General features: G+C 42.6%; 3 protein-coding genes and 2 non-coding genes across 7 annotated transcripts; 4 read left to right on the top strand and 1 right to left on the bottom strand.

The window, feature by feature from the left end:
- Positions 1-22,816: 22,816 nt before the first annotated feature.
- Positions 22,817-161,923, top strand: LOC122551458 (islet cell autoantigen 1-like protein). Its single transcript, XM_043693391.2, has 14 exons — positions 22,817-22,911; positions 67,888-67,930; positions 69,947-70,115; positions 88,771-88,843; positions 94,034-94,157; positions 94,908-95,106; positions 123,230-123,355; positions 126,073-126,171; positions 132,851-132,942; positions 137,304-137,347; positions 139,149-139,247; positions 156,515-156,775; positions 157,478-157,588; positions 158,700-161,923. The coding sequence occupies exons 2-14, from the start codon at positions 67,914-67,916 to the stop codon at positions 158,813-158,815; spliced, it is 1,530 nt and encodes a 509-aa protein (XP_043549326.1). The 5' UTR covers positions 22,817-22,911; positions 67,888-67,913; the 3' UTR covers positions 158,816-161,923.
- Positions 161,924-167,395: 5,472 nt separating this feature from the next.
- Positions 167,396-404,329, bottom strand: LOC122551455 (protein FAM117B). Of its 3 annotated transcripts, XM_043693380.2 has the most exons (8): positions 403,538-404,328; positions 350,442-350,593; positions 300,932-301,024; positions 296,048-296,161; positions 238,248-238,400; positions 199,769-199,991; positions 183,164-183,284; positions 167,396-174,881 (listed from the first exon to the last, which is right to left on the bottom strand). In XM_043693380.2, exons 1-8 carry the CDS (start codon positions 404,124-404,126, stop codon positions 174,566-174,568), a joined length of 1,761 nt encoding a protein of 586 aa, XP_043549315.1. In that variant the 5' UTR covers positions 404,127-404,328; the 3' UTR covers positions 167,396-174,565. The 3 variants fall into 3 exon arrangements, with proteins under 3 accessions (XP_043549315.1, XP_087845060.1, XP_043549317.1); XM_087988934.1 differs by lacking the exon at positions 300,932-301,024 and having other exon boundaries at positions 403,538-404,329; XM_043693382.2 differs by lacking the exons at positions 296,048-296,161; positions 300,932-301,024 and having other exon boundaries at positions 403,538-404,329.
- Positions 404,330-419,083: 14,754 nt separating this feature from the next.
- Positions 419,084-453,724, top strand: nop58 (NOP58 ribonucleoprotein homolog (yeast)). Its single transcript, XM_043693379.2, has 15 exons — positions 419,084-419,195; positions 420,682-420,758; positions 421,706-421,758; positions 425,232-425,356; positions 427,371-427,507; positions 429,007-429,071; positions 429,959-430,093; positions 438,354-438,499; positions 441,036-441,162; positions 443,272-443,435; positions 444,801-444,935; positions 445,106-445,167; positions 447,069-447,214; positions 449,393-449,508; positions 452,531-453,724. The coding sequence occupies exons 1-15, from the start codon at positions 419,151-419,153 to the stop codon at positions 452,576-452,578; spliced, it is 1,581 nt and encodes a 526-aa protein (XP_043549314.1). The 5' UTR covers positions 419,084-419,150; the 3' UTR covers positions 452,579-453,724.
- On the top strand, positions 420,841-420,926 carry LOC122552080 (small nucleolar RNA SNORD11B). The gene has a single exon (XR_006312296.1). It is a non-coding gene; the product is annotated as a small nucleolar RNA SNORD11B (small nucleolar RNA).
- LOC122552079 (small nucleolar RNA SNORD11B) lies at positions 438,803-438,886 on the top strand. Its single transcript, XR_006312295.1, has one exon. It is a non-coding gene; the product is annotated as a small nucleolar RNA SNORD11B (small nucleolar RNA).
- Positions 453,725-454,921: the final 1,197 nt, after the last annotated feature.

Raw genomic sequence — 454,921 nt, 5'->3', positions numbered from 1 at the left:
CCCAGCTTAGTATCATCAGCAAATTTGCTAATGTTATTACTAATACCATCTTCTATATCATTAATATATATTGTAAAAAGCTGCGATCCCATCACTGGTTCCTGCGAAATGGAGCCGTTTATCACTACTCTTTGTTTCCTATCAGCCAACCAACTTTCAATCCAAGTTAGTACTTTGCCCCCAATACCATGCGCCCTAATTTTGCTCTCTAACCTCCTATGTGGGACTTTATCAAAAGCTTTCTGAAAGTCCAGGTACACTACATCTACTGGATCTCCCTCCTCCATCTTCAGAGTTACATCCTCAAAAAATTCCAGAAGATTAGTCAGCATGATTTCCCCTTCATAAATCCATGCTGACTCTGACCTATCCTGTTACTACTATCCAGATGTGTTGTAATTTCATCCTTTATAATAGACTCCAGCATCTTTCCCACCACTGAGGTCAGACTAACTGGTCTATAATTTCCTGCTTTCTCTCTCCCACCTTTCTTAAAAAGTGGTACAACATTAGCCAGCCTCCAATCCGCAGGAACTGATCCCGAATCTATCGAACTCTGGAAATTAATCACCAATGCATCCATGATTTCTCGAGCCACCTCCTTCAGTACCCTGGAGTGTAGACCATCAGGCCTGGGGACTTATCAACCTTTAGACCTAACAGTCTCTCCAACACCAATTCCTGGCAAATATAAATTCCCTTAAGTTCAGGTCCTTCAGCCACTGTTACCTCAGGGAGATTGCTTGTGTCTTCCCCAGTGAACACAGATCTGAAGTACCAATTCAATTCTTCTGCCATTTCTTTGTTCCCCGTAATATATTCCCCTGTTTCTGTCTTCAAGGGCCCAATTTTAGTCTTAACCATTTTTTTGCCTTTCACATACCTAAAAAAGCTTTTACTATCCTCCTTTATATTTTTGGCCAGTTTACCTTTGTACCTCATTTTTTCAATACGTATTTCCTTCTTAGTAATCCTATTTTTGTTCTTTAAAAGCTTCCCAGTCCTCCGTTTTCCCACTTATCTTTGCTATGTTATACTTTTTATTTTTTAACTTTATATGTTTTTTAACTTCCCTCATGAGCCACGGCCACCCATGCCTCCTCCTAGGATCTTTCGTCCTTTTTGGAATGAACTGATCCTGCATCTTCTGCATTATACACAGAAATATCTGTCATTGTTCCTCCACTGTCATCCCTGCTAAGGTATTGCACCATTGAACTTTGGCCAGCTCCTCCCTCATAGCTCCATAGTTCCCCTTATTCAACAGAAATATTGTCACTTCCGATTGTACCCTCTCCCTCTCAAATTGCAGATTGAAGCTTGTTGTATTATGGTCACTACTTCCCAACGGCTCCTTCACTTCGAGGTCCTTGATCAATTCTATTATTTGAAATCAGAAGCTTTCAAAAGCCTGTGATTTCAAATAAACCTGTTGCGATTATAACTTGATGTCGTGTGACTTCTGACTTTGTCCATTCCAGTCCAAAACCACATCACCACATCATGATATGAATTAGCTTTGTTGTCACATGTCCTCACTGCACAATCATCATGCTGTACTTGCTGCTTTAGAATGACCAGACTGAATTTCTGCTCCAGGCAAATGTCGTTGAGTAATACTGAAATAATTTGTGGAATTCCAACAGTAGAAGCATTGGCATGGAAACGGCATCGACAGGAACCCAAGGGATCTGTGTAAGAAGAGCCTGCTGACTAATATAGATAGATGGTGCTGAGGGATGAGTTATCTCTTCACAACATGTTAAGAATTACATGCTGACAAGAAATTTTGCAACACTGTCAAGCCTGCTGTCACTAGAAAATGCGTAAGTCTGACGCACATTGAGGAAACTATAATAACGAGAAGGAAAAAGAATGTGGAAAATGCTCAGCAGGTTATGCAGGTTGGAGAGAGAAATCGATTTAACACTTCAGGTTGATGGCCTTTCATTCAAACTGCGACATGAACAGCTTTACAAATGCAAAGCCAGGGAATAGGTGAGGATGAGGGCAATGTGAGAAAGGGAGATGCAGAGAATGGAAAGAAATTGATTAAATGATATGTTTGATTGAAAGATGAAAATGGAGTAAGATAAAGGGATCAGCATAATGGGATCAGCAATGAAACAGAAGATGTGATAAGCAGAGTTCTGAATGATTATAATGGACTATTACAAAATATTCCCATGTCAAGGAGAAGGTTCACAAGGCCAAAGGAGGTGATGGAGAACAGAGTGCAGCTCACCCTGCTGCCTGCATAACAAAAGAAAAGCCACCCACCCATCACCATGAGCATCAGCCATTCCCACATTACTTGTTCTCCAAGAGTAAACTTTGTTATAAAGTCATAGAGATCCACAGCACAGAAAAAAGGTCCTTGGGCCCATTACGTCCATGCCAGTCAAAAACCAAGCACTTAACTATTCCAATTCCATGCTCCAGCTCTTGCCCCATAGCCTTGTACATCTTAAATACTTCTTAAATGTTTTGAGGGTTTCTGCCTCTACCATCCTTACAGGCAGTGAGTTCCAGGTTCCGAGATTCAAAAGGAATTTTTCCTCACAGCTCCTTTAAACCTTCTGCCCCTCACCTTAAATCTATGTGCCTCCAGTCATTGATCCTTCCAACAAAGGGAAAAGTTTCTTCCTGTCTACCCTATCTATGCCCTTCATAACTTTATACATCTCATTCGTGTATCCTCTCAATCTTCACTGCACTAAGGAAAACAACTCCAGTCTGGTCGGTCTCCTGCAGAAGATGGGTGAGACACTAAATGAGTATTTTGCATCAGTGTTTACTGTGGAGAAGAATATGGAAGATATAGAACATCTTGAAAAATGCCCATTTTCAGAGGAGGGGATGCTGGATGTCTTAAAATGACTAATGGCGGATACATCCTGGGGACCTGGTCAGGTATATCCTAGAATACTGCGGGAAGCAAGGAAAGTGATTTCTGGGCCCCTTGCTGAGATATTTGTATCATTGATAGCCACAGGTGAGATGCCGGAAGACTGGAGTTTGGCTACCATTTAGGAAATCAAAGTTTGGGAGAAGATTTGTAGCTCAGGTGCTCGTTGTTGTGGTTCTGTTCGCCAGCCCTTGATGGAGATGGTCATTGTCTGGTGGTGGTGTTGCATGGATGTTATTTGCCATTTATTAGCCCACCTTTGGATATTGCCTACTTGCGGAACGTTTCAGAGAACACCTCTGGGACACCCGGACCAACCAACCCAACCACCCCGTGGCTCAACACTTCAACTCCCTCTCTCACTCCACCAAGAACATGCAGGTCCTTGGACTCCTCCATCGCCAGACCATAGCAACACGACGGCTGCACCTCATCTTCTGCCTAGGAACCCTCCGACCACAAGGGATGAACTCAGATTTCTCCAGTTTCCTCATTTCCCCTCCCCCCACCTTGACTCAGTCCCAACCCTCGAACTCAGCACCACCTCCCTAACCTGCAATCTTCTTCCTGACCTCTCCGCCCCCACCCCCACTCCGGCCTATCACCCTCACCTTAACCTCCTTCCACCTATCGCATTTCCACGCCCCTCCCCCAGTCCCTCCTCCCTATCTTTTATCTTAGCCTGCTGGACACACTTTCCTCATTCCTGAAGAAGGGCTTATGCCCGAAACGTCGATTCTCCTGCTCCTTGGATGCTGCCTGACCTGTTGCGCTTTTCCAGCAACACATTTTCACCTTTGGATATTGTCCAGGTCTTGCTGTGTTTGGACCCAGTCTGCTTCAGTATCTCAGACGGTGCAAATGGGGCTGAAAATTGTGCAGTCATCTGAGCACATTTCATTTCTGACCTGAAGGTCATTGATGAAGCAGCTGAAGATTAGTCGACCTAGGACAACGCCCAAAGGAACACCTGCAGTGATGTCTTGGAGTTGAGATTACTGACTTCCAACAACCACAACCTTTGTGTCAGGTATGACTCCAACCAGAGGCAAGTTTTCTACCAATCCCCATTGAGTCCAGTTTTGATGCCACACTTGGTCAAATATTAGCTTGATGTCAAGGGCAGTAGCTTTCACCTCACCGCTGGAATTCAGCTCTTTCGATAATACTTGACCCAAGGCTGTGATCAGATCTTGTCAGGTTTTAGTGCCATTAATTTGTCCATTACATTTTCTTTACTAATATTATCCATTTTACATTTACCTCCTCAATTTAATTTCACCTTGGTTTCTCACTATTTTTGACTAATTTTTGTCTGCTACTATAAAAACGAATAAAATTTGTTTAGTGCTCTGCCATTTCCTTATTCCCGTGATACTAGATTAGATTAGATTCCCTACAGTGTGGAAACAGGCCCTTTGGCCCAACAAGTCCACACCGACCCTCTGAAGAGTAACCCACCCAGACCCATTTCCCTCTGACTAATTCACCTAATACTATGGGCAATTTAGCATGGCCAATTCACCTGATCTGCACATCCTTGTGACTCACTGAGATATCTCCTGTGTCAGCCTCTAAGGGATCTATATTTACATTAGCTACATCCATCCTTTTACCATCTGTTTTAATATGTCTTGATCTATGAAGTTTGTATTCCAATTTCTCTCCATACAGTATTTTGGTCATTCCCAGAATTATATAATCTCTACAGTGTGGAAACAGGCCATTAGACCCATTTGTTGCTGGTTTCTCAGACTTTCCCAATTCGAAAGCTTATAACTTATTTACAGTAGTATAAATCTCTGCTTTATATCCTACACTATTTTAACCCCCTTAGTTAGCTACTGATCACTTTTCCCTTATAGTTTTAAATTTCTTCATAGAATATGGATTCATGGAGCATTATTTCTTTAAATATTTCTTCAAACGTTTGCCTTATTTCTCCATTCTTACTGCATTTGATCCAATTTGCCAGTATCCCTTAGCCAACCTCACCTCTCATATCTATATATACATAAAACAAAGAACTGTGTATGCTGGAAATCTGAAACAAAAACAGAAATTGCTGGAGAAATTTAGCAAGAAATTTAGCAGGATTCCTGATGAAGGGCTTTTGTCCAAAACGTCGATTTTGCTGCTCCTCGGATGCTGCCTGACCTGCTGTGCTTTTCCAGCACCACTCTAATCTCCAGCATCTGCCTCAGAGGAATTCAGTAGATCTGGCAACATCAATGGACAGAAAGCAGAGTTAATATTCGAGTCCAGTGACCCTTCTTCAGAATGAGGATCCTTGATGCCACACTAGTTTTGAAGAAGGGTCACTGGACCTTAACTCTGCTTTCTCTCCAAAACTGCTGCCAGACCTGCTGAGTTTCTCCAGCAATTTATGTTTTTCTCTCATGTCTACGTTATTGACTTTTGTTATTTATGTCATTTATTTATAGTTGTTAAACGCAATGTAAAACACAGGTAGCTGAAACACGCATGTATGGAGACGGGTGAGGATTATTTTCGGAGTCATTGCTTTTAATCAACATTAAAGTGAAAGACTATTTTAATTATGCCTGTTATAGTTAAGTACTTCTCTCCTTGTCAACACATTTTTTGTCCCTAGAAAGATCCATCTCACTGAGATATTATCCTATTCAACAGATGGCAACATCAGAGGAAGCCCAGGTGATGAGGGTCATTTAACCAGACGTACCTCTCCCAGTGATGGTCATCATACAGGGACTTAGAGTAAGATAGTGGATCCAATTGAGGAAAACAGACATCTTATACCCTCCCTACCCAGGGGCACCAAGATCAATCACAGTGTCTATGTTAATGCTTGGGTCAAACGGCCAGTTAACCACACTGATTTCAGATTAAACTTGACACACATCCTGATCTGTATGACTCAACTCCTCATTACTTTAAACAGCTGACTGAGGTTATTACATTTCGGTTCATAATGAAATTAGAAACTGATTCTAAGGTGTTAAATTTTTCTGCGTCAACCCTCTCGGAACCAAATGTCACTGGCCGTTTACTAATTAACGTTGTATTCTTTTTCTTTAAAAACTCGCAGATCGTGAATGATTTTCTTACCTTATCCTGTTTTTGTCACCTTCCCCTCTTTTCACCTCCTCAGGTCAGTCACAACATATTTTTATTTCTTGTTTAGCATGAAGCGATCACGTCATCTAAAACATAGTTGGCTAAATCAGAATGGAGCAGCCACTTACAAGGCTTTCTTGAAAGAAAGAAACACTGAACACCATTACCAAATAACCTTGACAAAAAAAAGTAATGGGACATAACATCAATCACACACATAGCCACAGATAATAAGTTTAAAAAACAGAGAGAGAGAGAATAGCTAGTGGAAATCAGGCTATGCCGTTTAAAAATCTTTAGAGCTTTTGAGGTGTGAGAACTTAAATCTGCAGCCACATTTATTTACTTGATGACTCATATCTCCAGCAACAGCAGAATCCTTGGATATATTTGAGCTTTTGGTGAACAGTTGTTTTCCCAAGTCAGTTCTTCACCAGGTGCTGTTTTCCAAGATGGGGGGGAACAGAGAGAGAGCGAGAGAGAGAACCCTTTCAAGTTCCGATGTTATGAATCCAAGTGCTTCACTTTGCCTTTCTGTTATGCTTTCCTTGCGCCCCCCTCCCCCCATCTCAACAGCATACAACACATCATATTTCTACCTCCCTTCAGTTCCAAAACAGGCTCATATTGCACTCAAAGCATTAACTCTATTTTACCTCTCTCCCCACATGCTGCCAGACTGGCTGAGTTTCTCTAGCACTTTGTGTTTTTTTTTAGAAAAAACTTCAGATCTCTAGCATCCCTGGTATTCAGTGATAATTAAAGAAAAATCAGATTGATATCTATTCAGAGATCTCATGGCTTCCTGTTATGTGCTCTTCATTCTTTCCTCCCAACAGCCCGGTCTCAAGGAGCATTGGAGATGAGCAGTTCCAGATGGATGCTGCATATCAATAATCTGCCATAAATACTGTTGGATGCAAATCTTATTAGATCATGTGGATTGGTTGGAGAGACAGATAGAAGCGATGAGGAATTTGCAACAGCAACAGTATGTGATGGATGGCAGTTATAGGAAGGGGGGAATGTCTCAGATACAGTCTCATAGATGGGTTAACTCCAGGAAGGGTGAGAGAGGTCGGCATCTAGGGCAGGAGTCTTTTGTGGATATACCCATTTCAAACAGGTATGCTGTTTTGGAAAATGTAGGGGGTGATGGATTCTCAGTGGAACGTAGCATGAACAGCTAAGTTTCTGATATTGAGACTGGCTCTAATGCAACGAGGGGTATGTCGGCTTCCAAGAGATCAGTTGTGTTAGGGGATTCTGTAGTCAGAGGTACAGACAGACGTTTCTGTGGCCAGCAGAGGAAAAGCAGAATGGTGTATTGTTTCCCTGGGTGCCAGGATCAAGGATGTCTCAGAGAGGGTGCAGAATGTTCTCACGGGGGAGAGGGACCAGCAAGAGGTCATTGTCCACATTGGAACCAACGGCATTGGAAGGGAAAAGGTTGAGATTCTGAGGGGAGATTACAGAGAGTTAGGTAGAAATTTAAAAAGGAGATCCTCAAGGGTAGTAATATCTGGATTACTCCCAGTGCTACGAGCTAGTGAGGGCAGGAATAGGAGGATAGAGCAGATGAATGCATGGCTGACGAGCTGGTGTATGGGAGAAGGATTCACATTTTTGGATCATTGGAATCTCTTTTGGGGTAGAAGTGACCTGTACAAGAAGGACGGATTGCACCTAAATTGGAAGGGGACTAATATACTGGCAGGGAGATTTGCTAGAACTGCTTGGGAGGATTTAAACTAGTAAGGTGGGAGATGGGACCCAGGGAGATAGTGAGGAAAGAGATCGATCTGAGACAGGTACAGCTGAGAACACAAGTGAGTCCAACAGTCAAGGCAGGCAGGGACAAGGTAGAACTAATAAATTAAACTGCATTTATTTCAATGCAAGGGGCCTAACAGGGAAGGCAGATGAACTCAGGGCATGGTTAGGAACATGGGACTGGGATATCATAGCAATTACGGAAACATGGCTCAGAGATGGGCAGGATTGGCAGCTTAATGTTCCAGGATACAAATGCTACAGGAAGGATAGAAAGGTAGGCAAGAGAGGAGGGGGAGTGGCGTTTTTGATAAGTGATAGCATTACAGCTGTGCTGAGGGAAGATATTCCCGGAAATACATCCAGGGAAGTTATTTGGGTGGAACTGAGAAATAAGAAAGGGATGATCACATTATTGGGATTGTATTATAGACCCCCAACAGTCAGAGGGAAATTGAGAAACAAACTTGTAAGGAGATCTCAGCTATCCGTAAGAATAATAGGTTAGTTATGGTAGGGGATTTTAACTTTCCAAACATCGACTGGGACTGCCACAGTGTTAAAGGTTTAGATGGAGAGGAATTTCTTGAGTGTGTACAAGACAATTTTCTGATTCAGTATGTGGATGTACCTACTAGAGAAGGTGCAAAACTGGACTTACTCTTGGGAAATAAGGCAGGGCAGGTGACTGAGGTGTCAGTAGGGGAGCACTTTGGGGCTAGCGACCATAATTCTATTTATTTTAAAATAGTGATGGAAAAGGATAGACCAGATCTAAAAATTGAAGTTCTAAATTGGAGAAAGGCCAATTTTGACGGTATTAGGCAAGAACTTTCGAAAGCTGATTGGAGGCAGATGTTCGCAGGTAAAGGGACGGCTGGAAAATGAGAAGCCTTCAGAAATGAGATAACAAGAATCCAGAGAAAGTATATTCCTGTTAGGGTGAAAGGGAAGGCTGGTAGGTATAGGGAATGCTGGATGACTAAAGAAATTGAGGGTTTGGTTAAGAAAAAGAAGGAAGCATATGTCAGGTATAGACAGGATAGATCGAGTGAATCCTTAGAAGAGTATAAAGAAAGTAGGAGTATACTTAAGAGGGAAATCAGGAGGGCAAAACGGGGACATGAGATAGCTTTGGCAAATAGAATTAAGGAGAATCCAAAGGGTTTTTACAAATATGTTAAGGACAAAAGGTTAACTAGGGAGAGAATAGGGCCCCTCAAAGATCAGCAAGGCAGCCTTTGTGTGGAGCCACAGAAAATGGGGGAGATACTAAATGAATATTTTGCATTAGTATTTACTGTGGAAAAGGATATGGAAGATATAGACTGTTGAGAAATAGGTGGTGACATCTTGCAAAATGTCCAGATTACAGAGGAGGTAGTGATGGATGTCTTGAAATGGTTAAAAGTGGATAACTCCCCAGGATCTGATCAGGTGTACCCGGGAACTCTGTGGGAAGCTAGAAAGATGATTGCTGGGCCTCTTGCTGAGATATTTGTCTCATCAATAGTCACAGGTGAGGTGCCGGAAGACTGGAGGTTGGCAAACGTGGTGCCACTGTTTAAGAAGGGTGGTAAAGACAAGCCAGGGAACTATAGACCGGTGAGCCTGACCTCGGTGGTGGGCAAGTTGTTGGAGGGAATCCTGAGGGACAGGGTGTACGTGTATTTGGAAAGGCAAGGACTGATTCGGGATAGTCAACATGGCTTTGTGCGTGGGAAACCATGTCTCACAAACTTGACTGAGTTTTTTGAAGAAGTAACAAAGAGGATTGATGAGGGCAGAGCAGTAGATGTGATCTATATGGACTTCAGTAAGGCGTTCTACAAGGTTCCCCATGGGAGACTGATTAGCAAGGTTAGATCTCATGGAATACAGGGAGAACTAGCCATTTGGATACAGAACTGGCTCAAAGGTAGAAGACAGAGGGTGGTAGTGGAGGGTTGTTTTTCAGACTGGAGGCCTGTGACCAGTAGAGTGCCACAAAGATCGGTGCTTGGCCCTCTATTTGTCATTTACATACATGATTTGGATGCAAGCATAAGAGGTACAGTTAGTAAGTTTGCAGATGACTCCAAAATTGGAGGTGTAGTGGACAGCGAAGAGGGTTACCTCAGATTACAACATGATCTGGACCAGATGGGCCAGTGGGCTGAGAAGTGGGAGATGGAGTTTAATTCAGATAAATGTGAGGTGCTGCATTTTGGGAAAGCAAATCTTAGCAGGACTTATACACTTAATGGTAAGGTCCTAGGGAGTGTTGCTGAACAAAGAGACCTTGGAGTGCAGGTTCATAGCTCCTTGAAAGTGCAGTTGCAGGTAGATGGGAAAGTGAAGAAGGCATTTGGTATGCTTTCCTTTATTGGTCAGAGTATTGAGTACAGGAGTTGGGAGGTCATGTTGCAGTTGTACAGGACATTGGTTAGGCCACTGTTGGAATATTGCGTGCAATTCTGGTCTCCTTTCTATCGGAAAGGTGTTGTGAAACTTGAAAGGGTTCAGAAAAGATTTAAAAGGATGTTGCCAGGGTTGGAGGATCTGAGCTACAGGGTGAGGCTGAACAGGCTGGGGCTGTTTTCCCTGGAGCGTCAGAGGCTGAGGGATGACCTTATAGAGGTTTACAAAATCATGAGGGGCATGGATAGAATAAATAGACAAAGTCTTTTCCCTGGGGTGGGGGTGTCCAGAACTAGAGGGCATAGGTTTAGGGTGAGAGGGGAAAGATATAAAAGAGACCTAAGGGGCAACTTTTTCACACAGAGGGTTAGTACGGGTATGGAATGAGCTGCCAGAGGAAGTGGTGGAGGCTGGTACAATTACAACATTTAAGAGGCATTTTGATGTGTATATGAATAGGAAGGGTTTGGAGGGATATGGGCTGGGTGCTGGCAGGTGGGACTAGATTGGGTTGGGATACCTGGTCGGCATTGATGGGTTGGACCGAAGGGTCTGTTTCCATGCTGTACATCTCTATGACTCTATGACCTGATTATGAACAAACCTAACTGCCATGAAACAGAATGAATATGTTTCTGCATATTTACTTTAAATGGAAGATGTTTGAAGTTCATTTAAACTAAAGTCCTATTCAGCACACATTCTATTGCTGAGGGTGTATATAATTCAAGAGCTAGCCAGTAAGCCACCAATAGCAGTATGAAGGAAACTGGAATCACACAAGATCTTAGGATTGGAGGTTGCAGAGACCTTGAGAATTTTAGGTGCTGAAGGGGATTACAGAGATGGAGAGGGGTTGAGGCATATAAAAACGAGGTGAGAATTTGAAAATTGAGAAGATACCAGATTGGGAGCTATCATAGGCCAGCAAGTATAGAGGTGATGAGGAAATGAAACTAGCAAATTTGGGAGTGCTCAAGTTTAAAATGAAAGGATGGTGAGAACTGCTTTAGAATACATAGCTCACAGCAACTTAATCTATACTTTAAGGATCCAACATCTGGCTTGTTAACCACCATTGAATACAACCTGTCTAAAATATTACCTCTTATCCTGTCCTGTAGTCGGTCCCAATCACCCAACCCAACCTTCACTGATCGAGGATGGGTCATATTTAAGATCCTGCCTCCATCTTTAAATTTCCCCACAGCCGTGGCCCACTCTAACCCTTCTATGTTCTCTAGCCTTACAACTCCATCATTCACCATACTCTTTGATTCCTCTATTTGGATCTTCTTGGCTGCCTTTTGGAGCACCAGCCCCCATCCCTATGCTGACAACATCACTTTCAGCAATTTCAGCTTCATTTTCCACTCCGGCCCTTATTTTTCACAAAAGAGAGCTCCAAAATCTGGCTCAAGTTGGCAGAGTTCAGGTAGGGGGCCCAGTGTGGGAAGATAGTCAGGTCACGGAAAATGGGGTAGCAGCTCAAATTGGATTGAGTTCAGAAGTGAAGTTTGGTCCCGCTGAGTCTGACAGGGCTACCTGGTGGGTGTAGGTGGGGAGGTAGGGGAGACGCCAGGAAAAAGGGTTGGGGTGGAGTAGGTGAAGCAGCTCAAGTTCTGGGTGTTAAGAACATAGAACAGTAGAGCACAGTACAGGCCCTTTGGCGCTCAATGTTGTGCCAACCTTTTATCCTACTCTAAAATCAAACTAACTGACATACTTTATCATCATACATGGCCTATCCAAGAGTCCCTTAAATGTCCCTAATATATCTGACTCTACTACCACTGCTGGCAGTGCATTCCACACACCCACCACTCTCTTTATAAAGCACCTACCTCTGACATCTCTGCCAAACCTTCCCCGATCACCTTAAAATTATGCCCCATCGGGAAAGCCATTTTTGCCCTGGGACAAAGTCCCTGGCTATCTACTCTATCTATGCCTCTCATCATCTTGCACACCTCTACAAAGTCACCTCTCATTCTTCTTCGCTCCAATATGAGAAAAGCCCGAGCTCCCTCAACTTTTCTTCATGCCCTCCAGTCCAGGCAGCATCCTGGTAAATCTCCTCTGTACCCTCTCTACACCTTCTACAACTGAACACAATATTCCAAGTGTGATCTAATCAGGGCTGTAGAGAACTGCAGCAAAATCTGGTGGCTCTTAAACTCAATCCTCCTACTAATGAAAGCCAACACACCATACGCCTTCTTAACAACCCTGTCAACTTGGGTGGCAACTTTGAGGGATATATGGATGTGCACCCCAAGACGTTCCTTTACACTGCCAAGAATTCTGTCTTTATTCCTTTAATCTGCATTCAAATTCGACCTTCCAAAGTGAATCACTTCACACTTTTCCAGGTTGAACTCCATCTGCCATTTCCCAGCCTAGCTCTGTATCCTGTCAATGTCTCGTTGCAACCTACAACAGCCCTCCACACTATCCACAACTCCACCAACCTTCATGTCATTGGAAAACTTACTAACCCATCCTTCCACTTCCTCATCCAAGCCATGAATAAAAATCACAAAGAGCAGAGATCCCAGAACCAATCCCTATGGAACACCACTGGTGACCAAGCTCCAGGCTGAGTACTTTCCATCTACTACCACCCTCTGTCTACTATGGGCCTGCCAATTCAGTATCCAAACGGCCGAATTTCCTTGCATCCCATGCCTCCTTATTTTCTGAATGAGACTACCATTGAAGATCTGGAACCGGGGTGGGGGGAGGGGATCTCTGTTCTGTGATTGGTCAATAAACACTCACAATAAGTCTGGTTCTTTAAGACTTCATTCTTTATTTCTTCATATGGCCAGGTACAGAGCATCCAGAAACACAGAGGTTAAACACTTCCATGTTCCTCAGAGGAGCTGCGCACATGCCTTAAAACAAAGACATTTTTATACTTAAAGAAAGGCACAGGCTGTGATCGCATAGTACATTCAGACAATTACCAATCAACACACGATATTGTTTAATTTGACAGTTACTCGGTTCAATGATATTTCCTGGGAACCAACTTTGTTTTCCAACACTCAGGCCACCCTTATCTCACTAACTGAGCCTTTGCACCTGCATCTGAAGGTCAGTTAGGATGGCCACTAATGTCTTACCTAGTCTAGTTATTTCCATGCTGTAAAGGGAGCATTCTTTGCTAATCTCTGTTAAAGCAGACTGTGGTTAGTCAATTATGCAACTATAGCAGAACCGTCAATTTGCAGCCTAGCAGCCATTTTGTCATGTTATTTGCATCGAGAAGCCATTTTATTGCCACTTTAGTTATTAAGAACATCTGTTAAGTGGTTGTTCCTGACAACTAGTTACCTCAGCTTGTATTCCGGTTTCAGATCCTCACCATGGGGAACTTCATCAAATGTCTTCCTAAAGTCCATGTACCCTACATTCACTGCTCTACCTTCAATGTGTTTTGTCACATCCTCAAAGAAACCAGTAAGGCTTCTGGACCATGATCTGCTCCTCATAACACCATGCTGACTATCTCTCATCAACCTATGATTTTCCAAATAATAAAACCTGTCACTCAGAATCCTCTCCAACAATTTGCCCACCACTGATGTAAGATTGACTGGTCTGTAATTCCCAGAGTTAGCCCTATTCCCTTTCTTGAACAATGGAATAACATTTGCCACCCACCAATCATTTGGTACTATTCCAGTGGACAGTGAGGATGCAGAGATTATCACCAAACAAGTACAAAGAAAATTACAGAACAGAAACAGGCCCTTCAGCCCTCCAAGCCTGCACCAATCCAGATCCTCTGTCTAAATCTGTCGCCTATTTTCTAAGGATCTGTATTCCTCTGCTCCCTGCCCATTTGTGTATTTGTCTCGATACATCTTAAATGACACTATTGTGTCTGCCTCTACCACCTCCGCTGACAATGCATTCCAGGCACCCGCCACCCTCTGCATAAAGAACTTTCCATGTATATCTCCCTTAAACTTTTCCCCTGTCACTTTGAACTTGTGACCTCTAGTAATTGAGTCTGGGTTGAAACTTTATTGCTGGAACAGCACAGCAGGTCAGGCAGCATCCAGGGAACAGGAGATTCGACGTTTCGGGCACAGGCCCTTCTTCCTGAAGAAGGGCCTGTGCCCGAAACGTCGAATCTCCTGTTCCCTGGATGCTGCCTGACCTGCTGTGCTGTTCCAGCAATAAAGTTTCAACTTTGATCTCCAGCATCTGCAGACCTCACTTTCTCCTAGTAATTGAGTCCCCCACTCTGGGAAAAAGCTTTTTGCTATCCACCCTGTCCATACTTCTCATGAGTTTGTAGACCTCAATCAGGTCCTCCCTCAACCTCTGTCTTTCTAATGAAAATGATCCTAACCTACTCAACCTCACTTCATAGCTAGTGCACTCCATACCAGGCAACATCCTGATGAACCTCCTCTGCACCCTCTCCAAAGCATCCACATCCTTTCGGTAATGTGATCAGAACAGCACGCAATATTCCAAATGTGGCCGAACCAAAGTCCTATATAACTGTAACATGATCTGCCAACTCTTGTACTTGATACCCCACCTGATGAAGGAAAGCATGCTGTATGCCTTCTTGACCACTCTAATGACCTGCGTTGCCACCTTCAGGGTGCAATGGACCTGACCACCCAGATCTCTCTGTATATCAATTCTCCCCAGGGCTCTTCCATTTACGTGTAGATTACTCTTGAATTGGCTCTTCCAAAATGCCTCACTTTGCATTTGCCTGGATTGAACAAAGGCACAGCAATCTCTTGCCTTGCTTCCCGTAGCAACCGTGGGTATATTCTGTCTGGCCCAGGGGACTTATCTATCCTCATGTTTTTCAAAATTTCCAGCACATCCTCCTTCTTAACATCAACCTATTTGAGCGTATCAGCCTGTTTCACACTGTCCTCACAAATGACAAGTCCCGCTCACTCGCAAAAACTAAAGCAAAGTATTCATTGAGGACTCCTCTACCTCCTCCTACTCCAAGCACTAGTTCCCTGCACTATCACTGATCGGCCCTAGCCTTTTCTTCTTCCTCACCTAAGTGTACAATGCCTTGGGGTTTTCCTTAATCCTACCTATCAAGGCTTTTTCATGCCCCTTTTCAGCTCTCCTAAGTCCATTCTTCAGCTCCTTCTTGGGTACCTTGTAAACCTCTAGATTCCTGTCTGATTCTTGCCTCCTCAGTCTTAATTAAGCTTCCTTCTTCCTCTTGACTAGATGTTCCACATCTTTTGTCACCCAAGGTTCCTTCACCCAATCATTCCTTCCTTGCCTCAGTGGGATAAACCTGTCCAGCATTCACAAGTGCTTCCTAAACAATCTCCACATTTCTGTCATGCATTTCCCTAACGTCTGTTCCCAATTTATGCTCCACAGTTCCTGTAATAGCATTATAATTCCTCCTCCCCCAAGTAAATACTTTCCTATTACTATCCCTCTCCATGACTATAGTAAAGGTCAGGGAGTTGTGATCACTATCACTGAAATGCTCTTCCACTGAGAGATCTGACACCTGACCTGGTTCATTGCCAAGCACCAAATCCAATATGGCCTCCCCTCTAGTTGGCCCATCTAAATATTGAGTCAGGAATCCTTCCTGGACACACCTGATAAAATCTGCTCCATCCAGACTATTTGAACTAAGGAGGTTCCAATCAATATTAGGGAAATTGAAGTCATCCTTGAAAACAAGCTGAAACTTTATTGCTGGAACAGCACAGCAGGTCAGGCAGCATCCAGGGAACAGGAGATTCGACGTTTCGGGCACATGCCCTTCTTCAGGAATGAGCAGAGAGTGTTCAGCAGGAGAAGATAAAAGGTAGGGAGGAGGGACTTGGAGGAGGGACGTTGGAAATGTGATAGGTGGAAAGAGGTCAAGGTGAGGGTGATAGGTCGGAGTAGGGTGGAGGCGGAGAGGTCAAGAAGAAGACTGCAGGTCAGGAAGGCGGTGCCGGGCTGGAGGGATTCGGCTGAGACAAGGTGGGGGGAGGGGGGATGAAGAAACTGGTGAAGTCCAAGTTCATCCCCTGTGGTTGGAGGGTTCCCAGTCGGAAGATAAGACGCTCCTCCTCCGACCGTCGCGTTGTTGTGGTTTGGCGGTGGATGAGTCCAATGACCTGCATATCCTCGGTGGAGTGGGAGGGGGAGTTGAAATGCTGTGCTACAGGGTGATTGGGTTAGTTCGTCCGGGTGGCCCAGAGGTGCTCTCTGAATCGCTCCGCAAGTAGGCGGCCTGTCTCCCCAATATAGAGGAGGCCACACCGGCTGCAGCGGATGCAGTAGATAATGTGGGTGGAGGTGCAGGTGAATCTGTGGCGGATATGGAAGTTTCCTTTGGGGCCTTGGAGAGAAGTGAGGGGGGAGGTGTGGGCGCAAGTGTTGCACCTCCTGCGGTTGCAAGGGAAGGTGCCGGGAGTGGAGGTTGGGTTGGTGGGGGGTATGGATCTAACAAGGGAGTCGCGGAGGGAGTGGTCTCTACGGAAAGCTGATAGAGGAGGGGAGGGAAATATATCCTTGGTGGTGGGGTCCGTTTGGAGGTGGCGGAAGTGACGGCGGATGATGCGCTGTACATGGAGATTGGTGGGGTGGTAGGTGAGGACCAGTGGGGTTCTGTCCTGGTTGGAGGGGCGGGGCTCAAGGGCAGAGGAGCGGGAAGTGGAGGAGATGCGGTGGAGGGCATCGTCGATCACGTCGGGGGGGAAATTGCGGTCCTTGAAGAAGGAGGCCGTCTGTGTTGTGCGTATTTTGAACTGGTCCTCCTGGGAGCAGATGCGGCGGAGACGAAGGAATTGGGAGAATGGGATGGCGTTTTTACAGGGGGCGGGGTGGGAGGAGGTGTAGTCCAGGTAGCTGTGGGAGTCGGTCGGTTTGTAGTAGATGTCCGTGTTGATTCGGTCGTCTGAGATAGAAACAGAAAGGTCTAGGAAGGGGAGGGAGGAGTCCGAGACTGTCCAGGTGAATTTGAGGTCGGGGTGGAAGGTGTTAGTGTAGTGGATGAACTGTTCAACCTCCTCGTGGGAGCACGAGGTAGCGCCGATACAGTCATCAATGTAGCGGAGGAAAAGATGGGGGGTGGGGCCAGTGTAGTTGCGGAAGATGGATTGTTCCACATACCCTACGAAGAGGCAGGCATAGCTGGGGCCCATGCGGGTGCCCATGGCTACTCCTTTTGTTTGGAGAAAGTGGGAGGATTGGAAAGAAAAGTTGTTCAGGGTGAGGACCAGTTCAGTCAGTCGAAGGAGGGTGTCGGTGGAAGGGTACTGGGTGGTACGGCGGGAAAGGAAGAAGCGGAGTGCTTTGAGTCCTTCGTGATGGGGGATGGAGGTGTACAGGGACTGGATGTCCATGGTAAAGATGAGTCGTTGAGGACCGGGGAAGCGGAAATCCTGGAGGAGGTGGAGGGCGTGGGTGGTGTCACGGACGTAGGTGGGGAGTTCTTGGACTAATGGGGACAGGACCGTGTCGAGGTAGGAGGAGATGAGTTCGGTGGGGCAGGAGCAGGCTGAGACGATGGGTCGTCCGGGGCAGTCAGGTTTGTGGATTTTGGGCAGGAGGTAGAAACGGGCGGTTCGGGGTTGTGGTACTATGAGGTTGGAGGCGGTGGATGGGAGGTCCCCTGAGGTGATGAGGTTATGGATGGTCTGGGAGGTTGAACAGTTCATCCACTACACTAACACCTTCCACCCCGACCTCAAATTCACCTGGACAGTCTCGGACTCCTCCCTCCCCTTCCTAGACCTTTCTGTTTCTATCTCAGACGACCGAATCAACACGGACATCTACTACAAACCGACCGACTCCCACAGCTACCTGGACTACACCTCCTCCCACCCCGCCCCCTGTAAAAACGCCATCCCATTCTCCCAATTCCTTCGTCTCCGCCGCATCTGCTCCCAGGAGGACCAGTTCAAAATACGCACAACACAGACGGCCTCCTTCTTCAAGGACCGCAATTTCCCCCCCGACGTGATCGACGATGCCCTCCACCGCATCTCCTCCACTTCCCGCTCCTCTGCCCTTGAGCCCCGCTCCTCCAACCAGGACAGAACCCCACTGGTCCTCACCTACCACCCCACCAATCTCCATGTACAGCGCATCATCCGCCGTCACTTCCGCCACCTCCAAACGGACCCCACCACCAAGGATATATTTCCCTCCCCTCCTCTATCAGCTTTCCGTAGAGACCACTCCCTCCGCGACTCCCTTGTTAGATCCATACCCCCCACCAACCCAACCTCCACTCCCGGCACCTTCCCTTGCAACCGCAGGAGGTGCAACACTTGCGCCCACACCTCCCCCCTCACTTCTCTCCAAGGCCCCAAAGGAAACTTCCATATCCGCCACAGATTCACCTGCACCTCCACCCACATTATCTACTGCATCCGCTGCAGCCGGTGTGGCCTCCTCTATATTGGGGAGACAGGCCGCCTACTTGCGGAGCGATTCAGAGAGCACCTCTGGGCCACCCGGACGAACCAACCCAATCACCCTGTAGCACAGCATTTCAACTCCCCCTCCCACTCCACCGAGGATATGCAGGTCATTGGACTCATCCACCGCCAAACCACAACAACGCGACGGTCGGAGGAGGAGCGTCTTATCTTCCGACTGGGAACCCTCCAACCACAGGGGATGAACTTGGACTTCACCAGTTTCTTCATCCCCCCTCCCCCCACCTTGTCTCAGCCGAATCCCTCCAGCCCGGCACCGCCTTCCTGACCTGCAGTCTTCTTCTTGACCTCTCCGCCTCCACCCTACTCCGACCTATCACCCTCACCTTGACCTCTTTCCACCTATCACATTTCCAACGTCCCTCCTCCAAGTCCCTCCTCCCTACCTTTTATCTTCTCCTGCTGAACACTCTCTGCTCATTCCTGAAGAAGGGCATGTGCCCGAAACGTCGAATCTCCTGTTCCCTGGATGCTGCCTGACCTGCTGTGCTGTTCCAGCAATAAAGTTTCAGCTTTGATCTCCAGCGTCTGCAGACCTCACTTTCTCCTTGAAAACAACCCTGTTACTTCCAAAGACATTTCCAAAATGTCTCCCAATCTGTACTACTATGTCTATGTTGTTAGGTAAGGGTCTGGGGTAGTTGTAGTTGGCTGTGTGTGAGCAAATATAGGGTAATTTAAGAGTTTCTCAGAAGGTAGGCTTTGGGTTTAATCTTCTCCACATTGGAGTCCTGACTGTCTTGCAAATGGAAAATCCAGGGCGTAGTTTCTTCTCACCTTAATCTGCACCTTTCACGATATCCGAACAGTCCCCTTCAAGAGAAGCTACAACAAGAGTCTATGAAGTAGCCAAACCTTAAACATCTCTGACTGAGGGAAATGAAGCAGTGGGGTGACAGGATAAAGGAGAATATTATGATATTGGTGGTGTCAACTTGGATCCAAGACCGTCAGTGCAAATGAAACCAAGACTCGTTCTTTTGTGGCTAAGATTTATTAACTCCTCAGTCTTGCAGCTCCTTCTACACACACAACCCCAATCCCACCTGTTCCCTCTTGACAACTACCTGGTCAATTAATGCATTATCCTCAATCACTTAATGACTTGCTATATCAACATGTCGAGAGGAAGCGTGAGAGAGGGGAATGTCCTGGTGGAGCCAAGGTTGGAATCTATTTGGTAGAATTCAGAAACAATAGTGGTCACAGTTTACTCATTGATATATTTTTGGAGTACCAAATAGTGGGAAAAATAGACAACACATTTTTAAAGCAAATTATAGAAAGGTGTATTATATATTGAGCAGTTAAACTCTGGAGCTTCAATTATGCTAATAAAAATTGGGATAGTAACAGTTTAAAAAAAGAATACTTGGAAAGATTTTATGAACTTTTCAGGAGACCTTACTTAATCACGATGTGATGGGTCAGGTGTCAGTTGGGGCAAGATTTAGGGGATAGTGATCATAGTGTTGTTAATAGTGTATGTTATCTGTGGGGAAAAAAAGGGAGCAATTACAGTAAAAATACTTCATTGGAGACTGACCAGATTCAGGGGATGAAAATGCATCTAGCCCAGGTAAATTGCAATCAACTAATATAAAACAAAGAACTGCAGATGCTGGAAATCTGAAACAAAATCAGAAAGTGCTGGAAAAACCCACTGGATCTTACTTTCTCTGTACAGGAAGAACAGGGTTAACATTTTCAGGTATGTAGTCCTTTACTGATCCTCAGTTTTCAGTGGGTTAGGATGTCTGGAAATTTTACTTAGTTGCATTTGAACAAGGTTTGTAAAATCCCTGAAGAAAATAATTCCATGCCTTAGAAACATAAGTTGGAAAAATGTTTTTTTTAAAAATCAGGCTGTGATGTAGCAATAAGGTGTTCTGTACACCAGGAGGCAGAGACTGAGACCAGTTCTTGTAGAAAGAGAGAATCGTTCAGAAGGGGTGTGTGTGCAGATTTATTTCAGAGTGAGGCAGATCACTGAGATGAAGGGTCTGTAAAATGTAGTTTAGCAGTCTCCAAAATGGGCCAGAAAGAAGAAAAGAAATCATTAGTGGCTTCATGTCAGCTCAGAAGCAGAAGGCTATGAAAGACCAGTTTAAGGAACCATGTTGAGAAATAAATGAGCTGTTACTACCATAATCTATCAAGCCAGGCCTCACTTTGATATCTGACTTGTCCAGTGTTACCATCAGCTGGGATCATAACAACAATTGCCAACTCTCTAGATCATCCTGGAGCCTTCACAAAAGAAAGATTAATTTTTTTGCTCATTGAGCTGTTCAATTCAGGAGAAAAATCACAATGATATTAAAAACATGTTTAATATTTAATATTAAATATTTAATATTTAATAATTTGCCCATAGTGTTCAGGGATGCATAGGATAGCTGTATTAGTCAGGAGAAATGTCGAGAAGGAGTAGGGGAAAGGATCTGGATGGGTTACTCTTCAGAGGGTCGGCATGAACTTGTTGGGCCAAATGGCCTGTTTCCACCTTGTAGGGATTCTATGATTCTACCAGATTATAGTCCAGCAGGTTTATTTGGAAGTACTAGCTTTTGGAGTGGGCTATTGGTATTGTAGCAATGTCCATAATAACTTATTACAACAAACAGCTTAAGGCTAACTTCAAAATAATAAATAGCCTGGCCTCAGGGTGCAATACTAAAGCAGACTCTCACAGTTATCTATAAACAAACTTGGCTTCCAACAATATGACCCAAACGCATCATTAACTGGAGGAAATATAACTGTGCAGCAAAAATAGAACATTTCATATTCCACAACATTAAATCAGCAAATTCACTCTTTCCCAAGTATCAATCTTGAAAATTGCTGAAATTGTTCGACTTTTATACAACAGCGACGCCCCGCGGTCTGGAAGACACACTCCACGTACAGCAGGGCTCCCAAGGGATATTGAAGGCAATGATGGGGGTAGAGGGCAATCTTTGCATAGAGGCGCCCTCCCGTGGTCTGGAGGGTTACCCCTATATTCCAGCAGAGCTGCCACGCCATCTGAAGGACTCGTTGGTCCTCCCTACAGCGCCACCGCGCGGTCTGGAGGACTGGCTCCACACAGCAGCGCTGCCCCGCGCTCTGGAAGACCCACTCCGAGCAAAGCAGGGCCTCCCAGCGATCTAGGGGACAGTGAGGCCTGCAGATGGTGGAGATCAGGGTTGAGAGTGTGCTGTCAGAACACGATCGCAGCGATCTGGCCGACTCCCCCTTCCATGAGATATCCTCCACTTTATCATGTGGTGGACCTCACCACACACACAGCCCCGCTTTCCCACTGTCGAGAGGACATAGTTCACACAGCAGCGCCCACACGCGGTCTTGGAGGACTTACTCCTCCAACCTCAGCGCCGCTCCATGGTGTGGAGGCCTCATTCAACGCACAGACACGCGTTCACGTGGTCTGCAGGATGCACCCCTGCTCCTGACGGCGTCACCGCGCGAGTTGGAAGACTCGTTCTAACCACGGCAGCCCCTTGACCGGGAGGAGGACTCGCTCAGCCACGGCTGCGCCTCCGCACGGTCTGGAGGTCTCGCTACACCCACGGCAGAGTCTCCCCCCGGAAAGGAGGACTCAGTTCAGCCACGGCAGCGCCTCCGCACGATCTGGAGGACTAAGTTCCGACAGGCAGCGCCTCGCCGCGGTCTGGAGGTCTCAGTTCACCCACGTCAGCGCCTCCCCGCGGTCTGGAGGACTCAGTTCAGAGACGGCAGCGCCTCGCCGCGGTCTGGAGGTCTCAGTTCAGCCAGGGCAGCGCCTCCCTGCGGTCTGGAGGACTCAGTTCAGCCACGGCAGCGCCTCGCCGCGGTCTGGAGGACTCAGTTCAACCACGGCAGCGCCTCCCCGCGGTCTGGAGGACTCAGTTCAGACACGGCAGCGCCTCGCCGCGGTCTGGAGGTCTCAGTTCAGCCAGGGCAGCGCCTCCCTGCGGTCTGGAGGACTCAGTTCAGCCACGGCAGCGCCTCGCCGCGGTCTGGAGGACTCAGTTCAACCACGGCAGCGCCTCCCCGCGGTCTGGAGGACTCAGTTCAGACACGGCAGCGCCTCGCCGCGGTCTGGAGGACTCAGTTCAGCCACGTCAGCGCCTCCCCGCGGTCTGGAGGACTCAGTTCAGCCATGTCAGCGCCTCCCCGCGGTCTGGAGGACTCAGTTCTAGCCATTCCCCAGCGCTCGGGAGGGAATGTCCGCCAGTCCAGATCCGGCCTGTCCCGAGGCGGATCTCACCGGAATGAGCTGAGGTGAGAGACCGAGGGCGACATCGGTCAGTCCGGGCCTGGACCCTCCATCCCCTTCCTCCCAGGGTCACCCAGAGCCGGTAAAGGATCACGGTCTGGGCGGCTGCAGGAGGAGGGCAGCCTGGGCCAGGGATATGTTCACCCAGAGAAGGAGGGGGATGGTCTGTGACTGTATAATCCCGGGTACTGAATTGATGGGGTATGTCTGTGACTGTATATCCCGGTACTGAATTGGTTGGGTAGGTCTGTGACTGTATAATCCAGTACTGAATTGGTGGGGCAGGTCTGTGACTGTATAATCCAGTACTGAATTGGTGGGGCAGGTCTGTGACTGTATAATCCCGGTACTGAATTGGTTGGGTAGGTCTGTGACTGTATAATCCAGTACTGAATTGGTGGGGCAGGTCTGTGACTGTATAATCCCGGTACTGAATTGGTGGGGCAGGTCTGTGACTGTATAATCCCGGTACTGAGTTGGTGGGGTAGGTCTGTGACTGTATAACCTGGTACTGAATTGGTGGGGCAGGTCCTGACTGTATAATCCCGGTACTGAATTGGTGGGGCAGGTCTGTGACTGTATAACCCGGGTACTGAATTGGTGGGGCAGGTCCTGACTGTATAATCCCGGTACTGAATTGGTGGGGCAGGTCTGTGACTGTATATCCCCGGTGCTGAATTGGTGGGGCAGGTCTGTGACTGAATAATCCCGGTACTGAATTGGTGTGGTAGGTCTGTGACTGTATAACCCGGGTACTGAATTGGTGGGGTAGGTCTGTGACTGTATAATCCCGGTACTGAATTGGTGGGGCAGGTCTGTGACTGTATAATCCCTGTACTGAATTGGTGGCGTAGGTCTGTGACTGTATATCCCCGGTACTGAATTGGTGGTGTAGGTCTGTGACTGTATAATCTGGTACTGAATTGGTGGGGCAGGTCTGTGACTGTATAATCCCGGTACTGAATTGGTGGGGTAGGTCTGTGACTGTATAATCCGTTACTGAATTGGTGGGGTAGGTGTATGACAGTTTACTCCCGGTGCTGAATTGGTGGGGCAGGTCTGTGACTGAATAATCCCGGTACTGAATTGGTGGGGTAGGTCTGTGACTGTATAATCCCGGTACTGATTTGGTGTGGTAGGTTTGTGACTGTATATTCCCCGTAGTGAAGTGTTGGGGCAGGTCTGTGACTGTAAAATCCCGGTATTGAATTGGTGGGGTAGGTCTGTGACTGTATAAGTCCGGTACTGAATTGGTGGGTAGGTCTGTGACTGTATAATCCCTGTACTGAATTGGTGTGGCAGGTTTGTGACTGTATAATCCCGGTACTGAATTGGTGGGAAAGGTCTGTGACTGTATAACCCGGGTACGTAATTGGAGGGGTAGGTCTGTGACTGTATATCCCCGGTACTAATTGGTGGTGTAGGTCTGTGACTGTATAATCCCGGTACTGAATTGGTGGGGTAGGTCTGTGACTGTATAATCCCGGTACTGAATTAGTGGGGTAAGTCCGTGACTGTATAAACCCGGTACTGAATTGGTGGGGCAGGTCTGTGACTGTATAATCCCGGTACTGAATTGGTGGGGCAGGTCTGTGACTGTATAATCCCGGTACTGAATTGGTGTGGTTGGTCTGTGACTGTATACTCCCGGTACTGCATTGGTGGGGTAGGTCTGTGACTGTATGTTCCCGGACTGAATTGGTGTGGTAGGTCTGTGACTGTATAACCCGGTACTGAATTTGGGGGGTAGGTCTGTGACTGTGTAATCCCGGTACTGAAATGGTGGGGCAGGTCTGTGACTGTATAACCCGGTACTGAATTTGGGGGGTAGGTCTGTGACTGTGTAATCCCGGTACTGAATTGGTGGGACAGGTCTGTGATTGTATAATCCCGGTACTGAATTGGTGGGGCAGGTCTGTGACTGTATAACCCGGGTACTGAATTGGTGTGGTAGGTCTGTGACTGTATAATCCCAGTACTGAATTGGTGGGGTAAGTCTGTGACTGTATAACGTGGGTACTGCATTGGCGGGGTAGGTCTGTGACTGTATAACGAGGGTATTGAATTGGTGGGGTAGGTCTGTGACTGTATATTCCCGGTACTGAATTGGTGAGGTAGGTCTGTGACTGTATATCCCGGGTACTGAATTGGTGTGGTAGGTCTGTGACTGTATTACCCGGGTACTGAATTGGTGTGGTAGGTCTGTGACTATATAACCCTGGTACTGAATTGGTGGGGTATGTCTGTGACTGCATAACCAGTGTACTGAAATGGTGTGGTAGGTCTGTGACTGTATAACCCGGGTACTGAATTGGTGTGGTAGGTCTGTGACTGCATAACCCGGTACTGAATTGGTGGGGTAGGTCTGTGACTGTGTAACGCGGGTCCTGCATTGGTTGGGTAGGTCTGTGACTGTATAATCCTGGTACTGAATTGGTGGGGTAGGTCTATGACTGTTTAATCCCAAACTGAATTGGTGTGGTAGGTCTGTGACTGCATAACCCGGTACTGAATTAGTGGGTAGGTCTGTGACTGTATAATCCAGTACTGAATTGGTGGGGCAGGTCTGTGACTGTATAATCCCGGTACTGAATTGGTGGGGCAGGTCCTGACTGTATAATCCCGGTACTGAATTGGTGGGGCAGGTCTGTGACTGTATAATCCCGGTACTGAATTGGTGGGGAATGTCTGTGACTGTATAATCCCGTACTGAATTGGTGGGGCAGGTCTGTGACTGTATAATCCCGGTACTGAATTGGTGGGGAATGTCTGTGACTGTATAATCCCGTACTGAATTGGTGGGGTAGGTGTATGACAGTTTACTCCCGGTACTGAATTGGTGTGGTAGGTCTGTGACTGTATAACCCGGGTACTGAATTGGTGGGGTAGGTCTGTGACTGTATAATCCCGGTACTGAATTGGTGGGGCAGGTCTGTGACTGTATAATCCCTGTACTGAATTGGTGGCGTAGGTCTGTGACTGTATATCCCCGGTACTGAATTGGTGGTGTAGGTCTGTGACTGTATAATCTGGTACTGAATTGGTGGGGCAGGTCTGTGACTGTATAATCCCGGTACTGAATTGGTGGGGTAGGTGTATGACTGTTTACTCCCGGTACTGAATTGTTGGGGTTTGTCTGTGATTGTATAATCCCGGTACTGAATTGGTGGTGTAGGTCTGTGACTGTATAATCCGTTACTGAATTGGTGGGGAATGTCTGTGACTGTATAATCCCGTACTGAATTGGTGGGGTAGGTGTATGACAGTTTACTCCCGGTGCTGAATTGGTGGGGCAGGTCTGTGACTGAATAATCCCGGTACTGAATTGGTGGGGTAGGTCTGTGACTGTATAATCCCGGTACTGATTTGGTGTGGTAGGTTTGTGACTGTATATTCCCCGTACTGAAGTGTTGGGGCAGGTCTGTGACTGTAAAATCCCGGTATTGAATTGGTGGGGTAGGTCTGTGACTGTATAATTCCGGTACTGAATTGGTGGGTAGGTCTGTGACTGTATAATCCCGGTACTGAATTGGTGTGGCAGGTTTGTGACTGTATAATCCCGGTACTGAATTGGTGTGGCAGGTTTGTGACTGTATAATCCCGGTACTGAATTGGTGGGAAAGGTCTGTGACTGTATAACCCGGGTACGTAATTGGTGGTGTAGGTCTGTGACTGTATATCCCCGGTACTAATTGGTGGTGTAGGTCTGTGACTGTATAATCCCGGTACTGAATTGGTGGGGTAGGTCTGTGACTGTATAATCCCGGTACTGAATTAGTGGGGTAAGTCCGTGACTGTATAAACCCGGTACTGAATTGGTGGGGTTGGTCTATGACTGTATATCCCCGGTACTGAATTGGTGGGGTAGGTCTGTGACTGTATAACCTGGCTACTGAATTGGTAGGTAGGTCTGTGACTGTATAACCTGGCTACTGAATTGGTAGGTAGGTCTGTGACTGTATAACCTGGGTACTGAATTGGTGTGGTAGGTCTGTGACTGTATAATCCCAGTACTGAATTGGTGGGGTAGGTCTGTGACTGTATAACCCGGGTACTGAATTGGTGGGGTATGTCTGTGACTGTATAATCCCGCTACTGAATTGGTGGGGTAGGTCTGTGACTGTATCTTCCCGGTACTGAATTGGTGGGTAGGTCTGTGACTGTATATCCCGGGTACTGAATTGGTGTGGTAGGTCTGTGACTGTATTACCCGGGTACTGAATTGGTGTGGTAGGTCTGTGACTATATAACCCTGGTACTGAATTGGTGGGGTATGTCTGTGACTGCATAACCAGTGTACTGAAATGGTGTGGTAGGTCTGTGACTGTATAACCCGGGTACTGAATTGGTGTGATAGGTCTGTGACTGTATATCCCGGGTACTGAATTGGTGTGGTAGGTCTGTGACTGCATAACCCGGTACTGAATTGGTGGGGTAGGTCTGTGACTGTGTAACGCGGGTCCTGCATTGGTTGGGTAGGTCTGTGACTGTATAATCCTGGTACTGAATTGGTGGGGTAGGTCTATGACTGTTTAATCCCAAACTGAATTGGTGTGGTAGGTCTGTGACTGCATAACCCGGTACTGAATTAGTGGGTAGGTCTGTGACTGTATAATCCAGTACTGAATTGGTGGGGCAGGTCTGTGACTGTATAATCCCGGTACTGAATTGGTGGGGCAGGTCCTGACTGTATAATCCCGGTACTGAATTGGTGGGGCAGGTCTGTGACTGTATAATCCCGGTACTGAATTGGTGGGGCAGGTCCTGACTGTATAATCCCGGTACTGAATTGGTGGGGCAGGTCTGTGACTGTATAATCCCTGTACTGAATTGGTGGCGTAGGTCTGTGACTGTATATCCCCGGTACTGAATTGGTGGGGAAGGTTTGTGACTGTATAATCACGGTGCTGAATTGGTGGTGTAGGTCTGTGACTGTATAATCCCGGTACTGAATTGGTGGGGTAGGTGTATGACTGTTTACTCCCGGTACTGAATTGGTGGGGTTTGTCTGTGACTGTATAACCCGGTACTGAATTGGTGGTGTAGGTCTGTGACTGTATAATCCCGGTACTGAATTGGTGGGGCAGGTCTGTGACTGTATAATCCCAGTCCTGAATTGATGGGGCAGGTCTGTGACTGTATAATCCCGGTACTGAATTGGTGGGGTAGGTGTATGAATGTTTACTCCCGGTACTGAATTGGTGCGATTTGTCTGTGACTGTATAATCCCGGTACTGAATTGGTGGGGTAGCTGTATGACTGTTTACTCCCGGTACTGAATTGGTGGGGTTTGTCTGTGATTGTATAATCCCGGTACTGAATTGGTGGTGTAGGTCTGTGACTGTATAATCCGTTACTGAATTTGTGGGGCAGGTCTGTGACTGTATAATCCCAGTCCTGAATTGATGGGGCAGGTCTGTGACTGTATAATCCCTGTACTGAATTGGTGGCGTAGGTCTGTGACTGTATATCCCCGGTACTGAATTGGTGGGGAATGTCTGTGACTGTATAATCCCGTACTGAATTGGTGGGGTAGGTGTATGACAGTTTACTCCCGGTGCTGAATTGGTGGGGCAGGTCTGTGACTGAATAATCCCGGTACTGAATTGGTGTGGTAGGTCTGTGACTGTATAACCCGGGTACTGAATTGGTGTGGTAGGTCTGTGACTGTATAACCCTGGTACTGAATTGGTGTGGTAGGTCTGTGACTGTATAACCCTGGTACTGAATTGGTGGGGTATGTCTGTGACTGCATAATCCGGGTACTGAATTGGTGGGGTAGGTCTGTGTTTGTATAATCCCGGTACTGATTTGGTGTGGTAGGTCTGTGACTGTATATTCCCCGTACTGGATTGGTGGGGCAGGTCTGTGATTGTATTCTTCTGGTACTGAATTGTTGGGACAGGTCTGTGACTGTATAACCCGGTACTGAATTGGTGGGGTAGGTCTGTGACTGTATGTCCAGGGTACTGAATTGGTGTGGTTGGTCTGTGACTGTATAACCCGGGTACTGAATTGGTGGGGTAGGTCTGTGACTGTATAATTCTGGTACTGAATTGGTGTGATAGTTCTGTGACTGTATGTTCCCGTACTGAATTGGTGGGTTAGATCTGTGACTGTATATTCCCGGTTCTGAATTGGTGGGGTAGGTTTGTGACTGTACATCTCGGGTACTGAATTGTTGGGACAGGTCTGTGACTGTATAGCCCGGGTACTCAATTGGTGGGGTAGGTCTGTGACTGTATACGCGGGTACTGAATTGTTGGGGTAGGTCTGTGACTGTATAATCCCGGTACTGAATTTGTGGGGCAGGTCTGTGACTGTATAATCCCGGTACTGAATTGGTGGGGCAGGTCTGTGACTGTATAATCTCGGTACTGAATTGGTGGGGTAGGTCTGTGACTGTATAATCCCGGTACTGAGTTGGTGGGGTAGGTCTGTAACTGTATAATCCGGCTACTGAATTGGTGGGGTAGATCTGTGACTGTATATTCCCGGTTCTGAATTGGTGGGGTAGGTCTGTGACTGTACATCTTGGGTACTGAATTGTTGGGACAGGTCTGTGACTGTATAACCCGGGTACTGAATTGGTGGGGCAGGTCTGTGACTATATAACACGGGTACTGAATTGGTGGGGTAGGTCTGTGACTGTATACGCGGGTACTGAATTGTTGGGGTAGGTCTGTGACTGTATAATCCCGGTACTGAATTGGTGGGGTAGGTCTGTGACTGTATAATCCGGGTACTGAATTGGTGGGGCAGGTCTGTGACTGTATAATCCCGGTACTGAATTGGTGTGGTAGGTCTGTGACTGTATAATCCCGACACTGAATTGTGTGGTAGGTCTGTGACTGTATAATCCCGGTACTGAATTGGTGTGGTAGGTCAGTGACTGTATATTCCCGGTACTGAAATGGTGGGGCAGGTCTGTGACTGTATAACCCGGTACTGAATTGATGGTACAGGTCTCTGACTGTATACTCCCGGTACTGAATTGGTAGGTCAGGTCTGAGATTGTATAATCCCGGTACTGAATTGGTGGGATAGGTCTGTGAGTGTATAATCCCGGTACTGAATTGGTAGGTCAGGTCTGTGATTGTATAATCCTGGTACTGAATTGGTGGGGTAGGTCTGTGACTGTATAACCCTGTACTGAATTGGTAGGGTAGGTCTGTAACTGTATAACCCGGGTACTGAATTGATGGTACAGGTCTGTGATTGTATAATCCCGGTACTGAATTCGTCGGGTCAGTCTGTGACTGTATAATCCCGGTACTGAATTGGTGGGTCAGGTCTGTGATTGTATAATCCCGGTACTGAATTCGTCGGGTCAGTCTGTGACTGTATAACCCAGTACTGAATTTGTGGGGCAGGTCTGTGACTGTATAATCCCGGTACTGAATTGGTGGGGTAGGTCTGTAACTGTATAATCCCGGTACTGAGTCGGTGGGGTAGGTCTGTAACTGTATAATCCGGGTACTGAATTTGTGGGGTAGGTCTGTGACTGTATAATCCCGGTACTGATTTGATGTGGTAGGTCTGTGACTGTATATTCCCCGTACTGAAATGGTGGGGCAGGTCTGTGATTGCATTCTTCCGGTACTGAATTGGTGGGGCAGGTCTGTGAATGTATAACCCGGTACTGAATTGGTGGGGTAGGTCTGTGACTGGATAATACCGGTACTGAATTGGTGGGTCAGGTCTGTGACTGTATAACCCGGTACTGAATTGGTGTGATTGGTCTGTGACTGTATAATCCCGGTACTGAATTGGTGGGTAGGTCTGTGACTGTATAATCCTGGTACTGAATTGGTGGGGTAGGTCTGTGACTGTATAATCCCGGTACTGAATTGGTGGGGTAGGTCTGTGACTGTATAACCCTGTACTGAATTGGTAGGGTAGGTCTGTAACTGTATAACCCGGGTACTGAATTGATGGTACAGGTCTGTGATTGTATAATCCCGGTACTGAATTCGTCGGGTCAGTCTGTGACTGTATAATCCCGGTACTGAATTGGTGGGTCAGGTCTGTGATTGTATAATCCCGGTACTGAATTCGTCGGGTCAGTCTGTGACTGTATAACCCAGTACTGAATTTGTGGGGCAGGTCTGTGACTGTATAATCCCGGTACTGAATTGGTGGGGTAGGTCTGTAACTGTATAATCCCGGTACTGAGTCGGTGGGGTAGGTCTGTAACTGTATAATCCGGGTACTGAATTTGTGGGGTAGGTCTGTGACTGTATAATCCCGGTACTGATTTGATGTGGTAGGTCTGTGACTGTATATTCCCCGTACTGAAATGGTGGGGCAGGTCTGTGATTGCATTCTTCCGGTACTGAATTGGTGGGGCAGGTCTGTGAATGTATAACCCGGTACTGAATTGGTGGGGTAGGTCTGTGACTGGATAATACCGGTACTGAATTGGTGGGTCAGGTCTGTGACTGTATAACCCGGTACTGAATTGGTGTGGTTGGTCTGTGACTGTATAATCCCGGTACTGAATTGGTGGGTAGGTCTGTGACTGTATAATCCTGGTACTGAATTGGTGGGGTAGGTCTGTGACTGTATAATCCCGGTACTGAATTGGTGAGGTTGGTCTGTGACTGTAAATCCCCGGTACTGAATTGGTGGGGTAGGTCTGTGACTGTATGTCCAGGGTACTGAATTGGTGGGGTAGGTCTGTGACTGTATAATCCCGGTACTGAATTGGTGGGGTTGGTCTGTGACTGTATAATTCTGGTACTGAATTGGTGTGGTAGTTCTGTGACTGTATAACCCGGGTACTGAATTAGTGGGGTAGGTCTGTGACTGTATAATTCCGGTACTGAATTGGTGTGGTAGGTCTGTGACTGTATAACCCGGGTACTGAATTGTGTGGTTGGTCTGTGACTGTATAACGCGGTTACTGAATTGTTGGGGTAGTTCTGTGTCTGTATAATCCCGGTATCGAATTGGTGGGGTAGGTCTGTGACTGTATAATCCCGGTTCTGAATTGGTGGGGTAGGTCTGTGACTGTATAATCCCGGTACTGAATTGGTGTGGTAGGTCTGTGACTGTATAATCCCGGTACTGAATTGGTGGGGTAGGTCTGTGACTGTATAACCCGGGTACTGAATTGGTGGGGTAGGTCTGTGACTGTATAATCCCGGTACTGAATTGGTGGGGCAGGTCTGTGACTGTATAACCCGGGTACTGAATTGCTGGGGTATGTCTGTGATTGTATAACCCGGGTACTGAATTTGTGGGGTAGGTCTGTGACTGTATAATCCCGGTACTGAAATGGTGGGGCAGGTCTGTGACTGTATAACCCGGGTACTGAATTGGTGGGACAGGTCTGTGATTGTATATTCCCCGTACTGAATTGGTGGGGCAGGTCTGTGATTGTATTCTTCCGGTTCTGAAATGGTGGGGCAGGTCTGTGACTGTATAACCCGGGTACTGAATTGGTGGGACAGGTCTGTGATTGTATAATCCCGGTACTGAATTGGTGGGTCAGGTCTGTGATTGTATAATCCCGGTACTGAATTGGTGGGGCATGTCTGTGACTGTATAACCCGGTACTGAATTGGTGAGGCAGGTCTCTGACTGTATAATCCCGGTACTGAATTGGTAGGTCAGGTCTGTGATTGTATAATCCCGGTACTGAATTGGTGGGATAGGTCTGTGAGTGTATACTCCCGGTACTGAATTGGTAGGTCAGGTCAGTGATTGTATAATCCCGGTACTGAATTGGTGGGGTAGGTCAGTGACGATATAACCCGGTACTGAATTGGTAGGGTAGGTCTGTAACTGTATAACCCGGGTACTGAATTGATGGTACAGGTCTGTGACTGTATAATCCCGGGTACTGAATTGGTGGGTCCGGTCTGTGACTGTATAATCCCGGTACTGAATTGGTGGGGTCGGTCTGTGACTGTATAATCCCGGTTCTGAATTGGTGGGGTCGGTCTGTGACTGTATAACCTGGTACTGAATTTGTGGGGCAGGTCTGTGACTGTATAATCCCGGTATCCAATTGGTGGGGTAGGTCTGTGACTGTATAATCCCGGTTCTGAATTGTTGGGGTACGTCTGTGACTGTATAATCCCGGTACTGAATTGCTGGGGTAGGTCTGTGACTGTATAATCCCGGTACTGAATTGGTGGGGTAGGTCTGTGACTGTATAATCTCGGTACTGAATTGGTGGGGTAGGTCTGTGACTGTATAATCCCCGTACTGCATTGGTTGGGTAGGTCTGTGACTGTATGTTCCCGGTACTGAGTCGGTGGGGTAGGTCTGTAACTGTATAATCCGGGTACTGAATTTGTGGGGTAGGTCTGTGACTGTATAATCCCGGTACTGATTTGATGTGGTAGGTCTGTGACTGTATATTCCCCGTACTGAAATGGTGGGGCAGGTCTGTGATTGCATTCTTCCGGTACTGAATTGGTGGGGCAGGTCTGTGAATGTATAATCACGGTGCTGAATTGGTGGTGTAGGTCTGTGACTGTATAATCTGGTACTGAATTGGTGGGGCAGGTCTGTGACTGTATAATCCCGGTACTGAATTGGTGGGGTAGGTGTATGACTGTTTACTCCCGGTACTGAATTGGTGGGGTTTGTCTGTGACTGTATAACCCGGTACTGATTTGGTGCGATTTGTCTGTGACTGTATAATCCCGGTACTGAATTGGTGGGGTAGGTGTATGACTGTTTACTCCCGGTACTGAATTGGTGGGGTTTGTCTGTGACTGTATAATCCCGGTACTGAATTTGTGGGGCAGGTCTGTGACTGTATAATCCGTTACTGAATTGGTGGGGCAGGTCTGTGACTGTATAATCCCAGTCCTGAATTGATGGGGCAGGTCTATGACTGTATAATCCCTGTACTGAATTGGTGGCGTAGGTCTGTGACTGTATATCCCCGGTACTGAATTGGTGGGGAATGTCTGTGACTGTATAATCCCGGTACTGAATTGGTGGGGTAGGTGTATGACTGTTTACTCCCGGTGCTGAATTGGTGGGGCAGGTCTGTGACTGAATAATCCCGGTACTGAATTGGTGTGGTAGGTCTGTGACTGTATAACCCGGGTACTGAATTGGTGTGGTAGGTCTGTGACTGTATAACCCTGGTACTGAATTGGTGGGGTATGTCTGTGACTGCATAATCCGGGTACTGAATTGGTGGGGTAGGTCTGTGATTGTATAATCCCGGTACTGATTTGGTGTGGTAGGTCTGTGACTGTATATTCCCCGTACTGAATTGGTGGGGCAGGTCTGTGATTGTATTCTTCCGGTACTGAATTGGTGGGGCAGGTCTGTGAATGTATAACCCGGTACTGAATTGGTGTGGTTGGTCTGTGACTGTATAACCCGGGTACTGAATTGGTGGGGTAGGTCTGTGACTGTATAATTCTGGTACTGAATTGGTGTGGTAGTTCTGTGACTGTATAACCCGGGTACTGAATTTGTGGGGTAGGTCTGTGACTGTATAATCCCGGTACTGCATTGGTGGGGTAGGTCTGTGACTGTATGTTCCCGTACTGAATTGGTGTGGTAGGTCTGTGACTGTACATCTCGGGTACTGAATTGTTGGGACAGGTCTGTGACTGTATAACCCGGGTACTGAATTGGTGGGGCAGTTCTGTGACTGTATAACCCGGGTACTCAATTGGTGGGGTAGGTCTGTGACTGTATACGCGGGTACTGAATTGTTGGGGTACGTCTGTGACTGTATAATCCCGGTATAGAATTGTTGGGGTAGGTCTGTGTCTGTATAATCCCGGTATAGAATTGTTGGGGTAGGTCTGTGACTGTATAATCCCGGTACTGAATTGGTGGGGTAGGTCTGTGACTGTATAATCCGGGTACTGAATTGGTGGGGTAGGTCTGTGACTGTATAATCCCCGTACTGCATTGGTAGGGTAGGTCTGTGACTGTATGTTCCCGTACTGAATTGGTGGGGTAGATCTGTGACTGTATATTCCCGGTTCTGAATTGGTGTGGTAGGTCTGTGACTGTATAACCCGGGTACTGAATTGTGTGGTATGTCTGTGACTGTATAATCCCGGTACTGAATTGGTGTGGTAGGTCAGTGACTGTATAATCCCGGTACTGAATTGGGGGGGCAGGTCTGTGACTGTATAACCCGGGTACTGAATTTGTGGGGTAGGTCTGTGATTGTATAACCCGGGTACTGAATTTGTGGGGTAGGTCTGTAACTGTATAATCCCGGTACTGAGTCGGTGGGTTAGGTCTGTAATTGTATAATCCGGGTACTGAATTTGTGGGGTAGGTCTGTGACTGTATAACCCAGGTACTGAATTGGTGGTCTGTGACTGTATAATCCGGGTATCGAATTGATGGGGTAGGTCTGTGACTGTATAATCCCGGTACTGATTTGGTGTGGTAGGTCTGTGACTGTATATTCCCCGTACTGAAATGGTGGGGCAGGTCTGTGATTGCATTCTTCCGGTACTGAATTGGTGGGGCAGGTCTGTGAATGTATAATCACGGTGCTGAATTGGTGGTGTAGGTCTGTGACTGTATAATCTGGTACTGAATTGGTGGGGCAGGTCTGTGACTGTATAATACCGGTACTGAATTGGTGGGGTAGGTGTATGACTGTTTACTCCCGGTACTGAATTGGTGGGGTTTGTCTGTGACTGTATAATCCCGGTACTGAATTTGTGGGGCAGGTCTGTGACTGTATAACCCGGTACTGAATTTGTGGGGCAGGTCTGTGACTGTATAATCCCGGTACTGAATTGGTAGGGTAGGTGTATGACTGTTTACTCCCGGTACTGAATTGGTGGGGTTTGTCTGTGACTGTATAATCCCGGGTACTGAATTGGTGGGGTAGGTGTATGACTGTTTACTCCCGGTACTGAATTGGTGGGATTTGTCTGTGACTGTATAATCCCGGTACTGAATTGGTGGTGTAGGTCTGTGACTGTATAATCCGGTACTGAATTGGTGGGGCAGGTCTGTGACTGTATAATCGCAGTCCTGAATTGGTGGGGCAGGTCTGTGACTGTATAATCCCAGTACTGAATTGGTGGGGTAGGTGTATGACTGGTATAATCCCGGTACTGAATTGGTGGGACAGGTCTGTGATTGTATAATCCCGGTACTGAATTGGTGGGGCAGGTCTGTGACTGTATATCCAGGGTACTGAATTGGTGTGGTTGGTCTGTGACTGTATAACCCGGGTACTGAATTGGTGGGGTAGGTCTGTGACTGTATAATTCTGGTACTGAATTGGTGGGGTAGGTCTGTGACTGTATAATTCTGGTACTGAATTGGTGTGGTAGGTCTGTGACTGTATAACCCGGGTACTGAATTGGTGTGGTAGGTCTGTGACTGTATAACCCTGGTACTGAATTGGTGGGGTATGTCTGTGACTGCATAACCAGGGTACTGAATTTGTGGGGTAGGTCTGTGACTGTATAATCCCGGTACTGAAATGGTGGGGCAGGTCTGTGACTGTATAATCCCGGTACTGAATTGGTGGGGCAGGTCTGTGACTGTATATCCAGGGTACTGAATTGGTGTGGTTGGTCTGTGACTGTATAACCCGGGTACTGAATTGGTGGGGTAGATCTGTGACTGTATAATTCTGGTACTGAATTGGTGTGGTAGGTCTGTGACTGTATAACCTGGGTACTGAATTGTGTGGTAGGTCTGTGACTGTATAATCCCGGTACTGAATTGGTGTGGTAGGTCAGTGACTGTATAATCCCGGTACTGAATTGGGGGGGCAGGTCCGTGACTGTATAACCCGGGTACTGAATTTGTGGGGTAGGTCTGTGACTGTATAACCCGGGTACTGAATTTGTGGGGTCGGTCTGTGACTTTGAAATCCCAGTACTGAAATGGTGGGGCAGGTCTGTGACTGTATAACCCGGTACTGAATTGGTGGGGTCGGTCTGTGACTGTATATTCCCCGTACTGAATTGTTGGGGCAGGTCTGTGACTGTAAAATCCCGGTATTGAATTGGTGGGGTAGGTCTGTGACTGTATAATTCCGGTACTGAATTGGTGGGGTAGGTCTGTGACTGTGTAACGCGGGTTCTGAATTGGTGTGGTAGGTCTGTGACTGTATAATCCCGGTACTGAATTGGTGGGGCAGGTTTGTGACTGTATAATCCCGGTACTGAATTGGTGGGGTAGGTCTGTGACTGTACAACCCGGGTATGGAATTGGTGGGGTAGGTCTGTGACTGAATATCCCCGGTACTAATTGGTGGGGTAGGTCTGTGACTGTATAAACCCGGTACTGAATTGGTGGGGTTGGTCTGTGACTGTATATCCCCGGTACTGAATTGGTGGGGTAGGTCTGTGCTGTATAACCTGGGTACTGAATTGGTAGGTAGGTCTGTGACTGTATAACCTGGGTACTGAATTGGTGGGGGTAGGTCTGTGACTGTATAACGTGGGTACTGCATTGGTGGGGGTAGGTCTGTGACTATATAACGAGGGTGCTGAATTGGTGGGGTATGTCTGTGACTGTATAATCCCGCTACTGAATTGGTGGGGTAGGTCTGTGACTGTATATTCCCGATACTGAATTGGTGAGGTAGGTCTGTGACTGTATATCCCCGGTACTGAATTGGTGTGGTAGGTCTGTGACTATATAACCCTGGTACTGAATTGGTGGGGTATGTCTGTGACTGCATAACCAGGGTACTGAAATGGTGTGGTAGGTTTGTGACTGTATAACCCGCGTACTGAATTGGTGTGATAGGTCTGTGACTGTATATCCCGGGTACTGAATTGGTGTGGTAGGTCTGTGACTACATAACCCGGTACTGAATTGGTGGGGTAGGTCTGTGACTGTGGAATGCGGGTCCTGAATTGGTTGGGTAGGTCTGTGACTGTATAATCCTGGTACTGAATTGGTGGGGTAGGTCTATGACTGTTTAAACCCGGTACTGAATTGGTGTGGTAGGTCTGTGACTGCATAACCCGGTACTGAATTAGTGGGGTAGGTCTGTGACTGTATAATCCAGTACTGAATTGGTGGGGCAGGTCTGTGACTGTATAATCCCTGTACTGAATTGGTGGCGTAGGTCTGTGACTGTATATCCCCGGTACTGAATTGGTGGGGAAGGTTTGTGACTGTATAATCTCGGTGCTGAATTGGTGGTGTAGGTCTGTGACTGTATAATCCGGTACTGAATTGGTGGGGCAGGTCTGTGACTGTATAATCCCGGTACTGAATTGGTGGGGTAGGTGTATGACTGTTTACTCCCGGTACTGAATTGGTGGGATTTGTCTGTGACTGTATAATCCCGGTACTGAATTGGTGTGGTAGGTGTATGACTGTTTACTCCCGGTACTGAATTGGTGGGGTATGTCTGTGACTGTATAATCCCGGTACTGAATTGGTGGTGTAGGTCTGTGACTGTATAATCCGGTACTGAATTGTTGGGGCAGGTCTGTGACTGTATAATCCCAGTCCTGAATTGGTGGGGCAGGTCTATGACTGTATAATCCCTGTACTGAATTGGTGGCGTAGGTCTGTGACTGTATATCCCCGGTACTGAATTGGTGGGGAATGTCTGTGACTGTATAATCCCGGTACTGAATTGGTGGGGTAGGTATATGAGTGTTTACTCCCGGTACTGAATTGATGGGGCAGGTCTGTGACTGTATAATCCCGGTACTGAATTGGTGGGGTAGGTCTGTGACTGTATAACCCGGGTACTGAATTGGTGTGGTAGGTCTGTGACTGTATAACCCTGGTACTGAATTGGTGGGGTATGTCTGTGACTGCATAACCTGGGTACTGAATTTGTGGGGTAGGTCTGTGACTGTATAATCCGGGTACTGAATTTGTGGGGTAGGTCTGTGACTGTATAATCCCGGTACTGCATTGGTGGGGTAGGTCTGTGACTGTATGTTCCCGTACTGAATTGGTGGGGTAGATATGTGAGTGTATATTCCCGGTTCTGAGTTGGTGGGGTAGGTCTGTGACTGTACATCTCGGGTACTGAATTGTTGGGGCAGGTCTGTGACTGTATAACCCGGGTACTCAATTGGTGGGGTAGGTCTGTGACTGTATACGCGGGTAATGAATTGTTGGGGTAGGTCTGTGACTGTATAATGCCGGTATAGAATTGGTGGGGTAGGTCTGTGACTGTATAATCCCGGTACTGAATTGGTGGGGTAGGTCTGTGACTGTATAATCCCGGTACTGAATTGGTGGGGTAGGTCTGTGACTGTATAATCCCGGTACTGCATTGGTGGGGTAGGTCTGTGACTGTATGTTCCCGTACTGAATTGGTGGGGTAGATCTGTGACTGTATATTCCCGGTTCTGAATTGGTGTGGTAGGTCTGTGACTGTATAACCCGGGTACTGAATTGTGTGGTATGTCAGTGACTGTATAATCCCGGTACTGAATTGGTGTGGTAGGTCAGTGACTGTAAAATCCCGGTACTGAATTGGGGGGGCAGGTCTGTGACTGTATAACCCGGGTACTGAATTTGGGGGGTAGGTCTGTGACTGTGTAATCCCGGTACTGAAATGGTGGGGCAGGTCTGTGACTGTATAACCCGGTACTGAATTGGTGGGACAGGTCTGTGATTGTATAATCCCAGTACTGAATTGGTGGGGCAGGTCTGTGACTGTATAACCCGGGTACTGAATTGGTGTGGTAGGTCTGTGACTGCATAATCCCAGTACTGAATTGGTGGGGTAAGTCTGTTACTGTATAACGTGGGTACTGCATTGGCGGGGTAGGTCTGTGACTGTATAACGAGGGTACTGAATTGGTGGGGTATGTCTGTGACTGTATAATCCCGCTACTGAATTGGTGGGGTAGGTCTGTGACTGTATATTCCCGGTACTGAATTGGTGAGGTAGGTCTGTGACTGTATATCCCGGGTACTGAATTGGTGTGGTAGGTCTGTGACTGTATTACCCGGGTACTGAATTGGTGTGGTAGGTCTGTGACTATATAACCCTGGTACTGAATTGGTGGGGTATGTCTGTGACTGCATAACCAGTGTACTGAAATGGTGTGGTAGGTCTGTGACTGTATAACCCGGGTACTGAATTGGTGTGATAGGTCTGTGACTGTATATCCCGGGTACTGAATTGGTGTGGTAGGTCTGTGACTGCATAACCCGGTACTGAATTGGTTGGGTAGGTCTGTGACTGTATAATCCTGGTACTGAATTGGTGGGGTAGGTCTATGACTGTTTAATCCCAAACTGAATTGGTGTGGTAGGTCTGTGACTGCATAACCCGGTACTGAATTAGTGGGTAGGTCTGTGACTGTATAATCCAGTACTGAATTGGTGGGGCAGGTCTGTGACTGTATAATCCCGGTACTGAATTGGTGGGGCAGGTCCTGACTGTATAATCCCGGTACTGAATTGGTGGGGCAGGTCTGTGACTGTATAATCCCGGTACTGAATTGGTGGGGCAGGTCCTGACTGTATAATCCCGGTACTGAATTGGTGGGGCAGGTCTGTGACTGTATAATCCCTGTACTGAATTGGTGGCGTAGGTCTGTGACTGTATATCCCCGGTACTGAATTGGTGGGGAAGGTTTGTGACTGTATAATCACGGTGCTGAATTGGTGGGGCAGGTCTGTGACTGTATAATCCCGGTACTGAATTGGTGGGGTAGGTGTGTGACTGTTTACTCCCGGTACTGAATTGGTGGGGTTTGTCTGTGACTGTATAATCCCGGTACTGAATTGGTGGGGTAGGTGTATGAATGTTTACTCCCGGTACTGAATTGGTGCGATTTGTCTGTGACTGTATAATCCCGGTACTGAATTGGTGGGGTAGGTGTATGACTGTTTACTCCCGGTACTGAATTGGTGGGGTTTGTCTGTGATTGTATAATCCCGGTACTGAATTGGTGGTGTAGGTCTGTGACTGTATAATCTGTTACAGAATTGGTGGGGCAGGTCTGTGACTGTATAATCCCAGTCCTGAATTGATGGGGCAGGTCTGTGACTGTATAATCCCTGGACTGAATTGGTGGCGTAGGTCTGTGACTGTATATCCCCGGTACTGAATTGGTGTGGTAGGTCTGTGACTGTATAACCCTGGTACTGAATTGGTGGGGTATGTCTGTGACTGCATAATCCGGGTACTGAATTGGTGGGGTAGGTCTGTGTTTGTATAATCCCGGTACTGATTTGGTGTGGTAGGTCTGTGACTGTATATTCCCCGTACTGGATTGGTGTGGCAGGTCTGTGATTGTATTCTTCTGGTACTGAATTGGTGGGCCAGGTCTGTGAAAGTATAACCCGGTACTGAATTGGTGTGGTTGGTCTGTGACTGTATAACCCGGGTACTGAATTGGTGGGGTAGGTCTGTGACTGTATGTCCAGGGTACTGAATTGGTGTGGTTGGTCTGTGACTGTATAACCCGGGTACTGAATTGGTGGGGTAGGTCTGTGACTGTATAATTCTGGTACTGAATTGGTGTGATAGTTCTGTGACTGTAATACCCGGGTACTGAATTTGTGGGGTAGGTCTGTGACTGTATAATCCCGGTACAGCATTGGTGGGGTAGGTCTGTGACTGTATGTTCCCGTACTGAATTGGTGGGGTAGATCTGTGATTGTATATTCCCGGTTCTGAATTGGTGGGGTAGGTTTGTGACTGTACATCTCGGGTACTGAATTGTTGGGACAGGTCTGTGACTGTATAGCCCGGGTACTCAATTGGTGGGGTAGGTCTGTGACTGTATACGCGGGTACTGAATTGTTGGGGTAGGTCTGTGACTGTATAATCCCGGTACTGAATTTGTGGGGCAGGTCTGTGACTGTATAATCCCGGTACTGAATTGGTGGGGCAGGTCTGTGACTGTATAATCTCGGTACTGAATTGGTGGGGTAGGTCTGTGACTGGATAATCCCGGTACTGAGTTGGTGGGGTAGGTCTGTAACTGTATAATCCGGCTACTGAATTTGTGGGGTAGGTCTGTGACTGTATAATCACGGTACTGCATTGGTGGGGTAGGTCTGTGACTGTATGTTCCGTACTGAATTGGTGGGGTAGATCTGTGACTGTATATTCCCGGTTCTGAATTGGTGGGGTAGGTCTGTGACTGTACATCTCGGGTACTGAATTGTTGGGACAGGTCTGTGACTGTATAACCCGGGTACTGAATTGGTGGGGCAGGTCTGTGACTGTATAACCCGGGTACTGAATTGGTGGGGTAGGTCTGTGACTGTATAATCCCGGTATAGAATTGGTGGGGTAGGTCTGTGACTGTATAATCCCGGTACTGAATTGGTGTGGTAGGTCTGTGACTGTATAATCCAGGTACTGAATTGGTGTGGTAGGTCTGTGACTGTATAACCCGGGTACTGAATTGGTGTGGTAGGTCTGTGACTGTATAACCCTGGTACTGAATTGGTGGGGTATGTCTGTGACTGCATAATCCGGGTACTGAATTGGTGGGGTAGGTCTGTGATTGTATAATCCCGGTACTGATTTGGTGTGGTAGGTCTGTGACTGTATATTCCCCGTACTGAATTGGTGGGGCAGGTCTGTGATTGTATTCTTCCGGTACTGAATTGGTGGGGTAGGTCTGTGAATGTATAACCCGGTACTGAATTGGTGTGGTTGGTCTGTGACTGTATAACCCGGGTACTGAATTGGTGGGGTAGGTCTGTGACTGTATGTCCAGGGTACTGAATTGGTGTGGTTGGTCTGTGACTGTATAACCCGGGTACTGAATTGGTGGGGTAGGTCTGTGACTGTATAATTCTGGTACTGAATTGGTGTGGTAGTTCTGTGACTGTATAACCCGCGTACTGAATTTGTGGGGTAGGTCTGTGACTGTATAATCCCGGTACTGCATTGGTGGGGTAGGTCTGTGACTGTATGTTCCCGTACTGAATTGGTGGGGTAGATCTGTGACTGTATATTCCCGGTTCTGAATTGGTGGGGTAGGTCTGTGACTGTACATCTCGGGTACTGAATTGTTGGGACAGGTCTGTGACTGTATAACCCGGGTACTGAATTGGTGGGGCAGTTCTGTGACTGTATAACCCGGGTACTCAATTGGTGGGGTAGGTCTGTGACTGTACATCTCGGGTACTGAATTGTTGGGACAGGTCTGTGACTGTATAACCCGGGTACTGAATTGGTGGGGCAGTTCTGTGACTGTATAACCCGGGTAATCAATTGGTGGGGTAGGTCTGTGACTGTATACGCGGGTACTGAATTGTTGGGGTACGTCTGTGACTGTATAATCCCGGTATAGAATTGTTGGGGTAGGTCTGTGACTGTATAATCCCGGTACTGAATTGGTGGGGTAGGTCTGTGACTGTATAATCCGGGTACTGAATTGGTGGTGTAGGTCTGTGACTGTATAATCCCCGTACTGCATTGGTAGGGTAGGTCTGTGACTGTATGTTCCCGTACTGAATTGGTGGGGTAGATCTGTGACTGTATATTCCCGGTTCTGAATTGGTGTGGTAGGTCTGTGACTGTATAACCCGGATACTGAATTGTGTGGTATGTCTGTGACTGTATAATCCCGGTACTGAATTGGTGTGGTAGGTCAGTGACTGTATAATCCCGGTACTGAATTGGGGGGGCAGGTCTGTGACTGTATAACCCGGGTACTGAATTTGGGGGGTAGGTCTGTGACTGTATAACCCGGGTACTGAATTTGTGGGGTAGGTCTGTAACTGTATAATCCAGGTACTGAGTCGGTGGGTTAGGTCTGTAACTGTATAATCCGGGTACTGAATTTGTGGGGTAGGTCTGTGACTGTATAACCCAGGTACTGAATTGGTGGTGCTGGTCTGTGACTGTATAATCCGGGTATCGAATTGATGGGGTAGGTCTGTGACTGTATAATCCCGGTACTGATTTGGTGTGGTAGGTCTGTGACTGTATATTCCCCGTACTGAAATGGTGGGGCAGGTCTGTGATTGCATTCTTCCGGTACTGAATTGGTGGGCCAGGTCTGTGAATGTATAATCACGGTGCTGAATTGGTGGTGTAGGTCTGTGACTGTATAATCTGGTACTGAATTGGTGGGGCAGGTCTGTGACTGTATAATCCCGGTACTGAATTGGTGGGGTAGGTGTATGACTGTTTACTCCCGGTACTGAATTGGTGGGGTTTGTCTGTGACTGTATAACCCGGTACTGAATTGGTGGTGTAGGTGTATGAATGTTTACTCCCGGTACTGAATTGGTGCGATTTGTCTGTGACTGTATAATCCCGATACTGAATTGGTGGGGTAGGTGTATGACTGTTTACTCCCGGTACTGAATTGGTGGGGTTTGTCTGTGACTGTATAATCCCGGTACTGAATTTGTGGGGCAGGTCTGTGACTGTATAATCCCGGTACTGAATTGGTGGGGTAGGTGTATGACTGTTTACTCCCGGTACTGAATTGGTGGGGTTTGTCTGTGACTGTATAATCCCGGTACTGAATTGGTGGGGTAGGTGTATGACTGTTTACTCCCGGTACTGAATTGGTGGGATTTGTCTGTGACTGTATAATCCCAGTACTGAATTGGTGGGGTAGGTGTATGACTGTTTACTCCTGGTACTGAATTGGTGGGATTTGTCTGTGACTGTATAATCCCGGTACTGAATTGGTGGGGCAGTTCTGTGACTGTATAACCCGGGTACTCAATTGGTGGGGTAGGTCTGTGACTGTACATCTCGGGTACTGAATTGTTGGGACAGGTCTGTGACTGTATAACCCGGGTACTGAATTGGTGGGGCAGTTCTGTGACTGTATAACCCGGGTAATCAATTGGTGGGGTAGGTCTGTGACTGTATACGCGGGTACTGAATTGTTGGGGTACGTCTGTGACTGTATAATCCCGGTATAGAATTGTTGGGGTAGGTCTGTGACTGTATAATCCCGGTACTGAATTGGTGGGGTAGGTCTGTGACTGTATAATCCGGGTAATGAATTGGTGGTGTAGGTCTGTGACTGTATAATCCCCGTACTGCATTGGTAGGGTAGGTCTGTGACTGTATGTTCCCGTACTGAATTGGTGGGGTAGATCTGTGACTGTATATTCCCGGTTCTGAATTGGTGTGGTAGGTCTGTGACTGTATAACCCGGATACTGAATTGTGTGGTATGTCTGTGACTGTATAATCCCGGTACTGAATTGGTGTGGTAGGTCAGTGACTGTATAATCCCGGTACTGAATTGGGGGGGCAGGTCTGTGACTGTATAACCCGGGTACTGAATTTGGGGGGTAGGTCTGTGACTGTATAACCCGGGTACTGAATTTGTGGGGTAGGTCTGTAACTGTATAATCCAGGTACTGAGTCGGTGGGTTAGGTCTGTAACTGTATAATCCGGGTACTGAATTTGTGGGGTAGGTCTGTGACTGTATAACCCAGGTACTGAATTGGTGGTGCTGGTCTGTGACTGTATAATCCGGGTATCGAATTGATGGGGTAGGTCTGTGACTGTATAATCCCGGTACTGATTTGGTGTGGTAGGTCTGTGACTGTATATTCCCCGTACTGAAATGGTGGGGCAGGTCTGTGATTGCATTCTTCCGGTACTGAATTGGTGGGCCAGGTCTGTGAATGTATAATCACGGTGCTGAATTGGTGGTGTAGGTCTGTGACTGTATAATCTGGTACTGAATTGGTGGGGCAGGTCTGTGACTGTATAATCCCGGTACTGAATTGGTGGGGTAGGTGTATGACTGTTTACTCCCGGTACTGAATTGGTGGGGTTTGTCTGTGACTGTATAACCCGGTACTGAATTGGTGGTGTAGGTGTATGAATGTTTACTCCCGGTACTGAATTGGTGCGATTTGTCTGTGACTGTATAATCCCGATACTGAATTGGTGGGGTAGGTGTATGACTGTTTACTCCCGGTACTGAATTGGTGGGGTTTGTCTGTGACTGTATAATCCCGGTACTGAATTTGTGGGGCAGGTCTGTGACTGTATAATCCCGGTACTGAATTGGTGGGGTAGGTGTATGACTGTTTACTCCCGGTACTGAATTGGTGGGGTTTGTCTGTGACTGTATAATCCCGGTACTGAATTGGTGGGGTAGGTGTATGACTGTTTACTCCCGGTACTGAATTGGTGGGATTTGTCTGTGACTGTATAATCCCAGTACTGAATTGGTGGGGTAGGTGTATGACTGTTTACTCCTGGTACTGAATTGGTGGGATTTGTCTGTGACTGTATAATCCCGGTACTGAATTGGTGGGGTAGGTGTATGACTGTTTACTCCCGGTACTGAATTGGTGCGATTTGTCTGTGACTGTATAATCCCGATACTGAATTGGTGGGGTAGGTGTATGACTGTTTACTCCCAGTACTGAATTGGTGGGGTATGTCTGTGACTGTATAATCCCGGTACTGAATTTGTGGGGCAGGTCTGTGACTGTATAATCCCGGTACTGAATTGGTGGGGTAGGTGTATGACTGTTTACTCCCGGTACTGAATTGGTGGGGTTTGTCTGTGACTGTATAATCCCGGTACTGAATTGGTGGGGTAGGTGTATGACTGTTTACTCCCGGTACTGAATTGGTGGGATTTGTCTGTGACTGTATAATCCCAGTACTGAATTGGTGGGGTAGGTGTATGACTGTTTACTCCTGGTACTGAATTGGTGGGATTTGTCTGTGACTGTATAATCCCGGTACTGAATTGGTGGGGTAGGTGTATGACTGTTTACTCCCGGTACTGAATTGGTGGGGTTTGTCTGTGACTGTATAATCCCGGTACTGAATTGGTGGTGTAGGTCTGTGACTGTATAATCCGGTACTGAATTGGTGGGGCAGGTCTGTGACTGTATAATCCCAGTCCTGAATTGGTGGGGCAGGTCTGTGACTGTATAATCCCAGTACTGAATTGGTGGGGTAGGTGTATGACTGTATAATCCCGGTACTGAATTGGTGGGACAGGTCTGTGATTGTATAATCCCGGTACTGAATTGGTGGGGCAGGTCTGTGACTGTATATCCAGGGTACTGAATTGGTGTGGTTGGTCTGTGACTGTATAACCCGGGTACTGAATTGGTGGGGTAGGTCTGTGACTGTATAATTCTGGTACTGAATTGGTGGGGTAGGTCTGTGACTGTATAATTCTGGTACTGAATTGGTGTGGTATGTCTGTGACTGTATAACCCGGGTACTGAATTGGTGGGGTATGTCTGTGACTGCATAACCAGGGTACTGAATTGGTGGGGCAGGTCTGTGAGTGTATAATCCCGGTCCTGAATTGGTAGGTCAGGTCAGTGATTGTATAATCCCGGTACTGAATTGGTGGGATAGGTCTGTGACGATATAACCCGGTACTGAATTTGTAGGGTAGGTCTGTAAATGTATAACCCGGGTACTGAATTGATGGTACAGGTCTGTGACTGTATAATCCCGGTACTGAATTGGTGGGTCAGGTCTGTGACTGTATAATCCCGGTACTGAATTGGTGGGGTCGGTCTGTGACTGTATAACCTGGTACTGAATTTGTGGGGTAGGTCTGTGACTGTAAAATCCCGGTATTGAATTGGTGGGGTAGGTCTGTGACTCTATAATCCGGGTACTGAATTGGTGGGGTAGGTCTGTGATTGTATAATCCCGGTACTGATTAAGTGTGGTAGGTCTGTGACTGTATATTCCCCGTACTGAATTGGTGGGGCAGGTCTGTGATTGTATTCTTCCGGTACTGAATTGGTGGGGCAGGTCTGTGAATGTATAACCCGGTACTGAATTGGTGGGGTAGGTCTGTGACTGGATAATACCGGTACTGAATTGGTGGGTCAGGTCTGTGACTGTATAACCCGGTACTGAATTGGTGTGGTTGGTCTGTGACTGTATAATCCCGGTACTGAATTGGTGGGTAGGTCTGTGACTGTATAATCCTGGTACTGAATTGGTGGGTTAGGTCTGTGACTGTATAATCCCGGTACTGAATTGGTGAGGTTGGTCTGTGACTGTAAATCCCCGGTACTGAATTGGTGGGGTAGGTCTGTGACTGTATGTCCAGGGTACTGAATTGGTGGGGTAGGTCTGTGACTGTATAATCCCGGTACTGAATTGGTGAGGTAGGTCTGTGACTGTAAATCCCCGGTACTGAATTGGTGGGGTTGGTCTGTGACTGTATGTCCAGGGTACTGAATTGGTGTGGTTGGTCTGTGACTGTATAATCCGAGTACTAAATTAGTGGGGTAGGTCTGTGACTGTATAATTCTGGTACTGAATTGGTGTGGTAGTTCTGTGACTGTATAACCCGGGTACTGAATTAGTGGGGTAGGTCTGTGACTGTATAATTCCGGTACTGAATTGGTGTGGTAGGTCTGTGACTGTATAACCCGGGTACTGAATTGTGTGGTAGGTCTGTGACTGTATAAACCCGGGACTGCATTGGTGTAGTAGGTCAGTGACTGTATAATCCCGGTACTGAATTGGTGGGGTAGATCTGTGACTGTATATTCCCGGTTCTGAATCGGTGGGGTAGGTCTGTGACTGTACATCTCGGGTACTGAATTGTTGGGACAGGTCTGTGACTGTATAACCCGGGTACTGAATTGGTGGGGCAGGTCTGTGACTGTATAACCCGGGTACAGAATTGGTGGGGTAGGTCTGTGACTGTATGTCCAGGGTACTGAATTGGTGTGGTTGGTCTGTGACTGTATAACGCGGGTACTGAATTGTTGGGGTAGTTCTGTGTCTGTATAATCCCGGTATCGAATTGGTGGGGTAGGTCTGTGACTGTATAATCCCGGTTCTGAATTGGTGGGGTAGGTCTGTGCCTGTATAATCCCGGTACTGAATTGGTGGGGCAGATCTGTGACTGTATAATCCCGGTACTGAATTGGTGTGGTAGGTCTGTGACTGTATAATCCCGGTACTGAATTGGTGGGGTAGGTCTGTGACTGTATAACCTGGGTACTGAATTGGTGGGGTAGGTCTGTGACTGTATAATCCCGGTACTGAATTGGTGGGGCAGGTCTGTGACTGTATAACCCGGGTACTGAATTGCTGGGGTATGTCTGTGATTGTATAACCCGGGTACTGAATTTGTGGGGTAGGTCTGTGACTGTATAATCCCGGTATTGAATTGGTGGGGTAGGTCTGTGACTCTATAATCCGGGTACTGAATTGGTGGGGTAGGTCTGTGACTGTATAATCCCGGTACTGATTAAGTGTGGTAGGTCTGTGACTGTATATTCCCCGTACTGAATTGGTGGGGCAGGTCTGTGATTGTATTCTTCCGGTACTGAATTGGTGGGGCAGGTCTGTGAATGTATAACCCGGTACTGAATTGGTGGGGTAGGTCTGTGACTGGATAATACCGGTACTGAATTGGTGGGTCAGGTCTGTGACTGTATAACCCGGTACTGAATTGGTGTGGTTGGTCTGTGACTGTATAACCCGGGTACTGAATTGGTGGGTAGGTCTGTGACTGTATAATCCTGGTACTGAATTGGTGGGGTAGGTCTGTGACTGTATAATCCCGGTACTGAATTGGTGAGGTTGGTCTGTGACTGTAAATCCCCGGTACTGAATTGGTGGGGTAGGTCTGTGACTGTATGTCCAGGGTACTGAATTGGTGGGGTAGGTCTGTGACTGTATAATCCCGGTACTGAATTGGTGAGGTAGGTCTGTGACTGTAAATCCCCGGTACTGAATTGGTGGGGTTGGTCTGTGACTGTATGTCCAGGGTACTGAATTGGTGTGGTTGGTCTGTGACTGTATAATCCGAGTACTAAATTAGTGGGGTAGGTCTGTGACTGTATAATTCTGGTACTGAATTGGTGTGGTAGTTCTGTGACTGTATAACCCGGGTACTGAATTAGTGGGGTAGGTCTGTGATTGTATATTCCCCGTACTGAATTGGTGGGGCAGGTCTGTGATTGTATTCTTCCGGTACTGAAATGGTGGGGCAGGTCTGTGACTGTATAACCCGGGTACTGAATTGGTGGGACAGGTCTGTGATTGTATAATCCCGGTACTGAATTGGTGGGTCAGGTCTGTGATTGTATAATCCCGGTACTGAATTGGTGGGGCATGTCTGTGACTGTATAACCCGGTACTGAATTGGTGAGGCAGGTCTCTGACTGTATAATCCCGGTACTGAATTGGTAGGTCAGGTCTGTGATTGTATAATCCCGGTACTGAATTGGTGGGATAGGTCTGTGAGTGTATACTCCCGGTACTGAATTGGTAGGTCAGGTCAGTGATTGTATAATCCCGGTACTGAATTGGTGGGGTAGGTCAGTGACGATATAACCCGGTACTGAATTGGTAGGGTAGGTCTGTAACTGTATAACCCGGGTACTGAATTGATGGTACAGGTCTGTGACTGTATAATCCCGGGTACTGAATTGGTGGGTCCGGTCTGTGACTGTATAATCCCGGTACTGAATTGGTGGGGTCGGTCTGTGACTGTATAATCCCGGTTCTGAATTGGTGGGGTCGGTCTGTGACTGTATAACCTGGTACTGAATTTGTGGGGCAGGTCTGTGACTGTATAATCCCGGTATCCAATTGGTGGGGTAGGTCTGTGACTGTATAATCCCGGTTCTGAATTGTTGGGGTACGTCTGTGACTGTATAATCCCGGTACTGAATTGCTGGGGTAGGTCTGTGACTGTATAATCCCGGTACTGAATTGGTGGGGTAGGTCTGTGACTGTATAATCTCGGTACTGAATTGGTGGGGTAGGTCTGTGACTGTATAATCCCCGTACTGCATTGGTTGGGTAGGTCTGTGACTGTATGTTCCCGTACTGAATTGGTGGGGTAGATCTGTGACTGTATATTCCCGGTTCTGAATTGGTGTGGTAGGTCTGTGACTGTATAACCCGGATACTGAATTGTGTGGTATGTCTGTGACTGTATAATCCCGGTACTGAATTGGTGTGGTAGGTCAGTGACTGTATAATCCCGGTACTGAATAGGGGGGGCAGGTCTGTGACTGTATAACCCGGGTACTGAATTTGTGGGGTAGGTCTGTGACTGTATAACCCGGGTACTGAATTTGTGGGGTAGGTCTGTAACTGTATAATCCCGGTACTGAGTCGGTGGGTTAGGTCTGTAACTGTATAATCCGGGTACTGAATTTGTGGGGTAGGTCTGTGACTGTATAACCCAGGTACTGAATTGGTGGGGCTGGTCTGTGACTGTATAATCCGGGTATCGAATTGATGGGGTAGGTCTGTGACTGTATAATCCCGGTACTGATTTGGTGTGGTAGGTCTGTGACTGTATATTCCCCGTACTGAAATGGTGGGGCAGGTCTGTGATTGCATTCTTCCGGTACTGAATTGGTGGGCCAGGTCTGTGAATGTATAATCACGGTGCTGAATTGGTGGTGTAGGTCTGTGACTGTATAATCTGGTACTGAATTGGTGGGGCAGGTCTGTGACTGTATAATCCCGGTACTGAATTGGTGGGGTAGGTGTATGACTGTTTACTCCCGGTACTGAATTGGTGGGGTTTGTCTGTGACTGTATAATCCCGGTACTGAATTGGTGGGGTAGGTGTATGACTGTTTACTCCCGGTACTGAATTGGTGGGGTTTGTCTGTGACTGTATAATCCCGGTACTGAATTTGTGGGGCAGGTCTGTGACTGTATAATCCCGGTACTGAATTGGTGGGGTAGGTGTATGACTGTTTACTCCCGGTACTGAATTGGTGGGGTTTGTCTGTGACTGTATAATCCCGGTACTGAATTGGTGGGGTAGGTGTATGACTGTTTACTCCCGGTACTGAATTGGTGGGATTTGTCTGTGACTGTATAATCCCAGTACTGAATTGGTGGGGTAGGTGTATGACTGTTTACTCCTGGTACTGAATTGGTGGGATTTGTCTGTGACTGTATAATCCCGGTACTGAATTGGTGGGGTAGGTGTATGACTGTTTACTCCCGGTACTGAATTGGTGGGGTTTGTCTGTGACTGTATAATCCCGGTACTGAATTGGTGGTGTAGGTCTGTGACTGTATAATCCGGTACTGAATTGGTGGGGCAGGTCTGTGACTGTATAATCCCAGTCCTGAATTGGTGGGGCAGGTCTGTGACTGTATAATCCCAGTACTGAATTGGTGGGGTAGGTGTATGACTGTATAATCCCGGTACTGAATTGGTGGGACAGGTCTGTGATTGTATAATCCCGGTACTGAATTGGTGGGGCAGGTCTGTGACTGTATATCCAGGGTACTGAATTGGTGTGGTTGGTCTGTGACTGTATAACCCGGGTACTGAATTGGTGGGGTAGGTCTGTGACTGTATAATTCTGGTACTGAATTGGTGTGGTAGGTCTGTGACTGTATAACCCGGGTACTGAATTGGTGTGGTAGGTCTGTGACTGTATAACCCTGGTACTGAATTGGTGGGGTATGTCTGTGACTGCATAACCAGGGTACTGAATTGGTGGGGCAGGTCTGTGAGTGTATAATCCCGGTCCTGAATTGGTAGGTCAGGTCAGTGATTGTATAATCCCGGTACTGAATTGGTGGGATAGGTCTGTGACGATATAACCCGGTACTGAATTTGTAGGGTAGGTCTGTAAATGTATAACCCGGGTACTGAATTGGTGGGTCAGGTCTGTGACTGTATAATGCCGGTACTGAATTGGTGGGTCAGGTCTGTGACTGTATAATCCCGGTACTGAATTGGTGGGGTCGGTCTGTGACTGTATAACCTGGTACTGAATTTGTGGGGTAGGTCTGTGACTGTATAATCCCGGTATTGAATTGGTGGGGTAGGTCTGTGACTCTATAATCCGGGTACTGAATTGGTGGGGTAGGTCTGTGATTGTATAATCCCGGTACTGATTAAGTGTGGTAGGTCTGTGACTGTATATTCCCCGTACTGAATTGGTGGGGCAGGTCTGTGATTGTATTCTTCCGGTACTGAATTGGTGGGGCAGGTCTGTGAATGTATAACCCGGTACTGAATTGGTGGGGTAGGTCTGTGACTGGATAATACCGGTACTGAATTGGTGGGTCAGGTCTGTGACTGTATAACCCGGTACTGAATTGGTGTGGTTGGTCTGTGACTGTATAATCCCGGTACTGAATTGGTGGGTAGGTCTGTGACTGTATAATCCTGGTACTGAATTGGTGGGGTAGGTCTGTGACTGTATAATCCCGGTACTGAATTGGTGAGGTTGGTCTGTGACTGTAAATCCCCGGTACTGAATTGGTGGGGTAGGTCTGTGACTGTATGTCCAGGGTACTGAATTGGTGGGGTAGGTCTGTGACTGTATAATCCCGGTACTGAATTGGTGAGGTAGGTCTGTGACTGTAAATCCCCGGTACTGAATTGGTGGGGTTGGTCTGTGACTGTATGTCCAGGGTACTGAATTGGTGTGGTTGGTCTGTGACTGTATAATCCGAGTACTAAATTAGTGGGGTAGGTCTGTGACTGTATAATTCTGGTACTGAATTGGTGTGGTAGTTCTGTGACTGTATAACCCGGGTACTGAATTAGTGGGGTAGGTCTGTGACTGTATAATTCCGGTACTGAATTGGTGTGGTAGGTCTGTGACTGTATAACCCGGGTACTGAATTGTGTGGTAGGTCTGTGACTGTATAAACCCGGGACTGCATTGGTGTAGTAGGTCAGTGACTGTATATTCCCGGTTCTGAATCGGTGGGGTAGGGCTGTGACTGTACATCTCGGGTACTGAATTGTTGGGACAGGTCTGTGACTGTATAACCCGGGTACTGAATTGGTGGGGCAGGTCTGTGACTGTATAACCCGGGTACAGAATTGGTGGGGTAGGTCTGTGACTGTATGTCCAGGGTACTGAATTGGTGTGGTTGGTCTGTGACTGTATAACGCGGGTACTGAATTGTTGGGGTAGTTCTGTGTCTGTATAATCCCGGTATCGAATTGGTGGGGTAGGTCTGTGACTGTATAATCCCGGTTCTGAATTGGTGGGGTAGGTCTGTGCCTGTATAATCCCGGTACTGAATTGGTGGGGCAGATCTGTGACTGTATAATCCCGGTACTGAATTGGTGTGGTAGGTCTGTGACTGTATAATCCCGGTACTGAATTGGTGGGGTAGGTCTGTGACTGTATAACCCGGGTACTGAATTGGTGGGGTAGGTCTGTGACTGTATAATCCCGGTACTGAATTGGTGGGGCAGGTCTGTGACTGTATAACCCGGGTACTGAATTGCTGGGGTATGTCTGTGATTGTATAACCCGGGTACTGAATTTGTGGGGTAGGTCTGTGACTGTATAATCCCGGTACTGAAATGGTGGGGCAGGTCTGTGACTGTATAACCCGGGTACTGAATTGGTGGGACAGGTCTGTGATTGTATATTCCCCGTACTGAATTGGTGGGGCAGGTCTGTGATTGTATTCTTCCGGTACTGATTTGGTGGGGCAGGTCTGTGACTGTATAACCCGGGTACTGAATTAGTGGGACAGGTCTGTGATTGTATAATCCCGGTACTGAATTGGTGTGGTAGGTCTGTGACTGTATAACCCGGGTACTGAATTGATGGGACAGGTCTGTGACTGTATAATCCCCGTACTGAATTGGTGTGGTAGGTCTGTGACTGTATAACCCGGGTACTGAATTGATGGGACAGGTCTGTGACTGTATAATCCCCGTGCTGAATTGGTAGGATAGGTCTGTGACTGTATAATCCGGGTACTGAACTGGTGGGTCAGGTCTGTGATTGTATAATCCCGGTACTGAATTGGTGGGGAAGGTCTGTGACTGTATAACCCGGTACTGAATTGGTAGGGTAGGTCTGTAACTGTATAACCCGGGTACTGAATTGATGGTACAGGTCTGTGACTGTATAATCCCGGTACTGAATTGGTGGGTCAGGTCTGTGACTGTATAATCCCGGTACTGAATTGGTGGGATAGGTCTGTGACTGTATAACCCAGGTACTGAATTGGTGGGGCTGGTCTGTGACTGTATAATCCGGGTACTGAATTGGTGGGGTAGGTCTGTGACTGTATAATCCCGGTACTGATTTGGTGTGGTAGGTCTGTGACTGTATATTCCCCGTACTGAATTGGTGGGGCAGGTCTGTGATTGTATTATCCCGGTACTGATTTGGTGTGGTAGGTCTGTGACTGTATATTCCCCGTACTGAATTGGTGGGGCAGGTCTGTGATTGTATTCTTCCGGTACTGAATTGGTGGGGCAGGTCTGTGACTGTATAACCCGGTACTAAATTGGTGGGGTAGGTCTGTGCCTGGATAATACCGGTACTGAATTGGTGGGTCAGGTCTGTGACTCTATAACCCGGTACTGAATTGGTGTGGCAGGTCTGTGACTGTATAATCCCGGTACTGAATTGGTGGGGCAGGTCTGTAACTGTATAATCCGGGTACTGAATTGGTGGGGTAGGTCTGTGACTGTATGTCCAGGGTACTGAATTGGTGTGGTTTGTCTGTGACTGCATAATCCCGGTACTGAATTGGTGGGTACGTCTGTGACTGTATAATCCCGGTAATGAATTGTTGGGTAGGTCTGTGACTGTATAATCCCGGTACTGAATTGGTGGGTAGGTCTGTGACTGTATAATCCTGGTACTGAATTGGTGTGGTAGGTCTGTGACTGTATAATTCTGGTACTGAATTGGTGTGGTAGGTCAGTGACTGTATAATCCCGGTACTGAATTGGTGGGACAGGTCTGTGACTGTGTAACCCGGGTACTGAATTTGTGGGGTAGGTCTGTGACTGTATAATTCCGGTACTGAAATGGTGGGGCAGGTCTGTGACTGTATAACCCGGGTACTGAATTGGTGGGACAGGTCTGTGATTGTATAATCCCGGTACTGAATTGGTGGGGTAGGTCTGTGTCTGTATAACCCGGGTACTGAATTGATGGGACAGGTCTGTGACTGTATAATCCCGGTACTGAATTGGTGGGGCAGGTCTGTGACTGTATAACCCGGTACTGAATTGGTGTGGTAGGTCTCTGACTGTATACTCCCGTTACTGAATTGGTAGGTCAGGTCTGTGATTGTATAATCCCGGTACTGAATTAGTGGGGTAGGTCTGTGAGTGTATAATCCCGGTACTGAATTGGTAGGTCAGGTCTGTGATTGTATAATCCCCGTACTGAATTGTTGGGATAGGTCTGTGACTGTATAACTCGGTACTGAATTGGTAGGGTAGGTCTGTAACTGTATAACACGGGTACTGAATTGATGGTACAGGTCTGTGACTGTATAATCCCGGTACTGAATTGGTGGGTCAGGTCTGTGATTGTATAATCCCGGTACTGAATTTGTGGGGCAGGTCTCTGACTCTATACTCCCGGTACTGAATTGGGGGGATAGGTCTGTGACTGTATAACCCAGGTACTGAATTGGTGGGGCTGGTCTGTGACTGTATAATCCGGGTACTGAATTGGTGGGGTAGGTCTGTGACTGTATAATCCCGGTACTGATTTGGTGTGGTAGGTCTGTGACTGTATGTTCCCCGTACTGAATTGGTGGGGCAGATCTGTGATTGTATAATCCCGGTACTGATTTGGTGTGGTAGGTCTGTGACTGTGTATTCCCCGTACTGAATTGGTGGGGCAGGTCTGTGATTGTATTCTTCCGCTACTGAATTGTTGGGGCAGGTCTGTGACTGTATAACCCGGTACTAAATTGGTGGGGTAGGTCTGTGACTGGATAATACCGGTACTGAATTGGTGGGTCAGGTCTGTGACTCTATAACCCGGTACTGAATTGGTGGGGCAGGTCTGTGACTGTGTAATCCCGGTACTGAATTGGTGGGGCAGGTCTGTAACTGTATAATCCCGGTACTGATTTGGTGTGGTAGGTCTGTGACTGTATATTCCCCGTACTGAATTGATGGGGCAGGTCTGTGATTGTATTCTTCCGGTACTGAATTGGTGGGGCAGGTCTTTGACTGTTTACTCCCGGTACTGAATTGGTGGGGTAGGTCTGTGACTGTATAATCCAGGTACTGAATTGGTGGGTCAGGTCTGTGACTGTATAACCCGGTACTGAATTGGTGGGGCTGGTCTGTGACTGTATAATCCCAGTACTGAATTGGTGGGGCAGGTCTGTAACTGTATAATCTCGGTACTGAATTGGTGGGGTAGGTCTGTGACTGTATAATCCCGGTACTGAGTTGGTGGGGTAGGTCTGTAACTGTATAATCCGGGTACTGTATTTGTGGTGTAGGTCTGTGACTGTATAATTCCGGTACTGAATTGGTGTGGTAGGTCTGTGACCGTATAACCCGGGTACTGAATTGTGTGGTAGGTCTGTGACTGTATAATCCCGGTACTGAATTGGTGTGGTAGGTCAGTGACTGTATAATCCCGGTACTGAATTGGTGTGGCAGGTCTGTGACTGTATAACCCGGGTACCGAATTTGTGGGGTAGGTCTGTGACTGTATAATCCCAGTACTGAAATGATGGGGCAGGTCTGTGACTGTATGACCCGGGTGCTGAATTGGTGGGACAGGTCTGTGATTGTATAATCCCGGTACTGAATTGGTGGGGTAGGTCTGTGACTGTATAACCCGGGTACTGAATTGATGGGACAGGTCTGTGACTGTATAATCCCGGTACTGAATTGGTGGGGCAGGTCTGTGACTGTATAACCCGGTACTGAATTGGTGTGGCAGGTCTCTGACTGTATACTCCCGGTACTGAATTGGTAGGTCAGGTCTGTGATTGTATAAACCCGGTACTGAATTGGTGGGGTAGGTCTGTGACTGTATAACCCGGGTACTGAATTGATGGGACAGGTCTGTGACTGTATGATCCCCGTACTGAATTGGTGGGATGGGTCTGTGACTGTATAATCCGGTACTGAATTGGTAGGGTAGGTTTGTAACTGTATAACCCGGGTACTGAATTGATGGTACAGATCTGTGACTGTATAATCCCGGTACTGAATTGGTGGGTCAGGTCTGTGTCTGTATAATCCGGGTACTGAATTGGTGAGGTAGGTCTGTGACTGTATATCCCCGGTACTGAATTGGTTGGTCAGGTCTGTGATTGTATAATCCCGGTTCTGAATTGGTGGGGTAGGTCTGTGACTGTATAACCCGGTACTGAATTGGTGTGGTAGGTCTGTGACTGTATAATCCCGGTTCTGAATTGGTGGGGCAGGTCTGTGATTGTATAATCCCGGTTCTGAATTGGTGTGGTAGGTCTGTGACTGTATAATCCCGGTACTGAATTGATGCTACAGATCTGTGACTGTATAATCCCGGAACTGAATTGGTGGGTCAGGTCTGTGTCTGTATAATCCGGGTACTGAATTGGTGAGGTAGGTCTGTGACTGTATATCCCCGGTACTGAATTGGTGGGGTAGGTCTGTGACTGTATAATCCCGGTACTGAATTGGTGGGGTAGGTCTGTGTCTGTATAATCCGAGTACTGAATTGGTGAGGTAGGTCTGTGACTGTATATCCCCGGTACTGAATTGGTGGGGTAGGTCTGTGACTGTATATCCAGGGTACTGAATTGGTGGGGTAGGTCTGTGACTGTATAATTCCGGTAGTGAATTGGTGGGGTAGGTCTGTGACTGTGTAATCCCGGTACTGAATTGGTGGGGTATGTCTGTGACTGTATAATCCCGGTACTGAATTGGTGTGGTAGGTCTGTGACTGTATAATCCTGGTACTGTATTGGTGGGGTGTGTGTGTGACTGTATAACCCGGGTACGGAATTGGTGGGGTAGGTTTGTGACTGTATATCCCCGGTACTAATTGGTGGGGTAGGTCTGTGACTGTATAATCCCGGTACTGAATTGCTGTGGTAGGTCTGTGACTGTATAATCCCGGTACTGAATTGGTGGGGCAAGTTTGTGACTGTATAATCCCGGTACTGAATTGGTGGGGTAGGTCTGTGTTTGTATAATCCCGGTACTGAATTGGTGCGGTAGGTCTGTGACTGTATAACGCGGGTACTGAATTGGTGAGGTAGGTCTGTGACTGTATAACCCGGGTACTGAATTGATGGGACAGGTCTGTGACTGTGTAATCCCAGTACTGAATTGGTGGGATAGGTCTGTGACTGTATAGTCCCGGTACTGAATTGGTGGGTCAGGTCTGTGATTGTATAATCCCAGTACTGAATTGGTGGGGTAGGTCTGTGACTGTATAACCCGGTACTGAATTAGTGGGGTAGGTCTTTGACTGTATACTCCCGGTACTGAATTGGTGGGGTAGGTCTGTGACTGTAAAATCCCGGTATTGAATTGGTGGTGTAGGTCTGTGACTGTATAATCCCGGTACTGAATTGGTGGGGTTGGTCTGTGACTGTATAAACCCGGTACTGAATTGGTGTGGTAGGTCTGTGATTGTATTCTTCCGGTACTGAATTGGTGGGGTAGGTCTGCGACTGTATAACCCGGTACTGAATTGGTGGGGCAGGTCTGTGATTGTATTCTTCCGGTACTGAATTGGTGGGGCAGGACTGCGACTGTATAACCCGGTACTGAATTGGCGGGGCATGTCTGTGACTGTATAACCCGGTACTGAATTGGTGGGTCAGGTCTGTGACTGTATAATTCCGGTACTGAATTGGTGGGGTAGGTCTGTGACTGTATAATCCCGGTATTGAATTGTTGGGGTTCGTCTGTGAATGTATTATCCCGGTACTGAATTGGTGGGGCAGGTCTGTGACTGTGTAATGCGGGTACTGAATTGGTGGGGCAGGTCTGTGACTGTGTAACGCGGGTACTGAATTGGTGGGGTAGGTCTGTGCTTGTATATCTCGGGTACTGAATTGGTGGGGTAGGTCTGTGACTGTATAATCCCGGTACTGAATTGTTGGGGTTCGTCTGTGACTGTATAATCCCGGTACTGAATTGGTGGGGCAGGTCTGTGACTGTGTAACGCGGGTACTGAATTGGTGGTGTAGGTCTGTGCTTGTATATCTCGGGTACTGAATTGGTGGGGCAGGTCTGTCACTGTATAACCCCGGTACTGAATTGGTGGGGCAGGTCTTTGACTGTATAATCCCGGTCCTGAATTGGTGGGGCAGGTCTGTGACTGGATAATACCGGTACTGAATTGGTGGGGTAGGTCTGTGACTGTATAATCCCAGTACTGAATTGTTGGGGTAGGTCTGTGACTGTATTATCCCAGTACTGAATTGGTGGGGCAGGTCTGTGAGTGTATACTCCCGGCACTGAATTGGTGGGACAGGTCTGTGATTGTATACTCCTGGTAGTGAATTGGTGGGGTAGGTCTCTGTCTGTCCAAGCCTGGTACTGAATTAGTGGGGCAGGTCTGTGACTGTATCAGCCTGGTACTGAATTGGTGGGGTTGGTCTGTGACTGTATAACCCCGGTACTGAAATGGTGTGATTGGTCTGTCAAGATATAATACTTGGATAGAGCACTGCTGAGGCGCATCTGTCAGTGTTTATCACCTGGTTGCAGCACTGGTGAGTGCACATCTGACACTATATTACACTGGTAGCGACAACACAGACTTATTATCACCGGAGTACCGTGGTGATGGGGATAGGTCTGTCCGTGGAAGCAATGGGGTGCAGTATTGGTGTGCACTGCGCTTGTCACTGTGTAATAGTTCGGTACAGTAATAATGGCGACTCGACTTTCACTGAATAACGCTGGGGTATACACCTGATGGGACATGTCTGTCAGTGTGTGACTCTGGACTACAGTGCTGTTGGTGAGACTTGTATCACTGTCTAGCAATGTAGTACATTGGGATGGGGTCAGGTCTGTTCCTGAGTAACGCTGGGATACAGTAATTGTGGGGACAGATATTTCCTTATATATCACTGGGGTACGGTTCTGTCACTACATAACGTGTACTGTATTCGTGAGACAAGTCTGTCAAGACACTAGCATTGGGATTGAGCACTACTGAGGCATGTAAGTCATGATATAACGCTGTATGTAGTACAGGTGGGGACAGGTTTGATACTGTATAATACAGGGATACAGTACTGTTGGGGTCAGGTTTGTCACTTTGGGACACTGGGGTATCGTACTGGTGTGGACAGGACTGTTGCAGTATAACACTGGGTACAGTACTGGTAGGAACAGGTCTGTCAGTGTATGACATAGAGATGCAGTACTAATGTGGACAAGTCTGTCACTGTATAGCACTGCGCTATCCAGGACCTTTGGTGACCGGTCTGTGACTGCATAACACTCGAGTACATTATTGTTGGGATGGATCTGTCACTCCATAACATTGGGGTATAATACTGATGGGGAATTGGATAACACTGCATAACACTTGGTTACAGTCCTAACGGGCTCATGTCTATCAGTGTATGACGCAGGAGTACAATACAGATGGAGACCGTTTTGATTGTGTCTTACACTGGGGCACACTGCTGGTGGAGACAGGTCTATCAGTGTATAACTCTGGGCTGCAGTACTAATGAGGACAGGTCTGACATTGTCTAACCGTGGAGTAAAGCATCTGTGAGGACAGGTCTGAGCTACAGTACTGATGGGGACAGGTCTGACACTCTACAGTACTGGGGGTACAGTACTCTTGGGGAAAGGTCTGTCATTGTATAACACTGGCATACAGTACTGGCATGGATTGGGCTGTCCCTGTATAATACTGGGCTACAGTACAGTACTGGGGCTGGTTTGTCACTTTGGAACATTGGGGTACAGTACTGGTGTGGATTGATTTGTCACTGTTTAACTCTTGGATATAGTTCTAATGGAGACAGGTCTGTCAGTGTTTGACATGGGTACACTACTGGTCGGGACAAGTCTGTCACTATAAAACTGGGGTACAGTACTGGTAGAAACGGATCTGTCTCGTAGGTGAAGACAGGTCTGTCACTGTATGATACTGGGCTGCAGTACTAATGGGGAAAGTTCTGTTACAGTATAAGAATGAATTAGAGTACCAGTGAGGACAGATCTGACACTGTCTGACCATGGCGATATAGCACTTGTGCGGACAGGTCTCTCACTGAAGCACTTGGCTCAAGTACTGGTGAGGACACTGTCGAACACCGGGTTAGAGTGGTGGGGACATCTCTGTCACTGTCCTCATCTGTGGGGACAGATCTCTCATCCAATAACATTGGAGTACAGTGCTGGTGGAGACGGCTCTATCAATGTATAACACTGGGGTACAGTCCTGGTGGAGACAGGTCTGTCACTGTCTAAAACTGAGATCCTGCTCTGGTGGAGACAGGTCTGTAACTATTACTGAAATACAGTAGATTTAGACATGACTGCCAGTGTATATCCATGGTTGCGCCATATTGATGGGTAATGATCTGTCACTAAAACCCTGGGTGCAGTGCTAGTTTGAACAAGCCTCTGACAATATTACACAGTGGTACAGTACTAGTGGGGACTGGTCAGTCTCTATAACACTCGGATACAGTTGTCTAACATTGGGTACAGTACTGGTGGGGACAGGTCTGTAAGTGCACAACACTGTAGTACAGTGCTGGTGAGAGATCTGTCACTGTCTAATACTGGTGCATTGTATTCATGGGATCGATCTGTCACTTTGTAATACTGGGGTACAGTATACTGTTGGGGACAGGTGTCTCCATAACACTGGGATACAGTACTAATGGTAACAGGTCTGTGACTGTACAATTTGTGTGTACAGTTCTGGTGGGGTCAGATCACTATATAACACTGGTATACAGTACTGGTGGGTATAGGTTTGTCACTGCACAACACTGCAGTACTGGTAGAGGCAGGTCTGTTTCTGTAACACTGAGGGGGACAGGTCTGTCAGTGTATAACATTGAGGTACAGTCTGTCTCTGGATCATGCTGGGGTGAAGTATTGGTGGATGTAGGCCTGTCAGTGTACAATCATGTATTTGGGAACTATCATAACCTATCCCTATCTCTAAGTAAGAGTATTGATATCCTGCTCCACACAGCTCAGTGATTAGCACTGTTGCCTCATAGCACCAGGGACCTGGGTTCAATTCCAGCCTCGGCTGTCAGTGTGGAGTTTGCACACACTCTCCATGTCTGCTTGTGTTTCTTACCAAAGTCAGAAAGATGTGCAGGTTAAGTGGATTGGCTGTGCTAAATTGTCCATAGTGTCCAGGGATGTGCAGGCTGGGTGGATTAGCTATGGGGAATGCAGGGAGGAAGGTGAGTCGGTGTGCACCCTATGGGCTGAATAGCTTGATTTCACTTGCTAGGGATTGTGTGATCCTAAATCCTGCTGACTTGTATTTTGAATCAATTCACTTGTTTTCAATATCCTTTCATCATGTTACCCAGCAGCATCTGTTTGGAGAGCCTGAATTGTTGCAGTAAGCACAGCTGTTTTTTGGGCAGTGACAGTTTAACATTTCCAAAACCTTTGGTGTGACATCGTGCTTTGGCTTTTGACTCTCCTGTCTCTAATTTTATGATCATGTTCCCTGATGCTTGATTTTCCACACGAAAGGAAATAATTTCTCTGTGTCCACCCTTTCAGTTCCTTTTAATATTCTGAGCATCTTAATTACTTTACTGTTTGAACTTTGACGTCAAAGGTGTCATTCCTGTAACCTGTCTGCATAATGTAACCATTCCAGTGTCAGTCTCGTGCTACTGGTTTAGTGACTGCACTAACTGGTGTATCCTTCCTGTGTCCGGAATTGTACACAATACTCCGGATGCGAACTGACCAAAAAAAACTATGTACAACTGAAACATTACCTCCCTTTTATATTCCAGCCTCCTTGTGACAACAGTCAACTTTCCATGAGAAAGCTGATTTGGTATTTTTTTTGGTCCTGTTGATTGGCTTAGAATGATTTGTTTTGTTGACCTCGTAGATCTCATTTTTCCTCCACAACCTCTAGCTTGGCTCTACTTAGGAAATACTCTGACATATTGGGGCGGCACGGTGGCTCAGTGGTTAGCACTGCTGCCTCACAACAACAGGGTCCCAGGTTTGATTCCAGCCTCGGTTGACTGTCTATGTGGAGTTTGCACATTCTCCCCATGTCTGCGTGGGTTTCCTCCGGGTGCTCCAGTTTCCTCCCACAGTCCAAAGATGTGCAGGTCAGGTGAATTAGCCATGCTAAATTACCCATAGTGTTAGGTACATTTGTCAGAGGGAAATGGGTCTGGGTGGGTTACTCTTTGGAGGGTTGATATGGACTGGTTGGGCTGAAGGGACTGATTCCACACTGTAGGGAATCTAATCTAATCTTTCCTCGATATAGAGTTACAGGTCTTTTTGCTAGGGTAGGGGAGTCTAAACTTAAAGGGCATAGATTAAAGGTTAGAGGGGAAAAAGGACCAATGGGGGCGGGGGGGGGTAATTTATTCATTGAGAGGGTGGTGCATGTATGGAATGAGCTGCCAGAGGAAGTGGTGGAAGCAGGCATATTTAAAAGGCATCTGGCTGTGTCTATGAATAGGAAGGGTTTAGAGGGATATGGGCCAAATGCAGGCAAATGGGACTAGGTCAGATTGGGAGACCTGGTCAGTGCAGATAAGTTGGACTGAAGGGTCTGTTTCCATACTGTATGACTCTATATCTGCACTGTTTACTGTCCCTCTGACTGAGATAACGGAACAGCGATGGCCCAGTGGTATTGTCGTAAGAACACTAATCCAGAGACTTGAGTTTTAATATGGGGGCCTGGGTTCGAATCTCACCAAATGGGATGAAAATCATTTCATTCTTTTAATTCCTGAATAAGATCTGGTCTTAAAAGATAAAAATAAAAACTAAAGAACTATAGATGCTGGAAATCTGAAACCAAAACAGAAATTGCTGGAAAATCTCAGCAGGTCTGGCAGCATCTGTGGAGAGAAATCAGTGTTAACATTTCTGGTCCAGTGATTACAGCCTCAGTTCAAATATGGACTAAAGAGCTGATTGCTGATGTGAGATGAGAGTGACAGTTCTTAACATCAGCACTGCATTTGACCAAATATGGCATCAAGGAATCCTAGCCAAACTTGAAGCAATTGGAATCAGAGGTAAACTCTCTCCTGTTTGTAGTCATGAGTGACCCAGAGAAAGATAGTTGTGCTTGCTGGAGCCCCCTCAGCTCTAGAACATCTCTGCAGGAGTTCCTTAAGGTAGTGTCCTAGGCCCAACCATTTTTGGCTCCTTCATCAGTGACCTTCCCTGCATCATAAGGTCAGAAGTGGAAATGTTCGCCAGTGATTGTGAAATGTTCAGCACTATTCGCAACTCCTCAGATATTGAAGCAGCCTCTGTTCAAATGCACCAAGATTTGGCTGAAGCTAAAAAGTGGAGATTAACATTCAGGCCTTGCAAATGCCAGGCAATGGTCATCTCCAAAAAGTAGAAATCTAGCCATTGTCCCTTGATGTTCAGTAGTATTATAATCGCTGATTTCCCTACCATCAACATCTTGGGGTTGAGACTCTGGCTCATGTCAAGCAGCGAGTGGAGGAGCAACGCAGGAGGAACAAGCAGAAGAGAGGAAGATTAGCTCTACTGCAGTAAAAACTTGCATTATGTTCAGTGATTCAAAATGGGGTTGGAGCGAGGTGATCCTTTGTGTATATTGTGCAAGAAAACTTCTCACTGTATTTTTATATATACAGATGACAATAAATCTATAACTAAAACTAGGATACTGTACTAGTGGAGACAGGTCTGTCATTGTATAACAATATTGTTATACAATGGACAGGTCTGTCAAATGCAATACTGCTAAGAACAGGTCTATGTATAACATGGGTATAATACTGATGGGGTTAGGTCTGTATCTGTATAATACTAGAGCGCAGTACTGGTAAGGTCTGTGTGTGTATAACACAGATATAGTACTGGTAAGGACAGGTCTGTGTCTGTATAACCGGGGTAAAGTAGTGTTGGGGACAGGTCTGTGTCTGTATAACGCTGGCATAGTACTGGTGGGGACAGGTCTGTCTCTGTATAATACTGGAATGTAGTACTGGTAAGGACAAGTCTGTGTGTATAACGCTGGGATAGTACTGGTGAGGACAGGTCTCTCTCTATAACACTGGGGACGGTCATGTCACTATGTAAGAGTGAGAGAAAATTGGATTAAGAATGATTTCTCATACCACTGTTAAATGTATTCCCCTTTGGGTCAAATCAGCCCATTCAGAGCCGGATATAGAACAGGACTAGTATGTGTGGCTGCATTTAAATAAGTTATTCAGTAACAACTTTGATTAATTCTATCAATAAATTTGCAATGATTGTGTCTTTTAGAAATTTAGAAATGTCTGATGCTGAGAAACAAAGTAATTTGTTAGCAGGTCTGTCAACTTGAATAAAAGAGAAGACAGGGTGTTTGGGTGGGGCTCAGATCTAAAAATATCTCCTTCAGTATGAGTACCCATTATGTTCTAAATAGCTGTAATCTGAATATACAATAGAGAGTAGTCAGCACAGACTGCTGTGTCATGGTTGTCCAACCTAACTGAATACTTTGAAGGAATGACAAAACACTAGATAGGGGCAATGGTGTTGACGTAATTCATTTACATTATTAAAGATCTATGATTAGATGTGGCATAGCAAATTTGAGATTGTGACGAGGAAAAAGCTGGCCGAGGCATGACAGGTGGGAAGTCATTTTGTGCTCCACGTTTCCAATGTTAGACAGTGCTTCTGGACTTCTCCTCAAAACTGGCAGCACGGTGGCTCAGTGTTAGCCTTGCTGCCTCACAGCGCCAGGGACCCAGGTTCGATTCCAGCCTTGAGCGAAAGTCTGTGGCGTTTGCACATTCTTCCTGTGTCTGCGTGGGTTTCCTCTGGGTGCTCCGGTTTCCTCCCGCAGTCCAAAGGTGTGCAGGCAAGATGAATGGGCTATGCTAAATTGTCCCGTAATGTCCAGGGTTGTGCAGGCTAGGTGGTATGTGGGGTTACAGAGAGAGGGTAAGGGCCTGGGTCTGGGTGGGATGCTCACAGGAGGGTCAGTGAAAACTTAATGAGCCGAATGGCCTCCTTCAGCACTGTCGGGATTCTATGATTCAGAAAGCAGGTTGCGTCTTCAGGAGAGGGTGGTGGTGTTGGCAAGGGTTGTGGGGGAGCTATCTTGATACTGAAACCTTACATGTTAGTGGAAAATGAATATGATCCAGATTGATTCTCCCAGTGAAGTGATAAGGGTTGTCTGAAGGTTTCATTCGGGTGAGCTATCAAACCAAGGCCGTACTTGCCCCCTCTGATAGAATTAATGTTTTAACTAGCTGAGTTGTTTGGAGACTATCCCAAAGTAAGGAGTTAGGGACTTCGGACTGGACTGTGAAGTCTGGAGGAGGTTGAAGAGACCTGGAATGGGAGGTCATGGAGAGATTAAATACAAGGATGAGAATTTGAAAGCTCCTGATGATGTGCACTGATATGCTAAAACTGTGCGACTGTAGTCAGGCTGATGTAAATGAGTCAGTGTGTGAACCAGTCTTGATCACATGAAGCCAGCTTAATGGAAGCCTTCTTTTCCCAATTTCTCTTTCCTCTGCCATGGAGTTGTACTTGGTAGATTTCCATCAGCGCTAGCAATTGTCTCATATCTCATCCACATGGGGAAGTGCAAAGAAGGAGCGTGAGTAGGTTGTTTTAAAGTGTGGGAGGGTTTCACATCTGAGCCCGATTTCAGCCATAGTGACAACCAGACTGATTGTCTTTCCTCTCTATGCTCTTCTACAGCTCATGAATGCTTAGATCCATTTAGCAACCTTGTGACTGATGTGACCAAGAACAGCTGATTCACTCTAGCTAAAGGGTCGAACTGGGATCTGCTTTGACTGCTTCAATACTGCAGGGCACTGAGTCATTTGAGGGAGCTCTTTTATAGAAGCTTGCCAATATTATTTACTTAATAAGCTGCCATATGCTGCAACCTAATATGATTTCATTCATATAATCATAACAATTCAGTGTAATGGTTCTTACAAATGGTGAAGTCCAACTGATTGTAATTTCCCAGGCCAGCTGTACTGAAGTCTTAGTGATAAGACAACTATATCCTGCATCAGTCAATGACTACACTTCAAAACAGTCCTTTATTGGCTGTGAAATGTCTTGGGATGTGAAAGATGCTCTGTAAAAGCAAGGCTTTCCTTTGGAATTGTCCTGTAAGTGAAAAATCTGTATCTAATTTCTTCTGTGTTTGTTTAGGTTCCTCACAACAGAAACAGTACACAATGGACCGTCATCAAGGGTAAGTATTTATTATGCAAGAGAAGTAATATTAGACAGTAGTCCAATACTGTACAAGGAGGGCCCTGGATAGTCAAATACATCTCAGTTCCTCTTCAAGTGATGTCATGGGTACAAAGCTCAGTTACCTTCACTGATCAGGTTTCTATGTTTTGTAGTGTTCTGCAAACCAGGCAGCTGGAGGTGTAAAATAGTGCTTAGACTGATCCCCAACCACAACCACCACCACAAGTGAACAAGAATGGAATCTGCACCTTGTCAATTTGCATTTATGAATAAAGGTGTTCCATAATCCATTGATCACAAGAATAAAACATTGCTGTAAACAACCAATTACAGGAGTGAAATGAGCTCTGTCATGTGTGGATTATTTCTAGAATTGTTTCTCCTCAATCTCAGCTGTCTTCCTTCTGGTTGTTCACTAACCTTGCTGCTCCTTTGTCCACCTCTTCTGTCAGCCTGGCCCTCTCTCGTTCCTACAGCTTTCTCATTTTGCACTGCTTTGCTTTCTATTCTTTTTAGAGCTCTTGCATTTCCAGGATGGGCTTACAATGATCCAGACCTCCAATTCATTGCATTGATTGTGAACAATTTACCAGCCATTTGACCTGCAGGCAATGAAGGATGCCAAAATAATCTTTAAACAGATGCCAAAAATACTATTTTTGTTCTCATATTCATGAACTGTCATCAGATCATAATTATGCCATAGATAGATATTTATGGATTGTAAAATGGCCTTAGAAGCTTAACCCAGCCCCAGCTAACTCCGATCATCCAGAGGGCAAGAACTGCCACAGTTCAGAACCTCTTTTCCATTAAATGAACAGGGTGGGGAGTGGCTAGATCCTCATCTTAACCAGAAGGGGATCCTGTACAATAAGAGAAATCTCCACCAATGGAAGCTACTGCCTCTCTGCTTTTCTCTTCCTACACCTAGTGGTGCATCAGGCAGACAAAGCATGTGTTTCAAAAGCACGTTTTTCTGGGACATGTTTCTCATCTTTCTGAAAGGTTATTGCTTTTGGGTTGCTGCTCTGTGTCAAGCCTAGCTGAGAAGGAGATTTTCCAACTCTTGTTACCTGCCACAAGTGGCTAGGAAGGATTTGCAGAGTGTTAATCAACCTGTTTGGCTGTTAAGAGCTGAAGCGGAGCTTGAACCCAGAGCTATTGGCTCAGAATTAGGGATTCTACTGACTCTGCCACAATGAAAGTAGTTTTGTTTGGTAGCTTCAACAGGTTGACTCCTCATTTTCTATATATACTTGGTACTGGACCTGGCATGTCCTCCTGCAATCTTCACTGACTCAAGTATGTATTCATTCAGTTGAGGCATTCAAGAGGACAGGGCTGGCACTAAGTAATGATGCTTGTTTGAAAAACTGGGTGAGGCACGATGGACCAAATGGCCTCCTTATTGAATGAGGCAAGGCTCAGATGCAGGCCACCACAAAATATAGCTCAATTTATCCAGAGATTGAAAAACATTTATTATATGGGCGGCACGGTGGCACAGTGGTTAGCACTGCTGCCTCACAGCGCCAGAGACCCGGGTTCAATTCCCGCCTCAGGCGACCGACTGTGTGGAGTTTGCACGTTCTCCCCGTGTCTGCGTGGGTTTCCTCCGGGTGCTCCGGTTTCCTCCCACAGTCCAAAGATGTGCAGGTCAGGTGAATTGGCCATGCTAAATTGCCCGTAGTGTTAGGTAAGGGGTACATGTAGGGGTATGGGTGGGTTGCGCTTCGGCGGGGCGGTGTGGACTTGTTGGGCCGAAGGGCCTGTTTACACACTGTAAGTAATCTAATCTAATAGTATTTATTTCTCATTATTGTTAGTTGGTTCAGCTGCCAAAATACGTGAATTGAAGATAGAATCGAGCATCCTGTTGGGATATTATGCTGCTAAGATTTAAAGCAAAGTTCACCAACGCGTCATAGTTTAGAAGCTGTAAGTTGGGGGGAGAGAATGTACTTTGGGGTTATTGAAACTGCAAGTAACTGGATGTTGTTGTCATTAGGTATTCTGGAGAGAGGTTTAACCGGCATGTCCTCAATGATGACAAATCTGTGGTGAGCCAGATGCAGAAAAAATACTGGAAGACAAAGCAGGTGCTTATTAAAGCAACAGGGAAGAAAGAAGATGAGCATGTGGTGGCATCTGACGCGGATTTGGATGCAAAATTGGAGGTAGGTGTGTAAATCTAACCAGCCTCCGCGAACTGTCAAAAACATCCAGAAGCACAGGCATAACTCCATGCCTCCAAATCTAGGAGCGTGTGCGGATACTTCACCTACATATCAGTAAAGTGAATTAATGGTGATTACAGATCTTACCACTGGTAGGAGATTTGAGGTGATGTGTTATCAGAGTATAACACAATAAAGAGCTGTTCCAATTTTCCAACATACCCTCATCGCTGACATTCCTCAAACACCGCACCACTCACGTCAACCTGTTCAACGCTATCTCCAATCATTTCACTTCCCTGCTTTCTGCCCCTTTCGTTCTACAGGGAGCCCAACCTCGTTTAACAAAGGTGCTTTTTGAGAAAATGAATCGGGCACTTTTGCACAAGTCATGATATGGGGGCTCATCCGGGATTTGAACCCGGGATTTCTCGCAAGTCTGCGTAGAAGAAGACCCAAAGCGAGAATCATACCCCCAGACCAACGAGCCACGCACGGTGGCACAGTGGTTAGCATTGCTGCCTCACAGCGCCAGAGACCTGGGTTCAATTCCTGCCTCAGGCAACTATCTGTGTGGAGTTTGCACATTCTCCCCGTGTCTGCGTGGGTTTCCTCCGGGTGCTCCGGTTTCCTCCCACAGTCCGAAAATGTGCAGGTCAGGTGAATTGGCCATGCTAAATTGCCCGTAGAGTTAGATGTAGGAGAGTGGGTCTGGTTGGGTTGTTCTTTGGAGGGTCGGTGTGGGCTTGTTGGGCCGAAGGGCCTGTTTCCACACTGTAAGTAATCTAATCTAAATATATCGGAATAATTTAGGTTTACTGGGAACCACTTCTTCTCTGAAGGTTTATTTGACCTGATATTATAAGTACATCAGGTGACAAGATTGATGTTCTCCTGCCAGAGCCTGAATTTTGAGTGGAACAATAGGAGCTGTCCCTTTACTGAATGCAAAGGAAATAACTTATCAGCATCTGGGAAGAAAAATAAATAGGTTGAGTTAAGGATGAAGAGACCCCAAACTGAAACATTCAGCCGACTATTCTCTCTTTAGATTCTGACAAACTCAAGCTGAGTGTTTTAATCGTTTCTGTTTTAGTTTTCCCACTTCGCCATTTATTTTCTCTCAAAGCGTGATTGAATATTCTTTATCCACTGAGGATTTTAGCAATACCATTACCGAAAATATAGTTTGAATGTGGAAATCTGGATTTAATCTTTTTCTGTTCAGTTTTGCCTTCAAAGGTGTTGTTTAAAATAAAAACACAACTAAAGGCTGTCTGGGTTATGTCTTGGTGGCTTTACAAGTGCACATCCATGTGACAGGGAATTATTTGCCTGCGCTGTATGTCTATCTAATAAATAAATAAAATATCATCACAAGGAGACAATTTGACCCTTGGGTAGACCTGTCAATCCCACTCCTATATTTGTTCCCATATCATGGAGCTGATTAACAATCGACATCCTCCTGGAGTGCACTATGGCTCATCTTCCTCCATGTGTCAGACTGCAACATTTCACCAGGCCATTTGCTGAAGCAAGGAAGCAGGAACTACCACCAAAGGGAGTCCCTGCCTCTCTGAAGGTATTGGAAAAGGTAGTGGGCATTCAGTTCTTGTCAGGCCCAAATGCCAAGTCTTGGATTCTATGAGAAGTTTGGCCATTTTCCTGTGGGTTCCAGGAGTCCAAGAGAGTCCTGAAGAAATTCGGGACCCTAAATGTCTTAACCCTAACTTACTACACTGTTTTTATATAGCAGTTATAGTCCGAAGCTGAAAGACCAGAAGTTTAATGATCCCATCCCACTATGTGTAGAAAAGCAACATTGTACAGAAGCTGCAATGAGTCATAGAATCATAGAGATGTACAGTATGGAAACAGACCCTTCAGTCCAACCTGTCCATGCCGACCAGATATCCCAACCCAATCTAGTCCCACCTGCCAGCACCTGGCCCTTCAAACCTTTCCTATTCATATACCCACCCAAATGACTCTTAAATGTTGCAATTGTACCAGCCTCCACCACTTCCTCTGGCAGCTCATTCCATATACGTACCACCCTCTGTGTGAAAAAGTTTTCCCTTAGGTCTCTTTTATACCTTTCCCCTCTCGCCCTAAACCTATGCCCTCTAGTTCTGGACTCCCGACCCCAGGGAAAAGACTTTGTCAATTTATCCTATCCATATCCTGTGTAAACCTCTATAAGGTCACCTCTCAGCCTCTGATGCTCCAGGGAAAACAGCCCCAGCCTATTCAGCCTCTCCCTATAGCTCAAATCCTCAAACCCTGGCAACATCCTTGTAAATCTTTTCTGAACCCTTTCAAGTTTCGCAACATCTTTCCGATAGGAAGGAGACCAGAATTGCAACAGTGGCCTAACCAATGTCCTGCACAGCCACAACATTACCTCCCAACTCCTGTACTCAATACTCTGGCCAATAAAAGAAAGCATACCAAATGCCTTGTTCACTATCCTATATACCTGCGACTCCACTATGTTGAAAAACTGAACATTAAAAATTGCTGGAAGTACTGGCAGAGACTGTGGAGAGAGAAATGGTTTTAATGTTTCAGGTCGTGGTGACCTGTCATCAGATTAAGTCAACAGAAAACTTCTGTTTCTCTCTACAGGTGGAAAGTGTGTAATTTGAACTCCATAAATCTGATAATTTGTCGTACAGTGCCATAAAAAGTATAAACGAAATGAAAGCTGTCAGATTACTGTAAAAACACCATGGTTTCATAACTGTTCCTGAGAGAAGTGAAATAGTCACTCTCATATGGTCAGGCCTATATGTGATCCTGTCCCATGTTATCTAGTTACCCTTTCTGTCTATTTGGCAACTAAGGATGGGCAATAAATACAGAATTGCCTTTTCCCAAATATGCATTTTCAGTTGTTAAATTTTAGAAGATCATTGTTTGTCCAATGTGTGCAGGAGGGTTTCCTGACACAATATGTAGATAGGCCAACAAGAGGTGAGGCCATACTGGATTTGGTTCTGGGTAATGAACCAGGCCAGGTGTTAGAATTAGAGGTAGGTGAGCACTTTGGGGACAGTGACCACAATTCGGTGACTTTTACTCTAGTGATGGAGAGGGATAAGTGTGCACTACAGGGCAAGAGTTATAGCTGGGGGCAGGGAAATTATGATGCGGTGAGGCATGACTTAGGATGTGTGGCTTGGAAAAGTAAGCTTCAAGGCAAGGGTGTAATTGATATGTGGAGCTTGTTCAAGGAGCAACTATTGAGTGTCCTTGATAAGTATGTACCCGTCAGGCAGGGAGGAAAGGGTCGTGTGAGGGAGCCGTGGTTTAGTAAGGAATTGGAATTCCTTGTTAAATGGAAGAGGGCGGCCTATGTAAAGATGAGGCGTGAAGGTTCAATTGGGGCGATTGAGAGTTATAAGGTAGCCAGGAAGGACCTGAAGAGAGAGCTAAGAGCAGCAAGGAGGGGACATGAAAGGTCCTTAGTTGGTAGGATTAGGGAAAACCCTAAGGCTTTCTATAGGTATGTCAGGAATAAAAGAATGACTAGGGTAGGAATAGGTCCAGTCAAGGATAGTAATGGGAAGTTGCGTGTGGAGGCTGAAGAGATTGGGGAGACACTGAATGAATACTTTTCGTCAGTATTCAATCAGGAACTTTGTTGTCAATATGAGTACTGAGTCACAATTAAGTAGAATGGATGGCTTTGAGGTATGTAGAGAAGAGGTGTTGGAAATTCTGGAAAGGGTGAAAATAGATAAGTCCCCTGGGCCTGATGGCATTTTTCCTAGGATTCTCTGGGAAGCAAGGGAGGAGATTGCAGAGCCATTGGCCTTGATTTTTATGTCCTCGTTGTCTACAGGAGTGGTGCCAGAAGATTGGAGGCTAGCAAATGTGGTTCCCTTGTTCAAGAAGGGGAGTAGGGATAACCCTAGTAACTATAGGCCAGTGAGTCTCACTTCTGTTGTGGGCAAAATCTTAGAGAGAATTGTAAGGGATAGGATTTATGAACATCTGGATAGGAATAATGTGATCAAGGATAGTCAGCATGGTTTTGTGAAGGGCAGGTCGTGCCTCACAAACCTTATTGAATTCTTTGAGAAGGTGACTAAGGAGGTGGACGAGGGGAAAGCGGTAGATGTGGTGTATATGGATTTTAGTAAGGCGTTTGATAAGGTTCCCCATGGTAGACTACTGCAAAAAATACGGAGATATGGCATTGAGGGTGAGTTGGAGGTTTGGATTAGGAGTTGGCTGGCTGGAAGAAGACAGAGGGTAGTAGTTGATGGCAAAGGTTCATCTTGGAGTGCCGTCACTAGCGGTGTTCCGCAAGGATCTGTTTTGGGACCATTGCTGTTTGTCATTTTTATAAATGACCTGGAGGAGGGGTTAGAAGGTTGGGTGAGCAAGTTTGCGGATGATACGAAAGTCGGAGGAGTTGTAGACAGTGAGGAAGGATGTGGCAGGTTACAGCGGGATATAGATAAGCTGCAGAACTGGGCAGAAAGGTGGCAAATGGAGTTCAATGTAGCTAAGTGTGAGGTGATTCACTTTGGTAAGAGTAATAAAAAGATGGGGTACTGGGCTAATGGTCGGATACTTGGTAGTGTGGATGAGCAGAGGGATCTTGGTGTCCATGTACACAGATCTTTGAAAGTTGCCACCCAGGTAAATAGTGCGGTGAAGAAGGCATATGGCGTACTGGCTTTTATTGGTAGAGGAATTGCGTTCCGGAGTACTGAGGTCATGTTGCAGTTGTGTAAGACTCTGGTGCGGCCGCATCTGGAGTATTGTGTGCAGTTTTGGTCGCCATACTATAGGAAGGATGTGGAGGCACTGGAACGGGTTCAGAGGAGGTTTACCAGGATGTTGCCTGGTATGGTAGAAAGATCGTATGAGGAAAGGCTGAGGCACTTGGGGTTGTTTTCATTGGAGAAAAGAAGGTTTAGGGGTGACTTGATAGAGGTGTACAAGATGATTAGGGGTTTAGATAGGGTCGACAGTGAGAATCTTTTTCCACGTATGGAGTCGGGTATTACAAGGGGGCATAGCTTTAAATTAAGGGGGTTAGGTATAGGACAGATGTTAGGGGTAGGTTCTTTACTCAGCGAGTCGTGAGTTCATGGAATGCCCTGCCAGTAGCAGTGGTGGACTCTCCCTCATTATGGGCATTTAAGCGGGCATTGGATAGGCATATGGAGGATAGTGGGCTAGTGTAGGTTAGGTGGGCTTGGATCGGCGCAACATCGAGGGCCGAAGGGCCTGTACTGCGCTGTATTCTTCTATGTTCTATTCCTTTCTGGTGTAGATTCCTCTGGTCAATGGGAGATGTATAAGACTAAAAGTAAAGACGTGTATGAAGGGAAAACTTAGTAGCGCTGACACAGACTGAGAGGGAAGTAAAGAACACCATAAGGATGTCATAAGATCTGTAAAAACACGGTACAAGAAAACAAGGACAGAACACCCCGTCCTCACCTTCCACTCCATCAACCTCCATTTACGTTGCATCATCCTCCACCACTAATGCAACCTTCAAATGGACCCTACCACCAAAGATGTATTTCCCTCCCCACCCCTATCAGCGTTCCAGAGAGACCATTCACTCCGCGGCTTCCTCATCAGGTCCACGCCCTCCACCAGCCCACACCCCACTCCGGGCACCTTTCCCTGCCACCACAGGAAGTGCAAAACTGGCGCCCGCACCACTCCCCGCATCTGGAAGGGATCCTTCCACATCCGTTAGAAATTTACCTGTACCTCTCCCAATGTCATCTACTGCACCCGATGTGGTCTCCTCTATGTCAGAGAGACCGGACGCCGCCTTGCGGATCATTTCAGAGAACATCTCTGGGACACCCGCACCCACCAACTCCACTAAATACTTCAACTCCCGTGGCTAAATACTTCAACTCCCTCTCCCACTCCGTCAAAGACATGCAGGACCTGAGCCTCTTCCACCGCCAAACCATTACCACCCGACACCTAGAGGAAGAAAGCCTTGTATTCTGCTTTGGGACCCCGCAACCACACAGGATCAATGTGGATTTCAAGAGCTTCCTCATTTCCCCTCCCCCCACATTATCCCAGTCCCAAGCCTCCAACTTGGCACCGCCCTCCTGACCTGTCCATCACTACTCCGTCTGACCGTCTCCCTCACCTTCATGCACCTATCGCTTTCTCAGCTACATCCCCCACCCCACCTCCCCTCCCATATATCTCTCATCCTCTCACCCACAAGCCTCATTCCTGATAATGGACTTATGCCTGAAGCATCGATTCTCCTTCTCAGATGCTGCCTGACCTACTGTGCTTTTCCAGCACCACGCTGTTGACTCTGATCTCCAGCATCTGCAGTCCTCACTTTCTCGACAAGAAAATGTTTGCAAGGGATGGGAAGCGCAACACTAAAGGTTATTAGAGGAAAAAAAACCTCAGACCAAGAAGGTAACTAAGAGTAATGTGGACCCCTTAAGAGAGAGATTAAATTTTAATTGAAAATCAGGAAATGTCAAGCTTGCTAAACATTTTATATTTCACAATAGAGGAAAAAGCTAGATGCCAGAGAGGCAAGGAAGTTTAAAAACAAATTAAGAACATGGAGGGAAACGTACTGGATTTAATATCAGAAAGAATAAAGTTACAATGGAGAAACCAGTGAGATTTGTGTGAAAGAAATCCAAAAAAACTTGCCGATCAGGAATTGCATTTGGATTGGAAAGTTACCAATATTTAAAATTTTAAAAAGCTCAAGGAATTAAACAAATAATAATAAGGTTTACAGCACAAAAAAGACTATTCCACCCATTGAAACTGCACTGTTCAAAATCAACCACCTAACTACAGTATTCTAAACTCATTTTCCAGCACTAGCCTCATAATCTTCCATGCTTTGGCATCACAAGTGTACATCTAAATACTACTTAAATATTATGAGAGTTCCTGCCTCTATCACCCTTATACAGACAGTAAGTTCCAGATTCCCACCACCCTCTGGGTGAAAATGTTTCTCTTCACATATCCTCTCAGCCTTCTTGCCCCTTACTGTAAGTCTGTGCCCCTGGTCATTGATCCCTTCACCAAGGGGAAAAGTTTCTTCCTATCTACCCAGTCCATTCCCGTCATAATTACATGCATCTCTATCATGCCCTCTTTTAATCTCCTCTTGAAGGAAAATATCTCCAACATGTTTATTCTCTCTTCGCAACTCAAACCCTCCAGGCCAGCCCATATCCTGGCAAATCTTTTCTGCTCCCTCTCCAGTGCTATTGCATTCCTCCTATAATTTGGATTCCAGAACTACACAAAATACTCTAGCTATGGCCCAACCAACATTTTATACCCTTCTTGCTCTTAAACCTTGCTTTGGCTAATGAAGGCAAGTGTCACCTATGCCTTCTTAACCAGTTTATCCACTTCTGCTACCTGAAGGGACCTGTGAGCATGCACACCATGGATCACAGCGCGGTTTAAGATATTTAGGATTTGATAGTGTAGATAGAAGGAAGCTGTTTCCTCTTGTCGAGAAAGTCCAGAACAATGAGTGTGGTCTTAAATTAGAGCCAGGGTTTTCAGGAATACTGTCAAAAATACTTTTTCACAGAAAAGGCAGTGGATACCTGGAATTCTTGCCTTCAAAAAGGTGATGGGGCTTTGGTTTAATTGAGCAATTTGTAAAAATTTAAGCAGATATTAGGAGATCCATAATCGAGCGAGGCAGATGGAATTAAGAAAAAGATCACAGCCATCGAATTGAATGGTGACCTGGGCTTGGTACTGAATGGTCAACTCCTGTTCATTGTAAGCAACTGCATGTCATCCGCCTACATGCAATAGGAATTGGGTTAAAAATTTCCCAGACTGACTTTTTTTCTCTCACAAGCAATGTACTGCCCAGTCAGTTTTAACTTTAGCGAGTTTGGAGAAGATTTGTAGCTCAGGTTGAGGTTCTGGATGTAAGTTTGCTCCCTGAGCTGGACTGTTTGTTTTCAGATGTTTCATCACCATACTTGGTAACATCAGCAAACCTCTGATGAAGCACTGGTGTTATGGCCCACTTTCTATTTGTGTTTAGATTACCTTGAGCTGGTGATATTATTTCCTGTGGTGGTGATGTCATTTCCTGTTCTTTTTCTCAGAGGGTGATAGACGAGATCCAAATTGTTGTGTTTATAGATAGAGTTCCTGTTGGAATGCCATGCTTCTAGGAATTCTTGTGCATGTCTCTGTTTGGCTTGTCCTTTGATGGATGTTTTGTCCCAGTCAAAGCGGTGACCTTCCTCATCTGTATGTAAGGATACTAGTGAGAGAAGGTCATGTCTTTTTGTGGCTAGTTGATGAACATGCAATGGCATCACTAGGCCATGGAAACCTAAACACGCAAATAGAATGTGGACTATCGTACCAGTGCTTCATCAGAGGCTCACTGATGATGTTACCTAGTATGGTGACAAAACGTCTGAAAATGAACCGTCCACCTCAACGAGCAAACTTACATCTAGTTTTAACTGTTTTGCTTGGTAATGCAGAACTTGAGGGTCTCAGTGTGGCTCACTTTGTGCTTATTGGAAGTTGCATATATTTATACCAAATTGTGGAGTAGTATTGCAGTGCAGTATTGTATTTATCCAACTATGTTCTGAACAGCCCCACCCATGTCTTAAAGGTTTCTGGATGAACAGGCTTAAAAATGTCACTTAGAAACTCCAAACGAGTGTAGTGCAACCTGAAGAGAGTCACAAACCTGCTTTGAGTGTTCCTCAGATTCCTAGCAGATTGCTTAATCTACAAAGCCTCTGTGCCTGGCCCCATGACAGCTCAAAATCCGCCAACTGTAAAAGAAAAGCTTGTGTTTATACTGTGCCTGCCAAAACCTGTGCTTTATAGCTGATGAAATCCGGGTACATTCTCTGAAACCTTGCAACCTTCAGATCATGGCCAGATTTCAGAACTTGCTGCTTATGTGTTCATGCAAAAATGCAACATCTTAATCCAGTGAAAAGGAGACTCCAGATTGCTACAAGATTGCAAAGCACTTCAGATTAATGGCCAGGTCAGTGTGATTTTAAAACCAAAGAACTGCGGATGCTAGAAATCAGAAACCAGATCAGAAATTGCTGGAAAATCTCAGCAGGTCTGGCAGCATCTATGGAGGGAAAGTGGAGTTAATGTTTCGGATCCAGCGTCCCTTCTCAGAACTGATTGTAGCTAGGGAATGGTTGTATATTTATGCCAGAGAACAAATGAGGGGAGTGGGAAGGAGTAAATAATAGGTGGAGATGGAGCTCAGAGAGAGAGAGAAGAACAACTTTACAGACGAAGGAACGGGTAAAGGTCAGTCTGGGAGAATGAATAGCTGTTAATGGGAATTGTTAGTGGCTGACAAAGGGTTGTTTGTGGTAGCAGCCCATGTGATAATCAGTGGGTGATGGGGTAGGGACATTAGAGAAGGTGCTCGGGCCCTAAAATTATCGAGCTCAGTATTGAGCCCACAAGGTTGCAGTGTTTCCAAGCAGAAAATGAAATGTTCTTTCACTGGAGCACTCTAGTAAATCCAAGACAGAACTATTAACAATGGAATATGATAGTGTGTTCAAATGGCAGGCAACCGAAGCTTGGTCATTTTTGTGGAAAGAACTTAGATGTTCTGCAAAGCAGTTATCCAGTCTGCGCTTTGTCTCCTCAATGTAGAGGAGTCCACATTGTGAGCCGTGAACCTGGTAAAGCTGTAGACCAAATCGAGGGAAGTGTACATGGTCGGAGGATTTGAGCTATAGGGAGAGGTTGAATTGGCTGGGGCTCTTTTCCCTGGAGCGTTGGAGGCTGAGGGATGACCTTATTGTAAAATCATGAGAGGCATGGATAGGATAAATAGACAAAGTCTTTACTCTGGGTTGGAGGAGTCCAGAACAAAAAGCATAGGGTTAGGGGAGAGGGGAAAGATTTAGAAGGACCTAAGGAGCAACTTTTTCACGCAGAGGGTGGTGTGTGTGTGGAATGAGCTGCCAGAGGAAATGGTGGAGGCTGGTACAATTGCAACATTTAAGAGGCATTTGGATGGGTATATGAGTAGGAAGGTTTTAGAGGGTTATGGGCCAGTTGCTGGCAGGTGGGACCAGATTGGGTTGGAATATCTGGTCGGCATGGACGGGTTGGACCGAAGGGTCTGTTTCCATGCTGTACATCTCTATGACTCTAAATTGACTTTTTACCTGAAAGATATATCTGGGGCATTGGATAGTGAGGAATAAGGAAGTAAACGGACAGATGTTACACTTTCTGCAATTGTGTAGAAAGATGCCATGGGGTGTAGGAAAATGTTGGCAGTGGAGGAGGAGTGGACCAGGGTGTCCTGGGGGAATGGTCCCTCTTGATATTAATCAATTTGTTGCGTATTGGATTCATTAACTTTCTTACGCATTCTCCATTCTCCTACATCAGCACAACTTGTTTAAACTGAAATATTGATTGGTCAAAAAATGTGGGGTTCTCAGATAACACCAGTTTTTAGGAAGAATTTGTAAGTGTATACTGTTGTTATTGCAGTGTGGTTATTAGTGTAATTTTGGATTCTTTCCCTCATTTTTTTTAACTGATCTCAGTCAATGCAGTTTCAGGGAAGCTGCTGTTGGTCTTAGTGCTGTGGAGAAGGTGAAGCAAAAAGATACCAGATTTCCCACCAGTTACTCTCCAACAGCGTATTTACCCTTCACACTCTAGATGTGATTAGATTAATGTGCATTGTCTTTCACATAGTAAAACATCCCAAAGTGTTCAACAGCATTATAAAACAAAGCAAATGGCACCAAGATGATAAAAAGAAATATTCGGCCAGAAGATCAAAGGTTGAAAAGATAGATTTTAAGAGTGTCTTGAAAGGGGATAGTGAGTTAGAGAGGTGGAGAAGACATTTCAGAACTTACGACATGGGCCCCTGAAGTCACAGCCATGTTGTGATGCTGTGGTGAGAATTAGCAATGCTGACAAGGCCAGAAAGAAGGAGAGCAGATATCTCAGAGGTTTGTGGGACTGGGGAGATTATGGAGATTGAAAGGTCGTGGTGGGGTAACAAAAACAGGGATAAAAATTTTAACATCAAGACATTCTATGAACTTTAATAAAGCTCTAGTTCGGCCTACAATATTGGGTCCAAGTCTGGTCATCAACGCCACACTAACAGGAATCCGATTCACGAGAGAAGAAGAAAAGGATAACCAACTCCCATTCCTAGACGTGATGGTACAGAGAACACCGAACGGAGAATTCACCAAAAGGAATACAGGAAAGCCACACACACAGACCAAGCCCTGAACTATGAAAGCAACCACCCCAACACATACAAACGAAGTTGCATCAAGACACTATTCAAAAGGGCCACAACACACTGCAGCACACCAGAACTGCAAAAAGAGGAAGCGGAACACCTATACAAAGTATTCGCCAAAAACGGATACCCGTGCAATTTCATCAACAGATGCCTAAGAGAAAGATAACGGAACGAGGACATGCCGCAACCCAAAGGACTAGCCACACTACCATACATCAGGAGCATTTCAGAACTGACAGCCAGACTACTGCGACCACTAGGACTTATAACAGCACACAAACCAACAGCCACCCTCGGACAACAACTCACCAGAACGAAGGACCCGATACCCAGCATGAGCAAAACTAATGTAGTGTACAAAATACCATGCAAGGACTGCACAAAACACTATATAGGACAAACAGGAAGACAGCTAACGATCCGCATCCATGAACATTAGCTAGCCACGAAACGACACGACCAGCTATCCTTAGTAGCCACACACGCAGACGACAAGCAACATGAATTCGACTGGGACAACACTACCATTATAGGGCAAGCCAAACAAAGAACAGCCCAGGGAATTCCTAGAAGCATGGCACTCATCCACAAACTCCATCAACAAACACATCGACCTGGACCCAATATACCGGCCACTACAGCGGACAGCTGAAACTGGCAACCGGAAGCGGCAGGGACAGGCCACTATAAATGCCGGAGGAAACACCACAGAAGCGCTTCACAGGAGGCTCCCAAGCACTGAGGATGTCACCTAGACAGGGGACGAAACGTTTGCAACAAACATTTCCAGCTCGGCGAACAGAACCACAACAACGAGCACCCGAGCTACAAATCTTCTCCCAAACTCTGCTCACTATATTTTAGGAAAGATGTGAAGAATGTTTCAGAGGATTCGGACATTTGCCAAAATGGTTCCACAGTTTGGGGTTTAAAGGAAAGGTTAGATTGGAAAGGTTGGGATCATCCTCTGAGCAAAGGAGATTTACAGAAGATTTGAGAGAGGTTAAAATAGCCTTTGATAACAGACAAGCAAATACTTCTCCCAGTAGCTGACAGGGCATGGATAATGGGTCATAGATTTAAGGTTTTGGGCAAGATATACCCAGGGGAGTTGGGGAAGGGTGGGGATTAATAATGTACAGAGGAACTTTCTTCCGCTGCATCTAATGTCTTGAAACTCTCTTCTCATGAAGATGGTGGAAGTGAAAACAGTCAGTGATTTCAAAAAGAATTTGGATGGGTATTTAAAAGAAGTAAACCTGTGTAGCTATGGGGATCGAATGGGACTGACTGAATTGCTCCACAGGGAGTAAATGGCCAAATGATCTTCGTCTGTTGTTTACAAACTCTGTTTACTGACCAGCTACAAGGGTGATGGATGGTACTCGGTAAAAGTCAAGGAAATTTGGATGACCAAGTGTACGGGGTTAGAATGTGGATGACAAGCCAGTAGAGCATTGGAATTGTGGGGCGTCGAGATAACAAAAGCGTGATTGAGGATTTCAGCAATGTGAGGTGGGCTGAAGTCTGGCGATATTACAAAATTGGAAATAGGTGGCTCTAGAGCTGGCACATACATGAGGAAGAAAGCTCATCTCTGGGTCAGATGTAGCAGTTAGATGCTGGCCAGTTTAGTCTCAGCTCTTTGTCAGAGAGAGGGATAGAGTTAGTAGCGGGTGGAGACAGTTTGGAGCGACAACTGAAAATAATGAGTATCGTGTTTGCAATACTGAATTGGAGGGAATTCCTGATTTTCCAGTATTGGGTATTAGATCAACAATCTGAAATCTTAGCAAAAGTGTGGGAGTCTAGAGCTTTGGTGATGAGATAGAGCAGGCTGTTGTAAGACTAACACTCTGCTTTGCATAAATATTGCTGAGAGGATTGCGTGTAGGTGAGAAATCGGTGGTGGTGGGGGCAAGAGCAGAGCTCTGGGATATATTAGGTATAACAATGCAGGAGCATGAAGAGAAGCTAAGGCAAGTAATACACTGGATATGAAAAGATAAATAAGAATGGAAATTGTGGACTGTATTTTAATGTGTCGAAGATGTGTCAAGGAGAGGGTCCAGCTTTACTTCAGTTCCCCATGTAGAGCTTCATTGTGTTGATAAACTGATCGTTCGCTGGAGAGCTCTTTGTGCCTGTAAGACTATATCCTGGGAAGATTCTGGACAGGTGAGCAGTAATAACTCAAGAAATAACTCAAGAAAAATTCTCTGGCATTGGTAGCATCACAAGTGAAATGTACTCTGAAGATTGTGGGTATGTGCATCCATGCGATGTAAGGTTACACTTTGAATGTTGGGTAGTGGGTTTTAAAGTTTATGTTTCAGTTTACTTCTAATTGTTGGACAACAGCATGCCATTCTGATAGCTGTCATTCACAACTTCCATAAAATAATTTAATTATTTCTCACCTATGTTAAACATTTTAGTTTTTCATTTAAAAAAAGGAGTACTTTTACATTGACCTGTTATGCCACACCTCTGGGATCAGAGGAACTTGAACCTGGGGTGCCCATTGTCATTTATGTATTAGTGGGTATTTTTAACAGGTGCCTATGTGTTTAACCCTCATTCATAGCGGGGCCTGGTATAATTAGCTGTGGTTACACAGTAGACAAAGGTGGTACAGGGTTTGTATCCTAAATCTTGGCAAATGGCCTCCAATTAGTGGTGAAAGGCTGGGAATTAGGAAAGAAATTCTGTGTTGTGTATTGACTGCCATTTCAGCTGTCCCATATAGCTCCTGGTGTACTGGTGTGGATTAAAGTCACCAAGGAAGCTTTAGGCGATGTTTACAGTAAGCCTGTAGACTTTGCATAACGTAGCTTTGCTTTGCATTTGTGGTGGGTTACTACGATATAATCAGGAGTCACAGCCTCCCACTTCCATCTGCTCAACCCATTACACAGCCAGTATGGTTATGACTTTAGATTGCCATCTTGTGTTTGATGAAAAATAGAACCAACACTTGCTTACACAAACAGTGACAATACTCAGTGCAGAGGGTGAGGAAGGGACTCCCATTCTCTCACTTGCTTCTACCAGTGTTACTCTTGGCCTGGTTATTCTCAGGTGCCTGTCCTGGTAAGGCTGCATTTCCCTTTCTAGTCATATACAAATAAAATCACGCAAAGCTCTGACAATTCTGTTGGGAGAAGTAAGATCAGTGGAGTTACGGGTATGATGAATTGTTTGGATGGCACTGTCGTTCCAAAGATTGGTTCTTCTAAATTGGTTCTGCTGAGAGCTGGCAATCTGTCTATATCCAAACAAATCGCCCTCTATTTAACTCGGTGTTAATCTCTTGGATTTGACAGGTTTTAGATGTGTTTGGAGCTCAAAGGTCAGAAGGACAGCATCATTTGGTACCATGTCGTTGGAATACATTTGATGTAGTTCACATCGACAATTAGTCAACCAAGGAATATCTAAGATCTCCACTGAAAACCAGTAGGTCCCAGTAATAGATTTCCTTTTTATGGTAGGACTCGGGAACAGTCTGTTCAACGTTACCTTAGAATCCTGATGCCCATTTTTGTGATTCACATCTGATTGACCTTCACATAACTGGTTGTTTTCCTCCATGGTTTTTCTTGCTTCCCATTCCTGTTCTGAAGTTCCCAAACTTTCTTATGCAGGAATATGGAAAAGGCTGAAGCAGTTTACATGCCAAGGTGTTAATTTCTATTTCTTAATTCTACCATGGGATTTGGATGTAGAATCATAGAATCACAGAATCCCTACAGTGTGGAAGCAGGCCTTTTGGCCCATTGAGTCAACACCAAGCCTTCGAAAAGCATCCCACCCAGACCCATTCCCCTTCCCCATCCCTGTAACCCTGCATTTCCTGTGGCTACTCCACCTAGCCTGCACATCCCTGGACAGTATGGGCAATTTAGCATGGCCAGTCGACCTAACCTACACATCCTTGGACTATGGGAGGAAACCGGAACACCCAGAAGAAACCCACGCAGACACAGGGAGAATGTGCAAACTTCATACAGGCAGGCGTCCGAGGTTGGAATTGAACCTGGATCCGTGGTGCTGTGAGTCAGCAGTGCTAACAACCTGGAAGCACAGGAAGTCCACTTGGACTGAGTGGCTTAATAGGACATTTCAGAGGGCAGTTAAAGTCAACCACATTGTGATGGATCAGGAGTCATATGGAGGAAAGCATTTACTTCCACATAATACATTAGTCAACCAAATGGATCAATATGGCTATTGATGATAGCTTCAATAATTTAAGGATTGAATTTAAATTCCACCAGCAGCCCATAGTGGGATTTGAACCCACGGCTCTCAAGCATTAGCGTAGTCCTGGATGCAGGTACAGTTACAATGTTAAAAAGACATTTGAATAAGCACATGTATAGGGAAGGTTTGGAGGGATATAGGCAAGTGGCACTAGTTTAGTTTGGGAACATGGTCGGTGTGGACTAGTTAGACCAACGAGTCTGCTTCCATGCTGTATAACTCTGACTCTGGGCCAGTGACATTACCACTGCCTCCCCGTTGCACTGAATTGGTGCAGCATTATTAGGGCTCAGTTAACTGTGATATTCAGAGGCTACAATTCGCATTGGATCATGTAAGGATACTAATGACTTTATTTGTGTGTGATGGACTCATTAGCATATTGGGGGCAAAGTTTGTGGATTGAAGGCCAAACACAATTAATGCTGTTAAACAGAGACTTGTCCTCACCTTGCTAATAAGCTACTCAATGGAGCTGAAGCGAGTTAGAGTGACATTTATAGCTATTCTGTTACTATTGTGAAAAAAAATCCTTCATTCTAACAAAGCAAATCTTATAAATACCAGCGAGTTTACAGATAGAAATTTTCAGCCATGAAGTAATCCTCTTAGGAATTGGAGCATGCTCACTCAGTGACATTTTGCTGGATCACAATTATGGTAGTCTTGAAAAAGATTGAATTTATAATCACTGCATTCTCAAATAATGGTCTGTAAATTGAATAGTACAGACTAAAAGCATAAGTTAACTTGCCTCTCCATTAAAACTGGTGACATTTTTGTGAAGCTGAGAGCTGACATGTACTGTTTAAGTGGCTTTGTTGTGTATGGAAAATAAACTTTCAAAGATTGAAGAAACTAATAGGCTGCATTAAATGTCAGAACATTTCCCACTCAAGCTGTCTTGATAACTTTTGAATGAGATTGACAACTTATGGTGACATGTGGGCTATTTACTGCCTCACGCTTGCTTGAAGCAGGATTCGAATTGGTATAATTTGTCCTCGGGCCCTCGTCATTGGGTAATGCAGAAGTCTTTAACTTGTAAGTCTGGGCTGGAATCATGAGGATTATCTGGACATCCCTGTAAAGAGTTGTAGAGATGTACAGCATGGAAACAACAGACCCTTTGCTCCAACTTGTCCATGCCAACCAGATATCCCAACACAATCTAGTCCCACCTGCCAGCACCCGGCCCATATCCCTCCAGACCCATCCAGTTGCCTTTTATATGTTGCAATTGTACCAGCCTCCACCACTTCCTCTGGCAGCCCATTCCACACATGCACCACCCTCTGCATCAAAATGTTGACTCTTCGGTCTCTTTTATATCTTTTCCCTCTCACCCTAAACCTAAGCCCTCTCGTTCTGGACTCCCCCACCCCAGGGAAATGATCTTGTCTATTTACCCTATCCATGCCCCTCATGATTTTATAAACCTCTATAAGGTCATCCCTCAGCCTCTGACACTCCAGGGAAAACAGTCCCAGCCTAATCAGCCTCTCCCTATAGACCAAATCCTCCAACCCTGGCAACATCCTTGTAAATCTTTTCTGAACCCTTTTAACTTTCACAACATCCCCTCTGTAGGTGGGAGACCAGAATTGCATGCAGCATTCCAAAAGCGGCCTAACCAATGCCCTGTACAGCCGCAACATGACCATCCAACTCCTGTACTCAATACTCTGACCAATAAAGGAAAGCATACCAAATGCCGCCTTCACTGTCCTATCTATCTGTGACTCCACTTTCAAGGAGCTAGAACCCTGCACTCCAAGGTGTCTGTATTCAGCAACACTCCCAGGACCTTACCATTAAGTGTACAAGCCCTGCTAAGATTTGCTTTCCCAAAATTTATCTAAATTAAACTCCATCTGCCACCATTCATCCCATTGGCCCATCTGATCAAGATCTCATTGTAATCCGAGGTAACCTCCTTCACTGTCCACTATACCTCCAATTTTGGTGTTATCTGCAAACTTACTAACTGTACCTCTTATTCTCACATCCAAATCATTTATATAAATGACGAAAAGTAGTGGACCCAGCACTGATCCTTGTGGCACTCCACTGGTCACAGGTCTCCAGTCTGAAAAACAACCCTCTACCACCACCCTTTGTCTTCTACCTTTGAGCTAGTTCTGTATCCAAATGGCTAGTTCTCCCTGTATTCCATGAGATCTACCTTGCTAACCAGTCTCCCTTGGGGAAACTTGCCAAACGCCTTACTGAAGTCCACATAGATCACATCTACCGCTCTGCCCTCATCAATCCTCTTTGTTATTTCTTCAAAAAACTCAATCAAGTTTGTGAGATGTGATTTCCCACGCACAAAGCCATGCTGACTATCCCTAACCAGTCCTTGCCTTTCCAAATACATGTACATCTGCCTGTCAAGATTCCCTCCAACAACTTGCCCACCACCAAGGTCAGGCTCACTGGGCTATAGTTCCCTGGCTTGTCCTTACCATCTTTCTTAAATAGTGGCACCACGTTAGCCAACCTCCAGTCTTTTAGGTGCCTTTTAAGTGTTGTAATTGTACGAGCCTCTAACACTTCCTTTGGCAGCTCATTCCTTACACGCACCACCCTCTGCGTGAAAAAGTTGTCCCTTAGTTCCCTTTTGAATCTTTTCCCTCTCATCCTAAACCTATGCCCTCTAGTTCTGGACTGCCCCCAACCCAGGGAAAAGACTTTGTCTATTTATCCTATCCATGCCCCTCATAATTTTATAAACTTCTGTAAGGTCACCCCTCAGCCTCCGATGCTCCAGGTAAAACAGCCCTAGCCTATTCAACCTCTCTCTCTAGCTCAAATCCTCCAACCCTTGTAAATCTTTTCTGAACCCTTTGAACTTTCATAATATCCCCTCTGTAGCAGGGAGACCAGAATTGCATGCAATATTCCAAAAGTAGCCTAACCAATGTCCTGTACAGCCACAACATGACCTTCCAACTCCTGTACTCAGTACTCTGACCAATAAAGGAAAGCATACTAAATACCTTGTTCACTCTGATATCTACCTGTGGGGGTTTGCATTGATGTCTTACAAAATTCTCATATCATCTCTTTCAGATTTTCCGAATAGTACAGACATCATGCATGGATCTTCTGAAGGTGATTGAAAAATATCAGCAAAGACTCAACAGTAAGTACTCAAATACGTCCTTCTGGTAGTGTTGACAAAACCTACTGCATGAACTGCTCGTCTGTGGAGTCATCAGGTAATTGGCTCCACTCAGTACAACTTTGGTTGAAAATAGGTGCATGAACATCGATGCAGGAATAGGCCATTCAGCCCATTGAACCTGCTGTGCCATTTTGAAACGTGACTGACCATCTACTTCAATGCCATAATCCCATGGTATCCTCAAAATTCTTGATTTCATTTGGAACTAGAAATGTATCAATCTGTTTTGAACTTGCTCAATGATTGAGCCTCTGGGACAGAGAATTTCAAAGATTCACTTAGAAGGCAGAAAGTCTTCCATTATTGGATACCATCAGAATTAGCAAATCCACGCACTCATCATCTGGCCTGATCACATTCAGAGAGATAGTTTGCAGGGCTTCTTCCAACTGGTCTAAGATCATTTTAAAATGAACAAGCTTTGAATACCTTTCTTTTCATCTGCACTTCACCTACTGAATTCATCTTCAGTCAGGAGGCAGTGAGGACTGCAGATCCTGGAGAAATCCGAGTTGATAAAGCGTGGTGCTGGAAAAGGCGCAGTAGGTCAGGCAGCATCTGAGGAGCAAGAGAGTTAGCATTTCGGGCAGGACCCTTCTACAGTCCTGAAATGTTGACTCTCATGCACCTTGGTTAACCCCTGACCTGCTGTGCCTTTTTCATTCATCTTCAGCTGCAAAGTGGGTTGATTAAATTTCAGACTTGCCCTAAGGAAGTGCACAGAGAAGGGTAGAAGGAAGGTAAGCATGTCTATCATAGACCAGGTAGATGCCAACGCCATCTTTCAAATAGAGTACATTTCTGTCCACTTAAGACTTTTCCACATGTGTCTGTTGATGTAAGCTGAAAGCCAAGAGCTCTACCCGATCGCTTACGTCATCGAGAAGCAACCTAGCCTGATGTGCCACTTTATACTCATACAGGATGCAGCTCAGAAAGAGCATTACGTGTGCAGCTTCTCCTCTCTTGGACTGGTATCGTAGCAGAGGAAGGCTTAATATTTTAAAGCACAGAATGCATAGTTTATCATTATGAGATTTAATTCATTTTTAATCAAAATTTTTGATCCCCTATCATCACAGCAGAAAAATTTACAATATTTTAAGAGATTTCAAATGCTATATTTGTTGATGCAGTGCCAGCAAGATGAAGTGTCTGAGTTCAATTGTCACTAGATATATCGACATTTCCAAATTAGTACACTCTTGGAAAAATCCCAGTTTAGTGGATCACCTCTACTCAAATTGTTGTCACCAGCACTTTACTCTTGTGTCATTCAGCACAAGTTGCTGAGTCTCCAGACAGCCCAAGCCTGAAAAGACAAATCTGCTTCAAGTGGACATTGTGTAAAAATGTGACATGTTAAGCAATAATGTTTTGCTAAACTCCCCATGGCCATACAGCGATGTCACGGAAATTAGAAACATTTCTCTTCTGGGGGCTGTGAGTCTTTGCATCTGTCTTCCCAGGAAAGCAGTAGAGGTGATGTCATTGAATATTTTTAAAGCAGAGGAGATGGATTCTTGACTAGCCGGGGGGGTCACAGGTCATTGGGAGAGGGTGGGTAGAGGGGAGGGTAGGAATGAAATGGGAACGTGGAGTTGAGACCATAGGCAGATAGCCATGATCATATTGAATGGTGGAGCAGGCTTGAGAGGCGGAGTGGCCTACTTCTGCTGCAAATTTGTATGTTTGTGACAGGAAGCAGAATACTGTGTTTGCTTCATATGCTGTAGCATATGCTACACCCTAACTAAAAGATGGATTAGCCATGCAAGGGCCCACAGAAACCATGACCAGTGACACACAATGTCCTATTCATTAGCCAGTGATTGCTGATGATAACAACCTGAACTCATTGATTCCAACTTTATTTTTGGTGCAAGCACATCTAATTATATCTAAAACCTAGGCTTCTGGGCCTGGTCCTGCTTTAGAAGTATCGAGACAATTTGTGTCTGTAGGTGGTGCTGTTTGTACATTTTCTACCAGGATATGATGAGCTATATGGAGAGACCGAAATTGTGGTGAATTTATATCTGTCAGCACCAATGACCAAATTCATAACACCATAATCACCATGTGCAAGACAAGTGCAGGGAAACAAATATTGCTTTCCTCTTCATAAAAGTTTCAGTGCAAGGTCAGAGGGCAAGGTGAAGAGATTGGGACTGTGAGAGTTGCTGTGACATGTGAACAGATGAACATGTGACAATTTGAAGGCTCCTCCTGTGCTGAAACCCTTCAGTGGATCTTATTTAAAAATCACACAGCACCAGGTTATAGTCCAACAAGTTTAATTGGAAGCACTAGCTTTTGAAGCACTGCTCCTTCATCGGGTGGTTGTGAAGGAGCAGCGCTCTGAAAGCTAGTGCTTCCAATAAACTTGTTGGACTATAACCTGGTGCTGTGTGATTTTTAACTTTGTACACCCCAGTCCAACACCGGCATCTTCAAATCGTGGATCTTATATTATTCTAAATTAGCTTGAGGGGATTTAAAACATCTGCTGTTGCTTTTTTTATACACTTATAGGATGTGGCCATTGATCTCTGGGCCAGCATTTATTGCCCATTCCTAGTGGCTCTTGATGAGGTAGATAAGTGGTGATGAACTGTGTTCTTGAATTATGCAGTCCGCTTGGTGTAGACGTGACTAGTCAAAGCGAGGTGATTATTCTGGTTTCAGTCGTTTCTTCCTTTTACATGATTAGTACAATCTGGTTCTCTGGACCATTTCAGAGGACAGTGAAGAGTCAGTCATATTGCTGTGGATCTGGAGTCACATGCAGCACAGACCAGGTATGGATGGGAATTTCCCTCCCTGAAGGGCATTAGTGAACTGGATGAGTTGGGTCTCTGAATTGGTAGTTATGCAATGACACCACTAAGTTGCCTAGAAGACATGAAATGGATTTCTGCAGTCTGAATCCTGGTACCAATTGAACAAAATTGCCTTTGATTTGGGAGTGGTCAGCATTGAATTAGCAGTCAGTCTGAGGAAGGCCATCGGGCCACTGCTGTAAGATGTGGAAATATGTCCACTTAGGCTAGAGCCATGGCGAATTTTAGTCTGTGTTGCTAACCATGCTGTACCTGATCTGGAAGTGGTTGTCACTGATCGAGCGTGAATGAAACCCAGTGTTCCAGTCTCTACTGCTAACATTCTCACTTTGAAGATTCGTTTTCAAATACAATTGAAAAATTAATTTTAATGGTTCTGAAACTATTGTCTCCAACTGGTAAGATTCACACTGGTAATAGCAAGAACTGAGTAGTTTCTATTTCAGGCACTCATCATTTGTGGCATACACTGTTGGGTCAGGAGCAGGTTGGTAAGCCAGAGAGTGAAAAGTTTCTCTCCTCTGCTACAACTGCGTAACTTACTCAAAAAGTAAGTTTCCGTGCCTTGTGTTTCTATCTCCCACACCAAGCTACCTGAGGAGGATTGACGCTATGTGCAAATTATATTTCCATCCATAGCCACAATAAATTGGGTTAAGCTTGTCCAAGCCTGATTCAGGAGGGGTTTTGTCAACTCTGGCTGGATCACATGTGAAGTGAACGCTCACCTCTCAAGAGCTTCAACATTTTACTCATTCACATTCAGTGTAGATGTTGTTGGCTAGGGTAACATTTATAGCCCAGAAGGCATTTAAGATATCCTACATTGAATGTAGGAGAATTGCAGGTGATACAAAAATTGGTGAGATGGTGAATAGTGTAGAGTATTTAGATGGGCTGATCAGATGAACCGATGTGTAGCAAAATGGAATTCAAGTTGGATAAATGTGAAGTGGTGTACTTGGTTAGGATAGTCAATGCAAGGGAATACATGATAGACCCTGGGAAGCGCTGAGGATCAGAGGGACCTTGGGGTGCATGTACTCTGATCCCTTAAGGTATCAGGACTGATGGGTAAATTGGCTAATACCGCACGTGGGATATTGTGTTTATTAACCGAGGCATAGAGTTTAAGAGCAGGAACTGTTAAACATTGGTGAGGCCACAGCTAAAGTATTGTGTGCAGTCCTGGAAGGACTTGTAGGAGGGATGTGATAGCATTGGAGGGGACGCAGAGGAGATTTTGTGGGATGTTAACAGAATAAAGCCAAGGAACTGCGGATGCTAGAGGTCAGGCATCATGGAGAGAAATCAATGTTAATGTTTAGAGCCCAGTGATGAAGAGTCAGTGGACTCAATACATTAACTCTGCTTTCACTCCACAGATGTTTCCTGACTTGCTGAGTTTTCCCAGCAATTTCTGTTTTTGTTTTCTTGGATGTTGTCTGGCTGGAGAGTTTCATTTACAAGGAGAGATTGAACAGACTGGGGCTATTAGAGGAGATTGAGAAGAGTCACAATTGAGATGTATAAAATTATGATAGCGTGGACAGGAGGAAGCTTTTCCCCTTGATGCAGGGATCAATGACCTCGTGCCTAGATTTAAGGCAAGGGGCGGAAGGTGAGGAAGATGTGAGGAAAAGCCTTTTCACTCAGAGGGTGGTGGGAACCTGGAACTCATTGCCTGTGAGAATGGTTGAAGCAGAATTATAGAGTCATAGAGATGTAATGCATGGAAACACACTCTTCGGTCCAACCTGTCCAGAGTTTGTTTCAGATTTCCAGCATCTGCAGTTTTTTTTAAATCAAATTAAATTGTCTTGTTGAATGCCCCCAAACCTAGCATAATGGTAATATGACTACAGTAGTCAACTATCTGAAATGGCAGAGTAAGCCACTTTGTTCAAGGGCAAATAGGGATAGGCATCAAATGCTGAGGGGAAAAAAACCCATCTCTTTTAAGATCCTCCTTAATACTCTGTTTAACTATGCTTTTGGTCATAAACCCAGTATTGTCATCTTTAGTGCCTTTTTTTTCTTAAAACCCTTTGAAACTCCTTTGCTGTGTTTAAGGAGCCTAAATTAGAATAAAAGTGAAATACTGCAGCTTCTGGATATCTGCAGTAAGATGTGACTGAACTTGAAATATTAACTCTGATTCTCAGCCCATAGTTGCTATTGAGCTTCTCCACCTCTTTCTGTCTAAGTTAGAATTTATTTTTTGTAAGGACAACTCTCTGACCATTTATCTCGACGATTCTTTTGTGTTTTTAATAGTAATGGCTGTTTAACTTATCCATTGCAGCTCTATCCCAGGAGGAGAATGAGCTGGGCATGTTTCTGAAGGCACAAAGTGAACAAGATAAAACCCCAGCTGGCAGGATGATGAATGCCACCAGTAAGGCCCTGTGTGGTTCTGCAAAGCAAAGGTACACTTACTCACTAGGCCTCAGGCTCACCCTTGTTGTCTCACCTGATTTCCATGTGTATGCTGTTGGTTGAGAAATAAAATAATTAGTGGATATATGTTCATTTTATTTAATTTTAGCTCTGATGATAATGGTGCATGCAATTTGTATTTGTGAACAAATTGAATATGCAATGTTTTTAAGTTGAAGACTTGAGCTTCAAGCTCCCCATTATGTTTTAGTGGGTAGGGGGTGACTATTTCTAGTGCAATTACAGTACGCGCAATGGAAAGATTCCCAGATGATACTGAATTAGAGGAATCCACAGTTGTGTAAACATTTCAGACCAAAATCATTTGAGAAACCTGTTTCTGCAGTGGGGTTCTGGGAGTCTTTCAGATGTGCTGATTTGCAGGGAAGATAAATTTAACCTGGTGCTGAAATTGGTTGCATGTTTGATAAAAAGGGATGTCAATGCAGAACAGCAAGGGTTGCATTGAGCATTGTTTCTTAAGAATTTAGTGAAATATATAATATTTTAAATGCCTATAGTATGCACCGAGGAGCAGCCAGACCCAGACACATGTAATGCCTGGAGCTAGACTGAAGTACTAGTGGTTGAAGATCTCACTGCTGGGTACTACGAATATCAGATAAAGCAACAGTATGTTGGTTTTTCCTATGATCCCCTCTGCCATTCCCTGAATACTGATATTCTAAATATGCCTGATGTTGTGCAATCTGTCCACTTTCTGCCTTTGCCCATTCCAGGTTAGCACTGCGCGCCCCTCTAGTACGACTGGAGCAGGAAGTGGAAACATTCCGGCAACGAGCAGTCACTGATACTCTCCTCACAGTGAACCGGATGGAACAGTCTCGAACAGAGTACAGGGGGGCACTACTCTGGATGAAGGATGTCTCTCAGGAATTGGATCCTGACACATACAAGCAGATGGAGAAGTTCAGGAAGGTACATGGGTTGTGCAGGAATATTGTATTCTATTCCATTAATTTGGGGATACCTTGAACTGGAATTTGTACAGATGTAGAGCAACAGGCAGTCTAACTTGGGAGACTCTTGAAATGAGAACATTTTGATTAGATGCAATTGGATTAGATTACTTACAGTGTGGAACCCATTTTGACCTGGGTTTTTGGTTTGCTCTTGCATTTTGTCAGATTTGCCATCTTGAGAGTGTTTTGTTTCAAGGGTTGTGTTGGTGGTAGTCAGATTGCACTACCAACTGGCTTTTGTCCAGCAGCAGCATCCACAATTTCCTGGCCTACAATGCTGAATCTGTATTTTTTTTAAAAGGCCATCACTACTTTGAGACATTCGTCAGAGGACGAATCTAGACTCTTCTTTCAGTTGCACTGCTCAAACAGGCTTTATTTAAAATTGGAGAATAAGTAATGAGCTTAACGTTGATGGCCTGAGATTATTAAGGATAAGACTCTTCTTTGTTTACAATAGTCTAATTATAATTCTATTTTGACGTGGATTTTGGCCTTTCTGTGAATGAAAGCCAGTGATTTGAAAAACTACATGTATAATTGCACACAATATTGAACTCTTAATTCCAGGTATAACTTGGGTTCCCAGAACAATACTTGAATTTCGGGATTAAGCATCTAACAATTATACTACTTGGCCCATTTAATATGACTCAGATCAAACATTCTGGGGAATTAGTTTCTGAACAATAACAGAAAATTCTTTTCAGTGGTGGGATTGGAATGAAAGTTCAGCAAAAAAGGAAGCAGAGGATGTTCAAAATGTAGAGATTTTTGCATTACTGAGCAAGTATACTTATATGTGCTGGCTCTATTTTAATATTTACTGGAGTTCATCTAGACTTATTGTAAATTATTGCTGATTTTGTTAATAAGAAAGAATGTCTTTGAAAGCTGACCTAATTCTGTCAATTCAGATTTCAATTTGAGTCCTTCATTGACCTTTTTATTCCACCTCCCCAGTCCATCCTTCCAATATCATTCATCTGAGGTGTCAGCTTAGCTCATTGGTAAGACTCTTGTTTTTGAATCAGGAAGTCACCATTTAACATATCACCAAGAACAAGAGGATGCTGCCTTAGTAAAGTTGCTGCCCTTCAAATTCCACTCAGTTTACCCCTTCAGGTCAGTATTTAGGAATATCATCGCATTATTCAAAAGGGACAAAGAGTTTTGATGTCTTGACCAATGTTCCACAGTCAATCAAGTCAATATCATAATTGGTCATTAATGTTCAAGTTGTATTTTTGACTTACATGTACAAGGTGACATCTGAATGTGCCTCAGGAATACAGTTTAACAAAGACCAGATGTGCCATGCTGTCTGATGCCATTGCGGTTAAAAGTAGACCATCCAAATGGCATACCGATTAATCATTAGGCTGAGCAATATGTTGAACATAGGCAACATGGGAACTTCAGCCTTTTCTTTGTGCTGTTAGATAACTAATGCTAGATTGAATATTCTGTAACGTTGGTAGGTTTGTGGACAGTCCCGGCTGATTCGGGGAACTCTGAGGATTGCACAGTAGATTTGGAATAATTTCTGGAGACAGCTAGCTTCACCAAGCCAAAACCTGCCTCAGAGGGCACATTGGGCCAACGTCGTTTTAAGCTATTTTCTGAGTTCAAGATCCTTGATTGGTCTGAAGTTTCATCCCAATTCTTCCTAGATTCCGTTGTGTTTATTTGTGAAAATAGAACTTAGAACATTACAGCGCAATACAGGCCATTTGGCCCTTGATGTTGCACCAACCTGTGAAATTAATCTGATGCCAATCTAACCTACACCGTTCCATTATTATCCATATGTATGTCCAATGCCCATTTAAATGCCCTTAACGCCACCGAATCTACTACAGTTGCAGGCAGGCCGTTCCACGCCCCTACTACTATCTGAGTAAAGAAACTACCCTGATATCTGTATCACCCCTCAATTTAAAGCTATGACCCCTCATGTTAGCCTTCACCATCTGAGGAAAAGGTTTCTCACTGTCCACCCTATCTAATCATCTGATTATCTTATACGTCTCAATTTAAGTCATCTCTTCACCTTCTTTTGTCTAACAAAAACAGTTCCCTCATCAAACCTTCCTTCGAAACCAGGCAACATCCTAGTAAGTCTCCTCTGAACCCATTCCAAAGCTTCCACATCCTTCCTATAATGCGGTGACCAGAACTGTACGCAATACTCCAAGTGTGGCCTTACCAGTGTCTTGTATAGCTGAAGCATGACCTCGTGGCTCCAAACTCAATCCCAGACCAATAAATGCCAACGCACCATCTGCCTTTTTAACAACCCTATCAACCTGGATCGCAACTTTCAGGGATTTATGCACCTGAATACTGAGATCTCTCTGTTCATCTACACTGCCAAGAATTTTACCGTTAGCCCAGTACTCTGCATTCCTGTTACTTCTTCCAAAGTGAACTACCTCGCACTTTGCCGCATGAAACTCCATTTGCCACTTCTCAGCTCAGTACTGCATCTTCCCTATGTCCCTATGTAACCCACAACATACTTTGGCACTATTCACATCTCTGTCCACCTTAGTGTCATCCGCAAATTTACTAACCCATCCTTCTACACCCATGTCCAGATCATTTATGAAAATGACAAACAGATGTGGCCCCAAAACAGCTCCTTGTGGCACTGAGCTCCAGGATGAACATTTCCCATCAACCACCACTCTCTGTCTTCTTTCAGCTAGCCAATTTCGGATCCAAATGCTAAACCACCTTCAATCCTGAAACTCCATATTTTGAGCAATAGCCTACTGTGTGGAACCTTATCAAACACCTTACTGAAATCCATATACACCATGTCAACTGCTTTACTTTCATTCACCTGTTTGATCACCTTCTTGAAGAACTCAGTAAGATTAGTGAGGCACGACCTACCCTTCACAAAACTGTGTTGACTATCCCCTTTCAAATTATTCCTTTCCAGATGATTATAAATCTTATCTCTCATAACCTTTTCCAACATCTTAGTCACAACCAAAGTAAGGCTCACTGGCCTATAATTACCAGGGTTGTCTTGACTCCCCTTCTTAAACAAGGGAACAACATTTGCTATCCTCCAGTCTTCTGGCACTACTCCTGTCGACAATGATGACATAAAGATCAAAGCCAAAGTCTCTGCGATCTCCTCCCTGGCTTGCTAGAAAATCCGAGGATAAATGTCATCTGGCCCAGGATCTTACCTATTTTCAGATCATCCAAAATTGCTAAAACCTCCTCGGTCAACCAAAATCCCATCTAATCTAGTAGCCTGTAGATCCGTATTCTCACTAACATTGCCCTTTTCCAAAGTGAATACTGATGAAAAGTATTCATTAAGTGCTTCCCCTATGTCCTCAGATTCCACACACAACTTCGCACTACTATCTTTGATTGGCCCTAATCTTACTCTACTCATTCTTTTATTCCTGATATACCTATAGAAGGCCTTAGGGTTTTCCTTGATCCTGTCCGCCAACAACTTATCATGTCCCCTCCTGGCTCTTCTTAGCCCCCTCTTTAGATCTTTCTGGCTAACTCACAGCCTCAATGTGGACTTCCAGCTTCCAGGTAAAGCCCTGCATGGACTAGAGGCTAGGTGCTGGCATGGACTGGGTTGGAAAGTCTGTTATTCTGAAATGTTTTTTTTTTCTAATTTATTCCTATGATCTGTAATGCTGGACTATTTTTTAAATTTTTCTAAATTATTTTCCCCAAGAATTTGTCCTTAAGAGTTTGTACTAGGTACATTTGTAGCTAAGATGGTGCTGTAGATGATGAGTTGTAAGCTTTTCACTGCATTCATTTGAATACCTATGACAATAAATCTAATTCTAATGTGGCTCCCTCATTGCTTCAGAGACACACAGGAATGCAAAGTCAGCTCATAAGTGTATTCTTGTCACCTCTTTGCATTTGCCATACTCCTCATCTGCTATTTTTCTGATCTCTCGCCAACATTCCCCCCTCATTCATTTTTCAAATCCAGCCTTCGCTATCTTAGCAATGTAGTTTGTATTACTTGCTGGTGATTGCTGTTCTCAGGTACTATCATAGAGAAAGGACTGACCTCCAATATCCAATATAAAAGAAAAATGAGAAGTCCAGAATAAAATTTAATCTTTATTAACTTGGCATTCGAAATGGTGAATTTGGCATCTATTAAAACGTATTGCCCCAGGCAAATGTCTAATTTGCCTATATGGACAGGCTGGGTCTGCAAAGAGTACACAAAGTACATAATTGTGTTAACTGTAGCAGACAATATCACTTCCATATCTCATACGCTGCTGGTGAATTCCTACTGCTCTGAGAGCCTGAGCGTGGGGTAATCTGATTCTGTGCAACAGGGCTATTTTGGAGAATGCAGGACTAGAATTTAAGTCTGCAGAATGTTTATTGATTGAATTAAGAATTCAGTGAGTATGTGAAATTTTTTAACTTTCTCCATGTGGACCAGTAATACAGTTATTGAGGCTTTGCCTCGCGAGAGCATTTTGAGCTGTGTAGTCAAGACTGTGTAATCTGTCATCCGATGCAGTGCTGGGGCAACATAATTGTGCAGAATCACGACTGACTATACGGAAAACTCTCGGGAGGGACTGGGACTTAGGACAGCATTCAGAATGAGCAATTTATATTCCAGGAAACAGAGACCATTTGCAAAATCTAGTTTTAAAATTCTTTTATAAAGATGTGATAAACACAAACACTGCAAGCTTTCCCTGGTTAATGCCAGATGATACCTCCAGCAACACGCAGTGACTGGAGACTAGTTACATACACATTAAGTGATCAGAGTTGACCCCAGTCATGTACAGCAGTGAGGTCTCCAAATGTGATTGCTGGGGAAATTATTCAAACGTCATTCTAGCAATGAATAATGGTGCCATGATGTATAGCTGCAGTTAGAGGAGATGAATTAGAAATTTTGGATGTAGGTTTGCTTGCTGAGCTGGAAGGTTCATTTCCAGACGTTTAGTTACCCTACTAGATGACATCTTCAGTGGGCCTCAGGCGAAGCACTGCTGAAAATTCCTGCTTTCTATTTTTATATGTTTGGGTTTCTTTGGGTTAGTGATGTCATTTCCTGTGGTGAAGTCACTTTCTGTTCCTTTTCTCAGGGGGTGGTAGATGTGGTCTAACTCGATGTGTTTGTTGATAGAGTTCCAGTTGGAATGCCATTCTGTGGGTATAAAGAACTTGTGGCACTGTTGATGGTATTTGGGATTGGTCATACACAATTAACACCAACGTAAGAAATAGGAGTAGGAGTAGGCAATTTAGGCCCTCGAGCCTTTGCTGCCATTTCATATGATCATGGCTGATCTGAGCCTCAAATCCACTTTGCTGCCTGCTCCCCATAATCCTTCAACCAATGACTAATGTCCTCCTTAAATTTATTCAGTGTCCTGGTATTAACCATGCTCTGGGAATTGCACAGATTCATAAACATTTGGGAGAAGTCATTTCTCATCTTTAGCATAAAACTATGACCTGTTGCTCTAGATCTCATAGAAGGGATGTTGAGGAAACATCCCTTCTATGTTTACTTTGTCAATTCCCTTCGGCCTCTTATATACCTCAATTAGATCTCCTGTCATCCTTCTAATCCCTGGTGAGTATAGGCCTAAACTGCTCAGTCTATCATCAAAACATAGCCCTTTCAACTCTGGGTTTAATCTTGTGAATCTCCTCTTAACTGCCTCCAATACAACTATATCCCTCCTCAACGAGACCAAAACTGTACTCAATACTCCGGGTGTGCTCTCACCAATGCCTTGTATAATTGCAACAGCACCTCCCCACTTATATACTTTATTCCTTTAGCAATAAATGGCAATTTATTTGCCTTATTACCTGCTGTACCTACACACTAGTTTTCAGCAATTCATGATGAAGACTCCCAGAACCCTCTGCATGAAGCATTTTGAAGTTTCTCTTCATTTAGATCATAAGTTGTGCTTTTATTCTTCTAACCAAAATGGATAATCTCACACTTACCTACATTAAACTTCCATCTGGCAACTTTTGGCCCATTCACCATATCCATTTGTAAATTTTTTACTACTTCATTACAATTTACCAACACGAGCAAGTGTTTGAAATTTATGTTATAACTCATCATTCTCAAATTACAAGAGGAAAAACGACATGCGGGATATTGCTTTGGTTCATAATACACCTCTTAATGCAGCGACTATTTATATAATACGTATAGGCCCAGATCTTTAGCTTGGGATTAGAAACTGTATTTTCAACACTAATCAAAATAAAGTATAGACATTTCCCTCAAATGGATTTTTTTGGAGACACTTTCTGATGGAAGATCCTTCAGAACTGATGCAAAAACAAAGAAAATTACAGCTCATGAACAGGCTCTTCACCCTTCCAAGCCTGCGCCGATCCATATCCTTTACCTAAATCTGCTGCCTATTTAAGGATCTGTATCCCTCTCCTCCTTGCCCATTCATGTATCTGTCTAGATATATCTTAAATGACACTATTGAGCCCGCCTCTACCACCTCCGTTGGCAATGTGTTCCAGGTAGCCACTGCGTAAAGAGCTTTCCACCCATATCTCCCTTAAACTTTTCCCCTCTTACCTTGAACTCATGACCCCTAGTAATTAAGTCCCTCGCTCTGGGAAAAAGCTTCTTGCTATCCACACCTCTCATGAGTTTGTAGACCTCAACCTCTATCTTTCTAATGAAAATAACCCTAATCTACTCAACCTTCTTTCATAGCTAGTGCCCTCCAAACCAGGCAACATTCTGGTGAACCTCCTCTGCACCCTCTCCAAAGCATCTACATCATTTTGGTAATGTGGCGACCAGAACTGTACACAGTATTCCAAATGTGACTGAACCAAAGTTCTATACAACTGTAACGTGACGTGCCATCTCTTCTACTCAATACCCCTTCCGATGAAGGAAAGCATGCCATGTGCCTTCCTGACCATTCTATTGACCTGCATTGCCACCTTCAGGGAACAATGGACCTGAACACTCAGATCTCTCTGTACATCTTTTTTCCCCAGGCCTTTTCCATTCACCATGTAGTTCATTCTTGAATTAGATCTTCCAAGATGCATCACCTTGCATTTGTCTGGATTTCATTTGCCATTTCTCTGTCCAATTCTCCAATCTATCTATATTCTGCTGTATTCTCTGACAGTCCCCTTCACTATCTGCTATTCTGCCAATTAGATTAGATTAGATTACTTACAGTGTGGAAACAGGTCCACACTGCCCCGCCGAAGCGCAACCCACCCATACCGCTACATTTACCCCTTACCTAACACTACGGGCAATTTAGCGTGGCCAATTCACCTGACCTGCACATTTTTGGACTGTGGGAGGAAACCGGAGGAAACCCACGCAGACACAGGGAGAACGTGCAAACTCCACACAGTCAGTCGCCTGAGGCGGGAATTGAACCCAGGTCTCTAACGCTGTGAGGCAGCAGTGCTAACCACTGTGCCACCGTGTCGCCCACAATCTTAGTGTCACCTGCAAACCTGCTAATCAGACCAACTATACCTTCCTCCAGATCATTTATGTGTATTACAACCAACAGTGGTCCTAACATGGATCCCTGTGGAACACCCACTGGTCACAATTCTCCATTTTGAGAAACTTCCTTCCACTATTACTCTGTTTCCTGCTGCCCAGCCAGTTCTTTATCCATCTAGCTAGTATATCCTATACCCCATGCGACTTCACTTTCTCCATCAGCCTACCATGGGGAACCTTATCAAACACCTTACTGAAGTCCATATACATGACATCTACAGCCCTTCCCTCAACAATCAACTTTGTCACTTCCTCAATGAATTCTATTAAGTTGATAACACATGACCTTTCCTGCACAACACCATGATGCCTATCACCGATAAGCCCATTTTCTTCCAAATGGGGATAGATCCTGTCCCTCAGTATCTTCTCCAGCAGCTTCCCTACCACTGATGTCAGGCTCACCGGTCTATAATTACCTAGGTTATCCCTGGTACCCTTCTTAAACAAGGGTCAACATTAGCAATTTTCCTGTCTCCAAGACCTCCCCTGTGTTCAAGGATGCTGCAAAGATATCTGTTAAGGCCCCAGCTATTTCCTTTCTCGCTTCCCTCAGTAACCTGGGGTAGATCCCAGGTATACCAGGTACTAGCTAGATGTCAATGTTCTATTAGTCATATGGACAAAAATGGATTGTGTAGGTTAGATGGCCTTCAGATTGATTTCACAGGTTGGCGCACCATTGAGGGCCAAAGGGCCTGTACTGTGCTGTAATGTCTATGTTCTGTGTTCTATTTGATCTCATCTGTACCTGCGGACTTGTCTGCCTTAATGCCTTTTAGAACACCCAACCCTTCCCCCCTCCTTATGACGACTTGACCTAGAGCAAACATCTATCCCTAACCTAAACATCCGTCATGTCCCTCTCCTCAGTGATAACAAACGCAAAGTCCTCATTAAGAATCTCACCTACTTTCTGACTCCACGCATTAACTTCTCTACTTTATCCTCGAGTGGGCCAACCCTTTCTCTAGTTACCCTCTTGCTCCTTATAAATAAACGGCTTTGGGATTTTCCTTAACCCTATTTGCTAAAGATATTTCACGACCTCTTTTAACCCTCTTAATTCCTCGTTTCAGATTGGTCCTACTTTCCAGACATTCTCCCAAAGCTTCATCTGTTTTCAGTTGCCTTGACCTTGTGTACGCTTCCTTTTTCCTCTTAGCTAGTGTCACAATTTCACCTGTCATCCATGGTTCCCTAATCTTGCCATTTCTATCCCTCATTTTCACAGGGACATGTCTGTCCTGCACTTTAATCAACCTATCTTTAAAAGCCTCCCACCTGTCAAATGTGGACTTACCTTCAAACAGCTGCCATTCCACATTCCCCAACTCTTGCCGAGTTTTGCTATAGTTGGCCTTCTCCCAATTTAGCACTCATCCTTTAGGACCACTCTTGTCATTGTGCATGAGTATTTTAACACTTATGGATTTGTGATCACTATTCCCAAAATAATCTCCTACTGAAACTTCATTCACCTGGCCGGGCTCATTCCCCAACACCAGGTCCAGTATGCCCTCTTCCCGAGTCGGACTATTTACATGCTGCTCTATAAAACCCTCCTGGATGCTCCTTACAAATTCTGCTTCATCTAAACCTCTAACACTAAGTAAATCCCAGTCAAAATTGGGAAAATTAAAGTCTCTCATCACCGCCACCCTGTTGCTCCTACGTCTTTCCATAATCTGTTTATGTATCTCATGCTTGCTGTTGGGAGGCCTGTAGTACAGCCCCAACATTCACCCTTCCTATTTCTGAGCTCTGCCCATAATACCTCACTGCTCGAGTACTCCATGGTGCTCTCCTTCAGCACAGCTGTGATATCCTCTCTGACCAGTAATGTAAATCCTTCACCCCTTTTACCTCCCTCTCTATCCCGCCTGAAGCATCTATATCCTGGGATATTTAGTTGCCAATCATACCCTTCCCTCAAACAAGTCTTAGTAATAGCAATAACATCATACTCCCAGGTACTAATCCAAGCCCCAAGTTCATCTGCCTTACCGACTACATGTCTCACATTAAAACAAATGCACCTCAGACCACCTGTCCTTTTGTGCTCATCATCTGCTTCCTGCTTACTCTTCCCCTTAGTCACGCTGACTTCATTTTCTAGTTCCTTACAGGCTTTAGTTACTACCTCCTTACTGTCCACTAACCTCCTCATTTGGTTCCCATCACCGTGCCACTTTAGTTTAAACCCTCCCCAATTGTGTTAGCAAAAGCACCCTCCGAGGACACTGGTTCCAGTCCAGCCCAGGTGTAGACCATCCAATTTGTATTAGTACCACTTCACCCAAAACTGGTCTCAATGTCCCAAAGATCTCCCTGCACCATCTCTCAGGCCACTCATTCATCCTGCCTATTCTTTCGTTTCTACTCTGACTAGCATGTGGCACTGGTAGCAATCCTACCTGTGAGGTCATACCTTTTAACCTGGCTCCTAAATCCCTAAATTCTGTTTGTCGGACCTCATCCTGTTTCTTACCTATATCATTGGTGCCAATATGCACCATGACAGCTGGCTATTCACCCTTCCCCTTCGGAATGTTCTGCAGCCGATCTGAGACATTCCTGACCCATACACCTGGGAGGCAACACATCATTTAGGAGTCTCGTTTTCGACCACAGAATTGCCTGTCTAATCCCCTTACAATTGAATCCCCTATGACTATAGCCTTTCCACACTTTTTCCTGCCCTTCTGAACAGCAGAGCCAGCCATGGTGCCATGAACTACTGCTGCCTTCCAGGAGAAAGTGAGGACTGCAGATGCTAGAGATCAGAGCAGAAAATGTGTTGCTGGAAAAGCGCAGCAGGTCAGGCAGCATCCAAGGAGCAGGAGAATCGACGTTTCGGGCATAAGCCCTTCTTCAGGAATGAAGAAAGTGTGTCCAGCAGGCTAAGATAAATCGTAGGGAGGAGGGCCTTGGGGGAGGGGAGTTGGAAATGCGATAGGTGGAAGGAGGTCAAGGTGAGGGTGATAGGCTGGAGTGGGGGTGGGGGCGGAGAGGTCAGGAAAAAGATTGCAGGTTAGGAAGGTGGTGCTGAGTTCGAGGGATTTGACTGAGACAAGGTGGGGGGAGGGGAAATGAGGAAACTGGAGAAATCTGAGTTCATCCCTTGTGGTTGGAGGGTTCCTAGGCGGAAGATGAGGCGCTCTTCCTCCAACCGTTGTGTTGCTATGGTCTGGCGATGGAGGAGTCCAAGGACCTGCATGTCCTTGGTGGAGTGGGAGGGGGAGTTGAAGTGTTGAGCCACGAGGTGGTTGGGTTGGTTGGTCTGGGTGTCCCAGAGGTGTTCTCCGAAACGTTCTGCAAGACCATAGCAACATGACGATTGGAGGAAGAACGCCTCATCTTCCACCTAGGAACCCTCCAACCACAGGGATGAACTCAGATTTCTCCAGTTTCCTCATTTTCCCTCCCCCCACCTTGTCTCAGTCAAATCCCTCGAACTCAGCACTGCCTTCCTAACCTGCAATCATCTTCCTGACCTCTCCGCCCCCACCCCACTCCGGTCTATCACCCTCACCTTGACCTCCTTCCACCTATCACATTTCCAACTCCCCTCCCCCAAGTCCGTCCTCCCTACCATTTATCTTAGCCTGCTGGACACACTTTCCTCATTCCTGAAGAAGGGCTCATGCCCAAAACGTCGATTCTCCTGCTCCTTGGATGCTGCCTGACCTGCTGCGCTTTTCCAGCAACACATTTTCTACAGCTGCCTTCCCCTGATGAGCCCATCTCCCCCAACTATATCAAAAACGGTATACCTATTTTGGAGGGAGATGACCGCAGGGGACACCTCCACTGTCTTCCTGCTCTTTCTCTGCCTTTTAGTCACCCATTTCCTTTCTCTCTCAGCAATCCTAACCTGCGGTGTGACCAATTCACTAAACCTGCTATCCACGACCACCTATGCATTGCAGGAGGGGGGCCTTCAGATTTTTCAGACACTGGGATCAGTTCAGGAGGAGGTGAGACAATCACAAATTGGACGGTCTACACCTGGGCCAAACTGGAACCAATGTCCTAGAGGGTGCTTTTGCTAACTCTGTTGGGGAAGGGTTTAAACTAATGTAGCAGGGGGATGGGAACCAAATGAGGAGGTTAGTGAACAGTAAGGAAGTAGTAACTAAAGTGAGTCCATCTGCAGCTGCAGAGCCGTCATGCGGTCTAACAAGAACTGCAGCTGGACACACTTTCTGCACGTGAAGGAGTCAGGGACATCAGCCGCATCCATGAGCTCCCACATTGAGCAAGAGGAGCGTAACATGGGTCTGAGATCTCCTGCCATTTTTAATTTTAAACTTAACTTAGTCCAACTATAATATCAACAAATAACAGAGGGAGCAACTCAGTATATTAGTCTTCAATGACTTAACAATAAGGACACCTAATTCCCTTTATCATTCCAACCTTGTACCATTTAAGAAGTACTCTGCAAATGTGTTCCTCCAACCAAAATAAACAACCTCACATTTTCCATATTTATATTCCATCTGCCGCGTTCTTGCCCACTCGCTAGGTCAGTCCAAATAGTCTTGAATCCACTTTGTATCTTTCTGACAGCAGTACAGTTTTGTATCATCATTCCAAACTTGGAAACATAATATGGTCCAAATCATTGAAATATCTTATGAACAGCTGGGGGACAAGTACTGATCGTTGTGGTATCACGCTAGTAACAACTTGCCAACATGAGACAGATGTGTTTGTTCCCACCCTCTGTTTTCTGTCTGTTAACCAATTCTTAATCCATGCCTGTAACATTACTTCTGTCCCATGCGCGTTAATTTTACTAAGCAACCTCCTGTAGGGGACGTTATCAGAGGTTTTCAGCAACTTCAAGTGTACCACCACTAGAATTCAGAAAACATAATGTCTTCATTTTTGCTTTGCATGTTTGCAGTTTATATGCTTTTCTGAGACATTGCCACTTTTAAAGAGACAGCCGTGCTGTTTGTTACTCAGGTCTGCCGTGTAGCTTGGCAAGAAGAAACCATTTCTTTTGCAGCGGAATGTGTAAATGTGTCTCTCAAAGGTGGGTTGATTCCTTTCCTGGCAAATGCTGCTAGTGCTCAAGGCCTTGACTTCCAGTGGTTAGCTTTGCAGCTGCATGTGCTGGCTGCCAGAAATAGTGCCTTTCTTTCTCAGCATGGCTGGGCACACTGTTTACTTGTCAGCTTGAAAGGGGCCGAAAAGCTATTCTCTGTGGGTTACCTACTGAGAAAGAAGAGGGGGCAATTGAAGATTTGTTTTGTTCACACTGACTATGTCACTTGTATAATCACACATTCTGTTTACAGAAGTTTGTATCTATTAATACATCCTTAAGGCAGAAGAATGCCAGCTTGCATGAGGAATGATGCAAACCTTGAGAGCTGTAATCTTGCCAAGCTTTGAGTGGTGTGATCACAAGTTCACATCTGATGATTGGTGGATCTTGATTGATTATTGCTAGCTTGTGCCAGCCTTGCAGAGCAAATTGGAAGTTATACAAGTTGTAGCTATCTGAATCCCTTTGGAGCAACAGAACTGAGTCTTACAAGTCCAGTTTGCTTACTTGTATTTTCCAAAGCGTTTGTAACCTTGCCAGAGAATCCAACAAGAGCAATATAAGGCCTTTAAAAATAGAAGAAATGAAAGCAGGAGTCAGCCATTTATTCCTTTGGGCTTTGCTAATCAATAAGTTAGTTGCTGATTGGATTGTGGCCTTAATTCCATTTTCCTCTTGTCCCACCTTGACTCCTGTGTTAATCAAAAATCTGTTTAACTTAGCCCTGAATATATTCACAGACTCGGCCTCCACCACTTTCTTGGGAAGAGAATTCCAAACACTAATGACCTTCCGAAAGAAGAAATTCCTTCTCCTTTCCATCAGAATTATCGGCCCTTGTTTTGAAACTGCCCAGATTCTCCCATGATGGAAAGCATCCCCTCCACATCTCTTTCTGTTAAATCTGCTCGACATCTTCTATGTCTCACTCAGATCACCTCTGACTTCATGAAACTCCAGAGAGGGTTAGCCGAACCTGCTGAACCTCTCCTGGTAGGATGTCTCCTTCATTCCAGGAATCACCTCCTGTAGTTTTGCTGAACAACACCCACTTCTGATGCCACATAATCAGACCTTCCAATGTGCTTTACAGGAGCATTATTAGATGAACTTCGATACTGGACCTCGTGAGGAAATATTAGAAGAGATGACCAAATGTTTTAATGATAGATTTAAGAAACGTCTGTCAGGAGTTGGAGAGGGTAAAGGAGAGAAATCCAGAGTTTCAGTGCTAGGCAGCTTAAGATATGATTGCCGTTGTCGTGGCAGCCATGAAGGAAATTGAAAAGGTGCAAGAGGCCAGGATTGAAAGAACTCTGAAGGTTGGAGGGCACTGGATCATGACGGCTCTTTGTTATCAGTTGCTGACTATATTTGGAAGATAAACGTTTGGCTTACAAAGGACAGCCCCAGCCTGGGACAGATTGTTTTGCATCCTTGACCTCCTAGTCCAGAGTAGAGACATTACCAACATACCCTAAGTGCCTCTCTTGGTCTGCTTTACTGGGACATTTTGTACAACTGGGTCTGCTTTATTTTCTAATCAATCTATTCAGCGATTTTATTACACAGCTCTAAAACAGATAGGACTTCACCCTGGATCTCCTGCCTCAGAAGTAGGGACATTGCTTCTGTGCCACACAGCCCTCAGATCTGCTTTGTAATACTTTCTAATCAGCCTATTCATCAAAAATAATAACCCAAACTTCAAGCTGAGTCCGGTTGCAAACACAGCCTCATGAGGATCCACTGATAGATGAATATCATGGAATCCCTACAGTGTGGAAACAGGCCCTTAAGACCCAACAAGTCCACACCGACCCTCTGAAAAGTATCCCACCCAGACTCATTCCCCTACCCTATTAATCTACGTTTTCTCTGATTAATATACCCAGCCTACACATCCCTGAACACTATGGACAATTTAGCATGACCAGTTCACCTAACCTGCACAGCTTTGTGACTGTGGGACCAGAGCACCCGGAGGAAACCCATTGTGAGGATGTGCAGACAGTCGCCCGAGGCTGGAATTGAACTTGGGTCCCTGGTGCTGTGAGGCAGCCGTGCTAACCACTGAGCCACCTTGCCAGTGTGAGAGATTAAAGGATCTGTCTGTTAACAAAAAAGATTGAGTCTTTATGGTTTTGGACAGAAAATCTCAAGGACCACTAATATTTAAATCGGTAGCTCAGCTATAACTTTTTTGAAAGACAGCAATTTTAATACGTCGTTTTGATACTTCCAGTATACTTCAGATTTCTCTCCCACTTGAAAGAGTATTTCCTATCTGAGGTTCCTCCGGGATCATTTTATCATTAGCTTCTCAAGTGAGCCGAGCTGCCCTGTGTTGCACTGCACATCAAGCCATTTAAAGTGAATGGGTTTGACAGGATTCTGTGTGCCACTGGTCTCTTACCAGTTTATGAGGAAATATGAGAGTCAGCGGAAAGCACTTTCAACTTTGAGCCAGAAGATTATGGGTTCTCATCTCCCTGTAGAGAATTGAACACATTACCCAGGCAAACACATAATCCAGGCCAACACACTCCCACTGCAGTACTAGAGGAGTGTCAGAGTACTGTCTTCCAGCCAAGGCATTAGACTAAGGCTCTGTCTTGATTACTTAGTTAAAAATCTTGCAATGCCAAGTTATAGTCCAACAGGTTAATTTGAAAGGACAAGCTCTCGGAATGCTGCTCCTTTGTCAGGTAGCTGATGGGGGCGGAATAATAAGGCACCGAATTTATAGTAAAAGATCAAAGTGTCATCCAATTGATGTGATGCATTGAACTTATTGATAACTTAGAGTTGAAAGATGATGTAGAAATACAGGTTGTTCTTTGTTGTGCCTGCAATAGGTGAGTTGGTACTTCCTGAAAGAAGGACACTTGTGGACTGTATGGTATGAATGACTACTTCAGTGAAAGAGCATCTGTTGCCAAGAGTCAGTTAAGGTTGGATTTTATTTACTACAGGCCTTGCAGTGTATCAAGTGGGAATTAAAATTAAAATAAGAATGGGAATGTGGAGTAATCAGATTGGCCATTATCTCCCATTCTCTTATTTTATGTTGGAGCAGTCTCTAGAGGCCGAGTGGGCTACTCTTGCCCTTAATTCACATGCTGTAGGATGTTTCTAAAACATGCTGCTGGTGGATTTTAGATGTGGGCCTTGTCAGGCCTTTTTCATGTTTGTTTGCTAGTCTGTGAGGTGGGGAGTATGCTAGCTGAGAACACCTGTCAGCTTTACACATTCAGGTGCGAAGTTCCTTGTGAGTTTTTGTTCCTAATATACCTCTTCTAGGTTGCATAATAAATTAGCTGTTAATGTTTCCCAAGTTTCAGCAATTACAGTTTTTACCCTCTTGCATTGCTGCGAACATGAGTTTGTTAGCGGTGGCCACTGGGAGACATTTTCTCAATGGCTGCAGTTGTTTTGTTTTTCCGCTGTCATTGATTTAGGGGATTTTAATGCTGCAAAATTGAACATGTTTTCATTTTTTGTAGTTGTTGACCTTGAGAGGTTTTACTCAAATATAGCATAGGATAAATGTAGAGCGAAGCGTCCTTTTGTTCGATAGTATTGTTCTTGATAATGTGCCTCCACTGTTCAACTCTACTAGTATTTGAAATCTCCCATTCCAATCACTCTCATAGCTTATCTGAATAAAACCAGCAACCATTATAAATACGAGGAAGCTTAATAGTATGGGTTCAGTTTAATTCAATTTAAGAGTGTTACAGCCATGTGGGAAGAAGGATGTTAATTTTGTGGGGGCTTCACAGTTGTCTTATTATAGGGAGTTAATGATCTGCAGCAATTTTCTGATAGAGTAGATATTTTCTGATCAACCTGTTCAATTGTGTTTAGAAAGCAGAAGTTTAGATATGATTCTTTGTTTAATAAAGAAAGTATGCCACCATGATAATTGGAAATAGTTCACTGATGCCAGAGGGGAGATAAGCCGTTGGTGCGGAGCGTGTAGTCCTGTTGAGATTGTGGGGACAGCATCCTGCATATTAGTCAAGGTATTAGCGAACTCTTCCCTGGGTCTTCCTTCAGTTCTTTTTAATGGTCCATCTTGCAGCTAGAGAAGCCACATCTCTGAGGAATGCCTTTAAAGACTGCCTGATGAGGATTGCCATCTGCTCCAGAGCATTTGTTGATTTACCCCAGTTCTACAGGCTGTTAGCCTATGCTCTGTCAGTCAATTGTCTGAAACCGGTGACTAAGAGGAGCTGTTCACAATGCCAGGATGATTGTTGTCCCTTTGTCTACCTTCATTTCTAGGTTAGGGTTTTCATTCCTTCTAAGAACAACACATTCTTATTTTCAAAAACACTCACTCGTAATAGGGTACTGAGGTGCCTGATAAATCTTTTGTTTAGGCTAGGAGAAGACCAGTTACTACTATAACACAATTAAGTAAGGTCTCATGTGGGACTAGATTAAGTTAGTTTTAAAAAGGATTCCAATTTCTAACAAAGGAAGGAAGGAAAGAATTACATTTATATTGTAGCTTTCACAACTTTCAGATATCCCAAAGTGTTTTACAGCAAATGTAGCAGTTTTCAGTGAGTCACCGTTGTTTCAGAGGGAAGATTATCTAATTTTGCATCTGAAAGATAGCATCTGCAGCAATACTGTACACCTTCAAAATATTTTGCTTGAAATCCTGGTGAAATGCTAGAACCCGTAACGTTCTGACTCTGAGAGCATCTCCCACTGAGCCACAGCTGAGATGTTTGAACAGAGACTTTGGGTTTTATTAATCTAGATTGAGCTAATAGTTAAGAGACAATGAAAAAGAACCTGAATTTATTAATCACCTTTTATAATCTCAGTGAAGTCCTTCTGAAACATGGCCAGCAGTCTGCACACAACATGCGTTCACAAAAAAGAATTGTGATAGTCACTAGGTGACCTGACTGTTTTAGCAATGTTGCTTACGGGATAGAAATTGATTGATGGTGCTATAATTGATCTTCAAAATAGTGTCATGGTTTAATTTAGAGTCATAGATATGTACAGCACGGAAACAGACCCTTGGGTCCAACACGTCCATGCCGACCAGATACCCTAACTTAATCTAGTCCCACCTGCCAGCACCCAGCCCATATCCCTCCAAACCCTTCCTATTCATATACCCATCCAGATGCCTTTTAAATGTTGTAATTATACTAGCCACCACCACCTCCTTTGGCAGCTCTTCCCATACATGCACCACTGTCTGTGTGAAAACGCTGCCTCTTAGGCCCATTTTAAATCTTTCCCCTTTCATCTTAAACCTATGTCCTCTCGTTTTGGACTCCCCTACCCCAGGGAAAAGACCTTGGCTATTCACCCTATCCATGCCTCTCATGATTTTATAAGTTCACCTGTCAGTCTCTGATGCTCCTGGGAAAATAGCCCCAGCCTATTCAGCCTTTCCTTGTAGCTCCAACCCTTGCAACATCCTTGTAAATCTTTTCTGAAACCTTTCACAACATCCTTCCTATAGCAAGGAGGCCAGAATTGCTCACAGTATTGTAAAATTGGCCTGACCAATGTCCTATATCGCTGCAACATGACTTCCCAACTCCTATACTTAGTGCATTGACCAATAAAGGCAAGCATATCAAAGGCTTTCTTCACTATCCTGCCTACCCGGAACTCTGCTTTCAAGGAACTATGAACTTGTAATACAAGGTCTCTTTGTTCAGCAAGAATCCCCAGGACCTTACCATTAAGTGGATAAATCCTACCCTGATTTGCCTTTCCAAGATGCAGTACCTCACATTTATCTAAATTAAACTCCATCTGTCACTTCTTGGCCCATTGGCCCATCTGATCAAGATCACGTTGTAATCTGCGGTAACCTTTTTCGCTGTCCAATACACCTCCAATTTTGATGCCATCTGCAAACTTACTAACCATACCTCCTATGTTCACCTCCGAAAGCAATGGACCCAGTGCTGATTCTTGTGGCACACCACTGGTCACAGGCCTCCAGTCTGAAAAACAACCCTCCACCATCACCCTCTGTTTTCTACCTTTGAACCAGTTGTGTATCCAAATGGCTAGTTCTATTTGGATTTGATTTGATCTAACCTTGCTAACCAGTGTTCCATGAAGAACCTTGTTGAATGCCTTACTGAAGTCCATATAGATCATGTCTAGGGAAAACCCAAAGGCATTCTACACTTATGTGAGGAATAAGAGAATGATCAAAGAGATGGTAAGGCTGATCAGAGATCGTGGAGGGAATGTACCTGGAGTCTGAAGAGGTAGTGGAGGTGCTAAATGAGATTTTTGCTTCAGTATTCACTGGAGAGAGAAACCTTGTTGATAGTGAGAACACCGTGGACCAGGTAAAAAGCTTGAACAGAGTGATATTAAGAAAGTGGATGTGCTGGAAATTCTGGGAAGTGTCAAGATAGATAAGTCCCCAGGGCCAGACCAAATACATCCAAAGTTACTACAAGAAGCGAGGAATGAGATTGCCATGCCTCTGGCAATGATCTTTTCATCCTCACTCTCCACGGGTGCAGTACTGGCTGATTGGAGGATGGCAAATGTTGTTCCTCTGTTCAAGAAAGGGAATAGGGGAATCCCTGGGAATTACAGACCAATCAGTCTTACGTCTGTGGTAGGCAAAGTACTGGAAAGGATCTGAGAGATAGTCATAAATCCTATTTGGAAAAACATCATTTGATTAAAGCTAGTCAGCATGGCTTTGTGAGGAATAGGTCATGCCTCACAAGCCTTATTGAGTTCTTTGAGAATGTGACGAGACAAGTTGATGAAGGTCGAACAGTGGATGTGGTGTATATAGATTTCAGTAAGGCATTTGATAAGGTTCCCCAAGGTAAGCTCATTCAGAAAGTTAGCAGGTATGGGATACAGGGAAATGTGGCTGTCTGGATGAAAGAAGACAGCGAATGGTAGTGGATGGAAAGTATTCCACTTGGAGGTCAGTGACCAGTCATGTCCCACAGGGATTTGTTATTGCATCTCTGCACTTTGTAATTTTTTTATGAATGACTTGGATGAGGAAGTGGAAGGATGGCTGACCCTTTGACTTGAAACGTCAGCTCTTTTCTCTCCTTACAGATGCTGCCAGACCTGCTGAGATTTTCCAGCATTTCCTCTCTTGGTGATGGATTAGTAAGTTTGCTGATGGCACAAAGGTCAGTGGTGGTGTAGATAGTGTCGAGGGCTTTTGCAGGCTACAACAAGGCATTGACAGGATGCAGAGCTGGGCTGAGAAGTGGCAGATAGAGTTCAATCTGGATAAATGCAAAGTAATTCATTTTTGAAGGTCGAATTTGAATGCTGAATACAGGGGTAAATACAGAATTCTTGGCAGTGTGGAGGAACAGTGGATCTTGGGTTCACATACATAGATCCCTCACAGTTACCACCCAAGTTGATAGGGTTTTTAAGGAGGTGTATGGTGTTTCATTAACAGGGATAAGTTTAAGAGCAGCAAGGTTTTGCTTCAGCTCTTTAAAACCCTGGTTAGACCACACTTGGAATATTGTATCTAGTTCTGGTTGTCTTATTATGGGAAGGATGTAGATGCTATAGAAAAGGTGCAGAGGAGATTTACCAGAATGCTGCTTGGATTGGAGGGCTTGTCTAATGAAGAGAGATTGAGTGAGCTAGGGCTTTTCACGCTGGAAAGAAGAAGGAAGAGAGGTGACTTGATTGGGGTGTACAAGAAATGCGAGGCATAGATAGAGTAAATAGCCAGAGACATTTCCCCAGGGCAGAAATGGCTGTTGTGAAGGGGTGATAATTTTAAGGTGATTGGAGAAAGGTATAGGGGAGATGTTAGAGGTAGCTCTTTATCCAGAGAGTGGTGGGTGTGGGGAATGCATTGCCAGTGGTGGTAGGAGAGTCAGAGACATTAGGGACATTTAAGCAACTGCTGGACAAGCACATGGACGGCAGTAAATTGAGGGATGTGTAGGTTAGGTTGATCTTAGATTAAGATAAATGCTCAGCACAACATCTGTTCTGTTCTATGTCCACTGCTCTGCCCTCATCAATCCTCTGTTACTTCAAAAACACTCAGTCAAATTAGTGAGACACGATTTACCACACACAAAGCCATGCTGTCTATCTCTAATCAGTCCTTGCCTTTCCAAAAACATATAAATTCTGATCCTCCAAATCCCCTGCAACAACTTGCCCACCTCTGATGTCTGGCTCACCAGTCTATAGCTCCCAGGCTTTTCCTTACCATCTTTCTTAAATAGTGGCACCACGTTAGCCAACCTCCAGTGTTCCAGCACCTCACCTGTGGTTATCGATGATGCAAATATTTCAGTAAGGGACCTAGCAATGACTTCCCTAGCTTTTCACAGAGTTCTAGGATACACCTGGGGAATTTATCCACATTTATGTGTTTTAAGACATCCAGCGCCATACTTCTATTATAGACATTTTTCAAAATGTTACTGTTTATTTCCCAGCAATTTCTAGCTTCCATATCCTTCTCCACAGTAAACACTGGTGCAAAATGCTTGTTTAGTATCTCTCCCAAATCCTGTGGTTCCACATATAGGTGGCCTTGCTGATCCTTAAGGGGCCCTATTCATTCCTTAGTTACTCTTTTGCCCTTAATGTATTTGTAGAATCCCTTTGGATTCCTCTTAATGCTATTTGCCAAAGCTATCTCATGCCCCTTTTTTGCCCTCCTGGTTTCCTTCTTAAGTACACTTCTAATGCCTTTATACTCTTCTAGGGATTTACTGAATCCCTGCTGCCTATGCTTGACATATGTTTCCTTTTTCTTGATCAAAACTTCAATTTCTCGCATCATCCAGCATTCCCTACCCTTACCAGCCTTCCCCTTCACCCTAACTGGAACATACTGTATTTGGACTCTGATTATCTCATTTCTGAAGGCTTCCCATTTTCTAGCCATCCTTTTACCTGCAAAATCTGCCCTCAATCAACTTTTGAAAGTTCTTGCCTCATACCATCAAAGTTGGTCACCTTCCAATTTAGAACTTTAATTTTTAGATCCTGTCTACCCTTTTCCATCATTATTTAAAAACTAATGGAATTATGGTCACTGGCCCCAAAGTGCTCCCGCACTGACACCCTAATCACTTGCCCTGCCTTATTTTCCAAGATTGAGTCAAGTTTTGCACCTTTTATATTCGGTACATCCACTTCTGTACCTAATTATGTACATCCATATCCACTCAAGAATAGTGAGATCCTTTGTTCAATATCTCATCCAAAAAGCACCGATTCTAGCAGGGCAGTACTCTCCCCCCCCCCAGCACTGTGCTGAAATGTCAGTCTAGATTTTTGTGCTTAAATCTCTGAACCCAGAATCGTCAGACTCAGAATAGTGGGAGGATGATGGCATTGGGGGATTACTAACTGAGCCATGCCTGATATGGAACAAACATATTACTAAAAGGATGTGGTTTAACTGGACTTTAGTAAGGCCTTTGATAAATTCCTGCTTTGAAGATTAGAGCCCATGGGATCCAAGACAAGTTGGCAAACAGGATCCAAAGTTGGTTTGCAAATAGGTGGCAAAAGGTGATGGTGGAAGGTTGTTTTTGTAACTGAAAGCCTGTGAGCTGAGGTGTATCACAGGGATCGATGCTGGGGTCCTTCCTGTTTTGTTATGCACTCTAATGACTTGGATGTAAATGTAGAAAGTACAATTCATAAATTGTTGGGGTTGTTGATAATAAGGAGGACTATTTCAGGCGACAGTCTGATATTGATCAGCTGGTAAATTGGGCACAGAATGGCAGATGAATTTCATCCTCATATGTACGAGGCCATGCCTTTTAGGAAGTTCTAATAAGGGAAGGATACACAATGAATGGTAGGTTCCTAGAGAGTACTGAGGAACAAAGGGATCTTGGTATACAAGTCCATAGATCCTACAAGGGGTTTCAGCACAGGTATACAGGGCAGTGATGAAGGCACACTAGATAGTTTCCTTTATTAGCTGAGATGTACAATATTGGAGCAAGGAAATCTTGTTATGACCTTATAAAACATCAGGCCACAGATGGAATACTGTGTGCAGTTTTGGTATTCCTGTTGAAGGGCTTTTGCCCGAAACGTCGATTTTCCTGCTCCTCGGATGCTGCCTGAACTGCTGTGCTCTTTCAGCGCCACTCTATTCCAGAATATGGTTTCCAGCATCTGCAGTCCTTGTTTTTACCTAGAGTATCAAAAGAGCATGACTGCGCTGGAGAGGGTGAAGGGGAGATTCACCCTCTGGGTCTGGGTTGAAAATGGATAGGTTGGGTTGTTTTTGCTGGAGCTGAGGAGGGGGGTATCTGATTGAGACATACTCAATGATGAGAGGTATAGACAGAGTAAATTGCAAAAATCTTTTCTCCATGACAGACGTATCCAAGACCAGAGGGCACAAATTTAAGGTGAAGGGTAAGTGTAAGAAGATCTAAGAAAACATTTTTCACTCAGAATGTAGCAAAAATCTGGAACACACTGCCAGAGAAGGTGGTGGAGGCAGGTACTCTCTCAACATTTAAGAATCATCTGAATGAGCACTTAAAATGCCAGAGCATGCTAAATGAGATTAGTCTGGTTTGGTGTTTGTTGGTCAGCACAGATATGGTGGGTTGAAGGGATGATCCTATGCTGTATGAGTCTACGAAACATAAAGAGGACCAATATTCTACCTATTGTTAAGTTCTTAGATAGATTTAGGAGAGGGGTCTGCTTACTGATGAGAAATGCCAGAAAAAAAAAGCAGGTGGTTATGATTCTCAGACAAGGTCATGAGAGATCATGAATGTTCTGCCAGTTGCTGGGGTGTTGATGTGCCTAATTGTTCCAGTGAAAAGAATTTGGTTCTAGGTGTGACTGCACTTACCAGTCTAGCAGGTATTACTTGAGAACTGCCTGCAGAAATCCCTTAGTCCCTCTGGGCCTTGGCGCTACCCCAATACGTAGTTAGTACATATTGTAGTCTGAATTATCTATGCTATAGGACAAGATCTAACCTGAGGTTTTGACGTCTACTGGAGTATCTTTAATCATTTACAAACTCTCATTGAGTTTTCATTCACTGAGAGTCTTCCTGAATTGCCTGATTGTTCCAGTCCGTCAGCCAGTTCGAAAAGCAGTTTGGAAACCTTGAGATGTTTAACATAGCATTTGGCGTGGTCCTGCTAACTTGCGGGACAACGGTCAGTGATGAAAAATAAATGTGGAATTAGTTTATCTGGCCAAATAGACACAGCAAAATATGCACTCAGTACCAAATTCCCTCAGAGATGCTTGTAACTGCCATTAACTTTGTGGTAATCAATATAGCCAAAATGCTGAAGGCTTTTCTGTGCACATTGAAATGTTTTGGTAATGCCTGAATAAAACTATGAATCACATCACAGAGAGCCAAGGAGGCTTCATCCTTGAATGTATTCAACACAGAAATAAGTCAATTTCCAGATGCTGAAGGTATCAAGGGGTATGTGGATAGCATGAGTGAGTGGTGTTGAGGTAGACGATAATCAGTGAGTGGGATGGTGGGCCAGGCTCAAGGGACTGAATGTTGTACTCCTCCCAGATTCTGAGGATGAAACTTTATAATATGCTTTACTGTATACACTGCATGTTTCTTATCCACCATTCCCTGTTTTCACACAACTCCTGAATTTTATAGTTGTAGTATACAACACAATTGTAAACCTTTATCATCCACACTCTCTGCAATTCTACTCTCCCAAAGTAGAAAAACAATGGGCAATAAATAGGTGACATCAGGAGCACAGCAATATTACTGCGGTTGGCCAGACATTGATTCATGTTGATTCTCTAGGTGTGTCTGTCACTTAATTAGTAGTACCCTCACCTCGGAGACTGAAGGTCTTAGGTTCCAGCTGATCTGCTTGATACCATGGTTCTGATTGTGAGATCTTGCTCGAGTACGGAATTAACTGCTGTAACTCCTACATTAAAACTGTTACCACACCTCAAAAGTATTTCATTGTCTACAAATGATGTGGAGCAGCTGATGTTGGACTGGGGTGGACAAAGTTAAAAATCACACAACACGAGGTTTCAGTCCAACAGGTTTATTGTATTTGGAAGTACTTGCTTTCGGAGCGCTGCTCCTTCACCAGGTAGCAGATGAAGGAGCAGCGCTCCGAAAGCTAGTGCTTCCAAATAAACCTGTTGGACTATAACCTGGTATTGTATGGTTATTTTAACATTGTATGCAAAGTCACAAAAGTCTGAAAGCAGTGAAATAAGTGTGTGCCCCTCTGTCATTGTGACAGAGGCAACGTGCTCGGTTAAAGCAGGAGACAATCAACCCCAGGCCACACTTATTTATTACTGGTGGAGTACCTATTAAAAGACCTGAAAGCACATTCTTTACCTACCCCCAGCCACCAGGAGATCAGTGAGGGTTAAAATTTAAAAGAATTTTAAAATCTAATATTTGTTTTATGTGGAGTCAATGTAAAATTCTAAGTGAGAATCAAACTCGCTTCTGAAGGCTGTGTTATGTTCAGGAACAAACAAGAAAAAAATCCTCACAGAGTGAAATATTGTGGGGTGATGGAAACTTGAAGGACAACACAGACAGCGCTGGAAATACTTAGCATCTGTGGAGAGAGAGAGAGAGAAAACCAAGTTTGTGTTTCAGATTGTTTACCTTCTGCTGGAATTCAGTTCTCATCTGTGGAGATTTTGTGAGCTAGTGATATATCAAGTTACCTTTTGCCCCGGTACCTGCCTCCATCCCTTGGGTAGTCTGCTAGCCACAGATTATGTTTCTTGTTGGTTTTCCACCAAATAAATTTGGGTCATTCTATTGAAACACTAAACATGGCTTTGGTTTTGACATCTTGCTTCCAGCCCTCCTTTGAGGCTGTCATTTTTCTTTTTAAAGAAGGAAAATCATTACCAGGCTATGATGTTTCAGCATATGGTGAAAGTTGCACAGCATATGTCTTTAAGTGATTTCACTCAGGGGAAGAGAACACTCTGTTTTAATTACTCTTTGGATGCAGTGCATCACTTTGAAGTTACATTTCACATCATTGGCTCTAAAAAATAATTTAGTGGAGCCTTTGGAAGTGTAGATTTACTTGGTCCAGGTTTCACAGTTCAGCCAAGGGTGCATAAATTCACATCTGATCCAGGCGTTAAAAATTCTCTTTCATTGAACTGATCTCAGTCAGACTCAACCACTAGCCCCCATCATGTGATATAAGAACATATGGAATGTGAGCAGGAATAGGCCGCGAGATCCCTTGAGCTTGCTTTGCCATTCGCTACGATCATGTTGATCTGATCCTGATGTAAATTCCACCTTTCTGTATGTTAACATAGCTCTCAACTACCCTGCAGTCTAAAAATAAACATGCATGTTGAGTCCACTCAATAACTCCAGCTCCACTCCTCTCTGGGGTGGAAAAGAAGATTTGTAACCCTCTCAGAAGAAACTCCACCTATTTTCAAGTTTAAAAGGGCAAACCTCTATTCTGAATCTACACCACCTGCATCTAGAATCCTGTCTACTGGAGAAATAATCTACTTTGTCGAGCTCTCTCAGATCGTACTTCAGTAAGATCACTTCTTACTTTTCTGGACTCCCATGAGTAAAGGCCCAACCTGCTCAATCTTTCCTCATAAGACAACACCCTTGGCCCAGGAATCAGCCAAGTGAACCTTCATTGAGCTGCCTCCAATACAACCCTTATTAAGTAAGAAGACTCGGGTGTCATCTCAGCAATGCCATGTGCAGTTGTATCAAGATAAGTACGTACCTGTCAGGCAGGGAGGAAGTGGTCAAGTGAGGGAGCCATGATTTACTACAGAAGTTGAATCTCTTGTCAAGAGGAAGAAGGAGGCTTATGTTAGGATGAGAAGTGAAGGCTCAGTTAGCGTGCTTGAGAGTTACAAGTTAGCCAGAAAAGACCTAAAGAGAGAGTTAAGAAGAGCCAGAAGGGGACATGAGATATCATTGGCAGATAGGATCAAGGAAAACCCCAAAGGTTGCTATAGGTATGTCAAGAATAAAAGATTAGGGTCAATCAAGGATAGTAGTGGGACATTATGCGTGGAGTCTGAGGAGATAGGAGAAGCACTAAATGAATATTTTTCATTGGTATTCGCATTGGAAAAAGACAATGTTGTCGAGGCAAATACTGAGATACAGGCCACTAGACTAGACGGGATTGAATTTCACAAGGAGGAGGTGTTAGCAATTCTGGAAATTGTGAAAATAGACAAGACCCCTGGCCGGATGGGATTTATCCTAGGATTCTCTGGGAAGTCAGGGAGGAGATTGCAGAGCCTTTGGCTTTGATCTTTATGTTGGTCATTATCTACTCAATTGCCAGAAAACTGGAGGATAGCAAATGTTGTCCCCTTGTTCAAGAAGGGGAGTAGAGACAATCCTGGTAATTACAGACCAGTGAGTCTTACTTCAGTTGTGGGTAAAGTATTGGAAATGGTTATAAGTGATAGGATTTATAATCATCAAGAGAGGAATAAGTTGATTCGGGATAGTCAACACAGTTTGTGAAGGGTACGTCGTGCCTCTCAAACCTTACTGAGTTCTTTGAGAAGGTGAGGATATAGCGGTTGATGTGGTGTATATGGATTTCCGTAAGGCGTTTCATAAGGTTCCCCAAACTAGGCTATTGCACAAGATATGGAGGCATGGGATTGAGGGTGATTTAGTGGTTTGGATCAGAAATTGGCTAGCTGAAAGAAGATAGAGGGTGGTGGTTGATGGGAACTGTTCGACGTGGAGTTTAGTCACTAGTGGTGTATCGCAAGGATCTGTTTTGGGTCCACTGCTGTTTGTCATTTTCATAGGACAGGCAGCATCCGAGGAGCAGGAAAATCGACGTTTCAATCAAAAGACCTTCATTATTTTGAGTGGCCAGTGGCCGTTCAGCAGTTACTGCATTTCAAATATTAACAATGTTTTTCTTCTCAACAGATGCTGCGAGACCTGCTGAGTTTCTCCAGCACTTGCTGCTTTTATTTCAGGTTTCAAGTTCTTAGTGTTTATACCCATGACATGAAACCCATTGCCTCCTTACAGATGATAGGGTCAGGGAGATGGAAATACCACTCCCGATGGCTGTCTGTGATCCTTGGTGGGAAGATCAGGTGTATGTGTGTGAATGCCAGGTGAGCACAGGATTGAGCTAAGCAGTGATTCTGTCTGTGGTGGAATAGGCTGCTTACTAGTCTCTGACTGGACTTGCACTTGCACAGAACAGCTGCTCTGATGAAGCTGTGGATGTCCGTTTAACTGTCCCCTCCATCATCAGTCCAGCCTTTGAGAGAAGGAATTGACACAGGCTAAACATAAGGTGAAAAAAATATCAATTGTGTTTTAAGAAGAAAAATCGAGTTAACTTTGTTTCTTTTAAATACACAGACTTTGGTTGACCAATGTTACTGTTTTGTGTTTTAATGCAGGTCCAGGCACAAGTGCGGAACGCCAAAGTTCAGTTTGACAAGTTAAAGAATGATGTGTGTCAGAAAGTAGACTTACTTGGAGCGAGCCGTTGCAATCTTCTTTCCCAGTCACTTGTTGCTTACCAGGTACTAATGCCTTGGAACGGAACACATCACACAACACGGTGCCATTAAATAGCAGCAATATGTCACTTTCAAATCTTGGGGCTTGGCGCATTATACAAGGAGACAGTGATTTTCCATTTCCATTTCTTGGCTGTTTGTCAATTTTAAAGACAGCATCACTCTCTTTAAATAAGTAGTATCATTTGGCATGGTGCACAGTTGGAGCTTACCTAATAAGAATTCCAGATACCTGCTGTAGAGGTTTCTGTTTTGAAGGGGAAGTATCATAACCCCTAAAACAGTTCAGTAGCTCCCCAAAACTTTGAGCTGTCTGGATGTCCAGTCATTTTATTATTCTTTGAATGTTTGTGTCATAAGCAAAGTTGACATTTATTCTCTCTCTCTCTCTCTCTCTTTCTCTCTTTTTCTCTCTCTTACCTCCACCGACCCCAAAAAAAAAAGTTGCCACAATGGAGCAGAACAACTTGCCAGGTCATATAATGGAACAGTTACCTAAAACATTCTTTATGCATAAAGTCCAGCAGGTTACCAATAGAAAATGCTGTGTCTGTTAAGGACCCAAAGGGCAGTTCTTTATATGTAAAAGTAGAGGGTATGGCTGACATATTAAATAAGTATCTTCCCTTCACAAAAGAAGTGAATGATGTGATGGTAACACAACAAAAAGGGAAAAGGGATAGGAAAGTAATAGGGTGTATGAAAGTGGATTAGCACGACCAAACGGTGTTAAGCTACCTGACCCAGATAGAATGTATCCTAATTTGCTGGAAGAAACAAAGGTAAAAATTGCAGAGGCGCTGGTCACGGTCTTTCAGCTCTGACTGGATACAAGAGTGGTGCTGGTGGACGAGAGGTTTGCAAACGTTACACCACTGTTCAACAACAGGGCAAAGGATTAAACACAGAACAAGAGACCAGCTTCCCTGTCGTGGTTAGCAAAGGAAAAATAAAATTCCTTTGGAAAGACCTGGATTTAAGAAAGGGACTCAAGGGATTTGCTAAAGTTAAATCATGTCTGACCAACTTGATTGATTTGTATGATGACATACCAGAGAAGGTTAATCAAGGGAGAGCAGTAGTCAGTATTGTACACATGGACGTTTGGAATGCATTCAGCAAAGTGTCATCCGAAAAAAGATGGAAGCCCATGGCAGGTCACAGTGTTGGCTTTGTGATTGGAGACACTGGGTACTAGTGATGGATGCTCTTCAGATTGGAGTGGTTTTCCCCATGGATGAGTTGCTCTTTTTATACCAGAAAAAAACTTTTATAAATGATCTTGACTCAGATGAACGAAACGATACTTGTAAAGTTTGTAGATAATATGCAACTCAGTGACGTAATAGATAATGAGGATAGTTGTAGACTCCAGGAAGAAGAAGTGGGCAGATAGAATTCATTCAGAGAAATGGAATGTGACATATTTCTGAGAGACCTTGGTCCTTGTATGCAAATTCCCAAAAGGCAGCATGGCAAGTTGATGTGGTTACAAATATGGATTTAGGAGTAGAGGCACAGAATATAAAAATGAAAGAAATCATGCTAAACTGTATAAATCACTGGTTAGGCCTCAGCTGGCAAATTGAAGACAATCCTGAGCATAAGATGTGACCTAATGGAGGTTTTCAAAGTGTTAAGAGGTTTTGATGAGGTGAGTAGAGAAAAACTATCCCCTCAAGAAGTGTCTCAGTATCCAAAGTTTATACATGTAAAATCATTGGAAGAGGTGATTTCGAGAACTTATTCCTTTTTGCTCAGAGTTCATGGAACACTTTACCAACAACATTGGTCAAAGATGATTCCATCAATAATTTCACAAGGCAGATGGTCAGATATGATGAAGAGCTTACACTGTTACAGAGAGAAAGCTGGAATGTGGAACAGGCAGGATCACAAGCCAGCACAGAAATGATGGCTGAATGGCCTCCTTCTGTGCTTTAACTTTCCATGATTCTGTATTGGTCAGATTGGATATGGGTAGCAGGTTTCCTTTCCACTTTCCTTTCCAAAAGCACTTTATTGAAACTTTTTGTTTTCAGGGTTTGTCTTTTATCAAACTGAATTCAAGTATAAAACATCCAGAATATTGGAAGTGGAACTCATCTTCTCTGGATTAATAGTCCAGTAGCATCATTACTATTATCGTACCCCCATCTCCTCTTGCATACGATGCAAGACATTAAGTATAAAGTCAGCCTTTTTCTTTATTTCATTCCATTAGCATATTTCTATCTGCAAAGTTTGGAGTCACAACCTAATGAGTGTGTGCTCTGTCACAACAGTTGTTCAAATATGTTTTGCTATTTATTAATTTTTGTTCCAAAAGTTAAAAGTATTTTCTCCTCCTCCCTCCTTCCCTGGGTGATGCGCCATTCCTGCTTGAGTAGGTGGGAAATCAGTCTGCTTGTCAACGCCACTATTGATAATTCTGCTCGTAAGTACATGAGAATGGACTGAGGCATTTCTCTCATTTTCTCCCCTCCCCCCCGCCACCTTCATCTACCCTGTCTATTATCATCTATTCAAAAACATAGCATCTCTTCCAGTGTGTTCCTGATGGCATGTCTGAGATTAGGAAGTTGCCCAGTCAGGCTCGCTGCTGTGCCCTGCCACTCCATGCACTGCCATTAAGTCACCTCTGTCTTAATTCCATTTACTCTCCTTCCCTGTTTTCTTCTGTATACCTAGAAGTTATGTGTTTGCTTTTCTTCCACTAGAATACTCTGCTGCACTTCTGGGAGAGGACTGCTCGTGCAATGGCACAGATTCATGAGAGTTTCAAGGGCCATCAGCCGTACAAATTTACTGCTTTGAAGGTAAGACCAAAGCAAAAGCATGAAGTAAGAAGTAGCCCTTCAGTCTATTGAGTCTGTTGATTCCAAATAAAAATCATCTGTTTCACCTCCTGACAAATGCTCCCACAGATTTTTTATCTGACTCATCTAAACAACATGATGAATGGCTGAGGATCCTGGGATTATATTCGTTAGAGTTCAGAAGGTTGAGGGGAGACCTAATCGAAACTTATAAGATAATGCATGGCTTTGAAAGGGTGAACACTGGGAAGTTGTTTCCGTCAAGTGGGGAGACTGGGAGCGCAGTGGAGGCCGGGATGTTGGGTGTCTTCAAGGCAGGGATTGTTAAGTTCTTGATCTCGCAAGGAATTAAGGGCTAAGGGGAGAGTGCGGGTAGAGTTGAAATGCCCATCAGCCATGATTGAATGGCGGAGTGGACTCGACAAGCCGAATGGCTGCCTTCCACTCCTATATTTTATGGTCTTAACAAAATTTTAGACCAATGCTTTAGAGTTGAGATGACGCTAATGCTGGCAGATGGCGAGTGGTCTTTCTGCTCTGTGTAGATGCCTATCCTCCTGTCCAATCCTTTCACAAGGCCTCCAAGGCAGCATCAGAAACCCTTGATGCCTTCTCACTGCTTCATCAGAGGCGAGATGCGTTACTCATACAAGGTATGATCTGACATGTACTGCCTGAAAGGGGAGTGGAAGCAGACTCAACAATATCTTGCACAATTTTACCAGAACATGAAAAAATCTTGGGTTGTTTGGAAACTGCCGGGGAGTGGGACGAATTAGATCTCCCCTCAAGCCTGCTCTGCTCTACTCTGTAGTAAGATTTGGTCGCTTCACGTTTCCATCTACCCTCACTTACCAAGAATCTGTCTACCTCTGCCTTAAAAATATTCAAAGACTCTACTTACACCATTTTTTACTTTGAAGAAACATTCCAAAGATTCGTGGTCTTCTCTGAGAAAAGGAATTCTCATGTCATACCTTTGGTATTAAAATGGGCAAGCAGCACAAATGTTGTATGTTGTCTGATTGCGGGTACCATTGGTTTTCTGAACATAGTTCTTTAGAGTACATTAAGTATAGGGTTTTCTGAGTGTAGCTTGCATCCTTAATCTCCGAACAAATGGAATTGTTATGGTATAGAAAAAGGTCACTTGACCCATCATGTCTGAATTGGCTCTCTGAGCAGTTTAACTTAGTGCCAATCTTCTGTCTTTTCCTTGTAAATCTGCACATTTTCTATTCAAATAATGGTCCAATGCCCTCATGAATGTCTCAATTGAACCTACCTCCACTACACTTCCAAACAGTGCATTTCTTCCCGATCTACTCACTAAGTAGAAAGCTGTTTCTTACCTTGCTCTTGCTTCTTTTGCAAAATACTTTAAAACTGTGCCCTGTAGTTCTCGATCCTCCTATGAACAGGACCGATTTCTTTCTGTCTAATTTGTCCACACCCTCATGATTTTGAAAACTTCTTTCAAATCTCCTTTTTGCCCTCTCTGATCTTTGCTCATAACTGAAGTTTTTAATCCCTGGAACCATTTTCATAAACCTCTTTGCAGTTTCTCTGATGCATTTGCATCCTTCCAAAGTGTGGTTCTTAGCCCAGAATTGTACACATTACTCCACCTGAAGTCTAACCTTTGTAAGTATAACCTATATAGGTTCATCATATCCTCCCTGTCTTTATACTCAATGCCTTTATCGTGCCACTACTAATGACTTGTCCACAGATACACCCTTTAGAATAGTACCCTTTAGTTTACACTGTCTCCTTTGTGCTAAAGCGAATCACTTCACGCTTTCCTGCATTGAACTTCATCAGCCATTTCTCCGCACAGTCCACCAACTGTCAATATCCTTTTGGAAGTCTACAATAACATTCTCACAGTTTGCAACTCTTGCACACCAAAATCTAGATCATTAATCTATATTGGGAAATGCAAGGGCCCCAAGACTGATCCTTGTAGAACTCTGCTACACGCCTTACTTCAACCTGAAAAATATCCATTAACTATTACTTTCTGTTTCCTGTCATTCAGCCAATTTTGTATCCATTTGGTGGTGACCGTTTTAGAGAGTCAAAGAGATCTACAGCACACAAAAAGGCCCATCGGCCCATTGTCTGTGCCAGTCAAAACAACCACTTAACTATTCTAATTCTATTTTCCAGCACTAGGTCCATAGCCTTGAATGCCTTGGTATTGTAAGTACTTATCCAAATATTCCTTAAATATTATGAGGGTTTCAGCTTCTACCATCCTTACAGACAGTGAGTTACAGATTCCCACTGCCCTCTGGGTGAAAATGTTTTTATTAACATTTCCTGTAAAACCTCTGCCCCTTACCTTAAATCTTTGTCCCCCGGTAATTGATCTGTTCATCAAGGGGAACAGTCTTTTCCTGTCTCACCTATCTATACCCTTCATAATTTTATACATCACAATCATGTCCCCTCTCAGTCTTCTCTGCTCTAGGGAAACAATCCCAGACTGTCCAATCTCTCTTCATAATTGAAATCGTTCAGTCTAGGCAATATCCTGGTAAATCTCTGCACCTCTCCAGTGAATCCATATCATGTGGATTCCAGAACTGTACACAATACTCTATTTGAGGTCTAAGTAACATTTCATACAGTCCCAGCATAACCTACCTGCTCTTAAACTCTATAACCTGTGTCCTTACTCTCAGGACTATTTAATGACACTGTATCAAACTTAACAAACTCCTGTTGACTCTTTCAAATCAACCCACACTTTCCTGGTGACTATTAATTATCTCAAATAATAGTTTTTACACGTTTCCCCACTATATCGTAGTTAAACTGACCAGTCGGTAATTGCTGGGTCTATCTTTACACCTCTTTTTAACATACGTATAATTGTTTACAATTCTCCAAACTCGCATCACTACCTCCTGAATCTAGAGAAGATTGAAAGACTATTGTCAGTAGCACTGCAATTTCTACTGTCGCTTCAACCAATATCTTTGGCTGCATCTCATCTGGTTCCAGTGTCTTACTGCCTTTAAGTACTGACAGCCTATTCAATAATTCTTTCTTACGCATTTGAAAGCTTTCTAGAGACCGAGTTTCCTCCTCCTTCACCGTGGCCTTGTAGCTATAGACAGATGCAAAGTATTCATCATCACCTTAGCCACACCTCTTGCCTCTAAGCATCAAGCCCCTTTTTAATATTGATGTATTGACAGAAGACTTTAGGATATCCCTTTATGGTAGTTGTCAGTCTTTTCTCATAGTCCCTCTCTGCTTCTCGTATTTGGTTTTTCACTGCCTTCTGAAACTTCTATATTCAGCCTGGTTCTCAGTTGTAATCACTACCTGATATCAATCATGAGCACTTTTATTTTCCTAAACTTAATTTCCATCTCCACTGTTATCCAGGGAGGTCTGAATTTGTTTGCCCTACCTTTCCCCTTTGAGGGGATATGTTTTTACTGTGCCTAAATCGCCACCTCTTTGAAGATGGGCAAATACTCTTCGATTATGTTCAGTAGAATTCCTACAGCAGTATGTGCCCAGTGCAACGAGAAAGGAGACACTGCAAGACATGGTTCTTATAAATGAAGTGCACCAAGTGACAGTAGGGCAATGTTTGGGGGAAAGTTGATCAGAACAAGGACAAAGAACAAAGAAAATTACAGCATAAAAACAGACCCTTCAGCCCTCCAAGCCTGCGCCGATCCAGATCCCCTGTCTAAATCTGTTGCCTATGTTCCAAGGATCTGTATCCGTTTGTTCCCCGCCCATTCATGTATCTGTCTAGATACATCTTAAATGATGCTATCATGCCCGCCTCTACCACATTCCCTAGCAACATGTTCCAGGTACCCACCGCCCTCTGTGTTAAGAACTTTCCACGCATATCTCCCCTAAACTTTTCCCCTCTCATCTTGAACTCGTGATCCCTGGTAATTGAGTCCTCCCAGAGTCACTCTGGGAAAAAGCTTCTTGCTATCCACCCTGTCAATACAGCTCATGATTTTGTACACCTCAATCAGCTTCTCACCTCCACCTCTGTCTTTCTAATGAAAATAATCCTAATCTACGCAACCTTTATTCATAAATAGCGTCCTCTATACCAGGCAACATCCTGGTGAGCCTTCTGTGTACCCTCTCCAAAGCAAATCATTGGATCATTAGCTTGGGATGACAATGAAAAATGAGATGGGTCAATTCAGAGTTAGAATAATCAACTAGTGGAGAACAGACTTCAATGGGACAAGAACAGAGCTGGGCCAGAAGGACTGGAACCAAATGCTGGTGGGAGAAACAGGAACTAAACAATGGGCTACCCTTACACAAACAGTATCCCAGTCTATATTTGGATAGTAAAGTGCTCCATTATTTTTACCTCATGATGGTGGTACTTCTTCCTGTAATCCCCTGCAGGTTTGTTTCTTTCCATCCTTCCCAACAGCTGGTGGTCTGTAGATCACACCGAGCAATGTAACTGTGACCTATTCCTGAGCTCTAAATTAATTGATTTTGTTTTTGAACCTTCAGAGACATCCTCTTTCTCCAGTATTGCAGTGTTCTCCTTAACCAAAAAACAGCACTCTATTTTCCCTTCCTTGTCATGTCTGAAAATGTTGGAACCAGGAGTGTACACTATCCAGATTTGTCCTTTCTTGAGACATCATAATTTCACAAATTAATCATAGAATCATAGATCTGTGTCAAGAAGAGTGATAGAGGTAAACTAGGAAATTACAGTCCAGTGAGTCTCATGTCAGTGGTAGGGAAACAATTGGAGAAAATTCTGAAGGAACAAATTAATATCCACTTGGAAAGGAATGGGTTAGTTAGGGATAGTTAGCATGGCTTTGTCAGAGGGAGGTCATGCCTAACAAATTTGTTAGAATATTTTTGAAAATATGATCAAGTTTGTGGAAGAGGGAAGCTCAGCTGATGTAGTTTATATGGAATTTAGCAAAGCTTTTGACAAGGTCCCACATGGGAGATTGACTCAGAAGGTTAATGCACATGGAATTGAGGGAAATCTGGTGAGATGGATCAGAAACTGGCTTTTAATAGGACACAAAGGGTAGTGGTAGAAAGCTGCTTGAATGACTGGAGGCCGGTGTCCAGCAGTGTATCACAAGGGTCAGTACGGGTACTTTTATTATTTGTTAAATACATGGATGATATAGAAAATGTGGGGGTATATGTTAAGGTTGGTGGAATGGTTAGTAGTGAAGAAGATGGTTGTAGGCTGCAGGAAGATAAAGATGGGTTAGTCAGATGGCCGTACCAGTGGCAGATGATACTTAAGCCTGATAAGTGTGAGGTGATACACTTTAAGAAGAAGAAACAAGATGAGGGAATGTTTAATGAATGGCAGAGCACTGGGTAGCTTAGAGGAACAGAGGGATCTTGAGGTAATTATTCACAGATCTCTGAAGTTGGCAAAGCGCGTGAATTAAGGCATTTGGGACACTTGGTTTCACCAGGCATGGCACATCTTGTAAGAACAAGCAGGTAATATTGGAGTTGTACAGAGTGTTGGTTAGGCTGGAGTGCTATGTGCACAATTGGACGGCATGGTAGCTCAGTGGTTAGCACTGCTGCCTCACAGCACCTGGGTCCCAGGTTCGATTCCAGCCTCGGGTGACTGTATGTGTGGAGTTTGCGCATTTTCCCCGTGTCTGCGCGGGTTTCCTCCCACAGTCCAAAGATGTGCAGGTCAGGTGAATTGGCCATGATAAATTGCCCATAGTGTTAGGTGCATTAGCCAGAGGGAAATGGGTCTGGGTGGGTTACTTTTCAGAGGGTCGCTGTGGGCCGAAGGGCCTGTTTTTACACCGTAGGAAATCTAATCTAATGTAATCAATCCAGGCCTCTCAGTATTCTGTAAGTTTGAATGGGATCCCCCTGCATCTTTTTGAATTCCATTGAGTACAGACCCAGAGTCCTCAATTGCTCCTCAAATGACGGCCTCAGCAGTGTATCTTTGCTCTTGTAATCAAGCCCTCTTAAAATTAATGCAAATATTACATCTGCATTCTTGACTGCCAACTGAACCTTAAGAGAATCCTGAACGAGGACTCCTAAGTCCTTTTATGCTTCAGATTTCTGAAGCCTTGCCCCATAAGGATTCTAGGTAATCCAAGATGGCGGATGGGAAAAATTTCTGGCTGTAACAGGCTGCTCCTTTTTTGAGGTATTTTAGGTGTTGGAGTGAGTCTGAGTGGAATGCTTTTCAGAGGGTTGATGTGGAATCGATGAACCAAATGGCCTACTTCCACATTGTAGAGATTCTGTGATCTATAAGATATTGACCAATGAATCTGTTTTGATCGATGACTAAGTATTGGTCAGGAGTTTTGGAAGAATTCCTTGTTTCTTATCTGTCTACCCCAAGGGGTAGATGAGACAGTGATACTCCCAATTACCGTAAGTATCAGTCACTGCTACTAAATGTTGGTCTATCCCATGATGCCCACAACCAATAAGTGAAAGACACCAAATGCAAGGTTGTGCTTGTGGATCATTACTGCAATTATTCAGTGAAGATGTAGTCACTTCATACTCCAGGACTAAATAAATGTTATTTATTCTCCTTTGTTAATATTAGAACCAAAAAATAATCAAATAATTGAATTTGCAGGGTCTCATTTCTGACTTTCAGTGCTTTGATTGTTTCTTTTTAAACTCTCAGAGCTTGCAAGACCCATTTAGTCATCTAACAGAGGAGGAGCTCAACCAGAATCAAGAGAAAGAGAAGGAATGTGTAACTAATGACATAGACAAGTAAGTAAAGATCCCTGTAATCACAGCCAGGAGGGGCCAGGTGGAAATGGCTGTACCTCACTAGTCAGCAGCTGCATTGTTCACTGGTCGCACACTCACTTTATGCCTTTCTTGAAGCAAGTTTCAGCCAGATGAAGAAATCAATCTGTGGGGACAGGCAGATGTTGTTATAAGATGTTTCTGACTATAAGGCACGTTACAGTATATTCTAGGATGGCCTTGCTCATGACTTTATTCTGAGCTGGTCACATATTTGAATCTTTTCTCCACTGTCTGCTGGAGATCAGCTGAAACGGACCCCAGAGCTAAGGATGACTCACCCCCAACTGATCAAGATGTGGAAGAATTACTATACATCTGTAAACACTGGAATAAATTACAAAAAGAGCTTCCATGTGTTATCCACTATGGCACACATTCCTGGCCAGCCATAATGACTAGGATAAACTGGATTTAATTGCTGATAGCTGCCCTGGCTCATTCTTGCCTCTTTGTCTGAGGGACAAGGTGATTCAGCTCCTTAAGCCTGTGAAACCTGGCTGACCAGTGACCTAACCCGAGACTTCCATAGGATGAGAGAAATAAATTGTTTTGAGTGGTTGGGAGATCATAATTTTGTTGTTTGGGGGGTGGGGGGAGCAGGGACAGGGAAACAGTGAGTGGGAGATGTGAGGAGTGGGGATGGTCAGAGAACAGGACGTGTACTGAGCGGGAGGGTCAGTGAAGACAGAGATCGGCAGATAAATAGAAAGAATTAGTAAATCATTTCAGATTTTTAAATGTATTGCAGTGCAAGAACAAATAGAATTTTCTCTCCCATAGTGGATATTGATGTATTAAACGTATGAGGTGACTTCTGTGGTCTTCATTATAGACTGAGCTCTTTTCCAGCGTGGGACATCCTTGTGTAATAAATGATAGTCTAAAGTTGCAGTAAGACGTACTGAGGAATTCAGGAAATAAAAATGATGTTTTTTTCGGTGGAGGGAAAGACAGATTTAAAGTTCCTCCTAATTTCCACTCTTCTTTAATCATGAGTTAATCGTCAGAGGTGCCCAGCAAGTATGGGGAAACACAACAGGCTCTTGGTGTGAGGAAACAGCAGCAGTGTGTTGAGACAGTTATCACACTCATAGTAATCTCGAGAATCATCCATTAAAGGCTGATGCAGGTCACATAGCAAAGAATTATTTTATTAAAAGCAAGATCATAACTGTTCCGCTGTGCATGATTTCAAACCCTTTTTCATTATTCTCCCATTCTGGAGCCTGCAGGCACAACAATTAGGCTCTTTACCTTTACTGTGGAAATATGTAGAGACTTCCATTTAGTTTGACTATTAAAGTAGCTTGTTTGTTACTGGAAGGCCTCACAGATGAAGAAGTTTTGTTATAAATATGCAGTATTTAATAAAGCAAGTTATTGATGCACGCAGCAAGTAAGCTACCATTGGTACCAACAAGTGAAATTGAGGGACATGGGAACCAATGGATTCTAGAAGCAGAGGAAGACTTGAGTGAGGTGCCGCTTTCCACATGTTGAGGTTTTGGAAATAAATCTGTTAGAATCTTAATTCCCATTTAGTGTCACATACAGAGGAGGAACAGCACAGTACAGGCCCCTCGGCCCTCGATGTTGTGCCGACCTTTAATCCTACTCTAAGATCAAATTAACCTGCATGCCCTTCATTTTATTATCTTCCATGTACCTATCCAAAAATTGCTTAGATGTCCCTAATGTATCTGATACTGCCATCACTGGTGGCAGTACATTCCACGGACCCACCACTCTCTGTATAAAGAATCTACCTCTGACAATCGCCTTAAATTATGCCCCCTCGTGATAGCCATTTCCGCCCTGGCGAAAAAATGTCCTTGGCTATCCACTCTATCTCTGCCTCTCATCATCTTATACACCTCTATCAAGTCACCTCTCATCCTTCTTCACTCCAGTGAGAAAAGCCCCAGCGCCCACAACCTTTCTTCATGAGAAATGCCCTCCGGTCCAGGCAGCATCCTCTCTTGCTGGACACACGTGATAAAATCTGTTCCAACCAAATCATTTGCACTAATCTGCTTTCAATCAATATTAAGGAAGTTAAAGGTACCCATGACAACAACCCTGTTACTTCTGTATCTTTCCAAAATCTGCATCTCAATCTGCTCCTTGGTCTCTGTTGCTATTGGGGACCTATAGAAAACTCCCAATAAAGTGAGTGTTCCTTTCCTGCTTCTGACTTCCACCCGTACTGACTCTGTAGACAAACTCCTCGACGACCTCCCTCTCTGCAACTGTGATACTACCCCTGATTAGCAATGCCACACCTCTTTTACCACCTTCCCTATTTCTTTTGATACATCTAAGCCCCAGAACATCCAACAACCATTCCTGCCACATTGATACCCGAGTCTCTGTAATGGTCACAACGTCGTAGCTTCAAACACTGATCCATGCTCTAAGTTCGTAACCCTTATTCCTGACACTTCTTGCGTTAAAATAGATATGTCTATCCTTCTTCACCGACTCTCTGCACGCTGATTCTGCCTGTTCACCAGCTACCCCATCCTCTGAGCCATAGTTCCGGTACCCATCCTCCTGCCAAACTAGTTTAAACCCTCCTGAAGAGCTTTAACAAACCTCCCACCCAAGATATTGGTACCCATTCAGTTCAGGTGCAACCCGTTCTCTTTGTACAAGTCCCACCTTCCCTAGAAGGTATCCCAGTGATCCACATATCTGAAGGCCTCCCTCCTACACCAGCTCTGCAGTCATGTGTTCAGCTGAGGAAGAACGGAAGAAAAAGGATTTGGAACCGTTGTTCTTTCCTACCTTAGTTGTTTCTCCTAGAATGGCGCCATTTTTATTCCATTAAGTTCAATGACTGCAGACTTCACCATATTTGGAGCACAGTTCGTTTGGCCCCCTATTTATTTTCAGATCCGGCTGGGCCATATCATAAGACCATAAGACATATGAGTGGAAGTAAGGCCATTTGGCCCATCGAGTCCACTCCACCATTCAATCATATCTGATGGGCATTTCAATGCCACTTACCCGCACTCTCCCCGTAGCCCTTAAATTCTTGATCTCGCAAGAAATTATCAATCTCTGCCTTGAAGACATTTAACGTCCCAGCCTCCACTGCACTCTGCGGCAATGAATTCCACAGGCCCACCACTCTCTGGCCGAAGAAATATCTCCTCATTTCCATTCCAAATTGACCCCTTCTAATTCTAAGGTTGTGCCCACGGGTCCTAGTATCCCGCCTAATGGAAACAAATTCCCAGCGTCCACCCTTTCTAAGCCATGCATTATCTTGTAAGTTTCTATTAGCTCTCCCCTCAACTTTCTAAACTCTAATGAATACAATCCCAGTGTCAGTATATCCTTCCTGAGGTGTGGGGTTCAAACTTGAACACAATATTCTAAATGGGGCCTAGCTAGAGCTCTAACCCTCTTGAATAAATGACAACAATACATTTGCTTTCTCAATCTCAGACTCAACCTGCAAGTTAACCTTTAGAGAATCCTGGACTAGCACACCCAGATCCCTTTGTACTTCGGCTTTATGAATTTTCTCGCTTTTGGAAAATAGTCCATGCCTGTATTCTTTTTTCCAAAAGCCAAGACCATGCATTTGCTCATGTTGAATTTCATCAGCCATTTCTTGGACCACTCTCCTAAACTGTCTAAATCTTTCTGCAGCCTCCCCACCTCCTCAGAATCACCTGCCTGTCCACCTAACTTCATATCATCAGCAAACTTCACCAGAATGCCCCAGTCCCCTCATCCAGATCATTAATATATAAAGTGAACAGCTGTAGCCCCAACACTGAACCCTGCAGGACACCTCTCGTCACTAGCTGCCATTCCGAAAAATAACCTTTTATCCCAACTCTCTGCCTTCTATCAGACAGCCAATCCCCAATCCATGCCAGTAGCTCACCTCGAACACCATGGGCCCTCACCTTACTCAGCAATCTCCCATGAGGCACCTCATCAAAGACCTTTTGGAAATCTAGGTAGATAACATCCACTGGGTTTCCCTGGTCCAACCTAACTGTTACCTCTTCAAAGAATTCTAACAGGTTTGTCAGGCACGACCTCCCCTTACTAAATCCATGCTGACTTGTTCTAATCCAACCCTGCACTTCCAAGAATTTAGAAATCTCATCCTTAACGATGAATTCTAGACTTTTACCTACAATCGAGGTTTGGCTAATCAGCTGATCATAGCTCAGTGTTAACATGTTGCTGCTGAGTTTTGTTGGTAAATGCTTTGGAGGGAAGTGAACTGTGATAGGAAACCAGTGGGATGGTCAGCAGGTTTCTCCATCTGACATGGTTTCATTTGTTTGCAGGTTGGTGGTCCTGGATGAAGATGAAGAACCTGAACCTGGTGCAGGTAAAGAATTGAGAGGACCTTGCAGCCACCATCAAATTTCAGCACTACTTGAGGGGAATTTAACTTTCCATCCAAAGTATTCCCTCACCATAAATCTGGGGGAAAAAAAAACAAATGCTCAAATCCCATCCTGTCTGTAGATGGGAATTACAAATTCTGATTTATTCATTTTCTTGGAATGCTACAGGGGCCAAAACTAGAGAACCAGCATCAAAACCAGGAGGGAGACTGATGCTAAAATGTAACACAATAGGAGAAACAGGGATAGGATACACATTTAGTCCACTGTCCTGGTGTATATGCTCCACCTAAGCTTCACCTTGTCCTATCCTTTCTCTCCTGCCCCCAAACTCCAAATGGATTCATCTTGTGCACCTCAACTACTTCTCATGACAGAGTTCCGCCTTGTTTTCAGTTTCTGAGTAAACGTTTTACTTAGTTCTCTGACCAGATCGGCAGTGCCAAGTGTGGCTAATCCCGAGTGAAGAGTCTGATTTTATTCTGCAGTGTACCCAAGATCCCTTATTAGATCATACTGAGGGTTCAGAAAAGGAGACTTGTTTTCCTTCATTCATGGGATGTGAGCGTCATTGACTGACCAGGATTTATAGCCCACCCCTAAATCCAGCTTGAGAAGGTGGTGGTGGTGATATTGTGTTCTTGCAGCCCACGTGCTATAGGTTGACCCACAATCCCCTTAGGCAAAGAATTCCTAGATTTTAACCCAGCGACAGTGAAGGAATGGCGATACATTTCCAAATCAGAATGGTGAGTGGCTTGCAGTGGAACTAGAAACCAAGAACACATTGGTGGCCCTAATCATTACAGGAGCACTGGGTGATACCATGGATGTGGGTACCCTACTAAATTCAAATTCTCTTTAGAACTTTTTCCTTCCATTTTTCAACCATCAACCAGCTAAACCAGCAGGCTGGCCAGCTGCCAGGCAAGAAAACCGATCAGCATGGAGCTGCAGTCAGGAATGTCCCATGTACTGCACTCGGAGAGAAATCCCGAGTCTAGGAAGAGGGCTGTGGAATGTCACTTTTCTGTTACTGGGGAGGGAGAAAGTCACCATGAAGTCTGTCTCTCGATTTCTACCTGTTGCTGCTGCTGCTACAACGAGGTCAATTAACTCAGCATCAAATACGATTGAAACGTGGTGTCTAACTCAATACTCAGCAAAGCACAGAGACTGCAATAAATTATCATTGCAATGGACTAGGAAAGCACCATCCAATAAGTATTAGATCGGCTTTGCCAAATGGACATCCGTTGAGACAGCAGCAGAGTTCTCACGTAACTGAGAAGTAGCCAAGTTGTCCTCCAGCAGTAAAATTGTATTGTTTTTGATTAATTATAGCTTCTATTATAGAGCTATTATAGCTGATTTAGCAATGCTGATGTGTTATGCAGTGTTCTAAGGGATCAGATAGTAATTCAAGGTATTGAGCAGCAAGACCAAGCTTCAGGCCTCACTCAAGTCTCAATGTACTGTACTGCACTTTGGCAGATCATATTGGGTGTGTCAGCATTCTTTGCTCATCCATAGCCCATAGGTTAGTTTCCCAATTGAAATTGGTTTCTTAGCAAGGCTGAGCAGATCTGCATCACTTTGATGCAAGGAGAGAGAGAGAGAGAGAGAGAGACCGGTTCAGTTATCCTGATGATTGTGGAATGAAGTTGATGCAAGTATGGCCTTGTATTGGGGGAATGCACGTTTATTTTTGTCAATTGTTTATTTTTCAGTTGTAAAGTATTGTGTCTTCTAGCCTCATTTTGTGCTGTTCCACACTAACAGGGGGTGAGAGTGAAGTACCAGTGAACACTTCCAACCAGGATGATACACATTTAGCTGCAGAACTGGAACAGTCTAGCAACACGCAGCTCGATGAGATGGGTAAAATCCATGTGCATGCTTACCTTTACTTCGGTGATGGTTAGATCTATTATCCAAAACTCGAATAATCAAACAAAATTTGTATTAGATGTCGTATTTCATGTGGGCACCACATGTGGTGCAGGTTGATTTATTTTTCATTTATCCATAGGATGAAGGTATTCCATCCCTAATTGCCTAGAAGATAGTTAAGAGCCAACCCTATTGCTGTCGGTCTGGAGTCACATGGAGGCCAGACCGAGTAAGGATGGTAGATTTCCTTCCCTGAAGGACATCAGTGAACCAGATGGGTTTTTCCAACAATCAGTGATGATTGCATCATCACCATTAGGATATGTTTTGTAATTCCACATCTTTAGTGACATAGAGTCATAGAGATGTACAGCATGGAAACAGACCCTTCGGTCCAACTTGTCCATGCCGACCAGATATCCTAACCCAATCTAGTCCCACCTCCCAGCACCCGGCCCATATCCCTCTAAACCCTTCCTATTCATATATCCATCCAAATGCCTCTTAAATGTTGCAATTGTACCAGCCTCCACCACTTTCTCTGGCAGCTCATTCCATACACACACCACCCTCTGTGTGAAAAGGTTGCCCCTTAGTCCCTTTTAAATCGTTCCCCTCTCACCTTAAAGCTATCCCCTTTAGTTTTGGACTCCCCTGTCTGGAGAAGAGACCTCGGCTAGGTAACCATGATTTTATATAGAACCTTCCATAAGGCCACCCCTCATCCTCCGATGCTCCAGGGGAAATAGCCCGAGTCTATTTAGCATCTCCCTATATAACCGTCTCACCCTTGCAACATGCTTGTAAATTTTGTTTGAACCCTCGTCACCTACTTGAAGCTTCGCAACATTCTTCCTATAGCAGGGAGACCAGAATTGACACATTATTCCAGTAGTGACCTAACCAATGTCCCACAAGAGTGTTTTGCAGTTGTTGAAAAATTCATAGCCTCTCACCTTCTTTTGTTGTCACAATATTTGCATGGAGAAAGTGAGATCTGCAGATGCTGGAGATCAGAGATGGAAATGTGTTGCTGGAAAAGCGCAGCAGGTCAGGCAGCATCTAGGGAACAGGAGAATCGACGTTTTGGGCATTAGCCTTCCTGAAGAAGGGCTAATGCCCGAAACGTCGATTCTCCTGTTCCCTAGATGCTGTCTGACCTGCTGCGCTTTTCCAGCAACACATTTCCAACAATATTTGCATGGCCAGTCCAGTTCAGTTTCTGATCAGTGGTAATTCTTGGAATGTTGATAGTTGCAGATTCAATGATGGTAAGGCAATGGTTAGATTCTCTCTTATTTGTTGTGGTCATTGCCTGGTACATGTGTGGAATGTATATTAATTTGCAATTGTCAACCTAAGCTGATTAGAAACAGTTTACTAAGCTCCTTCTAAGGTGTAGTAGTCATCGAATTTGATCCAGAGATTCAGAATTTATAATCCCTGCATAGCGAGTTGCAAAATGTAATCACTAAATTCGATAGTTTGTGGGTTGACACCAAAAATAACAGCCAGATTACTGACAACATGCAGCCTATTCACTGGAGAATTTAAGGGGAAGGAGTTGGCAGACCTACTGGATTTTTCTACAAGTGATCAAAGTTCCACGCTTTGTGCTTGATATTTAAGTATCTCCATTGTAAGGCAATAAATATCCAAATCCTGAAACCAAACCTTTAAAAATGTCATGATTCGGAGATGCCGGAGTTGGACTGGGGTGTACAAAGTTAAAAATCACACAACACCAGGTTATAGTCCAACAGGTTTAATTGGAAGCACACTAGCTTTCGGAGCGACGCTCCTTCATCAGGTGATTGTGGAGGGCTCGATCGTAACACCGAATATATAGCAAAAATCTGCAGTGTGATGTAACTGAAATTATACATTGAAGAATTGATTGTCTGTTAAGCCTTTCATCTGTTAGAATACAGTGATAGTTTCACTTCTTTCATGTGTTAATCACAAAACCCTTTTTTTAAAAGTTGCATTCGCGGGTTAGCTGTTAACAATGGTGATAGCTAGACAATATGTTGAAGGTGTTAGCCCCCTGTGTTCTTTGTCTATGACCTGATGTTTAGATTGATTCCAATCTAAAAAGTGAAATAACAGAGTTTTACATAAATTCATACAGTTTTTGAGCTCAGAGTTCGACATGAATCTATGTGGTTTTTGAGCAAAGTGCAATGTAACTCTGAAAGTACCAAAAAAATTCACCACACACAATATATATGTGTGCATGTGGGTCTTTGTCTGTCTGTGTGTGTGTCTGTCTGGGGTGGGGGTTGTGAGTGTTAGAAAGTGTGTGTGTGTGTGTGTGTGTGTAGTGAGTGCAGAGTTTCTTAAGTCTGTGAGGGGGTGCATGTGTGGGAGTCTGTGTGTATCTAGGGTGTGTGTGGGTGTCTGTGTGCGCGTCTGTGTGTATCTGTGTCCGTGTGCATGTGAGAGTGTGTGTGTGTGTGTAGGAATATCTGTGTGTGTGTGTGTGTAGTGCAATGGTGATCACCTGTAATGTGACATGAACCCAAGGTCCCGGTTGAGCCCAGGACATTCAGCCTCGAACCTTCGGGTGACCATCCTCCAAGGTGGACTTTGGGACAGGCAGCAGAGGAAAGTGGCTGAGCAGAGGCTGATAGCTAAGTTCGGTACCCATAGGGAGGGCCTCAACCGGGACCTTGGGTTCATGTCACATTACAGGTGATCACCATTGCACGACACACGCACACACACAGATATTCCTACACACACACACTCTCACATGCACACGGACACAGATACACACAGACGCGCACACAGACACCCACACACACCCTTATAGACACAGACTCCCACACATGCACCCCCTCACAGACTTAAGACACTCTGCACTCACTACACACACACACTTTCTCACACTCACAACCCCCACCCCAGACAGACACACACACAGACAGACAAAGACCCACATGCACACATATATATTGTGTGTGGTGAGTTTTTTTGGTACTTTCAGAGTTACATTGCCCTTTGCTCAAAAACCACATAGATTCATGTCGAACTCTGAGCTCAAAAACTGCATGAATTTATGTAAAACTCTGTTATTTCACTTTTTAGATTGGAATCAATCTAAACATCAGGTCATAGACAGAGAACACAGGGGGCTAACACCTTCAACATATTGTCTAGCTATCACCATTGTTAACAGCTAACCCGAGAATGCAACTTTTAAAAAAAAGGGTTTTGTGATTTACACATGAAAGAAGTGAAACTATCACTGTATTCTAACAGATGAAAGGCTTAACAGACAATCAATTCTTCAATGTATAATTTCAGTTACATCACACTGCAGATTTTTGCTATATATTCGGTGTTACGATCGAGCCCTCCACAATCACCTGATGAAGGAGCGTCGCTCCGAAAGCTAGTGTGCTTCCAATTAAACCTGTTGGACTATAACCTGGTGTTGTGTGATTTTTAACTTTAAAAATGTCAGAAGTCACACGACACCAGGTTGTAATCCAACAGGTTTATTTGAAATCACAAGCTTCCGAAGCGCTGCCCCTTGGTCAGATGAAGTGGAGGGAAGCACATAGGCACAGAACTTACAGGGAGAGAGGTCATTGCAAGATAATTCCAGGTAATTAAGCGTGTCAAAAGGTAGTACAAATGGCGTGAATTGAGTGTCGACAGGCTGAATAGCAAGTCTCTGCAGATGATCAAAAGTTTCAAACAATGTGAGTGAAGTAGGTGAAAGTGAGGATTGCAGATGCTGTAGATTAGAGTCAAGATCAGAGTGGTGCTGGAAAAGCAAAGCAGGTCAGGCAGCGTCCGAGGAGCAGAGAATCGACGTTTCGGGCAGGACCCCTTCATCAGGAATGGTGATGTGTGAGTAAAGTGTCAACGGCCGAATAATGTGAAGCAATGAGCTATGAGGCAGAGAGATGATTACAAAATATCAAAAATAAGATGGTGCTTGTGACAAACCAAGTGGCTGGAATGACACGATAGGTATAAGAGTCACATAGAGTCATAGAGATGTACAGCATGGAAACAGACCCTTTGGTCCAACCCATCCATGCCGACCAGATACCCCAACCCAGTCTAGTCCCACCTGTCAAAACCCGGCCCATATCCCTCCAAGCCCTTCCTTTTCATATATCCATCCAAATGCCTTTTAAATGTTGCAATTGTACCAGCCTCCACCACTTCCTCTGGCAGCTCATTCCATACCCATACCACTCTCTGTGTGAAAAGGTTGCCCCTCAGGTCTCTTTTATATCTTTCCCCTCTCACCCTTAACCTATGCACTCTAGTTCTGGACTCCCCCACCCCAGGGAAAAGACTTTGCCTGTTTAACCTATCCATGCCCCTCATAATTTTATAATCCTCTATAAGGTCACCCCTCAGCCTCCGACGCTGCAGGGAAAACAGCCCCACATGACAAGGGCCTGCCCCAGTCCAACACTGACAACTCCACATCATTAAAAATAATGTGCAGGGTAATCAAAAATGTTAATGGCAGTTCGAACATGCTTCCTCAGCATTTCTTACTGTAAATTACTGGGACAGTATCAAATAATTCCCACTTTGAATGTTCCAATTTTGGTGGCATGACTGGGGTTCCAGTTACTTTCCCAGAATGAATGAGCACCAATATATACGTCACTTGGAATGTTCAGTGAGAACATCCCTTCACATAGGATCTTCAACACAGTAAAATATACTAAGACCCTTCTTAGGAATATCAGCAAGTTAAGACCAAGATCGAGTCACACAGGGAAGCTGACTGAAACTTGGTCGAGAATGGTTTTAGATAGAAGGCACAATTACAAATGAGAATGGCTGGGGAGGGGTGAGCAGGCAGAGGTATGGAGATCTCCGAGATAGTGAGGCTGGCAAATGGGGCTGAGTGAGGCCAAAGAAGGATTTGAATAAAAGGATGAGAATAATTTTCACACCTTCCTGAAGTAATGTGACACAGAAAACTGAAAGGTAAGCTATTTTAATAACGGGGTAGGTTAAACCATCTTGCTGGTCACTTGCTTCAAGTCGTGATTGCCCCCAAGTCTGTCTGTTCTGATACCCAGTGGATGATAATACTGGCAGGGCGTGTAAATTGCAGTTACTAGGAAAGATTAGATAGGCTACGTTAATCAGAACAGAAGAGTCTGAAGGGTATCATAAATGAGGTGTTCAAATATGGATACAGGGAACAGGGAATTCCTGTTTTCCCTAGGAGAGAGGTCACTTACCAGGGGATACAGGTGACTGGTTTGAGAACATAGAACATAGAAAGTGCAGCACAGAAACAGGCCTTTTAGCCCTCCAGATCTCTGCTGTCCTTGATGCCATCTGTTCATATGCGAACCATATTCCTCCATTCCCTACCCATTCATCTGTCCGACTAAATGCCTCTTAAACTCAGCTATCATATCTGCTTCTATCATCTCCCGTGACAGTGTGGTTCAGGCATCTACCACCCTGTGTACAAAAAGTTTTCCTAACACATTTCCATTAAACCTTCAGCCCCTCTCAGTGTAAACCAGTATCCATTAGTATTTGACGTTTCTATCCTGTGAAAAAGGCACCAAGGATCCACCCTATCCATGCCCCTCATAATTTTAAACACTTCTGTCAGCCTCTCAGCCTCCAATGCTCTAGTAAAATCAGTTCAAGTTTGTCCAACGTCTTCTTACAACTAATACTCTCCAATCCAGGCAACATCTTGATAAGCCTCTTTTGCACCCTCTCCAAAGCCTTTACTGCCTTCCTATAATGTGGGAACTGCACACAGTAATCTACATGGGCCCCAACTAAAATCTTGCACAGCTGCAACATGACTTGCCAACTCAATGCCTCAACTGTTGAAGGCAAGCATCTTTACCACCTTATCCACTGGTGTTGCCAACTTTGGGGAGTTACAGAGTTGGAGCAAAGATACCTCTGTATACTGCTGAGGGTCATGTCATTTACTATATATCTTTCTCCTGCATTTGGCCTCCCAAAGTGCATTAGCTCACACTTGTCCAGATTAAACTCCATCTGTGTCTACGAATGTCTACACTGACCCAATGAAACTCCCATCCAAGTACAATATGAGTTTTAATTAACCCCAACAACATTTTTTTGCCCCTTGTTGTTTTCTATCTCTACTGTTGCAGGATCTACATGATTATTTTACAAGCCAATATTGTTCCTCACTTCTTTACTAATGCTACCCCATCTGCCTTCCCTTTTTATCTGTCCTTCCTACAGTAAATATCTCTGGAGGTTCAGTTCCCATCCTCAGTCGCCCTGCAGCCATATCACCATAATTGCAAATATGTCAAAATAGTTTATCTACATACACTGCTGATTTATATACCCTTACTGTAAATGCTCCACGCAATAAGACACATAGCTATTAGACTTGTCTTTTTAACCTTATTCGTTACCTTAGCTTTATTTTGCATTGTGGTCCCATTTGTTTCTCATCCTTTTTTTTGGTCTGTCTACCATCCTTGCTTTTTAATCTTTCTGTCTTTTCTTTCTGCCCTTGTTTCTCCATCTTCTGTCACCTTGCTCAGGTTTCCACCCCTGCCTTTCTAGTTTAAACTCTTTCACCAGCAGGAGCAAACCCCTGTTACTTGTACTGTTTTGTTGAAAAGGTTCAGCGTGCAACCTGCAGCCTAATGACTATGTAAGGGATAAGCATGTGTGTCAATAATCTGTGAAATCCGAGGCATTTGTCCTACAGGGTCAGTGGGAATCCCACCAGTGCACAGTGAATTAACTAAATTATTCTACTGACGTGCAGTTTTCTTTGGAGTTTATGTTTTACATTGGCTGCCTCAGTTTCATTTGGTAAAGTCTAGGACTCTACAGCTTGTACGTATATCATTGAAAGGAGAAAGCTTGATCTATACGTGCAGCGGTCAGATATTTGGGAAAAGTTCCCAGTGTTTTCTAATGCATCATGAATTCTATTAATGTCTGTATATTTTAATTTAGTGTCTCAGGTAATGTTCTGGGGACTCAGATTCAAATCGCACCATGGCAGATGGTGAAATTTGAATTCCGTAAAAACCTGGAATTCAGTGTCTAATGATAAATGCCCTGTAGGGAAGGAAACTGTTACCCTTACCAGGTCTGATACCTGGCAAAGCATGGTGGCTCAGTAGTTAGCATTGCTGCCTTACAATACCAGGCACGCAGGGTCAATTCTAGCCTCAAAATGCCTGTCGATGTCTAGTTTGCACATTTTTCTTTCGTCTGCGTGGGCTTTCCTCCAGGTGCTCCAGTTTCCTCCCACATGGTGGATTAGCCATGGGCAGTGCAGGGTTACAGGGATAGGGTAGGGGGTTGAGTCTGGGTGGGATGCTCTTCGGAGAGTCAGTGAGGACTTGTTGGGCCAAATGGCCCAGTTCCATGCAGTAGGGATTCTATGATTCTGGCCTACATGTGCCCTCTGGGCAACTAAGGATAGGCAATAAATCACAGCCTCGTTAACAGGTGGCTGTGAATACATTTTCAAAAAAGGGGCTGATCATTTAAGTCCTGAACTCTCTGCCACACAAAGTTGTGAATTCTCCACTACTCAATATATTTAAGGGGGGGTAGAAAGCGTTTTGATCTCTTGGGGAATCAAGGCTGATGGGGGCAGTAGAGTTGAAAACTAAGGTCAGTATTGAATGGTAGAGCGATCTTGATTGGCAGATTGGCCTACTCCTATTCCTTCTGTTTCTGTGTGCAGGAGTGAGCAGAATTGGATGGACTGAATAATTTGCTCGTCACAGGAAATACACTCTTTCTTTGATTATTGAATGTCTGCAGCAAATGGCTGAGTCACACAAGCCAGGAGCAGTCCTTTTTATCCCCAGTTACTGCCAAGCAGTAGAGTCGCGGAGCCCAGAACAGACCCTAAGGTCCACTTTGTCTGCGTTGACCAGATATCCCAACTTAACTTAGACCCATTTGCCAGCATTTGGACCATATCCCTCTAAACCCTTCCTATTCATATACCCATCCAGATGCCTTTTAAATGTTGTTGTTGTACCAGCCTCCACCACTTCCTCTGGCATACACACACCACCCTCTGCGTGAAAAGGTTACCTCTCTGGTCCTTTTTAAATATTTCCCCTCTCATCTTAAACCTATAACCTGTAATTTTGGACTCCGTCACCCCAGGGAAAAGACCTTGGGCTATTCATCCTATCCATGCCCCTCACAATTTTATAAACCTCTATAAGGTCACCCCTCAACCTCCAGCGCTCTAGGGAAAATAGCCTCAGCCTATTCTGCTTCTCTGAATAACTCAAGGCTATTCGACCTAACAAAGAAAGTTTCTACCTCCCTCCCTCCTGTGCTCTCTGCTTCGATCCGCCTCTGCTCCTTATCTCATTCTCTGCTGAGCTGTATCCAGACAGACCTTTGTCTCGATCTTTATGCTTTCAGCTCTTACTTCATGTTTCATGCCAGGGAGACAATAGATAAAAAGTGCCTGCTTTTAACACACTGTCAGGAGGTGTCCCAGATTTATTGTCTTATATCCATATTTCCTTATTAAGTCCTAATTCTGATAGCTGCCCAGTGGCGAGGTCAGAGTGGGCCAATGCTGGAACTGACAGAACTGCTTCCACTATTCACTGGCAAAGCAACTCAGGCCAGAGGAATTCTTCAGAACATTTTGTACCAGGTCTCCACTCGTTTCAAAAGCTTTTGTTGGATTTAAATTGGAGTAAAGTATCCTGCACAAAATAAATATTGTGCCTGACTCGACAGCAGTGGACTGTCACTCACTCAAAGACTTTAATTTGAGCCATAACAAATGGAACCTTGCCATTTTAGTCTCTGAGTGGAAGGGTGCTGTGAGTGGAAGGGTGCTGTTACATTTTTAGGGTTGGGGAAAAGGAAGCATAGATTGCTACCACCCAGTGTGTGCTTGGAAACCACCTCCAGCCATGTGCTGGGAGTCAGTTATGGCAGAGAGCCTGTAAACTCCAGGAAACTCCACTTGGGGTGACATGGTGGCTCAGTGGTTAGCATTGCTGCCTCAGAGCGCCAGGCACCCGGGTTCAATTCTAGCCTCAGGCAACTCTCTGTGTGGAGTTTTCACATTCTCCCTGTGTGCTCCGGGTGCTTCGGTTTCCTCCCACAGTCCAAAGATGTGCAGGTCAGGTAAATTGGCCGTGCGAAATTGCCCATAGTGTTCAGGGATTAGTCAGGCGTAAAGGTAGAGGGATGGGGAATGGGTTTAGGTGGGATACTCTTCGGAGGGTCGGTGTGGACTTGTTGGGCCGAAGGGCCTGTTTCCGCACTGTAAGGACTCTTTTAAAAAAAATAAAATCCCAATGATGTGCCCACTCTGCTCCAAAGTGGGCACTTAATTGCCGTTCATTGGTTAGCTCTTGCTGCTGGCCAACCAGACTTCCTATTCTGCAAGTTTACTCCTGGTCCTGCCTTTATACCTATCTCAGCAGGATGGGCGTATTTCTGTCTGGCATCGTAAAATCTTGTAATACCGGACTGTACAGATTATCGATCCCCAATTTATGTAAAACAGTATTGTTCTCCGAGTGTGTGCAATGCTAAACGCTCTCGACTGCTTATCCCTACTTATTGTGAGAAAGGGGTAGTACATCAGCTTAAACTGCTGTACAAAGAATGATTCCACCAATGAACTTTGGAAAGCAATTAGTCACTAGCTCTGATTATTGTCATGTAACTAACCATCATGGTGCTCTCCAGTCAGAATAATTACTTTGTGAATTTTCCTACAGTTGCACTGCTCAATTAAATCAAAAAGAAAGACGATTATAAGTAAAACTAATTGCTTCCAGAGTTCACTGCTAAATTATTCTCTCTGGAGCAGTTTAAGATGCGCCACAAAACACTTTCTCCCATCAAAGCCAGTCCCTCTGGAACACACTCATTTACCTCACTGACTCTCCCCTCCAAGTAATTCAATTCAATTGAAAGGAAGTTTTAAAAATCAAGAGGGAACAGAGATGCAGGGAAATGAACAGACCATCAAAATCAGGATTAAAGTGTAAAAGGATGGGGTAGAAAATATATGCAGAAGAATACAGCAGAAGTCAGAACCAGAATAAGCAATAATTGTGAAAGATTCATGGTTAAGGCTCTTTACCTGAATGTACACTGCATCTATAATAAAACATGAGGTGACAACACAAACAGAAATGAATGTAACTTGGTAGCTATTACAGAGATGTAGTGTAGGATGATCAACTCGAGATATAAGCGATATAACATTTATGAAGAACAGGCAAAAAGGAATAGGAGGTGGGGTAGCTTTGTTAATGAAGATTCTATCAGTGCAGTGGTGATATTGATATGATAAATTGTGGTGTGGAATTGGTGTGGGTAGAAATAAGAATCGCAAGGGAACGAAGTCACGTGCGGAAATGATCTATAGGCCCCTGAACACTGACAACACTGTAGGACAAAATATAAATTAGGAAATAGTGGAGGCAAGTAAGAAAAGCACTATAATAGGTAAATTTAATCTGCATGTTGACTAGACAAATCATGGAAGATGATTTTGTGGATTGCATCATGAATTGCTTCTTAGGTTGTCCATCTTACCTAGAAACAGGCTAGTTTAGATTTAGTAATGTGTAAAAAGAGATCTTGTAGTTAAGGATCTTCTGGGGAGTAGTGATGTAGTGATCCCAAAGTGGTCAAATTTTAAGTTGTTTGAGGGAGAGTAATTCAGGCCTCAAACCATTGCCCTTGATTTAAATAGGGGTAAACACAGAGATATGAAGAAGAGTTGTCCAAAGTGGGAAAGTGAGTGGAACAAAAGTGGCAAATATTTAAGCCGATGTTTGGTTATGCTCAACAAAAAGCTTATTCCAGTCAAAAAGGATAACTTGATGAGAAGGATGAACCACGCATGGTTAACAAAGGAGGTCCAGGAGAGTATCCAGGCAAAAGCTAAGCCATGCAAAGTGGCAAAAACTAGTGGTAGGCCACAGGATTGGGAATGCTTTAGGAACTAGCAGCAGGTGACTAAAAACAAAATGGGAGAAAATTGAAAGCAAATTGGCAGAAAATACCAAAGCAAACAGCAAGAGCTTCTCCAGGTTTATACAAAGAGAGTCACCAATGTACGTGTAGGAGCTTGGAAGATGCAAATGGGAAATAATTGGCAGATAATTGAAACCAATATTTTGTAGTCTTCATAGTTGAGGACATTATAAACGTCTCAAAGATAACATAGGGAAGGTGCTAATGGGAGTAAAGATCTTGTAGCAACCTGTATCTCAAGAATAAAGTGTTTGACAAGTCGCCGGGACCTGATGGCCTGCACCCAATGGTTTTAAAGGAAGTGCCTGCAGAGATGGTGTGCAGGTATTGGTCAGTCTATTCCAGAATTCACTAGATTCCAGAGGTATTCCAGCAGATTAGTGATTCCCCCCCCCCCCCCGTGTGGTGCTCCTGTTCAAGAAGGGATGGAGACAGAAAGGCAGGAAACTATAGGCCAGTTAACCAAACAGCTGTCATGGGGAAAAAAGCTGGCGTCCATTACTAAGGAAGAAATAGTGGGACAAGTTGAGGTAATCGAACAAAGTTAACATGGTTTGGTGAAAGGGATTGTCAATATTTGTCAAATTTGATAGAGTTCTTTGAGGACTGGTAGATGAAATGTGTTTGGATTTTTAGAAGGTGTTTGATAAGGTACCCATGGAAGGTAGGTTCAAGATAGAGCTCACAGCATTGAGGGCAATGTTTTAGCATGGATCGAGAATTGGTTATAGAGTCATAGAGGTATACAGCATGGAAACAGACTCTTTGGTCCAGATATTCTAACCTAATCTAGTCCCACCTGCCAGTACCCAGCCCATTTCCTTCCAAACCCTTCCTATTCCTATATCCATCCAAATGCCTCTTAAATATTGCAATTGTATCAGCCTCCACCACTTCCTCTGGCAGCTCATTCCATACACACCACCCTCTGCGTGAAAACGTTCCTTAGGTGTCTTTTATATCTTTCTCCTCTCACTCTAAACCTATGCTCTCTAGTTCTGGACTCCCATACCCCTTATCCATGCCCTTCATGATTTTATGAACCTCTTTAAGGTCATCCCTCAGTCCCTGATGCTCCAGGGAAAAGCCCCAGCCTATTCAGCCTTTCCCTATAACTCAAATCCTCCAACCCTAGCAACATCCTTGTAAATCTTTTCTGAACCCTTTCAAGTTTCACAACATCCTCTGATAGGAAGGAGACCAGAACTGCATACAATATTCCAAATCAATGTCCTGTACAGCTGCAGCATGACCTCCCAACTCCTGTACTCAATACTCTCACCAACAAAGGAAAGCATACAAACGCCTTCTTCACTTTCCCATCTACCTGCGACTCTACTTTGAAGGAGCTATGAACCTGCATTCCAAAGTCTTTGTTCAGCAACACTCCCTAGGACCTTACCATTGAGTGTATAAGTCCTGCTAAGATTTGCTTTCCCAAAATGTAGCATCTCGCATTTATCTGAATTAAACTCCATCTGCCACCCATTGGCCCATGTGATCAAGATCCCGCTGTCCACTACATCTCCAATTTTGGTATCGCCTGCAAACATACCAACTAGACCTCCCATGTTCACATTCAAATCATTTATATAAATGATGAAAAGTAGTGGACCCAGCACCGATCCTTGTGGCACTCCACTGGTCACAGGCCTCCAGTCTGAAAACAAACCTTGACCATCGCCCTCCGTCCTCTACCTTCAAGCCAGTTCTGTATACAAATGGCTAGTTCTCCCTGTAGGTTGAGTCAGGATTAATGGATATTCAGGTGGAGAGCCAAAAGGATCAGTCCTAGGACCTCAATTATTTACTGTTTATGTAATTGACTTAAAGGAGGGGGCAGAGTGCAATGTATCCAAAAAAGACCGAAAGAAATCTGAAACATACACAGACATTGCTGGGAAATCTCAGCAGCTCTGGCAGCATCTGTGGAGAGAATTGAGACTTAATGTTTTAGTCTGGTGGCTCCTTTTCAGAACTATTTTGAAGAAGGGTCACTGGACCAGAAATGTTAACCCTGATTTCTCTCCACAGATACAACCAGTCCCTATTGAGATTTTCCAGCAATTTCTGGTAATGTATCCAATTTTGTTGATAATTCAACAGTAATTGAGAGGGCATGTTGTGATGAGAGTGGTCAAAAATCTAACTGATAAAGTTTAAGGTAGGAAAGAGTGAGGTCATGTACTTCTGCAGAAAGAGTCAAAAGGCAGATAATTATTTAAATGGACAGGGGATCTGTAAGTTCGCATGCATGAACACATCAAACATTAATAATCAGGTCCAGCAAATAATTAAGAAGGTAAATGAAATTTTTGCCTTTTTTTCCAAGGGGGTCAGAGTTTAAAAATAGGGAAGTCTTGTTCCAACTGCAGAGGATGAGGGGGCGTGAGGCACTAAAGACATAATTCCAGAATAAGGGAATATTTATTTAAAATTGAGAAATAAAGGAATTACTTTGCCTGGAAACTAGTGAATGTCTGAAATTCTTTATCTCAAAGAGTTGTGGAGGCTAATTCAACGGGAAGTATTGAAAAAGGAGTAGATTGATTTGTGAAACATCAGTGTTGAATCTATTGAAAGCTCACGTGAAATAAGATTTGAGGCCAATAATAGATCAGTCCTGATTGTACAGAATGGTGAGTCAGGCTAGTGGAGCTGAATGGCCCATAACTGCTCCTGTTCCCTATGCTAATGACTTCAAGAAGATACCTTCCCACTAATTACAGCAGTGTGGGAACTATTGTAATTTAGACAATAGACAATAGGTGCAGGAGTAGACCATTCTGCCCTTTGAGCCTGCACCACCATTCAATATGATCATGGCTGATCATCCTTAATCAGTATCCTGTTCCTGCCTTATCTCCATAACCCTTGATTCCACGATCCTTGAGAGCTCAATCCAACTCTTTCTTAAATGAATCCAGAGACTGGGCCTCCACTGCCTTCGCGGGCAGAGCATTCCACACAGCCACCATTCTCTGGGTAAAGAAGTTTCTCCTCATCTCTGTCCTAAATGGTCTACCCCGTGTTTTTAAGCTGTGTCCTCTGGTTCGGCACTCACCCATCAGCGGAAACATGTTTCCTGCCTCCAGAGTGTCCAATCCTTTAATAATCTTATACATCTCAATCAGATCCCCTCTCAGTCTTCTAGACTCAAGGGTATACAAGCCCAGTTGCTCCAGTCTTTCAGCGTAAGGTAATCTCGCCATTCCAGGAATTGACCTCGTGTACCTACGCTACACTCCCTCAATAGCCAGAATGTCTTTCCTCAAATTTGGAGACCAGAACTGCACACAGTACTCCAGGTGTGGTCTCACCAGGGCCCTGTACAGCTGCAGAAGAACCTCTTTGCTTCTATATTCAATCCCTCTTGTTATGAAGGCCAGCATGCTATTAGCCTTCTTCACTACCTGCTGTACCTGCATGCTTACCTTCATTGATTGGTGCACAAAAACACCCAGATCTCTCTGTACTGCCCCTTTACCTAAATTGATTCCATTTAGGTAGTAATCTGCCTTCCTGTTCTTGCCACCAAAGTGGATAACCATACATTTATCCACATTAAACTGCATCTGCCATGCATCTGCCCACTCACCTAACTTGTCCAGGTAACCCTGTAATCTCCCAACATCCTCATCACATTTCACCCTGCCACCCAGCTTAGTATCATCAGCAAATTTGCTAATGTTATTGCTCATACCATCTTCTATATCATTAACATATATTGTAAAAAGCTGCGGTCCCAGTACTGATCCCCACCGGTCACTGCCTGCCATTCCGAAATGGAGCCGTTTATCACTACTCTTGTTTCCTATCAGCCAACCACCTTTCAATCCAAGTTAGTACTTTTCCCCCAATACCATGCGCCCTAAATTTGCTCACTAACCTCACAGCGCCGGAGACCTGGGTTCAATTCCCGCCTCAGGCGACTGACTGTGTGGAGTTTACACGTTCTCCCCGTGGCTGCGTGGGTTTCCTCCGGGTGCTCCGGTTTCCTCCCACAGTCCAAAGATGTGCAGGTCAGGTGAATTGGCTATGCTAAATTGCCCATAGTCTTAGGTAAGGGGTAAATGTGGGGGTATGGGTGGGTTGCGCTTCGTCGGGGCGGTGTGGACTTGTTGGGCCGAAGGGCCTGTTTCCACTTGTAAGTAATCTATATAAAAAAAAATGGGACTTTATCAAAAGCTTTCTGAAAGTCCAGGTACACTACATCTACTGGATCTCCCTCGTCCATCTTCAGAGTTACATGGCAGCTGGTTCGAACACCACAAACTCCGACATTGATAATAAGGTGATAATTACCAAATAATTTGTTTTGTGCTGTTTGACAGATAAATGTTAACCAGGACCCTGGGATTAGTCTTTAACAGTCACTTTGCTCAATACTACACAGGAGTGAGTGTTAGTTTAGTGTCTTTACCCAAAGCATGGAATGCATCTTCTGACTTTGACGATTGAATACAACAAACTGAGCTCCTCATCGAAAGATCATCAGACATCCTGGATCTTCCTTCATTCAAATCCTTCATTAATATGGTGAAACCTATAAAACAGTGCCTAAAACAGATTCTTGAGAAATCATTCACCTCTATATTCATCCACTTACCCCAACCAATTAATGACTAGCTCCAGTCCTGTGCACTTTTTTTTGTTAGTAATCATGCATATTGATTACCAAATAACTGTTATCAAATAGCTACTGGAGATCCACAGCTGATCTAGACAACATCCAGACATTCTCTTTATTGATTTATTAATGACTTTAACAAACTGAACTAGGTCAATTATAATTTGTGTTGGCCTTTCCTCAGCAGCTTCTCTTTGTCATCACCCCATTACCATTTCCCCTATCCTTCCATCTTCCGTTCAGTGCGTTGTATCTAGTGCATGACAATAATTCAAGCCTCTTTCTCTACTTCCTTGGCTCTATCATGCCTCAAGACTCTGACTGAAGCCAATTCCCTTTTGTGCTACGTGTATCAGTTTTGCTCCGAGGTCAAACAGCTTAGGTGACTGGTGCTCCATCCATCATCTTAAACATTGACAATCTCCATTATTAGTGTACCCTGTCTGTGAATGTGTTCACATTTAAGATGTACTGTGGCACCTCACCAAGGCTCCTTTGGCAGCACCTTCCAAATTTGTGATCATTGGCATCTAGAGAAACAAAAATAGCAGAAACATGGGCACATCACCCCTGCATGCCATATGCAATCCTGTTCTGGAGAGAATCACACATTTATCATTACAGAATCAAAATTCTGGAACTCTCTCTAGTTTTATATGAACTGTCCCAGTTCAAAGAGGCAGCATATTCTCAGGAACAACTGAGACTGGCAATAAATGACACTGGTTGAAAGTGAGGACTGCAGATGCTTTAGAGTCAAGAATGTGGTGCTGGAAAAGCACAGCAGGTCAGGCAGCATCTGTGAAGCAGGAAAATCCACATTTAGGACAAAAGCCCTTCATCAGGAATGAGGCGGGTGCTCACATCTTATGGATGAATGCCAAAAAAAATCTTTTGGGCTATTTTTGCCTCTACTGCAAGAAAACTTTGATGTGTGATGGAGTTTCTTGGGAACATAACCATACAAAATGTTTGACCGTGAGGCAAAGTTGTTTTACTTTTAAGGTTAGGGGTCGAGAAGTTTTGTTGTGAAGATTTTGAAGAATAGTATAACAGTAAGAGAGAAAGGTGGAGATGTTCCAGGATGAATTCCTGGAGTTTAGGGTGTGGAAGATACAACCAGCACAGTGTAGCAAATGAAGTGTGCACTGCACAACAGGCCTGAATTAGAGTCAATAAGAAATCTTAGAAGGTACTGGGGAAAAATTACAGAAATCGGCACGGGAAATCCAGGAGGGATGAGTTGGTGAACTTGTACCATCTTGAGGTAGTGAAAGGTGCCATTTAAATGTAAATTAATTATTAAATAAATAACTTAAAAACCTCTTCATAGCTTTGAGAGACACAGTGGTTTAGTAACATACACACCATGTTTTGATTAATTAGCCTTGGACTAGCCCAGTTTGTTTTGGTTACTTATTTCCCTTTACAAATAGAGGCTTTCCACCTGACTGCAGCAGTTATTGAATATGGTTTCTATAACACAACCACCTCAGCTTCTTTATGCTGGCTGTTGTCATTCAACACTCATTGATTGTGATAACTTCTCACTGTGTGTATGCCCTATGAGTGCTCAGACCCTTCAGCTTGTCGTCACCACTAATCTCCTTTTGTGTTTCAGTGCCAAAGGACTTTCTGCCCGACATGTTAGAAAGTGACAGTCTGGAGAAACACGAATTGACCTTTTTGAATGACCTTTTAAACCCTCAATCCAGTACGCCCAGTAACTTCAGCCACAAATGGCAGAGTACGTTTGGAAGCTCTGAGCTCGGTTCGGAGCCTGTGAGTGGGATGGTCAAACCCAAACCAACAGACACACCAACCGGTTTCCTGCCGTCTGAGCTTTTCGAGCTCAGCCATGACCCAACAGGATCTTTCATTGGTGAGTTACATTTCTTCATCCTCACTGCTCTCCAAATTCCAACTTTTGTCCCATAGAGGCTGCAGTTTCAAAAACATAATTTCCACTCATTCCAAGCCCCGAGGAAAGGATCCTGCTGTAATCAGTACATCAGTGTGACACGAACAAACCTGCATTTCCTGATCATTTCTAGTTCTGCTGAGGACATGCGCAGTGAAGCACTTTAAATGGAGACTGTCACAGTCTCTTTAAAAGAGACTGTGACGGTCTCCATTTAAAGAGACTATGACGGTCTCCATTGCCCCAGTGCTAATGTGGACAGGAGTATTCCTTGATACCCAGTGTGGCAGCAATCCGGAGAATTCCCAGAGAAAACTCCCGATTCTTATATCGGAAGCATGGTGCACTAGAATGGGATTCTTGAGTTCGTGTGCCTCCAAAAGTACTGTGGTTACGGACACTGTCCAGTAAACTCGGTTGGCCTGGAAAATCCCAGTCTTCAATGTGAATATCTTCTGGCCCATTTGAATAAAGCAGGCAAATAAGAAGGAAAGATTACCTGAAATGTCAGGCTAAGGATATTCACTAAGGTCTGGATAGGTCAGAGAGAGATAGAAAGCAAGACTGAACATCCCTTCCACAGCCCATGTATCACAAACTCTCTCTCTGCTTGAGTTCAGCATCTGAGTGTGTTATTCTAATACTGCTTTGTTATTGTTTGAGGTTGGACAGATGCACCCAAACAACAGCCAGCACCACTTCTAACCCCACAACATCTGGAGACAAAGGTTCCAGAAACTAACCCCCAGACTCTACCAAATGTTCCATCTAAAGGTACGTGACATTGGGTGAAATAGAATGCTTCATATTTCCTAACACAGACCGGGTTATCATTATCATTGTGTCAGAAAGAACAGCATTCCAAACAAAATAGATTGTAGGGAAATAAAAAAAGGAATTATCCTCATTGGCAAAATAGACCATTGTTTTGTCAATACATGAAATGTTTAACGCTGGCAGGAAATCTATTCATTACCAAAATCAGAAGTCACATGACACCACCTGAAGGAGCAGTGTCCCGAAAGCTTGTAATTTCAAATAAACCTGTTGGACTATAACCTGGTGGACTATAACCTGGTGTTGTGTGACTTCTGACCTAGTCCAACACTGGCACCTCCACATCATATTCATTGCTACACTGAGCTTAAGTTCAGAAGGGCATATCAGGATCTCAGACTTGACCAGTTCCATTGAAGAGGTTTAGATTTAGCACCTGCGAGTATCACCATCAGCACTTCCAATCCAGATACCTTTGCAACGAAACAAGCCTAAGCACTTCAGAGGCAATAGTTGTGAACTATAGTCCAATATGATTAATGCCCCAGAGTGAGGAGAGGAAGAAAGTGAAGTGGAAGATTTAAAATGAAAATATGCCATTGTGCCAGAATAGAATTACTGGCGAAATGCACCATTTATTTCTGATATTTGCACTTGTGGGCGGAACCGTGCCAAAAAATGAGATGCTGGTACCTGAGCTTAACAAGCAAATAGCGGCCCTCCAGAACTTTCATTGATCACCTTGAAATTAGGCAGTCTGCATAAATTATGCTGGTCTTCAACCTTATCTTTTATGTAAATCTACTTCAGGCATTTGGAAGTGACTAGATTTCATCTATTGTGATGAGCTCAGTTAATGCTGGCACAACGTAATTGCCAAATCAGCCCCTCAGTTACTGCTGTGTGAAATAAACTAAAATGCGAGGGAAACCCAGCAGATATTGCAGCAGCTGCGGAGAGAAACAGTTTTGTTTCGATGACCTCATATCACAACCAGGGAATATGAATGGTCTTCTGACGTCAGCTACTTGTGCACCTGCACACCAATACAAGATTGGCTTTTGTCACTTGGAGATGTTATTAATTAAATCTTTCCTCTTCCTTGCAGCATCTAAGGGCAAGACACAGGACAAGTCAGCTTGGTTTAATCTGTTTGCAGACCTGGATCCCCTCTCGAATCCTGATGCAATTGGTCGTACGGCTGAGGACCACCTTAATGCTTGAGGCTGGGTGGGTGGAGAAGGCAGACACTAAATTATATAATACACAAATGTCTTACTACTGCAATTTTATCAAATATATATATATTGTTTAATGTATATATTTACTAAAACACTGGGTTATGATCTCTTTAGCTACAGCATTTTAAAGAGTTGCATTGGGGGTTGGTTCAATGGAATGATACTGAACCGCTAAGCTATTGGGATGCGGTGTTGATGATTCTGAGTTCCTGTTTAATTTTTCATATTCAGGCTGCGCTGCTGTAATCTGGTTGCTGGGTATTTACCTGTTTACAGATAGCACCAAGCAGATGTTAACTAGTATCTCACAGGCTGTGGGATAGGGCCATACAGTGGATGTAGAAGCTGTGCTGCCTGACGATAGTTTTCCCAGTCTGCTTGCTGTCTTAGGGCCTACACAATGTCTGGGTCAGCTCAATGAACATGGACATCAAGATTGGGCTATTTTACAGCAGCATCATATTAGTCACAAAGTTTCTTTTTTAAACAAGTTGGGGATAAATGGGCTTTTTAAAAAAAATTAAATGTAGAAGTGTTATTTGATTATACAATTAATGATTCATATCTATTTGAGTTTAATTATTTATCTTTTAATGTTGGACTGGTTTTAAAAATGTGATTGAGAGGTGTTTTGAGTGATGTTTATAAGCTGACTGGTTTGGACCAAATTGTTTGTTACTAGACGCAGGCAGCTGTCTGTCTCTTTATGATTTATTTACTCCTGCTGGGAGAACTCCAGCAAGAGAAACATTACACTAACTTCAGAAAGGTGGGGTAGGTACCTGCCATTTGAGCTAATGTTTTCCCTTATGGCACTTGGATCAAATTTATCACTGACATGATTAGCAGTGGAAGTCATCCCTCTTTTTCAATGGAGTGCAGCAGTGCCTTCTTCTGAAGGGGCCTGTGGCTTGATGGAATAGGCCAGGTCATGCTGCATAGAGACTGCAACCCTTCCTCACCATCTGCATTTTCACAGTGCAGTGTAGAAGAGAGAAATGCAGGAGTATTAGGAGAAGGACAATGAAGCCCTCCTTGCAATTACATCTTTAACTGTGGCCTTAGAAAGCTCAAATGATTCCTCCTTGGTGCCAATTTGAAAAAATAAATAATCTGAAATGAAGTAAGCATGCTTCAATAAGACAATAGTCATAGTGCCATTGGGTTAGTGAGGTGTCAGCCAGGATTCCTGACTCAGGCTGGTGAGCTGGAAAAGCTTGCTGGACGCTTGATTTAATTGTTGCTTTTAATAGTCAAGTGGCCTTGCCCTTGAGAAAAGGGAGGCATGGAGCAGTGTCATGTGCCTGAGGAACAGAGTTTGGGAATTGTCAGCACTGACCCAGTAGTTGGGTTGTTATTTTCACTCACTGTTCAGGAACTCACTTCATTGATGCCTTACCTCAAACGTTGAAAAAAAATCAAAACAAAGCGTTTGCAAGCTCTTGGAGATGTTAGGTTTTTGGTACTGTCCACTGTAACTCACTATATTATTTTAGAAAGATGACTAGAAAAGGGCATAGGCTGGTACAAGCTGTGTTTTGAACAGAATACATCACTACATAAACACTGGTTACTGTCCAAAAAGCAATAATTCTAGGTCTTGTAGAGAAAATAAAATAACAGCAGAGTTTTTAAATTCTAAGTTACAACCACTGAATTGGGAAAGATGTTTCCTTTAATGAAGAGCAGTCTTGAGCACAGCATGCCTTTATGGTAAAAACTGTTGCCTTGTCAAACATTAGAATTAAACACAGCCTCACTTTACAGTGCAACAGTAACACTAAATTTAAAATCTGGACTATTTGTGATCTAAAATTGAGCCATACGGTCCAATGAATCCCTAAGGTCCAGTCTGCTATGTCCCCTGTTTTATCACAGAAGTGCACATATAAATATGTTTGTTTGATTGCCAATCTCTGGCAACTTTGATGTGATCCAGAATAAGTTATATAGTCTGTCAGTTACAGAACTGCACAAGATATACTGGATAAAATGCAATTCATATAGATTACACACAAATCTCAATACTCAAAACAGCATGCGTGAAGGAACACCAATACTGCTTCATGGTCATGAGACATGCTGTAGGCTGATATATGAGGAACGACTATGGAGATGAGTTACAAGAAGGAGCCTGACCTCTATTAAACTTTATCTCGCCAGAACGGGGAAAAAATGTCCAAGTACAAAGAATAGTACCTTTAGTTCACAAAATAAATGTCACATCATAAACTGGAGCATTAACAATTTATTGAGTACTGTCAGCCATTAAGTCTGTGTTTCATTCACCACCATTCTTTTCTGCATTTTTTGTTTTAGTTTTAAGAAGACCTTTAGTGCAGAAACACCTGCCCATTTTCAATTGTTTTTGGCAGTTGACAGCCTTGTCGAACAATCATTCTGAAGACCAGTCTGTTTCCATAATTTCCTACTTTCACGTGTGTAGAGTTGCCTAGTTTGTTTCTCACTGTTTGATTTTGCTTGTAGCCTGGATGCTGTTCATTAACCTACAGTGATGTAGATGGCAATGCAGCTACAATGTACCCCCCCCCCATTCCTATCCCATCTGCTAGCATTCCAGGTTGGACCGAGCCGAGTGAAACGGCATTACCCAGTGACCCATAATCAATCGAGCAGCTGGCAGGTGAAAACACAGCGAGAAAAGTACCAAATGGATAGAGTACTTTTAAACCATTAGTGTTTAATGTTTAAATAGTGTAAAATTACACAATAATTCAGTTGATCTGCACATCATCGCACACAGACCATTTGTAATAATTAACATCCATAACAGAGTTTCAGCAGTTTCTCCAGTATTGTACCCAATCAAATCCATATCAATCATGCTAATTGCACATGTGGGAAGTGCAATTTCATGGATGAAGTCAACTTGTTTCAGTGAGGGTCATGCTGCAAGCACAGGTCTGTAATTTGACAAAAAAGGAACATCTGTGAAGATGTTTAATACTAATTGTAAAACGTCAACAAAGAAACATAAGATTTGAGTTTCTCTACTGGTTGAGTGCTTGTATTTTCTATTGAATGCTCATCTGGAAACTTGACTTCTATTAAAAATAGTAATTTCTCAACATTTAAATGGCTTTATCCTTCTTTAAATGCACCAGTCTCACAGAATGGTTTTATTTGCAATGCCGTATTATCTTAATTGTCCAGTACCATTATGACATCTGTTCCTAGTTCGTTTTTTTTTAAACCCCCATTAATTCCAGCTATTTAGGTTCCATTGCTAGAGATCAGCACCATTAAAAACTTCCAGATAAAGTCTAAATTTGGGCGGTACGGTGGCACAGTGGTTAGCACTGCTGCCTCACAGCGCCAGAGACCCGGGTTCAATTCCTGCCTCAGGCGACTGACTGTGTGGAGTTTGCACGTTCTCCCCGTGTCTGCGTGGGTTTCCTCTGGGTGCTCCGGTTTCCTCCCACCATCCAAAGATGTGCAGGGTCAGGTGAATTGGCCATACTAAATTGCCCATAGTGTTAGGTAAGGGGTAAATGTAGGGGTAGGGGTATGGGTGGGTTTCGCTTCGGCGGGCCGGTGTGGACTTGTTGGGCCGAAGGGCCTGTTTCCACACTGTAATCTAATCTAAATCTAAATTTCATCTGGAAAATCATCTGGTGACTTTCATTAAGTTAGCAGTATCTTACATTAAGACTGTCATATGCCAACTTAGAACAATAAATAATGGAGATTGATGTAAGGGCTGTGTCTACAGTTTGTTCTTTCCACTTGAATCAACATTAAAGTAATCATGGATTCACTTCTACTTCTGTCCTCCGTTCCCACTGACAGCTACTATCCATGCTTATTAACAAGCAAATGGAAATGGTCTAATGACACGCAATTCAATTGCTTCACCTCAATTGTACCATCCACCAGTTTGTTTCATCTGCTTAACATTTGGCACATTTCAATCTTTTTCGTTTTGCCATAAATCGTTCACCCAGGACATCAATCTATCCCGACTCCAACATTAGCCATGCAGCCCTTCAAGTCATTCCATTATACAATTAGATTCTGACTGATCTATACCCCTAATCCTACACATCTTCACTTGTGTTTCAAAAGAAACATAAGGGGAGGCAGTGGCATTGTGGTAATGTCACTGGACTGACATTCCAGGACCCCAGGCCAGAATTCTGGAAACTTGGGTTCAATCCCACTATGGCAGAGGGTGAAATTTGAATTCAATAAAATCTGGAATGAAAAGCTGGCCTCATTGGTGACCATGTTACCACTGTCAATTATCATAAAAACTAATCCGGTTCACTAATTTGCCATTCGTACTTAGTCTGACCTACATACAACAACATACTAACAGCAATGTGGTTGACTCTCACTAGTCTCTGGGCAATAAATGTAAAATAAATTTTTAGAAGACATTGGTTGAGCCTGTTGGACCTGATGCCCTGTTTCTACATTGTAAAATCTATTCATTTCATTTTTGAAAGTTTCAATCAACTCAATATCCATAGACCTCTAACAGTTCTAAGTTTCTAGGGTTCCAGACTTCACTTTCAAATGATCTAGCTCTAATTTTAAAAACATATTCCTTTCATTGTTCACCCAGGGAATATTTATTCTTAAGAATAATCACTATAGTGTGAAACAGGCCATTTGGCCCAACAAGTCAACACTGACCCTCCAAAGAGTGACCCACCCAGACCCATTCCTCCACCCTATTACTCTACATCTGACTAATGCACCTGAACATTGTGGGCAATTTAGTATGACCAATTCACCTAACCTGCATAACTTTGGATTGTGGGAGGAAACAGGAGCACCTGGGTTCTGGGTGTTGTGAGGCAGCAGTGCTAACCACTGAGCCACCATGACGCACAGTGTCTCCTCACGAAAGCAAGCCTCAAATGAGATAACTGTTCCTTGGTCTGAAGGGAATACAAATTAAATTTGTGCATCTTGTTCTCCAGTTTCACGTGACTCTGCACTGCAACCCTTCCACTATCTATTTCCACAGGCGCAGAACTACAATGAGCATGTTACCCCAGATGGGATCTGGTCAAGTTTCTAAACAACTGATGCTTAATTTTACTCCTCTCCCCTTAAGTATGCACGTGAAAGTCAGTCATCTACGTGCCAGGACATCTCTGCTCAAGTTTCTCAGAATATAGTGTCTAAACCCCAACCACCTTCAGCAACTTTATCAATGACTTTCCATCTATAGGATTGGAAGTGAAAATGTTCACTGAGGACTGCACACTATTCAGCAACATCCACAACTCAGACAGTGAAGCATCTCATATCCAAATGCATAGGCACCTGGACAATATCCAGGTTTGGGCTAACAACTGCCAGGCAACAACCATTTCCAATAAAAGACAATCTAACCAGTGCCTCTTGACACTCAACCGTATTACCATCACTGAATTCCCCCACTATCAGCATCCTGGGGTTACCACTGACCAGAAACTGGACTTGTCACATAAACATAGTGGCTACAAGAGCATGTCAGAAACTAGGAATCTTGCAGTGAATAACTAACTTGCTGACCCCCCAAAGCCTATCCATCATGTACAAAGCAGAAGTCAGGGGGAAAACGGAACATGCTTCACTTGCCTAGATGAGTGCAGCTCCAACTATCCAGGACAAAACAGACCACCTAACTGACAACACAACCACAAGCATTCAGCTATTCCACCACTGACTCAACAGCAGCAGTGCACCATTTACAAGATTTTTTTAGACAGTGGTTATGTGTGGAATGAACTTCCAGAGGAAGTAGTGGATATGATACAGTTATGATGTTTAAGAGACAAGTTCATGCATAAGCAATGTTTGAAGGGATATGGACCAAGCGCAGGCAGGTGGGACTAGTTTAGTTTGGGATTATAGTCAGCATGGACTGGTTGGAATGAAGAGTCTGTTTCCTTGCTCTATGACTCAAAAATGCACTGTAGGAAATTACACCTCTAACAGATAAGTACAAGGGCAGCATATACACGGGAACATCGCCAGCTGCAAGTTTCCCTCCAAGCCACTCACCCTGATTTGGAAATATAGTGCAGTTCCTTCACTGTCCTGGATTAAACTCCTGGAATTCTGTTCCTACAGCATTGTGGGTTTAAGTGCAGCAGAGATTCAAGACAGCAGCTCACTAAGTTCTAGAGGGCAGCGAGGGACAGGCAAGAAATGCTGGTCCAGGCAGCGATATTCATGTCCCTAGTAACATTTGCACCACAAAAATGTCTCTTATTGGTGACTGTCATGCCTGGTAATCTAACCACCTTGATATTCAATGGTGTTACCATCACCGAATCTCCCACTATCAACATCCTGGAGGTTATCATTGACCAGAAACTCAACTGGGCTCACCACATAAACACTGATTACTAGAGCAGGATAAGGGCTAGGAATACCACAGTAAGTGACTCACCTTCTGACTCCCTGTAGCCTGTCCATCATCCTCAAGGCAGGAATCAGGAGTGTGATGGAATGCTCCTCACTTGTCTGAATGAGTGCAACTCCAAAACCCTCGAAGCTTGGCACCATTCAGGACAAAGCATGCTACTTGATTGGCAATATATCATACAAAATCCACTCCCTCCACCGAAACACTGTAGCAGCAATGCAGAAATTCCACAAGGATCCTCAGACAACACCTTCCAAACTCATCACCACTTTCGTCGAGAAGGATGAGGGCAGGAGATACATGGGAACACCATCACCTTCAAGTTTCCCTCCAAGCCGCTCACCATTCTGACTTGGAAATATGTCACCATTCTTTACTGTTACTGAGTCAAAATCTTGGAATTCCCTCCAAAATGGCAGCTTACCACCACTTCTCAGGGGGAAATTGGGGTTGGGTAATAAATGCTGGCCAGCAAATGATGCCCAGATCCCTCAAATAATGATTTCAAGAAGTTTCATTTGCATTTATTCTTGTCAGCTCTTGTAATTCCTAGTTTCCCATCATTTAGAAAATAATCCAATTTAATTTTCTCAAATTCAAAATGGTGACTTCTCACTTCGAGCAAAAAAATGTAGCAACTTACCTGTCCCTTTGCAACTTCCTTCACCATTTATTGTTCCTCCTTAACATCATCTGAAACTTCCTACAAATTCTAGTCCTGCATCCAAATCATACAGCAGGGAAACAGACTGTTCGTTTCAACATAATCCCAAATTAAACATGCCCCACTTGCCTGCTCCTGGCCCATATCCCCCCAAACCTTTCCTCATCATTTACTTTTCCAGGTGTCTTTTAAACATTGTAACTGTGCCTGCATCTACTACTTCCTCAGAAAGTTGATTACACATGCGAATTAGCGTGTGAAAAATTTGTCCATGTCTCTTTTAAATCTCTCTCCTCTCACCTTAAAAATATGCCCGCTAGTCTCATCGGTAAATTTAATGAAAACATTGACACCCAGAATAGATTCCCGGAGAACATCACTAGTCACATTGTGCCAGAGTGCATGTTCTTCATCCTGACCATTTGCCTATCTTCTCACCAATTTCCAACCCAACTTATAAGCTTACCTCCATATTCTGTGCACTCATTTTTGCTAGCAGTCTCTTGTGGAATCTTACCAAATGCTTTATGGAACTTCATAAGGATAGCATTCATAAACACACCTTTGCTGAACCATATTCATAATCTCACAATATTCAGCTACTCTTGCATATAGCAAAGCCATGCAATATATAGCAAAGCCATGTTGGCTATTCTTTAAAAGCTGTTATTTGTTCATATGTTCAGTCACTTCATGACAGAGAAGGGTCAAAGAGCCAAACAACCTACCATTGCTTCCGAGTGTCATGTCCAACCTTAATAGCAACCTATGGAGGATACTAGAACGTAAGACCTGCTAGTTCCAGCTTTCTTAAATAATTAAGTGCAAATCCAAAAAAAAAATCCAATTTTAATTCCCAAATCATGGGACTTCAACCAAGTTCAGATTCAGATACAATTTGGTTTGTGTCTGTTTTCTCCTTCTCAAACTTAATGTTATTGTCTCTGTTTCTAAGATGTTTCCTTACTATCAGATAGATTATTTATGGCTCAGTACCTGTTCATTTTAAACATTTGCTGAAAGTTGCCTGCACAGTAAAATCAATACTGTCCCATTGTTGGAAACCAATTCATTTAGGAACATCTCAAACCTGATTTCAGCGACACGTAAGGAAATAATCACAGGTATGCCGAAGACAGCATCATTTACTGGTTTGCTGCTGTCATCTGTGGGTACTCATGGCAAAGTGGTGGAGTGGTGCAGTAGGGGTAATATCACATCTGGAGAAACAGCAGTAATGTCTGGCAGAATTATCAGCAATGATTCAGATGCATGCTACTTTAAGTAAGGGATGAAGTGGAAGCCAATCAAGAAAGAACAATTCAACGTTTCTCCAATAATCTATTCAGAATGTTTGCTCTCAGTTGAAAATGTACCATCCTGCCAAAGGCATGTGAGCATATTCCAGCACAATTCAACAGATTATCCTATGTGCGGACTGAGATGAGTCGTACTATCACAATGCCAAATTTTAGATTTGAAACAAAATGACAATTAATGAAAACACAGGCTCCTGCTAATCATCCGCTTTACTTGTTTTATGTACGTTTCATGCAATACAAAGGGAGTTTCCAGTTCAAAGGTTGCAATTCTCACTTGTTATGAGTGAATTTCAACAACTCCTAAACATTTGGTCAGCAGCATTAAACTAACAGAGTCACTGGATCTGTTTCTGCAAAATGTAGTCTTGGACCAACAGAAAGAGTTGCTTAACCCAGTCACCTCCCCAAAACATAAATAAAATTAAGTTACAGTACCACCAGTGCTTTGGCAATCAAAATGAGTGGTTTACTTAAATCTATTGATACCAGAAGCACCAAGTAAGTTCTCAATAATTGTTTCATCACCCAAAATAGGCAGCATTCAATCATTAACCTCAACAACCAGATATAAGGGAAGTTGGCAGTGATTCTTGGGTTGTTACAATCTCTATTGGCTGTGGAACTGTGCCAGGCCAAGAACAAGACTGAATTATTTTAAGCAGTGTTGAGCAGTTCTCTCTATAAATGGCCCAATCACAATGTTTAAAAGTAGAAATAGGCAAGACCTTCCAAATGGAGCAATATCCTGAAACTGAGAACACAGGGTAGCTTAATGCATTAGCAGCAGAATTCCTAGTTCAACCTTCCAATTGAAGGAAGGAAGGTTCAGGGAACAAACTGCCCCAGAGTAAGGCAGAAGCACGGGCTTTCAATGCAGGGAAAAACTCTTGATAAAATGAACTTAAAACTGTCTTCTCTCTGCTGCCATCAAGGCAAAGAATGTGGTAATATGTTACAAGTGGCAAGGTCTGACAAACTGAAACACAGCCATTGCATAGTGTGGATTTACACATCTTAAATGATGGGTTGAAACACCTTGACTTTAAAAGATCTGTAACTGAAATAGACACTCAGGAGTCTGGAATCTGAAGGGATAGATCCTGAGAATGTCTTAGAGGTTGGAATCTTATTGATGGATTTGAATAGTTTATATATGAAGAGGCGGCTGGAGTGCAGAAAATCAGTTCATACACTGAATGGTGGATTCATCAAACACAGAATAATCTTGAATGTCAGATAACATCAAACTGCAATAAATACAGAATCCTGGAAGCTGACTGTCCTCATGGTCAAACCTGAATTTAGAAACAAAAAACATTGTTGAACTTCAGCAGGTCAGGCAGCATCTGTGGAGAGAAACAGAGTTAATGTTTCAGGTCTAGCTGTCCCACTGGAAGGTCACGCAAGTTGAATCTTGAACTTTCTCTCCACAGATGTTGTCTGTCCTGGGTAAATTCATAGCTTTTCTTTGGTTTTTAATTCAAATTTCCAGCATCTGCAGTATTTTGCCTGTGTGTTGCTGTCAAATCTGATCATGTCTTCACCCAGCTGTCAAGTTTCCAACTCTCAGTCACTGGACACCATCATAATCAAAAATCCTGCCAATTTGTCCGAAAGTTCTAACACCATTTTTTTAAAACACTGAATCGTAGACTCACCACCAGAGATTTGCCCTGAGCATGGACAAGACAGTTATCAACATAACCATCGAGGACTGGCTCTCATTTTTTTGCAACTGTATGGCTTCATTTTCTCTTGGAGGTTTGCAGTAAATGTGTAGTTAATTATTGGAAATAACCCAAATCTAAAGTCATTTTCTTAGGTGAAGGCGGAGCAGGGGTAGATGAGAAACTTAATCACTCAAGGCAGGGACAGCAGGTGAATGAACAAAATAAACCAGGATCCTTATTCCTAATTTGCCAGTGAACTTGGTGAGAAACTAGCCAATGTGTGTCAAATAAGGCCAGAGCTGATCAGGCTGTCCAGGCTCATACAAAAACAGGGACTTAAGTACTCGATGGTTAACTAATCAGACTAGACCTCCACAAGAGCCAGCGGTACACAAAAAATGAGAAGAAACTCTTTCATTTTGTGATGGCATAACACATATCTCAAACATTAAAGAGTAACAGTGTAATTTTCCCAGTGACATCACCACTCTTTCAACAGGCTTCTTGCTTTTACTAGGGCTAAATATTAGCAATATATTTTAGATGGAACTTCCAACAAGAAATAAAATCATCCTTCTAAACAATATATTGTAGCACAGCCTTAGAATACCTGAAAAACTGGTCCAGTGAAACTACTTTTGGATACAGTTCTTCTTGGACATTGCTACCTTGATTTACTTCATGACAAAGTACGTGCTTTCTCCCCCAATGTCCTGTTAATTTCACAGTTAATTGTTACTTTTCTAATGCCTAGTCCGAGTAGCTGTAGCTGTGGTGAGCAATTACAGCCAAGTCTGCCGCTACCCTCACTACTTATACATGCTGCACAAAAAGGTCATGAGCAAATACCACTTTCTGTCCCCACCCAACAACTTGCCCAAGATCTGAATATTATCTCATGCGGTTTCATTACATATAGCATTCACTACCTGAGCCAGCTGGAATTATGACCTCAATAACTGCAGCCTGATGTTCACAATCCACTCACTTCTCCATTTCACAACCTATGTTATTTTACCAGAGGAAGGAAATATCTTCCAACGATGAAGGGGTAAGAAATGGAGGAAGAATAAGAAAGAAGGAAATGGAAAATGGAGATATATGGGGAGAGAAGTCAGTCACTTTTGCATAAACAGGCATAGTAGGTGTCTCCAACAGCTGGTTATAGCACACAAAAGAGGAAACACTTTCTAAACCAGGTATAAGGTTCTTAAAAATAAACTTTTTTTGCTTATTAGTGATAAAACTAAACTCAATACACTTCCTGGCCTAGCCCAGTAATAATGTAGCTGCTTGATATTTTTCTTATTTTCCAAACAAAGGTTTATTTCTCTGCTACAGCCCAACATAATCTTCAAATTTGAGGAATAAATAACATATGAATATCTGTTTAAATTTCTTTCTGCTGCAATGCTGGAGCCAAGTTACTCCTGATTTATTCGGGACACTCGAGTTAGCATCAAGGATGGGGTGCCATAACAATCTGAGGCAGAATTGCACCGAAACCATTAAGTGATGCTAAACCAAATGCGTACAGTTAAAGGTGGAACTCATTGGTGAAGGTCTGTGACAGATCCTCAGAAGGTACAAGGCAGTATAAAAACAGTCTTGCTTTTTCTGAAAATTTCAAACATAAGGTTTTCCCTATGTGAGGGCTACAGATCCAGTGTCTCTGAAACAAGTTAGTCTAATGTGTTACTCAGATTGTTGCAATAATAATATTTAACATTGATCTTGAAATCCAAGAGTGTATTTCTAGACCTAGTACACAAAGCTCAGCATAAGAAAAGGGTTTAGAAAATAGACATTACATTTACTATATAACTTTTTCCAAACATACTAACAATAAAACATTTTTCTTTACCCCAAGTCTCTGAAAAATGCCAAAGCAATTTTAAGACTTCTTAAAACATTGAGAAGAGATTGACTGAATTCACCCAGTCTGGGTAAGAAAAGGCCTCTTTCACATGAGAACATCACCTTAACGAAAAGTGGAAAAGATTTATACTTTAGGTCACCCATCAATGGCTCTTGCCTCCATGCAAACCTCAAGTCGAGTAAGACGTGTGGCTAACTGAGGAGAGGTTTTAGTGGTGAAACACTGACATAAAATGCTCAATTGATGTGACTGGTTCTTTCTGGCGTGTACAAACATTGTACATAAATTTTCTTACTAGATTATAATGGTCCAGTCATAATAACAGGTGCTGCAAACATTTCACTCCAACACAATTGCAGTCACTCATTTGGAATGCCTTATTGCTAATCAATCGCTATGCACAGGACAGGTTCCTTGACATTATAAGAGTCAGCACAGTTGACATGAGGAGCTTAGCAACTGTGAACCTCACCCATTTAAAGAGAGAGTTCAGTTTGTTTTGTACAGAGCAATCAATGTGCATGCTAAAATGGTGATATGAGAACATTCAAAAGATTTAAGGAGTGGTATAAGGGTAAAGGAAAAGGAAAGAACAATAATCACTGGGTGACTGCAAATAGAAGTGGTTGCTTTTAAAACAGATAGACACAAACCACTAAAAGTAATCAAAACAATTAATAGAATATTAGCTTTTAACTCAAGGAGTTTGAAATTAAAAGTTTGAGAGTTATGTTTCATAAATTAAGAAAGTGTTGGAAGTTCTCAGGTGAGGCAGCATCTATGGTGGACAGCAAAACAGCTTTGAAGGGCTAACAGTTACTCCTGTTCTTAAGCTCATACAACATAAAACTGCAGACAACACAGCAAAACAAGGTAAATGTATGGAGGGCTAAGAAACTGGTGAACACAGTAAACACAGGACAGGAGATGAGGATAGCAGTGAATATTAAAACTGTCAATGTTTTGATTAATACATTTTGCAAACGTATAGAAAAACAATACAACTGAGCAATCCCAATGGTGACAATGTCAAGTAATCAGGGAATAGTAAATATTATAAGAATATTTGCTGTTTTCACAAAAGGAGAGCAGTGGCAATCTCCTAAGAACAACAGCTCCTTTATTTAGAAAGGGAATGAGGGGATAAGGCACAGGGATATATATTGACAAAAATGCTGAGTAAGTCAAAAAGGGACATGACACGGCTTGATACACTACAAGGGCACTTAAAGAAGTAGGTCACATCTTTCTCTATTTCAGGAATCATAAGAAGTGGAAATTGAAACCAAGGATTGGAAAGCAGTTAATGATTAACTTTTTAAAAAAAAGACGACATAAAGGATAGACTACTGTCAGTCCTAGGAGATGACAAGGAGTTGCTGGCACATTCACATGCCTAGTTAAATTCTGGTAAAACGAAAGCAAGGATATCCAGACATCAAAGGGGTCTCCTTTTCAAAACTTTAGTCCATATATTTTGCAACTTGCTCAAATTCCTCAGTTACCAGTACACAGTTCTCACTTCCATGGCTACCCTGGGCTGTGAGCAACTTTTTTTTTAAAACAGCTTTTAAATTCCAGATGAAAGACATTATCAAAAGCTTAGTCATTGCACAAAGCTCATTTCACAAGGCAATTAGTCCAAAGATTATTCCAGGATAAAATCCTATAACAGACCCTACTTTTTCCCTCCAAAAATAACACTCCCACCTCAATTCAACCTGTCGCTAACAGAGACTAACAATACCTACTTACTAACTGTAGACTCCCCTTATTTTTGAATCAGACCCTCAAGATATGAAAAATAAACCTCTGCAATAAATCTGCAAACAGCAGCTGGAACAAAATGCCTATGTCAACAATATCCAACCTCCAAAAGCTGTATAACAGATGCTATTTTTAAAATATATCTCAAATTAGAGATTCCATCTTGAAGGCTGGCAAGATTCTAGTGGATAGAGGAAAGATTTCTCATACAATATATTGCGTACCATCTCAGAAGCTATTAGATTATGATCTATAAAGAGACAGTGTGTTTCCTGCAATTTGCCTGGCTATTGAAGTCAATACTTCCTGAATATATAAAATGAAAGGATCCCTCCCAGACTCAAGGTTGCATGCAAACCCTGCAACACAGTGAGCTCATCTCTCATTCACACAAACGTATGATTGCCTTCACTGAGTACCTTCAATTAGAACATGCACTCTATGAATACAGAATCCAAGAAATCTGGTAGAAATTAACACAATTTAAAAGAAATCAGGACCTGGTGACTCATTGCCAATCTCTTCATTCTAATTAATAGGATGAGACATGTATTTTATCAAACAGCATGTAAAAACAGTATTTATAAACTGATCCTCACCATAGGAACAGGAGTTGGTCTATCAGCTCTTCAGGCCTGTTATGCCATTTAATTAAATCACAGTTGATCTGTACTCACTGCATTTTCCCTTAATCGGGAAAATGTCAATTCAGATAATGAGTTAACGAGCTTAGAATGCTTTAACCATCTGAGGAAGAAACACTTTTAGTGATCGATAGGGAGGCAAGAATGTAGGCAAACTTCATACTCAGGGTTAGAGTTCCCACATTTCTTAACCTTTATAATCAAGGGTAGTTTCAACATTATAATACAAAACTTGCTTTGTTCAATAAATAGTGAAATTCATCAATTTGTTTCCAATATGAACATCCTCCAAATAAAAGTTGGAAGTAGTGGAAAGGGAAGGTGGGATGTAGAAGTGTAGAGACAGATTTTACATTTTGAAAAACTCATTCTCAGGACATTACACATTTGACATATTAAGGGTCTTTGCTTGCAGCCAATTGCAAAAATAAACATCTTAAATTTTCAACATTTGGATTTAAAATTGTGGCTGAAAGCCAAGACAGAAAAAAATTATAACCTCCATTAGGACTCAACACATTGAATAGTTTCAAGCAGAAGCACAATAACGAGCATCAATAAAGCCAGTGGGGACAGGCAAAATATTATTTAGCAACAATGACGCACAAGCTGAATTTATAATGGTGTATGATTACAATGGAGGATGTGAAAGGTCAAGGGGGGCACAGAGTATGAAAAGTTTTAATATTGTTTCATTCACCATCGCATAGCTTCCATTTCTAGTACTGCTAATGTCTTAACACAGACATAACAGCAATATTTCAGAAAGTATAATGACCTATTTGAAAGATCTCCACTTTATCTGGTTAAGCTTTCTCATGTGAAATTGGCCAATGATACAGCAAATATGCATGAGCACAAAAGAAATGAGGAAACTTTCCTGAGAACAGAACTACTGTTGCACTCAAGTGTTGCACTAGTGTAAAGCAGGCTTTCAATTGCCTTTGATTAACTTGGAAATATTAACCTTGTATATAATATATATATAATCTTTATTTAAATGTAAACAGAACAGGAACCATTAAAAGATAAGGCTCCACAAAGGAGGGGGGGAATAGTGACAGTCCTTTCAAGTAAAATTTTGTCCAATTGCCTTGCTCAAACTTGTGACCTTCCACAGATTAGTCCTTGCCTAAATGGGAGAACATGCACATTTAAAGTACAGTATGTCAAACATCATACGCCATAGCAGAACCACCTCCCATTGTGAAAAGGTCTACACTCTGGTATTGGAAGGCAATTAGTAAATTTTGCTGTTGAGTTAATTGGAAACCCTACATCCCCTGCCCCCAGCCCACCTTTGCCTGTACCCTGGGCCTGAAACCTTATTGCCAAGTTGTAGAGCTGCAGATATGTGAATTTGTTGTAGGTCTTCCCAGCGAAGGCCTGCTTCACTGGATCATTTCTCCAACTCTTCTGTCTGCGCTGACTGCTGGTGTACTGAAGGCTGCAGGTGGCCCATACAGGTTCCTCTTGAAATTCTATCTTGCTCCATGTGTGTTGGCAGAGGGATAGGTTGTGCCAGTGATACTGTAGGTATAACTGCAGCAGGAACTATGAGGCCGTGATTGGAGCCCTTCAGAGTAAGGTCTTGCGTGGGCAAGAGCGGCTTCAGGATACTGACCAGACAGAATGCAGAGCCACTTTTAGGAATAAAGTTCACCTTATTTTTATCTGGGCAGAAGAATTGAGGAACTTCATGCAGCTGCTTTGGTCTAGAATAAAGGAAACACAATATTAGTAATAAAAGAAATTAAATTTCATTACAGTCATCAAGGTCAGTTGACAAGCCTGTGGGCACAGCTTATTTTAAGTGTAGTCACTAAATTTCAATTTTTCAGCCTTAGAAGATTGTGGATTCAAGTTCTATGCCAGATACTTCAGCACATAATCCAGGCTACCATTTCAGTGCGATACCGAAGTACAATTACAGTATACTCACTGTTGTAACAGAGAAAACACAGCAACAGAGAGATAAAAGGGCACTTGATTTGCTTAGAATTCCACTGCACTACTCAGAGGAAAGTTCTGGATGTAGGTTTGCTCACTGAGCTGGAAGGTTTGTTTTCAGACGTTTCGCCACCATACTAGGTAACATCATCAGTGCGCCTCCGGGATGAAGCACTGGTGGTATGGCCTGATTTCTATTTATGTGTTTAGGTTTCCGTGGGTTGGTGATGTTCATAGAGTTATGGTTGGAATGCCATGCTTCCAGAATTCTCGCGCGTGTCTCTGTTTGGCTTGTCCTAGGATGGATATTATGTCCCAGTCGAAGTGGTGTCCTTCGTCTTCTGTATGTAAAGATACTAGCGAGAGTGGGTCATGTCATTTTGTGGGTAATTGACGTTCACGTCTCCTGATGGCTGGTTTTCTGCCTGTTTGCCCAATGTAGTGCTTGTTACAGTTCTTGCAAGGTATTTTGTCATATGGTACCATGGCATTCCAACCAGAACTCTATCAACAAACACATCGACTTGGATCCCATTTACCACCCCTGAGAAAATGAACAGAAAATAGGCGACAGGTTGAGATAGAGGATCTGGATCGGCGCAGACTTGGAAGGCCAAGGGGCCTGTTCCTGTGCTGTAATTTTCTTTATTCTAATGCAGAACACTATTCTGAAGAAGCTACATTGGACTTGAAATATTACGTCCACTTTTTCTTCACAGATGCTATCACACCTGTTGAGATTTCCCAGAAATTTCTAGCTTTGTTTCTGACTCCCAGAATCCGCAGTTCTTGGGGTTTTTTTAAATGAAGATGGGGATATTCTATTAGAATTCTTAGCAGAAGTACACAAGAAAGATGATATGTGAAATGCTGACAATGTGGTGAACTGTTGAGAAATTTTAGAAACTAGATGGTTGTTCCAATGAAGTACATATCTTTGGCTTGAAGAAACTCAACTGGGAGAATGGGGCTCCATAGTGGGCCACTGGTACCATCTTGGTTCATTGCTGGTCTTCTTCAAGCCTCCTTCAACGCATATTTCATGCGTATCCAATTATTCATTTCTTCTTTTCCCTCTTCTCATTTTACTCTTAGTTTTACTTTCAATTTTGCCAGGACAAGGCTCAGGACCTCATTCCCAGTGTTCCTAAAGGCTGTTTTCTCTCTCTAACTGTATGGAGTGACTCTTTAAATTCTTGAACTTCTACTCAATCCAACCCACTCATTTGTGTCTCTGTTCATCCAGTACTATGACCCTGGCTTAGGAACAGAGAACATTGAGAAAATCAATAGGTCTGGCAGCATCTGTGGAGTGAGAAACATACATACTACTGTTATTGGATGATAAAAATCAGTGAGAAAAAAAATAACTTCAAGGTTTCACAGAGAACTGGTAATCCCACTTGTTAAAGGTTAACAACCTTATTAAAAGATGTAGGGTCAGTTAATGGACAGTAAGTGAAAGTTACTGAGATTAAAACTGGGTGAGAGTGTGGACAGTAAGAAAGTACAGTGCAAGGATCAACTGCAAGATCAGAAACGACTCTTCTGTCAGAAAGCTATGACATACTGGGGAAAATCTTGCAGCAGCTGTCCCAGTCGACAATAAAATGGAAGTGAGGCATAACTGTATGGATAAGATAACAGGACAGTCTCAAAACAGAACTTGGTGCCAAAATTCTCATGATAATGGGGGAAGTGGTAGAAGCAGATATAATAAAAGCATGAACAAGCAGGGAACAGGAGGAAATGGACAAGGTACAGGCAGATGGTGTTTGTTTAGAATGGCATCATGGTCAGCACAGACATGGTAGACCTGTTCGTGTTCAATATTCTAAATATAAATATATTTGAAAATAAACTAACAGGAAAGAAATACAGAGTTAGATAGATAGAGAGAGTATGAAGTTTATGCTGAAGTACCAGAGTATATTTGCAAAGCCAAGACATATAAGGCTATGAGACAAAAGCGAGGACTGTAGATGCTGGAGATTAGAGGCAAGAGTGTGGTGCTGGAAAAGCACAGCAGGTCAGACAGCATCTAACAAGCAGGAGAACTGATGTTTTGGACAAAAGCCCGAAAGCTCCTGATGAAGGGCTTTTGTCCAAAACATCAGTTCTCCTGCTTGTTAGATGCTGTCTGACCTGCTGTGCTTTTCCAGCACCACACTCCTCGGATATAAGGCTATCAGCCAAGTGCTGGAAAATGCGATTTGAATAGTCAGGTGCTTGTTTTTGACTGGTGCAGACTCAATGGGCTGAAGGGCCTTTTACCATGCTATAGACCTTTATGAATCTATAATAGGCGATCAGTCTTGCCATATGGGTCTTAGTACAAATCCACCTATTTTTAAAACTTTTGAGGCTAAAGTAAGGGCACTTCTGGAGAATTTGAAAAGCAAGTCAGTGTTATTAGAATCTTTAAAATCTTTTAGCAGACAATTTTTATAAGACATGGCAGCCCTACTTGAGTTATTTGGATATAGATTTGTCAGTTATCTTAACTAGGGCATTTGTTTAACCAGGATGATTAGATTTGTCAAGCCCTGGGCCCTGGAGGGGGTCTCCCGAGTTAATACGAATATATATGCAATGCTCCCGTTCCTTTGTTTGGGAGCTTTGCGCCGAGCATAGCTGTTCTGCTTTTTGTGTTTTTTTTGCTTTTCTATTTTTTTGGTGTTGCTTTGCACAGTGTTAGGGTTTGCTTTGTATTATAGGGTACGTTAGTAGTTAGTAGATAGTAGTTGTATTGTAATTTGTGTTTGTTTTCTTTTTATTATACTGATTTTGTTATTGGATTGTTTTTATCAATAATTTTATATATGTTAAAGTTAAAAAAAATTTGCTAATAAATATATATACACAAAAAAAAATCTTTTTAGCTGTTTGGTCACATGCATGGGAGCTGAGGTCAACCTAATAAGAATGACACTTCTGTGGGATTATGTTTTTCAAAGAAAATATCCGAAACTCCCAGAGAAGTAGCAAGAGAAGGAAACTAAGCAAATATGGCCCTGGGCCAAATGATATGTCCAGACTACAGCATATTTTGGTGAGATGTGCTTTGTTTGAAAGTAGCTAGTTTTCAGCTAAAAGCAGATCCTGCAATTTATTTGCGGTACCATAAAAGAAAAACTTCAGCCATCTGCAAGATATTGATGTTTTCCAATAAGGTAGAAAACACTGAGGCAGAATAAGAGAGAAATGTGTTGTTAATTTTAAACACAAAATTTAAAATTGGGAACTAGTTCTGTGAGGTTTCTAAATGTTTTGGTTCAGGTATTCAGATATTCTATGTAAATTAGAAATAATTTGACATCAAGAACTCTATTTCGTCCTTTACTGCCATTCATGTTAATTGTATTAGGTCATCACAGTTAGTAAAGGATAAAGTCCCATTGTCCCAGAGGACCTTAGGGCTGCTTTCTCATTAGAAAGAGATGACTAGCAGTAGTTTAACCCAAGAGTTACCACTCCTCAGACTAGGGAAGGAGAGAATGAGACTCCTTCATGATAAGCTCAGCTAGTGCAGGAATTGAACTCACGTTATTGGCATCACACTTGCATCCTGAAGAAGGGCTCATGCCCGAAACATTGATTCTCCTGCTCCTTGGATGCTGCCTGACCTGCTGCGCTTTTCCAGCAACACATTTTCAGATCAGACTTGCATCACAAACTAGCCATCTGAGCTAACCACCCCCCCTTTTAAGTCATCACAGAAAAGTGATACCTAATGGGACACAGCAATTTCAAACATGATTAATCATGTTAAACTCGTTGCACACTCAGACTACACCAAATGAAATTTAAAACTGGTTGAGTACAAAATCAAGTTGTCATTCTTAGATTGCCGAAAGATAGGTACTTTTAATAATCAGAGAATCCTTACCATGTGGAAACAGGCCATTTGCCCAACAAGTCCACACCGACCCTCCAAACAGCAACTCACCCAGACCCACACCCCTATTACTCTACATTTCCCCTGATGAATGCACCTAACCCACACATCATTGAACACTATGGACAATTTAGCATGGCCAATTCACCTAACCTGCACATCTTTGGACTGTGGGAGGAAACTGGAGCACCTGGAGAAAACCCACGCAGACATAGGGAGAACGTGCAAACTCCACACAGATAGTTGCCCGAAGCTGGAATCAAACCCGCGTCCCTGGCGCTATGAGGGGCACTGTGCTTCACATGCTAATGTTTATGGTGGGTATTGAAGTGGAGTTGGTATCATAACAGTTGGCAATGAGAAATGCTGCCCTTTTGCTTTGAAACTAAGAAAATTAAAGAACTACAGAGAGAGCTAGCCATATGGATAGAACTGGCTCAAAGGCAGAAGACAGAGGGTAGTGGTGATGGAGTGTTCCTTTTCAGACTGGAGGGCTGTGACAATTAGAGTGCCATGAGGATTGGTGCTGGGTCCACTACTTTTCATCATTTATATAAATGGTTTGGATGTGAACGTAGTTAGTAAGTTTGCAGATGTCACAAAAATTGGAGGTTTAGTGGACAGTGAAGAAGGTTACCTTCAGAGTACAATAGGATCTTGATCAGATGGGCCAATGGGCTGAGGAGTGGCAGATGGAGTTTAATTTAGATAAATGCGAGGTGCTGCATTTTGGAAAAGCGAATCTTAGCAGGACTTATACACTTAATGATAAGGTCCTAGGATTGCTGCTGAGCAAAGCGACCTTGGAGTGCAGGTTCATAGTTCCTTGAAACTAGAATTGCAGGTAAATAGGAGTGTGAAGGCGGCGTTTGGTATGCTTTCCTTTATTGGTCAGAGCATTGAGTGTAGGAATTGGGAGGTCATGTTGCGGCTGTACAGGACATTGGTTAGGCCATGTTTGGAATATTGCGTACAATTCTGGTCTCCTTCTTATTGGAAGGAGGTTATGAAACTTGAAAGGGTTCAGAAAAGATTTACAAGAATGTTGCCAGGGTTGGAGGATTTGAGCTATAGGGAAGAGGTTAAATAGGCTGGGGCTGTTTTCCCTGGAGTATCGGAGGCTGAGGGGTGACTTAATAGAGGTTTATAAAATCATGAGGGGCATGGATAGGATAAATAGACAAAGTCTTATCCCTGGGGTGGCGGAGTCCAGAACTAGAGGGCATAGGTTTAGGGTGAAAGGGGAAAGATATAAAAGGAACCTAAGGGGCAACGTTTTCAAGCAGAGGGTGGTGCGTGTATGGAATGAGCTGCCAGAGGAAGTGGCAGAGGCTAGTACAATTGCAGCATTTAACAGGCATCTGGATGGGTACATGAATAGAAAGGGTTTAGAGGGATATTGGCCAAGTGTTGGCAAATGGGACTAGATTAGGTTAGGATGCCTGGTTGGCATGGACTAGTTGGACCGAAGGGTCTGTTTCTGTGCTGTACATCTCTATGATTAATTGAGAAGATTCTGAGAGCTAAGATAGACTTGCACTTGGAAAGACAGGGGTTGATTAGGAATAGTCAGCATGGCTGTGTGCGTGGGAGATCATGCTTCACAAATTTGTTAGAGTTCTTTGAGGTGGTGACCAAGAAGGTTGGCAAGGGCAGGGCAATAGACAAGGTCTTAATGGATTTCAGCAAGGCCTTTGATAAGGCTCCACATGGTAGGCTGCTCTGGAAGGTTGATCACATGGAATCCAGGGAAAGCTGGCAAATTGGATATACAATTGGCTTGATAGTAAGAAGCAGATGATAATAGTGGAAGGATGCTTGTTGGACTGGAGGCCTGCAACTAGTAGAGTGCCTCAGAGGTTGGTGCTGGACCCATTGCTGTTCGTTATCTATATCAATGATTTGGATGAGAACGTACTAGGCATGCTTATTAAATTTACAAATGACACTAAAATAGCAGGTAACATGGACAGTGAGGAAGATTATCAAAAATTGCAGCAGACCCTTGATCAGCTGGGGGAGTAGGCCAAAAAATGGCAAATGGAGTTTAATATAAGTAAGTGTGAGGTCTTGCATTTTGGAAAGTCAAATCAAGGTAGGAGTTTCATGGTGAATGGTAGGACCTTAAGGAGTGTAGTGGAACAGAGAGACCTTGGAGGCGAGGTGCATGGTTCTCTGAAAGTGGAGCCACAGGTAGACCGGGCAGTGAAGGAGGCTTTTGGCACACTGGCCTTCAACTATAGTTGTTGGGAAGTTATGTTGCAGTTATACAGGACATTCGTGAGGCGCATAACGGACATGAATGTACAAATCCGTTAACTGTATAATAGTTGTGCTTTTTAGTTAGGTAAATGATTACCAAATTCTATTCTTAATTGAACATAGTTTCCTTTAGTGACAGATCAATAAGTGTGGGTTCTTAGTCCATTGGTCTAATTGACAGACTGATAAAAAGATGGGTAACTTCCCTCATCTTGCAATTGGATGGATGTTATGAAACTGGAAAGAGTTGAGAAGAATTTTACAAGAATGTTGCGAGGACTCAAGGGTCTGAGTTATATGGAGAGGTTGAACAAGCTAGGACTCTTTCCTTTACAGCATAGGAGAATGAGCGGGGACCTTATAGAGATGTATAAGATCAGGAGAAGCTTGAATAAGGTGAATGCACTCAATCTTTTTCCCAGGGTTGGGGAATCAATCACTAGAGGGCATCAGTTTAAGGTGAGAGGGGAAAGAATAAAATGGAACCTGAGGAGAAACTTCTTTACACAGAGGTTGGTATGCATATGAAATTAGCTGCCAGTGGAAGTGGTTGAGGCGGATACACTAACAACACTTAAAAGGCATTTGTACATTGATGAACATTTTGGTCTGCACAGACTAGTCTGGGCCAAAGGACCTGTCTCCGTGTTGTAATACTCTATGATTGTTCAATGTACTTCAACTGCCAAACTGAAATGAGACTGTGTCTAGAACATGTTGAGAGATTTTGTTCAACAGTCAGACTGAAGGTAAAATGCCCATTGAATGTTGTGAGCTAATTGTGCAATACAAGATTATGAACACTCTATAAAAAGCATGAGTGAGGAAAGGTCTCAGATTAATTTAACTGGATTGTTATAAAAGGTTGAGGAGAAAGAAAAACTCTAAAATGAAATGGGATGGAAGGGAGCACAGACAGAAGTTGGCAACCAACTGATAACGTTCCAAAGAGAAAAGTGGGCATGGAAGAATTATTAAGGGAACTAAAGGAAGGGCACTTCAAGTCTCATTCTGCACAGAATACAGAGGTCTTTAACTTAATTTGTTTTGAAATATGGTTTGGCGCATAAACTGATTTTTATTCAAAGATAGAAGAGAATCCGTTAATTGTATATTAGTTGTGCTTTTTAGTTAGGTAAATGATTACCAAATTCTATTCTTAATTGAACATAGTTTCCTTTAGTGACAGATCAATAAGTGTGGGTTCTTAGTCCACTGGTCTAATTGACAGACTGATAAAAAGATGGGTAACTTCCCTCAATTATTTCCCCCAGTGACAGATGTACAAGAACCAGTCCTTAATTCTGTATTATAGCTCAAAATGTCCTCTGCAGAATGAGAGCTGGAAAGGTCAGCTGGATGAACTGCAAGCTAACACCCAGCAATATCCACAAGCAAGCAACCCAAAGATTTCAATGAAACGTAATTTCAACAATGTTGACAATTGACCATTTCTAGTGGCAGCAGTTTTGAATAAATTAGATATGTGCATGACCCCAACCTAACGAGGGAATTTACATACCACTGCCAATATACTAAGTTCTCAGATAAAAGAGCAAAAATAAAGGAGGTCTGAATAATTAATGGTTTATTTTACAAAGATCCTGACACCTGCTATCTGACTAATAGATATTCAACTTGCTGTGAAAATTTGATTGAAGAATGACATTTTAAGCCATGTGCAATTCTCAAGAGAAGGGCAGGCAGTTTTAAATGAGCAAAGAATAAAAGCACATCAGAAAGAATATTCACAGGATAACCCACGCTTTTTGATGGCTACCACCCAGTAGGAATATAGATCAACCACTACGGATACAAACAAAGTGGCCAGGAATGCATAGAATCAATATCGACTGTCCGATGCACTCCGAGAAGTCTCATACTTACGAAGTTTCCTCAAAGGCTTTCACCCTCTCACAGCCTTCTGGTGGTTCCCGTTTGAAGTCATAACTGTTGTTCGGCTTCGGAGAGGAGGCATATTTAGGTAATGGAGAGCTAGTTCCACTTTCTGCAATGAGGAGAATCAAGATTCAGTACTGATATAGTCAAGCCTCCTGCAAATTGAAGTTAGAAATTTCAACTGAACTGTTGCAGTTTATGTGTTAAAAATCACACAACACCAGGTCATAGTCCACCAGGTTATTTAGAAATACAAGCTTTCGGACTTCTGCTCCTTCGTCAGCTCCAAAAGTTTGTACTTCCAAATAAACCTGTTTGACTATAACCTGGTGTTGTGCGATTTTTAACTTTGTCCTCCCCAGTCCAATAGCCACACCTCCTCATCATTGCAGTTTGTGTGTGTTAGTTATCCATTCTGGTGTGATAGGCTTGCATTTCTGAGCAGTCAAATATTTAAATATATAATAATGTAAGAAAAGTGTGACTGTTCAATTCTCGAGATGGGACTTGTCAGTCTTTTCTACATGTCCTCTCGTATCTTTTTGAATGCAAGTTAAGAAATATTCTGAAATAAGCCCAAATACATATTGTTATTCACTTTACTCCATAAACAGCTGAAAATACAGAGAATCCCTACAGGCCCTTTCACAGATTCTTCAACCCAACAAATCCACACCAACCCTCTGAAGGGTATCACCCAAACCCATTTCCCTATGCTATTATTCTACATTTACCCTTAACCCACACATACCTAAACACTGGACAATTTAGCATGGCCAATTCACCTAAACAGCACAACTTTGAATTGTGGGAGGACATCGGAGCACCCATGAAAACCCAGGCAGACATGAGGAGAATGTACAAACTCCACACAGACAGTCGCCCAAAGCTGGAATCAAACCCAGGTCCCTGGCGCTATATGAAGCAGCAGTGCTAACCACTGAGCCAACGTGCCAGCAGCAGGATATTTTGATGGGTGGAATGCTGATTTGTGTGATGGACTGGGCTTTGTTCACAACTGTGTAGTTTCTTGCATTCTTGGGAAGAGCAGTTGCAAAACCATGCTGTGTTGCATCCAGATAGAATGCTTTTTATGGTGCATCTATTAAAAAATGGTAAGAGTCCTTGTGGATATGCTGAGTTTCCTTAGCCTCCTGAGGTAGTACAGACATGGAGATGAATAAATGCAGCAGCACCTACATTAGAAAGTAGCAGCCTAACTGCTGCTAAAAACTCAATATGTAATTCTCTAAACGTCTGAGAGATGCTCATCCAAATACGATTAATGCTTAGAGACAGGAAAAATGTTTGCTTCTCTCATTGAGAGATGAAGTGCAAAGGAAGAATACTACAAAAGGAAACGTTCTTATGACAGTCAGAAAATTGCATTGAAGGCACAGTGGCATCTCCTTCCTTCTCACTCAATTTTGGCTCCTGACTTGTGAACTATAGAACATAGCCATAGTTAGAAACCTGAAGAAACTACAACATAGCTCAAAGGCAAGCAGCATTAAAATGAAATTTCCTATAAAAGCCACACTTCAGCAAACAATACACTCCACCCACAATTTAGAAAAAAATTGTTCAGGGAGATGTGAACATAGCTCAGCTAGCATTTTACTTCCCATCCTAAACTGCTCTAGAGGTGGTTGTGGTGAGTTGCATTCTTGAATCTCTGCAGTCTTTGGGTCTTTTGGACACTGTCAGATAGATGCCAGTGTTGTAGCTGTTCCGGAACAGCTTAGTTAGGGTCACATGTTCTGGAACACCGGTCTTCAGAAAAACTGCCAGAACGCTGTTAGAACCCACAGCATCCAAACATTTGATATTATGTGAAGTGAATCAAATTGGCTGAGGACACTGGGGACCTCAGAGATAAGTTATTCACTAGGAGATACATTATTCACTAAGCACTGCAGGCTGCAAATACTTCAGTCTTGTCTTTTGTACTGATATATTAGGCTCTCCAAATGCTCAGGATACACAGAAGTGAAATAGCAGTGAGTTCCAGTATTGCCCAACCAGAGATAAAACCTCTTATCGCTGTTCTGAAAGGGCGACTCCTAGTATTTTCTAAACAGCCCCTTTATTCACTCAGAAAAGAAAACATGCTCTTGTCAAAACCATTACAGATCTTACATACTTTAATCAAGTCACTGCTCACTTTTCTAACTTCCAGTGGATATAAACCCAGCCTGTTCATACTATCATTTTAAGACAACTTGCTCGTTCAAAGCATCAATCTTAGCAACATTCTCTGATGAGTTTCCATTCCTGCTCAAATAAGGAGACCAAAAGTTAAGAGTATTCAAAATGGGGTCTCACCAATAACTGAAGCATAATATCCTTAATTTAATGTTGCATTCCTCCCATAATAAAGAACAGCACTTCATTAATCTTCTTAGCACATGGAGTACCTGCATACTAGTTTTTGGTGACTCATGCACTAGAATGTCCAGATCGCACTGCTCCTTGGAATTTTGCAGCCATTCTCCGCTAAAGCAATACTTTGCTTTTCTATTCTTCCTGCCAGTGAACAAGTTCACATCTTCCTACATTATATTTCATCCACCAGTTTTGACCCAGTCACACGACCTGATTATATCTATCTGCAACTCCCATGTCCTCTTGACATCATACTTGTCTATCCATCTTGGTGCTGTATCTGAACTTTGATACCTTCACTCTCATCTAAATAAACTGTAAAAGGTTGAAAGCCCAGCACAACCACCTGCAGGTCACATTTTGCCAAACAGCCAGTTATGAATGCTCTGATTCCTGCCAGCCATTCTTCTGTCCATGGTAGTGTGCTATCCCCTCCACTACAAGCTTTTATTTTCTTCAATAACCTTTGGATGCATCACCTTATCAAAGTCTCTCTGGAAATCTAAGCATTGTCTTGATATGGTCTACCTAATCTATCCAAAGATGTCATGACACACCTGTGGAGCGGTTGGGATTTGAACCCAGGCCTCCTGCTCCAGAGGTATGGACAACAGTGCCACAATAGCTCAAGGTTAGTTTTCTTTGTATTTTCTGCCTGTTTGGATATGGTGTGAGACATTTCCAGCACAGGTGGGACTTGAACACTATCAATGTGTCACTAGAGTGATTGTAATTATAATGGGGCCACTGCTGTTTGCTGTTTTATAAGTCATCTGGACATGGGTGTAGAAGGATGGGTTAGTATATTTGCGGATGATACTAAGGTAGTTAGTGCCAAAGAATGTTGTAGGTTACATAGGGACATAGATAAGATGCAGAGCTGGGCTGAGAAGTGGCAAATGGAGTTTAATGCAGAAAGTGTCAGATAGTAACAGGAATGCAGAGTACTGGGCTAACGGTAAAATTCTTGGCAGTGTAGATGAACAGAGAGATCCCGGTGCATGAATCCAGGTGCATGAATCCCTGAAATTTGCTACCCAGGTTGATAGGGTTGTTAAGAAGGCATATGGTGTGTTGGCATACATTGGTAGGGGGTTTGAGTTTCAGAGCCACGAGGTCATGCTTCAGCTGTACAAGACACTGGTAAGGCCGCACTTGGAGTATTGCGTACAGTTCTGGTCACCGCATTATAGGAAGTATGTGGAAGCTTTGGAAAGGGTTCGAGGAGATTTACTAGGATGTTACCTGATATGGAAAGAAGATCTTATGAAGAAAGCCTGAGGGACTGGAGGCTGTTTTTGTAGGAGAGAAGGAGATTGAGAGGTGACTTAATTGAGATGCATAAAATAATCAGAGGGTTAGATAAGGTGGACAGTGAGAGCTTTTTTCCTCTGATGGTGAAGGCTAACACGAGGGGACATAGCTTTAAATTGAGGGGTGATAGATTTAGGACAGATATCGGGATAGTTTCTTTACTCAGACAGTAGTAGGGGTGTGGAACGGCCTGCCTGCAACAGTAGTAGATTCGGCAACGTTAAGGGCATTTAAATGGGCGTTGGACATACATTTGGATAATATTGGAACGATATAGGTTAGATGGGCATCAGATTAATTTCACATGTCGGCGCAGCATCGAGGGCCGAAGGGGTTGTACTGTGCTGTAACGTTCTATGTTCTATGTAACGAGGTCACCAGGTAGACCTTAGAACATGAGATCCCTGATTGAACCAACGTTGAAACTTTATTGCTGGAACAGCACAGCAGGTCAGGCAGCATCCAGGGAACAGGAGATTCGACGTTTCGGGCACAGGCCCTTCTTCAGGAATCTCCCCTGATTGAACCAACCCCAATCAAGGAGCACTGGCTGACAGATAAGAATAGGACTGTCAGATATCCTGTTAGGTCAGAGAGCTGGATCAGTGTCAAGGACATTCCACATGTAAAGAAAGGGTGACTTGGTGACAGGATACTGGCCTTCATGGAATTATTTCAGTGGTGACGAGTAGAAAGCATGCTCCTGAAGAAATTCACTCGCAACAGTAGTCTTTTCAGTTGGGATAGGCATTTCTGGCATTGTGTCCTCACTTGGAAAGCTTGACACATTTGATCCTGCTGAAAATTGGGCCCGATATGTGTAAAGAATGCATTAATTTTCTGGGCAAATGACACTGGGGCAGTTGAAAAGCAATGTGTAATTCTCCTGACAGCTTGTGGACCTGCAGTTTTTTCCACTATTAACTTTCCGAGGCTCCAGATACTAAAACCTTTCAAGAGTTTACAGATTTAATTAATGAGTATTGTAACCCAAACCTCTAATTCTGAGACGCTATCAGTTTTACTCACAAATTGAAAACAAGGGAATATCGGGAATTTTGACTAGGTTAAGACAACTGGCAGCGGGATGCGACTTTGGGTTAACCCTTGATAAGATACTGAGCCGCCATTTGGTATGTGGGATTCATGATGTAATATGCAAAAGTGCCTACTAGCTGAAGCCCAACTAGATTTTAAAAAGGGATCTCAACTGGCTTTGGCATTGTAAAATCCCACAAGTGAAGCGTATGAGTTGCAGGGCATTCCGACCCTTGCCAGTCCAACTATGTTTGGGGAACACCACTTGAGTGAAGGTAATTGCATAGCCTCACCCCACACATATCCTAAACAGGGCAACTCTAGATCAGCCCACAGCAAAACCCCAAAACAAAGCCAAACTTTGGCCAAATGGTTAAAATTTTCTTAGTATCCAGGCTGGCAAGCTATTGCAGATGCTACGAGGATGTCGGCTTGAGATAGCAAGAGAATCTCACTCGGCCTGAATTGACGAAGAGAACTCATGGACCAACATCCAGGAAAGTGAACACCATGGCAAGCCCACCTACATCTAGTTTGGGGTATCACTAAGCAATTCCAAATGATAACCAATCAAAATAAATGTCAGATTAAAGGGTGACCCGGTTCTAATGGAAACTCATACCAGTACAGCTGTTTCAATTGCAGAATCAGTCTTTAACAAAATTTGGTCTGGACTCCAACCCCTAAGTTTGGCCAGACTGAGAACCTATACCAGGGAACCTTTACAGATTAAGGGTACAACTTTGATTCTGATGAGAAGCAGCTGTTTCAGTTATCACTGATTATAGTAAAAGGCTTGGGCCCAAGTTTGACAGGCAAAATTGGTTGAGAAAGATTCCCCCAGATTGACTCAACATTTTTCAGTTAGAAAATGGCTGCCTGAGCAAAATCCTAATTAAATATTTGGAAGCTTTTCTGGACTATTAATGGAACAAAACCTTCTTACATGTTGACCAAGAAGCAACCCCACAATTTCTCAAGGCCTGCCCAATATCTTTAGAATTACAGGCAAAAGTAGAGGCAGAAATCATAAGACAAGAAAGCAAAGGAACCATCAAACCAGTCCAGTTTGCAGAATGGGCAGCACGGTCATACCGATTGTAAAGCCCGATACGTCAGTTCACCTTTGTGGAACTTTTACACAAACGGTAAATTGCTTTTCGCAGCTGGATAAACACCGAATCATTCACATACAGATTTATACAGAAAGCTGGCAGGTAGGCTGTCCTTGACAAAGCCGGACATGAGCCATAGATACTTACCATTGTGCTGAGATGGAGATTCCCAGAAGTATGCTACAATTAATACCCATAAGGGTTTGTACCAATATATAAGATTGCCATTTTGGGATAACATCAGCTTGTGCAATTTTTCAACGGATGATGGAGAACATTTTACAATGTCTACCCCAGGTCACTATTTATCTAGATGACATGCTAATAATGAGCAAGACCAATAAGGAGCACTTACAGGACTTGGACATAGTCCTTGGACATTTCTCCCAGGCGAGTGTAGGCCTTAGAAAAGAAAATTGCATGTTCCAGGTACCCAAGTGACCTATTTGGGCTACAGTCAACATCACCAGGTTTCACCTGTTGGAAGATAAAGTGAGACCAATCAAAGGTGCCCTGGCTCCCATGTCTGTGCTGAAGCTTCGGTCTTTCCTTGTGCTGGTGAATTATGGAAAATTCTTTCATAACCTCACCTCCATCCTGGCACTGTGCATCCAATTCTCAAAAAGGGTCAGCCTTAGAAATGGTTGGGTAGCCCAACCGTAGCTTTGAGGGAGCTATCATCCTCTACGGCGTTGGCACACTATGATCCCAAGTGAGATCTGGTATTGGCGCCTGATACCTCCCTGTATGTTGGGGTAGTATTAGCTCATAAGTGGGCCAATGGGAGGAACGTCCAACAGCGTATGCATCCAGGACTTAAGCTAATGCAGAGCATAAATACACCCAGACGGAGAAGGAAGATTTGGCAGTCATACCTGGAGTCTGGACATTCCACCAATACCTTTACGGACAGAAATTTGCAATTAGAATGGATGATAAGTGCCTGCTAGGTCTACTTAAAAAGGACAAGCAGAGCCACCCATAGCTTCAGGCTGAATTCTAATATCTACTGCATATAATACAAGTTGGAATACCATCCAGGAGACCAAGTAGAAAATTTGGATGCATTGAGCTGCCTCCCACTGGCAGATACACCACTGGTGATACCACCAGTGTAGACGTCCATAATAGTTTTAAATTTTCTGAACACACTTCCAACCACAGCTGACAATATCAGATTTTGGACACAGAAATATCTGGTCCTGGCAAAACTGAAACCAAAGGTCCATCACAACTAGAACTGAAAAGCTTTTAGACTGAGAGACACCAGATAACACTAGAGGATGGCATATGATAATGGGGAGTAACAATGATTGCCACGAGCAAAGGTCGCCGCTAGATATTAGCTCAACTCCTCCAGGGTCACAGAGGGGTTTCCAAAACGAAGACGTCGGCAAAAAGTTGTCTGATGGCCAGGATTGGACGGAAACATAGCCGCATTGGTGGCGCAGTGCCCAGAGTACGAACAAGGGCAATATTCATGGGAATGGCTGGGTAAATCCTAGACTCGGTTACGTGTTGACTATGTACTTTCATGGGCTGAATATTCATTGTGGACGCCCACTCAGAGTGGCTGAATGTGCACTGAGTTCATTTGTTAAACACTAAGATGACGGTAGAAAAGCTGCATGCATCAGTTGCAATACATGGACTCCTGGAAGCGTTGGTCACAAATAACTAACCAGAGAATTTGAGCATTTCTGAAATTCAAATGGCGTTCAACTTATAAGGGCAGCGCCATGCAACCCATTATCCAATGGTCTGACAGAAAGAGCAGTCCAAACTCTGAAGGAGGCTTAAAGACTACAGCTTCACTAGATTCCAAACTGTCCCGGTTCCTATTTAATTATAGGACAACCCCTCTGCAACTGAAGGGATAACTCCAGGAGAATTGCTAATGGGAAGAGGCCTCTGCACCAGGATAAATCTGATCTTCCTGGACCTGAGGGGACAGGGTGAAACAGCACCAGAAACGCCAATGGACACAAGACTCCGCTAAGTGAGGGAGAGAGTTTATTTCTGGGGATGAAGTCTGGTGTAGGAACCATGGGAATTGCCCTGTATGGGTCAATGCAAGGTCAGGTCCACTGATGTATAAAGTTCAGGTAGGCACAACAGTCCTGAACAATAATATGGACCACATGAAAGCGGTAAATTCGCAAATGGTGCGGGAACAAAATGTGCCCAGCTCAAGTCTTCAGATTGTTCCAGAACCCTTGCACGCTCCCTCTCGGTCAAGTGTTGAAGACACCTCGGAATCAGAGATAGCATGGCAGTTGACACCTTTGCCAACTGAAGAGGAGAATGAATTTCCTCTGAGAGGTCCAGGTGCAACAGGTGAGCAATTGTGCGTTCCACGCAGCCTGTATCAGAGACAGTTGGAGAAACCTGACCTGGTGCTAAAATGCTCCAGGAAGATTTACAAAAAAAAAAAGATCTAGTCTATGTACTTGGACTCAGTCATTATACGACGTCATCCAGATGAACCTCAGAGAAAGAGTTCCCTGATTGGAATTGTTGATCTGTCCAATCAGACAGCCTGGCTGACAGACAAGAACAGGAGTGTCAGACATCCTGGTATTACCCTGAGAGTTGGCCCTGAGGGAGCCGGATCATTTATTACATTTTAGTAGTAAGTCTGTTCAGAGATGTTATTGTAATACACCACAGTATGCAGGTGGGACTTGAATCCAGGTCTCTTGGATCAGCCACTTCTGTATAACAGCTGCAAGCATAGTATTTTACATGTATTTTTAATTTACCTGTCCAGGAATGTTATGACACACCTAGAGAGGAAAATGGACTCAAACACGGATCTCCTAGCTCAGATGGAGGGATACCACCACTGTGTCACAAGGTCCCGAGCATAGTCATTTATAATATTTTGTAATCAACCTGATCAGAGATGCTATTGCACACTTGTGGAGATGATGGAACCTGGAACCAGGTCTCCTACCTCAGAGGTAGGGGCACTACCACTGTGCCACAAGTGCCCAAAGAATAGTCCACTAATTTAAAAAAAAAAATTGCTTAACTATTTTTCTAATCCACCTGCTCAGAAACATTATTGCATAGCTCTGCAGCAGGTGGGACTTCAGCCTACACCTCCTGGTTCAGGGTGATAGGAACAAAGAACAATACAGTAGAGGAACAAGCCCTTCAGCTCTCCAAGTCTGTGATAACACCTTTTGTCCTTCCATACTAAAACTGTTTTCACCTACAGGATCCATATATCTTTATTCCCTTCCTATTCATGTATTTGTCCAGGTGCTTCTTTAATGCAGTTATTGTGTCTGCTTCCACTGCTTCCTCCGGAGGCACGTTCCTGGCACTCATGACACTGTGCAGAAAGACTTGGCTCGCACATTTCTTTTGAACCCCAGCTTCCCCACACCCCTTCCCGGCCTATAACTTGACTGTCCTTATACTCAATGCTTCTTCCAATGAAGGCAAGCATGCTATAGGCCTTTTTTACTACCTATCTACCTGTACTGCTGCCTTCAGTGATCTGTGGACCCGCACATCCAGATTCTTCTGCATAGCAATATTCCTAAGGGTTCTGCAATTCACTGTATAATTTTCACCTGTATTTGACCTTCCAAAATGCATCACCTCACATTTGTCCAGATTAAACTCCATCAACTATTTTTCTGCCGATGCCTCCAACTGATCTACATCCTGCTCTACCCTCTCACAATCCTTCTCACTATGTGCATCTCTGCCAATCTTTGTGTCATCTGCAAACTTAGTAATTAGACCAGCTACGTTTTCCTCCAAATCATTTAAGTAAACCACAAATAGCAGAGCTCCCAACACTGATCCTTGTGGAACATTAGTCTTAACTCTCCCTTCTGAAGAGCATCCTTCCACCGCTACCCTTGGTCTCGTATGACTAAGCCAGTTCTGTATCCACCTGGACAGCTTACTCCTGATTAGAGTGGTGCTGGAAAAGCACAGCAGGTCAGGCAGCATCTGAGGAGCAGGAGAATCGACGTTTCGGGCAAAAGCCCTTCATCAGGAATGAGGCAGGGAGCTTCCGGGATGGAGAAATAAATGGGAGTCTTCACTTTCACCCAGCTTACTCCTGATACCATGTGACTTCAGCTTTTGTACTAGTCTGCCATGAGAAACCTTGTCAAAGACTTTACTGAAGTCCATGCAGGTATCAATTGCTTTTCCCTCAATCGTCTTTGTTACCACCTCAAACAACTCGATTACGTTAGTGAGGCATGACCTCCCCCACACAAAACCATTGTGTCTATTGCTAATAAGTCCATTTGACTCTATATGTCGATAGATCTAATCCCTGAGAATCTTTGCCAATAATTCCCCTACTAATGTGAGGCTCACAGACCTGTAATTTCCTGAATTATCCCTGCTACCCTTCTTAATCAATGGGACAACAGTGGCTACTCTCTAACTCTCTGGAACTGCACCTGTGGACAAAGAGGATACAAAGATGTCTGTCAATGCTCCAGCAATTGGTTCTCTTGCCTCCCTCAATATTCACGGCTAGATCCCATCAGGACCTGGGACATATCTACCTTAATACCTTTTGAGATGTACATCTCTTCCATTTCAATAGCAACTTGGCTAAGAAACCCGACACGCCATTCCAAGATCATTTTCCAGCAATTCCTTCTCTTTGGTGTATACTGACACAAAGGATTAATTTAGGACCTCACCCACCTCTTCTGGCTCCACAGATAGATTCCCTCCTTTGCCCTTGAGTGGGCCAATCCTTTCTCTGACTGCCTTCTTGCTTTCTATATATCAGAGTCAGAGATGTACAGCACGGGAATAGATCCTTCAGTCCAACTCGTCCATACAAACCAGATATCCCAACCTAATCAAGTCCCACTTGCCAGCACTAGGTCCATATCCCTCCAAACTCTTCCTATTCATGTACACATCCAGATGCCTTTTAAATGTTGCAATTGTACTAGCCTCCACCACTTCCTTTGGCAGCTCATTCCATGCGCGTACCACCCTCTCCGTGAAAAGGTTGCCCCTTAGGTCTCTTTTATATCTTTCCCCTCTGACACTAAACTAGAGATGGACTCCTCCCCCCCCCCCCAGGGAAAATACTTTTGTCTGATTATCCTATCCATGCCCCTCATGATTTTATAAACCTCTATAAGATCATCCTCAGCCTCCGACGCTCCAGGGAAAACAGCCCCAGCGTATTCAACCTCGCCCTATAGCTCAAATTTTCCAACCCTGGCAACATCCTTGTAATGTATAAAAAGTTTTGGGATTTTCCTTAATCCTCCTTGCTAACGACTTTTCATGACCCCTTTTAGTCCTTCATGCTTAGGTTTTTTTTCTACTTTCCTTATATACTTCAATGGTTTCGTTAGTTCCCAAATTCTTACACCTTACATAGGCTTCCTTATTCTTTTTGACCAAGGTCATAACATCCCTGATCATCCATGGTTCATGTAACTTGCCATACCTATCCTTCATTTTTGCAGGAATGTGCTGCTCCTAAATTTTTTATCAACTGCCATTTGAAATACTCCCACATGTTCAATGTGGATTTACTCTCAACAGCCATCTCCAATCAATATTCTCCAGTTCCTGCTTGATATTGTTATAGTTCACCTTACCCCAGTTTTAACTTTTACCTGCTGTTATCCCTATCCATGAGTATCTTAAAACTCATGGTATTATAGTCATTACTCCCGAAATGCTCCCCCACTGAAACTTCACTCACCTGGCCCGGCTTATTTCCCAAAACCAGGTCCAGTATAACCATTTCCCCCTGCTTGGATTACTTATATACTGTGTCAAGAAACCTTCTTGAATGGCCCTTATAAATTCTGCCCCACCGAGCCCCTGGCATGAAGTGAGTTTCAGTCAATATAGGGGGAGTTAAAATCACCCACTGCAACAATCTTGCTGTTTTTACATCTTTTCAAAATCGGTCTACATACTCTCTCCTCTACCTCCTGCTGGCTGTTGAGAGGCCTATAGTATACCTCTAGCATTGTGATTTCACCATTCCTATTCTTGAGCTCTGTCTCGCTGCATGAGTCCTCTGATGTATCCTCCCTAAGTACAGCTGTGAGATATTCAAGAGTCGTGAAGTGATGTTGCAGCTGTACAGGACTTTGGTTAGGCCACAGTTGGAGTACTGTGTGCAGTTCTGGTCGCCTCACTTTAGGAAAGATGTGGAAGCTTTGGAGAGGGTGCAGAGAAGATTTACCAGGATGTTGCCTGGAATGGAGAGGAAGTCGTACGAGGATAGGTTGAGAGTTCTCGGCCTTTTCTCGTTGGAACGGCGAAGGATGAGGGGTGACTTGATAGAGGTTTATAAGATGATCAGAGGAATAGATAGAGTAGACAGTCAGAAACTTTTTCCCCGGGTACAACAGAGTGTTACAAGGGGACATAAATTTAAGGTGAAGGGTGGAAGGTATAGGGGAGATGTCAGGGGTGGGTTCTTTACCCAGAGAGTGGTGGGGGCATGGAATGCGCTGCCCATGGGAGTGGTAGAGTCGGAATCATTGGCGACCTTTAAGCGGCATTTGGATAGGTACATGGATGGGTACTTAATCTAGGTTAGAAGTTCGGCACAACATCGTGGGCCGAAGGGCCTCTTCTGTGCTGTATTGTTCTATGTTGTTCTATGTTCTATATTCCTTTACCCAGTATGCAACTCCCCCACCCCTTTTATATCCCCCTCTATCACACCTGAAATGTTGAAATCCTGGGACATTCAGCTGCCAGTCCCATCCCTCTTGCAGTAAAGTCTCCATAACTGCAATAATATCATAGTTCCAAGAACTAATCAAAGCTTTAAGTTCATTTACCTTCTCACATCGAAACCCATGCATTTCAGACCTCGCCACCCCCCCCCCCCCCAACTCTTATCAACAGTGTTCTCTTGCCTGATCTTGTTCTTAGTCACGTTCACCTTGGTTTCTATCTCTTCTTCAATTTCTGCACCTACTGCCCTCCTTCTCTGCTCCCATCTCCTTGCCACACTAGTTTAAACCCTCCCCAAATACCACCCGCAAGTCCTGCCCAGGTGTAACCCATCCAGCCTCGCCCCTTTAATTCAATTAACCCTTACAATGTCAAATACTTTTAATACTAAATTGAAGCTGCTAGTCCTCTCTGCTCTGATAATTTCTCAAACTTTTACCTGTTACTCACCAACAACAGTTTCTAGAAGCGGCTTAGGCTCACAACCTGCTGGAATTCTCACTGCTGACCTTCATTCTGTTTCCTCTCCTCTGAACCTTGCCTCTCAATTTTTTGGGTGAGAGAAGGAAGGAGGGATGGAAACACTATAGAAAAATACTGTTTGCGGCTGACTGTTCCTTAACGTCAGGTTCTTCCACAATGCCCTTCACATCTGCACTGACTGTAGAAGCCACTCCCAGAATGCAAACAAGCAATATCTCAGCAGCCTAACACTTCGGGGGACGCACGTTGGCTTAGTGGATAGTACTGCTGCCTCACAGTGCCAGGGATTTGGTTCGATTCCAGCCTCGGGCGACTGTCGTTGTGGAGTTTGCACATTCTCTGTGTCTGCGTGGGGGTTCCTTCCGGGTGATCCAGTTTTCCCCCACAATCCAAACATGTGCAGGTTAGGTGATTTGGTCATCCTAAATTGCCCATAGCGTTCGGGGATGTGTAGGTTCGGTGCATTAGTCAGAGGCAAATGTAGAGTAATAGGGTTGGGGAATGGGTCTGGATGAGTTGCTCTTCAGGGGGTTGGTGTGGACTTGTTGGGCCAAATGGCCTGTTTGCACACTGTAGGGACTCTTCCTCATCTAAGTACAAGGAAGCCCAAGCATAGACTTCTAAAGACGACCATTATATCCACAGCACTTGTTAAGCCTTTAAAGAACTCCTACTCATTGGATACACTAGGGTTCTGAAGAAGGGGCACTTGACATGAAATATGAACTCTCCTTTCTCACAACAAATGCTGCCAGGTGTATTGAGTTTCTCCAGCAATTTCAGCTTTTTGTTTCAGATTTCTAGCATCCACAGATCTTCAGATTATTTTACATCTATTAACTCACTTGCCAATTCTTTTAAGACCCTAGCATGAAGTCCATCTGGACCCAGAGACTTGTTCACAGCTCCACCATCTGGCTTAATATCATTCTTTGTGATAGGAACTTAGCACAATTTCACACTCCCTTCTACCTCCTGATTTACAGCTATTACTGGAATATTTTTGTGTCCTCCACAGTGAAGACTGAAGCTAAATGTTTCTTCATTCATCCACTGTTTTTGTATTCTGATAACTTCCTAATTCTCACTCAATAGAGGACCAACACTCAGTTACTCTTTTTCTTTCTAAAATATCCGCAAAACTCTTGCTGTCCGTTTTCACATTCGTAGCTAGCTTCCGTTCTCTTAAATTTCTTCCTCGCGACGAATCTTTTAGGCATTCTGACGTTCTTCATATTCTGACCAATTATCTGACCTGCCACTGATCTTTGACCAGCTACATGCTTTTTTCCTCAACTTCAATGTTTCCACTAACTTCTTCAGTTAATCATGGATGATGATTCACCCTTTTGAAGATCTCTGTTACAGTAAGAATATACTTACTTTGAAACATCGCCTGAAATGTCTCCATAGTGTCTGTTGATCTATCCTCTAATCTGTTACACCATTCACTTCAGTTAGCTCAGTCCATGTCCACACAGTTACCCTTATTTAGGTTTAAGACACTAGTTTTAGAATCAGTCCTCTCCCTTTCAAATTGGACATAAAGTTCAATCACACTGTAGTCACTGCGATCTAAAAGTAGCATAGCTCTGAAGTCATTAATTCATCCTATCACATGACACAATTCCAAGGCAAATATAACCTCTTCTCTGGTGATTTCCAAATGGTACTGTAAGAAATTCTCAAAAGTGTTCTATGAACTCCTTATTCAGACTACTACAAATCTGATTTTTTAAGATCTCTGAAATTAAATCACCCATGATTATTGCTGTCCCTTTTAACAAGCATAGAATATTTGTATACTTTTTCTCACATTATGGTGACTATACACCATTCCCTCCAGTGACTCATTTCCCCAATAATCCAACATTCTGATCTCTTGAACCAAGGTCAAATCTAACTACTGCACAAATACCTTCCTTGATTAACAACGCTACACCTCGAGATTTACCAAGCCAAGGATGATGATATTTCTGAAGACTCTTCCTTCAATGACACTCTCTTGACATGGCAGGACTGAAATTAGATCCGTCAGTCATCTAATTGTATAGCTCTGTCTGTTGCATGCTGCTTTTGCTATTTAATATGCAAGTAGTCCTTTGTTGTAACTTTAGCAGGTTTACAACTCATTTTTAGAGATGTCTGGTGCTGTGCCTAGCTTCCTGCACACTTCAGTGAACTGGGATCAATCCTCTGATTTATTTGAAGTGGTCGTTGGGACAAAGCTGGGCCATGAGGTTATGGATAATGGTTGAACACAATATGCTGCTTTGCGAATTCTAGAGTTAATGTTGAGGACTCCCAGAAAAACACTCTCCTAACTGTACAACACTGTGCCTCTCTGGTGGCCCTGTCCTGCTGGACAAAATATGGGGATGGTAGTGTCTGCACATTGTCAATAAGGCATGATTTTGTGTGTGAGATTACGTCAGGTTGTTTCTTGACTAGAATGTGAGACAGCTGTTCTAATTTTGGCATAAGGCTCCAGATGTTGCTAAGGAGACCTCTGTAAGGTAAACTGGGTTATTTATGTCACTGCTTTTCTAGTGTGCCCTTTTAGGTAAGGTAGACTGCCTACTTGAATACACTCTTTAGACCTTGCAGCAAACAAGGCTGCAATGAACTCAGGAGCTACATGCCCTGGCATAACCCAGATTTGGTGTTCAGTGAATGGGTTATTGCAGAGTGAGTGCAGCTTGATCGCACTGTCAATGACCCCTTCAAATAGAATTGTTACAATTAAGGAAGTGGTCATTCAGCTCATCGTGTCTGCACCAGCTCTCCAAATGAGCACTGTGACTTAGTGTCATTCGCCTGTATCACCCCATAAGCCTTCAATTTATTTTCATTCAAAGTAATCAGCCAATACCTTGTCAAATGCCTCAATTGAATCAGCCTCCACCATACTTCCAGGCAGTGCATCCTTGATCCAGTCCACTGTGAAAAAGTTGTTTCTCATCTTGTATTTGCTTCTTTAGCAAATTAAATCTGTGCCCTCTAATCCATGATTCTTTATGAGCAAGAACAGTTTCTCTTCATCTACTCTATTCAAATCCTGCCCTGCTACCCCCCACCCCGTGAGTTTCAAAACTTCTATCCAATCTCCTCCTAGCCTCTTCTCCAAACAAAACAGACATAACTCCTCTAATTTATCCTCATAAGCCATGTTCCACATCTCTGGAACTATTCTCTTTGCTGACGATCAAGGGAAGACTAATTGTATAGTAATAAGTCGGGCTGGGTTTGTTCTGCTTTTTGCAGAAAGGTCCTGTTTGACCAATTTGTAACATTGCCAGATGATGACAGCATTGTAGCTGTAGGGAACAGTTTGGGTAGTAACATGTCTACTTCTACAGCATAAGTCTTGTTGGAGATCTGCCATAATAAATCCTAATGAAGACCAATACAAACAGACTGCTTTCAAGATAGAATGAGAAAAAAAAATGTAAGTTGTTGATGCAAGTCTAATATAATCCAGCACTTTTAAACATTAAAAAAAATGCTGATTAGGAGAATTAACAGCCTAACTGTGTTCTCACAATACCTTTCTCTCGGCTATCCGTAAGCAGGTCCTCAGTATAGCATGGGCTCTCTCCACTGCCTTCGTTGGCTATGGTGAGGAATGTTGGTGAAACGGACTGCGATCGGCTGCTGCTGGTACTGCTCCGGTCCATTCCTGATGGGGTCTGAGTGTCAATACTGCGGGTGCTACTGCTTCGCTGCTGTACTGGAAAGGGAGCACGATGACCATCTGGAGTATCTTGTGGCTAACACAAAATCAAAGTGCAAGAGTTAACACCAATTACTTTAATTACACAATAATAGCTCCAACATTCTATTTTCCAGTTTGAAATTCCTACATTACAACAGTGGCTACATTTCGGAATGTCACCGGCTGCTATGAGTTGGTCTGAGATTGCAAAGTGCAAGTTCTTACTCAACAGCTTTGTTCAAGTCAGTTCAGGATCTGGATGGATGAGAAGTGAACAAAGGAATAGAAACTGGGTTCAAATACACAAACAAGGAAGGATTAACTTAGGAATTAAATATTGCAGAATTGGTTCACTCAGGCATGTACTTGAGTAAAAAGCAGTTGAACAACCAAATATGCAAATCTCTTGGCCTCTGGGTACGAAAATTAAAACAGGAGTTGATAAAAGGTAAGCAGCTGAATCACAAAAAAAAATTATGAGTTTCTTAGGTCATAAATTAGATATTTTTTTAAAATTAACATATCGGGCAAGTATTTTGAGGTGAGGTAATAGCCTTGTGGTGTTATAGCTAAACTGTAATCCAGAGACCCAAGTAACATTCTGGGATCCCAGGTTCAAATCCCACCATGGCAGATGGTAGGATGATCACAAAAGCATTGTCGGAAAAATCCATCTAGTTCACTCATGTCCATAGGAAGGCAATCTGCCATCTTTTAATGTAGGAAACTGTTGGTCTGGTCTACATATAGCTCCAGAACCACAGCAATGTGGGTGAATCTATGATTTTTAACTGTCCTTTGAGCAATTAGGAATGAATAACATTTGCTGACCTAGCCAGTAATGCCCATATCTGATGAATGAATACAAATTACCATTAACTCAGCCACAAAGATCACTGCTAGCAGAATCACATAGACCAAGAACTTTTGACTTGCAAGCATTAGATTAGATTTAGATTAGATTCCCTACAGTGCGGGAACAGGCCCTTCAGCCCAATAAGTCCACAATGACCCTCCGAAGAAAACCCACCCAGACCCATTCCCCTACCCAATATTTACCCCTGACGTGGCAATTTAGCATGGCCAATTCATCCGACATGCACATCTTTTGGATTGTGGGAGGAAACCGGAGCACCCGGAGGAAACCCACGCAGACATGAGGAGAATGTGCAAACTTCACACAGACAGTCGCCCAAAGTGGGAATCGAACCCAAGTCCCTGATGCTGTGAGGCAGCAGTGCTAACCACTGAGCCACCATGCTGCCCATTATGAGGGAACAAGCCGGAAAATGGAGTTAAGACCACATCATGTCAGCCATAATCTTTTTTACTGGCAGACCAGGCCTGAGGAGCTGTATAGTCTGCCCAGATTTTAAGTTGGTTCAATCCTAGCATGGAAAACGTATTAGATAAAGCCTTGAAGTTAGAAAAATACCTCAAATCTTCATCAGACAGAAATGAACAATGAATCCAAACACCTTTGGATACTACGACAATTAAAATTTGAGTCAAAAATACCAGTCTTAAGGAAGATCGACAGCAGAGGGATTCTGGAGTGTTTCTAAGCATCAGGCCTAGAGCTTTGAAGGGATGCAACAAATGGTGGCATAGATGAGTGTGGTATGTAGATGCGAAAGAAGCCAGAGTTGGATAAACATATACAAGGGTTTGTAACAATCTTTTTGACTGATTATACTTAATGAGAAGTGCCTTGGAATATTGTGTGTGGGATTACTGCTAAGGCAAGAACTATTTAAAAATCTTTGTCAATAACTTGGATGGATGACTAGACTGAATTTATGGTTGTTAAATTTGCAATCACACCAAGGTAACTGAGAAAGTAAGCTGTCAAGACAAAGTAGAAAGTTTGTAAAGGGATATGGATAGGTTAAATGAATGGACAACAGTTTTGTATGCAGAGTATAGCGGGGGGGAAATTGGACAGGCAAGGAATGGCATGAACAATACAAAAACAAAATATTATTTCAATACAGAAAGCTTGCTGGTAGAGGAATGTGGATGTACAGGACTCATAATACATTCATCTGCAAGTTCAGCAAATGATTACAAAGACAAAATGGAATATTGTTCATTGCAAGGGGGAATGGAATATAATACTGGGAAAGCTTTAATGCAGCTTTTCAGCGTCTTGGTCAGTCCTCACCTGGTGTACAATGTACTGCTTTGATCTCCTTTAGTGAGAAAACAATATAATTAGTAACTGTTAGTACAGAACTCAAGTTATAGATGTTACCATGGAGAATTCACTAGCTAGATGATGAATGGCAGTAAATTGCCAAGTTTTGTTTAAATTTAAACTCGGCACATTGATCACGGCATTGCTCTAAGAAATGAACCAGAAAGATTGTCACCTGCTTGCACACACACACATTCAGCTGGCTTCAACTCAAAGTAATTTCTGCCTGAAAAGAACCATGTCCTGCTCCTGTAAGTACATTACCAGCAATGAAATATGTAGGGAATTATAGCATGTGAGATTGAGGGTCATAAACTGCTGTGACTGAAGTATGAAGAGAGACTGAATCACTTTGGACCATATTCACACTAGTTTTTTAATGAGAGAGTATCTTAGAAACCTGTAAAATTCTAACAGGACTAGATAGGATAAATTCAGGAAGGATATTTCCAGTGATTGGGGAGTACAGAACCAGGGGTAATAAGGATATGGTGCATACCATTTAAGACTGAGATGAAGAGAAATGTCTTCAGCCAGAGTGGTGAGCCTGTGGAATTCTCTGTCATAGAAAGTGGTTGCGGACAAAACATGTTTTCAAGAAAAAGAGTTACATATAGTTCTTAGGGTTAAAGGTACCAAACAGTATTGGGAGAAAGTGGGAACAGGGTACTGAGTTGAATAATCAGCCATGATAAAATTGAATAAGGCCATAAGCTCAAAGGCTGAATGACCAACCTGCCACTCCCATTTTCTGTGCTAGCCACAGGACACATTCTTAGAATAACAGACAGACCATTTACGACTGAGAAAATGAGGAATTTCTTCACAGAGGATGGTGAATCTTTGGAATTCTCTATCCCAGATGGCTGTTGAAGATCAGTCACTGATTACGTTCAAGACAGAGGTCAACAGATTTCTGAATTCTAATGACATGAAAAGACATAGGGGAGAGCATTGGGAAAAGTTCCCTAGGGATATAATCGGCTATCATCTGTTTGGACTACAGAGCAGGGTCCATAGACAAAATGGGCTACTCCTGTTATTTCCAATATTCCATGACTTTCAGAAGAAAGCAAACCCAAACCAAAAACAAGCACTCCAAAAGGATGCACCTTAGCAAAGCTGCACCTGACGACATTCAGGATGACAGGCGTGGAAGGGATTAACGTGTTTCTATGAATCAATGTTCGCAGAAATAGGTTTACAATTAATGGACAATATCAAAGAGACTACATTAAAATGTGTTGTGTTGGATCAATTCATGAGAGACTACTAAACTTCAGTACAAAAAAAAGTGAATGGAATTCCTTAAAATCTTGAGATATAGGGGCAAGATTAGGCCACTCAGTCCATCGAGTGTGCTTTGCCATTTGACCAAGGCTGATATGCTTCTCAACCCCAATCTTCCTTTGATATTCTTACTAATCGAGAACCAGTCTTTAATTCACTCAATGACTTGGCCTCCACAGCCTTCTACAGCAACAAGTTCCACAGATTCATCACTTTCTAGCTGAAGAAATTCCTCCTCGTCTCAGTTTTCAGTGTCATCCTTTCAATTTCAGGCCGTGCCCTCAGGTCCTAGTCTCTCCTACCAGTGGGAGCATCTCCTTCTTCATATTCACTCTATCTAGGCCTCTGTGTTCTGTAAGCTTCAATTAGTTACATTTCAATGAAATTTCACTTTGAACTCTGTTAGATGTTATGTTAATAAAGACCTGAAACACATTTACATGTGCAAAGAGCTTGAATAAAATCAATGCATGTAGCTAAATGACTCTCACTACGTCTGTGGTGAGTCAGCTATTTCTATTTAACAATTTATCTTGCAAAACTCAGCACCTTCAGGATGGAGGGAAATAGGAAAAAAAAGGAGAAATAATGTTTTCCAAGCAACAATTTTGTGGATGTACACAAAAGGTGTCAACCAATTAATCCCACAGTAAAAATATCCAGAGTGTTTAAAAGAAGTCTGCTGGCCAGATCATTGTTTCAAAGAAGCCTGGTTTCTAAGGAAATATCCCTACATATTTCTCTGCTGAGAATATATTTCCAGGATCCTCTCCATGCCAGTAATGGCGAGTGAGCAGGATGCAAAATATTTCCCTTTTGCTTGGGAGTATCTAAAAGCTTCTCACAAAATGTTTTAAAATATTTATGGAAGTGCCAATTAAAAAAAGTAAATAAACCGAGTTGATTGCCTGAATTTTGGCCTATTGTTCAATCAACACTAAATAATTAAGCATGCATTTCCAACAAAATGCACTGCTATAATCACAAAATATTTTACTGAATTTATGCCTTGAGGAATGCAAGTGTGGACTAGAAGTGGTGGCGTAATTGTGATGGGTTAAGTGGCCTGCAGTCTCTAGGCAACTCTATTGTTCAATTACATGCCAGGGACCACTTTAGCAGCAAACTTATCATTTGCATGCTTTCTAAAAATAAAAAATAAAGACGATAACCATTTTCTTCTTTAATACATTCACAGTGGGACTGGAATTCATATAAATTCTACACAAAGTCAGTTCAGTAATACAACTGATAATATTTCAATATCTTCTAGGAACGTTTAACAAGTCCAAACATGTGCAAGCTAGGTGGATTGGCCATGCTAAATTATGCATAGTGCCAAGAGATGTGTAGATTAGGGGCATAAGCAGGGTAACAGGGATAAGGTCGGGGGATAGGTCTGGATGGGATGATCTTCAGAGGGTCGGTGTGGCCTCGTTGGGCCAAATGGCCTGTTTCCACATTATAGAGTTTCTATGAAATTACAAGATACTGTAATTAGAAATGCAGAAATAATTAAAAATGTATAGCTGATATGACAAGCACCACTGAAAATTCCATTGTTATAGATCAATTGGTTGTTCAAATAATTGTTACCTCTGAAATCCTTTGTGCAATATGTTTGATGGGCTTCCTGTGTAACTAACTACAAATCAAGTGTTTTGGGACTCACTCATCCCAAAAGAATTGGCTAACATAAGGCACTGTATTTCACAAATTCTTCCCTGCCATTTCCTGAATCAATAAGGTCTTCCCTTCAGAAGCAAACTAATTTCTATGTATAAATATTGTCATATTTGTTATGCCATAGGGCATGGAATAACAGGAGAAAAAAAATCATCTCCGTTATTAATTTTTAAAAAACAATCTCAGATAGTCAAGGGTATGCACCACTGACCACACCCAATCACCAAAATGATTTACACAAGTCTCATTCTGGGCCACATTCTCTCCTCCTTGCCAACAGAAAATAACATTGAGATTCAAATAACAGGAACACCCGAAGAACAGAAACACAAGTAAAGCTGCTGGCTCAAGATCATACTAATGTTCTAAACTGGAACAAAATAAAGAGTGAAACTATGATTAAACTGAAAAACCATAGAAATCTCTTTGTCTTCATTCCTCACTGAGATGGAGAAGTTAATAACATCTGATAAGGCACTAACACTGCAGGCTTCAGTATACAGTTCAGGCTGAGCTTGTATCTTTGCCTCTTCTATGTCATAGAACATACTATTTGCACGTCGGCAGACAATTGTCAATACAGGATATTAATAACCTGGTTCATTTGGAAGACGCATGTTCTGCAGGCCTAATCTTGTATCTAGACACCCAAGAATTTGTTTTTTATTTTATGCCTGTTTTTATTTATTTAAGACAGGCATTCAGTGTCTATTCATAGCCTCCCTTGAGAAGGCAGTTGAGAATCTTATCAAACCATTTATGTCACATGGATAACATGCTGACATTGCACTGATAGTGGAGAAAGAGGACAATTAAGCCAGTGCCTGAGTTGTTGACTAAATTGACTGTTTTGCCCTGTAAGGCTGTCACTTTCTGAGTGTATGTCCAGCTGTCCTTATCCACACAAGCACAGACTATCCCACCACACTTCCGGTTTTGTGTCTTGTAGTTGCAATAAGCTTAGAAGTGTCAAGAGAGCAACTCTCCACAGCATATCCACCTGCTCCAGTATGACAGCATTCAGGGCTGGTCCGGTTTAGTTTCTGGTCAAAAGCAACCAAGGATTTGATGTGTAAGATCCATGTAATTACACATAAGAGATCACCCACTCAACATTTCCAACTGAAAACCATTACATCGACTCAAGCCTGGTCTTTTACACAAGCTGAGCTTTGCCTTTATTAAGAGAAGTGATCCTTCCACAAAAGCTTTGATATAATCTTTGGCTTTGGGATCATATAATTCTGTCTATAGCTGCTGTTGTTTAGCACAGATGTTCTAGCTTGACTGGGCGGGCAGTCTAGGTCTGCAGTTGCTCCTTGCTTTCTTTTCTAAACACTTTGTTGAACCAGAGTTCACAGTCTAGTTTGATGCTAACAAATGATCGAGGAATATCCGAGACCATAAATTTATAGATTGCAGTAGGTGCAATTCTTTTGCCAATAGCCCACGCTGTCCCATGGCGATTAGTTTTGAGGTGCCAGATCTCAGATTTAGCATGGCTGTCCTGCCACACAACAGAATGGATGACATTCTAAGGTGGGACCTGATGGTCAACAACAGCTCTGCTAATGATGTTAATTGCAACTTTCAATGGTAGATTTGTCATTTGACAGCCATTCTAACTAGGTAATCACAAAGAATACTTGCTGCAGAGAATCCTCAATCAAGCAAAAACAGTCAACCCTCAATTTTGCAATGCATTCCTTCTGATATGGAATTACATCGATCTTTACAATTACATTACACAAAAAAAATTGCATAAGCTGTAAATAGTAGCTTTGTAACACTATGTTTCAGCTGTGAATTTCACTGGTTTCTGAATGGAGCATGCACATGTCAAGTAGGTTACTGTCGTGCTTCATCTTTGATCTGGAGGAAAATGATAAGCTTAAAAATTTCTTTCAGGTTCAATTCTTGTTCAGGACATACAAAGAGAACAAAGAACATAACAGCACAGAAACAGGCCCTTCGGTCCTCCAAGCCTGCACTGATCCATATCCTCTACCTAAATCTGTCGTCTAATTTTTAAGGATCTGCATCCCTCTGTTCCCTGCCCATTCATGTATCTTAAATGACGCTATTGTTCCCGCCCCTACCACCTCTGCTGGCAATGCATTCCAGGAACCCACCACCTTTTGCATAAAGAACTTTTCATGTATATCTCCACAAAACTTTTCCCCTCTCACTTTGCACTTGTGACCCCGTGTAATTGATTCCCTAAACTTCACTAGTATTTTTTTCTCTCAAAAATGCTGATTCCATTTGAGGGGTACAGTTCCACTGGGGTCAGATTCTGTCTGCTATGCCCAAATGACTAATATTCATTAACAGCATGTTTCAATGAGCTATTTAGCTGGAAAATAAACCACAGTTGAATCTGATCTAGGGTCAAAATCCATGTTCTTTCTGCTCACATTTTCTCAATAGCTACTTTTAACATTCTCACTAACTCATTTGAGGGGATGCTTTCACGTGGTGACAATACTTTGTTATTTGTGTTTTTCATATGAGACACATACTCTCAAATAGAATTTGGTTAATCAATAACCTCATTAAAATTTTAATTCCCTAGGCATCACAATATTTAAATTGATACAACACAACAGGTATAAGTTAGCACAAACTTTCTTCAATGTAACTAACTTCCATGCATGAAAAGCTATCACCTTAAACACACCTTCCACAGACTGGTGAAATCATAGCTACTGCACAGCCAACATAAAGCACACCACTGGACCATTGAAACCAGATAGTTACAATCTAATTCACCGCATTTTGGATCTCAATCTCAGATTTAAATTTAATAATTGTCAGAGTGTTCATTACAGTGGGTACAATACTGATGACACACTTATGAATGAGTCCATCAGCTTCAAGTAAGGGGGAGAACCAACCTGTGATCGGAGGAATGGGTCCTCACCATTTCCATCCATTCAATTTACTCTTTGGTCACGAGTGTATTTTCGCAGTCATTTTGGGGACTTTCGGGACAATTTAACAGGTCTCCCCTGGGTATTTTGAGCATTGTCTGATCTTGACTTCACTTTATAGTCACATGCACAATTCAGTGAGATTACCCCACTTGAACAAATGCTGATTCATCAGAATTCACATCCCACTCAATATATGCGAAGGCAAGGGTGAAATGATATTCTTGCCTTGAATAGAAATCCAGAGATCCAGGTAATGCGCCAGGGACGAGGGTTCAAATCCCACTGTGAATCTGAATTCAATAAAAACTCTGGAATTATAGGTCCAATTATGAAATGAAATCATTTGACAATTGTGGTAAAAACCCACCTAGTTCACTAGTGTGCTCAGGACAGAAATCTGTCATCCTTATCGGACAATTGACTCCAGACCCACAACAATGTGAATGACTAAATTCCCCTCTGAAATTGCCTAACAAGTCACTCAATGTATCAAACATGTGAAAAAGTCTTCAAAAATGGAATAACAAATAAAACTGAAAAGACCGTGACAAACACAGCCCTCTCAACTTTGCAAAGTTTCCTTACCAATATCTGAGGACAAGTGCCAAAACTGGGAAGCTGTTTAGTCAAGCAACAGCCTGACAGTGTCACACTCATGGAATCATACCTTACAGATAACATAACAGGGTGTGTCAACTTTCTCTGCTCCAAAGAAAACAACCAGAGTTTATGAGCTCTTAGAAGATGCCCAATCCCAAGAAACATCCGGGTGAATCACCTCTGCAGAACAATCACATCCTTCCTTTAGTGTTGCGACCAGAACTGCACATAGTACTCCAGCTGTTGTCTAAGTTCTGTAAAGCTCCATCATACCTGTGTACTTACAATCTATGCCTTGATTGATAAAGACAAGAATTAAGGTTAGGATTCGGATTATCTAATCCTTCAGGTAAGCCTTATAAACACCCTATTAAACTGCCCTTTCACCTTTAGGGATTTACAGGCAAGCACCCCAAGATCCCTCTGTTCAGGTCATTAGGAAGTTTATGGAGTACTCCCTTGTCTTTTTACTTCTTCCAAAGTGCAACACCTCATGCTTCAGGATTAAATTTCATCTGTCACTTATTTGCTCATCTGACCAAACTTTGTTTCATCTGTAAACATATTTAATTGCCCCCATCCCTAGTATTCTTATCTACATTGTTTATATATGTCATAAACAATAAAGCGACCCAGCACTTGTCCCCATGGTACACCACTGGATACCAGCCTCCAGATAGAAACAACCTTCTACCAACACCCTGTCTCCTGCCACAAAGCCAATTTTGGATTCAACTTGCCAAGTTAATTGAGACACCATGTGCTTCTTCATAAGTCTCCCACATGGGAACTGGTCAAAGGCCTCAATGAAATCCAGATAAAGTACATCACCTGCACCACCCTCACCTAACTACACTAACTAACGAAACTAATCATCAGTATAGTGACGGAAGTTGTCATCAACAGTGCTACTAAGCAGCACTTGCTTTGCAATAACCTGTTCATTGACATTTGTTTAAGTAATGCCAGGCACACTTAACTCACTTCATTACAGCATTAGTTTCAAAATGAAGAAAAGACCTGAATTCCAGAAGTAAGACTGACTATTGATATCATGACCACATCTGACCATGTGTGGCATCAGGAGCCTGTATCAAACCTACAGTAAATGGTATCGGGGGAATCTTCTCTGCTGGTTTTTGCCATTCTTGGCACAAAGCGAGATGGTTGTGACTGTTGAGGTCAACTTCAGAAAGAATCTCTATAGGAATTCCTCAAGTCACTGCCCTAGATCCAACCATGTTCAGCTGCTTCATAAATGACCTTCCCTTCATCATGAGGTCAGAAGTTGGGGACATTTGCATAGGAATGCACAATGTTCAGTATCATTCCTGATTCCTCAGATAGTCATAGAGTCCTACAGACACAGACCCTTTGGCCCAAACTGGTCCATGCTGACCAAAAGTCCATTCATGCTCACCCCATTTCCCGACACTTGGCCCAAATCATTTGAAACCGTTCCTATTCATGTATTTCTTCAAATGCCTTTTATATGTTGTTAATGTACCTGCTGAAAAATGTGTTCCTGGAAAAGCGCAGCAGGTCAGGCAGCATCCAAGGAGCAGGAGAATCGATGTTTCGGGCATGAGCCCTTCTTCAGGAATGTACCTGCCTCAACCACTTCCACTGGCAGCTCATTCCATATGCGTACCACCAATTGTGTAAAGACGTTGTTCCTCAGGTTCCCTTTTATTCTCTCCCCTCTCACCTTAAACTGTTGCCCTCTCGTCCTCATTTCCCCAACCTTGGGAAAAAGACTGAATGCATTCACCCTATCCATGCCTCTCATGATCTTATACACCTCTAGGAGGTCCTTCCTTAGTCTCCTATGCTCTAAAGAAAGAAGTCCTAGCTTAGATTAGATTACTTACAGTGTGGAAACAGGCCCTTCGGCCCAACAAGTCCACACCAATCCGCCGAAGGTAACCCACCCCCCTACCTTTACCGCTTCACCTAACACTACAGGCAATTCAGCATGGCCAATTCACCTAACCTGCACATTTTTGGACTGTCCAACCACTTGTCCAACCTCTCCCTATAACTCAGACTCTTGAGTCCTGGCAACATCCCTGTAAATTTCTTCTCAACTCTTTTCCAGTTTAATAACATCCTTCCTATAGCAAGATGACCAAAACTGAATACAATACTCCAAATGCAGCCTCTCCAAAGTCCTGTAGAACTGCAACATAATTTTCCAACTTCTATACTCAATGCCCTACTGATGAATGCCTGTGTGCCAGAAGCCTTCTTCACTGCCCTGTCTACCTGTGGCTCCACTTTTAGAGAACCTTCCATTAGAACTCCAAGGTCCCGCTGTTCCACTACATTCCTTAAGGCCCTAAAATCCATCATGAAATTCCTACCTTAATTTGACTTTCCAAAATGCAAAACTTCGCATTTATCTATATTAAACTCCATTTGCCATTTCTCGGCCCACTTTCCCAGCTGATCAAGGTCCTGCTGCAATTTCTGATAACCTTCCTCACTGTCCACGGTACTGCTTATTTTAGTGTCATCTGCAAACTTAATAATGCCTTGTACATTCTCATCCAAATCATTGATATAGGTAACGGAAAGCTATGGACATAGCACCGTCCCCTGAGACACTCTACAAGTCACCAACCTCCAATCGGACAAGTGTCCTTCCACTATTACACTCTGCTTCCTAACATCAAGTGAACTGTGTATCCAATTTGCAACTCGCCTTGGATTCCATGTGATCTAACCTTCCAGAGCAGCTTATCATGTAAGGCCTAACCAAAGGCCTTACTGAAAGCCATATAGATTATGCCTACCACCATGCCCATGTCAACCTTCCTGGTTACTTCAACGAACTCTAACAAATTTGTGAGGCATGATCTCCCATGCACAAAGCTATGCTGACTCCTCCTAATCTAACCCTGTCTTTCCAAATGCAGCCCATATCCAATTAAACCCTGACTTTCATAGTGAAGCAGCACAAATCCAAATACCTGGACAACATCCAGGGCTGAAACAAGGCATTATTAAGTTTGCAGATGACACTAAAATAAGCAGTACCGTGGACAGTGAGGAAGGTTATCAGAAATTGCAGCATACCTTGATCAGCTGGGAAAGTGGGCTGAGAAATGGCAAATGGAGTTTAATATCGATAAATGCGAAGTTTTGTATTTTGGAAAGTCAAATTAAGGTAGGAATTTCATGATGGATTTTAGGGCCTTAAGGAATGTAGTGGAACAGCAGGACCTTGGAGTTCTAATGGAGGGTTCTCTAAAAGTGGAGCCACAGGTAGACAGGGCAGTGAAGGAGGCTTCTGGCACACAGGCCTTCATCAGTAGGGCATTGAGTATAGAAGTTGGAAAATTATGTTGCAGTTCTACAGGACTTTGGAGAGGCTGCATTTGGGCTGAAAAACTGAAGTACAGGTAGTTACAAAACACACAACACCAGGTTACGAATTTATTTGAAAGCACTAGCTTTCAGAGCGCTCTCCTTCATCTTAAGGTGGCACGGTGGCTCAGTGGTTAACACTGCTACCTCACAGCACCAGGGACCCGGGTTCGAATCCTGTCTCGGGCAACTGTCTGTGTAGAGTTTGCACATTCTCCCAGTGTCTGCATGGGTTTCCTCCCACAGTCCAAAGATGTTCAGTCAGGTGAATTGGCCATGCTAAATTACCCATAGTGTTAGGTGTAGGGGAATGGGTCGCGGTGGGTTGCTCTTCGGAGGGTCGATGTGGACTTGTTAGGCCGAAGGGCCTGTTTCCACACTGTAGGGAATCTAATCTAATCAATAGGTGGTTGTGGACTATAAGATCGTAGGACACAGAATTTATAGCAAAAGATTACAGTGTGATGTAACTGAAATTATATATTGAAAAAGACCTGGATTGTTTGTTAAGTCTTTCATCTTTAGAATGGGCATGTTGGTTTCGGTTCTTTCATATGTAAATTCCAGAACTTTGTTAAAATTACATTCTTAAGTGAACTTTAACAACAGGTGCCACATTGGCCAACTGCCAATTTCAGTTACATCACACTGTAAACTTCTGCTCTAAATTCTGTGTCCTACGATCTTATACTCCACAACTACCTGATGAAGGAGCAGCGATCTGAAAACTAGTGCTTCCAAATTAACCTGGGTAATCCTTGATGGAGGACGGGAAAAATTTCTGGCTTAAGAGCTGCTCCTTTTTTTGAGGTACTTTAGGTGTTGGAGGTGATTTTCTTGAATTCCAGGAGCAGCAATTACTGTTTTATATGCTGTTGCATTGTTTTGGAACTTTGGAAAAAAAAAGTCAAAACAACAGCAGTTTAAAAGGGAGAAGAGCAGACAAAGGAAGCACATGGTGAGGACAGCACAGGAGAGTGAGAGTGAGAGTGAGAGTGAGAGTGAGAGTGAGAGTGAGAGTGAGAGTGAGAGTGAGAGTGAGAGTGAGAGTGAGAGTGAGAGTGAGAGTGAGAGTGAGAGTGAGAGTGAGAGAGAACCTGCACAGTTACCGCCTTTGCTGTTTGAATTTGTGTATCGCTGGACAGCGGAGTGCATCTGGGAAAATTAACAAACAGTGAAATTCACAACTAGTCTTGGAGGAACTGTTGGGCGAAGTTCACAGCACAGAATCAGATAAGTTAATTGGTGTTTTAAGTATGTCCAAGAGAAAGGCTGCAGTAGTGGGTACAGTGGATTCTTTCTTGATTATAAGTTTTTGGAGATAAGTCTCTTGATTAAACTTAAAATATAAGCCATAGCTATTAATTTAACATGGGGCAGTGTTTGTAGAGAATAAGATGGTGTTATTTTCTGGGTCTGTAGATTGTGAAGGAGCAAAAATGGCCTTTGCAGTGATATGTACTTCTTGTCAGATGTGGGAGTTTAAAGAGAGTTTAAGGGTTACTGCGGATTATATCTGCCATAAATGCTGTTGGATGCGAATCTTATCAGATCGAGTGGATCAGTTAAAGAGACAGATAGAAGCGATGAGGAATTTGCAACAGCAACAGTTATGTGATGGATGGCAGTTATAGGAAGAGGGGAAAAGTCTCAGATACAGTGACATAGATGGGTTAACTCCAGGAAAGGTAAGAGAGGTAGGCAGCTAGGGGTGATGGATTCTCAGGGGAACGTAGCATAAACAGCCAAGTTTCTGGTATTGAGACTGGTTCTAATGCAACGAGGGGTATGTCGGCTTCCAAGAGATCAATTGTGTTAGGGAACTCTGTAGTCAGAGGTACAGACAGACGTTTCTGTGGCCAGCAGAGAAAAAGCAGAATGGTGTGTTGTTTCCCTGGCGCCAGGATCAAGGATGTCTCAGACAGGGTGCAGAATGTTCTCACGGGGAAGAGTGGCCAGCAGGAAGTCATTGTCCACATTGGAACCAATGACATTGGAAGGGAAAAGGTTGAGACTCTGAAGGGAGATTACAGAGAGTTAGGCAGAAATTTAAAAAGGTCCTCAAGGGTAGTAATATCTGAATTACTCCCAGTGCTACGAGCTAGTGAGAGCAGGAATAGGAGGATAGAGTAGATGAATGCATGGCTGAGGAGCTGGTGTATGGGAGAAGGATTCACATTTTTGGATCATTGGAATCTCTTTTGGGGTAGAAGTGACCTGTACAAGAAGGACGGATTGCACCTAAATTGGAAGGGGACTAACATACTGGCAGGGAAATTTGCTAGAACTGCTTGGGATGGAGGATTTAAACTAGTAAAGTGGGGGGTGGGACCTAGGGAGATAGTGAGGAAAGAGATCGATCTGAGACGGGTACAGCTGAGAACAGACGTGGGTCAAACAGTCAAGGCAGGCAGGGACAAGGTAGGACTAATAAATTAAACTGCATTTATTTCAATGCAAGGGGCCTAACAGGGAAGGCAGATGAACTCAGGGCATGGTTAGGAACATGGGACTGGGATATCATAGCAATTACAGAAACATGGCTCAGGGATGGGCAGGACTGGCAGCTTAATGTTCCAGGATACAAATGCTACAGGAAGGATAGAAAGGGAGGCAAGAGAGGAGGGAGAGTGGCATTTTTGATAAGGGATAGCATTACAGCTGTGCTGAGGGAGGATATTCCTGGAAATACATCCAGGGAAGTTATTTGGGTGGAACTGAGAAATAAGAAAGGGCTGATCACCTTATTGGGATTGTATTATAGACCCCCAACAGTCAGAGGGAAATTGAGAAACAAACATGTAAGAAGATCTCAGCTATCTGTAAGAATAATAGAGTAGTTATGGTAGGGGATTTTAACTTTTCAAACATCAACTGGGACTGCCATAGTGTTAAAGGTTTAGATGGAGAGGAATTTCTTAAGTGTGTACAAGACAATTTTCTGATTCAGTATGTGGATGTACCAACTAGAGAAGGGTTTGGTTAAGAAAAAGAAGGAAGCATATGTCAGGTATAGACAGGATAGATCGAGTGAATCCTTAGAAGAGTCTCACGAAAGTAGGATTTTACTTAAAAGGGAAATCAGGAGGGCAAAATGGAGACATGAGATAGCTTTGGTAAACAGAATTAAGGAGAATCCAAAAGGGTTTTTACAAATATATTAAGGACAAAAGGGTAACTAGGGAGAGAATAGGACCCCTCAAAGATCAGCAAGGCGGCCTTTGTGTGGAGCCACAGAAAACAGGGGAGATACTAAATGAATATTTTGCATCAGTATTTACTGTGGAAAAGGAAATGGAAGATATAGACTGTAGGGAAATAGATGGTGACATCTTGCAAAATGTCCAGAATACAGAGGAGGAATTGCTGGATGTCTTGAAACGGTTAAAAGTGGATAAATCCCCAGGACCGGATCAGGTGTACCCTCGAACTCTGTGGGAAGCTAGAAAAGTGATTGCTGGGCCTCTTGCTGAGATATTTGTCTCAATGATAGTAACAGGTGAGGTGCCGGAAGACTGGAGGTTGGCAAACGTGGTGCCACTGTTTAAGAAGGGTGGTAAAGACAAGCCAGGGAACTATAGACCAGTGAGCCTGACCTCGGTGGTGGGCAAGTTGTTGGAGGGAATCCTGAGGGACAGGATGTACATGTATTTGGAAAGGCAAGGACTGATTTGAGATAGTCAACATGGCTTTGTGCCTGGGAAAAGATGTCTCACAAACTTGATTGAGTTTTTTGAAGAAGTAACAAAGAAGATTGATGAGGGCAGAGCAATAGATGTGATCTATATGGACTTCAGTAAGGCGTTCAACAAGGTTCCCCACGGGAGACTGATTAGCAAGGTTAGATCTCATGGAATACAGGGAGAACTAGCCATTTGGATACAGAACTGGCTCAAAGGTAGAAGACAGAGGGTGGTGGAGGGTTGTTTTTCAGACTGGAGGCCTGTGACCAGTGGAGTGCCACAAGGATCGGTGCTGGGTCCTCTACTTTTTGTCATTTACATAAATGATTTGGATGCGAACATAAGAGGTACAGTTAATAAGTTTGCAGATGACACCAAAATTGGAGGTGTAGTGGACAGCAAAGAGGGTTACCTCAGATTACAACAGGATCTGGACCAGATGGGCCAACGGGCTGAGAGGTGGCAGATGGAGTTTAATTCAGATAAATGCGAGGTGCTGCATTTTGGGAAAGCAAACCTTAGCTTGTCTACCATCTCCAAGGCACAAAGTCAGGAGTGAGAGAGAATATTTCTCATTTTCCTGGATGTGTGATTCCAACAACAATAATGAAGCCCAAAACAACCCAAAGCAAAGCAGCCTGCTTGAGGTTACATCCACTTGCTCCCCCCACATGCTCAACAGCAGTAGTGTGTATCATCTACAAGATGCACAATTGAAATTCACCAAGGCTCTTGCGACAACAATTTTCAAACCAACAACCTTGAGTCCAGAGAAGAACAAGGGCAACAGATACACAGGAATACCACCATTTCTGGAAGTAGTAGTTTACGGCCAGGATCTAAAGATCCTCTACTCTTGGCCCCCACCTCCATATTGTATTCATGGCCCTGTGCAAGCCAATGTAGAACATACTTGGACAAGGAAGTCTTATCACAGCAAAGATTCCTGGCCCATACTTTCAGCTATCACTGAGAGTTTGGAGGCGTATATTTACCAACAGCTGGACATCAGTACATTTCTGCACCGAAAAGAAGAAAGCTTCCACACTTGCTAGGGTTGGAGGACTTCAGCTAGAAGGGGAGGCTGAGGGGCGACTTTATAGAGATTTATAAAATCATGAGAGGCATGGATAGGGTGAATAGACAAGGTCTTTTCTCTTGGGTGGGAGAGTCCAGAACTAGAGGGCATAGGTTTAGGGTGAGGGGGGAAAGACTTAAAAGGGACCTAAGGAGCAAATTTTTCACGCAAAGGGTGGTGCTTGCAAGGATTGAGCTGCCAGTGTAAGTGGTGGAGGCTGGTACAATTACAATATTTAAAAGGCATCTGGATGGGTATATGAATGGGAACGATTTCAAGGGATATGTGCCAAGTGCTGGCAAATGGGACGAGATTAATTTAAGATAATTTAATTGAAGATGGTTGGCATGGGTGAATTGAACTGAAAGATCTGTTTCCGTGCTGTACATGACTCAATGGCTAAGCAAAATGAATGTGCCTTTCACAGCCCTTGCATTAAGCGCATGGAGCAGATTTCACACCTCTGTTCAACAACTAACATTGGAGATAAAAAAAAATTTCAGTATTTGAAAAAGAGTCAAAGCTTGAAGTCCAGAAGCAGGATCCAGACGTAGCAATTGAAATAGCAGGTGCAAATTCCCTCAAAGTAAAATGCAACATATTCACCTTCGAAGGGTCAAACACATTGATGATTGGGACCATATGCACGACATTCAATATTTGCTTCCTTCACCACTGATGCACAGTGGCAGCAGTGAACACCATTCACAACAATGCAGAAATTTAAAGTTCTTTCAACAGCACCTTCCAAACTCACGATCTCTACCGCCTAGGAGGAGGAGAGTAAAAGCATGGGAAACCATTCCTTGCAAATTCCCACGCCATCCTAACTTAGAAATATATCACCATTCTTTCGCTACTGTTGGGTCAAAATTCTGGAACTCTCTTCCTAACATTGTGAGTGCTCCAACGTCCCAACGACTGGAATAGCTCAAGATGGTACCTCACCGCTGTCCTCTCTAGAGCAAATAAGGATGAACAATAAATGCTTGCCTCGCCAATAAGACCCACATGCTGAGTGATGAAAAAATGTGCAAGTTGAGCTAATTTAAAATAACATTTATTTCAGTTCAGTTGAATGCATTCTTTCATTTTTTCTTATTCTAGGAATATTTTCCAGGATGAAGGTCAGGACAGGAGAAACACAAGGCTATAGAATTTGGTGGCATAATCTTCAATACATTGCCAAAGTGACTATATATCAGTCCTTCATTTAAATTCCTTTTCTGTGAAGAGAAATGCATTTGTTTGAATTGTCCTTCAATATTTAAGTTTCTCTTTTTAAAAAAAAGGGTCACTTGAAACTTTTGACTGCAAGGATGGTAGGGAAGCAAAAGGAAGTGGGTTGAAGGTATGTGGTCGAGAATCAGTGACCACTGATTCAAGTGAAACTGTCATGACTTGCAGTAGCACAAAAATGTTCCCTAATCCATCTGCTGCAACCGGTGCCAGTGCTAAGGCTGGTTTTAGTGCTGCTTCACTGGGCAGCTGTTCGGCTCGGCCCTGCTATTCAACTTACCAAAAACCCTCTCATTTAGAGCTGAACAGGTGAGGAGTAAAAGAAATGAGATCTTCATTTGGCAAAAAAAATGCTGCTTTTAGGCATGACTCTTCAGTTTACAAAAACAAAGCAAAAATTACAAAATACTCTGCACAAAAATACAACAACCATTTTGCAAATGTAGGAAGCAAATGCAGTCTAAATTAAAACTTTGTGGCCTGCTGGCTTTCCAAGTTGACAACTAAATTTTGTCTCCTTATAAATCCAAAATGGTTGCCTATCTTTGAAAATTGCTTTAACAGTGATATTCCAAAAACAAAAATAAAACAGCTTTCACACAAGCACACTACATTTTAATCTTTACCTCCTGTCTGAGCCTTGCTTTTCTTTCAATTTGGTTATTTATTTGTTGACTTGCAGTATTTTCTTTACATGAAATAAATCAAATTGAAGTCCCTTGTCAGAAGAGACAATGTAAGCCGTTAAGTAGTCTGCTCGGTCTTATTCATTCCATTGATACCAAATAAGAAAACAAATGCTCAAGAACACCTATTTCTATGTTGGGTCATTAATGTTCTTCTGTGTGGTGCTTTACTTCCCACTTCAAAATGCTCACACCTCTATTAGGCACGAGGTTATCAATAGCTAGTATTGAACAGTTCAAAATATTCTTTACAGATTTAGTTGGATAAAATCTGCATTTCTGTCTTAGCACAATTTGAATAACATTTGCAGTAGTATTATCCATTATTTAAATCAGTGAAAAATCTATTATACAGGCTACTGCAGATCTGTGGAGGTGATGGGGTGAAGTGAAATTGCCACTGGATTTTGGTAATCCAAAGACAGAGGTTTTGTTCTGGGGATTAGGGTTCAGTTCACACAATTTTGATGAAGAATTCATTATATTAAGATAAAAATAAAAATATTGCAGAATTACTGGAAAAGAGTGGGAGACTGGGACAAGCTGAACTGCTCTTGCAGAGATAATGTGGGCTGGCTGAGCAAATGTCCTTCTCTGCCATACCTTGCCCCCTACACAGTTTTTTTTACTGAAAGACTTTCAAAATGTTGAGACATTCAGACATGCATAGCCCTTTAGAACAAAGGAAGTTCTGACATACTTGGATTTCCATTATTTGGACAGGACGTCTCAAGTGCAATGCAACATTTATAAATCTCAACCTAGCTACCCCATTCAAGCTTATCCTTTGTGCATTATGAAACAGAGCAATCTCATGCAATCCAGCAATCTCCCTTTAAAAATAAAATCAATTTTAAATCTTGGAACCAAAGTATAAAAGTCAAAACCACAGATGAATCATTCCATCTACCAATAGAACATGAATAAAAGGAACTACTGTACCAAGAGACAGCAGCCAGCTGTGGAATGTGCTTTGCAGATCTCTCGTGGACCATCATTGCCAACTGTTTATTCTCCCTTGGGGGAAGTGTCATTACTCCTGGTTTCATAAAATGTACATCACACTCAGTTCAGTCACAACGCAGTTCCGTTAGTAGTGAATTAATACTTTGGACTGCATTAGTACTTTGTGGTAGCACAGTGGTTAATACTGGTGCCTCACAGCGCCAGGGGCTGATTCCAGCCTTGGGTGACTGTGTGGAGTTTGCAATTCCTCCCTGTCTCTGTATGGGTTTTCACCAGTTGCTCTGTATGGGTTTTCACCAGTTTCTTCCACAGATTAGGTGGTCTAGCCATTCTAAATTGTCCCTTAATGCCCAGAGATGTGCAGGCTAGGTGGATTAGCCATGGCAAAGGCAGGGTTACATTGAAAGGGTGGGAGTGTGGGCCCGGGTGGGATGCTCTTTGGAGGGTGCACACTCGATCAAGCAAATGGCCTCTTTCCACACTGTAGGGAATTCGATGTTTCTACAAACATGCAAGAAAATCTCAAGGTTACCTTCTGTTCCAATTATTTCTTTTTAATGTGCAGAAGTGCTCTTAAATGCAATTGCACCTTTCTTTTAACTCATCACCAAACCACATTTGTTTTTTTTTTCATATATCAACCATTACCAATAATCAATGGTTTCCAATTGAAAATTTACAGGCAAAGCCCGTAAAGATCAATGCAAACTATCAAATCTGAGGGAGAGGTTGGGAGAAGGGTATGGGGCTAAATCAAAATGGAATTGGAAGGGGTGTCTCAATGATTAAAAGTACCACCCAAAGTAAAGCAGCTGATTCTGTTACAAATCTGTGATCACCTCACTCTGAGAAATTGCCATTTTGGTACAATCAATGCCTTCAGATTGTGAAGAGGGGTGGGCCTGGGAAGAAGAGAGAAGTAAAATTTTTTTTAGGAAGGCTTCAGATTACTATTCAGAGACAGGTATAAAGTGTATTGTTGTGGACAACAGTCTACTCAGCTCTAGTGATTTGCATAATTGAAAGTCTGAGCAACACTTGTTATCCAAGCTCAAACAAAACTTTTGTTAGCCATGGGAAAGCATTTACAGACCATGAAATTTTAGACTAGTCCTGCATCAACAACCACCAAACACGGAAAGAAGATATCATATAATCACATCCAACATTACAAATTCAAAACTTCCTTAAACACAATGAAAATCAGAATCTACAATCAAAAATCAATGTTAGAAATGGCCCATCATTTGTCATAACCACTCTTCTCCATTCGTACTGCCAAGCTTGGACAATGTCTGAGTGACCAGTATCTGAGTGAAACAATAGAGCCATAATTGTAAAACCTTGTGTCTTCAGGTTCACTAAACAGAAACAAAAATAAATGTGGAAAGAATTGTGGCAAAGAACTTCAAATATGTAGAAAGGTTTGTATTGGTGGCAGTCACAGACATTTAAATCAGCCCAAACTTTGGTCAATAGTCAGGGACTACAAGTCATACAGATATGTGGAACCTGTATGTAATGCTTGAAGAGCCTAGGTCCTGATTTTGTACAAAAAATAAAAGGTACCTGTTACTGTTTGAAGGAGATGAAGAACTGCAAGGTGGACAAACATAATACAATGGCATTAAGGTGAAGGATATCATTCAAGTTGGGGGGTGTAAAGAGGTAAGTGATAATGAGAGGGGACCAATAGCTCAAATTACTTCCTACCTTCTCAGTGCCAAGCTTAAGAGCATTCCTTTGCAGCTGGAAAGAAACTTGGGAGAGGAGCTGAGCAGGAACAAACGGAGAAGGCAAGTGACATAAAAATTACCTCGAGGATTTGTGGTCTTCACTTCAGGACCGGAGCTGAGTGGGAGCAATTGGAGAGAAGCCTGGGCAGGGAAGTGATTGATTCTGAGGATTTCATCTGAGGGGGAAACTAAAAAGGTGACATCAAAGAAAGTATGTGATTTGATTGGCTAATAAGGGGTCTGCCAAGTGTGAATCTGTGTTAAATTGAATCTTGTTAATTTATTGGTTGTAAGCAGAAGTTAAAAATTTAAAATAAAATTCAAAACTAATTAAGGAAAATAAGGATGGAGGGTCAGACGATGTGTTGTTTCTGCATTATGTGGGAGCTGGTGGACCCTATTGTGATTGCCAGTGACCACGGCTACTATAAATGTTGGTTGCTGGAAGAACTCTGGCTCAGAGTCGATGAGCTGGACTCAGGGAGGGGTAGAGTTACCTGGACACTGTGTTTCAGGAGACAGTCACGCCCCTGAGACTAACTAACTCGAATTCAGCCAGTGGTCAGGGACAGGAGTGTGTGGCTGAGTGAAGCATTTAGAGGGATTCAAGAGGTAGAGTTCCAGGAGCCTCAGCCCCTGTCCAACAGGTTCAAGAGTTTTGCTCCGTGTGTGGAGGGGAATGGGGACTGCAGGGAGGGTGATCGACTGACCTCAGCACCATAGTGCAGGGAAAAGAAATGTTGTTGTAATTGGGGATAGTATAGTTAGAGGCGTAGACACTGTTCGCTGTGACCAGGATTGAGAGTCCCAAACATCGTGTTGCCTACCTGGTGCTCGGGTTCGGGATATCTCATCTGGGCTGCAGAAGAACTTGGAGTGGGAGGGTAAAGATCCAGTGGTCAGAGTCCACCAACGACACAAATACAACTAGGGTAGAGGTTCTGCTAAGGGACTATGAACAGCTAGGAGCTATACTAAAAAGCAGAACCAAAAAGCTAATAATCTCTAGATTGCTACCTAAGCCATGAGCTAACTTGCACAGGTTCAATAAGATCAAGCAGGTAAATGTGTGGCTCAAAGATTGGTGTGGGAGAAATGTGTCAAATTCATGTGACATTGGCACCAGTACTGGGGAAGAAGGGAACTGTATGGAAAAGGTGAGCAATCAAACCAAGCACACTGAACAAATGAATGACAATGAGAAGAGGGACAGTTAACACTGGACTGAAGGTATTATATCTGAATGCATGCAGTCTAAGGAATAAGGTAAATGAGCTTGTGGCACAGATCGCAATTGGCAGGTATGACGTGATGGGCATCACAGAGATGTGGCTGCAAGGGGATCAGGATTGAGAGTTAAATATTCAAGGATACACATCCTATTGAAAAGATAGGCAAGTGGGCAGAGGAGGTGGGGTTGCCTTAGTTGTAAGAAATGAACTTAAATCAATAGTAAGAAATGAAGTAGGGTCAGATGGTGTAGAACTACTTAGATAGAATTGAGGAACCGGCAAAGGTAAAAAAAAAAGCTGGAGTTACGTACAGGCCTCCAAATAGTAGTCATGGGGTTGGGTGCAAGATACACCAGGAGATAGAAAAGATGTGTAGGAAAGGCAAAGCTACACTGATCATGGGGGAGTTTAATCATGCAGGTGGACTGGGAAAATCAGGTTGGTAGTAGATTGCAAGAAAAGCAATTTGTGGAATGTCTACAAGATGGCTTTTTGGAGCAGCTTGTGGTGGAGCCCACTAAAGAACAGGCAATACTGGATTTAATGTTGTGCAATGGGGCAGACTTGATAAGGGAGCTTAAGGTGAAAGAACCCTTAAGAAGCAGTGATCATAATATGATTAAATTTACTCTGCAATTTGAGAGGGAGAAGATAGAATCAGAGTTAATGGCATTACAGCTGAAGAAAGGCAATTCCAGAGGCATGAGGGAGGAGCTCAGAATTGACAGAGAGGAGCCAAGCAGGAAAGACAGTGGAACAACAATGGCAGGAGTTTCTGGGAGTAATTCAGGTGACAGAGCAGAGATTCATCTCAAGGGAAAAAAAGCATGGTACAGGGAGGATGAGGCAACCATGGCTGACTATGGAAGTTGGGGATAGCATAAAAACAAAAGAGAAAGCACATAATGTGGAGAAGGGCAGTAAATCAGTGGGAAAGCTTCCAAAGACCAGAGGTATAAAGAAAGAATAAGGAGAGAAAAGATTAAATAAGAAGGTAAGTTAGCCGTAATATAAAGGAAGACTGAGAGTTTCTTTAGATATATAAAGGGCAAAAGAGAGACAAAAGTGGATTCTGGGTGCTGAAAAATGATGCTGGGGAGATAGTAGTGGGGAACAAGGAAATGGCTGAGAAATCAAATAACTACTTCGAGTCAGTCTTCACGGTGGAAGACACAAGTAATATCCCAAAAACTAGAGAGAGTCAGGGGTCAGAGCTGAGTAAGCTGGCCATCACTAAGGAGAAGATGCTAGAAAGACTGAGTGGCCTGAAGGTGGATAAATAACCTGGACCTGATGGACTACACCGCAGAGTTCTCAGGGAGATAGCTGAAGAGGTGGTGGAGGCATTAGAGGTGATCTTTCAGGAATCGCTAGAATCAGGGACAGTCCCTGATGACTGAAAAATTGCTAACGTGACACCCCTGCTTAAGAAGGGAGTAAGGCAAAAGATGGAAAATTACAGACTGATTACTCTAAACTCTGTTATGGGTAAAATCCTGCAATCCATTGCGAAGGATGAGATTTCTGAATACTTGGAAGTGTATGGTAAAACAGGGCAAAGTCAGCATGGTTTCATCAAGGGGAGGTCATGCATGACAAATCTGCAACAATTCTTTGAGGAAATAATAAGCAGGTTAGACAAGGAGAGCCAATGGATGTCATCGACCTGGACTTCAAGAAGGCCTCTGACAAAGTATTGCCCAGGACGGTACTGAGTCAGATCAGTGCCTGTGGTGTTAGAGGCAAAGTGGTAACATAGATAGAACACTGGCAGTCTGGCAAAAAGCAGAAAGTGGAGATGAAAGGGTCCTTCTCAAGATGGCAGCTGGTGACATGTGGTGCTCCACAAGGTTCACTGTTGGGACCACAACTTTTCACTTTGTACATTAACAATCTAGATGAAGTAACTCAGGGCTAAGTTTACAGATATACAAAAGTAGGTAGAGGGAGAGGTAGCATTGAGGAGGCTGCAGAATAATTTGGATAGGTTATGAGAGTGGGCAAAGAAGTGGCAGATGGAGTATATCATGGGAAACTGTGAGGTCATGCACTTTGACAGGAAGAATAGAGGCATGGACTATTTTCTAAATGGGGAGAAAATTCAGAAGTCTGAAGTGCAAAGAGACTTGGGAGTTCTATTCCAGGATTCTCTCACGATAAACTTGAAGTTGAGTCAGTATTTAGGACAGTAAATGCAATGATGGCATTTATTTTGAGAGGACTTGAATAGGTTATGGACCAAGTCAGACCCCCTCAAAACATTTCAAGGAAGTAGTCCAGACCCTAACTTTGCTAGTTGTTTTCAGCAGGTGTAACGCGGATATTCCAGGAGAGATGCAGCTGGTCAAACCACTTCGTTTTAAACAAAGTAGAATTCATTTACAAAATTACTGAATGAAATACAAATAACCTATCCAAAAACCCAACAAATTATACCAACTTAATAACGCTGTTCCAAATACTTGCAACAATCCCTATAAAAACTCCTTGGCAAAAAAAGGTATAATCAAACACAGGATCTTACAGGATATGTCAGAGTGAGAGTACCAGCATGAACCTGCTCCTTTGGCTCCAGCAACTTCCAAACACTACCGCACTAAATCAAACAATAGAAAAGCTGAGCTGGTAGAACTGGCCATTCCCCTTTCATTGGACAAGCATTTTTTGCTAAAACTCAAAAGCCTTCTGCCTGAGGCAGTACCTGTTAGCTGTGATCAAACTGGCCTTAAAACACTTCAAGTTAGACTTTTCGGAGTCTGTATCTTGTACAACCTCTCTGGAAAAAAAATCAAGGACAACTTAACCTTGTTAAAGGAGCAGCACCATCACAAATATAAAAGCAGGGATGTACTTTTGAGGCTCTAAAAGGCTCTGGTCAGACCTCATTTGGACTATTGTATACAGTTTTAGACCCCATAGCTCAGGAAGAATGTACTGGCCCTGGAGCATGTTCAGAGTAGGTTCATGGGAATGGTCCCAGGAATTAAAAGCTTAACATATAAGGAACATTTGAGGACCCTGGGTCAATACTCAATGGAATTTAGAAGGACGAGAGGGGATCTAATTGAAACAAATAGAATACTGAATGGGCTGGACAGAATAGATCTTGGGAAGATGTTTCCATTGGTAGGAGAGACTAGGACCTGAAGACACAGCCTTAGAGTAAAGGGAAGACCTTTTAGAATGGAGATAAGGAGAAACTTCTTCAGCAAGAAAGTGGTGAATCTATGGAATTCATTGCCACAGAAGGGTGTGGAGGCCAGGTCATAGAATATATTTAAGACTGAGATAGATCGGTTCTTGATTGTCAAGGGGATCAAGAGCTATGGGGAGAAAGTGGGAAAATGGAATTGAGAAACTTATCAGCCATAACTGAATGGCAGAGCAGACTTGATGGACTGAATGGCCTAATTTCTGCTCCTATATCTTATGGTCTTATGGATGGGGTGGAATCTGGCTGCTGCGGTCCATATAGGAACCAAAAACATAGCTAGACCAAGAATGATGTTATACTAAAAGAATGTGAGGAATATGCATCTAAATTGATATGTAGATGCAAGGTGAAACATAAAACCCAGTGGGGTGAAAGTGCAGCTTAAACACCACCACCCAGGACAAAACAACCTGCTGTATCCACCACCTTCAGCATTCTCTTCTTCCACAACTGATACAAAGTGCAAGATGCACTGCATAATTCACCAAGACTCCTTCAACTGCATCTTCAAAATACTGATCTCAACCAGCTATACAAAGGGAGCTAAGGGAAGGAAGCACCTACCACATGTTCCCTCCAAGCTGCAGACCATTCTGTCTTGAAACTACATTGCTGTTCCTTCAATATCGCTGGGTCAAAATCCTGAAACTCACTTTTGAGCAGCACTATGGGGGTATCTACACACCATACACTGCAATCAATACGGTACCACTACCTTCTCCAGCGGATTACAGGTGGGGAATAACCAGCAATGTCCAGATACCGTGAATGAATAAAAAAAAAAGTGGGAACTGTCCATCTTCCTAAGACTGGGACAACCACATTGATAATAGTAGTCTCAAAGAGGAGTATGTGTGAAGCTTTCAAGACAGCTTCTTAGATCAATGTGTTGAGGAGCAGACTAGGGACAAAGCTAGGTAGTATTGTGCAATGAGGTTCGGTAAATTCGTACTGTTACCGCAGATGATGCATTGGGAATTAATGATATAATACCAGTGAATTCTAGGTTAAATTTGAGAGTAAGGCATTCTAATCACAAATAAAACCCTTAAGTGTAACCAAAGCCAATTAAATAGACACAAGTGATAAACATTTAAAGATACAATTCAAAACGTTAAAGAAAAACATATTACACTGAAAAACAAAATAAAAATCAACAAGCAAGAGCCATCTATGGATCATTCGAAGTAAAGATAATACTAGATTATATGAAGTGATTTATAATGTTGCAAAGAACAGGAGGGATGTCTCAGGATTTAGACTTTTTAGAAACCAAAAGAAAAAGAAAAAATATGCAAGAAAATGGACTAGCCAGAAATATAAAAACAGAGTATAAGCACTTTAAGTAATTAGTCATGTAGGTTTCAGTGCTGTACAGCTCTGACCGTATATAGCCAGATAAGGACATCATCAGTGTAAAACCATGGGATGTGACAACACAGTGGCAACGTCACTGTACTAGCAAGGAGGCGGCCCAGGCTGATGTTCTTTGCACAGGTCCAAACACAACCAAGACAGTGACTGAAGTTATTAATAAGTCACAAATTAAAAACTAGTCTTTGTTAATCAATTACTGTTGATTGTTAACCACACAGTTTAAGACAAACATCCTTCAGGTTAAGTAGTCTTCATTAGTCTGTCCTACTTATGACTCTAATCTTGCATCATTGCAATTGACTCTGAACTACCCTCTGAAATACCATAGCAAGGCACTCAGTTGTAATAAAGCTGCAACAAAATCTTAAACAGCTGTGCATGTCAGAGGGAACTTTGGTGGATGCTCCACAAATATTCCTAACCTCAATGACTGGAGAGCCCACCCTATCAGGAAGAAAAAAAGGTAAGATTGAAACATTTACAACATCTTCAGCCAAATGTGCTGAGTAGACGCTGCATCTTCACCTCCTCTCGAAATTCCCAACATCACAGATATCTATGTCCAATTCAATTCAGCCTTTATGAAATGGCTAAAGGCACTGGATACCGCAAAGGTAATGGCCCCTGATAACTTTATGGCAATTGTACAAAAGACATTTGCTCCAGAACCACCAACACCAAGTCAGGCTACTCAGTGCATTTATAACACAACAATCTACCTGAGAATGTAAACAAATGCGAGGAATATCCTGTACACAAAAAAAAATCCAAACCCATAAATGACTGTGCCCATCAGTGATGATGATTCATCATCAGTAAAGTGACAGAAGGGGCCATTGACAATGCTATCAAGTGTGACTTACTCAGCAATAACCTTTTCACTGATGTGCAGTTTCAGTTCTACTAGTACCACTCAGCTCCTGATATCATTTGAGTCTTGGTCCAAATATGGACAAAAGAGCTGCACAGTAAAGATGAACTTGACCTCAAGACATTCAGCCGATTTTCACATCAAGGAGCCCTAGTGTAACTGGGCTCAATGGGAATCAGGGCAAAATTCATTACTGTTTGGAGTTATACCCAGCACAAAGGACCACACTTGTTAGACATCACTCATCTCAGCCCCAGGACACTACTGCAGTTCTTCAGGACAGTGTCCTAGGCACACTGCTTCATCAATGCTCTTCTCTGCACCCAAAGGTCAGAAGTGGGGATGGAGATTCACTGATGATTGCATCATTTAACACTCCTCACAAAAGCAGCCTGTGTTCATATGCAGCAAGACTTGGATAACATTCAAACTTAATCTGTAAAGTGGCAAATGTGCATTAAGTAACCTTTATGCTACAGATTATCAGGCAATGACCATTTCTAAGACGACAGAATTCAACCATCACCTCATGAAGTAAATAGCATTACCATTGCTGAAATTTCTACAAATATCATCCTGGGATTACCATTGACCAGAAATTGAACTCTGAGTTAAATAAATACTGCGACTACAACAGCATGCCAGAGGGTGGGAATTCTGTGGTGAGCAGCTCATGCCCGACTCCCAAAAGCCTATCCACCACCTACAAGCTAGGAGTGTGATCTGTACTTGCATGAATGAGTGCAGCTCCAGCACTCAAGAAACTTATCATCCAGGACATAACAGCCTTTATAACTGGGACCCCATCCTACACCATCAACTTTCACTCCCTCCACCATCAATGCAAAGTGGCAACAGTGTGCTATATTTACATAATACAATGCAACAGTTTATCAAGGCTCTTTCAACTGCACCTTCTAAACCTACGATCTCTATATAGAAGGGCAAAAACAGAAGATGCACGGAACACCCCCATCTCAGAGTTCTCTTACAAACCACACATCATCCCGACTTGGAAACATAGTTATTTCACTTTTCATCATAGAATCCTTAGTGTGAAAACATGCCATTGAATTCAACAAGTCCACACCAAGAGCAACCCATCCAGATCCGTTCCCCTACCCTATAAACGCTACATATTCCATGACTAATGCACCAAACCTGCATATCCCCGAACACTATGGCAACTTAGCATGGCCAATTCACCCAAACTGCATATCCTTGGACTGTGGGGGGAAACTGGAGCAGTCTGATGAAACCCACAGGGGAGCATGTGCAAACCAGAGGATGGATTCGAACCTGGGTCCCTGGGACTGAGAGACAGCAGTGTTAACCACTGAGCCATCGTGCCGCCCCTCGTGCTGGGCCCAAATTCTGAACTCCTTCCCCAACAGCATTGCAGGTGTACCTACACACAACGAAGGTTTTTGTTTTGAAGGTGTCAGTTCATCATAAACATTTCAGAACTAACTAGGGATGGATACCAAATTTGGCCTGGTCAGCAAATCCATATCCTGTAAAAGAATACACAAAGGAGTGAGTGGACAACAAGATGGCAGAAGCAGTATAAAGTGGGAAGTTATTGAATTACTCACTTTGCACATCAGGATAGAAAATAATTTTTACTTAGAACATGTGAAACTTATACTTAATGGTCAGAGGCTTGGTTGCCCTTGTACAAAGATCATAAAAAATGAATTGGCCTTCATTGCAAGCAGAACGATCCACAGGAATGAAGCCGTGCTTTCACAAAAATACAACCCTTTTGGAAGACCACATCCGGAATACTATTTACAGTTCTGGTTTCCATAATGAAGGATGGATATAATTACACTGAAGATGGTACAGGAAATGTTCACTAAATTGGTTCCTGCGTTATCATAACATGAGAGACTGAGCAAATTTGGCGTATATTTGTCTGGATTGAGAAGACTGAAAAGAAATATCATTGAAGCACACAAATTTCTGAAAGGATTTAATAGATAGATAACGTAAGTTTGCTTCTCCAGTTGGGGAAACCTAAATCACTGGGGAGTCTCTGAACAAGGGACCGATCATTTAGGACCAAGAGAAAACACTTCATAGAAAGAGTTGTGAATCTTTGGAATTCTCTCCATCAGATACTCTGTTGATGAATACATTTAAGGCTGGGGTGGACAGATTTTTTAGTAATGCAGGGATAAAACAGAAAGCAAGTGAGAAAGTGGAGCTGAAATCCAAGATCATATTGAGTGATCGCTATTTGACAAACCCCTACTCTTTTATTAAACTTTATTCACAAGATGTGATGTCATTGGCTGGGCCAGCATTCCTTTCCCAGCCCTAATTGCCCATTAGACCTAAATGCAGAGGTCTGAGACCATTCATTATTAAAAGATTTTCTATGTTTCGTCTTAGCAAAGTAATATGTATTGCTTTGGCCAAGTTGCTGAGAGTATGAGGGGCCAATGACTCACTGGTACATTAGATATTAGTTTATTAGCCACCCAGTTGTGCTTTTAAAAAATAATTTACCAGTTTTCATAATGCCAGATTAACAGTTCTATATTAGTATTTTACATTTTGTGCTTTACAGTCAGAATCCTTAACCTTCTGTGATAATACCATTACAACAATGTGGTGTCCCAACACTGCTTTCAAGGAGTAGCTCAGTAACGTCAAAACATAACTGCCATTGGAATTAAAGTTACTCAAAGCAACATCAATGTGCATGTAGTAGCTCAGAATATATTTATGGCATCCAAAAGAGTTGAGAGATTTAATAACTTCAGTGAACTTCCTGTGCAATTTGTATCAGTCAGAAACCGGTCACACACGACCAACAAATACTGGCATACATGGCACTGTGGACATCTGTCATTGTCGATATGCTACATTTCTCAAAATTCACCCATGGGATCCGGGCATCACTGGCTGGGCCAGTATTTATTGCCCAACCCTACTTGCCCTTGAGAAGGGCGTGGTGAGCTGTCTTCTCAAACTGTTATAGTCCACGTACTGTAGGTTGACGTGTCATGCTGTCAGGGAGGATATTAAGGATTATTACCCAATGACATTGAAGGAACAGTGATATATAGTGACAACCAAGATGTGAGTGGCTTGGAGGGGAACTTAGAGATGGCAGTCTCAGGCATCTATTGCCCTTGTCCTTTCAGACAGAAGTGGTCAGGGGTTTGGAAGGTGCTGTGCGAGGAGCCTTAGTGAACTGTTTCAGTGCACCTTGTGGATGGTGCACATCTGTTACTATTAAGCATCAGCAGTGGAGAAACTGCCTGGGTATCAAGCCTCTTGTGTGGTTTTGAAGCTGCAATCACAGTGGCAAGTGGGGAATGTTTCAATACACTTGTGCTTTGTAGATTATGGCAGGCTTTGGGAAGTCAGGAATCATTCACTGCAGAATATCTAGCTCTGATCTTCTTGCAGCCACAGGATTTATACAACTCGTCCAGTTCAGTTTCTAGTCAATAGTAAATGTCACAATGTTGATGGTGGCAGATTCAGTGATGATAATGTCCTTGAATGCCAAGGACTGAAGGTAAGATTGCCTTGTGCTGATGATATTCATTGCATGGCAATTAAATCATGTGAAAGTTACTTGCCAATTGTTAGCTCAAATCCGGATACTGCTGCATTAGAATAGAACAAAGAACAAAAGAAAATTACAGCACAGGAACAGGCCCTTTGGGCCTCCAGGCCTGTGCCAATCCAGATCCTCTATCTAAACCAGTCGCCTATTTTCTAAGGATCTGTATCCCTCTGCTCCCTGCCCATTCATGTATCTATCGCGATACATCTTGAATGACGCTATCATGCCCGCCTCTACCAGTTCCGTTGGCAACACATTCCAGGAACTGACCACCCCTGCATAAAGAACTTTCCACACATACTTCCCCTCTCACCTTGAACTTGTGACCCCTAGTAATTGAGTCCCTCACTCTGGGAAAAAAACTTCTTGCTGTTACCCTGTCTATATCTCTCATGATTTTGTAGACCTCAATCAGGTATTCCCGCAAGCTCTTTCTAATGAAAATAATCCTAATCTACTCAATCTCTCTTCATAGCCTATGCCCTCTATACCCAGGCAACATCCTGGTGAACCTCCTCTGCACCCTCTCCAAAGCACCCACATCCTTTTGGTAATGTGGCGATCAGAACTGTACACAGTATTCCAAATGTAGCCAAACCAAAGTCCTACACAACTGTAACATGACCTGCCATCTCTTGTACTCAATACCCTGTCCAATGAAAGAAAGCATGCTGTATGCCTTCTTGACCACTCTCTTAACTGGTGTTGCCACCTTCAGGGTACAATGCTCTTGAACACCCAGATCGCTCTGTATATCAATTTTCCGCAGGGCTTTTCCATTTACCGTATAGTTCGCTCTTGAATAGGATCTTCCAAAATGCATCACCTCTCATTTGCCTGGATTGAACTCCATTTGCCATTTCTCCGCCCAACTCTCCAATCTATCCACATTCTGCTGTATTCTCTGACAGTCCCCTTCACTGTCTGCTACTCCACCAATCTTAGTGTCATCTGCAAACTTGCTAATCAGACCACCTATACCTACCTCCAGATCATTTATGAATATCACAAACAACAGTGGTCACAGGTCTCCCTTTTGAGAAACTGCCTTCCATTACTACTCTCTGTCTGCTGTTGCCCAGCCAGTTTTCTATCCATCGAGCTAGTACACCCTGGACTCCACGCGACTTCACTTTCTCCATCAACCTATCATGGGGAACCTTATCAATCGCCTTACTGGAGTCCATATATATGGCATCTACAGCCCTTCCCTCATCAATCAACTTTGTCACTTCCTCAAAGAATTCTGTTAAGTTGGTAAGACATGACCTTCCCTGCTCAAAACCATGCTGCCTATCACTGATAAGTCTATTTTCTTCCAAAGGGGAATAGATCCTATCCCTCAGTACCTTCTCCAGCAGCTTCCCTACCACTGACGTCAGATTCACCAGTCTATAATTACCTGGATTATCCTTGCTATGCTTCTTAAACAAGGACAACATTAACAATTCTCCAGTCTTCCGGGACCTCACTCATGTTCAAGGATGCTGCAAAGATTAAGGCCCCAGCTATTTCCCCTCTCACTTCCCTCAGTAACCTGGTATAGATCCCATCCAGACTTGGGGATTTGTCCACCTTAATGCCTTTTAGAATATCCAACACTTCCTCCCTCCTTATGCTGACTTGACCTAGAGCAATCAAACATCTATCCCGAACCTAAACATCTGTCATGTCCCTCTCCTCAGTGAATACCAATGCAAAGTACTCAGTAAGAATCTCACCCACTTTCTGACTCCACGGATTAACTTTCCTCCTTTATCTTTTTGAGTGAGCTAACCCTTTCTCTAGTTACCCTCTTGCTCCTTATATACGAATAAAAGGCTTTGGGATTTTCTTCAACCCTCTTTGCTAAAGATATTTCGTGACGCATTTTAGCCCTCTTAATTCCTCATTTCAGATGGTCCTACTTTCCTGATATTCTTCCAAGGTCTTCAGTGACCTAGACCTTACGCACGCTTCCCTATTCCTCTAAGCTAGTCTCACAATGTCACCTGTCATCCACAGTTCCCTAATCTTGCCATTTCTAACCCTCATTTTCACAAGAACATATCTCTCCTGAACTCTAATCAACCTCTCTATAAAAGCCTCCCACATATCAAATGTGGATTTACCTTCAAACAGTTGCTCCCAATCCACATTCCCCAGCTCCTGCCGAATTTTGCTACAGTTGGCCTTCTCCCAGTTTAGTACTCTTCCTTTAGGACCACTCTCGTCTTTATCCATGAGTATTCGAAAATATACAGAACTGTAATCACTATTCCAAAAGTAATCCCCTACTGAAACTTCAACCACCTGGCCGGGCTCATTCCCCAACACCAGATCCAGTATCGCCCCTTCCCGAGTCGGACTGTTTGCATACTGCTCTATAAACCCTCCTGGATGCTCCTTACAAATTCTGCTTCATCTAGAGTTCTAAGACTAAGTGAATCTCAGTCAATGTTAGGAAAATTAAAGTTTCCATCACCAACACCCTCTGTTGCTCCTACATCTTCCCATAATCTGGTTACATATTTCTCCATCTATCTCATGCTCGCTGTTGGGAGGCCAATAGTACAGCCCCAACATTGTTACCGCCCCCTTCCTATTTCTGAGCACTGCCCATATTGCCTCACTGCTCGTGTCCTCCATAGTGTCCTCCTTCAGCACAGCTGTGATATCCTCTCTGAATAGTAATGTAACTCCTCCACCTCTTTTGCCTCCCCCTCTATCCTGCCTTAAACATTTATATCCTGGGATATAGAATTGCCAATCTTGCCCTTTCCTCAACCAATTCTCAGTAATAGCAATAACATCATACTCCCAGGTACTCCTCCAAGCCCTAGGTTCATCTGCCTTACCCACTACACTTCCCACACTAAAACAAATGCACCTTAGACCATCTCTGTCCCTAGACTACTTTAGTGTCACAAATGGGAATGAGCATTGTGCAATATCCTCATTTAACCTATGGAGGCAAGGTCAGAGATGAAGCAGCTGAAGATGGTTGGGGTGAGGACATGACATTTCTGCAAGCATTCTTCAGGGTCTTGCAACAGAGATGACTGACCTCCAAGCACTGAAATCATCGCCCTCTCTGCCAGTTATAGAATCATATAGTACAGAAGAGGCCGTGTTCAGCCTTTCATGTCTGTATAGCTTAAAATGCATGACTAGCAACACGAGTTCCAACTTCCAAACTCGGCCAGTAGCCTCGAATGTTACGACATTCAAGTGCTCATCCAAGTAGCAGTTGAAGGTTGTGAAAGTATCAAGTGTCTCCCTGGCAGTGCATTTCAGACATCCATCACCCTTTGGGTCAAAACATTTTTCCTCAAATTCCTCTAATCCTCCTGTCTTCCACGATAAAATTATGCGTCCTTCTTCTTGACCCTTTCAGGTGCTTTCTATCCACCCTGTCAATGTCCCTCAAACTCATACACGTTAATCAGGTGCCCTCTCAACCTTCTCTGCTCCAGTAAAAATAATCAGAGATTATCAGCTTCTTTTCAGAGCTGAAATGATTATTCCAACGGGCAGAGAGTTTCCCTGATTCTTTGACTCAAACTCTGATAGCTCCTTCATACCACTCATTCAACTGTGTCCTCTGTGTTAAGAACAGTCACCTCATCTCTAGAATTGTTTTGTCCATTTTTGAACTAAAACTGTGCTAAGGTCAGGAGCTGAGTGGCACTTGTGGAACCCAAATTGGGCATCAATAAGTAGGTTACTGCTAAGAAATGCTGATCAGAGGAACTGTTGGCAACACCTTCCTTAAAGTTCAATTACTGTCACAATAATTATATGAGAAGACCTGCAACAGAATAGAAGTGCCAAAGTAAGATGGAGGGTGTACAGAGAGATGATCAAACAGTGGAAAGAAAATCCTTGACCTTCCTTCCAAGAATCTCTCATGGCAAGTAACTTACTCCATTTGGTAGCAAGAAAATCAAAGGCGAAATGAAGTAGAAATCCTTTCAATGATCTCAATTAGAGAGCTGTGTCAATGATGCTGATGGAGATAACAGTGCAGAAAATTAGAGGCAACTGAAATTCAAATTGTGAAGTGTGGTCAGGGTTGCCCAGATAGAAGAGATGAAACAACTCTAAAGGTTTGTGCAGCATAGGAGGTCAAAGATGGAGGGGAATGATAGTTCTTTTGCCCTGACTATTCTACCACAAGAAGTGAGAGAATTGTCCTAAGCGGGGAGTCTGAGAAGGGAGCCATTACCTTTCTCATTCCACAGATCTTGGCAAATATTTCCAGATTTTTTTGCTTAAATTTTTTTAAAAGTTGTGTCTATGCCAGATGCTCCTGAACAGCAAGATGGACTGTGTGGTAAACATCATTTGAGAAAGCAGGAACTGAAGACTAATGCATTTGGCCATATTAGAAATGGCAGATAACTATCTGAGTGCAGATTAATACAAAATGTGAAGACTGTCAGAGATTGTGGCCACAAGAAGCAAAAAGCAAAGTGTGGATATGACCAATGACTAACTCCAATGCACATAAGAAAAATTAAACTCGTGAAAATGGAACCCACTGCAGACATTCACATGCAGAGATTGCCATCACAGTATTTGTACCAGTGATGAAGACAATAAGATAGCGGTATTTTCCTGCAAGAGCCATTTTAAGAAAAATATATTTTGAAGAGCAGAGGAGTGTTTTTGATTGAACCAAAGAACACAAAGCAAACTTCAGATTTCTAATAGTGATTACTTCAATGTTTGTCTTCAACAAATATAGAAAATAAAATAACTGCACAGAATTTCAGGTTGTAATAATATTTGACTGTTCACTTGGACGACAAATGGTCCAATGCAGAAAAAAATTCTTTTCCATCCAATTCTCTATTAGTGAATACACAAACTCTTGGGGGTTAGCAAATTATTTCAACAGGCCTTTCCAGGTACATGAGTCCAGTTTTCTCAGTGACACCTTCAGCACAATTCGAAAGATAAACTTTGAATCATTTTCTGTCCACTAAGTCAGGGGCCTAATGTCATGATTACAAATAACATCACTAGATCAACAGTAATCAGGAATTGGACCTCAATGTTCCCAATCTGCATGACTATTCACTTTTTTAATCAAGGGAATACATCAGCTAGGTTGTATATTAGTCTCATGTGCTTATAGCCAAGTTTCTTGCACAAATCAAACCCAAGGTACTCTCAGAAAACAAGTGGCAAAAGTCGCAAACAATGATATTGTGATTAGCTGCCAATTAACATGAGCAATTGTCATATTCTGATATTTGTAGTGACACTTGTGCTCTAACTGTTAAACTCACATTTAGAAATCATACCTGGCAATATGAGTTTTTGAGAGAGAGAGAGTGAGAGTGAGAGTGAGAGTGAGAGTGAGAGTGAGAGTGAGAGTGAGAGTGAGAGTGAGAGTGAGAGTGAGAGTGAGAGTAGTACAACATGCAGCAAATGTATTAAAAGGGAGATGAAAATGGAGAAGAATGTAGAAAAATCAACTGAAGTGACCACAGCTGATGAGGTTGACTTTGCAGGCAGAACCGAGACAAGCTAGTTCAGGAAGAGAGTTTCAAAATGCAGGACAATGATGACTCATTCAAAGAGTGAAGGGATGCATACTGAGCTGGAGGATAGGAGATGGATGCAAAATTATGGTGTGGAAAGTTAATGATAAAGAAGTCAAAAATAATTGGTGTGTCAATGGAGACCACTTAATAATGATAATGGTACTTAACATGGGATGGCAATTTAAGTAAACAAGCTTTTAAAAACAGAGTTGTATTAAAATCATTGCGCTCTCAGATTGGTTTAAAATGGGGGTGCAAGGGGAACTTTAAGTGCAAAAGTAAAAACCAACAAAGCTGGCTGCTGACTAATGTCTTTGAGGAATATCACTTGAAAGTTTTTACCCTAAACAATTGAGGTCACTGCTGGGTTATGCTGAAAACACTGAATTAACTTGAACTGTTGTAGCAGGATTACTTCTAAAGCTTCGCAATGTCTGAAAAGAATTTCATTCAAAGCAAGCATACACAATACTAAAATAGTAAATTTGATAGCAGGTTATTACTTGATTCTTGTGACTGTACTTTGTTCATAAACTGTACAATGACAGCCTGAATTTTGGGCTGCTCCCAGTAACTTAAGCACTGTATCTGAAAACAAAATAAATTGAGTCAGATTTTTGACCCGATGTTCCAACATTCTTCTGCACGCGCCTTTATAGAGTCTGTGCAGGATCCAACTTGCTCCTGTAAAACTTTGCTCAAGGAAAATGGTGATCATCCCAACAGATCAGAACATTGAGGAAATTTTGCAGCACCACTATCTGAAGCAGAGCACTAAGCTTGAAATTAGTTCAGTATCTCAAGTCTGATCTTAGTCATCATACTTATAGACAGTAAAATTTATGTTAGCAGAAAATACCACATTTGCATTACAAGAGTTACTCAATTTACATACTTAAGTCCCGCGCTTTCCTGAACAGCTTTTGATCAAGTCTTTTGCCACAACTGCACTGGACACATGTAAACAGGCTAAACAATAATGACAGCCTCGTCTTGTCACTAGAGGGCGCCTGAGATAAAGAAAGACTTACAATCATGATCTGCTCTTCTTTGTCTCCACTCTCCTTGATAATAATTCGCTCAATCTCCTGGTTAAGGCCCTCAACACTGTTACGGAATCGGGAAACGGTCGACTTTGAAATAGGAATTGCCACAGGAATCAAAACAGTCTTTGGAATGGGTGCCTAGGACATAAAAAAAAACAAAATACTGCATCAAAACTGAGGACACCAAAGCTGGAAATTAATGCAAGTCGCTTCAAAATTTGCAATAAATTAAATTCTATAAACAGAGGATAGAAGGTGCAATACTTCATTCATTGATGATCTACCTATCAGTACTGAGAGCTTCAAATTGCCACCCAAAGAAAATCTGGCTGAGGGGACCTCATTAGGAGCAACTTAGATTTGTTTAGGGGAAAGCATGCAACCATTTATATTATACTGTTGCACTAAGGCCAAGCCACCTCCACGTTGTTTTGAGATGAGTCTTGGAAGACAAATTGATAGCCCAGTCAGTGATCTAAAAACTTCTGATGAGACCTAATCCTACTGAGTCATCACCACTATGATCACTGACACAGACTCATTTATGTTTACATGCAAAGAAAGCCATTTGGGCAATTATGTTCACACCAGTCAACAAGGATCTAATGACACTAACCGAGGTCAAACATCACACAGGAGAAAGCGAGGACTGCAGATGCTTAAGATCAGAGTAGGGAGTGTGGTGCTGAAAAAGCACAGTAGGTCAGGCAGCATCCGAGTAGGAGAATCGACGTTTTGGACATAAGCCCTTTATCAAGAAATCATATGGCACCAGGTTATAATCCAACGGATTTATTTAAAACCACTAGTTTTCGGAGACATGCTCCTTAATTAGGTGTTAGTGAGAGGAAGACCTTAGACACAGAATTTAGAAGGAAAAGATCAAAGGGTCATGCAAGTCACGAGAAACAAATTAAGCACATCTAAAATGGCTGTTAAATCTTTAATCAGTTAAAATGGAGGTACAGGTTTTGATTGATTAATATGTAAATCCCAGAATTTCCTTCAAGTCACTGCTGTGAGACAACTTAAGGTCTTATCGATATAAAGGAGACAACACCTCCAGTCAGACAATGTATTTTAGGTGTGAGGTTGATAGTCAACTTATCTGATCACACCCTTCAACTAGACGAGATTGAAGTCCTCTGCCGAGGGCTCTACCTAATTTCCAGCTTCCAGGGCTATGGGCCAAAAACTACGGCAATGCAGGTGAATAGGTAAATATGGTTTAAATGTTAGGAGAGATTCTGATTGAATTATCAGGCAGTGAATTCCAAGCTTCCATAATCTTATGAGTGCAAATAAATTCTGAACTCTCTTCTTACCTTAAATCCATGCCTCCTGGGTATTGATCCCTCTACTATTGGAAGAAGTACTTGCCTAGGTCCCTTAACCTTTTAAGAGATCTGCTCTTGATCTTCATGACTCCAAAGAAAAACAACCCTTGACTTTCCTGATTTTGACTATTGCCAAGTATAGAGATTACACAACCATTATTAATACCTCCAAAGTCTCATACCTCCCATCGTCAAGCAATGTATGCTCCACAGTTGATTATCCTGTGCATTTCAAGTTACTGAAGAACTTTTGAGCTGTCTAGAATTATTGTTTCAATCCCTGAATATCTCCCCTTGATATTGGCCTCTTTTTTTTAAAGTCATCTCTTTTTGTCCTTGGTATTTTATGCAAAATGCCCTGGCATACTTATTTACATCAACTGAAATGGAATTAACATCCACAGGAGGGTTAATGACATCCAGTTCTACCTCTAACAATGCGTCACTGTTTCTCAGCTGGCAATCTGTCCAGCAGGTCTTAGATTGGGAAACTTGAGGCCACTGTCATTGGGTCCAGTCACAAACTCTTATCTACCTCCCTGGTTACTGGGCAGAACCTGACTTTACCCAGTTGCTGAGCCCTGTTTTACTATATACTTCTGACTTTCAAGCTATTCAAATTAGAAGGACAACTGATTTCAGTCTCTAAGCCTCCAGCTCTTATACACACCAGACCAATACTGGTTGGACCATCAACAAACTAATTCAACTGAAACTTTACTTCTCATATCCAACCCCATCCACTCTCTTGACTCTCAAATCTCTCTTCGCCAAAACACAATTTCAGACCAGGTTTCTGGAATTCACCACGTGACATGTTCTACATTAAAGGACTGTATAAAGTTGTTTTATAGGTTCCATTCGCTCTTGATAGTCATTTTCCAGAGTCTGTTAAGGTACAAGTGCAAGACCACTATCAAAAGTTAGTGTATAACAATTTTAGTTATTGAACTAGTGATTCATCTGCTGTCTCTCTAAGGCTCTGGGTACACAAGCTGAATTTTCACCTGAAAGGTTTAAATTCAAAAAATGTAATTCACAATAAAAAATTAAAACTTGGCTTTGTAATGGTGACCACAAAACCATTGGGTTGCTGTAAAAGCCCATTTGATCCATTAATGTTCTTCAGGGAAGGAAATTTATCATCCTCACCCAACTTAGTCTGAGAGACTCTAGACATTGTGGATGATGTTTAACTGTTCTGCAAGCCAGTTGACAAAAACCATTAGAGAGAAGTTAAAAATGTATTAAAGTGAATGGTTCACTTGGGTTTAACCTTAGCTCCAAAAATGATAAATGGCACACCCTGCTCAGAAAACTGCAAAGTTCTCTTAATAAAATCTGAAAGCTTGTCGGGAAATTAGAGTTGATAAAATGTGGAACTGGAAAAAACACAGCAGGTCAAGCAACATCAGAAGAGCAGGAGAGTTGGCATTTCAGGCAGGATCCTTCATCAGGACCGGGAAGAGGGCTGAAAAATAAATAGAGGGAGGGCGTGGGGTTGGGAGAAAGGTAGGTGGGATGGTGATAGGTGGATGCAGGTAGGAGTTGAATGGGATTGGTCAGTGGGAGGGGTGGACCAGATAGGTAGGAAGGAAGATGGAGGAGAAAGTGAGCACTGCAGATGCTGGAGATCAGAATCGAAAGGTGTGTTGCTGGAAAAGCACAGCAGGTCAGGCAGCATCTGAGGAGCAGGAGAATCAGCATTTCGGGCACAAGCCCTTCATCAGGATTGGGGGGGGATTTGAGGGCAGAGGTGTGGGAGATGGAAGAGATACAATTGATGGCATCGTTGGTCACAGAAGAGGGGAAATTACAGTCCTTGAAGTAGGTGGTCATCTGGGATGTCCTGGAGTGAAATCGTTCCCCCCCGAAAGCTGATACGGCGACATGGAGGAATTGGGAGTACGGTATCACATTTTTGCAGGAGGAGGGAGTGGGAGATGTAGTCAAGGTAGCTGTCAGAGTTGGTTGGCTTGAAATAGATATCACTGACAAGGTGGTTGCTGGAGATGGAGACGGAGAGGTCCAGGAAGGGGAGGGAGGTGTCAGAGATGGCCGAGGTGAATTTGAGGTCAGGGTGGAAGGTGTGGGTAAACTTGATGAACCACTTGCACCCCTCATGGGAACACAAGGCAGCAATGATATAGTCTTTAAAATAGTGGATGAAAAGGTGGAGGTTGGTGATAATGTAGCTGTGGAAGAAGTACTATTCCACGTATTCTATGAAGAGGCAGGCACAGCTCAGACCCATGAGAGTACCCATTGCTGCCCCTTTGGTTTTTAAGAAGTGAGAGGTTTCAAAGGAAAAGTTGTTAAGGGTGAGGAGCAGTTCCGCCAAGCAAATGAGTGTGTCAGTGGAGGGGGACTGGTTGGGTCTGCGGGAGAGGAAGAAGAGGATCCCCTGTAATCAGCGATGCCCTCAACCGCATCGCTTCCATCTCCCACACCTCTGTCTCAAATTCCTCCCCAACCATAATAAGGACAGAGACCCTCTGATCCTCACTTTCCCCCCCAACCAATCTCCAAATCCAATACATCGTCCTCTGCCATTTTCGCCACTTGCAGCTTGACCCCAGCAAAAAATACATTTCCTTCCCCAGCCCTAACTACTTTCTGTAGGACCTGTTCCCTCTGCGACTTCCTTGTTAGGTCCACATTCTTCACCGAGATTCCTCCACACCTAACACCTTTCCTTGCGGCTGCAAGAGTTGCAACACCTGCCATCACACCTCCCCTTATACCTCCATCCAAGGCCCCTAAGAATCATTCCAAGTCTGGCAGACATTTAACTGTATTTCCTCTAACCAAATTTGTTGTATCCATTTTTCCTGATGTGGTCTTCCCTACATCGGAGAGACAGAGTGCTAACATGGGGATTGGTTCAGAGAACGTCTGTGGTCTGCATGCTCCAATCAACCCCACCTTCCGACTGCCAGCCATTTCAACTACCCCCTCCCCCGACATGTCCATCCTGGGCTGCCTCCATCAAAACAATGACACACAAACTAGAGAAAGAACACCTCATCTTTCATCTCAGGAGCTTACAACCTTATGGCCTCAACACAGAAATCACCAGCTTCCCAATCTCCCCACCCCTCACCTCATCCCAGGTCCAGCCCTCCCTCTCCATCCTGAACTCCTGACCTAACAATCTTCCTTCCCACTTATCCGCTCCACCCTTCCCACTGACCAACGCTATTCACCTTGTTTCTGCATCCACCTACTGCCATCCCACCTACCTTTCCTCCATTCCCACCCTCCATCCCTCTATTTATTTCATAGCCCCCTTACTCCACCCCAGACCAGAGGAAGGGTTCTGTCCGAAACGTTGACTCCTCTGATCTTCTGATGCTGCTTGACCTGCTGTGATTTTTCCAGTTCCACGTTTTATTGACTCTGACTTTCCAGCATCTGCAGTCCTCACTATTGCCAAGTTATAGTAAAATAAGTAGCATAGTAAGTCTAAGTAACCAATTGAAAGAATCATATTCTCAGAAACATACTTCACATCCAGTGTAACAGACTTCTCCCACATTATCCCTCGGTATTTTTCACTCCAACAGCAGAGCAGATCTGCCAGAGGTCACTGTACAGTGCTTTCCAGTAGGGAGGGAGCTGCTCTGGGAGTTATCAGTACTCACTACTGATCCACAAAGCCTCGTGGCACCCAGTCAAAAAAGGACAACGATGTCTCATGCCTCAAATCTTCTCATAAGCTGATTAATCAGTACGCCCTATTCAATATCGCTTGGAAGAAACACCTGCAAGACCATACAATATGAGACCTTAATGCTCATCTCCCAACAGTGGCTCAGAGAAAACTAATTAAGCTGTGATAGCATATCTGTCACAAATGACCAATGGCAGTCAACAACGATGATAAAACTCTTGTTAGAGGAATTCCTCTTGGTAGAGGAATTGAGTTCCGGAGTACTGAGGTCATGTTGCAGTTGTATAAGACTCTAGTGCGGCCGCATCTGGAGTATTGTGTGCAGTTTTGGTCGCCATATTATAGGAAGGATGTGGAGGCACTGGAACGGGTGCAGAGGAGGTTTACCAGGATGTTGCCTGGTATGGTAGAAAGATCGTATGAGGAAAGGCTGAGGCACTTGGGGTTGTTTTCATTGGAGAAAAGAAGGTTTAGGGGTGACTTGATAGAGGTGTACAAGATGATTAGGAGTTTAGATAGGGTCGACAGTGAGAATCTTTTTCCACGTATGGAGTCAGCTATTACAAGGGGGCAGAGCTTTAAATTAAGGGGGGGTAGGTATAGGACAGATGTTAGGGGTAGGTTCTTTACTCAGCAAGTCGAGAGTTCATGGAATGCCCTGCCATTAGCAGTGGTGGACTCTCCCTCATTATGGGCATTTAAGCGGGCATTGGATAGGCATATGGAGGATAGTGGGCTAGTGTAGGTTAGGTGGGCTTGGATCGGCGCAACATCGAGGGCCAAAAGGCCTGTACTGCACTGTATTCTTCTATGTTCTATGTTAACCACATCCTCACAAATCTATTTCTGGTGTCAGTCCAGTTGTTGCAGATAAATTCATAGAGTCCCACAGTAGGAAGACAGGCCCCCAAACTGGTCCATGCCAACCAAAATGTCCATCAATGCTAACTTGATTTCCCTGCACAGTAGGAGTGACCAGAGTCCTTGTGAAGACCAAGTCCCACCTTCAAATGTTATAAAGCATCAAGTCCATAATGTGGCACCACCACATTTGTCATAGTATCCCACATGCAAACATCTTGAGCCACTCCAATGTCTTGCCCTTCAAAAAAATAAAAGCAGTTTTTTTAAACTGAGAACTGAACTCCTCAGATACTGAAGCAGTGAATGTCCACTTGCAGCCAGATTCGCAGACAACATTCAAGCTTGGGCGAAGTGATAAGTAACATTTGTATCACAAGAGTGCCCGTCAATGACAACCTTCCAGCAGTAGAGAATCTAACCATCTCCCTTTGACAATCAACATCATGATCATCACTTAGTAATCAACATAATTACCGCGGCTCACACCACTGATCATGAAAATAACTTGAGCAGCCATATAAATGTTGTGGCTTCAAGAGCAGCTTCGAATTCTGTGGCAAGTAATCCATCTTCTGTGTTCCCAAAGCCTGTCCATCTACAAAGCACAAGTAGAGATAGAATACTCTCCACTTGCCTGGATCGTCCCCACCCCCACCCTCCTCTAGCTTATCTCTCCACGCTTCAGGCTCTCTGCCTTTATTCCTGATGAAGGGCTTTTGCCCGAAACGTCGATTTTGCCTGTCCTCGGATGCTGCCTGAATTGCTGTGCTCTTCCAGCACCACTGATCCAGAATCTGGTTTCCAGCATCTGCAGTCATTGTTTTTACCTCGTTGATTTTAACCCTACTGCGATCCTCTTGCAAGGATGCCTGCCTTGAAGAAGTTTTCCTCCTCTCTTTACAAGAATCTCAGGGAGTCTCTCTCTCACTGCAACTCCCAGGTCATTTCCTCAGCCCTGACCTATTGTATTCTGGATTAGTGGTGCTGGAAGAGCACAGCAATTCAGGCAGCATCCGAGGACAGGCAAAATCGACGTTTCGGGCAAAAGCCCTTCATCAGGAATAAAGGCAGAGAGCCTGAAGCGTGGAGAGATAAGCTAGCAGCACCACTAATCCAGAATCTGGTTTCCAGCATCTGCAGTCATTGTTTTTACCTGACCTATTGTACTCTATGCCACTCCCCACCCCCACCCTCCTCTAGCTTATCTCTCCACGCTTCAGGCTCTCTGCCTTTATTCCTGAAGGGCTTTTGCCCGAAACGTCGATTTTGCCTGTCCTCGGATGCTGCCTGAATTGCTGTGCTCTTCCAGCACCACTGATCCAGGCCCTTGCCTGGATAAGTCTGATTCCAACATTATCAAGGAGAAATAGTCACTTGATTAGCAGTGTATCCAAAACCTTAAACATCAATTCTTTCCATCAATGGCACACAGTGGCAGCAGCTTGCCTGCCTGCCAAGCCTCCCTCAACAATACCTTATGAACACACGACATCTACTGCCTAGGTGGACAAAGGCATCAGACACTTGAAAACACTAATACCTACAAGTTCCTTACCATCCACACACCATTCCTTCACAATTGCTGGGTTAAAAACCTGGACATTTGAAAACCTAAAATACCTTCTTAACAATAGCACTGTATTTGAGACTACATCAGATGGACTGCAACAGATGAAAAAGCAGTTCACGGCAGCTTCTCAAGGGTAATTACTACTCACAACAAATGGTAGTCTTCTGAGTAGTACTCAAGGCACATGAAAAGGTTTAAATATAGAATGAAGATGCTTTAAAAAATACAAATGTAATCCAGGGCAGAGGCATACTTCTCAGCATTAATACTTAATGTTGTTAAACCATGTGTAATCCTATTCAAGTCTCTAAAAATCAATTATGTACATCGGAACAAGTATCGATCTCTTACCTTTCAATCATGAAATAACATTGAATCAGCTGTACAATAGAGCCACTGGATGAGTTTCAAACTTTAGCTACTCTTTCCTCGAGCTAATAATAACTGAAAATGCTAATCTTAGCCAGTGTAGTTAGCAGGGTTGCTTCAACTGGTCTAAGTTTTCTGAAAAAAATTCATCTGACCTTCTTGGTCCTCATTGCTAATCAAACCTACTGAAGAAAACTACAGACTGCAATATGACTGAACTGCAACACCTGCATGACAAATACACTCTCTGTCCGGTCTGCCTCAAAACAATGAATATTGAGTGAGTACTTAAAACAATAACTGCAACCATGGAACTTTACCTTAACAGGGGGTGATCCTTTCAGTAAAGGTAAATGCAGGAAAGAAGGATAAAATTTTGACTTAGTAAATTATTAGGACATGACTACCATGGTAGCTCTCACTGACTATCCATCTCAAATTGTGCTTACCCTTCTTTTTCGTGCAATTCATCTCCTCCTGAAAATGTGCCCACATTTTAAAAGGGAATATGTTCCCAGAGTTTGGATCAGAAACAAAGCATGAACAACAATACATTTCCAAGTCAGTGTGCAATGTGGCCCGTGGCCCAACATTTCAACTCTCCCTCCCACTCTGCCGAGGACATGCAGGTCCTGGGCCTCCTCCACTGCTGCTCCCTCACCACCCGACGCCTGGAGGAAGAATGACTCATCTTCTGCCTCGGAACACTTCAACCCCAGGGCATTAATGTGGACTTCACCAGTTTCCTCATTTCCCTTCCCCCCACCTTACCCCAGTTCCAACCTTCCAGCTCAGCACCATCCTCATGACCTGTCCCACCTGCCAATCTCCCTTCCCACCTATCCGCTCACCCTCCCCTCTGACCTATCACCTCCATCCCCACCCCATTCACCTACTGTACTCTTTGCTACCTTCTTCCCAGCCCCACCCTCCCATTTATCTCTCCACCCTGGAAGCTTCCTGCCTCTATTCCTGATGAAGGGCTTTTGCCTGAAACATCAATTTTCCTGCTCCTCGGATGCTACCTGACCTACTGTGCTTTTCCAGCAACACTCTGATCTAAACTCTGGTTTCCAGCATCTGCTGTCCTCACTTTTGCCTAATGTGTAGGTAATGTCATTTCATTGCACTTCAGCTTCTCTTTGATAAGGCTTGTGGCTTTGGGAACTACTGAGAAGCTCATGGCAGACTGCTGTAGTACATCTTCTAGGTAGTACACACAGTAGTCACTGTACTATGATGGTGAACGCTCAGGATGGTGGATGTGTTTCTCAGCAAGTGGGGAATACTTCTAACATGCTTTGCAAGTTTAACACAGGCACTGAAAAGTCAGGTGAGTCACTTGTTGTGGAATAAGCAGCCTCTGGCCAGTTCCAAATGGGCAATGGAGTGATTGCTCGAAACAAAGTTTCTGGCCAATGGTGATCACCAGGATGTTGGAGGGATTTGGTAATAGTAATAAGAATAAATTTCATGGGGTGGTGGTTATATCTTCCTCTTGCTGATGACTGTTATCGCAGACTTGTGGAACAAACCTTCCTTATCAATTATTCACCCGAGCTCAGCTAGGTTTTGTTGCATACAGCCATGAATGTTTTTCATTTTTATGAGGAATTAGAATGGGTATTATTCACTTTTAATCAGAGAACAGTTCCACATTAAGATGAAAGGAGTGATATTGAGTTGCTGAAAATGTTTGAGCCTTTAATGTTGGCTTGATGAACTCCTGGAGCGATGTACAGAATTCAGATGATTAGCCCTCAGCAGAGCAGCATCTTTTTTTTTAAAACTCAGCTGTGCAAACTCACCTCTCAGATCTCAAATAAGTGGAGCAGTTCTTCTGTATGCAGGATGAGGTTATTTGTGAAATCACATTTTCAGTATAAAGGAAAGATAGAATTCCTTGTGCAGCCATTCCTCCCCTTTCCAAATCTATGTTAGCTGAAATAAATCACTTTAGCTACTGAACCTTTTCAAAATATTCAGTTTTGATATGATAAGGCACAATAATCCATATCTGACAAGACCAAAAATAAACATTGTCATGAAATCAAAGGGAAGTCCAGTAATTTATCAATAGTCACTTCATCGCTGGAAAGACTGATGATCAAAATCATCTATGCAATCAGTATACGATAGAATCCTTTCTGCAGAGTTAATAGTTGTAATGGCTGTACGAGTTATCTGAAATTGATTCCCAGACAAGCATAAGATTGTATGCTTTTAGGAAGGGAAAATGCTATTGAATATTAACTACAATTTTTAGCTGTATTTATCCAAAATGAGCAATTTCCGTGGTCTGGGCCATCTACCATTTTAGGCAGGCAACCAACTCTGGACCTTGACCAAAGTTGTCATGAATTGTCATTATTGGCAATAGATGGTTCTTCTTTTCCCTTTTATATGCGAGTCAAGTCCTCTGATCAGCACCACCACTCAACAGAGAGCAAGGCTTACCCGAGATCAGATCACAGACAAGAATCTATGCAAATTACATGGCACCTCGGTTATTTGGAAACTTCAATACATGGGGAATCACTAGACTGAAAAGTGTGAATTTCTATTGTGGCGTCATGGCATAGGGCCTCCACTGTACCAGCGTGCAACTGTTCTCCCCTAATGCTGCGCATTTCTAACATTTGATGTTTTTATATCTGGACACAATAGTGAAAACCTTAGCTCCCTGTATGTTTCACTAAGTGTGGAACAGTAGACATAAATTTGCACTTTCAATTCCACGCTGAATTGTTGATCTCACACAATGTGACATCAGTTAATGTACTTCCTAAATGCAGAGTGCCTTGTTTCTTTTCTGGTCAAAGTAAGTGGCATGTAACAGAGTACTACAAATTGTGGCAGGGGTGGAGAGAGAAGAGCATGAGGAGAGAAGATTAAATAAAATATAATTGCGTAATATTACTTTAGTAGAAAATGCAGAAATTGGTTCATTTGCAAACCTTGAGAAGTACAACAACATCTAGGCAATACTGACTGACATCTGCACGTTCTAAAATCACTAAACATTAAACAGATGTATTTGTAATTGATTTGATAAGAACTGTTTGAATAGATCCAAACATTCATGTAGGACCTTGTGTTCAAAACACACTGCTACAGAAAATTCACTGTTACTACCGCTTTTCCCACTCCATAAGAATGTTTAATTTTATCAGCTAAAAATATGTATCAGATTGAGGAGATCCATATGATTTAGTAACCAATGTGCTAACAAACAGACTAATTGTGTACAGTAAATAATTTTAATCCAATTGTCCCTGCTTGTTGAACAATTAATCTATGCATTTTTAAAAATTAAAATCCAATCCAGCCCTCAATATTTTTAAATATAACAAGGAACTTTAAACATGACAGGTCAAACAATTTAGTGTTATCAGTAGCTTTTTGAAATACATCTGAATCAGTTACATATAATCAAATTCATTTCCAACAGCATATTCCTCTTTGAATCAAGGCTCTCTTTCGACCACTCTTTTTCTCATAAGGGATTGCTTCGAAGGAAAGCATGCTCTCATCGTTTCTTTATCTCCCCCAGCTCATACAGAGTCCCTCACCTCCTGCATTAACCTGCTCGCAGCCATTGCGAATGATAAATTTCACAGCCTTCTAACGAGTCGACAATGTGAACATCCGCACATTCCAAGGATGTAAATAGCCTGACTGGCGCACCTCTCTTCTGCAGCACGGAGTCCTCTCATCAATAAACCTTCATTTGCATTTCAATGACGCTCCAAGTTTGCGTAGCTTTAACAGAAAATGCGCCCTGCATCTCAAATGACCCTTTCTATTATTTGCTGTTATACTTCACTAGTTCCGTACAAAGTGCCATGTGCCTCGCGGAGCCTCCTAGACTGCAGACAGCATGAACTCTCCCACTCCGTTCTGACCAGGAACACCACCCCCCACCCCCCCCATCATAAACACCGGAGGCGGCGGTACAATAAAGCTATTTCATCCACAGCTAATACACGCACTGCGGGAATGAGGACTGCTGGGGAAAGAGGCAACATTTTGGGGAAAAAAATTCTTTCATTGGTTGAGAGCCGAATAGCATCTCCCTTCATAAAGATTTCGATCAATCACAGCCCATCAAAATTATTCTCACAACAGCCAGTTTCATTTCAACTCTTGGATTAATGTAAAGAGCATTTGTGTATTTCAAATTAGGCAGCTGCTGCGGACCAGATCTGCCAAAATATGTCCACTTCCGTAGCTGTACAAAATCACGAAGAAATCTCAGAAAAACAAAAAAAATTCAGCACTGAAAATTTCTTGTTCCCGATCTCAAACAACGGAATTCTTGCCTCAGTTTCTAACTTAGGTGCGGATTGCAATTATGGAATGTCTCCTTTTAAAGCTAAAGAACACAGTTAAAGATATCCAACCATTGAGAGTGCATACATTTTAATTGAACGCATAATTAATGCTACCCAATTGTTCTGCAAACCCAATTTAACCATACAAATCTCAAAGTGGGCATTAAGTACATGGCTGGTGGCTCGTTTCCCTCCCTAACTCTGAACCAAAAGTCATGGTTCAAGCGCCCCCACCCCACTATGGAAATTTGTCAGGACATGCATAACAAGGTTTATTAATATTTCAGTTGTAGTCATAGAGTCAGACATGTACAGTACAGAAATAGACCTTTCTATCTAACTCGTCCAAACCAACCAGATATCCTAAATTAATCTAGTTCCATTTGCCAGCACTTGGCCCATATCGCTCTAAATCCTGCCTATTCATATACCCATCCAGATGCCTTTTAAATATTGTATTTGTATCAGCCTCCACCATTTCCTCTGTCAGCTCATTCCATACACAAACCACCCTCTGCGTGAAAATGTTGTCCCTTAGGTCCCTTTTGAATCTTCCCCCCTCACCTTAAACCTGTGCCCTCTAGTTCTGGACTGCCCCACTCCAGAAAAATGACCTTGTCTTTATCAATGCCTCTCATGTCTTTATAAGGTCACCCCTCAGTCACCGACATCCCAGAGAAAACAGCTCCAGCCCATTCAGCCTCTCCCTATATCTCCAACCTTCTAACCCTGGCAACACCTTTGTAAATCTTCTCAGAACTCTTTCAAGTCTCATAACATCCTTTCAATAGGAGGGAGACCACAACTGCACACAATATTCCAGAAGTTCACAGCTGCAGCTCCAAAACTTGTATACCTGTAACAATTATATATTCTGTATTCTTGGATGTACAGAAGGTTTTCTCCTCTTGGACATATTCTTGGGCCAGAGAATATCACAAGAATTTCAAACTCTACCAGTCAGAAAAATATGAGATAATCTACAAAATTACTGCAGGAACAAAGTATAGATCGGAATGGAAGGGATGTAAAGACAAAGAAGTGTATCCAGCTGGACTTGGTCCATCAACTTATGGACTCAGGCTCAGTTATACAGCACGGAAACAGAAATTTCAGTCCAACTCATCCACGCCAACTAGATACCCGCAACTGAAATAGTCCCATTTCCCTTTTAAATGTTATAATTATACCCGCCTCCACCACGTTCTCTGGCAGCTTGTTACATATAAACATCATAAATTGGCATCTATTATTCTTAGGCCATGCCCTCTGGTCCTAGATTCTTTTCTTGCAGGTAAACAAAGTGTGTCATAGCATCACAGGAAAAAGATCTTGCTATTCATGCTGTCCATGCCCCTCATGATTTTATAAACCTCTATAAGGTCACCCCTCAGCCTCCGATGCTCTGCACATATATTGTTGCCCCTATTGGCAAAGATATGAACCAGAAGCTTCACAATTCATCAAAAAAAAGTAATCAAATTAGGTGAGCATCACTTAAATGAGAGGTGCACGTATCATATAGGTGATGCCCGACAGCACCTCAACCAGGACCTTCTCAAAATATGCAACTGCTACTATCTAGAAGCACAAGGATAATAGATTCATGGGAACACCAACACATGCATGTTCCCCACCACATAGAATTTTGACTAAGAAATATATATCACTGTTTCTTCACCATTGCTTGGTTAAAATCCTGGAACCCCTTCTCAACAGCATTGCGAGTATCCCGACAGCTCAAAGATGGCAGCTAACCATCATCTTGAGGAAATTCGGGATGCACAGTAAATGGTTAACTGGATAGTGACTTTCCGGGGGGGCGGGGAAGTGCGCATATCATGATTCAGGATCATTATTGATGTAAGGAGCGAAGGTCACGGAGGTCATTAATATAAGTTCACCACAAGAAATCCAAGAGAAAATTCTGAAAAAATACTTTTGTGAAAATTTGGAACTCATTGCCATTAGAAGTGATGCAAGAGAATGGTAGATTTGAATTTTAAGGCAGGTGATACAAGCATTTGAGGAAAAAGGGATCAATGAAGAATTGAATTGAATTGAATTGAATTTATTGTCACATGTACCGAAGCACAGTGAAAAGCTCTGTCTTGTGAGCAATACAGGCAGATCACAGAGTTAAGTCGCATAGATAGTAAATAATAGGTAAACAGCAGCAAAAGCAAAAACACAGGTACAGGTGAATGTTAAGAGTTTGTGAATCCATTCAGTATTCTAGTAGAGCAGAAACTGTTGCGAAACCGGCTGGTGCGTGTGATCAGGCTTCTGTACCTTCTCCCCGATGGTAGAGGTTGTAGAAAAACATTGCCAAGGTTGGATTGATCTTTAAGAATGCTGGTGGCCTTTCCTTGACAGCACGCCTGGTGGATGGATTTTATCGATAGGAGGTTGGCCTTTGTGATTGTCCAGGCCGAGTTCACCACTCTTTGTAACTGTCTCTGAACTTGAATGGTACAGCTGCCATACCAGGTAGTGATATATTCAGACAGAATGCTCTTGATGACGCACCTATAAACGTTGGCAAGGGTATTCGCCGTCATGCCAAATTTCCTCAGCTGCCTGAGGAAGAGGAGACGTTGTTGAGCCTTTGTAACCAGTGTGCCCACATGAAGAGTCCAAGAAAGCTTGTCATGGATGACCACTCCCAGGAGCTTGACACTCTCCATTCGTTCCTTCTCTGTGGTGTTAATGTGTAGGGGGAGGGGCACGAGTAACATCCCTCTGAAAGTCAATAATGAGTTCCTTGGGTTTGCCGGCATTGAGAGCTAGGTTGTTTTCAGTGCACCATTTTTCCAGGTCTTCCATCTCCCATCTGTAGTCTGTTTCATCGCCATCTGAGATTCGACCAACTATGGTGGTGTCATCAGTGAACTTGTTAATGGCATTAGTCTGGTATTTAGCGTCACAGTCTTGTGTACTCACAGTGTGTACAGTAGGGGGCTGAGTACACACCTCTGGGGGGCTCCAGTGTTGAATGTTAGTGATGACAAAATATTGTCCCCAATCTTCAGGAAACTAAGGATCCAGTTGCAGAGAGTGGGGCTTAGTCCAAGATCACTAAGTTTTGTAATCAGTCTTGAGGGGATAATAGTGTTGAAGGCTGAACTATAGTCAACGAGTAGGATTCTTACGTAACTGTTCTTGGTGTTAAGATGTTTTAGGGAGGAGTGAAGGGCAAGTGATATGACAAAAGATATATGTGATTAAAGTGATATGATAAAAGATAAAAGAAGGCTCGCATGAAATATAAAAGCCTGTACAGTCTAGGTCAAACAACCTCTTGCTGTTCTAAAACTCCTATGTAACCTAAAATAATCCCGAAATGTTGACAAACTTGAAAGATTAAATTGAGTTTTTAAAGATATGAGGTTTTAGGTGTTAAGCTTCAAATTTTTCTCAAGTTTTAAGATCCAGTTCTTTTAAGTTCAACAAAAAGTTGAGTGAATAAAAGCATGCCAAGGGACTTCAGTCCTTGGTTCCTGAAGCCCAATACGTGCAATCTTTCATTAACAGAGGGATTAAGTTTAAGAGCCGCGAGGTTTTGCTGCAGCTCTATAAAACTCTGGTTAGACCACACTTGGAATATTGTGTCCAGTTCTGATCGCCTCATTATACGAAGGATGTGGATGCTTTAGAGAGGGTGCAGAAGAGATTTACGAGGATGCTGCCTGGATTGAAGAGCTTGTCTTATGAAGGGAGATTGAGTGGGCTAGGGCTTTTCACACTGGAGAGAAGGGAAAAAAGGTGCAAGAAATGAGAAGCATCGGTAAAGTAGATAGCCAGAGATTCTCCCCAGGGCAGAAATGGCTGTCATGAGTGGTCATAATTTTAAGGTGATAGGAGGAAGATACAAGGGAGATGTCAAGAGTAGGTTCTTTACCCAGAGTGGTCCGTGCATGGAATGCACTGCCAGCAATGGTAGTAGAGTCGGAGACTTTAGGGACTTAGGGTGTAGGTTTGTTCGCTGAGCTGTAGGTTTGTTATCCAGACGTTTCATTACCTGGTTAGGTAACATCATCAGTGGCGACCTCCAAGTGAAGCGAAGCTGTTGTCTCCTGCTTTCTATTTATATCTTTCTCCTGGATGGGGTTCCTGGGGTTTGTGGTGATGTCATTTCCTGTTCGAGACATTAGGGACATTTAAGAAACTGCTGGACAAGAAGATGGATGGCAGTAATTGAGGAGTGTGTAGGTTAGGTTGATTTTAGATTAAGATAAATGCTCAGCACAACATCGTGGCCAAAGGGCCTGTACAATGCTGGACTGTTCTATGTTTTAACCTGTTCAATGTCGGAACTCCAGAACACTCCTCACGTACTGCAGGGTAGTATCATCAACCAGAAGACTTGAGCTCTGAGTTTCAGCATGTAAGAAAAAACTGATGGATGTGTGGGGGACAAGGAGGGAGGTCACAAAAACAACAGTAATAAGAGGTTGAATGTTTAGGGGAACAGATAGGCAATTCTGCCCTCACAGATTTGACTCCAGGAATTGCTTTCCTCGGGTTAAAAGTGTCACTGAGAAACTGAAGATCGTTATGAGATGGTAGAATGAACAGCCAGCAGTCATGTGGTATATTTGTACCAATGATACGAAAGGGATGAGGTACTGCATGCAACTTTAGCAAGGCAGGAAAGAAAAAAATATAACTTCAAAAGGTAACAATCACCAGATCACTCCCACTGCTTGTGAGAACAAAAAATGGAAGGACAATGCAAATGAAGGAGTAGCTGCAAAAATGGTGGAGGATGGACTTTCGATTCCTGGGGTGCTGCAACAGATTTTGGGGAATATGTCAGCTGTACAAACTGGATGGGTTACAAATCAACAGGCGTTGGTACCAATGACTGTTGGGGAGATTCATTACTACATTCAGGAAAGCTTTAAACTTGTTGGGAGGAGTATGGGAAATTGAACATACACTCAAATGGAAGAGAGCTAAGCTGGAAATGAAAAGCACAAATTGAATAAATACAGACAGCAGAGGAAACTAAAGCAAGAAAATAGTCAAAGGTGGTGTTCAGTGACTAACAGTATATATTTCAAAGAAAGGAGTTAAATGAATAACACACAGATAGATAAATTCAACTATGAATTCACAACTATAAATGAAATGTGACATAATGAAGGCAGGAACTGCTGCTCAACATTCCCAATTACAGTATTTTCAAATCAAATTGAAATAAAAACCAGAGGAGGGCAATCTCACTTCCAGGAGCACACCATAAATACCTAAGGAATCAACAAAGGAATTATGGAGGCCATTGTTTCAGTAGTCCAAAACTTGTTGGGATATTTCAATTACACTATCAACTGGGACGAATTCAATGTAAAAGATATAATGGTTAGCCACAATGTTCAAAAAGGCACGGTGGCTCAGTGGTTAACCGGGTTCGATTCCCACCTCAGGGCAACTGTCTGTGTGGATTTTGCACATTCTCCCCGTGTTTGTGTGGGTTTCCTCTGGGTGGTCCGGTTTTCTTCCACAATCCAAAGGTGCGCAGATCAGGTGAATTGGCCATGCTAAATTGCCCGTAGTGATAAATACATGAGTCGGGGTAAATATAGGGTAGGATAATGAGTCTGGGTGGGTTACTCTTCAGAGGGTCGATGTGGACTTGTTGGGCCAAATGACCTGTTTCCATACTGTAGGGAATCTCATCTAACCAAAGCACATATTTCCTTAAACTGCATCATGCAGTCTGCTTTAATAGGTTCTGCATCCTTTTTCCTTTGCATGTTGTGTTTTATTTGGAACATTAAACTCCAAAGTTGTTGTAATGTGTTCTTTCAAATAGAAGAAATAGACTGCTTGTCAATTCATCAGGTTATCCCTGTATGTTCATGTTGAGATTGCAAGGTGTGAATTGCAAAGGCGAAAAGGAAAATAGTATGTGGTTGACAAAAACACAATGTCAACTCCAGCAGAGTCAAAATAAGTACTGCATGTTTGTTAAAAGAGGGAATGAAGCAGGTGCTGTAATTAAAGAAAATGACTGTGAAACATTGGATGGTATTGCCGGTGAGGGAGGGAATATTATGATGTTCAGTATCCTTGTATTAGTCACCAGGTCTGGATGAAATGTATCCCAGGCCAAGGGAAGGGATGAAACAGCACAAAAAATGACTATCATTTTTCTTTTTACTCTGGATGCAGACATCGTGCAGGAGATTGTTTTAAATAACGGTAAGTTAGCAGTCTACCAATTACAGACCAGTCAGCCGAACCTTAGAGATGGAAAAGGAGAATGAAAAGAATTATAAGCAACAATATACATTGCCACATCAGTATAGATTAGAATCATAGAATCCTTCGTGTGGAAACAAGCCATTTGGCCCAAAACGTCCACACCGACCCTCCAAAGAGTATCCCACCCGGACCCATTCCCCTACCCTATTACTTTCCATTTCCCCTGACTAATGCACCTAACCTTCACATCCCTGAACAGTATGGGCAATTTAACATGGCCAATTCACCTAATCTGCATATCTTTGGACATGGGAGGAAACTGGACCACCTGGAGGAAACTCACGCAGACACTGGGAGAATGTGCAAATTCCACACAAACAGTCACCTGAGGCAGAAATCAAACCCTGGCCGCTGGCGCTGTGAGGCAGCAGTGCTAACCACTGAGCCACCGTGTCGCCCAGAGATTGTGGAAGCAATGAGAAAGAAACCAAGAAAAGATGAACTGGTATGAGCAGTTGAAGAGATAGAGGAAATATGGTGATGGGAATGATGGAAGTGGGTTTGCCAAGGAGTGCAAGACCAGATAGAAAGATGCAGTGGCAGAGATTTATGCACAGTGGAATTGTAAGAATGATCATTCTCAGGAGGAACTGGAATAGGGTGATCAACCAACATTGCCATGACATCTAAGTAAAATGGGAAAAAAACTATAAGTAGATGACATGGTACAAATTGACATATAGCTTAGAAAGGATCAATTATGAACAGCAAAGAAGGTTACCTCAGATTACAACAGAATCTTGATCAGATGAGCCAACGAGCTGAGGAGTGGCAGATCGAGTTTAATTTAAATAAATGAAAGATGTTGCACTTTGTGAAAGCAAATCAGAGCAGGACTTATACACTTATAGTAAGGTCCTAGGGAGTGTTGCTGAGCAAAGAGACTTCGGAGTGCAGGTTCATAGCTCCTTGTAAGTTGAGTTGAAGGTAAATAGGATTGTGAAGAAGGCGTTTGGTATGCTTTCCTTTATTGGTCAGAGTGTTGAGTTGGGAGGTCATGTTACGGCTGCACAGGATGTTGGTTAGGGTAGTTCTGGAATATTGCGTGCAATTCTGGTCTCCTTTCTACAGGAAGGATGTTGTGAAACCTGAAAGGATTCAGAAAAGATTTACAAGGATGTTGCCAGGGTTGGGGGATTTGAGTTACATGGAGAGGCTGAATAGACTGGGACTGCTTTCCCTGGAACATCGGAAGCTGACAGGTGATCTTATAGACGTTTGTAAAATCATGAGGGGCATGGATAGGGTAAATAGTCAAAGTTTTCTCCCTGGGTGGGGGAGTCCAAAACTGGAGGGCATAGGTTTAGGGTGACAGGGGAAAGATATAAAAGGGACCTAAGGCGCAACTTTTTCACACAGAGGATGGTGCATGTGTTGAATGAGCTGCCAGACGAAATGGTGGAGGCTGGTACAATTTCAACATTTAAAACGCATCTGGATGGGTATATGAATTGGAAGGGTTTAGAGGGATATGGGCCAAGTACTGGCAAATGGGACTAGATTAGGTTGGGATATCTGGTCAGCATAGACGAGTTGGACGGAAAGGTCAGCTTCAATGCTGTATGACTCTCTGACTCGATTTAGGAGGAGTCTATCAATTTGTGAAAGAAGATAGCATCTGACCAACTTGAGTGAATTGCTTTGAGGTGGTAAAAAGGAAAGTTGAGAGCAGCAAGTTTGATGCAGTTTGCATGATTTTAGCAAGGTATATGTCAAGTCCCCACAAGGCAAACTGATCAGAAAACTAAAAGATAACAGCTGAAGGGAAGAAGAAAGTTGTGCCAAAACTGGTTCATTAGCTGGAGGCCAAGGGAAAAGGTCAGTGGATATTTCTATGATTGAAGAGCTGTTTCCCAGTGGGGCATCCACAAGGCTTGGTATGGCTTCTTGCTGTTTATGATATATATATATATATATATATATATATATATAATTTGGAGTAAAATGATCAAGAGGTTTATTGATTGTATAAAAATTCATTGTGCAGTTCATATCTAGTAGACTGTAAGCATCACAGAATCATAGAATTTACAATGCAAGATACCATTCAACCCATCATAATTGTACCTGTGCCTAAACGAGCTACCGAGCTAGTTCTATACTCCAGTCCTATCTTGTAACCCTTCTAAATTTATCACTTCCAAATATATTGCCATCTCCCTTTTGAAGCTTTTGATGAAATCTGCCTCCACCACGCTCCCAGGCAGCGCATTCCAAATCCTAACAACTGAGTGAAGACGTTTTTCCTCATCTCACTCCTAGCTTTCTTGCTGGTAATCTTGGAAGTGTGAATCCTCATTACTGATATACTGACTAGTGGAAAGGTCATTGCTTAATCCTCCCAACTCCAAGGAGAACAAGCCCAATTCTTCCCATCTCTCCTTGTATTAAAATCCCTCATTCCCAGCTTTATTCCAGCATAAGCCCCTTGCACTCCCTCTGGGGCATTAACACCCCTCCCTAAATAAGGTGCCCAGAACTGAACACAAGGCTCCAAATGTGGCCCAATCAATGATCTGTCAAAGTTTAGCATCAGTTACTTGGTCTAAGAACTGGCCATATCAATGGGATGGCCAGACGGGCAAAAAGCATAGTAAATAATACACTTCAGAAGAAAGAGGAGAAAGTGAGGACTGCAGATGCTGGAGATCAGAGCAATTTCCCCCCAGACGTGATCGATGATGCCCTCCACTGCATTGCCTCCATTTCCCGCTCCTCCGCCCTTGAGCCCCGCCCATCCAACCGCCACCAGGACAGAACCCCACCAACCTCCATATACAGCGTATCATCCGCTGTCATTTCCGCCACCTCCAAACGGACCCCACCACCAGGGATATATTTCCCTCCCCTCCCCTATCAGCGTTCCAAAAAGACCACTCCCTCTGTGACTCCCTTGTCAGGTCCACACCCCCCACCAACCCAACCTCCACTCCCGGCACCTTCCCCTGCAACCACAAGAAATGCAAAACTTGCGCCCACACCTCCCCCCTTACTTCCCTCCAAGGCCCCAAGGGATCCTTCCATATCCACCACAAATTCACCTGCACCTCCACACACATCATTTACTGCATCCGCTGCACCCGATGTGGCCTCCTCTATATTGGGGAGACAGGCCGCCTACTTGCGGAACGTTTCAGAGAACACCTCTGGGACACCCGCACCAACCAATCCAACCACCCCGTGGCTCAACACTTCAACTCCCCCTCCCACTCCACCAAGGACATGCAGGTCCTTGGACTCCTCCATCGCCAGACCATAGCAACACGACGGTTGGAGGAAGAGCGCCTCATCTTCCGCCTAGGAACCCTCCAACCACAAGGGATGAACTCAGATTTCTCCAGTTTCCTCATTTCCCCTCCCCCCACCTTGTCTCAGTCAACTCCCTCGAACTCAGCACCGCCTTCCCAACCTGCAATCTTCTTCCTGACCTCTCCGCCCCCATCCCACTCCGGCCTATCACCCTCACCTTGACCTCCTTCCACCTATCGCATCTCCAACGCCCCTCCCCCAAGTCCCTCCTCCCTATCTTTTATCTTAGCCTGCTGGACACACTTTCCTCATTCTTGAAGTAGGGCTTATGCCCGAAAAGTCGATTCTCCTGTTCCTTGGATGCTGCCTGACCTGCTGCGCTTTTCCAGCAACACATTTTCAGCTCACTTCGGAAGAAAAACAAGGCAAAAAAATACACAATAAAGGTCACAATTTGCAGAAGTGTCGAGAAAACCAGGGGTCTTGGTGTGCATTTTCACAGATCCCCTGAAGGTAGCAGGTTAAGTCGGTAGGTAAGCAAAAAGGCATATAGGTTAATTTCCTTGATTAGCTGAGTTGGAATGTAGAGGAGCAGGTAGTGCATGATAACAGATGACTTTCAACACGGCGGTGGTACTGTATATTGTTCTGATCACTGATGTGCCTGAAGGAAGAGATCGCATATGCAAGGATACAGAGGAGATATATGAGAACGCTGCCAAGAATGAAGAATTGAAGCCAAAGAAAAGAATAGATAGGCTGGGCCATTTTCATTGGAACAGAGACAGCCAAGGAGAGATTTAACTGAACTGAATACAATTGAGGGGTCTGGATAGATCTTTCCTTTTCATCATTTTGATTGGCATTCAAGATCAATAAACACAGGCATAGATTTGAAAGTAATTCATACAGGAGTTGAGCAACAATTTCTATGTTCACACCTAAATGATGATGAGGGCCTGGAACCCACTGCCTGAAAGAGCAGTATGAACAGGAACCCTCATCCGATTTAAAGAGTGCTTGGACACGTATATAAGGTGTCATAACCTCCAAAGACAAGCGCCAGGGGCTTAAAGGCTGATTGGGTCAGTAATCTGTCACCTGGATCAGACAAAAAAAGGTGAACAGCTTTCTTCTGTTCCAAAAATTACACTATATATTTTAGCCATTTCAAGGGAACTCATGGTCTAAGTCACAATGATTCCTTGGCTTTCCTCTCTTCAAAAAGCTACTTGCAGTCCTAGAACATAGAACATAGAACATAGAAGAATACAGCGCAGTACAGGCCCTTGGGCCCTCGATGTTGCGCCGATCCAAGCCCACCTAAACTACACTAACCCACTATCCTCCATATACCTATCCAATGCCCTCTTAAATGCCCATAAAGAGGGAGAGTCCACCACTGTTACTGGCAGGGCATTCCATGAACTAACGACTCGCTGAGTGAAGAACCTACCCCTAACATCAGTCCTATATCTACCCCCCCTTAATTTAAAGCTATGCCCCCTTGTAATACCCGACTCAATACGCGGGAAAAGGTTCATACTGTCGACCCTATCTAACCCCCTAATCATCTTGTACACCTCAATCAAGTCACCCCTAAACCTTCTTTTCTCTAGTGAAAACAGCCCCAAGTGCCTCAGTCTTTCCTCATACGATTTTCCTTCCATACCAGGCAACATCCTGGTAAACCTCCTCTGCACCCGTTCCAATGCCTCCACATCCTTCCTATAGTATGGCGACCAAAACTGCACACAATATTCCAGATGCGGCCGTACCAGAGTCTTATACAACTGCATCATGACCTCAGGACTCCGGAACTCAATTCCTCTACCAATAAAAGCCAGTACGCCATATGCCTTCCTCACCGCACTATTTACCTGGGTGGCAACTTTCAGAGATCTGTGTACATGGACACCAAGATCCCTCTGCTCATCCACACTACCAAGTATCCGACCATTAGCCCAGTACCCCATCTTTTTGTTATTCTTCCCAAAGTGAATCACCTCGCACTTAGCTACATTGAATTCCATCTGCCACCTTTCTGCCCAGCTCTGCAGCTTCTCTATATCCTGCTGTAACCTGCCACATGCTTCCTCACTGTCAACAACTCCTCCGACTTTCGTATCATCCGCAAACTTGCTCACCCAACCTTCTAACCCCTCTTCCAGGTCATTTATAAAAATGACAAACAGCAATGGTCCCAAAACAGATCCTTGCGGAACACCGCTAGTGACGGCACTCCATGAAGAAACTTTGCCATCAACTACTACCCTGTCTTCTTCCATCCAGCCAATTCCTAATCCAGACCTCCAACTCACCCTCAATGCCATATCTCCGTATTTTCTGCAGTAGCCTACCATGGGGAACCTTATCAAACGCCTTACTAAAATCCATATATACCACATCTACCGCTTTCCCCTCATCAACCTCCTTCGTCACCTTTTCAAAGAATTCAATAAGGTTTGTGAGGCACGACTTGCCCTTCACAAAACCATGCTGACTATCCTTGATCACATTATTCCTATCCAGATGTGCATAAATCCTATCCCTTACAATCCTATTTACAACCAAAGCTTTCGATCATGCTCCTTAACCATTCCATCGACCTTGTATCCATTTTTAATTTGATTTTTCTTTTGGCTATCTCCCAGCTTGTGAGGTCTACAATACTCAAAGTGCTACATAGTTGCAAATATACTCCAGTAGTTGAATTAAACTCTGCTTCCTATTTGTTCTCCAGTGAGCTCAATGACAGCAAGCTATTGAGATATAACATGAAAGGCATTTGAAAATGATGGCTTTCTATTTCGCAGATTTCGAACAACCAGCCACAACATTACGCGTGCTTCCAGGACATGACTGTGCCAAGACACAAAGGGTGGTGCTGGAAAAGCACAGCAGGATCCGAGGAGCAGGAGAGTAAACGCAAATAAACAAAATTAATAATTTCTCAACATAAAAATCACATCATGATTCAAATCAATTATTGGTAATTGTATCAGCAGCAGAATATTAGATGTAAATAATTTACGTTTCTCGATTCACCCATGAAAAACGAATGTTCCAAGCACTCGGCTCCAGTCTTTTCTTCCAAAGGTCTGGCACAGGCATCATGGACAAAACGGACATTTTACATCTTGTCTGAACATATGAATTAAAAGTAGAGCATTTAGGCCTGCTCTGCGATCAGATGATGGCTGATAATTGTGTTCAAATTCCATACTCCCAGGTAACCACAAGAACCTTCAATTCACTTGCCTAACAAGAATCAACCTACATCCACCTTAAAAATATTCAACAACCCTGCTTTCTCCACCTTCCGACTGAGTCCAACATCACACAATTCTTGCTTGAAATTTCTTTTCATGTCTGTTCTAAGTGTCCAATCTCTAAATCATGCCTTCTCGCTCTGGAGTTATCCACAAGGGCAAATTTCCATTCTATTTTGTCAAAAATCACTCAAGATCCTAAACTTGTCAAATCAAATCTCGTCTGAATTGAAGTGGAAACAAAGCCATTTTTTCAATCTATCCTTTTAAAGCAATCCACTCATTCCACAAATCAATCCAGTAAACCTTTAATAATATATTTACATCCTTGCTTAAATATGGAGACCAAAACTACTCAGTGCTTTTGCTTTGGTCTCACCAAGGCCTTGCATAACTGAAGTATAACATCTTCAGTCTTATGTTCTATTTCTCTTGTAATAAAGGATGACACACCATTAGCTTTCTTGGTTACATGCTATACCTACTTACAGGTAGTTCTTCTATAATGCATTAGTTTTGTTCTTGTGCAACACCACATTATAGAAAAATCGCACTTTAGAAACAGCACTTAAAGTGTTGGCGATATGATCACACTATAGCCTATGCATGTTTTAAAAGTCCACGCTTTAGAAGTAGTGTTCCCAATTCGTCATTCGTATTTCAGTGAATTCATATTAACGAAACGCACATTATAGCAGAACAACCAGTACTAGCTTTTTGTGACTCAGGCAGCAGTGCACTGAAAATCTTCTGCACCTCAGAATGTTGCTGTCAGGTTCCACTTAAGTCATGCTATTTTTCATTCTTCCTGTTAAAAAGTGAACAACTTCACGTTTTCCATACTACACTTCATCTGTCAGATACTTCTGCCCACTCACTGAACTTATCTAAATCCTTCAAACTTTTTAGATCTTCTTTACACTTTCCTATTTGGTGCTGTCTGTGAATTTAGCACCCTGCCTTTGCACCCCAATTTAAGTAATTCATGTAAACTGGAAAAAGGTTGAGGCTCAGCACATACCTCTGTGGGTCTCCACTTGCCACTCCCTGCCAAAGAACCAAAATGCTCTGTTCTCTTCCAGGCAGCCAAACCTCTTGTCGTACTAGCCTGTTGCCCCAATAAATTGGTTAAATAAGTTAGATAAATTGGCAAAACCGTGCTGATTTATCCTGATCATCTTGACTTTTTGTCAACATGCAAGTTTAAACTTTATTGATCAACTTGTAAAGTTAACTGGCCATTAGTATCCTGTTTCCTTTCTCCTTCACTCTTGCATAGTGGGATTGTATTTGTTACTTTTCAATCTGATGGAACTTTTCCTGAAGTGTGGGAATTTTGGAAAATTAACATCAATGCATCTACTCCTTATCAGTCATCTCTTTTAAGACCCTAGAGTGAAGACCGTCGGGACCCATAGACATAGCCTGCAGCTACATCAGGTTACTTTTTATCATTTCCCTGAGGTTTGTAATATCAAGAAGTTGCTTCCCACCTCCTAATGCACAGTTACTACAGAAATGCTTTTTATATTTTCGACTGTGAAGGTAAGCAAAATATTTGTTCATTTCATCTGTCATAGAGTCAGAGTTGCTCAGCATGGAGTTAAACCCTTGGGTCCAACTCACCCATGCTGACCAGATATCCGAAATAAATCTAATCCCAGCATTTGGCCCATGTCCCTCTATGTATCCTTTTCATGTATCCATCCAGATGTCTTTTAAATGGCACAATTGTACCAGCCTCCACCACTTCCTCTGGCAGATCATTCCATACACACACCACCATTTGTGTGAAAATATTATTCGTCAGGTCCCTTTTAAGTCTTTCCTCGCTCGCCTCACACCTATGTCCTTCAGTTTGGATTCCCCTATTCTGGGAAATAACCTCAGCTATTCACCCAACACATGCCCCTCAAGATTTTATAAACTCCAAGAAGGACATCCCTCAGCCTCTGACTCTCCAAGGAAAAAGGCTCCAGCCAATCAGCTCTCCCTATAGCTCAAACCTGGCAACACCCTCATAAGTAGTTTCTGAACCCTTACAAATTTAACATCTTTCCCAGAGCAGGGAGACCAGAACTGAATACTGTACTCCTAACCAATGTCCTGTACAGCCACAATATGACATCCCAATTCCTGTACTAAATGCACTCACCAATAAAGACACCTTCTTTACTCCCTTATCTATCTGCAACTCCACTCCCAAGGAACTATGAACTTACACCCCAAGGTCTCTTTGTTTGACAACACTCCCCGGACTTTACCATTAAATGTATAAAGCCTGTCCTGATTTGCCTTTCCAAAATGCAACAGCTGATATTTATCTAAATTAAACTCCATCTGTCACTCCTCAACCCAACTGTTCAAGGTCCAGTTATACTCTGAGATAATCTTCTTCACTGTCCACTGCACCACCAATTTTGGTATCATCTGCAAACTTACTAACTATACCTCCTATATTTGTGTCCAAATCATTTATATAAATGACAAAAAGCAGTGGACTCAGCAGTAACCCTTGCAACACAATGCTGGTCACAGGCTCCAGTGTGAAAAATAACCCTCCACCACAGCCCCCTGTCTCCTACCTTCAAGCTAATTTTGTATCCAAATGGCTAGTCCATATAGACAACGTTCATCACTCTGCCTTCAATCTTCTTTATCACTTATTCAAAAAACTCAATCAAGTTAGTGACAAATTTCTGTGTTAATTTTACAACTGCCTGCACATCAGATAGTTCTTTTCTGATCAGGACCCTTATGATGAAGATAATGCACTGTTGCATCAAAGATTTGAAGAATCTGATCGAATTTTACATTGGGAAGATCGTCTCATGGACTGCAGCAGCTGAAATAGGCAAATGACCATCACAATCTCAAGTATAATCGGGAGTGGGGAATAAATATAGTCCTTGCCAGCAACATCTATATTCCATGAATTAACTATAAATAAAGGTTGAGCAAAATTATACCAAATTATACAGATTTTGATCAACTGAAGTTGTAGAGTCAAGCTTTGGATTATGCTTGCAGAAGTTTGAATGATAAACACTGCTTGCCTTGAGGGAGTGGGCAGCATGGTGGCCCAGTGGTTAGCACTGCTGCCTCACAGCACCAGAGACCCGGGTTCAATTCCCACCTCAGGCGACTGACCGACTGAAGTTTGCACGTTCTCCCCGTGTCTGCGTGGGTTTCCTCCGGGTGCTCCGGTTTCCTCCCACAATCCAAAGATATGCAGGTCAGGTGAATTGGCCATACTAAATTGCCCGTAGTGTTAGGTAAGGGGTAAATGTAGGGGTATGGGTGGGTTGCGCTTCGGCGGGTCGGTGTGGACTTGTTGGGCCGAAGGGCCTGTTTCCACACTGTAATGTAATCTAAATCTAATCTAATCTAATGACATCCAGGTATCAGATTGCCAACCTTCAACAAGTGAACTTTATGATTTGCCGTAAGACTTTCAACAGAGGCAAAAACTGGTAGTAACAAACTGGCTACCTCTAGGTGGCTTACCTGAATTTTTACCACTTTACTACCCGTACTGAGTAAGTATGACCAAATACCTTTCAAATCTCCTTCTTCCCGAATTTCCTTCCCAAAGAGAGATGCTTATTCAATGGCCCAAAAGTCCATCAGAGCTCTTCAGGCAGCACCTTCCAAACACACAATTACTACCATCAACATCACAAGGTCAGCAGATACATAAGAACTATACCACCTGCAAGGGCACCTTCACATACCATTGTAACTTAGGAATATATTTCCATTACTTTGCCGATGGCAAGTCAAAAATCCTAGAATTCCCTCCCTAACTGCATTGTTGGTCTACCTACACAAAATGGATTCAAAAGTTCAAGGAAGTAACTCACCCCGCCTTCATAACAGCAAATGGAACAGACCAAAAATGTACATATTCAAGAATTCATAAATGTACATATTCAAGAATTCATTTAAAAACTACTTGCTCAAGATTAGAATATCAAAGATAGGAACAGAACATTGGTCTCTCCGTTCCATTAATACTTAAATGCATGCCAATTCCACAGGGTACAAGACAGGCAAGATATATATTTGTAAGTCGGTTCCATTAGTTCTATTATTGTTCCCTCTCTTACACTCATGTGCTTAATTTTGGAAAAAAATCATTTGAATTATTGAGTCACACAGTAGCAATCCTACTGCTGGAGGAATGGAATCTAGCCAGAAGGTTTGGCAATTTGAAAAGCATCAAGAGTGCAAAACAATATTTAAAAATACAGTATTTGTTGCATGACCTGGAACTCCCATAAGTTGTGTATGTTGAACATTTTAGAAGGCAGCATATTGAAACTGCAGTCACAAATGTCTGCTTTTTTCACCCAAGGAATTTTGAGACCACTAGGTAAGTTTTGAGCAAGTAATAACTAAGCTCAAAAATGCACTCTTTAGGGGCACACTTTTCATTCTATTGCTACACTAGTTAGTTTACACTGCAAGCACACTGTCCCCTCAATTAGGTGGTGTTTTTCAAATCAAAATTTACTGAAACTGGCTTTGCTGATATTCCATTTTTTGAAAAATAATAGAGACCCTTTATAAACCACTAACAAAGAAAGATTATACTAAATGAATACATCCTATGAACATTTCAGTTGCTTCTCATTGTAAAGTACTGTTAAGTACAAGAATAACGATATCTTTTACATCAAAGTTACTTAGGAAACCACTGTTTTAGTGCCTGAAAAACGTCCATTCGGCTTGCAATCCTTGGCTACCAGCACATGACAGAAGTTTTATTTTATTTTTTTTCTTCCATTCATCAATGAATTGAAGCAAATAATTCCATTGTCCATAAAATGACTAAAATTAAGCAACATCATTGATGGGATAGGTCTACCTCTATATTATTCTCTTTGAACGGACTGCAGAAGCAAGTGAAGGTGCCACGTAAGTAAATGATACCTGAAACTTTGCAGACATACAGGATGTGAAGAATGGAGATAACTAACCCCTTTCGAATTGTGTACCAGTTGATGGGAATATCCTGTGTCCATGATATACTGCCTTGATTAAATGAAATAAATTTCGAAATAATGAAACCAGGAAATCCAAGTCAACTTTGGTGCAAAATGACACGAGGAGGAAAGCAAGGAGGATAAAGAACAAATGCAGAAGTGCAACAACATCAAAGAGAGATTTTAAAAAAGCGAAAGAAAACATACCACATTGATTAATTTAGCATGGACTCTGCTTTGAAACCAAATCAAAATAGCTAAGATGCTCGCATTAATGCTTTGCATCAAAACGGAACTGCTTTTGTTTCATCAGTCAAATGGCAATCCATAAACGTTTGCTCAACAGTCATAGAAGTCAACGTTTTCACAAATTTGCAGAGGACTGCAACCAAGGTTTTATGGTCTCCACTATCATATGCACAATGAAGTTAATCAGTTAAAACATAACACTTTTACAGCTCGTAAGCTTCCACCAATTGCTGCTAGTCAATGCACTAGTAATTCAGAAAAAAAGGCTGGTGTTCTGGGGATATGGGCTCAAATTCCAATTTGGTACCTTTAACAGAAGCAAGCGTAATGCAACCATGAATCAACTGTCAATTATTATAAAAACCCATCTGGTTCACTCATGTCATTCAGGGAGGGAAAGCAGACATCCTTACATGGTCTGTTTTACACATGATGCCAGACCCATAAAATCATACGATTAGCAGCAGAATTAAACCATTCAGTCCATCAAGTCTGCTCAACCATTCGATCATGGCTGATACAATTTCTCAACCACATTCTTCTGCCTTCTCCCAGTACCTACTTATTTCTGTCTTAAATTTACTCAATGACCTGGTCTCCACAGCCTTCTGCAGCAATGAGTTCCACAGTAATGCAGCTGACTCTTAACTGCCTTCGGAATTAATCTAACAAACCTCTCTGGTGAATCATATTATTGATCAGACCACATCTACTCAAAACACTTTATGAAGATAGCCTAGACTCTAACTTTTTCTTATTTTAAAGGCAAATGTCAATTGCCCTGCTCCAGATGCAATGTGACTTGTCCAGCTACTTGACATTAAGCAAAAACAACTTACTTAAACACGATAGTTAAAATATAACTAAAAGAAAGAGGAATTTAGAATAATTTAACTACTGGAAAATTTAACTGAATAGTAGATACAGTAACTGTTTAACTGTTCCAATATTGTAATATCCTATAAACACATCCCTGGGAAAAAAAGGCAAATTCAGACATAGATTCTCTCATACAGTTCTCCAATTCAGGAGGAAAATACATGAGAAAATTCAGAGTGTAGCAGCGAGAAGACATTTACTGAAACTTTAAACTCTGTTGAATATCCAACAGTTTCTGATGTAACTGAAAAACCAAAGCCCACCAATCCTGATTTGAGAGAGCTGGCCACACCCATTCAGGCTTTAAACAAAAACTCAAGGCCTCCCAAACTGTTTACTCCAGTGGTTTTGGTAGACTGCTTGATGCCTTTGCCTTACGACCTCTCTTCAAAACAAAAGAATAAAATAACCTCTGACAGCCACACCGTTATCACAATCAAACATTAGAAAATTTATGCCAAGGAATAAGAAAATATAAATGGATAGCCTGGCATAGATTGAGGTACCAGACACTCAACAGCAAACACAACCTTTCAAGCTTGCGAAGTTTGCCTCACCAACATCTGGGGACTTGAGCCAGAACTAGGAAAGGGTGTCCTACAGGTAACAGTCAGAAATAGATATATGGAATCATCAAGATAATATTTCAGGCATCACCATTTTGATCTCCAGGTTTGTCCTACCTTACAAATCCACCACAGATGGTGGCACAGTAATGTATAGCATGGAAAAAGTTGCACTAGGAATTCTCAACACTGACTCCAGATTCCAATGACATCTTACAGCATCAAACCTGGGCAAACTAACACTCCCTCTCAGCTAGTCAATCAATACTTCTCTTTGTTTTTAACACTATTCATCATAGGGAACATGTGAGAAGCTGTTATTAAAGGTATTAAAACAGGGCACTTAGCTAAGTTCAAGGTAATCAGACAGAGTTAACGTGGTTTTGTGAAAGGGAAATCATGTTTGACCAGTCTACCAGAGTTCCTTGAGGAGCCAACAGTTTAGGTTAGATTACTTACAGTGTGGAAACAGGCCCTTCGGCCCAACAAGTCCACACCGACCCTCCGAAGAGTCTACATTTACCCCTTCACCTAACACTACAGGCAACTTAGCATGGCCAATTTACCTAACCTGCACATTTTGGGACTGTGGGAGAAAACCGGAGCACCCAGAGGAAACCCAGGCAGACACGGGGAGAATGTGCAAACTCCACACAGACAGTTGCTTGGGGCGGGAATTGAACCCGGATTTCTGGTGCCTGTGAGGCAGCAGTGCTAACCACTGTGCCACCCGCTATGGATAAAGGGCGAACCAACACATATATTGTACTTGGACTTTTGGAAGGAATTTGATAATATGCCATATCAAAGATTACTGCAGAAAATGAAAGCTCATGGTATAGGGACAGCATATTGGCATGGACAGAAGACTACTTGGATAAGAGGGAACAGAAGGTAAGCATAAATGGATCTTGTTCAGGTTGCAAGATGTAATAAATGCTTTGTCACAATGATTGGCAATGGACTTTCAATTGCTAATAGTTAATAAAGCGATAAAGATATGGCTGCCAAATTTGTTGATGACACCAATACAGGTCGCAAAGTAAATTGTGAAGAGGAAACTAGGAGGCTAGAAGAAGACTGATAGATTAATGAGCAAAGATCTTGCTAATGCAATGTGTGTGGAAAAATGTGACATTGCCAATTTTGGCTGGAATAAAAAAGCAATTATTCAAATGGTAAGAGAATGCAGAGCTGAGAGGCAGACGGATCTGGAAGTCATAATGCCTGACTGGCAAAATGCTAATAGGCAGGTAGAGGAAAGCTAACAGAATTTTATTGATTATCATGAGGGGAATTGAATACAAAAGTAGAGAGGTTATGCATCTGGGAAACTGTGCAGAGTACAGAGGAACTTCGATTATCCAAAGGACACAGGCAGGGAGTATTTTGTTCAGTTAATCGAATGCCGGGTAGCATAGTTAGCCAAGCATTGGGACCTTGTGATCTTGTTCAGATAATCCGAAATTCGGTTAATCAAATACTGGAAAATTGAGGTTCCTCTGTATTGGTTCCTTATTTATGGAAACATATAAATGCATTGGAGACATTTTAGAGAAGGTTTACCAGATTAATACCAAGAATGACAGGATGGTCTTACGAGGAAACTGTTTTTGCTGGAGATTAGGACAATCGATGCCTACTTGATTGAAACTTACAAGATCAAGAGGAGTCTTCAAAGGATGGAGGTGGAGATGGTGTTTCTTCATACGATGAATCTAGAACTAGGGGCTTCTGTTTAAAAATTAAGCCTCACCTATTTAAAAACAGAGATGAGGCAAATGCTTTTCTCCGAGAGTTGAAAGTCTTTGGAATTCCCTTCCTGAAAAAATGTGGATATAAGACTCTACGTACATTTTTAAGGCAGAAGTAGATAAATTATTACGGTGGTGAAAGATCATTAGCAGTGGGCAGGAATGCAGATATAACATGACAATCAGATCAGCCATTATCTGATTGTATGGCAGAGCAGGCTCAATGGGTTGAATGAGCCAACTTCTGCTCCAATATGTCCTACTTCATTGCTTTACTCTTTGCTTTGCTATAATCTGAGAAACCTGTACAGCAACTTTAATAAACCATCAGATAAACTTCAGTTAGTGTCCCTAATTATCAAACACGGTCTCTCCTGTCTACTTTTAAAGACTTCACAAAACACCTCTCAAACTATACATTTAGTCAGCTCCCTAGTATGAACTTCTTGAACTGGTGTGAATTGTGTTTTTTTATTACAGATCAGTGAAGCACCTAAATTAAAGGCAATCCATAAATGCAAATTGGAGTTACAGATAAGATTGGAGTTACAATATCAAGTCAATCATCTCAAATTTGAAGAAACTTGGCAAGGAAATGTTAATCTGATGCTGACTCCTCTCCAAGTACTCATTGACACATTCGTGTGAGCCAAAACCTTCTCTCCCTGCTCCCAGCTTTCTTTTGCAAAATAGTTACCGTGCAACTTAGATCTGGAGCTTGAAAAGAACACTTCTGGGCATTGTTAATGATTTAGAACCATTGACAAAAGGGTGGCAAGTTGAAAGATTTAACGTTCCCAGAACCAAAGCACACTTATAAATCATGGTCAACTGTGTATACTTGAAGCCCAATGATAATTTCATTAATGAACCTTCAACAGAAAAAAAATCATTTTAGATCATTAGTAATGTAATGGTCTATATGTAAGAAAAGGACCCATTTTCATAATTTCCACAGTTAAATAATTACAATGACTGCTGGACTCCCGACACCAAACAATGAAGCCGAGATTTGACTTACACTGTACTTCGTATTGTATCTTCACCAAGAAACACATTGTACTAAGATCACATACGGCGTACACGCTGAAATAGCTCATTCAGTCCATTGAGTCTGCTCCATCAGTGAAATCATGGCTGATCAGATAATCCTCAACTTCATTTTCATGCCTTTTTCTTTAACCCTAGTCTCCCTTATTGATTAAAAATCTCTTTCAGCCGAGAATACACATAACTACCCAGTCTTGGTCGCCCTCTCCAGTAAGGAATTTCACATATTCGCTGTCCTCAAAGAATGTATGCTTCCTCATTTCTTCTTTTAAATATTTGAATCCTTATTGAGATTGTGCCCTCAGGTCCTAGACTCTCTCACACCAAGAAACAATCTCTCTGCATCAACTCAATAAAATAATTTTCCATGTTTCAATGAGTTCTTCTATGTTCCAATGAGTTCAGAGCCAATCTACTCAACCTCTCGGCATAAGACAGTCCCTCCATACCGACCAGCCACGTGAACCTTCTCTGAATTGCCTCCAATGCCAGTACATCTTTCCTTAGGTAAGGAGCCCAAAACTATTCACAATATTCCAGCCGTAGACTGACTTATATTTTCAAGTTTCCGCAAAACCTCACTACTTTTATATTCCATTCTCATTAACATACAACTTGCAGTCTAAAATGAACTTACCGAAGTAATAAAAGAATAAAGGTTATGAGAGATTATGGATAGCGCTTTAATGCAGAGATGCAAACTGGAACTTGAATTGAGCTTGAAGAATTTCCTGTCAAAAACAATTTTTCCTTGATCTTGGGCCTTTTGTCTGTTTTTTTGTATGCCATAAACTAATTGGCTCTTTCAGAAGTAGAGTCTTGCATGCATAAAGTTTAGTGTTTACATGAATTGCAAATTGTTTTTATTTGAAGCATTTCTTTTGAACTTTTGGATGTTACGAAAACATGCACCCTAGTCACAGAAATATACTAAAATTAGATATTCTAAGCGTAAGCTTAAACTTCAAATGATTTGCTCACACCCACTGTACTGTCACTTTTTTTTTGCATTGTTCAAAATCTGCAATACAAGTCGTGCTCTCTTGGAGTGTGGGTACTATACCATAGTTGACCCTCATTAACACACCACTTGAGCCAGCTGAATGCCTCATAACCAGGACACCATTATACTGCAAATTTAACTTGAGAAAAAAAGCACCATTTGAGAAAACAATACAGTACTATACAAACTGGTGGCGTGTGACTGCTGAACGCATCAGTTGGAGCTGTCTCACATCACATTCATTATGAATAAGCATCAAACTCAATGCCTGCTGTTACAACAGCAGAGAACCACCATTCAATTGGTGAATACAAAGTTCTGATCTGAGGGTATGTTTTGTGTCATTCAAATTAATTTGCTTTTAAATTTTTATAATTTAAACTCCTTACTACTGCTGCCATGCAAAATTGCTTTAGATTCCCCAGCTAATTCTGTTTTACACAAGTGTCTGATTGTTCAGGAACACCTGGATTGGCACAAGTGTAACAAAGTGCAAACCATTTTCTTCTATTTGATTCATCCATTTGGTAACTTGATAAAAATGTCATAACCATGCCGCAAAACAAACAGTTACCAGAAGTACTTCTTTTCATCTCAAACATGTGATATAAACATGTGATATAACACTTGTATTTGCAAGAGTTAAATAAATTAGCAACAAAAGAAAACATTGTCTGCTTATCTTTCCTCAAAGCTAAACAAATTCACAATTTTATATTAGCTAGGCATCCAAGGTCAATTTCAAATCCATACTGTGCACAAAAAATACTCATTTTCATTTAAATTCTCTAATTTGAATCCTTACTCTGGATTTTCACAACAGAGGCTGGTGTTTCTCTCCTTCCACCCCCTATAAAATCTACAATATTAAAGTTTGTGGACATCAAGTTTCTACAGAAATGCAGGCAAGCAGGAAAGATGCCAAAAGGATTACGGATCACGAACCCTCTCAAGTCGACCTACAACACAGACCATGCAGAGAGACTTTGCCAGCGCACATCTCGCAAACTCCTCAAACATCTTGTGCACCAACTCTACAGCAGGCGCCACAACCTTGAAATTCAGATGGTGTCCACACTCTCAGCCTGCACTCAGGATACAGCAGTATGGTTACGTGACACTGCCAAACAGGCAAGGCAACAAAACTATACTATGTATATGCACACCATGAAGAATCTGGAGAAACTTGGCATGATCACCAGCAGTAGCCAAGCCCACTTTGGCGCCATAGTGGATAACGTTATCACTGCAGGGAAGTCAACTGTCAACTTATTGGACCACACCCTTCGACCGGAAGAGACTGAAGTCCTTAGCAGGGGTCTCAATTCCTCCCCCACCACCAAAATGGACCCCATGGTTCTTGCAGCAGACACGGAGGAGAATGAGACTCCAGGAATTCTTTCAAGATGCCAGCAGTAATCCTAATGAACCCACCGACAAACCGGAACAGTCATCGCAGGGATCCACAGATGAGCGACTAAAAAATGAGTCAACGTGGACCCTACCAGAGGATCGCTGTCCTGGACTTGACACGTATGCCCAAACCGTCAGGAAATACATAAATACCAGATTCATCAGCCCCACTCACTAGGTAGAGCAAAACATCACCCGATCACAATGCAACGCCATCCATGCTCTCAAAACCAATCACAACAATGTCATCAATCCAGCAGATAAAGGAGGAGCCATCATCATTCAGAATAGAACAGATTACTGCAAGGAAATATTACGACAACTGAACAACCAGGAACACTACAGGCAACTACCGGCCAATCTGACCAAAGTGCACATCCATGAACTAAGCACATTGATCAGGACTTTGGATCCAGTCCTTCAGAGTTCCCTACGTGCACTCATCCCATGTACTTCTCGAATAGGCGACTTCTACTGCCTTCCGAACATAAAGCCAATACACCAGGACGTCCCATCGTATCAGGCAATGGGACCTTGTGTGAGAGCCTCTCTGGCTATGTCATAGAGTCATAGAGGCGTACATGCTGAAGGCATCTTGAAACTCATTGTACAGGGGATGTCGCGACACGAATGATTTCTTACAGAAACTCAGCACCCACAAACCAGTCAAACCGGGAACATTCCTCATCACAATGGATGTTTCCGCACTCTACACCAGCATCCCCCAAAATGACGGCATCGCGGCAACAGCCTCAGTACTCAACAGCAACAACTGCAAATCTCCAAACACTGTCCTACAACTCATCCGCTTTATCCTCAATCACAACGTCTTCACCTTTGACAACTAGTTCTTCATCCAGACACACGGAACAGCCATAGGGACCAAATTTGCACCCAATATGCCAACATTTTTATGCACAGGTTCAAACAAGACAACTTCTCTACGCAGGACCTCCAACCAATACTATACACCAGGTACATTGACGACACTTTCTTCTTCTGGACCCATTGCGAGGAGTCACTGATAAAACTACACAGTGATATCAACGAGTTTCATCCCACCATTAAACTCACCATGGACTACTCTCTACTATCTGTCTAATTCTTGGAAACATGCATCTCCATCAAGGATGGGCACCTCAGCACCTCAGTCTACCGCAAACCCACGGATAACTTCATGATGCTACACTTCTCCAGCCTCCACCCAAAATATACTAAAGCAGCCATTCCCTATGGACAAGCCCTACGCATACACAGGATCTGTTCAGATGAGGAGGATCGTGACGGGCACCTGAAAGTACTCAAGGATGCCCTCATAAGAACGAGATACGATGCTCAACTCACTGACCGCCAGTTCCAATGTGCCACAGCGAGGAGCCGTAACGACCTCCTGAGAAGACAGAAACAAGCTGCAAACTACAGAGTACCCTTTATTGTCCAGTACTTCCCAAAAGCCGAAAAACCAAGCCATGCTCTACACAGCCTGCAACACATAATCGATGAGGATAAGCACCTCGCCACGACCTTCCCCATGACTCCACTGATCGCCTTTAAACAACCAGCAAATCTCAAACAGATTATTGTTCGTAGCAAACTGGCAGGCTTTCAAGACAACTCCATACAACTCTGTCATGGTAGACGCTGCAAGACGTGTCAGAGTGTGGATATGGATACCACCATGCTCCTCAGCCAACGTTGTCTATCTCATACGTGCAGACAAGGATGCCCTGAGGCATGGTATATTGGTGAGACTGAGCAGAGGCTACGGCAACAGATGAATGGGCACCACGCAACAATCAACAGACAGGAGTGTTCCCTCCCAGTCGGAGAACACTTCAGAGGTCCGGGACATTCGACCCCGGACGTTCAGGTGACCATCCTTCAAGACGGACTTCGGGATAGGCAGCAATGAAAAGTGGCCGAGTAGAGGCTGATAGCCAAGTTCGGTACCCAGGGGGATGGCCTCAACCGGGACCTTGGGTTCATGTCACAATGCAGGTGACCCCATTGCACTATAGACAGACAGACAGACCCACACACACCCACCTACCCACCCGCAGACTTATACCCATTTATACTCTCACTCACACACATGCACCTACTCTCTTACAGGCACTCACAACACCTCCCAATCAACACAAACACAAACCCACATACACTTTACAAATTTGTACTTTGGAGAGTTACATTTTACTTAGCTCAAAAACTGCATGAATCCATGTCAGATTCTGTAAATTCATTTTTTTAAGATTAGAATTAGTCTAAACATTGTGGCACAGACAGTATCACACAGGGGACCTCACACCTTCAATACATAATCTGGGCTGACAGACACCAATTGTTAAAGTTCACTTGAGAATGTAACTTTCTTAAAAACGTTTTGCAATTTACATATGAAAGAATTGAAACCAACGTGGTCATTCTAACAGATGAGAGGCTTAACAAACAATCCAGGTCGTTTTCAATATATAATTTCAGTTACATCACACTGTAAACTTCTGCTATAAATTCTGTATGTTCTGTATTCTCCACAACCACCTTATGAAGGAGCAGCGCTCCGAAAGCTAGTGCTTCCAATTAAACCTGTTTGACTATAACCTGGTGTTGTGTGATTTTTAACTTTGTACAACATTAAAGAGCTGTTAGATTATACCTCAACTTTCTAAATCAAGGGACTCCAAGCCAAATTTATGCATCCTGTTGTCATTTAAGCCTACTAGAACTCCTCTAGGCCAACAATAATGCCCAAAATTGAACACACTAAGGAGGAGCCTGACAAAAAGCCAATATCCCACCATCATTTTTGACTACTTTATGTATCTTGCACTAACATTTGATTATCTTGTAAGCTTGTTTTCACAAGTTAATCCTTGAAGCCTCAGCATGATTTTGGAATACTTCAAAACCACTCTAAGCCAACACAAACCATATGAGGCGCTCCAACATGGCAGGTACATATTAGAAAATAATAAATAGCCCCAACTGTATTCTGGACAGAGAAGAGTAATGAGTCAGATCTGCCTTTCTGTGCAAATCAATATTTCCAGCAATCACTGTGATGGACTCAAAAGAGGTGCATGCAAGTAAGACAAAAACCTAGAAGTTGCTTTAAAATAGACTGGTTCTGACAATTCAGAAGAGTTGTAAACTTTACTGAAAGAAAAAATGAAGTTCCATTGTGCAAGACATTAGATGTTTGTTGGATGAATAAATAAGGCTTTTTTTTCACCTGTATTGCATTAAAGAAGCTTTCTAATAAAATTAGAAGTTGTAGTTAAAACGGTATTACTTTAGCTGTAGTGCGGTTGATCAATTATTTCTACAGGACAGCATTTATCTGCAGCACAATAGAAATTACAAGGATTATAAAATTATCTAAGGACATGCTCGAGATCTCAGAAGACCTCAGAAGTCGAGGGTGTGGTCCCAGTTAAATTTTGTCCAGTACGTCCAAATGACCAGATTCAATGTTAACATCAATTCTAAGAAAACTACTGGGAAAGAAAGGTTTGGCTTAAGTGAGGTCCAGTTTACTCAATGACGAAACTATGATTAACATTATTGGAAAATAACAGATGTTCAAAGCACAAACACTAAAAAAAAGTTTGGAATTGTTGAATTAAAGCCAAGAGATAAAGAAACCAACTCTCTGCCACTTACCACAACTTTGACTATTTGACAGTGTTCTCATCAGATTTACTCAATATGCAACTAACAATTAACATTACAGACCTCTGAGCTTTATGTCAGTGGTAGGGAAATTATTGGAAAAGATTCTCAGGTACAAGAGCTATAAGCATTTCAAAGCAAATGGACTTATTAGCGATAGACAGCATGGCTTTGCGCAAGGGAGATTGTGCCTCACTAGCTTGATAGAGTTTTTTTTAAGGAGTTGACGAAGTTGATTGATGAGGGAAAAATGGTTGATGCTGTCTATCTGGACTTCAGTGAAGCCTTTGACAAGGTCCCCCATTGGCAGACTGCTACAAAAAGGTGCAGTCACAAGGTATCGGGGGAGGCTGGCAAGACGGATAGAACTGGCTTAGTCACAGGAGACACAGAGGAGCAATGGAAGGTTGCTTTTCAGAATGGAGGGTTGTGACTTGTGGTGTTCCACAGGGATCACCGTTGTGGCCTCTGCTGTTCGTGGTCTACATAAATGATTTGGAGGAAAATGTGGTTAGTCTAATTTTAAGTTTGCAGACAATACAAAGATTGGCAGAATTGTGCTCAGTGAGGGAGATTGTCAGATGATATAGCAGGATACAGATCAATGGAGGCATGGCAGGAAAATGGCAGATGAAGTTAAATCCAGACATATGAGATGATGCATTTTGGAAGGTCAAGTACTGGTTTTTGGAATGGGGCAGCAGGGGGGTGGGGAATGCAAGGAGATGTTTGGAAGACATGTGCAAGCCAAGATTTTCACAAAGAGTGGTGAGTGCCTGCCAAAGGTGGTGGTGGAAGCAGACAATAGCGGCATTCAAGACACACCTGGATGGATACACAAATACAAAAAAAACAATTAATGCATTTGGACATTGTCAAGAAGTTCTTTCATAATTACATAATACAAAAATTCAAACTACCTTTGTTGTTATTGACCCATGTGCACTCTCTCAAACAATTTAGATATACAAATAAGCAAGGCTGAGAGTACTTTCTGCACTCTGCCTTTGTTCATTAGCATCAGAAACCCTCATCAGTGCCTTTTAGAATAACAAGTGGTGACCTCATTGAAATATTTGGGTTCTTAAGGGGTTTGGCAGGGTAAATACTGAGAAGATGCCTCCCCTCAGGAGCATTTAAGGCCAAAGGGCATAGCCTCAGAATAAAGAGGTGTCAATTTAAGACAGAAAAGGAGAAATGTATTGAGGGTTGAAAGATTTTAGAATTCCTTGCCATAGAGCTGTAGGAGCAGGTGTTAGTGTCAATTTGTGTACGTCAGACTCAGATAGATTCATGACCAGTGGGGAAATCAAGCATTATGGGAAAACACAGCAAAATGGGCATAAGTAATGTTGGATCAGTCAGGATCCTATTGAATAACAGTGCAGGTTCAAACAGCCTACTCCTGTTCAAATTTCTTATAGCCAAAACTTTTTGTCAGTATCTTAGTTCACACCAAGTGCTAAATGACCAACATAACTCTCAATTTAGCTATGCCTCAATATTAAAATTCTTATTTGTGTTCAAATTCTTCTGCAGCCCTTCCTTTCCTTAAATGCAAAACCTCCTCCAAACCTTAAAAAACTCAATTGTCTTGGAGTTCTTTCAATTTTTATCTTTTCGCATCTCTGATGTTAATCACTAGGAGTAGCAACCATGCCTTCAGCACCCGAGAATGACTTTGGGATTCCTCATTTACACTCTCATGCCTCTCCATCTGCTTCCTCCTTCAAGGCACTCCTTAAAACCTACTTCTTTCAACAGGTTTTTGCCAATAAGTCCAAATATTGCATGGTTTGGAGTCAAACTGTGTACAATTCTTTGCATGTTGAAGCAGCATAGGGCTTTTGATAACATTACAACTTTGGAGGAGTCCATTAAGCTCTTGTGACACAGTGATAGTGCCCCTACCCCTGGGTCCAGGTTGACCTCCCACCTGGCCAGATGCGTGTCATAATGCATCTGAACAGGTTGATTAAAAATATCTCCAAGGATGGTAGGTGGGGACTTTGAAGCCTCAACCCATCTGTCCAAAAATTAGGGTCTCCTTATGTGCCAAGTAAAGAAGTGCGGATGATTGGTGTTTCCAAATGACGTAAACTGGACATCTCTGCATCACATAGAATAATAGAGATGTACAGCATAGAAACAGACCCTTCGGTCCAACCCGTCCATGCTGACCAGATATCCCAACCAAATCTAGTCTCACCTGCCAGCACCCGGCTCATATCTCTTCAAACCCTTCCTCTTCATATACCCATCCAAATGCCTTTTAAAAGTTGCAACTGTATCAGACTCCACCACTTCCTCTGGCAGCTCATCTGCCACTTCGTAGCCCATTGGCCCATCTGATCTTTCATTTTACCTTTGTACCAAGCTATAAGGTGCTGCAAAGTAAAGCATCAATTTGTAAAGTAAAAAAATGTTAAGGCAGACTACTAGCACAAGGGTGGCTGACTCGCAAATGCAAAAACGTGACTTTTGAGGGCGGGCCAAAGTTTTTGTTTCGTGTGTCCTGTCAACTTGCACACCATAATTTACCTTATATAACTTCAAGATGCTGTTGTACTGATGGCACATTTCCAGCATTTGACGTTTCAAATCATTGACAAACATTCAGTAAACATTTTCTATGGAGATTCCCATCTGAAATTCAAAGTGTGCTTGCTGAATTCCCTTGGAAAACCGAGAATCAGTGCTCTATTAGAGTGTTAGTCTTAATTTTATTTTTTAACTGACATGATTCTCGGTCACGCACTGATGCATTTCTCCCCCACACATGCAAAATGCCTTTTGCAATAATTTTCAACTGCCATTTTTCCTCAGAACATGTCTTTGATGTCCAAAGAAGTTCAACAATTACATACTTCAAATCAATATGATCAAATTGACATACTAATGTGTTTTTATGAGTCAATACATTCAGTAAAACTTTTACTGAATGGCCACAGCTTTCAAAAGCCTGCTATATAATTTGATACATCCATCCAAATCTAGTTAATGTTGCCAAAGGCAATTCTGCTCTGTGCATAATCAGTAGCATTAAACCTAACTAATTGACAGAATGAATTGCCTTCTGTTAAAAAAAATCAGTTTTGTTATTTTTACAAAATAAATAAAAGCTGGAGGGCAAACTTCAACAGCTTTATTCAAGCTATTAACAATTTTTAAAAATACAGGAACATTTATATGGGGACGAATAAAAGAGTGGTTGTGGCGATCATCAGGAAAGCAGATTGACCAAAGACAGAAACGTGAATTTCACAACATTTTCACAACACAGATTAGATTAGGTTCCCTACAGTGTGGAAACAGGCCCTTCAGCCCAACCAGTCAACACCGACCCTCCAAAGAGTAACCCACCCAAACCATTTCCTTCTGACTAATACACCTATCACTATGGGCAATTTACCTAACCTGCACATCTTTGGACTGTGGGAGGAAACCGCAGCACCCAGAGGAAACCCTCGCAGACACAGGGAGAATGTGTAAACTCCACACAGACAGTCACCCAAGGCTGGAATAGAACCTGGGATCCTGGTGCTGTGAGGCAGCAGTGCTAACCACTGAGCCACCGGGTTGCATTTTTTTTTAAAAATAGCAAGCTTCCAGTTATCTAACGTGTTTTAGTGATGTTTATAGTTGTACACATTCTAATGGTCAATGTCAGACAGCAGACAAAGAAAGATATAGAAACACAGACCTGGGAAACAAAGTGAACATAAACAAAACTAAAGATATTGAACATCTGAACTAGCAACATTAAATATTGAAACTTGCAACAAGATGAGCAGAATCTACGGAGAGAACAGACATGGTCATTCAGATGAGAAACTCTCAATACCTGTTCTGTCTTCTCCAAAAAGGTTGCATTAGATTATATGATTTTGAAGTGCTTTAGCAGTTCAAGGGAGAAGGATTGGGTTAGGCAGCCAGAGTACTAAGGGACATATCAGTAGATAGGTAATGGGTAAGCACAATTAATTAAGGCATCGAACCTGCGGAGGAATACATTGATAAAGCAATATCAACTAAAAATGCAGGCAACATCCCTCAGATGTTTATCTCCCCATCATGATACTTATCACCTCACACTTGAAGGAAGAGTTGGACAGATTAAAGGAGAAAACAGCAACATGAAACAAATGGACAAGTAAAATTGTCATTTTAGTGAACAGGAGGTTAGGCTGCCTGACAAGTCAGTTTTGGTTGCTACAGTACTTCAGAATGTTTTAAAACTTATGATAAACTTCTAAAAACGCACTTTCAGTCCATTTTAGAATAGGAATGTGTTAAGATGCTGATGGTTTCATCAAATTACTTAAGTTTCAAGTATTAGAACAGGATAGTCAGCAACTTTACAGTGTCATTAAGTTTCAGGATATAAACTACATGCATTTGATATCACTGCAAATATTATGATAATCTGAAAAGGTTTGGTTAAGAACAAAATAATCATTGTGACGATGCTCACTTTGGAAGCAGTAGCAACAAGGACGAAGTTAATGCCGAGAAGCCACGGAGGCAGAGCAAAAGAACTGAGGAACATTAAAAAAAAGCATGTTTACAACTGTGTGACTGAATCAAAGAAGGACAGAAAGCTGAAAACAGGGTTACAGCAGAGACAATTATACAACTATGTGCCAGCTTTGCAAAAGCTGATCAGACAGTTCAACAAATCATTAATGGAGTCAGATAAAGCACTCTGTGAGGCTTTTGTGATATCAAGAGTTTCACAAGCGCTCAACTAAACAAATGGTACCCAAATCTGGATGAAATGAAATTTGGGACACTTTGCTACAATACTTGGGTAGCAAGTATTAACAAAACCAAAAGGGGAGGGAGAAGCATTCCAGAGACCCAAGGAGGAGGTCTTCCACTCTGCTTCCTCAACTTTCTTGACACTTTACGAGCTGTTCACCAATGTACTAACACACACTTCTGCCCGACTCATTCAGAAGTTTCACTCCCTAATTTCCACTTTAGGTCCCTTCCATAATCCTTCCCACACTCAAATGAATGCCAAATTCTGGACAATCCCAGGAAATTTGGGACAAAGTTATACCAGCGAAGTAAATTCTGGAGAAGTGTGCTGTTTGGATGACAAGAGAGAGACTGGGTACTTCAATGAGTGCAGCAACCATTCTAAGTGACTTGAGGAACAGAGTCTAACCGCGAATAATGAAAATTCCTCCATTCTGGAGGCTAAATTGCAAAGACAATGAGATTCCACATGGTGCCACATTTGTGTGGTGTGAGACAATGAATGCTTGCAATCTTGTGACGTTGGCATTTTCATATCTAGTATCCCATGGATACTTTTAATTTATGTTTAATTTTTATGGCTTCAGATTCATCTTGAAGTTGCAAAAGATAGAACCTTGGTAATTTCACCATTTGGGGTCATTTAGTACATTTGGCTATTTTATTATCATTTCAGTGAAGGAACTGTAAATCCATTTTCATAAATTATTCTGCTCTGTAAAATGTTCAATAGGACAAATAGACAGAGATAGTGGATGAGTACAAACAGCCTCAAGCATTAAAATCTTGGTTCCGGAGGATTTTCTTTTCATGCACCAATAATTCAGACATCAGTTGTTTCAGGTCTTATTTATTTCACAGTTAAAACTAACTTTTGTCAATGTCATATTCCAAAATAACAAATGGCAATAATATTCCAGTGTAGTCCATAATCTAACCAAGCTTCTAACAGAGTTAAAATTTCCAAATGACCAAAGCTTAATTAAGAGTTAAAAGATTAACAATCAGAAATACACCGTTGGCGGCACGGTGGCACAGTGGTTAGCACTGTTGCCTCGCAGTGCCAGAGATCCAGGTTCAATTCCCGCCTCAGGCGACTGACTGTGTGGAGTTTGCACGTTCTCCCAGTGTCTGCGTGGGTTTCCTCCGGGTGCTCCGGTTTCCTCCCACAGTCCAAAGATGTGCAGGTCAGGTGAATTGGCCATACTAAATTGCCCGTAGTGTTAGGTAAGGGGTAAATGTAGGGGTATGGGTGGGTTCGCTTCGGCAGGTCGGTGTGGACTTGTTGGGCCGAAGGGCCTGTTTCCACACTGTAATGTAATCTAATCTAATCTAACAATCTAATCTAATCTAATCTGTAATGTAATCTAAATGTAATGTAATCTAATAAAGAAATCCCCAGTAATACAGGGTCAACTCTGACGTATGTCCTCAGTTTTTTTCTATTCACTTCCATTGATCCTGCTCTTGCATTCTTCGACTGTTTTCCCAATAAAGATTTGAGTGAAACTCAACCTACCTGAGGTGCACACTGGAAAGACCAAATTAATTATCTTCAGCTCCTATCACAAACACCACATTTTTGCCACTGACTCACGTTCAACCAGACTATTGACAATCTCAACATCCTGTTTAAATGCATCTTGGTGACTCCTCTCCAGCACAAGGACAGCCTAATTCTATGAGAAGGGCTCCTGCCTAAAACGTTGATTCTCCTGCTCCTTGGATGCTGCCTGACCTGCTGTGCTTTTCCAGCAACACAGTTTCAGCCTAATTCTATGTTCAGGTCATCCACTATTGGCGCCCTCATCATTGCTGCCCATTTTTCCTATGCTTTTGGTTTAATGCCAATTGCAACATTCCTCAAATTTCAGGTCAAGATTGTCAGTATCACCTCCCACAGCAAGTTACACTCCTTCATCAGACTCATTTTCACTCTTTGACTTTAGATTCTGGTTCTCCAGCAACTTAAATCATTCATTCTTAAGATTAACATTGTCAACATAGGTAGGAAACTGATTTTTATAAATGTAAATTATGTCAACTGACAAATAAAACACTAATCCAATGCCCACGCTTTACACCAAATGCCTCATTTTTCATATTGGTTGCAGCATGAGCATTTATTTTGATCATCAGCATTAACTTACAATTCTTAAAATTATCTGTTCCCTAGTTGAGTCAAATATGTTGTTTTGAAGAACCACAGAATTGTTGCAGTATAAAAGATGCAATCCTTGATGGGTGAGCCAGCTCTTCAAAGCAATTTGAGAAGACCTCCTCTGATCTTCTCCCTGTTGCCTTGTACATTGCTTTGCAAATAAAAGCTTAAATTGCTCTTGAATGCCTTGATTGAATCTGCTTCCAATACACTCTCAAACAATGAATTCCATTTCTCAATCATTTGTTGTTCTTAAAAAAACACACACGTTGCCAATTTGCCAGTTAACTTAAATCTGTAACTCATGGTCTCAATCCTCAACCAAGAACAACAGTCTAGACCTCATTTATTCCATCCTGATTCATGATTTTGTGCTCCTCTATGAAAATCTCTCCTAACCTTCTCCTCAAAGAACAAGAGCCTCAACATTTGCAATCCATCTGGTTAACAGAAGTTGCTTATCTTTGGAACTATTCTCGTGAATCTCTTTTGTATTCACTCTAATGCCTTCCACCCATCCTGAAGCATGGTACCGAGAACTGGATACAATACTTCAACTGAAGCCAAATTAGTATTCTATATAAATTGAGCATATCTTCATTATTTTTATACACTATGTCCTTACTTACAAAGGCCAGGATGCTATATGCATTATTAACTGGTCTCTCAAACCTTTCTTCCGACTAGGTATATAAAAGGAAGGATTTAGAGGGATATGGACCAGGTGTTGGCAAATGGGACTAGATTAATTTAGGATATCTGGTTGGCATGAACGAGTTGGACAAAAGTATCTGTTTCCATGCTGTACATCTCTATGATTTCCCATGATGTATACACATGTAAACCCAGGATCCTTTGGTCCTCACCATCCTGCAAAAATGCATTCCTCACTTTACGTTGTGTATATGCTCTTTCTACCAAAACCAGACTGCACTTGTCTGCATTGAATTTCATCTGCCACTTGTCCACTCATTGTGTCATGAATTCTTTGTAAATTTAGAAATTTGCCATGTGCATTTTAGTTCCATAGGAACAGAACGAATATAGCCTATTCTCTGCATGAACCATTACATAATGGTTTGTGCTTTTTATTTATATATAAGCTGGCAAAGCAAGCTTTGACAATTCATAACCAGAAAGCTTTTTAAAATCACAGCTCCTGCATTCTTAAACTCTTTGCGTAACTGCTTTTCTTCAGTAGCTACATTTATTGGGATGCATTAATAAAGCCCACGATATCCAGTTGCCATAACTTCACACCAACTATGAAGTATGCAATCTGGGTGCATGATTAGGAAATAAAACCCACTCTGCAATGTACCACATTTCATTTCTGCCAGAATTAATTTTCCAATCACTCATCTCAAAGTTGAATTTAAATAAGGAAGAAAATTGAAACACAACTGGGCATAAGCCGCTCTCATGCACAGCCTATTCAACAGCAACACAGTTTCATGGCACAATTGTGGCAATAGTTATTCACACTTTGTGTTACATTGTTGATTGACAGTGATCAAGTCTTACCCCGCTGAGCATAAAACAAAAGGACATAATTACATGACCAAGCCACAACATATCGAATAATGCTGACACATATTTGAATGATTCTGATTAAAATCCCAAAAAAGTTTACAAATAAAGAATTAAATTGTTCAAAAACCCAAGGTGAATACTGAGAAATTTAAAAAGTCTTTGCTATGCTACATGAATAAAACACAGCGAGTTGAGAGATAACTTGCCCATCAGAATTATGCACAGGATCCAAAGTTGAATTCACATATGTAAAGATAATGTAGACAACAAGCAAGTGAAACAATCAGGAAAAAAAATTGATATTTATACACTTAAGATCTGTTTTATAAAAAGGCACTATCATAACATATCACATTGCCGTATCACAACATCCACTACCCAATAAATTGAATTGGGGTCTCCTGACTCCACTATCATGATTCAAAACTGCTAGACAACGCGTAACCAGCAGTTACCTAATTTAGGGATCTGCAGAACATACTGAGGAGAATGTAGGTCAAGAGTGCAAGTTATCCAATTGATTAAATTTGATTATTTGTTGTATGCTCACTTTTGAAAGATATCTTCATAGGTCACATAAAAACAGAATCAACATGGTCCAATTTGCTGCTGTAACTGAAAGATCAACAAGTCATACAGACAGTCATTATGTCACAAAACATGGCCATTCAGCTCATTTAGTGCATGGCTTTCTGGAGAGTAACCAGTCAGTCGATCTGGTCACTATGTTCAATCAAATAATCTTGCAAGTTTATTCTCAAATTGCTACACAATTTCCTTGAGAAATTGGTGTTCGACTGTGTGGAATTTACACATCTTCCCCGTGCCTGCATGGCTTTCCTCCGGGTGCTCCAGTTTCTCCTCCCACAATCCAAAGATGTGCAGGTTAGGTGAATTGGCCATGCTAAGTTGCCCATAGTGTTCAGGGATATGTAGGTTAAGTGCATTAGTCAGGGGTAAATATCAGGTCGGGGAATGGGCCCAGGCGGATTATTCTTCGAGGGGTCGGTGTGGGCTTGTTGGACCAAAGGGCCTGTTTCCACACTGTCTGGATTCTATTCTATGACGGTTCTATGATTTAGTGTTTCCGGATTATGAACTGGAAATGACAAAAACGGACACCTCTTCAAAAAGGAGATTAAATAACAATTAGTTTTTTTTAAAAACTTTGGGTAGCGGCACGGTGGCTCAGTAGTTAGTACTGCTGCCTCACAGCACCAGGGTCCCAGGTTCAATTCCAGCCTTGGGTGAGTGTGTGGAATTTGCACATTCTCCCTGTGGGTTTCCTCCAGATGCTCCGGTTTCCTCCTACAGTCCAAAGATGTGCAGGTCAGGTGAATTGGCCATGCTAAATTGCCCATCGTGTTAGATGCTTTAGTCAGAAGGAAATGGGTCTGGGTGGGTTTCTCTTTGGAGGGTCGATGTGGACTCGTTGGGCCGAAGGGCATGTTTCCACACTGTATGTAATCTAATCTAATCTAAACCAGTTAACGTAACTGGCATGTACAAAACAATGTTATTTTTGGGACAATGTCCCCAGATAAAGCAGTACCACATGCATCTTCAGGACATCTCTGCCCAGAGGCAGTCTTTTCATTGGCTTTCCAACTTGCAGCTCTTATGCGTTCAACAGAATGAAGCTCAGCAAAAGGCCATCTGATTTATCAGAATGCAGTTTAAAACAGATTCACAGGGGAGTGAATTTGACAGAGAAGCAAGGAAACAAGTTGGTTGCATCAATCGTTTTCTCTTCTCTCCCTGTAAAGATAGCACATCTGAAACACTGAAAGAATTAAAACCCAAGGAAAAAGATCGATCTCGGGTCCAGTCAACGAGTAAAGATTGACCATTGTTTGGTAGTTTACTTTGAGAGCATTATGGCAGAATTAATATGGAAGACTAGCCCATAGCTGATGAAGAACTGTGTTTCTCTCTGATTATTTTCTTTCTCATCCACTCAATGTTTTTCTGGTGTCCTCTCACCTTAAAAATACACTCCCTAGTTTTGAACTCTCCCACTTTCGCAAAAAGATCTTGGCTATTTTACCACATAACTTGCATATGTGGTAAAATTTAAAATTAATATTCTGAGGGCAGTCAATGTAGACTCGATGGACCGAATTGCCTCTATTCACACTGTAAGGATTCTATGATTGTTGGATCATCTGTGGTCCTACTGATTGGTGGAGCAGGCTAATGGGGTCAAATAGCTTACCCCTGCTCTTATTCTTATGGTTTTATGGATAACCCAACCTGTCCCTAATGGAACCTACACCAACTCTTACTGTCTGCTTACTACTGATAGCGTGCTAGACATTTAAGTTCTTTTTAATGACGACCATTCTATTCTCCTTCTCCAGTCTTATTTTACACTTCAGATTATTAATGGCCCTGGATCTTGAGAAAACCTCACCTCACATGCATCAATTTACCTTTTGGCTTGCTTCCTATTTCTTTGGGCTGTGATGTATAGTCTGCATCTGAAATGTGAACTCTTTAAAAAGAGCTCCCAATCTGCTGATAAAGGTTTGCTGGTCAGAGTCATACAGCATGGAAACAGACCTTTCTGTCCAACGTGTTCATGCGACCAAATTTCCCAAAATAAACTATTCCCATTTGCCTGCATTTGGCCCATATCCTTCTAAACCCTTCCAATTTGTACCTATCCAAATGTCTTTTTAGCCTTGTAACTGTACCCGCATCTACCACTTGCTCTGGCAGTTCATTCTACTTACAAACCAGTGTGTGTGAAAGAGTTGCCTCTCAGGTCCCTTTCAAATCTTTCTCCTCTCACCTTAAAAATACACCCCCTAGTTTTGAACTCTCCTACTTTCACAAAATGGCTATTCATCTTATCAATGCCCCTCATGATTTATAAACCTCTAAGATCATCCCTCAATCTCCTACTCTCCAGTGGAAAAAGACTAAGCCTCTCCTTATAACTTCAAACCCTCCAATCCCAATAACATCCTTGTAAATCTTACCTGAACCCTTTCCAATTTGGTAATATCGTTCCTAAAGGAGGGCTGACCAGAACTGTACATTGTACTCCAGAACAGGCCTCATCAACATCCTGTATAACCTCAATTTGACGTCCACAACTCCTACACTCAATGGTGTGAGTAATGATGGCAAGCGGGCGAGACACCTGCCTAACCAACTGTCTTCCTGTGGTGCAACTTTCAACGAACTATCTGTCTCCTCGGTATCTGTTCAACAATACTACCCAAAGCCCTATTGTTAAATGTATAATTCTGTCCTTGTTCATTTTACCAAAATGCAAGACCTCTCAATTATCCAAATTAAACTCCACTTGCCACTACTCTGCCCGTTGGCCCAATTGATTAATTTGTCATAAATAATCTCCTTCACTGCCTATTAAAGCACCAATTTTGGTGTCATCTGCTAACTTACTAACCATACCTTCGAATTTCTCCTAACCAAATCATTTATATAAATGACAAAAAGAAAATCAGTGGACCTAGCACTAATGTCTGCCTAGCTCCAGGCCTCCAGTCCAAAAACAACCTTCCAGAATTGGTTTAGCTCAGTTGGCTGGATTGTTGGTTTACAGAGCAGTGTGATGCCAACAGCATGGTTTCAACACCCATCACTGGTTTGAGGTTACCATGAAGGACTCTCCTTCTCAACTTCCCTCGCCCGAGATCTGGTGGCCCTCAGGTTAAATCACCACCAGTCGCTTCTCTCTAATAAGACAGCAGCTCCTATGGTCTGACAAGACTATGGCGACACAAACACCACCACTCTTACCATCAAGCCAATTTTATTTCCATTGGCAAGCTGTCCCCGAATCCCATATGATTTAACTTATCTACCATGCACAACCTCATCAAAGGCTTCCTTGCTCCGTTTCACCCTGGCTAGATCCTCTCTCATTCCACTGAAGTTACCCTTCTTCCAATTAAGAAATTCTACTTGCGATTGTTCTTAGCTCTTCTGTATTAGTAATCTAAATCTTATGACCATTCTTATCCAAGAGATGCCCCCACAAAGGTTTGGCCCACTGCATTCTCCAGCACCAAATACAGCAATGTCTCCTTCATCCTAGCAGCAGAGAGGCAGCACATCACGCAGAAGCTCAATGAACATTGACAGACAAGTATGTCCCTAATAATCGGATATTGTTCAATGATTGCATATTTTTGCCCTTCCCTCCTGTACAGTCCGTTGTATATTAGTGCAAGTTTGACATAGGATATTATAACTACAACTGAACTTGCAATGGTGTGAAACCGTTAAAATCATCTTTCCTATGAACGTGAAAGCGTCTTGCACAAATACACAAGTGGCACTAAATTCAACTCTTAGCAGATTACAAGAAAAGTGCAGACTGGGCATATTAAAGCATTATCATTTAAGTTTGCAGAAAAACCTTTTGTAAAAAAGAATAAAAATGTCATCCATTCCCAGGGCCAACTGCTCTCAATGAGATAACCATCAGCTGCTAGCCATAAGGCTGAAGAGGCAGCAGATATCAGAAACTTCCTGCAAAAATCAATCAGAAGCTTGCTTGGGACAAACTTGTACCTAGTTCTCAATAAACATCTCACAGACATGGAAAAATTAGAAAGGAAAAAGTAGATCTCTTCCCAGCATATGGAAAATCCCAGGAATGCACTCTCGATTTAAATTGATTATTCGAGATAATAATGAGTTTTATAGCAACAACACCCTGCATACACAGTTTCTTTATATTAAGAAAACATCCAAAGTGTTGCACAAGTGCATAATCAGACAAAAATTGATTCTGAGTGTAAGGAGATATTCAAATGCATGACAAAGTGCTTGGTCAAAGACATACTTGAATAAAGGTTTTAAAGAAACATAGAAGGTGTGAAAGTGGAGATGATGGTGAGTCATAGAGCCTGTTTCTATGGTGTATGACTCTATGAGAAAGAATGAGAATATAGAGAGCTCTAGGGAAGAAATTTCAGAGTTTAGGCACTAATATCATGGCCAGCAATGGAAGTAAGGCATATACAAGAGACCACAATTGAGGGAACACTTCTTGGTGACTTATGAGCTTAGAGGTATCCCAAAGGCAATGGAATGATTTGAACACAAACTTGATAGGAATGCAGGTCAGCATATGGTGAACAAAATTTGCTGCAACTTAGATAATCAACAGAAAAGTTGATAATATATAGAATGGTAGATTGGGAGTTTAAGAATGGTAGTTGGGAGATCACCAAGAACAACACTGGAAGAATCATGACAGCATGCGTGAAAGTTTCATCAACAAGTTGAGACAGGATCAAAAGAGAGCAATGTTGTGCAGACTGGAAATGGTAATCTTTTTGAAGCCATGATGATGAGGTGCTGGTGTTGGACTGGGGTGGACAAAATTAATGTGATTTTTAATCTTTTTGAAGAGGACGATGTGGGATTGGACATGCAACTCAGGGTTAGGTAGGATGGCAGACTGATTCAACCTCAGATGAAATCTGTGGAATTTAAGTCTCTGCCTTCAACTCCTGCCAATTACTTGGATAATCATAATTTGCAATTGGAGGAATTAAGGCCCACTGAGGACTTAATACTGGACAATTGCCTGTCAACAAGATGCAAGTGGAAAGACCCAGAGAGGTGGTGGTGAAGTTGATTCTCATTCTTCAAGTGGAATCCATTAAGGGCATGTTCATTCTAAAGGGGAGCAGAGGACAGAACCTTAGGGAAATTGGTGGGCTCAACTGACTTGAAAGTGAGGTGAAAACTGTACCACAGTCATTCACAACAGATGCCATTTGCGACCTCAATTAGAGTGTCTCAGTGCTGTGACAGAGATGAAAATCAGATTGGAGGATTTCCAAAATGAAGTTGTGGATAAGATGAACATTTTAAAAAACAAAATGACAACATATTCAAAGGAATTGGGGACCAAAAGGGACATTTGAGATAAATGGATCTTCACAGATTAATTGAAGGAATTAGTTAAAGGTTAGTGCTGAAAAATCATGAGGTTTAGCTATTTACATTTCTGCACAAATAATTAGACACCCAATGACTTCATTTATTTTGACAGTAGCTGAACCATAAAAGTACATGATTGGTGCAGTGCTTTAAAATACCCCCAAATACTTTATAATGGACTACTTCTGAAATTATTATATATACAATACAAGAGTCATGATTCTCCAGCAATGAAATAAAATGATCAGTGCAGGAATTGGTTGAAGGAATGCTGACAAGGATAGCATTAGATTACTTACAGTGTGGAAACAGGCCCTTCGGCCCAACAAGTCCACACCGCCCCGCCGAAGCGCAACCCACCCATACCCCTACATTTACCCCTTACCTAACACTTCGGGCAATTTAGCATGGCCAATTCACCTGACCTGCACATCTTTGGACTGTGGGAGGAAACCGGAGCATCCGGAGGAAACCCACGCAGACACGGGGAGAACATGCAAACTCCACACAGTCAGTCGCCTGAGGCGGGAAATGAACCCGGGTCTCTGGCGCTGTGAGGCAGCAGTGCTAACCACTGTGCCACCGTGCCGCCCACCATATCTCCCTCTTTCTTGAAAATTCAAGTGAACAATTGGAATACACATGCTATCACCTGAAAATCTCACCTGAAATCAACCTCTGGAACAATGCATTGCACTGTGTATTTCAAGGGACACCAACCTTGTTCAGAACACAAACCATGATAGAAGCTTGAACCCCAAACCTCAAGACCACGAGGCAAGTGAGCTATCATGTGGTTAAAACGGACAAATGCTTGGGGATAGATCATAACATTCTTGTGCAATCTGATCTCAGTTCAATTAGCTGATCACCACATTCAAATTTCCAGAGCGAATTAAAACTCCATTCATTCATTATTTCATTGTCGAAGCTTACTTAAAGCTGCAAATAAGTATAGAATAGTTGGAAACAGTTCGACTCTTTAAGAAAAACCTACTAGAAAGAAATTCTACTTTGTCCAAAACAAAATCATGTGGCCATATTTGAGATAATGGAGTCACACATGGTTATATCAATTACCACTTTAAGAGACATGTTTTATCCAATCTAGAGGAGCAAATCCCAAGGATCCTTCAAGGAAGCACATTGCTTTTGTATTCAGTCAATTTTATTCAAATTTTATCAGTTTCTTTCAATAGTTAGGCAGGTCTTGTAGTCAGTAGGTTGCAGCCCTGTCTCTTAGCCAGAAGCTTTGGGTTCACAATTCACTCCAGGACTTGATGGCCACCTAAACTGCATTCTTGACACAGCACAGTGGTGCCCCTCAAGCAACAGCTTCAGGTGAGTGAAATGTTCCAGGAAAACAATAAGCTATGGATAACAACTAGAAGTCTGTTTTCTCTGACTAATGCCACTTCCCCCTCCCTTTCATTGCCCTCATCAACCCTTCCTTCGAGCCACTAACTGGATTCATTCCTCTCATCGACCAACTAGGTCGTACCCTCTACCTATGTTCACCTATCCTCACCTCATCACCCTGAACCCGCCCCATCCCCTTTACCTGCAGCTCCCCTTACATCCACACCCAGTTCTGAAGAAGGATTACCCCGAAACGTTGATTTCTTCACCTCCTGATGCTACCTGGCTTGCTGTGTTCTTCCAGCCTCCTGTCTGTCTCCTTTGGATTCCAGCATCTGCAGTTTTTTTTTGCCTCTCATGCACCTTGAGACTCAAAGTCTTATATGCTTAGGTTGGAGTATTTGACTGTTTCCATCTTTGCACTTTTAGCCAACGTTACACCAAAATAAAATTTTATGCTTACTGTGACACAGCTATTGCCAGGTTCATTTTAATTCATACCTGACAATGTTTTGAAGCAGTTTGAGAATATTTTGTTGCAAATATTGACAGCCAGATTAGGAGAGAAGGTTGTGGAATAAAGAAAGTGGAGGAGGGGGAGAGATGGGGAGGGATGATGAGGAATTTAAAAACAGGCAATGACGGCAAAAGAACTCACTAGGTCTAGTAGCGTCTGTGCTGAGGGAATTGAAGTAAACATGGAGTCCAATGTGACTTTTCTTTGGATTTCTATTCAATATTTAATTCTTACAAATATTTAGTAAGCTTTCTCCAAGTCTCCTCATTTTTGTTCTATCTTTACCTAAAGTACACCTAAGGGAAAGACAACGGAACGAGGACATGCCGCAACCCAAAGGACTAGCCACACTGCCATACATCAAGAACATCTCTGAACTGACAGCCAGACTACTGCGACCACTAGGACTTATAACAGCACACAAACCAACAGCCACACTCAGACAACAACTCACCAGAATGAAGGACCCGATACCCAGCATGAGCAAAACTAATGTAGTGTACAAAATCCCATGCAAGGACTGCACAAAACACTATATAGGACAAACAGGAAGACAGCTAACGATCCGCATCCATGAACACCAACTAGCCACGAAACGACATGACCAGCTATCCCTAGTAGCCACACACGCAGACGACAAGCAACATGAATTCGACTGGGACAACACTACCATTATAGGGCAAGCCAAACAAAGAACAGCCAGGGAATTCCTAGAAGCATGGCACTCATCCACAAACTCCATCAACAAACATCGACCTGGACCCAATATACCGGCCACTACAGCGGACAGCTGAAACTGACAACCGGAAGTAGCAGGGACAGACCACTATAAATGCCGAGGAAACACCACAGAAGCGCTTCACAGGAGGCTCCCAAGCACTGAGGATGTCACCTAGACAGGGGACGAAATGTTTGCAACAAAAACTTCCAGCTCAGCGAACAGAACCACAGCAACTAAAGTACACCTATTTGCGGGGGGTCACAAATAACCTGGTGTCCGAGAGATCTTACCTGTGATTGGATAATTGCTGCATGGTTGCCATGGAAAGGAGATTGTCTCTCTTTTTCTCTGTGGTGTCGACTACTCTGTTTGCTCCGTTGAAGCTGTTGACGCAATTTGGCGATCTGGAAATGAAAATGTTAATGAGATTAGATGAGAGTTTAATAATGCTTAAGGTTTAAAATGGGGAGTAAACTCTTTGAAACACATTCACTGAGCTCTGCCTTATTAAAAATTAGTGTCTTCAAGTACTTGGCTGGCCCCTGCACTGAGATCATGGAAATGCTGTTTATAGACAATAATCAAGCAGGGTTGAATGATGGAGAAATATGCTGAGTTTTGCTGTATTAATTTTAGGGGTAAACAAGCAATTAAACACTTATTTTATGAGATTAAATAAATCGGAAGTAATCAATTATAGGCCTGGTAACAAAGGAAAATAGGTTCGATAACTTGTCTCAAATTTTAGGATTCGAGAATAAAATCTGCTCAAATTTGCCCAACGCACTGTGTCATGATCCATTGGTATTTCCCCTGCTGCACCTGATTTAATTCTTCATATACAAGCCTAATGACACTGATAGTCACTTTTGACTGTGGAGGCTTAACAATTGGGCGGCAATGTAGCTCAGTGGTTAGCACTGCTGCCTCACAGCACCAGGGTCCCAGGTTCGATCCCAGCCTCGGGCGACTGTCTGTGTGGAGTTTGCACATTCTCCCCGTGTCTGCATGGGTTTCCTCCGTGTGCTCCGGTTTCCTCCCACAGTCCAAAGATATGCAGGTCAGGTGAATTGGCGATGCTAGATTGCCCATAGTGTTAGGTGCATTAGTCAAAGGGAAATGTGTCTTGGTGGGTTACTCTTCAGAGGGTCGGTGTGGACTTGGGCCGAAGGGCCTGTTTACACACTGTAGGGAATCTAATCAAACAGACCTTAGCTTGCACACATGGCACTCGAGCTTTTTGCAGGGAGCACTGAACAGAAATCGCCACCGCATACTGATTTTGCTTCCCCCATCCAATCTGACAAGTTTAATCATGACGTGGAGGTGCCGGTGTTGGACTGGGGTGGAGAAAGTTGAAAATTATACGACACCAGTTTCTAGTCTAACAGATTTACTTGGAAGTATAAATTTGACTGCTGCTCCTTCGTCAGGTAGCTAGTGGGACAGGATCATGGGACAGAATTTATAGTAAAAGATCAAACTATCATACAACTGATGAGATATATTAGACAAACCTAGATGGCTGTTAGGTCTTTAATCACTTAGAATGGAGACGGAGGGTTTGAGTGATTAGTATGTAAATCCAGAATTTCCTTCAATTCACAATACAAAGCTTTTTCACTGTGTCTTGATACATATGACAATAAATTCAATTCAATTCAAGTCACTACCCTGGAATAACTTGAGTGGACAGGAACGTTAAGACCACAGTCTGATCAGTCATGACCTCTCAGAACAGGTTAGCAGGCTTGAAGGGCTGAATAACTTACTTATTCTCCTATTTGGATCTTGGGGTTGGATTTTGAAACAGATGGACATGGGTTTAGTACTGTGAAGGTCTTTTTTTAAGATGGTCAGAAAGTCATTTAAAACAGAAAGAATGTAATTATTGAGGGCCTGGGTTTTCTTTTAATTCATTCATGGAATGAGGGCATTGCTTACTAGGATAGTATTTATTGCTCATTCCTAATTGCCCAGAGGGCAGCTGAGAGTCCAGCACATTGTTATGGGTCTAGAGTCACATGTAGACCAGACAAGGATGGAAATTTCCTTCCCTAAATGACATCAGTAAAGCAGATGGGTGTCCCCTCCCATAACTGACAATGGATTCATGATCTTCATTAGACTCTAATTCCAGCTGTTAATTTAATTTAAATTCTACCGTCTGTTGCGGCAGGATTTGAACAGAGTCTCTGAAACATTACCTGGATCTCTGGATTAACAGTCTAGTGATAATATCACTAGGCCAGCAACTGTCCAAAATCAGACGGAGTTAGACTATAGTATTAGTAGATAAATGGATAATGATTTATGACAAGAAGAATTAACACATCAAGACAGGTTGTTTAGTTTTGACTTCAGAACAGAGGATTCATAGCTTAGTTCATAAGGTAGAATGATTTCTCCTAAAGGTGTTCAAGTCGATCAAGAGAACTAGTCACTTTGTTAAAATTGATTTCTTTTCTGCTGAGTTTGAGACAGGTCAGTTTGCAGAGAATTCTCCACGTTGTGAGAATTGAGAAAGATTAGGCCATCAGCATTGAGAAAAGTTCATGCTGGTGGGTTCAGAAGTGTAAAACTGCCTCCACAGTTCAAGACAAGAAATTGGCAAAGCATCAGTTAAGTCAAGGTTTAAACAGCAGAGATCAGAACAATATTTCTCTGTGATTGAGTCTCTAAAATGGATAGTGTTTGGAAACAGATTAAACTTGGTTTTGATGCTTGCATTGAGACTGTTCTAATGGTCTCCTACCAATACACAGCTTTGTTTTCTCCTCTTTATTGTAATAAATGTAGCTGTTTAAATGAATTTGAAGCCTCAAGAGGTGCTGCTTGATAGCACTTCTATCACTTCACTGATTATCAATAATAGACTGTTGGGCAGATAATTGGCCAGGTTGGATTTCTCCTGCTTTGTCTGTACAGTGATTTGGAGATGCCGGTGTTGGACTGGGGTGTACAAAGTTAAAAATCAAACACCAGGTCAGCAATTCCATAGACTGACTACTGTCCTGCGAGACAAAATTCCTCCTTACTCTGATTATGTCCTCTGGTTCATGACTTTCCAGCAATCACAAATAAACTCTCTGCATCTTATCTGTCAAGACCCCTCTCAGAATCTTAAGCTTTAGTAAGGTCTCTTCTCATTCTTCTAAACTCCAATGGGTACAAGCCCAATCTACTCAATCTTTCCTCACAAAATTTTGCCATACCCAGGATCACCCTCGTGAATCTTCTCTGGAGTACTTCCAATGTTAGTATATCTTTCCTCCGGTAAGGGGACCAAAATTGCTCTCAATATTCCAGGTGTGTTCTGACAAGATCTCACTACTTTCATATTCTCATTTTCTTTTGAAGTAAAGGCCAATCTTCCATTTATATAGTATTTATATGTATTTATAGTAGAGTTGAGTGTCTGGCAAACAGTAAGCCCCAGGATGTTGACAGTGAGGAATTCTGTGATAGTAATGTCATGTGAAGGCATTACTAAAGGGTAATAGTTATGTTACCTTTTACTAGAGAAAGTCAGTGCCTGGTATTTGTGAGATCTGAATGATACTTGCCACCCATTAGCCCACACCTAGATATTGTCCAGGTCTTGCTACATTTGGATATAGGCTAATTCAGTATCTGAAGAGTCATAAATGGTGCTACAGTGTAATTCATCAGTGAATATCCCTGCTTCTGATCTTCATATGGAGGGGAAGTGGTCATTAATGAATCAGGTAAAGATGATTGGGTCCAGAACACTACAATGATAACTCCTGCAGAGATGACATGAAACTTAGATGACTAACCTCCAAGATCAACATCTTCCTATTTACCAGATACGACTCAAACCAGCAGTGAATTTTCCTGATTCATTGACATGAGTTTTGCTAGGGCTCCTTGAAAGCACACTGTCAAATGTGACTTCGATGTCAAGGGCACTCTTGCCTCACCTCTGGAATTCAGCTTTTTTGTCCAGATTTGAACCATTCTGTAACAACAATCAGAATCCCTACAGCATGTAAGCAGGCCATTCAGCCCATCAAGTCTACACCAACACTCGAAACAGCATCCTATCCAGACCTGCCCCTGAACGTATCCCTGCAACCTGCATTGCCCATGGTTAATCCAACTAGCCTACAACCCTGTACACTATGGGCAACACAGCATGGCTAATCCACCTAACCTTCACATCTTTGGACTGTGGGAGGAAACTGAAACACCCAGAGAAAACTCATGCAGACACAGGGAGAATGTACAAACTGCAAACAGAGTTGGAATCGAACCTAGGTCCCTGGTGCTAACCACTGAGCCACCTTTCCTCCCCATAAGGTTAGGAACTGAGCGGAATCCAAAATAAGCATCACTGAACAGTTCAATGTTAAACAAGTGCTACTTGATCGGACTGATAAGACCTTCCAGCACTTTACTGATTATCAAAACTGGATTGATGGGGTAATAAAATTGGTCAGATTGGATTTGTCCTACTGTGTGTAGAGGACATATCTTGGCAATTTTCCACATTGCAACTATACTGGAACAGCTTGACTAGGGACGTGGTAGGTTTTGGTCCATAAGTGTGCATTTGGTCATGGTCATATTCTAGGTTAATTCCTCCTTCTATTCTTATAACAGTGTATGCAACTGTTTTGTAACACAACCCATATTGTCTCTGATCCCAATGCTAGTCTACTGCTTATTTAAATCAATAAGTGTGGAGATCAGGTGGGAAAGTGAAGGTCCATGATCTTACTTAAAGGCAAAGCTCACTTGAGGGTCCAACTCCTGCTCCTATTTGCTGCATTCTGATATTGATTTGTTGGGTAAAATGAAAGAACTACAGGTGAAGATCTGAAACAAAACAAATAATTGCTAGAAAAACTCAGCAAGTCTAGCAGCATCTGTGAGGAGAAAGCAGAGTTAACACTTGGAATCCAGTGATCCTTTTCCAGAACATCAAGCTGAAGACTCCACTCTTTCCACAGATGCTACCTGTCCTTGCTGAATTTCTCTGCAATTTGTCTCTCTATTAGTTAAGTTACCAGTATCAACCAAGTTCAATGCACAGCCCTGACAAATGTTGCTGAATGCAGTTTTAAAAGTACAAAGTTCAAGGTTGAGTTTCAAAATGCATTAAGAAACTCCTTTTGCCTTGAATGCTCAAAGAATAATGGATTTCTGACCTCTTTCAACTGGTCATTGCTTCCCCAGGATGCTGAGCGTTTGTGGGATCCCTTCTTCTTTTCAGAGTTCTCTTCTGCCCAGGCACTTGGAGTCTATCAGAAAAAACAATATGCTGGTTTTAAAACAACCTCATTATTCTGACTGCATTTTAAGCTTTTGACAGATTGCTTAGTTAACAAAGATAATGCAAGCATAACAAATAATACGAAAGCAATATACTGGAGAGGCTGGAAATCTGACAATTGGCCTAATTGATTGGCATGACCTCTACTTATCATAGACCAAATGCAAGCTCTAGGACCTTCTCTGACCTCCCCAACATGGACCATGAACCCATTCCCTTCCTAACAATCCCCAACTACCTCCTCCCCAAAATTCAAATGGGATGATCTTGTCCAGCCCATTGAACTTATTGCTTCCCATCTTGACAACTTCTCTTCCTCTTCTCTTCCTACTTACATTAATCCTCTGAGACCTACATAAAGGACTCTTGCTTCCAGTGAGCTCACCTTCACAGAAGACACAAGTCCCCCCACACCCCAATCCCCTGAAAGGCAGTCCGAGAGGTCCTCCTTCAATCGAGACCCTGAATGTGTCCAGAGACCCACCTTTAGTTCTGTTTTACCCATCACTCCCATTGGCATATGAACTATAAAATATTTTGTCAATTAATCTTTCCTTTGTTCTACCCCACTTCTGTTCTTTGCTGCATTCACTTGAGTAAAACCTATCACATTTCTATCTTTCTTTAGGTTTGGAGGGCCATTGAGGTGAAATATTTATATCTTATTTCCATAAACATTGCCTGATCTTCTGAATATTTCCATCATAACCACTGTTATCCCATGTAGAACCACAATCCTTTCTGACTTCTTAGAATGTCTCAATCACAGTCATTTGAATTTACTTAATATTAGGAAACATGCCTTTCATGCAACCTTATCATTGCTTTGCAATTTACAACATGAGCAAGTCAGTCAGCCTGATAGGGTAGTGCCACTGTTTATGCTCCACAGGAGCTTTCACCTTTCTTTACCTCACCCAATATATCCTTCTATCCTGCTGTCCCTCACATACTTATTGAGCTTCCTGTAAAATGCACCCATGATCATCTTAACAGGAATTACATACAAGAATCATGAAATAAAACGAACATATTCCATTTACAGACCCATTGCAGAATTACAGTAGCAGCTACAAAGTCTTGTGCATCACAATTATCAAATCTCCTTCTAAGCAAGTTTTGAAATAAACTGTTGTAATTGCAGTCACTCAACACTGCCAATCTATTAGGAAATACTGTTGCAAATGTGTTGAGTAGACACGACAGAGTGGATGTGGAAAGGATATTAAAAATAGGGATCGCCCATTTAAGGCTCAAAAATGAGGAGAATTTTCTGTGTGGAGAATCTTTGGAATATTCTTCCTCAAAAGGGTGGTCAAAAGGCAGTCTTTGAACATCTTTGAGGCAAAGGTAGATAGATTTTTGATTAGCAAGATGAAAGATGACTGGGGATAGATGGAACAGGTGCCACAAAGCAGTTAGATCAGCATCAATCTTGGGAATAGCTCAGTAGGCAAAAGATGCCACTCCTACTCCTAAATCATATATACCTAAGTAGAAACAACACATGAATCATGTACTCAATGTATTTCTGACTACTGTTCAAGAACTAGGTTCGTAATCACTTCTTGTCAGTCATAAAATATCAGTGGCGACAGCAGCACATCTTAGCATCACAAGCATACTTTTATTTCCCCTACATCTGCACTCTGATGTTCAACTGTTTGAAAAATAACTTTCAAAATTGGAACTTCTCAGATTAGGAATATGAAATTAAAGCACTTACATACTTTTTAAAACTTCCAATGTCAAAATTTCTCAACTACTGCTGAAATTACAAACAAAATTATAGACATGTATTAACAGGTCATACTGCTGAAACAACCACTGTCAGCACTGACCCTGCAAGATCATATTCTACATTTCCTTAACTACCTTCATTCTTTACTTTATGCTTCCTCACTCACTAAGACGCTTCCAGTTTAACTGGATCTACGCACTGAAATGTAAAAGTTTCCAGAAAATAAATTTTACAACTTTGTACCACACAGCATTATTTTTAATGAGCATACATGAGCCAAACAATGTCTAGAGCCAGAGTATATTTTATCACAACATTTTAACTATCTCCATTTATAATAATGAGTAGAAACATAGAGGATTATTTCAAAGAAGTTTAAAATGTATAACAAGTTAGCGTGCTCTACATTACAGAGGGAAGAGAAAGTGGATGCAAATTGGATTAAGGTGCGTGTTAAGTGACAAACTTCAAATATTTCAATACTGCTATAACAAAAACACACGAGGAAAACAAAGCCAATATTTCATATCAAAAGCCTTTTATTAGGCTTATGAGTTTGAGATGTAATAGCTTTTTTTAAATGTACGTACAAAGGCAGGCAAAGGAACAGGGAGGGAAGATCTGTGAAAGAGTGAAAGGCAAACAGGAAAGTGAGCATTAAGAGATTAAATGACCAAATGGATGAAATAAAAGTCATTGCTCAAGAAACTCAGGATCTGGACCAGATGGGCCAATGGGCTGAGAAGTGGCAGATGGAGTTTAATTCAGATAAATGCGAGGTGCTGCATTTTGGGAAAGCAAATCTTAGCAGGACTTATACACTTAATGGTAAGGTCCTAGAGAGTGTTGCTGAACAAAGAGACCTTGGAGTGCAGGTTCACAGCTCCTTGAAAGTCGAATCGCAGGTAGATAGGATAGTGAAGGCGGCGTTTGGTATGCTTTCCTTTATTGGTCAGAGTACTGAGTACAGGAGTTGGGAGGTCATGTTGCGGCTGTACAGGACATTGGTTAGGCCACTGTTGGAATATTGCGTGCAATTCTGGTCTCCTTTCTATCGGAAAGACGTTGTGAAACTTGAAAGGGTTCAGAAAAGATTTACAAGGATGTTGCCAGGGTTGGAGGATCTGAGCTACAGGGAGAGGCTGAACAGGCTGGGGCTGTTTTCCCTGGAGCGTCGGAGGCTGAGGGGTGACCTTATAGAGGGTTACAAAATTATGAGGGGCATGGATAGGATAAATAGGCAAAGTCTTTTTCCTGGGGTTGGGGAGAACTGGAGGGCATAGGTTTAGGGTGAGAGGGAAAAGATATAAAAGAGACCTAAGGGGCAACGTTTTCATGCAGAGGGTGGTACGTGTATGGAATGAGCTGCCAGAATATGTGGTGGATGCTGGTACAATTGCAACATTTAAGAGGCATTTGGATGGGTATATGAATAGGAAGGGTTTGGAGGGATATGGGCCGGGTGCTGGCAAGTGGGACTAGATTGGGTTGGGATATAATGGTCGGCATGGACGGGTTGGACCGAATGGTCTGTTTCCATGCTGTATATCTCTATGACTCTAAACTCAGGTCTGCCAGCATCTGTGGAAACAGAAACAGAGTTAAGATTGAGTCCAATATGACTTCTGTTCTTGTTCCAAATAAGAGTCACACTGGATTTGAAACATTTACGGTTTTTCTTTCTCCACCAATACTGTCAGACCGGCTGAGTTTCTTTAGTACTTTGTTTCGATTTCAAATTCCCAGCATCCACAGTATTCTGCTTTTACAGGTATATAACAATAGAGATGCTATGTCAGGCAATGGAGGATGCAAACTGGGAAGCTAAGTAAACAAAAGGTGAGCTTGAATTAGTAGAAACGGCAAAATCACAATCATAAACAATAGCAGTCTGCAGGCAAAGAAATGGGGGCAATGGTTTTGACCTGGAATCGTTGAATTTTACAGCTTTCCAGACTCAATGTTACGTGCCAAATAGAAGATGCTGACACGAGGTGCTGTACTCCACAACCACCTGATGAAGGAGTGGCGCTCTAAAAGCTAGTGCTTCCAATTAAACCTGTTGGACCTCAACCTGGTATTGTGTGATTTTTAACTTTGTTCACTGTTCCAAGAAGCTTAAAGAACAGCACCTCGTGTCAGCATCTTCTATTTGAAACGAAACATTGAGTCTGTGTCTTATAATTGTGTCCTTCACAACCACCTGATGAAGGAGCGCGCTCCGAAAGCTAGTGTGCTTCCAATTAAACCTGTTGGACTATAACCTGGTGTTGTGTGATTTTTAACTTTGTACACCCCAGTCCAACACCAGCATCTCCAAACCATAAATAAACTGTGTTGGGTGTGACTGTTGGAGAAGCTACTTCTGAGGCTGTGCTCAGAATACTCTGGGGACATAATACTCTGGGGCAATTATACAATAAGCTTCTAAATCTGCATTTAATTTTTAACCAATAATCTTTATAAACAAATGGCAACACAAAAAGCTTGGTAATTTCTTTGGCTTTTTAATTCCTTACACAAAGTCGTGCATTCTGGCTCTCCACAAATGATACACCAACAAGATAAAAATCTACTTTGGCAAATTCTCCTTGTTTGAACTGGGAATCAACTAGGGTCACTATGTTAACAGTATTCAATATGGATTTTATGATTCGTGCTATTTTATCCCAAACTGCTGGACACGGTATACACAAAATCTGCTTCGGAGGGCGACAAGAAAGAGATAGACAAACAGCTTTGACCAAGTCAGATTGTATCATCAGGGAGAGAAGCAACCTAAATTTCTGATAGTCAACAAAAACAAGGTATACAACTAGATATTTATTCAGCATATTAAAAAAATCATTTGCGATTTCATATTAAAATCCTGTTGTTCCATGAGGTCACGAGACCAAGTCAAGATGCTTTTCAAACTAATAAGTAGCACAAATAACTTATCTGCATTAAGACCACAATTATATGCAATCTATCCAGTGTAGTTAAATTTCTATTCAATTTCACTCACCTTGACAAGTTGACAAAGTTTCAACAGAGCGACTTCCAAACAAAACCTTGTTTCTTTAAATTCTTCAAATACAGTTTTTCTTCATATCTTTCAGGTTTTGGTGATAATTTAAAGGCGGATTTAGCCCAGAAGACTGGGTTTATTCTGGAATCTTTCCTTTGAAATTCTCTCGTGGTCAAGGTTCACCTTGTGGGGTAGATGCCAAGGATGATGGAAATAAAAGCCACTGTAACCCAATGATTTCATAGCCCAACACATATTGTACATTAAGACATGTTGTAATGATCAAATTCTTAATTCCAAATCCATTTGATTGCTATTGCAAACTAAAATGTAAAATCACCCGTGCCATCATCCGTTACGAACAGATATGAAGCATGCATCCAAACAAATGAGCAAATTTCAGTTATAATAAAAGTTTAAAGATTGCTTTATCAGTGTGAGCTGTGAAGCAGATTTAGATTTCAGATGTTAGCTGAAACCAGGGACATTTAAATAACAAGTCTCTTCTGATGTAGCTCTCTCAGTAGTAGATGAGACAAACACTACTTCCATAAAATATTTAGTGCCTCTCCCTAATACATTCTGCATTACTTACAAACGTAGTAAATTTAAGTCTCTTCAAAAACAAATACGTTGCTTATTTTCTAATTTCATTAAAGGTGGGCAAGCTCTAACTACCTTGAGTCATCTCTATTTATTGGAGAAAGTGAGGACTGCAGATGCTGGAGATCATAGCTGAAAATGTGTTGCTGGAAAAGCACAGATCAGGCAGCATCCAAGGAGCAGGAGAATCGACGTTTCGGGCATGAGCCCTTCTGTGCTCAGAATACTCTGGGGGCATAATACTCTGGGGCAATTATACAATAAGCTTCTAAATTTGCATTTAATTTTTAACCAATAATCTTTATAAACGAATGGCAACACAAAAAGCTTGGTAATTTCTTTGGCTTTTTAATTCCTTACACAAAGTCGTGCATTCTGGCTCTCCACAAATGATACACCAACAAGATAAAAATCTACTTTGGCAAATTCTCCTGCCCGAAACGTCGATTCTCCTGCTCCTTGGATGCTGCTTGACCTGCTGCGCTTTTCCAGCAACACATTTTCAGCTCATCTCTATTTATTTCCAATGTGCAATTCATGTTTTGAAATGGAACTCCTGGATCATTCAAGATAAGCTGCGCTCACAATAAGACCCAGCTGTAAAGATTAACTAAAAATTATGCAAATTTATCAAATAAATGAAGGTTATGCAAATTCTCAAATAAAAATAAAATCAGTTATTTGACAGCATTTCATAAAATACAATAAAAATTTGCAAGCCATGTGGTACACTGAATTATCAAATTTTCTTTTAAATTAGCCTGTTCAGAGAGATTGACAGTTCTGGACTAAGTGGAATTTGAACATGGGGTCACTTGGCTTTGTGGTCGGGATATTACTACTGTACCGCAAAAGCCCAACACAATTATATATTTTCTAATCAACTTGTTCACACAAAAAAAAACAAAGAACTGCAGATGCTGGAAATCAGAAACAAAAACAGAAATTGCTGTAAAAACTCAAAAAAAATGTCCTGAAGAAGGATCATTGGACCAGAAACATTAACTCTGCCTTCTCATCTTTTTCAGATGTTGCCTGACCTGTTCAGTTTTTCCATAAATTTCTGTTTATGTTATTACACATCTTTGGAACAAGTGAGAGTTGGACCCAGGACTCCTGGCTCAAATATAGGGATACTACCACAAGTGCCCTGCACTTTAATATAGTATGACTATGAAAATGTTGATCAGACAACACAATTAAATTCTGAGCATCAGTATTAACTTATTGTTTCTATACAGTTACCATACAAATTCAAAGTGACAAAACACCAGTGGGACTGATCTTCAAGTGAGAAGACATGTGGCTTATTGAAAGGGGGCTCGGGGAAGGGCACCCCACTATCTCCACTTGAGGTTGACTGTCAAGCATTGATGTCACTCAGTATGATTCAGATTACGAGAACATTAGGAGGCTGCATGGACAAAACTGTCATTTTTGACTCCTCGAGGAGCCACTTCATCAAAATAATACCATTTGCCATCGCCTCGGACATCCTGAAGGAATTGATGGCAGGCAAAAAAATTAGCATTGCTCATCAAAATTCTAAGTAGGAGCAGGATTAGTCTATTTGGTCCCTCAAGCCTTTTCCGCAATTCATCTCTCAGATTGTTGCCATAACTTGTTCCCATTCAGTCCCCTTAATGTACAACTATATCAATCTTCAAAATTTTGTCTAATTTGATTTTGAATGCATTCAATTACTGCCCTCTGAGGAAGAGAATTCCAAAGACTAATAATTTTCAGAAGAAATGTTTCTCCATCTCAACCTTAAATGTGAGATTCTTATTTTTAAATTGTGGCCTCCTAATTCTTGATTTCCCAACAAAATATCCTCTTCACATCTATACTGTCAAACCTCCTCAGAATATTATAAGCTTCAATGAGCTCACCTTCCATTCTTATAAAACTCCAGGCCCAACTTTCTCAACAGTTCCTCACAAGACATCTCAGATATCAGCTCAGAGAACGTTCTTTAGATTGTTCCACTGCAAATATATCCCTCCTTAAATAAGGAGACCCAAACTGTGCACACTATTCAGCGTGAGCTCACCATATATGTATAGTTGTAGCAAGGCTTCCCTGTGTGAATGCTGCATCTTCCTTGTAATAAAGGCCAATATTCCATTTGCCTTCTCACGAATGGCTGTTCCCGATCGCTTCTCGGCCTTTTGGCTAAGATCAAGTGTCTGTTCTTATCAGGACAGGGATCGAGTTGCGACTCATCAGAGCTAGTGGAGATCAGCGCTGGATTGTGATTGGATGTTGGAGGATCGCTTGGTTGTGCTGACCTGCTATTGGTGGATCTTCATGCTGGCTTCGGCCTAATGCCAATTCAGGGACCAGCCAACCTCAGAGCTATGGCCTCAACAGCTGCCCGCAGCCCTGGGCAGGGGGTTCAAAACACAGTCCGGGTGACTGTGAAGAAGGTAGAGGGTCGTACACCAGTGGATCGCATCCTGTTTATTAAGAAAACACTGCTGGGATGCTGTGGGTTCGCTGCAGCGGACATGTACTGCCTGCAGGATTTCCCTGGGGCAGGCTACTTTGATGTGACCTTCAGAAGTGTGAAGCAGTGCGAACAGCTCCTGAAGGTCTTCAAGGAGAAGGAAGGGGAGCCGCTGTTTTCCATCTTGTCGGCAACCCCATTGTGAGTGCTTCCTGCACAGAGGAATCGGGTTGTTACAATCCATATGTACAACCCCTATGTTCCAGCGGCTGATGTCCTGACCTTCCTGGGAAGGTACGTCCAAGTTGAGGGAGAAGCCACCGATGTGATCGACCCCTTTGGGATCTGGACCAGTAAGCGGCAGGTCAGGGTGACTCCGAGGGTCGATGGCAATGGGAACATTCTCCACCCACCCTCGAGCTTCGCAATTGGAGGGAACAGAGGCTACCTAACATATGCAGGGCAGCCGAAAGTGTGCCGAACCTGCGGGAAGTCGGGACACGTGGCGGCGGACTGCAAGGTGACCATCTGCAAGAACTGCAAACAGGAGGGTCACCTGACTAAGGACTATCAGGAAGCAAAGAGCTGCAATCTGTGCAGAGAGGCGAGCCACATGTACAAGACCTGCCCAAGACGGGGGGGCCCCACTTACGCACAGATGGCTGGAGGTGGCAATGTGAGCCGTGGACCCCCAAAGACCAGTAATGTGCACCCAGACAGCAGGGAAACAGAGTCTGGTGGCACCCAGAAAGAAGAACAGGCTGGAGTGGAGGTGGCAGCAACCAGCGGAAAGACACAGCAGCTGATCCTAGCTCTAGCTGGGCAGATGGAAGCAATGGAGGAGAAGGTAATCGAGCAGACATAGGAGTGGATACCTGTTAAAAACAGGAAGAGAAAATCCGGCCAGGCCCCCAAAGCCTCCCAGCAAAGGAGGAAAAGACAACTGCACGAGGGAGGGGCGGCCAGCTCTTCGGATGGGGAAGACGGGCGCACAGAATGTCATCACCACCAGAAGAAGAGACAGAGCGCCATAGATAAAGAGGAGGGCATTTCCTCCCAACCAGGAAACAACGGACACCCCGAAGTCCACTTCCACCCAGTGAGAACCAGGGGGTACCCACTGCCCCACAACTACAGACAACTGAGAGCTGCGATCCTCTGACAGTCCCATTGTCAGACACAGAACTGGACGGTGCGGACCCTTGCCTTGGCTCAATGACTCCAGAGCAGGTAAATGACCAGTGAGAGCCTGGATAGCTACCTCAGCCCAGCGAGGGTCCAGCAGTTTGTGCTCACCATGGGGATGCAGACAGCTTCCCCAGAGACAGGACAGTCAAATGGACAACGGTAACCCCATAAACTGGGATTAAAAAAGGTTCATTTGCTATAGTATAACAGGGCACCCACTCAGTAGGTGGGTTCTGCTGAAGCCACAGCTAAATAATAAGAGACTGGATGGTTAATAAAGGGAACTGTAAATAGGATAACTGTAAATTCGAGTAATTCAGTCTGTTCTTTGTAATGTTAAGACATGCAATGTATATATCTATGAACGACATGACAAATTGTACAAGTACCAAAGATTTATTTCTATGAATAAAGTATATTTTGAAATAAAAAAAAAGTTCCTGCAAGCTGGCCTTTTGTGATTCACATACAAGGATTCCTAGATTTTTTTTGTACCACAGGATTCTGCAGCTTCTCTCAATTCAAATAGTATACTGCTTTTCTATTCTTCCTGCCAAAGGGGGAAACCTCACATTTAACCATAAAATACTTCATCTGCAAATCTTGTCCACTCACTTACTTATTATATCCCTTTGCAGACTCTATGTCCAGCTCAGGATCTGCAAATTTAATTACGATAATTCTCTCTCTTCATCCAAGTCATAAATGCAGATTGCCAATAATTGTGGTCACAGCACTGATCACTGTGGCACTGCATTTGTTCCAGATTGTCAAGTTGAGAATTATACATTTATCCATTACTTGGGGTGAAAGATTTGTTGGTTCTACTCTGCTTTTTCAATTTTCTATATCCATTCTTCCTTTGTAGCTTTCCCTATGACCAGGCCAATGGTCAACTATTCTCATATCACTCTGTGGCACGGTGCCAGACTGATTTGATTACTCTCAAACATTTTGGAATACATGACATGCATAAAGGCACTGCACTACACAACTTGTTCACGTAAACCAAAGCTTACAGTCATCACTTCATTTAGACTTCATCACTTCATTAAACTTAGAACCAGTTTATTTATGAAATCCAACATTACATCTAATAGAAATCTGAAGTGAATAACGAAGTTTCAAGAGGCATTACATGCACGAAGCTCAAGGAAATGAAGAGAATTCAAGTAATCCAACCTCCACAGGTTTGTGCTGAGAACATATCCGACTAGTGGCAAAAATAATCACACAGAAACAAAAAATAAACCAGTGGGGAAAACAGAAGCAAAGAGAAATAAAATAAAGCAGGAAAGTCTTCCTTCTATAAATAACATTAAGGATGAGAAAATTTCAGAGTTTTGTTTCAAAAATAAAAACCCAGGAGGGAGTACTGTTTCAAAAAAAAGCATGTGATGCCAACAGTGCGGGTGCAGGAAGGATGAAACCAAAAGAGAAAATGATGGAAAATCTCAGCAGGTCTGGCAGCATCTGTAAGGAGAGAAAAGAGCTGACCTTTCGAGTCTAACTGACCCTTTGTCAAAGCTGAAAATTGTTATCATACACAAGGAGAATTCTCTAGCAACTGCACCACCAGTGCAGGAAGGATGAAGTTCAACATCTGATTTCATCAAGACAAAATATCTTAAAATAACACGTTCTCAATTTTTTTCTGCCAATTGTGTTTGTAAAAAACTGTTGGTGAGTAATTTCTTATTTTTCCCATTATCAGAAGCAAAGGTTAAAAGGAATTTTCTGATACTTAATAGTATTCACTGCCTCACCACACAGTCCTATTATGGGTGAGACCAACAAAGGTACTTCAATTGGAACAGATCACAAAACAAGAGGTTGTAATCAAATATCTTACGGGCTGCAAGAGTTTGTTGGATTTTGAGCTTTTTCAAGAAACCAAATAACACATTCTCAACTGACAACTTGTTCCAATGTTGACAACAACAGCAATAGGATGTGGACAATTTTTTCTATCAGTGTTAGAAACAGTCTCATGGATAACAGTTGTCATTTCTACTTGTGAATTCTTCACACATGAACCCACTCAATGTTAGCAGCAAATGATAATAGAACAAAGAATCGTACAGCACAGTACAGGCCGTTCAGCTCACAATGTTATGCCAAGCACTTATCTTAATCTAAGAAGTTTCCACTCCAATTCTCATTTGATTGCTACATGAGTACTTGGTAGCAAGGGTTAAAGTTATAATCAGAAATGGGAAATCTCAGCTCTTACTTTTCCATTCTCAGCTCTAAGTGCAAAAGCCAAATAACCAAGCCTAAAATCAGCTAACACTGGAGATGGATAAAAAAAATTACTTAGGCATAAAGTTATTTGACCCATGGAGTTTATGCTGACTCCTGCAAAGCATTTCAGTTTGTTCCATTTTCCACTACATTCCCATCACACTGCTAGTTTAGTTTAGTTTAGTGTCCAAACAATTTCCTTTTGAAATCACTTATCATCTCTGCTTTCACACCCTGCTCAGCAGGCATTCCACACCATTATCACTCACTGTGCAAACATGTTCTTCTTTGCACCCTGCTACATCACTCACTAAAATCTTAAACCTCAGTTCCCCAGTCCTAGTACCATGAACTTAGCTTTTCCTTATTTACCTTACCTAAACCTGCCATGTTTCTTGTAAACCTTCACTAAATTTTCCCTCAATCCCAAATCATTCCGAAGCATTTTACTTCTAATGGGGTACATTTGAAATAAAAACAAGTGCTCACGAAATTTAGAAGATCTTGCAGCATCTGCAGAGAGAGAAAGAGGAGATGCTTTCACTCTGGTATGACACCTCTTCAGACAAAGGTCCAAACCTCTTTAAATGCATGTTTAAAATATAGTCTCCATTGTAACGAGGAAAACAAGGGGCATATTTTAAAATTAGAGCGAGTTCAGCAATAATGTCTGAAAGCACTTTCGGTCACGAACAAACTGTTGTGAAATATGAAATTATTAATTGAACAATTGCCTCAAGTTCAATTGCTATGGTCAAATTCCGCTGTGGAACAAGTTGCTTTCTAAAAGGGAGCAATGACCAACATCATGGGCGAAAAAACTGCTAGCATTCATGCTACCACTTGTTATCCAGTTACTAAAGAGCAAAAAAAGCAAGATCTTTTGTTAGGTAAAATCAAATATGACGCTTATGCTATAAACTAACTTGGAAATCAGCAATCTACAAATTGGGGCCAGTAGGGGTTTTCCAAGGGACCACAAAATAATCTCTCAGGTGGAAAGGAAGATTTATAAAAAATGTTAAGCTGGTAACTTTGTATTTGAACATCTTTGCATTGATAGCTGCCTCAGTCTGAGACCTTGGGAGGAGAACTGTGAGACAACTCTGAGGAAGATGCAGCATTCAATTTGGACTTGCACACTAGACAAGTGCCCTTGTATTGCTACCTGGCTTGCAGAGTATTTCCAATAGTTTATGTTTAGTTTCCTCTTTTATTGCTTTGATTCTTGTAGTCAGGGAAAAGCTGTCAGTCTGACTTCTGCTAAAGGTTAATGAAATTTCCATTCATAAACTGACCAAGTAATACTGAGAAACTAGGCTGTCTGTACAGTGAAATACACCTGAGAATGTGTATAATACTTAAATTGGTGGGAAGGAAATTTTTTTTCATGTAGGAAGGTACCCTTTCTTAGAAAAATTACAATAGAACCTTTGAACCAAACATGCAATACCTGTGTCAACATAACTTGCCCATGATCTGTTTGAATGTTATCTGAAAGCTGACTCCCTGTTAACAATATACAATCCTAGGTTTTATCATATTAATGCACTTCAGATGATTTTCAGCAGAATGTTGGCAGAGAGAATAAATGGACACTTTTAGATCATGAAGGTGATTTATGTTCAGAGGCACAAAGTTAGACTGAGTACTTGATATCAGTGTTAACTTAAGGATGCTGACAAAATAGTGGTGTAAGCAAATACAGCAGTAATAATAGACAGGGTGGAAATTTGAGGGGCAAGATAAATGAAAGGCACAACATTATGACAATTACCCAGCTCTACCTTGGGGCCTCAGATCAATACACATTGAATAACCTGCTCTGAAAAGTCTGCTCATATTTTTACAGCTGGGACAAATTCCACCACAGCATCTGAGACAATCCATAACACTGTAAATAAAACAATAAACAATATTCTAGATAAAGTCAATTCAATCTATTTTCCAATGTTAACAAACCTCAGATCTTCGAGGTGATCTTCCTCTGCACCTTCTCTGTCGCTGTAACACTATACTTTGCCATGTGGCCTATTACCTTGATGTACTTATATAAAGTATGATTTGCCTGTATAGCATGCAAAACAATACATTTCAATGTATCTCAGTACATCTGACAATAATAAATCAAACAAAAACTCTTTTTAAACATTTAGGTTCTGGATCTGCGTCCTTTTGAAAACTGACCAGTTCTTTTTAGCCATATCTTGGCTATATACATCAAGATTTGTTGAAATCTGCTCGTTATTTGCTGAGATATATTGTTTACACACCAACAGACTAACTAACCCTGGCACAAACATCCCTCTATCTTCAGTGGCAGAGGTAAAAGTTCCACTTTGGACACTTAAGCTCATTGGTGTGCATGTGCACTATTCATAAAGAGGCTGATAAATCATTGAAGAAACAAACTTAGCTTGGTGCTAGTTTCGAGGTTACTTTGGAATCAAGTACAAAACAGAATAACCCAATAGATCAATTCAATGAGAAGGACCCTGAGCAGCTGGTACAGGGGAGTTGGATTCACATTTTTGGATCATTGGAATCTCTTCTGGAGTAGAAGTCACCTATACAAGAAGGATGGATTACACCCGAATTGGAAGGGGACTAATGTACTGGCAGGGAGATTTGCTAGAGGAGGATTTAAATGAGTACGGTGAAGGGGTGGAACCCACAGAAATAGTGAGGAAAGAGATCAATCTGAGACTGATACAGTTAAGAAAAGAAGCAAGTTAAACAAGGCAGGCAGGAACAAAGCAGAGAACAAGGTAGAACTGATAAATTAAAATGCATTTACTTCAATGCAAGAGGTCAAACAGGGAAGGCAGATGAACACAGGACATGGTTAGGGACAAGGGATTGGGATATCATAGCAACTACAAAAAAGTGGCTCAAGGAAGGACAGGACTGGCAGTTTAATGTTCCAGGATACAAATGCTATAGGAAGGATTGAAAGGGGGGTAAGAGAAGAGGGGGAATGACATTTTTGAAAAGGGATAGCATTACGGCTGTACTTAGGGAGGATATTCGTGGGAATATATCCAGGCAAGTTATTTGGGTGGATCTGAGAAATAAGAAAAGGATGATCACCTTATTGGGATTGTATTATAGACTCCCTAATAGTCAGCAGGAAATTGAGAAAAATTTGTAAGGAGATTTCAGTTATCTTTAAGAATTATAGGGTGGTTATGATAGCGGATTTTAACTTTCCAAATATAGACTGGGACTGGCAGAGTGCTCAGGGTTTAGATGGAGAAGAACTTGTTAAGTGTGTACAAGAAGTTTTTCGGGTACAATATATGGATGTACCTACTATAGAAGGTGCAAAACTTAACCTACACTTGGGAAATAAGGCAGGGCAAGTGACTGAGATGTCAAGTGGGGGAGCACTTTGGGGCCAGTGACCATAATTCTATTAGTTTTAAAATAGTGATGGAAAAGGATAGACAGGATCGAAAAGTTCTAACTTAGAGGAAGGCTAATTTTGACGGTATTAAGCAATAACTTTCAAAAGCTGATTGGGGGCAGATATTTGCAGGTAGAGGGATGGCTGGAAAATGGGAAGAACCTTCAAAAATGGGATAACGAGAGTCCAGAGACAGTATATTCCTGTTAGGTGAAAGGAAACGCTGGTAGGTGTGGGGAATGCTGGATGACTAGAGAATTTGAGGGTTTGGTTAAGAAAAAGAAAGCAGCATATGTCAGGTATAGACAAGAGAGATTGAGCGAATCCTTGCAAGAGTATAAAGGCAGTAGGAGTATACTTAAGAGGGAAATCAGGAGGGCAAAAAAGGGACATGAGATAGTTTTGGCAAATAGGATGAAGGAGAATCCAGAGTGATATTATAAATAAGGACAAAACGGTAACTAGGGAAAGAATAGTGCCCCTCAAAGATCAGCAAGGCAGTTTGTGTGTGGAGCGGCAGGAGATGTTGGAGGATACTAAACAAGTATTTTGCATCAATGCTTATGTAAAGGAGGACATGGAAGATACACAATGTGGGGAAATAGATGGTGACATCTTGAAAAATGTCCAGATTACAGAGGTGGTGGTGCTGGATGTCATGAAACGCACAAAAGTAGATAAATCCTCAGAACCCTAGAACTCTGTGGGAAGCTAGGGAGGTAATTGCTGGGCCCCTTGCTAAGATATTTGTATCATCAATAGTCTCAGGTGAGGTGCTGGAAGATGGGAGGTTGGCTAACGTGGTACCAGTATTGAAGAAAGGTGGTAAGGAAAGCGAGGGAATGATACACCAGTGAGCCTGACATCAGTGGTGGACAACTTGCTGGAGAGAATTCGGAAAGGCTTACATGTATTTGAAAAGGCAAAGGACTGATTAGGGATAGCCATATGGCTTTGTGCATGGCAAATCATGTCTCACAAACTGGATTGAGTTTTTTGAAGTAGTATTAAAGAAGATTGATGAGGGTAGAGTGGTAGATGTGATTTATATGGACTTCAGTAAGGCGTTCGACAAGGATCCTCATGGAAGACTGGCTAGCAAGGTTTGATCTCATGGAATACAGGGAGAATACTAACAATTTGAATACAGAACTGGCTTGAAGATAGAAGACAGAGGGTGCTGCTGGAGGGTTACTTTTCAGACTGGAGGCCTGTGATCAGCGTGATGCCACAAGGATCAGTGCTGGGTCCACTGCTCTTTGTCATTTACATAAATGATTTGGATGTAAACATAGGTATAGTTAGTAAGGTGGCAGATGACACCAAAATTAGAGATGCAGTGGACAGCGAAGAACGTTACCTCAGATTGCAACAGAATCTTGATCAGATGGGCCAATGGGTTGAGGAGTGGTAGATAAAGTTTAATTTAGATAAATGCGAGGTGCTGCATTTTGGAAAAGCAAATCACAGCAGGGCATATACACTTAATAATAAGGTCCTGGGGAGTGTCACTGAACAAAGAGACCTTGGAGTACAAGTTCACAGTTCCTTGAAAGTGGAGTCGCAGGTAGGTAGGATAGTGAAGAAGGCGTTTGGTATGCTTTCCTTTATTGGTCAGAAAATGGAGTATAGGAGTTGGGTGATCATGTTGCGACTTTACAGAAGGTTGGCAAGGCCACTGTTGAAATATTGCGTGCAATTCTGGTCTCCTTCCAATTGGAAGAATGTTGTGAAACTTGAAAGGGCTCAGAAAAGATTTACAAGGATGTTGTCAGGGTTGGAGGATTTGAGCTATAGGGAGAGGCTGAATAGGCTGGGGCTGCTTTCCCTCCAGCATCAGAGGTTGAGGAGTGACTTTATAGAGGTTTACAAAATCATGAGGGGCATGGATAGGATAAATAGACAAAGACTTTCCCCTGAGGTGGGAGAGTCCAGAACTACAGGGCACCAGTTTAGGGTGAGAGGGAAAAGTTATAAAAAGGGACCTAAAGGGTAACGTTTCTCAAAAGAATTGTGTTCCTTCATGCAAGCGTTCCCTCCAAGCCAGTTTCTTCTGAACGAAGGTCTCCCATGTGATTGCATAAATGTTGCTTTTCTTGAGGGAAGCTTTCAGGGAGTCTTTGAAACACATTCCTTTGTCCTGCTCTCATTTGAGTGCCTTCCTTGAGTTGGGTGAGGATCATTTGTTTTGACAGTCAGAACTCAAGACATCTTACGCACATGGCCGGCAGGGCGAAGATGGTTTCAGATAATCATGCCCTCAATGCTGAAGCTACTTCAAGGGCACTGATGTTAGCATACCTGCCCTCCCAGCTGACACTGAGAATCCATCTCAAAAAGCACTGATGGTACTTTTCAACAGTCATGAGGGGGCATCAGTCATATAGAAGAGTTGGAAGGATGACTGCTCATACACAAGGATCTTAGTACCAGCTCGGATTTCACATTTAATACTCTCATCCTTAGGTATCCAAAGATGAAGCTCACCAATTGGATAAGATCTTGAATCAATGCCAGCCTTAAGAAAATGCCAGCCTTCACAAAGAAGAAAAATGTTCCACATTTGTAGGACTTGTCCTTTGATCTTAACGGAGGGACAGACCAGAGATTTCACCTGGAATGGGTTGGTGAAGAATGAGTCTTTGATGTTGAGGGCGTGATAAATTCTTCAGTATGCTTCTGCAAAGGCATTAAGAAGATCCTCTTCTGAGAGAGCGCAGATAACGTTGTCATCCACACACTGAAGTTCCACAAGCATGGTCAGTGTTGTTTTCTTTTTGGATTTCAACACGTTGAGGTTGGAAGGTTTGCGGTGCATCCTGTAGACAAATGCATGCACCACTGAGAAGTTTGTTCTTGAAAAGAAAAACAGTGGCAATGAAAATGGAAAAAAGCAAGAGGATAATGACAATCGCTGTTTGACCTCAAAAATCTCTGGCATACCACCAATAGTAATGTTGTTGCTAATACCTTGTCATGGAGGAGGCAGAGGATATCAATGAATTTGACTGGACAGCCAGCCCTTGACAGGGTCTTCCACAGCTTTTTCCAAATGATTGAATCAAAAGCTTTAGTCATACTCATGAAGCCTATGTAGTGCTGTTGGTGAGAAGCAGAAATTTCTGGCCAAAGTTCGAGAGTGCCACAGGACTCAAAACATTAACTCTGCTTTCTCTCCACTCTGTTTTTGTTTCAGATTTCCAACATCTGCCATTCTTAGTCATATATTAGGGTGGTTGGTGACATTCTTCGCATGAAAATGATATCCATAGTTCCAGTTTACTCAGAAGCCATGTTGGCTTTCAGAAAGGATTTCCTTGGAGTCTGGGAGAAGGGGCTTGGCGAGGATTCTGGTGATGATCTTCCCAGCAACGGAGTCTCAGGAGATTCCTTGGTCGTTCCTGTAGTCCACTTTGTCTCCTTTTCATGAAGGCAGTGGTGATGGCGGCATTCCTGAGATCAGCAGGGATTTCTTCTATGCTCTAGATTATCAGGAACAGTTGATGGAGACTTTGCAAATTCTGATCTTCCAAGATACTTTGCACATTCTTCCTGTGTATGCTTGGGTTTCCTCTGGGTCCTCCGGTCTCCTCCCACAGTCCAAAGATGTGCAGGTCAGGTGGACTGGCCATGGAAAATGCAGGGTTACATGGATAGGGTAGAAGGATTGGTCTCGGTGAGATGTTCCTGAGGGTCATGTGGACTTAATAGGCCAAATGGTCGGTTTATGCACAGTAGGGATTCTATCTCCTCATTGCCTAAATAGTGTAATTTTTCCAGAAATGGAGAAAGCTATCCTCTTGTTAAGGTTTTTTGATGTGGCCACTCTCGTCAACCGAAGCGGGATGTTGCATGATCTCGCAGCCAATGAGATGATGGCTGTCTTTGGCTTTTTTTGTTCCAGATTCCCTCCAATCCCTGAAAAAAGAACTCTTTGGAGATTTTAGTAAAAAAATTGTTCAAGTTCACTAGTCTCCTTGCCTCATGAAGCTGCTCAACATAAAGCTTTTTTCTGAACCGTTTCTTCGTCTTCAGCTGTTTCTGGTAGCATTTGACGAACACCGAGCAGCACATAAGTCAATGGTCTGATCAACAATCATTTGCCCTGGTCACTACTTTGGTAACAAGGACACCCTTCCAATCACACGCCAGTGCTTTGATTGTGGATGCCTCCAATTAGTGGTGAACTTGTCTCTTTGGCAGAACAGAGTGTTGGTAACAACCAGTTGCTGTTCTGCATGTTTAATGTACAGAAGAATCCATTGGTGCTACATATCCTGACTCCTGCCTTTCTGATGGTTCTTTTCCAGAGGAGGGCGTCCTTTTCCACCCCTCATGTTTAAGTCCGCAAGAATAACAATTTTTTTCTCTTTCTTAGGGATGTTGGTGAGTATTTTGCACAGGGTGTAGAAGAAATCTTTTCTGGACACACATAGAATAGAATGGTTTTAGACTTCTATTAATATTGTACTTGCGAGAAAGTATTCAATTCACAACTTATTATCAAAACCTTTGAAATGTTGCTGATAATTAATTAAATATCCTCTTTGATTGAACATAGAACATTACAGGCCCTTCAGCCCTCGATGTTGTGCTGACCTTTTATCCTACTCTAAGGTCGAACTAACCTACATTCGTTTTACTATCACCCATGTGCCTATCCAAGGGTCACTTAAATGTCCCTAATGTATCTGAGTCCACTACCACAACTGGCAGAGAATCCACGCATCTACCACTCTGTGTAAAGACATGTCCCTAAACCTTCCTCTCCAATCACTTCAAAATTACGTCCATCTTGTGGGAGCCATTTTCGCCCTGGGAAAAGGTCTCTGGTTACCCACTCTGTGCCTCTCATCATCTTATACACCTCTATCAAGTCACCTCTCATCCTTTACTCCAAGAAAGCCTAGCTCCCTCTACCTTTCTTCATAAGGCATGCCCTCCAGTCCAGGCAGCATCCAGCTACATCTCCTCTGCGCCCTCTCTAAAGTTTACACATCCTTCCTATAATGACCAGAACTGAACACAATATTCCAAGTGTGGTCTAACCAGAGCTTTATAGAGCTGCAGCATAACCTCGTGGATCTTAAACTCAATCCCCCGTTAACGAAACCCAACACACTATAAGCCTTCTTAACAATCCTAACAACTTAGGTTGCAGCTTTGAGGGATCTATGGTCGTGGACCCCAAAGTCTCTCTGTTCCTCCACACTGCCAAGAATCCTGTCTTTAATTCTGTAATCTGCATTCAAATTCAACCTTCCAACGTGAATCACTTCACACTTTTCCAGGTTGAACACTATCTGCCACTTCTCAGCCCAGCTCTGCATCCTGTCAATGTCCCACTGCAACCTACAACAGCCCTCCACACTATCCACAACTCTACCAATCTTCGTGTCATCAGCAAATTTACTAACCAACCTTTCACTTCCTCATCCAAGTCAGTTATAAAAATCACAAACAGCACAGGTCCCAGAACAGATTCCTGAAGAACACTACTGATCATTGAGCTTCAGGCTGAATACTTTCCATCTACTACCACCCTCTGTCTTCTATGAGCCAACCAGTTCTACATCCAGACAGCCAAATTTCCTTGTATCCCATGCCTAACTTTCTGAATGAGCTTACCATGGGGAACCTTATCAAAGGTCTTGCTAAAATCCATATACACTACATCCACCACTCTACCTTGATCAATGTGTTTTGTCACATCCTCAAAGAATTCAATAAGTCTTGACAGGCATGACCTGCACCACACAAAGCCATGATTTTCCAAATATTCATAAATCCTGCCTCTCAGAATCCTCTCCAATAATTTGCCCACCACTGACGTAAGACTGACTGGACTACAATTCTCAAGGTTATCCCTATTCCCTTTCTTGATCAAGGGAATAACATTTGCCACCCTGGAGAGTGGACAAACACTTAACAGTCTTAAATTTTCTGGGACAATCATGTGCTCAGAGAATTTTAAACATGAGAAACTATTCTTAAAGATTAACAGTTTTAAGAACTATGATGCAATCATGTAAGCTTCAGCCAAGCTCTGCATTGTAGTTAGAGAAAACCAAATGAATATCCCATATTCCTATTTCCACACACTGCAGTGAGTTTATCGCTACATTTCTCCCCGATTTACCTGCCCCCTTCCCACATTCATAGGTTCAACAATTACAAGTGCTAAGTGGATGCCGCCCAACACTTCATGGCATTCCACCTTGCCAGACCCACTGACTATTCTCACTTCACTCCCCCAACTCCACCTTGCCTCTCCCTGTGCCCTGCTGCCCCCACACACCACTTCACCTGCCCCCAAACTCTACTCCACTTTAGCCCATCAGACACCAGCTCCAGCTTGATGTCCAACATTGTTTCCACACTGTAAGTACTCCAATCTAATCCAATTCATCAATTTATCCTCATAGCTGAGTGTTTTGACACCAAGCTAGAGATAACCCTTACAGCTATTCTCTACACTCAGACTCTACTTAAAATAAACTATAGGTTGAGAGCACATACCCATAACTTGCACCGAAGCACTGATGAATTAAGTTTTATTTCAAACCACAGAGTACTAAATCTGAAATAAATCAGGATTGCTGACCACATGCCAAACCTGACAGGTGCTTTGGGAGAATAACCAAATCCTTCAGCTACATGTTCACACGCACTGCAGCAGCCAGTCAATAGTTAGATCCATAATCCACCTTACTAATATCTGGGGTTTCTGCAAAATTAGAAGGATGAGTCAAGCAATAGCCCAACAGTCATAGTCACAAACACACATTAAAGAGAAAATTCCAAATGCCACAAAACATTTTGTTTTTCATATCCTACTGGCATCTCAGATCCACCCAAAGTGACAGCACAGTGAATACAGTCAAAAGAAAGTTGTCCTAACAGTCTTCAACATTGAATCTGGACTCTGATGACATCAAGTCCAAGTGTACTAAGTCTTGGATTTACTTTATAAATACAGTGGCTACAAAAGCAGGTTAGACTCTAGCAATCCTGCAGCAAGTAACTCACTTGCTGACTCCCCAAAGCCTGTTCACCTTCTACAAAGCACAAGTCGGCAGTGTGATGGAATGCCCTCAACTTGTCTGAATGGGTGCACCTCCAACAATATTCAAGCAGCTTGACACCATCCAGACAAAGCAGTCCACTTGTTTGGCACCACATCCACAAGCACATTCACTCCCTCCACCACCAATATTCAGTTGCATCAGTGCTTACACTCTACAAGATGTGCTACAGAGGTTCATCAAGGGTCCTCAAGTGGAACCTTTAAAATATTGGGAGGCTTTGTAGAGGGGGAGAAACCATTCCCAATAGTGGAAGGATCATGTAGAAGACTGCACATTGTTCACATAATTGGCAAAAAGAAAACAAGGAGACACAAGGGAAATCTTTTCCACAGAAAGCAGTTAGGATCTGGAATGTGCTACTTAAGAGTATGATGGTGACAAATTTATTTGAGGCTTTTAAGGGAGTACTGGATTAAACGAAAAGGAGCAAGATATCAGGACAGGTAGGTGCTGTTAAGTCCATAGAAGTTACAAAAAAGAATTCTACTGGTTGGTAATTAAAGAGAAAGGGATATCACTGCAGGAGCTCCCAGGACAGTGTCCTAAACCCCACCACCTGCAGCTAGGCTGTTCGACAAAACCTACTGGTGTCTTTTGAAGAGTTAAGTAATCAAAGTGATGAGGGAGAGTCAGTGGATATGGTGTACTTGGATTTTCAGAAAGCTTTTTGCTGAAGTCCACAGAAAAGATTAGCATGTAACATCAAAGCAGATGGGTTTGCTGATAGAAAATTAATTAGCAGGTAGAAAACAACAAGATAGAAATAATGGCTCTTTTTCACAGTGGAAAGCAGTAACAAGTGGGGTACGTCAGGGATCTGTGTTGGGAATACCCCAGCAATTCTCAAGATATATCAAATGATTACGAGAATGGAATTAAATGCCATATTTCCAGGTGTCTTGATGACAAAAAACTAGGTGGGATTGTGATCGGTGAGGATAGCGTAAGGAGATTTCTATCTGATTTCAACAACTTGGGTGAGCAAATGCAGTATGATGTGGACGGCACGGTGGTTAGCACTGCTGCCTCACAGCGCCAGAGACCCGGGTTCAATTCCCGACTCAGGCGACTGTGTGAAGTTTGCACATTCTCCCCGTGTCTGCGTGGGCTTCCTCCGGGTGCTCCGGTTTCCTCCCACAGTCCAAAAATGTGCAGGTTAGGTGAATTGGCCACGCTAAATTGCCCGTAGTGTTAGGTGAAGGGGTAAATGTAAGGGAATGGGTCTGGGTGGGTGCGCTTCGGCGGGTCGATGTGGACTTGTTGGGCCGAAGGGCCTGTTTCCACACTAAGTAATCTAATCTAATCTAACCTAATGTGGCTAATGATGGTTGCCATTCTGTTTGACTTACAGAAATGGACAAGTATCATGTAAATGATGACAGAATGAAAAATGCAAGGAAACACTCTTGTACACCAGCCATTGAAAGCAGGCATGCAGGTGCAGCAATAAGTAAGAAAGTCAAATCCGTGTTGGCATTCATTGCAAGAGGAGCAAGACTATCTTATTGCACCTATAAGTCTCTTGGTGAGATCACAGCTGGAGCAGTTTGTGCAGTTTTGGTCTCCTTACTTCAGGAAAGATATATTCACCATATTAGAGTGTGCAAGCAAAGGTTCGACAGACTGGTTCCTGGGATGGCAGGTATGTCATTGAGAATGTGTATCGGGTATAAGCAGGCAGGGAAAGAGTTGAGTTCTGAGTTTTGTGAAACAAGATGTTCAGCTGAGCATGACTCAGATCAGATAAGAACTTACAGTTAACAGTGGGTGCTGGAGGCAAGGGTAACAGGTTAACAAGTTGGAAAAATAGTCATTATGTAGAGCCATTTAACAATATTGGAAGTATTTAGTACATGAGGTCAGTTTAACAAGGTGAAAAGTATTTATTATGTGAAGCCAGTTATTCATTGTATAACAACAGATGGCTTAATTGTTACTATTGACACTCGCTGATTGTAATGGTCATCCAAGTAATATGTATGTTGCCTTTTTTAGATGTTCCTCCTTGTAAAATGACTATTTCGTTCATTGACAAACTGCTGTTCCAGAGAAGACCGTGAACTCATGTTCCTGTGCACGTGGGTGATCGTTCTCTCTCCCTCCAGGCCCCAGAATAAAGATGAACAAGGTAAAGCCATACTGTATCTCTGAACATTGTGCTTCGACTGAGGGTGAAACGGCACGACATCACCACAATCATAATTTGGGTCGACTGCAAATGTATTCACTTGCATTTAGAAGAATGAGAGGGGATCAATTTTAATCTCAGAAAATTTAGACATAGTTGGATAGACTGGACACAAGGATAATGCTTCTGTTGCCTGGACAGTCCAGAATAGGGGCTGCAGTCTCAGAATATGCAGTAGGTCTTACTGGATGAAAGAAATAGCTTTATTCAGAAAGTAGCAAGCCTGTGGAATTCTCTACCGTAGAGGCTATGAAGGTTAATCACTGAATATATATTTAAGAAAGAAAGAGGTTTTGATAGGTCTCCAGAACTTAAATTTGATAAGGGGATTGGGGAGAGCATGGGAGTGTCGCACTGATGTAAACAATCAGCCACAAACATGCTAAATGGCAGAGCAGCTTCAATGAGCCTTCTCGTTCTCTTATTTTCTAAGTTTCTGATTCCGCAAATGCTGCAACTACAACTTGTCACATGTTAGCAAATCTATGGCAAGTAACATTACTTTCCAACTCCCCAAAGCCTAATCACACACAAAGGGTCAAAGTTTTTGTTGAGAACTCAATATTTCCTTGACGGACACTTGTTGATTTTCAGTGCAACGTAATGATTTTATTTGCAGCACATGATATGTGTGTCAATTGCACATGCAAAGATCAGATTTCATAGAACAAAATCATAGAATCCTTAGTGTGGAAAGAGGTCATTCAGCCCATCGAGCACCAACCCTCCAAAAGATTAAAGAAGAAATGTATATCAGTGGTAGCCAACATACTTTCACTTTAATCGCCAACCTGGGATCCTTACCACCCCCCCTGAAAAAGCCTGAACACTAAGAATCTCAGTTTCATACATAATATGAAGAATGCAACTATAAACTGCATACTTCCCCAGTATTACTGCATTCTTTGCCTAGATTATAACATACATTATGGTAAACTCGAATACTTAATCTTCTACCTCAGAGGCAGTCGAACAACAACTGAATTTAAATGACATTCAAAATTCAATGCAACATCTTATAGTTCAAAGGTAGGGACATGGGAGGACACACCCAGCCTCAACGTTTCCACAAATCCATTCAATTTTCTAGCAACATGATTGATGCATTCAAAACAAAACCTTTTATCCAAATAAAACCATGAACAAATTAAAATAAATCTGAATTTCCAAAAAATAACTTTATATAATTCCAAGTATTAATGATGCAACAAATTTATTTTTGTAACTTTAATATAAACTTGAAGCATCTAGATAGGACATAAACTGGCTGTGCAGTTTGTGTCCTTAAACCATACCTATGAATGAAGACATTCAATCAGATGCTAGAAAATTTGGTCAAAAAGATTGGTTCTAATGAGCATCTTCAAGAAGGCAAGGTAGGTAAATAGGTGTAGGAAGCAAATTCTGGAGTAGAGGGCCAAGCTAACTCCAAGTCAATTCAGCACCAATGGGAGTGTAATGAAAATCAAGGACTTCAAGAGGCCAGAAATGGATGACATAGCTCTCATATAGGACAGGAGATGATTGAAGTCATAATGAGGGACAAGGCCATGAAGAGGTTTTGACAAAACAAGTTTTTTAAAATCAAGGCCTGCCTTGATGAGAAGCCAATGTAGGTTGTGACGACCCTATCACTTAAAAAAGATTATTTTGTCCTTGATTTTTTTTGAAGGGCATAAAGGCAGAGGTACCCAAAGGTCTAGTCTAACAATTGAAGGGGAGTGGCCAGTTCTCCCAGTTCAGGTTTTTTTTTCTAGTTTGTTTCAGCTGTAGCAGTCACAGGATGAGAGAGTGCAGGGGAATTCCAAGCTTCTGTAAAGAACTCCTCTAACCTTCCCCTGAAATTTCTTTGGATGCTGTTCCCTCCTGCCTCTAAAAAGTTGTGATTGAATTTAGCTTTATGCCAAAGGCTGTTTACAAGGGATGTTACTGTTTTGGAACGATAAATTAGTAATAGTTACCGTATTGGGTCAGTTGTGATTGAATTTAGCTTTATGCCAAAGGGTGTTTAAAAGGGATGTTAGTGTTTTGGAACGATAAATTAGTAATAGTTACTGTATTGGGTCAGTTAAGTTTTCCAACAGTTAAATTTTCCTAAATTCAGATTTCTTTTGTTTGTGTTTCAACTGTGGCATTTAAATAAATTCTGTTTTGTTTAAAGCCAAGTGGTTTGACCAGCTGCATCACATCTGGAATATCCACTCACATCAACCTTTAAAATAAAACATTAGGGTCTAGGCCTGGTCTATAACAAGATCAACAAGCATAACATGGACAGAGGAACTTAGAACAACTTTAGAAGTAGATGGATATGGGATTTTGCGTGATATCCAGTTTATGGAGTGTCCTATGTGGGGAACCAGCCAGAGCTCACTGAATTAGGCAAATTTCATGGTAATGAAGACCTGATTGAGGATTTCAATTCGTGAGCCGAGATGGGGCAAAGGTCCCAGTTTGATACAGAAAATAGAAAGAGACAGTCTTAGTAATGGCTCAATTATGTGGTCAGAAGCTCAGGTCAAGTTAAGTGTGACGCTATCGTCCTGAACAGACTTGATTAGTTCCAAATTATCAGTGATTGGGATGAAGTTGAATGTTCAGGATCAGAGTTTGGAGCAGGTACCAAAAGCAATGGTTTCACTCTTCACAACCTTCAGTTTTAAAAAAATGTCTGCTCCTCTCGTACTGTGTGTCAGATAAGTAATCTGATCAATTAGCAACAGGAGTTGTTGAGGGGAATGGGAACAAGGTAAAGCTTAGCTTCTTCAGTGTGCACATAAAAACTGATAGTGTATTTACTCGCTGCCAAGGGGCTGCTTGGAGACTCAGATAAGAAATAGGAGGGTTAAAAGGATAGATACTTGGGGATCAGAGCAGGAACAGTAATCACTGCAAGTGATACGCTAGATAAGATTGAAACCAAAAGAGAACAGTTTTGTCCAAAAGAAAATGGAGACATGCTGAAAGAGGAAGATGTGTTCAACTGCATAAAAAGGCAGGTTTAAAAGGATGAGGAGTCAAATGCATGGGATGTCATTTGTGAATCTGGTAAACTTGTCAAACTGTAACAGCAGGCAAAAGCCTATTTGGAGTTCAAGGGAAGATGAGAATGAATTTGGGAACAGACAAAGTTTTTAAATGCTTTGAAGAGGAAAGATAGGTCAGAGATGAGATGGCAGTTCTCAAAGACAGTGGGGTTGATGGGCTTTTTTGAAGCGGTCAAGATTGCAGATTTAAAAAAAAGAGAGGACAACATATTAAGGGAAACAGTCATTAACAATATTGAATAACATGGGAACTAGAAGTACTGGGTGGGCATTCGCTTGTTTCATGGCACATGGATGTGGAGCAAGAGGTGGGCTTGTTGGAAAGGTGAGTGCCATGAAGGTGCAGAAGATCTCAGGACAAAGAGAAAAGTGTGAAAGATACAGAAAAAAGATCCCGACATTAAGTAATGACATCCTTTAAGGCAAATTTTCTGCTGTAGCCACTTCAGAATTAATTTTTTTTTAAATTATGTGCAAAACCAGATTCATTTTTTGAAGGACTAATCAGAAATAGCAATGTAACTCACTTTGAAAGTGTGAAAAGTCAATAAGGCTAATATCAACAATGAACATTGAATTCTGTACAGACAACTGAATATGGGGCCCAATTTGAGCTTTTATTCCCAACATTCTAATGAGTTCTCCTAGTTTCATATGACAATGGCCAAGCTATCATCTTTGCCAACTGATAAGACAAACAAAGAATTAGATATCAAGCAAAGGTTTGATGTTAGATCGGAGGTCTCAAGTTTTTGACAACTAAAATGCAGCTTTACATAAAAAGATCATTTCCCTGTAGCCTTCCTTAATGATGTCTGGGAAGAAACAGGAAATATAACTGGGGTCCATAACTAGATGAACCATTGTGAGCAACGCTTCACAGGCTCAAACAGTCATATTTGCACTTGGAGCCACCCAGAGAAAAAAAAAATCACAATTTTCAAAGAAATTAACTTGTTAAGTAGTGCACAGACCATTCAATGGTCTCACTCTTCTCTCTTGCTCCTATGAGTTTGTGCCTATCAGTAAATTAATGCAATCAAGATATTTCAAACAAAAGCAAGTTGGATAAAAACACTCCCTTCTGGTAACAAACACCTTGAAATGTCAGAGATAGAAAATTACTCAGATCTGTCTCGCCAAGTTTTGAACATACTGCCTCAAAGAGAATTTTATTTGGAATTTCTATTGCATCAGAGTACTAGATGCTGATGTACTGAAAAAAAAGTTGTACGAATTCCAAACTTAAGACAGCTTATTATGTACTTCGCACTGCACAAGTCTATACTAGTTTAGACTATTGCAAAAATAAAATTTGATCGTACTTTGTGGGCGGCACGGTGGCACAGGTGGGCGGCACGGTGGCACAGGTGGGCGACACGGTGGCACAGGTGGGCGGCACGGTGGCACAGGTGGGCGGCACGGTGGCACAGTGGTTAGCACTGCTGCCTCGCAGCGCCAGAGACCCGGGTTCAATTCCCGCCTCAGGCGACTGACTGTGTGGAGTTTGCACATTCTCCCCGTGTCTGCGTGGGTTTCCTCCGGGTGCTCCGGTTTCCTCCCACACTCCAAAGATGTGCAAGTCAGGTGAATTGGCCATGCTAAATTGCCCGTAGTGTTAGGTAAAGGGGTAAATGTCGGGGTATGGGTGGGTTACGCTTCGGCGGGTCGGTGTGGACTTGTTGGGCCGAAGGGCCTGTTTCCACACTGTAAGTAATCTAAAAACCTCCCCACAATCCTTGGTGCAATGGCTGTGCACTGCTTCAGACATCATTTTTCCCTTCAGAAGCTAAGGTGCATATATAAATATAATTAAAGCAAATTTATGAATGCATGTTGTAAAAGCAACTCGACGGATAACATTTCAAATACAGCTTCATGTAAGACATCTTGAAATTTGTTCTGTTAGATTGCATTTTTTAAGATAATCCCTGAAAATGAATAGATTTATTAAAATTTAAATTCACTAAGCATTTATCACAAGGAGAACCAATGAATTGACACAGTATCAGAATCCCCAGTGTGTAAACAGGCCATTTGGCCCAACAAGTCCACACCAAACCTCCAAAGAGTAACCCACCCAGACCCATTCCCCTACCCTATTACTCTGCATTTGTCCCTGACTAATGCACCTAACCTACACATCCCTCAACATGATGGCCAATTAATATGGCCAATAGACCTAACCTGCACATCTGCTAATCATTTTAAGGGCTACTCGCCAAACATTCTGAGGCACTAAAATCAGAAAGTTGGCACAGAATTAGTTGGTCTGCACACAATTATCTGAGAAGCATCTTTCCTTGCTTATTTATTATCAGCACTGAGTGTGTATGTACAGCAGAGTACTAAGCTTTCACTCAAATTGCTTAGTCTGCACACAAACATTGCCTTCCACATTATTTCAAACCATAATTTTTGAAAATTCTTTAGTAATCCTGATGGCTTAACTAAATTTATCCAACAGGATACTGAATCATTTAAGTTTGCAATTATAGCTCTCCATGTTCTAGATTTGTCAATTAAGGTACAGCCTCATGATTTCAGATATATTAATGTACTCTACAACTAAATAAATATTCTCAAAGTACAACTACATTGCAAGATCTAAAATTGAAGAAAACAATCTCTAGGGATTTGGCCAGGAGATAACAGTAGCAAGTCAATTTAAAGTAACATTAGGGATAGGCACTCAACGTGGGGAGGGGCGGACAAGTCAGCAATCCTGGGTCTGACCCAGATGGCTATCAACTGCACATTCTCCCCGTGTCTGCGTAGGTTTCCTCCGGGTGCTCCGGTTTCCTCCCACAATCCAAAAATGTGCAGGTTAGATGAATTGGCCATGCTAAATTGCCTGTAGTGTTAGGTGAAGGGGTAAATGTAGGGGAATGGGTCTGGGTGGGTTGCGCTTCAGCGGGTCGGTGTGGACTTGTTGGGCCGAAGGGCCTGTTTCCACACTGTAAGTAATCTAATCTAATCTATTCTAATCTAAACTGATCCAGGCAGTGGGCCATGGAGCGGCTTGTTCTTCTTGACTGGATGCCCCTATTTCACAGTTACATCTGCATTTCGGAGTCCCTGAAGATGGAGTTTGCGGTGCTCACAAGCACATAGGGGCCTTTATACACTGGCAAGCACTGCAGGAGCTGGGGTGCATCATTAACCGAGAAAACATTACTTTAATTTCCTAAGCTTGTGTTTCAAAATATTAAGTTACTCTTAATTGTTAATTTGCATTTTATTTCGATGCAGCACTCCAGCAGTGGCAGCTCCATTATTTTCTTTTACCTTTTTTAAAACAAAGTAGAGACATATTTTTACAAGTGGTACCCTCAAAATGAAGGGCAAGTGGAAAAGAACTTCAATACAGGTAGCACTAATAAATCTACTCTGGCCATATGCCACTTATTGTTACCTACATATATGTTTACCATATCACTTGATATTCAGTTATTTATATTTCAGAACTTGCATTTCAACCTAACTACAGATAAACAGTTCATGCTGAAGATGTTGGCAGTTGAGATTCATGATGATCTGTTAATAAATTCATCATATGACAAATGATAAATCAAAATTTCAAGTCATAGAGCCATCCACCATGGAAATAGATCCTTCAGTCCAACTCGTCCACACCAACCAGATATCCTAATCCCATTTGCCAGCATTCAGTCCATATCCCTCTAAATCCTTCCTATTCATGTACCCATCCCAATGCCTTTTAAATGGTGTAATTGTACCCATGTCCACATAACCGCTGGTACCTCGTTGCATACATGCACTACCCTCCATGCAAAGAAGGTACCCGTTAGATCCCTTGTAAATCTTTCCTCTCTCATCTTAAAACTACAGTGATCATGGGGGAATTCTGATATGAAAGTGGACTGGGAAAATCAGGTTGGTAGTGGTTCGCAGGAAAAGCAATTTATGGAATGTCTACAACATGGCCTTTTTGGAGCAGCTTGTGATGGAGCCCACTGGAGAACAGGCAATACTGAATTTAGTATTGTGCAATGAGACAGACTTGATAAGAGACCTTAAGGTGAAGGAACCCTTCAAAAGTAGTGATCATAACATGATCAAATTTACTTTGTAATTTGAGACAGAGAAGATAAAATCAGAGGTAACAACATTACAGCTGAATAAAAGCAACAACAGAAGCATGAGGAAAGAACTGGGTAGAACTGACTGGGAGAGGAGCCTAGCAGAAAAGACAGTGGAACAGCAATGGCAGGAATTTCAGGGAGCAATTCAGGTAACACAGCAGAGATTCCTCCAGAGGGAAAAGCAGCATGGTACAGGGAGGATGGGGCAACCATGGCTAAGTAGGGAAGTCAGGGATAGCATAAAAACAAAATAGAAAGCATATAAAGTAGCCAAGAACAGTGGGAAACCAGAGGTTTGGGAAGCTCATAAAAACCAGAGAGAAAAAAAAAGAAACAAGGAAGGAGAAGATAGAGTAGAGTGTAAGCTAGCCAGGAATATAAAGGAAGATTGTAAGAGTTTCTTTAGACTATAAAAGGCAAAACAGAGACAATAGTGGACATTGGGCTGCTAGAGAATGATGCTGGGAAGATGGTAGTGGGGAACAAAGAAATGACTGAGGAACTGAATAACTACTTTGCATCAGTCTTCAATGGAAAACACAAGTAATTTCCCAAAAATTCAAGAGAGCGATGAGGCAGAGCTGAGTAAGGTGGCCATCACCAAGGAGAAGGAGTTCGAAAAACTGAATGGCCTGAAGGTGGATGAATCACCTGGACCAGATGGACTACACCGCAGAGTTCTCAGGGAGATAGCTGAAAAGATACTGGAGGCGTTAGTGGCAATCTTTCAGGAATCACTAGAATCAGAGAGGGTCCCAAACGACTGAAAAATTGCTAATGTCACACCCCTGTTTAAAAAGGGAGTAAGGCAGAAGACGGAAAATTACAGATCGATTAGCCTAACCTCAGTCGTGGTTAAGATCCTGGAATCCATCGTGAAAGATGGGATTTCTGAATACTGGAAGTGTATGGTGAAATAGGGCAAAGTCAGCATGATTTCATCAAGGGGAGGTCATGTCCGATAAATCTGCTAGAATTCTTTGAGGAAGTAATGAGCAGATTAGACCAAAGAGAATTAATTGATCTAATCTACCCGGACTTCAAGAAGGCCTTTGAAAAGGTGCCATGCAGGAGGCTACTGAGTAAGATAAGGGCCCATGATGTTACAGGCAAGGTGCTAGCATGGATAGAAACTTGGCTGTCTGGCAGACAGTAGAGTCGAGATAAAAGGATCCTCCTCAGGGTGGTAGCCAGTGACAAGTGGTGTTGTGCAAGGCTCAGTGTTGGGACAACTTTTACTTTATACTTTAACAATCGAGATGAAGGAACTCAAGGCATTCTGGCTAAGTTTGATACAAAGATGATACAAAGATAGGTAGAGGGATAGGTAGCATTGAAGAGGCAGGGAGGCTGAACACTGATTTGGACAGGTCAGAAAAATGGGCAAAGAAGTGGCAGATGGAATAATGTGGGAAAGTGTGAGTTCATGCACCTTGGTAGGAAGAATAGAAGCATGAGGAGAAAGTGAGGTCTGCAGATGCTGGAGATCAGAGCTGGAAATGTGTTGCTGGAAAAGCGCAGCAGGTCAGGCAGCATCCAGGGAACAGGAGAATCGACGTTTCGGGTTTATGCCCGAAACGTCGATTCTCCTGTTCTCTGGATGCTGCCTGACCTGCTGCGCTTTTCCAGCAACACATTTCCAGAATAGAAGCATGGACAATCTTCTAAATAGGGAGAAAATTCAGAAGTCTGAAGTGGAAAGAGACTTAGGAGTTCTAGTCCACAATTCTCCCAAGGTAAACTTGAAAGCTGAGTCAGTAGTTAGGAAGGCAAATGCAATGGTGGCATTTATTTTGAAAGGACTTGAAGATAAAATCAGGGATGAACTTTTGAGAATTTAAAAGGCTCTGGTCAGGCCACATCTGGAGTACTGTGTGCAGTTTTGGGCCCCATATCTCAAGAAGGATGGCTGGCCCTGGAGCGTGTTAAGAAGAGATTCACAAGAATGGTCCCAGGAATTAACAGCTTTACATGTCGATACCCCTCAGTCAAAGCAAAATGCTCAGAGACACAGTAGTTTTACCTCCTTCATCTTTATCCAATCCTGGACGGAGACAGAAGAATCACCAGTGTGCACAGGGACACGAGTTCATGGTCTTCTCTCTCGGACAACAGTTTCTTAATGAATTACATAGTCATTTTACAGGGAGGAGCATCCAGATAAGGCAACATACTTATTGATTGGGTGACCGTTACAATCAGCGAGTGTCAACAGTAAAGATTAAGCCATCTGCTATTACACAATGAATACCTGGCTTCTCATAATTAATATTTTTCACCTTGTTGACTGACCTCACATATGAATGCTTCTGATATTGTTAAATGGCTCTACATAATGAATGCTTTCCACTTGTTAACCCATTATCCTTGTCTCCAGCACCCCATTGTTAACTGCAAGCTCTTATCTGATCTGAGTCATGCTCAATTGAACCTCTTGTTTCACAAAACACAAAACTTAACTCTTTCCCTACCTGCTCATACCCTATCCACATTCTCAAACATATGAGGAACGTTTGGGGACTCTGGGTCTATTCTCAATGGAGGTGAGAAGGAAGAGGGGGTACAAATAGAAACTTACAGAATACTGAATGGGCTGGACAGAGTGGATGTTGGGAAGATGTTTCTATTGGTAGGAGAGACTAGAACCTGAGGGCACAGCCTTAGAGTAATGGGAAGACTTTTAGAATGGAGATAAGGAGAAGCTTCTTCAGCCAGAGAATGGTCAATCTATGGAATTCACTGCCACAGACAGCTGTGCAGGTATGTTTGGAGTATATTTAGGACAGAGATAGATAGTTTTTGATTGTAACAGGTATCAAGGGTTATGGGGACAAAGTGAGAGAATGGGGTTGAGAAACTTATCAGCCATGATTGAATGGTAGAGCAGACGTGATAGGCTGAATGGCCTAATTTCTGCTCCTTGGTCTTATTGTGTATGCCCTCTGGAGGTTTGGACTCCCCTACCCAGGTAAAAAGACCTTAGCTATTCATCCTATCCATGTGCCTCATGAATTTATAAACTTCGAAAAGATGTGGCGATACTATGGCTTTAAGGGGTCTATTTTGTACTTTATTTTGACAAGAGGCTTTAAGATAGAGATGCTTGGCTGACCTTTTAAAGCCCATAAAATAAACAGCTTGAGAGGCCTTGGTTTTGTTTTTAAACAGTAGGAACAGGATGTGTAACAAAACCAGGATTCTTAGTTCTAGTTTTTCAGTAGCAGTTACTCAGGTCTTGAAGCTGTATTTGGAAACCGCAGTATATCCCTAACTGCTTTTCTCTCAGAGTTTGCTCTTGATGTTTTTTCCTCCTAGATTGGACAACTGCCTGAGATAAATCTGTTGTACTGAATTTGCCTTTTGCCAAGGACATGTTTATGGGATATTACTATATTGGAAGAGTTATTGTTTAGTAGTTAAATAATCAATTATGCTGTTAAGTTTTCTAATCGAGTTCCAATTTTCAATTTCTTCTTTCTTTTGTTCAAGTTTAACTATAGTGTATGAATAAAGTGATTTTTGCTTCAAATCTGGTCGTTTGATCAACTGAATTGCATCTAGAATGCAATAAAGAATGAAAGAACAAAGAAAATTGCAGCACAGGAACAGGCCCTTTGGCCCTCCAAGCCTGGGCCGATCCAGATCCTCTATCTAAATCTGTTACCTATTCTCAAAGGATCTGTGTCCCTCTGCTCCCTGCCTATTCATGTAACTGTCTAGATACATCTTAAATGACGCAATCGTGCCTGCCTCATCCACCTCCGCTGGAAACGTGTTCCAGGCACCCATCACCCTCTGCATAAAGAAATTTCCACGCATATTTCCCTTAAATGTTTCCCCTCTCACCTTGAACTCATGATCCCTAGTAATTGAGTACCCAAATCTCGGAAAAAGCTTCTTGTTATCCACCTTGTTATATCTCTCATGATTTTGTAGACCTAAATCAGGTCTCCCCTCAACCTCAGTCTTTCTCATGAAAATAACCCTAATCTATTCAACCTCTCTTCATAACTAGTGTCCTCCATGCCAGGCAACATCCTGGTAAACCTCCACTTCACCCTCTCCAAAGCATCCACATCCTTTTGGTAATATGGCGACCAGAACTGTATGCAACATCTGGCACATGCCTTTAAATTATGCAAATTAGGGTTTAGGCTAACTCCTTAATATATTTTGAGGGGGTTTGTTCTGGTCCATAACAAAGGTCACCCTCAACCTCTAACATTGGTACAGATAGGAATCATAAGCTTTCCAATTTAACCAAAAAATATGCATCATATTAGGATTAGCTCAGTATCACTTCAATGTTATGAGACAAAACGTGAAAATCGACAAGACTGGCACCCATATTCCACACACACGTGAAGATTTCAGCATTCACTCCCATCACCACTGGAAAAAATTATAGCTGTTTGCATCAGGACAGCACTTCAACCAAAAGCTGCTTCCAAAATCTGCAACCACTACCACCGAAAAGCACAAGGACAATAGTTGCATGGGAACACCAGCAAATGCACGTTCCCCTCCATGCCACACACAACTTTGACTGGGAAAATATATATCAGTTTCTTCACCACTGCATGATCACAATCCTGGAACCCCTTCCCAACAGCACTGTTGGTATCCTGGCAGCTCAAAGATTGCATCATTTCAATGTGGCAGCTAACCACCATCTTGAGGGAAATTACGGATACTCAATAAATGTTAATCTGGACAGTAACACTTCCTTGGTGGACTCAAAACGCTAACTCTATTTCCACTGATCCTGCCTTCCTGCTCAGTTTTTCCAGCACTTTGGGGGAAATAAAATCATGATTGAAATTAATTATTGACATAAGGATCTAAGTTCCAAAGTCTCGATGGCAAAAAGGCACAAAGGAAGCATAGCGTGCAACTTATTATTTAGTTGTGCCACAGGTAAACATGTCATAAGAAAATCAGACAAAGCACAAGCCTTTCTTTCTAAAGGAACACAGGAGCACCATACCATGAGACGGTCTTGAAGCACTGGAGCAGATGCAAAGATTAACCAGAATACCACTGGAAATGCAAGGATATTTGTACGAGGAAAGGAATCCCTTTTCTCTTGCAAAACAAAGGCTGAAGTATGACCACATATAAGCCTTAAAATTATGACAGATTTTACACGTGGAAACAGAGACAATATTTCAAGATCGTCAATGTAATATAGCAACAAGAAATCAAAGAGAAAATTCTGAAAAAAAATTTACTAAAAATGGACAACTCGTTGCTATTAGGAGTGATGGAAGAGATTAGTAGGGATGAATTTTAAAGCAGGCAGTACAAGCATTTGAAGAAGAACCACCAATGAAGAAAGATAAAAGGAGGCTCACATGAAATATAAAAGCAGGTATAGCCTGGGTCAAACAATCTTTTTCTGTGCCAAAAATCCTATGTAATCTCAAATAATCCTGAAGTATTAAGAAACTTGAATGATTAAATGAGTTTTTAAAGCAATGAGGTTTTAGATTTTTACTCAAGTTTTAAGCTGCATTCTTGATCATTTTAGCCAAGAGTCTAAAAGTAAAACCACGCCAAGGAACTTTACTCATTGGTTCCCGAAATCCAAGGAGCATAACCTGTTCAATGTTGAAACTCCAAAACACCCCTCACATACTGCAACTAAGTATCACCAACAATAAGACTCTGGGTTTCATAATGTAAGAAAAGCTGATGGCTGAGTGGGCGACAAGGAGGGAGGTCACAAAAACAACAGTAATAAGAGATTCAATATTTCGGAGAACAGCCGAACAATTCTGCAGCCACACATTTGACCAATCCCAACAATGTAAACAGAAAGTGCAACTACATTTAGGTCTTGGCTTTTTAGTTATTCACTCAAAGAATGTGGGTGTCCCTTGCTAGGCCCAATCTTTTGAGAACATGCTCAGCTGTCATCGTGAAACTTAACGGACATGTGCTGTAGGGACACCCACATTGCTGTCAGGGACAGAATTCTAGGGTTATGATGACAGCAGTGAAGGAGCAGCAGAGAAGCTAATATGAGACTTGTAGGAGGACTGGATACTATGAGACTTGCAGGAGGACTTGCTTGTGATGGTGCTCTTGTGCATCTACTGCCATTGCCCTTGAAGATGATAGAGGATACACATTTGGAATGTGCTGTTGAAGGATGCTTGGTTAAAAAGCTGCTGAACATCTTGCAGATGGTGCATGCTGCCAACACTGTCAACCAGTGATGGAGGAATTACGCCTTAAGAGGGAGGATGGGCCACAAATCATGTGCGTTTCTTTGTCCTGGGATGATGTTGAGTATCCCAAGTGTGGATCACCCAGCCATGCGCAGAATATTCTTTCACACCTGGCTTGTACCTTGCAGGTGGTGGACATGTCTTGAGGCACGAGAAGGCAAGTTAGCCACCATAGAATTCCTAGCCTCTGATCTCCATTTGCAGCCACAGTATTTATAAGGCTGATTCAGTTAAATTTATGGTCAATGGTAACCCAAGACGTTGATAGTGGAGGATGGCAGTGTAATTGCTGCTGAATGTCAAGGGAGTGATGAATGTGCAGATCATCATAAAATAATGATCAATCATCCCACTTCTGACCTTATAATGGAGAGAAGATCAAAGTTGCAGCAGTTCAAAAATGTTTGGGTTAAGGACACTTTTTACCAACTCTTGCAGAGATGTCCCACGACAGAGATATTTTCTTGGAATCATTCACAACTATCTTCCTTATGCTAGGTATGACCTGGATAATTTTCTACATTGCAGGTAGAGGCCACTGATCTGACTGTATTTTAACAGTTTGGTGCAACAAGCTGGAGCACAAATCTTCAATACTATTGCCAAAATGTTAGCAGTACTGCATCCAGTGTCTTGATCCTGTTCTTCACATCAGGTGGGCAGAAGCAAATTGGTTGAAAATGATGTGATGGTGGGTGCCTCAGGAGGAATGAGACATGGGTCATTTAGAATCAGAGTCACAGAGATGTACAGCACACATACAGACCCTTTGGTCCAACTCACCCATGCCGACCAGATATCCAAAATTAATCTAGTCCTATTTGCCAGCACTTGCCCCATATCCCTCTAAACCTTTCCTATTCGTATACCCACCCAGATGCCTTATAAATGTTGCAATTACACCAGCCTCCACCACTTCCTCTAGCAGTTCATTCCATACACGCACTACCCTCTGCATGAAAACATTGCCCCATTGAACTCTTAAATCTTTCCACTGTCAACCTAAACCTATGCCCTCTAGTTCTGCACTCCCCCACCCCAGGAAAAAGGCCTTGTCTATTTACCTATCCATGCCCCTCACGGTTTTATAAACCTCTATCAGATTACTCCTCAACCTCCAACGCTCCGGGGAAAACAGCCCCAGCCAAATCTGGCTGAAGATGAAGAGAAATGCTTCAGCATTGTCTGTTGGGGTGCTGGACTCCTGTATTATTAAGAATAGAGAAATTTGTGGGGCCTCCCACTCCAATTCATTGCTCGATTGTCCACCAACATTCAAGACTGGATTTGGCAGTTCTATAAATCATTGATCTGAGTGATACATTGTGGGATCATTTAGCTCTGGCAGTCACGTGCTATTTTTGCTGTTTACCATTCAAGCAGTTGTGTTGTTGTTACTTCATTGGTTGCCATCTCATCTCTTGGTATCTTTGTGCTGCTCTCACACTCTGAATTGAACCAGAATCTTCATTTCCAATAGTTGTGTTCATTGGTGTTGGGATACTCTCAATGGATTAGAATCAGCACATCAAGATTAAAAAGGATTGCAAATTTTCAGGAGGTTCGTCTTTTTCAATGTTGCCATATAGGTAAGTACAGAAAGAGTTCACACATAATTCAAACTTTCAAATCAGAATATAACATTCATTACATCAACACTGCCACCAAAACCTGCACACGTTTTCCATTTTAGTTTCAAATAGGAATCAGATAACAAGTTTTAAAGGTTTTCTTGACCCAATGAAGTCAAGTGCCATTAGTCAAACATGGGCAAGGAAATCTCCTGCTGCTTACCACAACCACATTCCCTCAATTAATGAGTCAGTGCTCCATGTTAAACAACATTGGCAGGAAGCACAGAGTGCCCCAGGGTGCAGAATATACTCTGCGTAAGGACTTAAATCATTAAGAATGGCTCAGCAACATTCTTAGGGATAGGATTTATGCACATTTGCAAAAGCATGGCCTAATTAGGGACAGTCAGCATGACATAGTGCAGGGCAAGTCATGTCTGAATAACCAGATTGAATTTTCCCAGGTGGTGATGAATTGATGAGGTTTGAGCAGTGGTTGTTGTCTACATGGATTTTAGTACACCTTTCAACATGAGATCCAGAGTGACTTGGCCACATGGATTCAGAATTGACTTGTTCAAAGAAGGCAAAAGGTGATGGTGAAAATGTTTTTTTTTGGTTTAAGAGGTCTGTCACTAGTGGCGTTCCACAGGAATCTGTACAGGGACCCCTGCTGTTTGTGATGTATATAACTGACTCGGATGAAAATACAGATGGGTGGGTTACTAAGTTTGCAGATGATAAAAAGATTGATGGAGTCGTGGATAGTGTAGAGGTTTGTCAAGGGATACAGAAGGATATAGATCAGTTGCAGATATGGGCAGAGAAATGGCAGATGGTAAGGGTGAGGTGCTGCACTTTAGGAGATCAAATATTAACAAAATGTATACAATGGCAAGACCCTGAACAGCACTGATGTATAGAGGATCTTCAGGTTCAAGTGCACAGCTCCCTGAAAGTGGGCATGCAAGTAGATAGGGTGGTAAAGGCGGCATACGACACGCTTGTCTTTACTGGTGAAGAAATTGAGTACAAATGTCAGGATGTCATGTCACAGCATTACAAGACTTTGGTTAGGCCACACTTACAGTATTGCGTTCAATTCTGGTTATTACATTACAGCAAGGATGTGGAAGCTTTGAAGAGGGTGCAGAAGAGATTTACCAGGACGCTGCCAGGATAAAAGGGTTTGAACTATAAGGAGAGGCTAGAAAAACTCGCTGTTTTCTCTGGAATGGCAGAGGCTGAGGGGAAACTTGACAGACATCTGTAAAATTATGAGATACATTAAGGGAGAGAGATACAATAGGGGTATTTAAGAGACTTTTAGATAAGCACATGAATATACAAGAAATGGAGGGATATGGACTAAGGGCAGGCAAATGGGATGGGTTTAATTTAGAGTCATGTTCAGCACAAAATTGTGGGTCAAAGGGCCTGTTCTCGTGCAGTACTGTTCTAAGTTCTAACACGACCAGTGACCAAGCTTTCCAAATCCAAAAGGACATGCTGCTGGAGTGGATTTGCTGTAGGTGGTGAGGGAGCCAATGAAAGAGAAAAACATACTGTCCTCATCCTTACAAACCTACCTGCCACAGATCCATCTGTCCATGCCAGCATCATTAAGAGTGACCATAGAACAGTTTTTTGGAGATGAAGCCCCATCTTCAATTGAGAATACCATTTGTATTGTGTATCACTATCCATGTGCTAAATGAGAAAGGCTTCAAACAGTTCTACCAACTCAAGATCAGGCATCCATGAGGCATTGTGAGTCATCTGTAGCTGCCAACTTGTACTTCAACACAATCTGCAACTTCATGGCCAGTATATTCAACAATCCAGTCATGGTTCAACTCTGGCTCAACAAAGAGTGCAGGAGGACTTGACAGGAGCAGATCTGAAAATGAGGTGTCAATCTGAGGCAGCTAAAAATTAATGACTGCTTGCCTGTTAGAACAGTGCAAGCAGCAAGTAACAAAGTGATTCCACAACAAACAGATTAGGTCTAAGTTCTGAAGTCCTGCCATATCTTGCAGTGAAAATTGGTGATCAATTTAAACAACTCCCTAGACAGATGTAGTTGCACTGCAGACAGTTTATTCCAGGTTCAGTAGATTGATTCCAGAGATTTGGTTTATGAAGAGAGATTGAACAATTTAGGCTTATACATTCTGGAGTGTAGAAGGAGAGGAGACCTAAGTGAGGTATAGTAAATGCTCGAGAATTGACCAAAGAGACATAGACTACTTCCTCATGTGGCGCAATCTGGAATGAGAGGTCATAGTTTGAGGCTATGGGGTAGGTAGACAGATTTTTAATTAGTAAATTAAGAAGAGTTTAAGGGTTATGGACAGCAGACAAGAAAGGAGCTCAGGCAGAGATGAGGTCAGCAATGATTTTATCAAATTAGAGACAAAAAAACTGCAGATGCTGAAACCCAAAATAGACAAGCAGGAGGCTGGAAGATCTTATCAAATGGCAGGAGCAGGCTCAAGGGGCTGAATGCTCTACTCCTGCTCCTAGCTCTTACCATCTTTTTATGGCCTGAGTTGCCCAATGTGCAATAATCAATGATAATTATCAGCCTAAGCCTGAAAGTGCCCAGATCTTGCAGTACAGAAGCACTGACTGCTTCTGTATGAGCAACTGCAAACACAGCTGAACATTGCTCAACAAACAACCAACTTAACTTCTAATCTTCTGATGGATGCAAGATCATTGATGAAACAACTCATCATCACCAAATACTTCTGGCAAATTTTAGTCATGCCCATAGGCTTAAATTCAACATAATAATTTCCTTTTTCTTACATACATTTTCAGTCAATGAAACATTTTCCTGATCGCTTTTCACTTTTACTTTGGGATTATGATATCATACTCAACATTAAATGCTGCCTCACTGTCAGAAGCAATTACTCTCATTTCACCTGTTGAATTCAGCTCTCATCCATTTTGGAACAAAGATCAGAAATAGACCAAGCAGCTTTGCGGAACCCAAATTATGGATCGTTCACCAGGTTACTGATTGTGCATGAGAGTACTGTTAAGCACGCCTTCCATCACTTGACTGTAAAAGAGCAGCATGATGGGAGGATAAATGGACATTTATATATTTCAACATGCTTGCAGAGAGGCTAGTGTTATGTGGATGCACTAAAGCAGTTTAACTAAGCAATTGGCTAACTCTGGAGCATATATCTTGAACACTTTAGCCAGGGACGGTCAAGTTCTGGCTATGTCCAATGTATACAGGGCTTTGAACTGTAAAGGAATTAAGAATTATGGTGAGTGGGCATGTAAGTGGACCTTAGTCTACACAAAGATCAGCCGTGATCTTACTGAATGGCACTCTAAGTGCCAGGTGGCCTACTCACGCTCCTATTTGTCTTTTTTCTAACCATGTGAAATGAACTGATTTTCCAGAATATGATTATGAGAATTGCACAAGGCTTTCACTGTTTATTACACATAGTTCTGTGTTTTAGTTTCATCAGATTGCCCTTGTAACTTTATTTTCAGGTACATAGCTTCAGAAGTTGCGCAGTTGTTCAGAACTGTTGGACCGAACATACCTGCCCTGGCTCTTCAAATGAGCATCATAACCTAGCATCAACATCCTTTTTCCTCAAATCCTTGCACATCAACTCTATCCAAACAATTGTCAAATGCCTCAATTAACCTGTCTCCACACATTCCATAACCCTAGCTACTTGCTGAGTGAAAACATATTTTCATACTACTTTTGCTTCTTTTGCAAATCAATAAACTGTGCCTTTGCAAACTGCTCCTTTTACAAATGGCAAATTTCTTCCTGTGTACTACATCCAGCTCATCTCGAACCTAATCAAACACATGGCTTGCTGGCTATGCAGAAATGGTAGCACACAGTGTTGTTGTTGCTGATAACCCAGTGTTTCAGGAATGCCAAGCTTTGAGTTGCTAGTTCTATCCTTCACCCACCCTCATTTAGCAGAACTGCACCACTGAAGAAAGCAAGTCTTCAGTGTGGAGATGGAATTTGGTCTCTATGATGACATTAGGAATGAACAGATCAGCAAGGTCAAATAGATTATTCTTTTATAGTGGATAGTGAGAACATCAACACAAGCTTAAATCTGTCAGCTGTGTTCTCACACATGATACCATACTAACCTGGTTGGGATGTTGATTTCTAATACAAAGAAACAAATAAAAGTAAACTAAAAATCGACTGGGTCATAGTAAACTGGGAAAGAGATTTCCAGAGTTCATTGAAAACTGCTTTACAATTGTTTCTAAAGGAGCCAGTAATAGCAATGAATATCCTGCATTAAGAGTCATGGAGCAATCAAATCTGCAAAACAAGGTAGGCGAGATATTTAAGTACCAGTGACAACTCCTCTGTTGCTCAATCAGACTGCTTGTCAAGCATCCTCTTTTTGATCGTATAAACTTCCTCCAACTATGTCATGATTGCATATAACATGTTTAGCTATTCCATGGGGGAAAGGGGGGGGCAAATAATGTTGTTATTGACTGAACTACTTGAAGCAATTCATAATCAGCCCATGTAATTCATTCTTAATCTCCTTCCTTCTTTGTAGATGCATTTCTATTCACCACTCAGCAGTTTGCCAGCAAAGCTGCAATTATCAATTCAGGTTCTATGTGGCACTCAAATCTTCATCCTACCACTTCAGTTGGAACAATGTGGTACCACATTGACAAAAAACATGGATTGAACACAGTTGAGTAGGCACAAACAAGATAAACTCAGTGGTGCATCTGCTCTGTTCAGTAATTCAAGCTAAAAAAGTAAAATATTTTATAACATTGCCAAGGGCATCTACATAAGACTAAACCAGAAACATTCTGTTAAAGATACACAGCAAGAACACCCAGTTCATTTCAACAATGTGTACACATGATATATCTATACCGAGGTGGAAAATGTTTGCACAGAACTTGATTGTTCTATAAATACCTGTAGACCACTGAACACAATCAATAAAACTTTGAGGCTACATGTCCATTGTTCCATCATATAATTTGGATGGTCATACTGAAGACGAATATTATGAATTATCAAAAGCAATACTTACACAAGAAATCACCAATGGGAGATTCTCTTTTTTTTGTTAAAAGGGCATTGATAAAATTAAAAGCTGATGGGAAAACATAGCATCCAATTTCATTTTTTTACCCCTCAAAGTTTACAGGTCCTTGCCATTGTTCAATTTTTTTTATAATCCTTAGTCACATTTTAAAACGCCAGAATATAGAGAGATGGAACTTGGGGATAGTTTCAGATATGATATGCAAGTATGCAGAATACAGATTATCCTCGATTCAAAAGACATCCTGGGGATGGAAGACTGATAGTAAATGGCAGAATTTGGGCTCAAGAAAAGGTGTTATACGATGCAACGTTCAGTGTACAGAAAGCTTTCTGGTCACTGCACAAGTTGACACAAACTGAGTAGTGAACTCAGATGATCGGTAAATGACCAGTTGCAGCATCAGAAGACAACAAGATTCAAAGAGGGAGTGTAATAGTGTTTTTCAGGCATTTTTCAGTATCTGCTCTTAACATCCTCAATATGGAAAGATCACAGATTGAAGATTTAAAAGGTATGAATTGTTCATAGACTGGATGGGCTTCAGCTGCTGAATTGTACTCATGTTATTAAGTCTTCAAAAATACAGATTTTTAAAAAAAACTACTTTTCACCGTCTTCTTTTTAGAAGCAGAAATAGGGCCTTAGTTGTCTGCTGGGCAATGCCCACTATTAGAATGAAATGAGGATTGAAAAGGGCCTCAGAGCTATTCATAATCAGTGAGTTTTTTTTGCTCAAAAGCTCAAAACCCCACAGTTTCACCTTACAACCCCATGGTGGTCATGATCACAGTTTGGGAGATCCTAGTTTAACAGGCCCTTAATACCCAAATTAAAAATCTCTAATCATGTCATAACAACAGGTACTCAGGGTTGACTGAAGAAAAGGAGACAACTGAACAGGTCATATTTACAAAACATGCTATAATTAAAAGGGATGGACACTTCTGCCATTTCAGGTCATGAAATCCAAATGAAGCTATTGTTCAGGTGAAAGGTCACACACAACTTCAAATAGGAGTTAGTAGGAGGAAGTTATGGTTAACATAGCAAGAACTATATAAGAAAGACAAGATTCAAAATCCAGTAAGATCTTTCTGCATCTAGTTGATAGATTAAGACAAAGAATCAAGAATAGGAATTTTAGCAATACAACCAACAAATGTATTACAGCTAACAGGGACAAACATTAGTGTAAAGATGTGACTTGAGGGATGTGTGAAAAGAAGAATTTAAATGTTATTCATTTGGAAATTGGAAGCTATTCAGCCTGGGTTTAAGCATTTATGTACACAGTAAAATGACCGTGTAAATTGTGTAGACCTGACAGTTTATGTTTTTAAATACCAAGATTGCAAAAATGTGTCAATTGTTGAAATAAAATGTAATTACTTTCATTAACTGAAAGATCTTATGTGGAAACAAGTATTACCATGATCACAGGATATTACATCACCAACCTGAACACAATGGGCCATTATCTGTCAAGTGTCACTGAGGCTAATAGTCCAACTTCAAGCAAGATGCTGCTTGAACTGTATCAATGGCATCAAAAGATACCCTGGTGGCCCAGAGGTTTTGACTCCATGCTTTCCAGAGGTTTCGACTCCATGCTTTCACAACTTCGATTCCTTTTTAAGATTAGATTACTTACAGTGTGGAAACAGGCCCTTCGGCCCAACAAGTCCACACCACCCCGCCGAAGCGCAACCCACCCATACCCCCACATCTACCCCTTACCTAACACTACGGGCAATTTAGCATAGCCAATTTACCTGACCTGTACATCTTTGGACTGTGGGAGGAAACCGGAGCACCCGGAGGAAACCCACGCAGACACTGGGAGAACGTGCAAACTCCACACAGTCAGTCGCCTGAGGCGGGAAATGAACCCGGGTCTCTGGCGCTGTGAGGCAGCAGTGCTAACCACTGTGCCACCATGCCGCCCTTATTAGGGAATAATTCCTTGTTAGGGAATAAAACATTCAGAGCTCTTGTGATGCACTGGTAGGATCAACTGCTGGGCCAAAAGGTCCAGGTTCAAGTCCTACCTACTCCAGAAGCATGTCAAAACCTGTGTAAACACGTTCACTTAAAATAACTATAATTTACATCAGTAACAAAGTGAAAACATTTGATGTAAAAACTAAATTAAACTTAAAGCCAATCTTGTTTATTCCAGTTATAGTCTTTTGATGACATTACAAATGTTAATCACTGCAAAACTATACCTCAATCTCATTCCGAGGCATTTATTTTTAAATGCCAAACATAATATTTAAGTTGTCTAAAAACTACCCTTCATTCCCTTTTCCTTCCAAACTAGTCTTCCTTCCTCTCTCTTTTTTGATATCCCTCCATAGATACTACAGCTTCTGACACTCTTAGCTATAGCTTTAATTTGACTGGTCCAGTTAAATTTCTAGTCAACGGTGTCCCTCAGGATGCTGATGGTGGGGGATTTGACAATGGTCATGCCATTCAATGTTGACAGGAGGTTATTGGATTGTCTCATTGGAGGTGGCTATTTCCTGGTGCAAATGTTATTTGTCATTTATTAGCCATAAACTCAATATCGACAAATGTTGCACACTCTTGAACCGTGCCACAATGTTGAGTTTTGATGAAATTAAGGATAGAACAAGACTGACCAGCACAAATTATCTTTTGAAATGGAAAATTCCACCTGATGACAGCCCTCTGATTGGCGAACTTCAGCTGCACATGCACTGCAGAGAAAAACACCTGTATGCAAACAGAAAGCACCCATCTTTTCTAATGGGGAAAAAGACAAAGAAAAAAGGAAAGAATTCAAAGAAAAGACCTTGGTCCACCTGATCAACTATCAAATCTGAAAAAATAACAATCACCCTGCAGTCAACAGTATTTCATTAGTGTTAAAAACCAAAAAGGACGGAGGGACCACTCATTCCATTGTTGAAATGTGGACATGTGGTCTTAGGAATTTTACTTACCATCATGTATTTGTTTACTCCATATCCCCCATAATGTCTACATGAAACCAACTGTCTGTTGTTTGTACTAATCATGAAGAGTATTGCTCAACTTACAAAGAAATGCATTAGAATTATTTTCTTTCTCCATTCTCTTATTCAAGTGCGAAACAATAGTTATTTTTCTGTTCCTTATAAAGCCTGGTATGAATTGTTTTTCTTGCGAATAGCATTTGGTCAGGCAAATTGTCTCATTGACATACATTTTGAGATGGCTTACAGAAAATTGGGGCAGGTTCATCAGCACACTCCTCCCAGTAAAGTCAAACAATATAACAGCACAAAGATATGTTTAGATGCAAAATTATTGCTTAGGGCTTCTATTTTATGTGAGAGACTGAGCAATGCTTATCTATAATCAATGTCACAACAAGGTTTGTAACCAAAATTTAAAATCAAATACAACTTGGAACCACTGAGCAGTACAGTTCATGTTCTTAAATCATTGTTATAATGTAAGGAGATCCTAAAAAAAATGCTTTCACATCATATCTACAAAATGTTATGTTCATGAAAATTATCTGGAGTGCAATGGTCATTAAGAGACAAACACAGTAATATTGGAGCCAGCATTATTTCAACAAAGTAATAAACTAGCTGATTTGATTTTTCAAAGTAGGTGGAGAAATGTTAGTCAAGGGCATCATAAACTTTCTACTCCTCCTTACATTGTGATACAAGATATTCAAAGTTTACCTGAGCTATCAGTGTACTCTATGAATATCTAAGTGCGATGTTTCAAAAGATAGCAACACCAAAACTGCAGCAATTCCTCATTACATTGTCAGTTCATACAAAACTTCCAAGATCTTGTGCAAGACGTGATAATGCAAAAAGACAGAGGAACATGTGCCAAAAGTTAAGGCAAGCTGACATTAGCAGAGTCATACAGGGTAGATACAGACCCTTCAGTCCAACTCATCTGAACTGACCTAGTCCTATTTGCCAGCATTTGGCCCATATCCTTCTTAATCCTTCCTATTCATAAACTCACCAGATGTCTTTTAAAAGTTGTAATTGTATCCACCTACAAAATTAACAACACTAACCATGTGCAGTGGCAAAGTTTTGCAACATAAACAGAACCAAAGACAATGTACAGCAGAACTATTTGTGTAAACAGCGAGATAGCAAGTTGAGACATGTATCCATATTACAGAGGCCTCAGTGAAGATTAAACATTGAACTGAAAACTAATTCTGAAGAAAATGTTAAAAGTAGAATTTTGCAGCAAAATTACATACATGATTGCTTCATGTTCGAATAATATTCTCACTCAAAGTACACAAGAAAACTTTTACTCACAAGAACATCTTCAGGACCTCAGCTTCAGGTTTGTCAATGTAGGATATCATAATACAATAAGTTCACCAAAATATCTAAAACAACACAACATAAAAGCAGAAGCTGGACTAAGGCCATCTAATCATTTTGGTCTATTCAGCCACCAACAGAATTGCAGCTGGTCTTCTCATGCCATTCTACTTTCACGCATGATCCCCAAATCCTTTTATTTCCCAAACATGGAAAAAAATAACAATGCAATCATTCTATACTATGTAAATGGAAACAGAAAGTTACTAAGGGACATGACAATATGACAGGGAAAAATACAGCCCAAATGAGTTCCATGAAGGGATGTGTGAGCCTATCGACTTTGGGCCATAGTCAGACTGGAGTATTTTCTTCACGGCAAGAAACTGGAAAAATGCAGAAGCAAGACAGTTTACACAATTGTCTAAAAGTTTATGTAAGGGTACAAAAAATAATCAAAACAGCTAACAGACGGTGGCCTTTCTCTTATGGGGCTTTGAATTGACTGGTAGGTTAGCTATACCCTAGTGAGCCACATTTAACCCATTCAGGAACATTATTCTCAGGTTTAGGTGTGAAACTGCAGTATGAACAGATACAGAAGCATGCTACACACCCTTAAAAGAATTTCATTGTGACAAATTGCATAAACTGGTTTGTGTTTACTTGAATTTTGAAAGAGGAGAGTGATCTAATCAAACTATTCAAAAATATGATTCAGAGAGAGAAAACATTTCCCAAGTGGAATATTCTTAAAGAACAGGAGACGATAAGATCAGTTCTTGCATTCGAAGAAATCAGACAGCACATTCTCCTTGCAAAAGATACCAAAAAAATCTCGAACTCTTGTCACACTAAAGGCAATGGATGCACTCTCAATTGAAATGTCAGTCCAAGATTGCTTTTTTTTGTCAGCAAAGGGTGTCAGTCCATACAAAATGAAGCCAAGCATATGTATGCACAAATCAGTCATGAGCCAATTTGACAACAGCACTGGCTGGAGTCCAACCTTCTCCAGCTTCCACATATCAGTTAGGAACAAAGCACAGTCCAAGTAAACGAGTTTCACCTGACATACCTGTGTAGCTTTATCTCTCACACAAGGAGCAGAATGGCTGTGCACATCACGTGGCCACTGACCGGTGAGGTAGGGAGCTGCAAGTGTGTCCAACGATGATGTGCGGCGGATGTTACTGGAGGGGCTCACCAGAGACTGACGAGATCTGTCAACTAAATGAGGGAAACACTCTCATTAAGTCTTCATAATCCAGAATAAAAATATTCCAATTCTGACACACATTTTTGTGACAAAATGAAGTGTACAAATAAGCTAAGATTGTAACTCTGAAGAATTTCATCAAGATACTCCCATGGTTCCAATTATCTCTCCTCCTCACTTATTTTAAACTCAATTCCTTTCCCAAGAACTTAAATCCCTCGAGGCAGCAATTACAGGTAGGCTAGTCTCCAATGTACTTGGCATAGTGACCATTATTTAGCTGAGAGACCTGCAGTGAGTGGCAGCAGGCCATTTGACTAAGTGTATCACAGCAAAGCTGCATCCTCTCCAGCAAAGGCCAGATATGAGCATTTCGAATGAGGATAATTGAACAAGACAGAGCTCTGGCTTATTTAGATACTAATAGTTTCTGATAGAACATCATTCTGGTTCTGTTTTGCCTATAATCCAGCTATCACTCTGGTACATTTTAAATAGGAAAGAGTTTAGGGAAGAAATTGACAAGTTTAAGGCCTAGGTAGATGAAAGCAAAGCCATTACGAAGCAACTATAATAGGGGATGTCCAAGAGGTTACAGCTGTGGGCCAGGCAGACATGACAGTGATAGGGAGGGCTGAGGCAATGAAGAAATTAAAAACAAAGATGACAATTTTAGAATTGTTCGATACATGCCTTAACACAGCTTAATTGAGCCATTAGATGCTTGTGTATTTTACTGCAATATTAATTTTTCATCTTTTGAAGAAAATTACAATAATGCTCAATATTCACTACTCGTTGAGATGCAGCATGAGCTCCAGACGATAAAATCCAGCAACTATTTAAAATAAATTGCCCCAATCCCGAAACATTATAAAGACAATTGTATGAACTATTCACTTGCAATCATATTTTCCTGAAGGAATGAACCATTTAGCAATTATTACAGTGCAACTTACTACTAATCAAATTCAGGTTTTAATGTTGAGTGGTGCACCACTTGTATTGCTTCACAAATGAAACCTGACACAATAAACTGGAAGAAGTGTACCCATTGCAAATAGTGAGCAATCCAACTGACTACACTCTAAGAGCATCATATCAAATGTCTTAGTGACTGCTCTAGATATTATTAACTACATGTAATACCAGCAAAACTGGAGTAAGTTAGTTAGAGTAAGAGAGAAATTTCTTCAATGATCGAGTCACAGTGGCAACAAAAGAAGATGGGTGTGCTCATTGGAGGTGGCTTAAGTCAGCCTTATGGTATAATTTCAAGAGTACGTCAGGGTAATGTCCTCAGCCCAACCATCTTTAACCGTTTAAGTTGGTGTAAGGATATTTCCTCGCAATGGCAGTGTTGATACATTTCAACTCTACCTTAAATTTGAACTTAACTTCAGTTAAGTAGCGTGTCCAGCATGAAACATAATCTGGACAATGTTCAGTCTTCGAATAATAAGCTGCAAGTAGCATTATTGACAACAGATGCCAAACCATTACCAAGAAGCAGCAACATAATTACATTCCCTTGATATTTAACAGCATTACCATCGCCAAATTTCTCTGAGCATCTGCCCTCTGCCACCTAGAAGGACAAGGATAGATACTTGTGAATACCACCATGTGCTATTTCCTCTTCAACGTAATCTGTTCCTTTTATGGAATGATACTGCCTCTCCTTCATTATCACTGGGTCAAAATCCTAGAAGTACACATGGTCTGCAGAGGTTCAAGACTAACATCTTTCAAAGTTAAAAATCACACAACACCAGGTTATAGTCCAACAGGTTTAATTGAAAGCACACTAGCTTTCGGAGCGACGCTCCCTCATCAGGTGATAGTGGAGGGCTCGATCGTAACACAGAATTTATAGCAAAAATTTGCAGTGTGATGTAACTGAATTTATACATTGAAGAATTGATTGTCTGTTAAGCCTTTCATCTGATAGAATACAGTGATAGTTTCACTTCTTTCATGTGTAAATCACAAAACCCTTTTTTTTAAAAAGTTGCATTCTCGGGTTAGCTGTTAACAATGGTGATAGCTAGACAATATGTTGAAGGTGTTAGCTCCCTGTGTTCTCTGTCGATGCCATGATGTTTAGATTGATTCCAATCTAAAAAGTGAGATAACAGAGTTTTACATAAATTCATGCAGTTTTTGAGCTCAGGAGTTCTACATGAATGCATGCAGTTTTTGAGCAAAGTGCAATGTAACTCTGCAAGTACAAATTCACCACACAAAATATATGTGTGCATGTGGATCTTTGTCTGTCTGTCTGGGGTGGGGGTTGTGAGTGTGAGAATGTGTGTGTGTGTGTGTGTGTGTGAGAATGTGTGTGTGTGTGTGTGTGTGTGTGTGTGTGTGTGTGTGTGTGTGTGTGTAGTGAGTGCAGAGTGTCTTAAGTCTGTGAGGGGGTGCATGTGTGGGAGTGTGTGTGTGGGTGTCTGTGTGCGTTTCTTACAGAAACTCAGCACCCACGGACCAGTCGAACCGGGAACATTCCTCATCACAATGGCACTCTACACCAGCATCTCCCACAAGGATGGCATCGCGGCAACAGCCTCAGTACTCAACAACCAACAACTGCCAGTCTCCAAACACCATCCTACAACTCATCCGCTTTATCCTCGATCATAACGTCTTCACCTTTGACAACCAATTCTTCATCCAGACACACGGAACAGCCATGGGGACCAAATTTGCACCCCAATAAGCCAACATTTTTATGCACAGGTTCGAACAAGATTTCTTCTCTATGCAGGATCTCCAACCAACATTGTACACCAGGTACATTTTCTTCCTCTGGACCCATGGCGAGGACTCACTAATAAAACTACACTGTGACATCAACAAGTTTCATCCCACCATCAAACTCACCATGGACGACTCTCGACTGTCTGTCTCATTCTTGGACACGTGCGTCTCCATCAAGGATGGACACCTCAGCACCACACTCTACCGCAAACCCACAGACAACCTCACAATGCTACACTTCTCCAGCTTCTACCCAAAACATATTAAAACAGCCATTCCCTATGGAGAAGCCCTACGCATACACCGGATCTGCTCAGATGAGGAGGAACGTGACGGACACCTGGAAGTACTCAAGGATGCCCTCACAAGAACGGGGTACGATGCTCAACTCATCGACCGCCAGTTCCGACGTGCCACAGCAAGGAACCGTAATTACCTCCTCAGGAGACAGACACGTGCTGCAACTGACAGGGTACCCTTCGTTGTTCAGTACTTCCCAGGGGCTGAAAAATTACGCCATGTTCTTCGTGACCTGCAACACATTATCAATGAGGATGAGCACCTCACCAAGACCTTCCCCACACCTCCACTACTTGCCTTTAAACAACTGCCAAACCTCAAACAGATCATTGTTCGTAGCAAACTGCCCGGTTCTCAGGATAAACTCCATACAACCCTGTCATGGTGGACGCTGCAAGACGTGTCAGATTGTGGACATAGATACCACTATTACGCGTGGGAACACCTCCCACCTTGTACATGCAGGTACTCATGTGACTCAGCCAACATTGTCTATCTTATACGTTGCAGGCAAGGATGCCCGGAGGCATGGTACATTGGGGAAACCAAGCAAAGGCGACGACAACGGATGAATGGGCACCGCACAACAATCAACAGACAGGAGGGTTCCCTCCCAGTTGGGGAACACTTCAGTGGTCCAGGACATTCAGCCTCGGACCTTCGGGTGACCATCCTCCAAGGTGGACTTCGGGACAGGCAGCAGAGGAAAGTGGCCGAGCAGAGGCTGATAGCCAAGTTCGGTACCCATAGGGAGGGCCTCAACCGGGACCTTGGGTTCATGTCACATTACAGGTGATCACCATTGCACTACACACACACACACACACATTCCTACACACACACACACGGACACAGGTACACACAGACACCCTTATTGACACACACACACCCACACATGCACCCCCTCACAGACTTAAGACACTCTGCACTCACTACACACACACACACACTTTCTCACACTCACAACCCCCACCCCAGACAGACACACACACACACAGACAGACAAAGACCCACATGCGCACACATATTTTGTGGGGTGAATTTGTACTTGCAGAGTTACATTGCACTTTGCTCAAAAACTGTATACATTCATGTAGAACTCCTGAGCTCAAAAACTGCATGAATTTATGTAAAACTCTGTTATCTCACTTTTTAGATTGGAATCAATCTAAACATCATGGCATCGACAGAGAACACAGGGGGCTAACACCTTCAACATATTGTCTAGCTATCACCATTGTTAACAGCTAACCCAAGAATGCAACTTTTTAAAAAAAAGGGTTTTGTGATTTACACATGAAAGAAGTGAAACTATCACTGTATTCTAACAGATGAAAGGCTTAACAGACAATCAATTCTTCAATGTATAATTTCAGTTACATCACACTGCAAATTTTTGCTATAAATTCTGTTACGATCGAGCCCTCCACTATCACCTGATGAAGGAGTGTCGCTCCGAAAGCTAGTGTGCTTCCAATTAAACCTGTTGGACTATAACCTGGTGTTGTGTGATTTTTAACTTTGTACACTCCAGTCCAACACCGGCATCTCCAAATCATAACATCTTTCAAGGTCACTTGGGGATGGGTGCTAACTATTATCCTTGCATCATCACCCACATTGCATGAAAAAGTATTTCTTCCTCTTCCTCCTTTTCAATACTTGGTAGTCTGTAGCAAATGCCTGACTAAACAAAAGTCACCTTTTTATTTAACTAATTCAATTTTCCCATGACTTCGATGGGTGTAAGGGAATGTTGGGTGAATGCATCTTGGAAGCCAAGATGCAAGTATCGTAGGGAATGCTCATCAAGCAGAAAAATGAACACTTTCTCTTCCAAGGTGGGTTGCCTATCTTGCTTAATACTTCCAGCATTTTCCATTCTTATTTCAGACTTCCAGCAGCTGCAATGCCTTTCTACTTCTGTTGAAAATCTAGCAATTTGCTTCAACTCTCACTTCCTCAATATATACATCTATCCTTCTGTGCACAAAGCCTACAGTCTGAGCCTGAGAATTGGAATAACTTTTAATATTCAAAGGATGATCAAGAAATTGATGACGAGAGAACATAAATGTACAACAACAAGGCAGAAAAACAAATTATAAAAAAAAATAAAATCAGTTTAAAAAGTGTGGATCCAATAAAATAGAGACGGGATATTTTGCAATAGGAAAGAGTTATAGAATCAGAGATCTACAGTACAGAGGAGAGTCTCCACCTTTGGCCCATCTCAAGAAATAGAGAAATAGCAGAAAAGCTAACCAAGTGCTTTGTGTCTGTTCGCCCTGAAATCCTTAAGATTCCAAGGGCTTAGCTGGTGTGGGGAACTGAAAAATAAAATCAGCATTAAGAGTCGTTGTACAGAGATAAATGAGACTGAAAGTTGGCAAAACCCCAGGGCCCAATGACCTTCACCCTTGTGTGTTGAAAGAGAGGACTATGGAGATAGTGGATACGTTGATTATCTTTCAACATTCTATTCATTTTTCAATGGTGTCTCCATATTGGACGGCTGCAAATGTAACCCCACTGTTTAAAGAAAGGAGGAAAAGAGAAAAACACTGAACTACAGATCCATTTATCTGATTTCAGCAGTAAGGAAAATATTCAAATCTATTATAAATGGTGAAATTACTAGATATTTAGAAAATGCTTGTCTGATTGGACAGGAGAAAATGAGGACTGCAGATGCTGGAGATCAGAGCTGAAAATGTGTTGCCAGAAAAGCGCAGCAGCATCCAAGGAGCAGGAGAATCGACGCTTCGGGCATGAGCCCTTCCTCAGGAATGAGGAAAGTGTGTCCAGCAGGCTAAGATAAAAGGTAGGGAGGAGGGACTTGGGGGAGGGGCGTTAGCAATGCGATAGGTGGAAGGAGGTCAAGGTGAGGGTGATAGGCCTGAGTGGGGGTGGGGGCGGAGAGGTCAGGAAGAAGATTGCAGGTTACGAAGGAGGTGCTGAGTTCGAGGGATTCGACTGAAACAAGGTGGGGGGAGGGGAAATGAGGAAACTGGAGAAATCTGAGTTCATCCCTTGTGGTTGGAGGGTTCCGAGGCGGAAGATGAGGCGCTCTTCCTCCAACCGTCGTGTTGCTATGGTCTGGCGATGGAGGAGTCCAAGGACCTGCATGTCCTTGGTGGAGTGGGAGGGGGAGTTGAAGTGTTGAGCCACGGGGTGGTTGGGTTGGTTGGTCTGGGTGTTCCAGAGGTGTTCTCTGAAACGTTGCGCAAGTAGGCGGCCTGTCTCCCCAATATAGAGGAGGCCACATCGGGTGCAGCGGATACAATAAATGATGTGTGTGGAGGTGCAGATGAATTTGTGGCGGATATGGAAGGATCCCTTGGGGCCTTGGAGGGAAGTAAGGTGGGAGGTTGGGTCGCAAGTTTTGCATTTCTTGCAGTTGCAGGGGAAGGTGCCAGGAGTGGAGGCTGGGTTGGTGGGGGGTGTGGACCTGACAAGGGAGTCACGGAGGGAGTGGTCTTTTTGGAACACTGATAGGGGAGGGGAGCGAAATATATCCCTGGTGGTGGGGTCCGTTTGGAGGTGGCGGAAATGACGACGGATGATACGATGTATATGGAGGTTGGTGTGGGGTGGTAGGTGAGGACCAGTGGGATTCTGTCCTGGTGGCGATTGGAGAGGCGGGGCTCAAGTGCGGAGGAGCAGGAAGTGGAGGAGATGCGGTGGAGGGCATCATCGATCACGTCTGGGGGGAAATTGCAGTCTTTGAAGAAGGAGGCCATCTGGGTTGTACGGTATTGGAACTGGTGCGGCGGAGACAAAGGAATTGGGAATATGGGATGGCGTTTTTACAGGGGGCAGGGTGGGAGGAGGTGTAGTCTAGGTAGCTGTGGGAGTCGGTCGGTTTATAGTAAATGTCCGTGTTGATTCGGTCGCCCGAAGTAGAAATGGAAAGGTCTAGGAAGGGGAGGTAGGAGTCTGAGATGGTCCAGGTGAATTTGAGGTCGGGGTGGAAGGTGTTGGTAAAATGGATGAACTGTTCAACCTCCTCGTGGGAGCACGAGGCAGCGCCGATACAGTCATCGATGTATCGGAGGAAAAGGTAGGGGGTGGTGCCAGTGTAGCTGTGAAAGATGGACTGTTCCACATATCCTACGAAGAGGCAGGCATAGCTGGGGCCCATGCGGGTGCCCATGGCTACTCCTTTGGTTTGGAGGAAGTGGGAGGATTGGAAAGAGAAGTTGTTCAGGGTGAGGACCAGTTCAGTCAGTCGAAGGAGGGGGTCAGTGGAAGGGTACTGGTTGGTATGGCGGGAAAGGAAGAAGGGCTTTGAGTCCTTCGTGATGGGGGATGGAAGTGTACAGGGACTGCATGTCCATGGTGAAGATAAGGCGTTGGGGACCGGGGAAGCGAAAATCATGGAGGAGGTGGAGGGCATGGGTGGTGTCCCGAATGTAGGTGGGAGTTCTTGGACTAAGGGGGCCAGGGTCAACATAATCTTTTGAAGGGCAAATTGTGTTTGACAAATCTGATTTTTTTTATACTACCAGCACAACTGATAAGGGGAACTGAGTGAATATTGTGTTTTGGAGTTTTAGGAAAGTTTTTAATAAAGTGCCACAGAAGGAATTAAGTAAACAAAATTCAAGTATATGGGATTGGTGATAATATATTAACATGGATTAAGGATTGGTTAACAGGCAGAAAGCAGACAGCAGGAATAAATGAATCATTCTTAGGTTGGTAGGCTCTGACCAATGGGGTACTTGGACCACAGCAGTTCGATAGTGTATCAATGATATGGGTGTGGAGTTAACTGAAATATTTCCAATTTTGCAGATAATACGAAAATTAGTTGACCATAATGAGTTACAAGGAGGATGCAAAGAGGCTTTAAAGGAGTTACAAGTTGAATGAGTGAGCAAGAGCATGGCAGATGGACTGCAATGTGGTTAAGTGTGAGGTTATCCGCTTTAGTAGGTGGAACAAAGGCACAAAGTATTTTTTAATAGGATGAGATTTGAAAGAGATAACCAAAGTAACCCCTGGGTCCTTAATCGCAAGTCCCTGAAAACTTGCATGTAATGCAAGTTAGAATGCAACTGGTACATTAGCTTTTTTGCAATAAAATAGTTTGAATACACGAACAAAGAAATCTTGCTTTAGTTACATAGGACTTGGCAAAACTACATCCTGAGTATTGTGTGGGCACCTTTGGTTCCTGTGCTTTAAGGATGGATATTATTGCATGCAAACTGATTCCTGGGATTGTCCTATGAGGAGAGAATGAGGATACTGGGCCTAGATCCTCAGGACTTTACAAGAATGAAGGGTGATCCCAGAAACTTAGCAAATTCTTGAGGGATAGTCAGAGTTGAGGCAAAAACAGGAGACATAGGCTCAAAACAAGGCAAGAAAATGTGTTGCTGGAAAAGCGCAGCAGGTCAGGCAGCATCCGAGGAACAGGAGAATCGACGTTTCGGGCATAAGCCCCTTCTTCCCATTTAGGGCGGCACGGTGGCACAGTGGTTAGCACTGCTGCCTCACAGCGCCTGAGACCCGGGTTCACTTCCCGCCTCAGGCGACTGACTGTGTGGAGTTTGCACGTTCTCCCCGTGTCTGCGTGGGTTTCCTCCGGGTGCTCCGGTTTCCTCCCACAGTGCAGGGTCAGGTGAATTGGCCATGCTAAATTGCCCGTAGTGTTAGGTAACGGGTAAATGTAGGGGTATGGGTGGGTTTCGCTTCGGCGGGTCGGTGTGGACTTGTTGGGCCGAAGGGCCTGTTTCCACACTGTAATGTAATCTAATCTAAATTAGCACAAGACAATAGTCCAATCCTGGAGGCGTAGGTGGTGGAGACTATGCAGAATTTTTTTTTTTAAACTATTTATTTACAGGATTTGGGTGCTGCTGGCTAGGTCACCATTCATTGCCCAACCTTAATTGACTAGACAGCAGTTGAGAGTCAGTTACTTTGCGATGAGACTGGAGTCACAGGTAGGCTAGACCACAGAAGGATAGCCCATTTCTCTCCATGAAGGACATTGGTGAGTCAGATGGATTTTTCCAACAATCAGCAATTGTTTCATGGTTATCAGTGGATTCTTAATTCTAGATTTGTTTTATTGCATTCAAATTTCACCATCTGTCATCATGTGATTCAAACTCAGGACCCAAAACTATTGGCCAAGTTTCTGGATTAACAGTCCAGCAATAATACCACCAGACTATTGCCTCCCCTTCTGCACATTTTTATTGCCACTTGGTCTCCATGTGGTCCATTCAGTGACACTGGAAGTGGTTGGCACCTATGTGTTTGTTTGTTCTCCAGAAATCCAGTTACTAATTGAACTGCCACTGGAAACACTTCTCCCTCATGAACTATCAAGGCCATTTACAATTTTTTTTAAATCACCAGGAAATCTCTTCTTAATCATTCATGTGCTAAAAACAGCTGGTTTCTCCCATTTCTCTGCATACAAAGTACTGCATTGTTCATCCCACTTTGGTAAATCTCTTCCACAACGCAAGGACCTGACATTCTCTCTCAAGTGTCGTACCCAGGACCACACAGCATTCCAACCGGGATGCAACCTGTGATTCATGAATACACTGACTTCACTGTACATTCAACATCGATTCCATCCGTTTTTTCATAAATCCATAAAAGCCGAGCCAACTTAAATTTGAAAATGGCAATATAAATTATGAAAATCATAACAGCAAATTGGAAGCAACTGCACCACATAGAGTCAACATTTCAAAGATTCAGGTCATTAAAGTCATAAAGGAACATGTATTAATTAAGGACCTTTTCAACAGTGCCCACATTCCATTGGTAAATAATTTTAAAATAATCCAATTTGTCCATTTTGCATTCTACGTCTAGGGTTTCCAATTTTTTTGCAAAGTGATAATCATGATAATTTGTATCTTTAAAACCCTGCTGGTTCTAATAGCATCAATAATTTCTCAGGATCTGGTAGGAGGAAACAAAATTCTGAACTGTCTCATATTTCTTCGAGAACAAGAACGTAACTACCACGTTATAGAACTGACTGTGTACCTCTTTTTGATTAACCTTTTCTTTTAATCAACCTGTTCAAAGATGTTATTGCACACCTCTGGAACAGGTGGGACTTGAATTCAAGCCTCCTAGTCCAATGGCAGAGATACTGCCACTGCAGAAGAAGGCCATGTGTTCAGGATCGTTGCTCAGACTGTGGATCCTTTGCTATTTTTAATGTGACTCTGCTTCTGTTCCAGCTTCTCAATTGCTGCCATCACACAGTCCATTCTTGAGAATATTTTTTGCATACAAGCAGGCCATCAATGCACAATACCTAGCTTAATCTTGATGGAGAAGTCGATGAAATTGGTGTCAACTAAAATATAATAGGGAGGACACAGCTATGTGTTATACTGGAAAAACAGGCAACAAGGATACTTGACCAATTGTTTTATTTTCAGGTCACTGAGATCACCTTTCATTTTCCTGTCCATTCTTAACCCTCACCAAGTCTCCCAATGCGTCAATTTAAAACAGAAAGTGACTGAACTTTTCAAGAAATTTACCTGCAAGTTAACTGCACTTTAACATCAAGAGGAGAACATTTCAGCCAACAAATTTTCTTCATTCTTTGAGACTGGTTACAGTCGGCCTGCATGAAATACAGTTGGATTGGTAAACCCATCCTTTTGAATTGTTCTCCTTGCCTGGCAGTGTATACTGGTCTTGATTTCCAATGGTTTTAAAACTCAAACTTATTTACAAAAGATTGCAGATTTGTTTTATCATTAGTAACTGACATGTTAACTTGCAGTAGAAGTATCCACTACATTTTCTCCCCATGTAGAATCAGATCCATGCAGCATGGAAATATATCCTTCAGTCCAACCAATCCATGCCAACCATAATCCCAAACTAAACCTGTCCTACCTGCCTACACTTGGTCCATATCCGTCCAAACATTGCTTATTCATGTACTTATCCCAATGTCTTTTAAACATTGTAACTGTACCCACATCCATCATCTCCACAAAATACATTCCACACACAAACCACTAAAATAAAAATGGTCCCTGCTGTCTTTTAAAATGTTTTTCCTCACTTTAGTCGGAAGATAATAGATCTTCAACATTGGGACCCTTAAGCTTTCCTTTTCCTAGCTCCAAGTTAGCTAAATCTTTTTTTTGACAGGTGCAAAACTGCTGCCTCTCTTTGCAGATGCGAATCTACAACCACCACCCATACCCAACCTCCGGCACACCTCTCCCTCCCTTCGTCTTGGCTTCTTTCTCCCCTTACTTCCTGCATTACAGACTCCACCTCTCTTTTCTCTTCTCCCAATCGCTCATCTGCTTTTCAGCACGCCTAGCAGGTTTCTCCACTCCCTCACTAACCACCTTGTCACCTCTGCCCAATCATTGACCTTGCTGCTTCACCCTAGACCAGGAGCCATAGTGGCAAAAGTCTGACTTTGCACTGAGCTGACCATGACCTACCCATTCCTCCCCTGATTCTTGCCTGCATCTGCTACTGCTGTCAATAATTTGCCAATCAGCAGCAAACCCCAGTAAGAATTCTTAAGGTTGGAGCATGTTCTTTGACCTTCAATTCATGCACACGCCTGTGTGTAAGTGCGTGTGTAAGTGCATGTATGCATGTGGAGAATAATATTCTGATCACCCGTGATGAAATTTTCCAGGTAGCTTTGGAAAGAAATTGCTTGCTGTCTCTCTGTACTTTTCATTACTTGCCTGCTTTCTGTGGAATTTAGAATACGTTTGATTAAGATTTTGAAGGTACAGCAGACACAAATTTGAAGATTTTCATATGATTTGCATAATCAAAGAAGAGCTAGACCTATGAGGAATGGAATTTGGTGCTGGGTTAGAGTGGAAATACTTCGAAGTGGGAGAAGCTTAGAACACCTTCTGTAAAAGTCAGTTGATGTTCAAGTCCATTCTTGATTTTAAAGTAGGGTATCACAGATTTTTATTAGCCCAAGGTGGAAAGGGAATGGACAGTAAATTGAGCACATGGACTAAGGTTGTGGATTATTCATGATCTCATTGAATAGTAGAACAGACTGACGGGGCTCAATGTTTTTGTGTGATGTGGATGACTGCATTCATGAGCATCCCAAGAGAAGCTGGTGGGATGCTTTGAACTTCTGCAGTTTCTCTAAGGGTATTAAGCATGAGAATTCCAGGGTATGGTATGTCAACTGTATCTACATATGATAGAAACGTAGTAGCCATGACATCAAGAGTCCTGGACAATGGTCGTGTTTTGCCAGTTATTTCAAAAACGTTTATCAATTTATGCAAGTAATCTTGGGCAAACTTAAATATGAAAAATGTGTTGCTGGATTTCCTGAAGGGCTTATGCCCGAAAAGTCGATTCTCCTGCTCCTTGGATGCTACCTGACCTGCTGCGCTTTTCCAGCAACACACTTTTCAGCTCTGATCTCCAGCATCTGCAATCCTCACTTTCTCCAAACTTAAATATGGTGATATCTAAGAAATTAATGCCAGCCTCGTGTGCTGTCATTTTGAAATTAAATGAAGGGTTGGTAATTATTGACACTACAGACAGATGCTTCTCATTCTGCTGAGTGTCCAAATACCTCACATATCTGTACAAATATAGACGGTATTGTTACTACCTGACAATCAATTGGTGGAATGATAAAGGAGACCCTGAAACCAAAATAAAAACTGCCCCAAAAAGTGCATAGCCTGGTTGCAGCCTGGTCACAACAGACTTTCACAAAGTTGCATTATAATGCAAAAAACCAAACAGGTACACCCCTCCTATTGAACAGTCTCACTATATCACTTCCAGGCAGGGTAAACAAGGATGAAGTTACTACCCATCTCAAACATTTCTAAATAGTATTCAAGTCTCAGCAGCCGAAGCCAGACCCAGATATTCCCTCTCAAATTTTTCTAGTGCAGGCAAAAAAGGACATTCTCAGCTAAGCCAAACAGATTCAGTCTTGAGCATCAGAAAGAATTTTCTGAAGTTGCTGGGCTGCTGAAGGATGACCTGCCTCCACTCCAATCATAAATCCATACAAACTGAATTCATGGTGAATTGCTGTTCACATAAACAACGCTGATAGACATGATGTGGAGGTGCTGGTGTTGGACTGGGATGAACAAAGTTAAAAATCACAACATCAAGTTGGAGTCCAAAAGTTTTTTTTTTGGAAATACTAGCTTTCAGAGTGCTGCTCCTTCAACAGGTAACTAGGTTGGTGAAGGTGCAGCGCTCTGGAAGCTAGTACTTCTAAATAAACCTGTTGGACTATAACCTGGTGTCGTCTGACCTTTAATAATACTGATAAAGTCATAGACCTGAAGAGCATGGACATACACACCTCTTCGCTCCAACTCGTCCATGCCGACCAGATGTCCTAAATTAATCTAATCCATTTACCAGCATTTGGCACATATCCCTCTAAACCCTTCCTATTCATGTACCCATCCAGCTGTCTTTTAAATGTTGTAATTGTACCAGCCTCCACACCACTTCCTCTGGCAGCTTACTCTACATACACACGCACCAGCCTCTCTGTTAAAAAAAGTTGCCCTCTCACTTTAAACCTACACCTTCTAGCTTTGGATTCCCCAAGCCAAGGAAAAGATCGTCTATTTATCCTACCCATGCCCCTCATGACTTTAAAAATCTCTATAGGGTCACCTCTCAGCCTCTGATATTCCAGGGAAAATAGCCCCAGCCTATTGAGCCTCTCCCTATAGCTCAAACTCTCCAATCCCAGCAGGATCAGAAGGGTTCAGAAAAGACTTACAAGTTTAACAACATCTTTCACACAGTAGGGAGACAGGAATTGAATGCAGTATTCCCAAAGTGGCCTAACCAATGTCCTCAACAGCTGCAACATGACATTCCAACTACTTTACTCAACACATTGACCAATAAAGACAAAAGTACCAATCGCTTTCATCACTACCCTGTAAACCTGGGACTCCACCTTCAAGGAAATACAAAACTGCACCTCCAAGGTCTCTTTGTTCAGCAACTATCCCCAGGACTCTATCATGAAGTGTATAAGCCCTGCCCTTATTTGCCTTACCAAAACGTAACACCTTGTATTTATCTGATATCTGGTCAGCATGGATGAGTTGGACCAAAGGGTCTGTTTCCGTGCTGTGCACCTCTATGTGAAATACATAAACTCCATCTGCTACTCCTTGGCTCATCTGATCAAGGTCCTATCGTACTGTGATATAATTTTCTTTTCTGTCCACCACAACCAATTTTGGTATCATCTGCAAAATTACTAACCATTCCTATCTTCACATCTAAATCATTTAAATAAATGACAAAACTCAGTGGACCCAGCACTGATCCTTGTGCCGCACCACTGGTCACAGGCTTCCAGTCTGAAAAGCAACTCTCCACCACCACCATCTCCTACCTTGAAGTCAATTTTATATCCAAATAGCTAGCTCTTGCTAAATTCCATGTGATCTAATCTTGATAAGTAGTCTACCATGTAAAACCTGCTTAAATACCTTGAAGGTCAAATAAACAATGTCCATCACTCTGCCTTCAATCTTTTGTCACTTCAAAAAAACTATCAAGTTGCAGAAATGATTTTCCACAAACAAAGCCATGTTGACTATTCCTAATCAGTCCTTGCCTTTCTAAATGCACGTTAACCCTGTTCTCCAACAACATACCCACCACTGACATCAGATCTTTCCTCAGATACAATCCTTCTGATTTTAAAACCTGTATCTATTATCCCCTTCCCAAAAATAAAGGAAGCCATTAACGGATTGTCATGACCATAAAATATGATGTAGCAATTTTTGAATTCTATCAGATTTGAGCACCTGGGACTTCCATCGACTGAAATGCATTTAAAGGGACAAAATACAGACTTGAAATGGTCACACCGATCATCTGACTACACAGGTTAGTCTAGTTTCTTGAAACAAACAAACCCATTTGAACTGAAATTAGCATTTTATTTAAAGACCCTGAAACTCTTCAACTCAACCAGACGTGACAGGCTCTCAACTATTTTGATTTTGACCTTCATAGGAATTTCCATCTATTTGAGAGGGGACCTTGCCTACAATTAGTAAACTTAAAAAATCAAATTTGGAAAATGGAAGGCAAGTATTCCAAGAAGTTATCATGGCACAAGATTTATTTTTGGTTGTGGAACTGGAACCATCTGGAGAAAACACATTGTCTCGAGAAAGAAAAGTGCCCAGTGATAATACTAATTAGAAAGAAACATCAGAACACTATGAATCAAAGCTACTGAAATATTCACTACTGTTGACGATTCAAATCACCAATTAAACAACCATGGTCTCAGTTTAAAATCTTTCACCTCAAAGATAACTTAAGGAATTGAAACTGTACATTCTTTTCATGTTCCTTTTGTACTGGATATTATTCCTTTTAGCTTTGTGGCTGTGCATATTGCTTGACATCATGACTTGCCTTAACAGGCAATAAAATTTCTTTCTTCTCTTTAAAAATGTTGAGATTGGCTCTTGATCATATCTGTGAAAACCAATCAACTATATTTAAACTGAGGACAGATGTAAGCCACATGGGGAAAAACTATTTGAAGTTTTGTTGTGGCAAACTAGGGCGGTTGAAAAGTGCAGAGTCAATTCACCTGTCCTCACCTGATTCTCAAGCTTCCCTTTCCTCTCCCAAGTCCTTGGACGTGCTATTTCCACCAAATCTACCATCTTTCCCTTTGAAACAAGTTTCTACTCCCTCATAGGACTTTGAAAGCTCTTATCAAAATCATAAGGAAGCAAGCACAGAGTTGACTGCCAGTTTTTTCAAATTTGTTTTATTTCCCCAAACATGGGATGTGGCTGATTCATTGAACATTTATTGTCCATTCCTAATTGCCGTTGAGAATGGTGGTGAGCTGCCTTTCTGTAATGCTCTAATGAGTGTGGTGTCAGTGAATCTGAAGTATGGGGTTCTTAGACTTTGACGATGTGATAAATCCATCAAGTGGAAAAATGTAACTGATAAAATAATAAGAAAAAGTGAAAATTAAACACAGAGCTTTACATGAAGTGTACTCTTTGACTTACTGGGCAACACCTGGTGGATTAATCATGATGCATTATTCAATTAACTGGGAAGCAAATTGGAAGACAAGACGATCATAAATAGCACGCGTGGACGAAGAATTTCTGACTTTTGTTGCCCGTGAAGCGAGAATAATCTTTACATAAATATTCAAATATAAAATAAATAACAACTGAAAAAAAACCTCAAGAATAATATCACCCTTGAAGATCCCTCTGATGAGATCAACTATTGGAGAACATAAGTTGCAGAAATTTTTCACTTCAACGACAGAGAACAAATCCAATTCAGCGCTTTGCTTCCTTCCAAAAATTTGGCTTAACATTCTGGTCTCACTGTTTTGTGATGGAGCCATTCCAGTGACACAGAAGTAAACAATGTCCAAAGAGCAACCAAAATCACTCAAGGGTCTTCCCTATCAATCATCAATTGCACACTTTCTTAGAAAGGCTGAAGACATTCCTAATAAAACTGCTGCATTCGAAGTATACTCCCCTAACCTGGCTTCCTTTACAAGCATGCTATTTGCCTCTATATCAGAATTGCCATCAGTTTGTTAATCAAGTTCAATACAATCTGCTAGCTTGTTAATGCAACACAGCCCTTAACATTTTATAATGCAAGGAAGCACTACACATTTATAACTTAAATCATTAGGGCTTTGTCCAGATTGACGCTTTCCCAATATTTTGTAACTGGTGTGAACCCACTTTAACATTGTATCGCGATCCGCTCCCCCCAAAAAGATGTTGTTTGGGACAGATACAGAAGTTGTTTGGGACAGACACAGAAACTGTTTGTGGCGAGTATAGGTTTCACCTGTTGAGCCAGTTCTTGGAAGCGAAGGTGTAATCAGCTATCAACCCACAAAAAGCACTCCATTAGGCCATGACAATGCAAGCAAATCAGTTGCAAGAAATCAGCCTGAGCTCCATGACTACACTTGTTGCCTCCAAATTCATGCCCCAAATCATCAAATAATTGTGTTGCTGGGAGACATGATCCACAATTTGGGAAATCCTGCTCTAGATCAGTGAACTAGTTTTGTGTTCTTTGCTCTCTTCTTGGCTGCATGTCTTCTAAGTTGTTTTTTGTATTAATTCTCAAACCCCTTGCTTACTTGAATTGCATGCACCTTTTTGGAATAAAGCCCTCCAGAAACAGGGACAGTTTCCACATGCACTCCGATTAACTTACCATCCCCATTATTCTGCCTACCATCAATTGTAATATTGATCAACTGACTTGAAGTCTTGAATGAGTACAAAAAAATTTTGATCTTCAACATTAAATGACCAAAGCCTTGAGACACCACAGACTGCACTGCATTGCACTGATTCAACCCATGCACATTAGTTAGACACTCTTTTCTCTTATGGAGTCACAAGCAGAATGTTTACAGCATGATCTTTCAGCTGATCTTGTCTACGCCATTAATTAAATAAAGTTAAAAATCACACAACACCAGGTTATAGTCCAACAGGTTTATTTGGAAGCACTAGCTTTCGGAACGCTGCTTCTTTGTCAGGTAGCTCCGAAAGCTTGTTCTTCTAAGTAGACAATAACCCGGTGTTTTGTGATTTTTGAACTTTGTCCTCCCCAGTGCAACACCAGCACCTCCACATCATTAATTAAATAGTCATGTATTCTCATCCCACTTTCCAGATTTGGTCCACAGCTTTGAAAACTATGGTGATTCAGGCATTGAGTTCCAAATGCTCACAACCCTATATCTAAAAAAAGAGACTCTAAATTCCAAATCCCTCCTTAATTAAGTTGTGGCTTTTGGTTATTGACCCTAGGGTCTTCCCAGTTATCCTGTCTATGCCAGCCAGAAGTTTGTATACTTCAATAGATCACCCCTCAGTCTTCTCTGCTCAAAGGAAAACAATCTCAGCCGATCTTGTCTCTCCCAATAGTTGTATTGCCCCAGCTCAGCAACATCTTGGTTCATCTTATCCGCACCCTCTCTCATGCAGTCACATCCTTCCTCTTGTGTGGTGACTGAACTACATACACTAACTCCAGCTGTGGATTAATCAACATTATGCACAGCTCCTTCATAACTTCCTTGCTCTTGTGTCCAATGCCTTGATAAAAAGAGCCAAGTTTCCCAGATGCCTTCTTTAACCAACTTGCCAACCTGCCCTTTTCCCTTCAGAGATCACAATGAATACCACAGTTCCTCTCATCCTCTATTTCCTCGGATCCTACCTTCCAACGTATACTCCCTTGCCTTGCTTCTTCTTCAAACATCATGGTAGTGAGCAACATTGCCTTTAATTTTTTTTCCAGCTTGCATGGGCTTTCCTAAATCAGAGATCAGTGCAACAATTGGCATTCTAAGTATGGGAGTGGCCGTGCGTGCATCTTAGAAGGAACCCTGGCAGTTAACCAACATGGTGGATCGAGTTTTCAGTGTTTAAGTGAGGTTCAAGTCCTCTGTGCGGTGCTGGGGTTAAAGTCCCGTGGGGTGGGTTTGTTTGAGGTTCAAGTCTTCTGTGCTGCATTGGGGGTAGGGGGATGTGTGGAGGTTAGAGCCCTCTGTGCAATACTAGGGTTAAAGTCCCCTGGGGTGTGTTTGATTGAGGTTCAAGTCCTCTGCATGGTACCGGGGTTCGAGTCTACGGGGTGGGTTGATTTGAGGTACAAGTTCTCCGCACTGTACTGAGGTTCGAGTTCTCTGTGTTTAAGCGAGATTCGAATTTTGTGTGTTTAATTGGGATTTGGGTTCTCTGCGATTAAGTGGGATTTGAGTCCTCTATGTTTGGTTGGGGTTCGAGCCCCCGTGAGGAGTGAAGTGAGATAGAGATTAAAGTCTCCCAGTGATGAAATTTGAGGCTCTGTGAGTCTTTGTTCTGGGGGAAGACAGTGGCTTGCATTGCGGTACCATATGGTCCGCTGTGAAGGTTTTCTCTTTTTATAAGTGTAATTTCAGTGAGAGGATCCAAAAAAAAGAGAGAAGCGCTGAAACTAAAGTATTAATACCTGGGTCGAGGAGGGAGGTTTCAATGTAAATTGTGCCATGCTGAGAGTGTTTGATGTTTAAACATTTTGGTTTGTTAGAATAGAGATTTAGAAAATCTTTTTCAGTAATTCTTTTGCCTTGTTTGAATCAGGATCTCAATGTTTTGTAGGCTATGTAATAGGGCAGATTTTGTTTTTATATTGAAATTGTACAACATTATGTCCTTTTTAAAATGATCAAACTTGCTACCTTAAAACAAATTGATCGAGTGCCTAGAGCGCCTGATTTGTTTCAAATTCTACAAAGCCTGTTTCAAAAGAAAAGTTGGGTCAGTGGTCATGCTTTAGCCAGATGAGAGCACTATATTAAAATATCTTTGCTGCTGTGTTTTTAATGCAGAGTGTTCACAAAAAGAAGAGTGCATTTTGAGTTAGATGTTTTGTTAAGATTCAAGAGAATGTTAGAACTTGAGGCTGGGCTATTTCAGTTCTGTTAATTATTGTTAAGACTTCATTGGCCCCCTTCATATTGCAAATTCAAAGAACGTTGACCTCTACCAAACTTGTCACTGTAATTCCAACGGTTTTATTTGGGAAGTTTCATTTGGAGAAAAGATTTTAAAATATTCAGCATCTGTTTCCCACGAATATTTGAGATTTAAACCTAAATTGAAACTGCCTTTTCAATTGCTGAAGCACAGGAAACATTTTGCTGTTCCAGACTTTTGAACTACTTTTCCTGACAGCTTTCACATTAGCCAAGTATCAATTTGTTAAAAGAAAATAATTTTTGAATAACCTGAATGAGATACCCGAAGGTTTGATTGTAGGACCATTGATTGTTGTTTATGTTTGACTGAATCGTTGAGGTAGTACAATTTAAAACTTTATGAATTGTATAAAACTTGATAATGTCATAAATAGTGAATAGAGTAACACACTTCAAGAATTCAAAGAATGTTGAAATAGGCAGACACGTGTGATTGTCTTCATCCACATTGGTAAGGAAGAAACGCACAGATACTTTCAGCAGTTCAAATTTCTCTGGAGTTTCTCCATTCACAGGTAAAGCATGCCTTTGGACCACTGCCCACCCCTCCACAACAGATTCAATAAGCTTCCCAGTCATGAGCATGAGAAGTGAAAAAGCTAACAACAGTGAAGAGGAGGTTGGTATGCTTTTTGTCAGTGGTCTTCCTGCGGACATTAAACTATGTGAGTTTTACCTTGTCTATGATCATTCAATGGATATGATGGTTCACTGATCAAGCTAATATCAAAACAGCCAGTTGGCTTTATTACATTTAACAGCAGAGCGGGAACAGAAGCAGCAAAGAATACTGTGTTCACCTAGCCTGCAGCTGCAGATGCTGCGCTGCACGCTCATATGCACTGGTATCCTCCATCTGAAGCACCTCCAGAAGGATGGAAACCTTGTCAATTTTGTGAAGCATTTAACTGCCCTTATCTGAGAATTCAGATTTCTCCAAGGAGTAATGCATGAGCAGAGTGAATTTTCTTTTCAGGTTGGACTTTATGAAAGGAGATTTTAGAGAACTGACTCGTTTCCACTTGACTTAGAGGGGATGGAGTGGTGAGAAAGGACTGTGTATTTCAGAACTTTACTGGTGAATTTTGTTTCCCACATGGGAGGATTCTTCAAGTTCTATTACTGAAATGGACTAGTAATTTTTGTCATTATAACCACTGCATGTTGTGTATCAATAACTTGCTTAAATACTGGCTGTCAGAGTCTTATGAAGCTGGTAATGTCATTGATTGGTCATCATGAAATGATAAAAGCAGGGAATGAGAATGTGTATAGGGTATCAGCAGGCAGGGAAAGATTTAAGTTCTGAGTTTGTGAAACAAGATGTTCAGTTGAGCATGACTCAGATCAGATAACTTAGTTAACAATGGGGTTCTGGAGGCAAGGGTAATGGGTTAACAAGGTAGAAAAGCATTCATTATGTAGAGCCATTTAACAATATTTGAAGCATTCAGTATGTCAGGTCAGCTAACAAGAGGAAAAGTATCCATTTTATGAATCCAGTTAACAAGATTAAGAACATTCATTGTATGACAGTAAAGGGTGCGGTCTTTGCTATTGATACTCATTGATTGTAACAGTCACCCAATTAATATGAATGTTGCCTTATCTGGATGCTCCTCCCTGTAAAATGACTATATAGTTCATTGAGAAACTGCTATTCCAGAGAAGAGCATGAACTCATGTCCCTGCATACAAGGACGATCATTCTCTCTCCCTCCAGGGCCCGGAATAAAGATGGAGTTAAAACTACACTGCGTCTCTGAGCATTTTGCTTCAACTTGGGGTGGGGAAAATGGGATGACAAAACCATGCCACCTGCAGTTAAATCTGTGGCTGTGTGGGTTGGTTCTTTCAGCCCGAGATGTGACATGGTCTATCTCAATTATTCATCTTCACTACAATTCCAGCTGTGTAATTGGTCATTCTGAATATTACACACAAAACCAACAATGACGACACACAAACTAGGTGGATATAAAAACAGATAATAATTTACTAGACTAATTGATGCGTGAATGTTTGGCAATTTGCTATGAACATCAAACATCTCTGGTGTGTCAATCCCTGACATCTGAGTGAGTGGCTCAATGCAGAAGGATGGTGCTAGGACATTGAGTTCATGTGGATTTACTATCTTTCTGCACATCTCCCTCACCTATCTTCATCTCCAATATATCCTCCTCTTTCATCTCTTCTACATAAATATCCGCGTACTTATGTACCCTATATGAACTTACGAATAAGGAGGAATTGCCCACTGTCCTTTGAATCTGCTCTTCCATTCTATCAAAAAATCAAAGCTGATTTGATTTAGAAATCAACTTCACATTTCTGCTACTTCCAATAATCTTTGACCTTCTTGCTGATCTCTAATCTCTATCGCTGCCTTAAAAATATTCAAAGATTCTACCGCCATCATCTTTTGAAGGGAGGGTTTCAAAGGCCTTTAACCCTCAGAAAAGAAGGTCTCATCTGTCTTCAATGGCAAGTGCCTCATTCGACAAAACCAAGAGGAAACATCCTTTCTACGCATATCCTGCACAAGATCTTGATGGGCCCCGACACTTGAATCAAGTGGTCTCTTCCTCTTATTTCCAGTAGATACAAGCCCAGTTTGTTCAGCTTCCCTCAAAGCAACTATCGATTCCATGTTTTTGTCATCTCATCCGATCAGCAACAATTGCACATTTCATGCTCCAACATCCAAAGTTCAACATTTGTTGAAAGGTATTGGTCCATTCACTTCCACAATTGACTACTGCTTCATAATCATTGATATCTGAAATAAAACTTTAAGTTTTGGAAAGATTCAACTGGTCAGGGTGCATCTACTCAAGGTTGATAAGTTCTGATGAGTTTTTGTTACAGATGTTGACAGACCACAGTATTTCCAGCTTTCTCTGTGCCTAATAAGTTCAGTCAAGATTAGAGATGAGATTAAATCTTGAAAACTGAGTAAAGCTGCCTTTTTAGGTGGTTTGTGCAACTGGCATTTTGTATACATGGCTTGGCATGTGCATAACTGAATTCTACATGGATTTTGACAATTTGATCAGGTCTTTGCCAACCACGATGCCATTCTAAACTGGAGAATATGCATAGAGTATAAGCAGGCAGGAAAACAGTAAAGTTCTGAGTTTTGTGAAAAAGAGTTTCAGCGAAGCATGACTCAGATAAGCAATTACAGTTAACAATGGGGTGCTGGAGGCAAGGGTAATCGGTTAACAAGGTGGAAAAGCATTCATTATGTATGAAGTTAACAAGATGAGGTAGCATTCAGTATGTAACTGAAGTTAACAAGGTGAAAGTATTAATTGTGTGAATCCAGTTAACAAGGTAAAGGACATTCATTGGAGAACAGTAAAGGGCTTGGTCTCTGCTATTGATACTCATTGATTGTAATGGTCACCCAATTCATATGTATGTTGCCTTATCTGGATGCTCCTCACTGTAAAATGACTATATAGTTCATTAAGAAACTACTGTTGCAGAGAAGACCGTAAACTCATGCCTCTGTGCAAATGGGCGATCGTTCTCTCTCCCTCCAGGGCCCAGAATACAGATGAAGGAGGTAAAGCTATACTGTGTCTCTGACTACTTTACTTTGCTTTGACCGAGCAGGGAAACAGGATGACAAACTAATCCCACCTGTCTGAACATGGTCCCTTGATACCCTGTCCATTCAGGTGTCTGTCCAAATGTTTCTTAAATGTTGCTGTCATGTCCACTTCTGTCATCTTCCCTGACATCATTTGGGTACTTCATGATTATTCAACACAACAATAATCAATTCAGAATATATGGAATATGCCTGATTGTTTTCAGACTCACACCGCAGAAAATTATATGATACAGGAATGACCTAGAAATTTGCAATAATAAATATGTCACAAAAATAAAACTTATTGATATCAGCATTCAGGAATTTATGATACACAATAACAAAACCAGTTTGACTGCAAAGATTAAAAAAGTCAATTTTGTTCAAATTTTTGGTTCGAAACCAACATTCATCCACAATAAATGAACGAGCCTGAATAACAGTGAAATTTCCTGGATGAGTCTTACTTCCTAAGACTCCGTTCAATTCAAAAATTATTAACTTCTTTCCTCCTCGATAATCCTCAGGGCTGATGCCCTGCAAGGCTGCACACTCAGCCCCTTACTGTATACACTCATGATTGTGTGGCCAAATCATGCTCCAATTCCATTTGATGACATCACCGTAGTGAGACAGATCTTAAACAACGAGACAGAGTATAGAATAGAGACAGGCAGCATAGTAGCATGGTATAAAGTCAACAATTTCTCCCTCAACGTCAGCACAACAAAGCTGGTAATTGACTGCAAAAAGCATTGCAGAGGACATGGCCTGTGTCAATGATGCTGAGGTGGAGATAGTCGAGAGTTAAGTTCCTAGGAGAAAATATCAGCATGTTATCCTAGTCCATCCATGTTGACGCTATGGTCAAGAAAGCACACCAATGCCTCCACTTCCTCAGAAGGTCATAGAAATTCAGCATGAGCACAATGATTCTTATCAATTTTTATAGATGCAACATGGGAAAGCACCTTCTCCAGATCCTGTACAGCTTGGTGTGGCAACTGCTCTGTCCGACACCACAAGAAATTACAGAGAACTGTGAACATGGCCCAGTCCATCACGCAAACCAGTTTTCCATCTACTGCCTCAGCCTATATTTCCTGCTGCTTCGGGAAAGTAGCCAACATAATCCAAGACCTCTCCCACCTTGTTATATTTTCTTTCATCCTCTTCAGTCAGGCAGAAGACACACACCAAGAAACAAGAAAGGAGAGGTCACCCTGTTGGGAGTTTTCTGTAGGCCTTCAAATAGTTCCAGAGATGTAGAGGAAACGATTTCAAAGATGATTCTGGATAGGAGTGAAGGTAACAAGGTAGTGGGAACTTTAACTTGCCAAAAATTGACTGGAAATACATTCGTTAGAGTACTTTAGATGGGTCAGTTTTTGTCCAATGTCTGCAGGAGGATTTCCTGACACAGTATAAAGATAGGCCAACAAGAGGCAAGGCTACATTGGATTTGGTACTGGCTAATGAACTAGGCTTGGTGTTAGGTTTGGAGGTAGGCGGGCACTTGATGATAGTGACCACAATTGGGTTACGTTTACTTTAGCGATGGAAAGGGATAGATATATGCCACAAGGCAAGAGTTACAGCTGGAGGAAAGGCAATTATTATGTGAATAGGCAAGATTTAGGATGCATGGGATAGGGAAGAAAACTACAGGGGATGGGCACAATTGAAACGTGGAGCTTGTTCAATGAAGAACTACTGCATATCCTTGATATGTATGTATCTGTCAGGCAGAGAGGAAGTGGTCAAGCAAGGGAATGGTGATTTACTAAAGAAGTTGAATCTCTTGTCAAGATGAAGGGGGAGGTTAATGTAAAGATGAAAATCACAACACAGGGTTATAGTCAAACAGGTTTAATTGGAAGCACACCAGATTTGAGTGTCGCTCTTTTTTTAAAAAAGGTTTTGTGATTTACACATGAAAGTGAAACTATCACTTTATTCTAACAGATGAAAGGCTTAACAGAAAATCAATTTTTCAATGTACAATTTCAGTTACATCACAATGTAAATTTTTTGCTATAAATTGTGTGTTAGGATTGCGCCCTCCACTACCACCTGATAAAGGAGCGACGCTCCGAAAGCTAGTGTGCTTCCAATTAAACCTGTTGGACTATAACCTGGTGTTGTGTGATTTTTAACTTTGTACACCCCAGTCCAACACCGGCATCTCCAAATTATGTAAAGATGAGATGTGAAGGCTCAGTTAGGGCGCTTGAGAGTTGCAAATTAGCTAGGGAGGATCTGAAGAGATAGCTAAAATAAACCAGGAGGAGACATGAGAAGCCTTTGGCAGGTAGGATCAGAGAAAACTCAAGAGCTTTCTATAGGTATGTCAGGAATAAAAGAATGACTGGAGTACAATTAGGGCCAGTCAAGAACAGTAGTGGAAAATTTATTGTCACGTGTACCAAGTCACAGTGAAAAGTTTCGTCGTTAGCAATTCAAGCAGATCACATGGTTAAGTAGCATAGATAAGTAAATAATAGGTAAACAGCAGCAAATACAAAAACATGGTTACAGGAGAATGCTAAGAGTTTGAGTTCATTCAGTATTCTAACAACAGTAGGGTAGAAATAGTTTTGAAACCAGCTCGTGCATGTGTTCAGGCCTCTGCACCTTCTCCCCGATGGTACAGGTTGTACAAAAACATTGCCACGGTGGGATGGAACTTTAAGAATGCTGGTGGCCTTTCCTTGACAGCAGGCCTGGTAGATGGATTCTATAGATGGGAGATTGACCTCTCTGTAACAGTCTCCGATCTTGAATGGTACAGTTGCCATACCAGATAATGATACATTCAGACAGAACGCTCTCGATGGTGCACCTATAAACGTTGGCAAGGGTATTCACCGTCATGCCAAATATCCTCAGCTGCCTGAGGAAGAAGAGACGTTGTTGGGCCTTTGTAACCAGTGAGTCTACATGAAGAGTCCAAGAAAGCTTGTTGTGGATGACCACTCCCAGGAGCTTGACAAATTGGAGTAAGTCAAGAGTAGTGGGGAAGCTGGAGTGAGTAATGCCTTTCAAAGCACTTCATGACCACCGAAGTTAAGGCCACTGAGACATGCTGCATGAGCCTTCTTACATGCAGGGATGATGTTGGCCCTCTTGAAACAGACCGGGACAGTGGCCTGCTGCAGGGAGAGGTTGAAGAAGTCCAAGAAGATCTCTGCCAGTTGATCTGCACATGCGCGGAGTTCACAGCCTGGTACTGTCTGGTCCCATCGCTTTCCTTGGATTCACACGAAGGAAAACTGATCTGACCTCTGATGCAGTAACTGTTGGGATAGGTTTGTCAGGACTTGACAGAATAGATGTTACCTCTCCACCTTAATTCTGCTCAAAGTGAGCATAGAAGGCGTTGAGATGATCTGGGAGGGATGTGTCATCGTCTATCTTGCACTAGAACCTGCGATGTCATTCAGTCCTTGCCATAGCCGCTGAGTGGCTGTCTGGGTCTCTAGTTTGGATTGGTATTGGTCCTTGGCTGTCTTAATGGCTCTGCGAAGGTAGTACTTGGATTCCTTATATTTGAGTGGGTCTCCTGATCTGAAGGCCTCACGCCTGATTTTTAGCAGGTTCTGTATTTCTTGATTGATTCATCCAGGGTTTCCTGTCGGAGATCACCCGGATTGACTACCTTGGTATGCAGTCCCTCACACACTTGCTGATAAAGTCTGTGATGATGGTGGCATACTAGTGGTGGTGGACAGGCATTAAATTAATATTTTTCATCAGTATTCACACAAGAAAAAGACAATGTTGTCGAGATAGAATTCTGAGATACAGACTAGACAGGATTGAGGTTCATAAAGGAGGAGATGTTAGCAATTCTGAGAAGTGTGAAAATAGGTAAGTCCCCTGGGCCGGATGGGATTTATCCTAGGATTCTCTGGGAAGCCAGGGAGGAGATTACAGAGCCTTTGGCTTTGATCGTTCTGTCGACAATGACTACAGGAATGGTGCCAGAAGACTGGAGGATAGCAAATGCTGTCCCCATTGTTCAAGAAAGTGAGTCGAGATAACCCTGGTTATTATAAACCAGTGAGCCTTACTTCTGTTGTGGGCAAAGTTGTAGAAAGAATAAGAGATAGGATTTACAATCATCTTGAAAGGAATAACTTGATTAGGGATACTCAACATGGTTTTGTGAAGGGCAGGTCGTGCCTCACAAACCTTGAGCTCTTTGAGAAGGTGACCAAACAGGTGGATGAGGGTAAAGCAGTTGATGTGATATACAGTATACGGATTTCAGTAAAGCGTTTGATAAGGTGCCCCACGGTACACTACTGCAGAAAAAAACTGAGGCATGGGATTGAGGGTGATTTAGCAATTTAGATCAGAAACTGGCTAGTTGTAAGATGACAGAGGGTGATGGTTGATGGGAAATGTTCATCCCAGAGTTCAGTTATTAGTGACATACTGCAAGGATCTGTTTTGGGGTACTGCTGTTTGTCATTTTTATAAATGACCTGGATGAGGGCATAGAAGAATGGGTTTGTAAATTTGTGGATGACACTAAAGTCAGTGGAGTTGTGGTCAGTGCGGAAGAATGTTGCAGGCTGCAGAGCTGGGCTGACAGATGGCAACTGGAGTTCCTTCCACTTTGGAAGGAGTAACAGGAATACAGAGTACTGGGCTAACGGTAAGATTCTTGGTAGTGTGGATGAGCAGAGAGATGTGTCCATGTGCACAGATCCCTGAAAGTTGCCACCCAGGTCGATAGGGTTGTTAAGGTGGCATACGATGTGCTAGCTTTTATTGGTAGAGGGACTGAGTTTCGGAGGCATGAGGTTATGTTGAAGCTGTACAAAACTTTGGAGTGGCCGCACTTAAGAGTATTGCGTACAGTTCTGGTCACCACATTATAGGAATGTTGTGGATGCTTAGGAAAGGGTGGAGAGGAGATTTACCAGGATGCTGCCTAGTATGTAGGGAAGGTCTTATGAGGAAAGGCTGTTTTCATTGGAGAGAAGATTAAGAGGTGACTAAATAGAGGCATACAAGATGATCAGAGGATTAGATAGTGTGGACAGTGAGAGCCTTTTTCCTCACATGGTGGTTAGCACGAGGGGATATAGCTTTAATTTGGGGTTGATATAGATATAGAACAGATGTCAGGGGTAGATTCTTTACTCAGAGTAGTAAGGGCACGGAATGCCCTGCCTGCAACAGTAGCGTAATCGCCAACTTGGACAAACACATAGATGATAATCGAATAGTATAAAGTTAGAGGGGCTTTAGATTGCGCCGACCTATGGAACCAACATCAAGGGCCGAATGGCCTGTACTGTGCTGTCATGTTGTATGTTCTATATTCTAATGTACACTAGTTAGTTCCATGTTTCTCACATTCAACACGCTTGTTTTCTCATTTCAACAACGAAATGTTACTGTGTATGACACAACAGTTAACAATTTCACCGTCGGTCATGGAGAAAACTCTGCCCTTGGCGATTCCTGATTGGCCAGCTCTAAACAGACTCTAGCAAGACAGATTAGAGGCCATTCAGCCCATGCAACTTGTTATGCTGTTTATTCAGATTCGTTTGTCTATACTGTAACTTCAATCACTCATTTTTACTCCAAATCTCTCGACATCCTGAACCAACAGAAATAAGCTATGGGGAGAGGCTGAATAGGCTGGGGCTGTTTTCCGTGGACTGTCAGAAGCTAAGGGGTGACCTTACAGAGGTTTATAAAATCATGAGGGGCTTGGATAGGATAAACAGACAAGGTATTTTCCGTGGAGTTGGGGAGTCCAGAACTAGAGGGCATAGGTTTAGGGTAAGAGGGGAAAGATATAAAAGAGACCAAAAGGGCAACTAATGCAGAGGGTGGTACATGTATGGAATGAGCTACCAGAGGAAGTGGTGGAGGCTAATACAATCACAACATTTAAAAGGCATCTGGATGAGTGTATGAATAGGAAGGGTTTAGAGGGATATGGGCCAACTGCTGGCAAATGGGACTCGATTAGGTGAGGATGTCTGGTCAGCATGAATGGTCTGTTTTCATGATGTATATCTCTATGACTCTAAAGCATATCAACACCTTTTCAACTACAGAATGATCAAATACGCATTATTTGTTTAAGACTTTGTTTTAAACAAATGATTTAGATGCCAAAAGAGAAAATGCTGGCAAATCTCAGCAGGTCTGGCAGTATCAGTAAGGAGAGAAAAGAGCTAACTGAGCATTGAGTCGAACTGACCCTTTGTCAAAGCTGAATGATTTAGATGCACTGATCAGATACTACAAATTAAATAAGGATCTACTTTTCAGTAAGCTTGTGTGTCTTTTAACAAATGTTTAAATATTGAGATATATGTATGACAAAAGTTGCCACATAATAAAGAATCCCAAAGCAGCTGACTGAAATCAGAGACAAAATTACAATGTAAATAAGTCATGCATATCACGCAACTTTTACCAAACCTTGCAGTAATGCAGACAGGAGGTTTCAATGGTTTATCTACTCCGAAAGTCCATTTCACAAACTGCTTTCCAAGGAGCAGGCTAGCAGACAAGAAATTGGTTTAAAGCAAACTTCCTTCCCAAACGTAATTCTTTGCAGCGCAAGCACAAATACACATGTATGGCAGCCAGTTCCATTGAAGAGCTTAGCTGCTCAGGGAAAAACAAAATCTGATATTTGCACATTGAATACAAGTGCACAAATGCCAAAGTTTATTTGCAATTAGATTGTGTAATGAATCTTATTCACAATATAACCACAAGAGTCACAATTAGCAGTTATAATTATGTTCAAAAACAGTGTTACTGACAAGTTTAACAAATATTTAACTTCAAAAGCCAACCGAAATTCTTGTGTTTAATTTGCTGGCTTCAACTATTTTACAGCTGAGCAGGGTTCAAAAAATCATAATCCTCATAATCAACATAAAATAGTGACAATTTTCAAGTACTTCACCCAAATCGAGTCATCGAGTCAGAGGTGTATAGCAGGGAAACAGACCCATCTGTCCAACTCGTCCATGCCGACCAGATACCCGAGATAAGTCAAGCATTTGACCCATATCCCCGCGAAACCCTTCCTATTCATATACTCAAGCAGATACCTTTAAATGTTGTAATTGTATTAGCCTCCACCCAATTCCTCTGGCAGCTCATTCGACACATGCACTACCCTCTGCGTGAAAACATTGCCCCTTAGGTCCCTTTTAAATCTTTCCCCTCTCACATTAAACCTATGCTCTGTACTTTTGGACTCTCCTATCCTGGAGGAAAAACCTTGTCCAATTGCCTTATCTATGCCCCTCATGATTTTATAAACCTCTGCAAGGTCACCCCTCAGCCTCTGACGCTCCAGCGAAAATACCCCCAGCCTATTCAGCCACTCCCCACAGCTGAAACCTTCCAAACCTGGCAACATCCTTGTAAATCTTTTCTGAACGCTTTCAAGTTTCATAACATTCTTCCTATAGCAGGGAGACCAGAATTGCACACAGTATACCAATAGTCCTGTACACGCGCAACATGATCTCCAATTCCTATATTCAATGTACTGACCTATAAAGACAAGCATACCAAACACCTTCTTCACTATCCTATCTGCCTGCAACTCCACTTTCAAGGAGCTATGAATCTGCAATCCAAGGTCTCTTTATTCAGCAACACTCCCCAGGACCTTATCATTAAGTGTATCAGTCCTGCCCTGATTTGCCTTTCCAAACTGCAGCACCTCACATTTATCTAAATTAAATACCATCTGCCACTGCTCCGCCCATTGGTCCATCTGATCAAGATCCCGCTTCACAGAGGTAACTTTCATCACTGTCCAGTACACCATCAATTTGCATCATCTGCAAACTTACACCTATGTTCACATTGAAATCAACTATATAAATGACAAAAAGCAGTGGAGCCATCGCCAATCCTCGTGGCACACACTGCTGGTCACAGGCCGCCAGCCTGAAAAGAAACCCTTCACCACCACCTGTCTTCTATTTTCAATAGAGTTCTGTATGCAAATGGCAAGTTCTCCCTGTATTCATGTGATTGAACCTGCTTAATCATGAGAAACCTTGTTGGACACCTTACCTAAGTCCATATAGGTCACGTCCACTGCTCTGCCCTTATTAATCCTTCTGCAAAAAACTCCAACAAGTTAGTGAGACATGATTTCCCACGCACAAAGCCATGTTGGCTAATCAGCCGTTGTCTTTCCAAATACATGTAAATCCTGTCCCTCAGGATTCCCTCCAACAACTTGCCCATCACCAATGTCAGGCTCATCTGTCCATAGTTCCCTGGCTTTTCCTTACCACATTTCTTAAATAGAGGCACCACTTTAGCTAACCTCCATTTTTCTAGCACCTCACTTGTGGCTATCGATGATACAAATATCTTGGCAAGGGGCCCAACAATCACTTTGCTCGTTTCCCCAGAGTTCTGATCAGGTCTTAGGGATTTATCCATTGTTAAGCTTTTTAAGACATCCAGCACCACCACCTATGTAACATGGACAGTTTTCAAGATGTCGCTATTTATTTTCTCACATTCTCGATCTTCCATTCCTTCTCCACAATAAACTGATGCAAAAATATTCGTTTAGTGTAGCCCTCATCTCCTGTGGTTCCACACACTTTGGGAGGAAAATGGAGCACCCGGAGGAAACTCACGCAGACACGAGGAGAATGTGCTAGCTCCAGTCACCCAAACTGGAATCGAACCCGGTTTCCCAGCATTGTGAGACAGTACTAATCATTGAGCCAGCATGCCATCGTAAAGTATTAAAATCAAGAGTTCTGTCAAGAAACCCACCAAAAGCAGCAACACAACATGTTCCACTCGTAAGTTCAAGCAAATACAAGTGTCAAACCACAAATTCATGGCATGAAATGAAGCCATTTCACAGTCTGCAGGAATACTCCCCATACATGAAGTCAGAAAGCAAACCAGAGACAAAGTCTACAATCATTTAATTTTAAGCTAAAGAAGCTGCATCCCTTCAATCAGAATTCCCACTGAAAAATTACACAGATAAATCAACTTTCAATACCAAACAATTGAAATTGAGAGTAAAGGTGAAATTCATGGGAAAATAATTATTACTTCAGCAAAAAGAGTGGTAGAATTCCACACAGAAACTTCAAATGAAAAGCCATTATGGTCAGCTGTTGAATCCCAACCGAGAGCAACTAATGCCCTGTCAGCTTGGGCAGCGTTAATGCTTGAGATTAAAGACCTTGAAATTCATGTGAAATGTTGGCCATTTCCATCAGCTTATTTTGAACTTGTAATATGGAGATGAATCTCTAACATGCTTCAGAGTTGTCTAGGTCTTGTGCAGGTAGGTATGGGCTAGTTTCCTAAAAATTATAAATGGAACTCAAAATTGTTTGATTAACTGCACCACTTAAGTGCTTAAAAAAGCTGAGCATTTGGAAGGAAAGATAATAGAGGTCCACTTGCAGAAACAGCCACCTCACACTACAAACAACTGGATACTCCTGCTATGCCTTTTAACAGCAAACATAAAAATAGCATCTACTTCACATCCCCTTTACCTATCTGGATAACAAGCTCTTCATATCTCTCTGTGCAGGTCAAAACCATGTACAACACACAATTCCTCCAAACAGATTTCTTTGAAAAGCACAGATGTTCTAAAATGTTCCACTCTAATCTGCATGATGGTTGATATTAGAAAACTTGTAACCTTGAAAGTTCTATGAAGGCATAGAACTGCATCATGGCACTAAGTTAAATTGTGAAAATTGAGTTCTGTTCTCTTTCGATGACATAAGTGAACCACTGATTAAAAATTGACATATGATATCAAGGAACTCAAAGGAACCATCTGACATAAGTTAAACCGGGCTTGAGAGACAAACAAAGCACAGTGGCAGCCACATAGCACCTGTAGAACATTTAAAAAAAAAGCTATGACTTGGGGTACTAGTTATGTGAAGAGGAAGGATTCAGAGAGAAATAGGCCAAACGTTGATAATGGTACCAACTTAATTTTGGATATCTGGTCAACGTGGACGAGTTGGACTGTTTCTGTGCTGTACATCTCTATGACTATTATCTTCTTTTCAACCCTTCAAGCGTGACCTTTGAGCTAAGAATTAGTTTTACAAACACTATTAAATGCTTAAGTGCTGTTCAAGTATTACATACAAACACATTTGATCTACTTTTGCATTACAAAGTAGGCAGAAATAACAGCAGCCTATACAGCACATTGCACCTTCTCCACCGTTCAATAAAACCATGTCTAAATTAATCATGCAGGCTAAGGGTCAAGACTTGCTGGTGCTCTGTGCTATGTCAGCTAAGCTTTAAATTTCTGTTCACCTCTTCTAATGCCCAAACAATCAGCCTCTTGAGATCATAACCATCTGTGACTATCTTCTGGCTGCCTCACGTCAATCAACCATCTTCCTACCTTACTTGCAGCAATCCATGAGATGAGGTATGGACATCAACAGATCATGATCCAGTTCACTGCATTGAAGGTCTATGGATGAGTGCATTCATCGCTTGATGAACATGGTCAAGTCAGGACGTTGGCTTAAAGGCAAGCGTACGCTGACAGGATCAATGCTTGGGTACCCCCCAAATTTGATTACCTTATCCTGCCGAGAGATCCGTAAAGTACATCCAAGCCAGCCAAAACGTGGAACTTATCGATTCATTTCCCCTGCTTAACTTATGTTGTACAGATCGCACTGATAAGGAATACCCAAAGGAAAGAGGCTTTGCAAATTTAAAATATGGTGTTCTCAGCCATGTTACTCTTATGCAGCTTCGACATCACTACATATTTTACAATGTGCATATTAATTTTGCAATATGAGATTTCTAGTAATTGATGTTGCATGTGAATTTATCAATTGTTTCCAGCATAGCATTCTAATTACTGATTGACAGTGATGTCCTGGGACCATGAATTGTGTCTTCCTGATGTTAATCTTTTTCAAAAGCATGACAATCTAGCCAATTGGCACTGAAGGTGTATCGAAGCATAAAATTTTGTGCGGCACGATCATGATAGCGAAATTCTTCGACTAGATTTTTGCCTTAGATCTCAGGCAGACAAAACTGAACAGCATCATCAGCTTTAATACCCAAATAAACATCCTCTATATGAAGGAAATGATAAAAAAACAAAAAAAAAACAAAGTGGGGCCAGAATACAACTAATGACTCCACTGCAAGACCTCATAGGATTCCAGATTTACACTGTCACAGCTGATTTCACTCATCATATTGTTACAGAAAGAGGTCATCCTGAGCAGCTTCAAAGGAGGAGGAGAATCGACGTTTCGGGCATAAGCCCTTCTTCAGGAATGAGGAGGGTGTGCCAAGCAGGCTAAGATAAAAGGTAGGGAGGAGGGACTTGGGGGAGGGGTGTTGGGAATGCGATAGCTGGAAGGAAGTTAAGGTGAGGGGGATAGGCCGTAGAAGGGGTGGGGGCGGAGAGGTCGGGAAGAAGATTGCAGGTCAAGAAGGCGGTGCTGAGTCGAGGGTTGGGACTGAGAAAAGGTGGGGGGTGGGAGGAAGAGGGGAAATGAGGAAGCTGGAGAAATCTGCATTCATCCCTTGTGGTTGGAGGGTTCCTAGGCGGAAGACGAGTTGCTCTTCTTCCAGGCGTCGTGTTGCCATGGTCTGGCGATGGAGGCGGCCAAGGACCTGCATGTCCTTGGCAGAGTGGGAGGGGGAGTTAAAGTGTTCAGCCACGAGGCAGTTGGGTTGGTTGGTGCGGGTGTCCCAGAGATGTTCTCTGAAATGTTCTGCAAGGAGGCGGCCAATGTATAGGAGGCCACATCGGGTGCAGCGGATGCAGTAAATGATGTGTGTGGAGGTGCAGGTGAATTTCTGATGGATATTGAAGGATCCCTTGGGGCCCTGGAGGGAAGTGAGGGGGGAGGTGTGGGCGCAAGTTTTGCATTTTTTCCGGTTGCAGGGGAAGGTGCCGGGAGTGTAGGCTGGGTTGGTGGGGGGTGTGGATCTGACAAGAGAGTCGCGGAGGGAGTGGTCTTTCCGGAACGCTGATAGGGGTGGGGAGGGAAATGTATCCTTGGTGTTGGGGTCTGTTTGGAGGTGGCGGAAATGATGAAGGATGATCCGATGTATCTGGAGGTTGGTGGGGTGGTAGGTGAGGACCAGTGGGGTTCTGTCCTGGTGGCGATTGGAGGGGCGTGGTTCAAGGGCAGAGGAGCGGGAAGTGGAGGAGATGCGGTGGAGAGCATCGTCAACCATGTCGGAGGGGAAATTGCGGTCTTTGAAGGAGGCCATCTGGGTTGTTCGGTATTGGAACTGGTCTAGGAAGGGGAGGGAGGAACAACCCAGATGGCCTCCTTCTTCAAAGACCGCAATTTCCTTCAGATACATCGGATCATCCTTCGGCATTTCTGCCACCTCCAAACGAACCCCACCACCAAGGATATATTTCCCTCCCCACCCCTATCAGCATTCCGGAAAGACCACTCCCTCCGCGATTACCTTGTCAGATCCATATCCCCCATCAACCCAACCTCCACTCCCGGCACCTTCCCCTGCAACCGCAAAAAATGCAAAACTTGCACCCACACCTCCCTCCAAGGCCCCAAGGGATCCTTCAATATCCATCAGAAATTCACCTGCACCTCCACACACATCATTTACTGCATCCACTGCACCCGATGTGGCCTCCTATATATTGGGGAGACAGGCCGCCTACTTGCAGAACGTTTCAGAGAACACCTCTGGGATACCCGCACCAACCAACCCAACCGCCCCGTGGCTGAACACTAACTCCCCCTCCCACTCCACCAAGGACATGCAGATCCTTGACCTCCTCCATTGCCAGACCATGGCAACACGACGCCTGGAGAAAGAGCGACTCGCTTCCAACCGCAAGGGATGAATGCAGATTTCTCCAGCTTCCTCATTTCCTCTCCCTCCACCTTTTCTCAGTCCCAACCCTCAGACTCAGCACCGCCTTCTTGACCTGCAATCTTATTCCCGACCTCTCCACCCCCACCCCCTCTCCGGCCTATCACCCTCACCTTAACCTCCTTCCACCTATCGCATCCCCAACGCCCCTCCCCCACGTCCCTCCTCCCTACCTTTTATCTTAGCCTGCTTGGCACACCCTCCTCATTCCTGAAGGGCTTATGCCCAAAATGTCGATTCTCCTTTTCCTTTGATGCTGCCTGACCTGCTGCGTTTTTCCAGCAACACATTTTTAAGCTCTGATCCCCAGCACCTGCAGTCCTCACTTTCTCCTGAGCAGCTTCAGCAAACTTTAGTATAAATGGGCCATCTACGTTCTTACAGTCCATTGCCTGGTAAAATCAAAGGTATTATACAATGACTTGGAGGTGCCGGAGTAATATAAACAGTTGCCTTTACTCAGCATTTCACTTACAGCCACCAGGTTGTGATTGTGGACCTTCCATTTACAAAGTGCACTGGGCTTTTGGCTAAGGGCAAAATAGAGTAAAGTATGATGTTCAGCTGGGAAACGCTTCAATAGTTGGTTAAAATACTGCAGTTGCCCATTCTCGGAGAGGACCACAATTTTTTGCATTCTGCAAATCCTCAAGCAATACTTTCTGGTTCTAGCAGAAAGAAATTATGCAGTTACTGCAGGATTGCTGATTTCTCATGCTTGATGAACTCGGGCAGTACAGCATCAACTGAAGCTTCACCAATGACCAATACCTTTGCTAAGCTCCTACAGTTTGATTTATAGTTCTTTCATGACTGGTAGGGTCTCAATAATACTCAGAGTTTCCCAGTAACTGCATTCCCCCAAGAACACAGTTTAAGACTGTAATACATACTAAAGTGTTTAGTACAGTCTAAGATGGATCCCAATATTTAAGGCACTAATTCAACCAGAGCATTTTATCCACCAGTGACCACCATACTTGAGGCAAGGTGCACAAATATCATAGTGCACAAATATCATAGTGCACAGCAAAGAAATAAGGATTATTCTAGGGATAAGGAACTTCAGTACTGAAGATAATTTGGAGAAAGTGGGGCCATTTCACTTCAAAGACAAAGTTAATAGGAGATTTGATAAAGGTGCTTCATTTTGCAAGAGCTTTGGATGGAGTAGATATGGAGAGTTTTTGGCCACTTATAAAAGGATTGACAAAAAGAGGATACCAATCTAAGTTAATTGATTAAACAAACAATAGAAAGATCAGGACAAATATCTTCACGCAAAGTCGGACTAAAATTTGTAATGACCTGTCAAAATGTGTGATGGAAGCAGCTTCATTCAAGACATTTAAACATATTATTTCTGGGGTTGGGGGGACCAGTGGTTTTCTCACTGCACTATTAATCAAGAGACCAAGATAACATTCTGGAGACATGGGGTTGGTGGAATTTGAATTTAATGAAAAAAATTTGGAAAATTCAAATTACAACCAAGAATCCATTTTCCATTGTTGGAAAAACCCATATGGTTCACCTATCTTCTTTGGCGATATTCATTCTGTGAATTAATTTTTTTTAAATTACTTGAAAAAGAGCGATGTGTAGGGCTATGGAGAGAAGATGGGAAAAATGTATAATCTAGAGAGTGTCAAAATGAAGGGCTGAAAGGCTCCTTTTGTGCTGTCACAATTCTTACACAATTTTGACAACTCATATTTGAAAACACATTGTCAAATATTCAGATTTGGCACCCTTTCTTAGAGTTGCCTCACAGCTAAGTACAGATTTTTTTTCCTCCCTCCTGTTTCATCAAGAACATCTCTTTCAGTTAATACGCAACCAGCATAATTTACCCCCTCTCAATTCTCAACAACGGCCTGTATTAAATTGTGTTGTCTGCCAAATGGCAACTTTTATGAAAATTTGCCGAAGTCAGCACATCGCTCCACTTATGATTTGTAACTGCTCCCAATTTTGAAAAGTTATTGAAAAAAAAACTGCCCATAAGGTGCACCTTATAATTACGTTTTCCAAGTCTTTGATCAGCAGTTAAATTAATCTCAATCTTCATCCAAGCCTAAGGATGGAACACTTAGCATTTATTTTCCTGAACGCCTTTCAAAGTCAGCAACTTGAAATTGTTGACACCAAATGGCAGAAGAGGGTCAGGAGGCTGAATGACATTTTTTCTCTACAGACTATTTCAGGGATAAATGTCTTTACCTATCATAGAATTTCTACAGTGCCATTTGGCCCAACAAGTCCACACGAACCCATTCTCCTACCATATTACTTTTTCATTTTCACATAACTGATACACCTAGCCGACACATCCCTGAACACTATGGGAAATTCAGCATGGCCAATTCACCTAACCGACACTTCTTTGGACTGAGAGGGGAAACTGGAGCACCCGGAGGAAGCCCACGCTAACACGGGAAGAATGTGCAAACTCCACACAGTCACCAGAGGCTGGAATCTTCAACCACAATCCCATTAACTCTTCAGCATTCGTCATTCCCATGCATCCAACTCACTTAAAATAAGACGACAGCTTGGTGATAACTGAAGTATTACTGGGAAAAAAAGCTGCCGAAGCTTCCCACTCAAAGAATACAATATTTGGCAATACCACTAAATTTCAAAGGGAACAATTTTTCCTGCAGCAGGGTACTGATTGATCAAGGTGTTCAGGCACTGTGCACTATGAAAATTACCCCCTAAGATGGAGTATAAATTAAAGGGGGAACATCTGCACCTGCAGAGAACAAGACCTTGCATACAAACATATGTAGCTACTTGCAACTAAAGTATACACATTGCAAGATATACTGTCAATTTAAGATCAATTGTTAGCTCACTCGAGATTGGTCAACAGGTGTTTCCCAATCCCAGAATATGCAATGCTGGAGATTATGGAGTTTTGTAAGCCCACACTGGTTGAGTCCAGTCAGAAAAATCAGCCAATTACCTTAATTGACATACTTTCATTTTCTACATTCACAGTTATCTTGAATGTCGCTCAGTTTTTTTTTTAAACCTATTGTTCCCTCCATATTGATTTAAATAAAATCCAATATTGAATTCAGAATTGGATGTTCCTTAAGAGTCCATTATTACTTGAATATATTTCCACTCACTGGCAGATTGCCCTGTTCAAAGTGGTTAATCAAGTTGAGGGGAATAAAAACATCCAGGCTCACAACTGAAGACTCTTCTTGTAGAAAACTGCAGTCGCTGATGTTCAGGGGTGCTGACATTTATTCCTAACATTTTCCCCTTTTCAATTTGATACCTCTTTCCATACCAGAATTTCTCTCCTCAAATACAACCTTCCAATGAATGGTCAAAGTGCTCCTGATTAGACAATCAAGAATCACAGAACTCGCCAGCACAGAAACCAGGCAACTGGTCCACTGATCCTCAACTAGCACTTTCAAAAATCAATTCTGTTTGCCCTGTTCCCCTGCTGTTACCCTGTAATGCGGTATTTCTTTTCCCTCTTTCAAGTAATTTTTCAATTTCCTTTTAGAAGGCAGCCAGTGAATCAGTATCCATGAAATCAGACGAAATCCTAAGCTCTTGTGTAAATTTTCTCCATTTATGTCACACCTGCTTCCTCTAGGAAATATTAAATCTTTGACATCTGGTTATCAACATTTCAGTCTGTTATTTTTTGAACAGCTTGTGGTGTAAAATTCCAAGCAGTGGAATGTGGTGAAACGGTTAAAAATTATGTCCCAATACATGTGTGAATCTAACCGGAATGGAGGTGTTGCTTAGTCCTGTGTGAATCTTCTTATCTGTATGTAACCAGAATGGAATGTGTTTTTTAGCCTTGCTCTGCTGTTCACATGAATGTTTATATCTGGAAAAGAGTATATCAGCTGGAAAAGTCTCCAGTTCGGTGAGTCTGCTCCGGGGTTACGTTTAACCGCCGAGCGTGGGTTGTTGGCAACTGCTCTACGAGAACTGACGGCTCCCAGTTCCGGTAACATGTAGAGTGAGTATAAGCCAGACCCGTTGTACCTGGTTGTGGCGACGCTGCGGGGAATAAAAAGCTGAAGCATATTCTAGCAGACTCGCCTCTTGGTCGTTTGTTCTGTGTCAGACTACTCTCCTACGAACCTGACCTTGAGATATATCAGCTGGAAAAGTCTCCAGTTCGGTGAGTCTGCTCCGGGGTTACGTTTAACCGCCGAGCGTGGGTTGTTGGCAACCGCTCTACGAGAACTGACGGCTCCCAGTTCCGGTAACATGTAGAGTGAGTATAAGCCAGACCCGTTGTGGCGACGCTGCGGGGAATAAAATGCCCAATTTTTTAAAACATTTGGCGTAGTCGGCAGGATCAATCGCAATTGAGGAGAGATTTTGATACAGAACAATGTTTTGGAAAAAGACTAAGAAACCAGAAGAACAAACTGTGGAGGTCCCGACCGTCCCGGGATGGCATGACGTGGCAGTTTGTTTGAGAAATGGTGGGGGGCGACCGGAGGAACCCCAGGGTCGCTGCTGTCCACCCTTGAGAGGATCCCAGTCCTGCCGAAGAACCCCTTGCCTGGGGTACAGCGGAGGATGTGGGCATGTCCAAAAAGCTGAAGCGGAGTTAACAGAATTGAATGGGATTGAACTGAACTGAGTGGAACTGAAGTGACGGAACTGAATTGAACACAATTGAATTGAACTGAACAGACCTGAACTGAGCTGAATTGAACTACACTGAATTGACTGAACTGAAATTAACTGAAACGAATTGAACTGAATTAAGCATAATGTAACACATGTATTGGGCCAAGCAGTGGAATGTGGTGTAAAATTCCAAGCAGTGGAATGTGGTGAAACGGTTAAAAATTATGTCCCAATACATGTGTGAATCTAACCGGAATGGAGGTGTTGCTTAGTCCCGTGTGAATCTTCTTATCTGTATGTAACCAGAATGGAATGTGTTTTTTAGCCTTGCTCTGCTGTTCACATGAACGTTTATATCTGGAAAAGAGTATATCAGCTGGAAAAGTCTCCAGTTCGGTGAGTCTGCTCCGGGGTTACGTTTAACCGCCGAGCGTGGGTTGTTGGCAACCGCTCTACGAGAACTGACGGCTCCCAGTTCCGGTAACATGTAGAGTGAGTATAAGCCAGACCCGGGAGTCTGCTCCGGGGTTACGTTTAACCGCCGAGCGTGGGTTGTTGGCAACCGCTCTACGAGAACTGACGGCTCCCAGTTCCGGTAACATGTAGAGTGAGTATAAGCCAGACCCGTTGTGGCGACGCTGCGGGGAATAAAATGCCCAATTTTTTAAAACACAGCTACACTGTAAACTCATGATGTTGAAGCTTCTCTGCTCAGAAAAGACCAGCTTCTCATTTGTTCACTTGAAATTCCTCTTCCACAGGACAGTCCATCAAATTGTCTTCTTCACACTTTGTATCTTCTCTGAAGTGTGATACCCAGAATTACATACAACATATTGAGTACAGGAGTTGGGAGGTCATGTTACAGCTGTACAGGACATTGGTTAGGTCACTGTTGGAATATTGCATGCAATTCCGGTCTCCTTCCTATCGGAAAGATGTGAAAATTGAAAGGGTTCAGAAAAGATTTACAAGGATGTTGCCAGGGTTGGAGGATTTGAGCTTATAGTGAGAGATTGAACAAGCTGGGGCTGTTTTCCCTGGAGCGTCGGAGGCCGAGGGGTGACCTTATAGAGGTTCACAAAATTATAAGGGGCATGGATAGGGTAAATAGGCAAAGTCTTGCCCCTGGGGTAGGGGAGTCCAGAACTAGAGGGAATAGATTTAGGGTGAGGGGGGAAAGATATAAAAGAGACCTAAGGAGCAACTTTTTCACGCAGAGGGTGATATGTGTATGGAATGAGCTGCCAGAGGAAGTGGTGGAGGCTGGTACAATTGCAACATTTAAGAGGCATTTGGATGGGTATATGAATAGGAAGGGTTTGGAGGGATATGAGCCAGGTGCTGGCAGGTGGTATTAGATTGGGATGGGATACCTGGTCGGCATGGACAGGTTGGACCGAAGGGTCTGTTTCCATGCTGTACACCTCTATGACCCCAGCCTGGACCAAACAGATGTATCACCATTACTGTTGATGCAATTAATTTTAACTCCAGATTTTTTGTTGCAATTTTGCTGAATTTAATTTCTTCAGGTAGCACAATGGATTTTGCACTCATTTCTGGATCAGTGCAGTTCTCTGGATAATTACCCAGTAATTTATAGGGTTGGATGGTTTGAGCTATAGCTATTTTCTTTTAAAAGTTTATAAAATCTGAAGGGCATGGGTATGGTAAATAGATAAGGTCTAATTGCAGGCTGGAGGAGTTCAAACCTGGAGGGCAGAGGTTTAGGGTGAGGGGGAAAGGTTTAAAAGGGATCTAACTGGCAACTTTTTCCAAACAGAGGATGGCTCGTGTATGGAATGAGCTGCCAGACCACGTGGGGGAGTCTAGGACAATTGCAGCATTTAAAAGGCTTCTGGATGGGTATATGAATAGGAAGGGTTTGGAGGGATATGGACCAAGTGCTGGCAAATGTGACTAGATTACTTTAGGAAATCTGTCAACCTGAATGATCAGGTTGCATATCTCTATGACTCTACTGCATGACCCATCTCTAACAATGTCAAACTAAGCCTGAGAGGGGATTGAGCAAGGTTGAGAAGAAATAGTCAAATTGTTTAACAACATCTGTTGCAGCATCTTCTGATGATATCTTTTATGTGCATTACAGAATAAAGGACTTTTTAACTTAAATATGACAAACAACAGACTGGTTTTTACTCATTTACATTCAAATGAGTAATGAGAGACTGGAAGATTTGCACTGTCACATTGAAGTTAGAAGTCAATATTTCTGTTAATAGCTATTTGCAACTCTTTCAATCGAGAACAAAACAAATAGTATCTCAAAAAGTAGATACAAGAATGATCAGACAGTTAACAGGAGTTGTGTAATCTGATTTTTTTTTCAAAAAAAGGGCCAGGACCAAAGGAGAGCATTTCCCATTTTAGCCATCACCTTTCTTCACAGGAAATGAAGTATTTCACCAAAAACAATTGCTCACTCTAATTTCTCTTAAGATTGTTGCTCGTTTACTGCTGCACCATCCTGTAATGGTAGGAAGCGTGCCAGGATTTGACCCAAAGTAAGTGAGTGAGTGAAGAACCAAATTGTTCCAAGTCAGGATGATGTGGGGCTTGGAAGGGAAATTGCTGGAGATGGGTTCTTACGTATCTGCTGCGCTCATCATAGAGGCCATGGGTGCGGAAGGTGCTATCAAGCAGGCTTGGTGATTTGCTGCAATACAAGTCATCCACAATTCTTGTAGGTACGACATATCGGTGGCAGAAGGAGTGAATGCTGAAGGTGGTAGGTGGAGTGCCAATCACATTGTTATCTTAATGGATGTCAAACTTCAAATGTTGTTGGGAGCTGCACGCATTAAGACAAGTATTCTATCAGACCTCTGATATGCCTTGCATATGGTGGACAAACCATGATGAGCGAGGTAATCAGTTCCTTGCTGCAGAATTCCTGTTTCCTTTTTGACTCGGCCAGTTCCGTTTCAGGTCAACTGTAACCCCCACGATATAGTGGATGACTCAGTGATGATAGTTGAGTGCCAAAGTGTCACAAAGTGTCTTCCACAGATCTGTCACTGCCTCATATTTGTAGCACAAATAACTTGCCATTTAATAGCCCAAGCCTCAATGAGGCTTAGTCTTATTGCACTTGGTCCAAGGACCGCCACCATTACCTGTATTCCAAAGGGACAACTTCAAAAGACCAAAATAGTGCACTGGTAAATATTAAAAAAAACATTCATTCAACAGCCAACAGTTAAACCTAATCACAAGAACACTGGTGATTTTCACCATATTTTACCACAATCCTAAAACCTGATAGAAAAACATTGCAAATACTTCAAGAAAAAAATGAAAGGGCTTCACACTGTGGCCAGCATGTGTGAAGGGCGAAACTGAGTTAGCATTTCAGATAGATAAATTCTGACAAAGGCTCATCTACCAGAAATGCTAGCGCAGTTTATATCTTTCAATTTGCTAGCAGACGTACCACGATAATCATAAAGGCCATGTATTTCTGTATTTTTTCGTTCCTATATACACACCATTTAAAAAAAGACTGGTTTTCAAACATTCATCACTTTTTCCAAAAAGAACCTTGAGATATTATCTAAACAAGTCACATTATCTAAACAAGCAATTTGTACTTCAATTTACACAGGTAGTATTAACAGGCTTAACGGTACTAACAGTAGCATGAACAACTTTTATGCATGGTTTGATGCACAAAACGACATGGCAGCAAGGAAGCCCACATCCCTGTCTAATGGCCAGGTATTGGGTCTTACCATGGTCAACATGAGGAAAGCCCAATGCAGAGTCAACCCACGTAAGGCTGTTGAACCAGATAATATCCCTGGCAGAGTGCCCAGAGGATGCTCTGACATACTGGGGGATGCTCTCATGGACATCTTCAACACCTCTGAGCTGCGCCATAGTTCCAAAGAGCTTCAAGGCCACTACCATTCTCTCCATGCCGAAGTAGTCCTCAGGGTCCTGTCTCAACAACTACTGCCCTGTTGCGCTTACACCCATCATCATGAAGTGCTTCAAGAGGCTCGTGATAAGGTATATTAAGACCATGCTGCCCCCTCAGTGGACACCTCGCAGTTCGCATATTGACCCAACCGCTCAACAGTTGATGCCATTTCCACCACCCTCCATCTGGCCCTCACCCACCTGGAGAAGGAGGACACTTACGTCAGATTACTGTTCATTGACTTCAGTTATGCATTTAGATTAGATTAAATTAGATTACTTAGTGTGGAAACAGGCCCTTCGGCCCAACAAGTCCACACCGACCTGCCGAAGCTCAACCCACCCAGACCCATTCTCCTATATTTACCTCTGCACCTAACACTATAGGCAATTTAGCATGGTCAATTCACCAAACCTGCACATTTTTGGACTGTGGGAGGAAACCGGAGCACCCGGAGGAAACCAAGCAGACATGGGGAGAACGTGCAAACTCCACACAGTCAGTTGCCTGAGGTGGAAATTGAACCCGGGTCTCTGGTGCTGTGAGGCAGCAGTGCTAACCACTGAGCCACCTTATGAAAGTAAAGAGAGAATATGGGCAAAATACTGTCAAATAAAATGTTTAAAAATCTAAAGATGCTTTATCAGTGTATTAAAAGGATGACTAACTAATCAGATGTGTACGTGATAACTTAAGGGTCAATGCAGAAGGTGAGGGCAGGGCTCTTGTGAGTATTCCTGATGAAGGGCTTCTGCCCGAAATATCGATTTTCCTGCTCCTCTGATGCTGCCTGACCTGCTGTGCTTTTCCAGCACCACTCTAATCTCCAGCATCTGCAGTCCTCACTTTGGCCTCTTCTGAGTGTTTTGTCTCTTCACATCAGGGATGATGCAGACATTCTAATTAAAGAGGAGTGTGAAATATTAGATAATGAGAACAGAAGTATTGGGGAATTAATCTCTTGAAAATGGATAAATGACCAGGGAGAGATGAATTGCCTGTTAAAAGAAAGCAAGGGATAAAACAAGAATGCGTTGAGAATATTTTCCAATCCTCATGAGATACAGGTGAAACACATGATCGGAAAGCTGATTCTGCTAGGCCTAAATACCTTTCTTTGTAACTGGATCCTGGACTTTGACTAGGAAACCTCAGTCAGTCCAGATTGGGAACACCATCACACTGAGCATAGGGTCCCCTTGGGGCGTGTGATCAGCCCACTGTTGTTCACCCGACTAAATATACAACTATATTCAATGCACAGGTCGAATCACATCATCAAGTTCGCTGCTTTTATGATTATTGTGGGTCTAATCAGCAGGAATAAAGTCAGCATATAGAGAGGAGGTGCAGCAGCTCACGGACTGGTACAAAGCTAACAACTTGTCTCTGAACGTGGACAAGATGAAAGAGATGGTTATTGATTTCAGAAGGGCATGGAGCGACTACTCTCTGCTGGAGATCAACGGCTCCTCCATGAAGACTAAATTTCTTGGTGTACACCTGGTAGAGTGTCTCACCTGGACCCTCAATACCAGCTTCATAGCCAAGAAAGCCCAGCAGCGTCTCAACTTTTGGCACAGGCTGAGGAAAGCCCACCTCCCACACTCACCACATTCTACAGAGGGTTCATTGAGAGTACCGAGCTGCTGCATCATTGCCTGGTTCAGGAATTGCACCATCCCAGAACGCAAGACCCTACAATGAATAGTGAGGACAGTTTAGAAGATCATCGGGGTCTCTCTTCTCTCCATTACAGATATTTACTCCACACACTGCAACTGAAAGGCTAAGAGCATTGTGGAAGACCCCCACACACCCCTCACTCAAACTCTTCTCCCATCTGGCAGAAGATACCAGAGCATATAGCCTCTCATGGCCAGCCTGTGCAACAGTTTCTTCCCCCAAGCCATCAGGCTCCTTAACACAGTATAATCGGACTCTTTCCCACCTGAAATTCTTTCAGATTACTGCTAGAAAAATGTCTATCATTCATCATTCTGCTGTTACACAGAATCTTGCATGTTTTGCTCTTCTTATACACTATGCCGTGTATGATTGACAGCATAAACTACACAATGTAGCACCATTAGTACTGGAGGAACACACTCATTTTTACTGTATCAGTTGTATACGATAGAAATGACAAAAAAACTACTCAACTACTAACTAAATTCCTAAGCTTTTCATATGAGAAAATCAAAGACTATTGAAGAACCATGATTGGATTTAAAAAGGTACATGGATGTGCAATAGATCTAATTTACCCCTTTTTCCAAGTGAATTAGTTACATATGAACCACAATTTAAAATATTCTAATTTGGAAGTCAGTGAAACCAATGTCCTGTGGTGGAACCATATATGGAATTACCCTGTTCCCAACTATTAGCATCAGTTTGCTCAGTCACGCTCTCAAATAAAAACAATAGTAGGAAACATTCATTCTTTCAGAGGAAAACACTTTTTAGATACCAAAGGATAAAGCAATGAAAAACAGTTATGCCTTAAATGGCGATTCATTTCTTCCCCTTAGTCTTTGGGGTAGGAGAGAAAAATGAAAATGATAGACATCTCCAGGTGTATACCCAACATTCTCATGGTACAGAAGAGATGGGTTCTGGGTAATCCAAGATGGAGAATGGGAAAAATTTCTGGCTGTAACAACTGCTCATTTTTTTTTTTTGAGGTATGTTAGGTGCTGGAGGTGATTTCCTCGATTTCCAGGAGCAGCAATTACTGTTTTATATGCTGTTGCATTGTTTTAGAACTTTGGAAAAAACAGCCAAAACAACAGCAGTTTTAAAAGGAAGAAGAACAGACAAAGGAAGCATATTGTGAGGACAGTTCAGGAGAGGAGAGAGGGAGAGAGAGAGAGAGAGAAAAAGAGAGATTGCTGTTTTGAATTCATATATCGCTGGACATCGGAGTTCATCTGGAAAAATTAACGAAGTGAAATTCACAACTAATCTTGAAGGAACCTGTTTGGGCAAAGTTCACAGCACAGAATCAGATAAGTTAATCGTTGTTTTCAGTGTGTCCAACAGAAAGGCTGCAGTAGTGAGTAGAGTGGGTTCTTTCTTGATCATATTTTTTGGAGATATGTCTCTTGATTAAACGTAAAATATAAGTCATAACTATTAATTTAACCTGGGACAGTGTTTTGTAGAGGAATAAGATGGTGTTATTTTCTGGGTCTTTAGATTGTGAAGGAGCAAAAATGGACTTTAATACAGTTATATGTACTTCTTGTCAGATGTGGGAGTTTAAAGAGAGTTTAAGGGTTACTGCGGACGATATCTGCCATAAATGCTGTTGGATGAGAATCTTATCAGATCGAATGGATCTGTTGGAGAGACAGTTAGAAGCAATGAGGAATTTGCAACAGCAACAGTATGTGATAGATGGCAGTTATAGAAGGGGGGGGGTCTCAGATACAGTCACATAGATGGGTTAACTCCTGGAAAGGTAAGAGAGGTAGGCACCTCGTGCAGGACTCTTTTGTGGATATACCCATTTCAAACAGGTATACTGTTTTGGAAAATGTAGGGGGTGATGGATTCTCAGGGGAACGTAGCACAGACAGCCAAATTTCTGGTATTGAGACTGGCCCTAATGCAACGAGGGGTACGTCGGCTTCCAAGAGATCAACTGTGTTCGGGGATTCTGTAGTCCGAGGTACAGACAGACGTTTCTGTGGCCAGCAGCAAAAAAGCAGAATGTGTATTGCTACCCTGGTGCCAGGATCAAGGGTGTCTCAGGAAGGGTGCAGAATGTTCTCACGGGAGAGAGGGGCCAGCAAGAGGTCATTGTCCACATTGGAACCAACGACATAGGAAGGGAAAAGGTTGAGATTCTGAAGGGAGATTAGAGAGAGTTAGGTAGAAATTTAAAAAAAGGAGGTCCTCGAGTGTAGTAATACCTGGATTACTCCCAGTGCTACAAGCTAGTGAGGGCAGGAGTAAGAGGATAGAGCAGATGAATGCATGGCTGAGGAGCTAGTGTATGGGAGAAGGATTCACATTTTTGGATCATTGGAATCTCTTTTGGGGTAAAAGGGACCTGTAGAAGTAGGACGGATTGCACCTAGATTGGAAGGGGACTAATATACTAGCAGGGAAATTTGCTACAACTGCTCAGGAGGATTTAAACTAGTAAGGTGGGGGAGGTGATAGTGAGGAAAGAGATCAATCTGAGACAGGTACAGTTGAGAACAGAGGAGATTCAAACAGTCAGGGCAGGCAGTGACAAGGTAGGACTAATAAATTAAACTGCATTTATTTCAGTGCAAGGGGCCGAACAGGGAAGGCAGATGAACTCAGGGCATGGTTAGGAACATGGGACTGGGATATCATAGCAATTACGGAAACATGGCTCAGGGATGGGCAGGACTGGCAGCTTAATGTTCCAGGATACAACTGCTACAGGAAAGATAGAAAGGGAGGCAAGAGAGGAGGGGGAGTGGCATTTTTGATAAGGGATAGCTTTACAGCTGTGCTGAGGGAGAATATTCCCAGAAATACATCCAGGGAAGTTATTTGGGTAGAACTGAGAAATTAGAACAGAATGATCACCTTATTGGGATTGTATTATAGACCCCCCCAAATAGTCAGAGGGAAATTGAGAAACAAACTTGTAAGGAGATCTCAGCTATCTGTAAGAATAATAAGGTGGTTATGGTAGGGGATTTTAACTTTCCAAACAGACTGGGACTGCCGTGGTGGTAACGGTTTAGATGGAGAGGAATTTCTTAAGTGTGTACAAGACAATTTTCTGATTCAGTATGTGGATGTACCTACTAGAGGTGGTGCAAAACTTGACCTATTCTTGGGAAATAAGGCAGAGCAGGTGACTGAGGTGAGTGGGGGAGCACTTTGGGGCCAGTGACGATAATTCTATTAGATTTAAAATAGATGGAAAAGGGCAGACCAGATCTAAAATCTAAATTGGAGAAAGGCCAATTTTGACGGCATTAGGCAAGAACTTTCGAAAGCTGATTGGGGGCAGATGTTCGCAGGTAAAAGGACAGCTGGAAAATGGGAAGCCTTCAGAAATGAGATAACAAGAATCCAGAGAAAGTATATTCCTGTCAGGGTGAAAGGAAAGGCTGGTAGGTATAGGGAATGCTGGATGACTAAAGAAATTGAGGGTTTGGTTAAGAAAAAGAAGGAAGCATATGTAAGGTATAGACAGGATAGATCAAGTGAATCCTTAGAAGAGTATAAAGACAGTAGGAGTATACTTAAGAGGGAAATCAGGAGGGCAAAACGGGGACATGAGATAGCTTTGGCAAATAGAATTAAGGAGAATCCAAAGGATTTTTACAAACATATTAAGGACAAAAGGGTAACTAGGGAGAGAATAGGGCCCCTCAAAGATCAGCAAGACGGCCTTTGTGTGGAACCACAGAAAATGGTGGAAGATACTAAATGAGTATTTTGCATCAGTATTTACTATGGAAAAGGATATGGAAGATATGGACTGTAGGGAAGTAGATGGTGACATCTTGCAAAATGTCTAGATTACAAAGGAGGAAATGTTGGATGTCTTGAAGTGCATAAAGGTGGATAAATCCCCAGGACCTGATCAGGTGTACTCGAGAACTCTGTGGGAAGCTAGAGAAGTGATTGCTGGGCCTCTTGCTGAGATATTTGTATCATCGATAGTCACAGGTGAGGTGCCAGAAGACTGGAGGTTGGCAAACGTGGTGCCACTGTTTAAGAAGGGCGGTAAGGATAAGCCAGGGAACTATAGACCAGTGAGCCAGACCTCTGTGGTGGGAGTTGTTGGAGGGAATCCTGACAGACAGGATGTACATGTATTTGGAAAGGCAAGGACTGATTAGGGATAGTCAACATGGCTTTGTGCGTGGAAAATCATGTCTCACAAACTTGATTGAGTTTTTTGAAGAAGTAACAAAGCGGATTGAGGAGGGCAGAGCAATAGATGTGATCTATATGGACTTCAGTCAGGCGTTCGACAAGGTTCCTCATGGGATACTGATTAGCAAGGTTAGATCTCATAGAATATAGGGAGAACTAGCTATTTGGATACAGAACTGGCTCAAAGGTAGAAGACAGAGGGTGGTGGTGGTTGCAGACGGTTGTTTTTCAGACTTGAGGCCTGTGACCAGTGGAGTGACACAAGGATCAGTGCTGGGTCTCTACTTTTTGGCATTTTCAGAAATTACTTGGATGCAAGAGGTAGTTAGTAAGTTTGCAGGTGACACCAAAATTGGAGATGTAGTGGACAGCGAAGAGGGTTACCTCAAATTACAACAGGATCTTGACCAGATGGGCCAATGGGCTGAGAAGTCGCAGATGGAGTTTAATTCAGATAAATGCGAGGTGCTGCATTTTGGGAAAGCAAACCTTAGCTGGACTTATACACTGGTAAGGTCCTAGGGAGCGTTACTGAACAAAGAGACTTTGGAGTACAGGTTTATAGCTCTTTGAAAGGAGAGTTGCAGGTAGATAGGATAGTGAAGGTGTTTGGTATGCTTTCCTTTATTGGTCAGAGTACTGAGTACAGGAGTTGGGAGGTCATGTTGCGGCTGTACAGGACATTGGTTAGGCCACTGTTGGAATATTGCATGTAATTCTGGTCTCCTATCGGAAAGATGTTTAGATTAGATTAGATTAGATTACAGCGTGGAAACAGGCCCTTCGGCCCAACAAGTCCACACCGAGCCGCCGAAGCGAAACCCACCCATACCCCTACATTTACCCCTTACCTAACACTACGGGCAATTTAGTATGGCCAATTCACCTGACCCTGCACATCTTTGGACTGTGGGAGGAAACCGGAGCACCCGGGGGAAACCCACGCAGACATGGGGAGAACGTGCAAACTCCACACAGTCAGTCGCCTGAGGCGGGAATTGAACCCGGGTCTCAGGCGCTGTGAGGCAGCAGTGCTAACCACTGTGCCACCGTGCCGCCCACTTTCAAGTTTCACATGTTGTGAAACTTGAAAGGGCTCAGAAAAGATCTACAAGGATGTTGCCAGGGTTGGAGGATTTGAGGTATAGGGAGAGGGTGAACAGTCTGGGGCCATTTTTCCGGGAGCATCAGAGGCTGAGGGGTGACCTTATAGAGGTTTACAAAATTATGAGGAGCATGGATAGGGCAAAAAGGCAAAATCTTTCCCCTGGGGTGGGGAGTCCAGAACTAGAGGGCATAGGTTTCGGGCGAGAGGAGAAAGATATGAGAGAGACCTAAGGGGCAACGTTTTCATACTAGGGTGTATGGAATGAGCTGCCAGAGGAAGTGGTGGAGGCTGGTACAATTGCAACCTTTAAGAGGGATTTTGATGGGTATATGAATAGGAACTGTTTGGAGGGATATGGGCTGGGTGCTGGCAGGGGAGACTAGATTGGGTTGAGATATTTGGTCAGCATGTTTCCATGCTTTACGTAGGTAAAAACAATGTTTTGTGTTTCGGGCAAAAGCCCTTCACCAGGAATAGAAGCAGCGTGCCGAAGGGTAAACAGATAAATGAGAGGAGAGTGGGGGTGGGGAAGAAAGTCCTTGGATGCTGCCTGAACTGCTGTGCTTTTCCAGCACCACTCTAATCCAGAATCTATGCTGTACATTTTTATGAATCTAAATGACCCAGAGCAGCCTCATTCCTCTTCCCCACCCCAAACGGTTTGGGTCTGGGGAGAAACTACTTTACAATCAATGAACTGCAATCTGTTTCATTAGCTCATCTCACCCAGGGGCAGCAGTTTCACTATCACATTTGGTCCCAGTGCCCAAACTATTTGGGGGCGGGGCACAAAAATACAGAGAAAAAGTAAAAAGTAAGTTGGCCAAAGTCTTGACCAAGGTCTAACAATCCTGCTAAGATGTATGTGTGGCCATTCAAGGGAGAATAGGATCTTGCTTGGGTATAGTACTCTTCATTGCTTGTCACTCCACTCTCACAAATAGTTGAGCATGAGCAACCATATTCAAACTGGTAATGCCCTCATGAGGAGAAACGTGACAGTGGAAGAAAATATAGGGAATTGGAAACAACTCAATATATTCAATTTTTAAACTTGCATTGGCTCATCCAGAAAGTTTCACACTTAATCTTCTTTCCAAAACAACTAAACTTCAACCAGCACCTTCCTTCGAAAGATGACCAAAAACTTGTTAAACAGCAATCCCATACCCCACTCTCTCATTCACTGTGTTAGGAGCAGGTGGAAGTGTACCTTTGCAAATGGGAGAGTTGGGGCTCTTCCGTTCTGGGGAGCCCTTGTGTTCTGGAGATTTCCTGTGTCTGACCCGTGAAGAATCTGCTCCCGAGGCCCAATGAGGGGTGGGCGAGGAGCAAGGAGATGAGGTGGTGGTGGTGGTGGCGGTCGCCGGGTGCAGTTGCTGCTGTGTCCTGGTGGGGCTGCTCCGCGAGGTGGCCGCGGCCGCCTGCTGTTGTGTCCTGGTGGGGCTGCTCCGCGAGGTGGCCGCGGCCGCCTGCTGCTGTGTCCTGGTGGGGCTGCTCCGCGAGGTGGCCGTGGCCGCCTGCTGCTGTGTCCTGGTGGGGCTGCTCCGTGAGGAGGCCGTCTGCTGCTGCCTCCCCGCTCCACCAGCGCAACACCTCGTCGGACTGCCCTGTTTCAACTGAAACGGCACGGTGGCCCTCATGGGCTGAGGCCGGCCAGCACCGCTACCACTACCGCTAGTACTATTACTACTATTGTTAGCACCACCATTACTGCTACCTCCTCCCCCACTACTACCACTATTACTAGTCCCGCTCACAGAGCTGGTTGGTGAACCGTTCCGACGGACCCGCTGAGCCATCTTCCTCGAGGAGGAACAAAAAACCACACACGCGCCCGGCAGCTTTGTTTATTGGTTGTGAACGCCAACGCGGATGGCGGTTGGTGAAGTGAAAACGTCTTCGTTCAGTACGCTCGCTTTCTTTCTTTCTTCCGTCCTTCCTTCACCCAACTCCCGTCCCTCCACCTTCTTCCTCACCCGTTCTCCCTCCCCTCAGCCAGGACCTGTCTGGCCGCGCGCTCACGCTCTCCAAGCCTTGCCAGGCGCCGCCTTTCACGCGCGTTCGCCCCGCCCACGCAACTCGCGGACGCCACGCCCACGCCCACGCCCCGCCAACATCCGCTTGCGTTCGCACCGCACGCCCTCCCCGTTGATTGGGTGGCGCCGGGAGCTTCGGGCTCGCCCCTCCAGCTCGAGCGGCACGGGGCACGCGCGGCTTGCCACGCCCACTCGGGTCGCCGCGGGGGACCTGTACTGTCTTTGGTGTTTCCTTGCTGAGCAGGCCCGGGCCTGTCTCTGGGCCGAGGAGGGGCGGAGTGAAGGAACCAAGGTCCGTCTCTTCCTCGGTTACAGCGCACATTCTAGCGGCGTACCGAGGAAAACCATCGAATCATATTGATTTACATGGAACAGGATGGGGATGGGTAAACCGTCTTTGTTGTAACCCAGTGGGTCTTCCCATTTCAAGAGGTACTCCATCAGTTACGACCCAATATTGACTCCAGCAGCCATCCCCGCTGAATATAGCTGTCAATAACACAACTATGAAATGATGTACATCACCTATCTCAAGCCAAATCTCCTGACTTGGGGGAGAAAGTGAGGTCTGCAGATGCTGGAGATCAGAGCTGGAAATGTGTTGCTGGTAAAGCGCAGCAGGTCAGGCAGCATCCAGGGAACAGGAGAATCGACGTTTCGGGCATAAGCCCTTCTTCAGGACTTGTCCTGACTTCTGAGCAATCTCCTGACTTGTCTGTTGTTGTGGACCAGGCCAGACGCCCTCGAAATATTTCAAGAAAGTAGCCGAGACCCTAACTTTGCTCGTTGTTTTAAGCAAGTATAAGGTGGATATCCCGGGAGAATGCCGTTGGTCAACGACTTAGTTCTAAACAAAACAGAATTTATTTACAAGATTACTGAATGAAATACTAATAAAAGAGAACTGAATACCGGAAAACAGCTGATCTGAAAAGGCAACAGATTATCCCAACTTGATGATGCTGTTCCAAATACTTGCAACAATCCCCACAAATAAGCCTTGGCACAAAAGGTAAAATCAAACAGGGTCTGACAAGAGAGATGTCAGAGAGAGGGGATCAGCATTGATCTGCTTCTTTGGGTCCAGCAGCTTCAAAACTCTACTGCTTGCTAACAGTGACTAGCCAGACTGCCAAAAAAAAACCACAGAAAAGCTGAGCTAGAAGAACTGACTACTCCCCTTTCATTGTACAAGTGTTTTTTTAATTGAAAGCCTTTTGCCTGAGGCAGTATCTGACAGCTATAATCAAATTGGCCCTAAAACCCATCCAAGCCAGACTTTTCGGAATCACTGCTTTTACAACCTCTCTGAAAAAAAAGCCAAGCACAGCATAACCTTGTTAAAGGAGCAGCATCATCACACTGTTGTCACAGAACAAACTCAAGTATTTGTCCTCACACAAGAAGTTGTGGAATAAATAAAGCATTACACTTTTAACAAAACTTACTGCATACAAAACTACCCTCCCATGTACGTGCGAAACATGGACTAAGACTTGATCAAGCATTTGGACAGGTTCCATGTGAGATGCATTCAAAACATCTTGGACACTGAAGACAAGGACAAGATGGCCAAGCATTGCATTACTTATAAAAGCATAATTCTTTGGAATTGAAGCATTCACACAATTCTGAGTCAGATAGAGGGGCAAGACAAAATGCAGATTTGATTCTATCCACAGGATGACCTAAACCGTCTAGTTGCTTTCTATTTCATTTAACCATCTTGATCTCAAGATATCATTTTGTCCCTGGCCAGCTACACAAGCTTGGAAAACAACACCTCATTTTCCACTTAAACACACAGTCTCTAGAACTCTGTATTGACTTTGACACCTTTAGAGTATAACTTCTGTCAATTTTTATTACATCCCCACTTATTACACCCTGCTGCCAGCTGTCCCTTATTTGCTATCTTTTCTCTCAAAAGTGCCAACCAATTTTCTCCATGTCAAACCTTCATTTATATCTATTTTATATATCTATCTCTCGTTTATCACCATTTACAATTCCTTTGTATTTTGTTCTGGGCACTCTCACCAACTATTTCACTCACTCCATCTTCCCCTCCAGCAACAGCATAAAAGGAACCATTTTCAAGCTCCTTTCAGTTCTAAAGAACAGCCAAGTCAGACTTGAAACATTAACTCCTTTCAATCTCTATAGATACTGCCAGACCTGCTGAGATTCTCCAGACATTTGTTTTCATTGGAATGTTCAGGTGGACTGCCCAGTTCAGTTGGAATGGACTTGCATACAACAAAGAGCCATCCTTGAAAGTAAAGAGAAACCAATGACAGTATGAGATTTCCCTGTAAATAATTGAGCAAAGGTGGTCCTCAGCAACAGGGGAGTAGAGATATGGGATGCGTGGGTGGGAGGGGGTGGTAGTATTAGATGGAAAGGGTTTATTGGACCAGGGTGGCAGGCAAGTTCAACTTCATTTTAAAGTATTGCACATTTCCTGACTTTTGCATTTCTTTTATATGGAGAAAGAAAGTACTTACATCTGTGCAACATCTCACAACCCAAGGGCATCCCAAAGCGCTTTGCAATTAATAAAGTGCTTTGAAGTAATAGCAGAAATTGCTGGAAGCACTTAAGCAAAAATTGTGGAGAGGACTTTTGTGATCAGAGACGAATGTTTTCTGTTTTGATTTCAGAATTAATGTGTGAAGTATTTCTGAAGTGTAGACAAAACATGTTGAGAGGTGATTAACAAAGCCTTGGTAAACTGGGGCACTGCAATTGAGAGCAAGTTTGTATATCAAACTTATACAAAATACTGGTTTGGTTCAACAGGACTATTGCATCCAGTTCTGGATACTGCAATTTAAAAAAAATAATTAGAGGTTGCAGAAAACATACAATGATTTTAGTTCCAGTGATAAAGAACTTCAATTATGTAAATAAACTGGAGACTTTGGAATTGTTTTCCTTGGAGTAAATAACGTTGAGAGGAGATTTGATAGAAGTCTTCAAAATCACAAGAAGATTGAAAAGAATAGATAGGGAGGAACTGTTTCCACCAGTGGAAGGATCACAAATGAGCAGGCATAGATATCAGATAATTTATGGTTACCGGTGAAATGAAGATAAATCTTCACACAGTGAGTGGTTAAGATCTGGAATGCACTACCTGGGGGTGCGAGAGGCTCAATATAGGCATTCAAGAAAAAATTGGATTATGAACTGAAGTGGAAGAATATGCTAGATTACAAAGCGAAAGCAGGGGAATGACAGTAGGTGCATCACTCATTCAGGGAGTTGGCAAAGACATGATTGGCCAGATGGCCTTCTTTTGCACTGTAACAATTTTCCATCACCATAAGGACTGAGCAGGTCAAGATGGCTTATTATCTCTTTTCAGGACAACTGAGGATGAGTATAAAATGCAGACTGACAATGCTACATAGAATCATCTAGTGATTACAGCATAGAACGAGACCGTGTGGCCTGTCATTTTCATGCCAGCTCACTTTGTTTTCCTGGTAACCTGCAAATCTTTTGTCCTCAGATAAATATACAATTCTCTTTTGAAGATATTGATTGAATCTGACACTCCCAGGCAGTGCATTTGAAATCTTAACCACTGACTATGTAAAAACATTTTTCAATATGTTGTTGTTATTTCCTTGTCAATCACTGTAAATCAGTATCCTTTAGTCTGGATTCTTCTGCCAATGTGAACAGTTTATACCAGTTAGACTCTTCCTGGTATCTAACGTCTCTGTCAAATATACTCCAAATCTCTTCTTTATCATCTTCTTCCCCAAAACTAACAGCCCAATTCCTCCAGCATAACAATGCAAATGAAGTTGCTCATTCCTGGAAACATTCTTGTGAAACTTTTCTGCCCCTTCTTTGATCTATTCACATTTGTCCTAAAGTTTGGTACCTAGAACAGGTGTAATATCTGAGAGTAGAAGGATCAGTTTAGTTTACAGTGGTGGAGTAGCAAATCTGGTGAGTCTTAACAGGAAGAGTCAATTCTTTTAACAAGATGCAGTTTATTACATGATAGCAATTTGGTACAAGAAGTTACATTAGCTAGTTAGACATGGTTACTGAGACTCCTGTGAGGCGCAGTTGACACAATTGATCCAGCGTCATTCTCCCCATTTCCCCATCCACGGCTGTACGAAACAATGGCACTTTAAAAAAAGGAGGAAGAGAACAAAGGCAGAGACCACATGGGCAGTGACAGAAAGAAACCTACACTGCTGTCTGACACAGTAGTGATTCTGCATAGCTACTGCCTTTGCTGTTTGAGTTCAAGTATTTCTGGAATTAGCGTGTGTCTAAAGATAATTAACCAACAGCAAAATTCACAGCTGACCTTGGAGGAACCTGTGTGTGAGAGCTCACAGCAGATAAGTGCATGGTTTTTAAGTGTAACCTTGCTAACGTTTTTTTAATAGGGAGTGGGTTCTTTTTGGTTATATGTTTTATTGAGATCTATCTCTTGATTAAAATTTAAAAATATAAAACATAGGTACTAAGTTAGCCTGGAGCAATGTTTTTTAGAACAGTAAGACTGTGCTATTTTCTGTAGATTGTTAAGGTGCAAAGATGGCCTTTAGAAGAGTAATGTGCTCTTCCTGTCGGATGTGGGTGATTAGTAAGATTTATCCATGTTATTGATGATTACGTCTGCAGTAAGTATATTTGATTCTAAATCCTATCAGATTGCATGGATTGGTTGGAGCAGCAGTGAGAGGCAATGAGGAATTTAAAGGAGCTAGAGAGTGTGATGGATGACAGTTATAGGAAGAGAGTAAAACCGCAGATACAGACAGGTAGATGAGTTACCTCCAGGAAAGGTAGGAGAGGGAGGCAGGTAGTGCAGAAATCTCCTATGGCTATCTCCATCTCAAACAAGTGTGCTGTTTTGGAAAATATAGGGGTGATGAACTATCAGGGGAATGTAGCACAAACAGCCAAGTTTCTGGGACTAGAACAGGCTGTAATGCAATGAGGTTCCAAGTATTCGACTGTGATAAGGGACTGTCTAGTTAGAGGCACAGACAGATGTTTCTGTGGCCGACAGTGAGAAATTAGAATGGTGTGTTGCCTCCCTGGTGCCAGCATGAAGAATATCTCGGAGGTCATTGTACACATTCAAACTAACGACATAGGAAGGAAAAAGGATGAGATTCTTAAGGGAAAATATAGGAAGTTAGACAGGAATTTAAAGGAGGCCCTCAAGGGTAGTAATATCTAGGTTACTCCTGGTGCTACAAGCTAGTGAGGGTAGGAATAGGGGGATACAGCAAATGAATGTGTGGCTGAGGAGTTGGTGCAGGGGAGAAGGGTTTACATTTTTGGATCATTGGAATCTCTTCTAGGACAGAAGTGACCTCCATAAGAAGGACAGATTGCACCTGAATTGGAAGGGGACTAATATACTGGAAGATTTGCTAGAGTTGCTCAAGAGGATTTAAACTAGTAAGGTGAGGGGCTCTCTCATGGAGATACCTCACTACCCATGGAGATAGTGAGGAAAGAGATCAGTTGGAGACTGGTACTATTGTAAAAAAGAGCAAGTCAAACAGTCAGGGCAGACAGGAATAAAGTAAGGAACAAGGTAAATTAAACTGCATTTATTTCAATGCAAGAGGCCTAATAGGAAAAGCAGATGAACTCAGGGCATGCTTAGGAACAAGAGACTGGAATATCATAGCAATTACAGAGATGTGGCTCAAGGATGGACAGGACCGGAAGCTTAATGTTCCAGGATACAAATGCTATAGGAAGGATAGAAGCGGGGGGCAAGAGAGGAGGCAGAGTGGCATTTTTGATAAAGGATAACATTATGGCTGTACTGAGGGAGCACATTCCTGGGAATACATCCAGGGAAGTTATTTGGAAGAACCTGAGAAATAAGTAAGGGATGCTAACCTTAATGGGATCTCCCCAATAGTCAGCAGGAAATTGAGAAATAAATCTGTAACAAAATCTCAGTTGTCTGGAAGAAGAATAGGTTGGTAATGCTTATGCCCGAAACGTTGATTCTCCTGTTCCTTGGATGCTGCCTGACCTGCTGCGCTTTTCCAGCAACACATTTTCAGCTCTGATCTCCAGCATCTGCAGTCCTCACTTTCTCCTCAATGATATTCTATTAGTTTTAAAATAGTGATAGAAAAGGATAGACCAGATCTAAAAGTTGAAGTTCTAAATTGGAGGAAGACCAATTTTGACGGTTTTCGGCAAGTACTTTTAAGTTGACTGGGTGTGGGTGTTCGCAGGTAAAGGGACGGCTGGAAAATGGGAAGCCTTCAAAAATGAGATAATGAGAGTCCAGAGACATAATGCCCCTGTTAGGGTGAAAGGCAAGATTAGTAGGTGTAGGGCATGCTGGATGATGGGAGACATTGAGGTTTTGGTCAAGAAAGAGAAGGAAGCATATGTCAGATATTGACAGCAGAGTTCCTATAAGAGTATAAAGGCAGTTGGAGTATACTTAAGATGGAAATTAGGAGGGCAAAAGGGGGATTATGAGATAGCTTTGGCAAATAGAGTTAAAGAGAATCCAAGGGATTTTATAATTACAATAAGGACAAAAGGGTAACTAGGGAGAGAATAGTACCACTCAAAAATCAGCAAGGCAGACAATGTGTAGAACTGCAGGAGATACTAAACAAAAATTTTGCAACAGTGTTTACTGTGGAGAAGGACATGGAAGATACAGAATGTGGAGAAATACATGGTGACATCTTGAAAAATGTCTATATTACGGAGGAGGAGGTCCTGGATGTCTTAAAACATGTAAAGGTGGATAAATCCCCAGGACCCGATCAGGTGTATCCTAGTACTCTGTGGGAAGCTAGGCTGAGCCCCTTGCTGAGATATTTAGATCATTGATAGTCGCAGGTGAGGTGCAGGAAGACTGGAGGTTGGCTAACGTGTTGCCACTATTTAAGAAATGTGGTAAGGAAAGCCAGGGAAATAGAGACCAATGAACCTGACATGAATGGTGAGCAAGTTATTGAAGGGGATCCTATGGGGCAGGACTTACATGCATTCGGATAGGCAAGAACTCATTAAGGTTAGTCAACATGACTTCGTGCATGGGAAATCATGTCTCACTAACTTCAGTTTTTTGAAGTAACAGAGGATTGACGAAGGCAGAACAGTGGACATGATCTATATGGACTTCAGTAAGGCATTTGACAAGGTTCGTCATGGTAGACAGGTTAGCAAGGCTAGATCACATGAAACACAGGGAGAACTAGGCATTTGAATACGAAACTGGCTCAAAGGTAGAAGACAGAAGGTGGTGGTGAAGGTTTGCTTTCCAGACTGGAGGCCTGTGACCAGTGGTACGCCACAAGGATCGGTGATGGGTTCACTGCTTTTCGTCATTAACATTGGAGGTATAAGTTGTAAGTTTGCAGATAACACCAAAATAGGAGGTATAGCAGACTGTGAAGAAGGTTACCTCAGAATCTTGATTAGATTGGCCAATGGGCCGAGGAAGGGGTCGATGGAATATAATTTAGATAAATGTGCAGTGCTGCATTTTGGAAAGGCAAATCTGGGCAGGACTTATTTGTCTTGTCTTAAAATTGTAAACTGTTCAATAGAGCAATGCAGAATTATTTTCCTTCTAAAGATTTTAATTCTGTTAAAATAGTAATTCTGTACATCTGTGCTGCTTACTGGGGTTCTTACTTGTGTACTTATGGTCAACATGGAGATTTCCTGCCACTTGTAAGTAAATGGACTTCACTCAGCTTTAATAAATTGTTCCCACCTAAACCAAAATTTATAGACCTCTACTTTTTATCATATTCAAAAATTTTGTATTTTTTCTGTCAGATTCTGTCTGCTTTAGTTTTTAAATTTTCCAGCCTAATTCCGTTTCAAGGCATTCTGGTGCTGTGACCCTGGCCTAAATAATTCCTCGGCCCTTTGATTTTCCTGCTGAAGCCACTCACAATAATTCTTTTTTTTTTACTTATAGCCTTACCAGTGCATATTTTTGAATAATTAATTTCAAGATGTTCCTTTGCCCAAAAGGGATTTGTAAATTTACTCAGAGTTCTAATATGTTTGTTTCCTTGCCAAACCTCAAACCAGCAATGCTCCTACAGAACCTCAGCAGAGTCTCGAATTGCCAGGTGTGACTAGTCTTGAAGCTCTTTCAAGTCCACACTGATTTTTCTGAATGAAAGTCTTTAGCCAGGAGTGCTGTTTCTCTCTTGTAAGTTAATGCTGAACCAATGATTGATCTTCATCATTACTTCCTTGCTTTTGTACTTTGTACCTCTACCTATAAAGTCTTTCATTTTTATATGTTATTAGACGCTTTCTCAATGCATTTTTGGGGTGGCACAGTGGTTAGCACTGCTACCTTACAGCACTAGGGTCCCAGGTTCAATTCCAGCCTTGGGCAACTGTCTGTGTGGAGTTTGCACATTCTCCCAGTATCTGCGAAGGTTTTCTTCGGGTGCTCCAGTTTCCTCCTATAGTCCAAAGATGTGCAGGTTAGGTGAATCAGCCGTGATAAATTGCCCATAGTGTTAGGTGCATTAGTCAGAGGGAAATGGGTCTGGGTGGGTTACTCTTTGGAGAGTCGGTGTGAGCTAGTTGGGCTGAAGGGAATCTAATCTAAAACTCTCCTGCTTCCTTTAATGACTTAATGAATCATGCTTCTCTGGTTTTTTTTGTCTGCACCATCTGTCAATGTCCCCTTACAGTTTATCAGTATCATCTTCACAGGTCAAATTTTGAAATTGTACCCTGTACACCAACATCTAGGTCATTAATATATAACAAAGAAGGCAGTGAATTGAACACTCCTTGGCAGCTCATATATACATACACATATTATATATATTTCCCTTCAGTCCAGGAACAACTTAAAACTATTGTGTTTACTGTCATTTCAGTAATTTCATATCCATGCTGCTCCTGTCCTTTTCATTCCATGGGTTCTAACTTTGCAAACAAGCCTCTTATGTGGCACTGTAACAAATGCCTTTTGAAAATCCACATACACTATATCAAGGGCATCCCTCTCATCGGTTGTCTTGTTATCTCATCAAAACAATCAAGCAACTTAGTTAAACACAATTTGCCCTTTAAAATTTGCACTGAATTTCCTTTATTAATTGATATTTATTACTGTAATCACTGTCCTTAATTGCTTTTCCTAAAAGTTGAATGAATGAATGATTTATTGTCACATATATCTAGGGAGATACAGTGAAAAGTGTTCTATCACCACAATCTGGTGCCACTTTAAGGTATGAAAGAATAACAAGAAAGTACTTAAACGGAGTTCATCTTCATCGGTTGGGGTCCCAATCACGGCTCCAGGACTTCTGCGAGGTCCCTACTCTGGGCCTACTGCACTCAGGAGACCCCACTCCAGTCAATGACACCGCCGCAGTCGATGACCCTCCACCAAAAGACTCCATATTCCAGGAGTGCTGCAGCCAGGAGTTCCCACTCTGGCATCATTATGAAGCCAGTAGTCTCCGTTTTGCCATCACAGCAGCTGAGGCCCTGCTGCCATTCCAGGATTCCAAGCAGCGGGCCTATGAGCCAGTAATCATCACCAACACTGCTCCAGCCTCCCTGAAACATCAGGAAGATAAAAGAAAAAGAAAAAAAGATGAAAAGGAAAGAGAGAGAAAAAGAATGTGGCAGGCCTGGGATGGATGAGCTGAGCCCAAATATTAGGAGGAAGTAAGGACTGCAGATGCTGGAGATCAGAATCGAGAGTGTGGTGCTGGAAAAGCACAACCGGTCAGGCAGTCTCGAGCAGAAGCTCTTCATCAGGAATGAGCCTGAATATTTTCTACTGTGCTGGCACCAATATGAAATTTCCCATTATTGAAGTTAAAGTGACTGTCCTGTCTTTGCCTTTATCTTGTCACACTTGTTTGAACATAGGTATAAGATTTGAAGTTCTCCAGTCCCCTGGCATCATCCCTACCTCTTAAGGAAGACTGAAGAATATGGTCAACATATCCAAAATTTACACTCTTATTTCCTTGGTTCTCAACATCAGGTTGTTTCCCCATGTCCCAAAAAGCCTGTAAAAAAGTATGGAAAATATTTGCCTCTATCAAACCTCTCACTTTCTTGCAAAGTATGAAGCTGTCCCCAGTGTCTCACACCATCCTGTTTGGGAAATGTATCACCATTCCTTCATTTTTGATGGGTCAAAATCCTGGAACTTGCTACACAGGAGAACTGTAGGACTGTATTTACCACGTATCCTGTACTGGCTCAAGAAGATAGCTCACACACCTTTTCAAGGCCAATAAAAACTTGCACTGTCAATGTTCCTCTATGCTATGAATAAATACAAGTTGCTTATTCATCGAGAACTTGAGAATTGATTAAAAAAAAGTGGTTGAAACATTTTGCCTTGCACTCATCACAATGGTTTCCAGCATCTGCAGTCATTGTTTTTACAATGGGAATAAGCCATTCAGCCCCTCGTGCCTATTCTGCCAATCTAGCCTTTGGTTAATCATCTACCATCATGCCATATTCCCACATTATTCCTGTTGTCCATGCTTTGGATGCTTCAACTAATTTCTATACAAAATTTTATTCAAGTACTATACTTGTGAGACAAACAGAAGGGTCAGAGTCAATTTTCAATTTAACGCAATTTTATTCACAGAATTTCCTCGACCAATCGCAACCCCTACCTAAACTATTACTGGGTACAAACCGAAGACCAGTTACCACCTGTGCTGTGTATTTGGCTCTGATGAACTTGGCAACTTGAAAAATTAGTCTTGTATGTGGTTTTCTTTTCTTTCTGTGTCTAGGTAATCAGAGCTCTTCTACTGGGCCAGAAGAAGTCTCCACTGAGGGAATAGCTGTCAATGTATATAAATGATTTGGATGTAAAAGAAGGTACAGTTAGTAAGTTTGCAAATGACACCAAAATTGGAGGTGCAGTGGACAGCAAAGCTTACCTCAGATTACAACAGGATCTTGATCAGATGGGCAATGAGCCGACGAGAGGCAGATGGAGTTTAATTTAGATAAATGTGAGGTGCTGCATTTGGAAAGGCAAATCAGGGCAGGTCATATACACTTAGCGGTAACGTCCTGGGGAGTGTTGGTGAACAAAGAGACCTTAGAGTGCAGGTTCATTGTTCCTTGAAAGTGGAGTCTCAGGGAGACAAGATAGTGAAGAAGGCATTTAGAATACTTTCCTTTATTGGTCAGAGCATTGAGTATAGTGGTTGGGAGATCACATTGCAGCTGTACAGGACATTGGTTAGACCACTTTTGGAACATTGTGTGCAATTCTGATCTCTCTGTTAAAGCAAGGATGTTATGAAACTTTAAAGGGTTCAGAAAAGATTTACAAGGATGTTGCCAGAGATGGAGGTTTTGTGCTATAGAGAGAGGCTGAATAGGCTGGGGTTGTATTCTTTGGAGTGCGGAGGCTGAGGGATGACCTTACAGAGGTTTTAAAAATCATGAGGGGCACGGATAGGGTAAATAGACTGGAGTGGAGGAGTCCACAACTAGAGGGCATAGTTTTAGAATGAGAGGGGAAAGGTTCAAAAGGGGCCTCAGGGGCAACTTTTTCATGCAAAGGGTGGTGCATGAGCTGCCAGAGAAGTGGCGGAGGCTGGGACAATTAAAACATTTCAAAGGCATCTGCATGGACATATGAATAGGAAGGGTTAAGAGGGATATGGGCCAAGTGCTGGCAAATGGGACAAGATTAATTTAGGATAACTGGTTGGCACGGATGAGTTGGACCAAAGGGTACATCTCTATGACTCTTCTTATCACTCCCTGCTGCATCCTTCAAAATGTTTTCTGGCCCTCAGCTAATTGATCGTAAAGGTCAAGGCCACAGCATCCAATGGGATTACTAATATGTCAAAGGCACGTCCCCCTCTCTCTACATGGGTCATTGCAAGAACGCTTTCTGCCAACTGTATTCCAGTACACAAATACATTCGTTTTCCAGGATAAGTCTGTGCTTGTCCTTACCTGTCTGTGAGGATGCTGTGTGCTTGACCTGGCATGACTGCTGTGAGATATTGTATCATGATTCTCTTTACTAAGTCACTCACAAGGACACTATGTTCACTATACCGCATTTCCATTCATTCATAAAACCACATTTTTATTACATTCTACTCTTACAGGATAAATATCCCTTCCCCGGCTGCCAAACCATTACTGTTTCTTTATATCTTTCAATTCTTATTGGTCCCATGTTGCAAGCAGTGTTTAGACCTGTTTCTGTATCAAAGACTGACTTAGTGTTAACTGTAACATACTCAGAATGATGCTATCCCTATTCATTGGTTCCACAACTCACTTGAAATTATGGAAAGATTATATTATTAATTAGCCCTTAGTAATCGTTTCTTGGGACCTGAATAGGCTTCAGGGCATCAAACAGTTTCCTCCATCATTATGTCCCTCCAGTCTGCTGCTTTTTATCCCTTTGAAATTTCCTTCTACACTACTATTTCTATAATACTGTACTACCTCGTTCTAACTTTTATTTATGGATTTATACATTTTTAAACACATATTAAACAGGGCCACTACCCCCACTTTAAAAAACTTACTATCAAAAGAGCGCTTCCATGAAACTGCATTATTAATATATAGGAACTGTCAAAAACTGGCACACCCATGATTCCTGACACTTTATGCCAGTTTCAAAATTTCCAGTTTGCAGGCTGCAGTCGTCTCCTCTTTACCATGGATGTGCAATCCCTTTATACGTTCATATGCGACCAGGACGGTCTCAGGGCGTCCCAGTCCTTCCTGAAGTAAAAACCTGAATCATCCCCACCCATCACCACCCCCCTCCGCGTGGCCAAGCTCGTCCATACTCTCAATAGCTTCTCTTTTAACTCATCTCATTTTCTTCAGGTCAGAGGGGTGGCCACAGGTACCCACAGAGGCCCCAGTTATGCCCGTCTCTTTGTGGGATACGAGGGACATTCCTTGGTCCAGTCCTACTCTGGCCCCCACCCACAACTCGTCCTCCGATATATCGAACAGTGTTGCTTCCCTGTCTCATCCAGAATTGCAAAAGTTCATCAATTTTGCTTCCAAAGCTGCCCTAACTTTCATCTGGTCCATCTCTGACTTTTCTCTTAAGACCATAAGACAAAGGAGCAGAAATTAGGCCATTCAGCCAATCGAATCTGCTCCACCATTCAACCATGGCTGATAGGTTTCTCAACCCCATTCTCCTGCTTTCCCCCAGTAACCCTCGATCCCCTTGACAATTAAGAACATACCTATCTCCATTTCAAATATACTCAATGACCTGGCCTTGATAGCCTAATGTGGCAGTGAATTCCCTTCATCGGCATCTCTGATGTTTCATTACCTGACGAGGTAACATCATCAGTGGTGACCTCCAAGTGAAGTGAAGCTGTTGTCTCCTGCTTTCTATTTATATGTTTGTCCTGGATAGGGTTCCTGGGGTTTGTGGTGATGTCATTTCCTGTTCGTTTTCTGAGGTGTTGATAGATGGTATCTAGATCTATGTGTTTGTTTATGGCGTTGTGGTTGGAGTGTCAGGCCTCTAGGAATTCTCTGGCATGTCTTTGCTTGCTAAGCTAGAGGCTACAGGAGATTCGACGTTTCGGGCACAGGCCCTTCTTCAGGAAACTTTAACACACAACCTTGTTCCCTGGCCAATATCTCTGTCTCAGGGTTGCTGCAGTGCTCCAGCGAAGTTCAGTGCAAGCTGGAAGAACAACATCTCATCATTTGCTTGAGGATCCTGAAGCCTTCCGGGCTCAATATCCGGTTCAATAACTTCAGTACTTGAACTCCCCAATGTCCTAGCCCCCTACCACACACTACAGGCCTTGTTATTACATCGTCTGACATTCCACACTACCTATTGTTAGCCACAAACGGTCTCCATTAAGAGATACAATGTATTCACCGTTCTAGCCAGATCATTATCCAACAGTTCTCTCTGTTTGGGCTCTATCTCCACCTACCATTTACTCCCACTCAGTCTTCTGCACATAAAACGACATTTTCCTAGCTACCTCAATTCTGAGGAAGTGTCACTGGATCACAAACGTTAACTTGGACTTCTCTTCACAGATGCTGCCAGCGCTGAAAAATGTGTTGCTGGAAAAGCTTCAAGAAGGGCTTCTGCCCGAAACGTCGATTCTCCTGCTCCTTAGATGCTGCCTGACCTGCTGCGCTTTTCCAGCAACACATTTTTCAGCTCTGATCTCCAGTATCTGCAGTCCTCACTTTCTCACAGATGCTGCCAGACCAGCTGAGCTTTTACAGGAACTTCAGTTTTTGCTTCTGATTTACGTCATCTGCCATTCTTCCGTCTTGTAGTACTCTATGGGCCGCGACCGTGGGTGGTGAGAATGCGCTGCGCGAGCCCCCATTCACCACGGCTCATACACACGCGCCGCGCGAGCCCCCATTCACCGCGGCTAATACGCATGCGCCGTGCAAGCCCCCATTCACCGCGGCTAATACGCATGCACCTATTCACTACGGCTAATACATATGCGCCGTGCGAGCCTCGTTTACCACGGCTATTACGCATGCGCTGTTCCTGCCTCATTCGCCACGGCTAATACGCATGTGCCGTGCGTACTCGTTCAATACGGCTAATACATGTGCGCCGTGCGAGCCTCGTTTACCACGGCTATTACACATGCGCCGATCCTGCATCCGTCACCACGGCTAATACGCATACGCCGTGCGTGCCTCGATCATCACGGTTAATGCGCATGCGCCGTGATCGCGGCTGTCCTCGTGGTCAGTAAGGAGTTGTTCGCCATGTTGGTGCTATTTGAGACTGCGGCTGGATACGCTATTTTCAAGGTACTGGTTATCGAGCTCACCTTCTCCCGAGTATATTGCCTCTGTCCTCGGCCTTTTCCCCTTCCTTACACTTCTATACCCGGTCTGTGCGCTATGCTTGAGTCTCATTCCCCCCATCGGGCCTTTCGTTTTCCTCTCGGGCCTTTCCCTCCCGCCACTCAGTCAGATATACCTTTGTCCCCAGCCCTCTCTCCAAGTCCGTACCTCTGTCCCCCTTTCTATCTGCCTTCCCCGCTCCGCCCGTCCTGGTCGTGCAGATCCCAGGTTCGATTCCATCCTCAGGTGTCTGTGTGGAGTTTGCACATTCTCCCTGTGTCTGCGTGGGTTTCCTCCGGGTGCTCCGGTTTCCTCCCACAGTCCAAAGATGTGCAGGTCAGGTGAATTGGCCATGCTAAATTGCCCGTAGTGTTAGGTGCATTAGTCAGAGGGATATTGATCTGGGTGGGTTACTCTTCGGAGGGTCGGTGTGGACTGGTTGGGCCGAAGGGCTTCCACGCTGTAGGGAATCTAATCTATATAGGGTACAGTACGAGGCATTGAATACAAGAGTTAAGGAGCTTATGTTATAACTAATCAACGTTGGTTAGAGTATTGTGTGCTGTTCTTGTCACCACACTTTAGGTAGAATGTGATTGCACGAGTGAGGGTGCTTATTTTGGACAATAAACCCTCTGAAAGCCAGTGCTTCCAAATAAACCTGTTGGACAATAACCTGGTGTTGTGTGATTTTGAACTTTCTCCAGCCTTAGTAATTGTTGATAAAGCGTGCTGCTGGAAAAAAAGCTCGGGTCAGTCAGCATCTGAGGAGCAAGAGAGGCTGCTCAGAGGGCTGGAGAATATAGACTATGGAGAGGGATTGGACAGGCTAGGTCAAAAACAGAAACTGATCAGGTCTGGTAGAGTGAATTAGAGTCCAGTGACACTTTGTCAGAACTGACTGGATTTGAAAGCTTAACTTTTGTCTGCCAGACCTGAGTTTATCCAGCAATTTCTGTTCAGTTCTTAATATTGTTTGATAGACTTGGATTGTTTTCCTTGGAATAGAGGAGACTGTATATTTTCTGTACTTTTGTTTCTCATTCACTTCTGTCATTCCTGATTTTTTTTTTACTCAGTACCTTTTATATGCATTTAAAATACTCACCATAGACCCATACTTAAAGACTTAAAAATTAACTTTTCATATGGTCTGATTGCTTCACTAAGATGCTATTTTATCAGGTACTGTCCTCCACACTTTATATAAATGGCTATTCTTTGCCCTTAAGCCTGGATATTGGTAGCAACTCACTCTGGTGCTAAGCAAGGGTACGTGGAGAGAAAACAAGGGAAATGTTTTGAGTTCTGGGACCCTTCAGAGGCTTTTGCTGTATTTTCTGCTAGATTTGGCACTGGTTGTGTTTTTCTCTGGCTCTGGGTTACAGAAGCTGATTTAGGAAAGATCAATTTGAACTATTGTCATCTGATTTATTTTTTCTAACCATAGGTCCTGGATGAGAAGAAACTCCGTGAAGTGGACAACTTATGGCGGGAGTTTGAAACAGCTGAAAAAGCAAATAAACTGTAAGTTACTTTGAATTGTGTTTATTGCTTAAATGGCAACACAATCTTTGTTTGTAAATGAATGCTAATATCCTGTCCAGAACTGCAGCAATGATGATGATGACACTGTCACCCTTCCTGATTAAGTACTGAGGGTTTTTTCAGTCACTACCTCATCTGAGACTGCCAGTGTTGGATTGTGTAATCACCATCACCTTGCTGGTACACCATAATAGAACTGTTTGAATTAGCATTTCAATGTGTGTATTTGGTATGAATAGAGATATGGGAAAGGAGTTCTCGAAATGTTTCAGGATTTACAGGTAGACTATTAGATGGTGATTTTATGAATGACTTAATTCTGTCTATGCCTAATAACCTTAGATGCAGGTTGAGTAAAGGTTACAGTAAAGCAAAAGGAGGTTTGAAGAATTTTTGTTTCATTTTCAATGCCTGATGTGTTCAGGTGAGCATGATAAATCTGCTGCTGTCTTGACTGAGAGCATTTGACTCTTGCACATTGGAATTCCTGGTAGAAACAAACTGAATTTGCCAGCGATACTTAGGTCTGGCAGTATGCGGAGAGTAAACAAGGTAAATGTTTTGAGTTCTGGGACACTTTTTTTCCAGAGGCTTTTCAGGAGGATTCAGAATGGTTAACTGTTTTCTCAGACCCTTCAGTCTGAAGCCGGATGGAAAGGTTAGCTAGAATATTTGCTGAATCGCATTTCCTGTATTGCTGGTGAAATGCATGTGTGAGAGAATGTGGTTGGAATTGGCTGCCTTAGTTAAATAGTGTTATACTGAGAACAGGAATATGTATATCATTGTATTACCCTATCCCATGTGAAGGATGGCCATTTGGGGAGGGTACCAGTGAAATTAAAAGGAGCATAATTTAGCACATTTACCAGAGGAGGGCAGGAGAAAATAAATGTTTTGTATTTTTATTTCTTTCCTGTCTGCAGTGTGAAGTTAAAACATTTTGAAAAATTTCAAGATACCACAGAAGCTCTTGCAGGTAAGGAAGTCTCAATCCACTATTGTTAACACTGAAAATATTGAGTCAGTTAAGCCTGTTTGAAATAAACAGCACTTCCTACATGACCAGATAAGCAGTCGAGAGTGTGGTGCTGAAAAAGCACAGCAGGACAGGCAGCATCCAAAGAGCGGGAGAATTGACGTTTCGGACAAAGGCCCTTCATAAGAAACGAGGCTCTGAGCTGAGGGGGTGGTGAAATAAATTGGTGGGGGTTGGGGGGGGGTGGGTTTGGTAGCTGAGAGTGTGATAGGTAGATGGAGGTGGGGGTAATGGTGATAGATCAGAGAGGAGAGTGGAGCGGATAGTTGGGAAAGCAGATGGACAGGTCACGAGGGGGTGCTGATTTGGAAGGTTGGAACTTGGATAATTTTGGGAGAGGGGAAGTAAGGAAACTGGTGAAATCCACATTGATCCTGTGGGGTTGGAGGGTCCTGAGGTGGAAGATGAGGCGTTCTTCCTCCAAGCGTCAGGTGCTGAGGGAGTGGCAATGGAGGAGGCCCAGAACCTGCATATTCTTGGCAGAGTGCGGGGGGGGGGGGGTTGATTGGTGCGGGCGTTCTGGTGATGTTCTCTGAAACGCTCTGCAAGTAGGTGTCCTGTCTTCCCAATGCAGAGGAGACTGCATCGGGAGCAATGGATACAGTAAATGACGTGTGGAAGTGCAGGTAGAACTCTGGGTGTGGAAGGCTATTTTGGGGCCTGGGGGGGGAGGTGTGACACAGATTTTGCAATTGCTGCAGTGGTCAGAGTAGGTGCCGGGATGGAAGAGTGGGTTGGTGGGGGGACTGTGGACCTGACAAGGGAGTCGCAGAGGCAGTGGTCTTTACGGAAAACGTAAAGTGGTGTGGAGGGAGATACAGCTCTGGTGGAGTCTGTTTGTCGATGGCAGAAAGGGTGGAGGATGATGCGATGTATAATATAGAGGTTGTTGGGATTGATAGGTGGGGGGGTTCTATCCTTGTTGCGGTCGAAAAGATGGGGTTTGAGGGTGGAAGTGCGGGAAGTGGATGAGATGTGCTGGAGGACATTATCAACCATGTGGGAGGGGAATTTGCAGTCTTTAAAGAAGGATGCCATCTGGTGTGTTCTGTGATGGAACTGGTTTTAGGAGCAGATGCAACAGAGGAATTGGGAATAAGGGATAGCGTTTTTACAGGAGGCAGTCTGCAAGATGGTGTAGTGCAGGGAGTCTGTGGGTTTGTAGAAGATTTCAGTGTTGAGTTAGTCACTATTGATGGAGATGGTGAGGTCCAGGAAGGGAGTGAAGGTGTCTGAGATGGTCCAGGTGAACTTAAGATTGGGATGGAATGTGTTGAAGTTGATGAACTGTTCACCTGCCTCGTGGGAGCATGAGGTGGTGCCGCTACAGTCGTCAATGTAGCGGAGGAAAAGGTGGCGAATGATGCCGGTGTCACTGCAGAAGATGGACTATTTCATGCAACAGACATAGGTAGGGCCATGCAGGTGCCCATGGCCACCCCGTTCATCTGGAGGAAGTGGGAGGATTCAAAGGAGAAATTGAGAGTGAGGACCAGTTCAGTCAAAAGAATGAGTGTCAGTAGAAGGGTACTGGTGGGGACGTCAGAGGAGGAGGAAACGTGGGGCTTGGAGGCCTACTTCATGCGGATAGCAGTATATAGGGCCTGGATTTCAATGGTTAAGATGAGATGTTGGGGAAATAAAAGTCTTGGAGGTGAAGGGCATAGGTGGTGTCCTGAACATATGTGGGGAGTTCCTGGACGAGGAGCAAGAGAACAGTATCAAGGTACATGGAGTTGAGTTCGGTGGGGCAAGAGCAGACTGAGTCGATTGGGTAGTCAGGCTTGTGGATCTTAGGTAGGAGGTAGAACCAAACTGAGATTGGAAGCTGTGGGTAGGAAATCCCTTGAGGTGATGAGAATGTGTACAGTCTGGGAGATGGTGCCATGTAATCGACAAAGAGACAGGCGTAGACCATCTTCTGCAGTTACACTGGCACCATTACGACACGCAACACAAAAGATTTACCCGTGCAGTAATTGTGAAAATTTGACAGACCAAGAACTATTTCAAGTGAAAATTAACTTTTATTTATTAAAGTATAACAGAGAAAATGAACTAACAACTATTTGCAACTCCTTCCTCTAACTTATCTTTTACTTTCCCTTCTATAATACTTGTCCGGTAAAACCCCCATGTAAGATTTACCAAATATTCAAACTTCAAAATCACAGCTGTCGAATCTTCCCTTTGTATCTTCATCTGTAGACTTTCTTCTTCGGGATTTCTGAGTCACAGGTCATTGGTAGATAAAGGTACCTTTTAAGAGAGCTGTGTTTCAGGTGGTCTGTCTATGCTGGTGGCTTGGTGATTCTCCCCTCAACTGTTAAATTTTTCCTGGTCTTGTACACCAAAGATTTGGATTGTTTCATTGATTTTTAATATTGTCAATATACTAAATTCAAACTTGACTGGAGGTTAGTATTTTGGAGTATAATTTAAACTGGCCAAATTCGAATTTGTTTTTGTCTCCAAGCAACTCAGCCAGTGCTAGCTGCTGGACCAAATGTTACATTGTAGATTCTCTAGCACTCTGTCACTGTTTTAAAGGTACAGTACACTTCTTCACCTTCATAACAACTGCTTCAGTGTATACACTGCAGGTAGACCCACACTGCTTTTTGGGAAGAAATTCTGGTGTTGTGCACCCATTCCCACTTAAACACTGAAAATCTAGTTGAAAGTTAAATGTGAAGGGTGTGTCACCAGTATTGTTCTTAAATCCTGGAAGATAATGTAGCATAAACTTTAATAATGGGACATTTGGTTGCATTTGAGAGGGGGTGAGGCTGAGAAGTTGGAGTTGCTTGGAAATTATCACAGAATCCTGTGTGTGGAAACAGACCATATGGCCCAACAAGTCCATGCTGACCCTCCAAACAGTACCCCCTCGGGCGCATTCCCCTACCTTATTACTGTTCATTTCCCCAGACGAATGCATATAACCTGAACATCCGTGAACACTATCGACCGTTTAACATGGCCAGTTCACCTAAAGTGCACATGTTTGGACTGTGGGAGGAAACCCACACAGATACGGACAGAATGCGCATACTGCACACGGACAGTCACCTGTGGCTGGAATTCTACCCAGTCCCTGGTGCTGTGAGGCAGCAGTGCTGACTATTGAGCCTCTGTGTCCCATACTCTAAATCATAATTTAGAGTATGAGATGGTGTATTGAATCTTGGTTTTGGTTCAATGTGGATATAGGGAAGGAACAGTTTGTAAGGTATAACATTGTTTGGAAAGTTCTGAGCATATGATATCTGGGGGGAAGAAAGGGGGCTTAAACCTGGTTGATGGGAGCTGGTGAAGTTAGGGACATTTATTGTATTCTGTTATAACAGATTGTCTTGCTTGGATTCAATCTGTATTCCTTTTGTTTTAATCTGTGACTTCCTGTTTTGTAGCTGCGACTGCCTTGGTAGAAGGTAAGCTTGGTAAAAGCCTGAAGAAAGTATTGAAGAAGATTGCTGCCAAGGAAGCACACGAGCAGTTGGCTGTTGCAGATGCCAAACTTGGAGGTGTCATAAAGGTAAAGAAACTATTGTTAAACATTTCCAAAACGGTGGGCAGTGCATTTTGACTAGAAAGTACACGAATGGAACAGCAAAAGGATTGCTTAACTATTGTAATCTAATTTTGTTTAGACATTTGAAGTCTTCTCCCTTTTCCCTTCTAATCTCCGTCTTCAAATTATGTTTGGACATGGAGGCTATTTATGTTTGAACATGGAGATGGTTCGTGTTTAGTTCTTATTGTCAAGTGGCAGTAGGCTTGACTCAAGTCGAAGCATAGCATTAGGTAATAACTCGCCAAGTTGAATTGATATAATTTAGTAATAATCATATTATTGATAGCCATTGTGGTACAGATGGCCCATTAGGCCCTTCTAGATTTTGCCGTGAGGGCAGGGGAGGTATCAGTGAGAAAGAGGGGGTGGTGGAGGGAGTGGGGGCTGGAGTTTGGGTCGATATTGGGGCGGGGGGGTGGTAGCAAGGTGGAACAAGAGAGGAGTATGCTGAGGGAGAATTGGTGGGTGGCAAAGGTGAGGAGGGAGGCATTGGGTGAACTGGGCCATATGGAGAGGGATGTGTGTTGGGAGAGTGGAATCTTGGGGCAGGAGCTGATTAAGTGAGGGTGAGGATGGAGGGAGGGAAGAAAGGTGCAAGTGGGTGTTGTGAGGGCATGTGCAAAAGAGGTGAGGGTTCAAGTGTTTGAAGAAGATACGTTATATGACGAGGGAGGATGTGGCAGACTTTCCTCACCATTCCCAAATAACGCTGTCCAAGAAGGCTAAGGTCTGAGAGAACCCCAGGCTGACAGGCCTCCGGATCCAACATTCATATGAATTCTGCCAAGATCAACTCAGAGGTTGCACAACCAGAGGTAGAGGTAAACTTGGTTTATATTAAACCTAGCTCCTGAATTTGGCCCGTAAGAGGGTCCAATTTGTCTATCTGTTGCTTTGATTTTTAAGTGAAAGGCTTAAACAGAAATAAACTGTCAGATCTTAGAGCCAATTTTGTTAATTCGTCATTTGCATAAGATTTTGATTTTATTGTTTTCTGAAATTCATTTATACAGTTGTGTAAAACATTATCTTTCTGAAATTTGCTCACTGGTTTTCTGAATATTAAAACAAAATTGTCATGAAAGGCCCTGCTATAGACTAATCCCAGTTAGTTGCATTCCTCCAATATTATGCCAAAAGGCTTCCCATCAAGTTCCTTTTTGCTTCATTTTGAGATTGTTCATTGGCTCTGCTTCCACCACACTTTTAGGCAGTAAGACCCAGTTATTGGTATTCTCTATGTTAAAGTGTTTCCTTATGTTCCCTTTGAGTTTGAAGATTTTCAAACCAGAAACATTGTCCCATAGTTCTTCTATCGCAAATTTGTGTTGTTTCCTCTTTAATTATCTAAGCTTGTTAGAATTTTGTACTTTGTATCAAATCTCAAGAGCTATACTCACTGATGTGTCATCCAGAGAATGATTCTGGTAAATCTCTGCACCTTTCCAAGTGCCATTGTATCCATTGTATGGTGAATCAAGCTTTCAATACCCTGCTTCAATTAGACATTTGCATAATCCATCCTTGAATGTAACAACTGGCAAATATGTTACTTCTGACTTTTATCCAGCACCTTTCAAACAGCCATATGACATGACTGCTGAGTGACCATATTTCATTGTTGCTGACCAAAACATACCTTTTAAGTTTACGAAATACAATGATGCTAAATCTTTTTTAAGAAGTTTTCATCACAGGTATTTTTGGGATTAGCGGATCCCTAATAGCATTCCTAAATTGGACTATCATATACTGGGGTATAATTTTAAAGACATCAACATAGGAATATTTCTGCACTTTGGGGCAACTGCTTTGTTTCCCTGCATTGTGTTCAAACTTATGTGCAAATCGACATGTGAACAGACTGCAGAAAGGAACCCAGTCACAACCTGGAGACTGCCTTACAATCTGTTTGGGAATGAGGCTTCTGAATATTTAAATGCTGTAATTAAGGAAACGTTTTTTTTGTTTTCAGGACAAACTTAACTTGAGTTGCATTCACAATGCTACAGTTGGTGAGTTGATGAGAGGAATTCGAACCCAGATGAATGGATTAATCAGTGGATTGCCACCTCGTGAGATAAGTGCCATGTCTCTTGGCCTTGCGCACAGGTATGAGCCCCATATGCTAAAATGAAAAGAGTAGGACTCATTTGCAGATTTCTAGTCAGTTGTCAGGCAGTAACTGAATTGTGCAATTAATCGGCCTCCAACCAGTTGGGGCTACACATGCATAAATGTTCAGTTTTGCTAGTAACTTCAGTTACTTCAGTCAATCTGTGGTATAGGCTGTGACACACCTCTGGGGCAACAGGAACTTGAACTTTGAACTTCTGCCTCAGCTACCACCCCACCAACCTCCCAGATACATTGTATCATCCTTCGTCATTTCCGCCACCTCCAAACAGACCCCACCACCAAGGATATATTTCCCTCCCCTCCCCTATCAGCGATACGGAAAGACCACTCCCTCTGCGACTTCCTCGTCAGGTCCAGACCCCCCACCAACCCAACCTCCACTCCCGGCACCTTCCCCTGCAACCGCAAGAAATGCAAAACTTGTGCCCATACCTCCCCACTCACTTCCCTTCAAGGCCCCTAGGGATCCTTCCATATCTGTCACAAATTCACCTGCACTTCCACACACATTTACTGCATCCGCTGCCCCCGATGTGGCCTCCTTTCCATTGAGGAGACAGGCCGCCTACTTGCGGAACGTTTCAGAGAACACCTCTGGGACACCCAGACCAACCAACCCAACCGCCCCGTGGCTGAACACTTTTTTTTAACTCCCCGTCCCACTCTGCCAAGGACATGCAGGTCCTTGGCCGCCTCCATCGCCAGACCATGGCAAACGACGGCTGGAGGAAGAGCGCCTCATCTTCCGCTTCCGCCTAGAACCCTCCAACCACAAGGGATGAATGTAGATTTCTCCAGCTTTCTTGCCCCCCCCCCCCCCCCCCCCCCCCCCCAAATCTCAGTCCCAACCCTTGGACTCAGCACCACCTTCTTGACTTGCAATCTTCTTCCTGACCTCTCCGCCCCCACCCCCTCTCCAGCCTATCACCCTCACCTTAACCTCCTTCCACCTATCGCATTCCCAACGCCCCTCCCCCAAGTCCCTCCTCCCGTTCTTTTATCTTGGCCTGCTGGACACACGTTCCTCATTCCTGAGGAAGGGCTCATGCCTGAAGTGTCGATTCTCCTGCTCCTTGGATGCTGCCTGACCTGCTGTGCTTTTCCAGCAACACATTTTTCACTTCTGGCTCAGAGATAGGAACAGTACATTGCACCACAGGATCCTTCCTCTGCAGCTGCATGCAAACCTGTAACAGAGTGGAATCTCTGGGATAGTTGCACACCAGTTAGCTCCGTGTCAGGGAAGGCATTGGGGAGGCTAATGCTGTATATTTTTGCCAATGCAGCTGATCAAAGCTGATGGGTTGTACAACCTGATGGACAGATTTCAGGGTAGTGTAATGATCTGGTGCTTTATATAAATTGTAATTGATAGAGGGACCTGCAACTAATTTGTAGAACCTGTTTAGCTGTATTGGAATGTGATGGCAAATTTGTCACTTATAATGTGCACACTGCTTGGTTTGTTACAGTCTGTCCCGTTACAAATTGAAGTTCAGCCCTGACAAGGTGGATACTATGATTGTACAAGCAATTTGTAAGTAAAGGATGCTAATCAGCGTAAGCATCAAAAGTATCCAGTGTTTGTACTAATATGAATATATTTGGCTTGATGTAATTGTGGTTCATTGTTTTATTAGTTACATAATGCAAACGGTTGTTGGAAACAATCTATTTCAAAGAATGGGAGCTTTGGTGTTTTCTTCGTTCACTTCTATTTCTGATTATTAGTTTGGCTAATGTGTAAACCATTATCTTCTGTTGGAGAATGTTGACTGGGATATCTATTGTTTGAATGGCCTTCCTATGCACATTACTTCGGCTCAAGATGTGACAGTGGCTACTTGGGTGAAAATTAACTGTGAAGACTGCAATTCAGTTTTTTGTTTGACAATTCTTGTTACATGAAACCAAGGGTAGCCAGCACCACTGATCCAGAATCTGGTTTCCAGCATCTGCAGTCATTGTTTTTACCTAGTAAAACAGTTCCCTGGTTCTGAGTTATTTTTCTGTCCTTGTATGATACCATGGTTTAAGGAAGGTTAAGTACTGAATTTGAACAATTTACATTACTCACTGCTTTGTGCTACTAAGCAATAGGGTATAAACAGTCAAGCTAACTGGTTTCCCAGGAGTGACTTCCCAGTCTATCCCCATAGCTTTAGATTGGTTGAAGTCCAACAGACTGACAGCTAGAACAGGTTGCTGAGCTGCTTGGCTTCTGAGTGTTAATAGTCTAGAGTGGACAATAAAGAACTAAAATGGTGTATTATCTGATATATATTCTGTATTCTTTGCATCCAACTTTTGAGATCTATACAAAGATTGGGGTCTGGTTAACTTATTTGAAAAGAACACCATGAGTAAATGATACGATGTGTGTTTTTTATGCTCCTTGTTCTTACTGAAGTCTGTTTTCTGTAGCTCTGCTGGATGACCTGGATAAAGAGCTAAACAATTACATCATGCGCTGCAGAGAGTGGTATGGCTGGCATTTCCCAGAACTTGGAAAAACCGTTACTGATAACTTGGCGTACTGCAAGTGCGTGCGGAAATTAGGTACATGTCTATTATCCTTGCTTTCACTTTATTCTATGTCACACATCCATTAAGCTAATCCAGGGCAGGAGTAGGGGGAGAATTAAATTCAAAAATAGGAAAAGAAAAATCTGTGCTGGAGAATAGATTAGCACTTTGTAAGAATTTAAGATTACTAGATCAACAGCAGTAAGTGCAGCAATAGCAGAATCAAAAATGTTTGATTTCATCATCATTGATCTCCATTGTCATAGTTATAGATTGCAGAGTGGCTGAGGTTGAGAACTTAAGCATTTCAAGAAACTGGATTTAGAAAATAGATCATCAAAATGTAAAAAGTGGGAGTAACACTGATTAATCAAAGAGAAAAGATCCTGTTTCTGAAAATGCAGGCGAGGAACAACTTGGACAGCTAACAAGAAGTGGCAAAACACTGGTAAGAGTTTAATCTAGACAATTGCTAAGCGGAGTATAAATGCAAACATTACTCGTGCATGCAGCAAGCGTAATGCAGTAGTCAAGTAGGATCTTAAACATGCAAATTTGCCATCTGCAAACTAATATTTGGAGGACGTACATTCACAGTAGTTTTCGAGCTTGATGTGCTGAAAAAACTAAAGTATAAAATGCTCAATTAGCTCAATAAGCAAACTGATATGGACTACTTGCTAAGGTCATTTGGAGCACAATATTGAACATTGAGAACATCGAAAAATAATTCCTATCTTTGCAATGAATAATGGAATAAAAAGCTGAGAAAAGTGGCTATTGGAAATGAATAAATTCAGTTGTTAATTGAATGCAGTACAAAAGGATGCCATCTGCCTGTCATGTTCATATCTGCAAGAGCAGCTGAACTATTCCCACTTTTATTTCATGTAGCCCTGCAAATGTTTTTGAGGTTCTCCAATTCCCTTAAAATGATCAATTCTGTCTTTGCTGTACTCTTGGGCCTTGCTGACCTTTCAGCCATTCAATTTGAATTGTCCTGTGGTTCTTGGACTTTTTGCAAAAATGAATAGTTTCTCCATGTCCACTCTGTCTAGACTCCTCATGATGTTGAATCCCTCAATTGTCCCATTAACCATTTCTTCTATTAAGACAAATAGATGGCATTTATCTAATCTATCCATGTTCTTGCAGTGCAGTGGTCGTGCCCTTGTCCCTCGACTGAGGGGCCCAGGTTCAAATCCCACGAGATCCAGGAGTATGTAAAAACATGTCTGAACCGATTGCTTAGAAATGTAGGTTAAATTTAAAAATTGAAATAACAATTATGACACACCTATGAGGACCCTCATGTGACACTGTGGTAGGGAACTGTGAACACGAGTCCTGGGTTCAAGTCCCACCTGCTCCAGAAATGTGTAATAATATCACTATTTGAATCAGGTTGATTTAAAAAAAAAAGGGTTCCTAAAAAGAATTACAGAAGTCTCTGAAGGCCCTCTTGTGGCACAGTGGTTATGTGCTGAAAATGTGTTGCTGGAAAAGTGTAGCAAGTCAGGCAGCATCCAGGGAACAGGAGAATCGACGTTTCGGGCATAAGCCCTTCTTCAGGAATTAGTGCTTCCCCCATCTCCTCTGACACCATGCACAACTTTCCACTACTGTCCATTATTGGCCCTAATCTTGCTCTAGCCAGTCTTTTATCCCCAATATACCGAAGAAAGCTTTAGGATTTTCCCTGATCCTATCTGCCAACAACTTCTCATGTCCCCTTCTGACTCGTCTTAGCTCTCTTGTTCAGTCATAGAGTCATAGAGATGTACAGCATGGAAACAGACCCTTCGGTCCAACCCATCCATGCAAACCAGATATCCCAACCAAATTAAATCGCTACCACAGTGGTTATGTGCCTAATCCTAGACTGGGAGGTGGCAGGTTCAAGTCCCACCTGCTCCAGATGTGTATAGTAATATCTCTGAACAAGTTTATTCAAAAAAATTGGTTCAGCTTTTTAAAAAAAAATATATTACTGAAGTCAATGGGGGCTGTCTTGTGGCACGGTGGACATATGTCTGCCCTTCGACCTGGAGGCCCTGGGTCAAATCCCACATATTCCAGAGGAGTGTAATAACGTGTGAACAGGTTGGTTAGCACAATAGGTTTGTAAAGGACGTCATGTTGATGCACTGGTAATGGCAGTGGAACTGGAGGCCCAAGTTCAAGTCCTTCTGCTCCAGAGCTGGTTAATAACAACTCTGTGCAGGGTGAATAGAAAACTAGTTTAAATTAAAATTTATTGAAGTCTCTGGGGCCCCCTCGTGGTAGTAACACCATCCCTGAACTGGGAGGCCAGGATTCAAGTCCTACCTACTTCACATGTGTAGTAACTTTTCTGAACAGATTAGAAAAATAGGTTAAATTTATTTTTAAACAACTCTACTCTCTCATATCTTGAATTACTATTGTGTACTTTTCTTTTTTGCAACACCTCTATTGCCTTCACACCTAAAGTATGGTTCTCAGAATTGGACAGATATCGCTTTGAGACAACCAGTCTTTTAGACAGCTTGATGGTAACTTTCTCTCTTCTAAACTTGTGCTTCTGTTTGTAAAATTCAGGGTGCCTTATGCTCTGTGCTTTCTGAACTACCCTGCCACCTCCTTTGATTTGTACAAAAATGCCAGCTAGGGGGCTGATAAGCTTAGTTGGCTGGTTTGGCATGCAGAGAAACGCCAAAAGCGTTGGTTCTGTTCCCATACTGGCTGACATTACAATGCTGTCCTTCTCACCCTCTCCTCTTGCCTGAGGTGTGATTCTCTGGTTAAACCATGACCAGCCTACCTCTCTAAAATGAGAAAGCAGCTCCACTGTCTGGTAGAATTAAGGCAACATTGCATATCCCCAGTATCTCTACTTCTGCATCCCCTTTCAAACCATTTTTTTTATTGCCCTCTCCCTTCCCCATGTATGCCTTCAAATTTCATCTGCTTATCCAGTCATTTCACAAGTTTATGAAGTCAATTGCATTTCTTCCCAGTTTTGTGCCTCATATTGAAATTCTCCTGCAGACCTAAATCAAAGTCTTCATGTAGAACAAGCAAAGCACTCATCCTTACTCCAGCCACTGGGGAAAATCCCTACAAACGTGCTCCAGTTTAGAAAACAACTTGTTGTTGTTACCTATTGTTTTGACAAACTTTGATTTTTATTCGCCATCCTTTTTGTTTAGCTGCTGTTCTGACAAAGTTCAAATCTCTTATGTGGCAAGTCTCTCTTTGTTTTGGCAAGTATCAGTCACTGCTACCTGTATTAATCCTCCGATACTACTTCAAAAACAACTGAACATTATTTGCCATTTACAAATCTGTTTTCTCAATCTGTATTTGTCCAGTGGCCTAACTTATCCTGGATTGTAATTTCCAAGTCTTCCTATCATTGCAGTTAGAATGAATGACCTCTCTTTGCTGTGCTTGTTCTTGTACTTTACTTGAACTAGACTAAAACTTTACCCGGCGGGTGTTCAATTCTTTGACATCAGCAGTATAGCGAAGTAGATTACTAATTTTTTCATTTTTCTTGGATATGTCTCATCCTATTTTGGTGGCTTATCAACAGTGAGGTACCAGACAGGGTTTCTGATTTTTTTTTTAATCCATCCAGTCTCTTGCTTACCACCACCTTTGCTGATTTTGTAGCAAAGGTTTTAGACAAAAATTGAATTCCTGCTGTCCCCACTGCTTCCATGCATCAGTCTTATTAATCCCGAAATAACCCCACTTTCTTTAACAGTTCATGTCTTTGCAGAAGAATTGGAGTTCTGTTTTGTCACCTGCCAAACTCTAAGCTTGCTTCTCTTTCTTTTACACATCTGAAAAATTTATTCATCCTATCTCACTTGCACTAGTAATCTGAGCTTTTCTTGCTTCATTCTATTTTGTCTTCTGTCACTTGAGTTTTAGAGTCAGAGATGTCTAGCTTGGAAAAGACCCTTTGGTCCAACTCGTCCATGCCAACCAGATACCCCAACCTAACCCCAGTTGCCAACACTTGACCCATATCACTCTAAACACTTCCTATTTATTTACCTGTCCAGATGCCTTTTAAATACTGTAATTGTACCAGCCTCCACCACTTCCTCTGGCAGTTCATTCTGTACACACACCACCCTCTGCATGAAAACATAGCCCCTTAGGTCTCTTTTATTTTATATATCTTTCCCCTCTCACCCTAAATCTATGCCCTCCAGTTCTGGACTCCCCCACCCCAGGGGAAAAGACCTTGTCTATTTATCTTATCCATGCCCCTCATGATTTATAAACCTGTATTAGGTCACCCCTCAGCCTCTGATGCTTCAGACAAAACAGCCACAGCCTGTTCAGCCTCTCCCTATAGCTCAAATCCTCCAACCCTGGCAACATCCTTGTAAACCTTTTCTGAATCCTTTCAAGTTTCACAACATCCTTCCAATAGGAAGGAGACCAGAGTTGCATGCAATATTCCAGAAGTGGCTGAACCAACATCCTGTACAGCTACAACATGACTCCCAACTTCTGTACTCAGTACTCTGACTAATAAAGGAAAGCATACCAAAATGCTGCCTTCACTATCCTATCTTCCTGCGACTCTACTTTCAAGGAGCAATGAACCTGCACTCCAAGGTCTCTTTGTTCAGCAACACTGCCTAGGACCTTGCCATTAAGTGTATATATCCTGCTGTGATTTGCTTTTCCAAAATGCAGCACCTCTCATTTATCTAAATTAAACTCCTTCTGCCACTTCTCAGCCGATTGGCCGATCTGATCAAGATTCCATTGTAATCTGAGATAACCACCTCCACTGTCCACTAAACATCCAATTTTGGTGTCATCTGCAAACTTACTAACTTTCCCTCCTACGTTCATATGTAAATCATTTATACAAATGACAAAAAATAGTTGACCCAGCACCATTCCTTGTGGCACTCCACTGGTCACAGGCCTCCAGTCTGAAAAGCAACCTACCACCCCATGTCTTCTACCTGTATTTTGCTAACCAGTCTCCCATGGGAATTCTAGTCAAACACATAACTGAGGTCCATATAGATCACATCCACCATTCTGTACTCATCAATCCTTTGTTACTTCAAAGAACTCAAATCAAGTTTGTCAGATGTGATTTCCCATGAACAAAGCCATGTTGACTATCCTTAATCAGTCCTTGCCTTTCCAAATACATGTAAATTCTTTCCCTCAGGATTCCCTCAACAACTTGCCCACCACCACTGTCAGGGTCACCGATCTAATAATTCTCTGGCTTGTCCTTAACGCATTTCTTCTTAAATAGTGGCACCACTTTAGCCAACTTCCAATCTTCTGGCACCTCACCTATGACTATTGATGACACAAATATCTCAGCAAGGGGCCCAGCAATCGCTTCCCACAGAGTTCTAGGGTACACATGATCAGGCCGTGGGGATTTATCCACTTTTATGCATTTCAAGACATTAAGCACCACTGCCTCTAATCTGGATATTTTTCATGATTAGAGTGGCGCTGGAAAAGCACAGCAGGTCAGGCCAGCATCCGAGGAGCAGGAAAATCGACGTTTCAGGCAAAAGCCCTTCACCAGCAACATTTTTCAAGATGTCACCATCTCCTTTCCCATATTCTATATCTTCCATGTCCTCTTTCACAGTAAGTGCTGATACAAAATACTTGTTTAATATCTCTCCCATTTCCGGCTCCATGCAAGGCTGCCTTGCTGATTCTTTTGAAGGGCCCTATTCTCTCCCTGGTTACCCATTTGTCCTTAATGTATTTATAAAAACCCTTTGGATTATCCTTAAATGTATTTGCCAAAGCTATCTCATGTTCCCTTTTTGCTCTTCTGATTTCCCTTTTAAGTATACTCCTATTTCCTCTTATACTCTTCTAAGGATTCTCTCGGTGTCTCTTGTCTATACATTACATATGCTTCCTGCTTTTCCTTAACCAAAAGCTCAGTTCTTGCTTTGTTCTGCCTTTGTCTCATGATATACACTGATTATACCTAAACTAATGCTTCTTTGATCATTGTTTGAAAACAAATGTCAGATTTCACCATCTGCCACAGTCGGAATTGAACCCATGTTCCCAGAGTATTCTGGGTCACTACTGCAATGACAATACCACAGCACTGCAACCTTCATTAAGTTCTTAATTACCGGCACGAGATTGGTTCTTATCCCCCTAAAATCGGCCTCCTTCCAATTTATTTTTAGTTCCTGGAAGAAGATTGGAACTAATATCAGGAACTGTGCTAATAGGGAAAAAAAAAGTGTAATTGAATTAGAATATAAACCTGTGACCATTATTAGATTTTAGAATTCCTACGCAGTAAACAGGCCGTTCAACTCATCGAATCCACACCGCCAGCATCCGACTCTCCTCCACCCTACCCCCAAAACAAAATCTCTGCATTTCCAATGGCCAATCTACCTCACCTGCCCATCCTTGGACTGGGGGAGGAAGCCCGCACAGACACAAGGTGAATGTGCAGACTCCACACACACAGTCGCCCAAAGCTGGAATCAAATCGGGGTCCCTGGCACTGAGACTGCAATGCTATGTATTGAGCCACTATGCTGCGCCAGGTTTGAGTTTTTAATTAACGTAGAGGATAAGAGAATCATAATTGGATTTTGAAAATGCCTTTATCAGTGAAATTTTAAAATTTATGGCTGATAGGAGTGATACATATTGACTAATGACAGAACACATGAAATTGAGCAGCTGTTTCCTGGATTGAAAAACTGTAAATCAATGAGGTATAGCAAGTAACAATGCTGAAGCAGCAGCCCTTTAGATGAGCAGACCAAGTGTTTTTATCCAGATATGCTTGAGCATGAAGTTAAGGAAGATAAGCAGTTGGAATGCAAAGTGCTTGCGTATGAATGTACACGTGTGGCAGGCAAATAGTACCTGAAGAATTGTGACATTCATTCTGGCAGGAAAAGAAGAGAAAAGCAAAATACTTTCCCTATGCTGAGAGACTGTGGAATGTTGCTACAAAGTCACTTGCATGTGAATCAGAAAGTATATATTATACCTTATTGTTACTCTCCAATCCTCACAAGAGGATTGGAGAGTAACAATAAGGTAGCTGTAATTCCATGAATGTCAGATAGGCCGATGTTTCTTAGAATCTGGAAATCAAACCTTTGAGGAATAAAAATGAAGTAGTGGAAATACCTGACAAATTGGCAGCTGAGCAGAGTGAAAATTATAATCATTGTGGAAGGATTTTGGTAAGATAGCTCTAGTTTGCTTGAAGATGACAAACCAGAGAATGCACACTCAGATTAAGGGGTCGTGTCTTGGGTTGAGATATAAATCCATGGAATTCTGTATCCCCAAGACCTTTGAATTCTGTTTCATTGTGCATATAAGACAGATTGGTATTTGTTCCTTTGTGAAGGATATAGAAATAATGTGCTCTAAGGTGAAGTTGACATACAAGCTTAGCCATGATGGATTTCATTGAAGAGGAAAAAGGGCAAGAAATGAGCTACACTTTTCTCCTATTGAAAGGATCCACAGCGAAACTACTTGTTTAAAAATTTATTTTCCTCCTCGATGGTTTCATTCTAATCAGAAAGTTCTCATTAACTTGATACCACTTGGTGATGCAGACTCGAAGGGAAGAATGGCCTACTCCTGCACCTATTGTCTATTGTCATATACTGCACTTCAGTGCTATGTAGTACAGTACATGGGATGACCTGCACCACTTTACTACTGCCAAGTGCAAATTTATTAATAGTGAATAGGCTATAACTTGGAACATTGAAAAAAATAGATGTCAACACTTCTGACGTTGCACGTTAGAAATTTATGCAAGAATACAATTGAAGGAGAGAATTAACATTTATACTAAGAGGATAGCGCTGATTGGCAAGTGGCCTTGAAGGCACAGCCATAGAGAATATATCTATTTAATGCTGGTTGACAGTTAACAACCAAATGTTGTTATATTTTAAATCCAATAGATTGACTCTCTGACCAATCAGTCTGGTCTCATACGTTACAAAGCCTGATTGTTAACTGTCGATCAGTATTAATGGTGCATTCACCCGGGCAACACCTATACCAGTCAGTTTTAATAAAGATGATGGCTGACCTTTGGCCTCAACCCTTAATTCCCAATAGTTGCTATTTTCTTGAACATTGTCAGCGGCTGAATAGCCACAGCCTTCGTGGTAGGGATTCTTAAAGAAGCACAGTGCTTCAAGTGAATTAGTCATGACAGAATTCATTATAGTTTGCTAGTATGAAGTGAGTTGATTTTTAGTCCTTTGTGTTCATCACTTAACAGGCGACAGAACCAACACTGCTACCACAGATCTTTCAGACATTTTGCCAGAGGAGATAGAAAATGCAGTGAAGGTTGCAGCTGAAATATCCATGGGGACAGAAGTATCTGAGGAAGACATCGAGCACATTATACACCTTTGTGATCAGGTTGGTGGATGCTGATTATTTTGTTGAACCCTCTTGATGTTGTTGTGTTGAAATTTCTTTTTGAATGATGAGAATTTTCAGCTTTGCCTAATAGCTTCATTTGGGGTCTACTTTGTGATTTGCAAACTGAGAGTTGGCGAAATTCATTTTACACAAAAGAGTCTTCCAGTGGGTAGCATCAATCTGTTCATGAATGGTAACCTTTATTCTGCTAAATGCTGTGATTATTTATCTCTCATGATACATCTATTTTTAAAATGTTTTTTTCCTTTCAGGGATGTGACCAGAGTTCCTGTCCAGCACTGGCAGCAGTGATGATGATGACTTTGTCACTCTTGCTGATTAAATGCTGAAGGTTTTCAGTCACTACCTCATCTGAGGCTGTCAGTGCTGGATTGCATGACTACTCTGATAGGAGCACCCTTGTAAGGTGCTGTATTTGTACCTCCACACTGCATATGTTTACAACAGGGCTTTATGCAGATGTCAGGATGTTTCTGGAATAAGTCTGTTTTGTAGTATCATGACATGCTGAAAACCTTGTTATAATTTTTTCTATTTTGCTTTACACCTACTGAAGCTGAATCTTCACTGACAATTGTTTGAACCCTGGCCTTGAGTGACAATTTTAATTAATGTGATTAAAAAGTAAATGTTTTGCAGCTATTTACCTTTTTGAGGGCATTGAACATAACGTTGCAGTACATCATGCAACCACACAAAATTACTTTTCAGTTTAGTCATTGCTCTCTGTTTCTGCCTTGCACTTGCTTTCCATATCGCTTGAGAGATGAAAAACCTGTTTGCTCCCCATACGCATGTTTTGAATGAAACACTGATAGCCTCTAGTAGAAATTTTGAGGGATTCATACCTCTTTAAAGAAATTTCACCTCATCACTGCCATTGTCCTTTATCCTGAAATTGCGAACAAAATCTTCATGTCTGAATTCATGCATTGTCCCTAGACTATTTGTTAGGTGACTTTGTTTCAGAAGCTTTCATGTTTCCTGAGTGTAGATGTTGGTCAACTTCAAGGCTTCTAGGTAGCTCCCTCTTCATGTGTGGTATCACGGCCTCGTGCCTTATGTAGCTCTTCTGAAGTAATTTCCTATTATTATATCTCAAACAAAATATATTGGAACTGCATTTTATTTCCCCCTTTTCAATTGTAAGCAGCCCTGCATCAGTTATGAGCTGGAGAAAGTGAGGACTGCAAATGCTGGAGATCAGAGCTGAAAATGTGTTTCTGGAAAAGGAAGAAGAAGCTTTCCTGAAGAAGGGCTCATGTCCGAAACGTCGATTCTCCTGCTCCTTGGATGCTTCCTGACCTGCGCTTTTCCAGCAATACATTTTCAGCTCAGTTATGACCTGATATATTTTACTGAACCTGGATTTGTGTATTGCCATGAAACTGTTCAGTGTTGAAGTTTTTTACTGGCTTCAGAATGGTTCCTTTTTGGATCTCCAGTATTGGTCACGTAGTCATCTTTTAAGATTTGTTTCAAAGTTGTTAAAGATTCCGTTTCACACAAAAGATAGGGTGGGATGAAAGCTATTCCATTTGAAATTTCAAAGTTGGCATTAACAGCTAACATCATTTGCTGTAAAGGTTACAGTAGGAAAGCCATAAACTGAAATTAATTTTAATGAATGACTCTCAAGTAAAGAACTTTTCATCAAGATTTCACTTTATGTAGCTTTGTACAAATCAGAATCATTAAAGATTACAAATGAACTGGTGCTACAAGCAGTAGACTACTTTTTAGTTTAAAACATCAATTCAGCAAAGATGCAGCTTTGGTAACCATGAAAACCCACATCATTCCCTGAACAGATGTGACAGTGTGTCCAACTTCAGTCTTTCTAGGTCTGCCTCTGGTGTGCAGGATCTCCACTTAATTTGTTTGGCCCCTTTTGGCCTTCAGTCAGGGCTAACACCCAATATTTAAGAACCCCCTCTCATTGGGGTCATGTCAGTTCTAATAGTGCAGTTTCCTTTCAACCGGGCTCACATCTGGTTGTCTACTTGGAGCTAAACACATTTTTTAGAATTCAGTTCAGTTTAGGTCATGCATACATCATTGTCGCAGGAGCTTCTAGTTCTGTTTTATTACCCCCATGTTGCTTAAGCCATTTTTGTGGTATGTTTGATCTCTTAAAATCCCTTGTTCCTCTTTCTGTCTCTGCCTTCTCTTTTCCATTTCCATCTGTGTAATGGTCACCTTCTGTCTACAGCTTTCCTTTATCTTGCAGTTCTCTTCTACTGGCCATAGGCTGTTAATGGTCTTCATTTCCTTCCTATTGGTAATGCTTTCAGATCAAGAGTCCCAACATTTCAGGTTTCTGGTGTGAATCGGTTCTCACTAGGAACTGGGCTTGAGACTGAGATTCCGTGCAAATCTATGGTACTATATCTCTCATAGTTTCATTTCGGTCAGATTTTAGGAGATATTGTATTTGTAATGCTATGTATTAAACAGAGTTTATTGTGCAGTTCTGCTGTGTGTGACATTGCATTCATCCCATCCCTTCAAGGTCGTGCAGATCTCAGAGTACCGTGCACAGCTCTATGACTACCTGAAAAACCGAATGATGGCCATTGCACCCAACTTGACTGTGATGGTTGGAGAGCTGGTTGGAGCCAGACTGATAGCACACGCAGGTAAGATGATTTGTGGTTGCTGCCTCTGCAGTTCCACTCCTATTTGTACCTATAATACTGGGAATGCTATTCTGATTTACTTGGGAAAGTACCTGCCGCATTAACAAGTATAGGTTCAGAATGATATTATAACCATCATTATCTACAGTAAGGAGTACCTATGTGGGAAAAAATGAGCAAATGCAAATTTATCCACTAATTAATATATTTGCTGCTTCTGGGAAAAGAGATAAAGATGGGAGGAAGGATAGTTAATATGTAGACCAAGGCATTTTGAAGCAGAGCGTACGTTTTGGGTGGAAAATGCAGTACCGAAAACAATTTGAAAATGCACAAAATGGAAGCAAGTAGACTAACAATTGCACGTTTCTCTTGCACTGTCTAAAGAAGAATAAAACTAAATAATGTAAGGTTTTTAAAATTAGAAGAGAGAAATGGCAAATGTGTAAAACCTGAGACCAGAAAGACAGCTGAACGTGTGGTCAAGTAAGAGTGCTTCATACATACTTGTTGTATACGTGACAAATTGAATGAATGGAGCCATATATTCAGTCTTAAGCATGTGGTATAGTAATCAGTCATTACTGACATATGGCAATCAAATTACCAGAACTGGTGCTTAAATGTACCAGGTTATATTCTTTTAAATTCCTTTCAGTCAAGGGATGTGGAAATTTGTTTTCTTAGCCAGTAGCTATTTTTATCCCTAATTGGCCTTGAGAAGATGGTGTGCTACCACCTTGAATCATTGCAGTCATTTAATATAGATACGCACATCCACAATGCTGTCGGGAGATGCAAGATTTTAACCCAGTGAAGAAACTGTCAAACTTCCAAATTAGGATGGCGAATAGCTGGGAGGGAAACGTGGAGTTGATGGTGTTCCCAAGTATTTGCTGCCCATGTGCTTCCAGACAGAAGTGATCGTGGACAGCATTTGCTTTAATTTTCTTACCAGCTACATGAGCCTTTGAGCCCCATGTGTGACTGCGATGTTTGGAAACGGAAGGCTATGCTGCTGTTGGCATACCATGAACATCAGGGTGGCTGCATGCATGTGGAGGAAGTGGACATGGTGATAGTCATGCAGGCTGTGTTGTCCTGGATGTGTGAAACTTCTTGAGTGTTTTTGGAGCTGCATGCTTCCAGGCAAGTGGAGTGTATTCTATCACACTCCTGACTTGTGCCTGTTGGTGGTGGATAGGCTCATTCAGGAGGTTAGTTAGTTGCTACAGAATTCTGAGCAATGGCTTGGTCTTGAAGTCAGTCATCTGGCTAGTCAAGTTTGGTTTCTGATTAATGGCAATGCCTACGATATTGATCATGGGGCTTTGGTGATGGTATAGCAAAGGAGTAGGTGATGCATTTTGACAGAAGGGTTAAGGAGAGACCATATGAATTTAGTGGCACTTCTAAACTATGCATGAGTAGTGTGATCTGGGGGTTCATGTATATAGATCTTCAAAGATGGCAGGATACAATGAGTGGAATTAGTGAAGCATAACAAATTATTGACTTCATGAGTAGCAATATTGAGTACAAAAGTGGGGAATTTAGTTTGAACCTCTATCAAACTGATTAGATCACACTTGGAATATTGCACTTAGTTTTGGTCTTGACAATCTTGGGAGAGCCTGGGGCACTTGGAAAAAGTGCAGAGGTATTAAAGTGGCTTTTGGTTTCGGGATTTTAACCCCAAGGATTAGTTCAAGAAGGTTAGACTTCTTGGAATAATGGAGTTTGAGGGGAAATTTATTTGAAGAGCTCAATCATAACCACTTTAGACAAGGCAGACAAAGATGAGCTATTACTATTAATTGTAGTGGTTTAAGGGCTCAAGGTCATGAGATTATGCGAGGAGGACAAGAGAAACAACACTGCGAGTAGTAATGACGTGGAACTTGCTGATTGTGAATGCATGTGATGGAACTGAGTGTCAGTGATTTCAAAAAGAAGTTGGATGAGTTGTTGAATGAATTAAACTTTCAGGACTGTGGGAATAGAATAAAAGAATTGCGCAGTCTGGATTGCTCTGCAAAGAGCCAGTTTGGTTTCAGTGCATAAGATGATCTTGTTCTGTACCATGATATCTGATTTTCCTCCTCAAAGGTTCTCTGTTGAATCTGGCAAAGCATCCTGCATCCACTGTGCAGATCCTGGGTGCAGAAAAGGCACTATTTAGAGCACTGAAAACAAGAAGAGATACTCCAAAATATGGTTTAATTTACCATGCGTCATTGGTTGGGCAGACCACACCAAAGAACAAAGGCAAGGTAAGGTGCTGTAAATATACTGTTGTGAGTTTGTTGGGAAAAACGAACATTTCTTGTTTCAGGTCCACTGTCAACATGAAATGTTGTCTGGTCTGATACAACAGAAACTAGATGTAAGTGAATTTCCTCTGCACTCCCAATCTGTTCTAGTAAAATGATTTTCATATTTCCTACACAGCTATCCTATAGCATCTTGCACGTGTGCTTTTTTGATTAGTTCTGTGCTGTGGAATACAGTCAGAACACTGTCCATTTAGCTGTGTCAGAGCCTTTGGAATTGTAAAAAAAAAAAGTACAGGAGCAGAGATGTCATGATGCAGTGTACAGGGACTTGAGACCACTTCTAGAGTATTCTGGACTCCTTATCCAAGGGTGTATGTTCTGACTAAGGAGCGAGCGTAATGAAATTTTACGAGACTGAATCCTAGGGTGGCAGGACTAACATCTGAAGAGAGACTGGATCAGTTAGGACTATATTCAGAGTTTAGAAGAATGCAGAGAATCTCAAAAACTTATAAAATTGTAAACAGGTCTAGACAGGTTAAATACACCCAATGACCAGGGAACACAGAACCAGAGGTCACAGTCTAAGAATGCGTGTTGGGCCATTTATGACTGAGGGGGCAAGGAAAAATTTCTTCACCCAAGTGTTGACAGCCTGTGAAATTCAGTACCACAGAAAGCGGTTGAGGCCAAACATTGGGAGTGGGAGTCGGTCATTTTGGCCCTTCGAAGTTCCATGATTGATTGCCCCACTCTGTACCCTGTTTCCCCCTTTCTCCCCATATTTTTGATCCCTTTAGCTTGAATGTAACTCATTCTTGAAAACAAACATTCAAATTACTTAGATTAGATTACTTAGTGTGGAAACAGGCCCTTCGGCCCAACAAGTCCACACAGCCCCGCCGAAGTGCAACCCACCCATACTCCTACATTTACCCCTTACCTAACACTACGGGCAATTCAGCCATGGTTCCTGTGCAATTATCTATACTCAATATCAAGAAAAAAATATTGTTACCTGAGAGTTCAATGTCTGAAAGGCTGTAAACACTTTTCTGGTTCAGATGTGAATGGTAGGTATTTCCATCAGAAGATGTTGGGGTACAAACTCTAAGCGCTAACAACTTTGAAGAGCAGAGAGAAGTGAAGAATTGAACGCCAAAGGGAGGAAAAGAGGTGTGCTAGTTGAGGGGGGTTGTACTTCAAGATGTCTGTCAATATATCCTGCATAGACATATTAACACTTGACGTGCTAACTTTGACCTAGAGTAGTTTGGTGGATTTGAGAAGTGAGAAAATGTTTCACCGACCATTAGTAGCTTACAGAACAAAAATTCTGAAATTGTATTTGTCTCCCAATAGATCTCCAGGATGTTGGCAGCGAAGTCAGCTTTAGCAATTCGATATGATGCTCTGGGTGAGGATACAAATGCAGAAATGGGTGTGGAAAACAGAGCCAAGCTGGAAATCCGCATAAGACACTTGGAAGAAAAGGGGGTAAGTAACTGCTGGAATGTCCAAGTCAGTGAGACCCTTGTGTAGCATGTTTATTCAGAAATACCTGGCCTGAGATACCAGTAACTGTTAACTTGTGGAATATTAGTCTTTGTCATCTGTACTTCCTTCAAGTGTTTGTTTTAACCTTTACTTTCACTTTTGATTTGTAGATGAGAAGGATCAGTGGCACAGGAAAGGCCCGTGCACAATTTGATAAATACCAGCACAAGAGGTATTTGTCCTAAATAACAATTTTAAAATTTGTTAGATTTTGTAGAATCCTATTCTGAAGGGAAGGTACTTTTGGGAAATGGAGAAATTGAAAATTTTTTTAAAAACCAGGTGACTTCGTGGAAGTCTTAGTGTGGTGCTGGAAAAGTACAGCAGGTCGGGCAGCATCCAAGGAGCAGGAAAATCGACGTTTCGGGCAAAAGCCCTTCATCAGGAATCCACACCGCACACTCGACTCTAATCTCCAGCATCTGCAGTCCTCACTTTGGCCTTCGTGCAGATCTTGTCTGCATTCCCTATTGCCCAGTTAGAAGCATAGTTATACAACATGGAAGCAGACCCTCTGTGCTGACTATTTTCCATACTAAACTAGTCCTACTTGCCTGTGTTTGGCCCATATCCCTTAAACCCTTTCTAATTCATGTGCCAATCCAATTGTTTTTTTAAATATTGTAACTGTTACATGTATCTACCATTTGATACGTGAACTACACTCTGTGTGGAAAAAGTTGCCCTTTGGGTCCTTTTAAAGCTTCACTCTCTCCTTAGTTATGCCCTCTAGTTTTGACCTCCCACCCTAAGGAAAAGACCTTTACTATTCACCTTAACTGTGCTCCTAATGATTTTACAAACCTCCCAAGGTCACCCCTCAATCTCCTATACTGCAAGGAAAAAAATCTCACCTTATCCAGTCTCTCCTTATAACTCAGACCCTCCAGTGCAGATAATATCCTGGTAGATCTTTCCTGCACCCCTTCCAATTTAGTAGTATCCTACCTATAGCAGGGTGACCAGAACTGTACACAGTACTCCAAAAGTGGCCTCACCGACCATCTGTGCATCTGCTTCATGATGTCCTAACCCCTGTACTCTGTGCACTGACAAATGATGGCAAGTGTGCCAAACATTGCCTTCACCAACCTGTCTATCTACAACTCCACTTCCAAGGAACTACGTACCTGAACCCCTAGGTGTCTATTCAACAACATTCCCCAGAACCCTATCATGTGTAAAGCAAAGTGCAACACCTCACAATTTTATATAAATTAAACTGCATCTGCCACTGCTTGGCCCATTGACCCAGTTGATTAAATATTAAGTTACCTTCAGTGTACACCATAACTATCATCCACAAATATGCCAACAGTGTCTCCTAAATTCTCATCCAAATCGTGGACCCAGTACCAGTCCTTGGAACACCACAGGCCTTCAGTTCAAACAGCAACCCTCCACCACCACCCTGTCACCTGCTGTTGAGCCAATTTTGTATGCATTTGGTTAGCTCTCCCTGGGTCCCATGTGATCTATCTTTACTAATCAGTCTACCATGCAGAACCTTATCAGAAACCTTGCTAAAGTCCATTTGGGTAGCATCTAATGCGCTGCCGTATCTGCCATCTTGATCGCACCCTCAAAGGATTCCTCCTCCAATGTTTTAGTCGCAAGATTTGGAAGTAATATTTATTTTTGTAGATTAGCTTCTTTTCAACGTTGCTAATATGAAAGAGACGTGTGTTTGAAATCTTCGACAATGGCCTCAACAGTAACATGCATGTTTTGTTTTGGCACCCAGCTCTCCAGACCAGGTGGCCCAAGGCAATATCTAAGAATGCTAAGTCAGTTGATCACAATCAGGGTAGAAGTTGAATTTGAAACTGTTCAATATGTTTGAGTCACTTGTAAAATGTGTGTGGATACTGAATGGGAACAGAATTTCTGCTCGAAGGTCAACAATATCTGTCTAGGTCTTGCATGGCTTAGAACTCTTATAAGATACAAAGGGTTGTGAGTACTAAGCATGTATCCCAGAAATAATCAGTACCTTCCGGATGAAAATGGTTGAGAGTTGGATGGAAAGAAAGAAAATGTTTTGTACTATTCTAATTTATTTTTTCTGCTCAGTGAGGTCAAAACCTATGACCCATCTGGAGACTCGACTCTCCCTTCAGCCTCAAAGAAAAGGAAGTTTGAGGAAGTGGATAATGAGGGAGAACAGAAAGAAGTGAAATCCAAAAAAAAGGCCCGGCTTTCAGAGCCTGCTATGACAGGTTAGTTTTTGTTTGGAACTCTGCTTTTGGGTTTTTAACCACTTCAGTATATTTAGTCTTTTTGGATCCTGAACTGATTCAAATAATCGTTTCAGTTTGTATGACACTTCAAGTGAGGATGGGGATTAAGATTGCTGTCTGCAATGAGAATGTCTCATAGTCTTAATTCTTAATTTCAACATGAACTGTTATTTGTAGCTGTGCACATCTCTTTACTGCTTTCTGCAAGGCTTTTAATCTGATCCTTCCCTCCTGTTACCAAGTAGGGCAGATAAGATTTTTGCATACTCGTGTTGCTTGTTCAAGATAAATGTGCATCGTTCAGGCTATCTGACTGCATAACTTCTTGGCTGTGGGAGTGAAAGGCATTTTATCTTCTGGATCTCTTTGAGATGCATATCTCAGAACAGATTAAACAAGTTTTACTGACACTAATTTTTGCCACTTATTTCCCTCACTTCTGCTTGATTAGTTGAGTTTTGAAAGAGTATTCTCTTGTATTTTGCACAACTGGTAATTTTTCCATTTCTCATCCATCATCCTTTCCCTAAATTTGGTTGATTGTGCTCTTGTATTGAACTTTGACTCCGTTCACATTTTTCAACAAGGTTTCTGTGTTTAACTTTGGAATATATGGAGCATTCTTCATTCTAGTTCTCCCTAGGTTCCTTCCTTTATTTCCTCTCTGGTATACTGTTGTTGCCATTTTCTGAACTAAAGTTACTTCTCATTTTCACTCTTTCCTGTCAATCTTTTCCCTTTCCTTCCCATCCTCCAAGTTGAACTGTCCTCTTCTTCGGCTTGTCTCACTCACACATCTGAGAATTGGCTATCTGTCAAAATCCCTTATGAATCTGTAGCTACTTTCTTTGCACTTAATCCCCTCACTCTCGTTCTGAGGATTCTACATTGACATATGAGACCTTCTATACTGGCATTGATTTCTTGTTTGAAGGGGCATCACCTCTAATCAAAGTTGATAAGGTCCTGACTGTGTCTGTTCCACTTAGCTCTTTTTCTTTCTCCTCTAAAAGCTCACAGTAGTGTTTCCTTGTTCTCCTCTTCCTCCCAAGCTGTCTCCTTATTCAGTACATCATTCTCCAGTATTTCCACCAGCTCTCTCTGCTACCATCAAACACATCTTCTGAAGGAAGTGTGTCCTCCAACACTGGTCAGTTCCTGGCTTCATTTCAACAGCCTCCACCCTTTTCGTGGCACCTTCCAATGGAAACATAAGAGACGCTACAATTGCCTTACCTGCTCACTATTGAAAACCCAGTCACAGCTTACAGGTGAAATGGCAAATTGCTTGTGCCACTGAGTTGTATAATGTATCATTTGCTGTTTGTGATCCTGCCACCCTTTACATCAGGTAAATTTAGCTTGCAAGTGTGACCCTATGCTTTCCATAACCTTTTGTTTTAATTCTCCACTCCAGCTTTGGCATCTGTGAAGTTTAGTGTTGTCTCAAGGAACAGCATTGTATCTTTCGAATCAGTATTTCAGAGCCTTCTGGGCTGGACATTGAATTCAACAATTTCAGTTTGTAACCTTTATTCCTGTTTATTTATTTTGATTTTTGCATGGTTACTATTCGTAACTTTCCATTTTCCAAAGAATGCATTTCCTCAAGGCATCTTCTGATTGTCCCAAGACAATTATTGATCCCCTGTCTTTGTTTTTCATGCTATCATTCACTTTCCCTTCCATTGTACTTTAAAACTATTACTTTTCTTAACTTTTTCCAATGCTGATAAAAGGCAATTGACCTGAAATGTGAACCTGTTTTCTCTGTACCAGTGTTGCTAGACATGCTGAGGATTTTCACCATTTTCTCTTTTGTAATGCAGAATTCCAGTATCTGCAGTATTTTGTTTTTGTATTGTCCATTTTCCTTCTTTGGTTCGGCTACTCGCTGTCCTCGTCAGCTTTCCTGGTTTGAACTTGTTCAGATTTACAGGTCTGTTTTTATAAGCTGAGTTGCCCCAAGGTTTAGGAGCTTCCAAGTCTTTGTTTGTTTGGAAGGTTGTGGCTTTTTGATTTTCTGTCAGTCAAGTGCATGGTGAGTTACTCCATACCATGTGGATCCTCCTGTTCCTGACTGGTCTGAGTTCAGAAATCAATGGACCAGTGCTGCACTCTGGATGGAATCATAATTATATACTTTCTTATTTCAAGAACCTGTTGAAGAAGCTGAGCCACCAACCAAGAAGAAAAAGAAGAAAGAGAAGAAGCAGGAGATGGATGTAAAACAGGAAGAGGAGGAACCATCAACTTCCTTTCTTACAGAAGAGGTAAGAGCGTGAGGATTGAAGTGTTATGCAGGTAGTGGTTACACAAATCTTGGGTGCTCTTACGATTGGGTAGTATATTGTTTTGGGTTGGGGATTGATTCAGGGAAAGTAAACAGGGTTAAATGAAGCAAGGGCTATTAAGTTTTGTTGGGAAGGGTGTTTAAGTGAAAGTAAGAGAATACAGCACAGGAACAGGCCTTTCAGCCCGCCAAGCCTGTGCTGATGCTTAATTCTTACATAGCCCCGCTACTTATTTCTGTCCCTCCGATACAAATGGAAGGTGAACAACAAGAATGTTTCTAACGTGCCTGCTTCCACCACTTCCACTGGCAGTGCGTTCCAGGCACCCACCACCCTTTTTTATATTCAGTACCCTGGCTGATGAAGGCAAGCATGCTGTATGCTGTCTTGACCATCCTAGCTACCTGTGTTGCCACTTCAAGGGATTTGTGGACCTGTACAATCAGATCCCCCTCTGTGTGTCAATGCTGCTAAGTATTTTGCCATTTATTGTATTGTTTGCTCCTGAATTTGATCATCCAAAATGCATCACCCTGCATTTGTCCAAATTGAACTCCATCTGCTATAACTCTGCCCAAATCTGCAATCTGCTGTGTCCTTTGACAAACCTCATCATTATCTGCAACTCCTTCAGTTTTGATGTTGTTCGCAAACTTACTAATCAGGCCATCTACATTTTTTTTTTCAGACCACTTTAATATATTACCAACAAGTCAGGTCCCAACACTCATCTCCATTCCAAAAAGCACCCTTCCACCAATAGTGTCTTCTATGACCAGGCCAGTTCTGATTCCATCTAGCCATACATTCTGGAACACGAGACTCTACCTTTTGTCTCAGCCTGCCATGATGCTTTACTGAAGTCAGAGTAGACAATATCCACTGCCCTTTCCTCATCAATCATTCTTGTCACTACCTCAACAAACGTCGTCATATGATATCAAGTTATAGTCCAATACGTTTATTTGAAGTCACAAGCTATTGGAGCATTACTCCTTCGTCAAGTGAAGTCTGATTCTCCTCCACCTGATGATGGGGAAGTGCTTCAAAAGCTTGTGATTTCAAGTAAACCTGTTGGACTATAACCTGATATCATGTGTCTTCTGACTTGGTCCACCCGAGGCCAACAGTGGCTCCTCCACATTTCAAAACTCAACCTTAAGTTGGTGAGTCATGACCACCTCTGCACAAACCTATGTAGCCTATCACCATTAAGTCCATTCACTTGCAAATTGAATACATCTTCTCTATCTTGTCCATTAGCTTCCCCACTACTGACGTCATGTTCTCTATTTTCCTCCTCAAACAAAGGAACAACTTTGGCCATTTTCCAGTCCTCTGGATCTTCACCTGAGGATGAAAAGGGTACAAAGATATCTCTTAATGCCTCAGCTATTACCTCCTTGCCATCCACAGTATCTTGGGATACAATCATGAACATGAGATTACATCATTCTGTCATTCCTGATCCCTAATCGTGATCTGCATTGTTCTAGATTTTTATTCAGAAAAGTTTCCCAGTCACTGAAATAATTGCCCCTGTCAATACTAGGATTATCCCTGCACCACTTTTGAACAAAGCCATTCTTCTGCTGTCCTTGGGTCTTTTCAACCCTGTATCTGTGGAGATTAGAAAATTATCGCCAGTCTGACTTCAGTCAGCAACCTTTTGCATGCCATTGGTCCTGGTGATCAATCAATTTTCCTCATACCAGCTTTTTTTCAATTTTTAACTCCTCTTTCTCTTTCACTTGGCAGTACTTTCTTCGTAAAGTCAGGTGTAAAGTGCTCATGCTGTTTCAACTGATTGACTCTTTCTTTTGTTTAGTTCTTTTTCTTGGTTCTGAATTGTCCCCATCCTGTTACTATCCTTGTTATGAATTATATGCACAAGACTTCAGATTCTCTTTTATATTGATTGCCAGCCTGCTCCCATGTTGTCGTTTTGCCCCTCAATTCCTGGCACTTCCTTTTATTTTGTCCATTGAATCCTTTGCAACATATTTTGTTTCCTCAACAACTGTACTGTTGCTGAAGAAACTTGGGGTTGGTGTTCAGCTACATAGTTCTTTGAAAGTTGTATCACAGGATGGTTAAGAAGGCATTTAGCACCCTTCATAGAATCCCTACAGTGTGGAAGCAGTGCATTTGGCCCAACAAGTCTATGCTGACCCTCTGAAGAGTATCCACTTGGGCACGTTCCCCTACTCTATTACTCTGCATTTTACTAATGCACCTAACCTACACATCCCTAAACATTGGGCAATTTAGCTTGGCCAAATCACCTTGGACTGTGGGAGGAATGTGCAAACTCTGTACAGACAGTCGCCCAAAGCTGGCATCAAACTCAGGTCCCTGGCCTTGTGAGGCAGCAGTGCTAACCACTGAGCCACCGTGCCACCCACTTACTTTCATTGTTCAGACTACTGAGTATAACAGTTAGGACATCATGTTGAGGCTGTATAGGACGTTGAGGAGGCCTCTTTTTGAAGTCCTCTGCTGTGTTCTAGGAAGGATATTATTGGAGAGGGTTTGGAAAAGATTTACATTTAAGTTATTTGTAGCGGTACATGAATAGAAAAGGTTTAAGGGAATATGGGCCAAGTGAGAGCAAACAGGACTAGTTTAGTTTGGGACATTTGATTGACATGGAGAAATTGGATCAAAGTGTCTTTTTCCATATTCTACCTCTTTTCCTGTCAGGCTAACTGGTAAATCATCCCTTGTTTTGCATCTTTCATTCTCTTGAATGACAATGTAACATTTACTACTTTCCAATGAACTGAGAATATTCTAATTCTGGAGTTTTGAACGTCAAACAGTAGGTATGCTCTCCCTTCGGAATTGGTTCCAAAGAGGTTGTACCATGCTCTGCTTAAAATTGTAATTCTTTGTTCTGTCTCCATAAATGTTGTCAGATCTGCTGAACGTTTCCAGCACTTTGGTTTCATATAATCATAGGTTATAGTAATTGACATTTTGCCTTTTCAAAAATTTTCAGATCCCAGAAAAGAAGAAGAAGAAGAAAAAGAAAGTGAAAAGCGAGTGACCTGTTTCCAGTAAATGATAGACTCTAATTCTGTTCAAAGCTTCAGTCGGCCCTAACTGTCCTTTTTATTCAAAAGGGGGAAAATGTTTTTATTATGCAAGATATATGTTTTTTGATGGCAGTTACCAGAACCATTCGATTGAAGCAAGACTGTTCAATTATTTTTCTATGAAAATGGTAAACCTTTTGGTATAAGAAATGGGGCTTCATTTTCAAATAAACTGTGGCCCAAAACATTTGTTTCTTGTAACGGTAGTAATTGGAATAATGGGCATTTTGTCAAATACATTTTCCATTGTGCAGAAAGAATACGCAAACAAAGTATTTTGAAAATCATTTGAATTCTTTAAAATGCTATTTTCAGTAGAAGTGACTAAGAACTCAGGTGCATGCTTGTCAGGAAGGAAGCCTTCCCATCCTTATCTGTACTGGCCGGCACATTTTTCCACCCCTCCTTTGAGCAGCTAAGACGGGTGTAGACAGCAACTCCCAGATGCGCTGAGTTTATCAGAATTTGTTTGCTTTCGGCTGCTAAACATCTATATATTTATTCATGGAGAAACGTAGAACACTAGCTCTGTTCGTGCAGCCAATAACAAAGGTTGTTTTAATGCTGAGTTGGCTTAATCTTGGCCCGAGTGGTCATTATACCTGATCACAGCTCTCTGAAAATGAAAGGAAAAACATTTTGGCAGATTTTGCCAGTCATTGCCTGGGGATGCATGCAAAGAAACGGCACTGATAGTAAAAAACACTGATTTTGTTCATTGCATGTGAAAGTAGTTCTGCTACTGGTGGTCTGGGAAATACTCACCTGTGACTCTCAAAAAAACAACTAGACGCGATTGACAACACAACATTTTAAGAATACAGGGCGACCCTGTTAACTGCAGGTCCTGCTACTGTGGTTTCACTTAGACGTGGTTTACCACGGCCCGAACATATTACAGGGAACATTGCAGAACCAGAGTCTGGGGACTGCTGGGAATGTAAATTGCCCATTTAAATGAATGGGTTCACTTTTCCTATCTGTGGTTTCAGGCTTCCACAATAGGTCTTGGAATGTATCCCTGCAGGTACAGGGGGACTATGTAATTACAAAGGCAACATGGAAGTGTCATTAAATTGTGTTTTTTGTCACTTAAACTATTCGCAGTACGTGAGTGTCATACAGTGTATTTTGAGCTGGAGCAACATCAAGATTAACAAAACTAATGCTTTCTTGGCATTGGATTTTTTTTGTCGGGTGTCTTGCTGGTCTTGCACATGGTACAACTAGTATTAACTTTTAATATTGGGCTCTGCACTGGTAGGGAAATTATTTAGTTACTATCAACATTAGCTCATATAAGAGTTTTGCACAATTTGATTATGATCATTTTTTTGTCATACTCGTATCTTTAACATAAGCTTTGCTGGGCAAGCCGGGTTCATTTTGGTTTGTCAGGCAAGAATGCTACAGCTTGGAATTCCTCTTTGAGCAGAGGCTCTATCTTTAATGGCCATACCTGGTTGGAAATATCTGGTTCCTCCAACTCTGTTCAGCTGGTGAGCAAATTGGAGGAACATGAATTTTAGACTGATAATTGGGTAAAGGGAACCACAAAATGTGATTCTTTATCAAGATGCAATGTATGTACTACCTGAGATGATCAGGGGAGCTACGCCAAGAACAATCTGAATTGCTTGCTTAAGCACCATGGAGCACAGTTCTGCGAAGGGGTCAGGTAAAACTGAGAAAATGGTATCAGAATAGCTTTAATTAAGATGTGTAGTACCACTCAATCATGTTAAGACCAACTGCACAAAGAAGACTTCTTGGTAAAAACAATGACTGCAGATGCTGGAAACCAGATTCTGGATTAGTGGTGCTGGAAGAGCACAGCGGTTCAGGCAGCATCCGAGGAGCAGTAAAATCGATGTTTTGGGCAAAAGCCCTTCAGGAAGACTTCTTGCTGAGTGAGTATCAGCCTAGGAGTTAAATTGGAAGAACTTGTTGCCAACACAACACACCTGCAAATATTTAGTGGTAATGCTGCCCAGGCATTCTTAATGATACCTCTGGCAGAAAAACAATAGTGCTGCTCAACTGGGGTTGGATGGGAGACTGATGAGAGGGTGGAGTAAGAGGGAAGGCAATGGGAGGGTCATGGTGACAGAAGCATTTATTTTCATAAAAACATATAAAGTATTCAATACCTGCATATCTTTTATTTCATTTAATCTCATTTTCTTTCGGTATCTGTATTTTGCCTGTTTTTCAAATTGTATTCTGTACCTCACATTTCCTTGTCAAAACTACCAAACTGACACATGATCAGTGTTAACCCAAACCCACCAATT

The sequence above is a fragment of the Chiloscyllium plagiosum genome, unplaced genomic scaffold (genome assembly GCF_037043375.1).
Source record: "Chiloscyllium plagiosum isolate Xiang-an unplaced genomic scaffold, Cpla_swu_hap1 HiC_scaffold_7, whole genome shotgun sequence".
NCBI lineage: Eukaryota > Metazoa > Chordata > Chondrichthyes > Orectolobiformes > Hemiscylliidae > Chiloscyllium > Chiloscyllium plagiosum.
The sequence above is the reverse complement of the archived record's forward strand: the minus strand, read 5'-3'. Positions and strand labels throughout refer to the sequence as shown.

Coding starts and splice junctions, on each gene's coding strand:
- nop58 (XM_043693379.2), top strand. CDS start 419,151: ATGTTGGTGCTATTTGAGACTGCGGCTGGATACGCTATTTTCAAG. Junction 419,196..420,681: donor CTGGATACGCTATTTTCAAG/GTACTGGTTATC, acceptor TTCTAACCATAG/GTCCTGGATGAGAAGAAACT. Junction 421,759..425,231: donor TACCACAGAAGCTCTTGCAG/GTAAGGAAGTCT, acceptor CCTGTTTTGTAG/CTGCGACTGCCTTGGTAGAA.
- LOC122551455 (XM_043693380.2), bottom strand. CDS start 404,126: ATGGCTCAGCGGGTCCGTCGGAACGGTTCACCAACCAGCTCTGTGAGC. Junction 350,594..403,537: donor CAACTCTCCCATTTGCAAAG/GTACACTTCCAC, acceptor TCCCTCATTTAG/TTGACAGATCTCGTCAGTCT. Junction 199,992..238,247: donor AAGAAGAGCAGATCATGATT/GTAAGTCTTTCT, acceptor ATTTTGTGTTAG/CCACAAGATACTCCAGATGG.
- LOC122551458 (XM_043693391.2), top strand. Junction 126,172..132,850: donor ACAAATTTACTGCTTTGAAG/GTAAGACCAAAG, acceptor TTAAACTCTCAG/AGCTTGCAAGACCCATTTAG. Junction 137,348..139,148: donor AGAACCTGAACCTGGTGCAG/GTAAAGAATTGA, acceptor CCACACTAACAG/GGGGTGAGAGTGAAGTACCA.